The sequence below is a fragment of the Lepidochelys olivacea genome (assembly GCF_965140295.1).
Source record: "Lepidochelys olivacea isolate rLepOli2 genome assembly, chromosome: 11".
NCBI classification, from domain to species: domain Eukaryota; kingdom Metazoa; phylum Chordata; order Testudines; family Cheloniidae; genus Lepidochelys; species Lepidochelys olivacea.
In genome coordinates this window covers 37,742,514-38,319,229 of record NC_140421.1, presented here as the reverse complement: position 1 = coordinate 38,319,229, position 576,716 = coordinate 37,742,514, and the positions used below count along the sequence as shown (strand labels likewise).

The following is a 576,716-nucleotide window of genomic DNA, read 5'->3' as shown; positions in this document are numbered from 1 at the left end:
GGGTCCCCAAGGATACATATAGGCATTTCAACATCCCCAACAGTTATTTTCTGGTCTGGGAATAAAGTCCCTTCCTGCAGCTTTTGAAACAGACCAGAGTTCCTGAAGATGTGAGCGTCATGTACCTTTCCCGGCCATCCCACGTTGATGTTGGTGAAACGTCCCTTGTGATCCACCAGAGCTTGCAGCACTATTGAAAAGTACCCCTTTCGGTTTATGTACTCGGCGGCTTGGTGCTCCGGTGCCAAGATAGGGATATGGGTTCCGTCTATAGCCCCACCACAGTTAGGGAATCCCATTGCAGCAAAGCCATCCACTATGACCTGCACATTTCCCAGGGTCACTACCCTTGATATCAGCAGATCTTTGATTGCGTGGGCTACTTGCATCACAGCAGCCCCAACAGTAGATTTGCCCACTCTAAATTGATTCCCAACTGACCGGTAGCTGTCTGGCGTTGCAAGCTTCCACAGGGCTATCTCCACTCGCTTCTCAACTGTGAGGGCTGCTCTCATCTTGGTATTCATGCGCCTCAGGGCAGGGGAAAGCAAGTCACAAAGTTCCATGAAAGTGCCCTTACGCATGCGAAAGTTTCGCAGCCACTGGGAATCGTCCCAGACCTGCAACACTATGTGGTCCCACCAGTCTGTGCTTGTTTCCCGAGCTCAGAATCGGCGTTCCACAGCATGATCCTGCCCCATTAGCACCATGATGCATGCATTGGCAGGGCCCATGCTTTCAGAGAAAACTGTGTCCATGTCCTGATCACTCACGTGACCACGCTGAAGTCGCCTCCTCGCCCAGTATCGCTTTCCAGGTTCTGGTGCTGCATATACTGCTGGATAATGCGTGTGGTGTTTAATGTGCTCCTAATTGCCAAAGTGAGCCGAGCGGCCTCCATGCTTGCCTTGGTATGGCGTCCGCACAGAAAAAAGGCGCGGAACGATTGTCTGCCGTTGCTCTGACGGAGGGAGGGGCGACTGACGACACGGCTTACAGGGTTGGCTTCAGGGAGCTAAAATCAACAAAGGGGGTGGCTTTACATCAAGGAGTATTTCAGGCAGGACTTCACGGAGGGTTCCAATAAGAAATGGTGCACCTAAGTTATTGTTCTTATTGGAACAAGGAGGTTAGCCTGGCCTCTGATTGATTCATGGCTAGATTTACCTCGCTGCACCTTCTCTGTGAGTGACTGCAGTGTGACCTAGAGGAATGAGTCCCCTAGACAGGGGAGGAGGCAAATGAGTACAAAACAAATCTGGTCTATTTCTTGTTTTGATCCACTCCATCTATCTTTTACATCTTTGGCTGGCAGCAGACGGTGCAGAAGGACTGCATGCCATCCACATCTCATGGCTGCTCAGCAGAAGATGGTGCAGGACTGCTAGCCATCCTCATCTCTTGCCTGCCCGGCAGAAGATGATGCAATAGGACTGCTAGCAATCCGTATCGCCTGCCTGCTCACCATAAGACAGTTCAATAGGACTGACTGCAGGACTAAAGAGAATGACCTGGTCAAGTCACTCCAAATTTAGTCCCTGCGCCCATGTCTGCCCAGGCGCTCCCAGCCGACGTGGCCAGGAGCACCTCGGACATGACGAGGACGGCTACCAGTCGTACTGTACCGTCTGCTGCCACAAGGCAATGGGTTGCTGCTACTGTGTAGCAATGCCATACTGCGTCTGCCAGCACCCAGGAGACATACGGTGACGGTTACCTGAGCGGGCTCCATGCTTGCCGTGGTATGGCGTCTGCACAGGTAACTCAGGAAAAAAGGCGCGAAACGATTGTCTGCCCTTGCTTTCACGGAGGGAGGGAGGGAAGGGGGGCCTGACAATATGTACCCAGAACCACCCGCGACAATGTTTTAGCCCCATCAAGCATTGGGATTTCAACCCAGAATTCCAATGGGCAGCGGAGACTGCGGGAACTGTGGGATAGCTATCCACAGTGCAACGCTCCGGAAATCGACTCTAGCCTCGGTACTGTGGAAGCACTCTGCCGAGTTAATGCACTTAATGCACTTAGAGCATTTTCTGTGGGGACACACACACTCGAATATATAAAACCGATTTCTAAAGAATTGACTTCTATAAATTCGACCTTATTCCGTAGTGTAGACATACCCTGATACTTTAGATCCCCAAATCCTCCTGGTGAATCCCACTCAGAGACCAAAACCCAGATCTTTAGGTATTTAGCTGCCTCACTCCCACCTAAATCTTATGGCATCCTAACTCCCACAATTTACATTAAATGGCATTTCAAGTGGTTTTAGATACAAAAAGCCTCTCTCTCCTTTTGAGGGTGTGGGCCTAAGTGAGTTGGCCAAGGTCACACAGGAAGTCTGGGGCACAGCAGAGAATTGAACTCAGACTGCTTAAGTTTAAGCCCTACTCTAACCACTGGACCATCATTTCCCTATACCTGATTGCTACCTCAAGGCAAACATACTTTGTCTGTGTAAGCAATTGAGCAACATTTACAGCCTGCCATAGGTTACCTAGGTGGCCAGCTTCTGTTCCTAGGGGGATTATGTTAAATCCCTATTTTGCTCCAAATCCTACCTGAATCTTATGTGATCCTAAAAACAGAACCTTGTAAAGCAGTTGAGTGGGAGCTCTTCCCTTTCACATGTCAGGGCTTATCTTCAATGGATTCAGAATTGATTCTAGCTGGTATAAAGCTCCCTCAGTTCAACTACACACCTTCCTCAAAGGAAGGCCCTGGGAACTGGTAGTGCTCAGCACCTTGCAGCGACAGGTCCTCTACTAGTCAAGGCAGGCAGTTTCCTTAACCTTAAACCAGTCAGTTAACAACACTCTTCCCTCTGACAGGATGAGCTATGTGAAGAAGCTCTTACGGCCTAGAAGGCAGGGCAGCCTGCCCTGGGAGATGAGACTCTGAGTTGTTTATAATGTTGAATTTAGGCTGAGGATATTGTTAAACTACATCAGGAGAAATCTGGCCAGTGCCGCTGGACTGTAGTACCTTTTATTTGTAAATCACCACAGTCTGAAAGGGAAGTCAGAAATAAAGGAAATAAATTTTTATTTCCATATTTGGATTCCCAGAGAGCACACATGCCCAGCCCCTGGTCTTCCACTCAGTAGTTCAGCAATGCTAAACATCATCACAAAATAATCTTTAGATATATAATCTACATATATTCAGTTTTTATACCTGTATCTTTCCTTTGGGGTTTGTCTCTATAGACAAATTATCTAGGTGGCATATGCACATATAATTATAACAATTTAAATGACTTCAACTTATGTGTCTCAAACAATAAACAAATATTAATACTGTATTCCATGTTAATTTATTTTTAGTCCAGAGATCTCAACTCACTTTACAAATATTGATCCTTTCATTTCTCTGTGCATCAGTTTCCCATTTGTAAAATGGGAATAAAAACACCTTCCAACACTCACAAGAGTATGAAGAGGATAAATTAATTCAGCTACTACAGTTAAGGGGGGCTATCAGTAGTGTTCCTTCCCCAGGCCTTTCCCTACACTCAGAGCAAGGTGCCCCCCACTCATCCAGGTCATTGATCTGCAGCGTGCAGGTGGTTTTCCCAGTTCCCAGCTGAAGATGCTCAGACCTCCAGCTGGGTCCCACATAGCCCAGAAGGGGTGGACTGTCTGAGAAGGAAACAAAAGAGGAATTAACACAAAGGATGTCATGATGGCTGGAGTGGCTCACAGCTGTGAATGCCTACTTCAAGACACACTGTCAGTAAACAGGGCAGACACCCGAAATTGGTGGTGTATTCTATAATTAGATTTTACCAACCCAGTCACTAATGTTAACTCCTGGATCATCATACTAGTCTTACCATAGAGTCACAGACAGTATCTTCAGACTCTCTGGTCTATCTTTCCACGCAGACTAACTGCATTTCATGATAAACAGTCACTTACACCAAAGATTACATCACACCAGGTTGCTCCAAGAGACCAGTCACTTACCCCAGATCAACTGGTACTCTAGATCTTATACGAAACACAATGCTGTTAGCCAATTCTACAGTAAACTAACTAAAGGTTTATTAGCTAAGAAAAAAGAATGAGAGTTACTCAGAGGTTAAAAAAGGTTAAATATATGTACAGCTGAGTCACAGTCTATAATTCAAAATGGTAACAGAGATGTAGTAATTGGCCAGTTTTCCAAAAGTCTCTCAGGGCTACCTGGAATAATTCTGGGGATCTCAGTGTTCTAGTTCAGTTATTCCACTCTGTTAGAATCCAAACAGTCCAGAGATAGAGAATCTTTCCCTAAATCCATACTTATAGCTTCGTCTCACAGAAAACAAGCTGACAGGGTCACTACCCATGTGGGCTTTTCCTTTGATGACGGGCAGTATGTCTTTGACCTCAGATCATCACACACAATGACCACTTGCTTTGAAATTAGCGCTTTTCTATTACAGATCTTCATTCACATTCCACAAGCTTCTTCCTTGTCTGATGGGTTATTTAGTTACAGGGGTATTTACAAGGTAAATGTTTCCTATTGCATTATAACAGAATACCGATAAATAAAAACAATGCAAGTAACATCCCATTTGTTTTCATGAAGTTTAAACGCCACATACACTCACACGTTTAACAATTACTTTGATCTATATTAATACACAAGCGAATTGACCGGGGGCTTCAGCATGAGCTGGCACCTGGTCTGTCAGCATCACAAAGGAATCATCCCAAATCTGTTTTAAGGCTCTCATTGGGGTGAAGCCCTAAAGTGAGTTAACAAGTAAACAGAAAGGAAAAGTCAATTCCTAAAGTGAATCAGCATCAGACCTGCACACTCTCCCTTCAGGGAGGACCATCAGACAGCAGTCATCTAAGGAGCTCCTGCCTTCAACTAGCCTTCTCTCCAGGACTGAACTTGTGCTCTCCTCCCTGTTCTACCATCAGCTGAGCTGGATTTCTTCTTTTTAAGCACCTCCCTCCAATTCTGCCATCTCTCGCAGGAGACGGGGCAGGGCCACCTGAACCCAAATTCCATCATTAATCCCATGTTGCCCAGTTTGCACACCCCACCCCAGGACCATGTAATTTCCTGGATAGATTCTTACAGATGGAAATCCCGAGAGAGCCCAGATTCCTTGACACACAGCCACAAAATGTTCAGTCCTTCTAAAATGCTTGGTATTCAGACCAAATCACTTTAACAATAACTAAATCAGAATACACACAATAAAATAAATCTTCAGTCCATTGTTTTTTTCCCCATTGTGATTATGTCCCAAATTCATCCAAAATTATTCTGATAGAGCTCCTGATTCCTGCAAATTCCAATCCAAGGCATTAGACTGCGACCAATACATGATTTACCAATTGATTTACATATTCCAAAACCTATCTATGGAGCTCTATCTACTCAACTAAGAGTTCAGAACATTTGAAATATATGTAATTATTAGTTTTGCATTTATGAGCTATCCAAGAGATAAGTACTAGCTTGACTCTGTCACTTTTACATTGCTGGTATAAATCTAAACTGGTTTGGTAGTGACTGAAAGTTACCCACAGTTAGTATCCTTCGGGCAGTCTCAATGGAGAGACAAGACCTGAAAGGACATGGTGACACAAGCCTGGTCTATACTAAAAAGTTAGGTCAACCCAGATACGAAGCTCAGGGGTGTGAAAAATCCACACCTCTGAGCAATCTAGTTAAGCTGACCTAACCCCAGTGTAGATAGCGCTAAATCAATGGAAGAATATTCTTTCATCGACCAAGCTACCGCCTTTCTGGGAGGTTGATTACTAATGCCAGTGGGAGAACCCCTGTCCTCAGCAAGGATAGTGTCTACACTGAAATGCTACAGTGGCACCTCTGTAGCGTTTCAAGTGTAGACAAGCCCTCGGCTATCCTAGTGAGGCTTCCTTCTGAACAAGACTGGGAAATGCTACCACTGGTGTTTGCTCCATTGATTCCTGTCTTGTACCTGCTCTGTGGATAACTGGAGGGCTACAGGCCTAAAGTTGGTCAAAAGTTCTCTCTTATTCTGAGTGCCCAATTTGAGACACCAGGGCCCAGCTCCTCAAGCGTATTTAGTAACCTAACTACCTTTGAGGATCTGGGCCCTGATGCCTCACTTACAGAGCTATTGAACATGGGAGTTACTCAGCACCTCTGAAAATTAGACACTAGATAACTCAAGCTGGGTATTCAAAAAGTAAGTCACCCAAAATGAGACCTTATTTCTTTAAAATGTTGGCCTTGGTATCTAGGATTGTTAGACATCATTCACAAGAACTAAAGTCACTAGTTTTTTTTAAAAAAATCATGTACTAGTGGTTGTGATTGAACCCACTGGAAATAGCACAAAGAATAGTTTCTATCACAAAAGTCCATATGAGTATGGGGCATTGTGGAGAAGGGAAAGAATTAAAGACTAATTTGAATGTTTGTGTAGCAAACGACAGGATTGTACACACTGATTGTTGATGACTGTAGTGTGCACAGTGATTGAACCTGGAATCTCCTGTACCAAGAACACAAAAGCCTATGGTTTGAGCTAAAGAAATATATTCATTAAATGCCAAGGTAGAAAATTCCGATCCCACTTGGATATAGCAAACCACACACACTAAGGCCCTGGATCTGCAATGAGCTTTATCCTACAAGTAAGACCCCTGTGCCCAAGGAGTCTCCCACTGATTTCACTGAGGCTCTGCACAGGCACAGTGGACTGCTCACACAATATTCCTTGCAGAATCAATGGCTCTGTCAATGTACTATATCCTTTTGTAATGTAATTTTGGTGTCAAGAATATTCTATCTTCTAACTTGGTAAAGTGTAAACATATATAGACTAGTAAGTACTAGTAACTACACCTAAACTGCATGGCCCCAGTCCTGCAAGCTCTTATCTAAGTGAGAAGTCTCACTGAAGTCAGTAGGACAATTCCCACGTATGTCTTAGAGTCTGATTTACCATAACTTATTTAGGTTTTTATTTAGGCTTCCAATAATAAAGTTCAGTATTCAGATAATAATAGTTCTATACTTTCAATTATACAACTAATGGATCAGAAGTAACAGCCATATTCTATGAGTCCTTACAAAAATATAACTAAGTACTAGTATTTCTTCCCATCTATGAACTTTGTAACCTGTAAAATAGGTCTTAGAACAAAAATTCTTAGAACAAAGCTGATTAATCAACAGGCAACAATACCAAACATGTAGCGTGGGATTTTCAAAAGCGGTCAGTGTTGGCCTAACTCTTTTCCCCTTGTAGTCTAGAAGGGTTGTATCATTGCATGTCAAGTACTGACAAGGACTTATTCTCATCATTATCAAGAGGGAAGGCCAAAACAAGTTCAGAAAAAAACAAAACTAGCCTGAACCTTCACCTGTATCTCAAAATTAATCCTTTCTTCAGATCAGATAAATCTGTAGTTCCAAATGAGTTTCTTGGATCCTTTCCTGGCACCTCCCCACATTTGCAGATATGTTGGCGGGGCCTCTTCCTCTTTAAATGTCTGAAGGATCTTCTGGGAGAAGTGTCTCCTTTCACCCTTTAGCTAATTAGCAAAGTCTTCAATGCTGTGTGGCCCCTCGCCTATGCATCTTCAGGGGAAGACCTCTTTAACAAGGGCAGCTGATCAAGTGGCACAGCTCAACAGTTTGAAGGCCTCGTTGCTGCTCTCTTTCATATTTGGCCTGATTTTGGAGCTCCCCCTTGAGTTATACCCCAGTATGCACGGCACACCTTTGAGAAGTTCTATAGTGCGTAAGATCCCTGCTCTGAAAGGTTTTCCCCAGGAAGGCTGCTAATCTCATAAAATGGCAGGAACCTTATGAGCTCTAGGTTCCTAGAGATAGGTCATGCACCTTGGGAAGAAAGAGTCTTATAACATCATCAGATGTAAAACTGAGCATTGTTTCAACAGAAACAGTGATACTGTACCAGCAGCAGCCGCACAAGAATTCATAATTTTTTTCTTAAATCTGAATACAGATGGAGGAGATGGCTGTTCTCCACTGAGTGGCAAGTAACTAATTTTTTCTGTGCTGATCGATTGCTCTGTAACGTTGTGGTCTTATTTTTTCCCCCCCAGACTATTGCTGGCAGGAAGATCTTCTTTACTAACAACAAGTTGTGTTGTCTTGGTATTAACCTGATTACTGTGGTATTAGCATGACAATTTCATATTTCCTCTTCCACTTTTTGCTAACCTTTAATTTTGTTGGAGATAATTTCTAATGTGTATATATTAAAATATTTTAATTACATTTCTTTAAAAAGTCAATTAAGAGAGGACATTTGAGCATCAGTGCAATGCAAAAATATACAGTGCTTTCTTTCTGTACTGCAGAAACAGGTATCCATCTTGAGCCTAATTGGCAGGTAGAAGGATGAGAGAAAAGACCTTCAATGCACAAACATGATTCAGTATTTACCAAGTGTAGGTATAATTTGTGCTAGACGTCAGAATTAGGGGTTCCTCCTTTATTCAGCATTCAGATTTCCCAACAGAACTTTTGTGACAAAGAAATAACTTAATAATCAAGCAAATTGCTATGCTTTTCCAAGGTGATCTTCCTCTGCTAACTAAACAGCTTCCTTAAATAAGTTACACAGCAACGTTCACATTTATTACTTGGTCCAATTCTGTTTGTTCTTCCATTGTTGCTTCCATTATTGCTTTAACCTTTGCTACTCTATATTTCATAGTACTAGTAGGAACTATTAGTCTGTTATCTTTAGTTCTCATCAGCATAGACATATCGACCCTGAAACTCCCCCCACTCAGATAAAATTTTCCAAATTTAGTTTGAATAACCTTCAAAAATCTTTCAGTCATAGCTGCAATAACTGAAATTAAAAAAAACACTTTGAAAGTATATTTTGCTTTTTAATAACATTTGTTAATCTGAAACAATGTGATATGTACAAGTCATTTAGGGCCAAGAATGGGCATGAGGGCAGAACTGGATCTGTATTTTCTGGAATTATTTAATAGGTAAACATTTTTACTAGAGCTATGAAATGTACAACAAAGAGGAAATAAAAGAGTTAAAATCCATGTTGCTGACATCACAAGCAGCAGAGTTCCATAACTCACACAGTGACTTTGCTTTTCTGCAGTCATCTTCATTCTTGTATAATGAAAAACAAAGTGGAAAAGCCTTATACTACTAACTTTTATAGAGCAACAAAATAATTTAAAATCTCTTAGCACTAATCTAAATTCTGTTCAACCAAGGAATTATCTCTCTGCCCTGCACAGAAACCTGCTAGTTCATTGACAATATAGACTGAGTTCATACACTAGTGTAACATGGCACTGGTCCATTCACCTCAATGCAACTTATATCAGCAGTGAATTTGGCCCTTTGTTTGTTAAGGTACAAAGGCCCCAGCTCTGCAAAGATAAATGCATGTTCTTAAATTTAAGAACATGAATAATCCACCTGAAGTCAATGGGACTACTCACATACTTAATATGAAACATATGTGTATGTCTTCAGGGGTTAATAGATGCTTTCTATCTCCTTGCAACCCCTATGGAACTCACTGACTTCAATGGGATTCTCAACAAACAAGATTCCTCTATAACAGTGGTTTTCAACCTTTTTTCATTTGCAGACCACTACATATTTTCAAGTGGCGGAACAGACCCCTTTGGAAATCTTAGGCCCGCAGGGGTCCCCAGACTACAGGTTGAAAACCACTATTCTATAGTAATGACAACCTTTCATGGACCCCTTAGAGTCTGCAGATCCCTCAGGTGTCTGAAGACCACAGGCTGAAAACCACTGATCTATAATGGATCCACTTGCTGGACTGGGGCCTATACAGTGAAAATGAGCCATGACATCCTTGCCCTGGCCTCACATCACTTACAACATCACTGATTGAGACTACCCAGATGACCAACAGAACTAAACTAGAATTCAAAAGACTGAAAATGGCCACAGAGTGAGTGAAGGGCTATACAAAAAAAACTGTAATGCGCCGAGCAAGGAATGGAGAAAGCCGTGATGCCTCCTAAAACTTAGCACCACTTTTTAAAAAAATAAGCCTTAACTACAGATGTATTTCTATACCCCGGCTTCACCCATAGGTTTTCCTACAGGACAGGCTCGAGGAGTCTCTCTCACAGGGCAGGAGCCCCAAGTTCAAGCTGTGCCAAGTGATGCCAGACACCCCAGAGGGGCGGGGGGAGGGGAGGCTGTCGGTGGAGAGTTACCCACCCAAGGAGGCGGAGATCCACCTCCGCCCGACCCCCTCCCGGGCAGGTGCGTGCCCAGCTGGCTGCCAGCGGGCCCCCCGCCGCGCCAGCTCCCCCGTCTCCCCGCAGCTCGGCGGCGCTCAGGAATCGCCTCACACCCCGGCGCGAGGGACCATGCCCGGGGCTGGCCTCGTGCAGCCGCAGCTCCCCGCCCCGCCCCGCCCCGCCTCCTCCTCCTCCGCCTCCTCCTCCCCCCGCCGCCGTGCGGCTGGCGGCTCGCAGGGAGGGAGCGTGAGCAGCGAGCCAGCCAGCGAGCGGGCGGGGGTTAAAGGTGCCGCTGGAAGGGAAGTTTGGAGAAGGTCGTGCGGTGTCTGTGCGCTCCGGCAGCATCATGGCGGAGCCCAGCGACTCGCCTCTCCACCTCCAGCAGCCCGCGCCGGCGGCCGCTCCCGCCGCCTGGCCCATCTGCAGGGACGCCTACGAGCTGCAGGAGGTTATCGGTCAGTGGGGCGGGGGCCGCGCGGGCGGGCCGGGCTGCGCCGGGCAGGGGGAACGCGCCGGGAGCCGGCTGCGGGGCCTACCGGCGTTTGCTCTCCGCGGGTGTCTCTCCCTGCGGCGGGCGGGCGCGCCCGGCACTGCAGCGGCTGCAAACTTTATTTCCGAGGCGCCGGCTGGGGCTGGCTGCCCCGCTCTCCCCGCGGGCGGCGGCTCCTGGTGGGGGCGCAGTGGCAGCCGCCCCAGCCCTTCTGCGGGGCCGTGGGGATGAGCCCCAAAGCATCGTCCCCCCCCCTCCGCTATCAGCCAGTGGTGAGCAGCGAGCTGTAAGTAACCGCTGGCCTCGCCTCTCCTCTGCTCTCGCCGGCTGTAACGGTGCACCCTGTGTCTTGCTCTATCCGTTCAGAGTAGTCTGCATCTTTCCGGGGTGGGGGCGGTTAAACCTCCCCATCTGCGGCTCCTGCTGATTTCCTTTTTGAAAGCCTTCATTTCCTTTTGCTCCCTTTGCATAGCTTTAATTTTGTCCCCATCTCCTCTTTTCATCCTCCCCATCACTCTACTCTCCTATACACTATACTCTTACCGCTGTTGTGATTATGGCTTAATTTCATTGGTGCAAGCCTTCCCCTTCGGTTTAAGGTTTAACACCCCTCCCCCAAACATGCAGGCAGTGTGCGCTGGGATTGTGCATGTAACAATTAATTGCTATCAAAATGTGTCTGACTTAATTTTCCTCCCAACTGTGTGGATCGGATCATTATGAATCTTGCAAGGTGAAAAGATGACTGATGGTAACAATATGTCTAATGGAAGGCTGTATGCTTTTTTTGATCTGGATGCTATTTATTGCTAAAAGAAAAGGAGGACTTGTGGCACCTTAGAGACTAACCAATTTATTAGAGCATAAGCTTTCGTGAGCTACAGCTCACTTCCTCAGAAGTGAGCTGTAGCTCACGAAAGCTTATGCTCTAATAAATTGGTTAGTCTCTAAGGTGCCACAAGTCCTCCTTTTCTTTTTGCGAATACAGACTAACACGGCTGCTACTCTGAAACCTATTTATTGCTAGTTAATCAGTTCAAGAATACTCATTCTTGTATTTCTTATATTTTAAAACAAACAAACAACCCTGCAGAAACTAAAAGCCAGGTCCAAAATTGCAGTTGTCGTTCCTTGAGATTTGGGCTAGAATTCATTTACCTCAAAAATTCCTGTAGTTTTGCTTTGTGTTGCTCTTGTAAGTAGTAGTGCTTTTAATATTGCACACTATTTGCTGATAACTGTGACAGATGCCATTTTTAATCAGGGTTGTAAATCATGTACATTCAAAGTTGTTTCTTTGGCTATTTAGTTTCCACAATCAGAAACTAAGTGTTGCCAATGAGAAATAACTTACCCCTTCACTCTCAAGTTTTACCAGGCTCTAGTTTTACTCATGTTCTTTCCCTTTTTATTCCCCATTTCTCCACCTGAACTGCACTAAAATGAAGAAGGCTGAGGCCTGGTCTCCTGATATAGCTATGCCAGCAAAACTTTTAAATATGGAGTGGATTGGGGGGTGGGGGGGCGGAGGGAGGAAATCACACTTCTAACTTTGACATAGCTATGCCGCTGAAAGCCCTAGTATGGAAGCAGGCCTCTTGCCAGTATACCAAGAGAACTGAAAAAAGCTATACCAGAAAAATAGCTGTTTTGCTGGTATAAGCTACATCCCCAGTAGATCGGTTTGCTGGTAAACTATACTCACAAATTCTTTCTGCTGTAGAGAAGGCCTGAGAAGGTGTTAATCTAATCCTTATCTGCTGTTGCAATGGGAGTCTGTAGTATATTTCTTATTTAAGTACTGGTTGTCCTCCGTTGGTGCAGTTGTAGAATGGCTGAAGATTAGGGCCAGTCTACACGGGCAACGCTAAAGCGTGGCTTGTGTGGTCACGGCAGAGAGCTCTCCTTGTGCTCTTAAAAACCCCATGCCTACGAAGGGCATAGCTACCAGCGCTGAGGCACTGTCTATGCTGGCGCTTCACAGCGCTGAAACTTGTGCTCGGGGGACAGGGAGTGTTAGTGCGGTTGTCATAAATATAAAGGGCAGGGTAAACGCCTTTAAATCCCTCCTGGCCAGGGGAAAGCTCCTCTCACCTGTAAAGGGTTAAGAAGCTCAGATAACCTCACCGGCACCTGACCAAAATGACCAATGGGGAGATAAGATGCTTTCAAAGCTGGGTGGGGGAGGACAAAGGGTTCTCTCTGTCTGTGTGATGCTTTTGCTGGGACCAGAGCAGGAATGCAGGTCAGAACTCCTGTAAAGAGTTAATAAACAGTCTAGCTAGATATGCGTTAGATTCTGTTTTGTTTAAATGGCTGATAAAATAAATTGTGCTGAATGGAATGTATATTAAGGTTTTGCCTAGGGGGATTCTCTATGTTTTGAATCTGATTACCTTGTAAGGTATTTACCATCCAGATTTTACAGAGGTGATTCTTTTACTTAAATTAAAATTCTTCTTTTAAGAACCTGATTGCTTTTTTGTTGTTCTTAAGATCCAAGGGTTTGGGTCTGTGCTCACCTATGCAAATTGGTGAGGATTTTTATCAAGCCTTCCCCAGGAAAGGGGGTGTAGGGCTTCGGGGGGATTTTGGGGGGGGAGAAATGTTTCCAAGTGGGCTCTTTCCCTGTTGTTTTTGTTAGATGCTTTGTGGTGGCAGCAATAAGGTCCAGGGACAAAAGGTAAAATAGTTTGTACCTTGGGAAGTTTTAACCTAAGCTGGTAAAAATAAGCTTAGGGGGTTTTTCATGCAGGTCTCCACATCTGTACTCTAGAGTTCAGAATGGGGAAGGAACCTTGACAGCTGTAAATTGCCAGTGTAGACAAGCCCTAAGGGCTTGCAAGGGGCGGGGGAAGAGTGAGTGTTTACTTCTCAAAAAAGCAGTTTAAAAAGAGTTTATTGAGTGTTCAAAAATTTTAAATAGGTATATTTATCTATTTATTGACACAAATGTTTAAAGTGCCCATAATTGCAAAGTTGGGACACACTTTTTGGGGAAATACATTCCTTGTGTAGATAGGCCTCCATGCTAACTAACTGATAGTATTCGATTACCGTAGTAAAGTGACAGGTCAGTTTCTTGTAGCATAAGAATCAGGATTACTTAGTGAGGAAGGCAAGGAAGGGTTCTACTGGACCCTGATCCAGTAAAGTGCAGAATGCTTTCTTGGGTGTGCTGAGTATCCTCAACTTCTATTAAATTTAGTTTAGGAACAATGACTTTTTCTAAATGCCACAAGAAATATTTTCTATAAGCAAAATAGCCTTTTATTTACAGCCTCTCAAATACAGCAATATATTGTTTTCTTTGTCTTAAGTGGCAAAGGACTGCTATGACAGACATTTTTCCTAAATGACTAAATGAATATTTATATTGCATGTTTTGAAAATGTTTATTTTGTATGTAAATTCAGTGCAAATGAGTAAATACGGATATAATTTTAGAGTTGCGGGCTCAATGTAATACTACATAATATCTTCAAATGAACTTAGTGTACGTAGGGTTGCTTTTGTATACCTTATCTTAGTATCCAGGGGAAAATAATACAGTTCCAGAGTCTGACTGCCACTCCTATTCAGTAAGCAGCATTTAATCACTGAAGCTCTTAAAGTTTAATCACTTCATGAACATGAGTACTGCCACTTATTAAAATAAACTTTCCACAGGTGAATAGCTTTATGTACACACACAACTGTCTGTGGGATAGGAGCCTGAAGGGATATGTTTTGTTCTAATAGTCCTTTGCCAGTTAAACCAGGAAAAGTACAATATATTGAGGCATCTGAGTGGGATTTTTAAGAAGAAAGACATACCAGTCTTCTTTAGCACAGACTTCATAGGCTTACATAGTATGGAATATTTCTCGGTGTAACTAAAGTCCCCTTTTATCTGTAGACTATATCTAATGTCTTAAGAGATATTTCAGGGTTTATTAGTGGCAGCCATATTGCTAAAAAGTACAGTAACCTACTTTTTGGAACTGGTCATGTTTGATTTAATATCGTGAGAGGGTAATCAGTTTCCATCCTGCTCTTGTAGGGTAAGCAACTGGAAATGGTGCCACTGTTTTTAATAAAATGTTTGCTTACTGTTAAACCACTTCCTACCTTAATGGCAATTTAAAAACTGCCTTTGAGCTTCCATATAGCCTGTGTCATAAATAATGTTTTTTCCCCAGTGATATATCTGTGGCTAGCTGGAGGCCCAAATGCCCAGTCAGGGAAAAATTGGTAATTAAGATATGAGAAGCACTGTTTCCTCTAGGAATCTTAAAACAAACAAACCCTGCCCATTTTGCTAAACAAAATATCTTTTCTTTTAAGGTTGTGTCAGCACTTTCATTGCAAATTCCTACTATCATGAGTTAATTTCATTAAAAATAATTGTGGGTTGAAACCTGGTATGGAGATTCTTGGAACAGAAGGAAATAGCCTTTATCTGTACCATGAACTGATTCAATTAAACTGTGTGGTGGATTTGGCCATATTTGAATATTTTGTTGTTGGCTGTTCTTTAAAGTCTTGGTATAGTTTGAGATACAAAAAGCTACTGATTATAAGCAAATTATCTTTAATAGAAGTAAATAAGATTCAATATTCTTGTCAATTGAGCTCTTTTATTGTGGATTGGCTCTGAATAAGATGACTGAAATAAGACACATCTGATTTTCTGTCACTTCATAAAACTTCTACATATCTTCCTTTCTAGCATATAAGAGAATTTGCTCTTAAGGATTTGTGAACTGAATTTCCTTGCTTTTGTTTCTATGACATTTTAATATAATTCTGTATTTGTTTAGAGTCCTGTCAAATGGATGAGATGCTACCAAAGATAAAGCAATGTTATGATGAGTGTGAGAAGACTTTCTGAATGCTTTTGAGCAAATTGCTTAAGACTCTGTGCCTCAATTTCCCCATTTGTAAGTGAAGGGCTAGTTCTCTCCTCCTTACAGGCTATTTTGAGAGCCTTGGATGGAAGGTTCTGGCTAAACTAGAGTTACTTTGAAAGAAAAAGATTGTCTGCAGAGTTTGAAGAGAATTTAAGCATATTTTACGTTACAGATCACTTAAAAATTCTCATTTGAAAATTTGACTTTGGTCTAACGTTGCCTTGTCACCCTCCAGCTCAAAAAAACTTGTGACAGGTACCACCGAACTTTCAATGTAGCTAATTTCCTCTAATTCATGGAATCTAACTTCTGCATTAAACACATAATTTAGCAAAACCTGTCAATTTTTGTTGTGGATGATTTTGTGGACAACCCTGCTCCTACTGATGGTAGGGTTTTTGTTTGGTGCTTCTCACCCCCTCGCCCCCCCCCCCCTCACCCATTTGCACCAGTGACTTCACTGGAAGCAGAGCCATTTACTCAGTGTCTATCTAGTGTCTAGTTATAGCTGAGAAAGAATGAGCACTTCTGGAGGTTTGAGCTAATGGAGACCTTCATTTAGCTCAGTGTTAGAGGTATGTGGTTGTGGAGATGAAGGACTGAGGTTCCAGTCGCGAGTCTGCAAGTGTTTGCTGTCTTATAATGGAGAGAGGGAAATGTTTTGATAGTTGTGGATGTAATTGCAGTACCTCTTTTTTTTTTTTTTTTTTTTTTTTTTTTCATTGTCCTTCCTGTAATTAGGAGGGTATAGTATCACTGATTACCAGAATACCTTAAGACTTTGGTTAAACCTGACTGAGTACTCATTGAGATGAAAATATTCAAAGGGCTTCTTTTTGAAGTGGTAATGGGAACAAAGAACACTAGTCATTTCCAGTCTGCTCAACAAAATGTTATACCACAGTACTTGAAGCCTAGGTAGATCTTGACACTAGCTTTTGCAAGAGGCTGTTCAAATACATGAATTGTAAAATGCTTAAGAAATAGTATTATTTGAGAACCAGATGGTGGTGGTATTTAGAATTTTTCTGTCCCCAGAAATGTTAAGTATAAAGAAATGCATATCTAACTACAACCTTAACTCTGATCCTAATCAAGTAGTGTACTTTCACCATTAAATCTCAAACACTGCACCTTCACACATGAAAACATTATATAATATATATGCCACTGATCAGCCTAAATTGAAGTCCACATAACTTATTTATCCGTAATTTTCTTTCCTTTTAAGCTACATGTTTCTCAGGAAACAGTTACAAATACTTTCCCAAAAATTTCTGTCAATTGATAAACTGTTAAATGGAAAGTTCTAACTTCTAATTTCTTAAAACAGAAAATACATAATACAGAGGAGGGGAAAAGACTAAAATTAATGAGTGGCTGTTGCTTAAAGTATCTTTTTGGGGGGGGGGGTCATGTTTTAAATAAATTCTCAGTTCTTAGGCTTTTAGTGTGTTTAAGCCTCACCATTTTACAGTAGTTACCCTTGGTGATCACCAAAGCTTGCTGGAGACATTAGGAAACCTATGAGCAGTAGTAGAGGCATGGGTGCAATCTGCCTGCAGAGATAGGAGGATAACTATGGCATTGGTTTACCCTTCTGGTTTAACTTTTGGAAGTGAATCTTCTATATTAGAAGAGCTGGAAACTTGTTTACTTTAATTGAAAGCATACATTCTGTGGACGTTGACATTTACTTATAGCAAGCAGTAAATACTTTTTGTTTTTGTGGGTTTTTTGTTTAAGTCTGACTTATAGCACTGGCTAGCAAACTGAAGTATTGATAACGCCATTAGATTGTATTTGTTTTTGAGGTTTTGGAGTGCTGGTGTATGATTATCTTCTGGACAATATTATTGCTTAGTGTGTCAAGACTATTTTAATGCAAGATAAAACAAGCTGTCATGGTTTGTAAGAATGAATCTCCTATGGTTATTGGGGTGAGGTGGCAAAATAGTGTAGAGGTGATGTGAAATAGCCTTAAAGCAGCTTCTTTGCTCAGCACTTGTGGAGCTGTAGAGCAATGAAAACCTTATTGGGAGGATCTAGGCAAGTACACTACTGTAACTGAGTCTGTATTTCAGAATACTGTGGAGTTCTGTGTAACTGGTTGCTGACTTACAGGGTGTGTATTCTGTGTTGGTGCTGACAGTCCAAGGGTTGAAATGAGCAGACATCCCATTCTGTGTTCAGTCAACTAAAGCTTACTTGTATAGAAATTAAAAGGTAAAGTGACTAGAGTGAAATCCCTGCAAGCTGCATGGACACTTTTCAAAGACACTGTAATAGAGGCCCAACTTAAATGTATACCCCAAATTAAAAAACATAGTAAAAGAACTAAAAAAGATCCACCGTGGCTTAACAACCATGTAACCAGTGAGAGAGAAAAAGGCATCTTTTAAAAAGTAGAAGTCAGATCCTAGTGAGGTAAATAGAAAGGAGCATAAACACTACCAAATTAAATGTAAAAATGTAATAAGAAAAGCCAGAAAGGAGTTTGAAGAACAGCTAGCCAAAAACTCAAAAGGTAATAATAAAATGTTCTTTCTGCACATCAGAAGCAGGAAGCCTGCTATACAACCAGTGGGGCCCCGTGACAATTGAGATACAAAAGGAGCACTTAAAGGTGATAGTCGTCATGGAGAAACTAAATGAATTCTTTGATTCAGTCTTCACGGCTGAGGATGTTAGGGAGATTCCCAAACCCGAGCAGTCTTTTGTAGGTGACCAATCTGTGACAATTCCTCAGATTGAAGTGTCACTAGAGGAGGTTTTGGAATTAATTGATAAACTAAACAGTAACAAGTCACCAGGACCAGATGGCATTCACCCAAGAGTTCTGAAAGAACTCAAATGTGAAATTGCAGAACTATTAACTATGGCTTGTAGCCTGTCCTTTAAATCAGCTCCTGTACGCAATGACTGGAAGATAGCTAATGTAACGCCAATATCTAAGAACAGTTCTAGAGGTGATCCTGGCAATTACAGATCGGTAGGTCTAACGTCAGTACCGGGCAAATTAGTTGAAACAATAGTAAAGAATAAAATTGTCAGATATATAGAAGAACATAAATTGTTGCGCAGAAGTCAACATGGGAAACCATGTCTTATTAATCTATTAGAGTTCTTTGAGGGGGTCAACAAACATGTGGACATAGTATACTTCGATTTCCAGGAAGCCTTTGACAAGGTCCCTCACCAAAGGCTCTTACGTAAATTAAGTTGTCATGGGATAAGAGGGAAGATCCTTTCATGGAATGAGAACTGGTTAAAAGACAGGGAACAAAGGATAGGAATAAATGGTAAATTCTCAGAATGGAGAGAGGTAACTAGTGATGTTCCCCAAGGGTCAGGCCTAGGACCAATCCTATTCAACTTATTCATAACTGATCTGGAGAAAGGGGTAGACAGTGAGGTGGCAAAGTTTTTAGATGATACTAAACTGTTCAAGATAGTTAAGACCGAAGCAGACTGTGAAGAACTTCAAAAAGATATCACAAAACTAAGTGATTGGGCAACAAAATGGCAAATGAAATTTGATGTGGATAAATGTAAAGTAATGCACATTGGAAAAAATAACCCCAACTATACATACAATATGATGGGGACTAATTTAGCTGCAACTAATCAGGAGAAAGATCTTGGAATCATCGTGGATAGTTTTCTGAAGATGTACACGTAGTGTGCAGCGACAGTCAAAAAAGCAAACGAGATGTTAGGAATCAATAAAAAAGGGATAGAGAATAAGACGGAGAATATCTTATTGCCCTTATATCAATCCATGGTACGCCCACATCTTGAATATTGCATGCAGATGTGGCCCCCTCGTCTCAAAGATATACTTGCATTAGAAAAGGTTCAGAAAAGGGCAACTAAAATGATTAGGAGTTTGGAACGGGTCCCATCTGAGGAGAGATTAAAGAGGCTAGGGCTTTTCAGCTTGGAAAAGAGGAGACTAAGGGGGGATATGATACAGGTATGTAAAATCATGAGTGGCATGGAGAGAGTGAATAAGGAAAAGTTATTTACTTGTTCCCATACTATAAGAACTAGGGGCCACCAAATGAAATTAATGGGTAGCAGGTTTAAAACAAATAAAAGGAAGGTCGTCTTCACTCATCGCACAGTCAACCTGTGAAACTCCTTGCCTGATGAGGTTGTGAAGGCTAGGACTATAACAGGGTTTAAAAGAGAACTGGATAAATTCCTGGAGGTTAAGTCCATTAATGGCTGTTAGCTAGGATGGGTAAAGAATGGTGTCCCTAGTCTCGTTTGTCAGAGGGTGGAGATGGATGGCAGGAGAGAGATCACTAGATCATTACCTGTTAGGTTCACTCCCTCTGGGGCACCTGGCATTGGCCATTGTCAGTAGACAGGATACTGGGCTGGATGGACCTTTGGTCTGACCCAGTATGGCCATTCTTATGTTATGTTCTTATGTTATATCTTATAGTCTTATACTCTGAGCAGACAAAAATGTTTGTAAATCCTCTTCCCCCTGTTCCCCGAGCCTGCCCTGGGATTAATCCCTGCCAGCTGTCTGTCTCTGAAGCACTACAGGTAATTGCGGCGGGGGCGGGGAAACTGGGAGTTCTCTGCTGAGAGAGAAGCAGGTGTCAGGGAGTGAGATGTAGGGAGGGCCTGCTGAAAAGTCTGCACCTGAGGGAATTGTTAATGAAGGGGAGAAGCCAGTGGAGAGACAGATCAAACTCATGGGGACAGAGGGAGTAGAGTCACTGAGGAAAAAGATGGGGAAGATGCCTACTGGTAGAAAAGAGAAGCTTTTTCTTGGGTCTGATTTCAGATAAGCTAGAGAGCTGTGGTGACTGGTGCAGAGTTTGGTGAATTCTAGGTAGTTCTCTGCATGCATCCCTCCTCCTCCTCTTGAAGAAATTAGTCGGAAACCAACTTCCTCTGGGATCTTAGTAGCTCCATGACTTCCAGATTACATGGTGAACAGGGTTTCTGACAGAAGTTTTGGGATATTGACAAGTATAGTAAAGGCTGAAGGATTTTTAGGATCCCCTTTTTTGGTCTGTTTTCCTTCAGAGACATATTCAAGAGGTGCTGGCAGTGTCATACCTTTCAGGGATGTTCTCAAAGGTGCCTTGGTGAAAAGATTTAATCATCAGCATTACTCAGTAATGAATTATTAATTTTTTTTATGGAATCAGTAGAGTTAATATTTCCAACCTTAGGTCAAACATCTCAGGACCAAAGTTAACTCATCAATGGGCTTCTGAAAGCCTAGGATGATAAATCAGCATTGATTAATTCTTTTATGATTAACAAAATGAGTGAATCACTTTGTTAGACTAATTATTCTTCAAAACACTGTGGATCACTGATCCATGGGCTTTCTGGTCAGAAGTAAAATTCTGCTGGGAGTTGGGTGTCATGGAAAGCTGGCTTACTATGGACACAGGTGTGCCCCAAGTTAGGTGCGACCTAGTACATCTAAAAGGAGACAGGTAGTGTAGAAATAGAAAATTGAAAGGAAAGGAGGTAGTAGGCAGTCTTGTCTGATCATGGCTACTGTGGATGGTGTGGTGTATGTGTGGTTTTTTTTTTTTTTTATGGGTCTGGTCACATGCTCAGTTGTATGGTGAAACTTTATTCATTGATCTTAACTTTCGAGATCATACGCTTGGTACAAGGTTGGGGCTGATGCATTTTAGCTGGATCAATACAATTTTAGTATAGCTGCAAGCAGCATGTGTGTATGAGTGCATGTGCATTTTATGGTAGGGCATAAAAATATGGTTCTGTCATTTAATAGGCCAGAAAAGCATAGGGCTTTTATATTGGAAAAATGTGCTCTGATATTTTCATTTGTGGGTATTTGTTTCCTATCTTGTAAGGGGAAAAAGTAGGCAAAGCTCATGATCTCGCTGCCATAACTAGTTCTGAGCAAGGTCCTATTTACCTGCAATAACATAGCTTAATTGGGGCCTTGGTCTTGGCCTAGGGCCCCTGGCCCCATGGTAATAGTGCTACTAATAAAGATAAAAAGAAAAGGAGTACTTGTAGCACCTTAGAGACTAACCAATTTATTTGAGCATGAGCTTTCGTGAGCTACAGCTCACTTCAGGTGCCACAAGTACTCCGTTTCTTTTTGCAAATACAGACTAACACGGCTGTTACTCTGAAACTAATAAAGATGCTTTCTCCTAATGTATTTCCATCTGCACCCTAAAAAAAGCCTTAAATTACATTATGCTGAATTTATAATTAGATACCCACTCTTGCATATTGTTGTCTAACATGCCTGCTCTTTCTGGGGATAGACAGAAATGGCCTTGCTACTGTCTTAAGGCCACTTAAGGGCAATTTAGCAAAGAGTAAAGTGAGAGCTGCTTCTAACTTTTTTTACTGTAAGAACAAAGCCTACAAATTTTTGTTTCCTCCTTCGTTGTTAGTCTTCTGGGGATCATTGTAAGGGGTAATTTGTTGCTAATGTCCTGTCATGACAGTCTCTAACCTTTTTCTTTATAAAAGCTAACTGGAGTGGTGGGAGCTAGCTGAAGATGTTGTGTAGTTCAGCGTCCGAGCATTAGCTGGAGATATTGGGGTCAGGACAGCAGCAATGTCATATTCTTCAATTGAACGCCCACGGCTGACCTGTGTCGGCTGGCCTGTGTCAGCTGACTCAAGCTCACTGCATCTCACGGTGAGGGGCTATAAAATGGCAGTGTAGGAGTCTGGGCTCAGGCTGAAGCCCAGGTTCTGGGACCCTCCCCGACTCCGTTTGTGGCCTGAGCTCTGAGAGCCTGAGTCATTTAATTGTAGCGTAGACATAACCTTTGCGTTTTTTTTTTTTTTTTTTTTAATGAACTGCTGTTAGTTGGACGCACTCAGCAGTGACAGAAGACTCAGAAAATGCTACATTGGTGTTTCTGTGCAGCTATAATTGTTTTAAAATGTTTACTTCCAAACTGAAGGAAGAGCAAGGACAACATGCCTAGTAATTAAGTCAGCATCACAATTTTTCTCTATTTATGATGCTGCTTTAAAGGTAAGCTGTAATTCTTCTCAAAAGCTTGTTTCTAGGTAGTATCTTTCTGTACAGCTTTTTAAACAATCTGTAATGTAACAGCCTGAGATGTGGGGCTGGTAGAAGTAGAGCTGTGGTGGTTTCAGTAGAAACCCTTCTGTTATAATGCCAAGAAGGCATAAGCATTTGATATTGCAGACTTGTGCTCTGGTGCTGATCCTCTAGCTATGCAAGATAAGGGCTCTAGATATCAATCACTTGTATTGAATGATGGCTTCCTCATTCCGCATGCTAATGAAAGGTGAGGGGGGGAGGAGAGAATAAAGCATTTTTTAGTTCAACAGCTTTTTTTCTAAAGACACTCTTAAAATGTATATTTTTTTTTTTGAAGGAACACTCCTGAGACTAGTTACATTTTAAATAACTAATTGTTTAGCCGTGTAAGAAAATCATATAATTCCTCTTAAGCATCTCCTTCAATAAATGGGTCTGTGGTCTCTGAGGGTGGCATTTGAACGATACTGCCCAGCAGGGATTTGGGTCTGAAAATTGGCTTTCCTGTTGTAGAATACTGGAAAGCAGAAGGTTTCAAAGTTGCTGTAGGTTCTGGGACTTGTCCACAAAAATATATGCTGGTTTTCTTTACTTGTAGTAGCTGATTTAACCAGAATATTTTTGCTTCCTAATCTCCCCCTCCCTGAAGGATTTAGAAAAGCCAACTGTTGTATATCTTTAATCTCTGTTGCACTAACAATCCTTTCTCAAATCAGCAGTTAGCTGGTTTTCCCCCTTTTTTCCCCTTTGTGCCTTAGATCCTGATTCTGCAAAATGTAAGCAATTGCATATGCACTGATCATACTGTCACTTAAGTGGTTCAGAAAATTTTTTGCAGTTTCAATGAAGCTGTTAAATTCAAGGCCAGCTGTAACCCCAGTGCTGCAAAGATCTGATTGGAGCCTTGTCCTTTCAAAGGCCATGTGTCATATTAATTCTGCAACTTGGTCTTGTCTCCCTTGTCAGCCGTGGAAACTGACTTGGGAGCAATTCCTAGGGTGTGAACTATGGCAATATTTTCCTCTTTCCAGGGTTTTGGGAGTTTGTTTTTTTTTCTTTTTGGTTTGACAGCTTTGTCTTTTTAGTGCTTTCAGATTTGCTTGTCTATGGTTTTGTTTTCTCTTTAGCCTATTCTTTTTTAAACACATCTCTTGCCTATGAATAAGAATTTTCAGTCAAAATTATTTATTGCATTGTTGGCAGTTTTGTGTTTCAAAGATAACAGATAAAACTCTTGTGTGGGCTGTTTTATATGGAGTAACTCTTTAGACCTTGGAAACAATGAATTCTGCATCAGAACTTTTAAGGGAGGCTTGAACACAATTTACCATTTCTGTCTTGGATTGAGCCACTCTAAAACTAATCATAATGTACCGTCTGCCATTCTTTTGACTTGGAGCCGGGTACTTTTGTAGAAGTTTGATTTAGCTGAATTTGAATAAATGCTAAAACATCTAATTTCTATGATGTACTCCTCTCTGTGTGGAGCATTTATATTCTTCTATGTTCCAGGTCAGTGGTGAAAAGACAGAATGCTTCTACTGGCATGCTTCCTGGAAGTCTAATTAGACAGAGGAGGAATTTGTAGATTACCAGCAGAAAAGTATAGAAGGAGAAAATATTTCCCTTGAGGATGGCGTGGATGGAGAAAGAACTACACTGGAAGCAATTATCTTACTGTGGAATTAAATTTACCAAATAAGAGCTCAATCCCTTTTTGAGCCACCTTAGGTTTTTAAGTTTCCTAGTCTTTGAATGTAATGCATGAATGCCAAACTTGAGACTTCAGAAATTATTGGTCAGGCACCCAAAAATCATAAAATTGTCCTAAATTATGAGATTAACAAACAACTTTGGGGTTCTCTTCATTTGCCTGGTAGTGTCTTGAACCAATAGTGTTCATATTTTCTGTCTTGCCTCTGCAATTGGGGGGGATTAGGAACTTTAATTTAAAAAAAAAATGCTCACCTGATCTCTACTCCAGGTACTGGGGCTTTTAGAATCAGGCCTGGCTCTAGGATTTTTGCCTCCCCAAGCAAAAAAATAAATTTGGCTGCCCCCACTTTTCTTTCGTGCCTCCTCCCCAAATCCCCGGCCCTGCCTCCTCCCCTGGGCGTGCTGCATCCCCCCCCCCCCCCGTATTGCCTCCTGCAGCTTTCCCCCTGCCCTAGCTCACCTCTGCTCTGCCTGCTCCCCTGAACACACCGCTGCTCCGCTTCTCCCTCCTCCCTCTCAGGCGAGGGAGAGGCAGCGCATTCAGGGGAGCAGGCGGAGCAGAGGTGAGTGAGGGGGCAGGGGGTAGAGGAACCGCTTCCCACCCTAGCTTTCCTCCACTCCATCACCACCGCCTCCCCCAGGCACGCTGTCGCTCGGCTTCTCCCCCCTCCCTCCCAGGCTTGCCAGCTGATTTGTGCGCGGCAAGCCTGGGAGGGAGGGGGGAGAAGCGGAGTGGCCGCGGCGCGCTCAGGGGAGTAGGCGGAGGTGAGCTGGGGCAGCGGGGGCACGTTTCTAGGGGTGGCATGGTCAGCACTGGAATGCTGCCCCTAGAAATGTGCCACCCCAAGCACCTGCTTGTTTTGCTGGTGCCTAGAGCCGGCCCTGTTTAGAAGGACACAATATCTGGTATTTCAGTTCGCTGCTGTTCGTGGGTTTGGATAAAGGCTATTTTCCTGATTTGAACTACGGTAGGATCTTTGTTGGCTTTTTGCCCCTCTGCTACTATTCAATTGGTTCCTGTATATTACAAAAAATTGCTAATAAAAATGAATAGATTTTAGAACACTGGGCAATATTATGATTAAAAAGCATCTTAAATTTCCCTTGTCTTTGAATATTCTTATTTTAAATAGTTTCCCTGGGGCATCCTAATTATAGAGGATTGGCATGTAATTAACTGAGTACTTCAGAACATGTTACTGTGCTCCAACTTTAAAAAGAAAATGAAGATTGGAATCCTCATGGATTTTTGTAGGCAAAGTTGTTTTCTCTTGGAATACTAGATCAAAGTGGTGAAGCCAGTTTTAAGTGAGTGCATGTTAAGAGATGTATCTTCAAAGCAACAGATGAAAACAAATACACTGAATGAAATGAATTGAAATGAATACGTGTAAGAAACAAATTTCAAATGTACTAAGACGTGAGTGAATTCACTTAGATTTATAAAGGCCATTAATAAAAATACATGTTAAAGGAGTCTTCCAGTGAATTATAATGTAATCCTAGAAACATGGGGCTGCAAGGGACCCAGAGAGGTCATCTAGTCCAGCATCCTTCACTGAGGCAGAACCAAGGATAGCTAACCTGTTGTTAAAAACCTCCAATGATAGGGATTCTCACAAACCTGGGTGACTGGGCAATAAAATGGCAGATGAAATTCAGTGTTGATAAATGCAAAGCAATGTACATTGGAAAACATAATCCCAACTGTAAGTAAGAGATAGATAATAAGACAGAAAATATCATATTGCCTCTATATAAATCCATGGTATACCCACATCTCGAATACTGCATGCAGATGTGGTTGCCCATCTCAAAAAAGATATATGGGAAAAGGGGTTCAGAAAAGGGTGACAAAAATGATTAGGGGTATGGAATGGCTGTCATATGAGGAGAGATTAATAAAACTGGGACTTTTCAGCTTGGAAAAGAGACGACTAATGGGGGAGATGATAGAGGTCTATAAAATTATGACTGATGTGAAGAAAGTAAATAAGGAAGTGTTGGTTACTCCTTCTCATAACACAAGAACTAGGGGTCACAAAATGAAATTAATAGTCAGCAGGTTAAAACAAACAAAAGGAAGTCCCCTCCCCCCCACACACACACACAATGCGTAGTCAACCTGTGGAACTCCTTGCCAGAGGATGTTGTGAAGGCCAAGGCTATAAGAGGGTTCAAAAAAGAACTAGATAGGTTCATCGATGAACCTATCATCCATGAAATTAGCCAGGATGGGCAGGGATGGTGTCCCTAATTTCTGTTTGCCAAAAGCTGGGAATGGGAAACCGGATGGATCACTTGATCATTACCTGTTCTGTTCATTCCCTCTGGGGCACCTGGCATTGGCTGCTGTCGGAAGACAGGTTACTGGGCTAGATGGATCTTTGGTCCGACCCAGTCTGGCCGTTCTTATGTTCTTATTCCACTTGGTAATCTCTTTCTTATAATTAGGAAGTTCTTCCTAATCTGCAGTAAGGGAGATTTATGTTAGGTACTACACCAATTACTATGTGTCCGACCTTCCTTCAGTGGACAAGGAAACAACTGATCTGTATCCTCTTTATAACAATCCTTAACAGATTTGAAGACTGTTATCAGGCCCCCCCTGAGTCCTCTTTTTCTCAAGACAACATGCCTGTTGTGTTTCTTTTTCTTTTTTTTTTTTTTTTTAAACCTTTCCTTGTAGAGCAGGTTTGTAAGACTTCTTTACCGTTTTTTCTTGTTGTTCTCCTCTGGACTCTGTCCAGTTTCTTCACATCTTTCTTCAAGAGGGGCGTCCAACACTAAACACACATTCCAGCTGAAGCCTCGTCAGTGCTTAGTAAAGTAAGACAATTACCTCTGCTCTAACCCCAGAACCTTTTCAGCTGTGTTACCACCTAGCCGGTTATTCCCCCATTTTGTAGCTGTTTGATTCCCCCCCCCCAAGGTAGAACCTGTGTTCCCTTTGTTTGTGTCATTTTGGTGATTTCAGACAACTTTTCTAACTTGTCAAGGGTGTTGTGAATTCTAATACTGATCTCCAAAACACATGTAACCCCACCCCGCTTGGTGTCCTCCACCAGATTTATAAACATTCTCCACTCCATTATCCAAGTCATTAATGAAAATACTAAATAGTACCAGACCAGAACTAAGCCCTCCTCCCACCAGATACACTTTTCAGTTTGACAGCAAACCATTGATAATTACTCTTTGTGTACAGTTTTTCAACCAGTTGTTCACCCATTGTATAATTTCATTCAAGGCCATGTTTCCCTGTTTTGCTTATGAGTATGTCTGGTGGGACTGCAGCAAAAGCATTTATAAAATGAAGAAGTATGTTTCTGGTGCTTCCCACCATCTGCTAGGCCTTCAAAGGAAGAAATTAGGTTGTAATCACTTACATTGAATTACAAAAAATAAAACTGTAGAGAAATAAAGTGAGCCGTCATATTGGCTGTAATGCAATGGCTCTGACTTGCATTGCATATGTGAGCGTAGTGAGAAGTCTTCCATGAAGGCACCTAAAAATAGTAAGAACTTTTTGTGTAGGATTTCATTTTCCTGTGAAATCTGACTGCATATTATGGAGCAGAAGTAGACAAAAACATGAATTTTGAGGCTCCTATCTCCTGGAAAATGGATGTGCATTGTGAGGGGGAGAAAAATGGACTACGAGATGCAATTAGCAAATAGACAAAACACAGTGAGGAATTAAGACTGAAATCTTCAAGTAGGTCTACCCTCCATTGTGAATTTTTCACACCTCCCATTAGGACGCTGGAAATGCATATAACTTCTGGAATGAATGGAGCTTTAGATTCGTTCCAGAGAGAGTCTGTATATCTTACATCTATTTCTTACTTAAAAAAGGTCCAGTGTGATCAAGTAGCAGCAAAACATCAACTCCTACAAGAAACACCAGTTTACTGCACGCTGATTGGAGCTACTGAAGCAACTTCTAATCAACTCAGTTACGTCAGTAGAACTTAATTAACGAAGTACACAGTATTCTGGCCAGTGCAAATGGATTTCTGTACCTGTAAGGAGCCCCACTGACTTAACTGGGCTCCACTAGGGGTGCAAGGGTCCAACCGGGTGGGTCTGATTGCCAGGTCACATTACCTATCCTATCAGCGCCTCACTTGACCCTTCATTGTCAAAAGGCATAGACTTTTTAACCCTTCCATCCTTTTAAATGCCTTTCTAAAAAGCCCATCATTCTAGCCTCTGTTTCTTGTCTGACTGCCCCTAATGGAAGGAAAAAATGGAGAGCCATTCTTCCCATGTACATCTGACTCATCTAGTAAGATGAGAAGTCCATTAATGGAACCTTTGCCAGACGCTGAGGAAACACTTGCAGAAGAAACGTGCCCTGAAGGTTATCCACGTAATCTGTTTTTATGATGTATATAAGTCTGCAGTTGATGAATTTACAAAAATGCATCATATGTTTTATCCCCTTATGAGGATGATTGCAGTACATGTACACATCATATAGGGACAACTAAGCAGGTTTGCTTATTTACTGTCCTGATGTAGGCTGCTTGTCATTGCAGGCAGGGAAGTGCGAATTAAATTTAGATTAAAAAAAAAAATTAAAGTAAAACTATACTGTTAAAACTGAATGCAGATCTCTTGCTTTTTCATCTTGGTATTTGCCCACTTGTCTAATTTTTTTTTTTTCAAGTGAAAGAGAGACTAATTTTATTAAATATGGGGTGGGATGCAGATATGCAGCATGTGATCTGATTGAAAGAGACAAGTGGAAATTGTCCTAACTGGCAATATGCCTTCACTCAGGTTTTCTAAAGAACAACTAAATTTAAAGCCTGTAGTTTATCTGAACAATTAAACCACAATAAATTTGGTTGCTAGAATCTTGAGAAAAGAACTATATCTTTTTTTCCCCCTTTCTATGAGGAAAGCGTCATTTATTGTCTTCATAATCAACTTGATATTACTGGGATAGAAGGGTAATGTGGGGCTGAATGAAGTCTTTTCAGCGCTTAGTCTTGTACCAGATTCAGTTTCATTCTTCTTTACATCTTTTTGTTCTATGCCATTCTTCACCACGTCTATCCAATGAGTTCAATCTTCCTCCAAGGTTTTTGAGACACTAATGAGCAAAAGGAATTTTGTTAAACTCAGGAGGTATTTATACTAATAAGGGATTGTCTACATGAGGAAACTGACCAGCAGAATTATAGCAATAGCAATAGATAGTTCTGCTGGCCAGCTTCCCCATGTATACCAGTCCTTAAAAGTGTTGTAAAATTTCTGAAGATGGTCTGTTAACACTTCCTTACAGTCACTAATCTTGGCCCAGACTCTTAAGACTGCAGAACAGGCTAGCATTCCTTTCTCTCTCCAGGGCACTGCTATATCCTCAGTGTGAATTGTTTGGTGTACTTAGAGTATGCTCTTCCCAAACTTCATGCACTACTTGACTGCCTGGTTTCAGAGTAACAGCCATGTTAGTCTGTATTTGCAAAAAGAAAAGGAGTACTTGTGGCACCTTAGAGACTAACCAATTTATTTGAGCATAAGCTTTCATGACCTACAGCTCACTTCATCGGTTAGAGTAAACATCCTACCACTATGGCTAGTTATGAAGGCAGGGGATGCCCCTACTGAGGTTCAGGGGTAGTGGTCTGGTGATAAGCCTAATGTCATTGCCCTGATGCACAGCACCTGGGGAAGGGAGAGTGTTGGGATTTCTACATTTTTCTACATATTCAGATTCTTATACATTTTCATTATGTTAAATGGTTAAGTTAATGGTGTAAAAGTTTAGTTAAATTTTTGTGATTTTGAGGCAAGCTCTAATTGGATGCAAACAAATTAAAAATGCACAAAAACTGCATTTTAACTTTAGTGAAAATACCTTTAAATGTGGTAGAAGCATAATTTTTAAATACAAAACTTGTTTAGATAATAGACTTTTTTTCTTAAAGTATTAACTGATTTAATAATCTGTAACTAGGGTTTCCAGGTGTCTGGTTTTCAACTGGAATGCCCAGTCGAAAAGGGACCCTGGTGGCTCCGCTCACACAGCAGACCAGGCTGCTAAAAGTCCAGTTAACTGCAGTGGGGCAGGCAGGCTCTGTATGGCTCCCGGGAAGCGGCCGGCATGTCTCTCTGGCTCCTAGGCAGGGGCAGCGCATGGAGCCCCTCTGGCTGCCCCTCCACCTGTAGACATTGCCCTGAGCACCAGTTCCACAGCTCCCATTGACAGGGAATTGCAGCCAATAGAAGCTGCAGGGGCGGCGCCTGTGGGTAGGAGCAGCGTGTGGAGTCCCCTGGCTGCCCCTGTGTCTTGGAGCCAGAGGAACATGCTGGCTGCTTCCTGGGAGCTGCCCAGTCTTCCTCTGTCCCCAGGAAATGCCAGGACTGCCACCTGGAGCCCATACCCCAACCCCCTGCACCTTCCCTGAGCCCCCTTCTACACTCTGAACTCCTCAGCCTCAGCCTGGAGCCCCTCCTACACTTCAAACCCCTCACCCCCTCCTGCACCCAAACCCCCTGCCCCTGCCCTTTGAAAATGAGCGAATAAGTGAGGGTGTGGGAGAGCCAGCGGTGGAGGGAGGGGGATGGAGTGGGCAGGGGAAGAGCTTGGGAAGGGGTGGGGCAAGGGTGTTCAGTTTTCTGCAATTAGAAAATTGGCAATCCTTCCTGTAACAAATTAATTTAGCTGATAGTTTCTAAAATATTGAACGATGTTGTGACTAGAAACAGTTTTTTATTCAGAGATTATAGGAGGAAAACAAACTTCTTCCTTTCTTTTTCAACTGTTGGTTCAAAGTTAGGAAACAAACCTGTCACTGAACTTTGTGAAAAAAGTGAAATGAAGAAAATATTCTCTCTGCATGAGTGGAAGAGGCAACTGTTGTAAAAGCTAGTTTTAGCATTTGAACAAACACTGGTTCCAGGTTCCTAGTCAGTGATTTTTCACCAGTTCAGTAGCTTGACTTTCTTTAAAAGACTCTGGCAACAAACATCTACTTAATGTTTTTTAATTTAATTGAAATGGTTAATAGAGTACAGTAAATTTAGTCCTCAACATATTTTGTCAACATTTACTTTTAAATACATTTGTTTTAAAAATAACCTTTTAAAAAAATAAAAATCTGATTTCAAAAAATTGATTTTTATTTAAAAAATCAGTTTTTATCCACTCTGGGATTAACGTAGTGGAATGTGTTTATCACAATCACTATTTGCTATTAGCAGAATGAAAGTGCAAAGAAACAATCGGGTGTGAGGAAGAGGGGTGTTCACTCTCCTTTACTTTAGAGAGAACTGTATATGTATTGTCTTTAAAGTCAGCAATAATAAAACTCTCCTTTATAGTTATCTGGTGCTTAAATACTAATTGGTACAGGATGCTGGCTTTGTGCATGGGTTTTTGCTGGAGGGGATGACAGACTAGTTATTTCAAACCCGAAGTTTACGACTACTTGAAAAGACCACTTCAAACTTGGTATGGTTGTGTCAGCTCTTCATTCCAAGGCACACATTCCTAATGATCTTTGTAAGAACAGAGATTTTTCCAGGCTCCTTGTCCAAAAGTTTTTGTTCCCCATACTGTCGGTTGCTACTTTCTACCATAGAGGAGGCTGCATTTTAGAGATGGTGAAATATGTAATTTCTAAAGTACTCTGGGAACTCTTGGGGTGAAAAGCATCATGTAAACATAAAATACAACCAAATCAACAATACCACCGCTGTTTGAAGTTATATAATAGGGGAGATGGATGGTTTATCTAAACTTCATATGGATGGCTGAAAAACAACCTTGGACATTTGGCTGAAGAATGAATATGCCTTACTTCTACTTCTGCCCTCTCCCCCCTTTAAAATATTGACTTAATCTCCCAAACTAATGATGTATTAAAAGAGCTCTAACTCTCTATTTCTTCCTGTAACCCTTTAACAAGAATATAATTTTAAACTAAGCAGACTCCTGAATTTGTGTTCTATAAAACAAGATAAATATGAAATGTTTAAAAGACAAGCAAAATTTCCAACACAGTGAGGGATAGAAAATGACGGAATGTGTGCAACTTACTCTTAGTAAAACACTGCATACAGTAAGCCAGTGTTCTATTGTTTTTTAATGTGGCTGGTACTTTGTGATCCCTAAAATGTTTACTTGTGCCTTGGAGATATCTTTACTGATAGAACTGGATGTATGTCAAAAGAAGCATTGTATGATGATACGTCCCCAATGATATTTCTTCCCCCTTCTCTCTTCTGTGCCACACCCCACTTCCCCTCAGGTAACCTTACAGTTATGCCTTTGCTCAATCCTGCCTCTCTGAGTAGCCACCTACTCTCCTAGTTCATACTTTGCTGATCTTTGTCTCTTGTCTGTTTCTTCTCATATCTCTCTCCCCAGTAAGGGCTGACCTTTCACTCACAGTCACCTATATTTGGAATGCTTGTCTTTTTCTTCTCATCCTCCTTCAAAAATGATTGTCACTTCTTTGAATCTTACTATTTCTATATCTCCTTTACCTTTTATGAATAATTCCCTTCTTACTGTGTTCTGTAATAAAGTATTGGGTGGATGCGCTATAAAATCAAATTGTGTTCTGTAACTGATGGCAGCATGATGGCAGATTGACTCATGGCACTTCAGTAGATTCTTATCTGGGGCACAAATTTTGATGTGTTGCACGTGAGACCATGATGCGTTACTCATCCTGAAGGTACAGCCACTTCAAGCAAATGTACTGATGTTGGTGTCAACACAATGGCTGGTTACATCATTGTAGTACCACTGCCCTTGCAGTGTTATGGTAGGTATAGAATGAGGTTCACATACAGTACTCTTCAACTTAAAAAAAAAAAAAATCCTTTAATACCGATCAATAAAACTCATTTTACCTAGGATAGGATTTATTGCAGAGTGAATAAGGGCTGTTTTGGGCAAAATTTGATGGCCAACTGGGTCAAGCAGGAATTCCTTTGTACTTTTTACTGCTCTGGGCCCCTTGTGCAGGAGAAGTAAGCTATTGAGAAAGAAGGCAAGGAGAGAGAAGAGCAATGTGTAGGAAGGCAGCATAACTGGGGGTGTTGCTTGAGATACTTAACAGTGCAAGCACAAAAATGAGAATAGTGAGTGATGGGGAGAGAACACTAAGGCTGGAGGATTAGAGGGGTAGCCAACTCTGTGGGGGGGGGGTGAAGGAGGCAAGATCTAAAGGCAAGGATGCCGTTTTCAATAGGAAAGAGCCAAGGTGGGGAGGAAAGCAGAGTGCTATGTGAAAGGCTAAATGGGTAGATGATAAGCATTTATTAACTTGTGTTACAGTGAACACTGACCTGAAAGTCGCAATATTACAACAAAAGGACTTCAAAAACAGACTCCAACGAGAGACTGCTGAATTAGAATTAATTTGCAAACTGGATACAATTTAACTTAGGCTTGAATAGAGACTGGGAGTGGATGGGTCACTACACAAAGTAAAACTATTTTCCCCACGTTTATTTCCCCCCCCCCCCAAACTGTTCCTTAGATGTTCTTGTCAACTGCTGGTAATGGCCCACCTTGATTATCACTACAAAAGGTTTTCTCCCCCCCGCCCCCCCGCTCTCCTGCTGGTATTAGCTCATCTTAAGTGATCACTCTCCTTACAGTGTGTATGAGAACACCCATTGTTTCATGTTCTCTGTGTATATAAATCTCCCCATTGTATTTTCCACTGAATGCATCCGATGAAGTGAGCTGTATCTCACGAAAGCTTATGCTCAAATAAATTTGTTAGTCTCTAAGGTGCCACAAGTACTCCTTTTTCTTTTTGCGAATACAGATTAACACGGCTGCTACTTTGCAACCAGTGATCACTCAGAGGTCCCAGTCAGGATCACAGGCCCAATGTGCTAGGCACTGTACAAAGGCTTAGCCAGTACTTGCCCAAAGAGCATATTACCCCCTTATTGGGTTGCCCCACAAGGGCAACAGTGATGGGAGCATGTAATTACATAGACTAGCTCCCTGCATAGTCAGCTAGTTTAATCATTAAATCTCTTAATTTTGAAGGTATCTGTCTTAGTGAAGTGATGGGAGAGTAAGCAAGGCTAAAGGAGAGCAAATGGTCAGAGGCAAAACATAGCTGCGTAAATCAGAAACGGAGAAGTGTTGGTAAAGTCATGTCAAATGAGTAGCAATTCGGTAAGAGTTGGACCAAAACTGGGGCTTGAATGAGTCTGTTGGTGAGCAGGGAGACTTAAAGTTGTCATCAGTCTCCCCTTTCCCTTGTGAGAAAGGTGAGGGACTTTGGGGGTGAATTGGCAGGAGCAGCCCGAGAACATCTTGTTGGCCCAGTTTGAAAAGATTTTCAGCAGGGTGAATAAAAATCAATGATTTAAAAAATAAAAAAATCCAATTTTTTTTCTTTAAATGGGATTGTTTTTGATTTCAGTCTGATTTTTTTGATAAAATGCTTTTTGAGGAGAAAAATCTATCTAAAGATGGTTTTAATTAAGATGCATTATAGCTCAAAGATATCTCATCATGGAATAGGGATTATTAATTCTATAGTATGAGACAATATATTCATGTCATGTTTAAGAAACATTTTGTAAATGAGTTCCAATAGTTCATGGATTAGGGACCCAATCTTATGGGGTTCTACAGGTTTCTGTACAGATTATTTAGGTTAATCTTTCTATCTACCCAATGGGACTCAGGGCTCAGTCTAGAAGAGACCATCAGAGATGCTTAGTTTTGCAGTTCTCAAACTGTGGATTTGTGTCTGTCACGGTTCCTCCCCCACTCTGAACTCTAGGGTACAGATGTGGGGACCTGCATGAAAAACCTCCTAAGCTTATCTTTACCAGCTTAGGTCAAAACTTCCCCAAGGTACAAAATATTACTCCCGTTATCCTTGGACTGGCCGCTACCACCACCAAACTGGTTACTGGGGAAGAGCTGTTTGGACGCGTCCTTCCCCCCAAAATACCTCCCAAAACCTTGCACCCCACTTCCTGGACAAGGTTTGGTAAAAAGCCTCACCAATTTGCTTAGGTGACTACAGACCCAGACCCTTGGATCTTAAGAACAATGAACAATCCTCCCAACACTTGCACCCCCCCTTTCCTGGGAAATGTTGGATAAAAAGCCTCACCAATTTGCATAGGTGACCACAGACCCAAACCCTTGGATCTGAGAACAATGAAAAAGCATTCAGTGTTTTACAAGAAGACTTTTAATAAAAAATAGAAGTAAATAGAAATAAAGAAATCCCCCCTGTAAAATCAGGATGGTAGATATCTTACAGGGTAATTAGATTCAAAAACATAGAGAACCCCTCTAGGCAAAACCTTAAGTTACAAAAAAGATACACAGACAGAAATAGTTATTCTATTCAGCACAATTCTTTTCTCAGCCATTTAAAGAAATCATAATCTAACACATACCTAGCTAGATTACTTACTAAAAGTTCTAAGACTCCATTCCTGTTCTGTCCCTGGCCAAGACGACTACAGACAGACTCAGACCCTTTGTTTCTCTCCCTCCTCCCAGCTTTTGAAAGTATCTTGTCTCCTCATTGGTCATTTTGGTCAGGTGCCAGCGAGGTTACCTTTAGCTTCTTAACCCTTTACAGGTGAGAGGAGCTTTCCCCTGGCCAGGAGGGATTTCAAAGGGGTTTACCCTTCCCTTTATATTTATGACAGTGTCTCTTGTTAACAGCAAAAATGTTTTAAAATAAATATATAGAGAGGTGAGAAATAACAGACCTCAACTCTGTTGTCCCTCTGCAAATTTGTGTACACAGAGTGAATCCCGTACCTTTCTCTAAAAGTGCAAAGTTTCCAAAAGTTCAATGACTAGAAGATTGCTGCGGGAGGAATAGGTCTGGTCAAGGAGAAGAAGTCTGGAGATAAATGTGAGAAGCAAGGGACATATGCTTGTTTTGTTAAAATATTATATGTTTGATGTTGAAGAAAAATATCCAGAATACTTAACGTTGTTGTTGTTTGTTTTAGTTAACTAAAACAATTTTAAATGTCTGCCTGGTGATGTTCTCCTCCTAATACAACATGGCAAGAAAATCCTGCAAATATTAATGACAGTTCACCTCCCAGTGATTTCATAAATATCTGCTTCAATTACCTTTTGGTAAATGAAATAACCAAACAATCATTCATTTTTCTGATTATAGTTGTAAAACTAATCTGAAAAGTTTTTTTTCAAAATAAATCACTGTCTAAAAATATATAGAGTGTACCTTCCAAAAATGAAACCTACATCTATTTCTGAGTTGTGAAGAATATGTATTAATGTTATAACAGCCAACAAGAATGGACTTTTATGTAGAAAACCATGATTAAATGGAGTGTTCCTGACTAGTGATTTTTAAATCATGATTTAAATTAATTTGATTTAAATCAAATCCACCCGGACTTCCAGCCTCCTTTCCAAAAGGCTGAACCCCCACCCTGCCAAAAAAAAAAAAAAAAAAAAAAAGGCTGGCCAATCAGAGCTGAGAGGTTTTTTTGTTTGTTTAAAAAGTCAGGCGGGACAGTGGCTGGGCAGGCTGTAGAAGTTGGCATCCAGATCAACAGACCTGCTCACTCACCTGCCCCAGAAGTGGCGCTGAGATTAGGAAGAATGTGAGGGAGAAAAGAAGACTGCTAGAGCCTCAACATGGAGCGAGAACAGGAGCCTGGGCAAAAGTAAAAAGTCTGAAGTCTGACTCAGAAAATGTTTGCAGCAGCAAAATACTGAAAAGTTTTGGGAGTATTTACACTTTGTCAGTGCAAGGTGAAAATGATAGGTAAGATGAAGAGACCTGCATTACAACTGGAACTACTGAGTCAGGAATGAGAGGCCAAGGTGAGGCCCATGTCAAAGCTGAGACACTGGGAGAGACCTAGGTTCAGGTGTCTGCAGGAACGGAGGGAGATAGATGTCATGGAAATTGGCAACTTCAGAGGGAAAAAGACAAAGGAAGGCCAATATACTGGGTTGTCGGGATTAGTTGTCAGTTTGCAGAGGAGAAGGCAGGCATTTGGGTTAGGAGATGTCAGCAGAGATGACAGAGGCAATTAATGATGTGGAAAAAAGTGACCATTTCCATGCAACAATATCTTTCCATCATAGATGGGATGCAGCTGATACTTTGGAATGCAAATTTGAGGTTGCGTTACTAGAAGAGGTAATGCAAGGAATCAGTCTGAGGCATTTTTAACTTCTGTTATTAGAAGATGTCTGTCCACCAAGACCAATGAGCTCTGGGCTAAAGAGTATTTTAACTTTCCATGTATGTAGGGCTGATGCAGTTATTATAAAGTCTCTATCCATCCCTTCCTAAGAATATTGCTGTTCAGTACAGCACTTTGAGATCATTGGAAAGTGTTAGTGCAAAGAATTGTCGTAGTAACATGGTTGAAACACCAGCCTCCAGCAAAAATCTCCTGCAGAAAACTGGAGGTGTTATGCTAACCTTCCCACCCCCAAATCAGCCCTCTAGTCTAGTCAGGCTGAAAACTACACATGTACTTACTAGATGCTGTTCTTGCAAAGTGGGCTGATGTGCTGAAAGAAGAGGAATCTTTCCATTAGTGAAAATCTCAACTTTAATTAAAACACTTCTAAACTGGACCGATGTTTCTCATCTCTATTGTGTGTGCATTTGAGGCAAATTAAAGTGTGTCCTTTTTATCTAGTGATTGACTAAATCATATTCACCAGCACAGTATTAAAGGCCAATGTGCGGTCAAGTCTGGTTCCCCTTACCCTGAAATAACTAGTTGTTAATGTGGTGGGGGATTGTTTTGCCAAACAGATGACTCATGCTGCAGTTTCAGTGGTTGTGATGTAAAAGTGAAATTTGTTTCAGGTTCTGATTAGCTGAATTGTCTCATAAAATATATCACACCAAGATGTATGCAAGTACAAGTAGTTACTGTAACAGTCCACAACTTCAGAGGAGCATGGATAAAGGACTGCTGATTGGTGTCTCTGTGGCTGCAATCTAATTGTGCTGGTAGCTGTTTACAACATTGCCTTAAGTTTCCAATAACCTTTGGAAAAAAATTGTTGTTAAAGGGTAGAGCAGAATCTCAACTACATGTTTTTGGCACAAAACCTTCCTGTTTGTTCCAATATGCATTTGGAAGGTCATGAACCTCCTCAACAGAAAGAAGCCTATAAAAAGGTAAGGTGAAGGGTTGGAACAGTGCTCGGAGCAGCCCAAAAGGCTCTGCAAGGAGAAGAGACAAAAGGCTGTTTCTCCTATTCAGTACAGAGTGAAGGGTCTCTCTTCAGACTCTCAGCCTCTGGGTAATGGAGGTATGTTACGGAGGCTGATGCAGACCCAGCTAGCGCCTCCCTTGGTTTCAATGCACCTCAGTGGAAATCCCAGAATGTTCACCTTCCTCAGCAGCTAAAGCTGGATTCTGAATAGCAGCAATGATATTCATCAGAATCTTGTTAATTTTATGCTATTTGGCAAAACTCTGAGTAGAGTGGTCTGTCTCCAACCTTGGGCACAGCAGCACAGCATTAGCTTACCTGAGTGTTCACATTTGGAAGGCTGTCTCTGCAGCCAAAACTTTTTGATTTCTACTCCCTCAGCTTTGCAGATGATTTCCTGTTCCCTTCTGTCGAATTAAGATCGCTCTTTAGCGGTCCTCTCTCTTGCTCTTCCCCTCCCCATCCAACACACTGGGTGTGAATATCATCTTGCAGTAGTATCCCTGACCCCGCCTTGGATTTCGGGCCTTTTTTGAGACCTACACCTGTGTGACACAACTTACAGAGCCCTTCCCTAGTCGGTGAATGATCATGAATGATTTTTTTTTTTTTAAATAGCATTTTCACCTTCAGTACACACACCATTTTGACATGCATCTTGCATGCATTTCTGATGCCTATCATGCACGTCGCTGGGGTGGTTTTGCTTTAATTGACAAGTAGAAATAGCAAACTCCCAAATATTCTGCATATTTATTTTGCTGCTGCAGACTTTTTCTCTTCTTTCTTACACAGCACTGTCATACCTTTTGAGACCTGACATTTGAAACTATCTGATGCATGTGTAAATGTTGCTATAAGTACAGAATGTTGGTCTTGTGGTGGTTGATCACCACGATGTAGGATTACTTCCTCTTAAGTCATATTGTTGGGAATAAACATCCCATTTTCAGTGTGTGTTTGCTTTTTACTAGGTGCCAGCAAAAGTTGAGACACAGGCTTGCATTCTTTTCCTGTCGGGGGTGTGGGGGTGGAGAGAAGGAAATGTATTGAAGATTGGTGTTGGCTTGTCTGCACTTGTCAGCGCTTACTGAAGATGCTACCTATGCTAATGAGGAAAGCTTATGGCGTAGGTATTAGCTATGATGATGGGAGAAGCCCTCTCATCCGTATAGTGCTGTCTACACCAGGAGTTAAGTTGGTATAAATGCATTGCTCATGGGTGTAGATTTTCCACCCCTGAGCAACGTAGTTATACTGACATAAGTTTTTAGTGCAGACCAGGGCTGAGGGACAGGCTGTCTTTAAGGAAGCAGAGACTTATTACATAATTCACTGAAAACCTACTTTTAATCACAAATACTGTCCAAAACAGTATTATACTGCCTGTTGATGGCTCCTTGTTTGACAGGCGCACTCAGGTTTTCACATATCTGTGTTTCACTTAAGAAAAATTCCAAAGATGTAGAAGAATTAGATTCAGAGGTGTGTGTGTGTGGGGGGGGGCTTGTATGAGTTGTTTGTTTTGCTAAGTGTAGGATTTAGATCAATGTATATCTGTGAGTAATTGATACTACTTTTAGATTCATGGATTTCCCTTGATTATCTTGATAAGGTTAGATTTTAAGCTTAGTTTTTGTTGACTGTGGTAAAAGCTATAGGGAATTTTAAATTGCTGAGATTTGGAATTATATTTGCTATAGAGTGCATTAATATATTGGACTGCAAATGTTCTTAAAAATTATTGTAATTGACCTTGGCTGTACAAAGATACCAAGCATCGAAGGTGGAAAAGTTTCTATTTTGCACTCTAAGATCCATACTTTCCAATACATGTGTATCATCTTTGAAAGAATTTCAGACATGGGAGCAATTTTCCTGGTATTTAATGCAAAAAAACTAAGTTAAGAGAACTCTTAAGATTACCCATTTAATTGCTCATAACCCAGAAAACAGTACAGCTGCAGTTGTATGTGTAACTTTAACATGTTCTTCAAGTTGATCCCATCCCAATGTAAATTATAGGAAACTCTGTTGAACTCAGTGGATTTAAACCAATATTAAATTGGTATAAGCAAAGTCAGTCAGGCCCAGAATCTTAAATTAAAAGATTGCACTAATTCTGAAATAATAAAATATTTATATCCTAAATCCTGTCCTCACTTGCTTTTAGAGAGAGAGAGAGAGAGCAAATACTGGGCCCATAGCCTGATGTCCTCTACAACTTCCTTGCCTACCATATCCAGATCATGTCCAACTCTGCCATTTCATCCTCCCCCAACTGGTAGATGGAACCATTTTCTTCGCAAACAGCTAAAACTTCCCAGTGCTCTCATCACTATGTATTTTGACTTCTGTAAGTTCCTGGTGTGGCTTCCCAAATGTCTGTTACCCTCTTTAAGTACATTGAAAACACAGCCAGTGTGCTGGTGGTCTATGATAAGTGGGGGGCGGGTAGGGATGGAAGGTGATCAGAATGAGTCTGTCAATATAGTTCTTTGCATTACGTCCGTGTTGCCAGAGATTGCCTGCTCTCTAATAGCTTCCAGTGTAGCTCTTAGGCCTACTAGCTTAAGATTCCTAATACTTTTTTTTTATAGCCGTTTCCATATTTATTCACTCCTATTAAAAAAAAATCCCACAGTGTCATCTTGTTGATGTTTTATATTAAATAGTCCATCATGAAAACCATAGGGTTTAAGGCCAGAGGGGACCATTAGGTCATTTAGTCTGACCTACTGTATATTGCAGGCCGTTACATTTCACCCAGTTACCCTGTATTGAACCTAATAACTTCCTTTTGGATAAGGCATATTTTTCCAGGATGGCCAGTCTTGATTTGAAGACCTGGAGAATCCACCACTTCCACTTCCACTTCTTGATAACACTGTGGGAAAATTTGTGCCTAATTTCTAATTTGAATTTGTCTGGCTTCAGCTTCCTGACACTGGTTCTTGTTAAGCCTTTCTCCCCCAGGTGAAAGAGCTCTTTAGAAACATAGCGTCTCTGACTCTTGTGACAGCTGTGACTAACAAATGTCTAATCTCCTCAGAAGCAAGGCAAGTAGTTTTTATGGTAGAGTAGTTGCATAGTATTGCAACATTCAGCGATGGAAGGAAAGAAGACTACTTTACCAGCTAGAGAATGGTCTGAGCTTCTGCATTCTCCTTTTGATTGTTTTTTTTGGACTACCCGAATAATTAGTTTTGTGATTGGCAGTTGTTTCATGTTGGATTAGGTGACTTCCTAGTCCCATGTGCTTTTGGGGGAACAGAATGTGTGCAGTTCTCTATCCTATTCTGCAGATTTTTCTAGGGGCTGGCTGCAGAGGAGTTGTGATGCAGTTGCAATGTTCTTTAACGAAAATGGTTCCTTAATGAAAGAGGAAAATATCTTAGTTCTGTAATTTCTTATCACTTAATAAATATCAGACATGGCTAATCTTTATAGTATTTCTCAACGATGGTGCCTGGAAATGATGGCTTTCTTCTGCAGCTGAGGGATAGAATCTTCCTCTTTTCTAATTTTGGTAAATGCAGGGTTTTTTATTGCTGATCCTTTTTTCTTTTCCTCCCCTCTAAGAATGGTGAATTTTTGTTTAATACCCACACTTCTCATCAGATTTTTCTGCCACTCTTCTGTCTTCTAGCATATGCTTGTTTAAAACATTAGAAACTCCTCTTGAAAGTTTTTTTTAATAGTATTTTAGCAATGGAGAGAGGGATGCATGTTCCTTATCTAGGACTGTAGTGGGATTAAGAAAATTATTCTAAGATGCTTTTCAAATTTGAACTCTTTAGGGTTCTTCTGAATTACATATATTGCAGATGTTTGTATCTACCATGTTCTTCACTGAGCAATGTAAAAGCAAAAATTAATCACCCAGGGATGTCACTTTTTTTCATGGCAATTGACATTTGGAAGTATTGCAGGTAGAAATAAGCTCCTCATATTGCTTCCATAAGGCCATTCTGAAGCTACTCTAATGCACTTGAAATGTTTGTGTTTTGATCTATTGTATGAATCTAGAAAAAGAAATCCAGAGTTTTCTGTCAAGATGCTTAAACTTTAAATAGGATTTTTAGAGATGGGGTATCTTTTTGGTCTACATTTAAAGTCAAGTTCTGGACTTTAAATGTAAATTATATCTATTGTAGAAGGAAATGGGTAACTAAAATTGAAAGCACTCATATGTATAAGACTGAACAAAGATTCTTTTACTACATTCAGCCTCTTATTTCTCTAAGCTGGAGTTACATACCAAATGGGTTCTTTGTGATGCTCAAAACACAATCATTAGCTGGATGTGTGACACAATAAGCTACTGAATAACTTAAAGTACTTTAACATTTCCATAGTTATTCCACAATCAGTTGCAGGACTAGACCGTTTCTAACAGTGATATGACCTTAGAACTTTATAGAGCATATACATTTTATGAACCTGATTTGGACTTGAGCTACCCTACATTTGCACAGGCACAGTCTCTGACCACAATCACTTGGGTTTGCTAATGATTTGCAAACAATCCTTTGGACACAGTGTATTCATATTGCACTTGCAAGTGGGGATATGTGGGTGTGAGGGGGAGAGAAAGAATAGTGTGCATGAATCAGCATTTTGAAAACAGAATCTGTAAACCAACTGACCTAAATATTTTTAGGTACCCTGTCTCAAAGTTCATCTCTGCAGATTTTGCTCTGCCTGTGAAAAACAGTAGTTCATCTGACTGTAATATAATCTGATATTGAAGGAAATTTTTCTCTATTCAGAGATACAGAATGTCACTGGTACGATCTGTGGCTGTATGTGAATTTTTTCATGATAACTGTAACCAATTAAAATCCAATGAGCAGATCAGTTCTCTCGTGCAGTGCTTTTCAGCCTTGTTTCATTTGTGGTCCCCTAAAAAAATTCAACTGGAGGTGTGTTTACAATTTGCCAGTTTTGCCAAAAATTATAGTACCTTCCTAGTGGCTAATAGGCATACACATATTATGAATGCATAACACATCGTTCCTCAGCAGACTTGCATATGCACTCCTTCCCCCCGTGCAGTCACTTCTCAGTTCTCACACACTGACCCACCACCCTGCCATTCATTTACTCCTCAGGAGTCCGGAATACACACAATACATACGCCCTTCATTTATCACACTGTCACTTCCTGTGATAAATGAAGGGCGAGGGGGGCGTAGCTCCCTTTTTATGACAAGTTTCAGAGTAACAGCCATGTTAGTCTGTATTCGCAAAAAGAAAAGGAGTACTTGTGGCACCTTAGACTAACCAATTTATTTGAGCATAAGCTTTCGTGAGCTTCAGCTCACTTCATCGGATGCATACAGTGGAAAATGCAGTGGGGAGATTTTATATACACAGAGAACATGAAACAATGGATGTTACCATACAGACTGTAACAAGAGTGATCAGGAAAGGTGAACTATTACCAGCAGGAGGGAGGGGGGGACAGTTAGCTATAAAGTCCCTCTTGGTGGCTGCTCTCTGCTTGCTTTACCTATAAAGGGTTAACAGTCCCCCAGGTAAAAGAAAGGGAGTGGGCTCCTAACCAAAAGAGCCAGTGGGAAAGCTAGAACTTCTTAAAAATGGGGGGTGGGGAGGGGAAGCTTTCCCTTTGTCTCTGGGTTGTTCTCTCTTGGCTGAAGAGACGGGCAGCAGGAATCCTGTGTAAAGTTTGAACCAGGTATGAAAAACTATCTTGCATACCTAGAAGGATTCATTGGGACAGGGATAGATGTGATCAAGTTTATTTCTTTAGTTTGGCTTTTGGATTTCTTCTATGCTAAGCTCAGGTATTTTTGTTTTTTCTTTTGTAATGTTAAGCTGGACCCCAGGAAGCCATTCCTGGTGTCTAATTCCTTTTCAGTTGTGCTATAACATCTAGCAATAGCCTGATTTTTTTTTCAATAGGTTTCCTTTTTTAAAAAAACCTGATTGGTTTTGTGTCTTAAAAGGTCTGTGCATATGTTTTTCACTTAGCTGGTGGCAACAGCTGGGTTTCCCTTTTGTTTTGTTTTCTTGGCTTCCCCGAGTGGGGGGGTGGAAAAGCCAGAGGGCCTCAGGGAAAACTTCCCAAGTGAGTTTTTCCAGGGTTTGCAAGAGGCAGTTTTTCACTTAGGTGGTGGCAGCGTTTACCAAGCCAAGGTCCAAGAAAAGCTGTAACCTTGGGAGTTTAATACAAGCCTTGAGTGGCAAGTATAAATTTTTTAGAATCTTTGCAAGCCCCCACCTCCTGCGCTCAAAGTGCCAGAGTGGGGAATCAGCCTTGACGCTTCCTCATTCATTCACCTAGGGTTTAATAATTCTTCCTGCCCTGACGAAATCATCAATTCTTTTTCCTCCCCTCTTTCCGTCCCCTCAAACTTTAAAGTGAATCCATCTCAGTCCACGTTAATGTACCCTCCATTCCCATTTGATAAATAAAACAGACCTTTAGAAAGAATGTTAAGCAGTTAATCCTGTCTTGTGCTGCCATCCATTACTGGGGTGTGGTATCTGAGCTTGTTACACAACTCATAAAAAGTTGAATTGAAACAAAATGACAGCCTATTCATCCCTTTAGCCAGGTGGTTCCTTTAGGGCTCCATACTGTGCATTCCACACTCCTCCAGGTTTCAGCATTTTTAAATGTTCTGCCTAGTAACTTCAAAAAGAAAAGGAGTACTTGTGGCACCTTGGAGACTAACCAATTTATTTGAGCATAAGCTTTCGTGAGCTACAGCTCGCTTCATCGGATGCATACTGTGGAAAATACAGATGTTTTTATACACACAAAATCATGGAAAAAATGGGTGTTTATCACTGCAAAAGGTTTTCTCTCCCCCCACCCCACTCCACTTTACATAAGCTATTACCAGCAGGAGAGTGGGGTGAGGGGAGAGAGAACCTTTTGCAGTGATAAACACCTGTTTTTTCCATGATTTTGTGTGTATAAAAACATCTGTATTTTCCACAGTATGCATCCGATGAAGCGAGCTGTAGCTCACGAAAGCTTATGCTCAAATAAATTGGTTAGTCTCTAAGGTGCCACAAGTACTCCTTTTCTTTTTCCGAATACAGATTAACACAGCTGTTACTCTGAAACCTAGTACCTTTCAGTTATTTAGTTTTGTGCAGTATAGAAAACTGAGTGGAAAAGCTGATTGTTGGCCACCATGCCACGTTTTATCTACCACAAAGTAACAATAGTCACCACCTTCCTGAAGAAGAGTATGTGTTAAGCTGGAATATTTGCATGGAGTTAGAATTGAAGATTCAGTGATTTCTTTGTAAGTGTCTTTATATGAAAGCCAGCTCTTGTAAAAACACTAATGTTTGTCAAGGATTTATTAAGCCTAACTTGGTAACTTCATTAAAGCTATTCTAAATCTGATGCAAACAGATCTAGCTTTTAAAACTCCTATTTGGGTTCTGTGTAAAATCAGCCTTACAAAGTCCTAACTTGCTGTTTGCAGGGAGTAGGGCACTCGATCAGCAAAGCCATCAACTTCTCCTGAATGTATGTTTTCGTTTAATTTTAGTCTTTGTTAGCAAAGAAGTCCTTGAAATGTAAACTGAGTGCAATCGATGCCTGTGTCAGGTGGATGACAGCAGCTGTTGCCATAATAGGGTCAGGCCTTGCTAAGCAAGCAGAGGAGCAGCTGCCGTGGCCCACACTGAATCCTTTGGGCTCGGAGGAGAAGTGACAATTAGCAAATCCTCCAGGCTCTCCCTCCACAGAGCCAGACCTGTTTCTAATCCTCCCTCATGGCAAGCAGATGCCAGGCCCAGAGCTCTGCTTTACTGAAATTCCCACATCAGCAGGCCATAGCCTCTTTCTAAGGAAGGGGAAGAGAAGATACCTGGTTCCTTACTCTACTGCACCTCCAGGGAGGGGCTAAGGATCCCAGTATAGCCCTCTTGTGGTGCTGGCATGTGCAAAGTGCACAAAGGTCATGCAAGGTCCCGAAAGAGAAATAAGCGTTTCATTAAAGATAACTCTGGAGTGATCCAGTAGCTCTACCAGCAGGTGTGGCAAGACTTTCAACATTGATCCTCCAGAGTCCCAGCAAAACACTTGAACACACAGACATCTTTGAACACCCAACTAGTACTGAACTCATGTAAAAGTAGCATGAATGCTCAAGTACCTACAAGGACAAGCAGATCCCTAGGCCTCCAAAGGATTAAGGACATGATTATGGCAAGTGGAGAACAGGTGCTGATCTGACCTCTGGAACTTGCAAAAGATGCTGCTGAAAGGCAATGGTTTGGTGGGATAGGGCAGAGAATGGTCTTGTTTCACTGTAAATTATGCAAGCGACCTTTGGCAATTTGAAAACTCTCCATTCTACGCCTACTAAAGCAGTCATGAGGGAACTTTCCCAACCGTTTCCACCCCCCCACCCCAACAATGGAAGACAATCGCTCAGGGCTTGTCTACATGGGGACATTCAGGAAAGTAAATTTAACTAAAAGGTATAATTGGGATTTAAAGTAGTCTAGTTAAACTGCATTAAACCCCTTTGTGGACACTCTTTCAGAATTAGGGCAGGTTTAAGCTTAAACTGCTGCATTGGAACAGCTGCGATGTAGCACTTAAGTGAAGACACTCCTATGCTGATGGGAGAGCTTCTCCCATTGGTCTAGTTAATGCACCTTCGCAAGATGGGAAAAACCCTCCTGCTGACCTAGCGCTGTCTACAGAGAGGGCTAGGTCAGTATAACTATGTTGCTCAGGGGTGTGAATTTTTCACACCCCAGAGTGATGTAGTTATACAGATGTAAGTGTGTAGTATAGACCTGGCCTTTTAGTGTCCAGATGGGGTTTAATGCAGTTTAACTAAACCACTTCAAATTACCGTCTTTTGGGGCTTGTCCACACAGTGCAGTGCGCTCTACAGAGGTGTGAATTGTAGTGCACTGTAACATGTTGCAATCTAAGTGCCCTGTGTAGATCCTGCTGACGTGATCTAAAAGGTACCCAGTGTTCATTGTTGTAGTCCCATATGAAATGGGACAGTGTAAGTTGCTAGGTGCTGAACTGTCTTGATGAGCTGGCCATATAGCATCAAAATACCGTGGGGTGCTGTGCCTCTCCCTCTAAGCATGAAAATGGAAAGGAAACTAAAAATAGGTAGCAGATTTGGTGGTGGATTTGTTCTATTCTAAACACCGAAGGCCACCTGAGCAGTTGTCACTATATATCATGGATGGCTTTTGTCTCTGGCATGCTGCTGAAGGAGACCACAAGTGGTCAGTGGCTAATAATTTTGGTTCATGCTGGAAACAGTAATATAAGAAGTTCTTAAACTGGACTTCGAAGGAAGTTCCTTAAGGAACTTGCATCAAATACTAGTTCAGTAGACACAGGGCAAGAGAAGTCCTTTTAATCATGCATAATCCAGAGGATTGGATTGGAGTTGTGTGGTGGGGGTGCCTCTAAGCAATAACTGTATACTTTTGGGATCCAATCCTGCAAAGATTTAAACGAAGCACATGCTTTATTCTCATGACTAGTTCAGGTGAAATCAATGATATAATTCCTATAGCAAAGCACGTGACCTGCATAAATCTTTACAGGATTAAGACTTGGGTCTGTAATTGGGAACCACAAACGTGGATATCATGCTCCCTAACTTTTTCTCAGCAAGTTTAAAGAGAAACTACTAAATCAAATTCAAGTTTAAATTAGAGTAAATGGTGGAGTCTCTGTAACTTGAGGTCTTCAGTAATTCAGCCAGAAGTTATGGGTCTATTTCTGGAATATGTGGGTGAGGTTTTGTGGCATGTGATGTGCAGGAGATCAGACTAGATGATCACTGTGGTCCCTTCTGGCCTTGAAGTCTCTGAGAAAAGGGAGGGGAGAGTGAGTAGCAACTAAAGAAAAAGGTCTAGTAGTAGAGGTGGAATGGGTAGATGTGCACTCTTGAGTTGTCAGCATCCAATAGAACCGGTCATATCCTGGTATCCGGTCATATCCCAGTGTAGTCAGTGGGAGTTGTGCTGCTGACTTTAGCGGGGCCAGGATTTTACCCTTGGACTCTTCACCCAGCTGGAAAGTGCAGATTTGGTCGAGTTTCCCTTACTACAAATTAACTAAACTCCTGGCATAGGAAAAGATACATAAAGGGCAAGCTTTTTCTTTAGTTCCTCTATCCTGGTTTAATTCTGCAGCAACTCTTCCAGTACGTAGCTGAAATATAATGACACACATTGTGTACTGATGTTCATTGAAAAAAATTAACAAAAACATTTCAGAAACTTGGCTTTTGTGGGGTTGGCCTTTTGTTTCCTGGATGCCATTGCAGGAACAGCTTAAAGACGTGGTTTTTTCCAAGTTGACGGAGCAGATTGAAACAATATTTGTCAAAGGCCACATCCTGCAAAAGCACTTCTGGCTTGTCCTATTGCAGTTGGTTTTTTTTGAGATCCGCTTTATTTTGTAACCAAGTAGATGTACTGAGCTAAAACCTTTTGTTTTGAAGCACAATGTGAACAAAATGTGTACCAATAAACAGTACATTTAAATAACTAAACAAACATCATAACATACACAGTAACTTCTAGTCATGTGGTATTGTCAGTTCTGTTTTCAGATAGGAGGAGGAAGTTCCCTATTGTTCTTAAGCCAGCTGGTAACTGACACCACATTTGTAGAACATAGTAACAAAAGGCTTTTGTTCAGAATTTGTATTCCTCTAGAACAAACCAATTTCAAAGCCTAAGTAGAACATAATGTATGAGCAGGCCAATTTGAATAGAACAAGCTGATGAGTTCAATGAGTTGGTACAAATCCATAATTTTAAATTAAAATAAATAGGACTACAGATAGTAATTAAAAGGATTACAGTTTGCTGCGTGAATGGACAAAATGCTCCTATCACATCTCTTTGCTCCACCTGTATAAGGGCTCACTCTGATCACAGTAGGATGCTGAAAAATGTGTAAGCATTTCACTGTCCTTCTCTCTGAATGGGAGTTGAAAGGAATACGTTAATTTAGAAACAACAGTACTGAGGTGTCCACTCGAGGGCAAACAAGCCCAGAGAGTTCTTGGTAAAGGAAGCTGTCAATCCTTCTGACAAAACAAAACACTTACTAAAAACAAAATAGTGTTACTCCATGCAAAATACCATTGGACAGTTCTAATACAGCATTGCTACGTCTGAGAAGTAGACATGGTATAGCCATGCTCAACACAGTTGAGACTTAAGTTCAGTTTTTCTGCAGCCTACATATGCCTAATTAGGATCCTCACAGGGAAGCAGTATTTTGTCCTTATATGCTGCTCCCCAAGGTCAGACCTCGCTATTGGGTGCTCATCCACCTCACTGTCAACAAGCAAGAACACAAAAACTGCAGAATTCTTGGCGCACACATCTTTACTGGAGCTTCCCTTAGTTCATTACATTGCATGGACAAAATCCTAAGAAGTTTGGACAGTCCTGAAACAATTGAGCGAAGTAATATTTTGTGTGTGTGAAGAAAAAAAAAATGCTGGTGTTCTTTGTAGTAATATGCTAACTTTGTGTGTAACGGAAAGTTTAAATTCCCATTGATTTGAAACTGATGTGTTCTGGGATGAGGCCCCCACCTTCTTAAATTTTATGTTACTTAGGTAACTCCATAGTTAGGTTGCAGTCATCCCATTTTATAAATGTGGAAGATGAGAACTGTTTCTAGAAATTAGAAATATGGGACAAACACCAAAATGAAAAGATTAAAAATATTGAGTCTTAAAACTTTTTCTTTCGGCAAGAGTGTGTATGTGTGTGTGTGTTTTCAGCCCTTTCTCACTGAGAGCCTGTTCGTTTTTTGGAATGTCCAAGTAGACGCACAAGTAGATGCCTAACTTTTGTTTCAAAAGTTAGGTATTTTCTTCAAACTTCCTAGCTACTGACTAGCACTTGATCGTTATGCATGACACTTCTTTAAAATCTGACTGAACTTTTACGTAAGCATGTACTTTATACGTAAGCATGTATTCCAATTCTGTTCTTTTTCAGGTAGTGGTGCTACAGCAGTAGTCCAGGCAGCGCTATGCAACCCCAGGCAAGAACGTGTAGCAATAAAGCGAATCAACTTAGAAAAATGCCAGACCAGTATGGATGAATTGCTTGTAAGTAAATTCCAAGAGAAAAATGTTGGTGGACAGCTCTTCTTTTGGCTGACCTGAGATTTTTATGCAGAAAACAGGTTAAAGAGGACCTGGGAGACATGTGCCATTGCATTAATAAGTGAACTGTATCCAGATCGTCCAGTAACCATATTACCACATAACATCTCAAATGTGCAAAAACAAGACTGCAGACGTTGAATATGTCAGGACTGTATGTGTTGAGGTCTTTGGAAGAGCTACTTTAAGCCTTAGCCATTTCTTACAAGTGACCTGTCTTCAGGAGTTTGAAATTTGACCATAAAAATGTTTGAACTTCATATGTTAAGACTACTTACAAAAAGAAAGTCATGTCTAAATCAAAACTTAACATACATAAAGGGAAAACTTTACATTTGGGGGGGAGGGAGGGGTGGACGTGCTATTTGGGTTAAAAATGTCAATGAAGAATGGCAGCATTTGACATGGTTTTTAAACAAACAAACAACCCGTTAAAGTTGCAAGATTTGGAAAAATAATGTCTATATTTGGTCTTAAAATGGATTACAGCACACTTAAGAACGTATCTTTTCACAGATCAGGATTTTCATATCACAGACCTAATATGGGTTTGTGACATTAGCTTTAATCCAATAGACCATACCAACCGCTTCAGAAATTCTTGTTTGGATCACTGATCAAAGGGATACAGACTTTTTTTTTTTTTTTAAAGTGGGTTTTTATACAATAGCCACTTTAGAATAGTAAGAGTTTATAAGGTCAGTACACCAGTGATGGCAGTCTATCAGATTAGTGAGTCACTAAGAACTCTTTTTAGCAGACTTTTTTTTTTTTTTTCATAACTCTTCTATTCAGGTGCTTATAAGACCAATCACCATGCTATCTAGGCAGCATGACAAGAATCCAAGGATGCAAAATGATTCCAAAAGGGGGAATGCTACTTTCTGCTTCTCAAGTTGCTCTTACCGGGAGGGTATGGATTTTTTTCTAATGAAGAAACTTGTAATACTACTTCAAATGCTGTTCCCTATATGCATTCCACTGTGAGGTATGCAGGTGCTCGGAGCCAAAGAATTTTGAAAGCATGGTTCATTGGCCCACATGTGCACCCCTGCTCATCCCACATCCCTGACCGACAAAATAAAGGGTGGTGCAGATCTACTGCCCCTTTACATAGGTGTGCGCAACACATTTTATTAGGGTGTGCACCCAGGGGAATTTTTTTTAAAGGCAAACATTTATTGAATACTCAATCACAAAGGACATTTTTATTCATCAAACAAACTAAAGAAACTAAAACTTAACTAAACTTAATGTTTTTTTTAAAATTAACAACTAAACTTTACTTAAAAAATACAAACTTAAAAAATGAGACACAAAATACCAAATTTTTGCTATAGTGATAACCAGGCATATACAAAGATACAGTCAATTTTCATGATCTTTATCTTTAACCAGATAATGAGCTAATCCAAATTGACCAAAATAGATTAAGGTTTCTTCATCTTCCTCTCCTAGAGAATGAGACGTCGCTCACCAGGTGTTCTGGACTTAAATTCCTCAATCACATCATTGTAATTAACTGACTAAGTCCATTCTTGTTCAATGTACAAAATCATGAGTGAGTCGAGGTGCTGTTGGGACATTGTACTTCTTAGTTTGTTTTTTACATGTGCTAGTTTCAAAAAGTTTCTTTCATGTGAACAGCTTGTAACAGGTAAGACTGCAAAGCATTGAATAGATTTGTAAAAGGCCTGGAACATGGAAGACTGATCGAATTCCTTTAGCCAATCAAGCCACTCTCTGGTGGTGGTCGTAGTGCTACCTTTAGGAACAGATCCGTCATAACTCCTGAAGCAATCTGACTTCAGCTTCCAACTCATCCAAGGACACTTTAAAATTGTTGGCAATGATTCTCATATCGTCCCTGCCAATGTCTAAGCTCAGCAGTTTTCCCATTGCAGTCACAATTTTACAAGTCTCCTGTTCAAATCACTGGTCAATGCTGGTAATCGTTGCGTCTACGAGTGGGTAAAATGAGGTTATTCTCTCCTGCTCCTCTTTTGTATCAAAGTGATGCTGGGACTCAAATGCATCATCAATACGAGTGGACTTTCTTTCCTCTTAACTGGGGGAATTGATATATATCATTCTCTACACACCTTTTCACACAGACATTGAAAATAGATTGAAAATATTCTGGGCCACTTCTCATCGCAGCCAAAGAGTTACGCAAGCTTTTCACCCTGGTCATTGCAGTAAGTAAGATGAGATCTGGAGCTTGAAGAGCCTTACTCACTTTTACCGCCATCTGGAGAATAGGGTGTATCATGTCAAGGGCAAAGATGAACTTGAATGAATTTAGTTCATGGATAACGCCCCTGGCTTTTATTTTAGCGTCAGCAAGGCGAGTTGTTTCGATAATCTCTTGTAAAGCTTGTAAAATGATGGAGTAGTTTTTGTTTTACAGCAGCCACTGCTTTTGCTTTGCATGCCCATTTTGTGTTTGATAGTGACTTCAAAGTCTTCAACTGGGATTCTACTTCTTGTGAAGTGCATTACTGCATGTCGCACAGGACTCCCCTCCAAGAAGGCATAAAGAGTCTGAATAACACCAAAAAAAATCAGACAGGTCTGTTTTTTGTTCACTTGAAGTGCATGCATCTACTAGGACGAGGTTCAAACAATGCGCATAGCAGTGTACATAGAGTATTTCACTGTTTCTTTCTTTACATTTCATTTGAACTCCCGCAGTACATCCAGACATAGTAGATGCACCATCAAAACAGACAGACATCACTGATGACCAGTCAATTTTAAGAATGCCAAGGACGTCATTTAACTAATCAAAAATAGACTGAGCATCAACTGTTAATAGTCTCTGAACAGATACAATGTTCAACTGGACTATGTTTTTCATTGTCAAAATACTGCACCACAATGGACATCTGTTCATGGTGTTCACAGTCAGTAGTGTTGTCTGCAGTTATTGAGACTATTTTTCCATTTGGTGAAGACACAGTCTTTTGTTGCACAACGTTATGCAAGGCCACAATTAAATCATTTTGGATGCAATTACTCAGAGAGGTAGCATTTCGAGGAGATTGTTGCACATACTTTGCCATTACGGGATCATATTTTTGGAGCATATTGACAGGTTCATTTCTAAATCTTTTCTCAAAACTGTCAGCTTTTACATTGTGACCCCTGAATGGTCTCCCACCTTTTACCAAACACAGAACAATCGATCAGTCGCTCCGTTACGTTTCGGTTATGGCACTGTTGTTCTTGTTTAGACAGATAAGTCTGCTTGCCCTCATCCAACAATACATTAATAGGTTTCCCTTCATTAAAACTTGACCATGAGGAACAGCTCAACACATGAGATTTTGACAATTGGTGGTTTTTAAAACATTCGTTAGCCCTATGCCAGTTTCTTAATCCCTTATCAATAAATGCTGGATCAATGTGACCTTTGTTTGCTGCATCATTAGAGGAGAAGAAACGGCAGTAAAAGCAAAGTGCTGCGTCCTTTGATGGGCTATATTCTAAGCACCTATACATTTCATATCAATCGGACTGAAAACTTCTTTGTTCATTCCCTATTTTACTTATAGGAAACATGCTCAATGTAGGCTGATAAGGACCTCTAGATAATACAGACCGGCGTTCTTATCTATTTTTTGGAATATCACAGACCGGGTCATTAGATGGAATGTTTGATGGCTTTGAATAGGAACTACACTGACCTGAGCTAAGAGAGAGTCTGTTTCTCTTGGTCATTACTCAATTTATTGCACGCACTGGAACTTGTGGTGGCATTATCTTCACATAAGCTCTTAACCGAGGAGTCCGAGGTATTTGCACTACTATCGGCACATTCATTATAATTCAGTTTGTCTGCTCCTTTTCTTACCTTAACAATGAATCGATTCATATCTTAAAATTAAAAGGGGGTATCATATGATTAAATTAAAACGTAAAGCCACGGGCTTGTTATGCTATTTCAGTAGAGTACATGCAACAGAGATTACAAACACTGTAGACACTGCGCTAGGCACGCCTGACACGGCCGCTTATGTAGGTCCAAAGAATTTTCTAGAATAATAGTCGGAGGGGGAGGGGAGGACCAATGGTAATGCGGTGCCACAGTAGTGGGGACGCATGCTGCAAGTGAACGTGGGCTTTCTATACATTTCTACAACATCTATATTACTCAATTCGGCGCTTATTGCATAATACACTTTTAGTTTTAAAGTATTGATTGTTGTATCATGCGATTAAATTAAAACGCAAAGCCACTTTTTTTTTTTTAAAGACATTAGGGTGTGTCTGGGCAAACCGGGCATACCCCGTACACATGCCCGTGCCTCTCTAGTTCCTTCTCACTGCTTCATGGTCTGGGTCAGAACCTCCAGTATCTGAAGCTTCAGCTTTTTTCTTTGTCTGTGAAAATATATTTAGATATCTATAAATAGCATTTATATTCTAGAGTTTCTGGTTTTTTTTTGTTTAAAGTCTGTTTTATAGTTACCCTCCCCAACTTGAGGAGCACTCCTGCTCCCCCCCCCCCCCATACCGTGTTCGGGTACTGGACTATGCCCAGGACTCCGAGCTTCAGAATTTTTGCTGCTTGTCCACTCTCCTTCTCAGTTAATGTGCCAAGTCACACCAAGAGGCCCAGGCATCAACTCTGACTAATGCTACGACTCCTGTCCTTTCTGGGGGTCAGCTTAAATGCCAAAAATCCATGCTCACCCCACACAAGCAATATCTATGGTGCTACTCAAGAGGTACCTCTGATTAATATTTGTAAGGCAGCTATGTGGAGCTCAGTCCTTGTGTTTACTAGACACTGTGTCTTGGTACAGGACTCCTCTGCTGATACAACTTTGGAACAACACTTCTTTGTTTGGCTCTGCTATCTATGACCTCGCACCCTCCTTCTGTTTGAGTTCTACTTGTCAGTCACCCACAGTGCAGTACACATAGGTACTAACATTTGAAAATCACTTACCTTTTATAGTAACTGGCAGTTCTTCAAGATGTGTGGTCTACTACATGCCCTCCTTCCCCTCTGCTTCGGAATGGATTATTCTCAGATTCATGGTGAAGAAGGAACTGGAGAGACGGTTGGTCCGCCCTGCCTTTTATGCCTTGGTCAGAGGCATAAGGTGATCAAGAGACACTGCTTTCAAAGTTTTCTGGCTCCAGGCTCATGGAGTGCTTGCCTACCCACAGTGGAATACAGATAGAGACCACATATCTTGAAGAACCTCCAGTTACTATAAGCTAAATTAAATTTATCTTCCAAGAGAAATGGTCTCCTTGATGTGGAAATGCCAAGATAAAGGTGTCTTGAGTTTTGCCCTTGATACGTTGGGCTCTGCCATCTTCTTCTGATAGTATATCCTGTAGTCCTGGGCTCTCCACTGCAAATGTTCTTCATTTGGTTCTTGATGGCCTTCCCCTTGGGATTATATAGTGCAAACTACATCCTGGGGGCCACATCCGGCCCTTCAGATGTTTTAATCTGGCCTTTGAGCTCTTGCCAGGGAGCAGGGTCCAAGACTTGCCCTGCTCTGGCTCTCCAGCCGGGGAGCAGGGACGGAGGCTTGCCCTGCTCTGTGCGTGCTGTGGCTCTGCGCGGCTTCTAGAAGTAGCGGCATGTCTCCCCTCCGGCTCCTACACATAGGAACTGTGGCCAATGGGAGCTGCAGGGGTGGAGCCTGTGGGCAGGGCAGCGCCTTCAAGTAGGAGCCGAAGGTGAGACATGCTGCTGTTTCTGGGAGCTGCTTGAGGTAAACGCCCCCCCAGAGCCTGCACCCCTGACCCCCTCCTGTGCCCCAACCACCTACCCCAGCCCTGATCCTCCTCCTGCCCTCCAATCTCCTTGGTCCCAGCCTGGAGCACCCTTCTGCACCCCCAATCCCTCATCCCCAGCCCCACCCCAGAGCCCACGCCCCCAGTTGGAGCCGCACTCCCCTCCGCACCCGAGCCCCCTCCCTGAACTCCTCATTTCTGGCTCCACCCCAGAGCCCATGCCCCCTCCCAACACCCAATTTCATGAGCATTCATGGCCTGCAATATAATTTCCATATCCAGATGTGGCCCTTGGGCCAAAAACTTTGCCCACCCCGATATAGTGTGATGGCTTAACCAACTGTGGCTGTTTGTTTTCAAGAGGATTGTGGTAGAGGAGTTGTCTTCTGAGACAGCTTAGTTCCAATTTATTTGGGCTCCGTAGATAATCAGAGCTTTGAACTGGACCTGGGTGGGGAAAAGTCTCCACTGGAATGTGGTGTGATATGTTAGCACTTGTCTGCTACTTCCCCCCCCTACCCCCACTCCCAAAACTGCTATTTTAAAAAGTGCGAAGAGACTTTTGTTTCATATTACTTTAAAATATCTTACTTAAACTGGCTCTAGAGGCAGCTCACAGGGAAAGGGTTAATCCCAATCTTGTCAAAAGGGATTAGTGCCTTCTTTTAAGGGCTACCTTTTTGTAAAACATTTTCTGTCAGAGCTTGAGGAATCCACATGTCTGTCTGTCAGTGCTAAGATGTCTTGCCTGTCTGCCAAAACAGAGGCAGTTATCTTGACCTTTTGATGCCATATTGCCTTCTTCCTTCCCCACACTTATATTAAAATGATGGTAATTTTTTATGTGCAAACATCTTATTTCTTCTTCTGCTACTATTCTACTTGAGGCAGAAATTCCCTCCCACACACAGTTCCTTTGGCTACAAGTGACTGTTGTCCTCCCATGTTGACTCAAACAGATTATAAACATGCACTTGGAAGAGAGCCAAATACATTAAAAGGCAAAGGACCCTGATAATTGTTAGCTCTGTTCTAGCATTGTGATGTCACTGTTTCAAAACCAGAGGTGTGTTTTCTCCCCCCCCCCCATTGCATCTGTATAACACTTAGAGTATATTTTCCAAGCATTCTATGAGAGCTCTCCTTTTTGAGAATACTGATTGTGTTAAACACTGTACTCTCCTAACAATGCAATTCTTCATAATGTTATACAATAACTGTGATAAATACTTTCCATAGGATGGTAGTGGCTTTCATAATGGGTGAGCACAGAACTGCATTTAATAAGTAACTTATTAGGTAGCTCAGTAATTAAATACTTCTGTTTACAGTGTGTTCTTTCCTTTCTAATATTACATTGTACTTGAATTTCTTTTGTGCTAAATGTCCACTTCACTTTGCAAAGTGAGCTGAGTTTGCCATCTTAAACTGCTGCATTTTAGAAAAAGACAGCCCAACTTCAGTAACTTGATGTGCAAATAAAGATCTTATGTCACTGCTGGTGTCTGCAGAATTGTCTACTACCCTGTGAATCCAGCTGTTTGCTACCAAATGTCAGTGCAAGGGGGTCCTTGTCGTCTTCAACTTAGGCAATATTTACACTGTAAGGACTATAGAAGCACAGCTACGGCACCATAGCTGTGCTGCCATAATCCTGGAGCATAAACCCATTTTACAGGGATGAAGGGGTTTTTTCCATCACTGTAGGAACTCCAGCTCCCTTACAGCATGAAGTAGCAGTATACAACCGTGAACAAAAAATTATTGTTCAACTGAGAGTACAGGTTAAATTTGAGTCATAGTGTGACTTGCGCTATTACAACTGGATGTGGACAGCTTTAAGACCCTGACTTTACAAAGAAGTACAATGAGATTATTAATAAATCATGTATGTTTAGGACCTTGGCTTAACATCACAGCAGTCTTTTAGACGAGATTTAAATCACTTTTATTATTCTGACATATAATTCAATGTGGTGAGAATAAACTTGGCCATTTTTTTTCTTCTTTTTGGGTATGTGTACACTGCAATATAAGCCCAAGGCTAGTGGGACTTGAGTCAGCCTGTCCATGTTAGGGAACCCTGGACTTAACATAGGATTTAAATACAATGTTGACAGTCAAGACTTTTCTAACCCATGCTTGAATTTAGGGCTCTGGCATCCACACCAGGGTGCATAGACCCAAGTCAAAGTACCATTTCCTAGATATGATATCGCTAGTATGCACCCCCAGATGTGGCCACTCTAGCCCTAGGACCATGGTACAGTGTGGGGGGAAAAAAACTTTACTGCCTGCCCTTCATATTACAGAAAGTTTGAGCAGCCTACCAAACTCTTTGCAAACCGAGGAGGCTCTCTGATAGAGTGCTTGCAGATCTGTGATTAGAAGAGAAAAAGTTAATGCTGACCTAAGCTCCTGCCATTCACCGTGGGGTGGGTGAGTGGTGGCTTCCATCTTCAGTAGAGTGGATTGTAGATTTTTTTTTTGGGATAGAGGACTAAGGAAGTTGTCCCATGGAATTGTGGGATACATCTGGATGACTCATGGAACACAAGTTAAACGGGGCTGTGTCTACACTGCAAAGCAATAGGGCTCAGACTCTGGATCCCGGCTAGGCTTGAGCTCGGATGCTCTAGCCCTGCAGGGTCCAAGCCCTGAGTTAATGCAATAGAGGTGTGGACACAAGGGAGGGGTTAAGTTTGAGCCTGGGCTCAAATAGGAGCTTACTTTGCAGTGTAGACATACTATTAGAAGCTTTCAGGTTGACTAAAAAGAAGTGTGGAAGCCAGACATAAACTAGAAACTTACATTTTCTTGCTTTTTAAAGAACAGAAATAGCTCCAATGTGTAATTGTCTGGGAGGCCCTGTAAGAAATACTCTTAAAATGTTAAGTTTAAAAATAAGAAAATAACCTTGGAAAAGGAGGTCTTGGAGTTTAAGATTCTAGTTACCTTTGTGAATGTGTACAACAGTCTTCCTTGCAACCTATTTCAGTGTGTATTACTTGGGTAGTTCTGCTGTGCTGGCCACGTTACCTGGTCTTTGCTGATGGTGTACGTGTCTACTAAGTCATTTCCTTTTACTTTTTTTTCTTTAGCTGTGAGCCTGCTTCCTCCGCTCAGTTGGCTATGTGGTCTCTACCTTGAACCCCACACTTCACTCCCCTTTCACCACTCTTCCTCTCTGTCCAATGCATTTCCCAATCCTAGAGTTTCCTTACATCAGTTTTTTGAGAAAAGCCAGGGAGGGTGCAGACTCATTATTCTACAATGGATTTGTTCTCTCCTTTTAATTCCAACTTACATGCCAAACCTGCTCTTCTCTGTGATCTACTCCCATGCCTTCTACACTTGTAGATTGTCTGTCATCGCTCTCTGTGGGATCATGACTCTGACAATTCCCTCCCTCCGGAAGAAAAGAGTGGGATCATGGTATCAATCTCCTGGCCAGCTTCCCCTTAATATTCCCCATCTTCAAAACCGGTTCTGTTGCCCAAGGTTTATGTAAACCGTGAGAGAGAGAGAGAGTGTGTGTGTGTGTGTAAACTATTCTTGAAAACAACAAGGAGTCTGGTGGCACCTTAAAGGCTAACAGATTTATTTGAGCATAAGCTTTCATGGGTAAAACACCACTTCAGATGCACAGAGTGAAAATTACAGTTTTAGGCATTATATAATGGCACACAAAGGGAAGGGAGTTACCTCACAAGTGGAGAACCAGTGTTCACCGGGCCAATTCGATCACGGTGGATGTAGTATTCTATTCTCGTATTTCACTTGGGAAGTTATTAATAACATAAAATGATGGTTATAGCAAAATAGAACTGCTTTCTTTCCAGACTGTCCTGTTTTTGCTTTCCTTACAGAAAGAAATTCAAGCCATGAGTCAATGCAGTCATCCCAATATAGTGACCTATTACACATCCTTTGTGGTTAAGGATGAACTCTGGCTGGTTATGAAGTTACTAAGTGGAGGTAAGTAACTGATTTTTTGCTTGAGCTTCTTTAACTTCAGGATGATGTATGATGTCATTTTTATATACACATTCTTTGTATTAATTCATCCAGTCCAAATTCCTCCTTTTTTGGGGAAGAGGAAGTAGAGGAACACACTGGTTCAATGGCATAACAGGGATGCTGCTTTTTTATTCAGGCTGTGTGAGTAAACACTCACTTTTTCCATATCTAATCAGTTCTAAAATCATTTTTCTTCTTGAGCATTAAATTCATTTACTCATTTAAAATAAGAGTAAACAGACTAGTGCAGGTCCTATTTCCCTCATCCTGTCCCTCACCAAGAGAAGGACCAATTCCATTTCATGCATATTAGGCCTTTAGCAGAAGTTGCCTGTTTCCTCCGCTGTGTCACTTTTTTTTTTGACTGTACGTTTTTAAAAGATTCCCACGTCTTGCATGATTATTGTGGACACTATGAGATCTTAATCATAGTCCTCTCTGGGAGGGGAAAAGAGAGAAAACGCCAAGTATTTGCAGTTGGGAAACCAAATTTTTCCTTGCTGGCAAATAACTTACTCTATCATCTTGAGTTACTAAATGTTCTCTAAGATCTGTTCTGATGGCAGTAGATGACTAGTCTACGTCTATGATCAGAAAACAAATGTGGAAAATCTGCCTAAAATAACAGTTTGTTACTTGGGCTTCACTGAAATGGAGAAAATACTAAGCAGTAATACGAAATACCATCTTTGTTGGCCAACAGTTAATGACTAGCTAGAGCAGCTGAGGACACAAAATGAAGCCAAATGATCATTAATACCCTAGCTAGTTACTGTCAGGAAATGCCTAACTGAAAAGACAATGTTGCTATTGAAAACTGTGACACTAATTAAAAACAAAAGCTTTGTTCTGAAAAGTGATACGTCACAGTGCACATTGCCAAGGGCGCAGTGCTCTCCTTAGAATACTTCTCATTACTATGCACAATTTTCGTCTCCAGTCCTGCAACTGGATCTCTATAGGCCTGGGATTTGGCCTGCATGGATCTGAGTGAAGAATTGGGACCTTGGATTGTAAACTCCTGAGGGCAGGAAACATGTTCTAGTCTGTTTTGGGAAGTGGTTGTGTAAACTTGCAATGATATTGAAATGTATAACAGTAGGGTAATTAAACAAGTAAGCAGAAAGTTGAATGCCAGCTTTTTTTTTAATAGAATGATTTTTTGGAGCAATCTGTGCACTTTATTCACACAGCTGGTAGTTGAGGGTCTCTGTGCAAGCCTACAAAGATTTTTAAATTGAAGCAGAATAGCTTAATAGGAGTAAAGAAGTGTAAATATTCAAATGTAGGAACTAATAGAGACCAGATTTTCTGATATCTCAATAATCACTGTAGTAAGACTGCTCAAACAGGTTGTTTATGACTTGTTTTCCCTCCCCTTCACCCTGCCCCCATGGAAATCCGGCTTTTCAATTTAGGTTCAATGCTGGATATAATAAAGTATATCGTCAACAGAGGGGAACACAAGAATGGTGTCCTTGAAGAAGCTATAATAGCAACAATTCTTAAAGAAGTTTTGGAAGGCTTAGATTATCTACACAGGAATGGGCAAATTCACAGGTAGGAGCATGTATACAGTGAATCGTAGTCTTAATATGCATCAATAGTCTTCACTATGGCTGACACTGGTCAGTCCTGATAGGTTGGTTAGGTGAATTAATTGATGCTTTTCTCCAAGTATTAAAGGACTAGTACCGTTTAGGCAGCTGGTGTTTCTTGACTGGTTTATCATTGTTATCTTGTACTGTGTGTCTGTATCCAACTGTTCTGTCTCTTCTACATAAATTGCAAGCTCTTTGGGCCTTTGACCCTCTTTTTGTTATATTTGCATGGTGCATAGCGCAACAGAGGCCTGATTTGGGCCCCCTAGTGAATACTTGTCTTCATAGCTATGAATCAATGCTTAAGTTTTTTGGTATGTGTTTTCCTCTGACTTAGTATAAGCCTACTTTTTGAAGGACCCATGAACACCTTTAGATTTTTTTTTTAAATATTTTGTATCTTAGTAAATGTCCACTTTTCATCTACTTTCCCCACTGACTCCTAAGGTATAGATCACATGTAATTTTATATTTCTTCCATTCACTCAGGCTACTCTATATGACTGCTATAGTGATATACCAGTTACTTCCATGACTTGGAGTTTTGGTGTCAGAAGCACTATATGTTGACCTCATGAGTATTGTTAGTTAAGACAAGGTTGGCTTTAAGGATGAGACTTCCAACAGTTTCTTTGCTTCATCCAGTAGTGTCTTTATTTTTTTAATTGTTTTGATTTCAAAAGGTGATAGATAAATACTGTAAACAAATGTCCTAAAACAGTACAGCAGAGGCCCAATGCAATATTAGTTTGTTGCACTTACGTAGCATGTTTAATCTTCAAACTGCTTTTTACAAATAAGCCCCCTCTTGTCAAATTAAGACATATTTTCCTCACCTGGAACCTGTGTTTCTTGAATTCCAATCTAGACCTTCAAAGGATGTGCCACAAACCTTAATTTGTTGCCCACGTTAAATAGAGGAAGAGTCATTACAGTCTAATGGTCGCTCTGGATTACGGAGATATTTTTCTCAGCTCTTTTTTTGTAATGGGGCATAAGAAGCTTGAGAAGAGCAATAATTCTCTTAAATTATACAGCAGCAGCATGGAAGCATTGTTTACAGTAGAATCTTTTTCTTCTTGCCCAAATGGGTTGGGACACTAAATTAAACAACTGGAGTTGCTACTTCCAAAATGGCTCGTGTTTTTGTTTTTCCCTTCACCACCACTTGCTTCCCTATTAAAATATATCAATGAGTGAAGTTAGTCAATGACATCAAATGCTAATTCTTTTCAGTAGATCCTAGGAAGATGGACTACTCAAATTCTTATTTTTAACTCTATGCTTATTGAAAGGAGCAGTTTAAATGGGTATAAATCTGTAATTTTAAAAATGCCCAATCCTACGAAGACTTATGCTTAAAGGTAAAAACAAAGCATGTGCATATGAATAGTGCCACTAGATGTATGAATAAACTCACTGAATTCAACATTAAGCATGAGTAGATGTCTTTGAAGGATTGAGTTGTGGAGTTTGATCTCGTCTGACCTCCTGTATATCACAGGCCACCAACACCAGTAATACTAACCCCATAACCAAAATGAGACCAAAGTATTACAGCTCACCTAAGTACGTGTATAAACCACCTATGCATTACGTTAGTCAGGTGTAAATTTACAGTAAATTATTTAATCTCTTCCCATAAATTTGGTTAGAGCATTTTAAAGATGATTAAAGAGAGCCATTTTATTTCTTAAAATTATTGCTGCAGTTAGGGGCAATTATTCCTCACTGTAGAATTTTGAAAAGTTTCATTGGATTGTTAGGATGGAGATATCTCGGGTCAACCTCTGCACTGCTGTTAATGTGCAGTTCCTTTGAGGTCACTGGAGTTGTGTCCATTTACATCAAAGCTGAATTTGGGCCCTTAGTTTCCATTCAAAATGGATTTGGCTTTTGTTCCTACTGGTAAGACACAATTTCCTAGCTGCAAGGGAACAGCTTACCCAGGGGAGGTGGTGGATTTGCTGTCACTTGGAGTATTTAAGACCTAGATTTCTTTCTAAAAATATCATTTAATCCAGTTTCTGGGGGAAACTCTACGGACTGTGCAGGAGGGTTGGCCTGGATTGCCTCCTTAATCTCTTCTGGCTTTGGAATCTGTGAACCCCCCATCTCCTTCCTTCGTGGGCCCTGGGGAGAATAGGATTGCCTACCTTGCCTCAAGCTCGTAATTATTGCAGTTCTGCATTAGGATAATGACTCATGTTCCAGCCAGTTGCCTGCATGAGTCAGGAAGGAGTTTTTTTCCTGATGCACAACTAGCTAGATGTGTTCTGGGTTTTTTTTTTTTTCTGCCGTCCTCTGAAGCATCCAAGATTGGCTTCAGCTGGAGATGGGGTGGACTGGTGCTCTGAGGTGGTGCAGAGCAGTCTTCTCTTAGATGAATGGCTGGTGTCTTTCTCTCATGGTCAGGGTTAAACCAATCTCCAGAGTTGGGATTGGGAAGGAATTTTCCCTCAAGACAAATTGGCAGGAACTTTTGCGGTTTTTTGCCTTCTGCTGCAGCATGGGGCATGGACTTGCCTGCTAGCATCATCTGGGTCTCTCACCTAATCAGTTCTCTGCCGTTGCTCTCCTGTTCTCTGAGTGTGGCAGAGAGAAGACTGAAACGCTTTGGTCTAAAGTCATTGGGCTCAATATGGAGGTATTTGAGTGAAATTTGATATCTCATACACTGGGCATAGATCTAAATGGGTCCTTCTGGCGTTAGACTCTGAAAGAATGCAAGCTCAGTTTTGCACGTCTTATTTCCTTTTACGTAAGCTAACAAAATTTTGTTCCTTCCATTTCCTCCCCACCCCCTTTATTTTAAATGTCCATGGAGCGTCTTTGCTAGCTAATTTCAGATCAGATAATCAACATGTTTTGAGTGGTTGAACCTTTTTACTAATTTTTACATTTGTCTTATGAAGCTTTCTGTACAATAGCTATAATGACACATTATGAAACTTAATCAGAAAGTTAACTCTCTTCTGATTTGTGCATTATAGGGATTTGAAAGCTGGCAATATCCTTTTGGGTGAAGATGGCTCAGTACAAATAGCAGGTAATGATGATGATTGAGGCCTAAGAGTCAGTCAAGGACAAATGGAAATGAAGCTAATCTGGGTTAAGTGATACCTTTTGAGCCCCCCCTCCCCGCCCTCAGAAATGCTGTAGTATCTCTTGGGCTACCAACTTCATAATATGAGGATGTCAGCTGAAAAATGTGGTGCAATAGCCCAGTTTAGACTACGCGATCTCCAAAGCAACAATAAAGCATCTGAGCAGCATATATCCTGACTGCCTTACAATCCATACCAACAGGGTCAAAAAACTTATTTCCCAGCATCTTGTAACGATCCGCATCCGTGAGAGAACTTGTTACCCAGACTTACCAATTCACTTTGTCCTCTGCATTATGTCATGAACTGTATTTCTGTAACTTATTCCAATACATCATGGTGACTTTAAAATCTACACTAAAATATAATGGAGATGTCTTTACAGTGACCTGGGCCTCAAGACTCTTCTTGAAAATGTGTGGAGGGATGTTTAGGAGAAAATGCCTCCCTTTCCACTCTTAGCATTTCATTGTTTCATGATGGACACTCCAATAATTTCTAAGGCCTCTTAAAGATCATGTTATAAAACATGTACTTTCCTTCTTGTTGTTAGTCTGCCTATAATATCAACCAAATAAGTTGTTAATTCTCATGATTGCTAGCCACTAGGCTGCATAAGTTTAAAAGAAGCTAGGAACATGCCCTGGGTTGTCCACATGACTTTTTGCATGTTTTTTTTGTTTTTTGTTTTTAAATAACGTCTACAAGGGCATGGAAATAACGCTGAACAGAGCAGAAGCTATTAGTAGATTAGCTATCAAGAGCAAGTCACGAATTAGAAAAATGTTAGTTTTCAGCTTGTGAGCAGAAATCTCCTTTGAATTAAACAGGGATTTGGAGCAATCAAATTTTTGAATTGTTCTACTCCGGCACCAATAATAACTACTCCAGCTCCATTCTGCGCTCCAACTCTAATTTTTAACTAAATAAAAAAGTACATACTGTAATTTTGAAAAAACATTTTTATTCAGACTTAAAACAACTTAAATGTCATCAACAATGATACAAACTAGAATCATTCATAATACATTCTGTAAAAAATTATTGCAGATATCAAGTTGTCTTTCATAGCCTTTCATGCCACAAATCATTTAAAATTAACTTTAAAGCTGAAAACAGTAGCTCTACAGTAGCTTGAGTTGTTGGCATGCTCGAAGCAATTCTACAGGCAGCTTGAATGTGGTGTGGGTAGCTGTGAATGGCCTCAAAAACAGACTTAACTTTTAGCCTACCAATAGACTCCATCGCCTCACAATCTTCCCGAAAGTTTCTCTCAAATAATGCTTCATTACAATTATGTATCGCAGAAACTCGCTGCCGTCTTTGTTGTTTATCCAGTTCCTTTTCGAAGGCGTCATCTTCTGAAGAATTGGTGCTTAAATTGTCTCCATTTCCCTGTGATGGTTGAAGACGTCTCAGGGATGGACGCTCGAACAAGTTCAGAGTGGAGACGGAAGTTTTGAGAACAGCCTGCTATTTCTGAAGGATGTGAACTTTCCGAAACCACAGATTCGATTGTTGATGACTCCTTTTGTTGTTTTTCGTTTTCTTCAACCTCTTTCGCCGACTTCAAATGTATTAATAGATTTTGTTTTTCGAGTCGTCGAGCAATATCAAGGAGCCCTTCCTTTGCCTTTGGTATTTCCTTGAGGTAAGAAGAATCCGATACCGTGGGTCAACATAAACTCCAGCAAGGAAAGGAATATTGTCAAAAAGCTTCTGTTTGCGTTTCTGCGTGGAGGACAGAATTCCTTCTGCAATTTGTCCACCATTTTCTTGCAAGAATTTTGACAGTTTTCGCAGTTCCTTCATTAAAACTCCCAGGGTTACATTGACAGCTTGAAGATTCACAGTTTGATTCGGCTTTGCCAAGAGGTCTCGCATGTTCTTCACTTCGTCCCATTCAGCTTTTGTTCCAGCAGCAGCCACTTGGTCACAGTAAGACTGAAAAATGAGAAGCCGATCAATCATCACAAATGTTGAACCCCAGTGAGTGGCAGTATCCGATGATTAAGTTACCCCATGTAGATCAAGCAGAACACTTTGAATACTTGAGGTTCATAGTTTGACAACGACTTGTCGAATTTTTGCCAGAAATTTCTTCGCATGTTCTTTGTTCAATCCATCCCAGGTTGCCAACTGAAGAGTGTGAATACCACACCTCATTAGTTGGACTTTTGAGTCGTCCTCATGAAGCCATGTTGGAAGTATGAGGCTAGGGTTATTAACCCATTGCGCAGCAGCATCCATGTTGAGTTCGATTTCATCCATTCCTTTAGCTCCTTCATCAGGCAAAATAGCTTCAGTTCTGTTGACATCCCTGTTCTCAGAGGTAGAAATGGTTTCATTGTCCTCACTGAAATTTTTGACGGCACATGTCATGTTTGTTGCATTGTCAGCGCAGATGCTCAGCACTTGCATTTCACTGATCCCAAATTTTTCTAAAATAGCTTTTACTTGACTTTTCACGTACGAAAAATTGATGCCCTTCAGTGTCTATTTATGTCCAAGGTTTTTGCCACAGCTTTCTTTTCCTTCTTCATAGCACTGAGCATTGATTGCAAGGAAATTTCTGTTTCCATGGGTTGCAGCATCCATTTTCAGTAGCACAATTTTTGCTCCAAAGCTTTCTTGAGCTCTTTGCGACCAGACTCAGCTGTGTTGACAACTAAATGATGAACCGCATCGTGCCCCGTCGAAACACCAAGCTGCCAACGCATTTCACCTGCAATTTTTTGGAATCCTTTGTTCTTTAGCCTGAAGGTAGTGAGTGGTGTTGAACTCAAGCAAACCATTTCCATCAGCCCTTCACGGAAAGTATTGGCATCCATGGTGACTGTAACCTTTGAGGACTTCAAATATGAGTCAAGTTTTGTTTGCTCAATTTTGGGTTTCTTGTCAGATGAAGCTCTGGGGGAAAAAAAAACTCTTTGAAAACTCCTGGAGAAAAGAGTCAGGTGAACGTTGTTTAGCGACGTCAGCCTTTTGTTTTACCTCATCTTCCTGGTCCTTTTTTGTAACCAGAGCTGCATAGTTTTCAGGATGGTTACATTTTACATGCTGCCAAAGGTTGAAACTTTTCACAGCACTTTTCGCTTGTCTTGAAGCGACATGGTTTGAGCTCCCCATTCACTTCCTTTTCCTACCTTGCATGTTGCCAATTTCTTCTTTGCTTTTCCCAAAAGTCCAAATTTGGGTTTTTAAAATTCAAAAGTAAAGATGTCGTTGAGATCCTTTTCCGTAAAATCGGCTATCAATCATTTTGGGGGGGCAGATTTGATTTTTTGTTTTTGTTTTTTGTTGAAGCCATGGCCAAATCTTCTTGTGCTGCTACCACATCCAAATGTTTATGATCTTTGAAAAGCAATGAACAAAAGAATTAGATTTTTTTTTCTTAATGTACCTGCTTGTGATATCTTAACCACTTAAGGTACTTTGAATTTATTTTGGATTTTCTGGACAAAAATGATCTCATTCTCTTTTTATTGTTATTAAAATTGTTTAATTGCTTTTGTGAGCTTATGCTCAAATAAATTGGTTAGTCTCTAAGGTGCCACAAGTACTCCTTTTCTTTTTGCGAATACAGACTAACACGGCTGTTACTCTGCAACAACTTTTTCAGTAAATTTAAAATTACAAACAACGCTACCAAAAGACCGTTGAACAGATGACATATAAAATAAGTCCGCCAGAGTGATATGGGAGCATGTATAAATGAACAAATGTACCGGTAACGGGAACCCGTGTTAGAAATGAGCTTGTGGTTAATATCTCTTGCGATATCTTAATATATCAATAAACAAAAACATATATATATTTTTGCAATATACCTGTTTGTAATATCTTAAATGTTGTGTCTTCCGTCACACTTTTCCGTAATCGCAGCACTCAGCGCGTCTCGTTGATCAACCCTTACAAAAGAAGTATCAACACACACTTATCTAACTAATCTATGCAAGTACGTACTTGCCTAACCTTGGCACAAGGGTGGGAGCAGTCTGCAGTATTGCCGGATGTCTGATGATTATCTGATTCTTTAATAAAACATATCTCCAAAAAAAGCTATAACCAGCAGGAGAGTGGGGTGGGAGGAGGTATTGTTTCATGGTCTCTGTGTATATAATGTCTTTTGCAGTTTCCACAGTATGCATCCGATGAAGTGAGCTGTAGCTCACGAAAGCTTATGCTCAAATAAATTGGTTAGTCTCTAAGGTGCCACAAGTACTCCTTTTCTTTTTGCGAATACAGACTAACACGGCTGTTACTCTGAAACCTGTCATTATGCAAGGCACTGCATTTAGCCATATGGAGTGGAAATCTATCAACTGCATGAAAAAACTTGTATAGATACAGACAGACATCTTCCTTTCCAAATGCAAACAGATGGACATAGTACCAAAAGGACTGAAGGTAAAAAATCCATTACAATCTACATACCACACAGACTATGCTGACAGCTTGTGCCACACGCTCTCAAAGAAACTGCAGAATCACCTGATCAGCATCCTCTACAGCAAACAGGGAAAGATTAAGAATGAGCTCTCAAAAATGGATACTCTCATAAAAAAACCAACCTTCCACGCAAACTTCCTCGTGGCTGGAATTTACTAAAACTAGACAAGCCATTTACAATGCACACTTTGCTTCTCTACAAAAGAAAAAGGACATTAAACTTTCTAAACTACTACATGCTACAAGGGGCCACAGCAGTGGTTCCCTCAACCCACCCAGCAATATTGTTAACCTATTCAACTATACTCTCAGCCCAGCAGCTGTCCTATCTCGGGGCCTCTCCTTCTGCCCCTCTACCCCCACGAACATGATACAGTTCTGTGGTGACCTAGAATCCTATTTTCAACGTCTCCGACTCAAGGAATATTTCCAAAATACCTCTGAACAACATACTAATCCACAGAGGCCTCCCTACCAACATTACAAAAAGAAGGATTCTAGGTGGACTCCTCCTGAAGGTCAAGACAGCAGACTGGACTTCTACATAGAGTGCTTCTGCCGACATGCACGGGCTGAAATTGTGGAAAAGCAGCATCACTTGCCCCACAACCTCAGCTGTGCAGAACACAACACCATCCACAGCCTCAGAAACAACTCTGACATCATAATCAAAAAGGCTGACAAAGGAGGTGCTGTTGTCATCATGAATAGGTCGGAATATGAACAAGAGGCTGCTCGGCAGCTCTCCAACACCACTATCTACAAGCCATTACCCTCTGATCCCACGGAGAGTTACCAAAAGCAACTACAGCATTTGCTCAAGAAACTTCCTGAAAAAGCACAAGATCAAATCCGCACAGACACACCCCTGGAACCCCGACCTGGGATATTCTGTCTACTACCCAAGATCCATAAACTTGGAAATCCTGGGCGCCCCATCATCTCAGGCATTGGCACCCTGACAGCAGGATTGTCTGGCTATGTAGACTCCCTCCTCCGGCCCTACGCTACCAGCACTTCCAGCTACCTTCGAGACACCACTGACTTCCTGAGGAAACTTCAATCCATCGGTGATCTTCCTGATAACACCATCCTGGCCACTATGGATGTAGAAGCCCTCTACACGAACATTCCACACAAAGATGGACTACAAGCCGTCAAGAACACTATCCCCGATAATGTCACGGCTAACCTGGTGGCTGAACTCTTTGACTTTGTCCTCACCCATAACTATTTTACATTTGAGGACAATGTACACCTTCAGATCAGCGGCACTGCTATGGGTACCCGCATGGCCCCACAGTATGCCAACATTTTTATGGCTGATTTAGAACAACGCTTTCTCAGCTCTCGTCCCCTAAAGCCCCTACTCCACTTGCGCTATATTGATGACATCTTCATCATCTGGACCCATGGAAAAGAAGCCCTTGAGGAATTCCACCATGATTTCAACAATTTCCATCCCACCATCAACCTCAGCCTGGTCCAGTCCACACAAGAGATCCACTTCCTGGACACTACAGTGCTAATAAACTATGGTCACATAAACACCACCCTATACCGGAAACCTACTGACCGCTATTCCTACCTACATGCCTCCAGCTTTCACCCTGACTACACCACACGATCCATCGTCTACAGCCAAGCTCTGCGATACAACCGCATTTGCTCCAACCCCTCAGACAGAGACACACACCTACAAGATAAAAAAAAAAAAACAGATTGATAGAGCCAGAAGAGTTCCCAGAAGTCACCTACTACAGGACAGGCCTAACAAAGAAAATAACAGAACGCCACTAGCCATCACCTTCTGCCCCCAACTAAAACCCCTCCAACGCATTATTAAGGATCTACAACCTATCCTGAAGGATGACCCAACGCTCTCACAAATCTTGGGAGACAGGCCAGTCCTTGCCTACAGACAGCCCCTCAACCTGAAGCAAATACTCACCAGCAACCACACACCACACAACAAAACCACTAACCCAGGAACTTATCCTTGCAACAAAGCCCGTTGCCAACTGTGCCCACATATCTATTCAGGGGACACCATCACAGGGCCTAATAACATCAGCCACACTATCAGAGGCTCGTTCACCTGCACATCTACCAATGTGATATATGCCATCATGTGCCAGCAATGCCCCTCTGCCATGTACATTGGTCAAACTGGACAGTCTCTACGTAAAAGAATAAATGGACACAAATCAGATGTCAAGAATTATAACATTCAAAAACCAGTCGGAGAACACTTCAGTCTCTCTGGTCGCGCAATTACAGACACGAAGGTCGCTATCTTACAACAAAAAAAACTTCAAATCAGACTCCAGCGAGAAACTGCTGAATTGGAATTCATTTGCAAATTGGATACTATTAATTTAGGCTTAAATAGAGACTGGGAGTGGCTAAGTCATTATGCAAGGTAACCTATTTCACCTTGTTTTTTCCTACCCCCACCCCCTCAGACGTTCTGGTTAAACTTGGATTTACGCTGGAAATGGCTCACCTTGGTTATCATACACATTGTAAGGAGAGTGGTCAGTTTGGATAAGCTATTACCAGCAGGAGAGTGAGTTTGTGTGTGTGGTTTTTGGAGAAAAAAAAGTGGGGGGTGTGAGAACCTGGATTTGTGCTGGAAATGGCCCACCTTGATTTTCATACACATTGTAAGGAGAGTGGTCACTTTGGATGGGCTATTACCAGGAGAGTGGGGTGGGAGGAGGTATTGTTTCATGGTCTCTGTGTATATAATGTCTTTTGCAGTTTCCACGGTATGCATCTGATGAAGTGAGCTGTAGCTCACGAAAGCTTATGCTCAAATAAACTGGTTAGTCTCTAAGGTCCCACAAGTACTCCTTTTCTTTTTGCAAAGACAGACTAACACGGCTGTTACTCTGAAACCTGTCAAAAAAACTTTGATTTTGTATCTGTATGTTAAATCTTGATTTCGGCCGAAGAGAGAATAACTGTGACATATTACGTAAAGTGGTAAAGTAGATGATAATATCAATTGTTATACAATCTGAAACTTTTTTTTGGCACCTTTAGGACTTTCTTGCTAAATATCATTCATTTTGCATTGAAAATGGCAGAAGGGAAAAAAAAAATCCTGGATGGGGGAGCAGTCAAGTTTTTCTGTGCTCCGGCTCCGCTCCAGCTCCGGGCAAAAACCTGCAGCTCCACTGCTCCACACTCCAGCTCCGGGCTCCACTCCAAAGCCCTGGAATTAAACAGAAGTAACATGTGGAGGTTTGACCTTTTCCCCCCCAAAAATTAATATTAAAATTAATGGGATATTAAATCTTCAGTTGCTTTTTCTATTTAATGTTAAATTGAAATAAAAGGAAATAATTGGGCAGACTTCTAGCTGTACCTGAAATCACATGGCTTCAAGTGTAGGACATATTAGGCAATTGCTGAGACACTGACTTTTCTAAAACGTTAGTTCAAGTATTTGAGATCCACTCATTTTATAAGGGAATTACCCCAAATTCTATCCATGTGATTGCATTAGATTTTTGAAAAAGCGGTCTCAATTGATTTTGTTAACTTTGGATACTCTAACTATACTTTTGATCCTATGAAGATCATGCAGTCCTTCTCATGAGTAATACTGTGTTTCTTGCCAGGATTACCATATGTCTCTTTGGACAGTACATCACTGCGTCTTGCTGTAGTTAGAATCCCTGTGATTAGTTCTATGTCTTCTTTCCATTCCTGTCCTTGGCATTACTCTCGGTGAGTAAGCCCCTTCACTGTGCTGTGAAGTCATGCAGTGCATCTAGAATTAATGAAACTCCATGACTGTGTGGACATATGGCATGTATCCTGTGGCATGTGGTTTTTATGGCACACTTTCTAGCTAGAAGGCTATTCCACATCTTCACCTGGGGAGAATATTTGAATCTGAACTGTCTTTGCAAGTCCTGGCTGGTGTGCGCAGTTCCTGTAATGTGATTTGTTGTAAATCCAGCAATAAATGAAAGCAGAAATGCAAGATGAAAACATTTAAGGAGCTGAGAGTCATCAATTTTGATTTTTTACAATCTATTTTAAAAAAAATCTTCTATTTTTTCAGCTTTGTGGGTGCTCTGTATTTTCAGTTTGTATGTATTTTTTCTTTCAAAGTCATAAAAATAGTCGCAATCAAAAATCACTTTTCGTTGAACACTTTATATGCCTCCCTTTGTTAACAATTACACCTGATTTCTATAATTAAAGGATTCCTGGCCACAGTATTGGTGGCTTTGCATAATAAAGTTCAGTTCAAAATGAGAAATGTACAAAGACAAAATGGTTTATTGTTTAATATTAAATTTTGTAAACAATGATATTTGAAAGTGTAATTGCCCTTCAGTATTCTCGCTTTTTGCAAAGTGCTAAGGCTAACAAATACTGGTGCTCATTTGTGTATGACAAATGAGAAACAGAATCTATATGGACTTAGAAGCGTGTTAAATATTTAAGTAGGCTCTTCAATCTTCAAAGAAATTGAAGTGCAGGAAAGATGTCTAGTCGCAGACCCTGGGGTAGCGGAACAGAGTTGGCTAGGGGGAATGTAGCAAACCTTTTGTTGCATAGTTTGGAATTTTTAAAAATTCCAAACTTTTTTTCCTCTTTCTGTTCACTGTAAAGGAGAAGTGAAAGTTTTTCAGCCTACTCTTAACTAAATGGTTCTAAAATCATTACTGGCCCATAGTCCTATAGCCTATTAAATACCAATAAGATTGTAACATCTAGTGCCTTGTGCAAGAAATAATTAGTACTTCATCGATGTTTCGGCCTTCTAGGCAAGTCAAGCGTAGAGAATATAAAAAAGCCGTGGAATAAGTGAAGGAACAGAAACCCAAGTCGAGATAAGGAGCACACACTAATGAACAATCTTCCCTTGTTATCACAGTTGGAGACTGAGGGGGAACTGAAAGAAGGTATGGGCTGTTTGGTAAAGTTTTTACTTTAGTCAGTATAAGTGACAGTTCTGTGGTAATCTTAGAGTGTGCAGCTTTAGTAATCTAGGGAAAAGGTCTTTCATTTCCACTTCGTATGTAGCTGTGGGTGCAAAACCCTTAAATTTCAGTAGGCAGGTCTTCTACTGTTCATTGATGTGGCTACGAATGAGCACAGAACAGACTATGTTTAACCAGACTCTTTTTCAGATGCTTTTGAGGCTTCTCCTCAGTATTAATCTGAGTTTTAAGCCTGGGAAAGTAGCTGGGTCTTGCAGAGTGTTGTGAAGGTCTCCATATTTATTAGAAAGAAAAGGTTTAAAACTTGCCACCTAATTTTGATTTTGAGAGGAAACTTCAGCCAAAACAACATAGTTTTAGAGCTCTGGGTACAACGGGCACCATGACCTCTATATTCACCAGCATTTTATTACAGAGCAACCTCCTCTGAATCCAGGGAAAAATTAGGATCTCTTGGGTACCACAGTGTAGTAAAAGTTGGCAAGTACTGATTTAGTATTGGTGACTCTCTTCTGTCATCTGCTATATAATAAAATTGTCTAATGACTTTTTTTTTATTTGCAAGGAGGAGTATGAAGTAGGTTTGTCACCAAATTTGAAATAATTGTGCGTGAGGTTAAAGTCAGAGCTAAGCAACCAGTTGTGCTGTGGCATCATCAGGGATACTGTTCCTGACAGCTTGTATTCCATCTGTGTGTGGGATGTTTGTGTAGAGAGCCTCTACATCCAGAAAACACCATCCTAGCCACCATGGAAGATCACCAATGCACTGTAGTTTTCTCAGGAAATCAGTGGTGTCATGGAGATAGCTGGGAGTGCTGGTGGTACAAGCGTTGGGAGGCAGGCCAGTCCTTGCACACAGACAACCCGCCAACCTGAACCATATTCTTGCTAGCAACTACACGCCGCACAATAGTAACTCTAACTCAGGAACCAATCCATGCAACAGACCTCGATGCCAACTCTGTGCACATATCTACACCAGCAACACCATCACAGGACCTAACCAGATCAGCCACACCATCACCGCTTCATTCACCTGCACGTCCACCAATGTAATCTACGCCATCATGTGCCAGCAATGCCCCTCTGCTATGTACGTCGGCCAAACTGGACAGTCCCTACGTAAAAGAATAGATGGACACAAATCAGAATGGCAATATACAAAAACCTGTAGGAGAACACTTCAGCCTCCCTGGACACACAATAGTAATTTAAAGGTAGCCATCCTGCAGCAAAAAACTTCAGGACCAGACTTTAAAGAGAAACTGCTGAGCTTCAGTTCATTTGCAAATTTGACACCTTCAGCTCAGGATTAAACAAAGACTGAATGGCTAGCCAGCTACAAAAGCAGTTTCTCCTCCCTTGGTGTTCACACCTCAACTGCTAGAAGAGGGCCTCATCCTCCCTGATTGAACTAACCTTGTTATCCCTAGCCTGATTCTTGCTTGCATATTTGTACCTGCCTCTGGAAATTTCCACTACATGCATCCGATGAAGTGGGTATTCACCCACGAAAGCTTATGCTCCAGTACTTCTGTTAGTCTATAAGGTGCCACAGGACTCTTAGTCTGGATCTGTAAAAGTAGCAAACACAGCTACCCCTCTGATACTCTCTCTCCAAAGTGACTTGGGTACATGAGCTTAATGCCTGTTGACTTTCTCCCTGCACTGTACTCAGTGAGACTTGGGATCATCCATGCATATGCTGCTTTTGAAAATGGACTCATCCTAAGTCACTTAAATGCTTTGGAAAATCTTGCCACTCGTGTATTTAACTCACTGTGTGTGTGAGGCTGTCCCACTCCCACCATTCTTTCCACTTGCAAGACTCTTAAGAGGCTTCATAAACACACATAGTTAACTTCTCTTCCTTGGCAGCTGCCTGTACATTGCTACTGTCTCTTACCATGAATGTGTAACACTATTTGCTATCTAACTTCTTCAGTTTTGTCCACTTCCCTTTTCCCATTTGGTTAAGTGGCCTAACAATACAGGAAAATGTCAATGCTAAAGGCACAGTATTGGGTTAGGACAGGGGAAATCAAACCTCTCTGAACCTTTTGAGTAAACAACCGGTATGTTTTAAAGAATCTATATTTGAGATACAAAGCTACTCAGTGAAGGAACGCTTTTTGTTATGACTTTTGTTCTTGTTCCTCCTCTATATATGACTTGTCAAACACTGCGGTCTCCAGCTAGTTTAATATGCATTTGAAAGTTCTTCATATCTGTGAAGTCATAAAACAGAATATATACTTACCTATGGGGCAGTATTTGGGTGATTATTATGAAGCTTATGCACCAAATAGGTGCATATAAATAAAATTTTAAAAATGTGGTGCACAGGCTTAAAGATATAAACAAATGTGGCCTGAAAAACAAAGCTAAAACCAGCTCTCATCTGTATAACTCATTTCATGAAAAGTTAATGAATAAGCTAGAACTGAAATATAGACAACTAGTTAATAAAATAACATTTCTTCATACTTCAGTACTCAGTGCAGAATTGCGTGGTTAGATAGAAGGACTCTGTTCAGAAGACATTACCCATTACAGAATATTGACAAGTCCTAAAGCAGCAACTCTTAACCTATAATGTGTTATATAAAACAAAAGTGCTTCATGCAGCAGGCCCAGACTCTCAAGGATCTTGCTTTTAATCCTTACCAAACAAGTTGCAGGTCAGGTCCCTGAAAACCATATTTAGATGGCAAACTTAAATGCATTGTTTCTTCTGTGTTTATCAGTATAGGAGGGAACCAAAAAAGACAATCTACTTGTAATGCGCTTACTGGACGCACACTTGATAATGGTTTTGTGGAGAGTAATGACAAAGTATCAGTGACCAAACTCTAATCCCATTTTAAACCAAAGGCAAAATCGTAAATGCTGATCCCCATCAAAGTCAGTGGGGAAACGAATGTGAGTGGGTCCAGGTTTGGGTCTGTAATGTCTCAAAGCCCTACTTCAGTTATGCTGTTAAAGAACAAAAATGTATAATACACAGCCACATGTTGAGAAGACTGGGTTCAAGTGTGAGTAAACTCTTGAATTAAGGAGCGCATTCAAGTCCTTTGAATCAATTTTTAAAAAGTAATTGTTTAAAACAAGTTGAGAATTGCTTGCTTAAAAAGGAGAATGCATAAGAAGCTATGTTCGTAGCAACACCAAGCCCTTTAATGTTCTCTGTTCAAAAATGGTGTCTAATTGCAGGGTATATTAAGATACAGAACTCTGTAGTCCAGCATAAGAGCATCAAATGTTGCACCGATTTCACAAACTGTACGGATAATATAAAAATCCCAAATACTTCTAGAGGAAAAGACTGAAAATAATACAGCAGAAACAATGGTATCTATGTTCTGTAGCTGGTTCCTGACCAAGAATATAGCTTTTTTTAAATTGTCCCTGTTGCCTTACTTCATTCATGATTTTAATTCCTTTATTTGCTGTGGTCTCCAAAGATCTTTGCAGATGGGCACTTTTTTTTTTTTTTTTTACTTTTTATTAAAAATGATAAATTGACAAAACCCAGAAAAAGTAAGGTACCTTAGAAGTAGGGTACAATGATAGAAAATAATACAAATTTGAAAACTTGGGGGCTCAATTCCCTTGGAAGGCAAATGGAATGTAATTGAATACTCTTCGAATATGCCAAAATTACTGGTCTTTTAAGATCAGAACAACCATACTGGGTTAGACCAATGGTCCGTCTAGCCCGGTATCCTGTCTTCTGACAGTGGCTGGTGCCAGATGCTTCAGAGGGAATGAACAGTACAGGCAATTTTGAGTGATCTCAAAATGTTGTCCAGTCTCCTCTACTGGCAGTTTGGAGGCTTAGGGACACCCGGAGCATGTGTCCCTGGCCATCTTGGCTAAATTGCCATTGATGGACCTATCCTCCATGAACTTACCCAGTTCTTTTCTTGAACTCAGTTATATTTCTGGCCTTCACAACATCCCATGGCAATAAGTTCCCCATGTTGATGGTGTGTTGTGTGTTTGTTTTTTAACCTGATGTCTGTTAAGATGACCTTAACAGACGAATGTGAACAGAGGAAGATAAGGCTGTTATTCTGTGTCTCTAACATTTTTGTGTAGTTCTGCCAGCTGTAAAAGGATAACTCTTCAGCTGAATTTAATTATAAAAAAGATTTTATAATTGGACTCCTATTTTAAAATGTATATATATTTTTTTTCTGTTTAGTTTTGGTATGGGGAAGAGGGTGAACTTTTAACTTTTTTTTTTTTTTTTTTTTAAAAATGTGTGTTCCAGATTTTGGTGTTAGTGCATTTTTAGCAACAGGAGGCGATGTTACCCGTAACAAAGTAAGAAAAACCTTTGTTGGTACTCCATGTTGGATGGCACCTGAAGTCATGGAACAGGTATCTTTATGACTAATGAAATGCACTTGTATCTTATGATGACTTCACATTTAAAACACCACACTAAAACTTCTTTTTTGCCCTGCAATAGGTGAGAGGTTATGATTTCAAGGCCGATATGTGGAGTTTTGGAATAACTGCCATTGAATTAGCAACAGGAGCTGCACCGTACCACAAATATCCTCCTATGAAAGTAATTACCCTTCGAAATCATGTATAATTTAGTGTTACATAAGTAACATTCAGGTCTTTACACGGAGTAAATTTCTGGCATTTCTCTTTTAATGACTTGGGATTGCTCTACTTTTAGCTTATTAATTAAGTCTTGTGTAGATTAAATGGAGGAGGCAAGATTGCCCAGAGCATAGAACTGGAAGATGGGATCCCTGTATTGTTCCTTGCTCTGTTTCTTCATGAGCAAGTTGTCATGTGCAATTATCTGAAAAGTGGCTCTGTCATTGTAGAGCTCCACGTGGTAGCACCTCTCTGACTTTAGATCAGATTTTGTTCAGATCACAAGTAATATATTTTTCTCTATAACTTCCAGCCTTTCAGGCACACCTTGTATGTAAAGGTCAAACTCTGCATTTTTTGGCTTGCACGTTATCACTAGTAACGAAGATTTTTCTAACCAGAAGTTAGCTAACAGTTCTGTTGAGGTGCGACCAAAAGAGGATTCACATTGCTTTATCCTAGCTCTGTTGGGTCTTCAGTGCTAATAGCAGTAAAAAGTAGTTTAATCTTGGAAGGATGTTGATACTAGAGTAATTGGTGTGTTCAAAGTCACTTCCTCGAGTGTGCATCTGATAGAAGTAGAAGGATGTCATTTTTAGTCACTTTTCTGATCATACTTCGTCAATCTGTAATATTAGAAAGATGGGCATGTAAAACACTTTGACATCTTCAAATGAATGATGGTGTGAAATTGGAAATTTATTATTCTCAAAAATGGCAGAAAGGTGCAATAACTGATCTTACATTTGCCAAAAATAAGATTTTATGTGCTGACTTTAGAGTTCACTAAAAATAATCTTAAATTGAGCGATTGAGGACTGCTCTGACAAACATTCTCCACTACATTTCATTCATAGAATTGTAGGACTGGAAGGGACCTCGAGAGGTCATGTAGTCCAGTCCCCTTCACTCCCAGCAGGACTAAATATTATCTAGACCATCCCTGACAGATGTATGTTTAATCTTCTCTTAAAAATCTCCAATAATGGAGATTCCACAACCTCCCTGGGCAGTTTATTCCAGTGCTTAACCACCCTGACTATTAGGACATTTTCTTAATGTCCAAACTAAATCACCCTTGCTGCAATTTAAGCCCATTGCTTCTTGTCCTGCTCTTAGGTAGATAAAAAGGTTGTTATAAGGAGGAGGGAGAAAAATTCTTATGTACTTGAAAACTGTTATGTCCCCTCTGTCTTCTCTTCTGCAGTCTAAACAAACCCAATTTTTTAAATCTTGTCTCATAAGTCATGTTTTCTAGACCATTAATCATTTTTGTTGCTCTTCTCTGGACATTCTCCAATTTGTCCACATTTTTCCTGAAATGTGGTGCCCAGAACTGGACACAATAAGCCAGTTGAGTCCTAATCAGCGCAGAGTAGAATGGAGGAATTACTTCTTGTGTCCTGCTTACAACACTCCTGCTAATGCATCGCAGAATGATTGTTTTATTTTTTTGCAGCAGTGTTATACTGTTGACTCATATTTAGCTTGTGATCCACTATTGCTCTCCGATCCTTTCTGTAGTACTCCTTCCTGGGCAGTCATTTCCCATTTTGTTTCCCTTTTCCCATTTTATTAAACAGCATCGCCATCCCTGAGCTTTACTTCAAAAGATTAAGAAGTCTTGAAGTTAGCTTGATCTTTGCTTTTCTGGGAAACAGTCTTGAGTGAATTTTAGTAGGGAACATTTTAAAAAGGAACATTTCTCAGATGAAAACTGAGGTAGTTACTGCTGTTTCATATTCTCCTTTAAAATTACTAAATTAACATTTAAGAATGTAAAAAGTAATGTTCTGAATGTAGAGAAACTCCATAACTTCATTTCATTTGTTTTTAATATGCTTAATTTACAGCAACTACTGTACATAGCAGTATGCCTACACAACCCTCTCAGATTGATACATTTCTATCCAAAGTGTTACAAGAGTTAGCTGCCATGGCATTTCAAAAGAGGAATGTGATGGTTTTTTTCCCCCCCCAGAGTTTTTTTGCTTTAAACTCAGTATAACACTAGTTGATTGCTTGTAGCAACTTCACTATTATGACTCTTCTTTCATTTTACCAGAATTAAACTGACTAATCCTGATGTGAAGGCCTGGCAGAAACTTTTTTCAGTATTGTACAGTCCTGCTGTTTTGTTTTGTTTTTCCTTGTCTCCTTGGTGAATAGTAAATTGTCTTTTGTTCTCTTGTCAAGTGTACTCGTCATTGGTCTAAGAGGGTTGTGTGAGAATGCTTATATGTACAGTGGCTGCACACATGAGTGCAGATTTATGTATTTATGAGGCTCATATTAAGAGTTTGATTTTTAACTAAACAACTTTCATTTTAGTGAAACTATCTCATTGATGTATTGATACAACATAAAAGTCCATTACAGTACATGGAAAAACTCATTAGCTGAGCCTGACCTTTGTTACCTTTTTTATATTAAATTTCTGTTCAAGTAGGCCATGTTTTGATGTTTACAATGCTCTTCTCTCAACTTCTTTATTCATGTGTTTCTGCTAATTCCAGATTGCTTTCTTGGTTTAATGTTTCGTAAGCTCCCCTCTTACATTTTTTTTTCATTCATCTCCTCTGCCTGCTATTTGATCAAGGTCTTCATTATCCTTTTCTGGAGTTGAAACAAGCTGATCCAAGTTGCAGGGCCTCATCCTTCAAAGATAAATTGCTTCCTCTTTTCCCTCACCCCCTTTTCCATCCCATGCTTTTCCCGTGTGCATAGCTACCAACAACAAACTTTCTATGTAAATATTTTAGCACGGGTCACTTGCAGAATAATATAGAAACAATTCTCTCTGTCCTCCATAACTTTTACAAGGTGTCCAGATGCAACTTATCTGGGAGCAAGACCATCCTAGGGATATTTCCAGACCTTTATCTTCACAAATGGGTGGCTTTAGCTATATGCTATCTGTGTGTTCTCCAAGGTCAGACGTGTGGCATTGTGGGTGATGTGCCACAGGCTTGGTTACAGGTAGGGGGAGAACTGGTTTTGAGTATTGCCTGTCAGCCTTTATAAAACATGGTGCAAAAACCTATGCCATCCCTGACTTGCCACTCAACTTTTTTTCATTCTTTTTAGAATGGCTTTTCTGTTTCTTTTGGAATCTTTTATGATAGACTGAAGCATTTTGGTCTTCAGGACTTTTAAATTATTTCTGGAGACCACCAACTCAGAACTAACAAGTGGGTTTCATAGTATGTCTGAACATCACTTTGCTCCATCTATTTCTGATACTCAGTGAAGGTCTGATAAGTGAATGAACCCCATAAATGTCAGAGTAATGTGTACAAATTTACTACCCTGTTAAGCGTTGTGTGGTGCCTCAAGATGTTTTAAACAGGAACTTTCTATTTTTGGTGGAATATTTGTATCCTATTTCAGTTATTATTGTGTTGTAATTTCACAGAGACGCTTACCATGTCACCTTTTTGGTTTTACTATAGGTGTTAATGCTGACATTGCAAAATGACCCTCCCACTTTAGAAACAGGTGTAGAGGACAAAGAAATGATGAAAAAGTACGGGAAATCCTTTAGAAAACTAATTTCACTATGTCTTCAAAAAGACCCTTCCAAAAGGTATGGCTTTTTTGTTGTGTAAAATGGAATTAGTCCAAAATTCAGTGAGGACTATTTTACTTTAAAAATCCTTGTTATGAATTTTTTCTTAAATATTTATTTGGAAAATCCTTGAGTTTCCTAATATTAGGTCTTTGGTTTGGGGAGAAGGAGTTGGCTTTTAACAAACTTGTTGAAGCTTGATGATTAACTTGGTGTACTAGTATCCAAATATTCTACTTCTGTTATGCAAAGCACTTCTCAAACATTTTGAAAAACCCCAGTTCCTGCCCCGAAGAGCTTAGTCTCTCATTTGAAACAAACAAAACCCCTCACTACTACTTTCAAGCCCATGTTAAAGATTATGACCATGCTGATCAAGCTGAGCTTTTACTGTCTGAACATACTGACTGTTTGAGCCTAAACCAGAAAATGCTGTTGGCCTTCCTTGTTCTGAGATGAGCTTATTTCTAACTCTACATTGTCATTTGCGCTGTGTGACAAGATTATTTCAAGAGAGGGTTAAGGTGTTTTTTATGTTAGAAATAAATAATGTAAACAACTGAATGGCTCTGAGCTAACTTGAAAATTATATATTCCCTCTTTCTTTGTTTCTTTCTGAATCATACATTTCTGCTCCATTTTTGTGACTGAAATACTTCAGATAATTATACTCTTTGTTCCAAAACTGTTGGTAAAGTCCCACAATGATGTCTCCCATTATCCTTTTGATAGCGCTTTGGATGTAAATCCATTTTGTATGTTTCTCTTGCTTGGACACTGTGAGAGCCACATTCTGTAATTAACATGTTTTCTTAATATGTTTTAGAAGTTACAGTACTAGCTGTACAAAACAATTCTCCTTGTCTGAGTCACCTGACTCACTGCTCTCTTACCTTATTTTCATGGTGTAATTTGAGTTCAGTGGTATTACAATAGTGTAAAATTAGAGTTATATAGTTGTGAGTCAGACTTAGTGAGCCTGCTGTAAATCAGGGTAAATATGGTCAGAATAAGGCTTAAGAGCTGAGAGCAGAGATAATAGATAGATCAAGAATAGTTAAGAAATAATAAGTGCAAACAAGACCTTTTTTTTTTTAATTTCCCAGAACCCCTCAGAATTCATCCTCTTGGCTCAGGAGATCATTTGTGTAGTATCTTCAGATTCCCCAGACCTTTATAGTCTGTCTCATTAATTTTAAGCCCTCAGAGTCTGGTTATGCTTTAAGCATAGTCCTACAACTTGCAGACTGCTTAAATACATTTTAGTGTTTTCTTTAGATTGAAACATGTTCTGGAAAAACAACTTTTATTATGGTTATAAATTACTGTAGAAATGGCCAAATGTTTTCAGGGCATGATTAAACTGGTGATTGTCCCTAGGAAGTTAGCCGTTGCTGTAGTTTTCCCTGTCTCTCTGTATTTGGAGTATCTGCTGCAAACACTTGATTCCTCGCAGTTCAGTTCCCAGTGGTTAGCTGTTCTGCATTAAGCATACCAGCGTGTGACCATCAGGGTGTTAACGTTCCTGGTGACTTTCTGCTTTTTTAGTGTAAAATTAAACTACATTGCTAGTGTCTGTGCATGGCTCCTGCTGTTAGATCTGACTACAACGGATCTTTCAATTTTCTTTTACAGCTTCCATTAGTCTGCCCATTTTTAAAAGGAAACTTCTAGGTGACTCTCTGTACCACATGTGGAGGATGTGAACGGGGCTTATTTAAATAATAAAACCTTTCTTCCTGGTCTCTTCTTCCCTTTCTCTCCAAAACCTTATACCACATCATAGAATCATAGAATATCAGGGTTGGAAGGGACCCCAGAAGGTCATCTAGTCCAACCCCCTGCTCAAAGCAGGACCAATTCCCAGTTAAATAATCCCAGCCAGGGCTTTGTCAAGCCTGACCTTAAAAACCTCTAAGGAAGGAGATTCTACCACCTCCCTAGGTAACGCATTCCAGTGTTTCACCACCCTCTTAGTGAAAAAGTTTTTCCTAATATCCAATCTAAACCTCCCCCACTGCAACTTGAGACCATTACTCCTCGTTCTGTCATCTGCTACCATTGAGAACAGTCTAGAGCCATCCTCTTTGGAACCCCCTTTCAGGTAGTTGAAAGCAGCTATCAAATCCCCCCTCATTCTTCTCTTCTGCAGGCTAAACAATCCCAGCTCCCTCAGCCTCTCCTCATAACTCATGTGTTCCAGTCCCCTAATCATTTTTGTTGCCCTTCGCTGGACTCTCTCCAATTTATCCACATCCTTCTTGAAGTGTGGGGCCCAAAACTGGACACAGTACTCCAGATGAGGCCTCACCAATGTCGAATAGAGGGGAACGATCACGTCTCTCGATCTGCTCGCTATGCCCCTACTTATACATCCCAAAATGCCATTGGCCTTCTTGGCAACAAGGGCACACTGCTGACTCATATCCAGCTTCTCGTCCACTGTCACCCCTAGGTCCTTTTCCGCAGAACTGCTCAAATAAGCAGTGGCACATTAACCACATCAAATAAGCGTTGCACATTAACAAGCTAAGCAAGCTTTCAATCAACATAGAATTTGCAACTTTGTGTGGACACTCCATCTCAATTGGGTTATAATCGCATTTTATCTTAAACCCATGCAACTTTTGTGTGTAGACAAGCCCTTGTGACCTTCCTGAATTACTGTAGGTGGTTCTTACATTTTAACCACTCATAGACAAATGCAGTGAGGCATTAATTGGGCTTTGTTTGGGTTTCTGTTAAGTCTTCTTTATCCTCTGCAGTAGGGATGATATAACTTATTTTTTAGTTGAAAGTCCACTCTTCCATTGAAAATTAAACATTGATTTTGTGAAAAGGTGTCTGTGTTTTTTTGTGCAAAGTTAGAATTTTTCTTCCCTTCCCTCCATTGAAAAAACTGAATGCCCAAAGACCAAAATACTCTGATTCAGATATGCCACCATGGTGCTCATGGGATTTGTGGCTTGGTTCCCTCATGTCCCCAGTCCCTTCTATGGGCCATGCTTCCCAGCTAGAATACATCTCCTATAATGCACCTTGGCTTAGGGACTCCCATGATGTACCACCTCCCCTCACCATGAAGGAGGTGGTGGTGGTGTATCATGGGAGACCGAGCCCATAATGAAGAACAGGAACATCAGGTACCTGAGCTACAACTCCCCTGGGGCACCACAGCAGCATTTTCAAATCAAAGTGGGTTTTTTTTGTTTTTTGTTTTTTTTTAAATTTGTGCTGAAATATTTCGTATCTTTTGGTTGAAATTTTCTATGGCGGGTGGGGAACCCAATTTCTGGACAGCTCTGCTTGACAGTAGACAAATATATTGATAGGTCCTCTGCTGTACCTCTAGGCAAAAATGGGCAAATGTTGCTCCTCCTTATTCAGAACTATAGCATATCATTAGGGTAAACAATGAAGGTTGTGACTTCAACTGCTGCAAACTTCAAAAGTGTAAATTCAGGGGGCCCTGGGAGGAAGATCGCTGAACAGAGAACTCCAGGGACTAAAAATAGAACATAGAGCATTTGGCCTCTAGGACATTGCATCAGATTCTACGTGTTGCTCTAGGGACTGAAAGCTCTGACAGTGCTGTTTGGTTTATGAAACAAGTTAATAGGCTCAGTCCAGTTCCTTGTGAACAGGTGTTCAAATCACTGAAATAAATGGCAATTGGTGCTTACCTCACTATTGGGAAAATTTTAATGATCTTTTCATCTGTATAAGCTGATTGCTTTTGAGCAGGGGTAGTCAATAGGTGGACCACGGGCCAAATCTGGGCCACCAGATGCTTTTTTGAATGGACTCAATATTTTTTTTATTTATTGTTGTTTTTTATTATTTTCTCTGGAGTCTGGACCTTGATTATACCTTAACAAAAAATTTGGACCTTGACAAAAAATAATTGGCTACCCCTGCATCTGGAGCATGGTTTAGGCACATGGGCTAGGTCATCTAGGGAAGCATGCATGTCTTTTTAATGGTTTAAAAGGAGGTTGTAAGTCTTGGCTTTTTAATCCAGCACCCCTCACAAGCACTAAATTCATTTTAAAGAAAAAGATGGACAATGAAGGACAGGATATTGATTTATATCCAGTGCTTTCACCATCTCCCAACGTGTATAGTGAATTAATACATATACCATTATGGATTTTAAAATTAATTTTGCAGCTAGCATTGCTATTCATTCAGCACTAATTCAAAAGTACCATGTCATTTCATGAATGTCATGTACAGTATTCATTAGGAGGGATCTCTGTTTCTGCTCTAATTTATTATCGATCTTTCAGGCCCACAGCAGCGGAACTTTTAAAATGCAAATTCTTCCAGAAAGCCAAGGTAAAATGCTTAATCCGACATGTAAATCTGCTCTGTTTTACAATCTATGTGAATCTCCTGTTTTCCTTGAATTGGGTTTAACTGTCCAAATGTTGGTTTTTCAGAATAGAGAATACCTGATAGAAAAGCTTCTTACTAGAACACCTGATATAGCACAAAGAGCAAAAAAGGTAAGGTTCTTCACACTTTTTTTTCTCTAGACAGTGGAATAGGATATTGTCCAGAGACCAGCATGAGGGAAGACTCAGTATGTTGATTTTTAACTGTCTGAATGTAGCAATTCTCTCACTAACCCTTCACAGATGGTGACTATTGAAAATGAATAGCTTCTGAGGTTGAGCTTTCTTCAAAAAGTCTTAGGTCATTTTGACTTCCTTCCTTATTGTGCCTTGTCAAGGTGGTAAGATGGGGGAGAGTTTTTTTTTCTTTACATTTTTAGTTGGAAAGCTATAAAATCAGGAAAATCCTTAGTTATTAGGAGGTACAGAAAATGTTGAGCATATAGGTCCACAGACAGAGGAAATGAAGTCATGAATTCAGGACACAAAATACAGAGTTAAGAACACAACAAAAAATATTTACAAAGGATTACCTGGTTAGTGTGCATTTCCATGTAATTATTATAAGTCACAAAGACATCAGTAAAAGTTCTTCAGTTAGGAAGAAGCTGGCAACAAGGCACTTCCAGAGAGGAATGCTTGTTCTCTTCCCTGACCCAACAGACTTGTTGAGCCACATGCTGCAAGGCTTTGCTCTTCTCTTGGGCTTTCTGAGAGGTTGGCTTGAGTGGGAACTAAGGGCTAAGGTGGGAACTCTCTTCAGGAGTCTTGTGGCTATTGACCCAATATAACTTGCAAGAGCAAGGGGTTTTTCATCATAACTATTGTAGAAGCCTCTAGAGTTCAGAAAAGACCTTTTTCAGTGAACTCAAAAATATATAGTTTAAGTTACTCACTCTTAATTTTTTTTTTGTTCCCTAATAAACAAAGGGCAGGGCTGGGACATAGAGGTCTGATCAGGTCTAACTTTTAAAGCTGGACCCAAACGTGACTAGACTGACGTCATTCCTGAGCCTGAGAGTGTAGAATTGTTTCAGCTCTGACAATTGTAGGGTATTTGTGCTCAGGGAGCTATGGGCAAAGCACTGGAGTTACTGCCTGCAGGTGAAGGTGGGGTGTTCCATGACCAGAGGATCAGTGGGACTTTTGCCCTCATGGAAGTTCAGGACCTGCGGGAAGTGATGAGTTCAGCACCGCTCATTGGGAAAGCTGCCTTGTCTGCAGGGACCAGCAGGTCAGCAGTGGTTTGTTCAGACACCCCATCTCTGCGATAAGGCCAAGCAGCTGGAGCATCTGCTACCTAGCAGTGCAGGCCCAGGGGTTATTCCCCCTTCTGTTCATTCTTGTGAGGTGGGGAGAGGGGCACCCTCCCCTGAGCAGGCTCAACTTGCCAGCAGCACTAGGATGCTTCCACCCACCTGGGCAACAGCAGCACCATTACTGCCACAGCTCTCCTTAGAATTAATCCTTGTCCTGCTTCCGGGAGTTTGAATCCTGTTGCTCCACCAAAGTCATTCCTGCTTGGGGTACCGTACTTTCAGAGGGGGGGCAATGGAGTCCTGGTCAGACAGGCTGGGGAGCAAGGAGGACGTTGAGGTGAGGGGGAAGGGATGGAAAGCTGGGCAGCACCTGGGGAAAGGAGTGGGGGTCGGGAGGAGAAGGCAGGGTGAAGGGCTGAAAGGAGGAGCAGGAGAATAACTAACATAGGCTAAAAAGGAAATCTGATAGGGCTTTAGGAAGCTGGAAACACACAAGCGCACGCACCCCCCCCCCCCCCGAGAGTGTCCATTCCCATTGAGTTAACAAGACCCTACTAGAAATCATTGACAGGCAATAGGGATCTGAGGCAGGTTGGGTGGTGGTAATATTCTAGAGGAGGAGAAGCAGCTCTGGAAATAGAGTGATTGGGAAATAGTGGTTGGGAAGAAGTAGGCAGTGTTAGAGATGGAAAGAAGGAGCAGGAGGACCCAGAGGCAGATTGAGTAAATGGACTTCTTTATTGCGGTACTTGTTCGCCTCTTTTATCTCAGTTAATATGTAAATACCTAAATTTAATACAGCACCCCCAAAACCCTTGTTTGATCGTTTGAATGTCCACATACTGAATATTAATAGCTTTATACTAAATATAATTATACCTGCCCCTGTTTACTGTTTAGAGCATTAAGCATATTATACAGACCTTTTTATCTTGAAGATACATTTCTTTGCAGTTACTGTAGCCACAAGTTCCCTTAATCGGCAGTTCACAGGGGAGGGAGGAAGGGGCCATGGCCCCGAGGTCGTTTATGTATCTGGGGGGTGTAACACTTCTTCGCACAAGGGTATCCTTCAGACAACCATATTCCTCATGCAGCTGCAAAACTTATCGATCCTTAACCAGGGAAGGGAAAAGGATGGCAACTTTATCTATCAAGTGAAGAAATAGTGCTTGCCTATGCCGCACTCCCTATTACTGTGAAAGCGGTTACCCAGGTCTTTACATACCCCAACACGCAGGAGGAATGGAAGACTTGGAGGGAGCTCAGTGAGCACCACATCTCTTTGCCCATGTGGTGACTGCAACATGTGTTGGAAGGAGTTTTTGTAATTTAACTTTAAAAGGGGGGGAAAAACAGGATTTTTCACTTTATACCACAGTGGGAATCACTATAATCTTCTATCTCCGAAGACCCATTTCTAAACCTTTATAGCACGGGCCACATTTTATATAGTTTGTCTCCTGACCATGCAGACCAGCCTCCCCTCTCATTCACAGTCCAATAATATCTGAGTCAACTGCAGCAAATTCTCATTAGGAAAGCATTTAATGAAACTTTATCTCATAAAGTAACGTTTCATTTGGAGATGAGAAGCCAGCACAATGCTAGCTCTCCGTGGACGGCCATTAAGTACTCCCGAGACCATAGTTTGGGCACCTCTGCTCTTAGATTCAGGGTAAACCCCAACACTTCCCTTACCTCCTTAGAATTGCGAAGAAAACAGACAGTCCTGAGAGCTGTAAACGCCATCATGTACTAAAAATGCCAATAGAGTAAACATCTGCCAACTGCAACATAAACTGAAAAATGTTAAGTTTTCAGCTAGTGAAGACATTAAATTATTTAAGCTTTAATTCACTTACAGTTTTTAGTTGGCTGCTATTTTAAGATGCTATAAAATATAAATCTATTTCAATATTGAATTGATTGTTTAAAAATATTTTATAAATAGAACTTGAGCAACTAAACTTATGCAACATGTGAAATGTCAGTCAGAAATCACTTTTCGAAGAACCCATAGGCTAGAAAGGTGGGGAAGGCAAGTCGTGTCATCAGTACTTTAAAATATATTTTAATAGGGCATTTGGCATGAAATGCCTGTAATTGACATCCATGCCAATCCTGCTAGTACAGGTATAATAATGTAATTTCTGTTGCATCTAAGATATGTGTGATCAGTTTGCCTCGCTGCCCAGAACTCTGGCCTTATTCCACTTAGTTAACCTTTTTCTCTTACCTAATGTCCTCTTTTATTTTGCTGCTGCTGTGCTGCATCAGCACTGTTTGTGCCTATTCCTTTATTTTAAACCTGGTTCACATCAGCTTGGTATAATCCTAAAGACACCATCTTTAAACAGCAGCTTTAAATGAGTGGGGAAAATGTGCGAGGCTGTAAAAAGTGTAAACTTACAAAATTGGGATTTACAATAGATATCTACTCCCCAATCATATGCCCCCCCCTTTTTTTGTTTGTTTGTTAATTTACTAGTTCTAGGTTATAAGTTTTCTACAGAGTTAACTTTGCATTTTGAAATAATCTCCTCCCTCTTAGCATTTTCAGACAGAGTAATGGTAGCCGGACACTTTCTGAATTTGATCATGTGAGAGAAGTGTGACTTATCTTCCACCCTCCCATTCCCCCATAAAACCTAGTTTAATATACGTTAGTACTGATTTTCCTGGCAATAGCATAATACTAGGAAACTTCTTATTGGCACTCCAACTCAATATAAATACATTTATAACAATTCTGTGTATCTTGAAGTCGGGTTGCATTTTGTAATGTAGAATACGCATGCATCTTTAGAGGTCATAGTGGAAAATAAAGTGACATCATGCAGGTGTAATTGCACTAAGAGCCAGGGATTGGTGAAAACAGGAATCTTTAGGCATTGACCCTCTTCTTGAGGGTAGGAAACATTTTTCAAATAGTAACTGGAGGAAGGGTGAACATTAAGCTCAGAATTCGGATGGTCCTCTATTCCTCCCACCTCAGCCATCTCCCTTCCTCCGAAGGCCCCAGGAGTTTATCTTTTGAGATTTTTACAGTGGTTAAGAAGTTAGTAGAAAAGGGAGTTGGTCAGCCTTGTCCTGTTCAGAGCAGGCCTACCAAGTGCTCAGAGAAACCAGATGAAGAGTGGAACCATCCGTCCTGAGACATAAGAGCTGAGTAGGGAGTTGGATGAGGCTACAGTTATTAGGCAACTTTTCCAAAAGACTTCTTTATCTTTTTTGAAATCCTGGAGACTGCTGTGTCACGAGGCTTGAGGCTGGGGAAGACTGTTCAAGTGGAGAAATAGGCATAATAAGGAAATTCTTGTCTTAAGCAAGAATGTGGTTTCCATTATGACTTTAAAGTTTATTCTTTTTTTTTTTTGCCAGTCCTTTCCATGTGTTGTGTTTTTTTTTTTAAGATAAGTTCCACTGTATTTTTTCAGGCTTATTAGTATTGTACATTTTCCAAATATATAACTGTGCATCCAATTTATGAGCAGAAGTACACTTTAGAACTTGGGGCCTCATCCTGATCACACTGAAGTGAAGTCAATAGCAATACTTCAATGGGAGTAGGATTTTATCCTCAGTTTAAATAAAATACAACTCCAAGGAAAGTGTCTTGATTCCTTTGTGGCTAGACTGATTGTATTATGCTAAAAGGAAAAAAAATTACATTATAGGGTGCTATCAAATATAATACTGAAAGCAAACATTATTACTAACAAATTCTTCTAAAAGAGAAAAAAAACCAATCCAAACAACAAGAATATTAGCTTCTGATTGTGTCTGAATTAACAAGTGGATGGAAATTGAATGAGATCACCACAACACAAGCTTGAAGTTGATAAACTTTATCCTGACCCTGCAATTTCAGGAAGAGGATTGCTGTGAGCCATGCTGACCCTGGGACATGTATGAAATAAACTGCTGTCATAAGATATGTGGAAACCAAAACAGTGAGTTTCTGTTTTTTTCCCAATATGGCACTTACACTGTCAACGGAAGCCTTGGAACACTTGTGGGTGTTGAGCTTGAGTCCTCTCCAATCCTGAACTTGCAGAATCAAACCAATCTCATGAACAAATCCAAGAATTTTGAAACTACTCACCACCAGTGTTGGTGCCCGAAATGGTCCATATTCCACTGCAACTTAAAGTTTTTAAGTGACTTTATATCATACAGCAATTAAAATGGCAGCCATTGTATACTGTCCATCACGATTTAAAAGCACCTACATGTTTATCTTCATCATAAGAACCTACAGGTGATGGTTTTTCAAACTTCACTTCAGTGAAACAGTGATTGTCTCTTGCATGCCAGTGTTGACCTGATGGCTTGTTTAGATGTTTCTAGCAATAGCTCTGATGAGGGACTCCAGGGTTGTTTGAGTCTCTCTGTGATTGAAACAAAGTATTGATGGGCATGTAAACTGACACAAATGTACTCAAATCCTTAACTATTGTGGATTTTTTTTTTGTAACTTTATCATGAATCTCATGGTGGTTGGAGGCTGCTCTTTTAGAACCCCAGTTCCTGAAATTAAATAACTGCTTGAGAATAAAAACAAAACAAAAACCTTAAAGTTTCTAGCCCTTGTGGTTGCAGAGAAGCCCAGAATCATAAGCTGTGTGCACTCGAAAGTTTCAACGCTGAGAAGGCAAATAAGACCCCACTTATTTTTAAATCTTGCATTATTTTTAAACCAATCTCATGCTACCTTTGGGCCTGACTCATGACTTCAGAATGGTTAGCATTGGCTGTATCTTGGGTTAATCTGTTAAAGATCATGACAGTGAACACGTGTTCTAATATCAGAAATGTATTCTGATGGCACAAAGTGTTAAATGAATTTTGTGGTGGTGGAAAAGTTCTGGAATGAGAATTGTTGAAACAAGCCTTTTCTTCACAGAAGGGGTTGATTCTAAGCAGTGGTAGTGTAAGCTTCTTGTTACCTGTCTTAGCTCTGAGAGGGCTCCTAGCCTAAGGGGATAGCTAATTTTCCATGACTGTTCAGTCCCTGGCCTCTTGCCTGTGAAAGGTGCCAGTTGTGGTGGAGTTTCTAGGTGTGGGTACTTTCCTGCTAAAGAACTGGATTGAAACCACCAACTCCCCCTGTGTAGGCCACCAAGCACCAGTGTGAGGTGTTGACTGTCACTAACTGTGCTGGATTTGAGCCAGGGTGCTGGAGGGTGGACGGCTCTGTAGCCCCTTACTCCTCTCTGAAGGGACTGAGGGCTGTAGGACTCTAATCTAGAAGAGGCCAAACTGAACAGACGTTGCTCAGGATGCACGTACACAGTTGACATGGAGGATTATCTCAAATTTTGTAAGTTGTCTCCAACTACTGTTTTCCTAATATGCTGTAAAACATGGTGGAGGAGTAGGTCCTTGTGCTTGCTTAACTTGGTATGGGGACAGTCAAAGAACCCAAATTTATTCCAAAACGTAATCTGTAGGTGTGAACATTGGTCGGGAAACATGGGAAGTGGCCTGCGCGATGTTTCTTTGTTTTGTTTTTGTTAAACTGTCAAGAGGCGTGGGCAAAGTAGCTTAGCTCCAGAAGGGATTACAGTTGAATTTGAAGGATGAATCGGAAGCAGTGTTGCCCAGTGATGAGCTGCCAAAATCTTAACAACTGGTTCCCTCCTCACCCCACGAGGGGATCGTTGTCCCCCCCCGCCGTACCCCTCGGACTCCTGCCCCATCCACACCCCTCCCCTGTCCCCTGACTGCCCCCAGAACCGGGCAGGAAGGTCTCGTGGGCCACCGTAGTGGGTGCCCACCCCACTCCTAAGAGCCAGAGGGACCTGCCGGGGGGCAAGGTGGGGAGTCCCAGAGGTGCTTACCTGGGGCACCTCCCAGGAAGCATCCGGCAGGTCCCTCTGGCTCCTAGGGGCGGGGGAGAGTAGCTAATGGGGGAGCAGGGGGAGCGGCCACTCCCCCCACTGATCACATCAAAAGTGGTGCCTTAGGCGCCGACTCCATGGGTGCTCCAGTGCTGGAGCACCCAAGGGGAAAATTTGGTGTGTGCAGAGCACCCACCGGCAGCTCCCCGCGCTGTGCCCGGCCCCAGCTCACCTCTGCTCTGCCTCCTCCCCTGAATGCGCCGCTCCACTCTGCTTCTCCGCTCCCGCCCCCCAGGCTTCCCGCAAATCAGCTGTTCACGTGGGAAGCCGGGGCAGGCTGAGAAGCAGGCAGCAGTTTCGCACTCCGGCCCAGGGAGGCAGAGGTCAGCTGGGGCGGGGAGGCGCGGAGGGCCGTCTGCACCGCAGCAGGTAACCGGGGGGTGGGTGTTCGTGGGTGCTCCGGGGCTGGAACACCCACGGGGAAAATTTGGTGGGTGCCCACCGGCAGCTCTGCACCCGGCCCCAGCTCACCTCCGCTCTGCTTCTCCACCCCCCCCTCCCCGGCTTCCTGTGAATCAGCTGTTTGCACAGGAAGCCGGAGGGGGCTGAGAAGCAGGCGATGGCTTCACACTCAGGCTGAGGGCGGCGGAGGTGAGCTGAGGCGGACGCAGGGGAACCGCTCCTCGCCTCAGCTCACCTCCGCCGCCCTCAGCCTGAGTGTGAAGCCATCGCCTGCTTCTCAGCCCTCTCCGGCTTCCTGTGCAAACAGCTGATTCACGGGAAGCCGGGGGGGGTGGGGTGGAGAAGCAGAGCGGAGGTGAGCTGGGGCCGGGTGCAGAGCTGCCGGTGGGCACCCACCAAATTTTCCCCGTGGGTGTTCCAGCCCCGGAGCACCCACGAACACCCACCCCCCGGTTACCTGCTGCGGTGCAGACGGCCCTCCGCGCCTCCCCGCCCCAGCTGACCTCTGCCTCCCTGGGCCTGAGTGCGAAACTGCTGCCTGCTTCTCAGCCTGCCCCGGCTTCCCACGTGAACAGCTGATTTGCGGGAAGCCTGGGGGGCGGGGGCGGAGAAGCAGAGTGGAGCGGCGCATTCAGGGGAGGAGGCAGAGCAGAGGTGAGCTGGGGCCGGGGGTGGGTTGGGGCGGGGAGCTGCCGGTGGGTGCTCTGCACACACCAAATTTTCCCCTTGGGTGCTCCAGGGAGTCGGTGCCTAGGGTGCCACTTTTAGCCAGTTAAATTTAGAAACCCTTTTAGAACAGGTTGTCCCTCGCAGAACAACCGGTTCTAAAAGGGTTTCTAAATTTAACAACCGGTTCTAGCGAACCAGTGGGAACCGGCTCCAGCTCACCACTGGTGTTGCCTGCACTCACTATTTTATTGCAAGTCTCCGAGTGTATGTATATAATAATTGAAAGCTCCAGCTTCTGGAGTTAAGTAATAATGAGAGCAGAGATTTTTTTTTTTTTACATAAAAACAAGTGAAATAGGTTTCTAATGCTCATGGTTGTAGAGAAGCTTGGAAAGGTTCAGAAACCAAAAGCTCAGAAACCAAAAGAAGGCAAAAAATTTCATTATTTCTTTAAAAAAACAAACAAACAAAACTTGACTTCTTGAGACCTGACTCTTGCAGCTGGAGATGTGGTAGGAGCTACTGGGGGACTGCTAGAGAAGTGGAACTGGACAATATGGGAATAATCTAGCCAGAGGTAGAATTTATGGGAGAATGGATATAACTGAAAAATATTCCTTGCTCAATAATTGAAAAACCTAGTATGGGGCTGAACACTTGGGGGTTGATGGGAACAAGCCCTTAAAATAGGCATGGCTAGAAGAGCAGAAGATAAATTGGGACACGCTGGAATAGTGGGTATGTAAATATTGGGTGAGAGCTCTGTTCAAGGCTTGGGAAGAAAACAGCTGCTGGGCTGGGTGTATTCAAAATGTATATGCACAGATGCATATAGAATATGAAGTTCAATCAAAAAAGCAAATAAACAGCTCTGAGTTTTAAAAGGTTTGGATTTCTAACCATATAGTTTAATAGTCACATGTCCAGGAGAGGGCAGCAGTGCATTTGTATTACATTGATTTAAGTGCAAAATAAAAATGAAGTGTACTCTGCCTTCTACATTGACATGGTAATAATTATAGTTACAGAAAGCATTAAGTTAGAAAAGGCTTTGGTTCAGGGGTGTAAACACTATTGCACTCATTAGAATACAAGCTTCTTTTTGATAATTAATTCAGACACATTCAATATGGAAACGGTTTGGGTCTCCGTGTTTATTCTCAGGTACTGTGAAAATGTCTGATTTCAGCGTCCAAAATTGTACTAGAGCTTTCATTTGAATAAGCTTATAAAAATAAAAAAATATTGAAGAATGAACTTAGGCAAACCTTATCAAATCCGTGTAGAGATGCAGAACTCAAATTTGAGGACTCTTGTGATGTATGCAAGAGGGAGTAGAGACCTTTCATTTTGCTATTTTAGTTGCAAAGGGAGGAATTCGTGTGACACCTAACACAGCATTCTCAAACCTTTGAGCTTTAGTGTAACTTTTTATGTTAGTGGAAGTTATAGTTAAGGTTGCATTCAGCTATCATCCTAGCCCTTATTTTTTAGGGCATGATCCTAAATAACACATGATGGGGCATAGTGCTTGTGGTCAGTTGTAGTACTTACTGTAGTAAGCACTTTATCTTGTAGGGCCCTATTGAAGTCAGTGCAGGTTCTATCATTAACTTAATTGGTGCCCGGATTGTACTTGTATTGCTGCTAGGATCACGGCCTTAGAAAGCAATTGTGCAGTCGGGAAAACTATAAGTAAGGCAGCATTCAACTTCCATCATTATATATTTTCTAAGAAAGTGGTTGGTTGGTCACTTAGACATACTCTGAAGGGTAACACATGGCGAAGGGGATTTGAAAATTTTGAACATACATTTCCAATTACTTCTCAAACAAATAAAAATCTTTGCTAATGATTCACCATCACTCTGATTATCTATATGAGTAGCTAGGAAATGGATCTCTAGAGCTTCTAGGTCTAGGTCTGTACATCTTTGGCTGAACTACCTATTTCAGCAATTAGTTACCCCTTTAATCTGGTTTCTTTCCACTCCTGTCCTTAGCTGCTGGGCTGTAGTACAGTAACTTACTTTGAGATTCGGAAAAACAAGTGAATGGCTCTGTTCACATATATGAATTAGCCATTAGGGGGTGCCATGAGAATAGCTAATTTGAGATTCCTGTGTTCAGGCTGTCTCTTTTTTTTTTTTTTTTCTCTTCTCAGAGAAGCATTCAATCTTCACTACCCTAAGGACTTAAATTTCCAATTCCTCTTCCATACAGCTGCACATTTGTGCCTAAAAGATGAAATATTTCAATGAAACCATATGAATTGGAGAGATGTGGATGACTTACTGTTTTTAAAAATGACAATGGAATTTTATGTAGTGGAACTAACAATTGGAGAAATATTACTTGAAAAAATAAAATCAGCACACTTCAGGTAACGTGATAGTAACAGAAACCAAGATCAGATTTTTGATCTCTAAGCTTGTTTAGGTTGAGTATAAACACGTCTGGCTTAATTCTGCTTTCCAAAATGAAGCATGTGTTACAAATATTGTGGGAAACATTCCGTTCTTGTTACACACAAGCTATGCCAGGTGAAGCAACATGGAGCCTCTAGTCTTAACTTTGATTGCTCAAAGAAGCATTATTATTGAGAAGAGGAGTTGGGGACCAAGTAAGAGGGTGGATTGGGCAAAGACCTTAGAAAGGAAAAGGAGGGAAAGCTGGACAGCCATTTGAAGAGAAAACAAAGGGGACCAATGGCAATCTCTTGTTAGTACTATTACCTACAAAGGTTCCTTAGTCTTACCATTAATATCATGATTCAACATTTCCTTGTTTGCTAGGGGAAAACAAGAACCTCTTCTGCAGTACTTTAGTGTTTGTAAAGCTATTGGCTGTGAAGTGCTTTGTTGTGGTGCAGATGAGCAGAAAGGCGCATGGTTGCAAAACATAAATTCTTCATTAGTGGTAATCTGGTCATCACTACTTCTGCGAGTAGTGAAACCTGCGATCCTACCTTTTTTGCAGCACAGTAGAGGTGAGTGCTTTGTTAGGGTTAACCCCAAAGGGGGGGACACTGGGCTGTCTGTCTGTTGATAATAGGTGTCAGCAGAGAGTGCCACTGACTATGACTCAGTCTTTGTTTCTGCTTGCAGCTAACTATGCTCGGTGCCATTTCAGAATTCCCAGGCCTTCCCTGTTTAGTGAAGTTTACAGCACTGACTCTAAGTGCCCTGTAGCACATCACAGCAAGTAGTTACAATTTTAAAATTTGAAGGTAGGGCTTAGGACATTAAACGTTGGGTTGCTTCAGTTACTTGCGAAAGCTCCCTCATTTGGAAAGCCTCTTCTACTGTGAAAGGAGACGTAGGGTTGTGTGAATCTCTTGGAAGCTTGAAGTCTTGCAAATGATTTGTGGAGACTGATGAAAGAAGTTTGTTCATGAAGTTACAAACTAGTTAAACTGGGTTTTGGTTTTTTTATTTTTTTTTGTTTCCTAGGGCAAGGTGAACAGTGTTTTTTTTTTTTTTAAAGATCCCTCTTCCTCCTTATCAAAAAGATAGACTGGCATAGATGATATTGGGGGAGGAGGGCAGGATATCCTATGTCAGGTTTTCACTTTTCTGAAGACAAACTACCCCCACATGTCCTGTTCTTAGGGCAGGTCTACACTACAAAATGACTTTTTGGTACAACTGTGTCGCCCATGGATGTGAAAAATCCACACACTTGAGCAACACAGTGATACCCACCTAAGCACGTTTTAAGTGTAGACCTGTCCTTATTCTCTTTGACTTAGTTCTAGTTTTCCTGGGTATTTTTTCTCCCCTTACAGACCCTCTCTACTCTCTTGCTCCACTTTGTTTATTACAGTGTCCCCCGTGTGGAGTATGAAAATGTAATGTCCATGTTTGAGTGGCTGCTAAAGATCTTCCACCTTCAATCATTTTAATTAAATGTAAACACTGTGTTGCCTTGCTCCTGCTGCAAGAGTCATGATCCTTCTCATGTTCACGTTGCTGCCACCCTTCATTTATGGTGCTAGTGTTCCATCTTTCCTGGGGAACTCATGTGAAATGTTTTTGCTTAGCAGCATAGTATATTACCATGCTGACCTACTCCTGTGACTGCTGGAAACTGAACTGGGAGTAGGGTGAAAGAGCTGTTGAGGGTAAGATATGCTGTCAGTTAAGGAGTAAAGGAAGTAAGAAGATAGGAGACGTGAGCACGCTGGAGAGCTGGAAAGAGGAGCAAGTAGATGGTTGTAAAGGTGACTGAGTCAGTATGAAAAATTAAGAGTTCACCTCTTCTTTCTATTTTTTTGGGGGGGGGTCCCTTTCTCTCCTGGTTCCAGCCTGTCCATGTCTTCCTTTGTTCCTGCCAGTCCATTCACTCTCCATCTTACACTGCAAGAACTCAGAAATACAACTTGTTAAGCAAGTGTATACCCTCAATATCCCTTTAAATTCTAGTTTTTCTCCTAATTGCCTTAATTAAATCCAGAGTAATATAAATATTTTATAAACATCTTTGTGGCTATTAACATTTAAATTAAGATTTAACAATGAAAATTTGATTTGAGAGATTGTATAATCAGGAACATACATTTTAATCCCCAAGCAGGTGTTAGTAGCTTAAATTAATAATATTGTAGGTCCAGAAACAAAGGGTGGTGTTGGTTTTTTTTTAAAATTATTTTTAAGCACGTCTGAGTAAAAGAAAGATCTTCGACTATTCTTTTTAAAATTAAGTTCAAAATAAGAACGAAGGCCTCTCCTAACATTGTCGTGCGTTACAGTGCCATTGGTAGTTACCGTGATGTGATCTTTCAGTGTGGGTGTACAAATCTGACACTTAACTGTATTCTCAGACCTGACACTCAGACTTAGATAGAACAGGATAGGCATTGACTCAGTCCATGGGAGATACAGCTTTCTCAGCAGCTTGCCTGCTCATCTGGAACTCTCTCCTGGAAGAGATCATGATGATCATGCATCTCACTGCCTTCAGAGCAAACACAAAGACTAATTCTTTGATTTAGACTATCCAGAAAGGAAAATAACCCCACCACTAAACAAATTTAAGTCCCTGAATACTGGAGGAAGAAAGGGATGTAATTTTTGTGCATGCTCAATAATTTCCCTAGACACACAGATCTTCATGGAGCAGGATAGGCTCCCCCAGGCATGTGAGCCGCACCCTGAGAGAGGACCAAAAACTCTGAGGTCGCGCCTCTGGAACTTTCCTGTCTGTTCTTCCCTCAAGAAAGACCGGGTTTGACAAGCAGGATGTGGCCACCAATAAAAGAGGCACCAGCCATCTTTGCCCCTGGAGTCTGCTGTCAGACACTGGAGAGCCCCAGATAGGGTTCTGCAGCACTTAGGGAAAGATGAGTAAGTTGAATGCTGAGTGTGTGAGCATTAACTCATCAAATTCCTTAGGGTTGAGGATGTAGAGTGCTGCCTGTGTGGCCAGCCCTGCCCAGTGCAGGATTCAGGAAGTCTTCCATGAAGGTGAGGTAAGGAGAGAGTGATGCAGCAGAGGCAGCTCTCCACTGAATCACCGTACCCCCTGTGTGATATGGCCCTGTGTGATGCTGGTTTATGTCATAAACCTCCTACCTCAAAATGAAAATCCTATTTCGTGCTGGGTGGTGCTTGGTTCTAACACAGTATTTTTCATTTACGCCCAGAGGTAGTGCTTGCTTTCCATCTCAGTTCTGGTTTATTACTAATAAAGTGCATGGACCTCCGTGCTCCCTGCTTCTGCCTGCACAGAAATGTTGGCTGGATCTCTGCTTTAAAAAAGGGACGGGGGTGGAGAGCGGACAAGCTATGAGGCATTAAAAGGAAAAGAGAGAGGTGTTTTTCTATATGGCCATATTTGTGATTTGCAGCTAATTGTCCTGAGCTATGCCACAGTGAACCAGGGGACTAATTTAGTACTCCCGGGGGTGGGAAATACCAAGTAATTTAAATACCCTAGCATAATTCCTAGAAGATAGAAACTAAGATCTCCCTCCCTCCCTCCCTCCCTCTCTCCTTTCCTTTTCTTTTTTGTTATCCTAGCACTATACTTTAGTCAGAGATGTATATGTGTTACTCCTAAAGGGCAAATGTGTGCCCCTTACTGATGGGAGTCCATGTTTTCATGCCCTTATTTGTGTTGTAATATATCATTAGCAATGGACTAACTCAGAAGACAAAACTTTGCCCCCAGAGCATGTCTCCCATTAGTATTGGAGAGTGCTGTCTGAGGGCCTGGACATTGTTTTAAGCAGTGGTTGACTTGAAATGGAATTGTCCAACTATGGTGTTTGACTGATTCCAGTGAGAAGAACATAAACTTGTATTAGCAGGTATTAAATACTTGCATGTCTTCATTTTTCCTGAATATCTTACTGAAATGCTCATGTTTGTATATTAACCTTTTAAAACTAATGGCAAAGATCAAAAGTCATGGAACAAACTGGGATATGTGTATCTGAAGAAGTTGCTCTGCTTCTCAGAGATGGCATGTAGTATAGAAGCTATGTCCTGTGTAAATGGCCAGAGCCCAAGTTAGAAATGTTTTTATGATGTCCTAATTCTTGCATAAATATTTCTGTAAAATAGTTAACATAACAAATAATGGGTATATTATATCCGATTCCAAAGATGAGCTCTTTCGAGATTTTGGGTAAAGATAAATCTCTCAAATTGACCAAATTAGTCCAGAATTGATAATTTCTAAATGAATAAGACTCTGGAATTCTTGGCCAGATTATCACATATTCAAGCTGTCCTGAATATAAACAGCTATGTAAATTCCCACCTAAAATATGTAGAGAACAGCTAATCTCTAGGATTGTGTATTTTACATATGAATATCTTAATGAAGAGAGGCAGAATAAAGACCATTTTACAATTAAACAGACAAAGGAGGAAAGCCTTATTGCAGGAATGACCTTGACAGAGTAGTCTCCTGGTGGTCATTCTATAAATTTCAAACGTCATAAATATTGAAATATTCAAATTCCTTTTGTGTCCCATTGGTCACCAACTAATTTCAGAAAATCACCTCACACAGGGTTTGGCCTATTGGCGATCAATTACCATAGCATGCATTTTAAATCTTAATTAAATTTGCATAGTTGTATAATCTTTCTGAGAGCAGCTAGGATCTCTGCCACTTCATGAATAAATTAGTGCATCAAAGAGCTGGTGGTCCCTTTTTGTAATGCCAGGTTTTATGTACACACCTCTTCAAACCAAACTTACCTTTGAAATTTGGCATACACGCACAAACGTCACTCTGCCAAGACTCTTCATTGCTGTGCCAATTAGGTGATGCTGCATGATGGAATCTATTTGAACGTGCCAGCAATGAGACCATGAATGTGCCATTTACCTCAAGTTTCATTCACCCCTTTCTGAACTGCGAATTACCTTCAGTGAGCTACCAGGTCACAGGGATGCTACAGAAACCCTGCCTTATGTCAATGAACTGTACACCAAATTTTCTATTAGATGTAGGCTTCTATTCTCAGCTTTATGACGGCCTCTCATTACATTGCTGGGGCGTTACTGTAACTGAGATTGTGCCCACAATTGTGAAGATAGAACTACTTCCATACCAAGGTGAATACACTCCTCATGGAAAGAGGAAACGTTCATTGTAGTGATGATGCTCTGGCAAGACCCTGATACAAAAACCATGAATACAAAAATTGAGTAGGAGAGTCATGCAATGATCCTTGTGCAACAGGCTTTTCAGAGATTAACCCCCATGTGAGCACTTAAGTGGAGTGATTTTTTTTCCCTTTAATTTCTTGTCGGTCTTGCTGGGCAGCAGCACTTTCTTTTCAGTACTATTTATTGGTGTATAATATCTTTCTGACCGAGAATCCGAACGCACTTTCTATAGATACTAAATGAAGAAGTTAAAGACACACGTTCATAGAAAATCTCCTCTTTCTAAAATGAATTTAATAATGGTGAAAAATTCTTCACTGGAAAGTGAAATTCACCACCACTGAAGAAGCAGGAGAGGTGGTTTTCAGCATAAGCTTTCCTTTGTAGTAACCCATTCATGAGCCATGGTGTTCTGGAGAGATCGCTGTTGCGTCTGAGATGTAGGATAGACCAGATATAGTCCTGGACCAAGGGCATGTTTTGAATGGACTTTTGAACAATGAGGGATGAAACAGGAACATTTTATTACTTGTAAATTTACAACAAGATCTATACAAGCATGGAACAGTTTGTCAGAAAGGTGAAAATCTTGTTGCTAGAGACTCTTAAAACTGGATGGTGGAAAGCACTAGGAATTATACTGTGCGATAAGGAATAGTCCTGCAAACTGGCAGCAGCTCTGTTTGTCAGACACATAGATGAACATAATTTGTTGGGGAAGAGTCAACATGGTTTTTGTAAAGGGAAATCATGCCTCACCAATGTACTACAATTCTTTGAGGGGGTCAACAAGCATGTGGACAAGGGGGATCCAGTGGATATAGTGTGCTTAGATTTTCAGAAAGCCTTTGACAAGGTCCATCAGCAAAGGCTCTTAAGCAAAGTAAGCTGTCTTGGGATAAGAGGGAAGGTCCTTTCATGGATTGGTAACTGGTGAAAAGATAGGAAACAAAGGGTAGGAATAAATGGTTCATTTTCACAATGGAGAGAGGTAAATAGTGGTACCCCCCCAGGGGTCTGAACTGGGCCTAGTCCTATTCAATATATTCATAAATGATCTGGAAAAAGAGGTAAACAGTGAGGTGGTAAAATTCGCAGATGATACAAAACTATTCAAGATAATTAAGTCCCAGGCAGACTGCGAAGAACTACAAAAGGATCTCTCAAAACTGGGAGACTGGGTAACAAAATGGCAGATGAAATTCAATGTTGATAAATGCAAAGTAATGCACATTCGGAAAACATAATCCCAACTGTACGTATAAAATGATGGGGTCTAAATTAGCTGTTACCACTCAAGAAAGAGATCTTGAATCATTGTGGATAGTTCTCTGAAAACATCCACTCAATGTGCAGCGGCAGTCAAAAAACTAAACTACGTTGGGAATCATTAAGTAAGGGATAGATAATAAGACAGAAAATATCGTATTGCCTCCCTGTAAATCCATGGTTCGCCCACATCTTGAATATTGCATACAGATGTGGTCGTCCCATCTCAAAAAAGATGTGTTGAAATTGGAAAAGGGTTCAGAAAAGGGTAACAAAAATGATCAGGGGTATGGAACAGCTGCCATAGGAGGAGAGATAATAAGAGTGGGACTTTTCAGCTTGGAAAAGAGATGACTAAGGGGGGATATAATAGAGGTCTATACAATCATGACTGGTGTGGAGAAAGTAAATAAGTGTTATTTACTCCTTCTCATAACACAAGAACTAGGGGGTCACCAAATGAAACTAATAGGTAGGAGGTTTAAAACAGACAAAAGGAAGTATTTTTTCACACAACACACAATCAGTCTGTGGAACTCTTTGCCAGAGGATGTTGTGAAGGCCAAGACTAAAATAGGGTTCAAAAGAGAACTAGATAAATTCATGGAGGATAGGTCCATCAATGGCTATTAGCCAGGATGGGCCGGGATGGTGTCCCTAGCCTCTGTTTGCCAGAAGGTGGGAATGGGCAACAGGGGATGGAACACTTGATGATTACCTGTTCTGTTCATTCCCTCAGGGGCACCGGGCATTGGCCAGTCGCAAGACTGCATACTAGGCTAGATGGACCTGTGGTTTGACCCAATATGGCCGTTGTTATATTTATCTAAATAGATGTGATATAAGCATGGTATAAATGCAAATATCTCTGATCTCCTACTTCAACATGCCCAAAGAATTCTTGCTCTTTCTGTGGCAGTGGTTCTTCCGGTTGATCACATAGTATCATCGTCTTAAGAATCACTCCCACAATAATGACCTTCCGATGGTCTCTGCACTTGATTGTCAGAATTGCTTATGAAATGTAGGTGCAGAAGTGGCATCAGTGTAGAAAATTTGCACAAACAGCCTTATGTATAAAGCCTCATTGCTTTTCTGAGTTCATTTCTTACCTACACCCACCACTGTTGTAATATTACAGAGTTCTACTCTGTTTGTTTTCACTTCATAAGTGTGCTAGTCAGTTTGTAAGGGCAGGCCCTAAAGAACAGAGCACTCCATGCCTTTCCTGGAGGTTTGGGGTGAACTTATCTGAGGGTATGTTAACACTGCAAAAAACAAAAAAACCTGCAGCAGCAGGCTCTCAGAGCCGGTGTTAACTGACTTGGGCTTGTGCTTGGGGGATTAAAAATAGCCATGTGGATGTTTGGGCTTGGGCTCTGAAACCCAACAAAGATTGTGTGTTTCAGAGTCCGGGCTCCAGTCTGAGCCCAATATCTTCCTATTTTTAGGCCCATAGTGCAAGCCCTGTGAGCCTGGATCAGTTGGCCCAGGCTTTGAGACTCATTGCTGCAGGTCTTTTTTGCAGTGTAGACATACCCTAAGTGTCTCAAGGCAGAGAGGCCTTAAAGGTCATTCTCATCAGCCTCCAGGGCAGGTCTGGACTCTTTATAGAATGGGCTGCAGTGAGTGGCAAAGAGGAGCTATTAAATTATTAAGATGTCACTCCTGCTCTCTGGAATCTTGAATATTTTGAATAATATAGTGGTAGATGCAGTTGGGAAGAGCATCAATAGGAGTGTGTTTGTTTGTAAGGCATTTTATGTATCTTGTTAGGCTGTGCAGGAGCAACACAGCTGGTTGATTGATAGCATGCAGTGCTTCCATAATGATCTAAGAACAGATAGTCCTTCTGTAGATTGATGCCGGTCACAGAACAGTGTTGGCTGTCCTCCAGTTAAAAAGGAATAGGGAACAGTGCTGGGTGTTCCAGGCAGATCTGGCAGGAGTTATTAATTGGGTCTTCCTCTATACCTGCCCCTTCCCAAGAATACGGGGGCATTAACTGGAGCTGAGATATAAATTTCCTATATATCAAGAGCATACAAGATTACTTTAGGTCTCTGGGATGTTTAATTATCATCACCATCTGTTTCACTTGCGCAAAAATCTCACTGAAAAATACTTGGTGTCTCCTTTTTAATTCTGTCCCCATAATACGAGAACAAATGGTCACTTGAGGAAATTTACAACGAACAAAGGATAGGCATATATCTCAGAAGGCCTGATTCTGCAAAGTTACTCTTGTGAATAATCTTGACTCTCCCACGTCCATTGAAGTAAGTGAGATAACTTCAGAACCTAGGGACTGTGACAATAAGAGTTGTACAAATACCCGAGACACATGGGTGACCTAGGAGCATTGAGATTGGGCCCATAGTGCCTAGTTAGCCTGTAGAATTTGTGGTTGGAGATCAAGGTTAAGAACTCTATTTGCATCTTAACAAGGGCTGAATAATTTTGTGACCAATTATATTTATATCTGTTCACTTTACATCAAAGAATGTTTAGTGCTTTCGCACATAAGCGTACTGCTGCAGGGGCCAGGAAGGAGTCCCCTATGTCCTGTACAGAGTTACACAACTGTTTGGTGTACTTCAGGGAACTTCCACTGTCCCTGAAACTCTAGGTATGAATCACAGCTGCAGATGGGATACCAGACCTACTGAACCACTGATGCTTTGGGATTCCACCCAGACCAGTAAGGGGTTGTCACCACCTGCCCTGCCACTTTGTGTGCCTTAAATGCTGTGCTGCTGTGGCTCACAGCCTGCACACCAACAGCCGGCATACAAGCAGAAGGGTATCCGGAGTTGCCAGACAGGTGGTGACACAACCACTTACTGGTCTGGGTTGAACCCCAAGCATCACATTGGCTTAGTTAAACAGGATTTACAGGCAGCTTGCTCTTTTAACTAAGGCTTACACATTGAGCATTGGTAAAATAGCTTGTGATTCTCAAGTGAGACGTCTGGGAACAGTTAAAGGTTATACTTTTATTATTTTCCATTTATTTTGGGAAGGAAATAGAGCAAAGGGAAGTGTAAAGATGAGTAAGAAGCAGAAAAGGCAGGAGGAGCAAAGAAACATGCACTGAGCTCATCAAGAAGCAATTAGAAGAGCTGAGTGTATGGGGGTCTGTCAGCAGCCACTCAGAAGAAATCTGAGCATAGTGGTCATGCTGCACTTGTATGCCATGGGTCCCTTCCCCCTCTGAGCCCTATTTGGGGCGTCCCTTTTTCTCCAGCAGGGTATGCCGGAAACCAAGCAGATGGCTTCCCTAGATCCCTCAGCAATGGAGAAAGGTCCCGAGCTGTGGAGGCTGGAGTGGAAAAGGCTGCTAGGGAAGGCGAGATGGGAAGAGCTGCAGGCCAGGTGTCAGAGCATGGTGATAGTGCTGGAGCAACCTGATGCAGCCAGCTCGAACAGAAGAGGGTTAAGTCATACCCATGGGACCCAGGAGGAAGTACATAATGGTGCCACCTGATCAGAGGCTAGCAGACAAACAGATGTGGGTGTGATCGACCCCATTGTTCTGCCTGTAGCATGAGTCATTATGGACACTAAAGGTTATTCTGGTTTCTGAATGTGGAAATGTGGGAAATGTCTTTTCTTGGTGTGTTTTCTGTAATCATGTAACAAGGTTGAGCCCGAGGGCTCACGTACAAGATTGCAATAGCCAGACTCCGTGGTCGAGGAGGTAAACCCTCACTGGGGAAACTGAGTCAGTTGAGTGGGGCTGTGGCCAGGGTTTGCTAGGAGCAGTGAGACCCTAGCACAGCTAGCAAAGCAGAGGGGGAAATGTAGGGAAACTGAGCCACAGCTGGAAGGTACTGTGGTCCAAAAAATTGTGTATGGAGAGAGGCTGGCACAGCTATGGATAGCTATGGGCCAGAACTCCACTGGGAGCAGGGCAGACGCAGGGTGGTAAGAGATCTGGTTTCTCAGGTCTAGGGTTCTGGCACTTCGGTTATTGGCTTGGGTGACCCAGATGGGTACTGTGTCAATGTGGGGGGCGGGAAGTGTGACTGTTGCGGTTTAAATACAAGACAGAACAAGGCTTTAAGCAAGCAAGCAGGCTGGTCTGCCGACGGGCTCGTTTCCTGTCAGCTTTCCACCCTCTCTTTTATTCTTTCTCTCCCCCCACGCATTACATACTCCAACAGATAAAAGGAATACACTGGCTTTGTTTAATATTCTTATTTTAACAATATCTATCTACCGCATTCCTTGCTCTCGGGCCTTGAGCCCAGTCCTGGGAGGCTTGCCACGGTTCATGTCATCTGGGAGAGATTCCAAGGTTCGTGCCTTTGAGAGGAGCCGTGTGTGCACTGCTCCTACACAACACTCTGGGTGTGCCTTGAATGTTGCCAAGTGCATGAACCCTGCATGAATGCTACATCCCCTCCTTTTTTGTTTATTTGTGCTCGGCCATCTCATGGTAGCCATCAATTTGCTTTTGCAAGCCAATTAACTCCCGGACAGACAAGGTCATAACTCGTGGAGCCTGCCAGGGCGGGTCTCGACAAAGCCTTAACAAAAAGGAAATACATTGCACACAGCAACAGCAAAAAATAAGCCCAAGAAGGTAAAGTGTAATTGGCCGGGCCCCAATTAGCCATGCTAGAGTACTGGGAAGAGAGGTTCGCGTAAGCAGCGAGCATCGTCTCATTCCCTGTTTCCTCAGGGTGATGACATACTGGAATAAGGCACGTACCTAACAATTCTTCAGCTGCTACAAAATCAGATAAACAAAAGTGGGTAACATTTGCTATTGAAGCCAATTTTTCCCATAGGTTATATGTCATTCGGGCCCATAACGGAGGAGGCGCTCCCAAGTCAACCCCTACAGGAAATAGCAGGCACATAAGGCACACAATCAATACAGAATTAGCAGTGATTTGGGCGAGAATGGCCACAGACAGAGTCTCAGGAGTCTCTGGCTGTTGGTTTGCTTCCAGTCTTTGTTGAGCTGCGGTGACCAATGCTTTCACTGCTCCCCATGTCACGGGCTGGCTTGGGACGCTACGTCACCTCCGTCTCTGTCCCGCTATTGTCGACCCGGGAGGCACCGCGTTCTCCTCCAAGGTCAGCTGAAACTCCGGTATGGGGTTCAACAGCCCCTGGTGCCACGCCATGCTGTTTCAGTGCCGGTCGCACGCAACGGGCCGGAACCCACAATGGTCCTGCAGGGAGAGAGACAGCAGCATATCCCCGACACCAAGTAATTAAAGGTACTGGGCCCAACCATTGCGGATCGGGCAGCTGACGGTAATAGACACGCGGTCTTTCCAGTACCTCGGACTTATGAAAATGCCAATCCGCGGGGGTCTGCTGATCTGTATTCAGTGTTAAATTATTTAAAGTAAACAAAAGGATATGCAATTGTTGCTGAATGTCTCCTAAGGTTCAGAGACGCAGCTCCCCTTGTTTTAATTGTTTATCAAGCAAGGTTTTTAGCGTGCGATTTGCACGTTCAACAGTAGCTTGGCCTGTGGAATTATAAGGGATCCCGTGTTTGAGACGGACGTCCCATTGGGCACAAAAGGTGGAGAGGGCTGTGGAGCAATAGGCTGGGGCATTATCCGTTTTTATCTGGCTCGGGCGACCCATAACAGCAAAACAGTCTAGCAAGTGGTGAATAACTTTGGGAGTGGCTTCCCCATGCTGTGGGGTCGCCCAGAGGAATCCTGAATAGGTATCAATGGAAACATGTAAAAACGAATAGGGGCAGAATTGTGGCACGTGAGTGACATCCATTTGCCACAGTTGATTCGCTGTGGTACCTCTAGGGTTAACAGCATAAGAAAAGGTAGGGGCAGCAGTGGCACAGTGGAGGCAGAAACTAACAATAGAACGTGCATGATCAGCAGGAATGTGAAACTGTTGGGCCAAAACAGAGGCAGACTGATGAAAAAAGGAATGGCTTTCGATGGGGTCAGAAAAGAGAGAATTTACCTGACCACGTAACGCGCGATCAGTGCACGCATTGCCTTCAGTGAGTAGCCCAGGCAGAGGGGTATGACTGCAAATATGAGTAACAAAATAAGGAAAATTACGAGTGGTGATGAGATACTGTAAGGACAAAAACAGGTGAAGAAGGTCCGCATCGACCTGAGGGGTAATGAGGGCAAGGGGTAAATGATCAATTACCTGATAAACATAATGTGTGTCCACAATCAAATTAAAGGGACAATCAGCAAAAAGTTGAAAGGCCAAAATAACAGCAGCCAGTTCTGAGCGCTGCGCAGAATGCTGAGGCAGCATAAAACGAGAATGCCAACAAGGGGGGTCACCTAATTGATAGGTGACAACACCGCAATGTGGAGAGCCATCAGTAAAAAGAGTGATAGCTGAAACAATAGGTCAAGAGCGGCTAAGACGATGTACGATTAGTGGCACCTTTTGTGTGATCACCAACCGAGGATCTTTTGGGGGATTATAAGAAATCTCTCCCACATAATCACAAAGAGCAACCTGCCAGACCAAGGAGGTGTGGTGCAAGGAATCAAATTCACTACGTGATAAGGGGAAAACAATGACAATTAAATCAGTGCCCGTGAGTTGCACTGCACGGTGGCGGGCTTTACGAACAAGGTCGGACAGGGCGTCTAAATAAGGATAAATGTTCCGGGGAGGAGTGGAAGACAAATATATCCACTCTATAATAGAGACGGCTGTGTCTGTACGAGGTACAAACAGAGCCGCAGTAGGCATATGAGGGGTGGCAAGGAGAACTAACCGCAGGGGATGAACCTCAGTGAGTCTTTCCACAAACTGCTGACTCAACACTGCATTGATCTGTTGAATGCAGGCAATGTGCTCCTCAGTGATGGCAATAACTGCGCCCGGTGCCCAAGCTCCACGTAGGAGCTTGAACAACGGCTGCAGCATCGATGTGGGGAGACAGAAGTAGGGTCGAATCCAATTTAAATGACCCAAAATTTGTTGTAATTTAACGAGGGTTAGGGGTTGGGGTAGAACCACTTCCGGGCGAACAGGGGCAGCATAGGTTTGTAAAACCTTATGCCTGAGATATTGGTAGGGATAAGAGCGTTGGATTTTTTCTGGTGCCACTAACAGGCCATTTTGGCCGAGAATGTGGGACAAATATTCAAGCTGTTGTGCTGTAACCTGGGGACCACTAAGCAAAATATCATCCATATAACGGTAGACCTTTAGTGTGGGGTATCGGGCACGAAAAGGGGTGAGGGTCCGATCCACACAAAATTGACACAAGGTTGGACTATTTTGCATTCCCTGGGGCAAGACCTTCCACTGCTACCTTTGAGAGGGTTGCTGATTATTATATTCTGGCACCATAAACGCGAATTTTTCGCGATCTTGTGGGCAAAGGGGGATTGTGAAAAAACAATCTTTTAAATCTAACACACAAAGCTGATTGGTTTGAGGAATTAAATTCGGGTTTGGCAACCCAAACTGCAAGGGGCCCATGGGTTGGATGCGTTTATTTATTTCCCTTAAATCATGCACCAGATTTTTTCTTAATAACGGACACCGGGGTGTTCCAAGGACTAATGGAGCTCTCCAAGCGCTGTGCATGCAAATGTTGTTGTACAAGCGAATGAAGCGCTTTCAGCTTTTCTAGGGGGAGGGGCCACTGGTCAATCCATACGGGCTCTAAGAATTGCCATACCAGTGGTAATGCGGAGGGCAAGGTGGGTGAGGGAGGGTTTTGGGTCATTATATATTAATATCGAGGGTGGTGTCCAGCTTTACAAGTAAGTCACGGCCCCAAATATTGAGGTGGACAGGGAGCACAAAAGGGCGGATTGTAGCAAGGGCATGGCCTCCTGGTTTAGATACCGTGACCCAAGACAAACTTTGGCGCCCGGGTTTGCTACCCCCTGTCCCCTACAACTCTTTAGAAGGAACTGTTGGCCAACTGACTGGCCAGTCCTGATCACAAATCACCGTAACGTCAGCTCCAGTGTCCACCAGTCCTGTAAAAGGAAAATTATTTAAAAGAAGTGTTAACTGAGGTTTCGAGGGGGTGGAGCGACATTGTTAGAGCAACAAGTTGAGAGGACATGTCGTGAGGCGGCGACTGAGACAGCGTCGATCCAAAGCCGCCTCCACCCCGGGCTCGATCCTCTGCGGCTGGCACCTGATAGGGGACTAAAATCAATTGTGCAATTGACCGTCCACGCGGGAGCGACTGCGGAAGATGGGTCCACACCTGAACCTTAATAACACTGGTGTAATCGGCATCAGTGACCCCTGGGATGACAAAAAAACCCTGTTTCCCAGCGTGTGAGCGAGGAAGAACCAGACCCACAAATCTGGCAGGGAGAGGTCCCGTCACCTGTGTAGGTATGGCGCAAACCTCCCCCGAAAATCAACTGAAAATCAGCATCCTCCTGCATAATCAAATCAAGCCCTGCACTTCAGGCAGTCGCCGACCTCATGGAGTCTATGGATTGTAAGGCAGAGGAACAGTTGTCTGAGTGGGGAACACCCCTGTTTGGTCCTGGGTTCGGGGGGGACCCGTTGTGCGGTTTCCCGACCTGTTACGACACCGATTAGCCCAGCGATAGCCCTTCCGACACTTGGGGCACTTCTTTGAGGGGCGGGCGGGCGCCGTCGATGAGCGGCACTCCCGTTGAAAGTGACCCTCCTTACCACAGCGATAACAACGCTTCCCCTCCTTCCTGCTTTTCCGCAGGGCGGCGGCCAGAACCCCAGCTTTATGTGCTTGTGTGCCGATGTTTTGGCACGCCCGCAGCATGTCCGACAGCTCTAGAACGCCAGCGGCTTGTGCCGCCTGGAGAGCACGGCAGCAATCCTCGTTCGCATTTTCAACCGCCATTTTTAACAGAATCTCCTGAGCTGCCACAGGGTTATCCACCTGTCGGAGGATAGCCTCCTGCAATCTGTTGGTAAAATCCATAAAGGACTCTGATGCACCCTGACGGATACTGGCAAAGCTTTTGGTAGGCTTGCCTGAATCCGGGACCTTCCGGAAAGCATGCTGGGTGCAGGCAGAAATAATGGGGAAGACGGCCTGCTGGAGTTGAAACTGCATCTGAATGGTGGCAAACGGGCCTCCCCTGCTAATAAGTGACACCTTGCGCTATATATACCTGGGCTTGGCGTTCCGCCATCTGCCGATACTCACTAAGCCAAATAGCATACTGACTGGGTGTCAGCATCATGCGCAACAGCGCCTTCCAATCTTCAGGGACCAGGGTGTACCCAGTACCTAGCCCTTTAAGGAGACCACGTACATACGTGCTAGTGAGGCCGAACTCGCGAATCGCTTTCTTTACCTCTCTGATCACCGAGTAAGGCAAACTGACCCAGTTTGTAAGCTGGTTGCCCTGGCCATCATCCTGCCAGGTCACCAGGCAAACTGAGACTAGATCAGCTAATTCCTCTGCTGTAAGATCTGGGCGAGTCTTCGCTGCGTGAACCATTTGTTGCACCAGCGAGAGCCCCTGAGCAGATGCTGAGGACCCCCTAGGGGGGCCCCGGAGACCACTCACTGGCTCCAGAGGGGAAGACAAAGAAGGCGGCAGTAATTGAGGCGCTGTGGGCGAAGCAGGGGGAGGGATGGCTGCAGGAGCGGACGGGGGTGGTGAGATCGGCAGCCCCTCTATTGGCGCGGGAGAGGGTCTTTCCGAGGCGACACGCTGTGTCACATCGCCAGGAGGGGGGATGGCTGCAGGAGCGGATGGGAGTGGCGAGATCACCAGCCTCTCTATTGGCGCGAGGGAGGGCCTTTCCGAGGTGACACGCTGTATCGCGTTGCGGCAGAGGTGCCAGGCATGTAAAGCCTGCACGGGCGCCCAAGGCTCTTTGTGCAATGTCTGGCCCAACCGCTCCCAGTCCGCTAGCTTAAGGGTTCCGGCTTCAGGGTACCACGGGCATTGGGCACTCACCTCCTGTAGCAGGAGAGTGAGTTCTCGAGTGGGGCAATCATGCTGAGCCTTACGCAGCAAATACTGTAGCTCATTGCGGTGTTGCACTTGCAAAGCAGAGAGGGAGCTTCCCATGCTTACCACAACTAAAAATACTCACCGGGATCCGCGAAGCGGATGAGTGACACGTCTGAAACCCTTGCTGGGCGAGGTGAGTGCTGATGGCCCCATGTTTGGGCGCCAGTTGTTGCGGTTCAAATACAAGACAGAACAAGGCTTTAAGCAAGCAAGCAGGCTGGTCTGCCGACGGGCTCGTCTCCTGTCAGCTTTCCACCCTCTCTTTTATTCTTTCTCTCCCCCCGCGCATTACATACTCCAACAGATAAAAGGAATACACTGGTTTTGTTTAATATTGTTTTTTACCAATATCTATTTACCGCATTCCTTGCTCTTGGGTCTTGAGCCCAGTCCTGGGAGGCTTCCCACGGTTCATGTCATCTGGGCGAGATTCCAAAGTTCATGCCCTTGAGAGGAGCCGTGTGTGCACTGCTCCTACACAACACTCTGGGTGTGCCCTGAATGTTGCCAAGTACATGAACCCTGCATGAATGCTACAGTGTGACAGAGGCCCCTTGATGGTTCATTACTGTGTTAGTAACACTTGTCCTGACATACAGATTATATCAACAGTGTGTTAGGTGTAGTATCTAAAAGGTGTCATGTAAGATATCTTATACAAAGTTCTATCATGCTGGTCCTGAAAATTCTTGTGTGATGTATGTATGGGGTGTATACAAAGACTTACTAGACTAGAATTCCTCACCTAACATTAATACATACATTTCACAATGATAGTAATCTCCAGTGTGTCCCAGACTTTCATAAAGACCTTACTCAATGTACTTTTATAGTACAGTATTACTGTACACAATCAATTGGTTCAACTGCTTATCGTTTGATGTTCAGACCCACTGTCTATATAATCCACAGTCTGTCTCCCTCATTTGCTACTTGGATGGCTTTTTTACTTCATGTCCCCTCATTGTATCTGCCTGACAACCATGCTGGTCAGACAAGCAAATACACATTCCATTGTCTAAGGCAGACTGCTTATGTGTTCCTTGCCAAACACATTTTAAGAATATAATTCAAGCACGTATCCGTAACTCTGTGTACACACCCCGTGTATATATATCTCACAAGAATTTTTGGGTGTTAGCTGTTTGTATATTATACAGATGATGACCATAATGCATTAGGTGTAGTGAATGTGTCAGGCCGGACGAGTTACTGACACAGAGTAGTGAACCGCTAATGGACCTCTGTGTCACAACCGCAAACCAGCCTGTATGGCAAATCTTATGTTCCTATGTAGCGTATGTATCCTGAGGAAGCAGAAATAAGTGCCTGATGATGTAGTTTATGATGCACACAGTGAGTGCCAGCTCTCTTAATTTAATGATAGATCCTTTAACTTGCTTGCAGAGCACCTAAAACCCTCTTTAAAAGAAAACAAAAACAAAGATATGCTAAACCTACCCTTCTGTGATTGGCAGTACAAGATGCATGGTATTTTTTTCAGTACCAGAATGACTTCTGTTCATAATGTGACTTTGATCATGTCACATCACATTTAAATTATGCAAAAGTCAATGTATTTTTACTTACCTTACTGTATGTATACTCTAGTTTTCCATATTTCCAGATGTATCTTATAAACAGAAATCTAAATTAAAGACTATAAATGTGTTTAAAAGAGATTTATTTTTATGACCGGTTTGGATAGCTATTCGTAGTAAGTGTGCAAAGAACTTATTGAGGAAGTGCTCTCCTCCCCCTCCCCCCATTTTTTTTTAGAAAATCAAAAATCAGACCCCCTGTTAATAAAGATCTACATACTGCGGTTCTATCTAGCCTTAGAAGACTGCTTAGTGAAAATTAAATATTGTGACTATCTCTTGTGCTAATATTCTACCTATCACCAGGTCTCTGTAGTTTGTGTGCAGCTTTCATTTTATGACACTGGAATTCTTGCTGCATTATTTAGGTGGGTTTGGGTTACAGCCTCATTTGGTGGGGTTAGCTTCTGGCAAGTTCCAAAGATAGTAGTATTGCTCTTTGCATGCAGTCCTTGTTTATCTTTGTGTGCAATCTCATTTGCCTGAATGCTTTATGTGGATCTCTGCATATTGGGCATATTAATCCTTTGAGTTTATTAAATTGTTTTTATAAAAATTATTTGCTGTCACCTCTTTTTAATTTTTAAATCTTTGGATTTATAAACCTTGTGTATATTGTTAGGATAAGTACTTTACCTTTGGCTACCAAAAGCATGCACAGGAGGGCCAATCCCCGCAGAAACTTGTTGTAGTTGTTCCTTTGGATAATTTGACTTTTAATATTTTTTTGTCATAGTCATGATTTTTTTCATTCCCTAATTTGTCCAAGCATTCTCAGTTCCAGCTGACATTCATATTGTCTTCCTTCCTTCCGCAGCTGTGATGATGTTGGCAGCAGCTTGTTAATCTTTTTTCCTCTCCCACAGACTGCTTTCGGTTGCAGAGTACAATGTGCTGAGCTGCTTTTGTGCTGGGTACAGTTTAAATGCCAGCCATTCAAATTCATTTTTATTCCCTGCACGCTCTACTGATTCATGTGAAACATGTTTCCTAATACATGTTAATTTGTCTTTGTAAAACTGAAGGGTCTCATTGTTTTCTTTATTAGCTGAAGTTACAAATCAGTTTGCCTCCTGTACTGCAAAAGGCCTTTATTCTTTGAAGACAATAGAACCCAAATTGGAATCTCTTCTTCTTTTTGCTGTTCCTCTTTCCCTCAGTCTAAGTAATGTTACTCTGAGATATACCAACCTTTCATGAGGGCAAACTGTTAATACTGCATGTTATGACTAAACCCAATACAGACATATAAATTATTAGGTTTTTATACATATTTAAATAATTTTCCATGATCCTTTAGAGAGGACTTGAGAGATCTGAGTTCACTTCTCTGCTCCCCCATAGATCATATCTGACCATGGGAAAGTCACTTATTCTGTTAGTGCCTCCATTCCCCATCTGTAAAATGGAGAGAGTACTACTTTTTTTTATCGTACAGAGGTGTGATGAGGAGAAATACATTAGAGTATGAGCTGCTGAGTTGCTACATTAATGGGGGGCAAACAGGAGATTATAACATTCTCTCTCTGTATAGCACATTCTGACGGTAGACTTCTAAATTAACAGTTATATAGTGTGATCCCAAACCACACACTTCTCTGCCCATTTGGGATAGGTCTACACAGCATACTAAGCCCGGGTCTTTGAGTTTGCAGATGCAGGTCACAGAGTTTCCAAAGTCATGCATGAGCAGCCACGCTGAATAGGAAACTTGGGCCTCACAACTGTGCTGACGTGTCCAGGGTGCTCTATGCAGACCTGAATTACAACTTCAGCTTCTGTGGGCATATACTGTTGTATCCCAAGGTTCCTACCATCTTCATCAACTGTAGCCGCTTTAGGGTGTGTTTCATAGTGGGTGGTGGGAGAACTCATCTGTCCATCTGGTTGATGTTGACCAGAAGTGTTTGGGTGGTTTTAGCATGCCAACGCATCCAGCTGATCCGTTTTGTGTCCACATGTTCCTAGTAAGCAGAACCATCAAAACTTTCTTCAACCCAGTGGAAGAACCTCGTTCTTTCAGTCCTGTTTTGGGAAACGGGTGGCACATCTGAGAGACTCTGGTGGACGAGTCAGTGGCAGTTTTTGAATTGCCGAAGACGATTCTTGGAGGGGATGGCTGAGATGTGAGCTGTCCCCCAGCTGATGCTGCTCGTGCCTATTGTCTTAGCTGCATGTTCTCCCTGTGTAGACCAGTGCTTCTAGAGTGGGGCCATAAGCACAGACTGGTGGGCTTGCATCATTGTGCAGAGTTGGCATGACCAACTGTGGGTCCAGAATTTTTCCACGAAGAAGCAGATGTTTCTGCAGGCTGTATCGCTTGCCCCTAACCTCCAGCATCAAGGCACCCGCCTGAGGGTGTGTGCCAGTCCAGCAGCAGGTCAATATAGCCATCTGGAAGCTGGCTACCCCAGACTGCTACAGGTCCATGGCTAATCAATTTGGAGTTGCCAAATCAACTGTGGGATTGATTGTGGCCAAGGTTTGTGAGATGATCAGGACTGTGGTGCACCCAGAGATGGTGGTCATAGCAAAAGTTCCTGAAATTATTGCTGGATCTGAGAGACTGGGCTTTCCAAACTGCGCTGGGGCCAGTGATGGGACTCGTGCCTGTAGTTCGCCCTCCACAAGGAGCACGTGAATACATAAATCGTTAAGCTACCACAAGGGCAGATTCATAGCCACAAACATGGGATGCATTGGCAGGGTGCATGATGCCAGGGTATTCCAGAGATTGAGACTTTAGCTTCACGGAGAAGCTGGGACATTATTTCCACCCAATGACCCTTTTATAAAGGGAGTCACTGTCCCCACTGTTGTCCTAGAGGATGCCGCTTACCCCTCATTGCCATGGCTATGAAACCGTATCGTGATTTCAGAGAACCTGGCAGAAGAGGTTCAGCTACAGAGTAGCTGTAAGATGGTGGTGGAATGTGCATTTGGCAGATTGAAATCCTCTTGTCACAGCCTTCTAAATCATTTAGATGTCAGTGTCATCAATGCAGTCCACATTATTGTGGCTTCTTATATTCTGCACCACGTCTGCGAGAACATGGGGGAACATTTTTACCAGGAGTGGATTCAAGACACTGCTGGATTTCTAAACAGATACGCAATGTACAGCCAGACTGGGCACTTGTCATGACTAGGGCTGGATCCACATGTGCAACAGAAATCTGGGATGCTTTGTGCTCCTACATAATGAGTTTGCATGGTCCCATGCATGAAGAGCAATGAAATGGTATTTGAGGTTGTGTTATGTAGGGTATGGGGAAGCTGTGGGAAGATATTTGTCAATGTGTTGTATTAGATATTGTGAATTTTGTAAACATTTTCATAAAATGCATAACATCAACACTTTTCATTAATACTGGCCATGGACTGCAACTCAGTTTATGGATTATTGTGAAGACAGTTTGTAAATTTGTATTGTGAATGGTTACTGAGAATGGACGTGTAGTGACATTCATTAAAGTCTGTGCCACCTCTAATATGACAATAGCAAACTTTATTATATATAGCCTTGCACCCAGTTATTTACATACTAATGTACGAACCAGAAAGGTAGACCATCTGTCATTAAAACTTACAACCTAGTAAACTCAGTTCCAAAACAGTCAAAGGTTAGGGTTCCCAAACGAAATGGCCAGCTATTTCTGGGTGTCTGTTTTCTCTCTTTGTTCTCCTTGGGTTTTCTGATGCATTCTGTATGTGTGGGCTGCGATTGTATTAGTGTATGAATGCACAGGGTACATTTATCTGTTCAATTTGCTATTGTTCATTGCCTGTGACATGATCCAGCCACCCCCGAAGTTGTTGTCCAAATGATGCACAGCCTGCAGGGCATTATAGTGTGGAGGGGACTCGCTGTGGGGCAGGAGCTGAAGGTGACACTGGGGCCTGCAGCCTGGTAGTGATGAGTGCAAGTAACTGCTCAAGCAGCTCTTGTTGTGCTCTGTCTTCCTCCCTCAACCCGCAGTCATGGTCCAGGAATTTGTCCATCAAATTCTCCTCACACTTTGCAGCCTCTTTCTCTCCTCCCATCTTTCATCCGTATCATTTTGATATGCCATTTGGTCCTTCTGGAATTCTGCATACTGATTTGTTTTATGTAGCAGCTCTCCCATCAGCTCATCTGATTCCTTCCCCTTGCTTGCAGTAGGTTGGCCCACACTTCCAGGCTGCTGATGCCGTGTGTTTGCCCTGTGTGGAGGTGGAAGGCCTTGAAAAGAACGGGGGGGGGGGAGAAGGGGGGAAAAAAGGGAGCACATTGTCTGACCATATTATTTTTTTCAAAGTACATGTTCCACTGCATGAAAGGGGCAGCTTTAATTAAAGGTCAAAAATGATACTTTATCAATGGGCTGTATTTTATTCACACACCAGACTGGAGACTTCAGATGTCTTTTGGAATAGGTAGGAGGAAAAACAGCACAATAAAGATAATGGAGTTCAAGAAGGCAGACTTTAGCAAATTCGTGGAGTTTAGTAGGTAAGCTTACACGGGGAGCAAGTCTAAGGGGAAAAACAGTTCAAGAGAGTTGGTAGTTTTTCAGAGAGACCTTATTAAGGGCGTAAGAGGAAACTATCCCACTGCAGAGGAAAGATACGAAGTATGGTAAGAGACCACCCTGGTTTAACCAAGCAATCTTCAATTATCTGAAACTCAAAAAAGAGTCCTACAAAAGGTGGAAACTAGGTCAAAGTACAAACACACATATGTAGGGACAAAATTAGAATGGCCAAGGCACAAAACGAGATTAAACTTGCTAGAGACCTAATGGGTAACAAAAAACATTCTACAAATACATTGGAAGCAAGAGGAAGACCAAGGACAGGGTAGGCCCATTACGCAATGAGGGAGGAGAAACAATAATTGAAAATGTGGAAATGGCAGAAATGCTAAATGACGTTTTTGTTTCCGTTTGCACCAAAAAGTTGGTGGTGATTGGACATCTAACATAGTGAATGTCAGTGAAAATGAGGTAGGATCAGAGGCTAAAATAGAGAAAGAACAAGTTCAAAATTACTTAGACAAGTTAGATGTCTTCAAGTCACCAAAGCCTGATGAAATATATCCTAGACTATTCAAGGAGCTGACTGAGGAGATATGAGCCATTAGCAATTATCTTCAAGAAGTCATGGGAGAGATTCTAGAGGACTGGAAAAGGGGCAAATATAGTGCCTATCTATAAACAGGGAAATAAGGACAACTCAGGGAACTACAGATAAGTCAGTTTAACTACAGTACCTGGAAAGATAATAGAACAAATAATTAAGCAATCAGTTTGCAAATACCTAGAATATAAGGTGTAAACTAACAGCATGGATTTGTCAAGAACACATTGTGTCAAATCAACCTGCTAGCTTTCTTTGTCAGGGCAGCAAACCTTGTGGCTGGGGGAAAGCAATAGATGTGGTTTATCTTGATTTTTAGTAAGGCTTTTGATACTGTCTTATAGTAGCTCCATCTAGGATGTATGTGTATTACTGATTGGAAAACGGTTTCCTGAGAGTAGTTTATCAGTGGTTCACAGTCAAGCTGGAAGGGCATATTGAATGGGCACAGGGATCAGTTCTGGGTCTGGTTCTGTTCAATATCTTCATCAGTGATTTAGATAATGGCATATCTAAAGAGAGTACACTTATAAAGTTGGCAGATGATACCAAGCTGAGAGGGTTGCAAGTGCTTTGGAGGATAGCTTGTATTGATAACTCAATAGGCCCATAAGCAGGAAATCCTTCCATCGGTGCATTAATAAACATGGCACCAGAAACTTACCAGGCTCCATCTGTGGCTCTGGCACTTGCTCTGATGCTTGTTCTGCAGTGGACTGCTCCCCAGAGCACCCCCAAACAGTTCCTCTGAGCACGGACACAGGGCATGCTGTAGCTGCTCTGGCAGCATAGACTTTCTGGTTACCGGTTTCAGCCCCAGGCTCTGGCTCTCTGCCTGCGGGGGCCAAGAGGAGGTTATATGGGTGCCATCTCTGCTCAGCACGTTGGTGTGCACGACTATGGGCTCAGTGCTTGCTGCAGTCCCCGGCACCTAGTCAAATTCCTTGTAAAAGAGACAGGAAGATAGGGAGTTCACAGAAGCACCGTTGGCTTCCTTGGCTTTTCAGTACCATCTTTAGCCAATTGATTGCTCTCTACTTTGTTGGCTGTCCCATCGATCCACTGCACTGCTTGGATGTAGTTTTGGAGACCTGATTGTTGCTTGTGCTCTTGGTGAAGTTGAATGTCTTGCTCAACTCACATCAGAGGCTAACCGGATTCCAGATGTGTTCCTCTGACTATCCAGCAGCACACCTGATACAGGACTTCCTAGTGCTGGCCACGGTAATACATGTGAGCATTGACTGTTTCTATGGGAAATGAAGAGTTAACTGCTGAGTCGGCTGCTTTTGGTTCCTGGGAAACAAGTGGGAAGTTTTGGGATTGAAGTGGTAGCTAAGTATAGCCCCAGAGATTGTGGGATTGCATTGGCAGTTGTTCCAGGCCGGAGTTTGGAGGAAAGAGTTCTCCATTGCACATATTTGGTCCAGTAGATGGCACTTTCAAGAGCAGAAAGGTATGTTGGATTCATAGATTCCAAGGTCAGAAAGGACCATTGATCATCTAGTCTGACTCCTGTATAACCCAGACCATAAACTGACCCCCAATAATTCCTGGAGCAGATCTTTTAGAAAAATATCAAATGTCTTAAATGTATGATGACTAAATTGTTCTTTTGGCTGCCACAATTTCAGACAGGGTAAAGCTCTGTGGCTGATGTATAGTTTGAATTTTGTTCTGCTGTTCTGGCTTGTAAATGTTCATTTTCCATAATTTGCAAGTGGTTAAATGCTAGCCTGAATGTTCACATCAGCCTCAATATACTTATTTAAATGTATTTTGTGCATATTTGTACAATTGTATAACGTGAATGAGCCAATTCAGGAATACTAGAAAACTGAAGAAGGTGCGATGGCTGCACAATGTTAAGGATACATCTCAAGATAGATAATGTTCCTATTGCAACGATTTCCCGTTAGCGTAGTTCCGACCCATCTGTAATATTGCCAGTTGTAAGGCTGTGTGAAAGAGGGAAATAAGAGTGCGGCTCTTTTTTTTTTTTTTCTTCTCTCCCCACTGCTTTGCCATTAACCTCCTTCTCCCCACTCCAGCCTACTTAAACAAGTTCACTGGTACCTGTTGACAGTATGCAGATTAAGATGACTGTGGTTTAAACTAAAGCTGAGCTTGTATTGAGTCACTGAATCCACACTTGATCCTGGCAAACACAAGTTATTCAAAATCCAGTTGCGGAGAACATAAATGTCAAGCTCTCATGGCATATAAAAAATGTTTTGTGCAGAATTTCTGCACAGTTGCAGTCCTTGGAAGTGATTTACTGTTCAGTGGCTTGGAGTTTTTGGTGCAGCTGAGGTTCCTATTTCCCTTCACATAAACATGTGTTCTGTGGTCTTTCACATCCAGCTGATCCCTATTGGCCTAGATTTGCGCTTATTCTGCCTTCAGACAACTTTCAAAAAAAAATATTCAGTTGAACACCATATTTTGATTACCATATTTTTTCTTGAGGCATTTATTTATTGCTTCTTAAAAGGCAATCAGTTAAAAAACTTAGTGCAGTCATTCTTCATCAGTAAGGCTTTCTCTTTCAGCCCTTTTCCAGCACCATTAAACTCCATTGAAATAACTATATTAGAAGAGGTCTTCCGAACAACTGAAAATATTGGCGTAAGTGTCTGCGCTAAGCACAAAAGGTGTAGTGCATGAGTGTGTCAGACTCTAAAGGCTTATAGATGTTGAAAATAAAATAACATGTCTGAAAAGTAAATTTTTGGCTTGACTGGTGTAATTTCAGAGGTTTCAGTGCAGCTGTTAAAGAATAATAATTGCATTGTCTTGTTTGTCTAACTCTAAGCCTATATTTAAAATAGGTTGCAGAGCAGCTTTTTTGCATTGCATTAATAGTATTGCATAGTTCTTTGGAAGCTGGTGTTTAAAACCTCTTTTGGTTTGGTTTCTCATTGTCAAGCCAAATAGGTACTGCATGTGGTGTGACGTTAGAGTGCAATAGTCACACTCCAATATTTTTAAAATCCCCTGCAGTCTACCTTGTGCTGTGTAGCTCCCCAGCTAGCAGTAAGCAGCTACTGGAGAGTAACCACCATCACATGGATTCTGCAAGTTTAGCTTTCCATGTAGATTTTAATCTATTTAAAAAGCAAAACCAAAAATCCTCTATCCTGTCTGAGTGGGAATTTGCTTTTTCTCTATTACCTTCCCCCCCCCCCCCCCAGTTGCAGAATAGCACCTCTCATGATTGTGACTTCTTTGTCTTCCTGTCACAGCCTGTTGATTATCATGGTAGGATTAAATAAACAAATGCATACTGTATTTCAGAGCAGGGCACACCTAGCTTTGGACTTTGGTTTCTTCTGAGAAATGATACAAATAAAACCAAACCTGAATCAAACTGTCATCTTTTTGTAAGAGCCTAGAAAATGTTGTGTAGACCTCTGAGCTACTCTACCCTTTTAACCTTTGAGGCTAAATATCTACACCTGATTAAGGAAGTAATAACTACAAAGAATTATTACTATTTTTAAAGAAAACTTTAAAAGCTATCATATCTGGCATTTCTTATTGTACAGAAAACTGCTTTCTGTGCATCATTCTATCATGACTCCATGGGTCTCAAACCTGGGTCCACAGGGTTCCCAGCTGACTGTTCAGGACTGTTGTCCTGGCTCCACTGTTCCCATTGTTCTGCTCTTACTCAGCGGCTTGCTACCAACTGACCAAGTAGAGAGACCATGAAACCTGAAGCTACATCTAGAAGGCTTCCATTGGGCCCTGATTGGAGGAACACCAGGACCTATTTAAATAGGGCTTTCTATTTAAACCCAAAGAAAGAGCGAGACAGGAAGTTGTCCACATAACTGGCTGAATTCCTGTCTGGCAGCTACAGTGGACTCTGCCTTTTCACCTGGATCCTGCTTCCCTGCCTTGCTCCTGGTTCCTACTTTCCTGATCTGCTCCTGCCATGTTCCAGTTCCCTGTCCTTGGTCTCTGACTCTTGGCTCGACTCCAACTCTGGCTCTGACCACCAAAGCCCCAGTCATGACAAGTACTCCCCATTATGTATTAATGGCTAGTACCATACAACTCTTCATAGTCCCCTTTTTCCTGTTGCAATGTGTTGATTTTTTTTTAAATTAGAATTTTTCCATTTTATACTTTTATTACAATAGGCCATTTTTAAAAAAGGCATCCTCTTGAGTTTAACTGCAAAGGCTTTTAAAATTCTGCACTGTGGACAACTTCTTGTTTCTTGGTTTGATCATTTGAAATAATTAAGGAAACTGATTATAATCAAACACCAGTGTGGCTGCTGATTATCATGCTGTGCTTCTAGCAATCTCATGAGTCTCATAAATGCTTTCCAAGGTGTGTGAAGAGTAGTCTGATTCTGTTTTGTTTTGCTCAAGTAGGTTGAGCAGAATCCTGGGAAAACAGGCATGATGTCAGGTTCTGAGAAAGAGCAAGATGGCAACAGAAGGGTATTTGATTTTTTTGATTTAGGAGTTAGCTGCTGGATGCTCCTGGTGTGTGCTTCATTAGACTGCCTAATATACATACATTTGCCCAGTCTGCAACGTGCTACGTGCATGCCTCCTGTTTTCGTAGTCATGCCTGAATGCGTTTTATGGAGTTATTTATAAAGATGCAAACTTAGTTTAAAGGTCAGAAGTGTTTAATAGGTTTTCACTACATTTTTGTGCTTGTCAGGGATTTTTTGCTTTTAGAGCTTTTTCTCCATCCATCTTAAATCTGTTCCATGTCAACAGCAACACATTTTATTTTTTTTAGGGATAGTATTGCATGGGTTAGAAAGAGGTAGAACTTAATTTTAATCTAGAAGTTTAACATCAACTAACGTTTCTGCATAAACACTTCAAAAGTCCAAATGCTTAAGGCTCATATCCTATGAACAATAGTAGGTATAACTTTAACCTTGAATAGTACCATGAATGGTCTGTCCCATTTAAGAGAAAGGGGCTATTCACAGTAGTGAGCGCTATGTACAGTAATTGCTTGTAAGTTCTGGCCCCAAGTAGTTGTGGTTCTCAAAAGATGGTCTATAAATCACCATTAGTCCAAGGAACCTTTCCTGATGGCGCACACAATTACATGTTTTTTAAAAGCCCAAGTATTATCAGGAGAGGTGATCTGTGAAGAGACCTCTCTCCTGAATCAAACTACAGAATGAAAGCATTGAAAAACAGCTGGTATATACTGTAACTGTCTGCTTAGTTACCAGAATGCAAGTAAGGCTTTTGAAGTACAAGAACTAAACATCTATTGTTTCATTTTTCATAGGTTAGACGAGTACCTGGCTCCAGTGGCCATCTTCATAAGACAGAAGATGGGGACTGGGAGTGGAGTGATGATGAGATGGATGAAAAGAGTGAAGAAGGCAAAGCTGCATTTTCTCAAGAAAAGGTAAGTTGTTTTCTACTAACTGCTGATACGCTAACAAAGTAATGTAGTGTTTTCATTTTTTTCTTGAAAGTATTTTTACAGTATAAAATAAACTACAACAGCTAATATCTAACTACTTCTTCTACAGTCAAGAAGAGTAAAAGAAGTGGCGAATACAGAGGTAAATTGTCCTTTGTTACTTTACTGCTCCCAAATAGCTTGGATAGGAGGAAATATTGTGTTAGCCTCCAATTCTTATATTTATAAAAATTGGGGTAAAATTGTAGGGCCTGGTTCAGCAGCCTTTCTGCTGAGTAGTAAATAATTTTGAGTAGGGGTTGAGCATGAAGGTTATGTAGGTGGGCCTGGAATGATTACCCAGAGGGTAAAACGGCTAGGAAATTCAAGCAGATTCTGCTCATGCTTTCTAGCTTTGAAGTCTTAGTAAAAAGTATTGATTTAAAATAAGCAATTTGGCTATTTTTTAATGAATCTTCAAAACTGGATCACACTAATTACTACCATTTCCTTCACACGAATGATGGCTGTTTCTCTGTAGCTGAAATATCTCCAAAGAATTTTCAGCCTTTTAGAATCTGTATTGGTACTACGCATAACTGGTAATTAGAATGGTTCATACCATATGCAGTATAATGGTTCAGTACAGTGGTACAATAGAATAGATTGATTCAGTCACCCATAAACACAAAATAAATACCATTTTAAATGCCATCTTCTTATGCTGAGACTAAAAGGGATTCCTGCCATGTATAAATGGACTAATGGGATTTCTGGTTTACTGTCAAAGTTCTATGTAGATGCTTATTTATTGGATGTATGAAACGGATACATTCTTCACCTGTAGCTTTGGATCCTCCAATCCCGAGTGATGTGTTGCAGAGTCCTACATAGAGGCTGATAGTCTGCAAAAGTTTTGGTACAACAGGATTCTCTGAATTCTGTGCTTGTTCTTTCTCTGACCCCAGTGCTCTTCCTTGACATTCAAAGAAATCATTCAAATTCTTCCTGCCTGAAACTCTCAAACATGGAACCAGTTAACCTGTGGTGTGCTCATCTCTTTGGAAGTGGCTGTTAAGATCTGAGATGCTTTGTGGTGCTGTTCAGTGAACTCCTTGCTGCTTCTTTAGATCAGTGTTCAGAGCTAGAGGTGACATTCAGGATAAAAGTATATATTGTTTGAATAGATCAGAGATTTGACACATTCTTCCCCCTTCCTTAAACAGTTTGAAAGCTGTATCATCTGCCCAGTAAATCCCAGACTTCATAGATTTAACAAATTGGGTCTTTGCTAGTAGATTTAGGAACATCTGAAAACAGTCTACTTAGACATTTCTTTATCTGGGTGGTTAGTGAAGTAGTTGGCCCACCCTTCTGGACTAACGTGTGTTTATAATTTTAAAGCAGTAGGTCTGTAGCTAAGCTTCTGACTTCAAAGGGGCCAAATCAGATTCTGTCTAAATATTTTTATTCTGAAGGATTTGCCATATTTCTAAAGTAGTTGGCAAGGACACAGGTTCTTGTCCCATTCCTCAAAAAAATTCCAAGTTGTTCCATGGGAAATTACTGCCATTGAAAGAGGAAGTAAACCTGATAAGGTGGCAGTCTTTTGTGTGGTGGCTATGCCTTCATCAGCCATATGTGATGCAAAGAAAACTAGATTAATCTTCATGTAGTATAATTGCACTAGTTGTACAGCTTTCCTATGGAAAAGCCTAACCTGTGTCTGGGACAGCACATCTATGGCTGTAGTCAAAGGGGCACAGGAGGAAATTTCTCCCTTAAATTTCCGGGATGAAATAGTAAACCAGGCCCTGAAGTCCTTGGAGTTATCATCTGCCCTGTAAAGTCTGCATTTATGCATTCCATGTAGTAAGAGTTCTCCTGGAGTAGTTAAGGGACACCCACAGCTTCTCTATCCATAAAATCAAATGGTTTCACATCTGCTTCGTGATAAATTTTCTTTGTTTCCTCATTGACATCTCCACATCTTGCAGTAAGGTCACTCTCATCTTTGGCAGGAGAGCTTTGTCATTAAGGTTATGAGCTGCTGTCATGAAAATCTTAGCTAAAGTAGAGCTCTCTCCCATTCATTGAGGAATGGTGGTTGTGGAAATCCTCTTAATCAGGAACAGCCAGTGAGGGAGCCAGGCATTCTGTCTTTGCAAGATCTGTGCTTCAGAAAAGTTAAGGTTTAACAGAGCTAGAACCAAACCATCAGGTAACTCATCTGATTATACCAGGCCCACCTCAAATCCAGCAAAGATCTAGGAAGTCCGTGCTCTTATGGCTTATTCAGTTTGCTTTGTTGTTACAGAATGGATATTAAATGAAGTTGGATCTTAAGTGTTTGTAGAAAGGAAGAAATACAAAACTGTGTAGACAAAAGCAGCCTAGTTTTGATATCCAGTCATAAAATCATAGAATATCAGGGTTGGAAGGGACCTCAGGAGGTCATCTAGTCCAACCCCCTGCTGAAAGCAGGACCACTCCCCAACTAAATCATCCCAGCCAGGGCTTTGTCAAGTCTGGTCCAGGAGACCACCTGGCATTAATAGATGCACAGGCTTTGTATCTCCCAGAGACGGTTATGCGTCTCAGTATCTGAAACTCTCCCTGCTATTTTCCATTACTGTTCTCCCTTTCCAGAAACTAGGTTAATGTACAATGGTTATAAAAATAATAAATCTTATGGATGATTACATCTGGGGTGATGGGTGGAAGTGTAAAGGTTCACCATAAATAATGATGTGCTTTAACCAAGCACTCTCAGGAAGGGCCTATGATCTTTCAGACCATCCTGATCCTTTTAGGTAATACCTCTGTGAGCCCACACCCCTTTTTGCTATGTCTGATTTTTAATAGAGGAAAGCCGCACCTGACAATAAGGTCATGCCACTTAGAAGCGAAGCTGCTCAGGTTCAATAAGTAGACTCATCTGCTTGCTTGCCATTCCACCTTGGTTTAAACATTCCAAGCGTGGCTTGCTCAGTTCTGTTTATTCTCTGAGAACACTGGTGAGTTTAAAGAAAATGGTCTCACCCTGGGAACTGTTCACATTCAGCAGATGCTCTGGTTCTGTAGTGGATGCTGATCCTTCCCCAACCAATGGCCTATGTCCCGGAAATTGATATGTAGTTTCCTTTGGGTTCCACAAAGTCTAGCAGCAACCAGCCTTGTTCTGCTCTCTGACATGTGCTTTTCCAGCTTTACCCACTGTCGCCCCCTATTTCCTGCCTCCAGACTTAACCAAATCCCTCCTATCTCAGCCAGCCAAATTTCTTTGCCAGTTACTTAGCCCACTTCAGTAGGTCAGATGTGGAAGGCCACAGTGGACTTCGTTAGTAAGGGGGTAGTTTGTTCACAGATTTGATGGGTCTCCAAGTATAATTTGGGCATCAGTTCTCTAAGTAGTGGTCTCTATTTAAGTCTCCCTTTCGCTGTGTGAAGGTGGGATTGCCAGACAGTTCTTTTCATTCCAGATTCATCATTCTGAATGTACATGTAAAAGTCTGGTACATCAGACATGCAGAATCATCCACTCAGTTAAATCAGTAATTAGTTCCTAGGACAAGAGTTGTGGAGTTTTTATACGGTTTTCTTGCTGGTTAAGAATTGGTTACTGTTTAGGTTAGAAATGTGGAGGAAACGTTCTTATTCTTCCCTTAATCTCTGTACATCTCTAAATACTGTAGGATATTGCCTTGGATCAGAGGTGGTCAGAGTAAGACGAGCAAAATACTTGGAGCATGTCATTGGTGCTGTATGCCTGTCAGTCTTCATGGGGATGGGCAACCCTATCACTATGAAATGGTGTATCTATAGATGTAGAAATACATGTAAAAAGGTTGTAGTCTTAATATAGACAAATTAGTTAATCTAAAGCATTCTTTTTTAACTCTTGCTGACCAAGGATTCTTTAATGTCAGTAAATGCTAAATTTGTGCCCATACAGTATGTAAATTGATATGTTAAAATGACTCCTTTTATGAATCTCAAATGTGTGGTGTCTTTTTTTTTTTCCTTAATAAGTATGTCTTAACTGGCATCACTGTCCAAAAACAAGCATTCATAAAACTCTTTTGGTAGTGTGTGGATTTTTTTAAAAATCACTTTTCATAAAGATTTCATCATAATCTTTTAACAGATTTCCATGAATGCCACTAATATCCCAGAACAGATCCAGAATCTATCTATACAGGACCCTCAGGTACTGTCAATAATTACAGTTTATGGACTTTGAGATTTCAGGGAAGTACAAATTCTTATATGGTGGGGGTGGAGGGGAAAGGAGAACATTAAGATGGAGACAGAAATAATGAACATGGATTCCAATATAAAGATTTGGCAAAGCTGGTGAGGTCAATTGTGGTAGACTCTCTTAGTTCTCCACCTACAGCTAGAAACAAGATTTAACTAGAAATAAGACTAGAAACTTAGTGCTGTGTGAAAACAGCTGAAGAACAGCCCAGTATTCTAACTCCATATCTATTACTTAATAGAGTATCAGAATTTGATGCTGAGCGGAGAAAAAAAAAACTTTCATCCAGCACCCTAATTTAAGCTCCATGATTTGTGGTTCTGTAATCTATTTAAATACACAGACTGTTCTGCAGGTTTCATTTGCACTTTAGACCTAGCACTTTAATAAAGCCCTTAAAAGGTGCTTGAGAGTCAGAGTTATATATTAAATATTTTATGCTTGCATCAAACCTATAACAGGGAAACTACTTAACATTTCTGTCTGGCATCCATTGTAATTTACATGCTGCTTTTTTTACTTAATAGTCCCTGCCTACTGTTAGTGATGAATATACTGAAGTTCCACATGCAGTGAATCTTGTTCTAAGATTAAGGTAAAGGATTCATCTATTTATTTTAGCGTTCCTTTTTTGTTGACTGTGTTATTCCTGATCTCCCTCATTAAACTTCCATAATATTAGCATAAAATAAAAATGTTAACCTCTTTAATCTCCCAGTATGACCAGTATGAATTATGCTTCCATGACTAATTGGTGTCTTTTAATTGCTTACTAAAATAGAGGAAAATGAAAAGCAGAATATGAATGTGGCTTCAGGCTACATATATCCTTCATTAAGTATTTTCTTTTTTTCCTTGCAATGCAGGATCACAGTCAGTGATTTTTAATGAGTTTCTTTCACACTTCAGCAGTCGGCCTCTGACAGAAATAAACCATGGCTGTATTACAAGTTGCCTGCTCAAAACATTTTTCACTAGCAGCTTTGATCAGCCACTGTGGAGAAATGACAGATATCTTTTGAAAGAACATTTAGTCTTTTAGGAAATGGAGACAAATGTGATGTCTGACTTCATAGTTTTTATTCAGTAGAAGAAAATCAGTTTATATTTTAATAAAATCAGTTTACAGCTTATTATAAAATAATTGCTTATTAAGTATCAAGCTTTATTCTTGGGGAAAATTATTTTTTCACAAAAAGCTAGCTAGCTTTCTATGTAATTTTCATAGGGTTTTTCCTTAAATGTCTAATTTATTTGAAGTAATTTACAGGGGAACACAACTTCAGAACTTGTCATCCTTCTGCTCATGCAGATAACAAGGTGATAATCTCTTCCACAGGCATTTTGTGGGGAGAAAAAATAAGAGTATTATGACATTATACTTAATTAGCACAAATACACATGAAGGGAGTACAAATGGCCTTTCTATAGCCAAATGTTTTTTAATAGTTGACTCTAAGCCAGAAACAAAACAGCTATATATAAAGTGCAGCATGTGATTTTCCTGAAGGCAATAAAAAATTAAAACTCCTTTATTAGAAATCAGTAAAATATCTGCATGATTAATCCAGAAAGCTAAATATCCTATGTTAATCCAGAAAGCCATCCTCCTCCTCTTGTGACATCTACAGGAGATAGCCCAGTCAACAATGGCTGGGTTGTGTGGGAGTCAGGGATAAGTGACTTTGTTTAAAAAAGTCTTTTAAAGTGATTTGGAATCAAGTTGTGCAGCAGCCAAGCTATGTAACAGGGCAGTCACATTGTTACTCTTCTCCTTTCCATCTGCCCCTCAACTATTTCATACTAATTTTCATCTTATCTCCACTTAGACCATAAGTATCTTTCCATGTATTTGTACAGTGTGTAACACAGTGTGTTCATGATCCTTACTGGGGACTCTGGGTGTTATTCCCATAATGATTTATTGACCAATTGGGGTAATTACTTGAAAAACAAAGCTCGAATATTGCCCCTAGGGAAGATAGTGACTAATGTTCTAAGAATTAAAAAGAAAAAAATTTAAACCACTAGAACAGATGTAGTTCGAAATGCTAACTGGCGGTCATGTTTAGAAATGTGCAATGAAAATCCCTTTGATTTTACTTTCATATCAACAAAATAGAATGCAAGTGGATTCAAGAATTCCTTGTGTAGATTATATTTTAAAAGCAAAATAAGAAACTATTCACTGCTTTTTACTAGATTAACATGGGCCCTTAGTTTTTTTTCAGAATCACTCACACTGAATCAAGCTTTGAGAAGCAGTGAGGTAGAATGTGTGGGGAGGTTAATTTCTGAACAGGTAATTATATTGAGATTTAGTGGAAGAGAGGAATTCTGTTTGGTTGGGTTTTTGTTGAAGGGGGCGTGTGTGTGTGCTTAAAGTCTATAATAGAATGATGATTTATGTACTATATTTCTGTATCAGTAAGTTGTAATAAGTTTTGTGACAGTTGCTAATAAGGTTTATCTTGCTAAATATTCACAGTTGGGTATTGCCAAAAGAGTTACTTTGTGCTTGGGGTGGTATGGCTGACAACAGACACAACCTCTTCTGAAATGAGATGTAAGAGGTTACTGTTTTGCTTTCTTTATCTCTTGGGGTTGTGATGAAGGATGAGGCAGATTTACAAACTGGCATTTAAAAATGATCTAGGATCTGATCTTTCAAAACCTTATTTATGTGACTAGTTCTTGCTCATGCAAATATTGACTTATGAGTGAAGTTTGTTGAAAGCAGATCCATAATGGGTAACTGGACTCTTTGGCTACAAGTATGTGGTAGGTGCAAATAGTTCTTTGGTGGGGGAGGGGAATAAAGAATCTTGTTTTCTATAAAGCAGAAAGATCCATAAATGCAAACAGAATTCTTGGGTCTTGACAAAGAGCCTTTTTTCTGAGGCACTGACAGACAACTGGCTCTTAGCAGCTGGCTGAAATGAAGCTTCTAATATTTTTCATTTTGCTTAGTTAATTTTGTTAACTAAACTTAGGCTTATAATAGCTAGGAACTTCGTCTTTCTTTTCTGGCCTGTGCAAAATAAGCGTTGCCTCTATTAAGATACCTGCAGTGGGTTGTTGTAGACTCGGGACGACCTCTGTCTAATTCTCCATTGTGAAGGTTGACTTTTGACTGGAGGCAGGCAAAATAGGAATGAGAACTACTTGAGCTGTCAATCAAAGGAGCTGCATTTCCTCTTCATTAATGAAACTAAAAAGGAAAATGGGTATGGGCCTGTCTGGACATGGCAAGAGCTGTATTATCTATGGGGAACAAGGCTTTGTTACACTACCACTTAAAACTTGGTTTGTGTGTTTTTGGTTCTTTGATTCTTATTTACTAAATGAACTCAACTATAATTTAGCAATCTATTAGAGCTGGTTAAAAATTACTGATTTTTTTTTCTTTTAAATAACATTTTATTGGCCAGATTTTCAACCAACTCTAAAACCTGTGTAGTCTATCTTAGGTGTTTGTAGAACATCAGTGTCTAGGCTCATTGGTCCTGCAGTATACCTTGTTTTAAATTACATTGTGTGCTTTGCTTTTAATCTCATTATAGGTACGTTAATAGCAGCTGTTGTGATCTGGTGGCAAAGGGACTGGGAAACAGACTCCTGGGTTCTGTTCTCCATTCTGTTGTTGACTTGAAATGTGACTGTGGGCACGTTCAGTTGAGCAGAACTTGTGCTGGAGAAATTGCAAGTTCTTTACATTTAAAAGGAGGTTCAGGCTTCACTGGACATATGAGACATTTTAATCCATTTACAGTTTAATATTTTATCATAATAATTGCTTATTAAGTATCCAGTTTTATTCGGATAGCTGGACCTAGGTCTCTGCATATTTTGGGGGAGGAGCGGGTGGCAGATCATCCCAGATGAGTGCTAATAAAACCCTCAGACCATACTATGAAGTGTTCCTTTATCACACATGTTACAGAAAAACCATTTTTGAGAAGAGGTTTTAATCTTTAGATCTACTTGTTGTCAGTCTATCTGTGAAACCATGTGCCTCTTGTTACTTGGACCCCAACTGAAAGGAGCTCAAAGAAAGCATCAAAATGTTTTAAAATAATCTGACTTAGCTGGGGCCCTACATCACTACAAGCAAGTCCAGGGTCACACTGGAAGGGAACTTTCCCTCCGTCTTCAGTGGCATAAGACTCTCCTTTCTAGCAGCAGCTGAGATAATGGATCTTAAAGTTGTGACATTTCTATGTATAGGAAAAGCTGTTTCTGGCCCAGAACTGTGAGTGTCTGCTTATGTTATAATTAACATATATTATGTCAATTTTTTAATTCTATAATGGAAAAGCACACTAATTCTTCAGTCATGTAGTTGCAGCTAATAAAAACTCTGTTCAACATATAGTCAATATATCTCACTTTTGCTTCCATCCCATCTGTGTTCAAAGTGGAGGGAAAAAGCTCTTGTCTTCTACATATAAGGTGACTGTGGTCAGTAGTTTGCTTTGCAACATGCTACATTCAGCTGGGATTACAAAATGGTAAGCAGCGAGAATGCTCCTTAGGATTTCTGTCTTTCTGTCTCCGCTGCTGATTTTTAAACTCCATTTAACATTTCCTGCTGAGATGCTCATTAAGTCTTGTGGCCAATACAGATTTGAACACCTCAGAGAATTTTTATTGTAATTGTTAGAATGATCCGTCACAGTGAGAGTCAGCGTTAGCATGGAGTAGCTACCAACTACGGTATATTAAAAAGAAACATTCTCCTGATAGGTCACATGCTACTGTCCTACACCTTTAATAGAAAACATATATATTCAAATAAGCTTTGTGAGCTGAGCTCTGAATGGCAGAACTGAGAACTTTTTAAATCATGCTTCTTCATCCAAAATACTGAAAACTCTTCTTAAAATGAAAGTTCACTCTTCAAGCACTCATGCTATTAAGCCCATTAAAGGACATTCACAAGGTTCAAAACAAAATGACTCAGTGTGTTTCATTAGTAGTTTGCAGCAAGTACCTTTTGAAAAATTAAAAAATCCTTAGAACTTGCTGGAAAAAATGCAAATATTTACCAGCAGAATACACGCGGGAACTAATTAGCTGTAATCTTTGATAGCAAGACTGTCCAAAGTGTTCATGTAGACCAGTCACCACTTACTTCCTCTGCAACTCTGTTTGCTGGAGACTTTCTTAAAGACCTGTGCTGAAATAAGCAGTGGTGGGTCACACAAAAATAACTTTTTACTTGTCGTTAGTGACAGCAGCAGAATAAAAGTGCAGAGCTACATCCCAAATTGATTCTCTCAAAAGAAAATTCATGTAAGGGTGCATCTTGGTTCCTTTCTAGGCCAAATGTCTCAGTCATGCTGCTTTATGAGAGTCCTGTTAGATTTCACAAGCTAAAGAGGGTTTAGCTGGGTCAGTAGTTTATTGGACATATCCCACGCAAGACCTAGATTGGTGGTTTCAGCCCTAAAATAGCCATCATTTAAAAATTCCCTGGAACTCGTTATAAGAATGAGTATTTAGCTCTGCTGGTCCGGCCAGGTTCCAATTTGAGTAGCTGATTTTTTCCATCTTTAACTTGTATTTAGTGAGTAGTCTTGTCAGTGGGACTAATGTGGAGGAAAATATTTCTCAGTGTGAGCAAAGGTAGCATTATTGAGTCTTAAGTAATTACATTCTGTCTAGTTAGTTCTCTATTGCAGTTTTAGTTGTTCATTTCCTGCCCCTGGAAAGATTGTTCTAAGCTATTGCTATGCACTGTAAAATAGCGAGTGCATGTCACCCCAGAGGCACTGATTTAAAGTAATCCCTGTGTATAACTTATCGAATTTCTTTGAAATAATTTGGTATTAAATATTTACTTACACCAATGGTTTTTGTAAAGTCAAATTCCATTCAAAAGACTACACTGCTAGCATTATGCAATGGCCTGAAAAATATTTCTGCTCTCAGAAGATTGTCTGTACTTTGCGTGCAGTATAGCTACATCCATTTGAAGATCTAATGCTGTCAAAGTAGCTACATGTTAATATATTTCTCCCTTACCTACATCATCAGTGTTACTTTGGTATCCTCTTGTCATGAGAAAATAATTCCTAATTCAAGTGTGCTCAAAGCAATCACTACGAGTAACTACATAGAAACATACATTACTTCCTCTCCACAGAAAGCTAAAATATGGTGGTTTACCTCCAATTTTAAAGAGCAGAAAAAAAGGAAGGATGACCCTCCCAGGCTGCAGGAGATCCTTGATACATATACTGTGGGTGGATTTTGAAAGGATCTGTATGGTATTCTGGTCACACAGCAATGATCTTGGTAGGATATAAGTAATAAAGGAAGAGTTGACACTGCCCCAAGACTAATTCAGTATAGTTCTTGTGGACCAGATGAATTTTTCCTGTGGAAAGACAAGAAGGGTAAGTACTTTCCACTTGCACTTGCAAATGGGGTATTATGTTGTATAATTGCATATTTTATTTAGAAAGTTGAATATGGAGATAATAAGAAATAAGAACTGTTTGCACTTATTTATTCATAAATATTGTGAATTATCATTTTAACTAAAATAAGTCCATTTTCTAGAGTAAAATAAAATTTTATAATGGTTGTTATAGTATGTGATTAGTATCTGCTTTTTAGCTTCCTAAGAATCTTCCTCTTCTACACCTTGGAAAAAAGTCCAAGGAGTAGATAATACTAGGTATCCTACAAATAGCAGGATCATTCGGGCTAAGTGCCATAATGGCATAATGTAGTTGATCAGCTATACAGCTCAAAGGTGGTCCTTTAAGATGAAATCCTCCTACATTAATGTAAGGGTTGTCTGTAGAAAGTATTTTTCTGTGAAGGATTATATACAAAACTATGAAATTCTTTGTGTGAATTAACTGTCTTTTGTGCTAGCAAGACTTGTCACAGTGTGCATCTTGAATAAAAGTATCTGCAGTAGGTTAAAATGTAGATCGTACAACTTGTAGGTAGCCTCTTTTAAAAATGGTTCATAGCCAGCTAATTTATCCTCAACTAAAGGTAATGGACCTACCTGCAGGCTATTCCACCAGCTTCAATTCAGGTCCTGAGGCATTCAAAACACAGCAGGTTTCCTGAGTATAGGTGTCTCTAGATCAGTAGCTATTGAATCTTCAGTCAGAAAGCCATTCTCTTGAAAGTTCAGAGTGCTCAGCTACTGGTGACTCAGCAGATTTTGTGCTCAAGTTAAAAACAGGTCCTGCTTCTTAAACAGACGTATAATACCTTTGTGGTAACCTTTATTCATGGACTCAGACCACTTAAAATATTAAAGGAGTACTGGGTCTGATGATATCACTACTGGTAAAGTACACCCATTATGTAGCTTCAGTCATTAGAGGAAACTGAGTTAATGGTACCCAAGTAACTCTTCCCCCTACTTTTCCTGGCAATATAGTGTTTGATGATGTGGGGGCGGGGGAGGGGTAGAAGGGTCTACTTCTCTTAGGGTATGTCTACACTGACAAGTTTCTCCGCCACAAGTTATTACTCCTTTTATTAAAACACTGTTGCGTGTCCATACTGTGCTCCTTGTGATGCAGAAGTGCATCAACATTAGCAGCTCTTGCAACGGCAAAGACAGCAATGCACTGTGGTAGCTACCCCACTGTGCAACTGGCCGCAGGGGTGCTTTGGGAAGGGTTTGCAATGTCTCATGGGGCAGGCACATTGTTACATGATGCAGGTTTCCCAATCCCATTGTTCCCTGGGCATCCTACTACGTTGCCAGCTGCTTTTCAATTGAAGTGTGCGTGGGGGGAGTGTGTGGGGGGCACAGTGTGTTTCGGGGCGCAGAGCGGGTCAGCATGCTGTCTTGAAAGTTCAGACCATGGCAGGAAGCAACCAGTCTTGAGGCAGGGAGAGGGGGAAACCCCAACATCAGCCCCCGCTTCCCTCCCTTGGAGCAGATCAGCACAACACACAACGGCTGTCAGAAACGGTGCTTTGAAAGGGGAGGGGCACGTCTCCAGTTCAAAACAATTAGCAGAGCGGTCACTTGAGGCATTATGGGACAGCTCCGGAGGCCAATTACAGCGCAGAAAGCAATCAAGTGTTTACACTGGCAGTAGAGCCCTGGAGCCTCTGCGCAAATAGCCTGACGACGCTCGCTGAGGTGGTTTTTTTGCAGCGCTGCAACTGAGGAGTTTCACAAAGTGGCTTGGCAGTGTGCACATGTTTGCAGTTTGAGCACAAAAAGCTGCATTACTGCGCAGAAACTTGCCAGTGTAGACAAGCCCTTAGCATGTAAAACACTTTTCCATTCCAGGCCTTTTTTGTAAGGAGCGTCCAAGGATTTGTCCTCTTTATCCAATGCAGGCACACCTGGTTCCTGTGTTGAGAATGATTTCAGTTTTTGGTTTCCAGTGCCTTGGAGACATTGAATCGTAAAAGTCATGTATAAAATTCTCAGATGCTTGAAAGCTTTAAAACTGGACAGTGACATAGGCTTTCCTTATGTCAGTCTCCTTCTTACAGTGAAAGAGAAAGTATGTCCTCCACATTTTACGCAGTCTTGTCATATGGTCTAAAGCACTGGAATATTTCTTATCGGTTATGAAGATGAATACAATTGTGACTGCTGTACTGAGTACTGTCCTCCACTTAGAGATTCTGCATCTGCAGACTTTGAACCAAATTCTGTCCTTGTGGATATGTGTTACCTTTCACTGATTACTCAGGGTGCTCTGTCTATGGGAGACTGGAAAAGTTGATGCACCCTTCTGAGAGAGACCTCAAGCTGCTTTGGGTAGCAACATTCTTTTACCTTCGCTGCTAGAATACTTCACGCTCTCTCCTTGATCAGCTAGTCAAGTCATACCTGTCAACGTTAGACAGATGTGTATCAGACAGTATCATGTTTTTGACAAAGGGGTCAGCTGGGAAAGCTAGCAACTTATTCTATGTCTGTTTCCAGTTCAACTAGGTTCAACTCCGTTGAACTCTTTGGTTGTCATCTTAGCATGTTGATACAACATCAGAGGTGAAAAATTACTAGCGTCCCATTTAAAGGGGTGCACACATTCAGGAAAGCTTTGATAAAGCAACTTAAGTTGTTTGGAATTTTAACAAGCATGCTTTGCTCCTGCTTAAGCCTAAGGTATCTTTTAGGCCTCTTCAAAAAACCCTTTTGCACACTCAAGGAATTTTTCCTCAAGAAATGCATCTTCCTTTTAGAACTAGCCACAAAGCTTTTGTTTTGATTGAATAAATGAAATCACTGTCCAGAATCAACTCTTGTAGTGGACTAATCCCACTCTCCTTCTGAAGAATTGGAGTGTTGCTTTCGTTAGCTTGGTCACATGACAGTTCTGTACTTGGGGAATTTGTCAACATGCTGAGATATTGTTGTCTCTTTTGCTCTTTTGTGCAAGGTATACAGAAGCCCAGTTCAGCTTTAAAGGTTGAATCTGAACGTGGTGCTCTTGTTCCCTTTGTTAGTCAGGAAGATGCAGTGTCTTATCTCCTTTGTAAGGAGTGTCCAAGGAGTGTTAGAGACACATCCCTTTCAGACAGACACTTCACAGGGCGGTGGGGAGGTTAGTTAACTTGCTGACAGAATCAGGAAGTTCTCTACATCCACAGTATGTGCTCCAGTGTGCAATAAAAGTTTGATTGTGTGCAGAAACAATTATGCACTTCATTGTTATAAATTGCAATATTTCTGTACTTTCGTTATCAGACTCTATTTTCAGACACTTCCAGCTACTTCTAGAGGAGGGGAGAGCTTTCTTTTTGAACTGAAACCTCTCCTGCCTGTTTTTGGCCAATGATGAATATTGTTTTCAAAGATGGTACAATTTTATTGGCCATCTTTAGTTAATCAAGCATTTTTTTAAATAAAAAGATGTTTTTCACTAGTCAAGTTGTATTTTTCCATTGCTTTTCTTTGTTAGTACACTCCAAGAATAGTTTTTAAAAAAAACATGCCACAAACCTCATTTTCTGTCCTGTAGCAAAGAAAACGTTGTAGAGAAATGGATACAAACACTGAGAGAAATATAGAAGTCTGCAGATAGCATATAAGTGAAGCTTTAACTGAATATTGCCTTTCAACTAGGTAGGTAGCCTACGCTCCTCTCACTAGCCAAAGAACTGAATTCCCAGGGAGATCTATGCAGGCTGGGTCAGACTGATGGAGAAGTCCATTCCAGAAAGGAAATAACGAGTGAACAGACTGTCCATTTTGCAACCTGCCAGTCCATGACTTAATAGGACATAGTGACTGTTGTCAGACGCCACCGGTGTGGTGCTCTGCTCTGTTCAATGTTGATAACAGTCGGCTGCATCCGTGTTTTCCCTCTGTGTGCTGCCCCGGCTCTGCAGAGCGCTGGCACAGCAGACCTGAGAGAACCCCTGGTGACCACAGACTCCAATAAGGTACAAAGGCACCCGGCCAGGTTTATTGTCAAACAAAGCACAGTAATAGTTTCCAGCAGACTCTACAGGACATACTACGAATTTGTGCCTCCTGACAATGGACAAAGCTCAGTCAGTGGCGGGACACTCCACTGCCCCCTAGGCTGGACAAAGATACCACCCCAGGGATGTATTCTTATACACAGGTACAAACAAGTTACACATCACTCCTGGCATTTTGAGGTGCAACCCCTCTATGTAGCAATGTACAACCCCTCTACGTAGTAAGGTGTCGCGTCTCACCTTGTACATGTTGGTTCGAACAAAACAATTCTATCCATCATATTACCCTTCTGCCCATCTTTAGTATGGGTCAGCCTGTTCCTTGTTATCTGTGTGGAATGTGCAATATCAGAGTGTTCTGGTACCTTTTTTAGGTTTGTGTATTTTTGCAACATCAGCCCTTTCCTTGCCAGCGTCTGTGAGCAGGGCCTGCCTCTGGCTCGCAACTTAACTTAACTTTGCTTTATATTAACAAAGTCTTAACCATTACTTTAGTTCAGACCTTAAGCCTCATACCGGGCCTCTGATACAAGGGTTCATGTTTCAGGGCCTCATCTTACTACAGTGACCAGTAAGGAAAAAGACTTTTTCTCTCATTCTGCCTCCTTACTATCTTGCTACTCATATCCCCATCCTTGTGAAGCTCAGGTGGCCAACCTGAGTCTGAGAAGGAGCCAGAATTTACCAATGTACATTGCCAAAGAGCCACAGTAATACGTCAGCAGCCCCCCATTAGCTCTTCCCTCCCGCTCCGAGCACCTCCCACCCACCGGCAGCCCCGTCGATCTGCGCCTCCTGTCCCACACCTTCTGATCAGCTGTTTTGTAGCATGCAGGAGGCTCGGGGGGGGGGGCAGGAGGGGGTGGAGGGGGGGCAGGGCCTGTGGCAGACCCAGGGGTTGAGCAGTGAGCACCCCCTGGCACATTGGAAGTTGGTCCCTGTAGCTCCAGCCCCGGAGTGGGTGCCTATACTAGGAGCTGCATATTAACTTCTGAAGAGCTGCATGTGGCTCCGGAGCCACAGGTTGGCCACCACTTTTGTAAAGGCTCTTTGGTTTAAGAGCCATCACCTGCAGCACCTTAAGAACTAAAAGGGCATTTCTAGCATTTTTCATTGTCAGGATAGCCTTGATGTTAAACAAGCAGCTTGGCTCCATATGCGCAGTAGGAGCCTTTTGTTCACTCACTCACATGCACGCACGCTTTGGAATGAGCCAGCTAATTTTGGGGCTGTCTCTGTGCAAAGTGGTGGGATAAAGGACAGGATTTGGTTTGAGGTTGTTTAGGTGGCAGTAGGAATTGCAAACACTGTTTTGCAGGCCTGCTCTGGTTTTAGTGTATTACAGCTCATCATCGGCCTAAATCTGTGTATATTTATCACACACCGAATAAGTGTTTGTATTCACTAGTGAATACAATCTCAGCAATTTATGAGCTAAATCATAAATCTCATATCTCTGCCCCATCTATTGGAATGATTCTCATCTTGTACCTATGACTGATGTAATCTTTTTTTTTTTTTTAGTCTTACATACTGATGTTTCATTTTAGATTGGGATTGGTCAGCTGTGGAGGGGTTGTCTTAAATTTGCTCTTCACCTGGCAGGTTGTTTTCCAGTTGTCCGTTGGTGGCTACATAACATTTTGTACTGATTAATTAAATGATGGTGGTAGAAATCCAGTGAGCTGCAGTGGCTATAGCTTTTGCAGCAGGTGTGGAAGGGTAGGTTTGTATAGAGACTGGCAGCAGGAGCAATCCTTTCAGAAATTAAAAACTTCCAGCAATGTAGGAAGTGAATGAAAGTGCTACATTAAGTTATGAACTTATTGTACCTTTCTAAAGCACATTTGGTAGGTACAGACCATAAAATGTGTTTAATTACATTTCATATTGCCCCTTAAAACTTATCATTTTGCACCATGAAAAACAGCACATGCTTCACTGAGGAGGAAAAAATAAACTTCAGTTTTAGCTATGGAGCAGTGCTATAAAATGTACACCATGATTAATTAAAACACTTTCTCCAGCCTTCAAGCACTTCTAAGATATCTGTTCTTAAATGAAAAATGTTTTCTGCCCTTGTATTCCGGAACACTTCTAAAACACCACTCTCTCGTTCTGTGATTGCCTAGCTTGATTATACTTTCTCTTGGCATTATATGATCAGAAAACTTAGTAGAATATTTATATTGAAGAAAGGAAGGTCTGGCCCGGGACTAGTGCCAGAAACCAGTACTAAATATTCTACTTTCATTTAAAAAAAAACCCTTCAGACTCTGAGGATTCCTAAATCTGCAGGCTAAAAACAAATGTTCTCCTCCTAGAATAGCAGATAACTAGTATTTGTAGGGCAGGAGAACTTACAAGTATGCCTGTATGGCCTGATCCAAAGCCTATTGAAACTAGTGGAAAAACTCCCATTACTTTCAATGGGCTTTGGATCAGGCCCATATTTACTTACAAAGAACCAGCTCCTGGTCCCATTGGAGCTGATGGAAGTCTTGCCACTGACTTCAATGGAAGCAGGCTCAAGTCCTCAGCACCCAATTTGTTTGTACCAAAAAAAAGTATTGAGTTAAAGCAGGAGTGACTCTGCATTCGACAATGACCTGGAATTATAGGAAACATATTCAGAGGGACTGTCTCTCTGTTTTGTTTTGTTTTTTCTAAAAGTAACTGAAAAACAGAGGAAAACCATGCAGAATGGGAGGATGTCCCATTCACACAGAATGAATCCTCAGGAAGCTACTTTTCAGGAAACTTTTTTTTTTTCTCCAACCAGTTTGTATGCATGGAGAATCTCGTATTAAAAATACGAGAACATTAGGGCACTGATTCACAAAAGCATTGGAGCACATGTGTGAAGTTAAGCAAGGGCTTAAATGTGCTTCCTGAATAAGGATGTTTTCTTCTATTAGGTCCCAGGTTAGTGTTCTGTCAGCTGGGCTAGACAGACAGCCATGTAGGAGTCTGGAGTTCATATCTGATGATGGGAGGATGGAGCACCTCACATAACTTTTCAAGTCCTATTCTGTAGCAGGTGCATAGGGCACCATGTCTAACCCCACTACACCAGTTGGAGTGTAACATGGAGCCATAGAATGAGGACAAATTAAAGTAGAAACAGGGTACCTGAAAGGATTCCTCCCTTTGTTTTCCCTTTTAAAGTAATAATCATCATCATCATCCCAGTACTCTGAAGATGTGAAATTACAGCTATACACACGTTAAAATATTTCATTCCAGTTTATTTATATTGAGGGTATTTATCAATACCATCTGTATCTAAAGTTGTAGTTACTACAATAGGGTCCTCTAACAACTGGATAGAAACACAATAGACACAGTTAAATACTTTTCTATATTTTGCAGTCCATTTTCAGTTGATCTTTCTTTTTTTTTAAAGTACTATTTTTATTCAGGTCTATAAGCATTTTGGCAAGGCTTCCTTTAACACGAAAATTAAATCAAACCTTGATAACATATCTTAGTGTCATAAAGTCAATTTTACTGTATTAGTAAATCACCATCCACAGGGACAGTAAACTCATTATAGTAGCCTTGGAATGGAAGCAGTACATTGGAAGTACAGTGATAGATAGATGAAAGAATTCATTTTTCCCCTCTCCTTTCTTGGGGAAAACTTGCTGGAAATGCAAGGCTTACCTGAAGTACATACAGCTGACCCCACAAATGTTAGGTGACAAAGGGAACCATATTTAACTGGTTTACTGCTTAGTAAGTAATTGCAACTTTTAATATTAAATATACAAAAATGCTTCCAAGGATGCAGAAATGAGCCAAGGTTAACCAATTCTTTGAAGGGAAAAGCATTGAAAGGAACCATTATTTATGGTTCTAAATAATTCTTATTTTTGTCTTAATTCTATTTATCCAATTATTTTAAACACAAATGCATAAACAGGAAAGGAAAACTTATGAGATGCCAAATGAGATCTTGCCTGGTGAATAGAAAGAAAATCAGAAATGGGTAAAGATTAATACAGCTCTGTGATATACAGCATATAGCTATGGCTCTGATTACTGATTCAGCCAGTGTAGTTATTAATCTAAACTTCTGCCTTCTCAGAAATCTAAATGAGGGAGGTCCTTTGTGCTTCTTTATTTTTAATTGTGGCAGCAACTACAGTGAGGCTGAACAAATATTGTACAGTAATTTCTTGTTTTTTAAGCTGTTGGTGTTCCTTGGGTGGATTGTTTTGTTTTTTTAAAAAAATGAGTTGGCTGCATCAGTGATGGTATAAATGAATTTCAGCTTTTAGAGACAGGTTTCTGATGTTAATTCTAGATAAATATGTCTTAGACAAGGCCCTGGTTGTGGTGGAAAGTCCCTGCTTTGTAGGAATGGGATTGGTGTATGTGACATGCCCCAATTGTTTATAAGAACGGCCATGCTGGGTCAGACCAAAGGTCCATCCCGCCCAGTATCCTGTCTTTCGACAGCGGCCAATGCTCGGTGCCCCAGAGGGAATGAACGGAACAGGTCATCGTCCGGTGAGGAAGGCTATGGCTACACTGGCACTTTACAGCACTGCAGCTTTCTCACTCAGGGCGTGAAAAAACACCCCCCTGAGCGTAGCAAGTGTAAACAGCGCCAGTGTAAACAGTGTCCCAGTGTTGGGAGCCACGCTCCCAGCGCTCTAAGCTAATCCCCTTGTGGAGGCAGAGTACCAGGAGCGCTGGGAGAGCTGTCTCGCACTTCAAAGCGCTGCTGCAGGAGCGCTCCTGTGGCAGCGCTTTGATGTTTCGCGTGTAGGCGTGCCCCCATTCCCAGCTTGTGGCAAACAGAGGCCAGGGACACCATCCCTCTCCACCCTGGCTAAAGCCATTGATACAGTGACCAGGGAAGGTGAAAGGCTGATTCGGGTTGCCAAATGATGCCATCCAGGCTCGCTCTCTCTACCCCCAGATGCTGGGGATATATGGTTTAAGGGCTTGTCTGCACGAGGACATCCAGTAAAGTTAATATGAATTAACTAAAACTTTGGATTTGAAGGTTTCAGAGTAGGAGTCGTGTTAGTCTGTATCCACAAAAAGAAAAGGAGTACTTGTCGCACCTTAGAGACTAACAAATGTATTTGTGCATAAGCTTTCGTGAGCTACAGCTCACTTCATCGGCACTTAAACCATGTTAAATCCCTTTGTAAACATCCTCATTCAGAATTAAAATGTCTTAATTTGGTATAATTAATTCATTTTGAGAGTGAATTAAACTAAACTGAATTAAAGCTGCTATAATTCTGATTAAATCCCTGCATGGATGCTCTTAATGCAGTTTAACTAATCCATTTCAAATGCACACCTTTAATTTGTATTAATTTTTCAGGTTGTCCCTCTGTAGACAAACCCTTAGTTGTAAGCAATCTCACTAGTGGTCCCCAAAGAAGAAAGAGTAGTTCATAAAGAGGAGTTTATTTAATTGGTCGGTTTTTTTAAAAAATATCTTCAGTTATATTCGCCCAGACTCCTTTGGCTGGGCTATGTTTGTAGCTTAAATTTTAGAGAGTGGAGATTTAATAGTGCCTCCTAGAGCATGGGCCAACGTTCTATTTAGTGCCCAATAATGTTGGGTCTCAAAATTGGCTCTTTTGTCCTAGTGGAGCGTTCGAGAGAAAAGAGGGGCTTCTCTTATCTCCTGAGAGATGCCGTTCTGCTCTTCATTCATGATTCCGTTAATTGAATCTTGATCCTCCACGTGGCTGCTCAGTTGCTGAAGGTGCACAGAGGCTTTTATTATGCAAAATGACCCAAGAAAAGAAGATGTGTAGAGTTCTGACTCCCTAATGGCCTCTCCACTTGAGCAAGCTGCAGGCTCTTACCCGGGCCAACTCTGTGCTTATGACAATGCCACAGAGAATAGCTTCTGATTTTCATCTTTTAAAAACATTTTTCCCTTCCCCTTGACCTCTACTGTCCTCTGTATTAAACTGTAGGTCAAGAAAGAGGGGAAATAGAAGTATTTTTCTTTGCATCGTCAACACAGAAAAGAATTCAAAGGGTGGGTGTGGGGAATCCTTCCTCAGGTCAGCGCTGCTGCAGCTACCTGTGTACGTCTGGCTCAGTTAAGACAGAGTAAAACCAGGCTGCAGCTGGGTGAGAATGAGTATTCTGGCAGCAGCACAACTTAATTTCTTACTGTTGCTGTCTGTCTTGTCTATCTGAATATAGAATATCCTTCTGTGTGTTAAGGGGTGGGCTGAGATAGATGTACAGGTAATGAATACAGATGTCCCTGTTACATTGCTTTTATGTAGAAGTGTTCCTAGTCTAGTTCTTAGAAGCCCATTTTAGTGTTCCCTCCCCCTTCTCAGTTCACCTCCAAGTCTTGAGGTGAACATAAGTTCCACTTTTTTTTTTTTAATTTGTTTTTTATATGCATGTCTGCTAACCAACTTTTTCTGGAATGAAACTGGCAGTAGCCTTAGTATCATTTCGTATCATTTCGTGCTAGATCAAAATAGATCTACAAGCTAATTTTTTTTTCTTGTCAACCTGTCCTTTCTTGGGAAGGAAGCAGAAAAGGGAGGTCTTGAAGTCTCATGTTGGAAAATAGTGTTGCTTGTGTTCCTCTTGAAGAGTATTCAGTGAACAGTCATATGAAACTTCAGTATCTGTACAAAATGGCATTTTGTACAGATTCTGGTATTGCAGAACAATAAATATATGAAATCACAAACTTCTTTTTAAGTTGAAATTGATAAATAAGAATCACGGTGTCCATTTTCTCTGGAAAGTGGGCTAAAAGTAAAACAACTTATTTTCAATAGCTTTACTGCTTATTTAAAAAAAAGTTTTTGGTATAATATTAAAAAGAAATGCATGGAGACTTGTTACTTGTCATCTATCCCGGCTAGCTCAACTTGATTTGAACTATACTGTGTCTAGTTTTCAGATATCTATTTCATTCTGGTCTCATTCATATCAGCATTTAGATATCTAACTGATGACACTTTACAAATAAAAATATATATACTCCCATTTAATATCTGTTCAATTTACAATTGCAAAAACATAGTGTCCTATCTTAATCTCCAACCATAAATGGTAGTCAGTACTGGTAGATTCTTTGTAGTTAGCCTGTGGAACATGGTTACTTGACCATAGCAGGAGTATAGTTAGGTAATTATTTGTAAAAACTACTTAATGTGTTTTTTAAACGTGGGTGCATGAAATTATACTGTCTTGTCTCATGCTTCCCCTACAATCAAGTTCACTTTGCGGTTTCAGTGGTTGTACTTCCCACAGTCATTGCTTTTTAAGCAGAAGTTTTGTTTTGTAGATTCTCTCTCACTCACTTGCTCTCTCACACACACGCGCGCGCACACACTTATTCTATTTTGGCCTTTGGGTCATCTTCTAAAAGAGGAAAGGCCAGGCTGAGAAAGATCACGTGATAAAATGAGCGGCCACCTTGCTTTAGTTTCTGTATGAAAACATAGTACTTATCAAACCAGAAAGTGGGATACCTTAGCTTTTTAACATCTGCATCACATGATGACAGTGAAAGCAAAAAATCAATGAAGGATTTAAAAATGTCTGTCATAAAGTGTAGGGTTTAAATACCAAAATCACACTGCAATGGTGATGCCTGCCAAAATGTTGTGGTATGATTAAATAGTCATTCATTATGTTTTGGTGTAGGGGGGAGGGGTGATTGAAAGTGGCTCTGTAGAACTTTGGCACCTGAAAGTGACTAATGTGCCTATTAGCTATCAAGAAAGCAGTTTTGGAAAATTAACTTCAGTTAATGTGCTTTAGTGTATGCTGCTCTACTGCAGGAAAAAAGCTGGGAAATCTCCCCAAACTACCATAATTAAGGTGCCTCAGGCTGCAGTGCTTCTGAAGAAGCAAGAAACATAGCTGCCTGCCAAATAAGCATGACAAGGGACTGCAAAAAGGTGTGTGTGTTTCAAAGAGTAGAGTTTCACAGATATATTAGAGACAGAGAGTAGTACTAGAAGAAAGTAGTTAACAAATTATGAGGGAGATTAATTTAATGACTAAGATACTGAATTCCTTTCTTCTCACATTTCTGTCGAACAAAAATAAATGGAATCAGTTTGAACAACTAACTAATGAAAAGTAACTTATAACTTACAGAATAGGAACTGCTAAAATAAAAAAAAAAAAAGGAAAGGAATACCTGGGAAATCTACATACAAATGAGCTAGTCCACAGGACCTGCATCTAAGCATATCAAGGGAATTAGCAAGTTAATTTATTGTATCACTTCCGCTAATTAGCCCTTGAGAGATGGCTAAAGACCAGAAAAGCAAAGGCAGCTTACACCAAAAGAAAAGTGATGCTCTGAATTCCCGAAACCTAACTGTAGCTTTTATCTAGCCTTCTTAAAATGTAACAAATAATTTAAAGATATCATTAAATGTCCAGAGGATAATGTGACTGTAAGCAATAAGCATTGTGGATTTCTGTGGGTCTTGCCTAACAAAAGTCTTGCTTTGTTTGACTGTTGCACAATTAATGGATGAAGGGAATGCAGCAGGCAATTGTTCCGAGTTTAATAAAACATCTGATAGTCTCATGAAATCCTGCCTCTAAAATTAATTCAAATTAGCTCAAACACTAATACTGTCACCTGGATTGAAAACTGGCTGGAATTCCGTAAAAGATAATTTTCAGAGTAGCAGCTGTGTTAGTCTGTATCCGCAAAAAGAAAAGGAGTACTTGTGGCACCTTAGAGACTAACAAATTTGTTTGAGCATAAGCTTTTGTGAGCTACAGCTCACTTCATCGGGTGCATGCAGTGGAAAATTCAATGGGGAGATTTTATATACACAGAGAACATGAAACAATGGGTGTTATCATACACACTGTAAGGAGAGTGATCAGGTAAGGTGAGCTATTACCAGAAGAAGAGGAAAAACAAAAACCTTTTGTAGTGATACTCAAGGTGGGCCATTTCCAGCAGTTGACAAGAATGTGTGAGGAACAGTAGGGGAGGGAAATAAACATGGGGAAATAGTTTTACTCTGTGTAATGACACATCTGCTCCCAGTCTTTATTCAAGACTAAGTTAATGGTGCCCAGTTTGCAAATTAATTCCAATTCAGCAGTCTCTTCGTTGGAGTCTGTTTTTAAAGTTTTTTTGTTGAAGAATTGCCACTTTTAGGTCTGTAATCGAGTGACCAGAGAGATTGAAGTGTTCTCCGACTGGTTTTTGAATGTTATAATTCTTGACGTCTGATTTGTGTCCATTTATTCTTTTATGGAGAGACTGTCCGGTTTGGCCAATGTACATGGCAGAGGGGCATTGCTGGCACAATGCCTTCGGGGGAGGGATAGCTCAGTGGTTTGAGCATTGGCCTGCTAAACCCAGGGTTGTGAGTTCAATCCTTGAGGGGGCCATTTGGGATCTGGGGCAAAAATTGGGGATTGGTCCTGCTTTGAGCAGGGGGTTGGACTAGATGACGACCTGAGGTCCCTTCCAATCTTGATATTCTATGATGGCATATATCACATTGGTAGATGTGCAGGTGAACATGTGTGAAGATGTGAAGTTCTCTTATAGTGTGGCTGATATGATTAGGCCCTATGTAGATATGTGGACACAGTTGGCAACGGGCTTTGTTGCAAGGATAGATTCCAGGGTTAGTGGTTCTGTTGTGTGGTGTGTGGCTGCTGGTGAGTATTTGCTTCAGGTTGGGGGGCTGTCTGTAAGCAAGGACTGGCCTGTCTCCCAAGATTTGTGAGAGTGATGGGTCGTCCTTCAGGATAGGTTGTAGATCCTTAATGATGCTTTGGAGAGGTTTTAGTTGGGGGCTGAAGGTGATGGCTAGTGGTGTTCTGTTGTTTTCTTTGTTGGGCCTGTCCTGTAGTAGGTGACTTCTGGGTACTCTTCTGGCTCTGTCAATCTGTTTCTTCACTTCAGCAGGTGGGTATTGTAGTTGTAAGAACACTTGATAGAGATCTTGTAGGTGTCTCTGTCTGAGGGGTTGGAGCAAATGTGGTTGTATCGTAGAGCTTGGCTGTAGACAATAGATCATGTGGTGTGGTCTGGATGAAAGCTGGAGGCATGTAGGTAAGCATAGCGGTCAGTAGGTTTCCGGTATAGGGTGGTGTTTATGTGACCATCGCTTATTAGCACCGTAGTGTCCAGGAAGTGGATCTCTTGTGTGGACTAGTCCAGGCTGAGGTTGATGGTGGGATGTAAATTGTTGAAATCATGGTGGAATTCCTCAAGGGCTTCTTTTCCATGGGTCCATAGGATGAAGATGTTGTCAATGTAGAGTAGGGGCATTAGGGGATGAGAGCTGAGGAAGCGTTGTTCTAAATCAGCCATAAAAATGTTGCAGTCAGCAATACTGTTGGGTAAATGAATGCCACCAAACTTTCCTTGGCTATGTACTCAAATAATAATAATAATAATAAAAAAAAAAAGGCAATGGAATTGGCTATAGTTATGCCTTTGTGCTCACTTTCATTGAATATTTCAGCAAACAAATTCACAGAAACAGTGAATTTGAAGAGTGAGTGTGTGTGTGTGTGTGTGTGTGTGTGTGTGTGTGTGTGTGTGTATAAGAAAATGTTTGCAGCAAACAATCCTCAATTACCAGTATTTGTGCTGCTGATAATCTCATTCTAAGAATTTGGCATCTCCAGTCACAGGACAAATATTGCAGCCTGATCTGTATGTCCAACACCAGATAACACAATTCACATATCAAATGCTAGAAGTGGGCTTGCAAAAAATCTCTAGGTTAACAACTGTTAATAGAAGTTATTCTGAAAATAACTTTTAAATAGCAAATGGACTAGAGAAAATTATAAACTGCTTTCAGACAATTTGTGGTCCTGCATTTGGTAAGGAGAGAGACTGAAAGACATGCTAGATCTCTTTTCATCTCTAAATGTTTTAAGATGTATATCCTGGACTGTCTCCTCGAAGCGTATTCTGTGGTACACAAGTGTCTAGCTGTAGATAACTGATTTCTTGGTGAGTTTTGGGTGGTTACTAGATTTGGGAGGTAGGTGTGGTGATCTCTGGGTTTCTTGTATATAGTTGTTTGTAGGGTTTCATTGTTGAAGCTGATGCTAGTGTGAACATTTTTTAGCGAGAGTTTAATGGATGGGTATTGGTGGTTGCGAATGTGGTGAAAATCTGAGGGAGTTTAGGTTGTCTGTCCAGAGGATGAAAATATAATCAATGCATCTCAGATATCTCATTGGTTTCCTGGTGCATTTTGTCCAGAAATTCTTCTTCAAGGTGGCCCGTGAAGAGGCTGGCATACTGGAGAGCCATCTTAGTACCCATGGCTAGTAACCATGGTTGTTTTCATACTTTGAAACAGGCCATGCAAATACGCCTAGAGAATCTGCTTCAATACAGAAATAAAATCCTCTTCAACTGCATATGCTCTAGTTGTCACCTACCGCCCTACACTGTAACTCGTACAGGGTGTCATTAAACAACTACATCCCATACTCAATGGGAAAAACATCCTGAAAGAAATCTTTCCTGATCCTCCTCCTGGCCTTCAAACAACCTTCAAACTTCTCTAAGCTCATCAGAAGCAAGCTCCCCATAGACCAGGGCACACCTGACCCTTCCAGAACAACAGATGCAAGACCTACAGACATACCTTCACTGCTACAATCCTCAACACTCCCCAAAACACATCATTCAAGATCCACATGCCAATTACAGCAAGTGGTGTACCTCATCCAATGCACTGATTGTGTCACCCATATAGTTGTTATTTAGGCTGTCATAAATATAAAGGGAAGGGTAAACCCCTTTGAAATCCCTCCTGGCCAGGGGAAAGCTCCTCTCACCTGTAAAGGGTTAAGAAGCTAAAGGTAACCTCGCTGGCACCTGACCAAAATGACCAATGAGGAGACAAGATACTTTCAAAAGCTGGGAGGAGGGAGAGAAACAAAGGGTCTGTGTCTGTCTGTAGTCGTCTTGGCCGGGGATAGACCAGGAATGGAGTCTTAGAACTTTTAGTAAGTAATCTAGCTAGGTATGTGTTAGATTATGATTTCTTTAAATGGCTGAGAAAAGAATTGTGCTGAATAGAATAACTATTTCTGTCTGTATCTTTTTTGTAACTTAAGGTTTTGCCTAGAGGGGTTCTCTATGTTTTTGAATCTAATTACCCTGTAAGATATCTACCATCCTGATTTTACAGGGGGGATTTCTTTATTTCTATTTACTTCTATTTTTTATTAAAAGTCGTCTTGTAAAAAACTGAATGCTTTTTCATTGTTCTCAGATCCAAGGGTCTGGGTCTGTAGTCACCTAGGCAAATTGGTGAGGCTTTTTACCAAACCTTGTCCAGGAAGTGGGGTGCAAGGTTTTGGGAAGTATTTTGGGGGGAAGGACGCGTCCAAACAGCTCTTCCCCAGTAACCAGTATTAGTTTGGTGGTGGTAGCGGCCAGTCCAAGGACAACGGGGGGAATATTTTGTACCTTGGGGAAGTTTTGACTTAAGCTGGTAGAGATAAGCTTAGGAGGTTTTTCATGCAGGTCCCCACATCTGTACCCTAGAGTTCAGAGTGGGGGAGGAACCTTGACATAGGCAAAGCTGTCACTTTGCCGTTGAATGAACTCACGCCAGAAAAATGATAAAAGACAAAAATACCGTATCGCCTATATTGTGAACTCTTCACAAAGGGATCACTTTATATCTGACCTCTGTCCTCATCGTGCATAACACCTTCAAAAGACAAGCCTGGGAGCTTACATTCATAACTTTGCTAGATACTAAAAATCATGGTTTTAAGAAAGAGAGTGGATTTATGGCTAATTACAACAAATTATGACCCACTAATCTCCATCCCCTCCCCCACCCCTCAGACAGGAGAGGTGTTAACTGGCCACTTCACCTTAAATGATCCCTTGAAATGTGTTAACTACTTACGTTAAACTATCTGTTCCACCTTGTATTTATCTGTAACACTCTGAGTACACTTCCCAGAGCTGAAGGAGAGCACTGTGTAAACTCAAAAGTTTGTCTCCTTCCTAAACTGTGGCCAACGGAACAATTGCTGGTGGTCTTCAGAAACCGGCTGGCCACATGATACTGGCTCTTTTCCTCCTTTATTTCCAAATTGCACCTTGTTATTGCTAGAAAGCGTTCCCTGTAGAGGTATACTGGCAATTTCCCTGTTGGAGATGCATCTTATACTGGCAAAAGAACTCTATTGCCAGTATAATCTAAACCAGTTCCTTGAACTGAATGTGTATACTTCTTGGCTGGTATCACTCGATCTACGCTATGGCTTTTTCCAGACTAGCTATACTGGTTTGAGATATAATTTATTTCATTTCACATTCCTAACCTACATAGTATTCTGGTAAAACTTACTAGGCCTTAAAGAAACTGACTAGATGAGACAGAATGATGCTCCAGCACCATGGGGAGCTGAAATGAAAAAGACAGTAAAAATAACTTTCCTAAATGGAAAAAATAAATACTTAATGCACATGAATACTTCCCTTGCTGTTTTTCCATGTAAGCAATTGCTGAAATTGCCACGGAGACATTATGTGATTGCAACTGGGAGGGGAGGTGGTCCGTCGGAGAATCTATAAAGGGTAGTCCATATGATGGAACAGTTGTAGCCTATCTTTGAAAGTTGTGCTCTCAAACTACATGTAGCATGACCAATAAGCACTACAAAACTTTGTAGCTAATTTTGTGGTATTTTGGGGCCTGTAGCTTGTGTCTTGGTGCAGTGAAAGTTAGGTCATAATTTAGTCTTTTGGTTGTAAGATGCCACAGTCCAAAAAAGTCAACAACCCCAAACTCCAGACTATAGCAGGCCTTTCATTTCCCTGGGAGGCAAACTGCATACAGTGAAATGATGCAGTACCCTTTTGTAACTGTTAAACTGTGTTTTGCATACATGCTGCTCTGAAAGTCAGAGCATTTAAAAGGTGCTTATTAGTAACTTGCATCAAATAGTATATAATACTTTAATGTCTTATGTACTGTATGTTCCAGCTGGGAAAATTTAATCTGTGGTTGCTAGACACACAGCCCCCAGAATAGTACAAATTCATATAATGTTCCCAAGTGCTGTATTTTGGATTTCTCCGTTTCCCAGTGAAAACACACATAGCCTGGACAATTCAGTGTTGGTACAAATCTGATGGAGTATGAGTCTATTGTTCATCCCATAAAAAGCATGGAGTAAAGAGTTGGTGCTCCTGTTGCACTAGCTTCAAAAGGCAGTATGCAGATACCGAGTGCCAGGAGGTGATGCCTCCTGCATTTGGTAAAACAGTGCCCTGTATAAGGGGGATGTTAGACATTTGACTCACTTGCTTTTTCAATGGGTGTTTAATGTGAAGTACACTGTCAGTCCTCTGCTGAATAAATTATTCCACATATTTCTGGGAATCTGATATTGGAAGTGAGCCAAAAGAACGAGAGAGCTTTTTCTTTTCTTGGTAAGGCTACTTGAAAGCCAGAGCCTCCCTGGTTTTTCCAGAGAGAAACATCATTTTATACTAATTCTCTCCTGATTAATGGATGTTGATTTGAATGCGGAAGCAAATGAGCCTAATAAAAGGCGGTATGTTACTAATCAGATAACTGCATAGTTGCATTAGCTATATATTTCTATTAGATTATACCAAATTACCTGTTAGTATCTGTTTTGCTAGAATAAAGTGCCAGATACTTCAAAGTTGAAATAATTTTCAAGTGTCTGGTATATTCAGTAGGTGGATACTTTTCATTGTAAACATTGCCTGTAGCTTTGTAATTTTTCAATATCTTCTAGCTCATTTTGGTAAGGTGAAGTGTCTATTTTTGTTATGTTTTGCTGTTTCCTGACTATATCATGTATCTAGCAAGTGATGATAGATCTCAGTCATGGCTGAATGTGTCTGCTTGTTGGATTTAGTTTTCCTACAGTAAGACTTCATGGCCTGGTACACTGAAATTTGAACCTGCTTATAGTTTCCTTACTGAAGAGAAGAGTAATGGACTGCAAAACACATTCTACTGCTAATAGCTTTTCAAATAGATTGAGCTGTTCATTAGAAAAAAGAGTGTGCTACAGCAATTAAGTTAGTCTCTGGGCTTAGCCTGCTTGCTGTTTCCAAAAAATGAGAGAGATTGCTGTTTTGCAAATGAACTAATGTTTTATTGATGGTGAAAATTAACTAATTCCAAAATTGGAAATCTGAAAGGAAAGGAGATTTTTGCACCACAATCCCTGTAGAATCTTAAGGAAATTCTTTAGGATGTATAGGAAACATCCAGTGGCTTTCTTGCATGCTGAACTGGCCGAAACGCCTTTTTCCTGGTAAATATGAAGGCAGTGGTTTTAGGCTTGAATGCTGTACTGTCTATATAAGCAGTCTGATCTCATATACATGGGAAGAAACTGTGAGTGGAAAAAGTACTGGAAAAAAGGAACTGTGTATATTAAAGCAGTTTTTAATAAACATTGCTGCAGCTAGAATGGAAAAAAAAACCCTATGCTTTCCTCTGTTAAAGCAGTGCTGTAGTTATGGTTGATGAAGCACTTTAATTATAAGCCTGTTTCCACACATTCTTACATTTCTTGAATAGTTTGTTCTCAGATGAAAACTTCATTGAGCCCAAATGGAATTTTTTTTTTACTTTTTTCTAAAAAACTGTTAAAAATTGGATTGGCTCTTGCTAAGCTATTGCAGCAGGTGAATGATGTCTTACCCATTTCAGATATTATTCAGAAGTTTATTTTACACTTGGACCACTCAAGCATATTTTAAAGCTATAAACTAACCTCCAGTTTTAGTCCGCAATAAGTACAAGTAGCTTGGACATATTTAGAGAAAGTATATATTGAAATAAGTTATTTAATGTGTTTTTAAATCATATTGTGGGTGAAATTCACCTCACCCTGACAAAAACCAAGCTTTGCACAGAGACCAAAGTGGAGACAATGGGGCAACACTATGGGCAGGGTACAGAACTAACAGCCACAACCACACCACACCTCCTTTGTACTTGGGTCCATGTTGAGGGTTGTATTGGTGGCCCCTTTCACAGGGCTGGCCTTACCATGAGGTGAACTGAGGCAGCTGCTTCTGGTGCCAGACTGTGGACCCAGAGTGTAGAAAATTGTCTGCTGCTGGTGCATATTTTTTCTCTCTGCATATGCACAGAGATGGTGGAGTGCTGTGGTGGAGGAAGGAGGGCACAAGAGACATAACAGGCAGGCAGGAGAAAAGGGGAGAGGGAATAACGGAAAGCAGCAGAAGCTGCAGGGAGAGAAAGGAGGAGGGAGGAGCCTCTTATGTATCTCTCTAGCACCCCCAGGAGACTGGACTGATTAACTCCAGCTTCTCAGGGAGCTTCCTGTTTCCTGCTGCTTCCCTGAACCCACTTGCGGAGAACAGGCAGTCAACTGAAGTAGTAGGAGCCAGTTAGGCCCTTAAGACGCTGATATCTTCCCTCACTCAGGTCCTGCTACCAGCCTGCTTATTTGTCCCCTTCAATTGAGTGTTGAGAGCCACTATAGCTGGCACAGAACAGCAGTCATGAGTGAAAGAAGAAAATGCCCCTCTGGGGCAGCATTCAGAAAAAGAAAGAAAGCAAAGGGAGCTTTTCTATCTAAGCGGGAAGGAGCTCTCCTGAGATACATAGACACAGATGTTCACGGTGAGCCTCCCGGCCCCAGTGAGAACGTGAGTGGTGAGGAGATGCCTGATCTACCAGTTAGTCAGAGTACAGGTGACCTGGCAGCTACTGCAGCATCCATCTCTCCATCTCAAATGCCACAGCAAGTGAAAGACTTCATGTTCCCCAAAGACAATGAAAATAGAAGTTTCCATCCAACACATTACTGGCGTGAAATCCCCAATGGTGACAAAGTGGAGAGGCCTTGGCTTATGTACTCAAAAACCCAGAATGCTGCATACTGTTTTTGTTGCAGACTCTTCCAGTCTAATGTTCCAGCCACACTGGGTTCTACAGGAACAAAGGGCTGGAAAAATCTGTCTAGAAATCTGGCATGCCATGAGAAGGCAGCAAATCACCAGAGAGCATTCCATAGATGGAAAGAGCTTGAGATGAGACGAAGGTTAAAGGCCACCATAGAGGATCAGCATCAAGAGAAGATTGCATCAGAGTCTCTTTACTGGCAAAATGTTCTGAAAAGGCTCATTGCCATTGTAAGAATGCTTGCTACCCAAAACCTAGCACTGCATGCCATTTCAGATCAGCTGTATGTGCCAAACAATGGAAGCTTCCTTTTAATTGTGGAGCTGATGGCTGAGTTTGATGCATACTCCGGGAGCATCTAAGAAGAGTCACCACCCGAGAAATGTACACATACCATTACCTTGGGAAAAACAATTAAAAATGAGATCATACAGTTACTGGCAATAAAAGTCAAACAGAAGATTGTGGCAGATCTGAAGTCAGCAAGATATTACTCTGTTATTCTGGGTTGCACACCTGACATCAGCCATACGGAACAAATGACTTTAATGGTGCGTTTTGTAACAACAACAGAACCTAGTGAAAATGTCCCTGCAATGGTGACTGTCAGAGAGCATTTTCTAGAATTTATTGACATTGATGGTACTACAGGAGCTGGTATGACAAATGTGCTTCTTAAAAAGCTGGAAGATACAGGAATTGCAATAACTGACATGAGAGATCAGGGCTACGATAATGGTGCCAACATGAGAGGAAAGAACAGAGGAGTGCGGACACGGATCCGAGAGTTAAACCCTCTAGCTTTTTTTGTCCCATGCAGTTCTCATTCATTGAACTTGGTGGTCAGTGATGCAGTATAAGGATGTTCTGCAGTCGTGCTGCGGGAAATGGTGGCCAGCATGTCCCTGCGGCCCGCACCACTTCCTGAAGCACCCATTGGCTGGGAACAGCAAACCGCGGCCACTGGGAGTTGCAGGTGGCCATGTCTGCGGACGGTCAATGTAAACAAACTGTCTTGTGGCCCACCAGCAGATTACCCTGACAGGCCGCCCACCACTGTTGTAGAGTAACTCTGTTCATTCACACAGAGATTTTCTATGACATTCCTTTCTTATATAGAATTTTATTTGCCAAAGTATCTTGCAACAGAAAATGTATACAACAATACCTTTGTCTTTAAAGTAGACAGACAAATAAATGACGTAGGGGATTGTGGTGTGACTGGAACAGTTGGCACTGGGAAAACACAATTGTAGCTTCTTCTTTAGTTAATGGAAACAAAGACTTCTTTAACCTGTTGTAATGGCCTGTTGCATTAGCCAATATATTAGTAAAGGTAATTTTGCATTTCATAAGTAATACATAGGAAACAGTTTGTTTTAATATAATTTTTAAATGTTCATTGCTCTAGCCTTTTTATTAGAAAAGCTTATTGTTAACTGTTTCTGTACTGCTTTTTTAAAAACTAAGTATTGCTATATAAATTGTTAAACCAAAAATTAGCCTTCGTATTGGGTTGCTTATAGTTTTGAATTCCCAAGACTTGCGTGTTTTGTACTGTTTCTCATTAACTGTCAGGCAAGGAGAGAAAACAAACCATTTTTCTTGCTCTGTATTTCTGTCCTCGATGGTGGGTGGGTGGTAGAGAGATGATTTGCTTCTAATGTTATAGTACATGATGCTGGGAGAGTTCTGTCTTTCAAAACATTGCTTTATTATGTTTTTTATTTCACTTGAAAACTAACATTATTAGGGTTATATACAAAGTCTGATGTTTGTTTTGTATTAGTTTTCTAGGTTTATTCTAGCATGTGGGTCCCTGAAATTTTCTGGCTGTAAATGGTGTGGCCAAGATCGTTCGTTTGTTTTTTTTTAAAAAAAAAAAATCTAAATATAATCCACCATACTCTGCAAGATATTCTTGTTTCATTGTACAGAGTTTTATTAAGATTTTGTACATCAAGTACTGAAAATATGAAGTACCATACTGAAATACTGTAGCAATGATTATGCCAATAACTTTTTAAAGTATGGGTTGTTCCTGTACTAGAGGACTGGTGCTGGGTTCCTGCCCCTCCCCGTCCCTCCCCCCCAAATAATAAAAGTTTGTTTTACTGACTCGGATGCTACTATTTTTCTTTATACTTTAAAATACATAATTCTGTTGGTTGCTCTTATAAGACCAGTATTGTTGAGTTTCCCTGGGATTTTCACCTTATTTATGTCTGCTTGTATTTTATACTCCAGTTGGGTAACAGCAGACCATAAAACTGTAAAATGCTCGTTATATATAACAGCAACTTATTTATAAAGTTAAATGCACTTGTAGTGAAGCACAGCTTATTCAAACTTATTTTAATGTTTGCACTGAATGTTTTTTAGGAATTCTAGAAAGGAACTTAATGACATACGATTTGAGTTTACTCCAGGCAGAGGTAAGACCACTTTTAATTAAAATAATTATTTTAGTGCTCAAAAGGGTATTTCAAAATTGATTACTGATTATGGTTAATATAAATTACCACTCTGAAGTGTTTCCTACTATGCAAAGGTTTTATATTACACTATTTAAACCAAACAAAAATAGTGCAGAATATGTAAATTCTAGTGATAAGGTTATATCTCGTACAGAGGTTATATCTTGTACAGTATAATAGATACAGGATAGACTTTTTGTTTCACATTTTAATCTAGTGAAATATGTAGTATTTAGAAAGGACGCTTTGCAAGGTGACATAAGAGTTACACCATAAAAATGCACATGTTGTAACAATAAACTGATCATTGTATGCGTGATGGAAAATAGAGTAAGGTATCCTTGAAAGCACATGTGGTTATAGTCTGAAATACTACTCTGAAAATGGCATTGTGGGGGTCCACATATGAGCCTCTTTTTGCTTCCATATAAAACTTGCTCAGTCTTACAAGTGAGAAGTATTTGCCAATTCTGCAAACTCCATCTTTATCTGAAAGTTAGCTGTATTTATTTCTGGTTTGTGTATCATCACTAATAATTAAGTCATTGTAATTGGAACTTCAGAATCCAGCTCACTTTTCCAGCTGTATTTGCTTTCTATTGCTAATAGTTGTAAGAAGCCATAAAACTGTATTTTTGCAGATATTATTGGTTAAAACACACAGCTGATAGGTTGAGTAAGAAGATACTGTTCACTTAACCAGCATTTGGGCTATAACTGTGCTTCAAATTTCACTGCAACAGAGTGTTCTAAATTGAATAAATACTAAGAGTGCTGCTGCCTAGAAAGTAATCTAAATGGGAAGGGAAATTTGATTACTTAAAAAAGATGTATTTTTCTTGGACATAGGAAGGGGTGTGTGTTTTCTTTGGGGTAAAATATACCCATAGTAGTGGTGTTGGGGTATATAGAGCTATATGCTCTCCTCTCGTATTAATGTAATTTATTTATATAGTGGGATTTTTGCAATCACTTGTTTTTAATATAAGTACACAAATTGCCCCTATAACTGACAATCATTAAGGAGATCAGCCTTTAGATGATCCTCCAAACAGATCTTCATCTATCTGGATTTCTTACTGATTGTGGGGATAAAAAGAGAGAGAACAAGGGCTGACCAGGAGACAGTGCGCTGTTCTGACAGACAGGTAAACACCATGATACATGCTTTTGTGACCTCCAGGCTGTATTACTGCCACTCTCTCTAAGCCTGGGAATGAGTACACAAACCATGGAAAATGTCCAAATGATCACAAATATAGCAGCCTGCTTACTTAAAAACACCATTAGGCTGGATCCCATCACCCCAGGGTTCTGGTCAGTGACCTGACCTCCCATTTACGGACAACATTGAGAACAAGGTTGTGGGTCTAATCTTCAATGCTCTGCAGGATTGGGGATTGAGCTATTTTAGGCACGGTCTCTCTCCTTCCTTAGCCCTGGCTTTCTACAACAATTGCGTCCTTCAGGAATGAAGGAGCTGTACACAGAATAAGACATGAGAGTTGAAGACTGTGCTCTTAGTGTCTACTCCACAGCTATGGAACTCCCTGATCAGAATTACCTTGAAAATTGCAACCTTAAAATCCAAATGAAAGGGCCCATCTCTTCAATGTAGCTCTTCCTTCATAACAATAATAAAGCAAGCTAAACAAGAGAACTTAACACAATTACCTTTTCGGCCTTGGGAGAAAGAGAGTGAGAATCACAGAGCAACAAATCCCTATCTTATTTTCTTGTAAGGTGCTCTGATATTACAGTGAGTGCAGTATAAAATATCTAGTTAAGTAATTGCCAAAACCAGGCAATGATCTTTAAGGGCTTCATGAAGATTCAAAATGTTATCTTGTTTCTTGTTGTGCAGAATATGATGGGCTAATAATCAATGGGAAATTGTGGTACCTTTTTTTATCTTTTTCTAATAAAGACAGTTTTGAATTCAAGCACACTTAGCTGGGTGCTTGAAGCTGAAATATATTTTCTTAAATTGCATTGGATATTGATTTTTATTTTATGGCCACTAATACATATTCATGTCACCTTTTGGACAGACACGGCAGATGGCGTTTCTCAAGAGCTGTTCTCTGCAGGCCTGGTTGATGGTCACGATGTTGTTATAGGTAAATTACACTTAGTTTGCAATTATGCTCTTGCTACAACTTGTGCTAAATGGATGTGCTTCTGCATCTTTTTATATAAAATGCATTCTCTACTTTGCTTTCCTTTTTATATAGGCACAAGAGAGCCAGCAGTCCACTTTGATATAAATCCTTCCATTCTCTCTGGAAGTCAGAACTCCTACTAATTTTAACATAGGTTTTGATTTCACCAGGCTGTCTCTCCTGCTGTTTTCCAAGCAGTAAGGGGGCTAATTCCAATTTTTGTTCAACAGAAAATTGACTTTTGAATTAGCTAGTTAGGATTTATGGATGAGATTTTTCAAAAGGGCTCAGCATTGGCCTAATTCTGCTTCCATAGAAGTCCATAGTAAATCTCCCATTGAATTCATGGAGAGAGAGGGCAGGGGGTGGGAGGGGAATTAGAGCAGTCCTGAAAGCTTTTGAAAATCCCACCTGTTGTCTTCAAGCAATTTCTAGTGAACAGGGAGAATCTCAAAGTCGTTAATTGCCCTAAGGTCTTTAGTGATTGCTTCTAAAATACTTGGCAAAGAAAAACATGATTGGCTGGGAAAGTCTCTTTTTTTTTTTTTCTCTACAACTTGGCTCCTCAAAAATTTGGTGCAAGAGTCCAGTAGCTTCCTCTTTTTACCAGAATAAAGGAATTGTTGAAGAGCACAACAAAGGACACTTGTGACTGGAACATCATTAACAAATATTAGTGGCTTACCTCTCACGTGATCTATATTTGGTACTGGTAACACTAACACGATGTAGAATTGAATTACTGCACCAGTGTCAGAATCAAAGCAGTCAACGAACATCCACACCCATCACATATTGGTTCAGATGAGTAGCTTGTCCAGTTTACCTAGTGGGTTCAACTCCTGATCCTTGCATTGCTGTCCTTCCTCACCACTTTGGTCCGCTGGGTTGGATCCCTGTACCCTCAATGATCCAGTTTCCTACCTCTAAGTATGAAAAAGTTCTGCTTGAGGGCTTTTTGCCTCATCACATACCTAAAAGAGGTTACTTCAGATACTTTATCAAAATCTAACTCGCTGAAGTATTTTAGGAAGGAAACTGATATTCCAATGCTATTGTATAAACAGAGTCCATGTTTGTTTTGCCGGGACTGGGAAGCTAAAAAAAGCCATACCCGCTTTACATATAAACAGACAATTTCAGTCTCCACAGCTGTCAACCAGGAGTATGATTCCTGTCTGACTCAGTCCCCAAATGCAGCTGTCCCTCCCTGTTCCTTCTCCCACAGGTAGTCACCCAGCTCTTTTCCCAATTTTTCTCACAGCAGAAGTGGGAGGTTGCCAGAATTCCAGCCATTCCTCTCTGCATACAAAGTCTCAAGCTTAATATTTCAGCTTGCTCCCATGAAAAAGAATCCCTCACCTTGTAGCCCTCTCCTTTGCTTTAGAGATGGCATATGCATGGGATGGAGAAAACTGTATAGAACTTGGGGGGACAGGAAGGAGTATTTGAAATTCAGTCCTGAGATGGAATCCTCAAGTGAAAGAATCCATTGGGCGAGAGGGGCGGTAACCTTCAAAAAGCAGTGATAAGATGGAATACATGGAGGCAAAAAAGGAATCCAAAAGAAGTGTTTTGACCTCTAAAAGTATGGCCTGTGACAAGCTATATAACAGACTAGGAAGACATGAGGGAGAGAAGATCATCTATAAACTCCCCAAGGCAAGAGAGAATGATGAGGGATGTGAATGAATTTGCTTACATTAGACACGAGTATGGTATATTGCGCACCAAAAAAAAGTGAGTCAGTCAACCAAAGTTTAGAATGATTATTTTGAAAGAGTGATGAATGAGGAGAACCCAGTGAAGGAATTCAGAATATGTAAGCTGAACTGGGGCATGCTAGATTGTATACAGGAGGAAAAGGCTGCAGAGGCACTATGGAAAAAGGAGAAAGTACCTGGGACAGATGAAGTAACAGTGGATGCAGTGAAGTCATTGGGAAGGGAAGGCATCAAGTATCTTACAAGTTTGTTCAATTATACTCTTGAGAAAAAGAAAACATCAGATGAATGGTGTAAAAGGTTTGTGGGACTTGCTTTTAAACGTAGTGCACAGTGTAATATCTCTTCTGTCACCCAATTAATCTGACATCACAAGTCATGAAAGCATGGGAGAGCATGACAAGCATCTGCATGGAGTGGTTGGAATTTAGAAGGGTCAATATTGATTCATGGTGGGAAGGAGCACAATTGATAACATATTTGTGCTATGAATCCTGATGGAGGCATTTAGAGAAAAGAGTTGGCAACTGGGTATGATGTTTGTGGACCTGGAGAAGGTGTACTATCATATACCAAGAGAAGTAGTTTGGTGAAGTTAGCATTCTGACACCTCTCTTATTGGCCATGTATCTTATCCACAATATGCATAATGGAATGACTGTTGTAATCACAACTAAATGGGGGTACAGTAAAGAACTTCCTGTAAATGTTGGCCTGCATCGGGGCAGCATTTGAGCCCCTTTTTTCAGTTGTCATGGATGTGATAAGTGAGACTATATGAGGGGAACCTTCTTGTAACATGCTGTTCGCTGATGAGTTAGTGACATATGCAGAAGATTGTGAGACCCTGCAAGCCAACTTTGAACAATGGCAACATAGTTTTGAGCAGGCTGGTCTTAGATCGCCAAGCCTATGATCGCTGAGGGAGTAGGACTCGCCATGTCACAGGCAGAGAGCCGAGAAGAATGAAAGAATTTAAATACCTAGGCAACCAGTGGTTGCTGACTGTGTTTCCCCCCTGAGAAATACCTGGCATCATACTAAAGCTGCATGGTGCAAATGGCAGGAGCTGACCCCACTTCTCTGTGAAAAAAAGATACCAGTGAAGTTCAAAGATGGAGTCTATAAAACTGCAATTTGATCCATATAATATAAGGAACAAAGACTTGGCCAGCCACAAGAAAGGAGGTATATTCTCCACCACAGAAATGAAGATGTTGAGATAGTCAAATGGTTGTTCACCCTGTGATAGGAAACAAAATGAGGTGGTAAGGGGCCTAAAATGGGTTGCTCCAATTAAAGAAAAGTTGAGGGAGGCTAGGCTACATTGGTGTAAGCATATTCAGTGGAGACCAGAGAGCTGTATTAGTAGAATGACTTTTGCAATGATGGTGGACAGAAGACAATCAAAGGGGGAGACCAAAGACTTGGTATGTGGACTGAATAATTAGCAGATCTCAGAGATCAATCTGCATGACAGCCTGGCATCAGGACTGGTGCAACCATGCAACCACTAGGCCAACTAGGTGGTTGCCTAGGGCGCCAAGTGGTTGGGGGTGGCCAAAAGCGTGCTCTGGGGAGGCGGTGGAGCGAAGGTGAGCTGGGGCAGGGGGGCGCGGGGAGGGCCGCCTGCAGCAAGTAACGGGGGGGGGGGGGCAGCGCCGCGCAGGGGAACTGCTCCCTGCCCCAGCTCACCTCTGTTCCGCCTCCTCCCCTGAGCACGCTGCCCTGCTATGCTTCTCTCCCTCCCAGACTTGCGGCACCAAACATTTGATTGAACCACAAGCCTGGGAGGTGGGAGAAGTGGAGTAGTGGTGGCATGCTCGGGGAGGATGGGGAGCTGCTGCACGGCTCCCTGGGCCGAGGGGAGGGGGGGGCGGCGGCAGGGAGCTGCTGCACGGCTCCCCGGGCCGAGGGGAGGAAGGGAGGGAGCGAGCAGCAGCACGGCTCCCCGGGCTGAGGGGAGGGAGTGAAGGAGGGGTCGGCAGGGAGTTGCCGCACGGCTCCCCGGACCAAGAGGGAGAGGGCGGCGGCAGGGAGCTACTGTGGGGGGGGGGGGCCTGCCTCAGGGCGGAAAGGGGGGTGGGGAGCTGCTGCAGGGCTGGGGGGGGGGCGGGGGGCGCAAGGTGGAAGTTTCGCCAAGGGCGCGAAACATCCTTTCACCTGCCCTGCCTGGCATACAATCACGAGTTGTGGAAGAAGGCTATAATCCCAAACAGGGATGTGGCAATGAATAAGAGCCTTGAGGTGAATTGCACGGTGGATGGTGAGGAGAGTCAGGTTACTGAGAGAAGGGAAAGCATGGTGGGATATAGGGAGCAGGGGGTATTTCTAGGTTTGGAAGATCAGTTCTGCTGTGGCAAGAATTCCAGAAGGCGCAGGACTGGTAGATGTAGTGAGGGAATGGCGATATCGAGCAGCTGCAGGAAGCCATTCTTGCTCAATCTGCTTCTAAGGAGGGACCCTTGGAGGTCTGAATTATCAGTAAGATCATACTTGCACCTGAGTAAGCTGGAAGCTGGCTTCTCTTACCTGGTGTGCTGTCTGCACTCACTGGTGCTCCTTTTCTTGGATCTCAGCAACACAGACTAAATTTAGGCCTCCAAATCCCTGAAAACTGGAGCCTGAGGTACCTCAGGGGCTGCAGGGATGGGACTTGTGCCCCTGAACAAACACTAAATTAACATCTTTAAATATTCGATCAACTTTTTACATTTTGGATAAATAGAGATATTATCTAGCTAGTCAGTAATAGAAGTAGATTATCATGTTTTAATCCTTATTTTGGACTGCACCAAAGAGTTTGATATTTTTAATACATTGGGGATTTTGATGTTTATTGTTCTCCCTATCTATATGACTGTTTCTTGGTATACCATAGTCTGTCTCACATTGGAGGGGATAGCCATTTGTGTAGTTGATGGACATTTCATGACTGTACTAAAATCCTGTATGATTCCAATAATTCCAAGTAACAGTATGTCTGAATGGTAAAACTAAAGCAAGTCCTTACCTTGAATCCTGCAAATGTTGATCTTTGCACTACATTTTTTTTTTTATTTTGCATGTAGTATTTCATAATGTCTCCTCCTTTGTGCAGCATTTTAATGTTCCAAAAATTTGTAGACAGAACAATATTCTTCTGGAATGTGGCTTACTATTTTCATATCTCACTGATGCACACACATCCTGCAAACGTTCTGCACAAAAATATAAAAATTAAATTTGAGTTAGATTAAGGTCCATTTACCTCCTTCAAAAATAACCGAACACTTTTTCTTTAGACAACTTTAACACACTATTAGGTGCCAAGCAGACATTAGGTAATCCGATTTTCTAGAGCTTTGTGCGGATACAAAATTTGTATCGCATTCGATCTGCAAACATGGTCTGTGAATATCTGCATTCTCAGATGCGGATATCCACATATATAAAGCAGATATCTGCAGATTTGTAGGGCTCTAGATATAAAATTTTGAATCCACATCAATCTGCAAACATGGTCCACGGGTATCCTGATGTGGATATCCACAGATTTGCAGGGCTCTACAAATTTTCATCTCACTGAGATTTTATAACATGGGGGAAAAGTCCTATAAATAATGATGGTAGATGGAAAAGAACTGTGGCTGTTATGCCCATTACTAGAAGCAGTAGAGAACATAATACGGGATCCAGAGAAACTTGGACTTTGGGTTTCATGCCCAGATGTTATGTATATTTCAATCCATACTATAGTCATGCTTTAAAGGGATTGTCCAGTCTTGTCCAAAAAAATATAGACAGGAGCACAAACTGAGTGTTGTGCTTGTACACCTGAATAATAGATTTACCACGGATCTTTTAAATGTCATACCTTCTGCAAGAAAATAAGTGTTAAATCATTTGAACTGGGGATTGAAAAATTGATTTCCCACAGTAGGTTAAAAGAAATTAAGCAAAACTTGTTCCACTAACTTGAATACCGTTACTTGAGGAATTAATTTAACCAATTTGGGTTTTAAAAACAGAAGCTAAAATACTGAGGAGAAGATGGCCCTGAATGTGTAAATCTGCTTAGGAAGCTCATTTGTTGTGCATGTCTTGATATTGCCTTGATTACTTGAAAATAAAAAGCTTAAAATCTTCCTCGGGGGGTGTGTGTGTGTGGAGGGCTATGGCAGGGATATTAGTTCGGTTAACCTTGCTTCAGCAGAGGACCTGATTCCATTAGCTTCCAGATTGAATGCGGGTGATAAATTGCATTTCACTTTTTAGCTGAAGCATGCACAAATTCAAGTTCTGTGAAAGCCTTGTGAAACTTGATTTTTTCATAGCTCCTTTTTATAAATCTGAGGAGCTGTAGAGATGGAAAGTCAGGGACACCTGTGATTAGTGTGAGGATAGACAGTTTCTTGGCATAACCTGTTCCTGAAGGATTGTTGGAACTGTGCTCCTCAAAGACAGTTGCAGAAAGCGTGGCAACTGCACGTGAGTAAAAGCTGTTACTGGGGTTCATTTGGCATGTAACCTTTCACAACATTTGCTGTTAACTCTCAACATGTTTCACCTCCTGAATGCTACTGGATTTGCTTCAGTTAACATGGGCTTCAGAAGAAGATTTGAACTGAGATAAGGGTGTCAAGGATAAGAGATGCTGTACTGGCAATAGGAGAAGAGCAGACCCCAGTGGCTGAAAAAGAGGAGCCACCTGCCCCCAAGGCTTGGAGGCTCACAATACCACACCTAAGAGAAGGAGATGTAAGGTAGTGGAGACTAGCATGGAGGCACCCATCTGCTGACCCGACATCTTGGGAAGTGTGCTGCCTGCTCGGAGCCCTCATCCAAGACATCACAGAGTGTTTGCTGAGGCTCATTGGACCTCTGACCACTACCTCATGATGTTCAACCACGTGGGAACTAAGGATACTGCCTGGTATGACCCAAAGCAGAGGAGTAGGATGAGATTAAGGGCTCAGGCAAGAACATGCATCCTAGAGATGAATGCAGGGCTGTGCAGTGGATATTGACAGAAGGCTTTGGCTTCCTAGACTATGGAATGCTGTTCCAGAAAAGAAGATTACTGGGAAGAGATGAGGCCCACCTCAGCAGGAAGGGAAAGAGCACCGTCAGACACTGGCTCACCAACCTAATGAGGAGGGATTTAAATTAGTTCAAAGGGGGCAGCTGACAAAAGCCTATGGGTAAGTATGAAAAAGGTGACCTTAGAGGGCTAGATGTTGGGATGGGCGGGGGAGGAGAGGAATGGAAAATTACAGTAGGGTCATAGGAGCATCAAGAGAGAAGACAGTGGGGGAATGTGCACAACATATTAGATGTCTATACACAAAAGCAAGGAGTATGGGGGATAAACAGGAAGAACTAGAAGTAGTAGTACATAAGCTAAATTATGACTTTGCATCAGAGAGACTTAGTAAAATGACTGGAATATTGGCATAGTTTGAGGAAGGAAAAGTAGCAAAAAAAGGAGGTGTTGTATTATACATAAAGAATATATACACTTGTTCTTTGAGTGATGCTCCCATGTGTATTCCACAAATGGGCATGTATACGTGCCATGCACCTGAGTCCAGAGATTGTAGGCTAAGACCATCCACTTGAGAAACATTGAACCATCAGCCTCTGCTCAAGCAGCAGAGGGTTCACAGGTCTCAATTTTCAGCCCTAGCTACTACTAGCTTATGCTCAAATACATTTGTTAGTCTCTAAGGTGCCACAAGTACTCCTTCCCTTTTTGCAAATACAGACTAACATGGCTGCTACTCTGAAACCTGTCTTTTTGTGTAGACATTCATCTATCCCATTAAAAGTTCCTCCAGTTCCTGGAAGGTCAGGAACACTATCAGTTCAAAGCCCTTCCCTTTGGACTCGCCATAGCACGCAGGATATTCATAAGGATTTTCTCTGTGATGGCAAACACAAATGAGATGTCCTGACTGCAGAATTTTGCCATATTTGGACAATTGGTTCCTAATAGGTCTCCAACCACAAGGTTAGATCAGTGACTTTGTTCCTGCTCCATCTTCTAGCAGCACTGTGTGTCTGTGTTAATAAATAAAAGTCCATTTTGACCCGCCACACAGACAAACTTTACTGGAGCAATGCTGGACTTAGTTTCAGCAAGAACTTTTCTCCCCACAGAAAGATTTCAATGGGAAGCCTGATAACACAGGCTACTTGCAGACCAAAGACTATAGTCAAAATATGCCTTTCTCTACTAGGCCATATGTCTTCATGTACTTATGTGACACCATTCACCAGACTTCATCTGTGCTGCCTGCAGGCCTTTCTCTGGTCCAGGCAAAGACCATATGTCATTACTTATCTTACCTGGTGGTTGAACCCAAAACAAGTGCGAGTAGGAGTCACTTTCAGCACTCCCACCCCCAGTTCCACCACCACAAAAGATGCATCCCTTCTGGGTTGGGGCACTCACCTGAATGATCACACTGTACAGGGCACTTGGACCCCATGGGATGCCAAACTGCACGTGAACCTGCTAGAACTGAGTGTGGTCCACCTGGCCAGCAGGGTCTTTCTCCTCCTTATAGTCATTCTATATCCAAGTAATATTGGACAACATCACTGTATTCTTTATATAAACAAGCAGGGTGGAGCAAGATCCTTTGCCTGGAAGCAGTCAGGCTTCAGAATTAGTGCATCAGAAACCACATCACTGTCGTAGCCACATGCCTACCAAGTATTCAGTATTCTTTAGCAGGCAACCTAGTTAGGCACTTCTGTGCAGATCACAAGTGAGAAATACACAGTTCTGTCCTGAGCAAGATGTTCACTCTGTGCGGAACACCTCAATGGGATCTCTTTGCATACCAAACAAATAGGAAACTTTCCCTGTACTTCTCCAGAGCAGCTATGCGCCACGACTCCCAGGGCGACACTTTCCTGTTGACATGGACAGACCAACTGCAATATGTCTTTCCACCCATTCTCCTACTACCACAGGTCTTGAGAAAGATTTGTCGTGACTGGGCCAGAGTCATTCTCATAGCACCCAACGGGCCCAGACAATTTTGGTTCCCAAAACTTTTGAGAATGTCAGCCAATCCTTCTCTCCGGGTCCGTCCCTTCTTAGATCGCCTAACTCAGGAAGACTGCAAAATGAGACACTCCAGTTCAGATTCACTTCACCTGATGGCCTGGCATTTGGATGGGCATCAGATCTAGAATGCTCATGTTCAGAGGCTATTCAAGCCATTCTTACTCAACGTAAGAAAGATTCAATTAGGAACTGCTACCTAACTAAATGGAAACATTTTCTACCTGGGCCCAGGCAATCAGTCTTCTTCAGACTAAAGATATCCCAGTCAATTTAGATTATGTCCTGTCATTGAAGAACTCGTGTCTTTTCATTAGCTCATTGCTGGTCTATCTTGCAGTAATCAGTGCATTCTTCCCTCTAGTTGACCGGGTTCTGTGTTTACTCACCCAACTCAGAAATCAGAGTTAGGAGCAAGATGTAGGGCCAAGGTAGGGAATAGTGGTATGTTACCGATTCTGTACAATAGAGACTTTCAAAAAGGACTAGATCAAAGCTCACTAACAAACTGTTAATGCATACCAGCAGGGTTCACTCAGTCTGCAGCAGGTTAGTGTGGGGTAGATTCACACCCCAGCTTGCCGCAAACTAAATGGTTGTGTAGAAGAGCCTTAAGTGATTAAAGCTTGCCGTATGCAATTCAACTGATTTAGCTTGGACACCAGGCAAGCTTGCTACTTGGATCTATTTAGCCGAACTAAACTTTTAAGCTATTGGTTTGACAATGGTCAAGCAGGTCAAACAAGAGTAAGCTTTGTGGCAGTTTAGCTACAAAATAGCAACTCAGTTCAGAAATATGTTTGGCACAGTTTGTCAATCTATAGTCCCCTCCATCTATTATTGTGGTTAAAAAGATAGTAAATTCCAAGCTTTGCATATCCTACACATGCTTTTTTTTTTTTAAGGGAATGTTTTGTCTTCTATGAAGCCAATGGAAGTATATATTTCTGCAACAGCTCAAAAGATGTACTACTTTATGTGCTAAAGACTAGGTTCAATTAAATCCCACAAAGTCAAGATACTCTTACAGTTATTAACATGTCCCTTTCTGCCAAGGGCTTGGTGATGAGGTATACAATTGTGCATCCATGTGTAATTGACATGATTCTTTTGTGTTCAGAAACGATTGCCAAGAGACCTCCATATAGATTTTAAACCGCATAGAGGATAGGATAGAGTCTGATACATATCAGATATTTTGATGCACTTGTTCACTACCACTGCTTTGACTCCTATTTTCCAGATATTATAATCCGAACCAAGCAACATCACTTAGTCACCAGAGCAACAACTTTTTGTTCAATAGTATCAAAAATTTCTTGCTGAGAAGTCTACTATGTCGAAAAGAGCTAACTGAGTAATACGTAGATAATATTTGGAATGGGTAACACAAAACATTTCTTTATCTACATCTGTTGCATTTTCTTGTAAGACGTTTGAAGCCATTTGGAGAGTATTGTTTGAATCTCGTTTCTACACCTGCCCTTTCATTAATGCTAACTTAAAATATCACAGTTTGGCTTGATTTCTTTTTACTTGGGTGCTGATTCACATTCAGCAAAGATGGTAAGGACTACTGCAATAAGTAGGTGGGGCTGAAAGCCTCACATCTGTAGTAAAAGATTGGTGTGGCCAGCACACTTGTCTTTGAATTCAACAAAGAATGGGTGCTTGACCAACTTCACAGTGGCTTCACCATAAGGAATACCGAGCAATAAAGAATACTATTGATGGTTTTCTATTAACCATAGAATGCAGTGTCATATAAATTAGAAAATGAAAAGACTACTGGTCTCCCCCGCCTCCTACTGATAAATTATTCCCTACAATATTTTATTGTTTATTTATGTATTTAATTTTATTTACTTTTGTCCAATCTAGTTTCAAATGTCTCACATGCTAGAGCTTCTGCCTCTTCCCTTTTGAATAGTTTTTGCATTTTTAGCATCAGAATTTGCCCTCCCTCCTTTGCTTACCTCCTTTTCCACTCACTTACTTCTGGTTAATAGTCCCTTATGCTCAGGTTAATAATTCCTCTTTCCCCTTTGTGTTTATTGCATCATTCAAGTATCTGAAGTTAGTGTTAGATAACATAGGACCTGGGGATTCAGGTGAGGTTGGTGGCAGCCATGACTACCCTCTGTCTTGGTTTTTTGTTCTACTGTTATGCGTTAAGGTCTAAAATGGAGGATAGTGCATATGCCAGGCCAAGCGCTGAGGCTGCTAGGCGCACCAGCGAACACCAAAGTGAAGCAGTGGCCGTAGTACTACCAATGCTCCATATAAAAAGAGAAAAAACTATGCCCATCTTGGTTCCAACTATCTCCATCCAACAGTTCTCTTACTTCTTCTTCCAGGACTTAATGCTTCAGAGCTTGCAGCCTAAAATCTGATCAGCTTTATTTTTGTACCATATCATATTGCAAACTCTTAGCTAACTAGTTGAGTGATCACCACAAGTTTCACTCTTAGATTGGTTGCCCTGAGACTATTTCATTCATTCATTTTGTTTGCAAGTCAATCTTTTTGTGATACATCTGCCATACCACAAGAGCTATTTTTTGTCATGAATTTCTGTCCAGGGAATTGCTGTTAGTAAATGAATAGTGGTTTTGCTAGTTTGTCTGGAGAGGTAAAAGCAGAAGTGTCCATGTTAATCCACATGTGATTTCCCTTTTTTTGGAAGAAAGAAAGGTTGTTAGTTTTGAGACACATAGACCACATGATGCATAAAGACTTTTTGTATAGTACTTTAGGCAGCTTGATTGCTCACTAGAATGATACGGCTCTGAAGGATATAAAAAGGTAGAGTCTTCTCTTCATTCAAGAATCCTGTAGGGATTCACTTGTAACTTACCGTGTGATTATACTTGTCTGCTTCAACCAAAGGATCCAAAAGTGAAAGCTCAGTATGTTAACTTTTACTCTTCTTAACATCTTCCTATTACAGCATTTGAAGCTGTAGGCACAGGAAAATGTCATACAGTTCCTCATGGCTTGCCCTTTTTGCTTTCATAGGTCTTTTTTTTTCCCTTTGGCTTTGTTTATCCCCCATCTTCATCTTTTTAAAAAAAATCTACTTATCAGCTGAACTTAGGCTAGAATTATGTGAACAAAAAGCATCACTATCACTGTTCTTTCTCAAAAAGAAAAGGAGTACTTGTGGTACCTTAGAGACTAACCAATTTATTTGAGCATGAGCTTTCATGAGCTACAGCTCACTCATCCGATGAAGTGAGCTGTAGCTCACGAAAGCTCATGCTCAAATAAATTGGTTAGTCTCTAAGGTGCCACAAGTACTCCTTTTCTTTTTGCGAATACAGACTAACACAGCTGTTACTCTGAAAACTGTTCTTTCTGTAACCAGAAAAGTGATTGTGCTGAAAGTAAGTGTATAGGAGTTATTTATGAAAAGCTACAACATTTCTAGAAGTACATAATTTGGGTAACACTACTTTCTGAAAGCCTGAAGTTTTACAGGTTCTTCATTAATATCTTCAGTGCATCTCAAGTCCCTGCTAATTTTGGTAGTCTTGAGGACTTTGTAGAAGTTTTGTTTAAATTGTTTGTTTTTTTTTTTGTTCAAGCTTTATACTCGTATAGAGTAAAGCTGTAATATCAGTTCCATTCCTCAATTCTCCTGCCACTGTGTAGTACCTATCAAATATATAGACACGCCATAAGGATCCCAATGACAGACCAAAGAAACTCAATCGGTAGAAAATTGGTTTTAATCTCTGTTTCTGGTTGGAACAGACTATTCTGGAGAGCAGTCATATTTATTTCTCTCTCCTGACCCACAACTAATTTTACTTAAGCTATTTTATAGTAACTGTGGTTCTCTCAACACAGTCATGTAACTCCCATTAGCTTTAATAAGATTATTGATAGACTAGCCCCTAAGGATTTTATAGATAACTAGGAGCTTAAATATTTCAACACGTCCAGCTCATTTAGATCCTAACACACTGAAGGGTGACTCATAATGACTAGACTCTTGGGGATTCAGAGAGCATCAAATACACCCTTAGGTGGTCAAACCTTGCATCTGATTGCTCCTTCAAAGAAGAAAAATCTGTATATTACGCCTTTTTAATCACGTAAGCTGTGTATAAAATGTCTTTGATACTGAAGCATTTTATGTTCATTGAAATATGTTCTGCTGTATTAATTTCAAGGGTCAAAAGAGTTCAGGGTGTTAAACTCACTGTCCAACATAAAAACAGCAATATGGTGCATTCTGGAGGGGTTTCCTACGGAGACCCTAGCTTACTGAATTTCTTGGTAAACATGCAAAAGCATTTGTTCTAAAGTTGAAAGACAAGAAAGAACAAGAAATTAAAACAAGTGTTTATATTGAAACTGAAATTGAGTGATTAGGCAAAACAAAATTAAACCTTTAAAGCCAGTCTCCTATTTAGATATAAAATATTAGCCTCTTTTTAGAACAATCTTTCTGATGAAAAGGAAAGTGTTAATTTTACTGACAGTTCTGATGTGTAAAGGATATTCACTTTTCCTTTTTCTAACAGACTGACTGACCCAAGGTGAAGGAGAGAGGGGGATGGGAAAGCTGGGGGAGAATATGGCTTTTGGTGCTGTCTTTAGAACACTGGATGGCTGATGGATCACAAATGGATACTTTGCCTGACAGGTCAACCACAGCACCTGTTGGGTGGACCCTGGTTCACATTCTAGTCAGGGATGTCATGTGGTTGGACCTTTTCTCATTCGGTAAAGCAGGATTGTGGTCATCTCATCTCACTGCGCTGATGCAGTGCAGTTTATTTCAGGGTTTGATGAAAAGTCAAGAAAATAAGAGGAAGGAAGGGGAGAAAGGAACATAAAAGGAATGGAACAGAACAGGATCTAATGTGCCTTTACAGCACCGGCAATTAGGTATCCCCACTGATGGGCTGAGGACTGGATGTCGGGATGATAGGATTTTCAAGACTCACAAATGCAAAAGTAAGTTCTTTGAACAAGAGCAAGCTTAATAGTCTTCTCTCAGGAAGAAAATCTTTCAGGCTCATTTTCTGCTCCTTCTGTCCTTGGGGTGAAGGCAAACAGGATGAGACCAGATGAGCTGGGATGTCAAGTGGGACGGAAGAGAGGAGCATTTTTTTTTAAAGTCTCTTTTCAAGAAAGCCAGAAAGGGAAAAGTAGGCTGTTCATCCTCCTCATTTCGTCCACCCGTTATGCCCAATCGCCGACTTACCAGGTTTGGTTCACTAACTTCTGGCTACACGTTTCCTGCTTTTTAACCAGCATCGTTTTAACACGGTCACGACCAGGCTGTGGGCGACCAGACCAAGCAGTCAGAGCCAGGGACTGTGGTCGCAAATCAGGAGTCCGTTGGATCAGGATACCAGGGGGTCAGAAGTAGGAGACAAACAGGAGGATTGTACCATGAATCAAACACCAGGAGTTGTGCCAGGCCAGGATGTCAGAAAACCAATCCGGGGCACAGGAGCAGGAAGTACAAGGCGTGGAGCCCAGTAGTTCAGACAGCTTCTTGTTCCTGCTGCTGGCTTAAGTAGGGCCAGCATGCCAGTCAGCTGCTCTGGGACTCCACCAATGGGACTGCAGGGGCGGAGCCTCAAACTGGGGCTGGGCTTCATAGTCCCAGGTACGCAGGTGTCAGCAGGCTGGAGTGTGGCTGCTCCTATAAACTCTGCAAACCCAGGTCTCAGACCTGTGTTCACAACAGACACAGTTCTTGAATCGTATTACTAGGCCCTTTTTGTTTGGGCTTATTCCCTTATTTTGTTTTGGTGTTCTTGCACATGTAATTATTAAACAGTTTGACCTATTTTCCATGTTTAATTTCCAATCATGCAAGAAGTTGTAGGCTATTGTGACATTTTATGAATTCGCAAATACCTCTTACATTTGAGCTTACAATTGGGGTAAATTTTTAGGTCCAGTAATCACAATATATGGTGCATGAAACAGGCATGTTTTAATATATCTGAAAAATAATTTTTTTATAAGTGCCCACCTTACTGAATTCTGATTGGTAGAAGCTGGGATACAAGGTGAGAAAAATAGTGCATCTGGCAATAAGCACAGCTAGTATAATGGCTGTCATGGCAGAATTATAAGTATTAAATACATAAAACACAAGAAATTCTCAAAGTAAAAACATTAATCCATATACCATGTATAAACATATTGCTATAGTTGTCCATATTTTACAGCCATTATCAAACAAATCACATTTTTAAACTATTCTAAATATTAACAATGATGATAGCCTTAAAAATGCTCCTTATTTCAGAAGACAGTGGACCAGATTCTGATTTCAGTTCCTTCAGTGTAAATGAGGAGGAAGTCCACTGTCATCACTGGAGATCCTTTGGATTAAACTGGTGTAACTGAAATCAGAATGTGGCCATGTGTAAAAGAATATTAAGAATAAGGGAAGTGTTTATTTTATGCTAGGTCTGAGCTAAGGGCTCATTTTCCTCATAATAATGAAATAGCTCTCAGCTGTTGTATTAGTAGCAGGAATAGTTAGCAGCAAAGCAACTGGTGATTTTCACTACACTATCTTAATTTCTGGCATGCATTCCCTGGTATTCACTTATCTGCCAGTGACTAGAATGTCAAAATAAGGGTTTGAAGTACAGTGATTTAAACTAAATTAAGGTATACATTATTGCAAACTGGCCCAGCTTGACCTTTCGTTTTAGCAGTTTGGTCAGAACAAAATATGTAAGTCATAGCAAACTTTGGTAATTTCATGTCTTCATCAGATCTTTGCAGCTCTTCCAGTCCCAGTGCTGATGCGCATCCAAGAATCTGACCCTGCTTTATTATTACGAACCTACTGCATCAAACTCCTATAATCCAATTTTATGAAAGTATCTGTACAAGTGCTTACAGGATCTTGATGTTCCTCAAGCTGAAGGGCTTGGTGTAAAACTCTTGTCTGAAGGCTGTCACCCCCTTTCTCTGCGCTATCCCTCGCAAATGATATGTTCAACCTTGAGCCCTGTCTCAAGTTCTTTGGGTAATTCATATGCTGCTTTAATCACAGATTGATTACTTTACCTCAGCCTTGTCAAAATGCTACAGATATCAGTGTTTTACAATAGGTCTAAAATGTTGAGTGTGACCTACCTAGGAGCATAAGTCCTTAAGAGTCATTAAGGTGTCTCTTTCAAACTGAGGGGCAAATCCTGAGGTTCTTAATCAGTTTTTCACTCAGTCTTTCCTTGGATAAACTGTCATGGAAGGCAATGGAAGTTTAATGGAGGAAATGCAATGGAATCATTGTCGTAAGAAGCTGGGTGCTTGTTTGAGTATCTAGATGTGAGCTGTGAAAGGCTTGTTCACAGTACCATGCGTGAAAAATGGTTCTGTGCCTCTTGCTAACTTCCATGATCTTTCTTAGTTCAACCACATTTGCTTTCAGAAATTCAACCTGGATTACCTCTAATAGTCTTCTTCTCAACTACAGTGTGAGAATTCTTGGGTTTGAATATATAATCATGGACAACCAAAAACTTGTTGAGACATTTAATTTCTGAAGTGTCTATTGGCATTCTCCACACTAAACCACACGTGTGCTCTTGATTCTGTTACAGAAGAAAATTTCTCTAGAAACTGCTCTGGTTACTTAGTTCTGTGGTTAATTTATTAACATCAGGTTCTGTAACCCTTGCTTTTAAACTTGCTGTGACTGTCTGGCTTTTCTCCTGAGATCAGATTTTTGTGTTTCAAATTATCTTCCTAAATCTGATTTTCTATTTTTCTAAAGTTTTTGGAAAAATGGTAAATTGCTAGTTATGTGAATACCTTAATTTTAAATCAGTGAAAATAATTGTCACAATTTGAATCCATTTGTCTTGCTTATAGTATGAGGAATACATTGTTATAAGTCACTGGCATCAGATATTACTTACTTAATCTTTAGGACATTTTGTTTTTGACCCCCTAACCAATACCATGCTGCTGGAATTGCTTGAACACTAGGTATAGTTCAAGCACCAAAATTACTTCATGTCCACATTTGGTATAATGTTCCTCTTCAATGGAATATACTCTGTTCTCAGTAGATGGAAAACTTTCTGGCAGCTGTTGCTTGCATATTACTTTGGTTCAATCCTGAGTTCGCTTCTTTCTGCCTGCTACCTCTGGGTATTAAGGAATTTGAGGACTACCATCTTTACATAATCTCTAGATTTTATACAGCTCAAGTGGGGATGAATATTTCAGAGGTTCCTATCTGTCAGAACTGTCTTTAAGCAATGCAGACATGGATTTGCAACCTTCCTACTACATAATGCTGGCAAGAATTCTTCATTTTTATCCCACAATTTCCTGTTTATGAAGACTTACTGTCAATATCTCTTTCCAACAGAACCAGATTCAAACCTCCCCTTACAGTCTGCGACTAGGATGTGCATTTGGGTTATAGATTAAATGCTGAAACAATCTTTTGGAGACTTGGTATCTGTCCCCTCAACACCCCCCACCCCCAAATGCCAATGAAATTAATGCTCCCAAAAAAATGCCAGCATTTTAAGGATTAAACATCATGGGCAAACATTTTTCATCCATACAATATCTCCAAAAATGCGAATTTTAATGCGATGATAATTGGGTTGAACTTTATTCACTTGTAAAAAAAAAAAAAAAACTTGGAGTTGAGCATTTCAGTTGCTGGGACTGCTGCGGTCTTCCATGTATTGACTTCAGCTCATACAACATCTAGTTGCTCCTCTTAGGCTCCTTGGGGGGGGGGGGGGGGGGAAACTGTCACAAAGTCCACTGGCTCTTTGTCACACAACACTCTGATTTTAGGATATTTATTACTTTTTTTTCCCCCACTGTTTAGCTGGACCGCTCCTCTGTTTGTCTGAATTGATCTCAAAGCTTTCATGGGTCAGCTTCTCAAAACAAAATGTTGTAGCATCTAATGTGAAGCTGTCTACTTGTAGTGGCACAGTGTTCTAATCTCCTGCTAAATTTTCGAATAGGTACATTGAGATATGCTTTAAAAACAAACTGAAAGGCCAGAAATGTAACTTTAGGGAAGGGACAGGGACCGCTAACAGGGAGTTTCGAAAGGGAGTCCTCCAGGTATAGGAGCAGCAAATATGGGACCCTTGGGGTAAGTGGCTGTCTGTAGTGTGTGTTTGTGTTAGGGGGTTACTTGCTGTGTGCTGAGCTTTGTTTGTTTGTTTTGACCATGTGCTGTGGCTGGCAGTTGGAAGCTGTGCAAGGTTTGAAATCTAGAAGAGTCATTGGCTGAGCCTTAGTCAGGGGGCGGGGCTATCAAGAAGGCCAGGGCTTTATAAAGCAGTGAGCAAGCAACCAGGGAGCTTTGCGACCAGGGACCGCTAACAGGGAGTTTCGAGAAGGAGTTGGGAAGGGGGCAAGCAGGGGTCAAAGTAAGTCTTGGGACTTACCAGTACGGGGCTGGGGCCGGCTCTGGCCCCTGGAAGGGGCAGGGCCTCGGGCGGAAGGGGCGGGGCTGGGGGAGTTCAGAGCCAGCCCCGGCCCACCCTCCACCAGCAAGCGCCTCTTTCCCACTCCCCGGGGTAACAGCGGCAGCCAGGGCCTCTGGCAGCAGTTTAAAGGGCCCTGGGTGGTAGCGGTGGCTGGAGCCCTGGGCCCTTTAAATCATCCCCGGAGCCCCGCCACCGCTTCCCCAGGGCTCCGGCAGCAGGGCTCCGGGGACGGGGCTCCAGCTGCCACTACCGCCCCGAGCCCTTTAAATCGCCCCCGGAGCTTGCCAGAGCCCTGGGGAAGTGGCAGCGGGGCTCCGGGGACGATTTAAAGGGCCCAGGGCTTGGCTGCCGCTACCGCCCCGGGCCCTTTAAATCACTGCCCCAGCCCCGCTGCTACCCCATGGCTCCGGCAGCAGGGCTCTCGCAGCAATTTAAAGGGCCAGGGGCTCCAGCTGCTGCTGGGAGCCGCAAGCGCTTTAAATTGCGCCTCGGGAAGTTGACCCACCCCGGTACGGCGGACTGGCTCTTACTTTCGCCTCGGGGCGAGGTACACTTGCCATTCCTTAAAACCTTTAAACTAAACTATAACCAAAACTTCTTGATTTAAACAAAAACCCATCATTAACCTAGATAGCTGTAGGAGAAAATGCAGGCAGAAGCCCAGCAGCAGTGTGGGGGCTATCCTGTTTATTGCACTCGGTGTAGCATGTATGATTACCTGCCCTGTGGGCGGGTGGCGTATGTGTGCATTCGGTGCGAGGAGCTCCTGGCCCTCAGAGACCGTGTACGGGCTTCGGAGGCCAGTGTGGTGGAACTGGAGGAGCTAAGGGAGGCAGAGAGGTATGTTGATGAGGCTTTCTGGGACACTGTAGATTTGTCCCATTTCCAGTCAGACACCCCCTGCACTGTTAAGGAGGATGAAAGACCCAGAGAAGGAAAGCAGTCAACGGGAACAGAGGGATACCTTCAAATAGTTGGGACCCTCCTTCCAGATGAAGTTGGGATATCCTCTTACTGAGGTTACCTCTCCGGGGGAGGGAACTCCAGTCATTAGGAAAAGGCAGGTGTTAGTAATGGGAGATTCAATCATTAGAAACCTAGATAGCCGGGTTTGTGATGGCCAGGAGAAACATATGGTGACTTGCCTACCTGGTGCAAAGGTTGTGGATCTCTCGAGGCATCTAGATAGACTTGTGTAGTGCTGGGGAGGAGCTGGTGCTCGTGGTACATGTAGGTACCAATGACATAGGGGAAGAGTGGGAGAGATGTCCTGGAGGCCAAATTTAGGCTGCTAGGAAAGAGACTGAAATTCAGGACCTCTATGGTAGCATTTTCAGAAATGCTTCCAGTTCCACGCACAGGGCCAGGTAGGCAGGCAGAGCTTCAGAGTCTCAATGCGTGGATGAGACGATGGTGTAGAGAGAAGGGGTTTAGATTTATTAGGAACTGAGGAAACTTTGGGGATAGGGGGAGCCTATACAGGAAGGATGGGCTCCACCTAAACCAAAGTGGATCCAGACAGCTGGCACTTGATATTAAAAAGGTTGCAGAGCAGTTTTTAAACTAAGAGATGGGGGAAAGCCGGTTGATGCAGAGGCACATGTAGATCGGACCGAGACTTCTCTTAGAGGAGAGTATTGATAGAGATTCTTTAGGTTTTAGTCAGGAGGAGGGGATGGAAGAGGATAAAGTATGAGCCAGATCAGATGAGAAACATTCACATAAAGAATCTGACCCATCAGAAAAGGGCAGACAGATAAACAGTGACAGGTTTTTAAAGTGCTTGTACACAAATGCTAAAAGTCTAAATAATCAGATGGGTGAACTAGAGTGCCTTGTGTTAAAGGACAATATTGAAAGGCATCACAGAAACCTGGTGGAATGAGGACAATCAATGGGACACAATCATTCCGGGGTACAAAATATATCGGAAGGACAGAACAGGTCATGCTCGGGGGAGGGGGGGGGGCAGGGGAGTAGCACTAATGTGAAAGAAAATGTAGAATCAAATGAAATAAAAATCTTAAATGAATCCACATGTTCCATAGCATCTCTATGGATAGTAATTCCATGCTCTGAAAAGAATATAACAGTAGGGATCTATTATCGACCACCTGACCAGGACAGTGATAGTGATGATGAAATGCTATCAAAATAAAAAACTCAATAATAGTGGGGGATTTCAATTATCCCCATATTGACTGGGTACATGTCACCTCAGGATGAGATGCAGAGACAAAATTTCTTGATACTTTAAATGACTTCTTCTTGGAGCAGCTGGTACAGGAACCCACAAGGGGAGAGGCAACTCTCGATCTAGTCCTGAGTGGAGCGCAGGGTCTGATCCAAGAGGTAACTACAACAGGACCGCTTGGAAATAGTGACCATAATATAATAACATTTAACATTCATGTGGTGGGAAGGACACCTCAACAGCCCAACATTGTGGCATTTAATTTCAGAAAGGGAAACTATGCAAAAATGAGGAGGTTAGTTAAACAGAAATTAAAAGGTACAGTGACTAGAGTGAAATCCCTGCAAGCTGCATGGATGCTTTTCAAAGACACTGTAATAGAGGCCCAACTTAAATGTATACCCCAAATTAAAAAACACAGTAAAGAACTAAAAGAAATCCACTGTAGCTTAACCATGTAAAAGAAGCAGTGAGAGAGAAAAAGGCATCTTTTAAAAAGTGGAAGTCAGATCCTAGTGAGGTAAATAGAAAGGAGCATAAACACTACCAAATTAAATGTAAAAATGTAATAAGAAAAGCCAGAAAGGAGTTTGAAGAACAGCTAGCCAAAAACTCAAAAGGTAATAATAAAATGTTCTTTCTGCACATCAGAAGCAGGAAGCCTGCTATGCAACCAGTGGGCCCCGTGACGATTGAGATACAAAAGGAGCACTTAAAGGCGATAGTCATCACGGAGAAACTAAATGAATTCTTTGATTCAGTCTTCACGGCTGAAGATGTTAGGGAGATTCCCAAACCCAGGCCATCTTTTGTAGGTGACCAATATGTGACAATTCCTCAGATTGAAGTGTCACTAGAGGAATTAATTGAGAAACTAAACAGTAACAAGTCACTGGGACCAGATGGCATTCACCCAAGAGTTCTGAAAGAACTCAAATGTGAAATTGCGGAACTATTAACTATGGCTTGTAACCTGTCCTTTAAATCAGCTACTGTACCCAATGACTGGAAGATAGCTAATGTAACACCAATATTTAAGAACAGTTCTAGAGGTGATCCTGGCAATTACAGACCGGTAGGTCTAACATCAGTACCGGGCAAATTAGTTGAAACAATAGTAAAGAATAAAATTGTCAGACATATAGAAGAACATAAATTGTTGCACAGAAGTCAACATGGTTTCTGTAAAGGGAAACCTTGTCTTACTAATCTATTAGAGTTCTTTGAGGGGGGTCAACAAACATGTGGACAAGGGGGATCCAGTGGACATAGTGTACGTAGATTTCCAGAAAGCCTTTGACAAGGTCCCTCAGCAAAGGCTCTTACGTAAATTAAGCCGTCATAGGATAAGAGGGAAGATCCTTCTATAGATTGAGAACTGGTTAAAAGACAGGAAACAAAGGGTAGCAATAAATGGTAAATTTTCAGAATGGAGAGAGGTAACTAGTGATGTTCCCCAAGGGTCAGGCCTAGGACCAATCCTATTCAACTTATTCATAACTGATCTGGAGAAAGGGGTAAACAGTGAGGTGGCAAAGTTTTTAGATGATACTAAACTGTTCAAGATAGTAAAGACCAAAGTAGATTGTGAAGAACTTCAAAAAGATCTCTCAAAACTAAGTGATTGGGCAACAAAATGGCAAATGAAACTTGATGTGGATAAATGTAAAGTAATGCACATTGGAAAAAATAACCCCAACTATACATACAATATGATGGGGACTAATTTAGCTGCAACTAATCAGGAGAAAGATCTTGGAATCATCGTGGATAGTTTTCTGAAGATGTACACGTAGTGTGCAGCGACAGTCAAAAAAGCAAACGGGATGTTAGGAATCATTAAAAAAAGGGATAGAGAATAAGACTGAGAATATCTTATTGCCCTTATATCAATCCGTGGTACGCCCACATCTTGAATATTGCATGCAGATGTGGCCGCCTCATCTCAAAAAAGATATACTTGCATTAGAAAAGGTTCAGAAAAGGGCAACTAAAATGATTAGGAGTTTGGAACGGGTCCCATCTGAGGAGAGATTAAAGAGGCTAGGGCTTTTCAGCTTGGAAAAGAGGAGACTAAGGGGGGGATATGATAGAAGTATATAAAATCATGAGTGGCATGGAGAAAGTGAATAAGGAAAAGTTATTTACTTGTTCCCATACTATAAGAACTAGGGGCCACCAAATGAAATTAATGGGTAGCAGGTTTAAAACAAATAAAAGGAAGGTCTTCTTCACTCATCGCACAGTCAACCTGTGAAACTTCTTGCCTGATGAGGTTGTGAAGGCTAGGACTATACCAGGTTTTAAAAGAGAACTGGATAAATTCCTGGAGGTTAAGTCCATTAATGGCTATTAGCCAGGATGGGTAAGGAATGGTGTCCCTAGCCTCGTTTGTCAGAGGGTGGAGATGGATGGCAGGAGAGAGATCACTAGATCATTACCTGTTAGGTTCACTCCCTCTGGGGCACCCGGCATTGGCCACTGTCGGTAGACAGGACATTTGGCTGGATGGACCTTTGGTTTGCTCTAGTATGGCCATTCTTATGTTCTTAAGGGGGTGCGTATAGCAGTGTTTCCATTAATATTTTAAAATACCACTGAAAGCTATTTTAGCCAGTGAACATTTCTCTGCGGTGTTTGCAATGCAGTTGTTACAGTATTGTTCTAATGCATGAAAACCTTAAAGTGAAACTGATTGGAAATTTAATCAAACCTGTAAGTGAAACTCACTTGATAGTTCCTTTATTCACATAAAAATGCATAAAGGAAACAAATATAAAGTAAATTAGATTTTTATCTGTAACATAAGTAACTTATTAATGACTTTAAATGAAAGGATTCCATTTTCAATATATCTCTTTAGATTCCTATTATACAAAACAATCTTTCATTGCAATAAATAAAACAAAATTGAATTAATTTACCTCTGTATGCTTTCTGCAGAAAATGCTGTGGATCTGGCCTATAACGTGGCAAGCTGTCTAAGCTCCATAACAGTTTGAACTAGTAGCTCCTCATTTTAGGTGTAGCAGACTTCTGTATCTTTCAGTGCCTTACAGTTATTAGAATATTCACAACTTTGCTTCATGCCTGATTAATGTTTTATGATATTTCATCTAAGTATGTGTGTAATAAAATCGCACCTTCCTGCCTCATTGCTTTAACTTCCCCACCACTCTCCTCTTAGTGGCAGAAGGGCTCAGTTAGAATGGCTGTGGCCCAGCCTGTGCTGGTAAGGCTTGTGGGGTTGGAGTTGGTGCTGGTTAGGGACAAGGTTTTTTATTTTGCAAAAAAATGTGGGAGGTGGGAGGGGAGGAAATTTAGTGTGCAGCTTTGAGGCATAGAGGCTTTTTGATAGGTAATGGGAGCAAGCAGGAGTATGCGGGTTTGCTATTCTTGCTGAATGGCCTCTATAATTGGCCCTTGAAGTACCCAGTGGTGGCCTTTGCATTACTGTCTTAGGGTGGCTGAGAGAGATGACTGTTGTGGAGGCAGGAGGTCCAGGGAAGGGCTGGTGATTGGGTCTCTTGATCCCTTTCATAGTGGGTAGAGAAAGAGATGTAGATTGTCAGATCTGCTGTCACAGAACCACGGCAACTTGCTGCACCCGAACCTGGGGTCACTGCACTTCACGGCTTGGCTGCTGCGTGGCTGAGTGGGAACGAACGGGGGTCTTCCACTGGTGTCCATCAGGTCCTGCTGGGCAGCAGAAAACCGTCCACTAGGGCTACATATGTGGCAAAGTGGAAACTGTTCAGATGTTGGGCTGTGGACTGACATGTTAGTGCGGATGAGGCCCTGCTGCAGGACATACTGGACTATTTACTGCACCTTAAGCACCAGGGCCTATCACTATCTTTGATCAGTGTACAATTGGCAGCCATTTCGGCGTTCCACCCTCTCCTTCAAGGCCAGTTGGTCTTCGCCCATCCCATGACGGGGCGTTCCTCCTTCGAACTCTTGGCTTCCTGCTTCCTTCTGCTTCTCTTCTGGAAGGTCGCCTTCCGGGTCGCTATAACTTCAGCTTGTAGGGTGTCTGAGATCAGGGCTCTCACATTGGAGCCACCCTATATGGTCTTCTGTAGGGATAAGGTCCAGCTACATCCGCACCAAACCTTTCTGCCCAAGGTCATCTCCCAGTTCCACACTAGTCAAGATATTTACTTACCAGTCTTTTGCCCAAAGCCTCATGCAACGGATGAGGAGTGTGGGCTGCATACCCTGGACGTCAGATGGGCACTGGCCTTCTACATTGATAGAACAAAGCCATTCCATAAGTCAACACAGAGTTCATTGCTGTCGCTGACCGGATGAAAGGTTACCAGTGTCAGCCCAGAGAATCTCATCTTGGATCACAGCCTGCATCCTCTACTGCTACAAGCTGACAAAGGCGCCCCCATGGGCGATCATTCAGCTAGGATGCAAGTGTCATCAACAGCCTTCCTGGTGCAGGTGCCAATCCAAAAGATCTGTTGGGCCACGACCTAGTTGTCTGTCCACCTGCTCGCATTGCACTACGTGCTGACCCAGCAGGCTCGAGATGATGCTGGCTTTGGCAGAGGAGTGCTGCAAGACTGTGAACTCCAAGCCTTCCTCCGTTGATTCTGCTTGTGAGTCACTTAGAATGGAATTGACATGAGCAAGCACTCTAAAAAGAAAAAACGGTTACCTACCTTTCGTAACTGCTGTTCTTCAAGATGTGTTGCTCATGTCCATTACCCACCCTCCTGCCCCTCTGGCAAAGTTGTTGGCAAGAAGGAACAAAGAGGGCGTAGGGCTGGCAGCAATTAATATACCATGGTATGAGCGCAGCACTCCAAAGGGCACCACATCTGGCTAAGGCAAAAATCTCTAAGGCAAAAATTACTGCTAAGGCAAATTCCAGAGTAACAGCCGTGTTAGTCTGTATTCGCAAAAAGGAAAGGAGTACTTGTGGCACCTTAGAGACTAACCAATTTATTTTGAGCATCAGCTTTCGTGAGCTACAGCTCACTTCATTGGATGCATAAATAAATTGGTTAGTCTCTAAGGTGCCACAAGTACTCCTTTCCTTTTTGCTAAGGCAAAAATCTCCAAAGGCCGCACATGTGGGCGCGTACACCTAGAATGGAGTGGACATGAGCAACATATCTCAGAGAGCAACAGTTAGAAAGGTAAGTAACCATTTTTTCTTGTCCTTTTAGCTAGCTGAGAATATGATTCTCCTTAAACCATGTTTTCTGAAGTTCCAAATCAATTTGTTGCACAGGAGAGTATCACATGCTGAAATCCAGATAAACCACATCCACTGTTTTTATCTTTATCTACCAATTCAGCAATGTACCTTGAGAATTCAAACACATTTGTGAAGCTTAATCTTTCTTTGAATTCCTGAAGACAGCTCCTTTATAAATAATGCATTTCAAAATGTTTTTCCTTATCAATGTGTCCAATGTCTTCCTCACAATAGAAGTCAGACTTACAGCTTTGTTGATATCTGTCTCTTTTGTTCCTTTCTTATAAGAAATGTCAACTACCGTCCAGTCCTCTGAAAACCCATTCCTTAGTGAGCAATCGCAGATCATCTCCAAATGCTGTAATAGTTCTCTGGCTGCTTTTCTTAAACAGCTTCTGATAAAAGGGACTTTTGCCTGTTATCTTGAATGTCTGCACTAAGGGAATAACTCACAAAAGCTTATGCTCAAATAAATTTGTTAGTCTCTAAGGTGCCACAAGTACTCCTTTTCTCCATACATTTATAAATCTTTTCTTAACCCCTGTTGAAGAAAACTTGAACTTCATTTAATAGCACCTTAGTTTCTCGTACAAACAATTCTGGCTGTTCAGTATAATACTAGGAGCAAAGTTAGAAGCAGAGAAATATTTATGTAACCAGAGTTTACAAACTTTCATGTTCTGGGATTGGATAGGTGTATAGATTAAGACACTTGCCCAGGGAGAAGAATTAATTTATATAATGAATGAACCAGAAATAAAATGCTAAGCATGCTATAAAACTTAGAATTTGCATTTGTCACTGTCTTGCAAATGTGATACAGTACTGCCCAGTCTGAGACATCAATGGGTATATAGCCCAGCAAACACCTTCTGACAAACTACTACCACAAGAATGTATAGATTAAATTCAGTTCTTTGGGCAGCTGTTTTCAAGAGCTCATTATTCCATTGGAGAGTGTCCCATCAATGCAACAGTCCCATTTCTCTCTAATGCCAGTAAAAAGGGGAAGCAGAATGAATTCTGAAGCCAGCGATCCCCAAGGCAGTTGCCATTTCATGTAGTAATCTGCTTATCAAATGAAAATGCCAAAGTCACTGCCTACACATAGGGAAATGTGGTTCAAAATGAAAAGGCCAATTTGGTGAGACTGAGCGCACACAGTAAACTTGGCGGGATAGTGTCCCACCACGTACAGGCTGTGTTTTGCTGTCTCCAAACAGGATTACCCACAGAACAATCAGCTGGAAAATGAAGCTGTCATTACTACTTCTCCTTTGGACTCCATGTTAAAAATATATACATATTTGGGAGAATGTAACTAGCTCCCAGTTAGCTGCTGAAGGTCTCACTGACCAAACTATCTAGCCTAAAATGTAATGATACAGGATATGCATACCAGTATTTTCACCTTTTAAAACAAATGGCTTATTTCAGAATTTAGCCTAGCATTTCTCTTCTCAGTGCCAGCAGCTGTACCCTAGAGGGTACAGAGTGGGTGGGAGGGACAGGGTTACCAAATAGAGAATCACTTTCTAAACGTTAGGAAGCCAGGAAGATTGATTAAAGGCTCCCCATCCATCTGAAAATGGAGAGGTGCATGAAAATGTTACCTTCTGGAGTGGGCCATAAATAATGTCTCAAACCTTTGGATTCTGTCTTGTGCTTTGTGTTTATGCCAGACGGCTCTGCCTCCGTTGACTGACTTGGTATTATAGTTGACAAGCATTATTCATATTACTGGATTTACTATCTCATTAATTTTAATTTTTCCAGAGATTTTTCCCTATTCAGAAGTCATTGGGGTTAAAACTCCTGCTGTGTAGAGAATGTCAACTAACCAGCCACAACATTCTGTGACACTAGAAGAATAAAACTACAATTTGAGACTGATGAAAATGCAGTTAGCAAACTGTTTGTAACCCTGTAGATTGAAATGCCATTTACTTTTGTTGTGGTGGTGGTGTTGTCTCTAACTTGAATTAGATGTTTAGTCATTTTTAAAAAACTAAGATCTGATTTATCAGCTTGAAGCCTTGTTTGGAAAATGGTCATTTGTATTTGCAGGCTAAATAAATATAGGCAATTTCATAGAGGTGCAGTTTTTCTTTAGTTTTTCTTATTACATTTGTCATGAATTAGAGTAGTCCATGTGGTGTTTGCATAAATGTTGTTCTTGACCTTTTATTCTGCAGTGATTGTGAAGTTGCAGTAACATTATCAGGTTGACAGAGTAGCACAGCCATTTGTCGCTTAGCAAAGCCTTATGGTGGTATCTAGAATGAATTGTGGTCCATACACCAAATATATATCAAGTAGAAACCCAAAGGGACCTTAAAAAAAAACCTCATTCACTGCTGTAAACAACAAAAAGCCTATTGTACTAAAGTGCTGGTAACATTTGGAGAAAAAATTGATTCTGAGAAATACCATCAGGTACTCTTCTCTCTTTTTTTTTTCCCTCCAGGATATTGCTGCCACAGATTTTTCTCCTTAATTTTATTCATTTTCCCTCTACTTTTTACTCACATTTACTCTCTCTAACCTTATGGGAATGTTACCATAACATCTAAAGGATATCAGAAGCCAAAGTAAAGTTGAGACCCTCCAGCAACGTAGGGTGCTGGGAGAGCTAGGAATTCCCACCAGGAATTTCAGATTGGCAGTCACACTAATATAATCTGGATATGCAAGGTGGTGCTTATCCAAGAACTTTAAAGCACTTTACACAAACTTCATATCACCCAAGTGAGGTAAAATAGTCTTATAACCATCTTACAGACGAGGTCAACTGAAATACACACACATGTATGTTTTCCTTTGCTCCCACTTCTTCAAATATCTCATCTTAACAACTGGAGAAAGTTAACTCATAGCTGGGTCTCTCCACAACACCACTTATCTCTCTGGAAATTTTGAATATTGTAAGAAATAAATGAGATAAGTACTGCTTATCTCAGTATAGGATTCCTCAAAGCACTAGTCACACAAAATAGACTTTGCATCCATTGACTTGCAATAGAAATACTGTCGTTGCATGTCTTTTATTACTTCTCCTTCAATTTTGGATGAAGATGGTTTAATTTATTTTGTTTGTCTGCTCACTTCCCCAAAGCAAGTAAAGATAGAGCATAACATTTCTTAGATGGTCAGTGAAATCTTCACTCAACTTCATTCTTCTGATTTTTCCAACTAACAAAGGTGCTAAATAAGTAGATAGACTCATCTCTTCATTAATAAAGCCTAGGTAACAGTACCACTTACAAGACCTGCTCTTCTCCATTTCTTGCCTGATGCTATCAATAATTCTAGTAAGGGTGACCACTAGCAGCAACTGTAGTTAAGTTATCACACACTGCTATTATAAACTCGTTTTCACTGGCTTCGGGCTCTGTGATTGGTGTGGATTTCTGCCTCTTTCATTTTCCTTAATTACAACTAAAAGGAAAGTAAACATTTTTAACTTAAACCCACAAAGAAATTCCATGTTAAATTTTAAATGCAATATTTTATATCTGCTTTGCTGTGTCTAGGTATTGTGAGGAAGACATGGAATGATTTTATATTGGCTATGTCACACCTTAAATATAGAATTATATCTGTCACAGGTGAAGACTGCTTTAATTGCTCCTAAATCATCTCAGAGTCTGCATCTCTAGAGCATGTGCTTCTGCTTTCTCTTTTTGTCACTTAATTGAAACAATATTTCTGAAGGGATATCATTTGGACTAAATGCCTAAAACGGTCAGCGGCATATCATTGGCTGGTGCTATTAGTTAATGTGGTTGTTTACATGGTGCCCAAAGGATGCTAGGAACTTTCCCAAAACCCCTACCAGCAGATTAAGCCAGGATCTTCACATTTGGATGCTTAAAGTTAGGCGCATAGGTTTCATCTTAAAAATCCAAACAACCGGCCTCACTTTCAGAGGTACTGTGAGCACCTGCTGCTCCCAGTGAAGTAAATCGGACCATGGGTGCTCCTAAAAATCAAGCCACATTTATTTAGCTTTCTAAATATGGATTTAGGTGGCCAGCGTTCAGTACTGAACTCTGAGTTGGCCTTACAGTCTAGATACAAAGCTTAGCAAATGTGAATAAAAAGCAAGGGGTTGGGTGGGAGAAAGGAGGGCAAGGCTTCAGTAAGATTGTACAGTTACTCAAGTAGTTATGCATGCCTTTTTCACTTGAAATGATGCTCATCACTTCTTGTGGGCATCGCAGAAGAAGTGAGCCTCCAAGAGGAATTTGAATGGGTGGTGTCTTGGTGGACCTAAATTGATGACACCATGGGGGGATATTCAATTTTATTCTCTGTGGTGTATATCTAGCCAGAAATGCAAACCATGCAGATTACAAATGGTCATGGCTGAAGCACTAGTTTTACTTCTTAAAACAAACAAAACCCAGCCAAACATTTCAACAGTGCACAATACAGGTAATAGAAAAACACATCTGGAATGCAAAAGGAATACCTCTAGCAAAACTTAAATGCTGCCTTTCAGAGGTGAGCTAACCTTTGTGTAAACATCAGCTCTGTTATGGAATTCTAACACGTCTGCTGCTTTTATTCTTGAAGATAGTGCCTGGAAACATCTGTTGTGATTCCCTTAAATCCCCCTAATCTTCTTGTTGATAAAATGTTTCATGCTGTACTCGTAATATATCAGGGAAGTGCAGCAAAAAATAAAAGATAAATTTCTGTTCGTGAACCCATGGTCCAAATACTCTTAAATGTCTGCTTCCTGCGCTAAACTTCCAGGCAAAGTGAGCGTGTGATGTTAAAAATGTAGATGCACAAATAAAACTGTTTTTTATGGTCCTTAACCTCCACTTTTAATAAGTATTACCTTTGAAACATATCTAGAATAATAATAAAATTGGTTGAATACAGGCATTTTGACATTTTTTACAGAAAAGTAAAAGTGTTTTGAAAATATAAACATAGCATTAGGATAAGCAATCAGTTGAGTGGTCATCTTTGCTGTTTTTGCTTTAAGATGACTAAAAGAATTTGAATTTCTAAGGTCCCTGAGATTCAGGATCGACAACTGGAGACCATAGTTTTTAAGATGATCATTCAAATAGCTAAGAGTTCAGTGCTGCTTTCCACTACGTAACGTTGCATTATATTGACAAGGGCTGTTGTGCGTATCAGTGCAGCGCAGTAGCTATGTCTTAGAGGGAAGATTGAAGCCCTTCATTTGACTGGAATAGCAGCAGCAGCAGAATGGAAATAACCCACAGCAAGTCAGCAAATAGTCAGTGTTAACTAAAAGTCAACTCTTTTTGATGAAGAGATGTAAAATTGAAACTGAACGTTTAAATTAAAAGATCCATTTAAGTCAGTGATGCCAATTGACACCAGCTGAGAATCTACCCCTTACTTTTCAACAGAATACTTTATTGGATTTTAGATAAGTCACAAACACTGCCTGAAGTACATGGTATCATGATGAAATTCCAGTCATAATAGTTTTCAGAGTTTTCATAATAGTTTTCATAATAGTGTTACACAGATCTGTCCTGCTTTCAGCAGATGGGAGGCAATGTGCCTCATATTATATATTTACTTGGTCTAAGTATTATTCTAATTCACTTTTGTTTTAAATGTGCACTATATTTTGACTAGGTAGAATGTGGACTGTAGAGGCTAGAATAAGATTGATCTGTGGTTTAGAGAAGTGAGTTTTCTGATTAAAACAAAAGCTGTGGATGAGTAGAATAAAAAAATCAATGGAATTTTAAATAAGAAAAACACTTCAATTTGAAATGGATTAATCCAATTGTACAAGCAAACTTCTTGTCACTTTCACAGTTTACCTTACAGAATTCTTTAGTGTTTGGCCTTAAAGTTTCAAGCATCCTTTCTACTATTTCTAGATTCCTTTTCTAGCAAGAGGGGGTCAAGTTCTGCCCCAGGTTTTCTGCATACCACCCCTACCCAAAACCGTGGTAATGGTGAACACGTACCTTAAGGTAGAAATGAAACCCATTTCCCTCCCCCCGCCTCCCATGTTTGGCATGGTTGCATAGAAGCTAAACTATATTTTTTAAAATAAGTTACCAAATTAAATAACTCGAGTTCCTTATATGGGACAAAATTCCACTCTGGAATGTGTGGTAAATTCTATTGGGACAGTACACATTTACTCTGGAGTGGAGTTTGGACCATGGTGAGTACCAATAGTAATTAGATTTCTATTTCCTCAGTCAGTTCTGAGTGGTACTTTTTTAATGTATATCTAGTGGCAGGGAGACCAGGGATTTTAAGAAGCGTCAACATGCAAACCAATAAACCATGGTGTGCTTTCTGCATTTTTATACAATCAACAGAAAGGAAGCATGTAGAGGAAAACACTGGATTTCTCCATTTTGCTGCAGTAATCTGTCCTACGTATTCAGAAACCTCCACTACTTGAGTACCCTTCCTGTACTCTGTTGAAGAGTGCATATGGACTCTACAGCTCTACTGAGACCGGAGCCTCTCTTTCATGGTGATGTCCTGGCAATGGTACTGACGCTCAAAAGACGGCATTGAACAGAGGCTGACAGTGATTCAGTCTGAACTAGCTACTGCAGAATCCTGTAATGTGCAAGGTTGTGTAGAGCAGGTTTAACAAACCATTGAACTTGAAAACAGTCAAATGAATCTGCCAAGATTAACATCTAAATGGATTGACTAATAGACAAGTCAAGTACTTTCACTAAAAAAGGATTTACTGTTTTTCTTTGTCCTCTCTTATTTTTTTAAAAAGGCAGAAATAGTTCTAACATCACTCCCGTTGGTAGCATACCGACTCATTATTGCATTTCTAACTCTTGTCATGAGGCTGAAAATATTGGTGACAGTATTTGGTTTCTGTGTTGATTCATTTAAATTAGTTTTAGGTCACAAAAAGTCATTTAGCTTTCCTGGTGTGCTTTCTAAATATTTTTTTCCCTTCAGTTTCAAGAGCGAAACTTGTCAGACTATTTATTTGAATTGGCCATGTTGGCCAGACAGTTTCCTTATACCCTCTGAATGCCTATAATCTTCCAGGGTAGATACTCCATTGTACTCAATATGTACTCTAACACAGCAGAAACTGTTACCACAGAGAGAGAGATCTAGCCATGGGCTAGCAAAAGGCCAGAAGAATGGAAAAATGTATTATTACCCCCCACAAATATTCCCCTCTCCACTTTCCTGTAAATTAAAGATTGTACACTGTAATGTGCATAATAGATTCTAGACCTATGTGCTGCTCTGTTAGTAACTGTAGCATTCCTTGTAGCCCAGCAGTAATTTAGCCATTTAAGTGGTATATTACGTGTGTGTGTGTGCGTGCGCACTAGTGGAATTGCTCCCATCTGAATCAGTGTCTTGAAAGAGCACCCTATTTAATGCTATTTTCTATGTATGTCACTTTTCACAATTTATCTTACAGTTGCTGCTAATTTACAGAAGATAGTAGATGATCCTCAGGCCTTGAAAACATTGACTTTTAAATTGGTAAGTAAAAGATTCTTGGTGACAAAACAATACGCACAGAAAATAATTACTAATATTTCAAGCAAACTTTTTTTAGCTTCTGATCTGTTATTGGCTGTTCTTCTGTACAGAACATTTACATTTTTGAACAGTGTACAAACTAACAGGAAAATAGAAAGCTGAAAAAGCTTTGCCACAAACCACTGTTTAGAATGCTATGATCTAGTAATGCCTGGGCAATGCATTCCATTGGAACACACAACTGTCCTGGGTGTTCTGCAATTGCAGGTGGCAGTAGTGCAGGAGTGGGCAAACTACGGCCCACGGGCCACGTCTGGCCTGTCAGACCTTTAAATTCAGCCCTTCAGCTTCCGCCGGGGAACGGGGTCTGGGGTTGCCCTGCTCTGGCACTCCAGCCGGGGAGCGAGGTCGGGGGATTGTCCTGCTCTGCATATGCTATTGTTCCGTGCGGCTCCTGGAAGCAGCGGCATGTCCCCGCTCTGGCTCCTACATGTAGGAGCAGCCAGGGGGCTCCGCACGCTGCCCTCACCCCAAGCGCTGCTCTGCAGCTCCCGTTGGCCAGGAACGGTGGCCAGTGGGAGCTACTGGGGTGGCACCTGCAGACGGGGCAGCATATCGAGCCGTCTGGCTAGCGCTGCACCTCTGTGTAGGAGCCAAAAGGGGGACATGCCGCTGCTTCCGGGAGCTGCTTGAGGTAAACGCTGCCTGGAACCTGCACCCCGACCTCCTCCCTGCCCCAGCCCTGATCCCCCCTCCTGCACCCCAAACCCCTCGGTCCCAGCCCCACCGCAGAGCCTGCACCCCCAGCTAGAGCCCCAGCCCAAAGCCCCCACCCGCACCTTGAACCCATTTCTGGCCCCACCCCGGAGCCTACACCCCCTCCTGTATCCCAATTTTGCAAGCATTCATGGTCCACCATACAATTTCCATACCTGGATGTGCCCCTCAGGCCAAAAAGTTTGCCCAACCCTGCGCTAGCTCGTTGGAAAGAATTGGACAACATATTTACCTTCGTCCAGTTGAACCAGTACAATGCTTGCGGAATCTTCTCTAGACTGGGAGAAAGCCATTGAATTCAGTCCTCTAAATCCATTCCTCAGTGCAATAGTTTGTGGTTGGAAACTACCCAGAAGTCCATGTAGGAGGTCCCAGAATGCATTCATATAATCGTGGCCGTAAGGCAGGTTGTGTATGGATGTGTCAGTCTGTCGTTAGTTAAAAACCAAGTTGCTGTGTGGATAGGCCATGCTATTGGGAGGGAAAACAAGAGAAACAATTATACAATCTCTGTCCCTACAATGGTTTCCTCACTGAGTGTCAGAGAACTCAGTGAAGGGCCCCCAGCTACGGTATTACATTCTTGGTACTTTTTAAGTAAAACAAGTTGGGAATCTTGGTGCAAACAACCATTTTACTGATCTCTGCCAATGTATCTGAACCATGTACATGAATTAAAGTGAATTCAAAGCTACACTCTCCTAATAAAGCTTTCCTGTGGAGCCAAGTACTCTTAGCTGTAGGGGGGAGAGAGCACGTCGTACAAGGTGAATATATAAAGGTCTAATGTGACTGGGAGCTATTGTAGAGCCACTCAAGTGAAAGCCTAATGAACAAGAAGTAACACTAACTCCAACCATCAAATCACAATAATGGGCTCTAATGGACAGGCATATTTTTTTAATGGCATACTCACACCAGTAAATAATGACTGTAGTCTCTGGTCTGCCTGTGAAATAGCGTGATGGGAATGGCATTCAGGTCACTCAAAATAAATATGAAGTCAAGATGTAGCAAATAGTTGCCATAGCAATGGCACATAATCCAGCTTTTATCTCACTTACTGCTATTTTGCTACTTTTAATAAATGTTGATAAAAGTTGACCAAAATGATCATCTTCGATATACAAATCTATAGATGCCTGAAGTCCCTGTCAAAACAATACAAGATGTATTAATATAAATTTAACCTTACATTGCAAAGACTTACTTCAAAATTGCTTGCGTTGATGTGCTATATTTGCATTTTTCCAAAATTAAGTGGAAAATATGTATAGCCAAAGCTGTTGGCTGATTAGTTATGTAAATATTACTGCTACCAATTAACTTTCTAGCTTTTAACACTCTCAGCTGAGAGTGACTGCTGTATATGAAAGGATAGAATAAATGTTTCTTAGACAAGAGATCCTCCAGAGAGGTGCTTAATTTATAAAATAGGCTACTTCATGACAATTTTTATAGTCTAGATTGGATTTTTAGAGAGAAGACTTAATAGATCACCTCGTCCATCCACTTGTTGGTTTGGGATTTTTCCCCCTCTGTCATTTTAAAATGACATGATCAATGGGGCTTCCACCCCTTCCCTTGTGAGACTGTTCAGTAGAACCAACCATTCAGGAAAAAGCGTTAACGCAGGTTTAAAACTTCCCTTTGACTGATTTCATACTATTTATCCCATACCCTAAACTATTTCTCTATTTCTATGTCAATTACCCTCTAAATATAGGGGTTTTTTTTGTCTTTTCCCCTTTGTTGTTGTTTAGCCAGGCTAGCTACAGAGCATTCAGTTAATGTAATAGTTCATCAAAAACCAATCCACTTGACATGTTTTCTTGCATTTCTCTGACTGTTTGTCTACTATGTTTCTGGTACTGAGGCACACACAGTGGCATGCAATATTCCAAATGTCTGTAGGAAAGGAGGATCACTCTCCTGCTCTGTGAAGAGAGGACTTTTTATATATGGTCCAAAATGATGTTGATTCTCTTTGGGTAGGGGAGGTGCCAGATCATAATTCAATCCAATATTCTGTGCACAATCAACCTAACTTTTTTTCAGCATTACCCCTATCTAACTACAGTTCTATAGCCTGTTGACATCACTGGGCATTGATTGGACCCTGTGTGTCATCTTCTGAGGGAATATCTTCTATTTGGATAGTTTCCCACAGATGTTCTTTGTTAGGTAGCATTTTCCAAGAGTGAATCTAATTCCTATTGATATTTCTAACCTCTCTAGGTTTCTCTTGTATTTCCCTGTCCTCTGACTTTTTAATACCTCCCAGTTTAGTATTATCCTTCAGTGTATTTCATATGTGATCTTAATCCTTCTGCTCATAGGTCGTGGAATAGATGCCAAATAAAATAGTGTCTAACACTGAACTTTGTTATCTACCACACACTCTCCTCTGTTTTTCATTAATTTTTAGCCAAGATTTCACCCCATTTGACAGTGTTTCTATACAATTCAGTTCAAATTGATTTTGCTAGTAAATATTTCCTGGAAAGCTGAAGTCTAACACACATCCTCTGTCCACTGACTTTGTAAATGTGATTGAAAAGTGGGCCAGTTAATCTTGCCTTATTTATCATTACTCATTACCATGTGTCTGTTACTTCCTGGCTGTTTACAGATTGTTTCCATTCATGTTTGGACTTCTGCTTAAATAGCAACTATAGTCTCCCGTAGAAAACCTTAACTATGCAATATCTAAGAATTTAGATTCAGGCAACTTCCATGTCTTCAATAAATTTCGATGATCCATTTGATGATGCAATGTAGATATTGGCATTTATACTCTATTAAATTTCTATTTTCATGCCTCTTGTTGAAAATTGAGTAGATTTCAATGCTACATAAGAATGGCCTTACTGGGTCAGACCAAAGGTCCATTTAGCCCAGTATTCTGTCTTCCAACAGTGGCCAATGCCAGGTGCCCTAAAGGGAATGAACAGAACTGGTAATCATCAAGATCCATCCCCTGTTGTCCATTCCCAGCTTCTGGCAAACAGAGGCTAGGGACACCATCCTTGACAAGAGCCATTGAGGGACCTATCCTCCATGAGTTTATCTAGTTCTTTTTTGAACGCTGTTATAGTCTTGGCCTTCACAACAACCTCTGGCAAAGAGTTTCACAGGTTGACTGTGCGTCCTTGTGTTATGAGAAGGAGTAAATTATACTTTTCTCCACACCAGTCATGACCTCATTGTATAGACCTCATTCATAACTTCCCTTAGTCATCTCTTTTCCAAGCTGAAAAGTCCCAATCCTATTAATCTCTCCTCATACTGAAGCCATTCCTTACCCCTAATCGTTTTTGTTGCCCTTTTCTGAATCTTTTCCGATTCCACTATATCTTTTTTGAGATGAGGTGACCACACCTGCATGCAGTATTCAAGATGTGGGCGTACCATGGATTTATATAGAGGCAATATGATATTTTCTATCTTATCCCTAACGTAATGATTCCCAACATTCTGTTAGGGTTTTTTGACTGCTGCTGCACTTTGAGTGGATGTTTTCAGAGAACTAGCCACAGATGACTCCAAGATCTTTCTTGAGTGGTAACAGTTAATTTAGAACCCATCACTTTATATGTATGGTTGGGATTATGTTTTCCAAAGTGCATTACTTTGCATTTATCAACAATAGTAGCTAGAATTAATCTTATTTTAACCTATAACTGCCTAATCTTTAAAGTGACGCTATATGTATGTGTGTATATTATATATATATATATAATGTATAAAGTTGCCTGTCTTATTGATGATACCTTTAGATTGCTTTAAAAACAGACTACCTCTTCTCCTGGACAAGTCCTTTCAATTAAGAGTAATATAACTAGTGGATAAGGGTGAGAGTGAGAGTGGTAGACAGTACCGGATTTGCCATGGCGCTGGGCCCACGGTTCAAAGGGGCCCTGGCCCGGCCCACTATTCTCCATCCCTCCCCCCACCCCCTCCTGTGAGGGCAGCAGGCAGAAGCTGGGTCCTGCCGGCTCCTGCTGCAGGGCAGGCTCTGCCGGCAGCCAAGCTCCCCCCTCGTCCACCTCTTCCCCAGAGCATGCCTCGTTCCTCCCCCTCCCAGCGCTTCACCGGCCACTGAAACCGGCACGAGGGAAGGGGAGGAGCGGAGCCGCAGCACACTTGCTGCTGTGGGAGGAGGTGGAGAAGAGGCAGAGGTGGGGGCGGGGTCTGGGGGAAGGGGGTGGAATCAGGGCATGCCCCCTCCAGCCCCCTGCTGTGAGCTGCTCGGGGCAGGGGGCTGGGAGCACCCCCCTCGCACACACCCCTGCCCTGACACCTGCACCCCCCTCGCACACACCCCAGCCCTCTGCTCTGACTCCTACAACCCCCCACATCTCCAGTCCCCTCACACCCCATGCCCTGACTCTTGTACCCCCCCCCAACATCCTCATCCCCGTCCTGAGCACCAAACGGGAGCTCCTGTCCCCCCCCCCCCACACACACACACACACACTCCCACCTGCACCCCTCACACCAAATGGGAGCTGCTCCAGGTAAGCGCTCCACACCCCAACCTCCTGTCCCAACCCTGAGTCCCCTCCCTCACCCTAGCTCCTGGCCAGACCCTGCACCCCAACCCCTAGCCTGCTCTATAACCCTAACTCCCTCCCAGCCCTGTGCTCAGTGCTCTCCCACCCTCAGCTCAGTGCAGAGAGAGATGAAGAGAATGGGTTAGAATCAAAGAGAAGGTAGGTACCCGCTCTATGTGGGGAGGGGCGGGGGGATCCTGTTTAACCCCTCCCCAGCCCTGCTGCACTTGCAGTTTACCCCCTCCCTTGCTCCAGAGACTAACCCTAGCTCCTGTCCCGCTGTGCTTTTGCCCCCAGTCACTGCCTTGCTCCAGTCAGCAGGGACTAATCCTCCCCACATGCCCTACTGTGCTCATCTTGCCCCTGGCCCCTGCCTTGCTCCAGCTGGAGACCAATCCTCCCCTCTCCCCCCCACCCTGACCTGCTATCAGGGTGGATAAAAATCAATGACTTTTTTTAAAAATCAAAAAATCCAATTTTTTTAATTTAAATCGGATTTTTGAGGAACAAACCTATCTAAAGATAGTTTTAATTAAGATACATTATATCTCATCATGGAATAGGGATTATAAATTCTAATTCTATAGTATGAGACAATATATTTGTGTAACGTATAAGAAAAGTTTTGTAAATGAGTTCTAATAGTTCATGGATTAGGGACCCAATCTTATGGGGTTCCACAGGCTTCTGTATAGATTATTTAGGTTAATCTTTCTACCTACTCAATGGGACGCAGGGCTCAGTCTAGAAGATACCATCAGAGATGCTTAGTTTTGCAGTTCTCAAACTGTATTTGTGTCTCCAGAGGTAACATGCTTGTTAACAGCAAAAAAAAAAAAATGTTTTAAATAAATAAATATATAGCGGTGAGAAATAAGACCTCAACTCTATTGTCCCTCTGCAAATTTGTGTACACAGAGTCAATCCCTTACCTCTCTTTAAAAGTGAAAAGTTTCAAAAAGTTCAATGAATAGAAGATTGTTGGGGGAGGAATGGATCTGGACAAGGAGAAGAAGGATACCCTGGGAGAATAACATGAGGGGGAAAGGAGTCCAGGACAGCTGGCTGTATTTTAAAGAATCCTTACTGAGGTTGCAGGAACAAACCATCCTGATGTGTAGAAAGAATAGTAAATATGGCAAGTGACCAGCTTGGCTTAACAGTAAAATCCTTACTGATCTTAAACACAAAAAAGAAGCTTACAAGAAGTGGAACGTTGGACAAATGACCAGGGAAGAATATAAAAATATTGCTCAGGCATGCAGGAGTGCAATCAGGAAGGCCAAATCACACTTGGAGTTGCAGCTAGCAAGGGATGTTAAGAGTAACAAGAAGGGTTTCTACAAGTATGTTAGCAACAAGAAGGTCAAGGAAAGTGTGGACCCCATACTGAATGGGGGAGGAAACCTAGTAACCGAGGATGTGGAAAGTTAATGTACTCAATGCTTTTTTTTTCTCTGTCTTCACGAACAAGGTCAGCTCCCAGACTGCTGCAATGGGCAGAACAGTATGGGGAGGAGGTGACCAGCCCTCTGTGGAGATGGAAGTGGTTCAGGACTATTTAGAAAAGTTGGACAAGCACAAGTCCATGGGGCCGGATGTGCTGCATCCGAGGGTGCTAAAGGAGTTGATGGATGTGATTGCAGAGCCATTGGCCATTATCTTTGAAAACTCATGGCGATAGTGGGAGGTCCCAGATGACTGGAAAAAGGCTAATCTAGTGCCCATCTTGAAAAAAGGGAAGGAGGAGGATCCGGGGAACTACAGGCCAGTCAGCCTCACCTCAGTCCCTGGAAAAATCATGGAGCAGGTTCTTAAGGAATCAATTTTGAAGCACTGTGAGGAGAGGAAAGTGATCAGGAACAGTCAGCATGGATTCACCAAGGGCAAGTCATGCCTGACTAATCTAATTGCCTTCTATGACGAGATAACTGGCTCTGTGGATGAGGGGAAAGCAGTGGATGTGTTATTCCTTGACTTTAGCAAAGATTTTGACACGGTCTCCCGCAGTATTCTTGCAAGCAAGTTAAAGAGGTATGGGCTGAATGAATGGATTATAAGGTGGATAGAAAGCTGGCTAGATTGTCGGGCTGAACGGGTAGTGATCAATGGCTCCACGTCTAGTTGGCAGCCGGTATCAAGTGGAGTGTCCCAAGGGTCGGTCCTGGGGCCGGTTTTGTTCAATATGCCATGGACTGCACCATCAGCAAGTTTGCAGATGACACTAAACTGGGAGGAGCGGTAGATGTGCTAGAGGGTAGGGATAGGATACAGAGGGACCTAGACAAATTGGAGGATTGGGTCAAAAGAAATCTGATGAGGTTCAACAAGGACAAGTGTAGAGTCCTGACCTTAGGACGGAAGAATCCCATGCATGGCTACAGACTAGGGACCGAATGGCTAGGCAGCAGTTCTGCAGAAAAGGACCTAGGGATTACAGTGGACAAGAAGCTGGATATGAGTCAACAGTGTGCCCTTGTTGCCAAGAAGGCGAACGGCATTTTGGGCTGTATAAGTAGGCGCATTGTCAGCAGATCGAGGGACATGATCATTCCCCTCTATTCGGCATTGGTGAGGCTTCATCTGGAATACTGTGTCCAGTTTTGGGTCCCATACTACAAGAAGGATGTGGAAAAAATTGGAAAGAGTCCAGCAGAGGGCAACAAAAATTATTAGGGGGCTGGAGCACATGGTTTATGAAGAGAGGCTGAGGGAACTGAGATTATTTAGTCTGCAGAAGAGAAGAATGAGGGGGGATTTGATAGGTCCTTTCAACTACCTGAAAGGGGGTTCCAAAGAGGATGGCTCTAGACTATTCTCAGTGGTAGCTGATGACAGAACAAGGAGTAATGGTCTCAAGTTGCAGTGGGGGAGGTTTAGGTTGGATATTAGGAAAAACTTTTTCACTAGGAGGGTGGTGAAGCACTGGAATGGGTTACCTAGGGAGGTGGTGGAAACTCCTTCCTTAGAGGTTTTTAAGGTCAGACTTGACAAAGCCCTGGCTGGAATGATTTAATTGGGGATTGGTCCTGCTTTGAGGACTAGGGTTGGACTAGATGACCTCCTGAGGTCCCTTCCAACCCTGACATTTGTGATTCTAAGTCTGGAGATAAATGTGAGAAGCGAGGGACATATGCTTTTTTGTTAAAATATTATGTTTGCTGTTGAAGAAAAAAATCCAAAATATTTAACGTTTTAGTTAAATAAAACAATTTAAATGTCTTTCTGGTGATGTTCTCCTCCTAATACAGCCTGGCAAGAAAATCCTCCAAATATTAATGATTAACCTGGTGAATTGGAGATAGTACATCTCCCAATGACTTCATAAATATCTGCTTCAGTTATCTTTGGTAAATGAAATAACCAAACAATCATTCATTTTCTGATATAGCTGTAAACTCATCTGAAAAATTTTCAAAATAAATCACTGTTTAAAAATATATAGTGTGTACCTTCTAAAAATGAAACCTACATCTATCTCTGAGTTGTGAAGAATATGTATTAAGGTTATAACAACCAACAAGAATGCACTTTAGGTAGAAAACCATGATTAAATCAAGTCTTCCTGACTAGTGATTTAAATCATGATTTAAATCAAATCCACCCTGCCCACTGGGCTCTTGCCCCAGCCCCTTCATTCCTCAAGGGGGCCCACAGGTATGTTTGACGCCGGGCCCACAACAAGTTAATCTGGCCCTGTTGGTAGATGATATGAAAACTCCATTTAGTCACTAAAAGTCCAGTGCCCATTGTCAGTGGGAGTCTTTCCACTGAAATCAGTGGAGCTACATGAAGCTTTTAACATAGGGCATCAGTGATATCTAAGGCTATTCAATACCCTGCACTGAGAGAGAAGACAAGGCCTCATCTTGCATTTTTATAATAGAAATAAAATGATGCTTTCTTACTCCTAAACAAAAAATAGAAGAGGAGAAACTGATGGAATACTTTTACTGTATCTGGCCTTTAAGAGTGAGCAACTCAGCATGGCTCTTGTGAACACCCAATTAGTTTTCTTTGTCAGTGGTGAAAAACTATTGGTGAAAAATTTCAGTGATAAAGCATGCACTTTATGTACGTGTTCTGTGGCTCTTTTCTTACTGTTACAGTATACACACTAACTTGTAATAAACTTGTAATAAAAAGGATTAAGAGAATTTTTCATAGGGGGAGACTAAGGCCTGGTCTACACTGGGGGATCGATCTAAGTTACGCAACTTCAGCTATGTGAACAACGTAGCTGAAGTCAGTGTATTTAGATCTACTTACTGCGGTGTCTTCACTGCAGTAGGTTGACTGCTGACACTCCCCCATCAACTCCGCCTACGCTTTTTGCTCCGGTGGAGTACCGGAGTGGATGGGAGAGCACTCGGCGGTCGATTTATCATGTCTTCAGTAGACGCGATAAATCGACCCCTGCTGGATTGATCACTCCGGAGGTAAGTGTAGACATGCCCTAAGTGTTGTAACGGTTTAATGGGAGCTGTGCCAAGTAGAGTCAAAAGGTGTCTTTCGTGTGTAATTTACCACTAGCCACCATTCATCAAACTACTTTATTTCTTATAATCAGATGTATGCACCAAAGAGGTATCCAGTTTCTAGCAACTTAATGAGGACTTCTGTGAAAATGTAGTCACCACTCAGCTACAGATGGCCAATTTTATATTTAAAACGAATAATTAAAATATTTAGACTAAACAAATTGCACTTGTTAAAAGTAGTTTTGAAGCAGCAGTTCCTTCCTAGAAAATTTGACTTATACTTTCACTATTATTTGTGAAAATCATTTACCCTTTAAATGCATATATTACATTGTGCCAGTTGCATGCTGCAAAGCACATTACTAAAGAAGCACCTCTGATTGCTCGTACTAGATTGTAGCGTGTGTCAAAAGGAGAGATCCCTTAGTACTTTCCCAAACAATAGCACTGACTCCCCACAGATTTTCTTATTCTTATTTAAAAATTCATGGCCAAATATTCTAAAACAGATTTGAAATCAGTAATTGTAATCTCGTGGCATGTATTTTTTGTAAATATACAAAATATATTATACTGTGCATGTAGCTGTCCTGATTCTCTCACATTTAGAAGGCAGACTTTGGGCCCCTCTGGAAAAATAATTTGCTTTTGTGTTTTTTTTTAAAAGTGCCAGTTTTGGATGACTCCAAACTGTTTTCTGGAAGCATGGCCCCAAGTGTTTGTTTTTCATAACTTTTTTTAATTAGCCATATTGATTTAAACATTTTGTACCTTGATATAAGTGTGCAGTTTACGAACAGTGATAGAGGATAGTCCTAGCAGTCTAGACACTAAACTGAATAAAGCATTTTGTTACTAGTGTGGCCGTACAGGGAAATGTAGAATTATAGAATGGCTGTCAAATATTCCTTTTTAACCTATTCTAATAAATGTCTGTTTTCGTCTTGCAGGCTTCTGGTTGTGATGGCACGGAGATCCCTGATGAGGTGAAACTGATTGGGTTTGCTCAGTTAAGTGTCAGCTGATGTCTGTCCCTCGACCCCCAGCAGAATTGTGAGTTTGTGAGGAGGCCAGCTTAGATGCGAAGAAAATTAAAGCACCCACACTGAGTTCTGCTTCATTCTCTAGCAATTCACAAAGTCAGAAGAAGCAAAGCCCTCAGCTACACTGCTGCTGCTAACATTCAAAATGCTACTAAACGTCTCTTATCAATTTGGATTTCCCCTATGTGAAAAGCATATGGAAATGCTCTCAGGTGGCTGTATTTATTGGTTACAGAAGGAATTTTCTATTAAATTTATTTCAGTTTTCATAAAATTTCAGTGATACTATTTTAATTATGTACTTCTGATTGACAATACCACCTCTCTTTTGTTGTATTTAGAAATTAACATACTTATAAAAGTTAACATATATTAGCCAAACTTGAATTCTAGTTTTAAAACTGACTGTGAATTTTATTTTTCATATATTTATGCATTACACATCCTAGCTATAAGAAAATGATTGAGCTGATTATGTGCTACTTGCAGTTAGTCTCCTGTTGAAACAAAATTTCAGATATATCTTTGAAGTATTTGTAACTTCTAGTTTTTGAAATGATTGAATTATGAGTTTAGGAAGCTTGTATTGGTTTCTGTGTCTAAAAACCAATCCACAATCTGATTGTCAAGGGTGTGGGAGGTGCCTTGCGGACATTGATGTTTTGAGAATGTGCCTGAGGCTGCTTAAATCTAGAATAGTCTCAGTTCTAGAAGCACCATATATATTTGTCTGAGTTAGAAGGGGATATGCTGTAGCAAAGATGTTAGACAAGTTTGGCCTAAACTATGCTTTGTTGGGGAGTCTACAAGCAAGAATTATTATAAAATGTTGCCATTAAGCTAGACTGCTTACTGTGCCCATCTCTGATTTGGCTTATCCTTAAGCGACAGAAATTATTTTGTAAAGGTGATAAAACTTGAACAGAATCTGAGCTTTACTTGAAATTCTGCAAAATACCAAGGTGGAGTGAAAAATAATAGAAAGGGGTTTGTGCAATGACTAAAAGGTAAAATTTTGTTAAAAAACAAAACAAAAAAAACCCAATTCTGACCCAAGTAGTCTTATGCTTAACCTGTGACATAGCTATTATGGAGCTAGTAAACTTTAGAAAGATTCTGAAATTTGGAGCATATGTTCAAGGAGGTATATTTCTTGGATGTTACCATTTAAACTACTTCCTAGCTAAAACTAGATAAATGGCAGCTCTTTAATGTACTGAAAATGGCAAATATATATTATTAAGAAAAAGTTATTTATAACGCCTTGTCATAATTGTTGGGGTGTTCTAGAGCCAATTGCATAAAACTCAGTGTAATTTCATTCCATTTTATTGTTTACATGATTATTCAAAGATGACTGCAAAGGTAAAAGGAAAATAAAAGTGTTGCACAAATAGACTGTGTAATGAGTTTCCTTGATCTGTGTATTTTGTGCATTACTGTTGTAATGTGGCAGATAACATTCTCTTATAAGATCACCTGCAACTACTTGTGTTCTTTACTTGCCTTATTGAAAATGCCACCTGGAAAGGAAACCTGGTTCATAAAGCTCAGAAGAAGAAATGGAAACCCCTCCCCCCACCCCAATTATATGTTCCTGTACATCGGCCTGCAATGGAGGATTGTTCCCTAGTGCTCACTGTTCAGTGCTTTGCCTAATCTACTGTTAAAAGGCCCAAGTGTTGAGGCAATAGTTGTGAAGGAGGCAATAGTGAGAGCAGAACTGGAACTGTGAAACTACTTTCTCAGACTGGTTTGAATGAGAATAAGGAAACGGCTTGCCTGCCCAAATTAGGGGAGAAGGTGCTATTTGACAGGCGATGTAATTAAGAAGTATCAGTTAGGGAGAAAAAGGCTCTATTGAAATAAGAGTAAACGAAAAGGGGAAATTATAAACTCATCTGGCTCCTGATAAAGTGTTTCACATGTTTGTAATGCTGTGAACAGATCATTAGTCACTAAGCAAGAGTGAAAGTATTTAAGTGCATGAGCTGTGGTTGCATTTAATGATTCTTGGCACATACAGCATCTTGGATTTTTAAAGCACTGTACAATTATTAACTAATTCTCCTGTGAAAATAGGTGGGTAACTTTTACTTTACAGAAAAGTGATGTCCAGGGAGGCTTGCTGCTTGCCCAAGGCTACACGAAACATCAGGATTAGAATTTAGAAATTCCATGCTGCACTAAAGAAGCCAGGGAAAAGGCTGGGAATCACAATCTATTGATGAAGTAGTCGACAATATCCTCGAAGGGTGTGCCTATTATAGTGCTGCTCGTTAGTGATATTCTGTAGAAGCATGAAAACACTTCCTTTGTATTCAGGAAAACCTTTAAAGAGCTGGTCTTCACTTTAGGAAATAGTTTCTTTGCTTTTATTACAGTTGCATTAAAGTGATTTTGCAAGTACCAAAGCACTGTGTGTAAAATAGAACCCACAACAACAAAATGAATTTAGAAGGAAAGTAACTCGGGGGAAAAATAACTGCTCCAGCTTTAAATTTAGTAACTATTACTCTCATGAGGCGGATTATGCCACCAAACTATCAGTATAGACAAAGGTTTGATACTCAAAGTTGGCAAAAAACAGCAACATAGCTTAACATGCAGGCCAGTGTGCAGCTTCTGTGTAGGAATATAAACAGAAAGCACAATGGCATTCCAGAGTGAAGGACCTTTAAATGCTGCATTCAGATACTTCAGTTGAATATGGAGAGGAAAGAAAACCAGTGACTGTTACATGGGCAATTTTGCATCAGAAATGACCAAGACATGGATGCACTTCACACTGGGATCATGTATGGCCCCAGAGTAGTCGTGGGTGCTATTTATTTTGCCGGAGTTGATCAGACAATGGTCGGGTCTCTAGTAAGGGATGGAAAATACCTGGTTACATTCAAAAGGAGAAATGTCTAGTTAATTAGACTAACTTGGAACAGGTGAGGTACCGTATAGCCATCTGTGAGCCCAGGGAATGGGGCTTATTGGAGAAATCTCCAGTATTTTTACAGCAGTGATTATATGCCATTGCTTACAGTTTTGCACTTGTAAAAGTTATTTGTTAATTAATTTCAATATCTGTAGAACCAGCCTTTTCAGTTCACTTTTATTTCCAGTGTGTTGAAAGCAGCTCTTCCTTTTGGGCAGAGGTTGAAGCCAGTGGATGGAAAACAAATTGTGTGTCTGCCCAGTGCTGTAAAAGAATAAGCATAAAACCCAGGTCAGCACTAAACTGACCTGCTACAATGTCTGGTGAGCCGTTCTTAGCTGATGTTCAGCTAAGAAAATACAAGTGGGGTGTACGGGGCCAGGGTAGAATTTTCATCCTCTTAACTCTGGGGACATGAAATCTTCAATATATTTAATCTTAGGCCAAGTAAACTTGGCTTCCATCTCTCTCTTCTTTGTGCCCCTTTCCAGCAGCTCTTCCCCCATGTTCTTACTATTCCCTCTTCTTGATGTCGACCTACCTTCCCACTTCCCTGACCCTCAGCTTATAAGAGGTTCTGCCCAGCTTCCTGGCACATGACTCCAATATATACTACGGTTTTGGGTCCCAAGGCAACTGCTTTCTGCCCCACCCGTGCACGGTGTGGCTACTTCTACCAGAAGCCCCCTGCTGCGACATCCGGAAGTCTGGGTGGGTGGGGGTTAACAGTGGCAGTAAGAGGATAGGCTAAAAGAGAGGAAGGGAAGTCGTGACCAGTAGCTACAATCCCTTCCTCCTCCTGCCACCATATCCACTGGAACCATGACTGCCTTTGGGAAACGGGCTAGTCCTGTTGGGGTTTGACATCCTAGAGCAAGAGTCTCAAGGGTTATACCCTGAACAGATTCTGTTTTTTTTCCCCTAGGATTGGAGATGAAGGGGCTCCTCTGCAAAGTGCTTTTAAATAACATTATTTTCCTAAGAAATGGATCACTCTATAAAACTTGTAAATGGCCCTTTCTTCCCCTGCCCCCAGACCCACTCTTCTTGCCTAATCAGAGGCTTGTTTTTCCTTTCTACCAGCTAGACTTGCATACTGATGTTGGATGTGAGATTGGCCTGTGCCTGAAATCAGTCATAATGATGATGAGTCTGACACAGACCTAAAAAAAAAAAAAAAAAAAATCTGCTAATTAAGTGTGGTGAAAATACAGATTCTGTTTAGCAGGGAGGAGTTTTCTCTTTAGGGTTCTTCAAAGACCTTGTTAGTAATTAATTATATTCATTATAATGAGCAGTTCAGTTTTCCTTTTGTTCAGTTCCAGTGCCTGTTGGGTTGATTGTGGAGATTTTTCCCAGCACAGGTGACAAGCTCACCAAGCATCTTGCAGTGTTTCCATACCCAGGCGTGACCATACTGTGGTAGTAAGTTTAAATAGCGAAGTTGGCAGATGAGCAGGAGCCAACATCTCTGATCTCCCTCTGCTAATGAACTGACAGAGCAACTAGATTTGCTCACACCAGCAAAAATCCCCACCAGCAAAATCTCTCCCTCTTTTACTTGCATTTTATTACACGATGGTCCAATTGATTAAATATCCAGACTTAATAGCTGAGCATTATGACATGTTAGTAATTCATTTTGTCACTGTGAATAAACCCAACATTGCAGTGTACATAAAAATGTGGTTTTATGGCTGCTTTATGATTGATAGACGGCTGCTTGTCAAACTGTTTGCATACTGAAAGTAATCTGAGGTGCTGAATCAAACCCAGTAGTTAAGAAGCAAAGAACTTCATATTCTTCATAGGCAGTGCTGCATTGAGCAGACGGATATTAAAGGGAGTTATCCATAAATGGTTATGGTCATAAGCAAGAAGATTTAGTTTTTGCTGCATGGACCAAATGAGAGGCAATAATGTCCTTCTCAGGAAGCAAGTCCACGTAGTATCTTGCCGTCCAATCTACAAACATGAATGTGAAAGATTGTATTACTCTGCTGTCTCCATGGGGTAGAGAAAACCATTAGGGCAGATGGAGGTGTTTATGTGGGGAAACAGTTAAGGCATTTTTATTCAAAATCAATTCCCCATATTCATTTCTCTCCTCTATCCCTCTCCCTTTTTTAATGTGCAAATTTTATGAATAAAAGGTGTCTGCTTCCTTTCCACCTGCCAAAGACCTGTAACTGGAAAGCCCTTCAAGGACTGAGTTGTTTGGTTCTTTCCTGTTATAAGAGAGAAGTGTAATTCACTAGGCAGTGACTCTGCTAATATCTGGAAAGGTTTATTAAATAGAGAGTGCTTTTATTTTTAGTCTCAGATTACTGTGTTGGTGGCTAAATGGTTCCATTCTGCCTTCCCTGATGCACCTGTTCAAAACACTGTAGTTACTTAATAGGGCATATAGGTTTATCTCTACTTTCTAATTTTCTGGAGGATAAATGAGGTATAGCTTCTCCAGAGTTAAAGGGATTTAAGATAATCATGAGATAACATCTAGTCTTGGCTCTCAGAAAAACAGCTAACTTCATTGTCATCTGAAATGAAATGTTAATAAGAGCCAGAGGTACTGGTGTAGCCTAGTGGTTGTGGATGGGAAGGATCTGTATTTCTTACATAGCTTTCAGTGGATTAATAGGCATAACGATCTTGTATCCCAGTTGCAAAACATTTTGTGGGAGCTGAAAAAATTAGAGCTAAAATTGGAATATGGGTCTAAGCAAGATGTCTGCATCTTCAGAATTTAAAAAGCTTGAGAAAACTGAGTCCCTCTGTACAGGAATTTGGAAGAGTCCTACATGTACTTTCTACTGCCTTTAGATATTAAGGATGATGTGTTTTGATGTTAAATCCAATACCTGTTCTATTATATAACAGAAAGGAGAGGTTATACGGGTGGTAATTTTACAAGATTAGCACCTGAAAAGCCTCTCTGGATCCATAAATCACTATCATTCACAAGACCATGAAAACATTTGAGTGACCTGAAAATGTTAAATTCTTCTTTAATCTTTATCATGTTGGGAGTTATATGACATAAGCTGCTGAACAGTTTTGACAAAGAAACAGGCATATTCTGTAAATGTCCTGTATTGTCAATTGGCCGCATAGAACAAACTACACACTACAACAATAAATGAAATGTAAAACAAAGTGGTTATGAAATAGCACGTGATACAAAAGCAGAGATGAGTTAGCTCTGATGCCCTGACAAAATTCCGGTGTGGGCAATTATGTTTGGCTTCCTAAGTTTCCCTGCCATTGAGTTTGGATAGGGCATTCTTCACTTTCCATCCTAAATTGTTGCACAGTATCCTCTACCGTGTTACAAGGCCAATGTCTTCCCCCACCCAGAGATCACTTCATTTCAGCACTGGTGTAGTGATCTTTGCCATGACTGTGTATATCTCTGTATAAAAACCTTGCAAAATTCTATACTAATAGGGAAAGTAACTTTATAAGACTATTATATTAAGACAGAAGAACAGATTTTTATGCCTAGACTGGTAAATGGATATGACAACTTTTCAAGGATGTTGTGTTTGTAAAGTTCTTTGGGTGAGCTGAAAACTGTATTCTTGACAATGTAAGTCATTATAATGGTTGGCAATATATAGATATGTTTTATCTGTGAAACTAAAAACATTCACAACCACTTTTTTTTAACTTTAGTCATACGTGACTTTATGTATTTAGTTTATTTTAAGGCATAAATGTGGACACATGATTAGAGTTATTAGAGCTGGAACAATTATGGCATCTTAAACATTCCTCTTTAGCTTCAGCAACCAAACTCCACAGGAAGAGGAAATGTTTGGGGACAGATGTGTTGGACCTGACTACAACCCACTGACTTCAAAATGATTTTTGTGTTGTGTAAAGAGGCCCTATGTGATAGTGAAGTCATTGGATTCAAATAAAACATTTGTTGTGTATTACGTAGCTGTAGAAACAGAACAAAAAAAAAACCCATAAGAATAGTTGATGCAAAACTATTGATGAAATCCTGGCCCTCACAGAAGTCAATGAGAGTTTAGGCATTGACTTCAATGAGGTCAGGTTTTCACCCCGTGTTTCTCAATTAAGAATTCCCTAGCATGCTTTTGGGGGCTATAAAGTGAATAATAATGACCCACCACTGCTTGAATGTGTTTTTGATTTGAATGAAAGGTGGTTAATAAAATATCGCAAACATCTTCCGCTTCTCTCCGTTCAACAACTTTCCCTTTTTTTAATAGCGCATCATATTCAGTCAAGCAGAGAATGATCTCTGACAGACAGCTTTCCAGTTGTTTATGGTTGATTTCAGTGCTAACACGGTACGACTGTCCATCAGACATTGCACAGCTTCATCATCCATAAACATGAAGCCCCTCAAAAGAATTAAAGAAGCAAAATGACAAAAGTTTGTACCCACATGATGATGGATACATTTTTTTTTCTACCCACCACTTTAAAATATGAATTCAGATCCATGGATGGATGCAATTTAGCAATGTATAATCATTATGATTCTAAATGACTATTTCAGACATTCATATGGCATGTGTGACAATGTTCCTTTGTTGGATTTACAAGACCAACAAACATCTGAATCTCTCAAATCTACTATATTTGTTGTTACTGTCATCCAAAAGATTGCACTATAGAGTCTGAAATAGGCTTGTGTTCATGCAGATAAGCTAAAAGCCTTATTCATTTTTTCCCATTCCCCCCTCACACCCACACACTTAACAGCAAAATATTCAGTTTTCAACATAATCATGGTTTTGATCTTTTGAGGGAGTAATTGATTTTATAGCAATTACAATCGTTGCAGGATATTCAACCACAGGCATTTGTTAATACTAAACAATGCAAAATCTCACCATATCCAGGTGATTATTTATAATCAGTCTGACTATATTTGTTCTAGTCTTGCTGGAGTTGGTTGAGGAATTTACATCTCTGGCTATAATATGATTTAGGCAACATAAAAGCTGATGCTAACAGAAAATATATACTGGAGTTCAGCTGTGAGGAGTAAGATAAATTTAGCCCACGGTAACATTTTTGACTTTTATTAATTGCAATATGCATTTTGTTGCATTTATGTATTTGTACATGTCTTGGGGCTATTCCTTATGGCATAAAAATGACATCTCTTGAATGATATTAATGAGAACTTGAAACCAAGCTAGGAAGTTTTGGATTAAGTACCGCCAATGCGTTTACATATATCAAGTTATCATAAATCAATCGTTTGTTTTCCTTAACCCCATTCCCCCTACCATCCCCACTCCCAGAATGTTTATTCTGTCTACATTTATTTCCACACAGTAGTTGTAGTGAGAACACCCTTGATCTGATCTATGTTGCACTTGAAAGTAAACTGTTTTCCTAACCAATCAGTAATATTTAGTGCAGTTCTATTCAGAAAAAAATGATTGCAAAATCACATATAGGGTCAACATTTATTGTTTTGCAATAATTGTATGAAATTTACTTAATCTACAAGCAAGAAGACTTTTCTGCCTTCTAATGTACAGGCCTGCAAATTTAACCTGGGACTTGTGAATCAAGCTGTATTCATTCCTTTTTGTGCATCATCACCAGTGTCAGGGTTCCTTCCCCACTCTGGGGTACAGATGTGGGGACCTCCATGCAAGATCCCTTAAGCTTATTTTTACCAGCTTTGGTTAAAAACTTTCCCAAGGCACAAATTCCACCTTGTCCTTGAACAGGAACACCTCTCCTTCCATTTTGTAGACTGGAGGTGTCCATGAGATGGAACAATCTCACAGCATCCCTAGGGTGACTACAGCAATTGCCTATATAGAAAAGTGCTACTGTAGAGCAGTAGTATCTAGATCTGATTAGAAAATGCTAAGAACTTGCTGAGGGAAAAAAAACAAAAGCAATGCACAATTGTCAGCTTGCTAAAAGCAATATTAATGGAAATCTTCAATTTTCATTTTCACCAAAAAAAAGTTTGCATCTCATGGTTCCTTGCTCTTCAGGACATGTGACTCAGTCACGTGGTCCTATTCTTTCCCTGTTCCATTGGACAGACTCCCTTGCTGCCCAGTGTTTTGCAACCCTGGACATTCCTCTCCTGCTAGTAGCTGGAACTTGCAGTCCTGACTGGTCGCTCTAGTTCTTGAGTGCATCTCCTGTTTTCTCTCTTCCTCCTCCTGAGTAGCAACATCTCCTATTATAGGTAACTGTGCTGACTTTTTCCTCATTTCCCTCTGCCTCTGCAGGCCTCCAACAATGAACACTCTAGATATAGGGTAGAAATAGTTAGAAACCAGGGGAAAAGCCAGCACCCTATGACTACCTATGTCTCCATAGACTACTAGTGATCCAAGAAGCCCAATTTGGGAACAACTGTCTTTATATTTGGCCACTGTATGCTGCTTCACCCTTACCTTACCACACCATAGGTGCTGTCTGTATTTTATATATTGTAACCTATCTGGTCTATATGTGTAAGTGAAAATATTCACATGTGCTATTCTCCACAATTTGTTTGTTTGAAAGATATTCTACAACTTACTTTAAAGTTCACTTTTTGAAGCAGTATTCAGCCCAGTTGGCACCAGAGATGTTTAGTTAAAGTAAACAAATCTCCTGTTCTGTGATTTTTGGATTGGAGAGGATGGAACAGAGAAGAGCGATATAAGATTGATTGATTGTTCTATATCTGAGCTGGACAGGGAAAACATGACCAGATGGCAGTAGTTAACATTGAAAATCCATAAGGATTTTACTTTGCTTACTGATGTGGCAGGTTCAGCAGCTAAGTCACACTGTCGGTTGGTCGAAATAGTCTGGTGTACTTATATGAGCTGGTTGTGTTGTGGGATTTAACAGACAATAAAACTGTAAACTTGTTTCACGTGACACTTCCTACATCACAATGCTCTTATAGTAGAAAAGTAATGAAGTGTTTCTTCACCTGAAATGCCAAGAAAACAAGCCATCTCCATTTTGAATGAGGCAGTGGTGTTGTCTATCACATGGTTATTCTCATGACAAACCATAGATGCCTAAACCCTTTGAAGTTATTTTGAGCCTTTTGTGTATAATTTTCTTAGGTGACTTTTTTTTTTTTTTTTTTTTTTTTTGTCATGGCCCACCATGTTCCTACCCTCGCTCACCCAGCTGCTGCCTCTTTCCTGCTCTTGAGGACAGATTTTGATAGCTAGAACCTGAGGTGCACCAGGAGCATAATTAACAACAGTGCACAGGCTCTGAAGGCTTGGTGATGGAGGTTTGGGGACATATGGAGTGATTCATTGCCCTTAGATGATAAACTGTGTATCTGGCATCTTGCCAGGTTCCATATAACTAGACAGAATAGGTCATCTAGCCCTACATTCAGTAAATTTGCGTTTTTAGAAGCGTACTGGACTGGGCAGTTTATGGGCTGTCCCCCAAACCCACCTCAGACAGCGCTGGCTCTAGGCACCAGCAAAACAAGCAGGTGCTTGGGGCCGCACGTCTAGGGGCGGCATTCCGCCGCCGGCCATGCAGCCCCTAGAACTGTGCCCCCCGCCGCCCCAGCTCGCCTCCGCCTGCTCCCCTGAGCGCGCCCCCGCTGCACCCCCCTCCCAGGCTAGCCCCGTTCCTCTACCCGCCCCGCAGCTCCGCCTGCTCCCCTGAGCGCGCCGCCGCTCCCCCGCCTGAGCGGGGTGGGGGGGAGAAGCGGAGCGGCGGCCTGTTCAGGGGAGTAGGCGGAGCGGAGATGAACTGTGGCGGGCGGGAAGCCGCAGAAAGCAATGGCGGGAGGTGGGGGGAAGGCGGCACGCCCGGGGGAGGAGGCGGGGCCGGGAATTTGGGGACAGGGCGGAGTTGAGGCGGAGCCAGGGACGGGGGAGAGGGCACGAAAAAAAAAGCAGGGGTGGCCAAAAGATTTTCTCGCTTGGGGCGGCAAAAATCGTCGAGCCGGCCCTGACATTGTACTATTGCTTGTGACTATGTGGGGACTTACTTTCCAACCACTGCATCACCCTTTGTGGTGTTTTTTTGTCTCATGGGGAAACGGAACCTGACTTTGTGCTGCAGTTTCATAAAAGGGAACCTGGCTGTCGTGCCATTTTACCTCAGGAACACATTCCACTGTTTCTGTGCTTCTAAGGCTGCTTTTCCCACAGAGGTGGGCCCTCCCTTGCTAGCATCTGAGGGAGTCTCCGTCTCCGAGCATTGCACCCAAGTGAAGATCCTGCCCATCCCTTACACCCAGGCCACCCGTTGATGACCTCCCACATGATGTAGACTAGGCCATCGCCAAATGGTTTTTGGGGTGCTTCCAAGTGTATTTAGTCAAATGCCATCATCACACAGAGAAAGGGCAATAAGAAGTAGGTACTTGTCACCTCAATGTTCTAATTTTTTAAACATTTTAGGGGGAAGCATGTAATAATTCTTTTGCACTAAGTTGGCTGGATCATTCTTTATATAAATTATTCTGGAAATGCATCTGTGTCTGCTGCTTTGTATTTGTGCATTCCCAGTCCCCAGATACTGAGTACTTTTACCCTATTCCTATTTGATGGGCTAGGGGTATTTGTGTGAGGGGCGTGAATTGGTATGTTAAAATGAACAGCCAATAACTATTTTTGCCAAATACTGGCTTCTCTTCAGTTTGTTTTCCTTCAGATAAAAACAATATTTTTTGTGTAATGCTTAAAAAGTCTCACCAAAATCTGTGAATCATTATGTAATATACTGCACTTAATTAACACAAGCTAATACTTTTTATAAGTAATTAAATCAATTGAAAATGTTGCACATCTCTCCCATCTGTTTAAAGCAACTGCTAAATTGCAGTACTATACAAATTAAAATATATACTGCTTACATCCTGCTTTTGTAAATATGTGCCAAGACTTGCATTGTCTATATGGGTATGTGTATTTATATATAAAACAATGTAAAGTACACACTGTAGGTATTCCTTAGGCTGGTCCATTAGTTTTATTCTGAAGTGTGGAAATGCTGAATCCAAGGAACAAGAGAGTAAACAATACTGGCTTTCAATGGCCAATTTAAGCAGCCATAGCATCAGCTGAACTTGTAACTCTGAGATGTGCTGTAGTTTGTTAGAATAAAATAGTGCTCTAGAATTATGTTTACAAATGGATCCTGAGATAGAAAACATTGTGAGATTATCAAAAAGAAAAGGAGGACTTATGGCACCTTAGAGACTAACCAATTTATTTGAACATAAGCTTTCGTGAGCTACAGCTCACTTCATCGGATGCGTACTGTGGAAAGTGTAGAAGATCTTTTTATACACACAAAGCATGAAAAAATACCTCCCCCCACCCCACTCTCCTGCTGGTAATAGCTTATCTAAAGTGATCACTCTCCTTACAATGTGTATGATAATCAAGGTGGGCCATTTCCAGCACAAATCCAGGGTTTAACAAGAACGTCTGGGGGGGGAGGGTAGGAAAAAACAAGGGGAATTAGGTTACCTTGCATAATGACTTAGCCACTCCCCGTCTCTATTCAAGCCTAAGTTAATTGTATCCAATTTGCAAATGAATTCCAGTTCAACAGTCTCTCGCTGGAGTCTGGATTTCAAGTTTTTTTGTTGTAATATCGCAACTTTCATGTCTGTAGTCGCGTGACCAGAGAGATTGAAGTGTTCTACGACTGGTTTATGAATGTTATAATTCTTGACATCTGATTTGTGTCCATTTATTCTTTTATGTAGAGACTGTCCAGTTTGACCAATGTACATGGCAGAGGGGCATTGCTGGCACATGATGGCATATATCACATTGGTGGATGTGCAGGTGAATGAGCCTCTGATAGTGTGGTTGATGTTATTAGGCCCTGTGATGGTGTCCCCTGAATAGTTATGTGGGCACAGTAGGCAACGGGCTTTGTTGCAAGGATAGGTTTCTGGGTTAGTGGTTCTGTTGTGTGGTATGTGGTTGCTGGTGAGTATTTGCTTCAGGTTGGGGGGCTATCTGTAGGCAAGGACTGGCCTGTCTCCCAAGATTTGTGAGAGTGTTGGGTCATCCTTCAGGATAGGTTGTAGATCCTTAATAATGCGTTGGAGGGGTTTTAGTTGGGGGCGGAAGGTGACGACTAGTAGCGTTCTGTTATTTTCTTTGTTAGGCCTGTCCTGTAGTAGGTGACTTCTGGGAACTCTTCTGGCTCTATCAATCTGTTTCTTCACTTCTGCAGGTGGGTATTGTAGTTGTAAGAATGCTTGATAGAGATCTTGTAGGTGTTTGTCTCTGTCTGAGGGGTTGGAGCAAATGCGGTTGTATCGCAGAGCTTGGCTGTAGACGATGGATCGTGTGGTGTGGTCAGGGTGAAAGCTGGAGGCATGTAGGTAGGAATAGCGGTCAGTAGGTTTCTGGTATAGGGTGGTGTTTATGTGACCATAGTTTATTAGCACTGTAGTGTCCAGGAAGTGGATCTCTTGTGTGGACTGGACCAGGCTGAGGTTGATGGTGGGATGGAAATTGTTGAAATCATGGTGGAATTCCTCAAGGGCTTCTTTTCCATGGGTCCAGATGATGAAGATGTCATCAATATAGCACAAGTAGAGTAGGGGCATTAGGGAACGAGAGCTGAGGAAGCGTTGTTCTAAGTCAGCCATAAAAATGTTGGCATACTGTGGGGCCATGCAGGTACCCATAGCAGTGCCGCTGATTTGAAGGTATACATTGTCCCCAAATGTAAAATAGTTATGGGTAAGGACAAAGTCACAAAGTTCAGCCACAGCCACACTATCAGAGGCTCGTTCACCTGCACATCCATTTATAGGTTGTTCCTGCACCTATAAATATCAGAAATGCATTAAATATAGTCCACATAGAAAATACAGACCAGTAGTTATACAGAAACCCAAAGAAGAGCTTTGTGTAGATTGAAAGCTTGTCTCTTTCACCAACAGAAGTTGGTCCAATAAGACATCATCTCACCCACCTCGTTGCACTAATATCCTGGGACCAACATGGCTACAGCAATTCAAACAGTAGTTATACTGTGCAGATTTATCCTTCAACACTGTAGCCTTTTGCAGAGAGGCGTTTCTCTATAGTCTGTTTTAGAGTGACTTATATAATATGGAGCAGAAACACCGACTCCCTCCTCAACTTTGTACCTCTTCCTAGAGGAGATGGGCACAATGATATTGCGCAGGGCTGGTAATGCTTTGTGCTAGTCCCACTGCCAGACCTAGAAATTTGCAAGGGCTGGGAAGGGTTGGAGGGAGGCAGAGGTCTATTCTCCCTTCACCCTGACCAGCCCCTTTCCACAGTCTCCCACACTGCATCTTTGGTTCCTGAAGACAAAATCTAGTTCTTTGTATTAGTCAGGTTATTTAGTTCTTTGTACATTGTTTCCTTTTTCTTTTACAAGGACCGTGGAAGGCTCTTAGCTGTAAGTATATCCACCTGTTGCTAGGGATTGAATTTTTGCATACACGTTTGCCATCACTTTGATGTTGTTAACTTACTACCCACTTTTTCTCCACAGAGCTGGCTGCTGCCATTGATGTAGTTGATCATAAGGTGCTGCAGACTTGTCTGTGGCATTTTGCAGGAATAGAGGATGAGGTTGACTGAAGTAGCACCAGTCTTTCCTTTGAACATAAGAATGGCCATATAGGGTCAGACCAAAGGTCCATCTAGCCCAGTATCCTGTCTTCCAACAGTGGCCAATGCCAGATGCCTCAGAGGGAATGAACAGAACAGGTAATCATCAGCTGATCCATCCCCTATAGCCCATTCCCAGCTTCTGGCAAATAGAGGCTAGGGACACCATCCCTGCCCATCCTGGCTAAGTGCCATTGATGGACCTATTCTCCATGAACTTATCTAGTTCTTTTTTGAACCCTGTTATAGTCTTGGGCTTCACAACATCCTCTGGCAAGGAGTTCCACAGGTTGACCGTGTGTTGTGTGAAAAAAATACTTCCTTTTGTTCATTTTAAACATGCTGCCTATTAATTTCATTTGGTGACCCCCAGTTCTTCTGTTATAAGAAGGAGTAAATAACACTTCCTTATTGACTTTTTTCACACCAGTCATGATTTTATAGACCTCTATCATATCCCCACTTGTCATCTCTTTTCCAAGATGAAAAGTCCCATTCTTATTAATCACTTGTCATATTGAAGCCGTTCCATACCCCTAATAATTTTTGTTGCTCTTTTCCAAACCTTTTCCAATTCCAGTATCTTTTTTTGAGATGAGGCAACCACATCTGAATGCAGTATTCAAGATGTGGGCATACCATGGATTTATATAAAGGCAATATGATATCTTCTGTCTTATTATTCATCCCTTTCTTAATGATTCCCAACATTCTGCTAGTTTTTTTGACTGCCGCTGTACATTGAGTGGATGTTTTCAGAGAACTATCCACAATTATTCAAGATCTCTTTCTTGAGTGGTAACAGCTAATTTAGATCCCATCATTATACATGTATAGTTGGGATTATGTTTTCCAATGTGCATTACTTTATCAAAATTGAATTTCATCTGCCATTTTGTTGCCCAGTCACGCAGTTTTGTGATTTCTTTCTGTAGCTCTTCGCAGTCAGCTTTGAACTTAACTATCTTGAGTAGTTTTCTATCATCTGCAAATTTTGAAACCTCACCGTTTACCCCTTTTTCCAGATCATTTATGAATATGTTGACTAGGACTGGTCCCAGTACAGACCCTTGGGGGACACCTCTGTTTACCGCTCTCCATTCTGAAAACTGACCATTTATTCCTACCCTTTATTTCCTATCTTTTAACCGTTTACCAATCCACAAGAGGACCTTCTCTCTTATCCCATGACAGCTTACTTTGCTTAAGAGTAGGGCTGCCAAGCAATTAAAAAAATTAATCGCACAATTAATCGCATAATTAATCGCACTGTTAATAAATGGTATTCTATTATTGTTTTAAATATTTTTGGTTGTTTTCTACATTTTCAGATATATTGATTTCAATTACAACACAGAATACAAAGTGTACAGTGCTCACTTTATATTTATTTTTATTACAAATATTTGCCTTGTAAAAAACAAAATAAATAGTATTTTTCAATTCACCTAATACAAGTACTGTAGTGCAATCTCTTTATCATGAAAGTTGAACTTACAAACGTAGAATTAAGTACAAAAAACTGCATTCAAAAATAAAACAATCTAAAACTGTAGAGCCTACAAGTGCACTCAGTCCTACTTCTTGTTCAGCCAAGCACTCAGACAAACAAATTTGTTTACATTTGCAGGAGATAATACTGCCTGCTTTTTGTTTACAATATCACCTGAAAGTGAGAACAGGCGTTCACATGGCACTGTTGTAGCCAGCGTCTCAAGATATTTATGTACCAGATGCGCTATAGATTCATATGTCCCTTCTTGCTTCAAGCACCATTCCAGAGGACATGCGTCCATGCTGATTATGGGTTCTGCTCAGTAACAATCCAAAACAGTGTGGTCTGATGCATGTTCATTTTCACCATCTGAGTCAGATGCCACTAGCAGAAGGTTGATTTTCTTTTTTGATGGTTTCGGTTCTGTACTTTCTGAATCAGAGTGGTGCTCTTTTAAGACTTCTGAAAGCATGCTCCACATCTCACCCTCTTAGATTTTGGAAGGCACTTCAGATTCTTAAACCTTGGGTCGAATGCAGTAGCTATCTTTAAAAATCTCATATCGGTACCTGCTTTGAATTTTGTCAAATCTGCAGTGAAAGTGTTCTTAAAACGAATAATTTGCTGGGTCATCATACAAGACAGCTACGGCATAAAATATATGGCAGAATGCAAATAACACAGAACAGGAGACATACAATTCTCCCCTCTCCCCCGGGGCTGGGGGGGGGGGGACTCTTTGTAGTGATGATCAAGGTGGGCCATTTCCAACAGTTGACAAGAACGTCTGAGGAACAGTGAAGGGCGGGGGGAATAAACATGGGGAAATAGTTTTATTTTGTGTAATGACCCATCCACTCCCAGTCTCTATTCAAGCCTAAGTTAATTGTATCCAGTTTGCAAATTAATTCCAATTCAGCAGTCTCTCGTTGGAGTCTGTTTTTGAAGTCTTTCTGTTGTAATATTGCGACTTTTAGGTCTGTAATCGAGTGACCAGAGAGATTGAAGTGTTCTCCCACTGGTTTTTGAATGTTATAATTCTTGACATCTGATTTGTATCCATTTATTTTTTTTACGTAGAGACTGTCCAGTTTGACCAATGTACATGGCAGAGGGGCATTGCTGGCACATGATGGCATATATCGCATTGGTGGATGTGCAGGTGAACGAGCCTCTGATAGTGTGGCTGATGTGATTAGGCCCTATGATGGTGTACCCTGAATAGATATGTGGACACAGTTGGCAACGGGCTTTGTTGCAAGGATAGGTTCCTGAGTTAGTGGTTCTGTTGTGTGGTGTGTGGTTGCTGGTGAGACTGGGAGTGGATGGGTCATTACACAAACTAAAACTATTTCCCCATGCTTATTTCCCCCTCACCCCCTGCCACTGTTCCTCAGACGTTCTTGTCAACTGCTGGAAATGGCCCACCTTGATCATCACTACAAAGGGTTTTCTCTCCCTCTCCCCCGCTCTCCCGCTGGTATTAGCTCATCTTAAGTGATCGCTCTCCTTACAGTGTGTATGATAACATCCATTGTTTCATGTTCTCTGTGTATATAAATCTCCCCACTGTATTTTCCACTGAATGCATCCGATGAAGTGAGCTGTAGCTCATAAAAGCTTATGCTCAAATAAATTTGTTAGTCTGTAAGCTGCCACAAGTACTCCTTTTCTTCTTTCTCTTAGTACATTGACTGAACAAGAAATAGGACTGAGCTGATTTCTAGGCTCTAAACCGGTGGTGTGCAACCTGCAGCCCGTCAGGGTAATCCGCTGGCGGGCCATGAGATAGTTTGTTTACATTGACCATCCGCAGGCACAGCCGCCTGCAGCTCTCAGTGGCCATGGTTCACTGTTCCTGGCCAATGGGAGCTGCGGGAAGCACAGGGAAGTGCTGGCTGCCACTTCTCACATCTACCATTGGCTGGGAATGGCAAAACACAGCCACTGGAAGCTGCGGCTGGCCATGTCTGTGGACAATCAACGTACACAAACTGTCTCACAGCCCGCCAGTGGATTACCCTGACGGGCCACAGGTTGCCCACTGCTCTAAAGTTTTACATTGTTTTGTTTTTGAGTGCAATTATGTAACAAAAAAAATCTACATTTGTAAGTTTCACTTTCATGATAAAAAGATTGCACTACAGTACGTGTATGCAGTGAATTGAAAAATACTGTTTCTTTTGTTTATCATTTTTACATTGCAAATACTTGTAATACAAAATAATAATAAAGTGAGCACAGTACACTTTGTATTCTGTTGTAACTGAAATCAATATATTTGAAAATGTAGAAAAACATCCAAAATATTTAATAAATTTCAATTGGTATTTTATTGTTTAATAGTGCGATTAACATGGTGAATAATCACAATTAATTTTTTAATCATGATTAATTTTTTTGAGTTAGTCGCGTGAGTTAACTGCTATTAATCGGCAGCCCTACTTAAGAGCGTTTGGTGAGGTAACTTGTCAAAGGCTTTCTGAAAATCTAAGTACACTATATCCATAGGATCCCCCTTGTCCACATGCTTGTTGACCCTCCTAGAGAATTCTAGTAGATTGGTGAGGCATGATTTTCCTTTTTAAAAACCATGTTGACTCTTCCCCAACAAATTATGTTCATCTATGTTTCTGACAATTTTGTTCTTTATTATTGTTTCAACCAGTATGCCTGGTACTGACATCAAGTTTACCAGCCTGTAATTGCCGGATCACCTCTGGAGCCCTTTTTAAAAATTGGCATCACAGTAGCTATCCTCCAGTCATTTGGTACAGAAGCTGATTTCAATGATAGGTTACAAACTACAGTTAGTAGTTCTTCAATTTCACATTTGAGTTTGTTCAGAACTCTTGGGTGAATACCATCTCGTCCTGGTGACTTATTACTGTCTAGTTTATCAATTTGTTCCAAAACCTCCTCTAATTACACCTCAATCTGAGACAGTTCCTCAGATTTGTCACCTAAAAAGAATGGCTCAGGTTTGGGAATTTCCCTCACATCCTCAGCCATGAAGATCAATGCAAAGAATTAATTTAGTTTCTCCACAATGGCCTTATTGTCCTTTAATGCTCCACTGGTTGTTTAGCAGGCTTCCTGCTTCTGATGTACTTAAAAAAAATTGCTATTACTTTTTGAGTCTTTGGCTCACCATTCTTCAAATTCTTTTTTGGCCTTCCTAATTATATTTTTACACTTCATTTGCCAGAGTTTATGCTCCTTTCTATTTTCCTCACTAGGATTTAACTTCCACTTTTTAAAGGATGCCTTTTTGTCTTTCACTGCTTCTTTTACTTTGTTGTTTAGCCATGGTGGCACTTTTTTGGTTCTCTTACTTTATTTTTGAATTTTGGGTATATATTTAAGTTGAGCCTCTATTATGGTGTCTTTAAAACGTTTCCCTGCAGCTTTCAGGGATTTCACTTTTGGTGCTGTACCTTTAATTTCTGTTTAACTAGCTTCTTCATTTTTGTGTAGTCCCCCTTTCTGAAATTAAATGCTACAGTGTTGGGCCACTGTGGTGTTTTCCCCACCACAGAGATGTTAAATTTAATTATATTATGGTCACTATTACCAAGCGGTCTAGCTATATTCACCTCTTGGACCAGATCTTGTGTTCCACTTAATCAAGAATTGCCTTTCCTCTTGTGGGTTCCAGGACTAACTGCTCCAGGAAGCAGTCATTTAAGGTGTCAAGAAACTTTATTTCTGTATCCTATCCTGAGGTGACATGTACCCAGTCAATATGGGGATAGCTGAAATCCCCCATTATTATTGAGTTTTTTATTTTTATAGCCTCTGTAATCTCCCTGAGCATTTCACAGTCACTATCACCATCCTGGTCAGGTGGTCAGTAATGTATCCCTACTGATATATTATTATTAGAGCATGGAATTACAATCCATAGAGTTTCTATGGTACAGTTTGGTTCATTTAAGATTTTTGCTTAATTTGATTCTAGGTTTTCTTTCACATGTAGTGCCACTCCCCCACCAGCACAACCTGTTCTGTCCTTCTGATATATTTTGTACCCTGGCATTACTGTGTCCCATTGATTATCATCATTCCACCAAGTTTCTGTGATGCCTATTATTTCAATATCCTCATTTAATACAAGGCACTCTAGTTCACCCATCTTATTACAGTATTTAGACTTCTAGCCTTGGTATATAAGCATTTTAAAAACCTGTCACTTTTTAGCTGTCTGTCTGTACCTACATGATGTAATTGAATGGGACTCTTTCTTTTGACTGTTTCTCAACAGATCCTGCCCATATTTTATCATCTTCCATCCCCTCCTCTTTACTAGGACATAGAGAATCTCCATTAATAGATTCGGACAGAGGTATCCTTTAGGGGAGGATCATGTGCTCCTTTGCACCTGTTGGCTTTCCCCCAGCCCTTAGTTTAAAAACTGCTGTATGACCTTTTTAATGTTAAGCACCAGAAATCTGGTTCCATTTTGGTTTAGGTGGAGCCCATCCCTCCTTATAGGCTCCCCCTTTCCAAAAAGGTTCCCCAGTTCCTAATAAATCTAAATCCCTACACCATTGTCTCATCCATGCATGTTCTGCCTGTCTAACTGGCCCTGCATGTGGAACTGGAAGCATTGCAGATAATGCTACCCTATCCTTCCCTATGACATTGGAACCTACATGTACCACGAGAACCGGCTGCTCCCCAGCACTGCACATAAGTCTATCTAGATGTCTCAAGAGCTCCGCAACCTTCGCACCAGGCAGGCAAGTCACTATGCAGTTCTCCCAGTCATCGCAAACCCAGCTATCTCTGTTTCTAATGATCTAATCCTCCATAACTATTACATGTCTCTTCCTAATAACTGGAGTTCCCTTCCCTGGAGAGGTATCCTCAGTGCGAGAGGATACCATGACATCATCTGGACAGAGGGTCCCAACTATGGGATCATTTCCCTCTGTTCCAGTTGGATTTTCTCCTTCCCTGAGATTTTCATCATCCTCAACAACACAGAGGCTGTCAGATGAGGGGTGGGATCATTCTACTGTGTCCCAGAAAGTCTCATCTAGGTACCTCTCTGTCTCCCTTAGCTTCTCCAGTTAAGCCACTCTGGTCTCCAAAGCCTGTACATAGTCTCTGAGGGTCAGGAGCTTCTTGCACTGAATGCACACATACACCACCTGCCCATAGCGCAGGTAATCATACGTGCTGCATTGGGTGCAATAAACTGGTAGCCCCCACTCTGTTGCTGGACTTCTGCCTGCACTCCTTTTTACTCCTGCAGCTTGTTTCTTTGTTGATGTTTCATTTTTATCAGGGCGTGTTTTTGGCTTTAAGTTTAAAGAATGTTAAGTGTATCTAGACTCCCCTCACACTCCTGCTCTAAACTCCCTTGAAAAACTCCCCTGTTAGCCACTTCTGTTCACATCCTTTGAGGGGAAAACCCAAAGGGTTGTGATGAACAAATGCTCATCTCCTCGAGAGTTCTTGATGTAGTGTCCTACAAGATTCACCTCTGGTTCAACATGTATGAGAGTCTGCCAGGGGAGATTGAGAGATGTCATGCTTTGTTTCCTTCTACATGAAAGCAGATTCTGCAGCCTTTTTGCTTTTCAGCTGCCCAGGGGAGGGATGAAAGCTACCTGCCTGATGTTTAGTGAGGGTGAAGTGACTTTGATTTGTGTCAATTGTTGGCAGCCATTCATCTTAATTTTTTAATGTATCCAAATTATAACTATGGACGAAATGTAATTAATTAAAATAAATGCTATAGCTGTTGCAAACAATCCAAACACCAGATAATTAATAACCTGGAACGCAGTAATGCTGAGAGAGGAGTAGGGGTGATTCTAGACACAGGATTAGACATGAGTTTTTAATTTGATATGGCAGGAAAAAATGTCAATGGGATTTTGGATTGCATAAACAAAGGCACAACAGGGAGATAACAGTTACACTCTGCTCAGCCCTGGTGCAACTGTGCCTGTGATATTAGTTCAGTTCTGGGTACCTTGCTATTACCAGGCTATTGACAAACTGGAGACAATTCAGAGAACAGAAGCTAAAAAGATTAAAATGCTGAAATGATTTATGAAGAAAGATATTTCTAATCTGGCTAAAAGGATAACAGGCTGTGTGTTCTGAAGGGTCTGAAATGGTATTGAATGTAAGTAATTATTTAGAGTGATGCAAGGCAATTGAACAGAAATAATGAGAAGAAAACGAATAAATAGTCAATAGGAACTTTACATCAGTATAAACTTCCTGGCAGTGGAAGCTATCAGGCTGTGGAATAATCTCCCCAGGGAAGTGATGAAAGCCCATCATGTGATACTTTTAAAATTAGATTGGACAAAGCAAAAGAAAATGTATTGTATGGAACAGTCCTGGACCCTGATCTGTATTGGATGGAAACGAGTACTTGTGGCACCTTAGAGACTAACCAATTTATTTGAGCATAATAATGTATTTGAGCATAATAGCTGTAGCTCACGAAAGCTTATGCTCAAATAAATTGGTTAGTCTCTAAGGCGCCACAAGTGCTCCTTCTCTTTTTGCGAATACAGACTAACATGGCTGTTACTCTGAAACCTGTATTGGATGGGCAGCTGCAACCGTGCTAAGATTCCTTGAATTCACTCTGCTTGGGCACAATGCAGGATGAGGGCCCTAAGTTGTAAACTCTTCAGGAGCTGGACTGTGTCTCCATCTGCAAAATAGGGATAATAACACCTCTGCCTCCATGGGGACAGTGTGAGGATACATTAATTCATGTTTGTAAGGTGTTCAGGTTCCACTGTGAGGGGGACCTGTGGATTCACCTAGATAAAATAGAAAGGATGTTAGCCAGCTAGAAGAGACTGTATTGCGCAAGGGGGAAGATGGAAGGAAACCAAGGAAAGGAAAAAAGAGAGATGGAAGCAAATCAAGGCAAAGATTCAAAAGTTATGAGTCACAACCCCAAAAATCATGAGACTTCCGAAAAGTCATGGTGTGTTCTTTTTTTTTTTTTTTTTTTTTTGTTAAAGATGAGATAACTGGCTCTGTGGATGAAGGGCAAGCAGGGGACGTGTTGTTCCTTGACTTTAGCAAAGCTTTTGACACTGTCTCCCACAGTGTTCTTGCCAGCAAGTTAAAGAAGTATGGGCTGGATGAATGGACTATAAGGTGGATAGAAAGCTGGCTAGATTGTCGGGCTGAACGGGTAGTGATCAATGGCTCCACGTCTAGTTGGCAGCCGGTATCAAGTGGAGTGTCCCAAGGGTCGGTCCTGGGGCCGGTTTTGTTCAATATCTTCATAAATGATCTGGAGGATGGTATGTATTGCACCCTCAGCAAGTTTGCAGATGACGCTAAACTGGGAGAAGAGGTAGATACGCTGGAGGGTAGAGATAGGATACAGAGGGACCTAGACAAATTGGAGGATTGGGCCAAAAGAAATCTGATGAGGTTCAACAGAGTCCTGCACTTAGGACGGAAGAATCTAATGCACCGCTACAGACTAGGGACCGAATGGCTAGGCAGCAGTTCTGCAGAAAAGGACCTAGGGGTTACAGTGGACGAGAAGCTGGATACGAGTCAACAGTGTGCCCTTGTTGCCAAGAAGGCCAATGGCATTTTGGGATGTATAAGTAGGGGCACTGCCAGCAGATCGAGGGATGTGATCGTTCCCCTCTATTCACTGGTGAGGCCTCATCTGGAGTACTGTGTCCAGTTTTGGGCCCCACACTACAAGAAGGATGTGGAAAAATTGGAAAGAGTCCAGCAGAGGGCAACAAAAATGATTAGGGGACTGGAACACATGAGTTATGAGGAGAGGTTGAGGGAACTGGGGATGTTTAGTCTACGGAAGAGAAGAATGAGGGGGGATTTGATAGCTGCTTCCAACTACCTGAAAGGGGGTTCCAAAGAGGATGGCTCTAGATTGTTCTCAGTGGTAGCTGATGACAGAACAAGGAGTAATGGTCTCAAGTTGCAGTGGGGGAGGTTTAGGTTGGATATTAGGAAAAACTTTTTCACTTGGAGGGTGGTGAAACACTGGAATGCGTTACATAGGGAAGTGGTGGAATCTCCTTCCTTAGAAGTTTTTAAGGTCAGGCTTGACAAAGCCCTGGCTGGGATGATTTAATTGGGGATCGGTCCTGCTTTGAACGGGGGGTTGGACTAGATGACCTCCTGAGGTCCCTTCCAACTCTGATATTCTATGATTCTATGATTCTAAGATTATATTTGGTTTTGGGCTGTCTTTTGATTCTTGAATTTCCCCTGCTCTCCAACTCCCTGCCCCCCATCTATACTATTACTGTAAAGACCAGGGAGGTCCTTGGCCACTCTTACAATTTTCCCCCATCTTCTTCCGTCCACAAAGTGTATTTTTCTCATTCACATAGTAATTCACATTAAGAGCTTTTAGGTCTTGCTCAACATTATCCCTCCATCTTCTCCTTGATCAGCCATGAGGTTGGACACCACAAGGCTGACTTTGCAAGAGATGCTTAGCTGCAGTCTCTTCTCTGATCCTAACTGCACGCCTGACCCACTGGAGTCATGGAGATTTCACTACAATTCCTATACTTAGTTTACCATCGACCTCCCACAGTTCCCTATTAGATCTTCTCCACACGTTCTCCCTTACCTGTCCTATTACTCACAGGACAGGTGGAGGGAGTGGAGTTGACCCTTATGCTGATCTCTTTCTGCTCATGTGGGAGGAGGGAGGAGGGCACCTTGAGCAGCTGGGCTTTTTTTGCTCCCTGCAGGATCCTCCCATCATACAAGAATGGTGTCTGCTCAGGGAAAGAACCCAGTCTGATTCCTGCAGCAGCCATATTTGGCTGCTCTTCCCCAGGAGCTTGGGGAATCAGCTTGGGTTTTCCCTCAGGCAGGGTTGAATTTTGGGAGCAGGCTGGTGCTTCAGGGTTAATATATTGTGAGACTTCCTCTGGTCTCAGCCAAACTCGAATGACTTGTAAAGAAGTCACAGGAGCTGGAACACTGTAAAAGTGAAAATGAAACGATAGGACAGATATATGTTAAAAATGAGAGAGAATGAAAATAGGAAATGGAAGAAGAGAGATGGATACAGAAATGGAGAAAAAGAGAAGGCACACAACTCTAACCTGAGTAGCTCTGTGTTCATTCTTGTGTAACAGGGTGGTCCGTCCCTTTTAAGGGTGGTGGGGTCCCCAGATGAGCCAACACTGTTCCAAGGCATGGCCCTTTTAAGAACAGGTAGTTAAGGGAAAAATCAGGCCTGCTAGGAAGTGGGATGGTGGCAACACTCCACAGCTCCTAAGCCGAAGGCCTGGGAGAGAGAGAAAGACCTGCAAGTAGCTGGATCTGTTGAGGGATATAAGCCTCAGCTGCGAGACTTGCGGGGAACAGGAGTCTGTTGGGTGAGAAGCTCAGCTATGATGGCTGCAAAGGAATGTGAGCCTGGAGGGAGCTGGCATTGATACTGGAATTAACTGAGTCTGGAGAAGGGGGCTGGAAGGTTTTGAGTGTTATTTTATGGTAATAAATACACCCAGGAGGGAGCAGTATTGTGAAAACACTAGTTGTGTGGTGGGTTGTTTGATGCATGACAGAAGGTAAACTGAGGCAGTGGCATGGCCTGAAGCCAGACTGGGTAAGCCCTGTTACACTACGGTTAATTTGATACATTTCTCTGTATAGAAGGATCAGTAAGGAAGGGAAATTTACTTTACATTTTGATGATCATTGGGACAAAAAAATCTTCCAGATGATTGAAGTTTAGGAGAAGTGGAGAATTATCTTTGTGCCACCACTTTTATTTTTCATTGCAAGAACTGCATAAATAAAAGCAGAGTGAAAAATTAGAAAGAGGTTTGTACAACTAGAAAAGGTGAAATTTGGGACATCTGCTGCGATTAGACAGGCATGTGTTTGTTTTGCTGCCAGATAGCGTTTCAATGAACCGAAAGCAGCAAGTCCCTGAGTTCCCAGGGAGCCTGAAGGAGATGGATAGAATCTCTTTACAGAACCCCTCTTGTCAAGAGGAAATGTATTATACTATGCTTCTCACTACACAATACCCAGTACAGATTGTGAACTCATAGATATCTATATTCTACTTTACTCAATGACCCAGGTAATTATAGACCTGTCAGTCTGACATTGATCCTGGGCAAGATAATGGAACAGCTCATACAAGACTTGATTAATAAAGAATTATAGGAGGGTAATTTAATTAATGCAAATCAACATGGGTTTATGGAAAATAAATTATCTCAAACTCATTTGATATCTTTGTTCTATGAGATTACAAGTTTGTTAGATAAAGGTAATACTGTTGATGTAATATACTTAGATTTCTGTAAGGCATTTGACATGGTACCACATGACATTTTGATTAAAAACTAGAAAGATTGTAAAACTAACATAGCACACATTTCATGGATTAAAAACTGGCTAACTGATGGTCTCAAAATGTGATTGTAAATGGGGAATCATCATCAAGCATGTATGTTTCCAGTCTGGTCCAACAGGGATTGGTTCTTGGCCCTATGCTATTTTACGTTTTTATAAATGACCTGGAAGGAAACCTAAATTAATCACTGATAAAGTTTGCAGATGACACACAAATTGGGGAAGTCATAAATAATGAAGAGGACACCTCACTGATTTAGAGCAATCTGGATTACTTGATAAATTGAGCTCAAACACACACTATACATTTTAATACAGCTAAATGTAAATATATACACCTAGTATCAAAGGCAATACTTACAGAATGGGGGACTCTATCTTGGGAAGCAGTGACTCTGAAAAAGATTTGTGGGGGTCATGGTGGATAATCAGCTGAACATGAGCTCCCATTGTGATGCTGTGGCCAAAAGAGCCAATGCGTTACTGGGATGTATAAACAGGGGAATCTTGAGTAGGAGCAAAGAGGTTATTTTACCTCTGTATTTGGCACTGATGCATCCACTACTGGAATACTGTGTCCAGTTCTGGTGTCCACAATTCAAGAAGGATGTTGATAAATTGGAGAGGGTTCAGAGAAGAGCCATGAGAATGATTAAAAGATTAGAAAACATGCCTTATAATGACAGAGCGCACTCTATTTAGCTTAACAAAAAGAAGGCTCATGGTGACTTGATTACAGTCTACAAGTATCTGTATGGGGAACACACATTTAATAATGGACTTTTCAGTCTAGCAGAGAAACGTATAACAATCCAATAACTGGAAGTTGAAGATAGATAAATTCAGACTGGAAATAAGATGTACATTTTTAATGGTGAGAGAAAATAACCAGTGGAGACATTTACTTATATTTGTGGTGGGTTCTCCATCACTGACAATTTTTAAATCAGGTTGGCTGTTTTTCTGAAAGATCTAGGAATTATCTTGGGGAAGTTCTATGGCCTGTGTTATACAGAAGGCCAAACTAGATAATCACATTGGTCCCTTCTGGCCTTGGAATTATGTATCTATATAGTGAACAGGTTTAATTCAAACTGGAGTGTACAGATTTCTATTTACTTGACTTTCCACTCTGGTATTCTTAAAATCAAACAGTTATTTGTTACTTGTTAAGTGCTGTATCATATATAGAATAAGAGGTGGTCTCTGCCACAAGGGGCCTTGCAATCCAAGAACTTGACCAAGCTCACATTGACTTTATGGGGAGCAGGAGCAAGGCCAAAATTAGACACAGGGAATCAACAGATGTGAGTCCCACTGAAATTGATGGGAATTGCAGCTGCTTAACCCAGTTCTGAATTCAGCTCTTATTGTTCTGTCCAAACATTATGTCCAACATACCTGATAAAGTACAGTGGCTGCAGACCATAGTTTCGTTCAATAAGTTTTAATTAAATTGTCCTTAAGAATATATGAACAAAATCATGCAACCCCTGAAAAGCCTTGCAATGGAGAAGTGTTTTGAGGTGGGTTTTAGAGGTGGAGAGGGATTTTGTGGCTGAATAAATAATCAGATATTTTAAGATCTACCAGCTTTCTTGTGTGTTTCACTGTTCTTCCTCTTCTCATTTGCAGACTTAGTCAGCACCACACCCAGCTCTTTCCTCTAGATTTCTGAAGGTCACAATGTCCTGATAGGCTGCCACTTGGCTTTCTTTCTTGCTCTGAGTCTTCCATCAGTTCTTTGTCTGTCCCCTTCCCCTGCCCTCCTCCACATTAGCCTTTTCCACACCTACAGACACACACAAACCTGGTCAGAATAATACCCAGTGGAACCCTCCACCCACATGGTGTTAGTTTCTGGACAGACTCTATTCAGCTTTGTTTTAGGTGTGGCCCCTTAACTGTCTCTTCCATGTATCTTAAATAAAGGGCGTGCTCACACATCAGTTTCAGCGAGGAGGATTTAACTCACTCCATAACAAGGTTTAACGCAGCTCGTAACACTACCAGAGTTTCCAAGGGGTTAATGAAAGCAATACTTAGCTCAGATTAGATGACCTTAATAATCCCTTCTGGCTTTAACATCTATTAAAACAAAACTGTAATTTCTGGTAATCTGAGATACGTAACCCACAGAGGGCTTTGCTGTATGGGGTCTGTTCACCTCAAATTGGTGATTTTTAGCTCATTCCCTAGTAAAGTACAGTCTTCTTCACAAAACCACTACTCATAATTCTGTACAACAACACATGTAACACTGGCTCTGCTGAGAAAAGACTCGAGAATAAACCTCCCCTGGAGAATAAATGGTATCTCATTCTTGGGCCCCTCCAGGAGATGGCTGAGGTCATTGCAAGAAGCACAACATAGAGCCAACATAGTGCACAGAACTAAGAGATTTTATAAAGAAAACTAAATGGAAATTTTTTTTCTTGTGGGCTGGGCACATCCACCAGAGGAGACAGCTGAGCTGACTTGATTATAGATACAGTTGAATCAATAAGACTTATTTATTCTTCTCTAGATGCCTCTCTTCCCATTTCATAAATTCATATTTTTAACGAGAAAGGTAAGCAGGTATTACTCAGGACAATGTTTTATGCCATATGGATCTTCTCTGGTACATTACTCTCTTCAATAGGCCAGTTTCAGCACTTTTTTAATATATTGGTTTCTCTCACAGCAGTGTGAATTCATTTGAAAATATATGACAAGCAGTTACATAAATGAGAAAATAGAATGCTTGTAAGTTAGATAATCAAGCTATATGAAACCCACCCTTCTAGTACTAATATTCATACATTTTAAGATGTAAATTAATTAAATGAAGTGTAAGGGGTACAATTAGATTTAGGCTGCTGTTGTAAAAACAGGAGAAATCTGTGACAGTAAGATGAGATGTTTCTAAAACATGAAACTGTCAGTTGCTTTAAAACAGGTCATTATTCCTTTTAAGGTGCAGATGTTGCTGGGACCACTTAGAGATGCCTCCAGGGTGCCTGGCAATGCTTTGTCTGAATTTGAGTGTCTAAGGAGAGGTCTACAGTTGCTGAAACTGATGACACAAGTAGCAATACATTTTTGATTTGTGAAAGCCAGAGTTTCTCCTAGGAGGGGGTGAAAGAACCTATCCCTTCATTTCTGGGACTAGAAGGAACTTTGGGTTACTGAAGCCAAAGGTTACTGAAGGCCTGAAACCAAAGTTCAATAATCTGGGACTGTTCTTTGAAGCAAAGGATAATCCAGTTTATTGACTGTTGATTGGTTGGGTCTTGAGGAAGCCTACAGAGGTGTCTTGACATGCCTCTGTCATAGAGGGTCAAATAGTATTCAGATACACAGGAGACTCCATTTTCCCTCTTTTCCAACACATTCTTTTACAAATTCCTAGCTACTTCAGTATGAGTTAGTTTTCTCCAAGTTCATTGAGACTGTATTTGGTTCTGGAATAAATTGGATCAATTTGTGATTTCTTAGACTGCAACTGGTTCCTGTATTGGTGTAAAAGGGACAATGTCACAAGGAGACACTCTCCCCTCCATCCAGGGGCCAATGACATTTGTTGTCCTTCCTAGCATCTCTGTGGTTCAAGCCACCCAAATGATTGTGGGAAGCAGCGGGGCCATGGCCCCTCTCACACCCCTTGCTGGCTCGCACCAAAGAGAGAAGTGCTTTACCATAGAGCTCTTGGAGGAGCTGTGCCTTGCTGAGGCAGCATACCTGGGGCAGTTGGGCTGCACCCAATGGTGAGCTGGAGCTGGTTTGCACGGGTTCGCGTGAACCGGTTGTAAAATTTTGAAGCAATTTTAGAACCGGTTGTTAACCTGCTTCCCTGCAGGGGGCACTGAGGCTTTGATGGACTCCGGCCGGGAAGTGATGTAATTCCTCCTCTGGCCGCTGGGGGCGCTGCGCTGCGGGAGCCACGTGTGCTACCGCCTGGCCCTGGCACGAGCCCTGTTGTTGCTGCTGCTCCCCTGGCCCTGGGGCTCCCACTGCTGCCTAGTGGGTTCCCGGCTGCTCTGCTGGGCCTGGGCTGCGTCCTGCTGCTCTCCCTGTGAGTACCCACCACCCTGCCCACAGCCAGCCCGTCTCCAGCCACCCCCGCACCTCCTGCCTGCAGCCAGCCCCTGCCGGACCCCCTGCCCTGCCTGCACCAGCCCCTGCCGCACCCTCTGCCTGCAGCCACCTCCCATCCCCAACACCCCCTGCCTGTAGCCAGCCCCTACTGCACACACCCCCTGCCCTGCCTGCAACCAGCCCCTGTCTCCAGCCACCCCCGCATCCCCTGACTGCGGCCAGCTCCTGCTGCACCCCCTGCCCTGCCTCGCCTCAGCCACCCCCGCACCACCTGCCTGCAGCCAGCCCCCGTCTCCAGCCACCCCCTGCCCTGCCTCCAGCCAGCACCTGCCGCACCCCCGCCCTGCCCACACCAGCCCCTGTATCCAGCCACCCCCGCACCCCTGCTTGCAGCCAGCCCCTGCCGCACCCCCTGCCCTGCCCACAGCCAGCCCCTGTCTCCAGCCACCCCCTTCCCTGTCTGCAGCCAGCCCCTGCCACATCCTGGTACCCCCCGCCTGCACCAGCCCATCTCCAGCCACCCCTGCACCCCCTGCCCGCAACCAGCCCCTGCCGCACACACCCCCTGCCCTGCCCGCAGCCAGCCCCTGTCTCCAGCCACCCCCGCACACCCTGCCTGCAGCCAGCCCGTCTCCAGCCACCCCTGCACGCCCGCCTGCAACCAGCCCCTGCTGCACGCACCCCCTGCCCTACCCACAGCCAGCCCCTGTCTCCAGCCACCCCCTGCCGTGCCCGCACCAGCCCATCTCCAGCCACTCCCTGCCCTGCCTGCACCAGTCCCTGCCGCACCCCCTGCCCTGCCCGCAGCCAGCCCCTGTCTCCAGCCACCCCCTGCCCTGTCTGCAGCCAGCCCCTGCCACATCCTGGCACCCCCCGCCCGCACCAGCCCATCTCCAGCCACCCCTGCACCCCCTGCCCGCAACCAGCCCCTGCCGCACGCACCCCCTGCCCTGCCCGCAGCCAGCCCCTGTCTCCAGGCACCCCCACACACCCTGCCTGCAGCCAGCCCGTCTCCAGCCACCCCTGCACCCCCGCCTGCAACCAGCCCCTGCCGCATGCACCCCCTGCCCTACCCACAGCCAGCCCCTATCTCCAGCCCCCCCTGCCATGCCCGCACCAGCCCATCTCCAGCCACTCCCTGCCCTGCCCGCACCAGTCCCTGCCGCACCCCCTGCCCTGCCCGCAGCCAGCCCCTGTCTCCAGCAACCCCGCACCCCCAGCCCGCACCAGCCCCTGCCGCACCCCCCTGCCTGCAGCAGTCCCTGTCTCCAGCCACCCCCGCACCCTCTGCCTGCAGCCAGCCCATCTCCAGCCACCCCCGCACCCCCTGCCCTGCCCACAGCCAGCCCCTGCTGCACGCCCTGCCCTGCTCGCAGCCAGCCCGTCTCCAGCCACCCATGCACCCCCTGCCTGCAGCCAGCCCCTGCAGCACCCCCTGCCCTGTATCCAGCTAACCCCTACCGCACGCACCCCCTGCCCTGCCCGCAGCCAGCCCCTGCCGCACCCCCTGCCCTGTATCCAGCCAACCCCTGCTGCACGCACCCCCTGCCCTGCCCACAGCCAGCCCCTGTCTCCAGCCACCCCCGCACCCTCTGCCCTGCCCGCACCAGCCCCTGCCACACCCCCTGCCCTGCCCGCAGCCAGCCCCTGCCACATGCCTTACCTCCAGTCAGCCCCTGCCCTGTCTTCAGCCAGCCCCACATCCCCTGGCCTCTAGCCAACCCTGCACCCTCCTGTCTCCAGCCAGCTCCGCACCCCCTGCCCTGCCCGCAGCCAGCCCTGCACCCCCTGCCTCCAGCTAGCCGTGCCCCATGCCCCTGTCTGCAGGTGGCCCCACGTCCACTGATGCCCTGCAGTTCCCAGGACAGTAACCCTGCACATCTGCTTAAATGAGGGGGGCAGGGAGCAGCTGGGACCCACACATGTGCACACCTTAGGGTGACTAGACAGCAAGTGTGAAAAATCAGGACGGGGGTGGGGGGTAATAGGAGCCTATATAAGAAAAAGACCCCAAAACCGGGACTGTCCCTATAAAATCGGGACATCTGGTCACCCTAGCACACCCCCAGGGAGTGGCGGGGACCTACACATGTGAAACGGAGCTCATTTCTAGTTCAGGCCCATCTTTTTAAAAAAGAACTTTAGTCAGGGTTAACATACATCCGTATTTTCAGGTCAGGCTTTTTGGTTCTTAAATCGCCGTCCAGGAGGAATTTTTAAATTTTTAAATTTTAAAAATTCCTCCCGGGAAAATACGGACATATGATAACCATGTTGGTACAAAAAATACATACTGGGGACATCCCTTAAATCAGAACTTTTTATAGGGAACCGGTTGTTAAGATTTTGGCAGCTCATCACTGGCTGCACCCCATCTTCAACTCAGAACTGCATAGCCTGGCTCCTTAACATCATTAGCTGGGATTGTCAAAGGAGCTGAAATGAGCTAGGAACCCAATAGCCCCCTCTGAAAAAGCCCAGCCCTTATCAGGTTTTGTTTCAAGATTGACTCTTCAGGGTCGAAAACCACTGAACATTTGAACGATGTGTACAGTAGCTTGAGGAAATCTACAGAAATGATGAACAATACAGTAATTTCTCCTTTTGTTTATTTTTCCCAATGTTTAAAAAAAATCATCTTTTACAGAACAGTGCTCTTTCTCATGGCAGATGGGCCTATACATTAGCATCGTGCTTTCTGATAATAGTTTACATGTTGAGAAAGAGAGAGGTGAAGAAGCAAACTGTACATTGACACTGTCAGGTTTTCATTTGCCTTCATTTGTTCGTTGTTTTTTTTTAATTTGACATTTATACAAAAAATAGTATCTTGATTAGCAGCTTGACTGGCAATCCCACAAAACCCTAAATAATACTTTGAAAGAATTCACTTTTACAGACACTTACAGTAGGTAAAACAATACATACAATTTTGACAAATAAATACATAAATACAGCCATTCACATATAATGATACACCTAAAGTTCAGTTGCTATCAACACGCTTTTCTAATTAATTACTTCCTTCATTTATAAATTGCCCTTGCCATCTATGTTTTAAAAAAATCCCCATAAAGAATCAATATCTGCACTGAATCTAAATATTAGGAAAGATGGAAAATGAATCTTGAGTACTCACTGAAGTATTCCCAAGTCATCTGACAGGCAATGCTACAGTGAAAAATTCCTCCAAAAGAGACATTTTCCCTCCCGCCCACCCCAGCTTCTTGGTACATGTGCTTTCTTCAGCTACAATTCAATCAAAACCAACTATGACTGTATTCATATTTTGATTAAAGTGATTTAAAAATCCAGCACTCTTAAATTGTCATTTGCTCTGTTCTTAACAAAACAAAATGACCTTTAACACAAATATTTGTTTTGATTGAAGGACGCCCAATGCAAACATTGCTTGTTGCTATTTAACCTTATTCAGTCCAACACAAATACTTTTGGATTAGAGGGACAGTGTGTCCGTTTTAGGACCATACATATCCCTCCTTTCCAGATGTGGCTTGCATATTCTATTTTTTGAGCAATGAGAAAATACTAAATCCATATCATGGTAGTAAAGAGCTAGTGAAGTACATTATCAGAAAATTAATAAAAATAGAAAATTAGTTCATGTTTTATTTCACCTGACATAAAAAAGTCTCGTATATTCAAAAATTAGGGCACACATGCTTAAGGCTTTTGAAGCACTGACCAAACATAATGCCTAACCCAGCTGCATGCATAACAGAATGTTCCATTGCAAGCAGACTCTACACATATATACAGCTGAATACAGAAGAAAATGCCTTCAAAACATATGTACGAGTTCCAGGATGAATATTTACATTTCTGTCAAAAAACTATTTATTTATAAACACCAGGAAATAGTATTTTCAAGATGTACTTGCTAATTGTTAATACAATTTTTAGGCTGTCTGAGGCAGTTTGCTTATAAAGGAGGAGATTCAAGGCCCTCCAAGCTCAAGCCCTGCAATGATGGGAACAGGAGCTCTGTGACCCTCATGGGCTACAGAGGGATGGTCTCGCTGCTGAGTGTGAATGGCTGGAGGTAAGGTCTCAGGATTTATAAGTTTTTGGATCCAGGGCCCAATATCCCTGCACAATGTGCGGAGATACAGCAGAGGCTATTCCAGCTTATTGGTTGGAACAGTTACAGTAAGTGTCCATGGAGAGACTGCATTGCAGTCTGTGGTTTACCCATGAGCTGGGGTGAATTCCATCTTTCACCCTCCATTTAGTTACCTGCACATAGTTGGGCTTGTGTGTGAAAAGATGAAATTCACTCTGTGTGCGTGTATCAAATGCATATGTGCAAACAGCTGAACTTTGTTTTCTTAGAGTTCTGAGTTTAGCAGGAAGCAAGAACAGCTTTATCAAGGACTAGGTCAGCTGAGAAGGATATATCTTGATTTTTTTGTAGCAAATTCAATGTTCATAGCCGACATTTCTGGATTTTTTCTAAGGATACACATGCTACTGTAGTAAAAAATTAGCAGCAACTATTGGGCTAACTACTGTATAGCTTCACTTCTAACTCTGAAGTAAAGTTCCATACCTATTGTTTTCACTCACTGCACTATATAGTGTGGTTTAAAAGCCAAATCCTCCTCACCTGATTTATACAAGTAGTTCCATTGAAATCAGTAATACTGCTATGTGAATACGGTTAGCAGGATTTGTCACTAGAATGTAAGCTCCTTGGTGGAGGAGTGTTCGTATACTTGTTTATAAAGTGCTATGTACACCTATGGCATGATATTAACAACAGATAATATTAAAGGCAAAATTACTTCAGAGATTTCACTTAAACAATGAATCAGTTATTTTATACTGCTTCCCCATGGATATCCTGAATGATATATGGACTTACTATCCTTCTGTTTACACAACACTGGACACCAGTGTTGGCTGAATAATCTATAGCTATAACTTTTATGATGAATTTTGCCTCTTTCAGTTTGCAAACTGTGAACATGCAGCAATATTCTTGAATTCTTTTTGCTGAAATTATTTTCTGAATAATTAATTTCAGCAAATAATTCTTGGATTGGATTGTGAATATATTTGGCTGAAATTTTTCAGACAAAACTCTTCATGCAATGATGGCCTTTTTCAAAAATGATTTTCTTTCGTGAAAAAATGTCAGTTGTCAAATTTGTTTTTATGAAACATGCTGTGCCGCTTTAATTTTTTAAGAAAATATGTCAAATGTGTTGTCAAAATGGTTATAGAAATGTTCACTTTCTTAAAATAACTTTTCAGAACATGAAAATTTTAGATAACCATTTTGAAAAATGATAAATATTTTACAAAAAATGAGTAACAGTTTCATTCTGAGCACATCAAAACAAAAACAAGATCAACATTTTGAATTTTTTTACAAAATTATTTTTGGATTTTTTTGACCATCTCCAACTGTAAATATTTAATATTTGAAATTTTAGTTGTTTTGATTGGACATTTAGGTCACCTGGATGAATGAGGATATCTGTTAATATCAGATTTTGAGTGAGAATAGTCATGTTTACTAGGTGAAAATTCAATTTCCATGAATACTCTAGAATATTTGTTTAGATCTGTTTGTTCCAGTGAACATCCTGCAAGAATATTATCAGAAAGCACACTTGTGTGAAGGCAGTGAAAGCACATTTCTTTAATGATTCAAATAGAAAATATTTTTCAGTAATCTCCCTCCACTAGTATACATAAAGGTTGGAGAGATGTGCTTCTGACATCTATTGTCTTCTCATTATATGCACAGGCCTGAGACAGGAGTAGAGAAGAGCAAGCATGAGGAAGCAGGTTATACTGTAGAAAGAGGCCACGGAAGGAAAGGGAATCCTAAAGGGGAACGGCATTTGTACCTAGAGGGGAAAATTTAAATTAAGAAGACACATGTTATGTAGTCTGAAGACCAAATTCTGCCCTGGGATCTGTGTGTGCTCAGCTCCCAGGCCCTGATTCAGGAAAGCACTTAAGAATGTATTTAACATTTAAGAATGTTCTTGAGCCTCTCTGACTTCAATCCCATACTTAAAGTTAAGCGTGTGCTTAAGGGCTGTCCTGAGTTGAGATGCTTTCCTGAATTGGGCCTCAGTGACTTCTTGGATTAATAATGACTTCACTGGGAGCTCCACATGTGAAACAAAGACTAGAATTTGGCTTATGTACATGTTGGTTCTAAATATTCTTGATTTTGCTGTGAGGATCTATTCTCCCCTTGAGAGATCCACATAATTGCTATTATACTTTCCTTCTGTTGCCCAAAAGTATTTTTAGTGTGGTCCAAATTCTCCTCTGCTACACTGGTATAAATCTTGAGTAATTACATTTTCTGCAATGGGTGCACTGTGGTAAAAAGCAGAATTTAGCTCTAAGAAAGCAAAATGCTTTAAGTACAATATGATGTGTTTAATTTTAATGATATACTGAGTGATGTGGAGACGGTAAACGTGCTTCTAATCAGTAAGACAGTAGGAAAGGATTATTTTATTGATATTTTTCATTATTCAATAAAATTACATATTTGCTCTGGCAGACACTATAATTTATGAAAATTCTATTGGTGATAATACTGTCTATTCCAATAATACTGTACCACAATAGTATTGCTGTTAGTGCATATATATCTCTACACGTCCGAAGGAGATATGCTGCACTTGCTTTAAAAAGAAAATGTTGAAGTATATTAAGTACCTTTATCCCAAATACACATTTTATTTTATTTTTATTTTTTGTTGCAGACATTTTCTTTGTCTTGTATTTCACACACAAATTATATTTCATTGTAAGATTATATTAGATAGGCCTCTTTTAGTTAGGGGGAGTTATGTGGTTTTATTAAATAAATAACTTTCAGGCAGGTAGCGTTGTTTCTTAGACCTACACTATTTTCATTTTCAATGTTATATTCACACTTGTTTAAATTCTGCCTTTCTGCCAGCAATAAACTGCTTTTTAAACTGCACACACTGTATAGTAAAATGTACATGCCAATATAGGTGTATAAATCAGTGCAAAGATAGCACTCAAGCTGTAAATGCACACACTGAGTATATTTTTTTATATTTGTGTGTATATTTATGAATAGAACCCTAAAAAGAGACACTTATAGCTTGTGAGGATGAGATAAAGATGTTAACATGATTCTTCATTTTTTAGGGCCAGACTCTCACCTCAGATGCATGGGCATGAATTGTTATGCAGCTCTGGTTAACTACTACTGTTCTTATACATACAGGTGCAAGAGCTGATTTTTTTAAATGTTGTGATAGGGAGCAATGATTCTGAGATTTGACTCTGGCCCCTTTAAGTTTTGTAATGTCTTTATGAATAGAGTCTGAAGGGTGCAAACCAGGAGTCAAGAGAAGAATGCAAAAGCAGTTATTAAAACCCTCCTCAAAGTTAATTTGCCTATAAATTATCCGATTCCTTTCTGCCAAAATTAAAAAAAAAAGTATTTACATCTGTAAAAATCTTAACATCTGAGATGCTTCTTGCTTGACATGTCGTTCCAAATTCTGTGCATTTCTTCTGGAGTTATCTGATGCACTGTGATCACTCTGCGATATCTACACAAGCTATAGGCCATCTTCCAGTGATTGAAGCCACTGTTTTGGAAAGGGTGAATGCCAAGCTTCCGAAGACAGAGTCCCACATACACATCTTCAAGATGAAGAAGTCTGGTATGGAGGGAGGTTTTGTAAATCAGTTCTGCTACATCAGCTGAAAAAATGTAGCCAGTGCCTGAACAGAACGGTGGATAATTGCTATCAGGATACAAATCTCTGGGCATGTACCATTTACTGCGGACATCCCTTATTGGTCCTCCATTGATGACATAACCAGTAAAGTACCTTCTCCTTGGCTTGGTGTTGGGTTTGAGCAGTTTATAAATAAGGTTATCCATATTTACAAAAATATCACTGTCTGTCTTCATAACATACTTTGCTTTTGAACAAAATGTAGCCACCCACCTCATACCCATTAACGTTTTAAGAGTAAGGTTATGATAAGAGTCAATGAAGTCCTCCACAATAATGTCATGGAAAATTTGACTTTCTTGCTCTACCATCTGATTTAATACAGGATCTGCATTCTTCCCAAGAAGGAAGAGAGTGGCTATTTTAATGCCTTTAAAGTTGTTTTCATCTCCCCACGTCTCGCGAATCGCTTGTCTTGCATCAAATTCTTTGTGAGTCGTGCTGATCAAAATGACTAGGAAAGGGATGCTCTTCTCACACTTATTAGGCTCATTTATAAGGAAATCAAATGAATGTGGATTTATAGGTCGAGTTCTTATATTACCAAAGGAGACATTTTTCCTGGCTATTGATATGGTATTGAAGTGTCTGTGGCCAGTGTAGGAAGAAGTAGGACGAGTTATACTTAAATACCAAAGAGCACTTGCCCAACAAACTACTGTCAGAACATATAAACATGAGACCTTGGAAGCCATTGTTTCTGTAGCTCTTCTATTCAGTATAGTGAATAAATAGCCTTCTTACCATTAGCACCTCTGTGTCCCGCAAAGGCAGCATATTATTAACAAACCTTAAAGTTCGATATAGAAAAATAACTGTGTAATTGTTCATGGATCTCAGTTGGAGGATATTAACCCTGAAGATACTTTGTCTTTTCTTTCTTTGTATAGCAGCAGCTTCTATTTCTTGGAATTTTCATTTATTTCTGAAAAATATGAGAAAAAGATTTCCATTGCTGTGTCATATATTCTTGAGGACAATTATTATGATACAAGATTTATCATTCTCCTGAACTTTATTTCATGAAGTCCTTTGATACAACACACTATACTGGAATATATCCCTACTGGAAGAATGTGTTTATGATATATACAGGCTAATAATTCATCTTATATTACATCCAATTGAAAAAGCTGTTACTATATTTTAGGTCATCAGTAAAATTTAAAAGGGATGTAGCTGGGAATTCATTTCCTTCTTTTGGACTTCCACAATCTAGCATAATATTTTAAGATAAATTATAAAGCATTTTACGTTAAAATATAAGATAAAATGTAAATGAAATATTAAAATATAAATAATAAATTAATATTTGCTTAGTCTTCTTTAATAGGCACACAAATCTTGTAGAACAGAGTTAGTGGATATGAGTATGGATATGGATATCTACAAACCCAGTTTTAATACAAATTGTACTAATATGTGCCCTGGCAACCATTAAATTAAATTAAGCAGGTTTGGACTAGAATCCTGTTCCTAAGCACAATAACCATAATAGGGAAGAATATGCTGTCATAAAACAACCCATAATAAATTCACGTAAAGATCTGAATACAACTATAGTAGAGACAATGGTAGAAAGATGTGATTATAGCACTTTTCTAAACAAATAGTACAGTAGCTTTCTGCAGCATTGCTCTAGCTAACACTGTCTCATCTACAGTAAATATTGCCCCAGTGTGTGCTTATGGTGATTGTATTTTCAAAACAATAAACTAAGACACTATTGTGGTAAAATATTTTTGAAAGATTGCAAAATACTCATTCAAAAGTACACTTTTTTAAAAACACAAGTGCTGGTTTTGCTACTGTTTGTTACTGACTCAACAGACACGTGCATATTTATTGGAGGGGAGAACTTGTCCTGCAACATGGGCTATTCTACAATTGCAGGTGCATGTACACTACAGACACTACACACGTAGCTACATGCCACAGGGAGGCAGGCTGCGTCCATGCTTGACACTGCAATGTGTAGCTACATGCCACAGGGAAAGACTCCCGGCAGTGGAGATCTGCAGAAGCCTTTCCCTGCTGCTGCAGCCTTTCTTTGCCCTGTGTAGCTACACATAAGTGTAAACACAGCCTGCCTGCCTGTGGCGTGTAGCTACTTGTGAACTGTCTCCCCACTGCCGGAGCCTTTCACTGCAGTGGGAAAAAACTCAGGCAGTGAGGAGACAGTGGGACACTAAACTGAAGGAACAGCTTTTGCATGCAGAGAGCTGTGTTTGATATATACCTTAGGGCAGGGGTTCTCAACCTTTTTTTCTTTCTGAGGCCTCCTGCAACATGCTAGAACAACTCCAGGGCCCGGCAGGGGTCGGCAGTTGGGGTTGGGGAGCAAGGGCTGACAGGGCGCTGGCCAGCCCTGCATGGCAGGGTCCAGGGAGGGAGCACCACCTCCACCCCCTGACTCACCTCAGCAAGCCACCAAGGGCTCTGCTGGGCCAGAGCCATCCGGGCAGCTCTGACTGGCTGCATAAGCAGTCCAAGGGGGCTGGGAGCTGAGAAGCAGCCACAACCCCGGAGGGCACCAGCAGCAGACAGGGGAATTCCATGGCCACCCACTCCATGGCACCGCCAGCCAGAGGAGTAGCTGTCCCACACTGCCTGGCTCCGGCTCTCTGCCTAGGACCTGGCCAGAGGGCAGGGCCTGAGGGGGGCTGGGGAAGAGGAGGAGCGTGAGGGGTGGACCTGCCCCATTCTGGATAAGGCACTGCAGTTTGGGGGGCAACACCCTTGTGCTCCCTCAAATTTGCCCATGGGCTCAAGGTTTCTGCCCGCATCATGGTTTCAGCCCCACTCCGCTCCTGGCAGCAGTGTGGGGGAGCTCAGGGTTTCAGGCGTGCGCGTTCTCGGCTGCAGCTGGCAGAGGGAAGGGCAGAGCTAAGGGCTTCAGCCCTGTGCTGCTCCCGGCTTCAGACCCATGGGGTTGGGGGGCACGCCGGGGCTTGGGGCTGAAGCTCTGTACTGCTCCACGCTTCAGCCCCATGGGGGTGGGTGCCAGGGCTCAGGGCTTCAGCAGCAGGGCCCCACTGACCCCTTGAAAGGGCTCGCGGACCCCGGTTGAGAACCGCTGGCCTAGGGCTCAGGCTTGTAGGGCACACTATACTACTCTGCTCAGCTAAGCAGTGCTTCATCGTCTACACTGCTATTTAAGCTCTTCCTAACTGGATGTGCAGTGACTGTACTCTATACAACATCATAAATGTAGATGTAGCCTCAGTGTTCTGAATGAATGTATCACAGAACACTGAATATGTGCTGTTAACATTCATTTTGAGCAAAAGAACAGCTTTAATAGTCAGGACCGGCTCTCGGCACCAGCAAAGCAAGCACGCGTTTGGGGCGGCACAATTCCAGGGGTGGCAAATTCCAGGGGTGGCAAATTTTTTGCTTGGGCAGCAAAAAACCTAGAGCTCATAGTGTCTGTGCTCATTTTGGGTGCCCAGAAAGAAGGTTCCAGTAAAACTGGTCTCATGTACTACTGAATTCAAAATTTTGCCCTCTGATGCACAGGTGCAGTTGTGTTTTGAAGTAAACTGAGGCTGTGTGCATATTAGTTATGTGGCAAATCCCCCCCGCTGGACTTTCCTAAAGGAAGCCAATCGATACAGCAAAAATAAAGAGGAAAAATGTCACTCTAACCCTATCTCCAGATTACCAGGAAATTTCTTTTAACCAGGAAGTGGAAACAAAGGCTGTATTGCCATGCCCTACAGCATTATTACCACAGACTAAACATGGGTAAATGAAAGGTTAACAGAAGCCTGAGAGAACAATTAGCCCACCTGCTTACACCTGGAAGCTGTGTGAGACTCAATTTCTTATCAAACCCAGCTGGGGAGGAGGTAAAGGAAGGAGCTCAGAGCAGGAGGAGACACCTAGGAGAAGAGGGGCCCAGAAATAGGGACAAGGCCTCTGGGAGGTAGCCCTTTGGGTTGGTGGTCTGGAAGAGGAACAAGGAGCTGGGGAGAACTTGAGAGACTGAAAGCACAAGCCCGGGGGGGGCGGTGGCATGGAGGAGCAGTGGCCTACGTTGCTTGTTTTATTTGGAGGGTGGGGAGTTGAGTTCTGCTGAGAGATGCTGGGTAGAAGCCCAGAAATCCCTGACTCTGGGAAGAGTGGGATTGAAGAGGAGTCCAGGAGGGCTGGAAGATTTCAAATTGATGACTAGTACTGTGAAGGACACAGTTTATTTGGGACACTGATACACCAGAAGGGGTGAGGCTGTACATAACTTGGCTCTAGGGCTGAGTCACTAAAGAACCAGTCCACCAAGGACCCCAATCGTCACTGGAAGGAGGGGACTGAAGGGACGGTCCTGTAATGCTCCATCCAGTAGTGAACGGGTATGCTGATTGGTGAGTTCTCTCTTCTACACAGATGTTTTTTATAATCCAAGATCATTTATTTGCTCAAATTATGGAGTTAAGGAAGGAGTGGCAGGCTCAAATTGAATTTACTTTAAGCCCAACTTCTAGTATTTTAGTATTAGAATTTGCCTTTTCCATTACTGATATCTTGTTTTTCATACTAAAACTTTTGTACTGTGCAAGGGAAATAAAAATGGTAACATACTGAGAAAACATTAACAGTGTTATTGTACTGGCTAGAGTATAATGTATCACTGGAGATGCCATCCCTCTTCGCAAGTGGTCAGCCTGTATGTTCAAGCCTGTTCCAAAGCCCATTGATTTTAATGGGCTTTAGAGCACACGGGCGAACATTCTGAGTAGTCACATTGTGCAGCATAGCAGCAATCCTGACTCCATGAGGAGCTATGGATTTGTCACAGTATTCAGAGTCTTCCCTTTGTAATCAATAAGCTAAGTATACAGGAGCAATCCTTTTAAAATATGGCCTCTGTGCATATGAAGCTATGCACCACAGGCATTTGGGCATGCAATTTTTTTTGAGCACCACCACAGGTGAACGCAGTTAGAATTTACATGCATGAATCCCACAACGGCATTAGTGAGACTTAGCCCCTCCACTCTCATTAGTTTGTTAAATTCAATAGAATTGTGGGAGCCTGAACAAAACTGAAAAAATAAATCCCTAATCCAGCAAGATTTCTCAGAACTTTTAACCAGATCTGGCTGAATTGGGATCAATAGGCAACAACTATATTTTATTTATTTATTTATTTTTAAAAAGAAGCTTGTATTAACTGCCATTTTGAGACCAACATACAATTCAAATTAGGATACATGATACTGTGTTGTGATATGAAGATTTTATAAGTATGAGTATGGGATGCCATGAGTGAGCTATATAGTTCAGTGTAGCTCAGGTGTGCAATCATGATATATAAAATATTTATATTGCACCATACCAGCCGGTATTCTGCATATGTTACATAAAGTGGTTTAGGAAATTTTATAGTAGACTGGGTTATGACTTTCCTTACCCTTCTCTAATAAAGACAGGCACGTTAGTTACCACAAGTAGCTGTACAGATTTCTGAGGGAGAAGAAAATTAACTAATACATTTTAGAAACTGTAAAATTGCAAAAAAATCTATTTTTCAATCAATTATATTTTGATTTTAAGGTCTCGTGATCTAGCACGGCTAGAAACAAGAAATGTCTCATACCAGTAGGAAGAGAGGTCCCTAGCTTTCTAGTTGAGGTAAAATTTTCATTAGATATCAGATCTTAAAGCCATCGCTCATCCAAGAATGATTATTTCCCATCCTGGCCCTTCGGCTCATGTAACTCAAAATGAAATTCCACAGTTTTCTGGTACACAGTATTTTTAAATAAAAAATAGTTGTGACCCAAGGACCTCTGAGGCAAATGGGCAGAGGGCACAGGGAATGCATCGGCTTTCATAGGGATCCCTGGGGTCAGATAATTGCAAAATAGTTCACCAATGGGTGAGGTCTCCACCGAGAGCCAGAAACCCACTGGTCGTCATAATCATTGCCAAATGTATGTGCAGTAATATGTTAGGAGTTATGTATCTATACTGAAAATTACGTTCTTAAGATCTGGGAGTAAGGCAGGTCACCAGGAGGTGACACTGCTGGGAGACATTCCTTTCAGGCCGGAGGTAGCAGATGCCTCACACTGTATGCTGATTTGCATAATGAATAAGGGTGGAACAAAGGACTGTAAAATCTACAAGAGAGGAAATTTGCCAGAAGAAATAAACAGCATGGAGATGTGGTGTTTATGAATAAAGACCAAGTATTGTTCTGGTGTATCTTGGGGTGCAGGTGAATGCACACAGTCCTTCACCTAGGAGATAAGCTGACGGTGTGCTTATCTCATAAAAAGAGTCTGGCTGTAAAGCACTGCAAGGATTTTGGGTGAGCAATACTCTACAAGACAGGAGAGTATCTTGTTAATTAAATCTAGGCTTTAGAAAGCATGTTGTTGTTTTATATATAACCATTTGTTTCCAATACTTGCTACTATTTAAATCTCTGGGCTTTGTTAAATAAATTTAGATATGTTTATAGTGAAAACAAGTTTAAGTGCTGTGGGTTGAGCAGAGCAGTGATCTGAGGTGGAAGCAGTAGGCTGGGGTGTATTGGAAGTGGCAGATCTGTGAATACTGAAGTGTCCAGTGGAACAGGAGCTGGACACACCAATAGCAGAGTCCTCCGAGCATCCTCCTGGAGTGTGCCTATTGCTAATGTGTATAGTGACATCAGGGCCTGCAAGGCCTAGAGGGGACAACTTGTACTGCCCATGGCCAGTGGAGATGGAGAGCTGACCCTCAACAGGCACAGACAAAGCTTCTGATGCTAAGAGCAGGTGATAGTGAGGTGCCTTCCAACTCTGGGTACCCCAAAGGAGTGTCACAATGACTGTTTGAAAGCTGTTCCTAGGTTTGGAATATTAAACATAGCCCAGGTAGTGAGCTTTATGTGCAGAACTCAGGTGAGGTGTTAAATTGTATTTATCATGTACCTTTGGTCATATGGTTCTATGGGTTGACCTGATTTAGCAATAGCTCCCAGAGATGACCATCCCCATCGTGTATGTGTGTAGGTAGCATGTAGCATGTGCGTGTATGTACTTTAAAAGCTTTATTGGTTTCCTTTGCAAACATAGATTTTCTTAGTTTTATGATGACCATAGTAAAAACAAAACCCCAAAACATACAGCAATGACTTATTTAGTCACCCAGTAACTTCAGAAGCTCCCTGGGTGTTCCTAGTCTGTTAGAAAAGAAAATAGGACGATTGTTGAGAACTGAGAGAGTGAACGATTGAAATGACATCCCACAAATTGCAACAGGGTGTGGAAGAGTATTTAAGATTTAATATCTGATTACAAACAGGGATTTTAATTTTTTTAAAGGATGTGTGTTAATACAGCATTTTTATTAATAACAGGGTATCTAATATCTAAATGGGATGTAGAATATAGAATTGGAAGCAAGTAATGAATTGGCTATCAAAATCAAGAGTGTGGCAGGTCAAGTTTCATATCAAGAATATTAGCACTGCATGGACAACAAATATTAAAGCTTTGTTCAGAATACTAGATCTTGAATTTTTTTCTTACAGAAAGTTTTTAAAATGCCCACTTTATGTATTAGCTTTAAGTTACCAGAATCTCATTATTAAAGATCTCCATTATCCATTCAGGATCTGATGGCATTTTAAGCTAATAGGTTTTTTAGATAACCTTTCTGATTTGAGGGTAAACCCACAGAGTCCTGCATATAACAGATAATTGGTATAAGGTAGCTATATTCATAGTACAGTAGGCTTGGGCAAATATAGTTCTTTTATTGTAGCACCACAACCAAACACACAGTGTTCCAGGTTTTCTGTTTGTTACCTTTTTTTGTATTGAGCATTTGACAAGATATGTCAATATGCTCTACTTAGCACTTTCAGAGTGATTGCAATGATGGAGTCTTAAATGATGGTGCCTCAGTATACACAAATACTTACAGGCTCTTTGCAAGCTTTTAGAAGCAGGACACGTGCTTTCCCTTGACAAGACAGAACATAAGCATAGTGTCCCATGAAACAGTTAATCACATGTAGCATTGTCAGTTCAGATGCTTATAGTAGTATTTTATTAACTTTTTAGTTTTGTATCTTGAATATGTAGTCTTAAATACAATATGAAAACTTCTTAAAAATATATTTCTAAAATGGCTAATTGTACCAAGCTATTCATGTCGCGATCAGTCATGTGCTGTCAATATTTTCACAAGGGAGCTCACATACACAAACTGCTTCCTTTGTCCTGTCCTCACAGAGGGGAGGAATGAGGGACTAAGAAATCTATTCAACTGTGTTCCAATTTAAATGTCCCTCCTCCTCCAAGGAGGGAAGGCAACAGCACTAGGCAAACAAGTTTATATTGAGGGCATCTGCTGTAAAAGTTCATATTTTGTACTTAAAAAAAGTGTGGAGTATATACTTAGTACCAAAGTGCATTCAACCTTTTGTATTTTTAAATGGCAGGATGTGTATGAGTTGGGGGATGGGGAGACAGAGAAAAGGGATAGACCCCCATGTAGGGAGAGTCTTAATAAAACAAAACATGCTTTCCAAAGGTAAACAATTAAAGTATTTTTCTGTGCCCCAGGGATTATCAAATTTTCGCAGGATAATTTTAGCACTATTCAGAGCAGGGGAGAACATCCTGAGTGGTGGAATTCTAGGGCCCCCTTTAACACATCAATCGAAGGGTCACGTAAGGATGTCACTTTTTTTTTTTTTTGATGGCTAATGGACAAAAGATCATGTCACTTACTTCCAGTAATGCTCTCCTTGCACTGTAATTCCATTGCACGGTAGTATGAAGCTGGTGTCACAATAATATATGGATTTATTGGGCAGGGGAACATTGTTCCATCAGAGAAAATAAGCCAGTAATTGAGAATGTCAAAGGTTGCCAAGTATTTACATTAAATATGGCCCTGATTGAGCAAGGTACGTAGCTTTGGCATTAGTAGGTCTAATTGTGTGCTTAATATTAGGCATGTAATTAAGTTGCTTGCATGATCATTGATGGTAGCCAAAGTCCTTTGTAACGAGCTGCAGACTGGACCTAGATTCAGCAGCAGTGACAACCCCTCTGGAGCACCCTTGCATTCTTGAGGCATTTCAAGTACATTTAAAAAGGTTTTTATGACTCTGCCTCCAAAGATGAAAATGAGTAATCAATCATCACAGTATTCTTTGGTTATGATGTTGATATTCATCCAACTAAAGAGCGAGACAATGTTGTGTGACTTCTTTGACCGATTTAGGACAAACTGAGGTTCATTGAGAATATTTTCATGAGCTGTCTGCACAACATAATGTATTTGATAAATAATTAAAACATTTTGAGAATTTTGCCAACTGTTCCTAGACAATTCTCAAGCAGATAGAAAAAGTGAAATTCTGCAGATGTTGTTCATTTGTTGTAATATCTGTCAGTTTTTCAGAGTGCATCTCAATCTTCTCTGGATTAAGCCTAAATCCAATGTTTCCCTCGATTCTAGATGAATTCTTGCAATGGGATAACTGGAAACAGCAGTGTCTGCACCGGGTATGATAGGCACCCCCAACTCTGTAAGCCTGGCATAAGCCTGTAAACCTCTCATCTCACTCTTCTCCCTCCCCCCCCCCCAGGGCTTTACACGGAGGTTGAATAGGAGTGGTGACAGCACTGAGCCCTGTGAAACACCCCAGATCAGAGCCCTAGGGGAGGTGCAGCTGCTCATCATGATAACTCCATGCTCTGTTAGAGAGCAGCAAGCCCAGCTGAGTGAAGACAGCCCCATGCAAATCTACCAAGACTGTACACCTGAAGGAAAAGGGAATAATACTACTAATGATTATAATAGACCCTAATCAGCTTTCCCTAAAGAGAAGTTTTTGCAAGAGTCTTCTCTGATCATAACTTTCATTTCTATACAGACAAGACATGAAGTTTCTCAAGTAAAAGTTTCTCATCTTGTTGAGAAGATAATTATTCAGCACATTAAAAATTCAGCTACAAAGAATTCCAGGAAAACTATTATGTTTCTGGTACTATACTTGTATAGTAATTTCCAGAAGAAATTCTGGACAGATGGTATAGGTGATTTTACAGGAGATTGCAAGCTATTCTCCTACAGCTTTATTTGAAGGTTTATTGAACATTCCAAACATTTTTGTAGTCCAACATCTATTTCACTCAGGGAGTACAACTGAAACAGTCAGTTCTACATCAGGCTTTCTTTTTCTAGACCATATATGGAATAGAATTATTAAACTGTATAAAAGCCAAAGTCTGGGGTGGGGGAAGTACATGTCTGGTCAATTTAGGACCAGAGTTTCAAAACATTTAGTGATTATTTTTTTAGGTGCCTCAATTTTTGGTTGATTAATCTGAGACACCTTACTAGAGGACTTCCCCACCTGAAACTTTTTATAACTGCAACTGAACATAAAATATTTTTCTGCTGTCATTTTTTTAAGTGTAATATTTTTGGATAAAAAAATCTGCTTATGTATATTTTTCCTTTATTTTCTACTTTAGTATAAATTTGTGCAGCCTTCAGCTCTGCTTTGCATAGTCCGTCAATGGCCCCAAGCGGGTCTAGAGACGCTCTGGCCGAGCTTCCTTCCCCATGCCGTGCTCCTGGAGAAGAGAGGCATAGGAGCCGCTACGCTGAGGCTGGTCAAACTGTGGGTGCTTAACCAGAAAAATTTAGCGACCTAGTAATTTCAAAGGTCTAGCATTAACGAGGACTGGTTCCCATCCAGGTCCAGTTTTATCAAAATCCCATAAAATGTTGGCCTGGGGTGCGTACAGATAAGTAGTTCTGGTTTGGGCACATTTCTATTTGAAGGTGGTTTATTCTGGGCCTGGGTCTGGTCTCGCTGGAGTTAACTGGAGCTTTATCGTTGGCTTCAGTAGTGGCAAAATCAGATCTTTTATGCAAATATACTTAGCACTAACTAAAAGTAGAGGAATGAAGTGAAGAAAATAAACATTATATGAGTAGAATAATTTCTTAGCAAAATGCTTTTTCAAAGTTTCCCAGGAGATGTCAAGTGTCAAATCCATGCACTTTTTCCTCCTGAATGCTTTTTAGAAACAATTTAAAAAAATACTCTTGACTTCATGTTGTGATAGGTCATTTGTGCTTACATCAATCATGTCCTCTTACAGCAGTAATGTGTAAATTGCATCTTGGCTGGGTTATCAACTGATGCAAATAACACAGTTTGCCTTGGGTTACCATAGCCACAGCCATTATTTTTTATAGGTATGGTACTGTATTCTACTGTGAAATTTCACAGCAAGGTTCCTTGCCTCATGTCCCCGCCAAATTGGTTACAACACTGTGTGTCTAATGAAAAGTTTAGGACTAAAAAAGGACCCTTCATGATTTCTCAAATTGTTTTTCAGGAGGAAAATCTTTACTGGCTCTTTAAGTTATGTGGGTAATTAAAAATTTTTTTCTTAACCTATTGACTCCAGTAGTAAATAATCTTCAATTAATAGTATTTCAAAGCATTCACTAGTCCTATCTTAATCTTGCTAAGACCTCTCCACTCCCCGTTTCATTTTCTTAGGATTTATAGAGATGTCCATGATGTGGCAACATGGAGTGTGACTGTAAGAACAGATGACAGTCGCCCTCATTATATAGAGGCCTGTCCTGACAATACTGCCATTCTCAATTAATCTGTGTCAGGAAAAAGGGCTAACAATAATGTGCAGACCAGAACAACTGAAATCATATCCAGTTCAGCAAATGCAAGTAATGAATCTGCTTCCCATAACTCACAAGCTATCAGGAGGAGCACATTGAAGCAAAACTACAAACCACTAAAACTTGGGGATTTACTGGGTAAAGTTGAAAAAGAGTTTCAAACTTCACCCTTTATGGTATCCATCACAATACTTCAGGTATTTTTATTGCCTAACTTTATTAATTGGGGTCACTATTATGGGGAAAGATTTAATTCTTGGCGTGGCATATAACATGTTATACCCTGGCATCAGTCAGACCCATAAAAAACCAGTACGTCAGTAATTGCCTATCTTCTCTTATGTAAATAATAATTGCTCCTTTGTTATAAAAACAATTGCGTAATCACATACCTGTTTACTGTGTCTATTTATTTATTTATATATATACACACACTAAATCTACTTGTTTATCGATATTAAATGCAAAAAACCTGTTACGCAAGGTTAAGGACCACAATCTTCTAATTCTGAAATGTTGCAAATAATGCAGAGGTTGCATTTAACTTTATTGGCTTTTCTTTTTTTCTTAAGAGAAAAAAAAATCCACAGCTGGCAAACTGCTTACTCTGGATCTATTCAACTTGTGGAGCCTACAAGGGCCTTCCACGTAACTATTTGACTGGTAGACTTCAGAAATTCCACCAGCAGTCGTACATTCCACAGAAGTTGTGTGACAAACATCTGTATCTCTGAGGGAACATCTTGTCCCCTAGCTCAAAGCGTTTAGTAAGTAACCAAGTGGCACTGGGCCTATTCATGAGGGCTGGGGAAAGATTCCTCTCCCTTATGCTATGGAGTGGCAGCAGAACCTCCCCAGAGTTGCTGCTGCAACCTCAATGTTGTAACAGCCCCCAGGGTTGTGGCACTTTTCTTCCATGGAGTGGCTGCTGTACAGCAACTCCAAGCATCAAAAAAACCACGAGTGGTTTAAAATCATGAGACTTTTTAAAAATACATTGGATGTTTTTTTATTTGCCTTTGGGTTTTTGAGCCTTTAAGGTTCAATGATTGCAAGCTTTTTTCCATAACCATGAAAACTAGACACTTTTACGAATGAAAGCAGAGATTATGATTTAATCACTTGGCTCCAGCAGCTGGGGCTTTCAGAAAACTACTAAATTTCATGAGCCTTGGGGGCGGGGGGGGGGTTAGAGCTGGCAACACTGTGGCTAGCAGCAGATGAAACACTCCCTCTCTTCTTTCCACATTATTAGGGCTGCTCAGAGGTTTTTGTGGGCCTGGGGCAAAATCTGGAACTGAGGGTTCCCCATACTTCCAAAAAATTACCACGGAGGGGAGGCACTGGGTTGGAGGGAGCTTAGAGAGCGAGCCTGCATAGCATTCAGGCAGTGGCTCAGCTCCCCACTCTGGGGGTTGTGACCTGTTGCATGGAGTCGCAGCGTCACTCAGGTTTGGACTAGCTTCTCCTTCATCACTGGAACAAACATGAGAGGCACTACATGCTAGGTCAGAACACCACTTGGTTTGGGTGTCTTCTGAAATTTGGGGGCCTGAGTCAAACAGACCCTTTTGCTCCCCCATCTGGGTGGCCCTGCCCATTATTCCCCTCCAAACTCCCAGAAACACCCTGCCTAGTGGGAGACATAGCTGTGAAGTATAAAGGGGGGGGGCACCCAGAATCATGCAGTGTCTGTGCAGGAACTGGTTGTGTGAGGTTTGTCTCTGTTTGAAGTAGGGGCAGTTTTAAAAACAATTAAAGAAATGGTTTGCAAATAAATTATTCCTCACGGTGGACTGTTTGCGGTTTCTAAATCCCACCTATGACCTAGTGGTGGTATGTGAAAAGCAAGTTGTTGCTGTAAAAATTACATCTCTTTATTACAGAAGTCTAATCTTAAAAAAAAAAAAAAAAAAAAAAAAAAAAGAGAGTAAAGAGACAATTATTTTAATCAATTCCAACCTAGAAAATCTGGGGACTTCTTTCAATCAGATAATGTGCCCTCAAATAAGTGAGATTTTAGTCTCTCTCACACAGGCACCTCTCTTTGCAATTGACTGCACTACTGAGGCTCCCCAGTTTAAAGGAACTCTCCAGAAATGTGTTTCCTGATAGCTGGCCCTTTAAATATGGCTGAGAGAAATAGAGGCAGCTCTAAAATAGCCAGTTGGTGGCTGCCTACACAGCTGGCTGCATCTCCCTCCTTTCTAGCTTGCAAATATCCCAGTACGCTTTCCCTTGTTCTTCTCATAGTTGAGATAATTCAGTTTGCTGTGCTGTTATCCTGCCAAAAGAACAAGTGTCCAGAATTATTTTAGAGGGATGGGGGGTGCGATTCTCTTATTTGTGGAGTGGAGCTGGCCTCCCTGGTGACCTGAATCACTCCCCGGCTCCTCTTATATGTGAGGAGTCACATAACAATAACAAGGAGCAGATCTTCAGCTGGTATAAATTGTGATATCTTCACTGAAGTAAATGGAGCTCTACTGCCATTTGACTTAAATGGAGTTGGGGCAATTTACTCTGAGGATCTTCTCTACTGCCCCTATGGCTGAAAGTGCTTTATAATTACTCAAGTTAAAAAGACTGCAAATATGTTACCCTGCCATAACTCAAAAATGGCTGCTACTCTTTTGCTTGGACTTAAAAAAACAAAACATACTTTTGCTGGACATCAAACATGAAAAATTTCAACCCAAAAGATGAACATGTCAGAGAGCTGTGAGCATGTAAAACAGGGGTGGGCAAACTATGGCCTGTGGGCTGGATCTGGCCCCTCAGGGCTTTGGATCGGGCCCACGGGATTGCCACTGCCATGGCGCCCCAAGGCTAAGACAGGCTCCCTGCCTGCCCTGGCCCCGTGCTGCTCCCAGAAGTAGCCGGTACCATGTCCTGGGGGGAAGGGAGGGGAGGGTGGAGGGTTCTGTGCACTGCTCTTGCCTGCAAGCACTGCCCCCCACAACTCCCATTGGCTGGGAACAGGGAACTACGGCCAATGGGAGCTTTGGGGGAGGTACCCGCAGGTGAGGGCAACGTGCGGAGCCCTCTGCCCCCTGCAGGGTGTGGTGCCAGCCGCTTCCGGGAGTGGTGCGGGGCCAGGGCAGGCAGGGAGCCTGCCTTAGCCCCACTGCATGCCACTGCTACCTCGGAGCTGCTCCAGGTAAGTGGTGCTGGTCTGGAGCCCACACACTGAACCCGTCCTGCACCCCACGTCCCGACCCCCTGCCCTGAGCCCCCTTGTACTCCTCTCCTGTGCTTGAGCCCCAGCCCTACATTCATGGCCCTGAATGCAATTTCCCCACTCAGATGTGGCCTGCGGGTCAAAAAGTTTTCCCACCCCAATGTAAAAGAATGTTGTCACAATGGAAACTGTTCTGCAAGCTTAAAGATTAAACTTACTACCCGAGAAACAACAAACAGCAGGAGAGTGGGGTGGGAGGAGGTATTGTTTCATGGTCTCTGTGTACATAATGTCTTCTGCAGTTTCCACAGTATGCATCCGATGAAGTGAGCTGTAGCTCACGAAAGCTTATGCTCAGATAAATTGGTTAGTCTCTAAGGTGCCACAAGTACTCCTTTTCTTTTTGCGAATACAGACTAAGACGGCTGTTACTCTGAAACCAAACATGTATATGGGACTGTTTAAAACGGACTCTTATGTGAACTTAATTCTTAGAGAATCGGGATGTTTCGTGCCAGTCCCAGACTCTCTGAGCCAGTGAGTATAACAGAATCTCACAGAAAGGCCAGCTAGTCTGCTAGTATCAGTGGTGTATATAGACTTTGCAATTGAAGGCACGTATGTGATAAATTACATATGCATATTCACAATCCATGTAGTCACATCAGGGCCCAAAAAGTTTCAGCAGAGCTTCAAAAATACATGCACAGTAATGTAGGCACATCTACTTGCACATGCAACGCCACTTTTGCATATACAAACCAGATAATTGAATGCATATGTTGATTTGCATTTGTGTATTCGGATACTCAATAAATGGTCAAATACGTGCCTTGGTGCATCCAAATGAGTAATTTAGGCCTCCCAATGCCCATATATTAAATAAATTAAAAAATGCAGCAAACTGCGCCAGGATAAGCCACTGCTAGATTTCTTTTAAGGTGATTCTTGTAAGTCCAAAAGTGTGATATACTCATCAACTTACATTTGGTACCTCCATAGCTGCACAGCCTATAGACCAGTCTCCCTAAAATCACTGTTTGTAGTCTCAAATGAACAAAATAGACTCTTGTATCCTTAGCTGATTATGAAAATGTTAGAGAATCAGAATTGCAACATTGTCCATCCCCTTCCCCAAAATCTAGGATCTGTTAATTTCTCTGGCCAGTGTTTCTCACTCTTTGCTTTGCTGGGTACAAAGCTGTGAAGTTTTATTTTATTTAAGACAACTGAATATCTACTAATCAGTAGGAAGCTTATTCATTTCTTCCTCCCAAAGATTGATGTAGTTTCCTACTTTTTTCTTTTTCATTCTATGGTTAGTTCAGGGATTAACTGGGTCCCTCTGAAAGTTTTTGCAGACAAAAATAGTGTGAGCATTCTCAAACTATATACCCTCATAAAGCATAGCTGATAATCTCTTGAAGCTAATAAAGCTGCTGGCAAAAAGGTATTCTGGTAAACAGTGAGATCAGACGTCTTACTCCACCTCATTTTTATTCACTGTGTCATTAGAGACACTCCTCAATATAGACTTTGTTTTCACTGAGGAGCATCAGTTCAAAATCCTGAGGAACAGTACAAGTGGTCAGGAGTGCCAGTCCAGATGTCTTAATCTTTGTCTCTTAAGTCTGCCCAATTAGGAACACTGCTATAGCTGGCGCCTAGAAAAATAACCAATTGAACTCTTTTCTCTTTTTTTTTGGTCTCTCCCTATACCTAACATGGAGAGAATGGAACTTTGTCCTCATTAGGCTGCTAGCACATTTTACTTGCAGTCTTTTTTTTTTTTTTTTTTTTTCCAAATGTGGTGGCTATAGAAGCGTGACCAATGCAATTCTCCTTCTCAGTACAATTGTCGAATGTAGGGCTGCCCTACCTGTAATCTCATGGTCCCTCGTGAGCTGATATAGGTGTAAATGTAGACTCATTGTCTTTGCTTTGCACATGTTTGACAAATCCTGCAGTAACATTGTATAACTATGGACTAACATAGGTGCAGACAAGTACAGTATAAATGTGGATAGAATAAGACAACCTAATTTAACTTGCATCTTACTTCTACCCTATTTATGGGGCACATCTTTACATTGCTATGGCAGGGAGCGTTGTGCAGCATCTGCTCCCCTGCACTGTCCAGGGCGCTTTTTTTTTTGTCATTCCTGAAAGTACTGCTTCCATGAGCCACACTTAGCAATGATGAAATACAACATGGTTGCCTGCACTGTTTCAAAGGTAGGTCACGTATACAAAATCCTTCTCTTTCCACCCTCACCTTTTTCTGGAAGGGGTTGTTCAGGCTGAACCGTTGTTTAGCCCATGTGTGAGATAATGCCATGCCTGAGCTGACTTCAGAGTCAGGGTCAGCTCCGCACACCCAGCTATTTAGCACTTTATATAGTTCTTTTCTATTGTATTAAATGGCATATATGGTTTGGTTTGTCTCTGTGCCCAAGGGGAATTAATACCATGCCTTAGTTCACCCTTGGCTTATCCATATTCATGTGTTCAGAGTTAGTCCTTCAGAGAGAGGAGTGCTAACGTACACTGATGTAACAGATGAAAATTGAATTTTTACTAATTCTTCAGTAATGCTCTCCATCTGTGGATCTCCAAGAGCTTTACAAACATGAGTTCACTGAACGTCTGCATATCCCTATGAAGTAGGTAATGCAGTCATAACATCTGCCAAGCAACACTGGTGTATAAATAACATGAACCTAGACCTTCTCAGGAGGAAAGGGTTTGGCTCATGGAGTCCGTGGGAACAACAGGAGTTCCCTTGCACATGTTTAAACTCTGTAGAGTTCTCCCTCAATATCCTATAGCTTTCTCCCTCTTTGGGAGGTCTCCTTTCAGCATTATTGAAGTCTGAGAGATCTCTTGAACAAAAAAGCTTTTAAAACCCCCAACTCTCTGCTGTAATCTGACTCCATTCCTTTTCCAGCTACTCTGCTATCAAAAGCAGCATGAGGCAGAAGCAACACAAAATTCAGCAAAGCAGCTAGCAGACCAACTGGTGAGGTGGATCACAGAGGCCACAAGAAAAACACAGCTTTGCTGGGTGACTGTATTTACATGAGGAAATTCACAAGACTTGACCATCAGCATTCCACTCAGTGCTTTTCACACACTGGAGAGGAAAATGTGCTCCAAATTACTCCCCTCATGAAAAACCATCAGGAAACATGAGGATTGTTGCAAATATTGGTAGTGCTTTGCACTGCTATTCAGGAGAATGGAGTTAAATTCCTGCCCCTCTCATTCATGGCAGGGTTGAGTGCTACAGAGGCAGTGAATGCAGCTTCTGGGGGAGTGGTAGGGAGGGACTGCACCACTCTGGCTGAATAATGAATGGCAGCGAATCCTGTTCAGCGTGGAATTCCACTGAAGTCAATTGCAAAATCCCCACCGATTTAAGTGGAGCCAGATTTCACCCATAATATCTGATAGGCGCAGGGAATGGGAGAACAGCTCTGTGTGTGTGTGTGTGTGTGTGTGTGTGCACAATTTTATGTTGCTATCTAAAAGCCTTTCTCGCTATCCATGGAATAAAATGTAATACTTTTGAGAAGGAAAGCAGATGATGGTAGTGGACTCTCTCTTGACTGCATGGTAACAGCATCCTTAGGAGCTGCCCTAAGCATCCCACAGTTTAAAAGAGTTTTAATTTTTCCTTTAGTGCCTGTACTTCCTCTTTGTAAGAGAAGCCACCTGTCTCTATCTAAACAAATTAATTTCCCTGTCTATGAGCTCAGTGCACATGTACTTTATCAAGATGTTGATGTCTGCCAGTGGCTTTACTTCTAAATTGTGATCTTGGACAGACACATTGCAGGGGCAAAAGAAGCCAGGAAGAAAAGTGGTTGAGTTCATTTTCACTTTTCTTGAATAGAAGAGGGATCAGTTCCAGAGCCTGGCACTGAGTCTCACTTATGTGCCAATTGCAAGTCATCTTTCTATATAAGGTATTAATTCACTTCCTGCAAAGACATGCACATGTTGAAGGAAGGAATTCCATAACCCTTCCAACTCCCATCCCTTCCTATTTCCCCCTTCCCCACCCCCCATACATTTATCCACTCAGAAAGCAATCCCACTGGGGAGGACATCCATATAATTTCTTAGCCCTCATCCCCTTTCCCCCACAGAAAGCATCGCATCATCTTATATAAACTACCCTTCCAGAGAGTCGCATCTTTCTAGTGTGTGGAACATCCCACTTTCTGCTTATGGAAGTGAAGTCTGTGTAGCTGCTTTGATTCCCACCTCCCTCTATTTAAAGACCTTGCTATTTTACGTAATTTTATAAATTTTGTCTTTCAGCTGTGGCAGATAAATTTGTTTGTAAAGCGTTATGTTAATATGATGATAGAGTAAGATCATGATTCTTAACTAAAAATAGTATTTCACTTTGAGTACTCCCATTGATTTCAAGTAAGGCACTACTCAGTGTGGTGGAAGATAGCAAAACCGTGTTTTGTTTTCAAAGAGATGTTCTCTGAAGGTGGTGTATTTGTATAACATGCATGCCACTATTACTAATCTAATTTAGTGGCAACTTTTTCAGAAGTATGTGACCATGAAAAAGCACAACTTCAGTTTCATGTGCATTGAATTTCCTGAGGACTGTAGAATTGTAGCCATGTTAGCTTTTCCAGATTCCATGGTCATAGACTCATACTTTGAATATCCAGTATTTGAACACAGAACAAAATCATGCCATGTGGTGCTCGGATGCACTGGGTAGAACACTGGAGGGGAAGAGTGTGGTGGTTTCACCCCTAGATCACCTAGCAAAGTGGGTTTCCTGCCATTCAAGGAAAAGGGACCTAAGAGAGTGGGAGTGGAGTAGGGTGATCAGATGTCCTGATATTTGGGGCTTTTTCTTATATAAGCTCCTATTACTCCCTCACTCCCATCCTGATTTTTCACACTTGCTGTCTGATCACCCTAGAGTGGAGTAAGTCACTAGCCCTGTGACTGTTGCCATTCATATGCTGGTTAGAAGAAACATAGGGAATTTCGGTAGGTGACAGCTAACAGATCTGCCATTAGATCAAGATGAAGAGTTCTATGTTTTGCAGCCTCTGGAACAAATTCTTAGCTCCGTAGATGTGTGAGGTTGCAACCTCAGTCCCATTAAAGGTGATTTGATTCCCCCATGTATCCCTTAACAAAATCCTCATACTTTTTAATATGTAGGGATAAGTTCAAGTGTCTACTGGAATATTTTGGAAATTAAGTCTCTTTGAGATTCAAAAAAACTTTTAAATGATTCTCTGTTCTCCATATTTCACTGTGTCTAATGCATCTTTGTATCCTTCCATCTGCTGAAATCACTTTGGAACTTAAAATCTGACCCCTTGGTAGGTTTTAATATTAACTTGGTTCTTGTAAGAGGCAGTTTTCAAGGGCATGAATAGTAAAATGTTTGAGGAACTGCTACTATTTGAAAACTAGGAATGATTTTCTGTTAAAGCAGCTGATTGAGGAATAAAAAGCAATAGTGTCATGGACTGGTATATTTATCGTAAACTTTTGAACCTATGAAGGCTACTTTTCAAAAGTGAAAGGCAACTTCAGGCTCTGGAAGACTGGCCGAAGAAGGATGTGCACGTGTATATTTTCCAGATGGGGTAACTTGGGAATTGTGTGTTTGTAGCTTACCAGAGGTTACATAATATTGTGGTGAAGCTGAGAACAGAACCCTGGGCTCTCACAGTATGTCTACACTGTGTCTTGGAGTGTGCTTCCCAGTGCAGATAGCCAGACATGCACTAGCTCTGCTCCAGCTAGTGTGTTTAAAAATGGCTGTGTAGCCTGGACTAGCTCAGGCAGCAGTTTGAACTAGCTGCCCAAGTTGCCACCCATGCTACCCCCGCAGCTGCACTGCTATTTTAGCACGCTGACATGAGCAGAGCTAGTGCATGTCTGTCCATCAACACTGGGAAGCCCACTCCGAGCTGCAGTGTAGACATACTGTTAGGTAGCAGACCAATAGCCTTCAGATTACATTTCTTCCAGTTATTTTGCTTGTAGAAAGCCAGCATCTCTATTACAGAGACGGTGTTCATTAACTCACGGTGAAACAGACAAAATGTTAACTTACTATCTTCAGTTCATTACCACTGGTGATACTAAAAGCCATTTTATTGTGGCCTGTTTATAATAGACTAGATAGGCATAACTAAGGATAAGATTTCTGTCATGGATTCCATGACTTTCAGAGACCACCGTGACGCTTTCTGCTTCAGCTCTGTGCCACAGGGCAGCAGGGCCGGAGGTGTCCGCTGGTGGGGGCCCCCAGAGTGTTGAACTGCTGCGTCTTCCATGAACTTATTTGTTTGCCCATGACCTGTCTGTGACTTTTTTTTTATTAAAAATAACCATGAGAAAATCTTAACCTTAGGTATAACCATGGAGCGGGACAGAACAGGGTATTCAATATCACACAGAAATTTCTATATATTTCCAACTGCCAACTTTTATGAAAAGTACATGTGCCAAGATTGTTAATGACACTACCTGCGTTTACTGTATTCAGCAAGACCTGGCTTACGTGTTCTCTCCAATGGCTCAGTAAAATTTGCTGAGCTTCTACTTCTGAAAAACCAAGAGGAGAGTGAGATCTTATTAACATTCACCCAAACAGCTTCCCAATCTTCAAATTACTTTCTAATTATTTTTCCCATTTAGACTTAATACTGATGGTGACAGGAAATAATGAGGAACTGAGTCATGTTACCTAGAAACGAGCTGTCTAAATCAAACTTCCTAAAAACTTCTTCCAGAAGGGAGGGACTTGAAACTTGCTGTGTAGAGCTGAGATGTACAATACTGATTGCAACTGCAAACAAAAGTGTAAGTTTGCAGGAGAATATTTATTACATAAAAGAAACATGCAATCTCATTATTAACCACCAGGGACCAAATTCTGCTTTGTTACAGTAGTGTAAATTCAGGACATACCATTGGTTTTAATGGAGTTATTCTTAAATTTATACCTGATTAACTGAAAGCAGAATTTGGCCTTAGGTTAGCTCTGATAGTTCATACAGGAAAAATTAAGACCACTATCACATTCTATTGATCAGTTTAAAATCTAAATGGTTTTTTCCTAAGCAAGTAACTGAAGATTGGGACATCTGGATGTTGTAATCATTCGGAGTCAACGTGCCCCAGGAGACTGCAAAGACTGGATTTTTTTCCAATCCCCATAAAGCAAAATCTGAAAGTGGAAGCAGCTTAATCTTCTTTTATCATGAACCATGAAGGCATGTAATCATTCTCCAAAAATAAGAATTGATTTAAAGACAGTTGAAAAGTCAACCAAGAGTAGTTTTATTAGTTCAGCATGGCTGTAAAAAGTATGGATGAGCTTTTCAGCACCTAGGTACCAGAAGAGGAGCAGTGGTTCCTCAACATTTCAGTGACCTGGATGCTATATTATGACAACCAAAAGATTTCTCTACCCCCAAACAACCCCAGATTATTATCCCAGCTGGCAGGAACCAACCCCTAAGTTATAGCCCTGTCTGGCTGGTACAAAAGAAAATCCATCAGAAGGAATTGTATATGAAGAATTAATTCTATAGTTGTCTTGATCCAGTAAATGAAAATATAGACATATCGTCATTTTTAAATTGGGGTGAGAGGGAACCAACAACAAAACTGCAGGCATCTAAAAGTAGACAAATTGAATTGAGGGCTGGAAAAATTATCAACCACCCCAGTAGACAACACAAGAAACAAAAATACACACCTTTCAACACACAATTTAAGACTATGGACCGAATTTCCTTCAGTTACACCAGTGAAAATCGGGAATAATTCCATTACCTTCAGTGAGTTGAAGTGTGAGGGAACAAATATGATAATACCTTAGCAAAGAAATACAAAACAACAAAATAGATCTCTTCCCAGGCCCATACTGAAGAAGAATAAGAGCTGAAGACCAGTTCCCCTTTTTAAGACCGGACAGGTTAGCAAAGTAAAATTAATCTGTGACAATGGGCTTGAGTCTGCTATTTTTCACAAATGTTTGACACCCACGTGACTCCACTAGCTTCAGTGGTGTTTATTCCTGTTTTACAAGAATATAAGTGAGATCAGGAACAGAATGTCTGATGCTAAATTCTTCAAGAAAAGATTATCTGAAGCATCAAAAGATTAAAAACAACTCCAGAGGAAATAAAAGATCCGTTCCAGATGATATGCAGTGTCCACCCTAACCAATGAGGGTAATTATCACCAATGAGAGATACCAGGTTCGAGGTTGAAAATGGTCTGTGTGTAAAACCCTACCTGGACCATTGGATCAGTTTGAACCTGGGTTTTTCAGCTCTAAAACCGGAGTTTAAAGGATTAAATCCATTACACGGTAGATTATTGTCTTTTGTGGACCAGCCACTAGAGAGGAACAAAGCTCCGTACTGTGGTGTTGTAGATTACATATACAATAAACATACATTTTTATTTTAATAGACATTTTGTTTCTATTTTCAGTCTACGTTGGAGCATGTATTGTATTAAAGGGTCAAAGTATTAAGGATTGTTTGGCCTCTGTAATGATTAAGTAGCAAAATTGGATTCCAATTATCAGTGGTTGAGCACAGCTTTATCGTCTGAATTCTCGCCATGCAGGCCTGATTTGAAATAGTGTAACAAAGGGACCTTGCATTCCTCGTAGGGAGTATGCTGCACCAATACCGTATGATTGCTCTTGGGTCCAAGGCGAAATTTAAGGTAATGAAAGCACAATTGAACCTAGTCTAAAAGCAGGAACGGCACATTCATGACACTGACAAGTATGGTCTCTGATCCGAAGGAAGGTTAAATCCAGAATGGAATCTTTTTAGGATGGCATTAGTGTCTGATGCTCTTGGAACTTTCTTGATCAGCTTTTCCCAAAAGGTAGCTTGTGAGTGGCAAATAGCAAGAACTCCACTGTTAGAAAGAAGATCCAATATAGGAGCACACACAACTTCAATGAAAATTTCTACTTTCAACACAGCACAAGATGCAGGACTAGGTTGAAGAAAGACAGATACACTTTTAAAAGTTATTTTACTTTTGTTATTGTACACTTAACTTCAGGGGAGACTATTTAGAACACTTATTGTACATCACATCAAATGATTGACATTGCTAAATATGCTTTAAAATAGTTATTTGTTAGTAATAGCTAATTAGTAACCATTATGGTCAATCCAGTCACTAATCCAGAAGAATGCAAATGTTCAGTACATCTCCTCTGAGACTATCATGCTTCCAAGGGAAGAACCTTTCCAGTTTCATTAAATATGTGTTATAACTGAATATCCATAACAAGTCTCATGCACTCCCTTTAAGCCTTGTAATAGTTTCAAAGGAGCTCTGCTCCACTTAAAATACCAATGCGAGTGATTCTGTCAGGTCTAACGCAGCTTCACTCTTCATATGATATCCATAGAGTTTTGATCTTAACTTTTAAACCATACCACTCTGCTTAAGACTTAATGCACTTTGATATGTCCTTATATGGTCTGACACGAAGGTGTGTCAAAGCAAAATGGAAGATAGTTAATGGCTCAAGGTATTAATAACCAGTTTTCTGAGATCCGTTACATACTGCTTTTCCTTAAAATAAATAGAATGTATAGGTCTTGTTCAAGCCAACATAACTGAGAAAATTTAGAGGCAATAGTCATGGTTTTTCAAAAAGGATTAGTGGGGGGGGGGTTTGGTGGGGGTCCTCAATTTTTATATGCCCTACATGAGACAACTTAAGCTCATTATTCAAAGGGTGGACACATGCTCAATTTTCTGAAAATCAGGATCCTTTAAACATCTGATGTAGTGTGCCTGAAAAGTGAAGCACACAAAATCATCGGTCACTTTAGAAAATCTGGACCATGACAAGCAGTTTAGCCTTAACTCAAAGTGTTGCATGTACAGCAGGCATGTGGTAGGCATTATTAAACTCAGCACTTGCCACTCCACAGTCAGTCTGCGTATATCCCATTATACTCAGTTAGCAATAGCCTTTACTATTACTACTTGAGATAAAATGCTAGGAAACCAAACAAAAACCTTTCAAGTAATATGACTTTCTATTTAAATGCAACTTTGTAAGGACCACATTGACTTGATTCTTGAAAAACAATGTTGCTTGAATAACTTTGTCCAGAATATTGTTTCTTTCATTTCTTCTCTATGTGGGAACAATATTCTGTTAACTTACACAAAATACATTTGTATAAGTCACATTAAGGGGTGTGTAACCTTCCTAGGTGGGTGTACAGAGGGGCAGAATGGCTCTGGGGGACATTCCCCAGTCAAAGAAGGCATCTGTGCACCTCTGTCTCTTTATCCTCCTTTCATGAGAGAGAGTCTTTTGACCCCCACTTCTAATATCAAGATGTCATAGGGGGATGGTGACTCCTATATGCTGGCTAGCCTATTACATATTATCTTCCGTGTGTGTAATATTTGTGCTTAATGCACGCGTGCACACATACAGCAGTTATATGGCCTAAATTGGCCTATGGTTTTTACATAAATCTACTCACTAATGCTAAGTATCCTGTAACTCCTTGCATTCACTGAAATAAGTTTGTGGGGTTTTTTTGTTTGTGGTTTTTTTGGCTTGAGCAAATAGGGAAGCTGTCAAGGCCAGGACAGACTAGCATTTTACCATAGCGACAGAAAGGCAGTTACTCTTACAGGCCTGTCCTGGAATGTCCCAACAGAAGAGGACAAGACATATGATTGTTCTACCCTAATACAACCCTAGAGGTGCTCTTGGTACCTGAAATGCATGTGTTCAAAACAAACATAAAGGGTATGCCATGAAAACAAAGTAGAAAAGCTGATTTGGTTAAATATAGTTTCAGATGGCATACCTGGTACCTTTTTACTTGTAAAAATGTAGGGTATTATGAAATGGCTTTAGGGCTGTAACTTTGGGAGCCGCCTTCTGCATAAGTTGAATGTGACATTGCTGCATAAGACAGCTTCCTGGAGACTGGCATCATATAGAATCTTTTTACTGTACAATATCATTACTGAGTTATAGCAATAAATCTGAGACATTAGTTATTTAGTCCCTTGAACAGATTTCATAATGCACCAAAGTGTGATCAAGCAATTGACTACGCAAGTATCAACCACCCCTCAATTAGCTGCTTCCTCTCTGCCTTTATTTTCCTTACCCCTTTGAGTACAAACCTTAAAGCGGCCACAGCAGGGAGAATTCCAGAGGAGTTCAGTGAGGTCATCTCAGCCATGACATTGAATTTACTAGAGACAAGGTGGATGAGATAGTGTTTTATTGGACCAGCTTCTGTCAGTGAGAGAAAAGAGGTCTGAAGAAGAACTTGTTTTTTTCACTAACAGAAGTTATTACCTCACCCACCTTGTGTCTCTAATATCCTGGGACCAATATGGCTCCAATGACACTGAATACACTGAAGTTACTGTCAATTTTTCTTGTTTGGCTTGGGAAGGACTCATATCCAGTTGTTTTTAAGCTCCAGTCAGGTTTGGAATCTTTAAGAGCTCTGCCTACAGTAAGTATGGCCACAGGCTGGATCTGATCTCATTGGGAATAGTACTCAAATGAGAAAGGAAGCTGGATTTAGGATAACTTTTATGCTAAATTTTCAAAATGATTTTTGGGTGTCCAAGTCAAGACACCTTGAAAAAAATCAGACCTTTTAAAAGGCTACTCAGCACTTTTTGAAAATTAGGAGGAACCTTTTAAGGTGTCTAAAGTTGGACACCCCAAAAATGGAAGCATGCCAAATCACTAGTAATTCTCAAAACCCCCGGCCTTAATTAACAACAAGAAATATTGTATCTTGAGAACACTGACTAATGTGGCTATAATCTAGCCATGCTGCATTCTTTGATTCACTCTCTGCAATCAGTTTCTGTATCTGCACTTTAGAAGAAACTTCCTGAGTCAGAAAGAAGAGTGACAGCAGGATATGGGGAAACTCAAAACTTCCTGGCCAACTCTCTGTAGTACAGTTGTCCTCACTGTACTTATCATACACAACTTACTTGTTAACTTGGAAATGAGCTTCTTATGTTTCAAGGTCAGGCTTGACAAAGCCCTGGCTGGGATGATTTAGTTGGGGATTGGCCCTGCTTTGAGCAAGGGGTTGGACTATATGACCTCCTGAAGTCCCTGCCAACCCTGATATTCTGTGATTCTAAGTACATTTTCACCACTTGTTGATAAATTTGGTTACGCATTCTTATGAAAAACATCCATAGAGTCATAGATTCCAAGGCCGGAAGGGACCGTTGTGATCACCTAGTCAATCCCCTGTATAACACAGGCCATAGAACTTCCCCAAAATAATTCCTAGTGCTTATATTTTAGAAGAACATCAATCTTGATTTAAAAATTGCTAGTGACAGAAAATCTATCATGACCCTTGATAAATTGCTCCAATGGTTAATTACCCTCACTGTTAAAAAATTTACACCCTATTTTCCAATCAGAATTTGTCTAGCTTCATCTTCCAGCTATTGGATCATGCTATACCTTTCTCTGCTAGACTGAAGGTCCCCTTATCAAATATTTGTTCCCCTTGCAGGTATGTACAGACTGCAATCAAGTCACCGCTTAAACATCTCTGTGTTAAACTAAATAGGTTGAGCTCCTTCAGTCTACCTTTATTAGGCATGCTTTCTAATCCTTCAGTCATTCTTATGGCCCTTCTCTGACCCCTCTCCAATTTGTCAACATCCTTCTTGAACTGTGGGCCGCAGAACTGGACACTGTTCCAGTAGTAGCTGTAACAGTGCCAAACACAGAGGGGAAAATAACCTTTCTGCTAGTATTGGCGATTCCCAGTTGTGCCCCCCAAGTATTGCATTTGCCCTTTTGGCCACAGCCTCGCACTAGGAGCTCATGTACAGCTAATTATACACCAAGAGCCCCCAGTCTTTTTCGGGGTCAATAGAAGTCTATGAAACACCTGCTGAAGCCCATGAAATGTGCTGAGATATTTGTGCATCTAGCATACAATGATTGCATCTTTCAGCAGCAGTCACTGGGTGCACAAGGGGAGTATGTGGAGGAAGGTCATGTCTGCCACTGTAGCCTCTCAGTGGTGTCAGCAGGATCGTTTCTAGTAGAAGGCAAAAGAGCACACTACCTCCCTGCTCCTCACAGCCTCCCTAGAGGGTGGGCCAGACATCCATCACTGGGAGGAAGGAAAGTCCTGTCTTCTCTATCCCCAGCACTAAGTAACACGTGTAGTACAGCAGGAACTCCCTATAGCATGCTGCTCCTAGCTCCTCTCCATCTGTCTCACTGCTGCCTGGTGATGATTGGTGGCACAGGCATATGATGTAGTCCTTCAGTGATTGGGGTGGGCTAGAAGTTAAGACAGTGAAAAGATTTTCAAAGGATGATTGGGGCAGAAGGAAGCGGGGGCAAGACCCCATGGGAGGAGATGTTGGATATATGAAACACACAGTTTTCTCTCCTCCTCAGGAATTTGTGTGGATGCACAGAGTCAGATGCCCTGTCTTCACTGCCTCTTAACTACAGATGAAGCAATTGTAGGTTAGTCAGCCACTAATGCGCTACAGTGTAACAACACTGATGTAAGCACACTGTTGTCATGCCCCGTGTCAGCACTGGTGCTGTACCTGGGTGTGATCCTAAGAGTCAATCGCAACACAACCCACTCTGTCCTGGCATTGTGTTGTGGGGGCAATTCATCTGTCTGCTCTAGGGATTATGGGAGGAAACCAACAAGAGACAGTTCAACTTCATGCTGAGGAAATGTGGGATGCTGTCAGAATATGCCTCCGGCAAACTAAATGCAAGATGGAACTGCTTATGGACTCATTTGGGCTGTTGTGTGTTAACGCCATACGTGTTGCGAGCTTCTCAATATGGGTGAAGATAGGGACGGAATGTGTTGACACCAATTATGATTTGGGGTCTGTTTACAGACAACCACCAAATGCACTTATTGATGGCACAGGGTCTATTATGTCAAGGCCATGAGGAATGTCTTGCATGCTCACATTCCCAAGCTGCGCGGGGAGTATACTGCAGCCACTGCTTTATGGCACATGGGGTTACTGCCTAGAAATCAAATGTAATGTGTGTGTGTTTATGCACGCATTAAAGAAAGACACCTGTAAATACAGGTAAAGAAGAAACTATTTATGCTAAATATGTGGGCTTACCAGCTTGTCCACATGTGGTTCAAATGTATGCACACAGAACAAATCAGTGTTAAGTCATATCACTAAAAAAATGTATTTGTTCTTCCCCCCCCCACATCAGAGCTGGTGTAGAATACAGCTCATACTACTGATGGAATGAGCTCTCCCAGGCATTGTTGGTCATAAGTTGGCAATGTTGAGACGAATCCCTGGTTCTTATGGGCACTGTGTATTCATCCCTTGAGTCATGAGCCTGAATGATTTCTCAAATATGTCCCTATGAAAGTCACGGCTGGAGCTCCCTCCTTTTCACAATTGTGGCATAGATAGTTTAGATCAGCGATTCTCAAACTGTGGATTAGGACCCCAAAGTGGATTGTGACCCCTTTTTAATGGGGTCACCAGGTTTGGCTTAGACTTGCTGGGTCCCAGGGCCGAAGCCTGAGCTTCACCACCCAAGGCCGAAGCCTGAGGGTGTCAGCCCTGTGTGTTGGGACTCAGATTATAGGCCCCTGTCTGGGGCTGAAGTCCTTAGACTTCAGCTTTTCTGCTTCCCCTTTGTCCAGGACAGTGGGGCTCGGGTGGACTCAAGCTGGAGATGAAGAAAGCTAGAAAAACTGCAAGCAGGGTAGAACCGAGGTTGCTGAGCAGAGACATGTGAAAGACTATTTTCAGTCATAGGTCAGAGGACAAGTAGATGGGAAGCTAGTACACAGGAATGGGTGCAGAAGAGGCTTGTGGGGCCATCATGTCTCTATTCAGGTGGATGACCATACCTGCAAGGAAAATGTGCAGCTATCAGCAAGGTGCAGGATAAGCTAATTTGGGGTCTGTGCTATACCATAGGGCGTGGTGGCTGCTTCGCCATGTGGCATGAATGTATGAACACGGAGTGTGTTAAGGGGAAAATTTGGTTGAACCAGAGTTAAATGTGCAGTGAAGACAAAGCCTGAATGGGGTAGAGACAGGCACCAAGGAGAGAACGCAGGAGAATCTGCATGTGAAAGGGAATGGCAATGGGGTGGGGCAGAATCTGCTGTGAGAGTTAGAGATAACAGGATACTGCAAGTACGGGGAGGGGCTAGCAACACTATGGGGAATCAGTGATTGGGGGGTGGGGAACAGAGATGAAGTCTCTAGGGGGAATCTGTGGAGGGAAGAGGTGCTGGGGTGAGAGCAGGAGCGAGGGTGAAGAGTGGGTGATTAAGGGGAGTGACGACACAAATCCAAGAAGACACTATCTGAGATGGAGAAAACAAAGCAGAGAGATGGGGGGTGGGGAGGGGGAAGAGGATGGAAAGATTTAGAGATGGAACAGCGGAAAGAAATCTGAAGTGGGGTAGAACTGACAATTGAAGTGAGGGAAGAAAGCCAGAGGGAAAGAAAATGTTGAGCAAAGACTATGATTAAAAAAAAAAGTACATTATTTTATATTTTACAGAACAAAATGTTACAGATAATATATGCTACATTTGAGTTGTACATATATTGGGGATGTGATTCCATGCAAAGGGAGGTGTGGTTAAGAGGGGCCCCATATTCCAGTGGATGGGGGGGAAGCATAATATTTAGTGCTATGAGGTTAGGTATCCTTTTCCTTGACCTGAAATTGCTTCAGAGATGCACTTTGGGTGTGGGCCTGAATCAGTGGCTAATGAGAATCTTCTATCAGCCAAGGTCAAGGCTACCTTTCCTAGCTGAAAAAATTGCCAGACTAACCCTTCCTCATGTTCTGATAACAATGGCTTGTGCCTCTGTTACAGAGCAGCATTGGATTATTGCAATGGCTTCCAAATGGGCTACCTAAAGGCTGATCCACTGCTAGTGCAGATGGCAACAGCAAAATCAACTGTTGCCAGATGAGTCGTCTTACCCACTGCTTCTCTCCCTCTCTAAAAGAAAAGGAGTACTTGTGGCACCTTAGAGACTAACCAATTTATTTGAGCATAAGCTTTCGTGAGCTACACTGTAGCTACACTGTAGCTCACGAAAGCTCATGCTCAAATAAATTGGTTAGTCTCTAAGGTGCCACAAGTACTCCTGTTCTTTTTGCGAATACAGACTAACACGGCTGCTACTCTGAAATCTCCCCTCTCTGAGGGCCTGTACAGAAGTGGATACAGTTTCAGGTCACAGCTTTGACATTTAAATCTATAAATGGGCTGAGTCCCAAGTACCTCGCTGTGTTTCTGGCATCTTCTAGCCCAGTGCAGACTCTCCTGTCAGAGAGGATAAGGTTTTTGATCTCAAGGGCTCATGTGATTCATATCTTTGCATCTGGAATGCTCTGTGAGGTTTTTGACCTCTTTCTAAAGGGCCTTCCAATTGTGTTTGAATTGGCTCTGTAAGCTGTTTCTGAAATGTGTTTATTTAACTATTGTTTAAAGTATATATTTTGGACAGAGTCTGGAACAGCTCGGCAGATCAAGTCCTAAGAACTAAATTTTTTATTATGACCATTATGTTACCTCATAGAAGGCTGACTAACTGATGAACATCTGTGAACTAGTTTCAAGGACAGAGAAACCTCCTGATTATCAGCAACTACAAAAGCTGTAGAATTCAAATGTGAGAAATCTTGTGTGTCTTCTGTATGAATGTTAATTTACTGAAGGCATTTGAAAACCCTCCTGATACGTGATGCTCCAGCTTGCAGGTCTATAACTGGCTGAAGCAGTGCATCCCTTTTTGTTTCTCACAATGTACAATGCTGTACTCTTCTGCTAAAGGTTACATTGCTTGATAGATTAATTGTTCACTGCTGAGTGACTAGATTCAGCAGTAGCAGCTCTTGGGTTTTAAGCAGGTGGGGTATGTTGACCTTGTAAATGTAACATCTGGGTTTTCCTATTTAAACATATCCCTTTATAGACTGTCAAGCTTCTGGGATTTTTAAGTACCAATTGGGAATTGTATGCCCCCTAGATACTGTGCAATATGTCTAATAAATATTGCAAGAAGCAGTGATCAAGCCAGAGTAGCTCTGCACTCCAATTTATAACTGATTTTGCATTCTCTCCCACTGCTGCTTTTACGCTTTTTTTTTTTTTTTTTTTTTTTTTAAAATCACCCCTGTCCTCTCCACCACTCTGAGCCGAGACATGTCACCAACAGGTCTGGTTATCACCTCCATTGCACTTCCTGAAGTGATGAGATGTATCTTCTTTGTTTAACAAGGTACATTGCAAATGTTGGGGCTGAATCCTACAACAAGTGATAGTGATGGGCTGGGCTGAATCCACTCCAAGATTATTGTATATGAATGATAGTGTTCCCATGAAAATTCCTTTTTCTTTGGACAGTCTTTACTTCATTAAACAAAACAAAGCACATAATCATGGACCTCTGCCACCACGTGCAGATACACCCTGCTCTGGATTTTGGAGAATGTCATGCTTTACTTTTAGAATCTCTATTTGCTAAGAGACGGCATCATTTTCAATGTCTTCTGACCTGCCTTATAGCTAAAAAGCTAGCCCATCAGTGATGACTGTGGTAACTCAATGCAAATGTTAAATATCCTGAGAGAGCACTCTAGAGGAGAAGTAAATCCCTCTGAGATGAAATGACTCCTAACAGAATGGAAAATCTGACACATTGCCTCAGGAATAAACATAATGGATACATTGTAGCCTGGTCAAAGATATGTATGATAGCTACTGAAAAAATGTAGCCTTGATGTTCACATCCTTTAGCCACAGATCAGAATGTCCGATGATGATGATGATGATCCTTAATGGGGTGGAGAAATTAATGGTTGGGATTTAGAATCAAATGGGATCCCGGGGGCCATATAACTTGATATAGCAATTGTGTAAATGATGAGTGACTATGGCCAATGTCATTTTATTACTATCTGTGAGTTTAAGTTAATGTCTGTAACTCCTATAAATGTACTTGTTGAGTAATACTATTGCTTTCTTAAGATGTATAATAAAAGAAGGTCCACATTGGAGAAAGCTTTGATTTATTTAAGAGTTTTACTGCATAAAACTCATTATTTAAAAACCAGAGCTGTAACAACCCCTCCTTCTAATATTCAGTCACACTCTTTTAAAAGCATGAGAAAAATAGCAAAGCTGAAAAATATGTACTTGAAAATCAGAGAGAGTCTAATAATCCCCAGTGAAAGAAAGCTAATAAAGAAATACCATATTGTAGAAATGCAAGATACTGGTAAACAACCAGCAGGGGCTTAAAAGGTTCTGGAAAAGTACAACAAAGTCCCCTTTTTATGGTGATTTCATGTACATTTCTTTTTCATTCTCATGAAGTCTTGGAAACAGCTCTTTCTAGATGAAGACAGTTTGTACAGTTTTTCTTTATGCTCAACACTGTGCCTGTGTATTTGGTTTAATCCAAATTTGTGACCTCTCCCCTTTTTCTAGGGAAGAATAAAGCAATTCAAATGAAACAAGTTGTCCCACTGGCCTTTAAGAATTGATCTCCCTTTTAAAATAAGTCTATTTAATGCTTTCAAATGTTCCCATAAATATGTTGTTTTTAGTTCTGATTTCCAGTCAATCAGAAAGGTAGGCGCTGGAAATAGAGAGCCTATTCACCTGAGATGTCCAACCCAGTATTGCAGATCTAAGAGATTAAGATGCTAAGCTCCAGTCCTTTACTTTTGTACCTTATATATTAGGAGGCAAGTTTTTTAAAATGCCAATTCCCATAAACTGCATTGTTACATTACTGTTCATTACATAGGGAATTTAAGAGAATTGTTTGACACTAATCCCTGTCCCTTGATAAACCTTTTGCATAGCCATTATGTTTTTATATTTGAGTTAAGATATTAAAGAAATCAAACTGTTCCCTGTCATTTAAATTGATATTTTAGATGAACAATGCAAAACCAGGAATAATGACCAGGGTATTTTAATTCTCATCCCATTTTACTGTCTTTTATCTTCATTTCTCAGCCATTCTGCCCAAATATCTTAATGAAATAAAGGAAAACAAGAATTCCAATTGATAAAAGTGTGTATTAAGTCTGGCTGAACAAAACATTCCACTACAATAGAAATGCCTCAAATTTCATTTTAGGAGAAAAAATGCAAGGGACCTAAGGAAAATATAAATACACTGCAAACAGCAGACTGCTCCACTCTTTAAAAGTAGGATAGAGATTAAATAGTCACAGCTATTGGAGAATATTTGTATAATATTTGCTCAGAACCCATATTCAGACCAATGCTGCATCAGCTCACAAATTTTATAAGCCCAATTACATCTTGTACTTCATATAAAATAAGAAAACTTAACTGTAGCTTGTGGGGTCGACAACCTGATGTCTGTTCCACTTTACATAAACAAGTCCCATTTTCTCCTAAACCTCTAGCTTTAGCAGGGAGACTAGCTAGAGATACAGGTAGTTTCTGCTCATTTCATGCATGCCCCCTGCTTTCTCCCCCACTACCACCACGCAAGTTTAAATAGCCAGTAGAGGCTATTTATTTTCAGTGTTTTCTTTCTTTTCAGTAAGTATGTAAGTGGCTGCTAAATTTCAGTACAAGGCTAGTATTGGGTCTGGCCAGAAACCAAGAATTCTGTTTTTTGAAAAACAGAGGTTTCAACACTTGGGTTCATTCGAACAGGAAAAGAACACTAGACCTTTCAAAAACAAAAAAATGCAGAAAAATAAGATTTCCCCAACCCAGAATAATGAATGCCTAAGTCAAACAAAGGACTTAAAATTGCGTCTCCCACATCCCGACTGAGGTCCCTAACCACTGGGCTATTAGCTATTTTGGGGTGTGGGTTGCTCTCTTTGGTTTAGACCAGAAATTCAATTTCATTTTAAACTGATAATGTTTCAGTTCCAATGATAAAGAATTTTCCATTGAACGAGCATTTTGCTGAAAAATTTCTGACCAGCTCTAGTGATAATGCAAATCCAAAATGCCATTGTGCATTGCTTAGCTACTTGTTCCCCTTTGGCTCATACCAAAGGCACTATGCTACTTTGCTTCCATTTTTGTTGTTATAAAATGACAACATACAGACAATCCAGCCATCATTTATTACACAGTATTCAACTCTATGTAGAGAAGAATGACACCATATGCCCCCAAAACAGTTGTTTAATCCAGTGTTTTCTTTTACATTGTGTTTGTTTTAACTTGGTGTATACTGTTTTAGGGATAGACATGCAGGACTAGATTCTCAAAACTGGCATGTGCAGCTGCACACACTTCTGCCTAACTTAGGAGCAAGCGCACATACCAGATAGGTATTTGCACACATACTCTATGGACAGGTTTCTTCACATAAGGCTTGTAGGACTGTGGACCCCGTAGTCACACTACTGCTCCTGCCTCTGTTGGGAGCCAGTATATAGTCTGCTTTGTGCCTGTGATGTAAAGTCCCCCTGTACACTTGTTCTGCAGTTTCTTTTCCCTTCCACCAACTGAAGTGGGACCTTCTTCACTCCTTCCACTCCTGGGAGTATTACACCCACAGGGTAACATCACCTTCTTAAACAATAACTTCTGAATTTAAAGCTTTAGTGAGGTGTTAATGGGTGACTTTTAAAATACAGAGTTGTATATTTGCTAATTATAGCCTGTGTGTCTAGGTTACTTTACTCCACTGTAATTCATCTTCTAAAATGAAGCCAGGAAAACACAAATTTCTGTGACTGGCTCTACTCAGCCATAATTAATATGCAGTGATGTTAAGTGCAGGGCTTCTTGCCATTCTTCTTTGCTTGAGAGTTCCTTTGATATTCCAGAGGCATTTTCAAGCAATGAAGATCAAGGTCAGTGGGATGAAAATTAAAATACCCACATAACTCTCTTAAAAAAGACAACAGGCATAGTAAAGTGACAAACCCTTTGTCCCTTTTTTTTCAAAAGGTGACAGCAATTAAACTTGGAAATGTAAATGTAGCTTTCTGGAACTATTTTAAAATATTGGGCCAAATTCATCCTTGGCCTAACACTGACTTAAAGGAAAAATTAATAGGTTTATTACTTTGGAAGGGTCAGATTCTATACAACATAAAATATGCAGAATATTAGCACATTGTATAATTTAGCTAATACACATTCAGGTTTAGTGTTTTAATATAGAATGAAATAAATAGTCCATTTTGCTCTTAAAAGGACTACTGACAAAATAATCTAGAAGCTGGGCTGCTTCTTATTCAAAGAAATATCAGCTTTCATGCTCTTTGTGTAGGCAAAATTCCCTTTGGCATCAATAGGAATTTTGCACAGGCAAGTAATATGAGATTGAATTAGACACCAAGATGTCCAGTAGACAGAATTTTGTCATAAAAATGCAGTAGGCATCCGATGAAGTGAGCTGTAGCTCACAAAAACTCATGCTCAAATAAATCTGTTAGTCTCGAAGGTGCCACAAATACTCCTTTTTCTTTTTACTTCTCTTGAGTGTCTTTTAGTCAACACTTTCCTTCTCACAGCAGAAGGACTGCCTAGTTTGCCTTGTGTTCTAAAAATATATTCATCCCTACTGAGAGAATAAAAATAGAAGAGAGAAGCTACAACACAAACATACATACTTTTTTTTTTTTTTTTTTAAATCTCAGGAGACATTTTTTCCCTGAAAAACTGCAATAAAACAAAAGTAACCTGAAATACGTTGCTAGTGATCATGGTATCTGAGCTGTGCATATCTTTAATCTGACTAAATCTATTATCTATAACTCTACCCATAAGAATGTAATGAATTTAAATTGGTGTAAAGCACCAAGTGTGTGTGTTAGATGCTATGCATATAAAATGAATAAATTCACTTTTACTGGATTATAAGCTTTTTCAGCACAATTGGGCACAAGTATGATGGCGGCTGCAGCTGCTGATGCTGCTACTACTACTACAAAGTATGTAAATACCCAATGAAGAAGACTGTGAATAGCTCACCAAAACTTTTTTCAGAGAGGATTTCTTCCACAAGTGAGAATTCTAGGTAAACTGATTTAAAGTTTTCTCCTTAATGTTAGGCTCTTGCTCATTAATTCAATGAAGTTAGTTGAGCAACTAACATTACAATGCTGCCAAAGGATCAAGAAGAGCTAGGTTACCAACTAAAGGTCAAACAGATCATTTTTAGTTGTTACAGGCTAATAGTTTGAGCCTGAATATAAGAGAGAAGTAATAGAACATTTGGTCTCGTTCTCTAACTTCCTAGTTTCAGATGCCCTTACTATGTCTGAACAGAATACTAGCATTTCATTGTAAATGTTAGTTTACATCCCAAACTCAAGATAGTTTGAAACAAACTACATTAAGAACCCTATGCAGATCATTTAAAATGTTACCATGCTTGAACAGAACAGTAATAAGAGACCGTATCTTCCGTAGCAGAGAAAAACTTGAAATTCAAGCACCTTGAAAACTAGAATGTTGTAATAAAAGTGAAATTGTGCTTCTCAAAGTAGAATATCTCCACCCTACACAGCATGCAAATCATTCTTTTATAATACTCTACATTTATGGAGTGCTATTGTAAACTTTACACCATCTTGAAGTAGAAGCTACACTACACTTGTTACAGAAATGACCCTATTAAGGACAGCTGTGTAAATGAGAAATCTGTGTATAGATTGTCAAATAAGTTTGTAGAAATATAGTACAGTATCTTAGTGCTTTTTAAATTGTGATTTTATGAAAAAGGCATCTCTAAATAATTACACTTTAATTGTTCCTTCAACAACTAATTATGTCCTATCACTCGGGTTTTAAAACTTGTCTGGAAAACACTAGAAAGTGTAACGAAATGAACACACATTTGCATGCAGTTGGACTGGATGATCAATGTCTTTTCCACCCCTAAATTCTTTTGACAAGACTGTGGCATATAAGCACTGAACTTTGTAACATTATCTAATTAAAATATGACCATGAAAATCATGTTGCTACCACTGTTATATAATTGTAATGAATCTTATACAAAGTATGTCACATGGCCAGAAAGGGGTAAGCATCCTGCAGGCTAACTGACCCAGAATCAACCTGTAGAGACATGTTAGAAGAGTATATAAATGGTAATTAGGATCATTCCATGATAGGCTAGAACTTTGAAATGCAAACCTATATTGATAGAAATTAAAGGTGATGCTAATTGTATGTGTTTACTTATATCTTGTTTAATGATTAGCCATGTAAACAGACAGTTCCTGTCTGTCACTATAGCTATTAATTCAGAGATCAAAAGGGAATATTAACATTTAGATGAAGTTTGGGTGAAATAATGTCATTGTCTATATGTCACTTTAAAGTCTGAGATAGACTGCCTAATGGATAAATTGCCTTATGTAAATCCAGGTAGCTAATTACCGGTGACGCTTAGGAAATAGGTCCACTTCAAAGTATCCGTAATTGTCTATTGTTCGCATGAGGACTCCAAACTGTACAAAGACGCCTTGGATCCCAATCCTTTTTATCTCAGATCTTCTTGATGCTTCATGCAGGGGAAGCTTAAACCACAAGGCTGAGATCCCAGTCCTGACTGGACCACCCTGAATATAAACATTTGGACTATAACCTGTGAACTAATTTTGAAAACTCTTTGCAACTACAAAACTCACCATCTCTGCTATGAATCTGAATCTCAAGAAATGTATTCATATCTGTATGTATACTGATCTTTTAACCAATACTGCTTTCTTTAAAAAAATTTTTTTTTAGTTTAGTTAATAAGAATTGGCTGTAAGCGTATATTTGGGTAAGATCTGGAATATTCATTAGCCAGGGAGGTAAAGTGTCCGATCCTTTGGGATTGGTAGAACTTTTTTTATATGATTTTCAGTAATCATCATATTTGACTTGGGTATCTGGGTGGAGGCCTGAGGTTGGGTTGCTTTAAGGAAACTGTTGTTGGCTTCTGGGTAACCAGTGAGGTATTATAGAAGCTGTTTTGAGCTGGCTTGGTAAATCTAAGTATTGGAAATCCACCAGTTTGGGGGATTGTCGGCCCCATTTTTTGCAGTTCACCCTAATTCAGTAACCTCAGTTGGCTCCCCTGGGACTCTGGTCACAGGGTGATACTATGGTATTCTGCTCTGGGTGGGATTATGCGCAAGAAAGCATGCCTCACAGAGCAATCCTATGTGCAGAAGGAGCTCACCGAGTCAGTCATTCTTTTTCATAGTATAGTCTGCTCATCTCTTGATGGCCAAGCAGGCTGGGGAGAAAACGCAGTAGTGCCATGTTGCAATTTGTTGTATACCCCTTTGGAGTCGCTAGGAAGAAGCGGTCTCTACATTACAGAGAGCAAAGAGGCTGCTATTATGCCTATCCCTTGGATGTGCATCCAAGCAGGGAAGACTTACTGTGCTCCCTCTACCCCTGTGATTGTAACTGGACGTTAAGGGGAAAAAGGTGCTGAATGATGTATACGTGCATTGCAGACAGTTAGTCAAACTTCATTAGATCTCTATTTGCTTCAGTAAGATACAATATTATTGTCAGAGCCTTATTTACGAAGGGATTATGATTCCCTAGACCATGGGTTTAAAATCATGTGTAGGGAGGAAAACAGTGATCCAAACCCTCATATAATTTGTTGTGCAGCACGTACACCACATTCACTCTCAATAATGTAGTGCAGGCAAGATATAGGACAGATCCCCAGTGAGATCTCTTATGGGACTAAGCATATTAAACCCTCTTAGAAGAGGGTGCAGAATAGATTGAAAGACTATACTCAGACTAGTTATCAAATTTTACGCTATCAAAGTGGGGTGGGGGAATGTATCTAGAAGGGTTTCACAGGGGTCTCTCCTGGGTCCAGCACTAGTCAATATTTTCACTAATGATTTGGATAATGGATTGGAGAATAAGCTGGGAGGGGTTGCAAGCACCTGGAGGACAGGATTAGAATTAAAAATGACCTTGATAAATTGGTCTGAAATCAACCAGATGAAATTCAATAGACACAAATGTGAAGTACTTCACTTCGGAAGAAGAAAAATCAAATACACAACTACAAAATGGGGATAGTGGGCTAGGTGTTAGTACTGTTGAAAATGATCAACTCTAACCACCAGATCACAAATTGAATGCATGAACAATGTGATACAGTAGTGAAAAAGGCTAATATCACTGCCCTCTTGGAGAGTACACGTATACTAAGTCTGTTATTCCTTTAATGAAACAATATGCCCGCTTATTACCTTAAATAGGTGCCCAGACATAAAACAGTGTAAAAAAAAAAAAACCTACAAAGAGAGAGAGAAAGTGAGTATAAGTAATGAGGCATAAAAGTTAGAAATGGTTACAAGAAAAACAAAGATAAAATGCTTAATAGTATTTACTTAAACTATCTTAGTTGCAAAGCAAACTTTCTCACCACATACTCCAACAGATTATTAACCAAACTCTGAGGTCAGGACCCCTCCCTCAGAGCCCAATGGTTTGTTTCCTTTTGTCCGCTTAGGTGCAGAGAATGTAATGGATAGGGAGAGAAAGAGGACCTTGAGGTGTTTTGTCCCTCTTTTTTTACAGTTTCAGTCCCCCTCTTGAAAAAAATTTCCAGCTGAGAACCAGGAGACAGAGTCTATGTGGAAGGATATTCCCTGCTGTTTTCTTTTCTCACTTGTTTGAACTTTCCTTTGTTTTTCCTTCCTGTTTGATGACTCCATTGACTGCTTAAATGCAAATTAAGGCAAGCACACATTCCTTCCTTTGTTTAGGCAAGATCTGACTTCTGCCTGGGCAGAGCTCTGGGGCTTGGCACAAGTGTTAATAATATCACACAGGGGAATTTTATAACTTCACATACAACCTTGCCACACACATTTTATCAGCACAATACTGACCAGCAAACTGAGTTTTCAAATGATACCTTACAAGGCATACCTTTACAAAGATTATTACAATAGTGTGTAGAGTGTGACTACAGGGGTGTAGTCAATCACAGGTGTTTTAAAAGGAGTGCCTATGCAAGACATGAGAGGTTATTGTCCCACTCTATTCTGCTCTGGTGAGATTTCAGTGTCTAGTTCTGGGCACCATACTTAAAGAAAGATAGAATCATAGAAATATAGGGCTGGAAGGGACCTTGAGAAGTTATCAAGTCCAGCCCTTTACGCTCTGGCAGGACCAAGTAAATCTGTGATGAGATGTACTTCCAACACTGGCCCTGAGATGGTTGAATTAGGTCAGGCAGGCCCAATCAACCAATTAAGCAGCAAATAGGGATGGTCTGGTTATACATGGTCCTGCCTCAGGACATGAGGCTGAACTAGAGGCTCTCTCAAGCTAATTTCCAGCCTTACATTTCTATTATTCGGATTCTATGCCTATAGTCCCATTGACATCAGTAAGACAAGATCTTGCTGTCTTGGTGATCGACAGGGCTATTCACGTGCATAAAGTTACTAGAGAGCATAAAAGTTTGCAAGGTTAGAGTCCTAGAAAGTGAATTAGAGAGGCAATTGCTTAGATGTCATCATCTTCAGTGCAGTTCCCTACCACATGTAGGAATATGTACGATACTGCCTGTTGCCCTTTATAAACTAGGACTTTGAATTTAATATTCATGAACAAGATTCATTTAATATTTAGTTAAGGTTGCTCTCATCAATAAACTAAATGATAAAAAACTAGAAAATACAATGTTAAGGATTGAAATGTCTAGCACTCTGAAATTAGGATATACCAGAGTGGGCGTTGCCCATGAAACCTTAATTCATCCCTGTTTTGGGTATGCATTAGAATACACTCTTTAATTACATACAGAACTGACTATCTGTGAAAACTTTGGAATATGCATCTTGCTCAGCATCACACAGGAACTCTGTGGCAGAGACAGGGATAGAATCCAGGTCTCTAGAGTGACCTTCAACTGCCCTAACCACAATACCATCCTTTCTTGTCCTGCTGCCCATGGCCTCACTTCTTACAAACCTTCCACCTTCTGCAAAAAATAACGAAGGGGCCCTATAGCTAGACCATTCACTATACACTCCCAATTCAGTCCCAGAACAGGTCCCTTTGGGGCACTGAATGAGGCAGGGTTCCTCTGTAAATGCAAATAATATGGGATCATGTAACTAAAGACTGGATCATAATGCTTACACATAATGGGGCTGAACTAAGATTGCATGAGCAGTGTTCATTCTGGCATTTTATAACTTGATAATATTTGACTTTGCAACATTTCAATCATTCTTAACCCTTAATTTTGTATTTCCTAACTTTTTATAGTTTATTGAGGGGAGCAACTTTAACATTAAACAAAGTTTTTTGATCATGAATTTCCTTATGTTAATAGAAAATTTTATGTGCATGATATTTAAATATCAACCTAGCCCCTGGGGCCTATACTTAACCCCGTTCTGGGATTCCACTGCTTTTCTCCAGCTCTAGTATCAAGCACTGTCCTGCTTGACCTAACTCCTCCTGTCTCCAACATTCTCTCTGATGCTTTTGCCCTTCACAGAAGCCTGCCTATAGCTTCCCTCTTCTGACTATTTATAAAGGCCCTGATGTCTGTGTTATCACCTGATCCTTTTTAGTCCCACCCTCTCTGGCTGACAACTAACTACCCAATTACCGCCCAGATGAAGTAAATGTGATTAGCTGGGGCTTTAACTCTCTCCCGCAAGATGTGGGTTTTACTCCCTCATACAGCTGTAATAACTTATTTTCTTTTAGCAAGTTGTAGAGCAAATAAATACCAGTAGCCACCTCTCAGCTCTTCACCTCATATAGAACAATAACAGCTTGAAGGAAAGACACTTTTACCAAGAAAAGCAAGTGTGTAATTGAGGGGTCAAGAGGCACTTAGGGACATGTGCTTGGATTATGAGACATAAGGTTTTATAGTAAATAAACAAAAAATCTGAACTTCCACTACTGGAAACCCATACATAATTTTTTTTTTTTAAAATTAAGGTTGCAGGCACATATAAATGTGGATATTAAATTTCAAGAATGCTGTCATGAAACTGTAACAATAAAACCAGCCATCTCTGTGTAAGCATTAAAATCAGAGTTAATGTTGCAGTTCTCACACCTAGCAACATACCATCTCAACTCTGCCCCATAGAGACAACCACTTACAATAGTCCCTTCTTTGTGCACTCAGTAGCAAAACATGTACCACAGCTCCTTGGTTTTGTAATTTATTTCATTTTACCATGTCTGCAGTACTAACTAGACTTTTCACCATACAAACCTTAGTTAAATCTGAGCACCTGTGTGAAAGGATTTCAGAGTAGCAGCTGTGTTAGTCTGTATTCGCAAAAAGAAAAGGAGTACTTGTGGCACCTTAGAGACTAACCAATTTATTTGAGCATAAGCTTTTGTGAGCTACAGCTCACTTCATCAGATGCATTCACTAACAAATTTATTTGACCATAAGCCACTGAATGCATCCGATGAAGTGAGCTGTAGCTCATGAAAGCTTATGCTCAAATAAATTTGTTAGTCTGTAAGGTCCCACAAGTACTCCTTTTTCTTTTTGTATGAAAAGAAATAATCTGGACATATAAAGGCATTCTCTGCCTTCTTCCCCCTCTCTCTGGGCTTCTCGACTGCCACAGGAGGAATGGAAACCACACACAAGTCCTCTGCTGGGGGCCTGGCAGGGCAGTTGCCCAGCAAGCACAACTGCCTATGCTCCTTGCAGCCCCAACCAGAGGGTTATCTTGTTTTGCAGCTGTTTACCTCACTAAGACAGTCAGGGAACTTAAAAATATAGACAGTCAAGAGCCATTGTTTTGGGATCTATCAGATGTGACAAGAGGGCCTGCCTGGGGAATGGAAACTGAATGGTCAGGGAAAGACTATTGACTTTAAAATTGACTCAGGAGCAGATGTGACAGTCAGATCAAAAGGGACTTATAGTTATCTTCAACCCCTCCCAGAGCTGAAATCACCTGACACAGCCTGACTACCTCTGGAGGTATTCTGAACCTCCTGGGCCAGTTCACCACAGAAACCACTTTCGAAGACAAAAGCTTTGCGTTCACAGCGCATGTGACCAAAGACCAACAACCTTCTCATCTGCAGTGTGGCAGCCATGATGGACCTAGCAAGGAAGGTGGAAGAACTCAAAATATTTGATGTGGGACTTGTGAAAGGAGATCCAGTACAAATAACCTTAAAAGACAATGCTGAACCATATAAAATAACTCTACCATTGTTGTATGCACAGTTTCAGCTGTGTCGCTCCCAGGATATTAGAGAGATAAAGTGGGTGAAGGAATATCTTAGACTGGCTTCTGCTGGGGAGAGAGACAAGCTTTCAAGCCACAAAGAGCTGCTCTTCACGTCTGGGAAAGGTAGGCTGAGCATCACAGCAAAATGCAAGGTGGAACAGACTGTTTAGCATAAGTAGTTAACACACTGTAAGGGACCATTCAAGTTACTTATTACTCTGCTAGACACTAAAAGTCATGGACTGAACAGAGACTGGATTTATGGTATATTATAACAATCTGTAACACCCTCCTGTCCTATGACTGCAGAGGTGTTAATGGGCCACACTACCTTGAATGGTCCCTTACAATATGTGCTAACTACGTATGCTAAACAATTGGTTCCACCATGCATTTTGCTGTGATGGTTGGAGTACTTTCCCCGACCTGAAGAAGAGCGCTGTGTGGCTTGAAAGCTTGCCTCTCTCTCCAACAGAAGTTGATCCAATGAAAGATATTATTACCTCACCCACTTATCTCTTACAACTCTACCAGCCAGACCTTAATAAGACGGTGGTATGCTGGGTCTTGAACCCAGGCCAGGCAGAAGCCATCACATCTTAGCTGCCACCTGGTGTCGTCTGAACCTTGGTGGGCCAAGGAGCTAGCAGGACTACAGCCTGAGCCGAGCCAAGCCACCACCCCCGGGTGCCCTGATTGAAGTATTGCCTAGTTCCACTGGTTGGTCGAACAACCATTCTATTTATACCAGCTGGAGGTACAGGATGTTTGAATAACTAGGTGATTTGCAGGGGGAGGGTGGCGGCGGCAGCAGCAGCATTGGACCCTGCTTGTACCTGCATTCTGCACCCCGTCCTGTTCCTGATTCCTGCTTCGTTCCTGCCTTATCCCTGCCTTTGATCCTAGTTTCCACTCTGCTCCTGCTCTGTGCCTGATCCTTGCCTGTCCTCTGGTTCCAGTCCTTATGGCTCACTTCTGACCATCTGTTAGCAGTCCTGGCTCTGACTTCTGACTCCAATTCTGGCTTGACTCTGGCATTTGTTAACTAACCCTACCTCTGACCCTCAGCTTCAATTCTTGGCTCTGATTCTGGCTTGGCCCCCAGCTCTGATAACCGCAGTTGACTCTGGTCCTGATTCTCAACTCTGTTCCTGGACCAGGAAGCCTGCTTTACTGCCTAGACATGACTCTGCTCTGACTACTGGGCCAGGCTGCCTCCAGCCTGGTCCCTAACAGAGACTAGCTGGAGACTTATGTAAATTCAGAGGACATCATCACCTCATAGTGGACTATTTTTCCAGGTACACATAAATGTACTCGAAGGGAGGTAACATCCATATAAATGTCAATGTTAACTTACCAGTACTCTAGCATTTAACAGCAACAATAAAACCAGCCACCTCTCAGTAAGAATTAGCATCAATGTATCAGTTCTTACACCCAGCACCCACACTATCTCAACTGGGCCCCATAGAGTGAATCACCTACCTTGTTCCCTTCTTTGTACATAAAGTATCAAAACATGCACCAAAGTGTGGCCCACTTTTCACCACACAAACCTTTGTTTCTATTCACACAGGTGCTCATATTAATGATCTGGGCATATAGGGTTATTCCCTGGCCTCTTCCCCTTCTCACTGTGCTGCTCAGGTACCACACAAGTCCTCTAGTCAGGGCCTGGCAGGGGCAATTGCTCAGCAGGCACAGAACTAGCCTCCCTCTTTGCAGCCCCTTCTGGAGGGTTGTACTGGGTGTTCCCTGTTGGCCAGGGAAGAAGGAGCGTGGCTGAAGTGCATTGTGCTGCAGCTATCCCCACCTGCTATATGAACCCTTGAGTGTCAAAGCCACATGGTCTAATCTGGGTCAGGGCCAGAGTAGAGGATCCAGGAGCTATACTTTCAGCTCCCTGAAAGCTCCAAGGCTGCTCTAACTTCCACAGTGAACTAGCTCCAGGATGAGAGAGCCTCAAAAATGGCTTCCTTTCCAACACCAGAGCTTCAATGAGCCCAGCTCAATCAAAGCCCTTTCACATATAAATGAATATGCAAGACCCAAAGCAATGGAGAGTCAGTTCTGCTGACTTCAGTGCAATTGATCCTAACTGCACAGTGTAAATGAGATAAGTGTCAGGCCATATGGGCCCCAAGCACACAGCTCAGGCCGATATATGGTAATCTGGGAACCGAACTGAATCTGAAAACCCAATGAATGTGTTGCTTATTGAATGCAGTATTTCATGTACTGGTGATGAAAATGTTCACTGTCAAGCAAGTCTTTGTGATCATTCATTTATCCCAAGGCTAACCTGCAGAAACTGATCTTGGCTCCGTGTTCCAGGCCTTGGATACAATGAAACTTAAGCTGTTGACAGCTGAATATCGGCATATTAAATGGCAAGTTTGCACAATTACTTACAGCTAAGTAGGCAAAAATAATCAGTATCCTTGTACCCTAAGGTTCTTTGTTTTTCTGTTAGTTATTTTTCTGTTCATAATAATGCACTCCCCTTAATTGTTATAAACATGCAGATAGTATTTTCAACTGACATTGCTTTATTTGTATGAAGTGTTAGACTTTATTTTGCATTTATGATACTGTTCTTCTTTATTATAAAGTCTTTAATGGGTCTGCAGGAAAATATGGTTCTGTCTTTGTCTTATTTTGAAATGACTTTTTAGGGCTGGATTCAGTAATACAATCCATTTGTCTTAAGCATTGCAAAAGCCCATGCCAAGTCCCCAAAAGCAATATTTTTGAGAGAGAGAAAGAAAGAGGTTATGTAGCTGCGTGCATCTTTTAGAAACTCAGAAGTATTTTTTTAAATTTAAACCAGTTCCTAAACAATTACGGATTTCTTATTTTAAAAGAACACTGTCAAGTAGTTAAGGCTCTAATTTAGACTTTGTAGGGAGAAAGGTGGGGGAGATGTTTACAAAACATTGCATGACTAGGTTCATGACTTTTTTTTTCTTTACAAATCCAGTAAAAAGCAAGGGGTCTTCATTTTAATACCCCCTTGTAGAATTAGAAGCTCAAACACAAAATCATTGGGCTAATACATTGAAACTAGAATGGGAAAGCTGTGAAAGTGGCCAGATTAATGTCACACTTCTTAGTAAGCGAATTCAAAACATAACTATTAGAACCAGAGAAAAGTAAATTCTAAAAATAACTTAAGGGGCTGGTGACGCAGTAACCCCCCCCCCCTTTTTTTTTTGGTCTCAACAGAATTTTCACAAGAAAGCAAGCAGCTTTCTAAAAAGCAGTTTGGGAAACATCCTGAACTACCTGGAAGTAATAGGAAGCAGTATGCATTCCTACTAGAGTGCTTGACACACAACCTCCAAACAGCCTGTCTACTCCATAATGCTCACCATCAAAGTGCCTTGAGTGGGATATACACTGTTTGGATATAGTCACAAAGGAAAAACTCTAGGCCTGATCGTGCTCTCATTAAAGTAGATAGAATTTCATCATTGATTTCAAAGGGAGCACTATCAAGCCCTAGTTTGTAAGTAACCGGGATGCTCTAGATGAGAATGACAGGCTTCAGTCTTCAAGCTTACACAGTTAGGGCTGGAATGTGCAGTTGGAACAGGGAGATGCTTTGGGGGCAGTGCTGAGACTCAACACTCCAGAGGGAGCTCTATTACGGATTGTGTCTCAGGATGCATGACCCTTTACCAGCTCCTTGATGTTCAGGGGAGTGTTAATGCAGCATAGTGCAACTTGCTACCTCTAGGGTGAGCTGATGGAGGGGGCCTGGAAGGCCCTGCCCCCCTTTGAGGTGACTTGTGTCCCCCAAAGCCCTAGGAAGTAACAGTCCCCGCACATTCTCAAGCACAGGATCTGCTGTTATGCCTGGTGCTTGCAAAGGGCTCCTTGCACACTGTCCCTGTGCACGCAGGCGATGCAGCCTGATCAGATTTCTGGTGGCAATTTTTTGTGGGGGAGGTGGATAAAGGGAAAATTATAATCTAACCTGGTTGTTTATTTTTAATGGAGGGAAGTAGGGTTTTAAGGAGAGCTCTTAGCCACTTGAACCATCTAAACTCACAATTCTTTCTGTCTGGTTTGAATTTAGCTTCTGTCTGGAACCTGATGTGAACAGGAAAGAAGGATGAGGGAGAATTAAGCACTTATAGATGTGTATCAATAGGCCATTATTGCTACTCTTACAAAGAAGGTTAATGTCATTTGTGCCCTGATTCTGCAACACACATAAGCATGGGCTTGTGTGTGTTTGTGGAATAGGGACCTTGTGCCTATATTTGGTTTCAGTGGCTTGTCTGTGCACATTTATCTACTGGTGACAGGAGTCTTCATGCAGAAGGGAAGAGTGATTACTGTGTTTGCAAATTTTAATTAATTTTTTATATGGAGCTAGAGGTTGGCTGTAATTTGGAATTGTCTTTTCATCAGGAATTGTACTGGATTATATCTAGTAGCTGTTATTGACATTGGTCTGTAGTTCACAAGAGCAAGGAATGAATCTTTCATACTGTAGGATTTTCTTGGCTATCTGTACAGCTCTCAGCCTCTACATTTGCTTGTGGGTAATATAGGCTGCTAGTAATAAAATAAAAATCATATTTCATTTTTAATCACAAATTCTGCTGTGGTGAATTGTGATCTATTGTCCGTCCTTGCTGTTCAGGAATACCAAAATGACCAAAAGTGTACTTCAGCTTCAATATAACAGTGCAACCTTAACGTCAACTTAAATTTTGTGTGTGGGTTTCTAGTGTTTGATCAAATTTCTTGTTTATTTTCTATAAACTCCTGTCTCTCAACACAAGCAGGTGTCCCTAAACTCCTCTAAACCCTCAGTTACAGGACTTGACTTTTCCTTGGTAAAGCTATTTTCCCTTTGATCTGTTTAACCTACTTCTGCTCTGTATGAAGTGAAGAGCTGAGTGCTGGCTGGTGGCATTTATTTGCTCTACAACTCTGCAAATGAAAATAACTTCTCTGTATGAAAACCTATTACACCTGTGCGATGGGATGAAACCCCCATCATGGGTGAGGAAAAGTTCAAGCCCCAGTTAATTATATTTATTTCACCAGGTTGGTATCTGGGTGGTTACTTGTCAGCCAGAGAGGGTGGGACTAAAATGATCAGCTGGTAACACAACAAACACCTGGATCTCTATAAATAGTTCAGTCACAGGAGAGAAGCCACAGCCACACAGGTTCCTGTGAAGAGCTGAAGCACCAGAGACTGTTGGAGGCTTCAGGAAGAATTAGGTTGGGCAGGACAGTGCTTGATACCAGAGTTGGGGGAAAGCAGTGGAACCCCTGAACAGGTGTGAGCACAGGCCCCAGAAGATAGGTTGATATTTAAATAGCACAATATATGATTTTCTTTCTATTAAAAAATAAGGAAATTCACGAACAAAATGTTTATAGTTAGTTACTTCCATCAATAAACTAAACTATAAAAAATACAAAATTAAGGATTAAAAAATTGCAAAGTCAAGCACTCTCAAGTTAGGAAATGCTAGAGTGAACACTGCTCATGCAACCTTAATTTGGCCCCATTGTACTGTGACAAAGTCAGGCCAGACAGCTGTAAGAGAGAGGTGGAAGATGGGTATATCAGCCCTAGAAGGGTAAAGACCCATTTCTCTATGAGCTGAAAAGAGGTTATCTTGGGTTAACTAGACAGACCGGACTCCAATTAAGGGCTGCCTGTGACCTTTAACCCTTAACCTCTCTCTTCTGGTGAGAAACAGGTAGGAGAGACAAGCTGCAGCAGGGAGCAAAGGCTTCTCCTGGGTGGAAGTCTGCTCTCCACTCTATAGGGGAAAAAACCATGCTAACTGCTGTTTAACGTGGATTAGTTCTCCTGTATAACATCTCAGGAGAGAGGTACCAAAAATAATAATAAAAAAACATACACAAATAGGCAGAACAGGGAAGGAGACTTCAGGGAGGGAAGGGGAAGATGGGAAGAGGGAGGGGGGAAAAGCAGAGAGGTCTCAGGTGCTTTTTTGTTTTATCTCTTTAAAGTAGAACTGGTCAGAAATTTCAATGTATCCATGAAAAATCAAGTGTCAAATTTTGCAAAAATCTTCCTTCCCTCGTTATCTGAGCTCTAGTTTAAAGGTAGTAAGTTATGTATGTAGGCCAAGAATAAGTATTTCTGATCATTGTACTGTTAAAGTAAGTGTGACAGCATAACAGTTATGGCTAAGATGGATTTCAACGGGACTACTCACACGATTAAAAAAAATGTGTGCCTTTTTTGCAGGATTATGGCCTAAGTTATTGTCAAAGAAATGGCTGTTGGCTTAAGGGGCAGGAGAAGAACATCCTAAATCATATGCAGATTGAGGCATTATTGGCCTGTAATCTCATTCCTTCTGGCTGGGGGAGAGTGGTCGTCAGCTGTGCTGAATCCTGTGTTCAGGAAAGCGTGGGTTAAATAAAAATAGCATTAAATTTTCTTGTGGTTGTCTGGTTTACAGCCAGCAAACTGCACGTTGGAACCACTGGATACTTTAAAGTCCTACCCCGTTTCCCCTCAACCATTGTTGAAAAGTTAATATAGTTGTGGCCTGATTCTTTAAATCCATTTCTGTGGCTGTGTCTTCATGCTACTGGGTTTCCTGATCAATATATATGAGGCAGTTTAAATGAACATTCAAAATCCAAAAGTGAACCAGCTTCATGTGCATTCCCACAGCTGTGTTTATCCAGCTCAGGAATTTCATAGCTAAGATAGTTCACTGTTAGAGACTCTCTAACTTCAGGGGTTCAGTATCAAACACCCATATAAATATAATGGTTATAAATGAAAAAGTCAACATTTAGCAAGAGAATCCACACAATTACTACAGGTTTTTTGTTTCCTGTTCTTTTAGAAACTCTATGGCAACTGTTGGCTGGTTTCTTTAATGGTGACAACTGTACCTGTAATATTTCAGGAGGCGTGAAGAGTAGCACAGAGAAATTAGCATATAAATAATGAAAATTGACATTATTATAATTTGCCTAAAAAGCAAGTAAATGAGTTCATCAGTATATATGATACTAATCATGCCAGGAGCTTGGGAAATAATTCATAATGAATTTGATAAATGTTGTGTCTCTCTGCTTGTGTAATATCAGTAATTAAATCATAATGTCACAACAGTGTTTACATATGACAATGTTTTTTGAAGTTTTTAACTGTGAATATTCAAAAATTGATCTCTCTTGCTTAGCTGCAACTGGTCAGAGAAGCAATATGGTATTTCGGTTTAGTAAAATGCCACTGCTTGAATGTTCAAAGAGGGAAGTACAAACAAGCTGTGCACATGGTCAAACAAAATTGATTTATAAATTCAAACAAGAATACGATATTTCTTGAGAAATTAATAAAAAAAGTCAGTAAATACACAACTGAAAGTACAGCACCTATGCCTTTATTTTTAAAATAATTATTCCAAAAAACTGAAAACCAAAATGTTGGGGGAGAAACAAACATTGGAGATGTAATAGAGAAAATGCTGATTTAATACACATGGAAATATAAAACTACAGAAAGTTTGGGAAAATAGTGAAAGCACTGTTGGAACAGAATGAAAATTCTCCACGGGATGGATAATTCTCTTCAGTATTTTTCTTTCCTACTGGAACAATTCTGTTTCAACTCATAAGGAGCAATTTCTGTATATTCTCTTTTTCTTGTGTAATTTTATGTCACCCAGCAATTGAAATCAGAAAAGGTTCTGGCAGTACCCTAATGTTAACTTGATCAGTTTCACAGTATGGTGCCAATGAAAATCTGGTTTACAGACTGAGAAATCAGAGTAAGACTAAAAACAAACAAACAAAAACTATTGGAAATCCTGGGCTAGGTGAAATGGTACAAAATAGACTGGTTCATTGTGCTCCTTATGATGCGAATACTCCAGTGGATCCACCAGTGCAGACCGCTGTGAAGTCCTGTTAAAACAATGGTACTTGACTTCTCCGCAAGATTTCTGCATTAGTGGCTCCTGAAGCAGGATTGGGGCCTTAAGGTTAAATCCTGTAAATGGTTCTCTGAGGATTAAGGAATGGATTGTCTGTGCCAGTGTGGAGCCCTGTTGAAGTCAATAGGTGCTGTGCAGATTTGACAGTGTGCTCAGTCAAATCTATCTGCAGCGTCTGACCATATATTTGTAAAACTGAAGCCCTGCTATATGTTTCATCAATCTGATGCTTCTTGTGGCTTCACTTCAATAAAGTGGGTGGGGTTTTTTTCCAAAAAAAAAATAAAATAAAATTCAAACTATATAATAAAAATTCAACCTTTGCAGATTTTTTTATTGTGCACCCAGCTCTGATAGGGCCAAACGGTAAAAGCAACTCCAGAAAAAACTGAATGAGGCACAAGGGTGAGCAATGTTTCACATTTCTATTGAACATCATAAAGAGTAATTAGCTAAGACATACTGGGGAGGATAGATCACAGTGTGAATGCCAGTATGTTCACCTGCTTTATCTCTGGGACAGTGCTAACCCTGTCTCACTGTCTCAGGTGAGTTTGCATTCATACAGTAGCCAATCAAAGACTTGACACAATTAAGAAACTCGGAAACAAAGGCAGCTGTTTCTTGCTCAATGAAACATGACATTAAAGGCTGTTGTCCACATGTGAGAATCCAATTAGCAATTTGATTTATGCCTATGGTATTAAAATAAAATACTGCTATTTATATGATATAGACTAGCACAGCATGGTCTTCATTTTTGTAAATTAAAGGATCATTTATCACAGATCATTAAAATGCAGATCTGGACTAACGCACATGGTTTTCAAATTCTATTCTAAACATTGGAGAAAACGGATGGGCAGCTAGAACACATGGGCAAAGCAGTACTTATTCTACCAGTTCATATTTTCCTTCTGCTCTGAATAATACACATTGAAGTCTGACACGGCATGAGATAGAATGAAGGATTCTATGGCTTTGGTCTTTCTGACTTTCCTAATGTCCAACCTAAACCATCCTTGCTGCTATTTAAGCCCATTGCTTCTTGTCCTTTCCTCAGAGGTTAAGAAGAACAATTTTTCTCGCTCATCCTTGTAACAACATTTTATGTACTAGAAAACTGTTATCACGTCCCCCTCAGTCTTCTCTTGTCCAGACTAAACAAACCCAATTTTTTCAATCTTCCCTCATAGGTCATGTTTTCTAGACCTTTAATAATTTTCTCTAGACTTTATCCAATTTATACACATCTTTCCTGAAATATGGTGCCCAGAACTAGATACAATACTCCAGTTGAGGCCTAATCAGCACAGAGTAGAGTGGAAGAATTACTTCTCGTATCTTGCTTACAACACTCCCACTAATATATCCCAGAATGATGTGTTTTGGTTTTTTTTGCAACATCGTTACACTGTTGATTCGTATTTACCTTGTGATTCACTATGACCCCTAGATCCCTTTCTGCAATACTGCCTCCTAGGCAATCATTTCCCATTTTGCATGTGTGCAGCTGATTGTTCCTCCTAAGTGGAGTACTTTGCATTTGTCCTTTTTTGGTCCCCTCCCTACAATCCTGAGGTCAGCCAGGAGCTGTTTTATCTGTAGTACATCCCAGAGCAGCCTCAGGGGTATTCTGTCTTCAATTTGGCTGCAACAGTGCACATGGAACTGCTCTTGCAGAAATTAGGCACAGCATAGCAGTGCTCTGGCTATTCCCCTGACAAATCTCCTCCTGTGTCTGGACCAGGGTTCAGGGGAGATAAAGGGCAAGGTATGCTGGTTCTACCACACTGGGGAAACCACCACATAGTTGGTTTAGTAAATTTTATGGTTGTTTTGCAAAGCAGCCTGGATTGGGGACCAGGGTCTGACTCCAAAACTGCAAAGACTGAGGAGATTTTTTTGGCAGGGGAGACTTTGTGACTGTGTAATGGTTTAGGCAGAACCTTATTTCGCACCTCATTTACTTGGATGATTGGAACTTGAAAAAAAAGGAGTGGGAGGAGATGTGAGACTCTTTTTAAAGGATGTCATGAATGTGGTTTTATTATTGTCCTCACTTCTTGGGATAGTGCACATTCCTGGTACTCTCTTCAAGACTTTCCACAGTGCTCATAACTCATTCTGGCCAAGCCTAGGCTTTGTGGGTCTGTGTCAAGTTGTGTGTCCAAGGTCAGCATTCAGTAAACCATATTGTTTGGTGGAGAGCGACAGGGAAGTGGAGGCTTGAACAATCACTTATGAGAGATAGGCACTTCTCATTGAGGATATGTCTACACTGCAACTAGACATCTGTGCTGGCTGACTTGGGCTCGCAGGGCTCAGGCTAAAGGGCTGTTTAATTGTGGGGTAGATGTTCAGGCTGTGGCTGGAACCTGGGCAGGGGCACTGGAACACGGGGCCAAGAGGCTGTGGCCCTCCCACTTTTTAAAATGGACTGGCCAGGCCCGTTTACTTTCCGCGTTGGGCCCAGCCTCTCCCCTTCTCTTCCCCCTGAGGCCCCGCCCCCGGCCAGGTGAGAAGCTGGAATTGGATCTGGGGAGCTCAGGCAGCTATGGGGAGCCATGGACCGTCTAGCTGCCCAGGGTGGGAAGTTGAGAGCAGCCCCTGGGCTGTGTCCTCACCTCCTGGGGTCCCCACCCAGAGCAGATGGAGGGTCTGTGGCTCTCTGCCTGCATGGCTCTTACCATGACCCAGCTGCAGCTCTTCTGTCAGCCCTGCCCCCAGGTCAGGGTAAGAGCTGTGCAGGCAGCTGAAGGAGGTGAAGGAGCCTGGGCTTCCTGGCCTGGCTCCGGATTCCTTCTTGGCTGGGGGACAGGGCCTCACGGAAGAGGCAGGGCAGGGGTGGGGCTCTGGAGAGGGAGGGCATTGTGGTCCCCCCATTTTTACAAAGAATCTTTTGCTCCTGAGCCTGGGCTCTAGGATCCTGTGAGGTAAGAAGGTCCCAGAACTTTGGGGGCAGCCCACACCCAAATAGTTACACCGTGATTAAGCAGTCCCTTTAGCCTGAGCCCAAACCAGCTCTACATAACATTACAGCAGTTCTCACTCTAGTATCTGGGCACTGAATGATGATTCCATCTGTCACAGATGGCCTTATCTCACAGCCACATAATGACTCTGTCAGCATTTGAAAAAGGGGATTAAAATGAAGCTGTTGGGGAATTTGGGTGAGGAAACAGCACAATTTTATGGCTGCATCACTCTGTGCTCTCAGCAAGGTTGCCTGCCTCAACCAATCAGAGCATTGTTGTGTGTACTGTCATTTTTCTTCATCACAAGATCTCCTCATCTTACCCTTGCAGTGGCTCATACTCTGTTCTGTATTCCACTGTAATGTCCTCTCCCAGCTTGCTGCAAAAGGCTACTGAGGAAAAGCTCTTCCATCTAATGAATTAGGTATAACCATGAAAGGCAGTCAGTGATCACAGTCTCTTCTATCACTTCCACTTTGTTAGACAGCTGGTTTTGAAACAAAGGTTAGTTAAAAGAGCATGTGGTTTCTGTGACCTCTACTGCCACTGTTGCTTGATGCTTCCAGCATTACTGGAAAACTCTACAGTAAAACACCTCCCAAAGGACTGCATGGCATCTCTACTGGTCTCTATTATATCATTCATTTTCTCAGCAAAGACCTTGCTTCCCTTTTATCTTCTCTCCCTGCTCCTCCTCCACGTAAAATACCAAACTCTGTAGTGATGGAACAAGAATTAAAAATCTTAGACCTAGAAGCACTGAAAACTGGTTTAACTCTTCCTGTCATTTCAGCAAAATAAACTCCCACTCTGGGGAGAGATTGAGAGTGACTCAGAATGAGTTAGGGTGGGAAGTCAGTATAATAACTTGAGCAATGAACCCACAGAGTGTTTTCTCTCTGCATAATTATAGCGAATCCCTCATCTGCTGCTGGTTTTATTTGAACCACTATCTACATGGCAAATGGCTATGCTGATCTATCCACAGCACATACTATTAGTATTGGTTGAGAGTGGGTTGTGAGCAAGAACTAAACTTTTTTGAGAGAGTCCACCAGATGATAAAGAAAATGGTCTGGCTCTTTGCCTTTGATCTCATCTTTGTTTTTCCTTCTTTATCTCTGGCACTGGCTCTAAATGCTTAGAAGACCATACTTGGTTTAACTGTGTCAGTCATTGCCAAGGCATTTATTCAGCTTTAAACCTGTGATAGTTACTTGTGGGTAATTAGGTCAGATATTTAACCCAGCAGTAGTAGTAGGTTGGTTCTGGTTTATTTGTTTTAAATATACAAGTCCCTGGCAGGTATTTTGACTATGAAAAAATGTTTCCAGAGCTTGTATAAACTGTTTTGGAACAGGAAGAAGAAGGTAAAAATAAAATTAAAAAAAATCCAAAGTGGAGAGGAATCATAAAGCATAAGAAAAGCATCAGATTTTCTTCCTGGGTTTAACCACCAAGAGCATAAGTCTTTGCAATATATTATTTTCTATAGATTCAATTTGGCATTCTGAAATACCTGTTACTGTGATATGTATGTCAGATGTAACTTTATTAATTTTGTAACATCTTTACTACTTTTTGAAACACCGAGAAAATTGTTGCATTTATAAATCTGTATTCTGAGTTTTTATTTAATAAGTCACCATGACAGACAAAGAAATAGGAATCGTCCTTCTAGGAACTCAAGAGGTTCACCAGTCTTATATCAAACGTCTAGATTTCAGGCACACTGTCTTAATAGCCTCTAGTTATAACCACAACATGAAAAAGCATCTAAGGACTTTTGAAACTTGAGATACGCATGGAGTGTTAAAGTAAAATCTTTGTATTGTATTAGGAATATGAATAAAAAATGAAATAATGAAGCATTTAATTAGGCTTCAGTATTCAGTGTTCCTGGTAAACGACAGTGGGGGCTATGCTGTCTCTAAGAAATCTGGGCATGCCCCTTGCCATGGGACTTGCAAGCTGTCCTCTGGGAAGCTTTAAAGCTGCTTTGTGGTGCCAGAGTGGTACAAAGCAGCCTTATCAGAGGTCAATATTTAGCTCTGAAACTACACTGGACCTTGCACAGAATGGAACATATCCTTGTGTTTTATAGCTTAAGGACCAATGCTAATGTCGAATGTCAAAAATTTTCAACCTATGAGTCAACATCAATAGTAAAAAGTTGAAGGTTTAAAATCACCCCTTACTCTGTTTTATGACACAATAATCAGAGATCCCACTGACATAATGTTTATATTGAATATTCCATTTCCATCAATTCCTATAAAAGCTAAGTTTCAGAGTAGCAGCTTGTTGGTCTGTATTCGCAAAAAGAAAAGGAGTACTTGTGGCACCTTAGAGACTAACAAATTTATTTGAACATAAGCTTTCATGAGCTACAGCTCACTTCATTGGATGCATAAAAGTGGAAAATACAGTGGGGAGATTTATATACACAGAGAACATGAAACAATGAGTGTTACCATACACACTGTAACAAGAGTGATCAGGTAAGGTGAGCTATTACCAGCAGGAGAGCGGGCGGGGTGGGAACCTTTTTGTAGTGATAATCAAGGTGGGCCATTTCCAGCAGTTGACAAGAACATGTGAGGAACAGTGGGGGAGGGGGGGAATAAACATGGGGAAATAGTTTTACTTTGTGTAATGACACATCCACTCCCAGTCTCTATTCAAGCCTAAGTTAATTGTATCCAGTTTGCAAATTAATTCCAATTCAGCAGTCTCTCGTTGGAGTCTATTTTTGAACTTTTTTTGTTGAAGAATTGCCACTTTTAGGTCTGTAATCGAGTGACCAGAGAGATTGAAGTGTTCTCCCACTGGTTTTTGAATGTTATTCTTGATGTCTGATTTGTGTCCATTTATTCTTTTACGTAGAGACTGTCCAGTTTGACCAATGTACACGGCAGAGGGGCATTGCTGGCACATGATGGCATATATCACATTGGTAGATGTACAGGTGAACGAGCCTCTGATAGTGTGGCTGATGTGATTAGGCCCTATGATGGTGTCCCCTGAATAGATACGTGGACACAGTTGGCAACGGGCTTTGTTGCAAGGATAGGTTCCTGGGTTAGTGGCTCTGTTGTGTGACAGAGACAAACACCTACAAGATCTCTATCAAGTGTTCTTACAACTACAATACCCACCTCCTGAAGTGAAGAAACAGATTGACAGAGCCAGAAGAGTACCCAGAAGTCACCTACTACAGGACAGGCCAACAAAGAAAATAACAGAACACCACTAGCCATCACCTTCAGCCCCCCAAAAAAACCTCTCCAACGCATCATCAAGGATCTACAACCTATCCTGAAGGATGACCCATCACTCTCACAGATCTTGGGAGACAGGCCAGTCCTTGCTTACATACAGCCCCCCAACCTGAAGCAAATACTCACAAGCAACCACATACCACACAACAGAACCACTAACCCAGGAACCTATCCTTGCAACAAAGCCCGTTGCCAACTGGGTCCACGTATCTATTCAGGGGACACCATCATAGGGCCTAATTCATTCCAACTTAGAGTTTAATATAACTGAAAAACTTAACTCCAACCTAGAAGTTTTGCTTAGATACGGAGTTTGTTTTAGTTTTAAGAGCTTACTCCAGTCCTAAGAGTCCATTTGTTTGGGCTAGGAGTGCAACCCAGACAGAGACAGAACTGAAAGATTTAAGTTAGAAGCCTTTTTTGTCTTAAAAGGAGGACTTAATAAAAGATGTTTGTTTATTATGAAGCTGCTACTGGAACTTTGAAAATTAAATTAACATACTTTAAGATCCCCTAGGAAGCTATACAGTTCCTTATTTTCTATACTTTTACTGGGCCCCTAACTTTTTCTGCTTTTTAAAGAATATTTCTTTGTGGACCTATGTGAAAGAGGCTATTTTCAAATTAATCCATAGAAGTCTGCATATAATCTCACGATAGTCAAATATATAAAACACAGAATTATTGAAAAGTAGGGCTGGAGAGGACTGCAAGACGTCACCTAGTCAATCACTCCATGCTGAAGCAGGACCAAGTATACCTAGACCATCCCCGACAGATGTTTGTCTAACCTGTTCTTAAAAAATTCCAGTGACAGGGTGGGATGAAGTGGGAACTTTTGTAACATTTTTAATGAATACTAGATGTGCCTCAGTTTCCCTTACACGCTGCAGTGTTACCTAGGGAGTAGAAAGTGTTGCTTGTTCTCTGCAGAGGCCCAGAAGTTCAGGTGTGAATGGAGCCTAGCTGTGTGGAGCTTGGGCCCCATATCAATGGAACTTTTGAGAAGACAATGGCAAATACAATCACTGGGACTTTGGTGCCTACCCACCAGTGACCATGGATAGCCCACTTCTGTGCAGGAAGCCAAGCAGTGTTTGCCCAGCTGGAGAACAGGTTAAGTGTTGGCTGCAGGAAGTAGTTGAGATAGGCACACACCTGAACCAGGGCAGAGGTCAAGAGTGACAGAGCTTTGGGCTCTGTGCTGACAGGATGGACTATGCTGTAAACTTTCTTTTCTCTATGGTAACCAAGGACTTCCTATGATGATTTCCAGCTGGCTATTAATGTCTTCTGTTTTATAGCCATGGGCTGATCATCATTGCAGATGCTGATGGAGGAGGCACATTGCTCCCTAGGATTGTACAAGTCTCCCTCAGGAGTCTGCCTCAGTGGGACTCACTGAATGGAGCTCATAACGTAAAGCAGGGTTGCTGAAAGACCAGAGGTCCAGCCTAAGGAGGTGGTGAACCCATGTGGCTTGCCCTGGAGGAAGATTGAGAGCCCTAGGGGGTCTGCCTCACTGAAGGGGGTCCTCCCAGAGACTGTTCCAAAGCTGAGGCCAGAGCAGGGGTCCTGTAGATTAGTGACACAGGGATTCCAAAGCCTCCCCAGATAATATATGCATTGGTCTAGCTCTGTTCCCATTGAAGTCAATGGTAAAACTCCCATTGACTTTAATGGGGACTGAGTCAGGCCAATGCTGAATACTGGTGAAAATTCCATCCTTTATTCCCTGCCCAGTGCAGTACAGTATCCTAAATTACTTCTATATTTAGATTTGAAAAAGGCCTTAAAATAAAATGAAACTTTTTTTTACTCTTTTTTCCCAACTAATGTTTGGAGCTCTGCTACTGAACTGTCCATTAATTCACCACAGTTATTGTGCAGCAAATGGTACTGACCTTCTCGATCTGCCTAATGTCTCCCCTTAAACCAATGCTCAATTCAGAATGTTCTCCTCCCCTTCCCTACATCTCACCCTTAGCTGTCAAACAGAACAGAGCAAGCTTTTATATTAGCAGTCACTGAAGGACAGAGGATAGGTGAGACATCACTGTATAGGAAAATAAATTACTGTGAACTTACAGGGGATAATAGACATTTTCCATTGACTCCAGCTATCTGTACCACTAATTATAAAAGTAAGAGGCTATTTTGACTTTAAGAACCTTAGCTTTTATAAAAAGAAGAGGAGTCCTTGTGGCACCTTAGAGACGAACAAATTTATTTGAGCATAAGCTTTCATGAGCTACAGCTCACTTCATCGGATGCATTCAGTGGAAAATACAGTGGTGAGACTTATATACACAGAGAACATGAAACAATGGGTATTACCATACACACTGCAATGAGAGTGATCAGGTAAGGTGAGCTATTAGCAGCAGGAGAGCGGGGGAGAGGGGGGATGACCCATCCACTCCCAGTCTCTATTCAAGCCTAAGTTAATTGTATCCAGTTCCTAAATTGGAATGAAATATTCTTTGATGCTAAGGGCAATTAAAAGGAGGGGAGGAGAAACCAATCCCGCAGCTTGGATCTACTTCTCTATCTAGCTTTGTACTCAAAGATTTTTAATATGAGTAGCAAACATGGCCCATTTAACCCTTTCACAAGCTTATTGATTGGCGTCAACTAAACTACTTTCACCACAGAAGATATTAGCACAGTTAAGTTTTATTTTGTGATAAGATTTTTTTTTTTTAAGGATTCAGCCAGGAACTCTCTTATTAATACAAATACAGAAAGCTTTTTAAGAGTGCACAAGCATACATAGATATGTTGATGAATATTCTGTAAGTCCATTACAATGCAGTTCTTTAATCATGGTAAAGCGAACCACTGTCACTTTAGCTCACCAATTCTATCAGCAGCAAGGTTAACGTAAATTTTTTGGAATAGTAGAAAGTCAGTGCACTAATAAACTGTCTTCTATGAAGTATTGGCTAGTGGTTAAAACACAATAGTAGGTGTTAGGAATGGACCTGACTTCTCCTGGATCTCAGTAAATTGCTCTGTGGCTGAAGACAAATCACTTAACCTCTTCCTGTCTGTTTGCCATCTGCAAAATGTGGATACTCCAACCTTTCCCAAGAGGAGTTGCAAGGCTTAATTCATTGATACTTAGAAAGCACTCTGAGATGTTGAGATGGAAGGTTGCATAGAAAAATAAAATGTTACATTAGAAGTTGAAAACAAACACCTCAGCCCTGTCTCAGTGTTTGCTCCCATCAATTCCTGGGCTTTGCCTTGGCATTTAGATGACAGTGGGAGGTTATCCTCTGACAGCATTGTAATCTAGGGATAGTACCTTTTCAATCAGTTAGGAATCAAATTTCACCCTAAAAACAAACCAACCCCAGTTCATAAACAAATATCTCTGCCCTCACTAAATCAAGTGCTCTGATACCCTGGTGATGAGCCTGGCTTCAGAGGTGTGTGTGTGAACAGAGATGTAAATAATACATAATCATGTGCTTTACAGGATTAAATCACCATTTTTGTCAGTGGATGTTTGTCACGATGTGCATGTTTTCTGTGTTACTGGTTTCTTATACCATTAGATCAGTTACCTGGCAACTTCCCAGAACAGCAATTGTTCATGCTAGGCTGCTGGATACGTACAGCTGAAACTGATTGTCCATGGCTGTGTTCACACAATTTTCGTTCCTTTAAACTTATTTTAAAAGGTCTCTTTTCCCTTTTTATATACTATAAACCATATTCACAACAAGCATAACTGTGAACTCTTGATTTTACTGTTCTGAGAGATGGTATAAAATGTGCTGGAGGACGTATGGGAAGGTGAAAAATGTACGCCCATGTTATGTTTTCTCAACGTTTTCAGCCTTGCCTGAGATTTTAGGTACATGAGATAGGATTGTGCTTTTATTGTTCAAGGGCTTCATCTCTGACATTCACAATGACATTTAGACATGGATTAAATATTTTGTTGATTATTTTTAGGATAAGTGTTATTAAATGGTGGGACTACGTATATGGTAAATCTTTTAATAGGAAAGCATAATTCTCTCAACAGATGGGCAGAGAGATCTATCTTACAGTGATTTGATTGTACTCAGATAAATAATACAGTTATGTTTGAGTGACAGGACAGTGGGGTGGGAATAGGTATTGTTTCATATTCTCTGTGTATATATAAAGCCTGCTGCAGTCTCCACGATATGCATCTGAGGAAGTGAGCTGTAGCTCACGAAAGCTTATGCTCTAATAAATTGGTTAGTCTCTAAGGTGCCACAAGTCCTCCTTTTCTTTTTTAGTATAAATGCAGAGGTGTATGTGTATGAATGGCTGTTTTGTAAATACTAAGAGTTATGAGTTTTTAATATTTTTATTATGATAACAATGATAACTTGTCCAAAAGATAAATGCACTATGGACAATGAAACTGAATTTTGGGAAGTATCAGTTTAGTTAATTTTTTTTAATACATATACGTTAATTAACCGCTCACAGGGTCAAATCCTGAAATCCTCACTCTGGCAACCCCCCCAGTCCAAATTTACAAATACTTTGATTACATAAAGGGTGAATAGTTATGATATATATATCAGGGCTGGAGCCACACAACAGTATGCTGTGATCCTGCCATATCTCAGGAGGTAAGCAGTGTCAGCTGTTGTTTAAGAAAGAACATTATATTTGTCTATCACAAACTTAAAAACAGCTGGGTTCCTGGCTCACTGAAAAAGAGAGCAAAGCTGCATCAGATTTACTGGCTGACTTTACTGGCCATGACTTGTCACAGTTACAAAAAGTAAAAGCACCTGCATATGAAAGTGTGGTCATAGTTGAAAATGTTGTGGCTAACTCTGTGTCTGGCTCATTTACTTATCTGAGCCAGAACTATGAACACCAGGGTTTGGGAAGCTGCAGTATATTTCCCCATCACATATACATGCTGCCATAAATATAAAGGGAAGGGTAAACCTCTTTAAAATCCCTCCTGGCCAGAGGAAAAATCCTCTCACCTGTAAAGGGTTAAGAAGCTAAAGGTAACCTCGCTGGCACCTGACCAAAATGATCAATGAGGAGACAAGATACTTTAAAAAGCTGGGAGAAGGGAGAGAAACAAAGGGTCTGTGTCTGTTGGTATGCTGCTTTTGCCAGGGATAGACCAGGAATGGAGTCTTAGAACTTTAGTAAGTGATCTAGCTAGGTATGTGTTAGATTATGATTTCTTTAAATGGCTGAGAAAAGAATTGTGCTGAATAGAATGACTATTTCTGTCTGTGTGTCTTTTTGTAACTTAAGGTTTTGCCTAGAGGGATTCTCTGTGTTTTGAATCTAATTACCCTGTAAGGTATCTACCATCCTGATTTTACAGAGGTGATTTCTTTACTCCTATTTCTATTAAAAGTCTTCTTGTAAGAAAACTGAATGCTTTTTCATTGTTCTCAGATCCAAGGGTTTGGGTCTGTGGTCACCTATGCAAATTGGTGAGGATTTTTACCAAACCTTTCCCAGGAAGTGGGGTGCAAGGGTTGGGAGGATTTTGGGGGGGAAAGACGTGTCCAAACTACGTTTCCCAGTAAACCCAGTTAGAGTTTGGTGGTGGCAGTGGTTATTCCAAGGACAAAAGATAAAATTAATTTGTACCTTGGGGAAGTTTTAACCTAAGCTGGTAAAAGTAAGCTTAGGAGGTTTTCATGCAGGTCCCCACATCTGTACCCTAGAGTTCAGAGTGGGGGAGGAACCTTGACACATGCTATTTCAAATGTCTGCTGAGTACCTGTTGAATCTGTGGGTCTCCATTTTATGTCACGCTATGCTCAACTATTCACTACAGTTAGTAGGCCTCTCAATGTGGGCTTTACAAGGACCTGATTTTTCAGAGGTGCTAAGCACCTGTAACTCCTGCTGATTTCACTTAGAATTGTGGGTACTTGCGACCTCTAAAAATTAGGTCTTGTTTGTTACATTTGGTGGGGTTTAATCATACAAATAGTGTATTACCACTTGCATTAAGGCCAGATCTCTGTTCTGGTTCCCTGATGGAACTAGAGACACTTGTTCCAGGACAATCATCACCCCAGCTTTTTACTGTTTAGATGCATCTGACTATGCATACACTCAGTGACACAGGTGCATACCTGGCTTTGAAGTGCAACCAGGCTTATCCCTCAACCAATAATCGAGGTGGTCATGATTGCACATTACCCTTACTAACTCCTTCAGCTTCTTGCTTCTACTGCTCTTTTCAAAAAATAATTTTAAAAAACTGTTGTGCTCTTTTTTAAAAGGAAAAACCTCCTTCCTTCCAGTTCCGGCTCAGAAAGATCTCTCAGAATGGCCATTGGAACGCTTCCCGGGGCCAATGATGTCAAACATTTATTCAGACTACTTTTCATGCTGCTCTTGTGCTTTACAAACTTTCTTGCAAATAACACCATGATTACCTGCATGTTTATGAATAAAAGGGTTGTGAATACTGGCAAAGTGGATTAACATTCTTTATTCGGATTATTATTTGTGAATGCTGTTTTCACCCATCTCTGCTTATAATTTCCCCCGCAGTTTCCACTGGATTCAGCATTCTTTACTTACTTTACCCAACAATTCAGGACATTCACTTGCAGCTAAACAGCTGTCAAGTTTCTTCTCAAAGGTGAATGCATTACAGTGGTTATCGCTATCTAGCTATATACACAGAAGTCTGTAAAACAGTTGGGGAACTTTTGGTATGAAAGGAGACATACTATTGGAGGGTAAAACTAAGAATTGTTCAGAGGTAAATCAAGAATAATGGCTGATTGCTCAAGTTATTGTATTTTAACAAATATATATCCAGTTGTTCAAAAGATCTTGTCTGTCAGGTGGTCCTTCATTAAGTGATTTTGATAAGTGGCATTAATTTAACAGATTCCCACTGACAGAGGCTGTTTAGTAAGGAGAATAAATTTCCAAGGATGATTTGTCTGTGTTTGAATATTACTTGATTGAGGGCCTGATCCAAAGCCCACTGAAGTGAATGGAAGACACATTGACTGCAGTGAGCTTTGGATCAGGCCCTGATATCACACTTGTTTAAACATGTGATCCATGACTGACATTTCCAATCAGGTTTAGGCTAAATAAACACTGTCTTCAAAATTTGCATTATAAATGGTTCATGTAATTCAGAGATAGAAAAGACTTATTGTGTCAATCAATCTGTCCTGCTGCCAGGATGTGGTTGTTTCCTATGGTATATTTTTGAGTGTTTTTTAAATACTTGGGGTTTATTTCTCGTTGCTAGGATAGGGGTATGTCACAGAGTGTGGGGGAGTAAGGGTCCTGCACCCCCCACTTCCTGCGATACACCGTGACTCTCAGCCAGCCAGTAAAACAGAAGGTTTATTAGATGACAGGAACATAGTCTAAAACAGAGCTTGTAGGTACAGAGAACAGGACCCCCCAGTCAGGTCCATCTTTGGGGGTGGGGAGACCAGACCCAGGTTCTGGGCCTCCCCCCGTCTCCCCAGCCAGCTCCAAACTGAAACCCCCTCCAGCCCCTTCTCTGGCCTTTGTCTCTTTCCCAGTCAAGGAGGCCACCTGATTTCTTTGTTCTCCCACACCTTCAGTTGGCACCTTGCAGGGGAGGGGCCCAGGCCATCAGTTGCCAGGAGACACGGTGTCAGCCATTCTTTCTGCAGACAGCATCACACCTGCTCTCTAGGGTTCTGCAACAATCACACACCCTTATCCCACCACCTAGATATTTAAGCAGGGCTGTCCTTAGGCATATGCAGCTGCGTAGGGCAGCATGAAATTTGGGGCACCAAATTGCCCAAATTTCATGGTGCTCTAGGCAGCTGCGTGCTGCATACGCAGCAGCACCAGCCCCGATGACCAACCCTATCCCTTGGCTGATCCCCCTACAGGCTGCGCCCACTGCAAGGGTCAGGGCCGCCCCTAGGGGTGTGTGGGGCCCTGGACAACTCCCTCCGCCCCTCCTCTTACCCTGCCCCCAGCCCGCCCCTATTCCACCTCTTCCCCAGAGACCCCGCACCCACCGGCAGTGGCGGGAAGCGGAGCAACTCGGGCCCCAGCCCACTCCACTCCACCAGCGCCCAGCCACTTTGTTTCGCTTCCCACCGCCGGTGAGTGCGGGGAAGTTGGTGAAAGGATGCCCCCTGCACTCGCCAGCAGCAGGAAGCAGAGTGACGTGGCCCCAGCCAGCTCTGCTTCCCTTGCCCCGGCCCCAGCTGTGTCGCTCGGGGTGGGGGGGGTTGGGGAATGTTCCCCCCCCCCACCCCAACTCGCTGGCAGCAGGAAGTGGAGCGCCGCGGCTGGGAGCTGGTGGAGTAGAGCATGCTGGGGCTAGGCTGCTCCGCTTCCTGCCGCTGCCGATAGTGCAGGGGGGAACCCCTTCCTCCAAACCCCCTTCCCTGAGTGACACGGCTGGGGCTGGGGCAAGGGCTGCGTAGGGCACCCAAATGGCTAGGGACAGCCCTGTATTTAAGAAATGAATAGGGGAAACTTAGGCACTCACACAGTATTCAGAGAAAACATTAAGAACAGTCCCACTTGGTCACAGGGTGCTAGAGGGTTTGCAGTGTTCTGGAATGTATTTGGTACCAGAGAGGTGAGATTTATTTGTGCACCTTCCCCTTGGTGTTCTTGCCGATCTTTAACAAGGCCAGAAGATTATTAGCCTAGGAGTACTATTGTCACCGACCAAAAGCTAGATGTTTACTTGAACCATTAGGCAACTGTTAAACTGGAACTAATCCAGCCTCTGATAGAGCTTCCTACTTATCTGAAGAATGCTGAGTCCCTTTAAACTATAACAAAATTGGATGGTTCTATTAAACAAGTGATGTTCAAAAAACTTAGTATTTATCAGTGTCAGAATACACATCTTAAACATAAAAAAATCCCTTGACTTACATTATTTTTCCTGATATAAGGTATCTGAGAGAGTCAGTTGGCAACGGTTGTTGCAAGGACAGGTTCCTGGGTTAGTGATTTTTGTGTGTGGTGTATGGTTGCTGGTGAGTATTTGCTTCAGGTTGGGGGGCTGTATGTAAGCAAGGACTGGCCTGTCTCCCAAGATCTGTGAGAGTGATGGGTCATCTTTCAGGATAGGTTGTAGATCCTTGATGATGCATTGGAGAGGTTTTAGTTGGGGGCTGAAGGTGATGGCTAGTGGTGTTCTGTTATTTTCTTTGTTGGGCCTGTCCTGTAGTAGGTGACTTCTGGGTACTCTTCTGGCTCTGTCAATCTGTTTCTTCACTTCAGCAGGTGGGTATTGTAATTGTAAGAACGCTTGATAGAGATCTTGTAGGTGTTTGTCTCTGTCTGAGGGGTTGGAGAGAATGCAGTTGTATCATAGAGCTTGGCTGTAGAAAATGGATCATGTGGTGTGGATGAAAGCTGGAGGCATGTAGGTAGGAATAGCGGTCAATAGGTTTCCGGTATAGGGTGGTGTTCGTGATCATCGCTTATTAGCACTGTAGTGTCATCAAGGATCTACAACCTATCCTGAAGGATGACCCATAACTCTCACAGATCTTGGGAGACAGGCCAGTCCTTGCTTACAGACAGCCCCCCAACCTGAAGTAAATACTCACCAGCAGCCACACACCACACAACAAAAACACTGACCCAGGAACCTATCCTTGCAACAAAGCCCATTGCCAACTGTGTCCACATATCTGTTCAGAGGACACCATCATAGGGCCTAATCACATCAGCCACACTATCAGAGGCTCATTCACTTGCACATCTACCAATGTGATATATGCCATCATGTGCCAGCAATGCCCCTCGGCCGTGTACATTGGCCAAACTGGACAGTCTCAATGTAAAAGAATAAATGGACACAAATCAGACGTCAAGAATTGTAACATTCAAAAACCAGTCGGAGAACACTTCAATCTCTCTGGTCACTCGATTACAGACCTAAAAGTGGCAATTCTTCAACAAAAAAAGTTCAAAAACAGACTCCAACGAGAGACTGCTGAATTGGAATTAATTTGCAAACTGGATACAATTAACTTAGGCTTGAATAGAGACTGGGAGTGGATGTGTCATTACACAAAGTAAAACTATTTTCCCATGTTTATTCCCCCTCCCTTACTGTTCCTCACATGTTCTTGTCAACTGCTGGAAATGGCCCACCTTGATTATCACTACAAAAGGTTTCCCCCCCTCCCCAGGCTCTCCTGCTGGTAATAAGAAAAGGAGTTCTTGTGGCACCTTAGAGACTAACCAATTTATTTGAGCATGAGCTTTCGTGAGCTACAGCTCACTTCATCGGCTGCATACTGTGGAAACGGCAGAAGACGTTATATACACAGAGACCATGAAACAATACCTCCTCCCACCCCACTCTCCTGCTGGTAATAGCTTATCTAAAGTGATCATCAAGTTGGGCCATTTCCAGCACAAATCCAGGTTTTCTCACCCTCTGCCCCCCCCTCCCCCCCAAACTCACTCTCCTGCTGGTAATAGCCCATCCAAAGTGACCACTCTCTTTAAAATTACCTGCTGGTAATAGTTCATCTTACCTGATCACTCTTGTTATAGTGTATATGGTAACACTCATTAATTCATGTTCTCTGTGTATATAAAATCTCCTCACTGTACTTTTCACTGCATGCATCCAATGAAGTGGGCTGTAGCTCATGAAAGCTTATGCTCAAATAAATTTGTTAGTCTCCAAGGTGCCACAAGTCCTCCTTTTCTTTTTGGGGATACAGACTAACATGGCTGCTACTCTGAAAACAAATAAATGAGAAAACATAGTGTTTAAAGAAGATGTTTTGTGCTCCAAAGGTCATTTAAGACATCCCAAACACTTATTTCATGGTTATGGAGAATGAAGTAAAAGATACCCATATGTTAGGGTCTGAGAACTTTCTGACTATATGTAGAACTATGTATTTGCTCCCACTACATTATGCTCCACATAATAAAGGGTTGTGGTTCTAATGATGGCAATTATAGCACTAGAGAGCTTGGCTGTTGAAGATGGTGTCATAAAGAGAGTATTGCCTGTATTACCCATTCTGATTGTCTTTAATTAAACAGGAGAAACAAAAATAGGAACAACAAGGAAAACAAGCACTTTACTTTACAGACTCCCTTAGGATTATGGTCCTGATCCAAACCCCATCAAGTCAATGGGAGTGTTGACCTCAGTGTAAAGTGCCATCCAGGAGAATTTGAGAGTGGTGAGGAGCAGGGATGGGGCCAGTGGACCCACAGTTAGTTGGAAGTACTGTCCATTCCTCCCCAGAAGGTGACTGCAGCACTGAAGGCCTATGCGTGGCTCTGCTGCTGTATAAGAGACTAGGGAGGAGCTCATAACCACCAGCACCCATGCTGGCTAGTCAAGCTGTGCTCTGGGTGTAGGACCTCTCCTCCCAATAAAACAAAGCACAGGGACATGGCAAAGAACCCCAAAATTCCTTTGTGCTTGTTACAAAGTCCAAAAAGGCCTAATGCTATGTCCCTTAATGATGTCTATATGGGGTGTGTAATTTAATATCGCATGATTTAAAAATACTTGCCCAGTCTTAATCTCTTTCTTTCTTAGATGTCTTTCTCCTCTTCCCTTGCTCCTTCATATACCTAGCACATTTCAAATTCTCTTCTCATTTCTACTCAGCTTGACCGTTTCATTTCAAAAACAATTTTTGGTTCCCAAAAGTGCAGGCTAAGACTTTTATGATTAAACTTTTCTGACATTTCTTATGGATTTTTTTCTGATGCTACTTTCACATTTCATACTAGAGTAATGATACCCCTGGCTGGTTTGTCAGTGGGGACTGAACCATGGGAATTCTGAATCTAAAAACATGAACCTCTGCTGCTTGAGCTAAAGGACTAGGTCCATTAGGAGACTTGTGAAACTCTTAATATGGTCCAGGCATTAGTGGGGGATAAAGCCATATACTGGGTTACTGTGGATTAAACAAAGTTCAGACACTGGAGGGGAACACAGATGCACCTCACTAGTGTGTTACATACTCCCCTGGCCAGGGAAGATTGTCCTGAACATCAGAGATTCACACCAATGCATATCCGTGTAAAGGCCACCAATTGCAATGCTACCCTTGGTTGAATCATCTGCTAGAGTTGCACCTGGGATTTCTTGAACTAAAAGCATGAGCCTCTAGTGTTTGAAAAAAATGACCAAGTTCATTAAAGTGGCAGAAGAAGCAGACATATAAAGCTACTCTCACGGGTCAAGTGTACATTTGTCCTTCTCTAATGGCTGGATTACACAGGCTTGAGTACACTATTGTGACTAAGCTAATGGACCTGCTCCTTTAGGTCATGCATGCTCACATTTTTACATCCAGAAGTCCTGTGTTTGGTCCTTGGAGATGACCCACTCAGGGTAATCTTTACATCAGTACTGAACAGTTATAAGCAAAGTTTTAAGCTTATTGTTTTAAGCTTATTTCAGCTTTTTAGCACTCTATACCTCCCAGTAAATGTTATCCACCTGTACACGGATGAAGTTTAACTGCAAGCAGTTTTTTTCCCCAGTGTAATGGTTAATTTTTATATTGTGTAAATGGACAATATATGGCATGGTTTCTTTGTTAGTTCTGAGCTACTGACATCAGTACTAAGTAATGACTTGAAACTACAGCACGAAAACTGCATGACAATGCAGCCACACACTATACTAAGAAATGCTTCTTAGAACGAATTAGAACTGAAAATGCCAGAAAAGAGGCTATATGTGCCGGGGGTTCCTGTAAGGAAAGCCGGACCAAGGCAGGGTAGATAAAGGGAAACAGGAGAAAGAGGAAAAGAACCCCAGACAAAATTGTGTATGAACGCAAGATTGATGGATGCTGGTAAGTGTTGGGCCTTTGTGAGTGCTGGTGAGTGTTGGATTGTTGTTGGGAGAGGGAAAAGAACTAATTCAGAAGTGACAATGAAGATAAGAGGATAAAACTCAAATCATCCACAATGTTGTTCAAATACATTTTTGAGCCCATCTGGAGCCCTGTGCTATAAATGGTCCTTTGTTTTTTGTTTTATTTTTTTCCCCCTAGAAAGAATATGGTAAAATGCACATTTTCTCATATTTAAAAAAACAAAGGTCTACTGGTTCGCAGTGGTTGCTCCCCAATTTAGATGTATTTTACACTTTAACAATATGTACCCAGTAACATTCCTGTCTCTGAGAATTCATATAAGTTCTCTGAGCATTTGTGTTACTCATAAAGTGTAAACACAATATTGATATTCTGTCTGTGCACTATGAATCTGAACTTAGAAGAGCTAGTTGGAAGTTTTTCATCAATTTTTTTTTACAGAAAATATCATTTTTGTCAAAATTGAAACATTCCCATGGGAAACATTTTCATTTTGGAAAACTTGCGTTCTGGAAAAATTGCATTTCAGGAAATTCTGAAATGAAATTTCAGATTTTTAAAAATATTTTTACATTGTTTCAAAACATCAGTTTGTAGTAGTGCATATTATGCGCTAATACTAACATGTCATATAATAGTTGAAATATTCTATTTTTATTTTATTTTTAAAACCACTATGGACAGCTGCTACTTAGTACTGACAAACATTTTATCATGTTTTCTAGATCAAAGTGTTTCCTGTTTGTGTTGCAATGAAACAATGTGATGAAAGTGTGCTACTATTACTGGCATGTTATGAAATAATATAAAAATGAGAACCCATAAAATACAATGTCAAAACAAAATTTCTAAATGTCAAAATGAAATTGAGTTTCATCCAGCACTAGTACATATATCGGCTGGTTATTCTCCGCAGATTGGCTAAAAGTCCACTTAGACTCTAAATGGTGAAGGCCTGATTTTTAAAACTGCATACCTGACTTGCCCATGCACTCACATTTGCATGTATTAATGTGCAGTTAGATGTATATCTGATTAGCACGTGTAGTTAAGATAATTACCTTTGCAAGTCAGATTCACAACTGCATGTACACAATTTTAAAAATCAGGACCCATACTGTTGACAGAATTTAAAAAAGGAGAATGGATCATTCTATAATACTGTGTAAAATTTAAAAGGCTTTATGACCCTTGGATTCATATTTGTTGACTCCATTTCTATGGACTTCATTCATTCCTGAACTGTATTTAATATTCAGTGTAATTCTAATTTGTATGTAGATAGACATAGCTATGAACAAAATGAAAACAAAATTGTCACTGGGGATGCTGGCTAATTCATGTTTAAGTAATTTGTGATCCACATTGCTTGGATTTTAATTCCAGTTGACATACATTATTTTAGAACATGGGCAATAGGTTTATTAAGGCTCCCCCTCCCACCAATGTTTTTCCTGGAGTGGGACCCATGTGTCAGAATGTAAAAATGTCACTTGCTCCAACCCGCCCTGACAGAATATATACCAGAGACACTTACCTCTCTGAAGCAAGGCTAATAAATTTGGGTTAACTCTAATGGGAGCATGCAGTTTTTAATCAATACTTTTATTATGAATTCTCCCTCCCCACCAGATATAACCCTTCCCAAACCCTCATCAGTCCACAGGGTTAGAAACTGCTTATGCTTTGCTAGAACATTAAAACCGCCCTGTGCCTAGATGGACAAGTGAGTTCTTTAAGGCTCAGATACTTTCCCATAAGTACTAGCTATGTGTTAGAGCAATACCCAGGCAGGTAGTCGCATCATTTCAATGGCACTTCTTCTTTTAAGTGACCAGAAAAAAATCTAAGAATGCATAATATTTCCAGCCTGACAATTAAGCCAGCCTTAGCCAATATTTTATTCATGTAATTTTTTAAAATGTCTTTATCCTAGCATTTCCATTTCCTCTCATCTGCTGAAGCAAAGCTAGGGTACACTTGGCCTTAGTGCTCAGTGGGCCAGACTATAATGCACAGGCCTACACTGGAGAGATGCAGAGCCATATTGCCAAAAGGGAAGCACTGACCGGCATTGTGCCACAGCAGCTCAGAGATTTCCTGTGCACAAGAGGACAGCAGCATCTCTTACAACTGTCTGTGGGGTACAGTACATGTGGGTCCTTTTGCTGCTTCCCAGTTCCACAGGCTGGTGCAGAGAGAGAAAGGTAGGGGCATTTTATGGGGCCCTAGCGGGGAGCACTCACTGCATGGTCAGCCACAGGATGGGTGAGGTGAGGCATATATATACTGCCTTCTCTTTCCTCCCCCACTTCCCCATTCTGGTTGCCAAAATTTGGGATTGTTCCTATTAAAAAACTTGTTTGGCCTGTTTTAAAAGATGCTAAGTTCATATCCAAGCTTCTCCAGAGTTCAGGGGTACTCAGGTCTGGGGTCTTGGTTCAAGTCCATCTCTATTTTATTGCAGCCGCTTACAGCCCTATGTGCTGCTTGCCAAGGGAGCATCATGTATGACTGCCGTGTTCACACCTCCCTAGATCTGGCTGTTTATATACACTGGGTAACTGGTAAAGTGTCACAATAGCTTGAATAGCACCAGAAGACAGCGGTAGGCAGAGAACAAATTTTCAGTGTTAAAGTTAAATTGTACTTCAGCATAGGCTAGATATGTCCTGGCATTAGTGCTAAGATAAGAGCATGAGACTTGCCAGAACTGATCAAGCCTTTTGTTCGTCATATCCTGAATCCTGCTTCTGGCAGTGGCCAATACCTGGGTGCTACTCTGCAATTAAGAGACTGTTGGCGCGGGATATAAAAGTTGCTCCCACGATTAATAGGAGGCTGCTGGACTTGGAAGTGTTGGGGAATGCCACTCGTTTCTTATACATTCAGCCCTCAACTTGAGAAGCTGAATTACCTAGCCACTATGATAATAGAACTTGTCTTATGTTTCTGTTCAATCATAATAGCTTCATTAAATAAAACATTCTTTCTCTGACATTCCTTTTCATGGTACTCTAATTCAATTAATGACCCCCCTTACAGCTAGTCATAATATTTACAATGAACAAAAAAAAGAGCCCTTTTTCTCTGTAAAAATTGAGAGAAAATGGACTATGATTTTGACATCTTTATTTGCTGCTGACAATTATTTGTACACTTCATCCAGACAATTATCAGCCTCTAGATAGCTAATTTAGTGTTTGTTGGGGTCTCTGTTATATACCGTTTGCTATTTGAGTTGGGTAATGGGGGACCAAAGCCACACAGTGTGATTATTTTTTTAATAGGTGTGAAGAAGTATCTTGCATGAACGTGCGTATTCATGTGAGAACAAAAGCATTTACATGTGAACTAGCATATATGCACAAATACAAGCTTCCTTCTAACGTCTGTGTGTGGACAAAGCTCGATCCACTTGGTCAAGAACAGCGAATAAAAGGAGGTTGTTCTGTTGAATTATATTTTCAGAAGTACTGTCCCTAGACTTCTCCCAGATGTATTCCTGTTCCTTATGTACAGCAGCAATGTGAGTGTCTGGTCTCATCTGCTGTTGTAAATCGAAAGTACACTATAGCAACTATTTTAATTGCGTTTCTAGTGGTAGAAGGTTGCCTGTGAAGAACAGTTAGAGTATTGTATAGGAAAAAGGACAACGTCCTTATTATAATGAATAACTGAAACTTTCATTTCTTAAAGCAATATTTTTTCTTCTGCTTACTACTGAGCAAAATAAAATGATGTAAAAAAAGCAGATGATACTTTACACGATGAAAGAACAATGCTACATCATATGTTAATTTTTATTTTATTGGGATATTAAATATTGGCATCCTACTTTTAAGTAACTCTGAGCTCTCAAGAATCTTGGATGTGGACTAATTTATTACACTATGTGAATGGGTGACAGGTGTACATCAGGTCCTGATTCTGACTGAAACCTCTCAATTACTTTGTCATCTTCCTGTCCCTTAGTCATCTCATCTGACAAAATTAGGTAAAAAGTTACTTATATCCTGCAAATGAGGTGAGCAGAGCAGAATAAGTAAGTTACTAAAACTTAAACCTTTTTTCAGGAAGTTTGACAGTTTTTAATAATGTGTAAACCACAAAAGGGTTGATATTAGAAAACATGTCGGCAGTTAGATGTTAAAGTATATTACATCTTGTGTTCAAAGAACAACACTGTTTCTGAATTGGTTAAAATATTTAGACTTGAAACTTAAGCTTTGAATATGTATAATAGGTACTGTCCATAACTTTTTTTCTATGTAATGACTAGGATATCTATTCCATTGATTTCAATAGAATTGATCAAGCAATGATGTTACCCAGTTATAAGGCACAGAAAACTGTCTAACAACGTTGTTTATAGTGCATTTTAGTAGTAGTAGTTTAGACCACTGATGCACTCGTCTCACAAAAATACAAAGGTAATTAAATTCATAATGTTAAAAATAATGTTTAGCATCTGACACAAAGTGCTAAAGGCTTCAGAGTTAATATTTATTGTTGTGTCTACAGCTTGGCAAATGTGTGGAAATTATTTGCTAGCATGTTTGCTGCCTTTGAATAGTTATTGATTCAGCATACCCCTTGGTGTTTCGCTTTTTCTTGAACTTTTATGGGAAGAGGTATCTGTTTGCACAAATGTTGGGATATAGCTTTTTTTCATGCAAAGTACCTGTATTCACAAGCAAACAAGAATATTTGCTACTTGTGATGGAAGTACTCATGCCCTGTTAAATAGTTTGTCATCTGGTTAGCAGAAATAATACCATATGATTTGGGTGATCAATAGCAAACCATAAGTAATAAATTGTCAAAGGCCTAGCTGAAGCACATAATTAGCAACACTTTAAAACTTGGGTGGCTGCTTTCAGTTTGACTTCCCTTGCTTTTGGTCTTACTTTTCAGCTGTTTCTGCTGTACTTTCACAGTCTCTGGCTGACAAAAATCAATAATTTTGAAAGATCTTATTTTAAAAATGTTATGGGGCCCCATGTGGGGAGTTGTGTATGTGCAAGCCTGGTGGATCAAAGTATCAGCTGGTATAAGTCTGCAGAGCTTTGCTGATTTACACCAGTTGAAGCTCTGGCCCAGCATGTTCATGGACCCATTCATTGGCACAATTACCATTGTGTTCTTGTAGGAACAATGTCGTAATTTTCACGGTGCTACAGTGCATTGTTCTGAGGCATGGGCAGGCAAACTTTTTGGCCTGAGGGCCCCATCAGGTTTCCAAAATTGTATGGAGGGCCGGTTAGGGGAGGCTGTCTCCCTGAAAACAGCCAGGTGTGGCCTGGCCCCCGCCTCCTATCTGACCCCGCCCCTGCTTCTTGCCACCTGACAGCTTCCCCCAGGACTCCTGCCCCATCCACCCCCCCTCCCTCTCCCCTGACCACCCCCGGAACCCCTGCCCCTGACTGCCCCCTGCCGCCCCATCCAACTCCCCTGTTCCCCACCCTCTGACCGCCCTGACCCCTATCCACACTCCCGCCCCCTGACCACCACCCCCAACTCCCCTGCCGTCTGTCCAACCCTCCCTGCCCCCTACCCCCTTACCGCGCTGTCTGGAGCACTGGTGGCTGGCGGCGCTACAGCTGTGCCGGCCAGAACACCGGGTCAGGCCGCGGCTCTGCAACTGCGCTGCCCGGCCGCCCAGAGCATTGCGCCAGCAGCACACTGAGGCTGTGGGGGAGCGGGGACAGCGGGGGGAGCAGCCGGGAGTGAGCCTCTTGGGCCAGGAGCTCAGGGGCTGGGCAGGAGGGTCCCACAGGGTGGATGTGACCTGCAGGCTGTAGTTTGCCCACCTCTGTTCTGAGGCATACCTGGTTTTATTCCTTGACTAGTACGAAAGTCTTTCACCTCTATTATTTCAATCTACCCCAGTTTCATAGTGACCAAAAGTCTTTTTCATGTAATGGCTGTTCTGTAGGCCTGTGTGAAACAAGCTGGCTCTCTCTGTTCAGCTCCTCCTGGAAGCCTACATGACAGAAGCTGTAAAAACTGACCTAGCTTAGCACATTTTTGGGCTCCTTTTCAGAGAAACTAAAGATTAAAAGGATATTAAAACTGAAACCTCAGAGAACTAACCATGGTCCCTTCAGAGCAGTGAAGAGGCATAGCAGGAAGGTGTAGTGGAGAAACTTACTCCCTGTGCCATTTAGTATCTGTTCTGCAGAATAGAGTTCTCCCTTTATCCACAGATGTGTTCTCTCTGGCATTGTTCACAATCAGACTCATATATATAATCCTGAATGCATATTGCCATGGGTGGTGCGTAACGGAGGCTCGGGGAGGAGGCTAAGCCTCTCCAAACCCCACACCGCAAGGGACGGGGGAGTGGCAGATTACCGCATGGGCACATGCCCAGAGGCCCCAGCCAATTTGGGGCCCCCAGAAAAATCTGCCCCTGCCATGACCCTGGGGCTGAAGGAGTGCTTGCTCCCTGCCAGGGAGCTTTTCTGGTCTCGGGGCAGCAGCAGAGGGGGAGGAGGGAAAAGAGGAGTGTGGGATGGGGCCTCAGGGGAAGAGGCGGAATGGGGGCAGGGCTGCAGGAAGGGGGCAGAACAGGGGTCGGGTTGTGGATTGAACAGGGGCAGGGCTGTGGAGAAGGGGCAGAAGGAGGGAGGGCTTTTGGCTTTCAGCCTCCCCTGGCCGGGGCCACGGGGGTCTGGGAACAGCAAGTGGGAGCATGGCCTTGGCCAGAAGAGGAGTGGGGCAGAGGGCTAGCCTCCCCAAGGGGAAGCTTCCCGTGTATATTGCTGCTTGGAAATCAGCAAGTAAACCACTACAAGATGCTTAGGCACTACTGGAGAAGTGCTGATCATACATCTTTCTCATGCATCTCTTTAATATGCAGAGTACACAATTGTACTGTATGACATCTTTTCTAGATATATAAAGGTGCCTATTTTAACAATATAAGGGGGGGAAATACCAGACTTGACAGGACATGAACAACTGTGTGTTCCTAACCAAAATGATAAAATCAGCCCCAGAATTACTGCTTTCTGGATGCTGTAATTCCAAGAAAGACAGAACAGTACCGTTGATTAGTTTATACATGAGCAGGAAGGGGTAATAACTAAGGCTATGTCTACACTACACACCTTTTAGCGACACAGCTGTGCTGCTACAGCCATGTCACTAAAAGGCACTTTTTGTTGGCAAAACTTTTGTCTTTCGAAGGGGCGAGGGCAGGTGTGTGCTTTTGTCCTTCAGGTTCCAGTGTAGATAAAGCGTAACTGACATGCTAGTAGGATTTTTTTTAAACTGCTTGCTCAAGTGTAATCTAAATGTAGAACTTTTTCAAAATCATGTATAAGAAGTGTATACACTAACCCCATTATTTCTTAATAGGATTTACATGTATGCCTGCTACTCTCCACTTTGAAAATGTACCCTATAGGTCTAAAACCCATCTGCTTTTTTTGCAAATTGATTTCCAGAATAATCCATAGTATGTACAACTATGTTCTTGCATATAAATTAGCTTTCAATATATGTCATGCGCTATGTGAATCTGAGTCTTGCTCCTTGTTAGTTTTCAGTAAACAATGTCCCTGTGCCTAGGGAAGCTATAGCAAAGTAGTGAAAATGGCTGGTATTCTAACTATGTTACAGTCCCTCTCTAAGTGGTTCCGCATTTTTATTTTGGTAAACTGTCTAGGATAAAAACTTACATATATTTAAAAAAAATCTCAAAAATTTACCCATATATAATCTCAAAAGTGTGTGAACAGATGAATTCTAGTACAAAATCATAGAATCCTAGAACTGGAAGGGACCTCGAGAGGTCATCTAGTCCAGCCCCCTGCACTTGTGGCAGGACTAAGCATTATCTAGACATTCCTGACAGATGTTTGTCTAACCTGCTGTCAGGGTTCCCTCCCGACTCTGAACTCTGAGGTACAGATGTGGGGAACCGCATGAAAGACCCCCTAAGCTTATTTCTACCAGCTTAGGTTAAAAACTTCCCCAAGCCACAAATCCTTTCCTTGTCCTTGGATGGTACTGCTGCCACTACGAAGTAAGTTAGACAAAGATTCAGGAAAAGGACCACTTGGAGTTCCTATTTCCCCAAAATATCCCCCCAAATCTCTTCACCCCCTTTCCTGGGGAGGCTTGAGAATAATATACCAACCAATAGGTTAACCAAGTGAGCACAGACCAGACCCTTAGTTCTCAAAAGAAGAACTTTATTATAAAGAAAAAAGTTAAAAGAAGCACCTCTGTAAAATCAGGATGGAAGGTAATTTTACAGGGTAATAAAAAGATTTAAAACACAGAGAATTCCCCTCTAGGCTCAACTTTAAAGTTACAAAAAACAGGAATAAACCTCCCTCTTAGCACAGGGAAAATTCATAAATTAAAACAAAATATAATCTAATGCATTTCCTTGCTATTACTTAAAATTTCTGTAATTTTAGATGTATCGTTTCAGTAGGAGCTGGATTACCTGCTTGGTCTCTCTCTTTGTCTCAAGAGAGAGCACAAACAAAACATTTCCTCACACCCGAGATTTGAAAGTATCTTCTTTCTCCATTTGTCCTTCTAGTCAGGTGCCAACCAGGTTATTTGAGCTTCTTAACCATTTACAGGTAAAGGAGGGATTTTATGCTACCCTTATCTGTATGTTTATGACACCTGCTCTTAAAAATCTTCAATGATGGAGACTCCACAACCTCACTAGGCAATTTATTCCAGTGCTTAACCACTCTGACAGTGAGGAAGTTTTTCCTAATGTCCAACCTAAACCTCCTTTGCTGCAATCTAAGCCCATTGCTTCTTGTCTTATCCTAAGAGGTTAAGAAAAAAGAATTTTCTTCCTCCTCCTTCTAACAACATTTTACATACTTGAAAACTGTTATCATATCCCCTCCCAGTCTTCTCTTTCAGACTAAACAAACCCAATTTTTTCAATCTTCCCTCGTAGGTCAGGTTTTCTAGACCTTTGATCATTTTGTCACGCTTCTCTGGACTCTCTCCAATTTCTCTACATCCTTCCTGAAATGTGGCACTCAGCACTGGACACAATACTCCAGTTGAGGCCTAATCAGTGTGGAGTAGAGTGGAAGAATTAGTGCTTGTGTCTTGCTTACAACACTCCTGCTAATAAATCCCAGAATGATGTTCGCTTTTTTTGCAACAGCGTTACTGTTGACTCGTATTTAGCTTGTGGTCCACTATGACCCCCAGATCCCTTTACGCAATACTCCTTCCAACGCAGTCATTTCCCATTTTCTGTGTGTGCCACTGGTTGTTCCTTCCTAAATGGAGTATTTTCTATTTTTCCTTATTGAATTTCATCCTATTTACTTCAGACCATTTCTCCAGTTTGTCCAGACCATTTTGAATTTTAATCCTATCCTCCAAGTACTTGCAACCCCTCCTGGCTTGGTATCATCCGCAAACTTTAAGTGTACTGTCTATGCCATTATCTAAACATTGATGAAGATACTGAACAGAACCAGACCCAGAACTGATCCCTGATCCCTGTGGGACCCTGCTCATTATGCCCTTCCAGGATGACTGTGAAACCACTCTGGGAATGGTCTTCCAACCAGTTCTGCACCCCCCTTATAGTAGCTCCATCTAGGTTGCATTTCCCTAGTTTGTTTATGAGAAGGTCATGCGAGACAGTATCGAAAGCTTTACTAAAATCAAGATATACCACATCTACCACTCCCCCCCCCCACCCCCAAGGCTTGTTACCCAGTCAAAGAAAGCTATCAGGTTGGTTTGACACGATTTTTTTTTTTTTGACAAATCAATGCTGACTGTTACTTATCAACTTATTATCTTCTAGATGTTTGCAAATTGATTGTTTAATTATTTGCTCCATTATTTTTCCAGGTACAGATGTTAAGATGACTGGTTTGTAATTCCCCAAGTAGTCCTTATTTCCCTTTTTATAGATTAGCAAAATATTTGCCCTTTTCCAGTCTTCTGGAATCTCTCCCGTCTTCCATGACTTTTCAAAGATAATCACTAATGGCTCAGATATCTCCTCAGTTAGCTCCTTGAGTATTCTAGGATGCATTTCATCAGGTCCTGGTGACTTGTAGACATTTAATTTGTCCAAGTAATTTTTAACTTGTTCTTCCCCTATTTTAACCTATTCTGATCCTACCTCATTTTCACTGCCATTCACTCTGTTAGATGTCCAATCACCACCAACTTTCTTGGTGAAAACTGAAACAGAGAAATGATTAAGCACCTCTGCCATTTCCACATTTTCTGTTGTTATTTTTCTCCCTCTTGTTGAGTAACAGGCCTACCCTGTCCTTTGTCTTCCTCTTGCTTCTAATGTATTTGTAGAATGTTTTCTTGTTACCCTTTATGTCTCTAGCTAGTTTGAGCTCGTTTTGTACCTTGGCCCTACATACTTGTATTATTTGTTTATATTCATCCTTTGTAATTTGACCTAGTTTCCACTTTTTGTAGGACTCTTTTTTTAATTTTAGATCATTGAAGATCTCCTGGTTAGGCCAGGGTGGTCTCTTGCCATATTTCCTATCTTTCCTACTCAGTGGGATAGTTTGCTCTTGTGCCCTTAATAATGTCTCTTTGAAAAACTGCCAACTGTCTTCTATTGTTTTTCCCCTTAGCTTGCTTCCTGTGGGATCTAACCTACCGACTAAAGTCTGCCTTCTTGAAATCCATTGTCTTTATTTTGCTGTTCTCCCTTCTACCATTCCTTATCATGAACTCTGTCATTTCATGAACATTTTTACCCAAGCTGCCTTCTACTTTCAAATTCTTAAGCAGGTCCTCCTTATTTATCAAAATCAAGTCTAGAACAGCCTCTCCACTAGTAGCTGTCTCCACCTTCTGAAATAAAACATTGTCTCCAATATATTCCAAGAACTTGTTGGATAATCTGTGCCCTGCTGTGTTATTTTCCCAACAGATGTCTGGGTAGTTGAAGTCCCCCATCACCACCAAGTCCTGTGCTTTGGATGATTTTGTTAGCTCTTTAAAAAAAGCCTCGTCCACCTCTTCTTCCTGGCTAGGGTGTCTGTAGCAGACCCCTACCATGACATCACCCTTGTTTTTACCCCTTTTATCCTTACCCAGAGACTTTCAACAAGTCTGTTTCCTATTGCCATCTCCACCTCAGTCCAAGTGTACACATTTTTAATACATAAGGCAACACCTCCTCCATTTCCCCTGCCTGTCCTTCCTGAGCAAGCTGTACCCTTCTATACCAATATTCCAGTCATGCGTATTATACCACCAGGTCTCTGTGATGCCAACTGTGTCACAGTTGTGTTTATTTACTAACATTTCGAGTTCTTCTTGCTTATTCCCATTACTTCTCACATTAGTGTACAGACATCTACGATACTGATTTGATTTCTCCCCGCTCCCCAGTTCTGTCTTGTCCCTCCTTTATACCTACTATAACAGCCCATGCTCCCCCTAAATTCCTTCTCCCAGGCCTCCATGTTTTTGGCTTACCTGTGGGCTTTGGTCATCTTTCCCCTTCGAACTTAATTTAAAGCGCTCCTCATTAGGTTAGCTAGTCTGTATCGAAATATGCTCTTCCCCTTCCTCTGCTCAGCTGTCCTTCTTCTTGGAACAGCATCCCATGGTCAAGGAAGCTGAAGCCCTCCTGGCCACACCATCCTTGCAACCAGGCATTCATCTCCAGGATGCATCTGTCTCTGCCCAGGCCCCTACCCTTGACTGGAAGGATGGAAGAGAGCACCTCCTGCGCTCCCAACTCCTTCACCCTTACTCCCAAATCCCTGTAGTCACTTCTGATCTGCAGAGGGTCATACCTGCCAGTATCATGAGTGCCCACATGGATGACTAGCATGGGGTAGTAGTCACAGGGCCGGAGGATCCTCGACAATCCCTCCATAACGTCTCGGATACGGGCCTCTGGCAGACAACATACCTCTCAGGATGCCATGTCAGGGCTACAGATGGGTGCCTCTGTCCCCCTCAGAAGAGAGTCACCAACCACCATTACCCTACGTTTCCTCCTGAGAGTGGTGGCTGTGATCCTCCCAGCCCTGTGGGGGTGAATGGCGTCTCCTCCTCCTCCTTTTGGGGGTGATTCCTCATCGCTTATTGCCAGGGCAGCATATCAGTTTTCCTTCACCATGGTGGGTGGATTGGGAGTAGGGGTGGAGCCAGGGGAGAAAGTAAGTTGAGTGACTTACCGGTACTCTGGGGCCAGCTCTGGCTCCCGGACGGGGCGGGGCCTAGGGCCGAAGGAGTGGGGTTGAGGGGGTCAGAGCCAGCCCCAGTCCACCCTGTAAGGTAAGTACCCCCCCACCCTGGTAGCAGCAGCCCGAGGCTCCGGGGGCTATTTAAAGGGCCCGGGGCTCCCCTCTTCTACCACCCCAGCCCTTTAAATAACCGCCGGAGCCCTGGGGAAGTGGTGGGGCTCCATCGCCTATTTAAAGGACCAGGGTGGCAGAGGCAGCTGGAGCCCCAGACCTTTAAATAACCCCCGGAGCCCTGGAGTAGCAGCGGCGGGGCTCCAGCGGCTATTTAAAGGGCCGGGGCGGTAGAAGCAGGGGAGCCCCAGGCCCTTTAAATAGCCGCCGGAGCCCTGCAGCCGCTACCCCAGGACTCCAGCAGCGGGGCTCTGGAGGCAATTTAAAGGGCCTGGGGCTCCCAGCAGTGGCTGGAGCCCCAGGCCCTTTAAATTGCCCCCTGGGGAAGCTGGGTTGCCCCAGTACAGTGTACCGGCTCTCGCCGGTACGCCGTACCAGGGCATACCAGCTTACTTTCACCTCTGGATGGAGCACTGTCTGCTGCCAGAAGTAACCAGCTGCCAGTGTCCTCCCTGTGACAGAGCCATATCCTCCTCCCCCGTTGATGTCTCTGTAGCTGGATAGATTCCTCAGCCTTGGATGTCTCCATGTGAATACTCTCGAAGAATTCCTCATGGGAACGGATGCTCCTCAGCCTAGCCACCTCCTCCTGTAGCTCTCCCACCTGCTTCCTGAGAGATTCCACAAGAAGGCACCTTTCACACTGGATGGTCGTCCCCACAGCCTGGCTTTCTGGGAGTGGGAAATGCAGGCCACAGTCTCTGCAAATCCACACCAGGATCTGGGTAGAGGCATCCATGGTTAGGCTGTCTGTCTGGATACAGGCGCAGGTGGAAGAGACAGGAGCAGAGCTGGCACTGGCGATGCAGCCCTTCCTAACCATAGCAATTATATTACAGCTCCCTCCTACAAACTCCCTCTCAAACTCCCCTGTTTGTGGTCCCCTGTTTGCTAGCCTAGCAGGCGAAGCGTTTTTAGCCAAAACAGAAGAGGTTAACCAGAACATCAAAGCATACTGTTGAAGCCATAAACAGGTTTCTTAGTTCAGATGCCATGGCAGCTTCTCTTTCCTAGGTTCCTCAGACATTGTTGACCTTATAAGAAAGTATGTCAGTCTTCACAATTTAAGGACAAAATTTTGTGCTGGTGTAAGCAGGTACATTGTCAGTAAAGTCAATTGAGTTATGCCAGGCTGAATTTGGCCCCAAACAGCTTAGTTTTCTTTCTACTTGAAAATGTTAGTTCAGACATAAGTCATTTGACACCTTGCCTTCTTATGAAGAAAAGCTTAAAGAGCTAAAAGTAGGTGGGGCAGGAGGGAAGTCACACTTGCTGTTATTTGTTTAAGGAGTACTTGTGGCACCTTAGAGACTAACCAATTTATTAGAGCATAAGCTTTCGTGCATCTGATGAAGTGAGCTGTAGCTCACGAAAGCTTATGCTCTAATAAATTGGTTAGTCTCTAAGGTGCCACAAGTCCTCCTTTTCTTTTTGCGAATACAGACTAACACGGCTGTTACTCTGAAACCTGTTATTTGTTTGTGGGCTGTTTCTGGTAAATATTTAGAGACCTCTTTCCTTTCAGCCAAAGAATGACAAACATAAGCTCCCTCACATCCTGAAGGTAATTTAAAATCTGGGATGTAGTTTAATTGATGTTTAAACCTGACTTCTCTGGAATGAATATTGGGTCTCATCCACATAGGCGCTATATCATGACCAACAGTCAGAGAAGAATGGAATATACACTACATAAGTTTCCTATCTTATACACCATATTGGAAGAAATTACAGCAACTATTTTAAAATAACAAGACTACAGAGTACTCTGTTTTGTACTCAAAAGTAAGCTTTTTTTAAACAAGATTAGTTTCCATAGAAGAAAATAATTTTGCCTCAGGATCCTATCAGTTCAGCCACTATTTCATTCTTAATGTAGCAAAATTGAGCCTATTGCTAAATCCCTCATACAAAAAGTCCAAAATGGAGACCATAAACATGGCTCAAGTCTCATGCTCTCTTTAGTTTATTCTGTTTACAAGTAAATAACTGTCCTAAATCCTGTTCTTCAGATGTGAAAAGCTGTCAGCTGAATCAAGACTCTGTTAATCTATAGCTCTAGAGAATTTGAATCCTGAAATTCAATCGTTGCAATTTTATTACTTTGGGTGAAAGTGTTTTGTAATTTTGCTTCAAATATTTGGCTGCTTTCCTTGGAGGGGAAGGGGGAAAGTTGTAGGACGTAATTTTTACAGCAGAGGTAGCAAATTTACTGAATTCGCCTGTATGAAAACCTTATAGTTTAGTTCAAGTTGGAATAATATCTTCTTTCCTTAGGTAAATCCTATGTTGACTGACAGCAATGATTACATTTCACTTACCCCCATTTCCCTCTAGCTTTGAAAATCTGACATAAACATCTAGCCTCTTTTATGATGAGATAGCTGGAGTTGCTCCAAATATATTGATTTGTGATAGTCCTTTAAGCTGGTCTGTGTAGGCCTGTGTGGAGCCCCAACTGACTTTAGTGGTGCTCTGTGCAAACAAAAGGGTCTGAGCTTTGTAGCATTATTCTGGCCCTAAGTTGGAACTAATATTAGGATTAGTAGGTTTATTTGAACAGCTATCTAAGAAAAGTCTGCTTTCTTCTTCAGGTGTGACAAATATGTCTGCAATCTCTGCTCTCCTTTTCCCAGATCTGACTGACTGCCCTTAATAATCACTGGTTTTCAGCAGACTTGTCCTGACAGAGAAGGTAGGAAATCAGTAATTCTTGAAGATATGTGATTGGATTCGATGGGATACATTCTAGTCATTGTCATTTGGATATAATATTTGAATGTGATTAAGAGCTAGTCTTCTGTCTTCTAGATTACGTAGGACAATCTCATAGCCAAATCCTACTGCAGCTTGTGTATTTTACCTGGATTAAAGTGAAAAACAGTTGAAGTTTTCTTATTATCTGAAGTCTGCTGAAGCAATTGGAATGCTCTAACACAGACTGGCCATTTAACAGGCTCTTTCTTCAGGCTTTCTAAACAAGAATACATTTATTAGTTAAGTGACTCTATCCTAGTCCCATTAAAGTCAGTGAAAAAAAGTCCCCATTCTATTCAGAGCAGTAGTTGGCCTAACATGTGAAAGAAATGTGACCTTTCAAGCTCTTGGTTGCAAATTGCTTCTCAATGAAATATTTGACTTAGTAGTAAAAACTGAGAAGTGAATTATGTTGTGTGTAAATTTAGCTAGTTCTAAAAATGTCCAGCCATAGGAGTGGCCACTCACTTCTTAGCAAGAGTTAACAAGTCAAATGATGAAATGTGGACTAAAGATATATTGATCAGATTTTGAAGGATTTGGAGACATATGAACAAGGTGGAATTTGGAACCCCATGGTAAAATAAATTCTCAGACTTCAACCACATCCCATGGCAACATATCATAGTGCTGTGCCTTAACAGTTCTGTGGGGGGAGTGTTTAAAGGGTGGTCACTTGATGCATGATTACATGGATTCACTGGCTATACAGGGTGTGCAGGTCTTGGGGCTTCTAACACCAGTCAAGGCACTCTAGACAAATGGCTACCAAGGGGTTGTGGATATGCTCTCTATGTATGCTGTCCATAGACTGCGGCTGGATTACACACTTCAGTCATGGCTGAGGTGAGGAACAAATCTCACTTTTAATGAATAACTGTGAATATCCCCTTAATTCAATGATACCAGGTAAAAATCAACATTGATTTTTTTGTTTGTTTTTTGTTTTGTTTTGGCTGGGTGCTCAAAATGCTGTTTGCTCTTTTTCTTAAGATACAAGTCTCCGTGATCCAATAAAGTTCAGAGTTGTATTATCTGTCATCAATCAGTTTGGCTGCAATATGTCTGAGGTTGTTTTGAGGGGTTTTTGCAGTCACTTTTGTAAAGCAATTTCTCATTCCTAGCTCCTTTTTTCCTAGTATATTTTCACTTAGTAGTTGAATTCCTTTTTGTGAATCACTTTTTCTCCTGAAGGAACAATAAATTGATGGCAGCAGAAGACCGCTGCCATCTCTCTCTCTCTCTCTCTCTCTGACACATAGTCTCACTTCAGTCTAGCTTTTCTATTAATCAAACAATTCTCTGTAAAAAAAAAAAAAAAGGCCCTAATCTTTGCATATGACCCAAGTTACTTTGATATGTTATATATTTCTTATTCATACTGGTTTAAGAAAAATTCTGTCATAAAAATAATTGTTTTCCACTTTACTAATCACACATAAAAATACATTATTGATTATTTCTGTACTTCATTCTTAATGTAAAACAATGCATCCTTTAATGAACCTTAGCTTATGTCCCTAATGTTCTTATGAACCAGTCTTTCAAGCTACCCAGGTTGAATTTCATTTAGGACATTTGTTCTAAACTAGTACAACAATCACACTAGCTGAATATATTCAAAGGCCTGAATATATTTTTATAGTGCACTTTTACTCAAACAGTTCTGATTAGGTACTCTTGATTTTGTGAAGAAGTTTGAACAGCAGACTAATAGGTTCATATGAAGACTATTGATTTTCATGGATTTTGACACCACGTAAGCTTTTTTATTACACATTGTCATAAATATAAAGGGAAGGGTAAACATCTTTAAAAATCCCTCCTGGCCAGAGGAAAAACCCTTTCACCTGTAAAGGATTAAGAAGCTAGGATAACCTGACCAAAATGACCAATGAGGAGACAAGATACTTTCAAAAGCTGGAGGGGGGGGGAGAAACAAAGGCTGTCTGTCTGTGTGATGCTTTTGCCGGGGACAGAACAGCAATGGAGTCTTAGAACTTAGTAAGTAATCTAGCTAGATATGCGTTAGATTCTGTTTTCTTTAAATGGTTGAGAAAATAAGCTGTGCTGAATGGAATGGATATTCCTGTTTTTGTGTATTTTTGTAACTTAAGGTTTTGCCTAGAGGGATTCTCTATGTTTTGAATCTAATTACCCTATAAGGTATTTACCATCCTGATTTTACAGAGGTGATTCTTTTATTTTTTCTTCTATTAAAATTCTTCTTTTAAGAATCTGATTTTTTTCATTGTTCTTAAGATCCAAGGGTTTGGGTATGTGTTCACCTATGCAAATTGGTGAGGATTTTTATCGAACCTTCTCCAGGAAAGGGGGTGTAAGGTTTGGGAGGATTTTTGGGAGAAAGACGTTTCCAAACGGGCTCTTTCCCAGTTATATACCTGTTAGATGTTTGGTGGTGGCAGCGATAAAGTACAAGGGCAAAAGGTAAAATAGTTTGTACCTTGGGGAAGTTTTAACCTAGGCTGGTAAAAGTAAGCTTAGGAGGTTTTCATGCAGGTCCCTCCATCTGTATCCTAGAGTTCAGAGTGGGGAAGGAACCTTGACACACATGGATGTATTTTTTTTTTAAAGATAAAGTAGAATCTTTGTATGTATCAGGTCTCATCTTGAAATCAATGGGAATTTTGCCTGAGTAGGGACTATAGGACTGGGCCTATCATTTGCAGTATTGAAATATATAGAATAATAGGTTTTTATGATCTTGTGTACATGGAAAAAAAATTGGGTACAACCTCCGGTATGAATTAAAACCTTGTTTATCTTGTTGTGAGACAACTGGCTATGTCATTCTGGTATAAGAGTGAATTTGTGTGTGTTTGTTTGACTTGTGTCTCTTTGGAAGGAGTTCAAACTAAAGCAAAATAAGAGAGAGCTGCTCCTGCCTCAGTCATCTTGTTGGCAATCAGAATACAAAAAATTAGCAAGAATAGTTATACAGGTTACAGAACTATTTAAATAATCTCTTAAAAGAGAGGCTAATTAAAAAGGTATTACTTTGGGTGAAATGGGGACAGAACTGGAAGATTAATAGATTTTGTGGCCAGAAGGGACCATTATGATCATCTAATATAAAACCTTGTCTGGTCACAGTGCTTTCTTTATTTTTAAACCCTCTCTCCTATTACACTGTATTAAAGTTACATGGTTGTGAAATCCTTGACTGCTATTTAAAACATGGATACTCATCTGGTTTTCCTTCTTCAATGCAAAGTGCATTTGATTTTTTGTAAATAACAGAAGAAAAAACAAACGGCCGCACAGAAGCAACAGAGAGAGACACTGCTATTTTAGTTCTGATTAAAATAAATATGTTTGAGTGATCCAAAGGAAGGATAAAGCGGGCAGGCAAAGAATAAAGAGAGAGAAATAGAAAATGGGTATCTGTTTTAGTGCAACATCCTGAGAGAAAAAGTCAGCAGTTAGCTGTTTATGGCTGCTGAAGAGTTCACAGCCACTGCGCTTGGTGTCTGAGCATTTGTTGTAAACCTGCTGAGAGTTTACTTTTGCTTATGACTCTTATTTGGCTGACTTACATCTTTTTGTTTCTAGTATCACCACCCTCCACACATTTTCTATAATTACTTTTGTTCTTGAACTGTGGTTGTACTCTGAAAAGTGACTGAATAGGGGCATCTTTTACTCCAACAAATCTGCTCCCTGTGTCCATTCAGAGTCATGTCTGCTGAACGACCAATATTTTGTACTATTTTTCCCTCTATGTAGTTCTGCAGAGCCAATGCAGCTATAAGAGAGTGAGATGGATTCTAATCTGGCTGGTGCATCATCAATCAATGATTGGTCTCTGGTCCTGAAAGCAGCTCAGAGAGCCAAAGCACTAGTGTCAGCACACAGTGTTTACTGAATATCTCTGCAGAGAGACAAGTAGAGGGGAAAGTGAGTGTGATGTAGCAGAGGGGGTGTGACCTGCATGTAGATGCTTCAGTACAATCCAGTGAGTTCAAATAATGGGCCAGATCCTAGGGAAGTGTAAAGAAGGGTAGCTTCACTGAAGTTTAGGGCACTACACTAATTTACACCAACTGAGGATTAGGCCCAGGTGTGATGTCTCCCCGTGCCCCTTACTTGTATTGTTATCCTAGAGTAGTAACTTTATTTCCTACCATCCTTCAGGGCTCTCTTCTCCTCCACTTAGGTTACTCTGCAGCAAACTGAACCTAAATTCTGAGGCAAATTCCAGTCGACTGTGTGGCAGACTGGAAATTTACAGCAACCTGCATTTAAACTAAGAAGTGCGGGGTTTGGCTGAATTCAATATGAAATACAAAACACTCATTGCAATAGGCCATGCTGTTTTGATATTAAATTCCATTTATTTTTCAGTGTCTGCATTTTCAGTTATCAATATGGTGCAGATTTTTTGCATTAACAATGTGTAGCTGCACCATAGAAGGCGTAGAGGGGGAGGGAAGGGAATTCTGACCAATTGTCCCTGGGAAGCTAATTTTTCCAGTTTGGTTGTTCATGAAGATGTCATTGTCCTAATTTTCATCATTCTTTCAACTAGATGAAAATGAAATAGTTGCTGTTGTAACTGTTTAAAGGCATTTCTTTGTTTTCTGTGTGTGTTTGCTTACAACTATTGTGCCAGGGTTCTTTTTTATAAGGTCTGACTCTCCCACTTAATCACATAAGACTAGTTTTATTCTCACCTTATGGTAAATTAAAATACCACTGCCCCCATCAGTCTGAGACTGAGTCAAAACTAGAAGTCTGTCGTTTATTTATTTTTAATTCAAGAAAACATTTGAATCCCCTAAATAATATTCTGAGTAATATCTGTCTGGTTTGAAATAGGAATCTGAACAGCACAAGTCTAGTCTCCACTAGTGCTGCCGGCTGCTGCTATTGACTGGTCACTATAACTATGTTCACAAATGTTCTGTCCTTTCGAGGCAATAGGGAATAGCCTACCAGGGTGAAGGCATGTTCATTTGGGCTGTGTATCAAATCCTGGATTGTGCTTTACTGTATATGAGTATGTGTCAACTTGTTTTGGTTATTTTCACAATGGAAAACCCTCATTCTACCCTGCAGTGCTACAGAACAAAAACAAAAACCTGAAAGGCAGGAGGCTGGGGGATTAAGAGCACTTTGATTGCTTTTTGCTGTTTTCTGGTATTTAGAGGCAACTACTGATTTAGGGAAAGGAGAGAGCCCTCCTGATACAGTACCTGTGCAAAGTGCCCTAACGGATTGTCAATTTGTTCACTGACATAATAAGCCATTTCTCTTCATCACTAGGCTACTGTGTGGAGTTGCAGCATTAAAACCATGTGAATGGTGGGTAGGTGCTGTAGCCTAATGTATCTGACATCAGTATGCTCAAAGGCAGTTGCAATTATACAGATTGGATTCTTGGGCACGCTTGCCTCTGATGTTTAACCCTTCCTATCTACCATCTCAAGAGATAAGTGTTCAGAAATAAGGGCCAGGATTGTCTTTAGCTGCTGAGAGTTCCAGCATGGCACTTTCTGGCTCAGTTCTGTTGCTCCATCCAGATCCTCCTCCTTCCCCTATTCCTGAGTCAGTTCAGTTCTCTTTGCTTTACTCCAGGGATCCACAACCTTTGGCACGCGGCCCGCCAGAGTAAGTCCCCTGGCGGGCCGGGATGGTTTGTTTACCTGCCGTGTCCGCCGGTTCAGCCAATTGCAGCTCCCAGTGGCTGCTGTTTGCCACTTCAGGCCAATAGGGGCTGTGGGAAGTGGCGTGGGCCAAGGGATGTGCTGGCCGCCACCCCCATTGGCCTGGAACGGTGAACCACAGCCAGTGGAAGCTGCGATCGGCAGAACCTGAGGATGCATCAGGTAAACAACTGGCCTGGCCTGCCAGGGGGCTTACCCTATCCCTCCTTTACTCCATCTCAGCCCCTCTGACCACCCTCCCTTGTGACTGGCAGCTCACAGTTGCTGTCCCAGATATCAGTCAAACCATCCCTAGCCTATCTATTGTCCTTATGTGGAGGATCTGAAAGCTGAACATCTTACTTGCCCAGAGAGCACTTCTACTTGTCCTTCTGGACAACAGGATTTTCCCCAGTCTGACCTCTGAAGTGATCAGCTGGTAGTGGACAGTTGAGCAGGGTTGGGACCTGGGGTGTATGGGAGCCACTTTGTGATTGTGGGGTACACATATTGGGTTGAAGTTTTCAGCTGTACTGTTGGCATCTAAACACTCCCATTTACCTTGGGCTACATTTATTTCTGTGGTTTTTGCAACCATTAGGGCTAGAAGAAAATTAAATGAGCTTTTAGATTGGAGCTCTAATTCCAGGGAAGGGGTGGACTATGCGGCCATGGGATCACAAATATTCATGGTCCTGATCATGAGTAAATAAAGGATTGAGTTCAGGGGCTGTAGCTGTGGGTCACTGTTGCTCTCACCTGTATAAATGAGCTCTGACTTTCCATTGGAAGACTGTATTCTTTACTCAGTTACCCTGTGTAACCCCACTGAATATGGCTATGAATATTGATACCATGCAAATGTGGGGAAAAACACTGGAGGCACGGGTCCATCAAAGGCCCAGTCCTGCTCTCAGTTAAGTTAATTGGTGGCTAAACTTTCATTACAAAGGAAGCAGAACCCAAGTGAGCTGGTTTGAATACCAAATGGTTCATACTGAGTCACTCTTATTATATATACATTATCTAGATTTTTGCTTAATGAATCCATCTAGCAAAGTTAGCTTACTAATACAGAACCCCCCTCTTTAAAACTTTTCCCTCTCAAAGATATCCTTTTTGTTGGTTTTGAACTCTTTTTACAGTGGAAATTAATTGTGAACAGGGAAAAAGAGCTCACAAATTGCAAAAACATGTTCTTTTACTCAAACAATTGCTTTCCTGTCTAAATGCTATTTGAAATGCTATATGGAAAACTTACGCAAATGGTGTTTAAAGCTTTTATGAACTGGTCTCTTAATGGCTGTAAAAGCGATATGCTTTAAATTTCTTTTGTATGATTAATATCAGCTATTTTCCATTTACTTTCATTTTTAAGTACTCTAAACTCTTGTCATAAAATGGGGAAATGGCTTGTGTATTTAAGTGTAGTAATTCTTCTAACCTTTATGCATTTACTCATTTTTTCAAGTAGTCTACATCACAATTATAGATTTTTTTTTTAACATGAAACTTCTACAATATGTACTATTACTGGGCTTTGTTTCCATTTTTCATCTTGGAAAGTGTTTTACTTTCCCCGTTAAATACTCAGTGCATATTTTTAACTCTTTACAACATAAAAGCTTCTTTTATTTGTTGAAGGGGTAGACAATGTATAACTTTCAATTGCCAAGAATCACACAGGAGAATGCATTACTGAATTATTTGATTTTTGTATTAAATTATCTTGTACTGGAAGAAATAGGATTTCCTAACGTGACTTCTCACTTCTGTCTGAATATCACCCTAGCAGCAAAGTTAAATAACTTAATGATATACTCTTTCAAATTGATACTTTGTTTGTAATTTCAATTATGATTCTATGTTCCTTATCAGCTGAGAGTTCTACTACAGACATAAACCAAAGATGTTCCTCTGATATTATTAGTGAAGGATTAACATATACAATGAAGCATTATCAGGGTGAATGAATTTAAAATGCCATATTCATCGAAAAGAGACTGACACAGAGATTATGGGAAATGTGGTACTATTTTTTCCCCCTTTTGGAAAGAATTAATATACACTTTAAAGCATTTTAAAATAATAAAACTAGTTGATTTTTTTTTTACATTCCTATGAATTTTTTCACCACATTGCATAAAACTATGAGCTATTACTTAAAAATCTGTTACTGGTAGCTGTCAAATATCCTGTAATTCTTTTATAAAAGTGTCAGTCCTTGTTGGGGAAAATATAACACCATTCAAACTGCCCCAAATAACTATTTTTACGCTTCACTATGTTGACCTCCAGGATCACAAATCATCTGTCATGCAGAGAAGCTATTAAACCAAACCAAGGAATGAAACCAGTTTCCCTTCTTGGTGGTTTAAAGGAACATTTGGTATCGAATAAGCACAGTGTTGCAACTCTGACATGCTGTTGTACAAACTTTAAAGACTTGAAAACAGTTTAAGGCATTATATAGTACTTACCATATAAAAAGCAGCAACGCGTGGAATCTATGTAAGGTCCCCAAACTGTAGTCAATAGCTGATTAAAATGATGATCCTTTATGGTATTATTCTGAAGTGCATAATCTGAAATTAGAGTGCATTTATTGACAGTTACAATATTTGTTCTGTTGAAAGAAAGATTTCTCATACACATTAACCACAAAATCAATGTTTGTTGCTTCCTACAGAATACAAGGACAATGATTTATTCTCAGAAAGCATTTTCAGTTGGGTAACATATACTGTGCTACATTAAGAGCTTAGACTCCATGTCATGAAACAAGATTCCAGCACACTGAGTGAAAGAAACAGATGGGAGTAAAAGAAGGACAGATGGGTAACAACAACAACAACAAAAGAAAAGGAAAGAAAAGTAGACTACAATAACCATGTTCAATACCTGTGTGTTAACTTGCATGAACCAATTTTCTTTCAGTTTATTGAAAATGTTAGCAAGGTTGGCAAATATCTGAAACCGCAGTAAGTTAGTGCACGTTAGGGAACTTTTAGTAGTCAGCTGAAGGTCCCCAAGGACACTTAGTGCTGCAGCACACTGTGCACTGCAGATTTACACCCCAGCTTGCTGCTCAATAAGTGTTTGTGCAGACATGTTCTTAGACGGGTTCCCAGGACTGTCTAAATAACAGTGGAAGCCTCTCTAGCTCCTGAAGCAGCTCAAGATCAGGAGTGTGTAAATATGGCTTAAAAGCACATTGCAGAATCTCACCATACATGTCTACAGATCATTTACACTGCATGGCACAAGCAGGTATAGTTTGTTGCTCCACCAACATGCTTAACCCTGAGTTGTTTGAAGAAGACCAAACCCTATAGTTCAAAGGTCAGTTTCAGACTCCAATCCTACTCAGTCTTTGGCCCCTCTGGTAAGTGCTAGTCTGTTGTTTTTTATGAACTCCAGTCCCTTAGAAATTGGAACTGGGATCATCAACTCAATTTCACTGCTAGACTGTTTTAGTACATCTAGAAATTACTTGGACTGACACTGATTACAGTTTGTAAAGAGCAAAAAATTATTTAAATGTCGTAATGTTAAAAACATTTGTGCAATGAGGCAAAAACATAGCTCTGCATACAATATTTTACACGTAACCAAATTGCTTACGTGATGTCTCATATTTTTGGCCAATGAGAAGTATCATAAGTTGAACACTCATCATAGGAGAAAAACTGTCTGAAAAAGGTTTGGTATATAACTTTTAGAATGAATTCTGTGATCTTTCTATGTCATACAGGGTTTATCCTTGATTTCCCTTTTAAAGTTTTTCTATAAGCATTTTGAAACAAAAATTGACTTCTTTTTCTTAATCCTTCAAAATAATAATGAATAATTGTTAACAAAACCTTCCACTAATTTAAATAGCAAGGTTTTTGCTAAACTCACAAAAACATGGAACCCAGGTAGAAGCTACCAAAGGACCCTTTATATCAACCCTATCTATATCCAGAGTAGCCACTTCAGTGCAAACAATGTGTAACCCCGATACACTGTTTTGAGAGCATCTGTCTTAAAGGATCTTATGTGGTGCACTAAGCAGGCACAATAGGAGCTAATATAAAGTGGCATGTCATGTGCAGAAAAACTACCTTGAAGAAAATATTTTTAATTAGTACCTTATCCAGTAACCTAGGATCAACAGTGAGGGCATTCAGTGAGGAAAGGGCAGGATTACCTGATTTAAATGAAAAACCTTTATTCTGTGTGCCAGGTTTGCCACTGGCATAATCACCACAACAACTGTACTCAAAGTTGGCCCTATGATGCATCTTGCTTTCATTTGAAGAAGTCAGTTCTGGCTTGTGTTTGCCCAGAAATTATACTGTATTAGAACACAACCCTGAGAAGTCATAGTAACTTTCATGATGTTAAACACTCAGTCCCTGTCTACTCTGAGTATTGTGTTTAACATCATGTCAGCTGGTTGTGGTTTACCATCACTGGAGGGCATGATGCTAACTTTGTGTACACCAGGGATCAGCAACCTTTGGCATATGACATGTCAGGGTAAGCCCCCTAGAGGGCCGGGCCGGTTTGTTTACCTGCCACATCCACAGGTTCAGCCAATTGCAGCTCCCACTGGCCATGGTTCACCGCTCAAGGTCAATGGGGGCTGCAGGAAGTGGTGCGGGCCGAGAGATGTGCTGGCTGCTGTTTCCCGCAGCCCCCATTGGCCTGGAGCAGCAAACCACGGCCAGTAGGAGCTGCGATCAGCCGAACCTGCGGATCCAGCAGGTAAACAATCATCCTGGCCTGCCGGGGAACTTGCCCTATCCCTGGTGTACCCTGCGCATTTAACATTGTATTAGTTACCAGGATTCCTCATGATTGCGATAGAACACAATGTAATTTATCACTGTAGACAAGCCCTTTAAGAACGTCCCCTTCCTTTCAAGTAACTTTTTGTTGGTTTGGTGGTGTTCTTAGTGCTCCATCGTGCTCTCAAGTAGAATCATAGAATCTCAAGGTTGGAAGGGGCCTCAGAAGGTCATCTAGTCCAACCCCCTGCTCAAAGCACCCAATTTTTGCCCCAGATCCCTAAATGGCCCCCTCAAGGATTGAACTCACAACCCTGGGTTTAGCAGGCCAATGCTCAAACCACTGAGCTATCCCTCCCCCCAAGTATCTTCAAAAGGAGCTGTTTTGAGAGGAGGAAAATACTAAAGGGATATTCTTCTATAAGAGTAGGATGAACCCAGCAGTATGGAGGTAGGGCAAAGCGAGAGGGGAAAATTACTTGTTTTAGTTTTATGATTGAACTAGAGCATAGATCATTGTCCCATGTTGTCTTCAAGAAGAAAACTTTTGTAAGCTAAGACTTGCTTTCTATATTGCATTGCTGAATCATGCTCAGAAACAGCTTTGAGTTTATAGAGTTAGGTAATGTGAACTGTTTTTATGAATTTTTACCATATTAATCCACATTTTTGGCTAAAGGGGCTGCCATACCTCAGGCACAATGACTACTAAGCTCTTCTGCTTCAGCTTTTCTTAGCACCTTTTGTCTCCATACTATATTTAGCCCACCTAAACCTTAGCCATTCCCCTTTCTGTATCTGGAATAAAAAGATATGAAATACCATATATCTCATAAGATGGGGAAACACACTATCCAGCTTTCTTAAAACCATCTGCCCAATGCAGACAGTTAATAATCTAACCGGTGTCCAAACAGTAATGAAGTCTTTCCAATTTTTGTAGTTTAAAGATAAAGGAAAGGAATTATAACCTAATCCTTTTGAAACCACAGAATTGCTTTGAGAATGAAATCGGGACAAGAATTTACTACTGCACTTCTGGAAGCAAAAAAAAAAAAAAAAAAAAAATCCCCAACCCTGGCACTGGCAGACAGTCTTAAATTTCTATCAGAAGTAATGGCCACTAATCAGATTTGCCTTAATAGATAAACCCCTCAACCCAGGAGTTCTACAGGGAAACCTGGCAGAATATAAAGTCAGGAACATCTCCAAGCAGAAGTACCTTTTCTAACTATAAGAGTGAATCTAATAGCAGTGCAAAATCCAATTGTTTCAGTCTCTAAAGGATAGACTGATACACTTAAGTGTGCTGGAGGAAGTTCCTGAAAGGGCCATGAAGCAATGGGAGCCGTGGGAGGAATTTGGGTTGATCTTGCCAAAATTCCTCCGAGGGGCTGCCAAGTATTACATCCTACTATGATAGCTACTCCATCCTTGGAGCGATGCAATATGCTTCTCTCTATGTGCCCAGCCAGTACTGCCAGGGCCCAGCACTCACCCTACCCACTTTCAGGTAGATAGTACTTATTGTGGCACTGTAAAAGAGATGGGTCTGTACTCCCCAGCCACATTATGACTGGCTCCAAAGCAGGGATGAGGCAATGCAAAGTTACATTGTGGCAGTAAATCTAACTTCACATGTAGTCATGAAGAAGGTACTGTCTGTCTCTGCCTAGGCCTGTGTCTAATCTTAGGCACATATACTGTTCTTTAAGAATAGTCTTGGCTTCTCTCTGTCTTTCATCGGACATTTTTTTTACTATGAATTCTGTAACTAGAGAAGTTCTAAACTATTTTGAGCTCTTCAAACTGTAGAGGAGGTGTTTTATGTCAAAAGGAAAAAGATTCAGATAGACTTCTTTGATCTGTTCTAATAATGGCTCTAAAGTAACTGACAAACATCACTGCTTTTCTTGTACAATTCCACATGAGGCTCTGCTATTAAACAGAGCCTTCATATTTAAAGATGCCTCTTTATGAAACTTTGGTTTTTACACTGGCATTATCATGCCAAAAATACTATGAAATAATCTTCTCTTTTTCAGAATTGTCTACCAAAACACGTGTGTGTGTGTACGCGCATCTGTGTCGTGATTGATGTATTTTACATACAGTTATCTATAATAACTCTAGGTGATACACAACTTTGTTTAGATATTTTATCTATATCCATAATTAAGTCCTCCAGCCCCAATTAAGACTCACAAATCAATCCACTTAATCCCTCTTCTCCCATGAGAGTGTTTAACAAATGGATTATTTTTTTAAAAACTGACTTGATGGTCATAAAACTTGGGCTTTGATGGACAGAGAGAGAGAAAACATTGTAGAAATGAGAACTCTTCAGTGAAATGCCCTATTGCCAACCCTCTCCTATTATAAACTGAAAGTTGTTAGCTGAAGTGCCATGGCTACTCTTGACTGCAGCATCTTAACACAGAAAAAAGGGAAATCTCTAAGGTAGTCAAAATTCAGCCACGTGAAACTTACTGCATTTTTTAAGACGCTGGAAACCAGTGCAGTTTAGAGAATGTAGGAGTTACTTGCTTCCTTCAGGAACATCACTAAGAATGTGGCCCCTACATTCCTCACTCGATGAAGTTCTCAAGTTGACTTCAGATCTGCCGTCACAGGGAGTACAGTGCTGTAATCGAAGAGAAGCTGACAAGAGCAAGGATACAGGCTAAACCCGCAACTAAGGGGAAAAAAATCACAATCTCCTGGCCAATGAGTATACCTGACCTCTGCTGTTCTTTGAGTATCCACGAGCAGCTGTGGAACCAATAAGGCTCCCTTGCTGCAAATTTGACTAGCAAAGAATGGACAAACTACTTTAGTCAAGGAAGTTGACATTGCCTCTGCTATTTCTGCCCCTTGTTTTCCTCAGTCTCCCAATGTGTTTCACATGGTCTAAGCCTCACCAGCTAGTCCTTCTGAGCTCCAATTTCAACTTAATTTTGCCAGCTTGTTACTTTATAGGGGGCAGATTGAAGCAAGTGCATTTTATTCTCCGTACATTATATATTCTAGAGGAATAATTCATGTGTGAAGAACAAGCAAGGAAACAAAAAATACAGATGTCATTTGCATGTTTTATGTCCTTGTGTATTAAAAACTGCCTCCCGCCTTAACAACCCTCTTCATCGTTTGTGCCTTGCAAGACAGCTTCATGGATGGGCCCTGGGGATCCTCCATATTACACACGTGCTAAAAGTGGGGTCTCTGTGTTGGCCTAGTACCAACCAGTACTAAGAATATGTGGGGTCTCTGTGTTGGCCTAGTACCAACCAGTACCAAGAATGTGGAGTTCTGACTTCAGGGGCTCAGTCTATACATTCAGTAGTGGTGCTTAGTCTCCATGCTATAGGAGGCAGATGTTTTGATTGGCTGGGCTGACTGTCCAGATAACTCCTCCCACTGAACGGCCTCTCCAGAGAGTCTCTTCCAAAGCTGATAACTTGTATCTGACTAAACACTCTTTTTCATGCAATAACAATAGCAGCAAATCTGCCCAACAAGAAGAATTGTCCAACCTGACAAAAACATGTAAACTGGGTTAAACCTAAGGGTCATTGATTAAATGTAAGAACACAGTTGTCCATCAGCTCTCCCTAAAAAGGGAAAAGCCAATGATACACTAAAGAGCCATCACCTTCTGGAAGAAAGAGGTAAAAGTTCAGGGTGAGACAAATTTATGGACCCATCCCCCTACCCAGAATGAAAATTTCTGGATAAGTGAGATAAATGTTCTCATTCTGACTGTGGGGGATGCATCCATAAATTCAGTAGCAATGGGATTTTTGTAGCAGTGCATGCCCCCCCCCCCATTATCAATTGTTGGGTGGGCTAAAGATGAGCTATGGTTTGAAAAACCTCCTGAGGAAGTCTGTCTGATAGAATGTAGTGAACATATGCAGAGATGCCCCACAAAACCATGTATATGGTACACTGGACCTATCGGCCCATGAAGCTGCCATCGCCTTCATGGAACGGGCTTTAATCTTGAATGGGGGAGATAACCGCCTGCAAGCTTTCTGTCCTGTTGTGTATTAGAATGAACAAGGCAGACATTTTACTAAAGGCCTTTGTCCTTTTAACTATACATCTTAATTGCTTTCTGGACATCTAAGATGTGCCAAATCTTTTCTTTCAGACAGGCTGGTTTTGGCAAAAGAGAGGAGAAATATTTCCTGGGATTGGTGGAAGAAGGAAATGATCTTAAGAGATGAATGAAAGATCTGTCCATAGTAGCACCCTTTATGGAAGAAACACAATTTTGAGGGAGGACAGAGAAGGCTCCCAATTCTGACACCCTTCATGCACGTGGTGTTATGGCCGCTTGAAAGATGACCTTAATTGTTAGGAAATATAGTGACACTTCTGAAAGGGGTCTGAAAAATGGATTCAAGAGTGCACTGAATATTAGGAAAGATTTCACGAGCTACCCTGTGAATAGGAGGAGGTCTGTTTAGAGTGGAAGGTAGCTTTCAGGATTATTATTATTATTATTTTGCTTTGCATGTGTGCGTGATGGGATCAGATAAGTTGACCCTCAGCTACCAGAACTGTGCATGTAACCAATGCTTAAGATCTGAGTGAGTTGTACTGTAGCCTCAGAGACAGGCTTGCTTGTAAGAATTTTAGAAGCAATTTAACAGTGTTTAATCCTGTTGTACCCTCTTGATGTGTACCATAAATCAAATCTTCTGCATATTATATACTGAAAATTGGTGAGAAGCTTTCTGGACTTCAGTGGGATTCAGAATGAGTGACTGGAGTATCCTCATGTTTTTATTATAATTTTTATTATTATTATTAAATGTGACACCTCAATAACCAGGCAGTTAGGTTCAGAGATGCTGGGTTGTGATAGAACAGATGGCCCTGTGATAGAAGATCTGGAGTAGATCATAATGTTCATGGAGCAGTCACAGACATCTTGGTTTTCAGACCTCATGGAGGACATCTGGGCCAATGTGGTGTGATCAGAATCACTATAGCCTGTTGTCCGTCTCTTAGATGGCACAGGTTACCATGGCAAAATAGGGAATGCATATATCAGAGTATTTGGCCATACCTGGGAGAAGGCACTGATTCTTTTGGCTCAAGGCACAGAAGTTGTTCTTCTTGGCACTGGAACAGGATGCATAAAGATCCCAAATTGATTTCCCAAAGGTCTGGGCTACGGGCCATTATTTTCAGCAAAGTTGATTATAGAGTTTATTTTTGTCATTTGTTTTCCTAAATGTTCTCTGAGTAATAAAATATTTTTCTTTTTTCCTTTTTTTATTTTAAAGTAAAAGCAACCCCTTCCATTCCTTACGTGAAATGAGAAACACTAGGCTCATGCTGATAGAGGTCTCTGTTTCTTTGGGATTATGACAACCCTTTTCAAGGGGTTAATTCTGTACCAATTTCCACCTTACGGATATACAATATTATAAAAAACCAGCAAATTTTGACAGAGTAATTGGATATACTCCGGGGAAAACCCAACCCAGTTTTCACATCTGTATTTATGGTACTACTAGCCAAGAGAGACTCGTCACAGGTGCATTGTGGATGTGCTGAATTCTTACCACCACCTTGTTAGTGGGCAGGCAGAGAGGCAACAAACTAAAAGACTGTCACATTAAGGTAACATTGGAATATGAGATACTGTACTTGGGTAAGGGTGTATGTTCCCTCTTCTGTACTCCTTTCTATCACAATGCCACTGCATGCTCCTTAAATAACATGTTTACTTTTCCTTTCATTAACATCTTTGTGTGTGAAAATGTTTCCAACTAGATAGTTCTGAATTTGTTTCTCCTTAACTTCACTGTTGGGATTAGTGGTTACACTGGGATTCTGCCTTGAAAATTCATGGGCAAACTCTAGATAACGAGACACAAAACACTGTTTAACTGGGGCTCTTGATGCCATCATTCTTGGTCTCTTGAAAGATGTCCCCCTACTGCTCTAAGTTATTTTTAAATGCTATTTAAAAATCTTAAATAAATTGAAATAAAAAAGGCCCTGGATAGCTGCTTCTCCTGCTAGCACTGATTCTTCTTATTGAAATTATATCCTTTTCCCTAGGAAGAAAGGAAGTGTATAGGCCTGAGGCAGGATTTAACATTTTAAAGCCATGTCTAAAAGCAGTTTAGATCAGTTGGCAAAGGCTGAGGGAAAGCTGGAACAAAAAGCGGTGGGAGGATGGGATGAAGAGAAGAGCAAACAAACCAGAGCATGAAAAATAATAGCAAGGGAGTAGTTGAAAGGAGAGAACGCTGGGGCCAGGGGGAGAGAGCTGAGAGGGAATCAATGGCCAACATCAGTTAGAAAGAAGCACAAGTGGGAGTGGGGAGGGGGAAGGGAATGAATAAGAGGTAGAGAAGGGGAAGAGCAGGAAAGAGTAGTAAGGAAAGCAAGAGAGAGATAAATTGTGAGGATAATTAGAAGACAAAAGGTGCCAGATCAAGGAGGTGGAAGGGAAAATAAGATCTGGTTTTCAGAGTCTCATTTTTCTTCTAAGAATAAACCTTCCTCAGCAGCATTTGTGGTAAGGCAGTAGATAATTCACTGGGAAGTATGGCAGGCTTTTACAGATAAGCTTGGATCTCATCTCCTATAGGGAGCGTAGAATGGCTGTAGGCAAAAAAAAAAAAATCATGAGAGACTTCTTTACTGTCAATATTTTAAAAAGTCATTATTTGCCCAGATTAATTTTACTTTTCTTTCTCAACCACCAAGTAAGCCATTTTCTGATGAGGCACTTAGTTTTGCATTCCCCTCTTTTGCTATACTGCTGTTATTAGGCAGGAGTAACTTGGCAGCCATTCTGCAGAACACTCAGTAATGCAAGATGGGGTCTCCTTACAGAACCTGTGTTCAGGATGTCACTGGGATAGAAGAAACTAATGTAGAATGGCTGTTCTACATTCAGAATTGGATATTTTGTACCTGCCTATATTTTTTAGCAGAAAGTGCATTTACTAGACACAGGCCAAAGTCTGTCTCATATACTCCTCATGCTACCTGATCATCATTAGGGAAGTCAGTCGTCATTAATGCTCAAACCTGCTAAAAAAATGAACTGAAGTATTCAAAATCATTTCCCCAAACTTCACCGCTTTCTCCTTCTGCAGTGTTCTGAAGGTCTTATTACATACTGCAGTCTTTTCGAAGGAGAGAAATTCAGTGGCAGGAGTTCAAAATTCTAGGTGCTAAAAGACACCTGTAAAAATACCTTGTGTAGTAAACATTAGTAAACATTGCCTGATCCAGAGTAGGACCCCATTTTCATGCAATTCCTGTCAGGAAAAAAACCTGAAGAAAATGGCTTACTTGGTGGTCAAGAAAGAAAAGTAAAATTAATCTGGGCAAATAATGACTTTTTAAGATATTAACAGTAAAGAAGTCTCTCATGCTTTTTTTTTTTTTTTTTGCCTACAGCCATCCTACGCTCCCTAAAGGAGATGATTTTACCTGTAAAAGCCTGCCATACTTCCCAGTGAATTATATACTGCTTTACCACAAATGCTGCTGAGGCAGGTTTATTCTTAGAAGAAAAATGAGACTCTAAAAACCAGATCTTACTTTCCCTTCCACCTCCTTGATCTGGCACCTTTTGTCTTCTAATTATCCTCACAATTTATCTCCCTCTTGCTTTCCTTACTACTCTTTCCTGCTCTTCCCCTTCTCTACCTCTTATTCATTCCCTTCCCCCTCCCCACTCCCACTTGTGCTTCTTTCTAACTGATGTTGGCCATCGATTCCCTCTCAGCTCTCTCCCCCTGGCCCCAACGTTCTCTCTTTTCAGCTACAAGAGTGATGTAGTGGTGGGAGTCTGCTATAGACCACCGGACCAGGGGGATGAGGTGGATGAGGCTTTCTTCCGGCAGCTCACGGAAGCTACTAGATCGCATGCCCTGATTCTCATGGGTGACTTTAATTTTCCTGATATCTGCTGGGAGAGCAATACAGCGGTGCATAGACAATCCAGGAAGTTTTTGGAAAGCGTAGGGGACAATTTCCTGGCGCAAGTGCTAGAGGAGCCAACTAGGGGGGGTGCTTTTCTTGACCTGCTGCTCACAAACCGGGTAGAATTAGTGGGGGAAGCAAAAGTGGATGGGAATCTGGGAGGCAGTGACCATGAGTTGGTTGAGTTCAGGATCCTGACGCAGGGAAGAAAGGTAAGCAGCAGGATACGGACCCTGGACTTCAGGAAAGCAGACTTCGACTCCTTCAGGGAACGGATGGCCAGGATCCCCTGGGGGACTAACTTGAAGGGGAAAGGAGTCCAGGAGAGCTGGCTGTATTTCAAGGAATCCCTGTTGAGGTTACAGGGACAAACCATCCCGATGAGTCGAAAGAATAGTAAATATGGCAGGCGACCAGCTTGGCTTAATGGTGAAATCCTAGCGGATCTTAAACATAAAAAAGAAGCTTACAAGAAGTGGAAGGTTGGACATATGACCAGGGAAGAGTATAAAAATATTGCTCGGGCATGTAGGAATGTTATCAGGAGGGCCAAATCGCACCTGGAGCTGCAGCTAGCCAGAGATGTCAAGAGTAACAAGAAGGGTTTCTTCAGGTATGTTGGCAACAAGAAGAAAGCCAAGGAATGTGTGGGCCCCTTACTGAATGAGGGAGGCAACCTAGTGACAGAGGATGTGGAAAAAGCTAATGTACTCAATGCTTTTTTTGCCTCTGTTTTCACTAACAAGGTCAGCTCCCAGACTGCTGCGCTGGGCATCACAAAATGCGGAAGAGATGGCCAGCCCTCTGTGGAGATAGAGGCGGTTAGGGACTATTTAGAAAAGCTGGACGTGCACAAGTCCATGGGGCCGGACGAGTTGCATCCGAGAGTGCTGAAGGAATTGGCGGCTGTGATTGCAGAGCCACTGGCCATTATCTTTGAAAACTCGTGGCGAACCGGGGAAGTCCCGGATGACTGGAAAAAGGCTAATGTAGTGCCAATCTTTAAAAAAGGGAAGAAGGAAGATCCTGGGAACTACAGGCCAGTCAGCCTCACCTCAGTCCCTGGAAAAATCATGGAGCAGGTCCTCAAAGAATCAATCCTGAAGCACTTGCATGAGAGGAAAGTGATCAGGAACAGCCAGCATGGATTCACCAAGGGAAGGTCATGCCTGACTAATCTAATCGCCTTTTATGATGAGATTACTGGTTCTGTGGATGAAGGGAAAGCAGTGGATGTATTGTTTCTTGACTTTAGCAAAGCTTTTGACACGGTCTCCCATAGTATTCTTGTCAGCAAGTTAAGGAAGTATGGGCTGGATGAATGCACTATAAGGTGGGTAGAAAGCTGGCTAAATTGTCGGGCTCAACGGGTAGTGATCAATGGCTCCATGTCTAGTTGGCAGCCGGTATCAAGTGGAGTGCCCCAAGGGTCGGTCCTGGGGCCGGTTTTATTCAATATCTTCATAAATGATCTGGAGGATGGTGTGGATTGCACTCTCAGCAAATTTGCGGATGATACTAAACTGGGAGGAGTGGTAGATACGCTGGAGGGGAGGGATAGGATACAGAAGGACCTAGACCAATTGGAAGATTGGGCCAAAAGGAATCTGATGAGGTTCAATAAGGATAAGTGCAGGGTCCTGCACTTAGGACGGAAGAACCCAATGCACAGCTACAGACTAGGGACTGAATGGCTAGGCAGCAGTTCTGCAGAAAAGGACCTAGGGGTGACAGTGGACGAGAAGCTGGATATGAGTCAGCAGTGTGCCCTTGTTGCCAAGAAGGCCAATGGCATTTTGGGATGTATAAGTAGGGGTATAGCGAGCAGATCGAGGGACGTGATCGTTCCCCTCTATTCGACATTGGTGAGGCCTCATCTGGAGTACTGTGTCCAGTTTTGGGCCCCACACTTCAAGAAGGATGTGGATAAATTGGAGAGAGTCCAGCGAAGGGCAACAAAAATGATTAGGGGACTGGAACACATGAGTTATGAGGAGAGGCTGAGGGAGCTGGGATTGTTTAGCCTGCAGAAGAGAAGAATGAGGGGGGATTTGATAGCTGCTTTCAACTACCTGAAAGGGGGTTCCAAAGAGGATGGCTCTAGACTGTTCTCAATGGTAGCAGATGACAGAACGAGGAGTAATGGTCTCAAGTTGCAGTGGGGGAGGTTTAGATTGGATATTAGGAAAAACTTTTTCACTAAGAGGGTGGTGAAACACTGGAATGCGTTACCTAGGGAGGTGGTAGAATCTCCTTCCTTAGAGGTTTTTAAGGTCAGGCTTGACAAAGCCCTGGCTGGGATGATTTAACTGGGAATTGGTCCTGCTTTGAGCAGGGGGTTGGACTAGATGACCTTCTGGGGTCCCTTCCAACCCTGATATTCTATGATTCTATGATTCCCTTGCTATTATTTTTCATGCTCTGGTTTGTTTGCTCTTCTCTTCATCCCATCCTCCCACCGCTTTTTGCTCCTGCTCTCCCTCAGCCTTTGCCATTTTTTTTTAATTCCCACATGCTTGTATATAAGAGTCCAAGTATTCAGAAAGCTCAAGACTTACCATTACAGAGAGCTATGCCTAACATGTAACTTTTTTTTTGTGCTCATGGCATTTGTTCTAGGAGCCTTATGCACTGGCTCTACAAAGAGCTACGATCAGTTGTGCCATATACTGCAACAAACCAGGACACTTCAATAGAATTTGTAAAAAATATTTCCAGGCAAACTGAAGGAGTCGGAAAGAACTATCATATCTATGCTATTTAAAGTTAGGGACTGGCAAGCCAAGTGAGTAAGAACCAAAAGCCACCCCACTTTGTCTGAAACTTACATTCATTTTTAGAACCAAACCTGCTTTGCAGTTCTGAAATATTCACAGGAGTGCTTTCTGCATGAAAATTTGTTCTCAGGGTGTTTCTGCTGGGACTGGAAGTGAAATTTGTGTCACTCAGGAGAAATATTATTCCTAGAGGATTTCAAATTGCAGCCCCATTCTGTAAGTGCAAGCTGTTTGTGTAGCTCAGATGAGCTTTGTGTGCACCTGAACTTATAAATTCTTATCAAATTCCACACCCTGAATCTTTTGAGGAATGACTCTCACTATTACAAACCACTTCAAACCAGAGAGAACCACCAAACACATTTTTCTTTTAAAATATTGTCAGAGAGAGGGTAGTAGACTTGAGAGTGGACTCACCTTCCAGTCCAGCAGTCCTCATGAAGATCCCTACCGTGTTGTCAGTAGGGCTCCTGACTACCAAAACAGTGCTGCCACTTGAGCTAAAAAGGTAGCCCCTTTAACTGGCAGCAGCGGTAGGCTGTTGTGCTCCTCCTTATAAACTAGCTACTATTAGTGGGGGACTTGACATGAGTTTGGCAAGAATGTTACATTTACTCAGATAAAATTCCCACTGATTTTAGTGGAAGTTTACCCCCAATAAGGAGAGGCAGCCTGATCTTGCAGGCCATACTCACATGAATAGACTTACTGAAGTCAAAGGGACTAGGTTTATGACTAAGAGTTATTCACATGGGGTTTGTAAGATTGGGCCCAGACTAAGGGTTTCAGGACTGGGCCTACTGTGGTGACATTTTCAGTGGGCTCTACACATTGTTTTAGCTTTATCACTGTTTGAATTCCAATTATGCTGTTCCACGTCTCAGTAACTTTTTAATCTTTTTTTTTATACTGCAGTGACCAAGGCTGAGTATATTTTAAAGAAAGGCTTATCATAATATTTTACTGTCTCATTAAAAACTTTTTTGCATGTCTAGTCTACAATTTCTTCTTTTTTCATGTATTCCCATTTTCTTTCTATTGCCTGTACATACTGAATTTAGAGACAAGTTCACCTCATAAAGTGTCTGCTTCAGTTAGTCATTTTGCACTTGTGTTGTTATTATTTCATGAGTTTTGTATTATGTATGTAATTTTGTTCACTGCTTGCTCTATGTTCAACCAAAACAAGAATCCATTGCTGTAGCTTATTGTTTTTAATGAAAAGACAGGTAGAGCACTACTAATTCTTTAAGTTACTACTTTCAGTTCATCTCCATCACATAAAATAGCCCTTATTTGAAGTGCTCTTGACATGCTGTTTTAAAACTAGTTCTTACTTCACTCATGTCCAGTCCAAGAGCTATTTTGCTGCCATATGACATTGTACCAAAGACTTTTTGAAAGTCCAAACTAATTAAAAGATACAAACAACAATATTCGCCCTGCTACTGAATTTTAATTCATAAATCATTACAATTCTGTTGAGAACAAGAACAAGCCACACTGTTATGATTAAAAAGAGAGTACTTAAATCTTCATTAAAGGAAATCTAGAGAGCTAATTAAAATGAGTGGGGAGTTTTTGAAGACTCAAAGTTCATTGTTTATCTCAATGTGACAGATAAGGCAAGTTCCTGCAATATCTTTGGGAGCAGAGGTGCTGGAACAGGGAGGGCCAGGGAGCCATGGTCCCATCACACAGCTGTGAGGGTGAGCTATGGCAGGGAGAGGAACGAGTGGGGGGAAGGGGTTGGAGGGCGGGGGAGGGGGGGATGGGCCACAGTTCAGGGACAGGCGAGTCTCCCCCCCCAACACACACACTTTGAGGCAGCTTCTGCTGCTCCTGTTTGGGAGACTATATTGTATTAAGTGTATGAATGGTTTATGTATCGTGGGCCAGAGATCGTATGACTTTCACAGAGGGAGGGTTACCACAGCTCTTCCAGGAAGTGAAAAGAGTAGGGGACTGTGACATTACCCAAGGTACAATCTGGACTGATGAACAGCTGTATCCCATCAATTCTCCACCCTTGGATGTCTTTTACATTGCTTTGCAATGAGAGCTACCACTCCTGGTCTACTCATACACAGCCTCCAGCATGTAAATTACTCCCAGTTATACAGTATCAGTGCATAGCCAGCCACTCTTGAATTACACTGTAGAGTAATACCAGCATATTCCCAGTCCCAGACTTTCCCCCAGAAATGTGTGTCTTGTACTGTCCAGCACCCTCCTGGACAATATGAGCTCATAGAAAGTCTGTCATTTAATTAACAGAAAATGATACACACCGATCTTGTTATCCGAAATGGATTTTCCCAAACACTTCAGCCAAAGCACACTGGTTTAGATAAAACAATAAAACAAATTTATTAATTACAGAAAGATTTTAAGTGATTACAGGTAATGAGGCATAAAAGTCAAACACAACTAATGCCTATCTTAACATGCTAAGTGAATTCAAAGCAATGGGGTCTCTCACGGCATATTATAGCTGAATTCCTCTCAGTCAGGATCCCTCCCCACCCCCATAATATTTCCTTTTTTCTTCAGATGTTGTTGATGTCATGAGTAGAGATGAAGGGAGAGATGATTTGGGGTGTTCGCTCTTTCTTTATATGTGTTTTTTCTCCTCTTTGGGAACCATCTCCAGCTGAGGTTCAGGGGACAGAACATCTGTGTGGATGGGAACCCACAGCTGTTCCTTTGTCAAGATGTAGATTTTCACCCACATTCTTCTTCCTGCCAAAGAATGGCCACTTAACCAGGTGATGGTCCATTTGATCGTGTTGCCACCTGGCTGGGACACCGGCTAGCCTTTTGTCTTTGAAGAACCAGTTTGTGACTGCTCTCCAGATTTGGAATATATTTTAGTAACATACAGTAAAATCTTATTATTTTACATACAATGTTACCAAATGTATTTTATCAGGACAATAATGATCAGTAAATTGAGTTTTCAATGATACCTCACAAGGCATACTTTGTACAAGATATGTAATAGTCCTATAAAAGGGGTGAACGTAGGGGTAGACTGTCACAGGGATGGGTAAGGCAAATCACTTAGGTTAGAACACATCCAGAGAGGTACTACCTGCTAGGGAAAATCACAAATTCTGATTCAATCTGTGTTCTTCAGAGACGAACAGCCAGAGAAAGGACTTTTAGTTAATGGCCCAAGCTTAAACTGACTCGGGCCCTTTGCTCTGCTTCTGGGTCTGAAATGGATGAACTTGTAATGATGGGGGAAATCCAGCTGTGGGTTTTCAAGGACTAAAATGTACCAGAGCCTTAGCTTGAAGTTGTGGGTGACTTCCCATGAGCTTTATAGCATGAATTGTTTTAATATGTTTTCTCCATAATGCTTTTACCTTAAGAATGAATGTGCTTGCTTAGACAGAATTGAGTGGTATATTATACCTTCAGGCAATACTGGTCATTGCTTTGCTTTCTCTCCAAAGGCTCAGGTGCTTCCCTTTAGGCAGATTGGCTTGCTAAAAATATCACAGTGTAATGGAGGGAGCTGTACAGACTTAAAAATCCCTGGTCAGGAGGGAGTGCGGTACAGGTCTCCTTCCATCAGAAGTGATGGCTCAGGAACCGGAAGCCCAAAGTGGGTGTCGTTGATGGACCATAGAAGGGGAATATAGCTGCAGTTGTCCTGAAACTATGACATTCAATACACCTCATTTTAAAAAGAAAAAAATCAGCTGCAAACCAAAGAAAAGTATCACTGATGCTTTTCCCGCCTGACAGTGTATTAGACATGGAATTTGGTAGTTGTTTACATAGTACATAGTCCATTCATACCATATTAAGAGGAGGGAACACAGCATTTTTATCTGTAATGAACCTTCTCAGTTCATTAGCTTTTTAGTATCACTACAATGAGTTATACATTATACATGGAATTTATACTTACAATACAATACATTTATCCTTTGCCCTATTTCAAACCACATGCTCATTGTCCAGAAAACCAAAGTAAACAAGTAATGGTGCTACAATTAACTTTACAGAAGACTAATTAGGTCAATTCCATTACCCTATCTCCACTGAACATATTTCCTTTTCATAAAGAAGTTTATACATCATGGCAGAGCAAATGACATTTTCTGGTAGAAGGTAATCATAGTTAATGTAAAATATTGTGCCCGGGCGGGCGGGCAGACTTTCGGAAACACAATTGTCAGCTGAGCAGCATTGGTCCAGATGTAACTTCTGAACCCTGTCATCCACCACTAACTCCAACTGTAGAGAACCTCAAAATTATACCTCCCAAAAATGCAAAATCGAATTAAATAAACAAAACATGATGTGATAACATGCCAAACTCAACCGATCATTCTGCAAGTCTTCTAGAGCAGGGGTTCTCAACCTTTTTGGGCTCAGGACTCATTTGTAAATATTTATAGCCTGTTGTGACCCAGTAAATAGTCTGGGGTGGGGAGGTGTGGAGGCCTTGGGGTGGTTTTGGTTGGATCCAGCCCCCTGGAGGGGGTTGGATTCTGCCCAGCACTCACTCCACAGTGGCAGCTCCTGCAGCTCCTGTGCAATGGGACTGGCTAGGCTTGACTTTCTGCTCTGTCATTGCAACCTCCGGGGTTGCAGAGCCACTCAGGTTTGGTCCTGCCCTCTGACTGAACCAAATTTGCGTGAGTTCAGTTGTGACCTGGTTCTTGGGGTTTCTGTGCCACTCACTCAAATTTGGCTTACCCAGACTCCCATCATGATGGCTGTGCTAGACCTGAGTGGGGGTGGGACCCCAGAGGTTGCAGTACCTGGAGCAGGGAGGTGAGGCCAGCCAGCCCCATGGGACAGGAGACACAGGCATTGCCATGCAACTCTTTGAAACATTTTGGTGACCCAATTTTGGGTCCCAACCCGCAGGTTGAAAAACCTTGTTCTAAAGCACGTTTCCCCCATCTAAGGGCTCAACTGCCCATACAACATATTTAAAAAACAAAAATTAACCAGTCCCTGCTTCCAAGCTTCTAAAACCTCTCATTTTTCGCCACTGCCCATCAGGGGCAGCCCTAGACTAGCTACCAGCAACTAGTGCGAGCCATGCAATTGGCGCCCCCCACCCCAAACCCCAAGGGCAGATCTAGGCTGAGGTTTTTAGTAAACTGGGAAACATTTTGCCCCTTTTTTCCTTCTAATGTTTTTTAAGCTTTTTTTTTTTTTTTAACAGAGGCTTAATTATTTGGTTTGCCCGTCTGTCCAACCAATGTTTCTGAGATCAGATAAAACAGAGACATAAAATTTTCAGAATAGATTTGTACATGACAGCTAGATGATATTTCAGTCCGATTTCAAATAAAAATGCATTAAAAATGTTAATTATAATTATTATTACAAATCCAAAATCATCCATTACAGTATCCTGCTTTAACTGCCATTACCACCACATACAATATAGAAAGAAACAAGAAAACTCTTCAATGAACTTTAACCTGTATTTACAAAACACTCTGAATAAAAAACACTCTGTGCTCTTAAAACATTACTTTTCTCTCTTTTAAGTTTTGAAAATTCAGTCACTAGTTCTTTTAGATCCAGTTTTCCAGCTATTTCTTGCTCTATTGATATTGTGGCAAGTCCAACAAGTCTCTCTTGCACCATTATTGAACGCAGATATGTTTTTATCAATTTTAACTTTGAGAAGCTATGTTCCCCACTAGCTACGGAAACTGGCAAAGTTAAAAGAATGAGTAGAGCTATAAGAATGTTTGGAAAACTGTCTGAGAATTTATTTTCACAAACAAACTTCAGTACTTCTTCAGGAGTGGAATGTTTCTTAAGACATCTTGAAAAAGCCTAAAGCTCACTTCACAAATCTGTAGCATCAATGTCTTCTGAATTTTCATGAGTCAATGCTGACTCTCCGCTCTACACGAATTTCTGGCTATGCGACCTTGATGTATATTCGAGTTAGGTGTCACTAGCATTGCAGCTCTTACCACTGGCGGATGTGTTTCATTGTGGCTGAGTTATTGCTTATCAAAATTGCGGACTGGGTCATCATGTCGCAAATTGAAAATTTTTTTTGCTAAAATCTTATTTATTTTGCAGTAAATAAAAGATTTGACATATTAATAAATTATCAGAAATGTAGAGAAATTAATTATAATTCTCAATCCCTCCGTACATGCACAGGAATTGAAATGATATCTTCGTTATTTTATTTGTATTTTTTAATTTTTCATTTTTTTAATTGATTTTTTTCCCCCTTGAATTTGGCACCCCATTTAACTTGGCACCCTAGTTCGCCTATATGGATGGACCACCCCTGCTGCCCATGCTGTGGCTGGACTGCAGAGAATGTTAGTAAATCTGGATGACTTTCCCTCTGGAAATAACTTCTTATGATGCCCCTGTTTTTGGCTCAACTTCTCTTCCCCTGTTTACCTAGTGATTTCTTGCTCCAAATTCAAGTCTTTCCTGAAATCCATCACTAATCACAGATCAAGTGTTCCCCATTTCCACTGACCAAGGGAGGCTACTTAAACAAAATATACAATATTTTAAAAAAAGTGAACTTCTTGGATTTTTTAAAATCAACTAAAAGGTGTACAAAATAATGCTGTCCTAAGAATTCTTATTTTTTCGTCTGTTTGTTTTTGTCATCTAATAATACTCCCCCTCCCCTTTCGAATTTCATATCATTACTTATTGTGTTAGCTGCATAAATTTAATTGTTTTTTATTGGTAAAACACCATACACATCTGTGCCACTTTATAAATAAAAGTTAATCATCTGGCACCTTTCATCAGTGTTAAATCCATTTCAAAATGTTGGTGGAAGGGACCATTTCACTTTAAAATATATTTACCATAAACCCCCACCTCCTTGCTTTCATCATCTGATTGTACTCACCCCTCCACCTCCCCAGACTTCCCTCACTCCTCTTTCCCTACTCTAGCAATTGGTTGTGCTTTGCAGTTGCTTGATGTAGCATAATATGCTGCCACTCTTTGAAGTCTCTCTGCCTCTCTGCTGTTGGGAAGACTCAGACGCTATGGGCAGATACTCAAGCTGCTCTGGTACATAAAATAAATTGTCCACAGCCATGTATATTTGCTCTGGCACATAAAATAAATTGTCTGCAGCACAACATATTTCAAGTAGCACATCTACCTGTATATGGTGCTGTGGAGCTGAGATTAGAATCTGTCTCTAAAATGAAAAGTGATGTGCAAAATGGACGGAAACAGTGAGCTGCCTCTTATGAGACCATTGATAACTCTTAGATGGCACTGTTCTAGCTAGTCAGCTCACTGAATATCTCCTGCATCAGTGTATGAAATTACTATACATAAGTGCTGTAACTGGAGGTGTGTATATATACATTTAGGCCTCAATTAGCAAAGCATATAAGAATGTCCATTCCTATTTAGAAAAGCATTTAAGTATGTGATTCATTGACAATATATGCTTAAAGCTCTTTGACGTTAAGCATGGCTTAAGTGTCTTCCTGAATTTGTGTGCGTGTGTTTATATAACAGGCATATACAATGGACACAGAGGTATGTGTGTTTATGCGTAGGTGGATAGATAGAACAATAGCAGTTGCCAGCTATCTAGTACTATGTAATAAATTGAAGTTGGCATCCCAAAACAAAGATCAGATGGCTTGCCAAGCAAAGAAAATGTGTCATATGGAAAGACATCTCTTGGTAAGGATTTTAAATAATGGAGCTATACTTCTGAGTCACACTAGTAACATTATTGGGAAACAATGTAAGAACCACACTCCATCTTTGTATTTGCACAGTAACATTTTAGCAGCTCCGTTTGCTGTTGTGTGTGCACACATTTGAGTCTTCCATCATACTGGGAATGGGTTACATTTTAAAAGCACTTTCTGCTTTCAGATCCATACATTTAAAATAAAGAGGGGGGATTAAATTGACCATCTGTCGAACAGGGAGGGAGGTTGTACAGGGCCTTTGTCAGTTCCTGCCTCAATTTAGGCTTATGAGAGTGACAAGGTGCATGAGATATCTTATTGGACCAACTTCTGTTGGTGAGAGAGACAAGCTTTCGAGTTTACACAGAGCTCTTCTTCAGGTCTGGGAAATGTTCTTCATGTCACTGCTCTATACAAAGTGGAAGAGATTGTTTAGCATAAATAGATTACACATACTTCAAGGGATCATTCAAGGTGAAGTGGCGCCTTCACATCTCTCAAGTCATACAGGTGGGGGTGGGAATGCAGCTGGTAGAGTAATTAGTGGCTTATAGATTGATATAATAAGTCATAAATCCAATGTCTCTATTCAGTCCTATGATTTTTAGTGTTTTACAAAGTTAAGCTTCCAGGCTTGTCTTTTGAAAGTGTTGTGCAGGTTTCCTTTGAGAATGAGGACTGATATGTCAGAAATAGAGTCATCGCTTTGTGGAAAATGTTCACCCACAGGTGATAAGGTGTTTTTGTCTTTTATCATTTTTCCATGTGAGTTCATTCAAGTATATAGTGATTGTCTGGTTTCACCCACATACAGAAGTGAAAGTAAGCCGATATGGTCCGGTACTACATAGCTGAGTGTACCGGCAGGGCCACTGGTGTGTGGGTGTGTGTGGGGGGGGAGGCAAAAGGGGCAGCTGCCCTGGGGCCTGGAGATTTAAAAGGGCCTGGGGCTCCCGGCAGTGTCCGGAGGCCCTGGCCCTTTAAATCGCTGCTGAAGTCCCAGGGCTCCCGGCTGCTGCTGCTACCCTGGGGCTATGGTGGCAATTTAAAGGGCCCAGGGCTCCCGGCCACCACTGCCGCATCAGCAGCTGGAGCCCTGGGCTCTTTAAATTTCCCCTTTAAAGCCCCCGGGCTCCCGGCCACTGTTGCTACCAGCCCTGCCCCTTCCTGGGGCTCAGAACCGCCCCCCCTCCCACCTTGCCCAGGACCCTGGCCGCCTTTACTGGTAAGTCCATTAAGTTACTTTCACCCCTGCCCACATAGTTGTTACTGGGGCATTTAGTGCACTGGATAAGGTGCACCAAATGTTGTGATAGGCATGTTTAGGACCCATAGATATTGAAAGGTGTGTCGTGGGGAGTGTTGATCATTGTAGCAGAGAGATGCCTGCAGAGGTTTTGCATGTGTTGTTCTGTGGTGCCACTTTGAATTGGTGTGTCCTGGTCTGTGGGAAGCTTACTTCTGATGAGGAGCTTGGAGAGGTTGGGAGGTTGTTTGAAGGCCAAAAGAGAGGGTTCAGTATGCATGCATCTTTCAAGATGGATGCATGCTCACTTTCGGCTTGTCATCTTACTTTGAATAGTCCTCAGCCTCCAATGTTAAGTGACCAGTTTGGCTGTTGGGTGCCATCTATCACAAACACAATTATTGTCTTTAGCTTTTCTTGCTCCCTGTTGAAATTAATATAATGTGAAAATATCTGATTCCTCCTGCACAATAGCAGTGACAAACCAGCAACCACGAGTCCATTCTCCCACTGCCAGCAGGTCTTTGGGCCCCATGTGCCACTCCCTATCAGTCCTGCCAACTCTCATGATTTCATTGTGTCTTGCAATATTTGGTGTGTTTGTTAAAGCCCCACATATGAAAATTCTGTGACTAGATGATAGTCTCCGCTTCCCATTAAAAAAAGAAGTATGTTTCAACCCTAATCGCTGTGGAGTGAAGCTTGAAATTGTGACCAGAGTGACCTAAAGGTGGAAAAACCCAAAGGCAAATAGAAAGAACCAAGTCTCATGACTTCTAAGCAAGGCCCAAGGCAAGTTTCCAGTTCAGTTTTTGCATGCTTGAGGGTTTCCTGATTGGAGATGTTACTGAGAACTTTGTGTCACTCTTATAATAGAGCCCAGTTTAAAGAAGAAATAGCCCTACCCCAGCAGGAGATCACTTGGGCCTCATCTAAGCATGTGGCTAGCTGCATGCTTACCTCCAGAGCACCTGGAGATCATGAGGGAATTTCTCCATTAAAACAATGTTTTCAGGCAGCCCTGTCACTCCCCAGTGGAACTGCAGGTTCGTGGGAATGCCACTAGTGGCAATTCTGACTACATCAGCTACAGAAAACCCATTGCCTCACAGGAGCTGTAGGAAATCTGTAGGAAGATTTGGGAGGCCTCATGTAGCCTACTGCATCCAACAGAAATACAGGGTCCAATAGGAATAATGCCCATAAAGCAACAGTATCTTCAGAGCTTAAGGAAATGCTTGGCAGTCTCAGTCTTAGCCATGTCAAGCATTCAAAAATCATTAGTTTCAGCGGCCCTGAAACCATGAAACTGGCTTAAAAATCCGGAGGGTTTTTTGTTGTTTTGTTTTAAGCGGGTTCTTTTTCATTTGTCTTCTGGCTTCTGAAGTTGTAAAGTGCACTTGAGTCACATGACAGCTGAGATTCTCGTGCTTCAAGCACCTGGAGCTTTAAGAAAACTCCAAATATGAGACTCATAGGCGCCAACTGCGTGGGTGCTCTGGGGCTGGAGCACCCACCAAAAAAAAAATAACGGGTGCTCGGCACACACCTGCCACCAGCTGATCAGCGTCTCCCCTTCTCCCCCCCACAGTGCCTCCCACCCACCACCAATCAGCTGTTTGGCAGGGGCAGGAGGTGCTGGGGGGGAGGGGAGGAGCGTGGGGGGGGGGAAGGAGGTGCAGCAGGGTATGCTTGGGGGAGGGGGCGGGGCAGGGGCGGAAAGAAGTGGAGTGAGGGTGGGGCATTGGAGCACCCCCAGGGAAAGCTGAAAGTCATCGCCTGTGATGACACACATGATAAAATCACAAGAATTCACAACACTTCTCCCCCCTTCCCCAAGGAGCTAGAGGAGTCATCCATCAAGTTAAGGGATCACAGAGGGGAAGGAGCAATGAAGCAACCTTTTGAGTAGCAGAAATAAGAGCGACACTGATTCTGAATTGATCCAAACTTTATCAACGTGCAGGCATGCAGCTGAGCTTCTGGACTGGTTTTATTTCATTTTTTAGTACAAATTTGGCCATTCCTAGAAATATCAAGAAAAAAATAAACATTTTGTAAAGAAAGTGTGTGCGTGGGGGACAGGAAAAAAAATGGCAAGGGGGGAAATCAATGTCTTCTTAGGTAATAACGTACAGAGAGCCTTAGGGGAACGGATAACTGTTTGTTTATATTTCATCTGAAAATAGTCCTTGAGGGTCTAGCTATTAACTGCACTACAAACATTTTAGCTGAAATGCTTCTAAGAAATTTTGTCTTAAAGCTTTATTACTGTTGATGTATCCTATAACTGTGATCACTTCAAACTGGTGATTCAATGAAGGTTTGCAAGATTTGTAATTGAACTATTGTGTTCACTGGCTTTTGGGTTGTAAAGGAACAAAACAGTCAGTCAAGGGCTAAATTAAAACAAAAATGGCTGGATCAGCAGCCCTGAATAGGGAAATACTGTAGGTAAAAGGGCAGCACAGGCTCATCTTCTATTCACTCCCTATGTATGTGAATGTAATTCCATTTGCTAGGGGATTAATTTAAATATGAAATGCGTTTGCAGTGAAAAATAAAATATACGTCTGCACATAAGTGAAGTCAAGGTTGTCACATTATTCAGCAATGCTGTGATTCCTTGCTAAGATCGTGTCACTAATGTTGCATATGTAGAAGCTAGCTTTTGGTTGCAATCACACTCATGATGAACTTTTTGATTTACCCCTCCATCTTATCTTCTCACCTGACACTAATAAAAATATGTTTTGAACACTGTCTGATAGCACAGTGGTAATCTTGGTCTAATTAAAATTTTGCAGTCTGATCAGAAAGTAGATTTCCTATAAGGGTATATTTTATATTTTTTAGTATATTGCATAATACACTTTTTAGTAGATTTACCTTCTTATATTTGTTTTTGAAATCACCCTGGATTTAGCAGCTTGTATTCTGAAACTGACAAGTGTATTAAAAGGACACTGTCAATTATTTTATTACTTTGCATTATGATTGTTTGGAATATAGTCTTAGAAGTTTGAAAATATAATATCCTTCCGTACCAGCTGTGTTCCTTTCTGTTTGGCAAACTGCAATTTTCACTCCCTCTCCTGTCATTATAATGACTCTTTATAGGCCCGGTCCAGCAGTTTATACTCAGATTCTTCCACTGATGATAAAGGACTGCAGGATTGGGCCTTTGGTTTGTTTTTACTTGGCCTTGATTTTGTAGTGAGGTCCATGGAGCTCTGTACTGGGGCAAGGGTCCACCCATGTGGAAATTACTGCAGAACTGTCCATCCAGTTCACTGAGCATCACTGGTTACCACAGTACATCTTTGGGAATGTTGCTTAGTTAACTATTACTACGAAGGAAAACTCGTATGCTATTTATGTGGGTCTTATCAAAATGATTTTAATTTCTTAGCAACAATTTTTCTTTCTCGTATGGATTTTTAGGAATTTTGCACCAGAATTGTTTGGATGCCACTTCCAAGTAATCACCTGTCAGGATAATAGATAAGGATCTGGGATTGTAATAAATGTAGTTTCAGTACATGTATTTAAATACTAGTTAAATGGCACTGATTCGGGGATCACAAACCAAGTGATTCTAAAGAGGCTGGAGTTCCATGTGCGTAGCCTATCTAGATCAGATTTTTGTCACATCTCTAATTCTTATCTGGCATAGGAATTTCACATAAATGCTTTGAGCAATTCGTTCCTTTCAAAGGGATTTTTCATTTTGAACTGTATTGAGCATAAAACAAGTGTATATTTTATTCTTACAAAGGATCTTACCTTCCAGTATTAAATAATCTAAGAGAGCATTTCTATATTGTTGTTGTCATTGGACCAGACATCTAATCAATTTAAAATGTTGTTATAAGGCCTCATGCCATAGGTAGGCACTTATATTTAAGGTTGCCTGACACTTTCTATGATAAGACCCTATTTTAATTGCTATAACTTTACCAAACGTTAACCATTGAGAATGAAATTTTCCATGCTCAGTATCTGCCTCAGAATGCCCTTTTTTTAAATAGTTCAGCCACTTCTGAAAATGTGGTTAGAAGACAATGTTATTTTGCCAATTTTTTTAAAATCTTACAACAGACCCAGATTCAGGACCCTATTGTGTATGATTCAGACTTCAGCCTGGATCTCCTGTTTCCCAAGGGTGTATCTGGAGGGGAGGGGAAGAGAATTGTCACTTTCAAATAATATTAGTTGAAAAGCTCCCAAACAGTTTTCATATTATTCCCATTTTACAGAGGGGGTACTGAGCCACAGAGAGTTTAAGGTATTGCCTAATCTGAGATTACTATGGCCTGATTTTTTTTTCAGAGAATTTAACATTTTATTTGTTCAGAGCACAGTTCCCATTGACATTCACCTACACCTAGAGCTGAGAGTGTTCAGGACTTCCACAAGTCAGACCCCAGAAAATGAGGGAAACAAAGTTAATAGTCAAAAGTCTGGTTTAAGTGACTTCCCCAATATGACACAGTGGCAGAAATAGAATCCAGGTTTTAAGAGTGGCATTAATTTTCTTTAACCATAAGGCTATCCTTTCTCTTCCTGCCTCATTCACTAATACAGTTGGGTGACTTTTTTGGTTGAATAGCAAATTTGCCCAAAAATGCGATTTCAGGGAGACCAAAAAACTACTTATGTATTCAGGTCAAATTTGGCAAATAGTTTTGGTCAAATACAAAATGAGGGAATTTTTGAAATAAATTGAAATGGTTCATTTTTCACATTTTCTAAATGAGCTGGTTTGACTTTTTGTTTTGCAATGTTTCATTTATAAATCTGACTGTATTTTATCCAAAAGGATCTAAAGCTTATCAAAACAAAATGAAAAACTGAAATTTTTGTTTTGAATCAAAGAAAATGTTTCATTTGACCAAAACTGAATTTTATTTTATTTCATTTTAGTGAGAAAAACTAAAATTAGTTTTGGTTAGAAACTAAGCAATTTCTTTTTGGTTTGGCCACCAAACCAAAAAATCATTCATTCGTTCAGCTCTTTTCTCTAACACCTTTCAAATTCTAAAACAAATGAAACAAGTGTCCTACAGACGACAGTCTCCCTTAGTGTACAACCCTGATTCATTCCCAGAATATCATCCATCCTATGCATGGCAGTGTAGTGCTAAGTTTTTTATATGTAATCTAATGATAATGCTTTATATCTCAAAGAGAAGTAGAAATTAATGATAGTTATATGTTCAGTTATGCTAGTTCAATTCCGTCGTCCCTTTTGATGGAAGACCATATTTAATTCATATTTAGAGCTCTCTCACAAGTTTTGGTCTGGAGCTCAGCACGAAGCATTGTAAACATTGGTAAAATGATTATTTTTACCATTCATCAGTAAATTCATCACTTTTGTTGCTTTCAAATCACATAGTTTCCAGCCAGATCCCAAACATACCAGGTCTAGTTGTAGCTGATACAATTTTAAAATGAACAAGGAAATAGCATTGATACTGCGAGTCCACAGTGAGGCATGCTGACTGATGTAAGGAGACACTTGCTGATTGCCTCTTCAACAGTATCTCTAACTCTACCCAGTGGTCTTTTAGTTTCATGAACACTCCTCTAGAGAGAATGGTGTTTAATGGCTTAATGTTTGGGAGGTAAACTCCTGAGTTTTAATCTTGCCTTGAGATTGATGTATTAGTCACTTAGGGGCAAATTTTAAAAACAGTACTTTTCTTTGCCAACTTTATCTTTTTTATATAATATATAAAACCTAGGGAAATTCACAAGAGAAAAATCTTTGTGAATATGCATGTTATTTAAAGGAAATATTAAAAACATCTTCATAAAAAATAAAAAGCAAAATTTGAAGAACTTGGAAATGCAGAGTGAAGAGATCCTTTACTTTGTCCCTCACTCTCCAGTGTGTGTGTTACCTAAGTACAATAGATTTATCTGTGGTAAGTATCACAGTATGAAAACTAGTTGATAACCTAAATTGTTTCTAAACTGGTTATTGGTTAGAAACACTGTCATTTCAGAAGTGCAGTAAAAAGTTATCATCTGAGCTGTCCCAGCATACAAGGTTTATGTCTAAAGCTATACAACTGAGCAGTCTAGGTATATATAGAACATACACATAGGTGAGAGAGACAGCAGGCATTTTTTGTAAGAGTTTGGCAACCAAGATACTGTTTTCCAGCCCAAGATGATATTCTATTGGTTTTTAGCAGTTTGCCAAAGCAAAAGTATATGAAAAGTAATGCAATTAGTCGGACACTTAATTTGGAAAATCAGTCCAAAACAAGGGCTTGATTTTAAAAAGCTGTAGGCGTGCATTGTTTGCCTGCCTTAGGCATACTTTTGCCATGACTGTGCATATAAATGGATATTTAAATGTGAAAGTGGTCAGTTTAGCATCTAGCTGGTCATTGTCTGGTCAAATATCTGATTTGCATATTCAACCACAGAAATTTTGTATACAAAGGAAGTGGAAAATTCCAATGCTTTTGCATACTTAAAACTATTGAAGGTAAATTGGAAAAAAGTTGATGGTAGATAGGGACAGAATTAAAGTTTAGGTGTAATCTGCTTGTAAATTGAGAAAATCTGATCTGGGAATGCTTAATATAATAAATGTGGACCATTTTTTGAAAGTAATATTATTTATTTGTTTTATTTTTTTAATTGACAAAATATTGTTAACAATGAAAGAAGGCATATGTATAGCGGAAATGACTCTTATACCTGAGCCATATCAAAATAATTGACAGAATTTTATCAAAGCTATGGAACAAATTTACAGCACAAGTTAATCTTGGATAAAATATATCTGCTTTATAGTGAACTCAGAAACATTAAGAAATAAAAGCTGGTTTTGAGCAATCTTTTAAAAAGGCATGTGCAGTTCAGGACAAAAATAAGATGTGTTCATGGCTGACTTTAATCTTTGCTGCAGCTCACATTAGTTACTCAAATTATTTTCCAGCCAGGTCTCTAGCCCTCAGCTGAGAGCTTTCTAGTAAACTGATAACTCTCTGAACATTATTGATATCAGCTGCCATAACCAAAGACATCATTATTTCGGTTCTGCCTTTCAATTCTGCAACAAGCAATTTCTGTGACCACCCCCAACTTTTTGAAGCTCATTTTTAAAGATAAAAGCTGGCTGCTGGAGCTGTGGGGATTTCAATTTTTGTTTCACATATTTATTCTGTTTCATTTAATGTAAGTTTGCAATTCCTAATTTTTTCTACAATTTTAATGAAATAGGTATTTTTGCATCAATGATTCAGGGGTGCTCAAACTATTTTTATTGTGGGGGTGCTGATGATGGAAACCATAGAAACCATGTATTTGGTGTTTGTTATTACTACTTCAAGACAGCACCCCCAGCACCCCTAGTTCCAACACCACTGAATGATGCACACTTTGGTATGTTTTGAAAATGTAAAAATGTTTCTCCCTCAAGTAAAGAAGTAAGAGGCAATTTTTAACTGTAATGGGTCTATTTTCACTGCAAAAAAAACCACTTTAATTTTCAAAAGGCTCGCATTCTGTTACAGATATTTTACACAGATCACAGAGCATACTGTACAACATTTTACATGGGATGTATACCTGTGTGTATCATAACCTGGCCTAGTCCCCCTCTCAGATGGATGCCAGCCTATTGTGAGTGAACCCAACCACTGGATTCCACATCCTTCTAAGCCACCTGTCTCTTCACAGAGCCTGATCACTGTTCCTAGCTCCAGGGATTGCAAGGCTCACTCTCAAGCTCAGACTCCTTGTCTAAGTAATTCCTTGGGATGCGGGACTATACAGTCCTGCCATCCCAAGACCTCCCAAACCTCTTTAGTTGCTTACATACTCTTCCTCAGATGTCTACCCAGACTTTGGTCATTCTGTGGTCAGTTTAACCCCTGTATGAACAGCAAGATAGAAAGTTAAGGAGCCACAGTCTCAATAAATAAATTTGTTAACCATAGATGCTTTATTATAATAAGCACTAGAGAGTTACAGAACTTAGCAAAACAACAAAAAGTCCTGAGACACTGTCTCTCCTACTTAAATGATTAGACAATGTGCCATACATACAATCTATTTAGCTTAACAAAAGTGAAGGTTAAGGGGTGACTTGATTATATGGCAATAAGTACCTACACGAACAAATATTTAGTAATGGGCTCTTCAATCTAGCAGAGGAAGGTATAACATGATCCAGTGGCTGAACCTGAAGCTAGAATCCAAGTCTCTCCAAAGTTAGGGGCATCTGGAATCTGGTGTTCTGGTAAGGCCTAGCTCTAATATTTATTAAAAACTGAAATTGAATGGCTAATAATTGAAAGTGTTCTTAGTGTCTACAGCTCTGATTTTTGGGTCCCCATAAAAACTGTTCAGCACAGGATCAAAATGAGGGGAAAGGAGGATTTCTACCACTTTTGCATTCCCATGTTCCAGGGGATACCCAGGAGCAAGTTCAGTTCCAGACGCAACTAAGAGCAGCTTATATGCTGCTCTAAATATTGGCTAGCTACCCATGGCCATAATTGGCCATTCTGGCAACGGGAGTCACCACACTACTGCTCACATCATATACATGTTCCACTGCATGGGGTGTGGGAGTCTTAAAGGGGTTGTGTTGAACTATTTTGAGTCTTCACCACCTGGACTCTTCTGCTTTCCTTGGGAATAATCAGTTGGATTTAAGACAGCTTAAGCTTTAAGGCCCCTTTGAGGTGCTGGAATGGCTCAAAAAGGTCTTGCAGGAGAGCCAGTAATCTGCTCCATAGCCTTTCTAGAACTTTAGATCTACTTGAGGACTGAAAATCCAAACATGATGCCCCATTTTTAAAAAAGGAAAACAGTGAATCCTGGAAATGTAATAACCGATAACTGTAGCTTCAATCCCTAATAATAATAATATAATGATATATTACTAAGAAAAATCTATCATTAGATTATCATGGAGCAGTGAACAACAGTGATTTGTAGAAAAGTCATGCAAGAAATTTAGAATCCCTTTTTTGATGCTAAATTACAAAATTAGCGGAGAAAGGCAATGCAGTAAATGTAATATCTGAACTTTAGCAAAGCATGATCTTATGGAAAAAAAATCAAGTTGGCTTGGATATGAGCATTGTCACTTGGATTGAAAACTGACTAGAAAACCTTAAACAAAGCCCAATGATACACATCTAAGTAATGACAAGGGAGTGATGCTGTATAACTTGCACATGCATACCCCAAACTCGAAGTGAGTAGGAGTTGTGCTAGGAAGACAAGATGGGCCTCAAAAGTATCAGTAGAAACCTGCAGTGAGGTGTCCCAGGGAATAGTGCTAAGCTCTGTTTCTTAATGGGTTAAGTTTTCTTCTGGCACAGCTCCACTGAATTCTGTGGGCTAATCCCACCAAAGAATTTAGCCCAGTATCTTTAATAATGATCTCGAAGGGGGATTGTCAGAGGTGGCCCTGCCTGGAGCACTCCTCTGTATGACAGGTACAGCTTCCTCACTTTCCCAGAAATAGTCAGTCTTTCAGAGGGCAAATAGCCCTTGTGGAGGTAATTTGTTAGAGTCCCATATGCACAAATCATAACTAAACAAGTCCCAGCACCATCATCCAGAATTCCCCCAGCACAGTCCAAACGGTGTACAAATTACAGCTTTGGATTCCCTCACCATGTCCCAGCTCTCCAGTGCAGTCCCGTCCTGTCCTTGTATCAGGACAGCCACCCCATTCCTTCCAACTGGAGTACAACCTTGCTTTTCCCAGCAGGAACTCCCATAGCCCCTGTGCTGGAAGCATCCTTGCCAGCGGTGCATCCCTCACTCTCCGAGGCCCTCCGACACTTCCTCTGGGTCCAGCTGTCCAACCTGGAGATGTCAGTGGGTAAGCCCTCCACTACATCCCAACCTCTAAGCCCCTGGCTTTAGCTGTCCGGCTTAGATCCAGCAGGCAACTCTGCTGCTGCTCTTCCTGCCTTCAACCCTCTCCACCTGTGGCTCTCTGACTTGGAGATGCCAGTCAGCCATCCTGCTTACTGCTCTCCTGCCTTCAGCTTTCTCCTAGATACCGAATATACCATCTCCTAGCCAATTCCCTCCTTTTCCTAGGGAGGGCCTCTGGAGCTTTCTGCTCTCTGGAGCTTTCCCCAGAGACCTTCTCCGGTCTGACTTTGACTCTTACCGGGGACTCTGCCTCATTACGTCTTCCCCTGAGCTTCCAGATGCTACCCCACCCTCTAAACCAGCCAAATGAGAGCACCTGCTTTGGCACAGAGGAGGTAGATCTTCTTCGTTTGCTGGGCTACCCACCTTGATGAGGTAAAGAGTGTATTAATACCAACCAAAAAGTCAATTGAATTCTGGGCTGGACACACATTCTGTTCAGGTTCTTACAGTGCACTGGCAACTGGTATCTGAGTGTTTTCTTTTAGAGGCATCATTTGACAGGGAAGGAATGAGATATTCCATTTCTAGATGGCTTTATTGATATCACAACCACAATTCTGCATTCAGTTCTGGGAATAATTTCTCCAAGAGTTACCTTGCACCACTCCCAATATGACCCTGTGCCTTAAGTGTGAGATTTTCAAAAGTTCACCAGTGGCCTAACTTTGCTCCCATTGAATTTACTGGGAGTGGTGGGGTTTTGAAAATCTCACCCTGAAGAGACAGTCTGGCCCATAGTGTAGGAAAAAGACCGAATTAGGAGAAAGATGGACAAATGACCAAATCTCTAATTTCTGTCATTTTAATGAAGATACGGGAGTATTGCAGTCAGTGCAGCTAAGATTCAGGTTATGGAATTGATACTCTGTAAAGAAATCTGATAACTAAATTAGCATACAATAGTTCAGTTTTTCACAGTTAGTTTCTCACATGTAATTAGTTACCCATTTCAAACCTAAAAGGAAACTAACTAATGGCTAAGTCTAAATACATCATTTACTTCAAAATCATTTAGAAACTTTAATAAATTCAGTTTCAGTTCTAAATATAACAAAGTAGTTACAGATAAAGTGAGTGAAGTAATATCTTTTATTGGACTAATTTGGAGAGAGATAAGCTTCCGAGCTAAACTATCTGTTCGATCTTGTATTTAGCTGTGACACTAAGTACCTTTCCCAGACCCGAGGAAGAGCTCTGTGTAGCTTGACAAGCTTCTCTCTCTCACCAACAGAAGTTGGTCCAATAAAAGATATTATCTCACCCACCTTGTCTCTCTAATATCCTAGGACCGACAACAATGGCCACAGCAACGATGCATAGTTACAGTTAATGCAAGTTTATCCATCAGAAATGTGTCAAAACACATAATACTATTACTATTCCATATCAAAGTGATAATGCAAGATGCCTGAAATTAAACAAATATTTCAATCTACTGCATTAATTTTTCGACAACCATTTCATATTTACAATCTTAATATTGTACTTTACCACTCTTTACCAATGTCATTCCACTTGCAATTTTCAGCTGAATCCACATTGCCACTGTTTTTCTTCATAATACTTTGCAATCTCAGCATCACAAGCTTGCTGCATGTTCTCAGTTAATTTTTTTCATTACTCATTAAAGGGTCTCCCTTAAGCAAATCTTGATAATATATAACAAAGATGGTCTTATGATGGGGGTACTGTTTGCTAGCAGGCTATGAGACTAGTTATGAATGCTTTCCTCTTTCAGGGCTCAAGGTCATGTCATAGGTAAACTTACCACACCCAATTCTAAATTAGTTAGTAAGCTTATAGTTTTAGATTGTAAACTTTTGGGGGTTGGGATCATGCTTCCTCCTGATTTGTAGAGCCTCTAACACATTTTGAGTAATAGGTAGTCAATTTATATTAACTAATAGAATTAAAGGGATAAATTAAGGTGGAGCACTAGTACAAATCTGATTAATTACTGGCCAGGAGTCGTGTTGTGGTGTTTACAAACAGAATTGTCAACTACTGAAACATAAAGGAACCCCCCCCGCATACAGATTAGGTATTATGCCCCCCGCCCCATTTTTGAAGATGGAAGATTTATTACCACATAGTGCATTGCACTATGGGCCATCCTAGCTGCAGGGGAGTTCAAGTGTTAAAGGGACAGAAGTAGAGCTATGAGTTCCTGCAGCCCACAGCTGTAGGTGATCAGCATGGTCTTCATGACCCCAGAAGACACCAGCAATAGGGATTTGGGGAGGACTCACTTACTTGCTGGTATCTAAAGAAATAGAAGTAGACAGTGGGGCTTTCAGCCACTTCCTAAATATGAAGGAGAGAGGAAAAAGAACAGCCAGAGCCTCTTAACAGGCAACTGGACCAGCCAGAGTTATTGTGGGAAGTGAATCTTCTAGCCAGCTGGTTCAACACACAACAAAAGGTGAAGGTATGTCAGTTGCTTCGTGAAGATGGAACCTACTACCTGTATGGGGAAAGGGAGAGCAGGATGCTGGACAGCCTTATGAAATCACCTGCAATCAGGTTGGGGCTATATGATAGGTCCTGCTGAAGGCATGGGATTTTTTTTTTTAAGGGCCTGGAATGGGAGGGTCATATAGCTTGTGTCATGGAGGTCAAAAAGGTCAGGCAAGTATCCAAACCTTTGGATTTTTTTTATTCTGCAGATAGAACCACCATTAATGTAACATTATATTGTGATTTGGATTTGGCATTTACACTGTAGGTAAAAAAAAAACCTGGATATTTGGATGTTTTTGTTTTATCCTAATATATTTTATCTCCCTACTTCCTGATACACTGGGAATGGAACATGGGGAAATAATTAAAGATCTGAAAGGTAGAGAGAGGAAAACCCTGATAATCAACTATCTTTACTTCCAAGATCACAGACTCCCAATCATTTTATTTGTTGTTTTTCTTACAAAATAGTGTGTGACTCATGTTCTAGTTTTTATTTTTAGGAAAGCAAAACACTAATAAAATACATTAAAAATAGCCTTTTCATTAATGTGAAGCAGGTAGATTAAGAGATTTGCCAAGATTAGAGGAAAAAAAACAAAGTGGATTGTGCTCAAAAACAAAACATAAAGGAACTGAAGGACCATATTAAAATTATTCCCCTTCTTCATTGGCAGACTATGCCTCTAAAGGCCTAATCCTGTAATTCTTGCTGAGACTATACACCCATTACAGGACTGGGCCATCTGGAGATAAACAACCAGTACTGCAGTTTTAAGTAAAATTATTATGATGTAATTTCAAAGTAAAGAGACTAACAAAACACTCATCCTTAGGGCACTACTGTGATGTAAAAGATTGGCAATATAAATTTATTCTTACTATAAATATTTAAGAGATTGGGGAATTTATGTTTGTGCCAATTATCATCTGAAGAGACATCTAGACTGCAAGATAAGTGAGTGAACTGTTTTTCTAAAAAAATCTGCATACTGTACATATAATTCATCTTCGCAACAATCACACGAGTCATGAATCAGGATTTATAACATAGTTCGTTTATTATAAACAACAATACTATAGGGAGGCATAAACCTTACCCATGATTAGATGCATAGTACCTTGCAGATAAATCTCCTGTTCACAGCAAGGTCTACTTAAGACACAATATTTCATTAGTGATAGGTGGATGGAGGGTGGGGAGAGAGTTTCAGAAGTTACTGATTATTACACCTTCCTTTTTATGTGTCAAAAATCATTGCATTATTCCAATTTGTCTGTTAAAGTGGCCTATTTGCCCCTTGCCATCTTATTGCCCTGATCCAACTCCAGTCCACCCAGCAAAGGGAGTACTTTTGTGGTATAAAGTGTTCCTTAACATTTTTAAAATATAGATTGAGGACAAGGAGTGGAGGGATTTAGGATTTATTAGAGTGAATTTCTGCCCCTTGTTCTGTTCATGGTATATTGTGACAGAAATGATAAATTAGCACTCACACACCAAACTGCATCCTCAAAGCAGCTATTGAAGTTACAGAGGTCGCTAGTTCATCACACAAGACCCAATTCCTGAATTTCATGCAGTTCTTTGGTTTCAAGAAAAGCTTCCATTCCGCATTATATTACTCTTGTATGGAGATTTGATGTATATGTGAAAGCAAATATTAATTTACCTAATATTAAATTCTATGAATAGCTATTTTTTAAAAACCTTACACACGTTTGGATCTATTCATGTCTAGACCTGAATATGAAAGACAGCCCTAATTTATCTCCCTCAACAACTTCTTCCATATAACTGCATTGAGATTCTAGTCAAATTAAGAGTTTATGTCCTGCTGAGCAGCTGTTAATAAGGAGGTTCTAAATTAATGAGAGAGATTTGTCAGAAAGGTTTTCTACATCCAAATAGGATATTTTATTTTTTTGTGATTTTATTCAGAAAATATTTATGTAGAAATAATCTTTCATCAGAAGTGTTTGTTTGGAATTATTTACTAGACTGAAAAGAAAGAAAGAAAAAGAAAGAAAGGAGCATTTAGAGAACATTGTGCTCATAGACTTTAAGGCCAGAAGGGACCATTATCATCATCTAGTCAGACCGCCTGCACATCACAGGCCACAAAACTACAATAACTTCTGGCTGAGTTACTGAAGTCCTCAAATCATTATTTAGTCTTCAAGTTACAGAGAATCCACTTGTACTCTAGTTTAAACCAGCAAGTGACCCGTGCCCCATGCTGCAGAGGAAGGCAAAAAACTGCAGGTCTCTGGCACCTGACTTGGGGGAAAATTCCTTCCTGACCCCAAATATGGCACACTCCTACTTTTTGTGCCAAAATCATGAATGAAAATGTTAAATAAGATTTATCCCAAGACTGATCCCTGAGGAACTCCACTATTAACCCTCCCTCCAGCCTGACAATTCACTTTCAATATGATCTACTATATTCTCCCCTTTAACCAGTTCCTTATTCACCTTTCAATTCTCATATTAATCCCCATCTTCTCCAATTTAACTAATAATTTCCCATGAGGAACTATATCAAATGCCTCACTGAAATCTAGGTAGATTAGATCTACTGCATTTATTTGGCTAAAAAATCAGCTATCTTCTCAAAGATATCAGGTTGGTCTGGCATGAGCTACCTTTTCAAAACCATGTTGTGTTTTATCCCAGTTACTGTTTACCTCTATGTCCTTAACTACTCTCTCTTTCAAAATTTGTTCCAAGACCTTGCATACAATTGAGGTCAAACTAATGGGTCTATAGTTTCCCAGATCCCCCTTTCCTAAAAATAGGCACTATATTAGCAATTCTCCAGTAATAGGTGGATGACCAGCAGTGGATCCAGAACTTTCACATGAAGAATGCTACATTTCTGGAGCTTTATGAGCAGCTTGCCCCAACTCTCCAGCATAAAGACACATGCATGAGGGCAGTCATGCTAGTTCAGAAGCAGGTTACTACAACTGTCTGGAAACTGGGTGACCCCAGATTGTTACAGGTCCGGTGCCAAACAGTTTGGTGTTGGAAAGTCAATTGTGGGTAATGTGTCAGTGAAGGTTTCTGAAGCAATCACGGTGTGGTGTACTCCAAGGTTTGCATGACAATATGACCCCGCCCCCTCAATCTGTGCTTGTGGCCCTGCTCCAGAAGCGCTAGTCTAGGTAGGTGGCATCAGCAGCTATAGCGAGTGTCATGAATAGCATTAGCTAGTTCAAGTCTGCCTGTCTGTGTCGTCCTCTTGCTCTATCATTAGCTCTTTCAGGTGCCTTTAGTGGGTCAGAAAATGCTGCCAAACTGCCTATCAGCCCATGGATGCTCTACCCATGTCCTAAACAAGAGTGAAAGCCCAAGCAAGAGAGTCCTCGAAATGGTGACTCCCACATATTGCTGGCTCCAATTGCTGGGAGTATACAGACCAAAATGGCATTTTGGCAGGATATGTTGATGGGCTATTCAGATGTCCTGTAACATGGAACATAGTCAAGTTTTCCCACACTGCACCATGAAGAAAGCTCTAGAGTGGCCATATTTCGAGAAGGTGCTGTGGGATATGGGTGGTTGGAGTCAGGTCTACATACTGCAATGTGGACGTTGGAGCCTGGGATTTAGGTGTGAGTTAAAAATTGTTAACCCAAGCTTGGTAATCAGTGTAGATGCTCAATCCCTTGGTACTCAAACTGAGGATCTGCTGACTTGAGTCCCACTAACCCTGGTCTTACATTGTAGTGTAGACATACCCTCTGAAAGACATTTTTTTTCAACTCTAGTGCAGAGTTACCAGAGTTTACAAAAGGTTCTGAAGGGCCCTTTATAGGGTCATATCAAACTGAGAAGCATATTACTAGCATCAGTGAAAGATTCACACATGGATCTGAGAGAAGAGTTTCCCTTATATCCTGTGCTTACCTATTTGAGTCAATGGGACAAATTCATCCCTGGATGAACTCCCTTGGTTTAATGGAGTTTGTCCAGGGTTAAACTTCACCTAGTAGACTGGGTATGAATGGGTGTAAAATCTTCACAAAACCTTAATAGTATTTTCAAAATTATAAAACTCTATATTTCTGAAACATTCAGCATTTAGTAGGGGATCTACATTGTAAATCAGTTCCAGCCTGTAGTAATGCTGATGTAGTCTCTGGCTTCCTTACTGGTGGTATCTTGAAGTATTTAACGTTTTCAGCAAGATAGCCACCACTGTCGAGGGATTCTGAAACAGTGTTAGTAATTAAAATGTCATTTTGAAATTTATTTCACAGTTAATTTGGGGGTATTATTGACCTATAAACTTTACAATTTTGGGGCTGAGCAAAACATTTGGGAACGTTCCTCTCACTTTTTAAAATTATTTGGATTTTGATTATAGGTATTTTGCTGTTTTTGAGGCCTCACTTTATTGGTTGTTTAAAAGCACTAGTAACCTGATAATACACACAGGATATAATAGGCTTTTAAGAGGCATTGCTTGATAAGGCATAATCAGGGCCTCCATATACTAGTCTAGGTAAATCTGTGGATGGTAAAACATTTTATTAGCTCAGGTGAGCTTCAAGGTTCCAGGACATTCTGGATCTTACTTGAAACATAATAAAGCAATCTAAGAAAGATTCTATTCACCAGACATCTCTGGTCTTTTCACAGATATTAAGGTCAGTTTTCATAGGCAACTTCGATTACCATCAACAAGAACTGCAGATGTACATTGAAGAGAGAACAGAACCCGAGTGTATATTTATTTGAAATATTTCTACCACTCACTCATTAATCTGAAGTGGACAAGGTCCCGAGTGGTACATTGAACAAGTCTGAGCCAGCAGGCCAGCATCAGTATGCAAGTAGAGTGTGACTGGTTTGAAAAAAGATATGGAAACGTTGGCAGGTCCTAATTGAAAAACTGCCTTTGTCTTAGCTGTCTGATCTTCACAGTAGTTTTCCCTACGGTCTGGATGGGAACAAGTTTGACCACTTCAGCAGAATTTTGCTTGACCTTATCCAGGAACTTACCAAAGTTCTTTCCTGCTCGAACAGTAAAGTAATGATATGCCTCTTAAAATACAGATCAGGTTCTTGCTACAATAGTCACATGGTCATAAAGAGTACCGTGACAAAGAGAGTGATGCAGAGCAAGGTAGCATTTAGAGACAGTTTCTTCTTTATAAATTCCAGTTTTTGTATCTTTGTCATAACCCTGAAGCTACCACAACAGGAGCACTAGATGTCTAAGGGGGAGAAACAAGTTTCCTTGAATGTGGCTGTGCAAGTTTGGAAATTTCAGAGCACAGAAGAGTTAATGTTTTGACAACTTGGCTCAAGTAGCAGCTCACAATTTCTTCATCTTAGCACACAGCTGGTCCTATGGCACAGAATACATTAGACTCCTATGTGGCAATTCTGTATTTGGAAGTGTCCTTGGGATTTGTGCACCCCAAGTTTTACCAAAGTGAAGAACTCAGTCTCCAAGCTGGAAACAGAAACAACCTTTCTAACCACGCTACCCTATTGTACACCCTAAACAAGTAGATTCCTAATGACATGACATTAGGGGCAATTTGAGAGTGGATTCCCAGTGAAGAAAAAGCATCAACCATAATGGTAACTAAACACCAGGAGAACTGTGTGAAGAGTTATGATCCCAGAATAAATGTTAAATGCCTGGGGGCAAGATGTGGGGGAAAGGAAATAGCCAAGAACACTTCCAAAGCTGGGTGTGTTTGTAAATGGCTTGTAAGGTTTATTTTGGAATAATTCTATGAATGAAATTACTTCCTGCAAATGCTCATCTGGCAAAAATCTAAAGTCTAATTTTGCTATTGAGAAGCGCTTCAATATTTGCAGTAAAACCTGGAAGTATTAATGGGCAATCGAACAAACCTTTGACAGAGATTTAACTGGGAATTGGTCCTGCTTCGAGCAGACTAGATGACCTTCTGGGGTCCCTTCCAACCCTGATATTCTATGATTCTATGAGACAGTGAAATAAAGAACAGCTCCCTTGGCATGACCCTCCACAGTTCTTTTCAGATCAGAAGATGTTCTAGCAGTTGTACCTCTCTACTATTCTGAATTACCTTTCTGCTTCAACGCCAATTTCCTTCTAAAGCATCCTGACCCATTTCCAAATTATACCTGGAAGGAAATAAAAGCAGCACAGGAGCAAGGCTAAAAAAATCCTGAAAAATAGAATGTTGACGTAATTCTTTCACTGAGACTTGAGACCTTCCGAAAAGAAGAAACTGCTCAGGAGTTTTAAAGTGGTGATTTAAGGGTATGTCTACAGCAGAATTCAACATCCACAGCTGGCCCATGCCAGCTGACTCAGGCTCATGGGACTTGGGCTAAAAGGAAGTTCAACTGCAGTGTAGATGTTTCGGCTTGGAATGGAGCCCAGGCTCTGGGAGCCCGGGTCTCTCAGCCCATGTCCTGTGAGCCCACGCCAGTTGGTATGGGCCAGCCATGGATTTTTAATTGCAGTGTAGACATACCCTCAGGGCTTTTCTAGATGGTGGGGTAATGAGCACTATGGGGGTGTGATTTCTAAGGCGCACTAGTGTGTTGTGCATTAATTGGTCCTGCTAGACCCTGTTGGCGCGCACTACAAGTTCCCTAGTACACTTTAATGTCGTACTGTTTCAAACAGCACGGCATTAAAGCGCACTAGGGAACTCTTACGGCACGCCAGCAGAGTCCCTATGGACCAATTAATGCACAACACACTAGTGTGCCTTAGAAATCACACCCCCACAGTGCGTATTACTGCTCCGAGGAGACATGCCCTTAGGCTGAAGTGTAAATCAGTTTGATGGTCACTGGTGGACAGGTTGCTTTTATGAAATCAAGTTTGGGTTTGTTTTGTTGTTCTTTGGTAGGGCCCAATCCTGCAATTCTTTTTCCCTTACTTTGACTTCAGTAGAACTACTGACATCAGTAATCATTTTAGGGTTGGTTGGGTGGTCAGTCAGGGTAAAACTCATCTCGGACCAGGTGTCTCTCTTAAGTTCTATTTCTCATTGCTATATATGTGCTGTGTGGCCTTGGGCAAACTTGTTACTTCTCTGGGACCTCTGGCAGAGTCCTCAGCACCGGGGTAAATTTCAGTGGTGCCAGCTCTCACAATTTTATTGCAAGTTTTGCAATATTTGATGTATTTCTTAAAGTCCAGCTCCTGGAGTTTAGTGATTATGTGAGAATCTCAGCTTAGCAAGTTTCAGACCCTAATGGCTCTGGAGCAAAGCCTGAAAACATGCCAAATATACCTTTAAGGCTCAAAACCCAGAAGGCAAAAAAAAAAAAAAAATCTATTTCTCGAGGGCTTGACTTGCGATTTTTTTGAACATTTGTGGTTGGTAATGTTGGAATGTCTCCCTAAAATAGCTACAGTTCTGCAGAGCAGAGTCTGCGCGCACAGGTGGGGGTGTAGTGCTGTGGATTCTTTGATTTATTTTGTTGGAATTTTTGACTACTTCTTCAGGTTTGGAGTCTCCCTGCAAAGTTGTAACACTTTTAGGTGACCTTAACTGTGTCATATCTGTTTTAGACGTAGGATAATAGTGTTTGCAATGAGTTTGACTATGAGAAATATACATATGGAATCTATAATTTTGGTGCTGCCATGACATTAGGCTTCATTATTAGGAGAAGCATGGTAACGTCATGTTAGCTCGACCAGAAGGGTAGAATTATGAGGTATTCTTGTGGAGCTGTGTTTTATGGGTAAAGCTATTGCTTTCCTGATATTTGCTTTTTGTGAATATTCTAGCAAACAAGTTTACTGGGTGGAATGTTAATGGGAACAGTAAATTTTAAATTCATACTGGAGAATATTTGCAGAACAAGACTCACTCGAAGAATTCTGTTCAGACAAACAGTGAATAGAAACCTAATACATGACTTAGGTAACTAGTTGTGCAGATTGAATTTTGAATATTAAACACTCACATATCCATAGTGAGCTATGGATCAAGAATTGTTTGCTGAAATTATTCAATAAATTATTTTCAATAAATAATAAATATGAGAAAATATCTGCTCATAGACAACTCACTAGTAGCAAAAAAAGGCAAAACTTGTCAAATCAATTATTCATGATGAGTAAATTATTCATCACTCAGAAGTCTGCTGTTGAGTGATTGTGGGCTAATTTTGAAATGACTCCAAGCAAGTGTATGGTTTCTTACATATATGCTCTTTTATGCAGGGATTGCACATAATTTTTAACACACAACTAGGCAAAACTGATAATGGACTGAAGTTCCACTCTGTGTTTTGAGGTCGAAACTCAAAGTGCTTCTCAGCAGCTGTGAACTAGAATTGCTAAGTTGCATACAACTGGAAATAAAAGGCCTTATATAAATTATTTGAGCCTGCAAACAGAGATGCACATACTTAACTTTAAGCATGTGTGATGAGGCGTATGAAACTCTCACCAGCTGAAAAGGGGTTAGATAGAGCTTGAGAAGTCTTTTTTGCCCCATCTCATTATACTTAGAGGGCATATCAGGCTCAACCAGCAGTTAAAAGGAAGGAGTTTAGTGCAGTTATGGGGAGAGACCCAGGAGAGAGGTGGTCTTTGAGGCCCCTCTGTGGGAAGGGCCTGATAGGACTCAGGTGGAAGGAGAACCATTGAAAAAGCTACAGCAGCATTTGTTAGCTCCCGTGGTGGGCATCTAGGTGGCAGACCCTGTGGGTCAGCATTCTGTAGAAGAGCAGAGAACTAGGAAGAACCGAACCCAAGACAGATGAGCAGGATGGGTGGAAGTTGCTCAGTTTGTATTTTAATCTTGTTTGAGTCTTGTTGAGGGACTCCAAAGGGAAACAACATGAGCCACTTTCCTGGGAGAAGACTGAGACTAAAGAGGAGCTCCGGAGGGGTGTAAGATATTGTTGATTACCATTATTTTGCTGGACATTATTTGTTTGGGACATTCATTGCCCAGAAGGGCCAAGTCACCACCATACAGACCACTGAAGTCCTAAGGTGGAGAGCGAGGCAGTCGCTGAAACACCGTGTCATACCACAAGGGGGCTCTCCGGGCGATGCATTGACAACAGCATGTGAATAATTTCAATTCATTTCAGTGGGACTATTTGTGTGCTTGAAATTAAGCACATGCATAAGCATTTCAAGGATCACAGGTTTAGACTTTAAATACTTACTCAGAGACAGAGTCTGAGGGTGCAAAGAGCAAAGAGCTTCCTATTCCCCTTCAGCCCTGGTGGCCAGAATTTCCACTAGGGCTGCACCATGATCCCTCTGTATGCTGCAACCCTAGGGTCATCTTGCCCTTAAACTCTGAGTTTTTCAGGGGTAAGTTCCATAGTTTTCTTCACAAGCATCATGCATATCAATGATATGATATGATTAATTTCCAATAATAACAATAAATGTGTGTGTCTCAGTGTGACTATCAGTGATACTGTCAACTTATATACCACTGCATTTGAAATGCACTTGGATTTTTACATCATTGGAGTAAATGCTTGAACTGAACATCTCTTTGGTAACAGCATGCACGAGATGACAAAATCACTCTGTCTAAAACGTGTCATGTAAAGGGTGGAATGAGTGTTGTGTAATGGTTAGAGCACAGAACTGGGAAGTGAGACTTGCTGTGTGGCCTGCGGCTAATCATTTAATCCTTCTGGGCATCACTTGTCTTCAGATATCTGTACGAGTAACAAATACCTTTTGATACTTTGCATAAGTGATGTGAGGGTTTCAGATTAATATTTATAAAATGCATTGAATTAAGATGCTGCATAAGCACAAACTATTCTTCTTCTTCTTCTTCTTCTTTCTTATAACTTCTATATTTAGGGTCGGCAACTTTTATAGACTTTTTCCAGAATCCATGAACGAACACCAGGCTGTTGTGCAGACTGATCTCTCTGATATCAAGTCCATGTGCTGATTCTTTGTTTTTCCCAAAGAAAGGGGTTTTCTTCTAAACACAGTCACTGCAAGAGCCATCTTAGTAATATAATTCCCATACCAACATAGCTTAGCCTCCCTCAACTTTTTGGAGTACTCTCGTTAGGCCCTTTACAACCTAGTTTTGTTTGCTATCATGGAGTATCCAATCATTTGATCATCTCAACATCTTCCTTTCCATGGTGGAGAGCATACAGATTTCCTTGCTTGTGGCTGGCCAAGTCTCTGTTCTTTGCATAAGGATGGGTTGAATTACAGCTTTATATACTCTTATCTTTTAACTTTATTGGCTTCTCTTTGTCACAAAGAACTGGGGTCAGCTCGTGCCATTTTTTTAATACGGTGCTGAGCAGCACTCAAGAAGGCACCATTGTCAGCAACCATTGATTCTAGATATTTAAATTATTTCACTCTTCTAAGTTTTCTGCCCGTGATATCCTTTATGATGAGTCATCCTCCTTCAATTATCATAGCCTTGGTCTTACCAATGTTCCCTCTAAGTCCAGTCTGCTCAAATTACTATGTTGCAACTAAGTCATCAGCAAACAGCATGCTCCAAGGCAGCTTCCTTCATATATTTTCACTTATAACATCCATGACAACCTCAATCAAAAAGAGATTCAGCACTGATCCTGATGCAGGCCAACACGTAATGGAAATTCTCTACTGTTGTCCCATTTAGTTTTGACAATGGTAGTCACTCCATCATACATATCCTGGGTAAGACCGATATCTTTCTGGCACACCTCTCTGTCTCAAACTCCACCAAACTAGTTCTCTTGGTGCTTGATTGTATGTCTTATCCAGATCCACAAATAACATGCTGATTTGTTGTCTCTTTTCTCTGAATTTCTTCATGTGGATTTGTAGCACAAATATGGCATCCTATGTGCTCCTTTCCAGCATGAATCCATATGACCTTTTCAAATTTCAAGCATTCTGTGCAGACACATTTCAATAATCTTCCATAGCATGTGATGTCAGCTTAATTGGGCGATACTTAGCACACAGTATAGTGTCTCCTTTATGTTTAAAAACAGGCACCACAAAACTTTTATGCCATTCACCCAGCATTTTCTTTTTCTCAAGAATATCATTGAATAAGATCCTTGATGCCTTCCCTTCCTAATTATTTCATTGCATCTGGCCCAGATGCATTCTCATTTTCATTTTCCTGAGTGCCTATATACTCCTTCCTCCTGTATACAATCCATCATGACCAGTTTGGCTTACATTTTCTTAAACCATGGGGTCTCTTCATTCATCACTTTTTCAAAATAATCATTCCAAACTTTTCATGACTGATTCACCATTAGTTTTCAATATGCCATATTCATTTCTAATGTAAGTAAACTCATTCACATCCCTTGGCATGTTCTTTCTTACCTTAGCAAGTTTCCCTCGTGTCCTCCTAGTCTATATAGCTTGTCACATACTCTTATTAATTATTATTATTACTTATTATATTTATTATTAATGATAAAGGAAAATCATATATTTTTCAGTGTGAGTGAATAAAGCTCTCAATTTTTGGCCTACACGCTGCATACTTCTAAGCTCTGTGAGGAAAGGGCCATAGCCACCTGTGTGTAGTGCTAGACAAACAGCACTACGTAAGTGTGTTTTATAAAGCATCTATAATAATGGGGCCTCTGAATGTTGTTGTTACACAAATAATAAAAATCATAATATTTCCAAGATACACTTTTTACCACCTGAAATTATTTTCAAATTGTCTTATTGGAAATAAAATAACCAGGCTCTTACAGCCTTGCAAAAAACCTCAACCCTCCCCTTTGTAACTCACAGAATATCTAGTTTCTGTGCAGCAGTACATCAATTTATCATCATCTCCTATTACTTTTACAGATTTTAGGGGTTTTATTGCACTTTTTAATGTAATAGAGTATTATGGTTTTGAGATTAGATATTCCTTCATACACTTCACAAGAATATAGACAGCTGTTTCAAATGAATATATCATTTCAGAGGCCAGTTTGTACATTTATGGAGAACTGAAAGTGAGAATTATTAGCCATTCAGCTGTACCACCTATTTAGAGAGCAATGACTGATGACTTGCCAACTGTCCATGAAATATTTTATTCTCAATTTCCAAAACTGTCTCTTCCATTCCAATCCCCAAAATGCCTTTGAAGCATTTCTGTGCTTAGGGCTGTATTCTCATTTTGTTTGTCTCCACTTAAATGCATAGATATCTTCAGTTTTCAGATGGATTTTCTTTGTACCATGCTCTGGTTGGTCGGCCTGTATTCATGTGTTTACTCTGAAAATGCTCATGAAAGTGAGGAACTAACAGCAAGAGTTTGAAGTCAGTATAGTGAAGACATGGACTGCACAAATTATTTTATACATCCTTCCAAATGTACTTTCAGTTCTGTTTTAGGCCAGGATCTCTTTTCTCTTCAGTATTAGACACTGCCGGTTGTGCGGTGTTATTGTCTGTGGCACGCTATATGATACTACTGAACTATTTTTCACTTGTGACAAAAATCAGGATTGAAATCCAGCTGATCAAAGGGGAAAAGCTAGTACCTAATGTTGCCAGGTAGCCTTTGATTATCATTTTTTTTTAATTACAGGACTTCAAACAGTACCTATAGTTCATGGAATTTATGTACTATACATGTTACTGAGCATTGCATTTTTTTAAATTAGTGATCAGGAAGAAAATACCTTTGTTCTATTTTACTGTGGGCTAAATCCTGGAGCCCACTTGCAAAGTAAATGGTCAGAAGAAGGCATCCTCTCCTTAGGCCACACCTCCTCATCAGGAGAGAATGAGCCAGTAGGTTCACATGACAGCATACAGGGATCCCACATGGTTGGCAATGCACAGGTTCTTACTTCTGTGTCATCATGATCTTTCCAGAGCAGAATCACACCAATTCTGCTGAATGAAGTCTCTCTGTGGTTGTTAAGGGTGGGACAGATTTGGTCCTATTTAATCTGTGAATCGATATTTGTCTGACCTTTACTGATCCTAAAGCTCCAGCTCAGAAAGATGGAAAAGCTAGTGAATACTTGCTGGGCGAATTATCAGAAAAACATGACATGCATCTAAAATTTCTGCCTCTGCTCTTGCCAATTTGGCTGCTCTTGGTGTTGCTACTGTCCAGAGAGGTACCAATGAGTTGACATCCTCTGTTGTTACTATGAGGAAGCACAATTTTGGATCTGGAGTAATGGAACCTCCAGTTTAGAAGGTCATCAAGAACTGCAACCGATTTGTATGCAAGAGATAATTAAACAGGACTATCAATGTTGCCAATTCTTGCAGTTTTATCACAGGTCTTGCAATATTTGGTGATTTTCATGAAGACCCAATTCCTAGATTACATGAAAATCTCCACTTGCATTTACAAAAAAAAGTTCATTTCTAGCCACCATGATTACAAAGAAAAGCTTGTAAATAGGTATCCCAAGTGCACCCTAAAGGCTCAGAAACCTGAGGACAAATAAAAAGAACCCAAAATGTATTATTATTTTTTGAAATCTCATAAGTTTTAGCCAAGATTTTTGGGGGCTTGACTCATGATTTATAAATATTTGTTATAAGCAATTCAGTGCTGACCTTGGGGGGGGGGGGGAAGTCTGTCACTCTGGCTCCTTGTGACAGCAAATGGTCACTTATGTGCCAACATAGCTATGCTGCTGGGTGTGTTGTGGGTGCAGAGTACAGTTGGCCATGAAACCAAATTTCATTTCTGCAAAAATTTTAGATTTTTGAAAATTATTTTGTCCTCAATCATGATGAAAATTTAAAACCTTGAAAATGTTCATGGTACCGATATCCTGCAATATTCAGAAACGCTGAAATGTGGTATTTCCAAAATGTAATATCCCCTCCAGAATTCCTGGCTGCCTGCCTGGTGGGCTGTAGTGGACCCTGGAAGCTGCTGACTAAAACTGACATTCTTATCAGTTTCTCTGATGCCCATCACTGAAAAGCAGCAGTGAAGCTGACTTGACGCTTGCTGTCAAGTTTGAAAGCACTAGCTCCCAAGCTTCGAGGCTCCCTGCTTGCTTGGGGATACCAGTCTGCTGGCTCCCCTTGAGCCTGCCTGGTGGGGTGTGAAGTGGAGTCAGGAACCTCAGAGTGCTGGCTCCCAGCTGCATAGGCTGCTGAGAGCAGTAAGCTAGTGGGAAACCAGGCAGGTTTCCAACAGGGTAAAAACTGGGATGGAGTCTCTGGGAATCATACTACTTTTCTGAAGGAAACCCTGTCTGGGTTCCATTGTGAATTCGCTGAAATCAAACAGTTTCCGTGAAACATTATGATTTTGATGAACTGGAAAATTTCAGCAAAAAAATATTTTGTTGGAGTTTTTCCATCCAGTTGTAGTGCAAAGCCAAGGCTCTATCCACTGCTTGCCCTTTCCTACCCAATTGTGGGGGCTATGTAGTGGTTCCATGTGCACTGGAAGCCCTGGTATGGTGCACATGTGTTCCCTTGCTTCCTTGCACACTTGGGATGGGTCATCGTTTGGCCCATAACTTTTATCAGCAGATACTAGAAATAAGCCTAAGTATTTTCAGGGTATAACTTTTACCTGACAGCCATCAAATCTTATGACTATGTGCATGAGATATAAAGCAATTCAAATCCAGTTGGAGAGATTTTTTGAAAGTCTCATCAAAAAGCCAATATCATTACACGACTGGATTGTATAGTCCATGTAAAGATGCAACTACAGCAGTTTTAAAAGGTCTTTTAATAAGAAATCTCTGAGTTCTTGCTTTTGATGTAATCTATTTTAAAGGATGCATGCAGTCTATACTGTCTGGGTAATATCTATCCATACTCAGTCCACAACTTTAGGAATAATCAAAGAGTCTGTCCCAAAGAATCCGTCTGTTTTTACTCTGAATTCAATGCAATCTGACAGGAGTTTGGGAGTCTTGCGCACTCTCTCTCTTTCTCTGTGAATATATACATGTATGCGCAGTGCGGATGTGATCTTAAAAAGGTTATAGTGGTGAACTCACTACGGTGCCTTTAATTTAAGGTATTTCCACTGGTAATAAAACAATCTACTTTCTTCTCCTTCTTCTTCTTGATATTTACTTTATTTCCTTTGTGACTTAGATTTGTTAGCATGTAGCTTTCTCCTCATCTTTAGAAACTTCCAGTGAAGATTCCTCTTCTAACTTTTGCTTTTTCTTTGTCTTATGTGCCTGTATTTTTCTTGTGGAACTTCTGGAATTTTCTGAACTTTTGGTTAATATAGCAGATTTCTTATAGCTATTTAAAAACTCCTAGAAGTTTACTACAAGATTCACCTGAAACTGCTTCTGTGTGGTGTTAAAACAACAATCAATGCTATGATATTAATCACTCTTGGTACCTAAACATCATGCCGATAGGAATACCAGATGAATGTGAAAAGCATTGCCTCTGGTTGAAGATTTGACCAAGAAGTTTATCTTGGTAGTTGAGTTCTGTTTGTATATTTAGGAGGTTCGTTGCACTATTGTTCCAACTTTACTTCTAGGCATGTTCACTGTAAATGCTAGGACTAAGCCAGTATGTGGTTGATACCATGTATGACCCCTTTCTTGCCTAGAATGGCCCTAAAGTGCAGAGTGCTTCCAGAGAGGTTGTTTTCAGAGTGTTTAGATTTCACCATCTCTTTGAATGTCTCCTAAAGTAGTTGCATCCGATGAAGTGAGCTGTAGCTCACAAAAGCTTATGCTCAAATAAATTCGTTCGTCTCTAAGGTGCCACAAATACTCCTTTTCTTTTTTCTAAAGTAGTAAAAATCTTAAGTTATCTGATTTTGCATCTTAAAGGATCTGGTATTTTATGGTTAAGATTTACTGTTTTTAAGTTTTCATTCTCTTTAAATACTTAGGATTAAAGGATTATTTTAGAAGAAAAGTTTCAGAGTGGTAGCCATGTTAGTCTGTATCAGCAAAAGGAACATGTTCTAGTTAAACTATCATCTCTTGTAGAGGGAAAAGGACTCAAAAAATCACCTCAGAAAATTAGAAGACTTATAGTTGACTGTACAGTTTATCTTTCTACTTGCAGTACTACAGTCAGTAATGGAGATGTCCACAACATCCGTAAGTGCTTGAGGGAGAAAGCAGAAAAACATTTTATCATACCAATAGCTAAGTTCTTATCCTCAGACAGAACTGCAGACACAAATCTAAGTGCAGAATTTGGCCTGAAGAGATTCTTTTTAATGAGTATTTGAGTTTACTTTTTGTTTTCTTTACCCTGGTAACTGAGGAAAAATAGTAATACAATAGGATAGGTTAATTCTAGTTTGGTTACAGATATTCCTAAGTGAATGATCACCAAACTAGCTAATGGGCGTTTATACAGTGATGACTGTATGTTCACTTACAGGCACATGGCACTTCAAAATAACTATACAATAACTATACTGGAAAAAAGTAACACTGCTATTCATGATGAAATGGTAAATAATTCATACTGAGGTGCTACAGCTGTGGATAACCATATTTTTTCTCTATATTAATAAACATGCATGTAATATTATTTATAGGGGAGCTGGTTGGGACCCTACAATTGGCAAAGAGAAAGCCCATGAGCTAGAAAAGAGCCACTTCTTTGTTCCATGAAATTGTGACTAAGTATTAAACTGTTAAAAATTGCATTTCCCTTTTCTTGCTTGTGTTCCAAAGGAAATATTTGGCAACCTGCCAAAATAATAAATGGTAAATGGACACAAACACTGACAAGCCATACACAAACGGCTACTGCAGCAACACACATTGTAATGGGAACATCTGGGAGATGCCAGAGCAGCTGTAGGAGCAGGGTTGGTGAAGAGCTGAGCTGGGCAAAGGGCTCTCTCCTTTTATCTCCTTCCCTGCCTCCTTTCCCTCAGACTTAGCACAAGGCCCTAGCTGAGTGGGAGAGATTCTTCCTTGAGTGTGGCTACTTTACATTGAAACACCAATAGATATTGGATCTAAAGCCAATATAGTCAGCAATGCCAGCATAGGGAAGTCTTTTAGTGACACAGGTCTAGGTAGTAATTTTTACTGGTGCCAGGAGTATAGCCAAGGAAAAAAGGTGGTTGCCAGAACTTACGTGTACTTGGAAATGCCCAGATGCCACAACTGTCCCCTTTGAGGCTTTTGGAAGTCTATAAAAGTTAGAGCATTTTTAACTTCTGCCAAGGGATTGAGCTGATGCACCCCACAAGGAATGGAAGAGCACAAAAGAGACTAAAAGCAACTTTTATATCTACAATCCCCAAGATTCACTGTGTGCTTCTTGGCCATAGTTGAGGATTGGGACTGAGTGACTTTAAAGTGTGACTGCATGTGTAAAGGAGAGAAAGGGAGGAGAATATTCACACACTAGTTAATAATTATAAAATTGGTAGGACTGAGGGATTGGCTGACAAAGTTTCAGCCCCTGCAATTATGAAATAATAATCACACAACATAGAATTTATTAGCCCCATTACATCCTCTGATCCGCACGCTCAGGAAAGAAGGAGAAAAGCATCAGGGAAATATCTTTTAAGATTTTAACCCCCTGCTATTTTTAATCTATAATCAAAACAGAGAACCCTTCCCAGGACCCTTAAAATCCTGAAAACTATTATTTCTGCTTAAATCACTTCTTTGGGATGCAGATTCTGCCTGAACCATGGTGTCTACTGAGTGGGGCTTTTGATGTAACTGTGCCTTGGACTGCAGCTGCTCTCAATTCAACGGAGGAACTAGCAGTTTTAAAAAAAATCTTTTCTACTCACAGCCAGGTTTAAACTAAAAATAATCTGAAAGTAAAATAGCAGTAATTTTAAAGAAAGTCATAAGTGTGTGGTTTATCCATTGAATAGTGTGACCTCAGTGGACTTTGAATCAACCCCTTGGAGGGCAAGCAGCCTAGTTATGCCTACCCGCTGTGTGGATGCATTGGGGACAGCGAGAGTCTCCTCATGCTCTTGCACCAGAGTATCTGTAATTTGGCCTCTTATATGTTATTTCACAATGATGATAATCTCTAATAGATAATGGAAGTGCATGATTCCAGGTGTGTAGTTATAGTGAGGTAACTGCTCTTCTCAGGTGCTGGAAGTGCTTGAGTTTGTATTTTGCTCTGCACCTGAGGTTTGTGATTATTGGCAAAGAACTGCACTGGATCCATACTCAAAATACCAACAGGAGCTGTGGTGATTACAAACTGGTCTGGGTTGGGGAAGTGGATAGGTTTAGTAGCATAGTCCGTTTTTTCCATAGGGGTCTTTGAATTTATATTTTCCATGACTTCCCTTTTGTGCCAGAGTCAATGAAGTGTCACCATTGATACCCACCCTCTCCCCAATCCCTCAAAGGAAGGAAAGAGGAAGGGTGTGTTTAAAATATTGGTGTTGGCCACATCTCTTCCTGCAAAATGGATATGCAGATAAACTAGTGTCTATCCCCTATCTTCAGAGCAGTGAATTTGCTGCCATAGGTCACTGTCTTCTGTTGTGTGTAGCCATATCTAGGCATTTCAGATCCAATTCCACTTCTATTAAAGTCAGTTGTCTTCAGTGGGAATTGGATTTGGCTTTGTAGTAAGTTTGTCACTGTGGTATCCCTGTATGGATGGAGGGGAAAATATTGCCATTTGTCCACTTTTTTACTGCAGAATAAAGGGGGTGTGGGTGTTGGTCAGGTCCCTTTGCAGAAAGGATGAGGAGGGAAGAGATACTCTGGCAGGTGCGAATTCTCTTAGAAGAGGAGGGAAGGAGATGCTGCTCCTCTTATTTTGGATCCTTTGCTGAGAGCTAATAAAGATTGGGCATTCTTCTTTGGGGAAGTAAATAGGATATACCATTACTGTGAGTGTGTGGTTTGATACACACTCACATACATTAAAATAAAGATAGTTTTCTATGTATTTATGCTGCTGGCAAAGAGTTGTTCTTTCTTTCGTTCTTCTTTCTTCTGTAGATAACAAAATGCCTGTCAAGGCAAACTGTTACTTGTCATATTGATGGATTGGCAGACAAATGTTTTGATCATGTTATAATTAAAAAAATACACAAACAGGCATTAAATAAATAGATGACAAAGTTAAAGTATCATACAGAAGAAGGTCAGAATAATTGTGGCGCAGTTAGTCCTGCTCGAAAGGTTAACTCATCCATTTTTACTTCAGTGGCATTTTGTGGCCTTTTGGAAAAGCGAGCAGGTCTATACTGTTGCAATAAAAAATACACTTGACTTGGATTTTAAATGGTTTTGAAGAAAAAGATGAAGTAGTTTATATATTCCTATTTTCACTTAAATTAAAGGCTATGCCTTTGTAATTTTTAAGTGAACTTCCCTTTCAAGTTATTTGTAGAAAATGGGGGGAGGGATCTATACTTTCCATGGTTCACACTTAAGATTTATTCTCCAATTAGGCTCACACCTCTGTTCTTTATGAAACATGATTTGACCCAGGGGACACTAAATCCTTTAAAGTGATGGGAAATCATTAATCAGTAGCTCAGATGGGACTGACCAATCCTTAAGACTACTATTGAGACAGATTTAATTTTAAAAATAAAGCTAAATGGGTCACTTTCAGCAGAATCATTATAAGCAATCATAGATGCTTATCAGTTATGCTTTGACTGTGGAAAAACATCAGTGAAGTTGTAAGCAAATAATATGATTTAAACAGTGGTCCAAAGCTGTGCATTTATAACTGTAGACAGAAAACAAAGGGCAAAAACCAACATACACACAAAAAACAGAGAGATCTTAGGTATTGTTTTTAGGCTTTTGTGAGCTTTTTAAGCACATGAGCTCCTGTTAAATAAGATAATTCAGTTACGCTTTTTATACTCTTAGAAATCCTGGGTTAGACTGTAGCCAAGAATAATTCTTCAAATCACAACAGTAAAGATTCATTATTGCAGTTATGCTGGCAGATATTTCCCCAATGGGAGATACTGCTTCTTTTGTGAAAGGGAGCGGGTATTGTACACAGCTGTAGAAAGGCCAATTAGGCGGCTTGAAGGAGGCTAAGATAAGGAGAGATTGACGGCTATCTGAGGTCAACAAATTTCTGCAATTTCACTGTTAACTTAAATGATATGTGAGGACATTCCTAACTGTCTCTTCTGAGTCTTCCTCATTATTTGTGCTATTCAAAATATGATATGGCTTATGTTCTGCTGATATTTCAAAGCTTTGAAATAGATTAACACTGATTGCACATTAAATCCAGTATACATGGATACTGTATAATATCAATAGCAAATACATTCCATTGACTGGTCAAGTCCTTTTTAATTAACGTTTGGTATAGCATTTGGAGCAAAAACTTCAAACATTTGAAATGAGGTGCCTGTGTTGTATCCTAGGCATGCCAAGTCTAGGTGGACTGAGAAATAATGACATCCAGAGAAAAGTGAAGGTGCAGTGTGTGACTACAACTATCAAAAGGCACAGACTACAATGGTTTGGCCATGTTGCTGGAATGACCCCATATCAACTGCCTAAAATTGTTCTCTGTGGAAGATTGCATGGTGAGAAAGGTTGCAGACGTCGAAGAAACAATATTATAACATGGTACATAAAAAGAAAAGGAGTACTTGTGGCACCTTAGAGACTAACCAATTTGAGCATAAGCTTTCATGGGCTACAGCTCAATGAAGTGAGCTGTAGCTCACGAAAGCTTATGCTCAAATAAATTGGTTAGTCTCCAAGGTGCCACAAGTACTCCTTTTCTTTTTGCGAATACAGACTAACACGGCTGCTACTCTGAAACATGGTACATAAAATCACCCAGGCAACCCTGAACAGGCCGAAATGGCAGCTGGAAACAGGCATGGGTGAAATCTGCTTATAACCTCAACCTTACCTAACCTTGCCATTGCAAAGATGAGGAGATGATGATGATATCATTAAGAATATACATTCTCTCTTTTTCTCACATTATATATTATCCTACATTATTCCAGCATGCCTTGGTTGTCACCAGAACACCAAGACTGACTCACCTCCTTTGATGTTATTGTATGTTTATTTTTGAAGGCTTCAGTGGCTCTCTTTGAAACATTATTTATTTTCATGCTGTGGGTCAAATCCTCAGGCTGGATTATAAGGCAATAAAGGGCTAGAAGTCTGTGTAAACCTGCTGTGCACAGGGCTGTGTCTGATCCTGAGTTGGTCAGCGCCGGGTAGAGGGTTTGGGGGGTGGTGTCATATACCAGCTGTGTGACTGGGAGTTCTGGAGAGTAGGGGGTGTGGTGGGACACTCAGTCAAATGAGCCCCAATCTCACCATGGACCCCTGATCTCTTATTGCCATCTAGGGTTGAAGAGGGTTAATTTAGCCCCACAGCTACAGCAACTCCATGCAGCCTCAGCAAGGGCGGAGGGGGGGAGGGAAAGAGGAACTAGAACCAAGTCTCTTAATATATTTTTTTAAAGAAAAAAAGAGCACATCTGTGTTTCAGGAAATCAGAGTAGGGGGGAGAGATCTTCAGCCCACTGGGCTTGCCGAGTCCCTGGCTGACTGTGAGGTTCTAAGCTACCAGCTGTGGTGGTATCCCTTCCATTTCGTCTATTCCTAGGTAGTCTCTCTAAATCATCTAAGGAGGGGCAAGTCTGTTTAAATTAGCCAGGAACCAATCCAATCTCAGTACATCCCTGACATCATTCCCCTGGGCCAAATGGTTATATAAGCAACTGGCCTTGGCAAAGTGACAGACCCCACCTTTGGTTGGAGGTGTTGGGTGGTCACAGGAAATATAAAATACTCGAATAGTCACTGACCCAGAGAGAGAGTAAGGAACACAATTGCCAGCTTTCACACGATAAATTAGCACCCCGACTTTCACAATAAGCCAAAAATCAAGCTAATCCCATTTCAAAACAGGCCAAAACAAGCCAATTCCTAAGAACCCCAACACTGTATGTGACTAGATCCCCTCAGCGTGCAGTCTGGGATTGTGGTGGGCCCACTGTGTACCCCAGACTCTCCCCCCCCTTGCCGCTGCTTACCTCTTGCCCCTGCTTGCCCCCCTACTCCCCCCCGCCTCTACTTGCCGGGAGCCAATGAAAGAAAAAGCAACAAAAAAAGCTAAAAGCCAACAAGGAACTCACAAGCCAATTAAGCCAAAAACAAGTCCAATTTCTGCGTTTTTTTCCATGGGTGGGGCATATCTGCTAAGGATATGTCTGCACTTTGAGCATGGAGGTGTGCGTCCCGGCTTGAGGAGATTTTTCCATTGAGCTAGCATGCTAAAAACTGAGTATAGCCCCCTCCTTTATTTCAGGAGAATCCTATGCCAGTATTAAATCAGCTTTGAGCTGTTGAAGCAGCATGAAGGAGGTCAGAATCACATTTCTATTAAATGGTATAGGTCTTCAGAGCAGCATCCTTAGAATCGCTGTTACATTTCTGTAGAATTCTACTGGTTTTGTCCCAATTAAATTCATTAGGATTCTTCCATCAGAGTGAGTAGCTGGGCTGTATGTTGGGGATCTTCCTGGGAACAAGGGATAAGAAACCCTCTTGCAGACTGTGGAACTGTGAACAGTTACTGTGTAGCTTCTCTGCAGCCACTATTTCAGATTCAGGGCTGCAGCTCTTGTATTTCCCCCTTCTCCTCATTAAGGTTCAATGGCCAATGGACTCATACAGCAATGGATTCATCAGCCCTTCCTTCCTTTGCCAACATCTAAGAGCCACTGTCCATAGGAAATCCTTGCAGAGATGGGCCTATATTCAGCAATGCACTGAAACCCCTTTTTAACTCTGAAGCAAACAGGATTAGAATTGGTCAAAATTTTTCAAGTGATACTATTTTCAGTGAAAAATGCAATTAGGTGACACTATCATATTTTGTAAATATACGTGTATTTTGCTGAATTGTTCATTTAAAAAATCTTTTAAAAGATTTAAAACACTATTTCAACATTTCAAAACCAAAATCTTGACTTTCTGTTCAAATGACCAAATGACTTTGACTCAAAATTTTTGTACTTTTTTAAAAATGTAAAAATATATAAAAATGCTTGAAATTGAAACAAAACCTTTCATTTTGGGTAAACAATATTTTTTATTCTACCCAAAACAATTTTTCTTGACTTTGCAAAATTGCTGGTGATTGAGAAATCCATTATTCATTCAGCTCTCAAGAGGATTTCTTACATTGCTGCGAACTTTGTGGACTCAGTCTCTTTGTTGGAAAGGAGGTACATCCCAACTGAAATACCCTCTGCACAGGAGAAGAACCACACAGATTCTGCTGCCCATGGGATTCTTTGTGCCAGCAGAAAAGGGGAAGGATTTGGGGTTAATTGCATTTAATTGAATCTGAGTTTGCATTTTTCAATAAACCCCCCAAAATGTTTGAATTTGCTAACAACAAGTTTCTTTAAACAATCAAAAGCCAAAGACGTTAAATGAGGGGAAAGCCCTACATTAATACACCTTTGAAATAAAACCTGAGATTTTAATACAGGAAAGGTAAGAAAATTCAGTTCTGTCTCAAGTATATTGGGTCACCTCTCTGAAGGTTTTCTGTTTTGAAAGAATAACTCAGCCATATAATATATGTATATTTAGGCATAAACACTAATGCACAGTTGTAACAGAAGAGCTAAAATATTAGTGCTGTGTTTTTAGTTATAAAATAAACATTGTGGGAAACACTGTTGTGCTGCAAACAGAATAAATGACACCAAAATATATAACTAAACTCAAAGTTTTAAAAATTATTATGAGATGCAGAAGAGTTCTTTTTAAAAATGTTCCTTAATTTGGTGGGAAAGTATGGAGCTTAGGGTGCCCAGGAAAGTCCGGTTGAAATGGGGACCTGTTGGTGTTCAGTCAGATCTACTGACCTGACACCCAAAGTCCAGTTACTACGGGCAGGGAAGGCGTCGAGTCATCACCCACGCCAGCCCCAAATCAGGCAGGGCTGCCTCCTACCTGCATCAGGTGCCTTTAGCTCCCAGCCCCAGGTCTGCAGGAGAGTCCCTTCTGACCCACGGAGGGAGGGGGGCAGAGGGGAAAAGCAGTGAGTGATGGGGGGGGGAAGAGCAGTGAATGGGGAGTGAGGCCTCAAGGGGAAGAGGCAGGGCAGGGAAGGTTCCAGCACTCCTGCTGGAATGTCCAGTTTTTAAATATTACAAAGTTGGCAACCCTAATGGAGCTATAACATTTGTTCACACATATCAAGTTATGATTTAGTTTACATTGTTTCTGCCAGTGAATAGCAAATATATGATTTATATTATAATGAACTGTTCTTACTGAGGTTGGTGACAAAATTCCCATTGACTTCAATGGGAATGGGATCAGGTCCTACATGTACTTCCATCATAAATATTTACTATTTAGTGTCTTAGAACACAGAGCATATGTCTCTTAAATCATTGCTGCACTCTCGTGGCCTCAGCTCTCTGTTTCTCAGTATTCTGAAGCATTCTGTTTGCCATTAGTAGTGTTGCTTCATGCTAGGTTCTAAGGACCAAATTTTCAAAGGACAATAAGAGTGTGACTCCAAAATTTGCAGGAGCGCACCTGTTCCACATATGTAACCCCACCTACATATGTGAAAATGGCTATCAGCGTGCACAAGTGTGGGTTTTCTCAGGTGCATCAGTTGCACCTTTGAAGACACAATTGTCATAAAATATTGCAATGTTGGTAGAAATGATAAACCTACACATTATGGATGGTTCCACTGCAATATATACTGTAGGGGAGTATTCTTTTTTTCTTTTAACAGTAGAACTTCTTAAAGGGACACCATCAATTTAAAAATCTCACTTTATGTTAGCTTAGAGACTAACAAATTTATTTGAGCATAAGCTTTTGTGAGCTACAGTCCGCTTCATCGGATGCATAGAATGGAACATATAGTAAGAAGATATATATGTGTGTGTGTGTATGTGTGTGTGTATATATATATATATATACATACAGAGAACATGAAAAGGTAGAAGTAGCCATATCAACTATAAGAGGCTAATTAATTAAGATGAGCTATTATTAGCAAGAGAAAAAAAACTTTTGTAGTGATATTCAAGATGGCCCATTTAGACAGTTGACAAGAAGGTGTGAGGATACTTAACAGGGGGAAATAGATTCAATACATGTAATGACGCAGCCACTCCCAGTCTCTATTCAAACCCAAGTTAATGGTATCTAGTTTGCATGTTAATTCAAGCGCCGATGAAGTGGGCTGTAGCCCATGAAAGCTTATGCTCAAATAAATTTGTTAGTTTCTAAGGTGCCACAAGTACTCCTTTTCTTTTTACGGATACAGACTAACAGGGCTGCTACTCTGAAACCTATCACTTTATGTTGTTACAAGTGACACCTGCCTGTCTGACCATTTAGCTATCTTTTTACACTCCACACATCACCATGGTATCTGAGTGCCCCATTGTATTGCCCTTGTTCAGTTAATTATCTGAGGTAATAAAGATACAATAGACAGCTTAACAATAATTTGTTTTTGTTTTTGTTTTCTGTGCATTTGACAGCACTTTGTGTACCGTCACTTTCACTTTGTGTACTGTCAGTCAGTTTCTCTTCTTTCTTCATGTGGGTCTTGCACACCAATGTAAAGGAGGTTGTTTTTTTAATAAATAGGAAGCTGTCATTATAAAATTGTAGTAATAAGTGCTACTTTTAACTCCTTTTAAAATGCACTAGATTTCAGATGATATTCTCCCTTCAGCAAAAAAATTGTGTTAACTCAATACATGGAAAGAGAGCAATTTTTAAATAAATACATATTTATACATAACTGCTATGGTATATTACCAGTTGAAAGTGTCTATAACAATGTCACTCCTTTTTCAACACTACTTCTTGATAAGAGGTAATTCCAACTGCATACATTAATTTATAATAAAAGGCACTGGTATAACTCTCTGAATATGCGTTGTATGTCATCCTATTAAAAAGATAATGGGTCTTGCTGAAAGGTGTTGCATTAGATATTGGGAAGAAGTTATTCCAGGGTTAGGGATTGAGTCTAAACTCTCATTGACTTCATACAGAGCAGAATCAGATCTGGAATTCTGCTACTGTAAATGTATTTTCATAAGGAGGAAATTGAGTTATTTTAAATTCTTTATTGGTGAATTAATATCTGAGGGCTAAGAGTAATGGCAGTTTATTGAAAGGGGTAAGCTATTTTCCTGTAAAGACTTGCAATTAAATTAATCTTTAAGTTCTCCAGGGCAGGGACTGTCTTTCTGTATGTTTGTATGGCACCTACCACGAAGACATCCCTCCCTGATTGGGATCATTAGCCAGTATTGTATTATAAAGTACAATCAATGGTACATCAGCATGTTGATTTATGATGAAGAAAATTGAATTCTTTTGTGTTCTCCACAGGCTATCACCACCCCTTAAAAAGTTACACTGTTAATGATAATGTATAAAAACATTTTTATCAGCTGTCTCCCAGTAGTGTTGTGAGCTAAGGCAATTCATCAGTATTACGGTTATGCTCTTATTCAAATTAAACAATCTGTTAGACATTCAGTTCCATGCATAGCACGAAAAATGATTGAAATTATTTCCAAAACTGGGAAATAAAATCAGAGTCCTAGTATTTAAAGCATTCATGATCACATTTGGAGCACTAATTTGTAAAAAGCAAAGCAAAAATGTAAAAATGTTCAATCGCAATATTGAATTTACGAGTTGGTTTATCAATATAAGGCATCTAGAAGCCAAAATAGAAATTAGGGGCTTGATCCTACACCATTAAAGTCAATGGGAGCTTTCCCAGTTATTTCAATTAGGGGCAGGATCAAACCCTAAATGCCCATTTTAGAGATGGTAGATTCGAAAAATAAAGTGTTTTCCTCCCATTGTTCAATGTCCATAGCAACAGCATTGACAGCTGCAAGCCTCTGACACTACTATTAACATATTTTCACAAAGAAATATTTCTGCTAGCTTGCAAGGGCCCAAATATATTACTTCAAGGCCCCAATCCACCTCATTTTGTTTTGTGCATTAAAACTTTACAAGCATCTTTTTTGCATGTGGGGATTCACTGCAGAGAATCAAACCTCTTAAATAAAATGCACCAGCAATATTTGATCATAATGTTTAAAAAAAAAAAAGACAAAGATAATCCAGATGTCCTATTTTTCTACCTAGTAGCAGAGAGGCTTCAGTAGTATTCACATGGTTTATTCACTATCTCTCTCACTTCTAGACCTCATATTCTATTTTTAGAGTGTTCCAGTATAGAATCGGAGGAAAATAAAACCTTCTCTTCGTTTGTAGTTACATTTCTGAGAATAGTTTTTCTAAAGCTATACAGTTATACAGGGCCACATCCTGTGTACAGAACAACCTGTTTTACCTTGTCTGCACTTGAATGGAGTTGCTGGCATAGCTATACTGGCAGACTCTTCTTGTGGAGAAGCAGTTCATATCAGCAAAAGAGTTCTTTAGCCAGTATAGCTTATACCAGTTCCTCAAATGAGATAGCCAGTACCACCAAAATGATTTTTTGATAGTATAACTGCTTCTTGCCAATATGTGTCAGTTAGAAATGTGTTTCTCCCATACACCCCACTCCACACACTCTTCTTATCAACCTAATTGTGCTGACAAAACTTTTTAATGTAGATCAGGCCTATGTGAACTAGTCAGTAACTTGAGAGACAGAATTCTCAGATCCAACAGATCTAGATGTCTCCGAAGCTTGTACAAAACTGCTATTCTGTGCTATGCCAGGAGACTTGGCCTAATACACTGGTACTGTTTGCGCACCTATTGGGCATGCTCCTGCATAACCTTAACATACTACTTCTATAGAGGGCACATGGAACAATTCCACTTTGACAGTCATAGACTGCTCCTAATCCCTAGCAGTCATCTTGGAGCATAGGCAAATGGGTGAGAGAGTCTGGATGGTGCAGTGCAAGCCATCACCACTGAAAACAATTCATATACGTGTTCTGATGACAGAGGCAAGTTTTACAGTGATGGACAAGTAGTGAAGTGACAGGTGGGGTGACACTGGTGTTTCTAGTCACAGATCTGCATGTAGGCAGCTCGCGACAGCAATTATAATAGTTTTGTGGAATGTTAGGACTTTATACGACAACCCTACCACCAGCTGACCTGAGAGAGGCACGGCATTTGTTGCAAGAGAACTGGCCAGGTATAGTAATTCAAATACCTTCCATTATAAAAACACATACATACCATTAGCTTCACTTTCTCTACAGTAAATTTACAAAAGCTTTTAAAAGAGCAATCTAGTTTATCTGCTACAAAACTCAGAAGTGACATCTCAGGTTAAATGCAAAGCTATAAATGTAGTTCCTTCAAAAAATGCAAACACATTTCTTTACATACAGACAAATGTTATGTGATTGGCTGCTATAACGTGTATATTCTGTTATGTACAAAAAAAGTACAGAATTAGCAGACTTTGAGCACAAGCAGAAATCCCTCAAGGGATTGCTGCACGCAGTGAAACCGGACTCACTGATGAAGGGCAACTCACAGAGATAGGTGTAGGGTACACGTTCTTCTGACAAAGTTGCCCATCCTCAGAGCCATGACAATTGGGTGTTGGCTTTGCTATTAGCAATTCCATTGCTTCCAGGCTCAAAAGTCTACCTAAAAGCATAAGTGATTCTTATAGTTGTACAGTTGCCATTCAAAAATAAGTGGTCTGTTACCTCATCAGTGGTTACACTCCTACCAAGACAAATGCCAATGATGAGAAAGAAAAGTTCTATCGTGACTTAGTCAAACTCATCATGTCTATATCCGTATCAGATAAACCCCTTATGATAGGGGACTTTAATGCAAGGGTTGGAAGTAATGTGGTAATCGGCTGGCCTGCCATCTGACAACAGGACTGTGAAAGAGAATAGCAATGGAACTCTGCTAATCGTTACTTGACACACTATGTGTCAAACAGAAATACCTTTTTCTGCCTATCAGACAAAAAAAACCATTACAGATGCACCCAAGATCCATACAATGGCATCTTATCAACTACATCATTATCTGGCAGTGAGATCTATAGGATGTAGAAATCACCACAGCCATGGATGGGACAGACTGCTGGACAGACCATCACATGATCTGCTCCAAATGTTGTTAGTAATTTGACCAGTGCATTGCAAGTCGTCATCTAATCAGCTGACTTAATGTAAAGTAATTAAAAGATGAAGCTACATGAGTACAGCTCTGTGATAACATTACAGCACCTTCGTCCGATCCTGCTGGCTTGACTACTAGAGCTAATGTAAACAGTTGGTGGGCAACTTTTCATGAAATGGCATATCAAGTTGCTCATGCCACCTTGGGTACAGCAAAATAACATAACTAAGATTGGTTTGATGAGATGATCTTAAAATTCAAAAGCTACTCACTACAAAACATGAGGTGCATCGCAAAATCCTTATATCCCATGTCTCTGTTGGCAGGGTTATTAAATACAGGAAGCTGTGTCATGACATCTAGTCTCAGAGGCATGCAGGATCAATGGCGAAATGCCTAGGCAGATGAAATCCAGGGCTATGCCATCATGAGACCAAAGACTTCTATGCTGCTTTGAAAGATGTATATGGTCTGACACATACCACTACAGTGCCTTTAAAGTGTGAAAATGCCTAATACTGATCATTCACAAAGGAGCAATCCTTTAGAGCTGGCAACAGCATTTCAGTGATCTTTTAAATACAATGTCCAACATCACAGATGAGGCAGTAATAAAAGTAAGGATCAGCCAATGTGTAATGACAACATAGTCACAGTCCCATTCCTTGACCAAGTCACCTCTGCACTCAGTGCCTTGAAGAATTGATGGACTCCCAGAACTCATGGCATTCCTGAAGAAATATTCAAGTGTGGAGGTGAGATTCTGCTGATGTGACTACATGAACTATTTCTCAATATATGGAGTACTGTAAACTTCAAAGACAATCACCATTGTCACCAAATACAAGAGGAAAAGTGAAAAGTCTGTGGTAACTATCACAGAATCTCATTACTCTCCATCGCCAAAAAGATTCTGATTAGAGTACTTTTTGATCGACTGCTACGGAACATCATTAATCGGGTGCTATCACAGTTGCAATGTGGTTTTAGGCCAATGTGAGGAACGGCAGATGTGATATTTATGGCTGAGAAATGCTGAGAACAGAAACAGGACCTTTACACTATCTTTACTGCCATGGCTAAAGAATGTGACACTATCAGTAGACCTGGACATTGGCAGTTATTATGTAAGTTTGATTGTCCAGAAAAATTCACCAACATTCTGAGGCTATTTCATGATGAAATGCTTGGACAAGTCTGGGTAGATGGTGCTCTGTCTGACTCATTTCCTATTACTAATCATAGAATCCTAGAATATCAGGGTTGGAAGGGACCTCAGGAGGTCATCTAGTCCAACCCCCTGCTCAAAGCAGGACCGATCCCCGACTAAATCATCCCAGCCAGGGCTTTGTCAAGCCTGACCTTAAAAACTTCTAGGGAAGGAGATTCCACCACCTCCCTAGGTAACGCATTCTAGTGTTTCACCACCCTCATAGTGAAAAAGTTTTTCCTAGTATCCAACCTAAATCTCCCCCACTGCAACTTGAGACCATTACTCCTTGTTCTGTCATCTGCTACCACTGAGAACAGTCTAGATCCATCCTCTTTGGAATCCCCTTTCAGGTAGTTGAAAGCAGCTATTAAATCCCCCCTCATTCTTCTCTTCTGAAGACAAAAGTTCCCTCAGCCTCTCCTCATAAAGTCATGTGTTCCAGTCCCCTAATCATTTTTGTTGCCCTCCGCTGGACTCTTTCCAATTTTTCCACATCCTTCTTGTAGCGTGGGGCCCAAAACTGGACACAGTACTCCAGATGAGGCCTCACAAATGTCGAATAGAGGGGAACGATCACGTCCCTCCATCTGCTGGCAATGCCCCTACTTATACATCCCAAAATGCCATTGGCCTTCTTGGCAACAAGGGCACACTCTTGACTCATATCCAACTTGTCATCCACTGTAACCCCTAGGACCTTTTTTCAGAACTGTTGCCTAGCCATTCGGTCCCTAGTCTGTAGCGGTGCATTGGATTCTTCCGTCCTAAGTGCAGGACTCTGCACTTGTCCTTGTTGAACCTCATCAGATTTCTTTTGGCCCAATCCTCCAATTTGTCTAGGTCCCTCTGTATCCTATCCCTACCCTCCAGCGTATCTACCACTCCTCCCAGTTTAGTGTCATCTGCAAACTTGCTGAGGGTGCAATCCACACCATCCTCCAGATCATTTATGAAGATATTGAACAAAACCAGCCCGAGCACTGACCCTTGGGGCACTCCACTTGATACCAGCTGCCAACTAGACATGGAGCCATTGATCACTACCCGTTGAGCCTGACAATCTAGCCAGCTTTCTATCCACCTTATAGTCCATTCATCCAGCCCATACTTCCTTAACTTGCTGGCAAGAATACTGTGGGAGACTGTGTCAAAAGCTTTGCTAAAGTCCAGGAACAACACATCCACTGCTTTCCCTTCATCCACAGAGCCAGTTATCTCGTCACAGAAGGCGATTAGATTAGTCAGGCATGACTTGCCCTTGGTGAATCCATGCTGACAGTTCCTGATCACTTTCCTCTCCTCTAAGTGCTTCAGAATTGATTCCTTGAGGACCTGCTCCATGATTTTTCCAGGGACTGAGGTGAGGCTGACTGGCCTGTAGTTCCCAGGATCCTCCTTCTTCCCTTTTTAAAAGATGGGCACTACATGAGCCTTTTTCCAGTCATCCGGGACCTCCCCCGATCGCCATGAGTTTTCACAGATAATGGCCAATGGCTCTGCAATTAATGGTATTAAGCAGTGCAGCTTAATTGGTCCACTCTTGTTTAATCTCTTCCACACAGCAATACTCGATGATGCTACAAGAGACCTGAATGCTGGTATTAGGATACGTTTCTGATCCTCTGGAAAATTATTTAATCTGAACAGGCTGCAATCTTCCATGAAGGTCTTTGAGGCAATTGTTCATGAGCTGCTGTACACTGATGACTATGCTCCAGAGGCTGTACTCTAAAAGAGATACAATTGATTACAGATAGATTTGCCAAGTCTGCAGAAAGGTATGGGCTGACTATCAATCTGAAAAAGACAGAGGTCATGTATCAGCCTGTGCCAGGGGAAAACCCTACACAAATCCAAAAGTCACCATCAGGAACACACAGCTAAATGTTGTTACAGACTTCTGCTATCTTGGTAGTATGTTGTCAAATGATATTATTATAGACAAGGAGCTGACAAGTCATATCAACAAAGCTAGTTCATCACTGGGCAGACTGTCAAGCATAGTCTGGCAGCAACATGGTATTAAGCTTAAAACCAAATTAAAAGTCTCTATAGCAGTTGTGCTGTTCCAACTTGTTGTCTGAGTGTGAGACCTGGACCTGCTACAGGCAGCACATTAAGCTTCTAGATAATTTCCATTTATGACATCTGCGTGCCATACTCTGCATCAGATGGCATGATAAAGTTACCAATAATGAGATTCTGGAACCATAGTCACTCCACCGAGATTGAAGCAATGTTTATTGTTTCACAATTATGCTGGGCTGGTCACATGTTGAGGATGGAGGAAGTCAGAATGCCAAAGCAGTTGCTGAATGGCAAACTGAAGGTGGACAATTACATATGAGGCAGCCAGAAGAAACGATTCAAGAACACATTGAAGCATAACTAGAAACAGTGCAACATTGACAGTTGGGAGTTGTCAGCAATAGATCACGCTGGCAAGCAGAAGTCAATGATGGTGTTACCCAGTTTGAGATTAACCACTATACAGATCTTGAGGCACAGAACCTGAGTTTACTCAGCAGCACAGATCGTAATCCTTTCCTTGGCATCGACCTACCTATTCACTTCATGTAGAAAGGACTGCCACTCACGCATCAGTCTTTTTAGCCACATCCCTACTCCCAAGTCCTAAAATGGTTGTCAGTGTCATCTTCGGTCATGATGGACCACAACAACAACGTACCCCAGTTGTCTTTCTGCATTCTGCCACAGAAGTTCTGTTCGCTGGCATGCAAGCGGAGTATAGTTACTCTACATGGGTTGTCTGCTGCTTGGCGCCCTTGCATTATGGAAAAATCTGGGGTGTTCTGCATCCATGTAGAAGGCAACAGGATATGGGTATTGATTTAGAAACAAGCAAGGGGTGAAATACTTCATCACTCAGATAAACATGGAGTAGTATCTTAACCTGATACTATACTATATACTAGAATGGGTATTTGACCCCTAAAGAAATTACTTAACATTTAGTCCCTGGAGTTGGACCATATATATCTCAATGGCATTTTGCCCCACTGCAGTCTGAGGAAGGGGAATCTGACCCTCCCCACGAGCGCACACAGAAACAGAAAAACTAGTTACTGAGTTGAGTATGACAATGAGGTAGCTTGCAGATCTTACTTTTGAAGAAAATCTTCCCAAGGCAGAGTCATTGCACTTCCACTGGATACAGACATAAATCCTTGATAGATCTATGTCTGCAACCATCAGAAGTGCAACCACTCTATCTAGTTGTAATATTGTCATTGTGCATGATATCTCTACTAAGCTTTAAGTTGAAGCTATTGTGAAGTGTGATAGGTGGGGTGTGATTGCCAAAGCCTCCCTTTATTCTAGATGCCATGTCTTATTTAACTAATTTATTCATAGGCACATATAAGGTGCTCAATATCATCATTTTTATGAGAAAATGTTTCATAACTTGGCTACATACAATGGTTGTGATTTTTCCAAAGCGACTAAAGGAAGTTAGTTAAGAACCAAACTCCACAGAGATTTAGGCTTCCTTGAAAATCCCAACCCAATGAATCACTCATCTAGCCCACCAAAAGGAAATGAGAGTGTGGGATGCTCTGCAGTTGGTGCAAACGGATGATCTTTTGTCATCATACATACAGAAGCAAATAGTCCCCTGTGCCCCAACCTTTTCTTCTCCCTACATATATATTCATGCCCTATAAGAAGAAAAAGTCCTTTAATAATATTTTGGAATAGAAATACTTGAACTTCTTTTAGCTTTGGGAAGGATTTACAAGTTTCTGAGCTTTTCAGTTTTGCTTTGTTTTTATCTGAACCACATACATAATGCTGTGTCTCAAAGTCAGGGAAAAACTGGGAAATAGTTGTTCTTGGTGCTTAGAAATCACAGAGATCAACAAAATATATTAAAAGTATGTATTTCTAGGGCAATTGTGTGAGCCCAAACAGTATGATGGACTAGTTCATCCAGTCTTCTTCAGCTGGAGCCCAATTCTACAGTTCACAGGACTGTGGTGATGTCCGCAGGACTTGTAGCAGAGGTAAGACTTGGATGTCTAGGCTCTAAGATAGAAATATTTGGCCTACAGCTGGAACCTAAATAACTGAACTAAATAAGGCTCAGTGTCTTTTTGAAAACCAGGCCACGTACTCAGGTGCTGGATTTTAGGCATCTGCATTTGAAAGGTTTGATCTTAAACTGAGAGTTGGTTGGTGTACTGCTACAGACCTTTAGAAGGCATCTACCAGCCCACTCTCATTTTTAACTTGTGACTTTCAGAGGTTGAAGGGAAATCCCAATGAACTCACTTGCAGTTAGAATGCAGAATTTTGAAGTGAACTTTAGCCCTGCCTCTCATTTTACAAATCTTGGGCTAGATCCAGAGTTTACTGAGAAACAGTAGATGAAACGCCCACTGACTTACTCCAATGACTTAGTTCAGAGATGCCAGCAAAAGTTTTGCTGAATGTAGAGGTTCAGTTAACAGACAGTTGTTTATTTTATTATTTCTTTTGCAGTATCACTTATGGGCTGCAACAAGGATCAGGTCCCCATTGTGCTAGGTACTGTATAAACCCATAACAAAAAGATGGTCTCCACCCCATAAAGCTTGCAATCTAACAGCTTCATTATTTGGCCCTCTATCTGCGTTACTGGCTCTTACTTATTTTTTAATTTGCATACAGTACAATTTAGACATTAATCCATATCGACATAGTTAATTCATTTTTCTTTTGTCTAAGGTTACAGGTAATCATAATTTAACAATTTATATATTTCACTACACCTTATTTAATTTAAATTGGACGTAGCATGTTATAAGGTCTTCTTTTTAAAAATAATCTCTTCTAAGGGAACACTGTTGCATAAATTGTCAGCAGTAGAGGTAGCCATGGGTGAAATGACCTTTCTTATTAAATGTCACAAGATTTAATGTCACAGTATAATTGGGATGGAAGTATAATTGAGCTAAGCTCAACATGTCTTTTTCTGTTAACACATTATTAATCTGCAGGAGTGTTAAAATATGTTTTATAAAGGCCCTATTCACATGGAAATTGTTGGCTCCTACTAAAAATTACACTTTCACTGCAGAGCACAGACATGAAAAATGTTAGCTTTGATTCACAGAGAATATGATTTGCAAGTAGAATGTGAAACAGAAAGGGGACACACTAAGGAATTAGCCATGTATTCATAAAGCATATGACTTTGAGGATATAAAATACCCGATGTATAATATTATAGCATCACTCCAGCACCACTAAAGAGTAGTTTAGTTTGAGAAAGAGTTTCAGCACAAAATTTCTATTTTTCAACCTTCCATTCTGAATCTTCCCTCATTTGTAAAAATGAGAGAACAAAATGTTAAGTTTACAACACCAAATGGCACACTGTGCGATTTCCTCTCTCAATAATGGAGTATTGTATGCAAATAAATTTAGTTATCTTTGTAGGGTTTTATAGAGTCACCCAATTTTAAATAGTTGGGAAATAATAAGTGTAAGATACAGTTAAACACTGATGGTTTTACTTTTAATGGTGAAAATGTTTTTCTTTCTGTAAGTGCTTGTCTACACTGTTGTGTAACATGCTTTACAGTGGTGTGACTTCTAATGTGCACTAACTTGTACATTAATTAGTCCATGTAGATCCTGCTGGCGTGCTTTAACATAGTGCTGTTTGACACAGTACTACGTTAGAGCATGAGGGAACCTTTAGTGCATACCAGCGAGGTCTACACAGACCAATTAATGCACAACATGTTATTTCCCTCTACAGGGATGTGAGTTCTAAAGGGCATCAGCCCACCATGTAGACAAGCCCTAACATTTTCAACACATTGATTGTTTTCCAACTGGCCAAATTTGGAAGAAAGTCCGAAAGTGAGGAAATTTAGGGTGGGGAAAACACTTTTCACACTTTATTATTTCCTATTTGGAAAATGTTGGGAAACAGTAATACAGTGTAAGGGAGTGGGATTTTTTTGAATCACTTTTTCATGCTTTCTGACTGTCTTCCAACTTTTGACAGTTGGAAAAGAATGTTTAAATGTTTTTAAAGTTGAGATCTTCCTTTCAGAAATTGTGAACATCAGAGAGAAGGTAAAGTTTTCAACACAAATTCCCCATTTTCTGAAATGAAAAATTCTGGCTTTTATCCAAAAGTTATGATGATGAAAAATTTCAGAAAATTTAAAAATGTCATCAAAATCAAAATTTTCTCATGAAAAATTCAATTTTCAATTGAACTCTATTTTCTGAAAAAACAAAACAAACAAAAAATCTTCTAATCAGCTCTATTAGTTTGGGGGTCTTTGTTTTGAAATTTGTTTTGCTTTGGGAGGGCACAGGAAGGTGGATAAAAAGGAGTGATTTGCTGTGAATGGCATCATTGCTATGAATGTTGTTCTTGTAACATCTGAATCCATGAAGCTTTGTTGAGGTATAACTTACAATATTTGGAAAGCTGAACCATTTGAAAAATTCTAGGAAGCTGGTGTCTCTACACTTTAATAGTGCTGACACTTTATTAATAATGCTGTACCACTAAAAGTCAACAGAGCAGCATGGGGCCTCTTCTGTCAGGAAAATAGGATAAACAAAGGACATTGGTACAGAAAAGAATAGACATTAAGTATAGTAATAGTATTAAGAGGAAGTGTAGGTGACTCTTTTATAATCAGTTCTAAATCTATCCCTTTCAAGATGATTTGCACTTTGGTGTAATTGCTTTAATTATTTCTTCAGTAATTTCCCTCTCAGAAATGTCTCTTGTGTTTCTTTAATTGACGCAACTCTGCTAAATCAGAGATCTGAAATTCTTCCAAATGGGAGTGAATACATGTAGGTTTATAAAACCTATTTTAAAAAATAATGTGTTGCTTGTGTTTAAAACAAACAAAAACATGTTTAGAAACTATTAATTCTGCAGGCACTATCCCGACCTTTCACCCAACTGCCAATGTGCTTGTCAGATTAATGTGTCTTCCGTTCTTTTATTTCTTTCATATCTTGTTTCTGTGTTAGATTTTGTAATCATGCAAGTCTTTCAGAATTAGTAGAAAGACACAATTCAAAGAACCTCTCATTCTTACAGCATTACGCAGTAGTCCTTGAAAAAGAGTAAACATTAGACCCTTGTGAAAAAATGAGTGTATCATATAATCATTTAGTATTTGTTTTTTAGATTTGTAGACATTCTACTCCTCAGTAGACTCACAAGTCAAGAGTTTATAAAAAGTTGAATGACATCTTATTTTTGGGTTCCAGAAGAAATAGTCTCTGACAGTGGGCCACATTTTGTCAGTTCAGAATTCCAAGCTTTTCTGATATGTATTATTTCAAACATATTCCAGCCCTTCCAACCACAAGGAAATGGGATAGTAGGGGAATCAGTACAGATTGCTAAGTGAATTCTACAAGAAAAAAGTCCCCTCTTGGTTTTGTTGTGTTATAGGACAGCCTCCCCATCCGTCACTGTAGTAAGCTCAACTCAGCTGTTCGTGGGTAGACAGATCTGAACACTGCCAATCTTTATCCTAAATTTAAATCCTGATTTAAAAGGTGTGAGGTTCAGACATTCTGCATCTAAGAGAGACTCAGGGTTTGTTTAACTGTAGGAATGCAGCGCAGGGTTTACCCAAACTTTATCCAGGACACCTAGCCTGGTAACACTGGATGAGGGAAAATATTGAACAGTGTCAGCTATTATAATTGGAAGTAAATGCACCTGTAGTTTTACATGGTTGTGACTGATAAAGCTACTTGATACAGAAGAAACAGGTGGCATTCTTCGAAATCTACTTGTATTGCTGCATGGTCTAGTAGCGATGGTAGCCTTAAGGGAGAGAGCCCTGTTGAGAAGAAACCTAAACCTACTGAAAATGAGTTATCTATTAGAGCTGGTCAAAAATTTCCCATCTAAACTTTATTTCATTAGAAAATTAGGTTTTCAACAAATGAAAATGTTAGCAGAAAGTATCTACTTTCCTCAAAACATAACTTTTTGCTTTTCAGGAGTTTGGGTTCTTTTATGAAAAGTCAAAATTTTCTAGGAAAAAAAATCTGACTGGCTCAATTTTCTACATGAGGAGGTTTTTCCAGTATACCAGTTCCTAATGAAATAAGCTATATAGGCAAAAGCACTTTTTTCTGATATAACTGCATGTAAATTATAACTTTTGCTGGTACAAAAATGTGTGTATGTGGGGCTGGAGAGGGGGTGGGAATCACACCACTAACTGATTGATTAATGTTTTAAGTGTAGAACTGGCTTGACTTTCTGTGCTAAATCAAGTCACCTCTCTTCCTTATTCATCCAAACTCTAAAATGGGACTTCTAATACATACCCTCCTTGGTAAGATGCTTTGAGGTCAATATATGAAAATCGTGAATACAGCACCCACTACCATACTATCTGTGCACATTTCACATAGCTTAACATGGGTCATTAGCATTTCCTGTTCAGAGGAGCAAAATATCCTATAGCCTGCAGTTTTAGAGATGAGTAACAAGAAGAAGAACTAACCAGACAGCTAACTGCCTGATATTTCATGATATATTAATTCAGAGGTCTGGGGGAAAAGATATATTTTGCAACTGTTCTTAAATATGGCCAAGTTTGCCCTGAAGTATATTTCCAGAGGGTGTGAGTTTCAGAGTTATGTTCCTGCCACTGAGAATACTCTGTCTCCAGGTCCAGCAAGCTTTGCCTCTGGAACCATTAGTTCCAGATGAGCATAAGTCACATGGAGGGAAGGATGTGGCGAGTCAGTCCTTGAGTTTGTGTTGCATCTAGTTCCAGTAGTTTCCTGAGTCATCCATTCCTTTACTCCTGCAAGAGGCTCTAAAAAGGTCTGCCATTGAGAGGAAAGGATGTAATCACCTTGTCAGTCTGCATGAATAATTAAAAATACTTCTTCTGACTGAAATCAGTGAGTATCAAATCCTGTGCAGATTGGAATAGAACCCAGGTCCAATACTCCCTGTCTCATATTCTAAGAAGCTGCTGCTATCAATGCACAAAATAAGCTTATAATGTTCAAAAATTTGCCTATGTTCTCCCAGGCTAAGAAGTGAAAATGTAATTTCACTCCTCAGGAGACTGACCTGCAAGAGCACAAAGTAATTAACAATTACCAACTGAAGTATGTTATACTGCTGAAGAAGATACGGCAGAGAGTATCGAACAATTATCTCCCGAGCTTTCCCCTGCTTTTTAATCATAAGTTATGGAAGGTGAGAAGGAAGAGTTGGAAGAACGGGAATTCTCAAAATCAATGGATTGGATAAGCATTATAGTGACATTTATATACAGACCCCGACATAGACAGTATTACACAATAAATTGCTCTTTTCATGGCACTTACAAAAAACATCTATATGTAACTACACAGTCCCTATAAATATTACGTCATAGCACACATTTGCTGTCCTCCGCTTTCCCAGCCCCTCACAATGAGAATGGCAGCCAAGCGATTCTTTCCAAGTAATTTTTGCACATAATTAGAATTAATACTCTAGTCTCAAATTTCAAACACTGGCACCATAATAAGACATCCAAAGCCTATATTTGGATGCACAAATTGGTATTTGAAATAAACATACTTAACATTGGTGCCAGTTCTAGAATTCAGATGTGGGATATGGTCATCTGGTTAAGGCATTCATGTTTGACCCCCTAGACTCCTCAGCTGTACAAAAGCTAATCAATATGTACTTAAAGTTACACACATATTTCACGTGAATGAAGTCCATGTGACAGGTCAAAACAATCACAATCACAAAAGAAAGTAAAATAAACTTAGAGGCCTTCTGCTTAATATGGATCACTGTCGTAGGGCAGCTGCCTCCCATGTTCCCCTGTATGGCCTCAGGGTGGCGCTGCAAACAGCCTACTGCATTGATTTCACTATTCTGGGCACTTGCAGCCCCCTTCTTCCCAGGAGCCAACTGCCTGCCTATGTTCTCCACCATTATGTTAGAGGGCAGCCCTGCTGGGGCAGCCTCCTTTGTCAGGCCATGGCACAACCTCTCTAATTTTCTCCTTTCTTTCAGAATCCTCAGTAGCTCCACACAAGCTCTCAGAGTATAAATAGCTCTTCGCAGGGTTTATTTATTACAAAAGTCCCACAGCTATAATCCACAGTTCCCCAGCACTGTCCAAACAATATTGGACTTCAATATTTCAAGTCCTCGCAGTCCATCCACACACCAAGTACAGCTCCATTGTCTCACACCATGCTCTGGCTCTCTGGTATAGTTCCAGTGTCTCTCACCCCATTTAGATGCTCAGGTATGGCTCCAACATCTCTCCCCATGGCACCTCCGTGCCCCACCTGCTGGGGTAATTTTCCATCTTAGTTCTTTCTTTCCCAGGTGCGGTCCCAGCTCTTGGCCAGAGACATCACACCTCCATCATTCCCCAGCTTTCAGCCCTTTCTGGCCCTCAAAGAGCCAGCAGACATCCCCTGCTGCTATTCTCAGCCTTCAGCTCTCTCCAGCCATGGGGAAGTTTGTAGGTGTCCCCTTGACTTCCTCTCTGCCTTCTGCTTTCATCTGATCTGACTCCGCTGCTCAGTGGGGATATCTCTGCTCCTCCAAGGGCATCCCCTCCCTGAAGGTCTCTGCCCAGAACTCCTCCTGGAAAGGACAAGCTTCAGCAGTCATGCTATCAGCCTACAGCCTGCACTTTTCTCCATGTCTGGCAAGCGCTGCTGGATAATAGTGAGGTGGGAGCAAGGACTCTCCCCGCCCCCTCCCATCACACCCCTTCACAAATCCCCTCCATTCCATCTTCCCCACTTTGGAGTCTCTAATGAAGGCATTAGTCATGTACAGAAGTTGTGTTTTTCAGCCAAATTATGGTGGACCCCTGTGCAAGGGCACATAGAGGGAATGGGGATGTTTCTTGCATTCTCTCCCCCACTTTATGAACCACCTTTTCCAGGGCCAGCCATTGTAAGTCAGCAAAAATACTGATAAGAAAATTCTTCTTTTGTACCAAAAACTTTCTAGACTAAAGGGATCCTGCCCTGGGTGCAGGATTGGATTCACTAGATCCAAGTGTCTTATTGGGAACTGGTTAGCAGCATCAGTAATAATAGAAGCTCTGTTTTCCATTTCCCATACTGAATATGCTGAAATCTCCAGCAGCAGGGCTGGGACTTTTGCCTACCATTAGTAAGTAGCAGGAAATCTGCAGAAATGACAAGAGCCAGTTCGCTGCAGAAAGGTATCCCCAAGCCCAGAGGCTGTCCAGAATCCTGAAGGGGGGTATAGCCCCCATGGATGCTATGTGCCACATGAGATGGTATTTGCTTCATCCACCTTTCACACTAGCATAGCAAGTGCAGCTGGCTGGGCACAAGAGGGGTGTATACCTCATGCCTTAGAAGCATGGGAGCCTAAGAGCCCTGGAGGAATTCTGGCTGAGGTTATGAAAGATATTATAACTACCTCACTTTTATTTTAACTAAGAGGAATCTATCAATAATTCATGTGTTAGATTTTTTTTCTCCTCAATTTTTTACCTCCAGCAGATGTTGCTGATCAGTTTTCCTATCCTATAGTTACAGTTGCTAACAATGGGAAACAAAATACAGGAGCAGCTCTCCAAAGAAACTAGAGGTCTGGCATTCAGCTGCTGGAGGGCTGTGTGATCATAACGGGGAGTCTTAAGGTATTACAAATATTAATATCTTGATTATCTCAGGGCTAGAGGCACAGAAGAGCTTGCAAAGGTTTGTGAGAAGGAACAGAATCCAGAGGTTAGGATCTGTACCCGTGCAGGCTGCCTGTGAGACGCTGAGATCCACTGTTCCCCCACCCGCTGATGCTCCTCCCTCACATTCTCCCCTTCATTTGCAGTTTTCTTGGAAGATAAACCCATTTCCCCCGGTGCTTAACAAAACTTTTGTAAATAAAAATAGCTGCCATTAATGTTTTGCGTCTTACTATTAGTAACACAAAACCTCTAAAGTAATACAGAAAAAATTATGTTGCTGTGAAGCCTTTGGAGTGTTTTTTGCATTCAGTCCATTAGAAGAAAAAGTAGCAAAGACTCTGAGCCTTTATTAGCCTTTTTCATAGATACCAGAAGGGACCATCGTGATAATCTTGCCTGACCTCCTGCATAACACAGGCCATAGAACTTTCCCAAAATAATTCCTCGAGGATATCTTTTAGGAAAACATCCAATTTTGCTTTTAAAATTGTCCATAATGGAAAATCCACCAGGACCCTTGGTAAATTTTTCAGATGGTTAATTACCCTCACTGTCAAAAATGTATGTCTTGTTTCAAAGCTGTTTATACAAAATGAGACAAAGAATAATGAGGGAAAAGTAACTTTTGCACATTAGAATTTGTAGGTGGGTGATGACAAGAATATCTCTCAACAATGAATCATACACCTGAAAAAAGATTCCTGTCTAGCACTGGGGAAATTTTATAGCAGTTAATAGCTTTAAGAGCTCCCTAACAGACATAGTGTCTAATTAAAAAAAAAACAACAAAAAACCTAAACCCCCTTTTAGATGATATAATTGCAACCCACAGAAAAACACCAACAAACTAAATACACAGAACCAAATTCTGTGTCAGTTACACATATCAACCCAGTTGAAATCAATAATCATACATGATACCGAGAGTGAAATTTGGCCCATAAATACCAATTCTAAATGAGCACAAAAAGCTGTGGACTCTCAAAATGAAATTTTAATTTGTAATAGCCAGTGTTCTCCCCCTTTATGTACCAAGCTGTAAGAATAATTCCTCTTTTAAAGAGACTTTTTTTGAGTCACATCATTGTGAAATTCTTCCACAACTTTTAACACTTTTTCGCTTACGGTCTCATGCATTGTGAGAATAAAACCTAGGCTTTCATTTGAGAATCCAGACTAGTTCAACTGGAGACCACAACTGAAAGAATCTCAGAGAAACATATCTGCAGTTATATGATGTGTGAAGTATTCCTGGACAAATATCTTCGCCAGATCAAACATGCTGCAGTGAGTCCAACCAGAACGAAATTGCACAAAATTCTGAAACTTCAGCTCTATTAATTACTGTATGTTTAGTATCCAAGAGGCACAATTTCCTCTTTAATTTCCTTTTTGTCTTACCCCTTTGAAAAATGCCCATTTCCAAGTAGAGACTGGCTCTTTTTAAGATTTAAAAAGAAGACTGGTTGCATTCATGACTCTTAAATAGTGGGAGTACTGATCTACCTTCCCCACCACCAGAAATCCTTACCGCTCCTCAAGCATGTGCTCTTCAGGTGGCCGCCTCCTTGCTTGCGGTTCTTGACTTGACCATCAAGTTGAGAACTAGTAGTAGAAGGAAGCAGATCGATTGGGAGCACATTTCTGCAGGACCAGTAAGTAGAGAGTGGGAGCAGGGAAGGGGTGTTGATTGTTGGGAAAGGAGCTGGGATGGGATCAGCATTGAGAGGAGTGTCAGATTAGTGTACTTGGGGAAGGGGGATATGGAAGTATCAGAAGGCTGAAAAGGTAGGTAGTCTCTTGTGAGGAGGGGACAAAAAGGAATCTGCAGTTGGAAGGCTGGGTTGGGTTCTTGGTGGAAAGAGGAGCTGAAGACCAGGGGAGAAATCCTGGCCCCATTTAAGTTAATGACAAAACTCCAATTGACTTTTGTGGAACGAGGATTTCACCCAATATACATAGCTGACATTTTTCTGTGCTCTAAGGGTGCATTCTTTGAACATTGGTTGAGAAGTAAAGTCAAATGAAGCATCATTTTAATACAGTGTCTGGATTTGATATTATGGTTCAGACTGTGGCCTGGTTTGTGCAGTCATGCAAAGGTCTAAGGAGACATAAGGTGCCCTCTTACAAACTTTCCCCGGATAACTATACCACCACCCACAGCACGAGTGGGAAAGGAGACTCCACAGAGGCACTGCATTCCTCTCTATGTGCAGGTGGCCAGGAGGTGCCAGTAAGAGGTGAGGAAGAAGTTCTATCTCACTGCACAAGAGCCATGCACTGCACCTGGTTCAACGTAACTAAAGACTCATTCTACAAGCGTAAAGTCTGATTCTGCCTTTTGCAAGGGGGAGACTGAATACGGTTGTGGATCTAAGAGGATCCAGTATGACTTTTTTTTTTTTTAAACACGGGGGGGACCTGTAATGCCCCAATGGATTTTTTTAGGTAGATGGTTTGGGAGAAATGAGCCAAGAGAGCCTGATTTTAAGGCATCCAGAGAATCCAAAATAAAACTGTATTTTACTCTTGCAAAATTTCTGTGCAATGTTCTTTTGTTATAGTAAAATGATAGCTCCTTAACCCTGATACATTTCTGGAGATGGAAAACCTGTCTTGGTATTCTTTCTTTGTTGGTGTTATAAGAGACCTGAGAGTTACTGGGCAGAATGTCTGATTTGTATGAATAAGGGATTAAGATTGGCGGTACAGTAGCTGTGATGCCTGAATTTGTGTCCTAGGATATAAAGATTAAAGGTTTAGTAGATTTAGATCTGAATATAAGAGAACTGGATTGGATTTTTGAACTCTTTATTTCCCTTTTGTATGAAATTATTAGCATGCACGCAGTATACTTTGTTCTCTTTAATCATTAGTGGTATTTTGTATCTTATATTGATGGATTTATTAGACCACATCTTTTGATGATATTTCTTATGGGATGTTTTATTTCCCAATAAAAATTCTTCATGAAAAAAGAAGTGATAGGAAAATCAGTTTAAATAAAATAAATGCTTTTTGAAACTTGAGAATCTTTGGTTAACGTTCTCTCTTGTTTATATGCCACACTGCTATTGGTTTCAGCTAGAACCGAAACTGTTTGTACAGCTCCTGTCACAATGAGGACCCAATCCTAACTTGGGGCCTCTGTACAACAAAGAAATAATAATACCAAAATACAGTGAGAGAAAATATTTCTAACCAGATTAGTGTGAAAATCTGACTGGAAGTCTTTCAAAGAGGCATAGATAACACTTGGTAATCCACACTTCTGGATAATGAATTAAATGAGCATGATTGGTTAAAAAAGTACTTTAAACAGGATATACTATGAAGTTTTGATCTAAAATTTCCTTAGAATCTTCCCTAATTGCTTACATTGTTAAATTTTTATTTAGCCTGATATGCCACAATAATTTACTACATCATGGGATGATTCTGTTCTTAGGCTGGTTCTACACTGGTGTAACTTCAGCCAGTGGAAGAAAATAAGTGAGATCAGCATCAGATCACATTTCTGTAATTTTCTTGACTTTGGGTCTAATAGAAGAATTTTCATGAATGAGCTCAAAGTAAAGAAAACAAAGTAAACTTAGAAAACAAAGTAAAGAAATATCAACAAATTATTATAGCATATTTGAATAAACACAGTTGCATCAGCCAGTTATTAATCTTCTAATCAAAATTTCTGCTCCTCTCAGTACATCATATGTCACTGAGGTCAATGGGAGCCATGTGCAAGGAGCTCTTCCATGAATAAACCCCATATGTGTATTAGTTAAAATATTAATTTTCAAAGGCTATTTCTCAAAGTTGTTTTTGGTTTTTTACCAATAATTGTTGAATTGTGTCAGATGATCCATGGGCCAAATCCTGGCCCTATTGAAGTCAATAGCAAAATTCCCATTGACTTCTAAAGGGCCAGAATTTCAGCCCCCACACCCCGCATGTTTATATTTAGCAGGGCTACCTAAAAGCATGCAATTTTGTAGGAATAAGCTTAGAACTTCACATTACTGTAGTGCAAGAAGCCTACTCAAACTTGATAATTATAAGTAATTAAAACTAGAGGGTCACAAACTTTGTTGCTTCTGTAGGCTGAGTTCATTGCACACACCAGGGGCTCCTTGTATCCTTCCATTGTCTCCCTGTTGTGCACCTTCCCACCCCCCTTCTCCTTCAGAAGGTTGGTGCAACTCCCCACACTTTCCCTCGTGCCATGGGCTCTATATGCACCCTTCCCCACCATTATTATTTCTCTTCTTTCTCTCTAGGAGATAAGTCATTCATCAACAAGTTAAATGCTATTGGGAGGATGTATGCAGTGGTGTTGTAGCCATGTTGGTCCCAGGATATTAGAGGGAGAAGGTGGGTGAGGTAATGTCTTTTATTGGGAGGACTAAAATGCAACGATGGACGGAGATATTGTTATGAAGGTATCAGAAGGTGTCATCAACCAATTGTTTGATATATAGACAGTTGCAGAAGTGCTTGCAGCTGTGGCTTTGCTAAACAAATTCCAGAGGTTCCCCCACTTCTTCCCTTCTAGTTTTCCAATTCCCCATTCATACACAAACCCATAGGGTTCTGCCCATTAATGCCAGGAACATTCTCTGACATTTTGAAAACGATCAGAAGTGGTGTTCCAAAGTTGTTAAGTTACATTCAAACACAGAAAAGCTATCAAGTTGAGTTTTGGCTTCACAAGCTCAGCCAATAATTGTGTGTTTGTGCACTGTTGCTCAGGAACACTGCCCACTAAATAATGTTGCTTTCTAAATATTGTTATGTAAGCAGCAATATGGCATACTGAAAGATATTGTCCAACAGTCTATATTGGTTACCAACATATAAGGCATAGTTTAAACAATAAAGAATAAAAAATGGATTCCAGGCCAAAATTTTCAGAACTGGGTACCTAAAAATAGGAACATTATTTTTAAAGTTTTAGTCCTTAAAGTCTTTAGTCTTTCAAACACAATATGGACAAACTTCATTCTACTCATGCTACCCTTAACATTATATTAGCATATGAAAGACTCTAGATTTTAATTTTTAAAGGAGAGTGCTGACTAGCATTACTTGTCCACTAACTATTGAGACAAAAGCTATGTAATTGTGACAGTCAAAATCTTTTCTAATGCTACAGGTCAAAAAAGCTATAGTTTTAAAGGAATAATTATATACAATTGTCTATTTTTAAATATGACGACTACTATAATGATAATCCTCCAGATAAACATATAAATATATGTAATTAGAGTGATTACAATACAGCAATAACCCATCACCACTTATTATAAAACCATAAACTATTATTCAGTACACTATAAAGTTCAAAATCTAATTGAAAGTGCTAGTTTAGCATAATTCCCACAAGCCATCATTCTTTAATATTGTGAAATGAATGAGGTTTTTGTGGAGCTATTAATTGATACTGACAAGCAATAACCACTGGAATGAAACTCCAATTATGAGAGGCAATTAATCACATTTACTGTCATCTGTGGTGTCAACAAAATTCAATAAAATTCTAAACAGTTAAAAAAAAAGGGGTGGGTGGGAGGGATTTAGACCTCTTATGTTTTAATTCATTTCATGGAAATCAGATTGTCCTTTGGTGGCGTAATCAAGCAATTACAAAAGTACTATTTTCACTATTAATGCAGTGTTTATTTTGTTGTATTCTCTGATTTAAAAAAAACTGACTGTTTTTCCTTCTTGATGTAGACTTATACCATATTGCATATTTATTTCTAAAGCAGTCTGTATAGTTAGTAGCATAATTGGTGTTATGGTAGACAAATATCTTTAAAAATAAAAAGGTCCAGGTCCTATCTGTACATTTGAGCCACAATCCACGACAACACTTAAACATATACTTAACTTTTAGCATGTAGGGCATAACCATGTGCTTATGTGCTCTCCTGAATAGAGATGCTTTCCTGAATTGTGTCCTTATAGCACATTCACCACTGTGGTATCTGAATACTAGCAAAATTATTTTAAGCAAAATTCAGTCAGAAAGAATTCATTCCCCATCAATTTGTATAATTATGTTTTAGTTTGCATGAACTTGTAAATGGTTTTTAAATTCTGTTCCTTTTTCCAAGAACAGTTGCCAGTCAATGAATTTAAACAGGCCTTTCAAACACCACATTTTGGCATTCAAATGGGTACAAAAGAATGGAGAATAGTTTAGTACCTTAGTAACTGATTTGACTGGCCCAATGTAAAATTCAGACATCACATTTAGATGCCATGTTTGCAAAGTGGGCTCACTGTGTCATTTGACATGACTTTTTTTTAATGGTGTTCTCTAGAAGTCCTTTATTTATACTTCTCCAAAAAAGTGACATGTCATAGCCACTTTGCTTGTGTCAAGAGAGCTGAATAGACTTCTTTCAGACCCCATCAAAGTGCCAGCCAGAAAAGGTCATTTGAGAGCAGTGTAAGGCAGCCCCTCGCTCCCAGGTGATGTAACTGGGGAAGTCAGCGCCTCTGCTGGTGAGCATGTCGTGTGTTTCACTCTGTTCTGACCTGTAGCAATCTCAGTCCCTGTTGGGTGGGCAGCTCCGAGCACAAACTTAGCCAACCATTTGCCATGAGAGTGTGAACAATTGTTGATGGTATAAATAGGTGGCACCGTCTAAAATTTAACAGTGTAAAAACAACAGCTGGATCAACTTCTGCTGAGAATAGTCTCAGTTCAGAAAGTCAGAGAAATCCTAGATATTTTCTTTAATATTCTTTGCTGGTCATTGGTAGCTTTAGTTGCCTTTTATATTCCATCAAAGCTAGGAGGCCTTAAAATGAACCAGGAGACCAGTAATAACATCCGCTCACCCTACACTGCAATATCCAACAGAAGCATCTACGTGTAAGAAGCACATGAGAACTTACAGTTGAAGGAGTAATGCATGTCTGAGGAAACCCTAAAATAGACACAACTGTATTTAGTTAGGTCTTGGGCACTTCCAAAACACATTCTTTCCATTCAGTGAAGCTATATTAAACAAATATTGCAGCCTCTTGTACTAAAAGTTTAAACTAAAGAGGCAAATGCGCTAAAAAAAAAATCCTATTCTGATTTATATAGTAAGTATAATAACTTGCTTGGTTTTTAAATATTGTATCTTCGTCCAACCCCAGCAGACATGAGGATGTATCGTTATGGTTTTATAAGAGCTAACATAATATGTAATTAGGTCAAGACTTTGGATCCCTCGCTGTTTAAAATTCTATTATGAGGGCACCATCATCCTTAGCCCTCTAGGTTATTTAGTGCCACTACTAATAGATAACAAGTGTACTTTTTAAAAATAAATATATTTGAATTTTTTACTCTGAAATGTTTGACTTCTTTTAGTTATTATTTTATTAGTAAATAGAACTCTAAAAAAACTGCACATAACTAATATAATCAATAAAGGCAATGGCTTTGTCCAAAATCAAATCAATCAGACCATCAAGGTAACCTCAACTGTGTTGAGAAAAATTCTTTGGAGATGGTCCTTTTCCACTGCTGAAGTTCAAAGACTCTCGCATTTATTTTTCTTTGATGTGGTTCTGGATTGTTAACCTTAATTTGAGTTTAACTCCATTTCATACCAGTAAAGGGTTTTTGGTAGTGGGTTTTTGGTTTTTTAAAAATTATTCATTTCTCCTTCTAAAAAGTTCTTGTTTTAGTACCAACTTTGAACACCCACACTGAAAATTCCTGACAGCACCTTCACCCTATGTTTTAGCACAGAAAATTTTGTTGCCAAGGTAACTGACTTTATTGGAATAAAAGGAAATTTAAAATATTCAAAACTACAAGGATGTAAGTTCTAAACTTACCAGGGTAAAACAAATACTTATTCTGCTAAACACTAGTTATAATGATGTGGAGTCAAACTTAACTATTCTACAGGGGAAAAAATCTAGACTCTTTAAAATAAACATTTTCTGTTTTAATATCGCATATTTTTTTAAAAGATATATTTTGGACTGTTTCACAGATGGTTTATAAAGCAGATGATGTGTCACAAAAATGTACTATTTAACCCGGATCCATCAAATAACCCATATTCAAAACTCCCACTGGCTTTAATGGGACTACCACACTTGGAATAATTTCATGATCCAGCCCTAATTATAGAGTATTTTTCCTTTGTCATATCTCTGGAGTTTTTTGCTCTTACTGAAGAAATTTGCAAGAAAACAGAATCACTCATGCTGTGGATTCCCCATTGAATAATAACCCTCTGCTGGTGACATCACAGTCATTCTACAGCAACCACTTCTAATGTCCAAAAACAGAGGATTATGACTCTAAGTGGGGAATAAGTATGATTGACTCTACTGAGAAGTTGTGGGAAATTATTAGTTGTTGATACAATATAGACAATGTTATGGCTGTGCATTTATTTTAGATAAACCATGAAAATATACATGCTAATTTTAGGTGGATCCTCTGTATTTTAAGCTTCTGGAGCAATGGTGGGCAACCTGCGGCCCATCAGGGTAAGCTGATTGTGGGCCATGAGACATTTTGCGGACACTGATCGTCTGCAGGCACGGCCTCCCGCAGCTCCCAGTGGCTGCGGTTCAAGCGGCGGTCAGCACGTCCCTACATACTGGACTAAATATGTAATATTTTCTAGTGAATTAATCTGATTTTTGTAAAAGGAGGGTGGTTTTTGTGCCCTGAAAACTGTTCATTTGCCCTGATTTCAAAATGCCATGATTAATTTAGGATCCTTTTCTTTGACTGTTCAGTGAAATATTTTTTCATGATTAGTTCTACCCGTTCTTTAGATGATTTTGTTGCAGCTGCACATCTGGAGTCTCGTCTTCAGAGATCATTGGATTAACGTTTTCTGTAGATTGCCACAGATGGACAACAGTGTTATGACAGACAGCTGCAGCGGCACAGGAGCCAGCAAACAGAACTGTAAACGGGAGTTTGAGTGGGAGTTTGTAAGGGGAGTTTGTGTTGTGGTGCTTGTTTGGGGTTTGCTTTTGCTGTGGGCTCTGGTGTTTTGGTGTGGCTTGTGTTTCCCAGATTTACAGGATTTAGGTGGGAAGGCTATGACAGATACAGAGGCAGCAGTGGGAGTGACCCATGTAGTGGAAGACACAATGAAGATGACTGGATGTGGAAGCTGCAGTATGTACATGATCCTGGAGGGGGTACCTGGAAAGAGTTTTGTCTGCATGAAGTGCCGTCTGATAGAGCTGATGGAACAAAAGATCTGAGGATTGGAGATGCAGGTGGAAAGTCTGGTTGAGTTTAGAAGGGGGTTCGAGTGGATTATGGAGCAAAGACATGAGGGAGCTGAAGGGAAAAGCTCAGACTTGCAAGTGGAATCAGGGCTGGGGAATTCTGAGGGGAGACTGGGTAAGGAAAGTGGTCAGTGGAAGCATGTGACTAAAAGAATCAGGCAGAGGAAAAGACGGGCTAGTGAAGGAGAAATAGAGCTCAAGAACAGGTTTGAAGAGTTGGAAAATGAAGAAGGAGCTTCGCAAGGAAGAAGAGAAGAGAGGCTAGTCATATAGGAAAAGGGGAAGAGTCAATGGAGACTACACCAAATATGAGCCCCAGGAGGATACAGGATGGGTTGAAGAGGATTACAAGGGAGAATAGGAATGGAAAGAACTTGCAGCCAGAGGGAATAGCGGATAGACTGGAGAATTGCACCGTCACCAGGAAAGGGCAGGTCTACATGATCAGGGACTCCTTACTGAGAAGAATGGACAGGCCTGTAACCAGAGCTGATCCAGAGAACAGAAGGGTGTGCTGTCTTCCAGATGCTAAGATACGGAATGTGGACCTGAGGTTGAAAAGGATCCTAAAGGGAGCGGGAAAGAATCCACTGATCGTCCTTCATGTGGGAACAAATGATACCGGTAGATTCTCGCTGGAATGTATCAAGGGAGAGTATGCCAGGCTGGGGAAGATGCTTAAGAAAATCGAGGCTCAGGTGACCTTCAGTGGGATTCTGCCTGTTCCTAGAGAAAGGCAACAAAGGTGTGACAAAATTATGACTATCAACAGATGGCTCAGGCAGTGGTGCTTAAAGGAGGGCTTTGGGATGTATGGCCACTGGGAGGCATTCATGGACAGAGGACAGTTCTCTCTGGATGGACTTCTAGGATGGAGGCTGGCACAACTGATTAAGAGAGCTTTAAACCAGGAATTTGGGGGAGATGGTTGAGAGATGTCCAGGTAATGTCCACACCGGATTTTAGCATTGAGAGGGAAGAAGACAAAGTAAGAAAGGATACAGCCATGGGTAGGAGAATGGACATAAGGAGGAAGGGCAGTGTGGATACCAACCTAATAGGTCATGCTGGCTGTAGAATGTCCGTGCCTAATCCGGTAAAGAATGTGAGCGAGGCCAAACAGCAAAAATTAAGATGTTTGTACAGCAATGCGAGAAGCCTAGGTAACAAAATGGAGGAACTAGAGCTACTGGTGCAGGAAGTGAAACCAGATATTATAGGGACAACAGAAACATGGTGGAATAGTAGTCATGACTGGAGAACAGGTATTGAAGGGTATGTGCTGTTTAGGAAAGACAGAAATAAAAGCAAAGGTGGTGGAGTAACATTGTATATCAATGATGAGGTAGAATGTAAAGAAATAAGAAGCAATGGAATGGATAAGACAGAGTCCGTCTGGGCAAAGATCACACTGGGGAAGAAAACTACTAGAGCCTCCTCTGTGATAGTGCTTGGGGTGTGCTAGAGACTGCCGGGGTCTAATTTGGATATGGATAGAGCCCTCTTTAATGTTTTTAATGAAGTAAATACGAATGGAAACTGTGTGATCACGGGAGACTTTAATGTCCCAGATATAGACTGGAGGACAAGTGCTAGTAATAATAACAGGGCTCAGATTTTCCTGGATGCGATAGCTAATGGATTCCTTCATCAAGTAGTTGCTGAACCGACAAGAGGGGATGCCATTTTAGATTTGGTTTTGGTGAGTAGTGGGGACCTCATAGAAGAAGTGGTTGTAGGGGACAACCTTGGTTCAAGTGATCATGAGCTAATTCAGTTCAAACTGAATGGAAGGATAAACAAAAATAAATCTGCGACTAGGGTTTTTGATTTAAAAAGGGCTGACTTTCAAAAATTAAGGAAATTAGTTAGGGAAGTGGATTGGACTGAAGAACATATGGATCTAAAGGTAGAGGAGGCCTGGGATTACTTTAACTCAAAGCTGCAGAAGCTATCGGAAGCCTGCATCTCAAGAAAAGGGGAAAAATTCATAGGCAGGAGATGTAGATCAAGCTGGATGAGCAAGCATTTCAGAGAGGTGATTATGAAAAAGCAGAAAGCATACAGGGAGTGGAAGATGGGAGAGATCAGCAAGGAAAGCTACCTTATTGAGGTCAGAACATGTCGGGATAAAGTCAGAAAGGCCTAAAGTCAAGTAGAGTTGGACCTTGCAAAGGGAATTAAAACCAATAGTAAAAGGTTCTATAGCCATATAAATAAGAAGAAAGCAAAGAAAGAAGAAGTGGGACTGCTAAACACTGAGGATGGAGCGGAGGTTAAGGATAATCTAGGCATGGCCCAATATCTAAACTCAGTCTTTAATAAGGCTAATGAGGATCTTAGGGATAATGGTAGCATGACAAATGGGAATGAGGATATGGAGGTAGATATTACCATATCTGAGGTAGAAGTGAAACTCAAACAGCTTAATGGGACTAAATCCAGGGGGGGCCCAGATAATCTTCATCCAATAATATTAAAGGAATTGGCACATGAAACTGCAAGCCCATTTGCAAGAATTTTTAATGAATCTGTAAACTCAGGGGTTGTACCGTATGACTGGAGAATTGCTAACATAGTTCCTATTTTTAAGAAAGGAAAAAATGTGATCCGGGTAACTACAGGCCTGTTAGTTTGACATCTGTAGTATGCAAGGTCTTGGAAAAAAATTTGAAGGAGAAAGTAGTTAAGGACATTGAGGTCCATGGTAAATGGGACAAAATACAACATGGTTTTACAAAAGGTAGATCGTGCCAAACCAACCTGATCTCCTTCTTTGAGAAAGTAACAGATTTTTTAGACAAAGGAAACGCAGTGGATCTAATTTACCTAGATTTCAGTAAGGCATTTGGGGAATTTTTAGTTAAATTGGAAAAGGTGGGGATCAATATGAAAATTAAAAGGTGGATAAGGAATTGGTTAAAGGGGAGACTACAGCGGGTCATACCGAAAGGTGAATTGTCAGGCTGGAGGGAGGTTACCAGTGGAGTTCCTCAGGGATCGGTTTTGGGACCAATCTTATTTAATCTTTTTATTACTGACCTCGGCACCAAAAGTGGGAGTGTGCTAATAAAGTTTGCGGATGATACAAAGCTGGGAGGTATTGCCAATACAGAGAAGGACCGGGATATCATACAGGAGGATCTGGATGACCTTGTAAACTGGAGTAATAGTATAGGATGAAATTTAATAGTGAGAAGTGTAAGGGATTAATAAAAAGAATTTTAGTTATAAACTGCGGACACATCAATTAGAAGTAATGGAGGAGGAGAAGGACCTTGGATTATTGGTTGACCACAGGATGACTATGAGCTGCCAATGTGATATGGCCGTGAAAAAAGCTAATGTGGTCTTGGGATGCATCAGGCGAGGTATTTCCAGTAGAGATAAGGAGGTGTTAGTACCGTTATACAAGGCACTGGTGAGACCTCATCCGGAATACTGTGTGCAGTTCTGGTCTCCCATGTCTGATGGATGAATTCAAACTGGAACAGGTACAGGGAAGGGCTACTAGGGATGATCTGAGGAATGGAAAACCTGTCTTATGAACGGAGACTCAAGGAGCTTGGCTTGTTTAGCCTAACCAAAAGAAGGTTGAGGGGAGATATGATTGCTCTCTATAAATATATCAGAGGGTTAAATGCCGGAGAGGGAGAGGAATTATTTAAGCTTAGTACCAATGTGGACACAAGAACAAATGGATATAAACTGGCCATTGGGAAGTTTAGACTTGAAATTAGATGAAGATTTCTAACCATCAGAGGAGTGAAGTTCTGGAATAGCCTTCCAAGGGGAGCAGTGGGGGCAAAAGACCTATCTGGCTTCAAGATTAAACTCAATAAGTTTATGGAGGAGATGGTATGATGGGATAACATGATTTTGGCAATTAATTTATCTTTAACTATTCATGTAAATAGGCCCAATGGCCTGTGATGGGATGTTAGATGGGTTGGGATCTGAGTTACTACAGAGAATTCTTTCCTGGGTATCTGACTGGTGAATCTTGCCCACATACATGCTCAGGGTTCAGCTGATCGCCATATTTGGGGTCGGGAAGGAATTTTCCTCCAGGGCAGATTGGAAGAGGCCCTGGGGGGTTTTCGCTTTCCTCTGTAGCCTGGGGCACGGGTCACTTGCTGGGCGATTCTCTGCACCTTGAAGTCTTTAAACCATGATTTGAGGACTTCAATAGCTCAGACGTAGGTGAGAGGTTTATTGCAGGAGTGGGTGGGTGAGATTCTGTGGCCTGCATTGTGCTGGAGGTCAGAATAGATGATCATAATGGTCCCTTCTGACCTTAATATCTATGAGTCTATGAGATATTGCATATAGAATTATTCATGGCATTTCCTGGCTTTGATTTCTTTTGGATTGTCCATGGGACATTTATATAAGATAGTTGCCAATTTCTTCCTTTTTAAATGTTCCTGATAGAACTGAACTATATTTAGAGATAGGCAGATAATTGATTTTTCAGTTCAGTGGATGGACCAAAAGATCTCCCCCCAAAATTCATGTTGGGTTGATCCAAAATGATAAATTTTCAGTTCCTCACTTAAACAAATGGTTTTTGTTTGTTTTAGGTCTAACAAAACAAAACATTTTGTGTCATGTTGAGGTGTTCTTATGTCTCCCCCATTTTTAGTTAAATGTAGTTAAATTTCTAAATAAAATACTGCTTTGAATCAAAATGTTGAAAGATTCATTTAAAAAATACCAAAAATTGCTCAACTCTAATTATATTATCTGTTCACTACCTAGAGAGTGCTACAGCATGCATCCAGTCTCCAAAATTCAGTTTCCCCTGCCAGTCTGCCCCAGTTACAGATTTTATTGCTATAATCAAGAACTATGCACCTTCTGATTATTATTCTATATACCTTGAAAGTGTTCAGTTCTCCTTTAGCCTTTCGTGCACTCCCCACAGAAATACAAAATAATAATGTGCCATATGGCAAATGGAATCAGCTGCAACTCCATGCAGCATCTTCTATCATGTGGTATTTTACAAGTTTGTAACTGATGAACATTGCATCTCCTCCCATCACTCTGACTCTAGACAGTATGCTGCTTTTCCGACTAGAGGCATCCTTGTCAATACTGTTAATCTTTTCTTCTATCTAGCTAAAGGATAGGTATTTGGCTGAAATTCACAGTGCACAAAGTAAATAAGATGCAGAAATAGCTCAGTGTGTGGTAATTTTAATAAATAGCACAAAGTGCCGTATGTTTGCATGAATACAATAGTTGCATAACCATATGAGTTCTGCTTTCTCAGTATTAATGTGTATTTTTATTATGTAACATTAATAATAATCATATATGTAACTTGGGAATGTTGGCTGAATGGTCACTTTAAAGTGTTATTTATGCTTCTAAGCACCACTTATATGCACCTAGGTGCTGGAGTTGTGGTTATTCGTGCTTCAAAGCAAATCAAATGCATGTTTAATATCAGAAGAAATTATGGTTGTACTTAATGCGAGAAAATATTGCTCAAGAAGGAGATCCAGCATGTGTGTGTGTGTACGCGCATGGACCTGTAATCCTTGTAATCCTTCCATAATCAGAATAAGCTTCAGTCACCTTACATATTGTTAGGTAATGGCCTAAATCGCTTACCCAACTTAGAAAATGTTCCATTTTTCTCTCTTCATTAATTGCTCTTCTTTGCTTAGCTGTGCCATGCCCATAATTTCATAATTCTTCATTCTGTGCCATTTTTCATCTCGCCTTCTCCACCTCGTATTGAACAAGTGCTGGTTGCATATTGATAAACCTGTGTTGGAAATAGCCACAAGTTATATAGGGATAAGCCAGAGTTTTTATTTTTTATTAGTCATGTATTTTGCATGAAAACAGATTTACAGCAGGATGTTAGCTATTTGTAAAGAGAGCTCCAAGGGCTATGTTCTAATGTCAAATAAGAAGTTGGTACAAGTGAACACTGTTGTAATTTATATGGCTAAGCAGCTTAAATCCACTCACTTGAGTAACACAATGCACACAATTTCCTTTGGTGGGATAATGCAGCAAATGAGATGTGCAGGAACAATAATAGACGTGTTTTCATAAAATAAATTGTGGGGATTTATAGAAAATGGGAGCAACTTGCCTACTGGCAAGTTACTGTTAAACTGCTGTCTAGAAGCACAAGTAATACCTTCAAAATGACCAGTCAGATTTAATAGAGTCACAGGCTGATTCAGTTAATGCCTTATCCATGTAAGTTTAGGCCAAATCCTACAATTTACAGCATATGTGGACCCGTATGCAGTACTTCATTGACTTTAATGGAGCTCCATTCAGGCACAGTGGACCACGCATTGCATTGTAAATTGCAGGATTGGGGCTTTGATCTCTTTCCTCCTCTGTTCATGCTTTTTGTTTTTCTCTCAGCCCCCATCTGCTGCCTCTATCCCTGTTTCTGCCCATCTCTCTATCCTCGATTCCTCCTGTTTTCACCTCTCTCTTCATACAACCAGCTAGGCATTAAAGGCAGGAGCTATCAAATTAAAATTTTATTGTTTTACTTTATTAATTTGCCCCTTTAACTATTTCCATCAACTCATTTCTAATCTTCAGACTTCCTTATTTAAATCTTAGATACTGGGGGTTTAATCATGATTTTTTGATATAACATATTTTGTCATATAAACAGGAATAAAAAATAATTAACTCCCATAAGGTCTTTAATAAAATTTAAAAACTGGGTTTTTTGTAAAGGTGCTAAAAATTTTGTATAAGATTTACAAGGTCAAATTTGAAGGCACCTTTCCTAAAATAAATAGCATCCACCTTTAAAAAGAATGTCTTCATTAATGGCCAAATCCTATTCTCATGAAAGACAATGACAAAGATTATTGACTCCTTGGGGCCAGGATACAGGCCGCAATGCTTAGTAATTCCAGCAATACCAGCACTTAGAAATACCCATGATAGATTTCTTTTTCCCACTAATAAAAATTATTAAGACTATTAATTAGTCAGAGTCCCACTGCAGGGGAAGAATATGCTCCTGGATAGATCAGCATGCCACAGAGCCTGCATTGGTGGCTTTCTGTGGTCAGTGTGGCTCAGAGGTACACAGATATATTCTGTTTAATCATATCTTCAATCTGTAATGAACTCAGGTCAAAAACGGCAAAATTTGGCCCAAGGATTGATTTTTTTTTTAATTTGATTTTTTTATCTTTCTCTGTCAAACTATTGAAAGATTTTCATGAAATAAATTCAGACATCAAAAATCTCTACCAACAACTGTTATCTTATTTATTGCATAGTACTATGATTAATCACATTTTAATATAATTTAGGATGTAATGTGCATTTCCTTAGAGCGTCCCACATTCCATTAAGGTGCCCAGCTTTTCACAGGGAGGGATATTAAATGAAACTAGTTCATTATTTGCCTGAAAATGCATGTACTACACCAAAATATCATGTTATCTGTGATTAGTTTGCGGAAGCCATCTGTCATCTTCCCCACCCCCACAGTACCTCAGAAAGCAGAGAGGCTAGAGAAGAGAAGTATATATACTTATGACAACACAACCACCTGTTACCATTAATTTTAGTTAGCTGTGAGAGACATGGACTAAAAAAGAAGGAGGCTATCAAGGCTATTTCCTAGTGTACTGGGGGACAAGTATCACTACTATTGACTAAAGGGCTTTTAAAATCTTGAAGAAGATTATGTATGATTCATGTCAGAGAGATGTGTACACGAGCAATTTACAGTTGAGAACTGGAACCAAAGAGCAGAAATTTCAGGCAGATAGAGTATTGGGGCATGTTCCACTAGAGGGGAAAAAATGTCCTCCCACTTTTCCTGGGAAATTGGGATTCCATGTTGAAAGAGCAAACCATTTAACTCTAATGATTGCACGGATTTTGAAATTAAGCACAGCAAGTAGAAAGATCCTGCACAGATTTTAAAGTCTATTATGTATTCATGCACTGAAATGTGCTTTGATTTTTTAGCACTGTATGAGAGAATCATAGAATATTAGAGTTGGAAGAGACCTCAGGAGGTCATCTAGTCCAACCCCCTGCTCAAAGCAGGACCAACCCCAACTAAATTATCCCAGCCAGGGCTTTGTCAAGCTGGGTCTCAGAAGTTTTTAAGGATGGAGATTCCACCACCTCCCTAGGTAATCCATTCCAGTGCTTCACCACCCTTCTAGTGAAATAGTTTTTCCTAATTTCCAACCTAGACCTCCCCCACTGCAACGTGAGACCATTGCTCCTTGTTCTGTCATCTGCCACCACTGAGAACAGCCTAGCTCTATCCTCTTTGGAACCCCCCTTCAGGTAGTTGAAGGCTTCTATCAAATCCACCCTCACTCTTCTCTTCCGCAGACTAAATAAGCCCATTTCCATCAGTCTCTCCTCGTAAGTCATGTGCTACAGTCCCCTAATCATTTTTGTTTCCCTCTGCTGGACTCTCTCCAATTTGTCCACATCCCTTCTGTAGTGGAGGGGCCCAAAACTGGACTCAGTACTCCAGATGTGGCCTCACCAGTGCCGAATAGAGGGGAATAATCACTTTCCTCTATCTACTGGCAATGCTCCTACTAATGCAGCCCAATATGCCATTAGCCTTCTTGGCAACAAGGGCACGCTATTGACTCATATCCAGCTTCTCATCCACTGTAATCCCCAGGTCCTTTTCTGTAGAACTGCCGCTTAGCCAGTCGGGCCCTAGCCTGTAGCTAACTATTCAGAGTTGGAAATGGGTATGAGCTTTGCTGCTGATCAGTTCCCTGTGAAAATGCCGCCACCAAATTATTGGGGCAATTTCCCAGTCATTCATGGAGTCCTCTCATCTCTCTAATCTTTATCAGAGAGGATTCGTCCTTAAGGCTAACAAAGCTACTCCTGGAGAAAAATGTTTTGCTTTTGGAATGGATTAGATGATCAGATGGAATGATGGGTTAACAAATAGCAGGTATTTTAAAAAAATTATTAGAGAGGGAGAAGGAAACACCTAAAATGCCTTTGCCCCCACCCTGCCCCATTCAGACTACACAAGGAGAACACTGTGCTTGTTTCATCAACACCCCAGATATATATTACCAAAGCAAAACATAAACATTCCCAGCAAAGATCATTTCTTGTAAATTTGTTTGCTGAGTGGTGATTCCTCCTCCCTTATGGTTATGGAAAGGCGTTATTGTTTGGGAACATAAGTGAATAAATGTCCTCGACCCTCGCTTTTCTCTCTAGAGTGCACAAAACCCTAGTACACAGGCATCATGGTGGAATAAAAAGGGGAGGGCAATTTTTGTAATTGCCATTTTGTTAAAATGTGACCAATGCATCACTGTCTGAAGTGGCAGAGATAAAAGTAGAGCTATAAAGGACATAAAACAGTTCTAGGAAGAGGAAGAAAACAAGCTTTCCAGACCATTGTGCCTAACTCTCTTTGGACTAATCTGATTCTCACTTTCCTATTTTTCAGCCCACTCCTAAATCCTATCCTTGTCCAGAAACAAATTCACAGTAGCTGTCCCTGGTTCAAGCAATCTCCATGGTAACTTATGCTCTGTTTGTAACATTTTGTGTTCAGTTGGTTTGGTTAAAATAAGAATAAATTGGAACACCTGCCCACCCCATGAACCAAATCTTTTCTAATATTCAGAAAAAAAATCAGTTAAGGGTCTTCCTCCATTTGCTACAGCACCCTCATCCCTCCCTGTCACTGCTCTCTGTTAATTGGGTTACCCCAGCTGCTGCTTCTTCCAGAAATCTATTTTTTCTGTCAGAGCTGTTGTGGGATCCAGGGTACTGACTAATGCTAATTATTTTGTGTTCTGGAGGACACAGTAAAGCATGTTAGAATTGAATAAAGTGTCAGAGGTGTGCAGCAGAGAGCCTGTCATTTGTCTGAATCCCACTGGGGAAGGACTTTAGGCCCCTGCTTGTAGGGAAACTTCCCTCCATACAACACCCAGAATGAGGGTAAGATGCCCCATCGAGATGGGCAGCCATCAGTGGGAGCAGACCACTAGGAATCTCCATTTCAGAAGGTAGCACTAGCATACAGAGAGGGCTACTAAGGTGGGGGAGGGAGGGCGGGAATTTTTAGGCGTGGGGAACAATCCAGGCCTGTTGGGGAAGGGAGATAAAAGTTCAAATACGCATATGAACTTTTAAATAATCCTGTGACTCTTCAGAAGTTCTCCTATTATTACTCTGTGTGGTATTTCTACCTGCCATTCCTAGATACTCCTCGCTAGTTTCTAATTTTTGTCTTTATGCCCTACTTTTATTTTTGCACCGGAGCATCCAATTTGGCTTTATCAACTTTGTCAGGCTCTTTCATAATTCTGGTAATTCCTTTTTCTATTCTTTTCTATTGAGAATAAGCTCAATATTCTTTATACCATAATTTCGATTCTGAAGATATGGTACTATAATTATGGGAAATTCCTAAAGAATGAAACCAATAGAGTTCTATGGAAATTACTCTAAAAACCTATTAAATTTCATACGGAACAACAACTTTTCTATACTATTTTAAATTATCCTATAAAATCTTATAGCAGGGATATTTAATTCTCTATTAAATTATATAGGATTGTCTAAAAATTCTATAGGAAGATTGTTGCTTTATATGAAATACTATAGGACTTTCCCATAAGGGACTCAGATACTACAGTGATGCCCGCACTATAAAAACACATATGGAATAGAATAGACTGTATCTTTGTTACACTGTATTATACTTCTATAAGTGCCAGATCCCAGTGGACTTGGGTGTATACTCATTGGTTTCAATGGGGGGTTGACTGAATAAGGATTTCGTTCAGACCTCAGTCCCAGAGGAACAAAGTAATATTATCCTTCCCATGACAAACATTATAGCAACACCTTTTTGCCCCTTTTCACTGTAGTGATGCACAATAAGGCAATGATTTCAATGATTTTTCCAAATCAACATGCAGTTCCTTTTCCTGATCAGCGTGCTGGATGACAGTCCCATTTAATGTATATCTGTACTACATTATCTAGCTTGGTGCATTGCATCACACTAACTTTCCATTTGTATAGAATCTCTGCTTGTCATTTACTGACTCAACTCACCTTAGCTATGCAAATTCCTTGAAATCTGGTTGTAATAAAAAAAAATTCTTCCATATTCCTCTCCAAATTGTTCCTCTGATTTTAGCTTCATTTGCAAATTAGAAATTTTGCTTTCAATATCTTCAGCCCAACTGTTCGCATCCAGAATGGTATGACTACCTCAGAAGTCAGATCTATGACCGTAATCATTCCCGGGGAAACTTCCTTCCAACTTGAAAAATTGAACCTATGACTAACTTTGTCTCTCGCTGTGCAGGCAGTATTCTCACTAACACTCTGATTTACCCCTTCTGCCACAGAATTTCTGAAGGTGCAGCCTTGTCAAATCAAGGTATACTAAATCCACTGAATCCCTCTAATCTATCATGGTAGTAATATCTTTAAAGGACTCCAACAGTTTAATAAAGCATGACCTCCTCTGCCAGAAACCATGCTGGCTATCTTTTATCAGACAGTGCTTTCCCAGGTGTTCACCCATCACATTCCTTAAGATAGCTATCTTCTCCATAAGTGATGCTCCACTCCCTGGGCTCTAGTTTCCTGATTTAATAATAAATAATATTTTTGTTTTTCTCTTGCATGTGGGTTATGTTTGCCATGTTTAATTTCTCTTGACTCTAGTGAATACTAAATATGTTTTAAGATTTGTCAGTTTCTTTGCTCATTTCTTTTAAAACTTGTGAATAAATTGGGCCTGATTCTCTAATGATTTACACCAGTGTAACACCACTGACTTTAAATTCCAGGGTCTTTTAGACACTTCCAGTGGAGGCCAGCTGTGATCACTCAGTTAGGAGGAACTGTAAAGAATGGGGCAGACAATCCCCAAAAAGTTGGTGGATATTCCAATACTTAGATTTACCAAGCCCACATAAAACAGCTTCTTCATTACCTTACTGGTTACTTAGAAGTCCAAACAACACAGTTCCCTTAAAGTGATCCAGCCTCAGTCCTCCAGCCGGGTACCTAAGTCAAATATGATGATTTCTGAAAATCTTATTTCATCGTATAAAAGAAAAGGTTCTAACAATCCCAAAGGATCAGACACATTCCCTCCCAGGTTATTGGATATTCCAGATCTTACCCAAATACACGCTACAGCCAATTCTTATTAACTAAGCTAAAATTAATTAAAAGACAAAAGAGAGAGAGTATGGTTAAAAGATCAATATACATACAGACATGAATTCAATTCTTAAGATTCAGATTCATAGCAGAGATGGTGAGCTTTGTAGCTGCAAAGAGTTCTTTCAGAAATAGTTCATAGGTTATAGTCCAATGTCCAAATATCATATTCAGGGCGTACCAGCATAACTGGGACCTCAGTCTTGCGACTCAAACTTCCCCTGATGAAGCTTAAGCAGATCTGAGATGACAGAATCAGGACCCAAGGCTCTTTTATACAATTTCATGTCCACTTTGACAAGTTGGGAGGTCCTCAGGGAACAAAAGGTAATTAGGATGACTTTGAAGGAGGCCTATCACCTGTACTTAGCTATAGAATTAATATAAGGCAATTTGCTCATTCTTCCACCTTTCACAGATTATATGCTATACATTTCAAAGAGAGATGAATACAGAGCTATTCCATGTTTACGATCCATTTAAATGCTAGGATGTTCTTTTGATCTCTGAACTATCAGAATACAGCATAGACAGGGACTGTTGATTACATCGTTGACCCTACTCACATATATGTAAAAACACAAACATTATCTCCCCATATATCTTTTGAGGGTTATTTATTTTGCAGGATGTTCAACCCTTTCTGGCCATGCATCACAACAGGTCAAAGAAAATTGTACTGGAAATCTCTACAATCCTCTGAAATGTTAGTTTACGATAGGAAGTTATCTATTCAAAATGATGGTTTGTGCCATTTTCACTGTATTTAATAACTGTTAGTTCTGTATCCCTTAGCCGTTGCTCTAAGAACATAAGAATGGCCATACTGGGTCAGACCAATGCTCCATCTAGCCCAATATCCTGTCTTTCAACAGAGGCCAATATCAGGTGCTTCAGAGGAAATGAACAGAACAGGCAATCACAGAGTGATCCATCCCCTGTTGTCCACTCCTAGCTTTGGGCAAACAGAGGCTAGGGACACTTAGAGGATGGGGTTACATCCCTGGCTAATAGCCATTGATGGACCTATCCTCCATGAACTTATTTAGTTCTTTTCTGAACCCTGTTATAGTTTTGGCCTTCACAATATCCTGGCATCAACATCCACAGGTAGACTGTGCATTATGTGAAGTAGTACTTCCTTTTGTTTGTTTTTAAACCTGCTGCTTATTAATTTCATTGGGTGACCCTTAGTTATTGTGTTATGTGAAGGAGTAAATAACACTTCCTTATTCACTTTCTCCACACCAGTAAAGATTTTATAGACTTCTATTATATCCCCCCTTAGTCATCTCTTTTCCAAGCTGAAAAGTCCCAGTCTTTTCTAGGATATGTAATATATAGAATGTATATTTTAGGTGTTGGGACATGTGAAAAGATGCCTGCTTGTTTGTCAGTGAGGGAGAACAGCTTTGTGAAAAGCTGAGCCAGCACCTGATCAGGTGAACAACTGGGTCAGCAGTTCAATCAGATGAACATCTTGGTCAGAAACTTGATCACGTCAACAACTTAGTCAGCAGTCCAATCAGGTAAACAGTAGGTTAGCAAAATAATCTTAGTGTTAAACAGAAAAATATTTATATAACTGTGATGGGGGTCCCAGTGGGTGCCAGCTGAGGTCACTCTAATTGAGTGAACTGCAAAGAATGGGGCAGATAATCCCCCAACCTAGTGGATATTTTCAATACTTAGATTTACCAAAACAGCATAAAACAGCTTCTTTATTACCTCACTGGTTGCCCAGAAGCCAACAACACAGTTCCCTTGAAGTAACACAGCCTCAGGCCTCCATCCAGGTACCCAAGTCAAATATGATGAAGATTTCTGAAAATCTTATTTCATCGTATAAAAGAAAAAATTCCAACAATCCCAAAGGATCAGACACATTACCTCCCAGGTTAATGAATATTCCAGATCTTACCCAAATCACACTACAGCCAATTCTTATTAACTTATTTAAAATTTATTAAAAAAGAAGAGAGAGGAGTATGGATAAAAGATCACTATACGTACAGACGTGAGTTCAGTTCTTGAGGTTCAGATTCATAGCAGAGATGACAGGTTTCAGAGTAACATCCGTGTTAGTCTGTATTCGCAAAAAGAAAAGGAGTACTTGTGGCACCTTAGAGACTAACCAATTTATCTGAACATAAGCTTTCATGAGCTACAGCTTACTTCATCGGATGCATACTGTGGAAAGTGTAGAAGATCTTTTTATATACACACAAAGCATGAAAAACTACCTCCTCCCACCCCACTCTCCTGCTGGTAATAGGTTATCTAAAGTGATCACTCTCCTTACAATGTGTATGATAATCCAGTTGGGCCGTTTCCAGCACAAATCCAGGTTTTCTCACCCCCCCCGCCCCCACAAAACCCACTCTCCTGCTGGTAATAGCTTATCTAAAGTGACCACTCTCCTTACAATGTGTATGATAATCAAGGTGGGCCATTTCCAGCACAAATCCAGGGTTTAACAAGAACGTCTGGGGGGGAGGAGGGTAGGAAAAAACAAGGGGAAATAGGTTACCTTGCATAATGACTTAGCCACTCCCAGTCTCTATTCAAGCCTAAGTTAATTGTATCCAATTTGCAAATGAATTCCAATTCAACAGTCTCTTGCTGGAGTCTGGATTTGAAGTTTTTTTGTTGTAATATTGCAACTTTCATGTCTGTAATCGCGTGACCAGAGAGATTGAAGTGTTCTCCGACTGGTTTATGAAAGTTATAATGCTTGACATCTGATTTGTGTCCATTTATTCTTTTACGTAGAGACTGTCCAGTTTGACCAATGTACATGGCAGAGGGGCATTGCTGGCACATGGTGGCATATATCACATTGGTGGATGTGCAGGTGAACAAGCCTCTGATAGTGTGGCTGATGTTATTAGACCCTGTGATGGTGTCCCCTGAATAGATATGTGGGCACAGTTGGCAACGGGCTTTGTTGCAAGGATAGATTCCTGGGTTAGTGGTTCTGTTGTGTGGTATGTGGTTGCTGGTGAGTATTTGCTTCAGGTTGGGGGGCTGTCTGTAGGCAAGGACTGGCCTGTCTCCCAAGATTTGTGAGAGTGTTGGGTCATCCTTCAGGATAGGTTGTAGATCCTTAATAATGTGTTGGAGGGGTTTTAGTTGGGGGCTGAAGGTGACGGCTAGTGGCGTTCTGTTATTTTCTTTGTTAGGCCTGTCCTGTAGTAGGTGACTTCTGAGAACTCTTCTGGCTCTATCAATCTGTTTCTTCACTTCTGCAGGTGGGTATTGTAGTTGTAAGAATGCTTGACAGAGATCTTGTAGGTGTTTGTCTCTGTCTGAGGGGTTGGAGCAAATGCGGTTGTATCGCAGAGCTTGGCTGTAGACGATGGATCGTGTGGTGTGGTCAGGGTGAAAGCTGGAGGTATGTAGGTAGGAATAGCGGTCAATAGGTTTCCGGTATAGGGTGGTGTTTATGTGACAATCGTTTATTAGCACTGTAGTGTCCAGGAAGTGGATCTCTTGAGTGGACTTAATTAACTTAGGACTTAATTAACTTAGGCTTGAATAGAGACTGGGAGTGGCTAAGTCATTATGCAAAGTAACCTATTTCCCCTTGTTTTTTCCTACCCCCCCCCCAAACGTTCTTGTTAAACCCTGGATTTGTGCTGGAAATGGCCCACCTTGATTATCATACACATTGTAAGGAGAGTGGTCACTTTAGATAAGCTATTACCAGCAGGAGAGTGGGTTTTGTGGGGGCCGGGGGGGGGGCGTGAGAAAACCTGGATTTGTGCTGGAAATGGCCCAACTGGATTATCATACACATTGTAAGGAGAGTGATCACTTTAGATAAGCTATTACCAGCAGGAGAGTGGGGAGGGAGGAGGTATTTTTTCATGCTTTGTGTGTATATAAAAAGATCTTCTACACTTTCCATAGTATGCATCCGATGAAGTGAGCTGTAGCTCACGAAAGCTTATGCTCATAAATTGGTTAGTCTCTAAGGTGCCACAAGTACTCCTTTTCTTATAGCAGAGATGGTGAGTTTTGTAGTTGCAAAGACTTCTTTCTGAAATAGTCCATTGGTTATAGTCGAATGTTTATATTTCAGGGCGGTCCAGACAGACCTGGCATCTCAGTCCTTATGGCTTGGGCTTCCGCTGCATGAAACCTCAAGCAGATCGGAAATAAACAGGATTGGGACCCAAGGATCTTTTATATAATTTCAGGCCTTCTTTGACATGTTGGAATCCCTTGGGGAACAATAGGTAATCAGGGTGTCTTTGAAGTGGGTCCATCACCGGTACTTAGCTATACGAATTAACATAAGACAATTGCCTGTACCTCCACCATTCACCGATGATTTGCTATACATTTCAAAGAGAGATGAATACAAAGATGTCCCATGTTTACAATTCATTTAAATGCTAGGATGTTCTTTTGATCTCTAATGATCAGAATACAGTATAGATAGGGACGGCTGATTACACTGTTGACCACTACCCATATATATGTAAAAACACAAACATCATCTCCCCATGTGTCTTTAAGGGTTGAATTTGAGTCCTTCATCCTGCAGGATGTTTAACCATGTTTAACACTGGCCATGAGTCACAACAATATATAATGAATAACTTTGTAACAACATATTTAAGGCCAGCACCTGAATGCTGATGTGCACTTGCATTGAACCCTGTTTTGGTGGACTGATCACTCACTGAAGCAACAAATAAATGACATACTTCTTCAGCTCAAGAGTCTGTCTGTGAACCTGTGCATTCTGGGTAGTGGGGAAAAGAACTGGCCCATACTTTTTAATCTCTCCTCATATGGAAGTTGTTCCATATCCCTAATCTTTTTTGTTGCCCTTCTTTGTACCTTTTCCATTTCTAATATATCTTCTTTGAGATGGAACAACCAGATCTGCATGCAGTATTCGAGATGTGGGCATACCATGGATTTATATAGAGGCATTATGATATTTTCTGTCTTCTTATCTATTCCTTTCAAATGGTTCCTAACATTCTGGTAGTGTTTCTGACTGCCAGATGTTTTCAGAGAACTATCCACAATGACTCCAAAATCTCTTTCTTGAGTGGTAACTGCTAATTTAGACTACATCATTTTCTATGTATAGTTGGGATTATGGTTTCCAAAGTGCATTACTTTGCATTTGTCAACATTGTATTTCATCTGCCATTTTGTTCCCCTGTTTTGTGAGATCCCTTTGTAACTCTTCGCAGTCACTCTAGAATAATCGCCCAAAATTCTTTTGATCTGAATGTTGTTGATACATTTGAAAATTCATTTGGTAATTGTGATGTTCTCTGCATGGTGTGCTTGATATTTCTTCTTGGCTCTGGCTCGATCCTGTGATAATTGAAGTCAATAGTGAATTTCTTGTTGACTTTAATGGGACAGGATCAGGGACTTAATTCTCTAATTTTTTTTTTCCTTCGTTCTATTGGCTTTTGAGATTTTTCACAATTTTTCCCTTTTCCTGATTCCTTTGGATTTCACAATAAATTGTGGGAAGCAGTAAATATGGAGTGCTCCATATCTGTCCTGCAGTCTGGATGAGGAAGTATAAATTAAGTGGTGGGATATAGTCTGAGGAGGAGCCATGAAAAAAACAGTGGAGTCTTTTGGAGTTCCAGAAAAGTTACCAAATCCAAGTTCTGGCACACCATGGGGGGAGGGGGAAGTGAACTGCCAAGATTTAGGGCTCCTTCCTGGAAATATCTGATGCCAGGTTCCTCCCATTCATATGACAGGGCTATTAGCTCTAATACTTCAGAAGCTCATAACTCCCACATTATCACATAGGAGGGGGGAAATCTCTCAGGTAACCAGGATAATTTTGAGCTTTGTAGGTTTAATAGAATATCTTAAACTCAATCTGGAAATTAATCACTAGCCAGTGGGTGTAATGGAACACAGATGTGATGTTTTCTGGCACGAAATACCACGTAATGAACAGCTGCATTTTCCAAATGAGTTGTAGCCACACATGTAGCATGTATATTGTAATCCAGCCTCAAGGTGACAAAAAGCATGGGCAATCATTATGATTAGAAGATAGAGAGGAAGGATGGTCCAGTGGTTAGGGTGCTAGCCTGGAACTCAGAAGACTAGGTTCCCTGCTTTGCTATGCACTTTGTGTGTGAACTTGGGCAAGTCTCTTTGTGCTATTGTAAAATGAATATAATGGTAGTTCCCTACTTGCAATGTAAGCTTTACAAAGTTTCTCTGGTAAACTAAAAAAGAAAACCTAATTAAAGTATTATTCCTGTTAGGTTTTCATCAACCCCACAAATCACTCTGTTCCCCGAATGAAACTTAAGTTCCCTGCATTTCTTGTAGAAATGTTATGTAAATCGTTAACTGCCATATGTGGCGTATGTGCTAAGAATCCTGGGTCTTGGGGTTTTTTTCAAAATCTCTAAACCCACCTTGTCCTCCATCGAAGAAACTCTTTCGAAAAGCACACATTGAAAAAAGGACAGAATCAGCCAAAGAGAAGTCAGTTTTGGCTCTAGAGAATATTTGACATTCACATCTTTCTTTTCACAAAGGAGAAAGTATTAACATTTTCCAAATTACAGGTGTGAAAATTAAGGCTGCTGGAAGCATGTGTTTAAAGTATGCATTATATGTCTGAAATCCTTTTCTAAGAGACAACCTGGAGACCAGACAACCAAAAGCATAAAATATACATTGGAAAAAAGTTTGACATCATATCCCCAAAATAAACTTGTGTACTTTGAAAGTAAAACTTTAAAGTTCAATAGATGGGATTAAAATGCTCATTAAAAAGTAAAAATAAGGTAAACTTTTATAAAAGTTTGGGTTTGAAATTTATGTTTTGATGAAAGCTATTTTCAGAAATCTTTTAAGGAAAAACATTTTCCATTATGCAGCCAGTTACAGTTTTAGCAGATACAAAAGTCTTACAAATTTAACAAAATGTAACTTAAAAGCAATTTGGTTGTTAAGAATGGAAAGGAATAAATTATGCATGCATGAGCAAGCTACCTAAGGCTCCCCAGAAAAGTAATGTCCAAAATGGACAGTTACCTTGCCTTGTCGAACCTGGCTAACCTAAAGCAAGTATCCTGTGGCCTGTATCCACCGGGTCTTAAAGAATTCTGTGCTATACAATTCTGTGGTTCCTGTCAGGAGCTTTGAAAATTTCCAAATTTTAGTGGTTTTAGTTCAAGCAAACTCATTTTACATCCGTCCTTGGACTTTGTTCTGTATATTCTTTCATAAGTAAGTTAAAATTAACTTCCTGGGATCCAGTTTGGACTGCTTAAGATTTTAACCACTCTCCCGTTCCTATATACTTCTTTAATGGCTAATTAACAGATATTCTACCTTTCATAAATCATTATTATTTAATTTTTGATTAGGCTGATTCTCTACCCCAACTTTAAAATACCAACTATATCCTGAGGCAATGTTCAAATGCACCCATTTCTGGGTCTATATGTATTAGTAACTCAAAAATAAAAATAGAGCATAAACATCAGTCTGAAAGCTTCTTCCCTCATTTTATAGTCTCCACCTTGGATTTCCTCTATCTTAGATCCCCCTGCCTAGAGAGCCACTCCTATCTCCCTTGTAATCCTGGGAGGAATTAACAAATAGTTCCTTCCACAATGAGTAAGCAGAACTTCAGCAAGGTTATAACACCTATTAACAGGGTGTGTCAAGAGAAGAGCCCTTCTACCCAAAGCACTGATGAAAGGTAACAGGACAAAGTGATAAAACAAAACATGAAAAGACTCAACAATAAAAAACAACTTGTGATTCTGAATTAGATCAAAATATGGGTTTACAAGAAAAGAAAAAGGAGAGACTTCAGTTTATTAGAAATACCAAGAAGTGAAAAGAGAACTTCTGAAATGGAATTTTAAAATGTGAAGTCAGAAAAACAGAGTTGAAGACATTTTCAAAAAGTGTTTTAAACTCAGTGGAGAAGGATTTACTAGACCATTGGTTCTCAAGCTTCTCCACAGGACTCCTGACTAGCTAGCTAAGCAGGACCACTCTCTCATATGGCAATGTAGGAAGGGCAGGGTGGTTGCAACTTCTGACGCCTGGTCACAACCTCCAAGCTGAGAACCATGAAAGAGAGAACCTAATATTCAGATGACTCACTTGCATGCTGAGCAATAAGCAGCTAGAGAGATTTAAGCTTCTTGGGCCCTGCCTACCCTGTAGGAACCCTAGCTGCTTCTACCATAATTCTGTCATGGTTCCTCCAACCAGTGTGGTCAGACTCCCTTCCCTCCTCCCTCCCTCCCCCCCTAGCACTTTGCTTGGGCCTGGCATTACTTCAGTTGTGGCCAGAGTTCTACAATACATATTTGTTGAGTCATTTTTAATGTTTGTGGGGGAAAACTTATGGAACAATTCTTTTTTGGACAGAGGATTTCAGTCTTCAGGGATGTGAATCCTGTACCTTTCATTAGCACTAAATTCACAAAAGTGGGGAAAATAAATTAAGTCCTGGAAATTAAGCAAAACCAGTCATTTCTGCCTTAGGAGCAGCTAAGATTATCTATTTTCTCTGGATAAATAAGTTATTTTTATTTCCAAATGAAGAATACTATCTTCTGCCTTAGCAATGCAGGAAAATAATTAGGTTTTTTTAAATGGAATCGTTTGGGAGTGGGGAAAAAAGAGGAACATAAAACCCTTATGCATCCTATGTGTATGGTGCTAAAACCTAGCATTCTGAGGGTCACTTAAAAATAGCCATTCTTTTCAGAGGTATCAGTTTCCAAGATAATTGAGTGAGCTGTAGCTCACGAAAGCTCATGCTCAAATAAATTGGTTAGTCTCTAAGGTGCCACAAGTACTCCTTTTCTTTTTGCGAATACAGACTAATACGGCTGTTACTCTGAAACCTGTCAATGCTTCAGGTAAGTTAGATTTAAGGTAGTCTATTATTCCCAACAAAACGTCAGCTCTTTCCTCCCACATGAAGTCCCTTTTACAAACAGGCAGGAGAAAAATAAGTTTTTTACATTCAACAAATCAGTTCAGCAGATAAGCAGAAACTAAACACAAAACAAAAATTGCTGGTATAAACATGTGCGTCCTCTCTCTCATCCTCTCCCCTCCCCCATTTTACTTTCCCTTTTATAAATACTATTTTAAGGTTCTGTCTTGAAGCCGCTTTGTGGGCTAGATCCTTTGCTGGTGTAAATCAGCATAGCTTCATTGACTTCATTAATGCTACATTGATTTATTCCATATGGGGATCTTGCCGTGTGTGTAATTTACACACTTATGAACACATACTTATGTGCAAATCAATGGGTTTTATTGGGGGAACTAATCAAAGGTTGAGAAGAAGGAATATTATTCATCAATCCCTCTAAGTATTCACATAGTGATTATATTATGGGGTGAAATCCTGGCCCCATTGAAATCAATGGGTGTCTTGCTATTGTCACTGGCGGCAGGATTTCATTGTAATGTCTGAATGTCTCACAAGAAAACAGAGACTGGTCCGCTGTTGCAGGGGCTATCTCTCCCCTCCTGACTCAGGTAGGAAGGATGGTTTTAACTGGTGAGGGAAAACTAGATTTCAGAGAGAGGTTGTGCATTTGGACCAGGATTTAATCATCACTAACTGAAAGAATGCTAAACACAATTTGCTCTAATCTATGCGGACTGGTCGTTCTTGGTCAGAATCACGTTCCTGGTCAGAATCACGTCTGCTAACTCAGCTCTTCACAACTACATTTGAACCTAGTAGAATTCATGGCAAGGCAGGCAAGGAACTGAATTCAAGTTATCACTTTTGGCCAGGGCACTTACTATTCAAAAGCAGCTCATTAAGCTGGAACAAATAGCAGGCAAGCCCTTGTACAGGAGGATGGGAGGATGCTTATTTGGAGATGCAAGGGTTGGGATGAGAGATAAGTACTGTGTGTATATATACCTTCCAAATAACAAAGAAGTTTGCGAAAAACAGGAACCAAAACTGTTTGTCCAGAACAGGAATTATAATCCTGGAATGTATCTGGGAAACATTCAATGGGCATTTCATGAGAGATGGTCCTATCCTCCTTGGAGGGGACATCTCTGGAAATACCTTTGTGATGGGAGGTTATGGGAAGGCAGATCAAAGTAACCAGAAGACCCCATGGAGACAAAAAGTTGAAAGAGAGACAAGATCCACCCATGCCAGTGGCTGGGTATCACTGCCCTGCAAAAAGATGCTGCAGAAAGAAATAGGTTGGAACAGAGATGAGGACTTATTAACTAATGTAAGATGTTGCTTTCTGTCCTGTAACTGACCTAAAGGATATCTGTCTAAATAGGTTTTTGTAAAGTGTCAGTAGCTTCTTTGTTTAGTTTTCTCTCTACTCATATGATATCTTATTTTCATTTAACTCATGTCTTTAAAGCTATTTGTGAATTTCAGACATATCATCCCCACTAAATTAATCTTGAAGGAAAAGTAGTGAATTAGGGGTAAAACATATCCCAATCACAATTCTTAGTTAAAAGGTCACAGACTAAGTATTTGTCTTCTATAAAGTGTGCTGCTTTCAGGATGGCTTCAGAAACTCCTAATGACCATAGACAAGAAATGAGTTTTTAAAGGGTCAAGGTGACATAGATCACAAAGCTGCAAGGAAGCCCTATGGAGTATTCAAAATTGGGGCCTTTAGTTCATTCAGACATGAGACATTCTCTCTCCCTGCCCTGGCATTATTTCTTTGATATCTTTCTCTAATTGATCTCTAAAGTATGCTCTCCTGACTGATGAAATAATCTATTTATATATATTTTATGAACAACATAACTGATACAATTGTCTCACTAATTTAACTATAATTATAGCCTTGTTTGTTTGCCTGACCTAGAGCCAGCCTAGGATGATCATAATCTGTCTGACTGAATAATCAATTCTACCCATGCCTCACCATCATAAATCAGCATACTCTTTCCCTGGACTGAAATTAAAAACAAAACCAAAAAACTGCACATGCAGGGCATCGTCCCCTGCAGAGTAATGTGGTGGTTTGGATTCCGCCGAAGGATGTGAGGCAGATGATTCATTATTTATATAACCTTTGCCTGCATTGCATACCTGAGTTACTTGAGCAAATCACAAATGTTTGTGCTAGTAGATTTGTCTGCAGACAATTGGTCTGATTCACTTACTTTTTTAATGGATCTAAAAGAAATTTAGAAAAATTATAAAGTTTACTTCTTTGTAGTCCAAATCCTTATTAAAGTCCAAATCCTTATTAAACAGGCAGGGAAGAACTATGGTTTAAGTTCTTTTTTGAAATCCAAATCATGTTTGTACCTTAGGGAAAAAAGCAGGGGCTAACATAGTTTGCATGAGCTTAAGATGATTAACCTACTTTATATCATTGTCCCTACACTGCATGCAGTTAATCATTAATTTTTACCACAGTGACTCTCACAATTAGGCAAAACAGTATTTATCTTTTTTTCTATATTTAGAATAATTAACATAAGCTATGTTTAATCTTTTTTCATGCTTAACTACACTCAGATAGATGAATTACATCTTTCACACCTTAGTCTTCCATTAGATCTGATGTCCATTAATGCTGAGGAAACAGGTATGGATTTTTCATCAGCCATGAATAGCCAGTTTTAAGTTTCACTGTTAGATGTTTTCCCACTCAAAATCTGTTCTCTCAGTTGGTATTTTCCTAAAGCTTTTTGATTTACTGCTAAATAAGACCAGTAAAATAGAAGACTACTACACGATACTTTTCTTATCTTGAGTGTAACCTACATACACAGTAAAATTCTATATGGCAGCCTTGGTTCTACAAAACACCCAAGAGTGTGTTTGGGATTTAGACTGTGTTTTTAGAGATACAGTTGAGTAAGTTCATAAAAAATTGTACTATAGGCTATATAACTGTCATGCTATATTCCATCCCATATTACTTTCTAATAGAGTAGAGTATTGGGAAAAGCAGCTGTGTTTCCAAGTTCATAAGCATGGGCCATCTATAGAGATGAGACCCTCCAGTTACAGCAAAATTAGATATATAACTATCAGTTATGCCTTTCATGCATTTAAGGCAAGTGAACTTTGGTTTTTAGCTATTCCAGGTAATATGTTAGGCATGTATTTAATAATTGGATTTAGAGAGAATACTTTCTCAATGGATATGGGAGTCTGCAATCCCAGCTCTGTTACGTACCTAAAGGTTTGCAATTCAGAAAGGAAGCTGACAAAAGGAGAATGCTTTATATTCTAAGACACCATACATTTTTTTTCTACCTACTCACATTTTCTTATGAAAAGTTGAAGTTTTGGGGAGCCATGTAAAAGTATAGCAGACCTTATAGGTCTTTGTGTGATTCTGGGCTCCTGTGAAACCTTATAAGCCATTAATCCTATTTTATTTTTCAATTTTAAAAAGTGGTAAAATAATTATTTAATGTTGTTGTTTATAGAAAATTAACACACTCTTGTGTTTGTGAAAGCTGGCACATACAATTGTGGGCACCTGAATGTATAAATATCCCATATGGGGTTTTTTCAGGACCTTAAAGTAGCTCATCAGACCCACCGGTCATAATTCTCGGCTAGGCAGAAATACATTGTGTCCATCAGAAAATATCATGTAGACAATAGCAACATTCCAGATTTATGAAGTGTTAATTTTCTGTAAATCTGGAAATAACTTTTTCCCAGGAAGTGCTTAGTACTTTAAGGAATGACATCACAATGGCAGCCTCTCTGAAAGGGTACTGCATCTCTATACAACACAGGAATACCGTCAGTTAAGGGTCCTGTGATGCGTTTGGTAATGGTTCTTTCTCCTCATTTGAAGGAACTAACAAGGAAAATCCATTTTAATTTTTCTTTAAAAAGTAAATTCCTACTTGTTTGGAATGTAGATTCCAAAGAATCCTCTTCCTGACCTTTCCTCAAATCCTCAGTTCAGCAAAGAATGTAAGCACATGCTTAAGTCAATGAGACTTAACTATAAATGCATGCTTAAGTGTTTTGCTGAATACAGATCTGCTTGAAGTTAAGCACTTAAGTATTTTACTGAATTGGAGTTTGGATGTATAGCATTGTCCCTTTTACTGGTTCAGATTAAAAAAAAAATCCATCCCAGCCTCTGGACTTTTTCAGTTCAGAGATGATACTTGGCACCTCTCTTGTGGAAAACTCATTGGAAATGAGTCTGGTATTTTAGTTCTATTGAGTACTATATTATCTTCCCATTGTGGGAATGTAAGGTGACAACTGATGCTTTGTGTATCCACAATTATATAAATACCAATTATAAGTGTATACCTGTATAGATAAATCAAACTGCCCTGACTCTTTAATTTCTTTATACAACCTCTTATTAGAGTTTGGCAGGAAATGGTTTCTCTATCCTGTGATAATGTGAGATTTCAATAATTTTTTCCTGTTATGCTTCAGGATGGAAGAGGGACCTTTTGCCTGATTCAGGGCAGGCATTTGAACTTGGGTCTCCCATCTGCCAAGTGAGGGCCCTGACCACTGGACTATAGAGTCAATCTCTCCTTTTTTTTTTTCTCTAGCCCAAAGAATACATAATAATTTATACAAAGTGAAACAGCACCAACAGGAGAGATTCCAAAAGAGAGACTGAATCTAAAGCCTAGTGGTTAGGCTACTCAGATGAGATAGGGGAGACTGGGGTTCAAATTCCTGTATGTACCCAGGTAAGTGCCTTGGGCTATTGGCAATTCTGGGCTTGTTTCATTTTGGCCAGAATTCCATCCTGGACCTGAGAAACCTTCCCAACTAAAGTTTTATTGCAGCTAAGGCTTTCCTGTGAAAAAAGTTTCAGTTCAGAACAAATCAACATTTTCCGACAAAAAACATGTTTGACAAAAAATTTGCAACCAGCTCTACCTCTTACTCACTTCAACCACATACGCATGTGTTCGCAATATCATACTTATAACTATATACATTTTATTTCTTAAAAACGACACAATTATACTCTTACTGCACAACTGAATTTGAAACACAAACCACAGCATACACTATCTGAGCCCTTACATACTATTCCTTGCTTATAAAATAAAGGAGTATCTTCAGTGAATCATTCCTTATGGTCAATAGACTTTGAGATTCCTCTTAGGCTAATGCAAATTTTGGCTCCTGATGTTTTAGAATATAATGTTCTGAACAGTACACTCAAGCTACTCTTAAATGTACTTCATTATTGTGTTTCGTTTACCTTTATTATCATTAAACATTTTCACATACACAGTGAGCATTAGGAGCAAACACAGACACCATCTTGAGATTGGCTGAAAAGATGGCTCCTAAAGCTCTGAGAGTCTAATGACAACTAACAGAAGAGGTAAAATATGTTACCTCTGAAGGGTTTGATGTGTCTTTGGTATGTGGGAATCTGGTCATAAATCATGTGTGCCTGATGTACACATGAATTATGAACTCCTCACACCTGAAAAGGAAAGGTGATCATAAACCTAAGTATTTGAGAGAACATACAGGCTTATAATTTTGATCTTTTAGAGTAAAGAGGTGATGTAATTCATGTTACCTGGCTCCAGATGAACTTTTGGAAATGTCTTTTGGAGACGACAAGCCTGAGCTCACTCATTAAAACCAGTGATTTCAGGGTGATTTCAGTTCAGGAGGAGTGTGATAAGGCTCTAGTTTTGTACTAGATATGTATAAAAAATGAAGCTTACTTAGATGAAGGAAAGGAAAGGAAAGAATCAACTGGGTGGGTAGATGTACTGCACACCCACATGTATAGATTTTACATTTAATATTTAACATAAAATATGGCACATTAAATGAGGAGTGTATCTTTGAATATTGTAGAGTCCATTTACCATTGTAAATAGTGTACTAAATTCCAGACAGAAGAAGGAAAGACAGTAAACTCATGGTCTGCTGTTAACTCTGTGATAGTCTATAAATGGGTCACAGTCTACCATTTGGGCAGCCATGCTTTAAATGAATACTTGAGAAAAGAATAGAGCTGTTAGACGAATGAGGCCTATAAACTACGTATTGGAGAATACAGATTGCTAGGTCTGGCACATGTTTTATGTATAAGTCTGCTCCATTTACATAACCCCTAGACACCAGGATGTAAACCGTTGTGATTAACCTTGATAGTAGAAGAATGTGGAAATGTAAACTGTATGCCAAAGATTAGGATATACCTGTGCTACCTTAGAGTGGCATGTATTCATATATTTACAACCAACAGCATAAAGTAATACCAATGTATGGTTTTGGAGTGGCTGTTTTCTTATGAGTAAGGCTGCGAGTCTGTCATGGAAGTCATGATTTCCGTAACTTTCTGGGACCTCCATGACTTCTGCAGCAGCTGGGTGCAACTGACCCCAGGGCTTCCCTAGCAGCTGCTGCGGAAGTCTTGGACCACTGCATTCCACCACCTCCACCAGCAGCCGTGGACTCGGGCTGTGCGCTGTCAACACCACACCCCGCCCCCCCATCCTCCCCAAGCACCAGTAGCGGTCCCAGGCCACACCACCCGCAGCTTTTCCAGGCCACCCCCTGCCCTGGAGCACTCATGGCAATCCCAGAGCCCCCTCTCCAGAGCACCCAAGGGTATGTCAGGGGTATATAGTAAAAGTAATGGACATTCACAGGCCGTGAATTTTTGTTTACTGCCTGTGATTTGTCCATGAGTTTTAGTAAAAATACCCCTGACTAAAATGTAGTCTTACTTGTGACGGCCTGTGATGGAGTGTACCTTTGAAGCTCCTTACAGGGGGCCACGCTGTTCTACTACACCTTATTACAGGAAGCAGCAAAGTGACAGAAAAGGAGCAGTGAAGATGAGTCCTCCAGGCCTGCTTATAGAGGCTTTACAGAAGCAGCCAATCAGAGCCCACCAGGCTCAGATAAAAAGAGGTTCAGGACCTTTACGGGTCAGTTTTGGGCTGGGACCAGAGGGACAAGAAAGACTTTGCCTCTCTGGCCAAAACAGCTTGAAGAATAACCCTGTTTGTTTCTGGCTGCATATATTTAAGCTGGTTTTGCAGGGAGACAGAAGACGTAAGATTCAGGCTTGTTGTCTCCAAAACACATTTCCTTAAGTCTGAGGGTGAAAGGGGCCAGGTAGGAAGAGACCCAGGGAAAAAGCAGCAACTAACTGAAATCGAGCAATACGTCGCTGGTGTTTATAGGGTCCCTGGGCTGGAACCCAGAGTAGCTGGCAGGCCTGGATTCCCCTAACAGCCACAGTGGTAATAACCCCAAGAAGGGGGCAGAGCTTATTTGAGAGCCCAAACAAAGGGCTGAATTTAAAAGCCCCAGACCTGGGGCTGAAAACCCTAGTAAGGGCAACAGGACCGTTCATTTACTGGACTCTTTACTACCCTGGAAGGGGTTCATTTGGACTTTTTGACTTGGCCAAAGGGCCAAGCTACAGAAAACCCACCAAGGTTGGCCATCAACCTGCAGGGGATACCAGAGATGAGAAATAGATGGTAGTACCAGACTCAGCTGCTGGGAGTCACTCAAGAGGTGAGTTCCCCCCTTAGAGGGCCCCACCACCCTATCTGAATAAGTTAGATTTCTAGGGAGAGGTGAGCTAAAAATAGCCTCACAAGTGGAGTGCATGAGTCAGGTTCCTTTTAAAGACGGTGCCTCCCTTCTCAAATAATCTAATGCTAAAGAATACATGCTTCCATTCAGGCACTATGTTTCAGAAACCTCTACCCTGTGTTACTCTATTCAAATATCCCTTTTCTGGAGCTATAATAATGGAGAATTTTCAGTGGCAGCCTTTGAGGGTTTAACATAATCACTGCAGAAACAGGTATTTTACAGTGCATAAAGGAACTTACAGAATGGTTCCTCCCCCATCCCCCCCCAGCACACTCTGTTTTATATGATTCATAGGAAAAACAAGCACATAAATCAACTGTGTATTGTAGTTTGAGAAGATTTAAAGCTACCATGCATTTCCAAATAGAAAACAGTCCCAAAGTACAATACCCTTTGTTTCTCACCAGCAAAGAACTACATGAATAAAGATCACATACTATATATAATACATGGAAGCAACACTATGTGAAAAGGTACTAAAAAGGATTCTGTTACTGATGAATTGTGAGGTGTTCCTGTGGATTGCCAGAATAGACCAAAATGAGCTAGCTATATGATATAATAAATATTCTATCACACCACCCACATTTGTATTCTGAAATATTTTTATGTTGTAACAGGTTAAATATGATCTAGAAAAGTCATTCTCTCTTCTTACTGAGCTCTTTTTAATTCCATCAGCTATAATTTGCTATTTTACCTAGATAATGACCGTATTGCAAAAACCATGAAACTCCTTTTAAGTAAAAAGAAAAGGAGTACTTGTGGCACCTTAGAGACTAACCAATTTATTTGAGCATAAGCTGTATGCATCCGATGAAGTGAGCTGTAGCTCACAAAAGCTTATGCTCAGATAAATTGGTTAGTCTCTAAGGTGCCACAAGTACTCCTTTTCTTTTTGCGAATACAGACTAACACGGCTGTTACTCTGAAACCTATCCTTTTAAGTAAGATACTTTATTTCAGAATAAATATAACAGAAATCAAAGGATCTATGTTAGTATTTTAAAAAGGGAGGTTCCCACTACGTTTTTAAAGAAAGAGGTTCTGCACAGATATTTGAAACAGTATTTTTCACCATTTTTACAAGATTGTCTGAAAGTGTAAAAGACACCAGGTAAGCAATGGAAGCAGGGCGAGGGTGGGGAGCCATAATGCTAAGCTTTTTATCCTGTCATTGTTGTTAGTATGATGTGCTGTAGTAGCCAGAGAAGCCAATCAGGATTCAGACACTTATTGTGCTAAGTGATGTACAAACACACATTCAGATACTGTCCCTGGCCCAAAGATCTTGCAGATTAATTAGGTTTGGAAGGATTAGATTTTTATCAGTAAATATCAATTTCACCATATACACACAAACCAACAACAAAAAATTTCCATCATTACATAGTCAGTAATGATTTAAATGTACAGAAAGGCAATGTAAGAAAAATGCTGCTTGTTAGGTGGAGGGAGAGCGCGCGCAGCGACGCTGCTGCAGCCTCCCCAGCTCCGGGAAGGCGGGTAGTGTGGCCTCAGCCCTCTGGAGCCCAGCGGCACCACCAAAGCGGGGCCCTGGGGGGCTGGAGTGTGGGCGGGGCCACACCTGGCTGTTTGGGGAGGCACTGCCTCCCCTGCCCGACGCAGTCGGAACCGGAAGTGACGGGTCGGTCCTGGAAGTGACAGATTCGTCACTCCTGCCCTGGGCCTCGCAACCCCCCAGGGATGGCTCTGCTATTATGTAATCATCCACCTTTTCCCGTTTCCAGTTTTCCTTTTAAAACTGCTGTCCTTGCAAGTTTCCAGTGGCTCAGTCCTCCGATGGGCCCATACCCTGCCTCCCAGGGACTGCTGGAGTGCGGTGTGCTCTAGCTACACCCACACTAGCCCTGTCCTGTCCTGATATGCCCCTCCACCAGAACCTGGGTATTGGGGGCGGTTATATGCCACCCAGGGATTTTTTCCTATATCAGGGGAATTCCCATCTGACTATGCAGGCCCTAGGAGCCCCTAAAATGGTCAGCGTGGGTTAGGCCTTTACATTGCGGTTGAGTCCAGGGATTTTAATCTCTGCCTATTTCCAGTATTTTAAAATATATTTTTAAATATCTATTTTGTAATGAATCAATTCACTGGTTATCCCATTTTTCTTCTGTCATACCCTTCCCAAAGTCCTGTTGCTTCCTCTCCCTCACAGACAGTCAAGCCTCCTTTAACAAAGCACAAAATAAAACCTCCACAGATAACAGGAGGTAATGTCACTGGATTTGAGGCACTGAATTTTGTGTCCCCTTCTGCGGCTATTTCGTAGGGAGAGCTGGGGCAAAACACCTTTTGCAATAGTAAAGTACAATCCCTGCTGTAAAACACTTGTACTTTTATATGTTAAAAGTACAGAGCTATTATACAAACTATATTTCAAGTCAGCACTATTCAACAGAGTATCGCTGTAGCTCACGAAAGCTTATGCTCAAATAAATTGGTTAGTCTCTAAGGTGCCACAAGTACTCCTTTTCTTTTTGCGAATACAGACTAACACGGCTGTTACTCTGAAATCTGCTAGAACTGTCGTGTATTAAAAATATTATTTAATTCCAATGTCTGTCTCTCTCTCAACACTTCTAATGTGCTTATCAGCATAAAGAACAGGAGTACTCGTGGCACCTTAGAGACTAACAAATTTATGTGAGCATAAGCTTTTGTGGGATACAGCCCACTTCATCGGATGCATAGAATGGAACATATAGTAAAAAGATATATATATATATACACACATGCATACATACAGAGAACATGAAAAGGTGGAGTAAGAGACTAATTAATTAAGATGAGCTGTTATCAGCAGGAGGGAAAAAAACACTTTTGTAGTGATAATCAAGATGGCCCATTTAGACAGTTGACAAGAAGGTGTGAGGATGCTTAACATGGGGTTCCAACAGGAAACCATATGACAGTTTAGTTATCAGCATAGCAAAACAGAGCTCTGCCACATCCCTGGTATGCCCTGTTCCTGGCACACTCCTCCTTCCCTCAGCATGCCCCTATACTAGTGCTAGGCAAAAATTTTCAACTAAAACTTATTTCAGTGAAAAATGCAGATTCAAGTTGACCAAAGCATTTTGTGAATTTGTGTTGGTTTTGGAAAATTGTTTCAGTATAAAAAAAATTGTAAGAGTTTAAATATTTTGTTTTGACATTTTCAATTTACACCATTTTGACTTTTCATATTGAAATTACTTTTCATTTAATTGTAACGAATTAAGAAGGGGAAAATCTCAAAATTGAAATAGAACGTTTTGTTTTGGATGAAATGAAATGTTTCGTTTGACCTGAAACTAATTTTTTTTTATTTGCCAAAAATTTCAAAAAAATGTTTCAGTCAACCCAAAACATTGTTTTAAAATTTTTCTGTAACAATCCATTACTGGTGCTGCACTACCCTACATCTAGCATGAGACATGGCTGGTACAAGAGTTGGCACAACTGTTTCGAGCCATAATTTGAAAATGCCACTTTTTGCAACGCTTCCTGTGCCAGTGTTGGTGCACAGGGCAGAAACTATTCTCTTCCCATTTCTCTGTCATTTGCTGCTGCTTCCATCTGCTCCATAGTGTTAAGATCAATTATTCTGCCCTCCCTCCTAAAGGTTCTTCTTAAAGTTTCTCTTGTGTGATAAACAAGGGCACCCTACTTGGTTTCCACTTGACAGCTTCATATGGGAATCTGTGTGTTGGCATCAAGAGTACATGGCCCAGATAGGTCCAGCTCTTCCTGCTAATCCTTGTAGAAACAAGCTGCTTGTTGGTAATTTCTCAGCTCTCTTTGTGGGTGAAGAAGTCTGTCCAACTAATGCCCAGAACCTTTTGTAGGCACTTATTTTTGAAAGTGTCTAATTTTCTGTCTAACATTTTAGTAGATTTCCAGCTCTTGCAACTATGTTAGCACTAAGAATATGTCTGAACTGAAAAATCTCAGTTCAGTTCTGGTGCTGTACATCTTTAATTTCAATTTACTGCTGAGTTTAGTAAATGTTGTGGATGCCTTTCAGATTCCTGAGGCCACTTCCTTCTTGAGGTTTCTATTGGCCAATAAGGTGCTTCCCAAGTGGGTGAACTGTTCTACTTCCTTGATATTTTTGCCTCCTAATGTGGATGTTCCTACTGGGTTTCAAGGTTGCTTGTTTTAGCATAATTAACTTTGGGCCCTGCTTGGCCTGCTATTTTTGGTAGGCTGTCCGTCTGTATGTAAACTTTCAGGTGTGTCACTCAGCAGTGCAATATCATCAGCAAAGTTTAGATCTTCTAGGCATTTGCCACCTACCCACGCTATACAACCGTTTGTGTTGCTAATACACTTCTTCGTTATCCAGTCTACAGCAATGCCAAACAGCAGCAGAGATAAAATTCAGCCTTATTTCACACTACTGTCCATGTTGAATCACTGTGTTGTCTGGTTTTTCACCCTTAAAAAGCACTTTGCATCTCTGTACTTGGCCCTGGTGATGCTGACAACTTTAACTGGGATGCCGTAGGACTGAAGAGTAGTCCACAATGTATGTCTGTGGTGGCTGTCAAATGCCTTTTGAAAATTAATGAAATTGATGATGAGCGGAGCTTTCCATTCTATCCATTCTCCTATGAGAGTCCATAATGTAAAAATATGATCTACACCGACTCATTTTGGCCTGAATCCAGTCTGTTCTTCCTTAAGCTTTCCATCCAGCATCACACTGCACAAGAGTTTCCCTACAACAGAGAGTAATGTAATCCCTGTCCCAGTGTTACAAAAAGGGTGATCTTACTGACTGTATATTCTGACAATGATTCCATGTTTCCACTGGTCAGGAGGGGTCTCTTTTTCTCAAACTTGGTTTAACAACTCTACCAGTTTTGTTAGTGTGATGATATCAAGTACTTTTAGCATTTCTGCTGTGATTTGACCATCTGCCTCCCCTGTTATTTTTCAGTTTCTCGACTACAGCCTGTACATCCCTGTTGAGCCTTTGTTAATGTCAAGTTGATCAGGTTCATGTTTTATCAACATCTGGTACTTAAGTGGGTCTGGGTCTGTTGAGGACTTCTTTAAAACACTCTGCCCATCTTTTTTTCTGTTCTACCTCAGTTGTAAGTATTTTTCAATACTTTGCTTTCTATTGGACCACTTCTTATTTTGAAATATCCACGCAGGGTTTTATTCACTTGGGAAACCTCTGATTTCCTATCCTAGCAACAAATTCAGTGGCTAGGTCTTCAGCGTATCCCCATACCTTTTCTTGTGTTGCTTTTTGCCCTTGGGTCTGTACCCACGTGGCTAGCCAGTGCTGCTGCTCATGCCATACTGCTATTTTTAGTGTACTAACTCGAGCAGAGCTAGTACGTCTGTCTACCCTGGCTGAGAGGCACCCTCCTAGTGGCAAGATAGACATATATTTGGAGAGAAGTAATCTAAAATATCTTAAATCAAAATACAATATTTAAAACACAGATTTGGCCTGATTCTCTGCTGCATTGTACCATGTAGCACAGAGCTGGAAAGTAAGCACTGAGTGTGTGTAAAACACTTATTTTGTTCAGGTGTAAATGACTACCCAACGTGCAAGCAGGTAGAGAATCAGGCTCTATGCTTTGCCAAATCTTATCTTTCCTATATAGGCAGCTTTTTCACTAGAAAAGGCTGTAACTGCACATAGTACTAGCTCAGAATATCTGAAAATCCTACATTTACACATCACAGGAACAGTTTTGATGTCTCTCACTTCCTGCTCAGGGGGAAAAGAATTCACAAAATTGAATACCACAGAACTCAGCCTAGACTTGAGGCATAAGATTTATGGTATATTCAGTGAAACTATAATACAAAGAAATTCCAGGATAAAAAATATGGTCTTCCATTTATATTTGCATAGATATGAAAGACTATAATACAACAACTAGATCTGAGTAGAATATTATTGCGCAGTTATGTTCACTCAGCCACTCACATTTCCCAGACAGGCATTTTAGCATCAAATTATATGACAAACTAACATTCAACATAGATTGTTCTGTTTTGAAATTTTGAACCAACAACTTAGCAACAAGTAATAGAAGTAAAAGAAAAACAAAAATGGACAAGAAAGGACACGTCTACTTTCTACCTCTGATAAATGTGCAATATATTGTAAAACGATGGGAATTCACTGTACCGCCATTCTTAAAGCACCACATAGTGAGTGGAGGAAACAGTCTACAGCAGTGGTTCCCAAACTTGTTCCGCTGCTTGTGCAGGGAAAGCCCCTGGCGGGCTGCGCCGGTTTGTTTACCTGCTGTGTCCGCAGGTTCGGCCAATCGCGGCTCCCAGTGGCTGCAATTTGCTGCTCCAGGCCAATGGGAGCTGCTGGAAGCGGCACGGGCCAAACCTGCGGACGTGGCAGGTAAACAAACTGGCCCGGCCCGCCTGGGGCTTTTCCTACACAAGCGGCGGAACAAGTTTGGGAACCACTGGTCTAAGGAGAGCTGAGAACTATAATAATTGGCACTGGCAGTAACTTAAGTCCATTGCCAGCCCAGTATAAAGTTACATTTTAGTCTGAATGCTGACTGATATATCTGTGGAGAAACTTTCTGTTCACCCTAATTAAACTGGATAGTGCAATTCACAAGTTGTTTCTAGATCACTGCTCTTCTTACTTTAATGGAAAGCAATGAAAAATAAGTACGGTTCTAAAGCAGGAAGTAAAAGTACATACTCAATCTCAGAAAAACAGTGCACGGATATTTTGACGAGAGCAGAAAACACTGGTGACCCACATCATTTACTGAGTTAATACAAAATACTGCTGAATATATTACAGTATTTGTTTGGTAACTCCATTGGAAATAAGTCTCTCAATAGTAAGTACTGAATGCTATTGTTACTGAGTTATTATTTGATAATACAGGGTAGAAGCCTGTCTCCAGTACACAGCCTAAACAACTGGGCTTGAATGGTGGAAAACTGTGGAATGGGAGAAAAAAAGTCCCCTTAGATCAGCAAGTGAAAACAGAACTGCACGGTGGCTGCTGTTACAGCATAAAGCCTGCAACCTGCCCATTGCTGCCATGTGATCCTCTCCACAGAAGGGAAGAAAGCCCGGTTCCTTTCTCCACTCTGTTCTGCCCCAAAGATCTCCCTTGCAAACTGGGATGCAAGTAGGCCCTATAGAGCTATAACTTTCGAACAAACAAGATGCAGCACCACCTTACAGGTTCCATGCACAGAAGAAACCCCCTTGTTCTGCTGAATCATAGAGATTTCCATATGTATTGTAAATGCCTGGTATCTCTTATTCTTTAAAAGCATTCTTTCCTTAACACTATGAACCCAGTTATCTCCTCAATGAACCCAGTTATCTCCTCAATTCTCCTTCTGGTGGAGGCACAGCTGTGTGGATACGTATACTATCTACTCACTCCACAGAAGGAAACAAGCAGCAGAGGTCTGTGGAAGGTGCAGCAGAAAGAGAGCGAGTGTAACTCTATGGATAACATTGTTTTCCTTATTTTAACACAGCTCCTTGGTCAGGTGTTACAAGAAACTGATTCTGTTAGTGATACTTTACCATTGTCATGTGACATCGCCTCCTCCCTCCTAATAGCTTTTGCAGAGTCCCTGGAGCCCCTCCATCTCATTGTTTCTTTGCCCCTTCCAGGGTCCTCCTTGCTGCTGCATCCCTCCATTCCCCCACATTTCTCAGCACTCCTCCATTTCCCTTCCCCCTCACTCTCTACTGCCTCTCTTCCTCCTCCTCTCCCTATTCATTGCGTTCCCTCTTGCCCATTTCACACCCATTGCTGTCTCCCTCTCTTCCTTGTTTCAGGGCTATCTCCATCTTTTCTTCCCTCCCACTATTGCTTCCATCCTCTCCCTAGTCAGTGATCTCCCCAGTCCTGCTTCAGCTTCACTCCCTTTCAACACGTGCCATTCAGTGCTTCGCATTCCACTCTTCTGACTCTCAGAACCCCACAATGCCAACTGTCAAAGCGTTCACTGTTACTTAAAAGCAGCTCCTAACAGGCCTGATAATCTCCCCATACGCAGCACACTGTTTTCATGGTACTCATCTATAAATGATGGCATGTGAGGTTTCTAGTAAAAGCTTATGTCATCCTGATCCTCATTATTATTGCAAGATGCATAGATGGATGATATTTAAGAAGTTGTGTATATGCACTGAAAATATGTTTTAAAGTCTGTCACCAACCAAACAGAAAAACAAGTTTCTTCCAGAGAGGAGATGAGGTGTGTTTCTCTGTAGAAATGTAAATTAAACATTGTAAGCCAGCACAATAGAAGCCCCATTACATACTGAGTCAACAGGAAAGGAGCACATCAGAGTATAAACCACAGAGGGTTGTCCTCTCTCTGGGGGCAGACAATGACTTTGGAGACTATAAGGGAAAGGCAAAATGACACCCTTTTATCCTGCATCTAGGAAAAAATTGGGCTTGATTGAAAATGTTATAAAGGACATTTGGAGTAAGCTTTTTTGGCCAGATGGTTAGCATATTAAAGTTAAGTTTAGTCTCTACGAATCATGTTATGATTTTGTTTTATATGCAACCTTTTTGTTTCCATTATCCTTACTTATGATCTCTTAAATCTTAACCTTTGATAATAGACTTTTGATTGATTTCACTATAAATCTCTCTCTCTGCTGCAATGTTTTATAGGAGTTGATCCTAAGTTGAATCTTATGAACTAGCGTGTACACTGTTCCCCTGGGGACAGCAGACCTGGTACTACTCTGAGTGTTCCGTTGATAAGGGGCTGAACACTATAGGGGAATGCTTCAAAGGGATTCAAGGACTCCGTCACCATTTGTTAACCTGTAAGGCAAAGTAAGGGCTGGCATAGCCCAGAGGAGATTGTCTGGGTGGTGTTAGGGACCTGACACCCAGTTAAGCACAAGAAATTCTCCCTCTCACTGGAGGCAGGAATGGTGACTCGCAGTTCAGGTCATTCTGAGAACCATTACACTTCCCCTGACAACTTCTGCGCTGTTGTTCTCCCTCTCTACTACAGCTTGTCAAACTCTGTTGTGTGGAAAGTTTCCCCACTGAAAATACAGTTTCATACAAAATACAGTAAATTATTTTTTTTCTTTTGTTGGGAAAATGTCAATCCTGGTGAAAAATTTCAGTTTTCCCCTAGGATATTTCAAAAAAATGTTTCAAATCACCTAAAAGGTCACTTTGTGGTTTTTTGATTACAAATTTAGGTTTGCCAACAAACTCTTTTCTCTCTAGTGGGTGATACAACCCCTCTCCCATTTCTCCCCCTGTCCCTCCCCCTCCCCCCAGTGCCTTTTCCCTAAAGTGAGAAGTAGATAAGAGAAAGGGGAGTGAGTTAGAATAAGTGTATGGCTAAAAGCTACCTTTGCATCCCTCCTGCCTCTTGAGCCTTCAATGCAGCTCAGGCGTAGTCTTCAAGGCATTAATTGCAAAGGTATAACTGACTACCAATACCTGGGAACAAAGGATAGGAATAAATGGTAAATTTTCAGAATGGAGAGGTCAAGTTTTTTTTAACAGATTTTCTATGGACTTCAATTGGAGCTGTGGGTACTCAGCACTTCTGAAAATCAGGACGAAGCTGTCTCAAGTTGGCCTTCCAAAAAGTGAAGCATCCAAAATCAGTAGTAGCCTCTTCTAAAACATTTGGCCTTATTCACAACTTTGTTGTACTGAGCTTACAGCCAGTCATCCATTTACCAGCAACAAGCAAGACATTTTCAGCTTATGGGCCTGATCCTGCAGTTTTCACTCAATGAATTAAATGGTAATTTTGCCTGAGCAAAGCTTTCTAACTGTCCATACTCTTCCAGACTTTTTCAGCATTTCTTCTTCAAGTATGAAATGCAATTGTGGCCCTATTACTCCTCAAGAATATGTTGTAAGTAGAAATATAACATTAAAACAGGAATCAGTAACTTGGGGGTGATCCTTGTTAGTTCAGAATCCTAGGCTAAAAAACAAACTAACCTTGGAGTTAATGTAGCCAAAGATCTGAAGCCAGTCCCTTTCCCCCCCTACTAGTAAAAGTCCTTGCAAAGGACAGAAAACTACAATGTTTCTTTTGTGTGGTTTCAACTGGGCAGACTGGACAAAGCTTGCCTGCCCACAGAGCCTGTGGATTTGGGGGAATTGGGTGGAAGCCAAGGCTGTCCTTGCAGAGACTCTGTGCTGCTTCCTGCATTTCCTCCCCTTTCCTTCACCACTGCCCCGGATACGTCTAAGGGAAGTTTACACACAGGAGCCAACTTTTCTTGGCACCGGTGAGTGCTCGCGACCCCAGCCCCAACTCCGGCCCGACTCCGCCCTCTCTCTGTCCCTATTGGACTGCTCCCCAAATCCCTGCCCCGGCCCCGCCTCTTTCCTGAGCACACCGCGTTCCTCCTCCTTCCCCTCCCTCCCAGCGCTTGCCACGCGCAACAGCTGGGAGGGAGGAGAAGCAGGATATGGCAGCCAGCTCAGGGGAGGAGGCGGAAGTGAGCTGGGGCAGGGCGGGGAGCTGCCGGTGGGTGCAGAGCACCTGCCAATTTTTCCCTGTGGGTGCTCCAGCCCCGGAGCACCCACAGAGTCGGCACCTATGGTTTACAGGGAAACCTGATTGAAAAAGTAACACAGCCTTAGTTTGTGCCACATTTAAGGCACAACCACTGATTTCAGTGGAAGGATGGCGTATGTAGTTCAGTTGCCCCCTCTGACCCAGTCCTGCTCCTATGGATCCCTGGATCCCCAAGCCCATGTAGTATCCTCTGCATGGTCCAGCAACAAGGTAGAGTGGTACTGTGAAATGGCTGCTTTGTCCCCACATTTCCATAAGGCAGAAGTAGTGCTACTACACTCCGCTCACTGGGGAGTAATTTGGCCTTGGTATATAATGATGTGAACAGGAAACGGCTTCGAGTTTCCATCTAAATATTCATATTTTACATGACTTGCTCTTGTGAAACAAAACAAAGTAGTTCAGCATTAGTCCTCTGTACCCAGAGGCAAAGTAAGATTGGAATATAAAATGCGTTTGTGATCTATAGTCAGTGTGTTAAGGAAAATGTTTATTTAAATATTAAATATTGACCTCTTATGCTAAGATAACCTTTATCTACATTCTGTAAATCAGACAAGTCCCTACAAAAGCCTGATTATTCATGGTGAATAATACCTACACATATGTTAATCCTATATCTCCAGTTCCCAAAGTCCAATTTTATTTTCAAATATGAGAATATCCTGAGTTGGCTACTCTTTCTATGATAGCTATGTTAATAACTGAATCTCTGCATACAGAACTTCTGCTTGTAAATGTAGTCTTGTACTATAAAGATTGAATGCTTTTTAGTGTATTTTGATATATTTTTATTTGTATTTTTCCCTTTTTAAACATTCAACTAAAAATTGTTAAACAATGTAGAGAATAAGACCATGGAATATGTACCTTACAGAAATGCCTTTGGAGCTTCCTAAGGTATCGTTGTGTCCATTGCATCAATAATCCCTACTCTATCCTCCAAAAGAAAGCAACACCTGATCATCACAGAAGAATTGGGGACCTAAAACTTGAATTGAATTCCTTTGGTTATGTCTTTGTCTTCTCCAGCTGAATTTTACTTGGATGTACATTTGGGCAATAAAAAGGATCCAATGAGCAGGCACCACACCTCCCTTGGTCTATGGGTCACTCTATAAAAGTTGTCTTTGCTCTTGGGAAGGTCTCTAATTGATGCCTGTGGCATTTCCCATGACTAAAAAAATGACACTTGTTGAGGTTTTTTTTCAAACCTGGTACCTACAGCTATTCATTTAATTATTTTGATGTACACAAATACTAAAACACCCTCTCCCCACTCCTGCAAATAATCTAACTATGTTTCCTCTTCTGTGCTTCTTGTTTATTTCCCAGGGAGGGATTCCCAATCTCCAGCTTTCTAGGGTCTGCTGGTCAATACTTGCCTTCTCACATACAAACCTAGTATGGAATCCCAGGACTTTCTGTTATGGCTATCCTTCTTTCACTGCTGCAACACACTTGCGTCCTATACTCCATTACATATCAATATTGGTGAAATCACTGGGAACCAAAAGTTCTCAGCATCTTTGAAAGTCAGATTACTTATATTTCAACACCTAAATAGGATTTATTATCTTAAATTTGTGCACCTAGCTTTGAATTTTTTTTTTTTGGTCCCAACCACTTGTTCTATTTCTGTTCCAAAACCAAAACCAAAACCCTTTCTTTTAAACTCATTTTTAATTAGCAGTTACGTTTCATGTGAATAAAAAGCAAATTTTTCAATATTACAACAATTTTCGCAAAATGAAAGATGTTCCAACATGCTTTGAGATTATTCAGTCTTCAAACTGCATCATTTGCTTTCCTGCAAAGGTCTACAAGGAAGGCATAAGTCTCTTTATGAACCTTTCAATACATCGAATAAAATGTCAAGGGTATTATAATATGTAACTCTTCTGCCAGGTGGAGCCAGCAGCAACCAGGGCCAAGTTCAATATCTAGGGTTCCTTTCCATTGATAAAACACAGAACCAGCTCGAGCCCCTACCCAGTAACCTGGAAAAATTACACACCACCCCTGGGCACTTCTGAGAGGCAATACTTCCACACTTGCAAGCACAGAGTCCGAGTGTAGAAAAGAAACTTTTAATAAAAGGAGGGCAGTAACTTGGAGTTAATTTGAAAAAAAAACAACACAAACAGGGTTCATAAACATAAACCACGAGTAAAAGACCCACCCCCCATGTAGGTTGGGCAGTGCCCTTTTCCCCTCAGGTTCTTAAGTCCAGCAACCCAAAAGCCCTTTCACGTGCCCACCACTTCTCTGCACCCCACTCACAGTTGCTGTCCTTGGTCAGTGTAGACCCAGAGTTCAGAGGTGCACCTGCAGAATTCACCTCCCACCCTGGGTGGGGGGTAAAGAGGCATCTTACTCGCTCAGCTGGCCGCTCTCCGGCCACCTGGTCTCCGCTCTCACCATGCCCTTCCACCAGCCACCCTGCTGGTTGTTCCTTGCGCCTCTCCACTGCCGCCCTGCTGGCCCCTCATCATGCCTCTTTGCCACCGCCCTCTTGCCCGCTTATCACATCTCTTTGCTGCCACCCTGCTGGCTGGCAGTCACCTTCTGCCTCTCTGCTGTGACCTCTGCACATCAGTCTCTCAGTGATTTTCAGCTCTTTTGCAGGCTTGGCAAAAACACTGCCCCATCTCAAGTGATTTCAGCTTTCAGTGATTTTAGCTCTTAGCAGGCAGGGCAAAAACACAGTCCTACCACAACTAGTTTCAGCTCTGGTTGAGCAATTAAAATAACAAAAGAGGCACCTAATGAAGCCTATTTAGCTCTGTTCTTTGAACAGTGGGGAAGAGCAGGTTAAGCCAGTTTAGAGGGCACCAAGACGCCTGTTCCCACCCTTCATACTTTCACAGGGCTCTGACATTCAAGCCCCTGCTTAACACACTCTTTCACTGGGGGTGCCCCCCTCATTTGGGACAGATTAAGCACAGTCCTGCTTTCCTGTATTGCTACAATAATTACAACATTGGTAACCATGTTTCATTACCCCTGCATTCAGTTCTAAGGTCATTTGTACCCAACAGCAGCCAAAGTTGATCCTTTGACACAGCTATAAATGAATGATGAATATGTAAACAGGGCAGGAGCAAACTGTATTTACATAAACACACCCATAGTCTCTTTCCCTCCCAGCTAGCTGTCAGGGAAGCATTCATTCAGACCCTGCTTACAAATACATGAGGATTTTGTAAAGTCTAATTTAGCAGGATGCAGATTTTAACTAGGAATATGTGAAATTCTGTTTTACTTTCCTGTCTGGTGTTCTGGATAAAGAATAACCCTTCAGAACACAAGTTTTCAGTCTCTTAAGCCCACGAATTGAAAGGTATGGTTTCTGGCTTCTGACAGCACTATGTACACTTATGGCAGTATTGTACATAAATAATAACCACAAGGATTCACATGGAGTCTTTGTATGATTTCAAAAAATGTTCATTATAAGTGATATGTACCTTCAGGTGAATAGAGAAAGGGTGGGGTGTTTCATTTCTATTTTATATAATTTAAGGGAATGAATCCTTCTAGTAGTTTTTTTCCACATCATCAAGCAGCGTGTTTGTACACACTTTTTAAGATAAAGAATTCTGTTGCTGATATCTGTTCCTATTACTTTAATAAGCGTCAAAAGCATCCATTTGTAAGCAATACTCCTAAACATATCAATTTAAACTCTCTCCTGCTTTGTCAAATGTGCTAATTGTACCAGTGTAGAGATGCTACAGCACTACCCTTTCTTTCAAGCCTATTACCAAGTACCTTTCAGCACACTAGGATGGTTATCTAACACTTTTCTCCTTACAGTAAATTAAAACCAACAGGGTTTCTTTTGTCACCAGCAAGCCTCCACCTTTTCCCCAGGAAGGGAATTGCTTTGTCTCAGACAATTTATAATAGACCCACATATCCTGATTTAAGAATCTGGTACTTTGCAGCACATAATACCAGTTCCATCCATTATTTTGGATTTGTGCTGGAAATGGCCCAACTTGATTATCATACACATTGTAAGGAGAGTGATCACTTTAGATAAGCCATTACCAGCAGAAGAGTGGGGTGGGGGGAGAGAAAACCTTTTGTAGTGGTAAAAACCCATTTTTTCATGCTTTGGGTGTATAAAAAGATCTTTTATGCTTTCCACAGTATGCATCCGATGAAGTGAGCTGTAGCTCACGAAAGCTTATGCTCAAATAAATTGGTTAGTCTCTAAGGTGCCACAAGTACTCCTTTTCTTTTTGCGAATACAGACTAACACGGCTGTTACTCTGAAACCTATCAATTATTTTGTAGAAGGAGAAATATGATGTTGGAATTAAGATTTTACATTTGCTAACAAACTCAAGAAAATTATATTTAAAAGTAAAGGAGGAAGAAAGATTTATTAGAAGTAGCAAGGATCCCTTTATGGTTCAATTATGGGAATAAGAGATTTCCTTTAATGTAAAATAAGAGATGAAAATCAAATGTGAAAATGCAGGTTCAGCACAAACACTGAAAAGAAATATTTCCAGCTGACCCCAGCCATTTGTTTGATCTCTTTTCTTCCTCCATAATGTTCTTTGTTAGCCATTCTCTTTTCTTTATTTGCCCTTTGTCAATCCCCTCAAATCTATCTTCTGTCTCTTTCTTTGTACAATACATAAAAGTAGATTTAAAATGCCTGATATTAAGCCACAGAACAGACAGCTGAGAACCAAAGCTAGCTTTATAAATATTATAAATCCCTAATTTGTGAACTCTTTCAGTTTTATCAAGTTACTGGTGAATTCTACCACCAGAAAAATCTGCACAGCAGAATAAGATGTATTAAGGGCAGAAGGGTGAGAGTATGAAATGTTGATACTCCCATAAATGTGGGGAAATTGGCTCAAAAGAATCATCTAGCTGTGGCCAAAGGAGCTCACTGAGCATGCTAGGTGGTGTAGGGGAAAAGTATGGTTTTGGCAGAAGGGTTCAATAAAATGCTCAAACTATTACAAAGAGTTTCAATTCTAATTTAGGCTGGAATGCCCTGGTGCTCAGTTAGCCAACATAGGGCAGGGTTTTAGCTCTGCCAGGCATGCTCAGTAACTCATTCAGAGGAAACTCATTTTAGGAGATTTTTAATATTTTTTCATAAAACTATTTTCATCACATGTAATATATGTTTAAGGTAATACATTTGTTACCTTTAAAAATACTGAAATAATTACGTGGGATATGTTATAATGCAGGAATCCTATTTACAGTCTTGCGTTCTGTTAAATGTATTATGTAATATACAGATATGAACATATTATTTTTACATATTTATCTTTTATTTTATTTGAATAACTAGCTATCCTAATATACTAAACATTTGGTCCAATGTAAGCAGAGGTGCGTGCCTAACTTTGCTTGCATATTTGCTTGTTCCTGACTGAGGTAAACAAAACCTGCAATGTGCAAGTCAGGGTTGTACACACACACACACACACTACAGTTCCGCAATTTAAGTCAGGTGTGCACCCTTTGAAAATTTGGGTCTCCTAATGCCAAATGGCAGAGGGCTTAAGGTATGCAAAGGGTTACAGGCATCCCCTGGCTTTAGTATTTACATTCTAGTTCACCAGTGTCTCATGTGAGGTCTCTAATAAAAACCTGTGTCACTCTGGTCATTAATAACATTGTGAAATGTATATATGGATACTACAAAAGGAATTATGCATGTTGTCATAAATATAAAGGGAAGGGTAACAACCTTCCTGTATACAGTACTATAAAATCTCTCCTGGCCAGAGGCACAAAATCCTTTTACCTGTAAAGAGTTAAGAAGCTCAGGTAACCTGGCTGGCACCTGAACAAAAGGACCAATAAGGGGACAAGATACCTCTAAATCTGGGGGGGGGGGGAAGGGGAAGGTTTTGGTCTGTCTGTTCTGTGTGCTTGCCAGACACAGATCAAAGAAGCAAGCAATCCAACTCCATTAGAATTAGTAAGTACTAGCAAAGGAATGTGTTAGCTTATTTTTGTTTTGGCTTGTGATTGTCTCTGTGCTGAGATGAAGGTGTATTCCTGGTTTTCTTTTTGTAACTTTAAAATTTGGCCCAGAGGGAAATCCTCTGTGTTTTTGAATCTGATTGCCCTGTAAGATTATCTTCCATTCTAATTTTACAGAGGTGCTTCTTTTACCTTTTTTCTTTTTAATAAAGTTCTATTTCTTTTAGAATCTGATTGGGTTTTTTTTTAGTGTCCTAAAAAAACCCAAGGTTGGTCTGTGCTCATCTTGTTTATTCTCAAGCCGCCCCAGGAAAGGGGGTGTGGAGGCTTGGGGGGATATTAGGGAAGAGTAGGAACTCCAAGTGGTCCTTTCCCTGAGTTTGTCTAAAACACTTGGTGGTGGCAGCATTACCTAATCCAAGGTACAAGGGAGAATTTGTGCCTTGGGGAGTTTTTAACCTAAGCTGATAGAAATAAGCTTAGAGGGTCTCTCATGAAGGTCCCCACGTCTGTACCCTGAGTTCAGAGTGGAGAGGGAACCCTGACACATATATACTGAAAGTTATATTCCTAAGGAATGCAACTGGGATGCTGGTCACGAGAAAAGGTGAAAAGCATGTTTTTCTCCAGGCAAGAGATGTTTTTATCCATCTATCTACCATTTACATGTAAATTGAGTATTGTCTGGTTCATAATGGGCAACCATTAGCATTCTAAGTCAAATGCTACAGACCAACCGATAGGAATTTCAGAAGGAAACTAACAGGAAGAAGTAAAGAGCATGGGGGGGAGGGGTAAGGCAGGGAGGGCAATCTTTCTTGAGGTGCACATCAAAGGTTTGTTCTGATATATTTAGGGAGCAAAAAGGACACCCTGGCTTCACCTAGGAAGTAAACAGACAGTGAGCTTGCTTCATAAAAAGGGAGGGGTGGGGCGGGGCTCTCAGCCAGGCTTGGCTGAAAATGCTGGAGAGAACTTTGGATGAGATAAGCTTCTTTTGACAGGAGAATCACGTTGTAGTTAAGTTTAGGCTCTAGAAAGAGTATTATGATTTTGTTTTTTCACAATATTCTTACTCACTATCACTTGAATCTCTGTTCTTTTATTCTTATTTTCACTATAAATATATCTAAGTGTTCTGTGTTTAGCAGAGCTGTGTTCCAAGGTATAATTAATAAACTGCAGTGTAATGTTCCTTTGGGAATGACAGGCCTGGTAATTCTGAGTGTGTTCAGTAGATAAAGGACTGGACAATGCAGGGAATGCTCTGAAGACTAAGAGGATGGTGTTTGTCTAGCACTAACCTGTATAGAGAGAGCAAGATCTGCAGAGGCCTCAAAGGTACTGCTTATGTTTTAGGCAGCTGACCCACAGCAGGCACAGATAAGACTTCCTCTCACTAAGAGCAGGTGGTGGTGAGGTGCCTTACAACTCTGAGAACCCCTGGGAATGTCCCCTTTCAGACTTTGCTATTCCTGCTTAAAGGACATGGAACTCTGAGAGCCAGCATCTTCCAAGATGGTTTGCCCTCTCCACGGATCTGGTGGTCAGGATGATGCAGTAGCAATTGTCCATACCCTAGGCACAGTCCCTCCCACAGCATGCATCCTGAATTCCATGGAGCCTCCACAAAGAGATTTCTGTAGATTATGGGGAATGGGTGCAGCCCCCCATAACCCATGGTGAAGAGTGTGGTATAAAAATGTACAGCCTGATCCAAAGCCCTCTGAAATGAGTGGGAGTCTTTGATCCTTTTCCTTTTTATTTTGGATTCCTGGATAAACAAACTGGTTTTAACAACTCAAGAAATTGGAAGAAACTATGCAAATGATGTAGATAATGAATCACATTATCTGTACAACTCAATGGAGTAGAGTCTTACCTTTTACTATCTATGAACCTCATTTACATATTTTTCAGTATTCCCTGGCTGGCTGATCCAGATTGTCTTGTATTCTGTTTCAAGGTGTTTTTCCACAGTATCTTTTCAATCTTAACCTGCGGTACTAAGACTAACTAGTGTCCTTTGTTCAGTACTTATTTTTGACGAAGGAATTCTCCTCAATCTACCAAGATATTATCCTCTTCCTTGACACTCTGGAGAGGCTAATACTTTTCCCATTTGATATTCATATTAATTCAACTCTTCTCAAGGGGTTATTGCATCTATCAACAATTACTTTTCTTGGACCACAGTTTACACTTCAATCTCATTAGTAACAGTATCTGCTGAGTAAAAAAAAAAAAAAAAATCTATTCTGATACATTGTGAGTTACCAGTCATATCATGTAGTGACACAGTAAAACAGAAGATATTGTGGAACACATTTTGGTCCTTATTTGCCTGTACCTAATTTTTTTTCTGATTTGAAAATGCTCGCTACTGTTTAATGTGCCTGGAGTCTGTACCAGTACTATCTTGAGCCAAGACAAAATTGAACCCTGCCAAGAACTTCTCTAAAATGTCTTTGAATCAGTGCAAGTTACAGGCATTCTCTTTTAGACCTGGCAAAGAAAGTTAGCAGTTTTGGCAGCAGGTCCTGGATTGCGGGAATGCAATGAATCCATTTGTCACAGGTCTTGGCAAAGCACTTTCTTTTCTAAGACCTCTCACATCTCAACAAGTTTCTCTGTTTAAACAAAAAATACTATAGTAACTGAATTCTAAAAGCTAACATTTCAACTAACTGCTTTTTTCATTCTTTTGAATTCCAACTGTGTTGCTTCTAATTTTAAAGAAGCAGAGGGGGGAACAGCTAGGTGTTAATTGTATCCCTTTCCTCTGGCTTCTTATCCTCATTTTTCCATGGGTTGGGTGACTGTCCAGTAGTAGGGAGATGGACAAATTCTCTGGCACACTCTAGTGCAGTGGTTCCCAAACCTGTTCCGCCGCTTGTGCAGGGAAAGCCCCTGCTGTGTCCGCAGGTTCAGCCGATAGTGGCTCCCAGTGGCTGTGGTTCGCTGCTCCAGGCCAATGGGAGCTGTACATCCCTCAGCCCGCGCTGCTTCCAGCAGCTCCCATTGGCCTGGAGCAGTGAACCGCAGCCACTGGGAGTCGCGATCGGCCGAACCTGTGGACGCGGCAGGTAAACAAACCAGCCCGGCCCAGCAGGGGCTTTCCCTGCACAAGCGGCAGAACAAGTTTGGGAACCACTGCTCTAGTGCAAATAGAAAGGGTGTAAAAAAAAAAAAGAAAGAGAAGAAAAATCAAGGGAAACTAAGAAACTGAGATAAAGAGAAAATCAAGAAATTAACTCCTTGTAGAGAAATAGCCACTCTGAACTATTTCTACTAGGAAGGTGTTCTAACATAGATTATATAAGGCTGCATGTTATGTTTGAGATGGGATTTTCAAAAACACTTGGACTGGCTTAACTCTGCTTCCAGTAAAGTCAATGGTGAAATTCTGATAGGTTTTAGTGGGAGCAGAGCTAGGCCAATATTGAGGACTTTTAATCTCAACTTTAGGTAATTTCCTCTTGTTCCTTCTGATTTGTGACATGAAATACAGTCATTGTAGCATGCTCTTATAAATGTATTAATATTGGCCAAGATATGGAGCATTCCCCTCTAGGTCACTTTTCTACTCTAAGCGTATTTCAGTAGTGACTAATAGTTAACAACTAATGGCTTTTTGTTGGCCTGTGTTGCTCATCTTAACTAAGTCCCTATCCCCCTCAAACAAGCACAGGTGGTGACCTTACTGTCAGTCTCAGTGGAGTCAACAAGGACTGAGTGCGTAGGGATACTGAACTACCCTATCACCATTAGATTGGGTTTCTCCAGCTCAAGACCGAGGCATATTAGTTGGGTAGAATGAGAACTTATTCATTTTTACTGTCTTTCCTGTGTATATTCAGTTGGTGGATAAACAGTAGAATTCTCTCAACCCACCACCTTTTAAGGAACATTAGTTTCACTTAAAAACAAGAAAACATTGACACTGAAGTTGAACTAGTTGTGGAATATTCACAGACATTTGACATCTAATAACTTCCTAAAAATTGAGATTTTTTTTAATGATTTCTGTATTCTGCAAGTGATTATGGAAACTATTCGTTTTATGGAGTTTGTAATTCCTTCTTATAAAGTACATTCAAATCCTGAGGTTTTGCTTTTATACTGAAGATGTCAAAGGTATTGGTATGCGGTACTGTTTAGGCAGTTGGATCTTTTCATACCTTGTCTGCATAATTGTTTTTGTTTTCCCATTATGGGGCTCTGATGCTTTGTTCTCTGTTCCCTTTTCTGTTTCTTCATGTTGTCTGTGTATCTCTGTGTGCTGCCTCTCTCTTGTGTGGTCTTTGATTTTTATTCTCTGACTGTTGTGTGGCATTATGGCAAATATATCAGTTTCCATTTGTTTTGTCATGTGGCGACTGACTGTGCTATCTTTCTTTGCTTCAGTCTTCCCACTGGTCCCAAAAAAACATTAGAAACAGCAAGTATTATACATTTTCAGATATTTTTGTGCATACACTAGCAATACACTTTTTATATTTAGTTCATAAATCAGTAATTTAATCTGGAAGCAGGAAGATGCTGACTAGAAGACTGGTTAACCATGATTAGCTCATACTAAGGAACCAAAATCAGAACTGAGCAAGTCACTTGGCTGACTAACAGTCAAAGTCAAATTCTATCTCCAAAGAGCATAGCAAACCTCCTTGATCTTAGCAATATAAATTCATTTGTTTACTTTCCTGACTAGCATTTGAGACATACAGTTGACTGCACCAAAAGGAAACTTCAAAAAGAATGTTGGTATCACCAGGGGGCAGAGATGGCAGATAAAAACAAGCAGTTTATAAAAATCAGCAGTTAGAAGTCAAATTGTTTATCTCCAGCTGTGTATGAGGAAATGAAGGGAGCAGAAACACTAGACAGAAAGCCTACATGGTGAAAACCTTTTTAATGCACCATGTTTCTTTTAACAATGATCTCTAGAAAGCAGCATTAGGCTTAGGAAAGGAAGTGTCTAAAATAAAATGCAGATATTTATTACAGTAACATTTTTTATTTTGTTGTTTTCCTGTTATGTTTTTCTCCTTATAGCTGGTGAATCCTCGATCATGACAAAATAAAGATCCAATAACTTGGATTATTTGGCAATTTGTTTATAATCTGCCGAAGAGCCAGGTTTATTTTAATGTATATCTGAAGAGCTAGGCAAGCAGTAGGAGTATATTTCACCAACTCTCCTGAAATCTCAGGTAGACTCTACTGTAGCAGGAGAGCTGGTGAAAACAAATGAGAATATGCTGAGAGGGTAGAATTTATAAAAACATTTGAATCATGTGCCCAACTGCCATTAATTTCCAATGGAAGTTGGACACCTATGTCCCCTAGACACTTTTGAAAAATCTTACCCTCTCAGTGCTTAGTAAACTCCAGCTGAGCTAAGATGAGGACAGCACACATTTGATGGGAGGAAGGTTGTGACTAGGATTCATTGTTGCTTGACCAAAGAAGCACAGTTAATATCTTGCTGAGTGGGATAATACATCTTACCTCCCTAACTGATTTAAAAATGAGTAAATGCCTCCTGTATGAGGGACTGTGGTCTAGTGGATGGAACACTGGCCTGGGAATCAGGAGACTTGGTTTCCATTCCTGGTTCTGCCACTGACTTTCTGTGTGAGCCCTTGTGCAAGCCAGCTAATAACTCTCAATGCCTCAGATAGTCCATCTGTGAAATGTGAATAATAATACTTACCTTTGTGAAGTCTTTGGCTGAAAAGTGCCACGTGAGTGTTTCATACTATTATTTGTTTGTTTAATTATATTGTAAGGTATGTAAAGGAATAGAATATTAGCCTGTTGGTTGTATTGTTAGGTCACAGTTTCACCAATAGGGGGCAGTATTGACATGTACACCTCAACTTCTTTTGTATGTTTTGCTCTTTTTTCCCTCACAAGGATTTACCCTGGGTAGCGGGGAGAGTACATCATACTGCCTATCAGAGAACCCACACACAATTAGAAACTAAACTCTTATCTTCAGCTCCAAATCAGTGGAGCTACGCCTATTTATAGCAGCTGCGGATCTTTCCATATATTGTTTTCCAGTTACGCAGTGGTACTGCTTGAACCAGAATGCTACAGACACAAAGACAGAATGATCCATGCATCAGACCCACTAACCTCCTACAGTTACTCCTTGAGGAAGGATAAAGTCCTTTTAGCTGGCACCCATTGCCTGGATTAATTGGCGCCTGCTTCATTGATAGGCTGAGCCTGACTTCAGTCTCCCTTTGTAAAAACAGACTAGAAAAAATAACAATTGTGGTCCAAGGATGAATGTGTGGCAGCTTTAAACTCTGCACCATATATCTTCATGTTTTCTCTTTCATCCCAATCTGCAGGTTCTCATATTTTATTTATTGTGAAAATTCAGAGCTGAGTAATGCTGGAATCTGGAGCGTGGTTCTTCCCTTCCTCTTCATTGCACTGGCACAAGACCACAATGTAAGATAGATTGCTGAACTCAAGTTTTTAAGGAAGGTGAAATGCTTCTGTTAAATTATAAAGTTTATGGGCACAAACCGCACCCAGGAAGTGCCTGAGGTCCTACAAGTCCACAGAAATGTACAGGACCTGCTGCTGCCTTAAGTGCTAGCCCTTATCACTGATTGGTTAGCCTGTGCGACAAGGAAGCAGGAGGTTTAGGTGGCAGAGCCAAGAACTGAACCTAGATCTCCTGATTCCTACTCCAGTGGCCTAACCTTAAGATCTTCCTTCCTCTCCTAGCCTTTTTCATTGTCATTCAGTAAAGCTGAGTAAATAATTTATATTTTTCAGTTCAGTAGCCAAACCAAAAATCTGAAACAAATTTTATTTTGTTTTTTTTTTTTCATTTCACTTCAGATTTGGGGGGTTTATCTCTTTTAAAAAAAAAATCTAGTTAAGCTCAAACTGAAAAGTCAAAACATTTTGTTCCGAAAATTTTGAACAAACATTTTGACTTTAAAAAAAATCCTTTTTTTTTTTTGGCCAAAATTGTTCACCAAATCTGACCCAATCTACTAATCCACTAATAGTTTACATCAACATGAAACTGCATTTTTAAGAAATAAACTATTTGTCCAACAATTTTTGCCCAATTTTGTTATTCAGTCAGGGGCCAGCCCTGCTAGTGTGGTTCTGCTGCATATGTGGGGGGAAGAATTGCAGATGTTAGATACAGTCAAGCACCAAAGGTTCTTCCTGTGCTGGAGGGAAGGGCTGGAAGCAGGGTCGTTCCACAGGGACTGATTGTGTAGTCATGGAGGCAAAATTTCAAGATTTGGTGGTGGAACAAGAGTGGGCTAGAAAGGAGGCACGGCCATAAGATTTGCTGTTACGTGGATCCTTTGGTCCCTCTCTCACCCCTTCCCACATATTGTGGAAAGTGCCAGCATCAAGTTATACAGGCAGTATTTGCTCCTCACTCGTTCATTCACAAAGGATCTGAATACTGATTATCTCTATGTTGCTTAGACTCTGGGGGGCAAGGTGTTTCTAAACAAGAGATCCCCAGCTGGTTAGCCCTAAAGGACATATAGAGCTTGCTGATTACAGAAGCATCTATTCCATTTTGAAACTTGAGATGGTAACTTATTTGTGTCTGTCTATGTTCACCAACATTAACATTATAAACAACTCTCTTGTTTCTTTTTCTTATTTAATAAATCTTTAGATAGTTTATTATAGGATTGGCTACAAGCATTGTCTTAGGTGTAATATCTAAGGTGCAGTTGACCTGGGGTAAGTGACTGGTCTTTTGGAACTGTGAGTAGCCTGAATATTGCTGTGATCCTTGGTATAAGGGACCATCTATCACAAAGATAGGCTTACCTGTGTGGCGAGACTGATAGAAGTACCCCAGGGGACTGTCCGTGACTCCATGTTTAGGCTGTTCTACTGCCTGAGGAGTTTATACTTGATAATTGGCTGATGAAATCTAAGTACAGGACTCTCAACCAATTTGGAATTTGTGCCCTGGTTTCTAACTGTCTGTCCTGAGGTTGGTACTTGTAGTCTTGAGTCACTGCTGGCACCATTACACCCTCTCTGCAGTGGCCATCACAGTAGAATCTGTTGAGTGCTCTATTATTTGTTTTGTTATATGGGCTCTAGTAAGGTATTATTTTCCATAACATGGTCTAACAATTTACAATAGAGATTAACCCATAGTAATGTAGTATGGATTTACTCTGATACTTTTCCTTGGGACGCTACTTTTATGTTGTTATGCCAAGCCTGATTTGTATTAATCATCTTCTCTTATATGTGTTACCATCCAGTTCTTTGTTGTCTTCTTCCAAACTTTTCATCCCACTTTTTTCTGATTCATTCCTTTTAATTATCCCTTTGTTGTAATGTTTTCTTTCTTCCTCTGTACACTTAGACACCATGAATGTAGCCAGGTTCTGTGAGGGAGCATGTTGCAACATAGAATTGAGCCTTCTGATCTCTCTGACTTGTTATTATATAATAGGGCCATATCCTGCAGTCTACTGAAGGCCTGATCTTGGAGGTTGCTGAGCACTTGCAACTCCCATTTACTGCAAGGGGAATGCTGTTTGAGTAGGGACTGCAGAATTTGACGCTTATATTGCAGGATTATGTGAAAGTTATTTGTATCATTACAGTAAATGCTTTTCTGTACCTTCTTAATGTTTATTATGGTGCTATCTCTGTACTGCAGCCATCATATAATCTTATATTTTTCACTATTACCACCACTAACTGTCTCTACATATTACCATCTGAATGTTTTTACCCATCTGTATCCCATTATCCTGATATTGCACTGTTCTAGCACCTGTCTTTGATACTTATTTTTAGTGTAACATAGTTTTGGCAAAAGTGGAAAAGATATGAAACCCATGGATTCATTATTCAGTCATAACTGAAATGGACAGATACCATCTATTAGAAAGAGACTGCAGATCTATCCACCTCAGTGTGAAGCTGAATTGAGTACTGTACATGTATTTAAGTGAAAATAATGCGGATGCCTTCAAGCACGATGGCCAGTTTGCAGCAGATACAGTACTTGAGCTTAAAAAAAAAAAGGAGGGAAGAAGATATGTTTGCATTAATACTACCCATACACAAGAAGCTCATTTAGGCAGGGCCGGCCCACAACATTTTGGCACCTAAGGCTGGGAGCTCAAATTGACGCCCCCATGCCCCCTTGCTTGGCCCAAAACTTTGAAAGGTCTCAATTCTGCTTTCTTCCTGTTCTACTCCTCTCATGGTACTGCTCTGCTACCTACCCCAATAAAGGAGAACAAACAACTTAAAATGCCTTGTTCAAAATGTTAAGTAAAACTTAACTTTCAAACGCCTGAACAGCAAATGTAACTTTTCTTGTCTGCATAGTAAACACGGGCATTTTTATCTGTTTGAATAATCAAAGTGGTGCTTTCCGTGCCTTCTTGGTTGCAAAGATTTGAACTGCTTCCTGCTGAAGGTCCACAGTCTGGGCCAGCTCATGCTCTATTGAGATGGTTGCAAGGCCGACCAGCCTCTCCTATGTCATTGTGGAGCATAGATGTGTTTTTATTAACTTCATCTTGGAGAAGCTGCGTTCTCCACTGGCAACTGTTACAGGAAGTGTTAGAAGTATGCGCAGAGCAACAAAAGCATTTGGAAAGAGGGTACTCATCTTATTGCTGCACATATATTGCAGAACAGCCTTTGGAGTTGATCCTGCTGAACTGTATCTTGAAAGGACTTTCAGTTTATCACCTAAATCACTCGCATCAATATCACGCCTGTCATCATGTGTCAACACTGTCTCTAGTGCCCTGCATTGCTGGTGTAGGTCTTCTTCAGCTATATTGAGGAGTTCTGGAATATCATACAACATCCCAAATATACTGCTGTGTTCCTTGAGCTGCATGAAATGTTCTTCAACTGACTGTATTGCACAATCTAGCACCTGGTTAAAGAATTCAACTCTGAATTGTTGTTTGGGGTCTCTTGTGGGATTATCCTGTGCCTCGTAATCAAAATGTCTTCTTTGGTGACTCTTGTATTCTTGAATGGGTGAGAAAATAGCTTCAGTGTGAAGTTCCTCTGCCAACTTCTGTGCAATCTTCAGAATGTTTTGAAATCCCACATCTGACCGGTAAGACTGTAGGTATGACTTTCCTGTGTCCAGTTGTTCCATTGCTTCAGATATATCAAGGTCAACACCTTGGAGTCGCTTGCTTACACCATTTATTTCAAACAGTATGTCAAGCCAAAACAGAAGCCACACAGAAATTTTAAGTTATGTACGTTTCTGGTGATTCCGTTTCCCTCTGCCACTGTTCTCCCACGAACAGTTCCTGTCATAGCATTATCCTCCATAATGGCAAATATAGCATCATCTATCTTCCCAATTTGGTGTTTGAGAGGTTTTATCGCCTCCACTCGACTTTCCCATTGTGTGGCACTCAATGGTTTCAGTGTCAGAGAGGATGTTCCCAGATGTTGCTTCAAAGTTTGCCATCGATGAGTTGATGCAGAGAATAATACATAGATGCCTTGAATTACATTAAAAAATTCAGCAGTCTCACTAGAAGCTGATGCTGCATCACTGACCACCAAGTTCAATGAATGAGAACTGCATGGGACAAAAAAAGCTAGAGGGTTTAACTCTCAGATCCGTGTCTGCACTCCTCTGTTCTTTCCTCTCATGTTGGCACCATTATCATAGCCCTGACCTCTCATGTCAGTTATTGCAATTCCTGTATCTTCCAGCTTTTTAAGAAGCACATTTGTCATACCAGCTCCAGTAGTATCATCAATGTCAATAAATTCTAGAAAATGCTCTCTGACAGTCACCATTGCAGGGACATTTTCACTAGGTTCTGTTGTTGTTACAAAACGCACCATTAAAGTCATTTGTTCCGTATGGCTGATGTCAGGTGTGCAACCCAGAATAACAGAGTAATATCTTGCTGACTTCAGATCTGCCACAATCTTCTGTTTGACTTTTGTTGCCAGTAACTGTATGATCTCATTTTGAATTGTTTTTCCAAGGTAGTGGTGTGTGTACATTTCTTGGGTGGTGACTCTTCTTAGATGCTCCTGGAGTACGCATCAAACTCAGCCATCAGCTCCACAATTTTAAGGAAGCTTCCATTGTTTGGCACATACAGCTGATCTGAAATGCCACGCAATGCTAGGTTTTGGGTAGCAAGTATTCTCACCATGGCAATGAACCTTTTTAGAACATTTTGCCAGTAAAGAGACTCTGATGCAATCTTCTCTTGATGCTGATCCTCTATGGTGGCCTTTAACCTTAGTCTCATCTCAAGCTCTTTCCACCTATGGAATGCTCTCTGGTGATCTGCTGCCTTCTCATGGCATGCCAGATTTCCAGCCAGATTTTTCCTGCCCTTTGTTCCTGTAGAACCCAGTGTGGCTGGAACATTAGACTGGAAAAGTCTGCAACAAAAACAGTATGCAGCATTCTGGGTTTTTGAGTACATAAGCCAAGGCCTCTCCACTTTGTCACCATTGGGGATTTCACGCCAGTAATGTGTTGGATGGAAACTTCTATTTTCATTGTCTTTGGGGAACATGAAGTTTTTCACTTGCTGTGGCCCATGAGGTACAAGGAAGTCCCTCAGGCTACTGCTCAAGTGGGTCCACAGTCCTGGATCATCTAGACTTAAGGAACTAAACTCAGCAGCAGCTGTTTCTTGTGCCTCCACCACACTCTTCTCTGATCTACACTTTTCTTCAGAAATGTGCATGGTTACATCCATTTGAGATGGAGATATGGATGCTGCAGTAGCTGCCAGGTCACCTGCACTCTGACTAACTGGAAGATCAGGCATCTCCTCACCACTCACATCCTCACCTGGGCTGGAAGGCTCACTGTGAACATTTGTGTCTACGAATCTCAGGAGAGCTCCTTCCCGCTTAGATAGAAAAGCTTCCTTTGCTTTCTTTCTTTTTCTGAATGCTGCCCCAGAGGGGCGTTTTCTTCTTTCACTCATGACTGCTGTTCTGTGCCAGCTATAGTGGCTCTCAACACTCAATTGAAGGGGACAAATAAGCAGGCTGGTAGCAGGGCCTGAGTGAGGGAAGATATCAGCGTCTTAAGGGCCTAACTGGCTCCTACTACTTCAGTTGACTGCCTGTTCTCCGCAAGTGGGTTCAGGGAAGCAACAGGAAACAGGAAGCTCCCTGAGAAGCTGGTGTTAATCAGTCCAGGCTCCTGGGGGTGCTAGAGAGATACATAAGAGGCTCCTCCCTCCTCCTCTCTCTCCCTGCAGCTCCTGCTGCTTTCCGTTATTCCCCCTCCCCTTTTCTCCTGCCTGCCTGTTATGTCTCTTGTGCCCTCCTTCCTCCATCACAGCACTCCACCATCTCTGTGCATCTAGAGCATATGCACCAACAGCAGACACAATTTTCTACACTCTGGGTCCTAGTGGCACCCCGCCCCCACAGTCTGGCACCTGAGGCGGCCGCTTCAGTTCGCCTTATGGTAAGGCCAGCCCTGCATTCAGGGCTTGATCCTGCTCCCCTTGAAGTCAATGGAAATACTTCTATTAGCTTGAATGCTGCCGGATCCACACCTTGCTCAACCATGACCAAGGCCAAATGTTTTGGTGTTAGTTCAGGTTTTGGTGTGGCTTTGATGGACAGCTGAACTGCACAACAGAGGGATAGTGAGCTTGATTAACAACCATAAAATGGCAATAACACAAAACTCCTGATTCTCCTTTTATTTGTAGCAGAGAAATTGGAATTAACTCTATTGCAGTCAATACAGATCCACCAATGTGAAAGAGGGGAGAATCAGGCCCCAAAAGGTTTAATATGTTGGGAAGGGGGAAAATGCATAGTGTCATATGCATCCCAGTGTACAGTAGCTCGACTGGCTTCAGCAAAGTTACAAAGGGAATGAATACAAACCAGAGTTCCTGAAACATTAGGAGAGAAATGAGCTGTTAGAGGTTGAACTGAGTTGATTTCTGGAGCTCGTGAGGTTGCATGGTAGCCCTATGAGTTGTAAGCTGTGCTCTGTTTTTGATATCCTATTTCTGAAAAGTACATATTTCTTTAAATATGGATGATGACAGAACACATGGTGTCTGCATCCATTCATTTCCCTTCCAACAAGGAAATAATCCCCTGCTAGAGTCCAAATCTTCAAGATCGCTTTGAAGTGGTGACAACATCCAGTGCATTCGTTTAATCATCTAATCCTAAATAAAACATTTTATGATTTGTAGATATGTATTTTCAAAAAAGCTGAATACAACTTTTCAAACTTCATGTTTTCAGAAGTAATAGGAAGCACATTTGAATTTCTCTGGTTTGAAATTTACTCATGGAAGTGAACATTTTGAAAGATGTAGTATGTATGGCACCTTCAGTATCTGATGACTTATAAAAGATCTATTTATTTAAAATATGTGCACTTTTGAACACCGGATATTAGATTTTTCCAGGTCTTCTGAAATGTTGATGTTATTGCACCTGTGCCACTAGAAATTATCAAAGTATTGGGCATATTCGGATACACCTTTCGTTTCAGAAGAACAAAAGTAATGCTGAATCTGTTATAGCAAAATGTCTCCGGAGTAGTAGTAACAGTCTGAAGATCTATTCTCTGAAGTCAAAGGGGATACAGTAGTGACATTAAAAAAAAAGGGACTGTTTTGTGGGTGAGTGACAGGAGCAGAGGATGAGACAGTTTCCTTTGGAATATAGAATTGGATTAAGGGTAAATCTAGTTCCCTTTGAGTAAGGATTGCACAGTGGGGTCCTAAAAGGTATCCCTGGAGCAATGAACCTTCAGACATTCATCTAGTTAGAGAATATGAGACTGAGAATTTTAACTTTCTGAAAAGTTTCTGGAGTATCTAATTCCTTACTTTTTTTTCTCTAGTTACAAGAGAAAGTCGGCCCTGCTGTATAAATGTTAATGAGCCTGGTTAAACACAAAAAAGCAAGTGTTCATTAAAATGCTTCATTACAGTAACAAAAGTATTAGAACCAGATTCTGCTATCTGTCACACCAGAATGACTCCATTGACTTAATGGAGTTACTCCAGAATTGTGTTGGGTAACAGAGCAGGATCTATAGCTAGCTCATCAACCAGGTTCAGAGAAAAACTAATCCAGATAAATGTATGTTCTTTTTCACTAGTACAAAGATTAATATTCCAAACAACAAATACTAAGGTTCTGGTTCACAGAAAAACCAATAATCACATACATTTTTCATTAAGGGAAAAACTAAATAAACATTCCTTAACAAAGATATCTTTTTCCAAATTATTGTTACATTATTCATCAAAAACTCTCAAGTTCTAGAACTTTTATAATTAAAGAAAATTCTGGACTTGCTCAAACATGTTTTGAAATTCGTTAGCAAATCCACTCCTTTTATCACCTTCTGTCAGAATAATTTACAGAAATAAAGTAATAACGAATTATCTTTTTATGAAAACTCAGTAGTGACATAAGAATTTCTCCAAGTCTAATTAATGTCTAAAAGACATTTGTACGTGATTTATGAACAAAATCTAAACTCTTTCCATTTTAAAATTGGCACATATACTATTTCTACTAATTAGAGGGTTGAATTTAGCAAATTACCTGAAAATTTTCAAGGTGAGGAAACTCAGTGAGCAGGTCTTTTCATGTTGGTGAGGCATTCTTCCAGCATACAATGACTATGGGTCTGATTCACAGCACACTGAAGCCAATGGGATTCTTTCCATTGACTTCACTGGGCTGTGGATCAGACCTTGTAGGTGAAATCCTGACCCCACTGAAGTCAACAGGAGCTTACCCGATTTCAATGGGGCCACAATTTCATCCCATAATTTTTGTTGTGTGTCACCTCTCTTTTTACTTCAGAAAGAATTGGGTGGGCGGGGGGAACTGCAAAGTAAGAAGTTTCTAAGAGCTAGCCATTCTTCTAGACTGATGATAAGATGACCAAAAAAGGCAATCAGAAGTATATTAAGAATTCGTAAGAATAATAAATTATTAGAAAGCCAGATTGATCTCTGCACAAAATTGATAGCCTGCTGTCTGCGTCCAGTTAGTGGTTCTACTTATGTAAACAGCAGTATCATCCAGCCCTCCCAGTGTCTCCCAATGGCTAGCTGAGTTCTTTATCTGGATGAAGAATAGCTAGCTAAAGTTGAACCTGAAGAAGCTGGAGATGATGTTGATAGAAAGATGGAAGTATTTTAAAAGAACTCACCTCATTCAGAACATCGTAATCGGCTACAAGTATTGATTGAGTTTTCAGTCTTAAGGTCTTCTTGGACTCCTCACCCCAAAAAAGCTAAAAAAGGCTGTGAAATGTGCCCACTTCCATCTGCAGCTGGCCAGAAGACTGCACCCCATTATATCAGACTTGGACCTGGCCAGGAACATCCACACACTTATGACTTCCATTCATGTCTGGAATTAAGTCTAATATTATCAAAAAGCTCCAGGAATGTAGCAGCCTGTCTGCAAAACAACATAGACTGCTGTAAAGCCCATCACCCCAGTGGTTCTCTATCTGACCCCACCACAAATGAAGATGGCAATGGTTTCGGTGAACATACTCCATGCAGTCTAATAGGTGACCCAATAATGATTTAATTATATGGGCATGGAGGAAGAAACATCATTTCAGATTATGGAAGTAGAGGCAAGGAGCCAGGAATGTTGCTGAACTCTATGCCCAAAGAGCCAGATTCTGATCTCAGTTCCATTGTTGTAAATCCAAAATAACTCAGCTGAAGACACTGGAGTTACAATAGTGTAAATACAGTTACCGAGTGCAATCTATGGTTCTAGATTCCATTGTGCCATGACTGCTGAACTTCTTAGGCTATATTCCAGATTGAAATCCATCAGTGGAATTTTCAAAGGCACCTATGAGATATGGACATCTCTGAATTCCAATGGGAACTGGATGTCCAAATCCCTTTGGTGCCTTTGACAGTCATATCCTAAATATCTTATTTTCTTTAGCTGAATGTTTGAATACTACTTTGAGTGATTTTATCAAATTCTAATTTAGTGGGGTAAAAATATTTATACATATTATAAAAAAGAAAGTCAGTATAGTGTTTTATGGAGATGAAGACATGTAGGTCTGCTTAATATATGTAGCCTGTGAATGCAGCAACCTAACTAATTTTTAAGGCAAACTGGGAGAAAAATCATCTGAAGATACTACTTTTACAGCACTGTTTTAAAATTTGTACTTTGAATACATATGCGTAGGTTTTCATAGCCAGAAATGCAAATTTTTATTCTATGTTGAAGCATCTTTAATGACAGTGCTTTTGAATTTGATACCACATCCATTATTAGAACAACTTTATACACTTTAGTTTTGAAATTACAAAGTTGTAGTATGGTATATTTCTTGACAGCCTGAATGAAAGATTACAGAAACACAGAAAGTTGCTTATAACTTTACAACAAGAGCAGTGTGTGTGCTTCTTCTGTGAATTTTTCAAAGGCCCCTTTGTTTGCTAATCTATTTACATACATGTTCATAAAAATAACAATAGTTTCTCTCAACTATCTTTATTTTGACATAACAAGTAATTATTTATTTAGCAATGTGTTGCAAATGATAAAACAAAGTATTCAAAATATTTTCATTTTTTTCTTTCTTTTGTAACACATCTGGGTTGTTCTTACCGTTTTCCTAAGAGATATGTTTGAGTTCATTTCATTATCATGACCTTCATAGAAGGAATTTTCGGTCTAAGACACAAAGAGTAAGAGTTCAAAAAAGTTAAAAGCATATTCTGATGATAAATAATGTTATCTGTTCTGATGTGAGGCATTCTGAGGTTTCACGCCTTGCCATTTATATTCCCATTCCAAAATATTATTTTATTTTCAGTGGCTGATTTTACTCTTGCTGCTGCTTCAATTTTTGTCAGTAGTATTCATGGATAGTATTTAGTCTCCAAGGGCTTGTCTACACACTGGGGTGATGTGCACTACAGGGGTGTGATTTCTAAAGTTCACTAATGTGTTGAGCAGTAATTGGCCTGTGTAGACCTGCACTAAAAGTTTCCTATGCTAAAGCATACTAGGGAATTTTTAATATGCTTCAGCAGGGTCTATACAGACCAGTTATGCGCTTTGGAAATCATACCCCCTGCCATAGTGCGCATTACTACACCACGTAGAAATGCCACAAATTTTGCTTTCTGATCACCAAGGGATCAAGCAATCCCTGCCTGTAGATAATGGAAAAACACTAAAAGCATTCCCAAATAGGGTGACCAGACAGCAAGTGTGAAAAATCAGGACAGTGGGTGGGGGGTAATAGGCGCTGTGACAGATTCAGACCAGAAGAATATAACAGAGTGCTGGAAAGCAGGTATATCAGCCTTTAGAATGAGAGCCCCTTGTTCCCTAGATAGCCAACCAAAGGCTACTCCAGGCCAATTAAGACACCTGATGCCAATTAACCAGTTAAGGCCTTTAGGCTAATGGAGACAGCTGGAACCAATCAAGGTCCCACTTATACTGTTTAAAAGCTCTCCTTCCAGTGCCCTCCAAGAGGCTGAGGGGAAAGGAGCTAGAGGAGAGGAAGCATTGCTGAATCCTGAGGTAAGGGTGAAGCTAGGAAAAGGGGACCATGGGGGAAGTGGCCCAGGGGATCAAAGTGGTGTCACAACTGCTACCATTAGGGTCCCTGGGCTGGAACCTGGAGTAGAGGGCGGGCCCGGGTTCCGCCCCCTCCCCCAATACTCTACCGCAGCGGTTCCCAAACTTGTTCTGCTGCTTGTGCAGGGAAAGCCCCTGGTGGGCCAGGCCGGTTTGTTTACCTGCCGTGTCTGCAGATTCGGCCGATCGCAGCTCCCAGTGGCTGCGGTTTGCTGTACCAGGCCAATGGGAGCTGCTGGAAGTGGCATGGGCTGTGGGATGTACTGGCTGCCTCAGTGGCACTGTTTAGTATGGTTCTGCTGCTAAGGGAGCCAGTGCTGGCAATGGTCTCAATACAGAGGATGTTCCAGGTGGAGATCTGGATTCCTCTGCCAGAATGTATTTCAGGACCAGAATGGTCTGGCCCTCAGTACTGACAATACTGCCAGCAGTGAGGTTGATACCAGCCTGATCCTTCCCCACATTATGTTTGAACTCACATCTCAAGCAGTGAAGTACTTGGAGGATTTCTCTGAAAGTCTGGTATGTAGGTCCTTCCTTTCAAGATAACCTGGAACGGTGCCAGGAGGGATGATGCTTCTCTCTCTGTTGCCCTGACTTTCAGTGACTATCTTAGGTATCGGGTCTGTCAGTGTTGGGGTTGACGCTGGGGCTGCCAATGCCATGACTGCTAGTGCTGGCATCTTTAGCACCTTTTTTGCCTTCTTTTTGATGCCAGAGTCCAGAATAGCATGCCTGCTGGAGGGGGCACTAGCCCATGGCCTCTCTTTCAGTTCTTCTTGCTTCCCTAGGACAGAAGTGACCCTTGTAGAATTCTCTAATAGGTGCAGTTTAAGATGAGCATCCCTGGACTTGTGAGTCCTGCAGAAAATGAGCATCTGCCTGGAGAGAACCTTTTGCACAGGCAGAAGAGGGCAGTGGTTGTGGCTTTCAGTGAGGGGAATTAATCTGTCCTGAACTGAGCAGGGTTTGAATCTGGATGATTTGGAGTCCCCTGTTAGGCATGACATGCCAGACCCCACTCAACAGGGGGCTGGTACTGGAGGGTTGTCATCCTCTATCTTTTTTTCTTTTCTCTCTCTTGTTAATTTAGTCTAATTAGGTTGTGATTTCATCGGAAGAATTCTTTGACAAAATTCATTTGTAAGGTTTAAAAAGTGCTGAAAGGGTGTAGCAGGTCAGACACAGTCAAGGTTCCATCTTGCTGCCACAGGCAGTAAGCGAGAACTGACAGAAGGACACAGCTGCCCAGCCCTTTATGCCTATGTCTGGGAGCATGAGAAAGGCAGCACATGGCATATGCCTGGCCCTAATGGATACCACTGTTCAAAAGATTCTAATTGTGCATGCATAAGATGCATGTGCATCTACAGTAGGATCCAGACTGACACTTAATGGTTCTCTTTTGCTTTGTGTGCTCTGGACATGATTGCACATTTGCATTTTTTACGTCAGCTTCCATCTTGCTGACATGTTCTTCAAATATTTCCAAAGCCCTTGCCAATTTCAGCCAGTCAGCCATAATAATCTCTGATTTTAAAGCTCATCATCGCAACTGAGTAGACATATAAGAAAAAAAAAGTTTTAATATTGTCTGGAAATTGTACATCTATGATATGGTATGTCATGTGATCTGTTCGCATACTATTCATTGATCCTTTCACCGGCCCCTTTTTTGGTCATCCTAAAAGTAAATCTGTCACATTAAGTTCTTCAGCTTTGAACTAAATTGCTCTGGTAATGCAGCTTTGCACATTTCATGTTTTTATATTTGGGCGGTCGATTAATCGCAGTTAACTCACGCAATTAACTCAAAAAAATTAACTGTGATTAATTGCAGTTTTAATCTCACAGCTAATAGAATACAAATTGAAAATTATTACATATTTTAGACGTTTTTCTACATTTCAATATATATTGTATTCTGTGTTATAACTGATGTCAAAGTGTATACTATTTTTATTACAAATATTCGTACTGTAAAAATGATAAGCAAAATAGTATTTTTCAATTTGCCTCATACAAGTACTGTAGTGCAATCTCTTTGTCGTGAAAGTGCAACTTACAAATGTAGATTTTCTTTTGTTACTCCACTCGAAAAACAAAACCATGTAAAACTTTAGAGCCTACAAGTCCACTCAGTCCTACTTCTTGTTCAGCCATTTGCTAAGACAAACAAGTTTGTTTACATTTACAGGAGAAAATGCTGCCCGCTTCTTATTTACAATGTTACCAGAAAGTGAGAACAGGCATTTGCATGGCACTTTGTAGCCGGCATTGCAAGGTATTTACATGCCAGATGTGCTTAACATTTGTATGCCCCTTCATGCTTAGGCCACCATTCCAGAGGACATGCTTCCATGCTCCTGACGCTTGATAAAAAAATAATGTGTTAATTAAATTTCTGACTGAACTCCCTGGGGGAGAATAGTATGCCTCCTGCTCTGTTTTACCCGCATTCTGCCAAATATTTCATGTTATAGCAGTCTCGGATGATGGCCCAGCACATGTTCATTTTCAGGACACTTTCACTGCAGATTTGACAAAATGCAAAGAAGGTACCAATGTGAGATTTCTAAAGATAGCTACAGCACTCGACCCAAGGTTTAAGAATCTGAAGTGCCTTCCAAAAATCTGAGGGCTGAGATGTGGAGCATTCTTTCAGAAGTCTTAAAAGAGAAACACTCCGATGCGGAAACTACAGAACCTGAACCACCAAAAAAGAAAATCAACCTTCTGCTGGTATCATCTGACTCAGATAATGAAAATCAACACAGAATCATAGAATTGGAAGGGACCTCAAGAGGTCATCTAGTTCAGTCCCCTGCACTGAAGGCAGGACTAAGTATTATCTATTCTAGACCATCCCTGACAGGTGTTTGTCCAACCTGCTCTTAAAAATCCCCAATGATGGTGTCAGGGTTCCCTCCCCACTCTGAACTCTATGGTACAGATGTGGGGACCCGCATGAAAGACCCCCTAAGCTTATCTCTACCAGCTTAAGTTAAAAACTTCCCCAAGGCACAAATTCTTCCTTGTCCTTGGGACGGTATCGCTGCCACCACCAAGTGAGTTAGACAAAGATTTCTGAAAAGGACCATTTGGAGCTCCTGTTTCCCCAAAATATCCCCCGCAAGCCCCTTCACCCCCTTTCCTGGGGAGGCTTGAGAGTAAACAAGGTGATCACAGACCAACCCTTTGGGTTTTTAGGACACTAAAAACCCATCAGATTCTTAAAAGCAGAACTTTATTATAAAGAAAAAGTAAAAGAAGCACCTCTGTAAAATCAGGATGGAAGGTAATTTTACAGGGTAATCAGATTCAAAACACAGAGGATTCCCCTCTAAGCAAAACTTTAAAGTTACAAAAAACAAACCAGGAATAAACCTCCCTCTTAGCCTAGGGAAAATTCACAAGCTAAAACAAAAGATAATCTAATGCATTTCCTTCCTACTACTTACCATTTGTAATCTTAGATGCTTAGTTCAGGTATGGCTTTAGATGTATTTTCCCTGCCCTGGTTCCTTGCTGTCCCGGAGAGAAAACAAAGAAACACACACAAAAAACTTCCCCCCCCACAGATTTGAAAGTATCTTCTCCCCTTATTGGTCCTTTTGGTCAGGTGTCAACCAGGTTATCTGAGCTTCTTAACCCTTTACAAGCAAAGGAGGGATTTTATGCTACCCTTAGCTGTATGTTTGACAGATGGAGATTCCACAACCTCCCTAGGCAATTTATTTCCAGTGCTTAACCACTCTGACAGTTAGGAAGTTTTTCCTAATGTCCTATCTAAACCGCCCTTGCTGCAATTTAAGCCCATTGCTTCTTGTCCTATCCTCAGAGGTTAAGAACAATTTTTCTCCTTCCTCCTTGTAACAATCTCTTATGTACTTGAAAACTCTTATCATGTCTTCTCTTCTCCAGACTAAACAAACCCAATTTTTTCAACCTTCCCTCATAGGTCATGTTTTCTAGACCTTTAATCATTTTTGTTGCTCTTCTCTGCACTTTCTCAAATTTGTCAACATGCATTGGCCCACACTGCTTTGGATGGTTGTTGAGCACAACCCATCATCAGCATGGACGCATGTCCCCTGGAATTGTGGTTGAAGCTTGAAGGGACATAAGAATCTTATGACACCTGAGACTCTCACAAATCTTTGCACAAATGACTATTCATCCAAAAATTTGAACCAGACTGTGTTAACCATGTTCTAGGAAAGAGTGGGGAGCAACCAAAACCCTAGGAGCAGTAGCCTGGCAACATCAAGCAAACATGAGCCACACAACACCCACTCAATGTGACCATAAATAGTGGTGAATGATGCAGTATAGTTATCTAATGCCCTCCTATTACTGTAGAATCTGAGCACTTCTCAGTCTTTAAATGCATTTCTCCTCATAACAGCTCTCTGAGGTAAGGATGTGCGGATGGGGAACTGAGGCAAAGAGACTAATGACTTGCCCAAGATCACACAGGAAGTCTCTGGTAGGGCAGAGACTTGAACTTAGATCTCCTGGTTTCCAGGGTAATGCCCACAGCTGGTCAGAAAAATTTGATGGAACAATTTTCCACTGAAAAATGCAATTTCATGGAAATCTATACAGTTTGTGGAAGTTTGTCAATTTTGCTGGAATTTTGTTATGTAGGAAAACTAAAAAAGGAGAAGTTATGTCAATGTAAGAATGTCTTACTTCAATGTTTTCAGATGGAAATATTTCCGTTTTTCAATTTGAAACTAATTTTTGTTTCAAATGTTTTAATTTTGGCTTCTATTATATATAATAAACAAAAGTAAATAAAATGAAACATTTCAATTTTGTCAAAATGAAATATCTCAGTTAATTTGAAACAAAAGTGTTTTCAGAATTTTCCTTTGCAGAGAACGTTAAAAATTTTGTTTCATTCCAATTTGAAACAAAGCCAAATTTTGAAATCCTGCATGAAACAGAATTTCCATCCTCTGCACAGCTCTATGAGCGCTTTAATAAGCACTGCACCATCAGGTGATCCCATAATGGGGAGGAGAGGCAAGTGGAGGAAAGAATCTCAAAATGGCATGAAGATGCAGACAAAAGGAGGTATCCTAGAATCCTTTCTCCTTGACCATAGACAGGACTTTTCCTTTATTGTGTTTATTTACTAATGTTTATCTAGAGTTTAGTGGTCTGTGCAAAGGGACTTCCCTCAGGAGATTATTCCACAGCATAAAAGCAAGCATATATTTTTACCCTGTTTTCTTAAGTTTGTTCCATTGTCTCATCACACAACTTTGTACTAAACCAAATAATTCCTGTTTACGTCCTTTTGATTATTTGTACTTTGTTACATATATAACCTCCTGGGTCACCACTTAACTAAACTCTCTTTCTCTCTCTCCACAAACCAGTCCTGCTAGGCTCCTAATCATTTTTATTCTCTTGGTCTTCATATCTGTTTGAAGTGGTGTAGTCCCGGATGAGAGAGACAAAGAAGAATAGCTCTGCGGAGCTCGAAAGCTTGTCTCTTTCACCAACAGAAGTGGGTCCAATAAAAGATATTACCTCACCCACCCTGCCTATATATCTGGCTATCATGGTCATCACTATGCTGTCTTATTGTTTTTCTGGTATTGAACTGCCCAGAGCTGAAAGCAATCTTGCTGGTATGATTACCCTTGAATCATAGAGAAAGGGAATACTATAGTGGTTGCCATTTAAAAGTCAGTGTTTGCCAACAGTGGCAAACTTTATTTGAGTGAACAATTTTTTTCCTATATCTAGCATAGGGAATAATTGTGATGTCTCAGATACAGTGGTAACTGTGTGGTAGGTGTGGGTAACATTGACCTGGAACAGCATACATCGAACAGTGTGAAATTTGAGCCTATGTCATTGCTGGCTCTCAGTCTTAAGACTGTAAGAATGGCTATTCCTGGACCAGGACCCCATTGTGCTAGGTGCTGTACAAAACTAAAAGATAGTCCCCTCGCTTTGAGCTTACAATCTAAGTATAAGACAACTAACAGATGGATACAGACAGACTGGGGAGTTCAAGTCATTCTCTCTCACTTTCACACACACGCACTTGTTTTTAAGGTAGTAATAGTTCTTATACTAGGCACTTCGTCCAACAGTAATGGGCACATAGTATAAAAACCTAAATTGAAAATAAGAAGAGTCTTTTTAGGGTCATTGTCCACCTCTGTCAGGCTTGTTTCCCCTACCGCACCTTCCTTTGTATGGTAAATTCCTTACCCAGAATCACATTCTACTTGTTGCTTCCTCCCCACCCCCTACACTGTGATTTTGAAAGCAATTATACTGTATTGTATCCACACCACAGTGTCCATCCAGCTTTTCTTTTCAAAAGACCAAATAAAGACTGACCCTGGTCACCCTGTCATGAAGGCTACATACTACTGGGGACTGTGGTGGGGGAGCAAGTTTGCCAGGTTTGATTCCTAGGTCTCAAGTCTTTGGACCAGCAGAGGCAGCATGCTGAGGCCCTGGAGGCCAAGACAGTCTTGTGTTGTGCAACATATCACGAGGCCAAGCCAGGAGCCATATAAAGAGATCCAGGCCAAGTGAAAACACAGTGATGTGAGTCCTGGACAGGATGGGAAAGATTTCTGTTGAGGATAAAGTATAGCTGTCTGTTAACTTATACTAATGCTTTCCGGAGCCATGGGGCTATTTTAGAATATATTTTGGTCTATTGTATTTTGCTTCATCTTAGAATTCCATTAAATGGATGATGAAGAGAGAATCTAGCTTTGAAATACTCTTATGTGTGGAGCTGGAATTGTAATTTAGTTGCTAGGTGGAATTCTTGAGAATCTCTGTTCACAAAACAAAACACACAAGGGAACTGCAATTTTAGCTTCCTGTGCATGTTTAAAAAAATGCAGTGGTAAAGCAATTCTGATACAGATTCTTCCACTCCCTGTCTTTAGAGAAATACTATATTGAACTTTTACTTCTGTTGTCTGAGTCTGTCTTCAGGAAACTATTCAGTTGGTGCCTTAAGAACATTAACAATCACTTGTTTCTTTTGTATTCTTTAATCATTATGTTTGATAAAAGATTCCTTACCTTTTTTCCCCCTCCTCTGAATAGGACCTTTAGTTTCCTGTAACAGATCCTTCATATAAATCATTTAAATTAACCATTCTTCAGAAAGTCGTATTCAGTGTGACTCTTCCAAGAAAATGGATTAAAGATTGAAGACTAGATGATTCAGTCCATTCAGGACTGTGCAAAGCATAACATTTAAAAGTACAGCCATGCCAAAGGGTTGTCTTGCCTTATTTTACAATAAAGAGTTGCTCTTTTAAGGCATGGGCAGTCACCTGCATTAACATCCACATGAGGATGAGACTATATCTGTAAAATGTTCCCAAGGAAATTTACTCTAGTATAAAGCTATTCCAGGTTGAGCTGTTTTGTAACCCTGATACATTTATAGTATACTAAAATCTCCACCCCAGCTCCCTAGCAAATAGTGGACTCACTTCTAACAAGGATACTCCAATTTCTGATCAGTAGTCCTGACTAGAGTGACTAGACAGCAAGTGTGAAAAATCAGGACGGGGGTTGGGGGTAATAAGAGCCTATATAAGAAAAAAGACCCCAAAATCGGGACTGTCCCTATAAAATCAGGACATCTGATCACTCTAGTCCTGACTGAATTCTCCTAGTCAATGACTAAGCACATTTGACTGGCTCATACCTTTCTATTCATTCAACAAGTTTTTTTTTCTCTCAGGATTTATATCCTGAGAATTTTTAGTACCTTTATTTCATTCAAGGCCGGGCTACACTTCTTTGGTTGATATGAAGATGTTCCTTTTAGCTGGGAGAAATTGCTCTTTTTTAGGGGGAGGAGGGGAAATAATAAATTACAATCCCATATATCTTTCACAGCATCATTCACATGCAAGTATCAAAGTACCACAGAGCCAATTAGTCTACCAAGCAAGTACAATATAAGCAAACTACATAGGTTATATAATATAGATCAGTGGTAACATCTGTGATAGGGAAAGCATGAAGAAAAGTAGAATGCCAAGACTGAGAAAGGTGGATTCAGTGTGGCGAAACTGGGAGGATCAGGCAACTGGATTTTCTGGTTTAATTATTATTCCAAAACAAATTTTTTATTCAGTTACAGTTGCTGTTAAGGGAAATTCAAAAGAAGTTGTAGCATTAAAAAAAACCCAACAACCCACAAACATAAAAATACCCTAGAAAAATAAGCTACGGTTACATAAACAATTCTCACATCAAATTTAATACCCTATTCTCACACGCTGACTGTTTAACAAACATTTTCAGTGACCAAATGCTATATAAATGTATTCACTTTATATGGTGGATGTTGATGCAGCAGAATGACAGATTCTCTTTGAACCATTATTAGAATTTTATCATTTTAACTGGCTTATAAACTGACCAGTTCTGTCCTTCAGCCAGTGATAATTCATAAAAGTAGTGGGGCAGCTGCTCAGCTGGCATAAATTGCCATAGTTTCATTAAGTTAATGGAGCTATGGCAATTTATGCCATCAGAGAATCTGCCCTACAATTTTATCTAGAAATCTGGTTGGCTGATAGAGGATCCAAGAGGTGTAGAATAAACAAAGTGATAATCTTACAGAATTGGTAATGTCTACCTCAATTGTTCTAAACACATAAATGAGCCCTAAATGTCTAAATATTGCACTGAAACACACTTTGTTTAAATGATTTTTTATTTCAAAATCTCCTTCATGTAGTAAAAGCCATGTCACCTCAAAATTAATTTTTATTACATTTTGAAATATTAAAAATTATGGAGTCCTATGGAAAGGAATATAACATACAGAAAATTGGTATTTTAGCATTTTAACAACATCCTGGTAGAACTGCAAGAAGGGCTATTGCATTTCTTCTTTGTAAAAAGTCACTCTCAGGACTTGCTTTTGTAAACGTATTATCCTGTCAGGTTTTCAATATCATTCTTAAAAGCAGTTAGTAAAGGTAATAACACAAAGAAGCTCTAGGTATCTGTATTGTTAGCCATATACATTATTCAAGTTCAGTTATATTGGTGATTATGTCCAAGAGATGTGAACATCAAATCCTCTGAGATTTACAACAGAATATCAGGATAGGAATGGTCTAGTTCTTCATTAAACCAAAAATTTTAAGAGCATGTAAAACTAGACATGAGAACCTCATTAGGTTTCTTCCCAGTGGAGGTTTGTTCATTTTGTAGATTTAAGCCTAGTACTCATAAAATAACTTAGCATAACACGTTATTTTATCTTTTAATTTTACAGTGACTAGTACCAGAACGAAATTCTCAATTCACAAAACGGGTGCAGTAGAGGCAGTGGTACTGCAGGCTTTGTTCGCCTGCTTGAGCAATTTGCCTACCCTCTAGGGTCGTGTCCATTCAAACTGTCCTATCTATGCTGAGACTCTCAGAAAGGGTTCCAGTCAATGCAAATTGTGTGTGTGATGATTGCTGTGTGTAATGTGGATATGTGATGTGGTCAACTAGGAAGTGAATTTAGATCTCCAACTCATTTAACTGAACAGCCAGATGGTTATACTGCCTATCTGTTCTAGTATATAACCAACAACCTGGTAGTTAAGCCTATAGGTATTCTATCCCATTATCAGCTACTGGATAGTAAGGAATATTTTGAATGTTGTATACACGTTGTATTTCAGAATATGATCCTTCAGTCATCTGTGTGTCTAGTGCAGTACATCTTTTGCTGTAAAGACTGGAGAACACATTCCACACACATGGAATAGGACAACTTATTAAATCTTTGTTTGCCCTCCCTGAGTCTCCTGGGACCTCACCCATCTTCAATGAGTTCTCAGATATAATTAACGATTCTGGGGTTGCTGCAGCTACTTCCTTAACTACCCTGGGATGAATTTAATCAGGTCCTACCAAATTGAATATATTTAACTTATCTAAATATTTTCAGGTCATTAAAAGAATTCCTGATGTAGCCCATTGGCCATTCTTCCAAACTTTCCTTCGCATCGGGATAGTTTGCAGTTGTTTTTTTAATACTGTCTCCATAAGAAACTGACAGCTATCTTGAATTCTTTTTTCCCTTAGATTTTCTTCCCATGGGACTTTCCCCCTACCAATTCTTCATTAGTCAGCTTTTTTGAAGTCCATTGTCCTTGGCTAGTCTCACTCTTTCCTTTCCTTAGAAGCATGAAATCTATCGTTTAATAATCACTTTCAACCAAATTGTCTTCCACCTTCAGATATGCTGCTAGACCTCCCTGGTCAGAATCAAGTATAAAATGGCTGTCTTCCTGGTTACTTCCTCCACTTTCTGAAACAAAAAGTTGTCCCCAATACATTCCAAGAATGGACTGGCAATTTTGTGTTTTGCTATATTACTTTTCCAGCAAATGTCTGGGTAGTTAAAACCCTCCCATTACTACCGGATCTTGTGTTTTGGGTATTTCCGTTATTTGTTCTAGAAATTCCTCACCCCCCTCTTCTTTCTAATTTGATAGTTTATAGTAGACCCCAACCATGACATCACCCTTATTTTTTTAACCTCTTTTATCTTTACTGAGAGACTTTCAACTGGTCTTCTTCTCACCTTCTTCTGGAGCTCAGAACAAGTGCATATATTCTTAATATACAATGCAACACCTCCTCCCCTTTATCCTGCCTGTCATTTTTGAACAAGCTATATCTCTCTATACCAATATTCTAGTCTTGAGATTTATCCCACCAAGTCTCTGTGATGTCAATTAAGTAATAGCTTACCTTATATACTAATACTTCCAGTTCTTCCTGTTTATTCCCCATACTCTTTGCATTTGTGCATAGACATCAAAGATATCAATTGGTATAGATGGAGTTTTATCTCAAGCAACAGACTTTGAAAGTATTAATGTTTTAGAAAGCACCCCAACTTTAAAAGAATGTAAGGATGCAACCACATTTATTTGTGGTTCTAAATTAATTTGTCACAGCTCAGTTAAACCTTCAGCCTTTCCATGGGCACTCCTTCCAACGGTCAGGCCTCTACCTGCAGTTCTCCCAGACTGGAACTCTGCAATTCATCCCGTGTTATGCTGGATCACTAGGCTAGAATACCTCTTATTCCCACCAGCCAGCCAGGGAAGCAGTGCTTAGTTCCCTTTGCAGTCCCTCATGAGTGCACCCTTCAGTTGATAGGCTTCACTTCCTTCACCTCTCTTGGTGGAACCCTATAGTTCTACCACTCTTACATGCAATCCTGGGGTGGCAGACTCCCTGCTTCCAGCCATGTTAATGTGTTAGGCCCAACGGTATTTGGCACCTGCCGAAAACTTCCCTTCAGGAGCCTATGCCCAGCTATTGATTAACATAACTCAGAACAGCTCCTTCCAAACAAACATTTTTACTCTTCACCCAAAGGTACATAGGGAGCAGAGACAAGGATTAAAGCCACAAAAGGGGTGCACACCGTGGGTTTTGCTTAAAGCTTATCACTTCTCTGTTAGGCTCAGGCAAGCCTAGCTGCCTCTGTTTCAGTCCCAGTCTCAGGATGCATTTTCTGCCTTTCTGACAGTGTTTCACCTGAAGCAACTCCTGGCAACTCCTCCCCTTTCATTCTGAGGGGGTGCTTTTAAGTGGTTATGGTCCTTTTGATCTCTAGGCTCTGGCCTTGGCAAAACAGGGTGTAACTTTTAGTTGGCATCTTCAAAGAGCCTCTTCTCAATTAATGGCCCAGCCATTGCTCGCTTTGAAGTTGTTTAGCAAGAGATGTCTTATCTCTGACCATTGTTTTGTTTCCTGCTTACTCTTCCAAACAGATCTTTTAATTCAACTCCATAGTCAGACAGAACAACAACAAGCAGGTAGACTGAGGTACATATCATAGCCAAAAAGTTCCAACAGAACTATGATATGTTCCAACAGAACTTCTCACGAACACAAGTTGGTCCAATAAAACATATTACCTCACCCATTTTGTCTCTCTGATACCCTGGGACAGACACAGCTACAACAACACTGCATAAAGTTCCAAATAATTTCTGTAAATAATAAATTTGAGAAAATTGTAAGATGCTCACAGGCAGTTTGTGAGCAAAGAAGTGAAAATTGTTGAATAAATGATTCACCAAATTATTTGTCCCTCTTTATTAATTGTTTACAAGAAATCCTTGCAGTCTCGTACAATGGATATTAGAAGGTTGCAAGCAGGCAAGAGGAAAATTACATAGGTAGATTTCTTTCCCCCCCTAATACAACCATGCAGTATTACTTAATCTTGTTCTCTTTGGCTAACTATGTTAAAAAGTATCATAGAATACCAGGGTTGGAAGGGACCTCAGGAGGTCATCCAGTCCAACTCCCTGCTCAAAGCAGGACCAAAAAGTAGACCTTTTTTGTCTGTAAATGCTATTTCTGCATCTTAGATGCACCATGAGACTGCAGCTTTGCTGAAACAATCACCTTGACTGTTCCATTCCACTAAGAAAGTTTCCATATTGCTCAGAAACATAAGGAATAATTAGACAGGAGAAAAATTAAATTAAATACTTTTTAATTAGGTATAGGTATTATAAAAGTATTAAAGTATTAGGTATTAAAGTATTTTAATAAAAAAAATAGTATAAAAATACTTTTGTTAAATACTTTAACAGAGTACTGTGACAACTTCCACCCCTTAAAATTTGTGGCTGCATTTTCCATATTTCAGAAGAAAATCTGAAACCTGAATCAGTAAGTGTTACATGGGTCACCTGCTCTCCAGAATTTCTGTCACTTCATGCAAGATTCAGAAGGAACTTGAAAAACTAAATCTTGTTTTAATGATCTGATATTTGATGCTAAATGCTTTCAAATTGTTGCAGTATCAGTCATAGTAATATATTAATATTTGATTAACTAAATTAAGAATGCAATTAAAATGCTATTCTCAGCCTCAGAAATTACTGAAAATTAGAAGAGCAATGTATCAGTTCATAGATATTACAAGAAGCATTGCAAAAACAACATTGCCATCAACCCCTGAAATAATAACTCAGACGATTTCAACAGGCTCTAACCTTTGGTAACTAGAGACTGTGTGTTGTGCGTGTGAATAGGAATCTGATCTCTTAATAGTGTTCTTACCTTGGAAATGTACAGGTGAATGTTGAGTCTGTTTAACCCATAATTCCAAAGCTAAAATAAGAATGCTGTTAAATGAGCTCAAAAAGTGTACAGCATTTGTTCTCAACTTTTACTATGCTGTGACCCCCTTTTCCATATAGGACCCCCTGCCCCTCCAATCTAGCCAAGAACCCCTCTAGCAGTATGGAAAGTGCAATCCCTTGACATGTCTCTGTGGCTCCATGGTGGGTCACGACCCCCATGTAATCCTTGACATACAATATATCATTTCTAGTTCCCAGTTATGCAATTACTGTCTAGTCTAGTTTAAAATTCATACTCAGTTGATTGTACAGCCAACTACTGGCGTATGCTGCACTAATTGAAAGACCTCTTCTTTCAGTTTGACTTTCAAGTCCATTCAATTTTGCTGGTTATTAGGTGGAGTTATAAAATTTATGACAAATAAAATTCTAACATTTAGAGCCAGTCACAAGACATCTAAGTACAAGTAATTCTTTTGCTCCCCTGCTAATTGGCCTGAAGAAGTTATTTAGAAAACCAAGAATTGGCAGTGTTCCACTCGGCATGCACTTATAAAATTGCACATTGTCTGGAAATACATGTGAAAAAGTTATTTTCCCGAGAATAGGAGTGCACTGTTTGTAATGCCTTTAAATGATATAATGGAGACCAAATGTTGTTTTTGGGGGGGTTTGCAGAACACCAGGTTATCTTTTCAAGCCTGTATAATATATTGCCTCTGTACAATGTGATGTATCATTGCTATACGAATACATGAATCACAAGGAAAATAATCCACATAATGTTCACTCTGTAAGAGTTATTGTAATAGGACAAGAACAGCAATATGAAATTAGCATGTGAGCGCCAGCCATTTGATCTGGACTCACATTTACATCACACAGTCCACAACAATATTAAAAAAAGTAAACTCTTCTCTACCTACACTACTACACTAAAACTACCAAAATACTTAATAATTGTATATTTTTTAAAGTTATTGAGGCATTGACTTAAATGAAGCTCGGTCAAGCCTTTCATTAGGTAAGTGGTGATAAGCCCAGGCAAGTTTCAGCATGCTAAAAGTACACAAATTAACAGGAAGAAAGAAAAGTACACAAATGAGAGTACATTTTTTCCAGGGCAGAGGCAAAGGTGTTTCTCTGCACCTATTGCCTCCTTACAAAGACAGTCAGTAAAAACAGTCTTACAAGAGTCTGTCTATTGCAAACAAACAGAATATTTAGCATTTATGTAGTGCTTTGCATGTTCATCGTAACTAATAAATCTGTATAATATACCTGTGAGGAATGTAGATAGAATTATCCCCATTTTACAAATAAAGCAAATTTTGACATTACAAATGACTTGTCCAAGGCCCCACAGCAATTCAGTAACAGAGCGGGACTAAGTCTCAGGGACTGTGGATTCCCTGTTCCAAGCTCATGGAAAAAAGACTTGAAGGTGGGTCTGGAAGAAGATAGTAAAGGGGGTTGTGATGCTGGCAGACCAGGTGTCAGCTCAGCCAAGACCCCTGGGCCTCACTGAACACTGACAAATACATAGCTGGAAAACCATCTGGCTCATCTCTGTGTTAGTTCTGTTAAAATAGATATTAGTTGTAAGAACATGTTTAGTGTTTAGACTTTATGAAATGCTTGTAGGATGCTGTATGTATATATATATGAATCTTAAGTATAATAGCTGTATCCTATGTTATAAGATAATATTTAAGTATTTGTTCTGTAACTATAAAAGTGTTTGAACATAAAGGCCATACTGGGTCAGACCAAAGGTCCATCTAGCACAGTATCCTGTCTTCTGAAAGTAGCCAATTTCAGGTGCCCCAGAGGGAATGAACGGAACAAATAATCAGGTGATCCATCTGCTGTCACCATTCCCAGCTTCTGGCAAACAGGGACACCATCCCTGTCCATACTGGCTAATAGCCATTGATGGACATATCCTCCATGAACTTATCTATCTCTTTTTTTTTTAACCCTGTTATAGTCTTGGCCTTTACAACATACTCTGGCAAGGAGTTCCACAGGTTGACTGTGCATTGTGTGAAAAAATACTTCCTTTTGTTTGTTTTAAACTTGATGCCTATTAATTTCATTTGGTGACCCCCAGTTCTTGTGTTATGAGAAGGAGTAAATAACACTTTCTTATTTACTTTCTCCACACCAGTTACAATGTTATAGACCTCTATCATATCCCCCGCTTAGTCATCTCTTTTCCAAAAGTCCCAGTCTCATTAATTTATCCTCATATGGCAGCCGTTCCATACCCCGAATCATTTTTGTTGCCCTTTTCTGAACCTTTCCCAATTCCAATATATGTTTTTTGAGATGGGGCGACCACATCTGCACACAGTATTCAAGATGTGGGCATACCATGGATTTATGCAGAGGCAATATGATATTTTCTATCTTATTATCTATCCCTTTCTCAATGATCCCCAACGTTCTGTTCACTTTTTTGACTGCCGTTGCACATTGAGTGGATATTTTCAGAGACCTATCCACAATGACTCCAAGATCTCTTTCTTGAGTGGTAAGAGCTAAAGTTTGGTACAACTGTAAAACCCCACAGTCAGGAGAGATGCATTACTAAGTGTGAAATGCTAGTTTACCACAAGAGGTGTCAACTTCTCCCCAACAAAAGAAGGCCTATAGGCACCAGACAAGCCATTCTGGAACATCAGTGGACAAGAAACTGTTGATTGCTTCCCCCACACCCATGAAGAGGGGGCATGCACAGCGCTTGTCCCATCACAGCTTGAATGCTGGGGGAAGGGCATAAAAATCCATGTCAAGGAGAAATTATCAATATGCTGTTTGAAATTTGGAAAGGGAAATATTTCTAAACATAAGCAAGGGATACCCAAGCTGCTTGTCTTGGTCCTAAAGAACATAGAGTTTACATATTACAGCAGATACTATTACCTTTTTGAACCTAAGATTGTGTCTCCTTTATGTGTGTGTATGTTTACCTGCTTTAACCTTGTAAATAACTCTTCTTTCTTTTTCTTAGTTAATAAATCTTTAGCTAGTATTATAGGACTAGCTATAAGTGTTTTCTTTGGTTTGAGATCTGAGGTACAATTGGCCTGGGGTAAGTGTCTGGTACTTTGGGACTGGAAGTAACCTGAATATTGTTGTGATTTTTTGGTATGAGGGACCATCTATCACAAAGGCAGGCTTGTCTGGGTCGTAAGATAGACCAGAGTGCCCAAGGGGACAGTCTGTGACTCCTGTTATAGTGCTTTAGGAGTTCACACTTGTTACTTGGTTGGTGAAATCTAATGAGAGCATACACCCAGTTTGGGGTTTGTGCCCTGTTCTTTGACAATCTGTCCTGAGGTTGGCATTAACACTCACGAGTTACTCTAAACAGCTTGACAGGGACAGTCAGGTTAGTTTCCTGGATTCAGTCATGTAGACATGGGGAATGGGGGAGGAGGGGAAGTAGAGATATAAGAGAACTAGATTGTAAACACTCTCGGTGAACCCTTTTCTCTAGAGATTTCAAGCCATATTCCCCCTGCACAAGCCCTATAAGGGCAAATCAATTTTTTAAAATGTCTAGATAATACAAGAACCTCTCTTTTCCCCCAAGCCTAGCTGGCAAAGTAGGTGATCTATCTGGTACCGTAGCTGTTTTTACATTATAATTTCTTTCTTCCTGATGCGTGCTGCTTTTTTCACAGTCCCTCTCTGACTTCCACTCTTCCTAGTCTCTGCTCCCTTTGTCCCCTCCCTGCATCAGACTCACTTTTGGGGTGGTGTGTTTTTGTTTTGTTTGGACTTTCTCTGTTCCTTTTCTTGGTTTCTCCTTAGAGGAACTGGAACACTAGAGTTGAACTTTTAACCACTGACGTTCAAATGAGTTCAAAATGAGGCCATTCCTTATATATACACATTTAGAAATAACTTTTCTTCTGGTTTCTCAAAAAATGTAAATGTTTCAGTAGTCCTATTTAGAACATTGCATCACAAATGTGACCTACAAAGGAAAAACCTTGGGCTTTGCCTCTTATTCTTTCTGAAGTATACAAAAGGCATGACACATTTTGGTTTGCTTTAAATTCTGCTTGTTGTTTTACTTTAGAGATACCAGGAATACGATTTCTGGTCTTGTTTTTCTGGAGATCTCCTTGGAGAATCCAGAGGAGTGGTTTGTGATCTTTCACGGCTGCTTATTGATGAATCAAACGCTGAAGCTTTAATATTTTTTGCAGGACTCTGTAGTTAAATTGGTGTTAACTTAAATAACAACAAAAACAGTTTTAAACAGTCTAAATTAATACCATTTCCACTTTCAATTAGTTTGGTTTCACTTTCTTGGTACTCTACCTGCGATATTCTAATGCTCTTAGTTCTCAAGTTGCACATCGAGCCTTCCAGAAAAAAGACAGACGTACCTGAATTTCCAATGTAAAAACCAAGCAGAAACATACAAACACCTCATTTATGCATGAATATACCATTAGGAAGCAAAACAGGGCACACACCCTTTTCTCCCTGTTGCCCCTCTCTCCTGTCAGCGTGCAGACTGTCTTTAAAGTATCGAGTAAGCAGAAAGCTCTTTTCTCCAATTACATAATTTTAATTGTGGCTTCCCTCTGGCATTCTAACAAGTGGTGTTTCAGTGATCAATCAACTCCCAAGCATCTACATCCTCATAGAGTGCACTAGACTGTCAGTGTACTGATCTAGGATTGCTGATCTACTGTCACCGTGATTTTAGGTGCTAAAAACAACCAAGTCTCTAGGCAAATGAATTTTTAAAAAAGAAATCTTTTCCTCTTTGGAAGCATCAGAGAATGGTCAAATCCCACTTTCCTTTCTTGTGGGAGATTTTGAGAGTCTTTCCTATGATTTTCCCTCATCTTGCTCTCCCCCCGCCCCCATAGCTGTTTTTATTGAAATCTGCTCGAGAAGGTAACATTATAATGCAGGCATATTGGAAATGATACCCTGAGGATTAGCTCAGATTTACCTTGCATATAACAAAACACACAAGCTGAATATTGCAGTTGCTATTCATTCAAAGAGCTGTTGCTATCTGTACAGTAAAACTGAATAGTTGTTTTAGTGTACAAGGAATTTTTTTTCTTTAGGTGGTTTATCATTGAAAGATACAGAACTTAGCTGGTTTTCAGTAATTATGTGTTAGTACATGGACCACAAAATAGCTTTTCTTATGATGTCATTACTAGAGCTGGACAAACTTTTTCAAACAAAGCATTTTTTCAATGAGAAATGCAAATTCAGGTTGACCAAATTGTTTTGTGAATTTGTGTCAAATTCCCCACATTGTTTTGGCTGGAAAAAAATTCTGAAAAATTCTAAATCTTTTGAGCTGCTATTTTTGAAACTAAGCACTTGGATTTTTCAGTTCAAAATTACTTAGTTTTGAATTTTACTTCTATTTTACTTTTAAAAATTCAAAGGTAAAAAAAGCTCAGTGTTTCATTTTGGGTCAGAAAATTTTTTTTGTGGGATCCAAAACAAATGACATTTTTGGTTTGCTGAGAAATCTGAAAAATTTTAATTTCAGCGCAAAATATTTCCCCCTGTTTTTGGGCCACTAATCCGAAAAGTGGGTTATTCAGCATTCTAATCATTACACTGTAATTTCAGGCAAAACTACATATCTTTCCCTATTCATTTTCCTATATGATCATGCAGTGAAACATCATTTAACTTTTGATTTTTGTGTGTGTGTCATCCTACACCAGTGCAGGCCAATCATTATAATCAGACAAGGGTGACAACAACTAGAAGTCACTTATTTTTGTGCCCACCAGACACATAGCTTTCTCTCTCCTAAGTTTGTGAATTTCGAGGACTGTAAATTAACATGGATTAGAACAACATATAGCAACTTTAAATTTTGTCTCATTGAAGGAAAGGTGTATGCATGTGTATAGCAGAGTCACTTGGTAAGAAATTATTTTTTTCGTGGCTCTCGGTTATTGCCAGTACACACTGCTGAGAATTGACTGGCAATTACCTAACAGGCTGAACACAGGAAGGGAAAATCAAGGCTACATTTAGAAAGAATCATTTCAATTAAGAGCCTCCCCAATCTGCTGTCCTAGAGCCTAGGATCCAGATCATCCCTAGATGACAGCTGCTCAACAAAATACAGAGGGATGAGATGAATATTGCACAAAGGAGGATTAGGGTACCCTGGCTTGAAAGACTCACCAACCAAATACCATACTCCTCAAAGCCCACCTGAATATTGCATTTGAAGGCAGTGAAAGATGGTACCTATTTTTATGGAACCTCAGTGAGTTTGGCAAGAGACCTTTGTTAAAAACCCACTGTAGAAATTCAATGTAGAAGAGATCAACTTGTTTAGCTGATACCCCTGGTATGGCACAGACCTAACTAAAGACAGATCTATGATACTGCATGTCAATGAATTACATTTTTTTCTAAAAGTTTATTGGGTAAGTAGCACTCTGACATGCACAACTTCTTAGTGTGCCTCACTCATGACTAAGGCTCCATGTTTGTCACGGAGGTCATGGAAATCACGGATTCCGTGACTTTCCATGACTTCTGCAGTGGCTGGTGTGCTTTCCTGTGCGAGGGAACTCCCCAGAAGGGCGACAGGAACTCCCCTCCCTCAGCTCCTAGTGCTGCCTCTGACTGCTGGCACCGCCCCGCAGCTCCCATTGGCCGCGGTTCCCAGACAATGGGAGCTGCAGAACCAGGGCTTGGGGTGGAGGCAACATGTGGAGCTAGTAGCTGGGGTCGCTGCTTCCCAGGAGATGGGTAGAGAGCCTGTCCCCCCAACTCCCTCCCAGCACCTGCGTTGCCTCCCCCAAGCCACATCCCCCTCCAGCACCCACGGCAGCATCCCTCAGGCCATCCCCCCAGCACCCATGGTGCCCCCAGGGCCACCCTCCCAAGCCACCTCCACCCCCAAGTTTTAGTCAGGGGTATATAGTAAAAGTCATGCACACATCTTGGGCCATGAATTTTTGTTTACTGCCCAAGACCTGTCCATGACTTTTACTAAAAATACCTGTGACTAAAACGTAGCCTTATTCATGACCCAGACTGAAAGTCTGAGGAGTTGCACTTGCTGGTTGAAGCAAGGACCCTGGGGTTGTAAGTCATAACACAGAGGGTGCTAAGCTCATCCCAGAATCGCTCTTCTTCCATTGTTTTCCATTCCACTGAGAGTTTTGGTGTTCTCTTGACTCCACAAAAATAATTCAGTGATTCAGGAAGTTGATTACCAAATTCTCTTATCACTTTATTTATTATGTACCTTGAACTGACCATTGGATTTGTATGCAAGGTGTTCAAATTTTCTAAGTATTTTCTAACCTGCTTTTTTCAATAACTATTTTTATAAGGTCTTCATTACATTCTAATCTTCAGTTCTCTTGTTAAAGGCAGATTTTAAAAAATGAGTGTACTCAATGTGGCAGCCTCCTCATTAACCAGTGGGACTCTTCTCCCCCCACCCCTTTTTGTCTGATACATTTGTAAAAGCCTTTTTCCACACACAGTATCAGACACTTCTGTAATATGTGAGCTCTCTACAACTCCTCTATTTGTTCATTACTCTTTCATCTTTGAGACTCCTCTGTGCAGTGCCCAGTCCAAATGATAAGTTCTTGAACTAAAAACTGAAGAGAGACTGTGGGAATCTGGATAATATGTAATGACTTGAAGGCATTAGTTAGAGAGGGATTTGCATGCTGTGCATCTGTGTCTACTTGTCAGTCTCCTTGACTCATGGCAACAAGGATGGATAGGAAAAACTGCAACCTGAATCTTTCACAGCAAACATACTGATTTTAACAATTTTAAATCCAGTACCAGACACTGGGCTTGGATAGACTGGAATTGCTAGAGATGGGTTTTTTAAACTGAGAACTGTGTAGATGATTTGTGTGGGACTTTAGACAATAAAGATAGTAACAGCAATACTGTCACCTCCCAAAAATCCATAACTGACTTACTGATGCTCAAGTACCTTGGAGAGTTAGGACTGGAAACCTCTGATTCCACTGGTCTCCATGTGACAAGCTGGAGACAGCTTTGTGACAGTACATGTGGCTCTGGGAACACTGCAAGCATGAAATTCAAGGACTGCAGTTGAAAGGAACCATTGCAACAGAGTTGTAAAATACTAAAAAATTAAACAGACCTAAATTTGAGAGCACTGTTTTAATCTATAGTTTAAAGACATATATGAAAAAGAAGAAAAATCTTCTCACCAAATTCTCTAGGGATAGTTTCTCTTTGCTTCTCCCCCCTCCCCCCCCTTATTTTGCTACAGTTTTCAACCAGCAAACAATTGCTTAATGTTCCTAGTGTTCTCTGTTTCTCTGTGGAGGACTTTGCTAGTTCGGGCAATCTAGTAGGCTAGCTTGTTGAGATATCTCTACAGTATGAGTTTTACATCTGGGTGCTCATCAATCATCCTAAGAACCATTCTGCACTAGCTATGTCATAGAAATGTGAATTAAAATTGCTTCTGCAGTGCTAGAACACAGAGAAAAATCCCCATGGGCTTCAAGGAAAATGCCAGCCACTAAAAGGCCTGTAGGCCAGATTTTAAGTATTTTCCCACTAGGGGAAAGTCAATCTGGGGCTGAATTCTTAATTTAAAAAAAAAATCAGTTCATAAAATTAACAGCAAGCAGCTCTCATAAATTATAAGATACTCTACATAATTTATTTATAATTGTACTAAATGTTGAAGTTTAAGCTTTCCCTTTTTTAATTTTCCATTATTAACTATTTTGAGTCTGTGCTTATGTACCTGATATGTGCATCCCATAAGGACTGAAAATTTTCCAATATTGTGGATAGTTTAAAAACAATAAAATAAACTATCAAGAAATTTTAATCTGTCCTGAAAAAAAGACAATTATAATTATGTTAATTTGGCAAGCTATGTGATATAGCAGCCACTGTAATAATTTCTAGAAGTCCCACCACATCAAAACTACAAGTAAATGTTCTGATTGCGAATTAGAACTTCATCAGGAAAGACTCATTTATTCAATAACTTTTTTATAAAATGTATTAGATCTGGTTAAGTCACAAGGGTCAACTTAAACTGCTTCATTTATAATATAGTAGGCTTTAAATAGAGGCAAACAGAGGGTACCAAAGAGATTTAAGTTGAATGTTATTAAAATATATTATTAAATCAGAACAATTACCTTCTTTCACTGAGATCTGAGTTAAAACTTCCAGTTCTGACCTAATTAAGTGGTATTTCATGGCATGAATCCTGAAAAAGAAACTATATTGGTAAATTCACTGCTCGTATTAGAAATCTCGGGAGTTCTCATTAACTGAAAATTACAGTAGTGCAGTCATGAACACTTTTGTAGTCTACAGATGAAATAAGGTCCGTGTGAAGTTGTCAACTACCATTTCTGCAATGCTGCCTAAAACAAAAAGGGCCCAATTTGAAGCCCTTACTCACGCTGGTGAGTAGTTATTAACACAAGCCCTACCACTGAAGAAACTGGGACTACTCATGTGAGTAGTTGGCCACCAGTGTGAGAGAATTGCACCACTGGGCTCCATAGGCACTGACTCTGTGGGTGCCTCGGGGCTGGAGCACCCAAGGGGAAAAATTAGTGGGTGCTATGCACCCACCAGCAACCAAGCTCCCTGCTCTGCTCCCCCCCACCCTACCTCCCCTCCACCTCCGCCTCCTCCCCTGAGTGCGCTATGTCCCCACTCCTCCACCTACCTCCCAGCACTTGCGGGGCTGGGGCAGGGATTTGGGGAAGGAGTTGAATAGGGGCAGGGAGGGGGTGGAGTTGGGGCACGGACTTTGGGGAAGGAGTTGGAATGGGGGCGGGGCTGAGGGTAGAGCAGAGTCGAGCACCGACCGGCACCAGAAGAAGTTGGTGCCTCGCTCCAAATAACGTACTGATAAAAGCTGCGCACAGGTATCATAAGACAGAATTTGTTCCATTGACATGATATTTCTCACATAGTGTTGTATCTAAAGCTGACAACAGAAGTTGTGTGTACATAGAGTATGCAGTAGAATCCTAATTGGCACACCCAACTGGTAACAGAGACACACCAATTAGCAATTTCCTCAATTATCAAAAGCTTATAGGAACATACTGAGCTGCTGTAGAGTTGGGCTTGTTTCCTGAAATGCAGACCTCCCTGCCTCCACTCCACCTTCTATATCAAATGAACCCCACATTAGCAGGCCCACACGGACCTAAATACAGCAGACATGGATTCTGCTGCACTGGGGGTGGGGCTTGATTCTGGTCCCCAGAAAGGGAAAAAGGCAAATTGGTCCATGACTAAATTCATTCACTGGGCATGACCCCTGAGAGGAGTGTTACTGGGCTGCATACTTACTGCTGAGGCTCATGCTCTGTGGTCTGATACTACATTGTAATACACCTCAGTTAGTTCAAGTTAAAATAAACAGAGTTCTCTTTACAGACTGTTTTCATTGAGCAACATTCCCTTTACTTCACAGAACTATTACTTGTCGGCAAAAACTGACTTCCAAAGATGTCAAACCCACACGTGATATTTTCTCAAATTCCTCTTTATTTTATAAAATGAAGAAATAGGAATCAATGTATAACCTATCACCTTATTCCTAAATATCTGGTTAGTTGTTCCCCAGTCTACCACCCATTGCAAAGGAATGTCCAGCTCCATCCTGAATTGATTGTGCATTATTTCTATTGCTGAGTTTGGCTGCTTGTTTCATCTTCCCAGTAGTTTTTGCATAAATGGTATTCCACCAGGATGTATCAAATGCTAGTCTCTACCTCAGCATCTGTACATTACTGATACTGTTCGTCACGCTGTCTGGAGTGGCTCACAACCGTGGACACCCCAAATTGGTGGTATGTTTTATCATTAGATTTCACCAATCCAGTAACAAATGTGAACTCCTGGATCACCGTAACAGTCTTACTATGGAGTCACAGCCAGTCCCCTTGGGCACTCCAATCTATCTTGCCACCTGCAAGCTGGACTTGGGGATAAATGGTCCTTACACCAAAAATCACAAAATATACCACATGAAAATATTTAGGTTGCTCCAGTCCCAAGATCAGTCAATTACCCCAGACCAATTTGTACTTTAGATCTCACACCAAAGACCATGCTAGTAGCCAATCCTATATTAACATGAACTTATTAACAGGGACAAAGAAATGAGAGAGTTATTTATAGGTTACAGCATGCGCCATATATACACAAATGAGTTCAGTCTACAGTTCCAAGGGTGATGGAGGTGCAGTAATCTGTCAGCACTGACTGCCTTTTTAAGGGCTAACCCAGGTGACCCTGGGGATCTCTATTCTTTTGTTTCTTGACTCCAGCCCTTGTAAAAGTCCAAACAACAAAGGGAAGAAAAAATCTTCATCAGATATCTTTATGTTCCTCTTACAGAATTCAAGCTGATGGGAAATGCTTTCTCACACAAAGCACTTTCACGGGTATAAGAGGGCCATTAAACCAAGCTTTGTGTGTTGATGTTCCACAATGGCCCATTTAGTCTTGATAGTTCTTGATGAGTGGGGAATCACTTTTCCTGCCTAAGTTCACAAGAGCAGGCATTTTTACAATTATAAAGCAAAACTTACATATTAACTTATAGCATGGGATACAGACATTACAACGTAGAAGCATTTTATAGAGTTTAAACACTGAACACTTTCTTAAAAGTTCAACACCTGCCTTGAACAATATTAACATAGGGGTGAGCTGGTCTGGTTTCCAGCTATGAATTTGTGGTGCTCAGCAGCTGATGCCTAGAGCCCAGCCCTAGGGTCCTGACATGGAAAAAATTCCTGTTAACTTCAGGGAGTCCTTTCATAGAAGTAAGGACTACATAATAAAGTCTGAAGTCTGGCTAATCATTAGTACCTCTAAACACTAGAGGCATTTTGACTTGATCTTCACTGCACTCTTCCAGTCTCACCAATCCTCCTATATACACATTCAAAGCTTTATTCTCTGCCTCTTCCTCTCAAATTACTCCCTGGTCCTTATTCAGTGTTACTTTTCTCCATCTTGTAGCATTTAATTCTATTATCACCCTTTGTTTTTTGTTCCGAAGTCTAGCATATGTTCATTGTCCAAAAGCAAAGTTTATCTATTTTGTGGGATTTATTGCTCTCCTGAAACTCTGACACATTATGTCTACCATTTCACCCAATTTGCCGATGCAATCAAATAATTTAAGCAAATCTGTCATGCATGATGTACTTTTTATGAATCCGAGTTGAGCATTCCTACCTAAATTATTCATTTACAGATGTTTCTAATTTCTTCCCACTGACTGAAAGTCAGAACTTGAAGGGGAAGCACTATAAAGAAAGCCCAGGATGTTGCAGGAAATAGTATTGGTAACACCCTTCTCTCTGGCTCAGTTGTTAACTAATGTCTCAGTATTGTGAAAAAGGGGCAGTGGGTGGTCACAGGTATATTCTCTGATGTAAAACTGAGGTCCTGACTACTTCTCATAATTATAAAACTGCTATAATCTTACAGTGACCAGATAATAAAAACAATTTGTAATGCAAATTCTATAGTCCTTCAGTAACTGTTGAAAATAAAATATAACACAAACTCTAGGCCAGTGACTGTTTTTATGTAAAGCAAGATTAAAATTTATAAATTTAGCAAGTTTGTTTAGTGCAAATCAGTGCTTTATCCAGCTTGTACTGCAGCCAGTTCACATCCATCTAATATGGATGTCATTAAGAAATTTTTTTTTCCTTGCCTGTCAGTTGCTTTTCTCTGAGATACAGTGTCTGCTGATCCTTCACAGGTAGATTAGGTCCCCATCACAGAAGTGATTGGAAGCAGCAGATCTGTCAGTCAGACAGGCATAAACTATGGCAGTATTTCTCAATGACTGGTCTGTGGACCAGCACCAGTCTGAGATTTTCCTGATACAGTTTACAAAGGCAACAAGTCAGTCCCTGTTGTAAAAAGATTGAGAAACACTGAACTAAAGGACCCTGTCCATCAACATCCTGCTTTATCCACAAAAAGAAAAGGAGTACTTGTGGCACCTTAGAGACTAACAAATGTATTTGAGCATAAGCTTTCGTGAGCTACAGCTCACTTCATCGGATGCATGCGGTGGAAAATACAGTGGGGAGATTTATATACACAGAGAACATGAAACAATGGATGTTACGGTACACACTGTAAGGAGAGTGATCAGGTAAGGTGAGCTATTACCAGCAGGAGAAAAAAAAAAACAAACAAAAAAACTCTTTTGTAGTGATAATCAAGGTGGGCCATTTCCAGCAGTTGACAAGAACCTCTGAGGAACAGTAGCGGGGGGGGGAATAAACATGGGGAAATAGTTTTACTTTGTGTATGACACACTGACTCTCAGTCTTTATTCAAGCCTTAGTTAATGGTGTCCAGTTTGCAAATTAATTCCAATTCAGCAGTCTCTCGTTGGAGTCTGTTTTTGAAGTTTTTTTGTTGAAGAATTGTGACTTTTAGGTCTGTAATCAAGTGACCAGAGAGACTGAAGTGTTCTCTGACTGGTTTTCAAATGTTATAAATTCTTGACGAGGAGTCTTTGTGGCACCTTAGAGACTAAAATTTATTTGGGCATAAGCTTTCGTGGGCTAGAACCCACTTCATCAGATGCATGGAGTGGAAAATACAGTAGCAGGTATAAATACACAGCACATGAAAGGATGGGAGTTGCCTTACCAAGTGGGAGGTCAGTCTAACAAGACAATTCAATTAACAGTAGGATACCAAGGGAGGAAAAATCACTTCTGTAATGGTAATGAGAGCAGCTTAATAGTTTAGTGGTGATGCTCTATATTTATATATTTATATTTTTTCAAGACAAACAAAAATTCTCTATCACTCTCTCTTAGGAGATTTGAAAGTGAATTTAATATTCATGAAGGTGAAGGACTAGCAGTACTGGCTTGAGATATCTGGCAGTCTGTCCTAGCAATGTCAAATCCTGACTTGCAACATCATTCCTTTAGATTTTTTTAAGCCCTTTTACATTGGTAGCATCACATAACGCTGAGGAGGAAAATAAAACAGACAAGATCATCATTACTAGTAGTAATTAGCGTAAGGACTTTACAAATACAGTGTACTGCAATCCACCTGACAATCTAGCAAAGCATCTTTGTTCACAAATGCACTGGCCTCTTCCTGAGTCCAACCATGAGCAAACATTCAATTCAGGACTTCACCAGACCATGATACTTAATGTTAATGTCATTATGAATCCATCAAAGGAATAACATAGCTTGAGAACTCTGAAAGGAATGGGAAATAATTTGAGATAACCCTAAGGAAAAGGAATTCCAGTTACAGTTGGCTTTTAAAAAAATCTGATTGCTTTTTTTAATTTTCCCGAGGCACTTCAGCTACAGTGGTGGATGTGGTATAAATGGACTAGGATTATTAATGATTTATGATTAACCCAATTAGCCTCAAAGTTCAACAATACCTACAGCATTCACAGAATTTATCAATACATACTAGCATTCTAAGAATATATAATTTAATGAGGCCCAAATAGTGGAGTTCAGTTATCTAAAGTAACCATGTTTCATCAGTAGACATTTTTCTATTTGGCTATATATACTTGAGCACAATTACTAGCTTTTTAGTATTTTATGTTAAAACAGCTAATTTGCACACTTTTAATCTACCCCTCATTCCACCTCCACCTGTATAAAACAAAATAATGCTGTATGGCACTTGAGAGACTGGCATCTTTGCAACTTACCTTCAACAATCTTGAATCTACACATCCCCCCCATCTCTCTTTATTGCTATTAATTTTGCTCACCTATTCAAAACATTCTTTATTGAGTACTGTCCTTTTTTGATGCAAAACAATCCAAATTTTCCTTTTTGAAGAATCTGATCATTCAAATGGCTACTTTGAACTGACAAAGCTCAGCTTCTTCTTAATTTAAACCTCTCAAGAATCCTTCTCTAGGATCATATCAAATACGTGTCTCTGAAATTTAATGTGTTTATTTTTTTCCCTGTTAACTTTTATTTTCACCTAAACCAGGCTGTAGTCATGACTTCCTAGATCATCACCTAATTTGGTATTTATTTAAGCATAACCTACCTCATATATAATAAAAGCATGTATTTCTTTTTTGTAATTTGTTGCACTTGCTGTATTGCTCCAAAAGGCAATTCTGTACCATATCCACAAAATAATGTTAGTCTCATTTCCTCTATTTAACGTATTTCAGCCTATGCTTGGGTAGTAAAAATCTTATATTACTTGCCTTTTAACATGCATAATTTTATTCAGTAATTTCACACTTCAATAGTTTTTTGGAGGGGGTTACATTACTATTGGTAGTTTACTCACTGAAACATGTCCAACTTCAATCTTGGCTCCAAGATCTCAAAATAGAGCAATATAATATGTATTTTGTTAAGCTGCATAAATTAAAAGGTATATCCTTCTTAATATAACCTAACCTTCCTCTCACAAAGCCCAAGGTTACGCAAAGAATATTCATATTCTTCCCTGCGTAATAATCAGAAGGATATTCTGCTCTACAGAGAGCTTTTTATCGCCCAAACAGTTTATTGTGAAAGGTTTGGGTTTCTTAAATATATCTGAGATCCTGCTTTTATAGCACTATAATTGTCCCAATTAAACTTATAAATAACTCTTTAAGAGGTGAGAGAACATGAAATGAATCAAAAATACCAAATGTGCTTTAAAAAATCCATTAAATTGTTTTCAGAAGGAAAAGGTCTACCTGGTGTGACAGGGTCTACCAGGCATTTGCCGTCCCCTGCTGGAGGCCCCATCACCTTGGCACACCCTGTCCTAAGGGGTCCTGTTGGAAGGGAAAAGCAGTGAATTCAGACCCAGAGGGTTGCCTAGAGAGGTCTCCCAGGAACAGCTCCAGGCAGAACCAGTGAGAGTTAGCTCTTCTAGGCTCTGGTGGAGCAGCAATCTGAGCCAGATTTAACCAGATAAAAAGAGCTGTCTGCTTCTATGAGAGGCTAGTTGTGACTGAAGGCTCTGCTTCCTGCCCTAACCCAAGTATCCTGGCCTGGTCACAGGTCTTACCTTGACATTATTTGTGATTGAATCTCTATGAAGAACTAGTGTTTTATATTATGCATTTTAACACCCAGGTGACTATTTTGAGTCCAGATTTAATTTGCTTTCTGACAAGTTTCAGAGTAACAGCCGTGTTAGTCTGTATTTGCAAAAAAGAAAAGGAGTACTTGTGGCACCTTAGAGACTAACCAATTTATTTGAGCATGAGCTTTCGTGAGCTACAGCTCACTTCATCGGATGCATACCGTGGAAACTGCAGCAGACATTATATACACACAGAAAATATGAAACAATACCTCCTCCCACCCCACTGTCCTGCTGGTAATAGCTTATCTAAAGTGATCATCAAGTTGGGCCATTTCCAGCACAAATCCAGGTTTTCTCACCCTCCACCCCCCCACGCACAAACTCACTCTCCTGCTAGTAATAGCCCATCCAAAGTGACAACTCTCTTCACAATGTGCATGATAATCAAGGTGGGCCATTTCCTGTACAAATCCAGGTTCTCTCACCCCCCCTCCAGAAACCACACTCACAAACTCACTCTCCTGCTGGCAATAGCTCATCCAAACTGACCACTCTCCAAGTTTAAATCCAAGTTTAACCAGAATGTCTGGGGGGAGAGGGGGGGTAGGAAAAAACAAGGGGAAATAGGCTACCTTGCATAATGACTTAGCCACTCCCAGTCTCTATTTAAGCCTAAATTAATAGTATCCAATTTGCAAATGAATTCCAATTCAGCAGTTTCTCGCTGGAGTCTGGATTTGAAGTTTTTTTGTTTTAAGATAGCGACCTTCATGTCTGTGATTGCATGACCAGAGAGACTGAAGTGTTCTCCGACTGGTTTATGAATGTTATAATTCTTGACATCTGATTTGTGTCCATTTATTCTTTTACGTAGAGACTGTCCAGTTTGACCAATGTAAATGGCAGAGGGGCATTGCTGGCACATGATGGCATATATCACATTGGTGGATGTGCAGGTGAACGAGCCTCTGATAGTGTGGCTGATGTTATTAGGCCCTGTGATGGTGTCCCCTGAATAGATATGTGGGCACAGTTGGCAACGGGCTTTGTTGCAAGGATAGGTTCCTGGGTTAGTGGTTCTGTTGTGTGGTATGTGGTTGTTGGTGAGTATTTGCTTCAGGTTGCGGGGCTGTCTGTAGGCAAGGACTGGCCTGTCTCCCAAGATTTGTGAGAGTGTTGGGTCATCCTTTAGGATAGGTTGTAGATCCTTAATAATGCGTTGGAGGGGTTTTAGTTGGGGGCTGAAGGTGACGGCTAGTGGCGTTCTGTTATTTTCTTTGTTAGGCCTGTCCTGTAGTAGGTGACTTCTGGGAACTCTTCTGGCTCTATCAATCTGTTTCTTCACTTCTGCAGGTGGGTATTGTAGTTGTAAGAAAGCTTGACAGAGATCTTGTAGGTGTTTGTCTCTGTCTGTGTGTGTCCCTGGGAAAAGGGGGGGGGGGTGAGAGAGCCTGGATTTGTGCTGGACATGGCCCACCTTGATTACCATACACATTGTAGGGAGAGTGGTCACTTTGGATGAGCTATTACCAGCAGGAGAGTGAGTTTGTGTGTGTGTATGGGGGTGGGGGAGTGAGAAAACCTGGATTTGTGCTGGAAATGGCCCAACTTGATGATCACTTTAGATAAGCTATTACCAGCAGGACAGTGGGGTGGGAGGAGGTATTGATTCATGATCTCTGTGTGTATATAATGTCTGCTGCAGTTTCCACGGTATGCATCCGATGAAGTGAGCTGTAACTCACAAAAGCTCATGCTCAAATAAATTGGTTAGTCTCTAAGGTGCCACAAGTACTCCTTTTCAATTTGCTTTCTGTTAACCTCAGAAGACTGAGAACTGACCTGGCTGGAGGGCTAGGCCATTGAAGTGGCAAACCATTGCAGAACTAGGATACAAGGAGGTTGTTAGAGAGGAAGAAACTCTGCACTGCTGCTCCCTGACATGAGGAGGCGCTCTGGTAGAGAGTGCACACCATAACATCTGGAAATGAGAAACTCTCAAGCTAGCCACAGCCCTAAAAGGGAGAAGATTCCTGTCATAAATATAAAGGGAAGGGTAAACCCCTTTGAAATCCCTCCTGGCCAGGGGAAAGCTCCTCTCACCTGTAAAGGGTTAAGAAGCTAAAGGTAACCTCGCTGGCACCTGACCAAAATGACCAATGAGGAGACAAGATACTTTCAAAAGCTGGGAGGAGGGAGAGGAACAAAGGGTCTGTCTGTAGTCGTCTTGGCCGGGGACAGAACAGGAATGGAGTCTTAGAACTTTTAGTAAGTAATCTAGCTAGGTATGTGTTAGATTATGATTTCTTTAAATGGCTGAGAAAAGAATTGTGCTGAATAGAATAACTATTTCTGTCTGTGTATCTTTTTTGTAACTTAAGGTTTTGCCTAAAGGGGTTCTCTGTTTTTGAACCTAATTACCCTGTAAGATATATACCATCCTGATTTTACAGGGGGAATTTCTTTATTTCTATTTACTTCTATTTTTTATTAAAAGTCTTCTTGTAAAACACTGAATGCTTTTTCATTGTTCTCAGATCCAAGGGTTTGGGTCTGTGGTCACCTATGCAAATTGGTGAGGCTTTTTATCCAACATTTCCCAGGAAAGGGGGAGTGCAAGTGTTGGGAGGATTGTTCATTGTTCTTAAGATCCAAGGGTCTGGGTCTGTAGTCACCTAGGCAAATTGGTGAGGCTTTTTACCAAACCTTGTCCAGGAAGTGGGGTGCAAGGTTTTGGGAAGTATTTTGGGGGGAAGGACGCGTCCAAACAGCTCTTCCCCAGTAACCAGTATTAGTTTGGTGGTGGTAGCGGCCATTCCAAGGATAACGGGGGTAATATTTTGTACCTTGGGGAAGTTTTGACCTAAGCTGGTAAAGATAAGCTTAGGAGGTTTTTCATGCAGGTCCCCACATCTGTACCCTAGAGTTCAGAGTGGGGGAGGAACCTTGACAATTCCATAAAGTGGCAAACACCCACTGAGATTCAGCCAGGGCTCTCCTTCCTCTACTTTTAGCATCTTTTCCCTTTTACTTCTCCGTGTGAGCAGTATAAGCCAAAGAGCCTGAACTATGCTCTTTTGGGAGGAAGACATTGTCTGTCCTTTTGGTACCTTATGTCAGTACACCAAAACATATCCCCCATTCCACATAACTGAGTATCACAACCCGCAAAATTAAGATAAAATTGTAATATTAAGTGTATGCAGTAAGGACAAGTTATTTGTGCACACAAATTTATAGAAACCTGATCAAAATTAATTAAATTTACTGATCAGATGCTCCAGGTTAATATTGGCTTTACCCTTGTCAACTGCTGAAGCTGGAAACAAAAAAATTCCCTTAGGCCCCTTTGAAAATCTCAGCCACTGATCAAAATAATTAAAGTCAATGGGATTTGTGCTCCTAAACCACGTAAGTGCTTTTTGAAAATCCCACCCTATGTGCCTAAAAGTTAGGTACCTAATTTCATTGTTAAGCATTTAAATAGCCTGGTTTTCAGAGTGCAAAGCATCGTCCAAAACCATGGAGGACATTTGGAGGTGCAAGTGCTCAGCACCTCTGAATATTGGTCCATTTTATTAAGGTAATTTCCTAATTTCAGGTAAATAAGTTTGAAAATGTGGTCTAATATTACTGGATCTGCAAAAGTGAAAAAAAAATGTTTTTACAAGGTGAAAACTCTCTAGTCTTGTGTTTTTTTTTTTGGCGGCTGCAATTAAAATAACCCTACGCTAGATTCAGATCTAAAGAAAATGTGAATAAACAACTAAATCCCTTTCTGGGACTCTGTATGTGTGATGTACTGAAGAGGTTTCCCACACAGGCAAGGTGATAGATGTGGGACTGGTTTCAGAGTAACAGCCGTGTTAGTCTGTATTCGCAAAAAGAAAAGGAGTACTTGTGGGACTATGGAAGGAGACAGCAAGTTTCACTTTCAAAGAGGGTCATTTTGAAGGCCTTTGTCATTATGTTGGCACACAGGAAAGAGGAAGAATGTATTTGCCAGTGGGAGATATGCTATTTCCATGGTCACAAAACTTTGTGACAAGTCTGCCTTTGCTACAAACAAATTGGAAGCAAAACAGTGAATTTTGCACTACTTTAGAGCGTGTGGGGGAGCTGAAAACCAGCCATCTATGGAGAAGAACACTTTGTTTAGAAAAAGAGAGCCAGCCTGGGTTCAGCTAGCCTTTCTGCCTTGGCATTTTCTAAGAGGCAAAAAGAGATCCAGGCAATCCATACCAGCCATTTGAATTGTAGATAAGTCTTAATGAATTAAATACAGAATGAAATAAAAACACATGCCACTAGTCACATAAAAGATGCAAAATGCTTCTAGCCAGACCTTGTACTTCATTCATACGTGCATTCAAAATGAACGATATTGGCTCCATATAAACTTTTGGTATTACCAATGATTTATAATACATATTCTGAAACAATATTTTAAGAAACAATACTTTATTAAAAAAACAATTAAAATTTTGTCCAAGTCAGCTATAAAGAAATGCTGAAGGCAAAGACTCCATGTATAAGAATATATTGCTTTTATTTTCAGGCTACCACAGTCAATAAATTTTACTGCTCAATATTGTACCACTCAGGTGTCAAAAATGAATCGTGATCCTGCCAGCAGAAAAGATCGCCACTTCTTAACCAACACTGACTTTTTGACATAACTCCACTGGCAGAGACAAAAGATAGTTATATGGAGGGGGACCATCTTTAAACCAAATTTGTTCACTTCAAATGAGCCCAATATCATAAATATTTTATTTTTTTTAAAAAAATTAATTAATCCAAATCCCCAATGTTGTGAAGTTACTTTATCTTTGGACAACACTGAACATAACAGACAAAAAGAGCTATCTTTTCTAAATAATGCAAGCACAGTTTCCTCTATCATAGTGGCAGTACCCAATCTTATTTGATAAGTGCACCAGTTACCAGATTAAGACCTCTACTCTGTTAGCAAATGCCCACTATTTTCCATTAAACTAGGTTCACTAATCCAAAGTGGAATATGAATTCTCAGTCTGACAAGTGCATGGTAGGGCTGTGCTGAGGTTTGTATTAAAGTGGTGGGGGAGCCTACAACACAGCACTAGTTCAAAACTTTGATGTAACAGAACTCAGGCCAATAATTAAAGTTTTCTATTTAGTGACATGCTGCAAAGTACAGTATCTCCAAAAGAACAATAAAATTGTGAGACACTCCTATCAAAACAGCAATGTAGAGTTGCATTAACATGATACGTCATTGTATAAAGAGGTATTGTAAGACATATGATATGTGATAAACACCAGATAAAGTACTTTGCTATTGCTGAGTAGAAATAGTCTGAGCTTCCGTTGTGGAACCTCCTGGCCACACACAGCCATCTTTTGGTTCTTGCCTGCTCTCTAGGCCAGGTTGACATGCAGATCCAGAGCCTAAACAATGTGGCCAACATTTGCAAATTTGGGTGCCTGCCATCAGGCACTTAGGATTTGATCCAAAGCCTACTAAAGTCAATGGGAGTCTTTTTATTGGGTTCAATGGACTTTAGATCAGACCACTAATCATTACTGAATCGTCTCAAGAATCAGCCTGTTTTCAGAGGTGATCTTACTGAAGTAATTGGGAACTGCTAAGTACCTCTGCAAATCTTCTTTTGGTGCCTAATTATGGATCTGCATAACTAACTGTAAGCACCCACATTTGTAATGATTGGCCTGTGAGTGTAATTCCTGACACTTGTTGGCATTGACAGGTTGTAAAATCCCTCCTCCCTTGTTCTATCACCATCCACCCCCAAAACAAAATTATTTTGGACAGCAAGAAATAACACTGAATTCAAGTACAGTGACATTAGTTTCTACCTCCGGTGGCCCTGCAATATTGTGACATATTCATTTTAAGAGAGCCAGTCCCCATTTGACCAGCAAGGCTTACAAAATGTTTCCAAACTCTAAAATTCTCTCATCTTCTGCAAGTAGGCTGTATTTAGAACTAAAACACAAATCGGGGCATGGTAGGGGAAAACTTCATCACGGGGGTGGCCCAATTTGTTTTGCATGTGCTAGTTTTTGTCACACTCTTAATGTTCTTTTCAATTAGCTTTTTAGTGTTAATATTAATATCCAGAAAGTGTTACCCTGCATGTAATGAAATTATAATGAAAAATTACAGGAATATTTTCCTAAGTGTCTTGACACATACATTTTTAAACAATAACAGGGGACTTACAATTTTTTTGAACATTAAATTTGGGTCAAGTAAAGAAAAATTCCTCTGTGTTCGAAAAATCTGCTTTATAACTCATTTTCTCATCCACCATTATGACCTTCTCTGGGGTGTAGCAGCAAAAATGTAGATATAATTATGCAAACATGAGCAAATCCATAGTTCACTTTTCAGAAGTACTTTGTCTTCTTCATAACAAAAGAGATTCAAAATCTGGTTCTGTAAGCATTTTACTCCTGGGGAAAATAGTATTTCCAAAATTACTCTCAGCAGTTTCATCTCACAGCTATTCAACACATTACAATGTTCATATTTGGAGAATACCTAGGAAAAGCCATCTGGAACTTTGCAAATGTTGCAGATACTCCAATTATAAACTTAACCCTATTAATGCTTAAGTCTCAAACACAGTGTGTAAAGTTCTATAAGTCCTTAAAATCACAAATGAGCAATGTTTCTATGCTTGAAACAACAGTACTAGTGAATATTATTATTTTCATGTGCCACTGTGAGATTCCATATTTAATATGTCTCTATTCTATATAAGTTGTGCTCAGTGTACAACTGAAAATGCATTTTTGGAGAGGTCACATGACCAGAGATGGCAGAAGGATATTTAATGCCAGAAATTTACCACCAGGATTCATTTAATCCCTACCATCTCCTGCAAAATAATAAAGGTGGAACATCTAATAAACCAGGGAAACAGTCCTAAAGGAAAAACAAAGGTGAAATTATTGAGCTAGCTCCTCAGCTGGTGTGAATTGTCATTGGAGCAACACCCATTCACTAGTTGAAAATCTGATGTGAGATTGCCTCCTCAAGTTCTGTCTAGGCCCCAAGAAAAGAGCAGAGAAGCCTGCAAGGGAAGTATTGAAGTTTTAACATAAAAATTCTTAAAGAATATAGAAAGATTTGAGTTTCCTTACTGAGACTGTGGTATGGAAGACTTCTGAGAGAGAACTGTAGAGATGGAGCACCAACTAAGGGCATTGAAAAGAGAGAGACACATCTTCCAGTATGGTGTGGCCAGTTTGTGCCACACTTTGGCGGATTGTGACTGAAGAATGCAAGGGATATTCTCCAGTGGCACAGAGAATATGGCCAGAGGTAAGATGACATGGTTGGGATACATATACTCCACACTGTTTGGCCCTTTTGCACCATTAGCATCCAGTCAGACAGGTTAGCAAATATTGCTATAACTTACCCCAAGGGACCAGTGCTTCATAGTTATCTCTGATTGGGAGGATACAAAGTAAGAGACGGGTATTCCCTGATGTCCTTCTAATGATTGAGTTTGTCTACAAAATATACATTCTTCTCCGCTTTTATGTCTCCTCCACTGACCTTTGTTCCTTGTCAACCTTTGTTTTCTTCTTTCTTTCACTCTCCACTGACTAACAGCTGATTTTAATAATGGTTCTCTTTCTCTCCAGCATGGGAGATCATATCAGAGAATTAAAGGAAATAATGTGACCGACTTTTTGGTTTTAACAGCTCTCTTCCTAATTCTATCACATAATGGAAACTATTAGTACTTAAAAAATAAAACAGATAACCTGGCTAAATAAAACTGAATGATAGGGTGTGTATAATTGATGCTACCTTATGAGAAGCTGCCAAAGCAGTATTTCAAGGGAGATGGCATGGCATGACTGGTAACTTTTAAAAGAAAAAGCAGATGAAAAGAATTACTTTCTTTTTAAAAGTGTAAAGATTGGAAACTCATCATAAACATACAGGAAATCAAAAGCAATACAAAGCATTTATAAATGTAAGGGAGAACAACATTTTTTATTGAATGAAAAGACTGAGTGGCAAATAAAATTGGGGGTAAAAATGCAAAACCCCAACCCTTTTATGTAAAGGGACACAAAATTGATAAAGTATTGGCTTATGTCTTTGGGAGAAGAGTTAAGAAAAAAAGCATTTTGTCAAATAAAACTGAAACGAGCATGATAAGATATACTAGAGCTATTGAATCTGTCTTTCAGAGTTTCTATAAATCTCAATATGCAAACTCTACAGACCAGATATAACAGTATTTTAAAACTGTAAAACAGCAGATATATATCAAAAGATGATGCTATTAGATTAGAGGATCCAATATCTTGATCAGAGATTGAAAGGGCAGTAAACAGTTTAATGCTGGAGAAAACCCAGGATCAGGTGGCCCTACAGCAAAATTCTTTACAACTTTTAGGCAAGAATGCATTCCCATATTAAGTCAAAAATAAATTAAAAAGATAATCTCCTGAAAATTATGCAGCAAAATACCATCACACTGATTCACAAGGAGAGCAAACACAGATGATTGTGGATCCTACTGACTGATTTTTCTTTTAAATATAGATATTAACATTTATACTAAAATATCAACAATAAGAATGGATCAAACAATGATGCATAAATATCAAACACGCTGTGTTCCCAGGAGGAAATTTTTGGACAATACACATTGAATTGTATCCACTAAGTCTAGTCAAAGAAACAGGGGCTTGCCTTGTAATCTCTTAAGGAAAAGGAGGTCTTTGACAGGGTGCATCTAGTGGTGTCTTGAGCAACTTAGATTTTGTTTCAGACACAGAAAACAAGTAAATTCTTAACCCCCTAAGAGCTAGTATTCTGGTATATGGCCCCCTCACTAAAAAAAAAAAAAACCCTTAAAAAAGGAATAACACGAGGATGTCTGTTGTCACCACTGATAGCTCTAACATTACAGTCACTATTCAGAAAAAAAAATTGTGCTAATATGAAGATCCTGCAGATTGAAGACTGAAAGCTTAGAGCCAAAAACAGCCATTTTAAAATGACATATTATTGAATTTTATGCAAACTTTATCTGCGTACCTACATTTCTCCTCTAGCTAGCTTTTAGCAGAATTTTATAAAGTATTATAAAGTTTATAAAGTAAATATCTGAAAATTAGTTATTGCCTATAGTGATAGAGCAAGAAACTATAGGAAATTTAAAACTTTGTGCTGATTTTCCTGGGCCTTTAAAATACCAGTGTACTTAGTGTATATATATAAATTATACAGTTGACTCATTTTATAAGGATAGATTTCTTCTTTTTCTGCAAAAATTCCAAGAAGAAGCCATAGCCTAAACTCTGCAATTTGATTAGGTAAATGACATGATATATATATTACACACCCAGATAAAATAAGTTACACAAACATTAATAAGACTGCAAAGTCAAGAACTCAGCATTAGGATATGCCACAATTAAGTTTGCTTGTGAAAGATCTTTGCCAGTGACTTTCACAGATATTTGCTAACAGTAGCGAAACGGTGTGACTCAGGAATCTCAGGTTACACTTCAGGCTGTGGCAGATAGTAGGCACAAGCTCCCTACATCTTGTCTGTGCTGTAGTCTTTTCTCTTCCCTAGCCCTGGCTCATTATCCCCAGAGGTGAAAGTAAGCCGGTACGGCGTACCGGTAAGAAAGTGGCCACCGGTACACAGCTGACGTTAAAGCACTGCCATGGCAGCGTTTTAAGCACCGTACCGGGAGGGCCGCTGACGGGGATGCGGGCAAGGGCAAAAGGGGCAGCTGCCCTGGGGCCCAGCGATTTAAAAGGGCCCAAGGTTCCCAGCAGCGGCTGGAGTCCTGGGCCCTTTAAATCACTGCTGGAGCCCCAGGGCTCCCAGTCATAGCTTCCCCGGGACTCTGACAGCGATTTAAAGGGCCTGGAGCTCCGGCGGTGATTTAAAGGGCTTTAAAGGGCAGCTGGGAGTCCTGGGGTTCCGGTGGCGATTTAAAGGGCCCAGGGCTCCTGGCCACTGCCACCACAACCGCAGTAGTGGCCAGAACCCCGGGCCCTGGGCAGTGTGGGCCAGGCCGCGTTGAAGGGCTGGCTGGGGGAGTCTGGCCCCAACCAGACTCCCTCATCCATGCTGCCAGAGACCCCACCCCTTCTGGGGGCTCACAGCCACCACCCCCCACCTTGCCCAGGACCCTGGCTGCCCTTTGTACCGGAAGTCCTTTAAGTTACTTTCACCCCTGATTATCCCAGTGCCATTTTTCCTCAACCACTCAATCTTCGCTTTTTAGACTTCTCATCTCAGTCACAGTCTTGTTGCCAAGAAAGTCCTAGTCTCACCATTCTGGATTCCCTGTTTGTTCTCATCTCAGTGTCCTTGCCCAGCTAGTCCCAGTTCCTATCCTGGCTCCTTGTCCCTAGTCTTCTTGCCCAGTCAGTCGCAGTTCCCCACTCCCAACTCCTCATCTGATCTGTATCTCATCCCACCCACTGTCCTCCAGTCACTCCCCGTCCCCCGCACATGTTACCAGTCCTCACTGGTTCCCAGTTCTACCAGCCCTGTCTGTAATGAACGAACTGGCTGCCTCTTGTCTTTCACCCTTTTTATCTGCTCCCAATAAAAATTCTCAGATTTTTCTTTGTTAGAGAAGACTGGTACTACCAATTATTTTTTATTACTTTAACTTTATAATGACAAAAATAGTAGGATATTATAGTTACGTCTTTGAGAATGGAGAATTTACTACAATGAATAATGTTACAAAGGGATGCTAAGGCCTTTTTTTTTATTTCTATTTCCACTTTTGTTGTCTTTCCACAGAAATATATAGTAAAATAAATCACTCATGGAATAAATTTAGGAGATTCAACCAACTGAGGATCTGGCCCTTTATTTCTAGCACACTGCTCCCTATTGTGATAGGCTAAAAGTCTGAGTTTCCCTCTCTCAATTCAGCAAGGTATTTAAGCATGTTAATAGTCTCATTTAAGTTACTAGGACTCCTCACATACTTAACGTTAAGCGAGCGAAGTTGAAAAAGAGAGACGGGGACAGACAGACAATTTAAACAGAAATTAGACTAATTTTAATTCAGTATTTTTGGAAGAGCAAAAAATTTGTGAGTGGGTATCAGTGGAGTACAGTGGGGAATTATTCAACTATGTCTCTTTCATAGTGTAGAGTACTAAATTAGGGTATTATGGGATATGATTTTTTATTTAATTTCTTAGTATCTAATTTTATTTTGATTCAGATTTATTTAATCTCTGTTTGAGAAGTACAGAATGGGTGTTGTGAGAAAAGGAAAAATTTGAAGTCCAAGGCTAATGTACAAAATGAATATATACTGAAAGTATTTGGTTTGATTTCCATAAGATGAATGGATATGAGGTAAATAAAAGATTTATTTTATTTATTTAGACATCTATCTTTTATTCATCTATTGTCATCCCTGAAAACTCTGCCTCCAATATACGAATCGGGTTCTTTCTTTCACACTCATTATTACGAATAACAAAAAAGGTTCTTAGGCAAGATTAAGCGCTCAGTGACAATCCGTGGAAATCCCATTGTTTTCAATGCATTGAACAGGTATGGCTGGTTAATATTTATTAAATCAGTTGGTGCATGAAAATGAATTGATTCCAGTTCCTTCTCTGTTGGTTGATTGGGCTTTGCAGGGCTAACAGGAGTAAAAAGCTTTAAAAATGTATCTTTGTCACTAAAATCAGCAGATAGGGCTGATAACATACAGAGACCTCATTGTGAGTAAGAAAATGCCATTTTTGCATAATCCCTTTACAGAGCAGAATCACACTTAAATGCCATACTTTGCCCTTCTGAGTTTAAACTACTGGACTATACTGGGGAAGGGAGGGAGGGTGTGGAGCAGCTCTGACCTGTTGGCCTTTGGGAAAGGAGCTCAAGCAACAGTATTCCTCCTTAGCTACTCAGTACAGGGTTGAAGGTGGGAGAGGGAAAGGGAGTGTGCAGGCTGCAAATCCCACCTGTCATAAATATGGAGTAGGTAGTCCATGGGCCTGCCTCCTGCAAACCCCTCTTGATGTCTGTGCCCCCTTTGAGGTGAGCTGTTCCTGTGGGAGCATACTGAAGAAGCAGTCCCTGCACTTCTCGAAGCATAGAGACTGCAACAGTGACCCCTGCATTTGCTTGAGGAACATGGGGGGGGCCCCCATGCACTCTACCCTACTGCACACCCATACCAAAGCCAGAGACAATGTAGTCCAGAAAATGCAAAAAGGCAATATCAAAACTAAATATCTGGGGGAAATATTTTCAAATATTCTATCTCTTTCCCAGGAGAAATGGCTATTGGCACTATTACTACACTTTCAATCAAAAATGATACAATAAATATACTGGTTTCAAAACAATTAACTACATTTTTAATTTAATTTCTTTCCCCAAAATGACATGTGCTGCCAAACTGAGGCTCTGGAGATTAAAGTACTGCAGAAGGTTGTCTTGTTCAGCTATAATGAATGTTCACCCTTCCTGCCTTTACTTTCACTGTCCTCAGACACACACGAGTTTTGTTCAATTTATAAACTTCAAGATTGAAAAGGTCAGTCTCATATGAGCGTGGCATAATGTGAACTGGTGTGACTAACAAGGCCCATTGCCTAGAGGGGAGCAAGCAACACTGTTTACAGCTGATGATGATCTGGATGAGAATCCTCCTCTGTCTGATCCTATCTGCTGACTGCCAGTCATTCTCACTGCAAAGAATGCTTTGCAATGTCAGACTGTCAGTACCATCAGTGTCATCATTACTACAAATTTCCACTTTTTACTGCAGGTGTTCACTTTGGCTAAGACTCTCAAAACTCACTGTCGCAGTATAATTGAACACCTGCTTCCCCAATTCCATTCTTAGCCTAAAGATGATGGGCAAAGCAACTTAATGGGTGTCGACGGCTACAGGTCCTCCTGTATTTTCACTTAACTATGAAGGCTGCTGTTTTATTGTTTCCCCTCAACTGTGGTTTTAGGCTCACAAAGTGCAGCCTTCTAGCCATATGCTACTTTTTTGCAAAAAAACTTTCAACACAGATCATGTTCCTCTATATTAAAAAAAAATCTTGTTATTTTAATGTTTCATTGGGCCTGATTCTCTGCTTACCAACACTGGTGTAAACCAGAATCCATCAAAGATGGGAGTTTCATTGGTTTCTTATATTGGCCAGAGGAGAATCAGGTGCAATATTTCATGGCATTGTAGTAATATGCAAAACAAAGGAAGGGGAATTCAGGATGAAATACTTGTTCATTTTTTTTTAATTTTACTACAATATTTCATTTGGCAGACCAGATGCCAACATGTAACAAAATGCAATGTAACCATTTTTTCTGTATTCTTGCAAAATCTGGCTTTCTGGATAAGTGATGCATATTTCCCCCAATAATAAGTTTGTAAACAGTTTATTAAGATTCTAATTGAATGCAGAGTGTTCCTCTCTTGAACATCCACTCTTTGTTACAGGAAGAAGAGGCCAAATTTTTCAAACTTGGGTTCCGTAAGTTAGGCATCTGAATCCATATTCTGGTACCTCTCTGTTTGGCAATTCATTGCCAGAGTTGCTAGCGCCCCTACTACTCCCATTGGCCACTATTCTTGCACCATAACTAACAGCAATTAGCTACCAGGGAAAACTCTCAATGCCAAAAATGAGTTAGAAATAATAATACACAGAAAAATTCACATGTATAATACGTTATATAAAATTATATATATTATGAAAACACTGGCTCTGGTAATTGTTAGATAACCAATATTCAGTTGTGTTGTGGATGCAGCAGGAGTAACTCTTGTCCTGCTGCAAATTAACAGCAGTCAGCCGGTCACAGGCCCCTGAGGAACTTGCTTGTAACTAGCTTCCTGACTGAGTGGCCTGTAAGTAAGCCAACCCCTTTATAAGGCCCATTGTAGTGAAACAGCTCCAGTCAATAAGTCTTTCAGATTTATGACCCTATTTTCCAGTATACTAAGGATCTAGTTTTCTGAATGGACCCCCCTAAAATTTTGTCCTTAATATTGTGTTCTGAGATTTTACTCCCAACACCCACAGAGCCTCATTCTGTATGCAAGTGGAAACACTGCCAATAACAGGCAAAATGCAGCATGAAAATAGAAATTATCCCTTGACCTGCAGCTCCTGCCTCTCCTTATGCATAAAGCTTTGTGTTCAGAGACGAGTTCTCATTTGTGAAAACCATTTTTCATTCAGAGCATAAACAAGGGACCCTGCACAAGCAATGCCAAAAAAGGGAAGGCATTCATTTTCTAGGTTTCAGAGTAGCAGCCGCGTTAGTCTGTATCCGCAAAAAGAACGAGGAGTACTTGTGGCACCTTGGAGACTAACAAATTTATTTGAGCTTTTATTTAAGTTTTATTTAAATTTATTTAGATGAGCTTTTGTGAGCTACAGCTCACTTCATCCAAGTTCTACTGCATGCATCCGATGAAGTGAGCTGCAGCTCACGAAAGCTTATGCTCAAATAAATTTGTTAGTCTCTAAGGTGCCACAAGGACTCCTATTCATTTTCTATTCACTTAGCAGATATTTGAGAGATTGTCTCATCTTAAGTGCTGTTTCAAATACACCAAGCAGAATATTTCACATACTAAATAAAACACATGTACGTGTTTAGTAAATAAAATGTACCAGATATATCAGAAGCCCTTTTTTCCTTCTTCCAATTTAACATCAGTTGCAAACCAAGCAAATGTAGGTGTCCGGATGCACAGGTATTTCAGATGTTTGGATTCATTAGCAAGTGAATTAGCCCATTTAATTAGCAAGCAGTTTTGTATTGAATTCTATGACTCATCAGAGGATGGCCTATTTGAACTTCATTTCACTCCAGGAAACATTTTTATGTTTCATTTTATATTGAGTTATTTTACGCATCTGACTAGGGCTCAGAATAGGGGCACCAAGTCTTTCCTGAATAAGAACCACTGTACCCAATGGTTTTATAGACTTTAGATATTCTATAGATGTATACAAGAGAACCTTTGAGCAGCACAGTACAAATCCCACTCTCCAGCATGGTGTTTTTCTTTGTATAATCAGGAACAAAACACACTGCTTCTTTGCTACATTGCCATAAATGATTTAGGAGTAAAAATATTTGTTTGTGAACACAGTGTCTGTAATCTATCCATTTGTTAGAATTCCCTGTGCATATTAGTCTATTTCTGTAATACTTTGATTACATTAGCACTGAGAGGAGGGCTAAAGTAGTAGATTTTTAATAGGGCTTTCCTTAGAGATGTGAACAGACTTCCCTGGAGAGGAAGATGGGATTAAAAATTAATATCACTCTCTCTTCCTAGAATGCTGAGTAAATGGACAATTAATCAGACAGACTGTCAATCACTAATGTACGTCTACAAAAAAGTAAAAAAAAGAAGGATGTTTATGGGATAAAATTTATCAGACTCTGTTGACTCAGTGAGGAACTGAATGATTCAGTTTGCACCAATGCTAAACTGTAAGAGCGTTTTTTAGGTTGAATGCTTTAGAGTCCATTGGAAAACATATGAAGCAAGAGGAATGCAACGAGTAATGAATGCCTTAAAATCCATAGAAAGCAGTTTTACGGCTTCAGAAATGGAGATCTAAACTCTGTAAAGTACAGATGGAACTACCCAGAAGCTACAGACAGGACCATAACCAGGGCAGGGCAAGTGGTGATGCTGCCCAGGACGCAAAGCCATGGGGTAGGGCGGACCAGTGACACCAGGCGGGTTGGGCTAGTCCTGCCTATGTGGGGCTGGCAGGGCCTGTGGAGCAAGCGCCATCTCTATACCCTGACTCATTTCAGCAGGCCACCCAGCCTCTCTGGGTTGGAGGCTAGGGCACAACCAAAAAATCTGGGCAACCACGTGACCCCGCATGCCCCCCCACCCATCACCTCTGATAGGGGGCGCAAATATGCTTTCCCGGATGCTAAAATGCCTCGTTATGGCTCTGGCTGCAAATCAGGGAGACAGGCCATACCTGGACATTGAGCTACAAAAACCTGAAACACCTGTTAAATGCATGTCTTTTAATTTGAATTAAATATTTTCAATTTTTGGTATAGTAATTCTGGATAGATTTCTCAACTGAGAATAAATATATGTTCCCTAGTGGCCTTAACTTGACTTTAAATGCTTAAAAAAGAAGCTGCAAGGGGCTCTGAAAGGTCTTTCATAGTTTTAGGTTGTCTAAAGACCAATTAAACTTCTTCCATGTTATGAAATAATGAATCAGTTAGCTTCTGACAAATATCTAAGCTAGTAAACAGAGTCTACGAAGATAATCTTTAAAATTAACGTATCCCACAAAGGCAGACTGTAATGGCAACATCCCAAAAATCTTTTATTTAAAAAAAATCCCTTTCTACCTAAATTAATATATTGTTGGTAAAGACATTTATTTTTCATGTTGTGATCCAGGTACAACTACTGTGTGTCCAGCATACAACAATGTAGTACCACAGATGCAGCCTCTGAATTCAGTTGGTACACTATACTAAACACTAGTGTAATTTGCGGCATGAAACAAAACACAAAATCAGAATGTTTATTATTTAGTCCAAGAAATCTTATTATTGTTATGATACTCTACTGCTATTAAGAACAAAATTAGGATACCTAATAATGCACTAAATGTTCTGTATTCGTGGCTTTTTTTCCCAGACATTATTTTCTGTCATTTTAACAGTCTATTGGAACGTTAGTCGTCATGGGTACATAGAGCGAGCTCATCCATCAATCTGTTCAAATCTATTATGTAAGATAGACCCAGCCCTACTGCATTCATAGCCAAGTGGTTCAACCTTTCCTGTGGCATTGCTGAGTGGAGATAGGTCTTGATTCTGTTCACTGTGTAGAACGATCTCTCAGTGTTAGCGGAGTTCACTGGGAAGGTCGTGGCCATCTTAAGTGAGCCTCACACTTCTGGGACTCCTCTATCACTCAGTTCTTTGATCACTCGTGACAGTATCAAAGATGATCTTGTAAGTAAGCATGTAGCGTGTGCAAGTTGGTGTTGCAGAAATCAGCATCAGCAGAAACCAGTAGCATCATCTCACTACAAGGATCCAGTGCAGATATAGCCAAGATGATGTCACGGTGGTTTGTAAATTTCTTGTTGAGTTCACTGATTGCTTTATCAGTCACCTCAAACATGATTCCACAACAGTATAACAGCACATCATCATTATGCACATCTTCTCATCTTCCTAGCGATTCAGATATTACATAGCTAGAATTTAGTTGATTTCATACCGTGGATACACATCCTCTGTTGTCCTGGTACTTCTACCCATACATTAGCCTTACCTGCCAAATCAGTAAAACCAATCCTTACTAAACCCCTTCAGGTGATCACAGTTCCACCAGGACACCCTCCACACTCCACAGTGCTCTATCAAGAGGAGTATCTTCCTTCTGCAGGCTCTCAGACTGGTTGTGTTTCTTGCAGAATGATTAACATGATCATCAGCAGTGCAACTGTATTAAAGGATGCTTCCTTCCTGTGGTTCTTCGCATTCTCTTACATTTCTCAGGCTTTGTGGTAGTTCTTGAGGATGATCTCCCACCTTTTTGCTTCCCAAAGAAATCCGGTATCATCTTGGATGTGATTTTGCGTTGTAGTGTAGTACTGATGTGTTGTGTTATTAAAGCTCACATGTTACTGTGTTGAGGCTTGTCTAAACCATGCTGCTGTAATGTAATATTGTAGTGTAGATGCCGAGTACAACGATGACAGGGGCTTTCCCCCTGCCAGCCTATTGAAATAATGTATCAAAACAATGTATAGTTACTCATGTAACTTACACAAGGATCTTATGATGAGAACAAAGATTTCAAAACTTTTCCATTACATAGCACAAGGCTAAACCTTAGCTACTCTCAGTAAAGAGGCTCACAATGTTTTCTGAACCTACCTATAATATCTAAAAAAAATCTATAAATTATGTCAAGCACAGGGCCCAGCCCTGCATTCCTTTCTCATAAGTTCCACTGGAGTCAATGGGAGCTCTGTGTCTAGAAGGTCTGCAGGATCCTGCCATTCATTTGTTACATATTTCCAGTTACTGTATGCAATTTTTTAAACTGATGATCCCTATCCTCCATTCCATAGTGCAGCAAAGTAGGGAGGAGAACTAGGGAGAAAGCCATGGTATGGAACCCTAGGAAGGAGGAAAGTGGCTATGAAGGATTCATTCTCCTTTCCCCGCCTCCCAAAATATCAGCACTGCCAATGAGCCAGGCAGAAAAAATGCATGAGACGAAGGGCAGGCAGAGGGGCCAGGAAAAACCAGACCCAGCTAATAGTCCTGTCATAGTTGGGCAGGAATGGGAGCTGAAAGGATGTGAGAAAGAGAGTGCCTCTACTTGCCTGGCAAGGATACATGCATTTGGGGATCAAAATATACATGAATTCCTGACCTCTGTTTCATTCTCACCCCCATCTCCAGACCAATCCATGCCGCCGTGAGTTTTTACTTAATTTGTTCCCTGAGATCTGCTTTCTTGAAGAGTTGGCTTCAAAATATGAAAGGGAACTTGAGGGCTGCTTTTAAATGAATAATGCAGATAATGTCCTTGACTTGGATTCAAAGGTCTTTTGGGGGCTGACCAGCAAAAATCAAATGCAGCCATGTACCAGCTGCATAAGAGGAAAGCACAATGCACATCAGTGTGGTGGAGAAACACCCTCCATTCGCCATACATATATGCAGGGCATCTGAGCTACAGAAACAGATTAATAAGTTTTCTAAGTAACAGTCCAGACATTGTTCCAATGGAATCAGTGCATCCCAAACAAGGGGTTTACTTCCAAATCCTCCTTTATACATGCATCTGTTCAGCCCATCTGATTTTAGAGTTATACATATTAATGATATACAGGGTGATCAGCTTTGCAGATGTTTTTACTTGTTAGTTCCAGGTCAGATGGTCCTGAAATGGCTGAGAAAATTGAAAATAGATTTTGATGCTGGTTTTTTGTTGCACATTTTTAAAGAAATGAGAGGAAAAATACTACAATTAAAAATTAAACAAGTGAAGTTTGCTAACCTGTACAACTCAAAGTACACAGCCATTTTTTCCAGTTAAAGTATTTCTTATGGATTTGTAGGGTTAGGTTTTTGGCATACAGAAAACTTTTTGGTGCATGATATTTTATCTGCAGACAGGTTATCCACTGAGCTATGCACTAACAGCTGACCATAATTATAACTGATTCAGAGGATTTGGAAATACTCAAGGTAGGGGTGGGGGTGAAAACCGTAGGTAGTTATTGCTTCTAAAGTGAGTCAGGCTGGGCAGTCACTGTTTTAGGACAGAAAAGATCACTATTAATCCTTATCTGCATTATGCTGACACCTAGAGGTCCCAATCATGACCAGGGTCACAGTGTGCTAGGCACTATGTAAACATGGAGTAAGAGATGGTTCAGAAATATTCTCTCCTAATCTTTTTTTATATTAGAAAAATTAACTTCATCCATTGTAAAATACTGTGAAGATATGTTTTCAGATTTTATGGATATAATGTAGCCCTTTCTATTCACAGATGGGACCCCACCCCAACCCTTCTCTCTCTCTCACACACACACCCTTCCATTCTCCAGCAATAAATAATGTATTGTTTTGTTTTTAAATACTGCAGGGATCAAAACCTAAATCTCCCCCATATTTTGCCACAACTACCTAATGTGTAACTTATAACCAGCCTTTTTAACTGCCTCCAGCTTCCCTTCCTAAACTATAAGTTCAAGGTGAGGTTACTAACTAGTATAGCTAACAAGTATTTTCCGGTAAGATCCCTTGCTCTCTCCCATCCTTTCTGTTTTAATGCCCTTATTCTTGAGGCCCCATCTTTCTGATCCTCATCTGTACCAGGGACCTCTTGACCACTATTAACTTGACTGCTTAACTCATCCAGTGAAGTTGCTTTGGAGTGACACTGAGCACTTCTCTGTCAAAGGGATGGGTGCAACTGCCTCTGCAATGTTCCCCACTGAGGAGTCGGCAAACAGAAGTAGGAATTGAACCTAAGTCTCTGATTTAGCACCAGCATCTTTATGCTTGTCTTCTGTCATTGAATCTACAATAAAACAGTGGTGGTGGTGGTGGCAGTTATCTGAAATTGAAATAGCTTTGGCTAAGATGGAAAATTCGGAGTGAAAAATAATAGAACTGGAAGACCACTGACTTTGGAGAGAAATGATGTGAAAATATATCCCAGGAGAGGGATTTTTGTTAGATATATACATTTCTTTAATGCAAGTGGGCTCAGAACTAAAATCAATTGCTGAAAACGATGAATGTGTATTCAGTACAGGCAGTTCCTCTCTCTGTATCAAGAAAGTACTTCTGTTAAGTTAAGAATGTCTAGAGCATAACATAATAGGTCACAGTACAGTGACCTTGTACAGTCTGAGAAAAATCAGTTCCCTAGAAAGCCCTTGATGAGGGTAGATGAATATCTATAAAAGATTATGCTGCATATTAATATTTAATGCCCCGATTTTCAACAATTGCCTCCATTTTGGCACATTTTTGTATTTGCAAAAAACAGCAATTCCAACTTTGGTGCCTATTGCAATAACCAGGAGTGCTGGTAAGAAGTTGGACTTTATTTCTTGGCCCCCTACAGATGATATAGGCCAGAGTGGTCACATAACAAGGGTCAGTTGCTGACTTCAGTGGCATCTGTTACACCTGTAATGAATTGTTGACACCGATAGTAGCTAAGCTTCTGAGTATCTGATATACAGGCAGGAGCAGTAAGCCAATGGCAGAACAGGTGCTGTAGGAGACATGCTGCCAAGTAGGAGGGGCAGAAGAAGGCTCCTGCCTCTGAAGGATTGAGGGGCCTCACCCACTATGATCACCAGGGTTCCCCAAACCTTGTTAAACGGGAATCAAGAACCATGTGCGGTTTCCTGCTCCTTCGGCCCTTTCACATGGGTCTCTGCAAGAGTGGGGACCATCCAGGTCACATCACTCAGGTTATCCTTGCCAGCATGGTCTAATGAGGATTTGAGCTAACTCAGGGCTAGCCACACTGGCAACGTTAAAGCTCTGCCACGGCAGGGCTTTAACCCGCCTTGTGTGGTGGCGGCACAGCGCTGGGAGAGAGCTCTCCTAGAGCTCTAAAAAACCCTCCCGCCACGAGGGGTGTAGCTACGAGCACAGGCGCCAACTTTTCCCGGCAACGGCGGGTGCTTGCCCCCGGCCCCGCCCCGACTCCACCCCTGCCCCGCCCCCATTGCAACCCCTTCCCCAAAGTCCCCACCCCAACTCCGCCCCCTCCCCGCCCCTATTGGACTCCTTCCCAAATCCCAGCCCCGCCTCTTCCTGGTGTGCGCCGCGTTCCCCCTTCTCCCCCCTCCCTCCCAGCAACAGCTTTTTCATGGCAGCAAGTGCTGGGAGCTAGAGGGAGAAGCGGGGACGGGGCATGCTCAGGGGAGGAGGCGGAAGCGGAGCGCAGGTGAGCTGGGGCAGGGCAGGGAGCTGCCACTGGATGCAGAGCACCCACCAATTTTTCCCCATGGGTGCTCCAGCCCTGGAGCACCCACGGAGCTGGCACCTCTGGCTACTAGCGCTGGGAGCGTGGCTCCCAACACTGGTGCACTGTTTACACTGGCACTTCACAGCGCTGAAACTTGCTGGGTGAGAAAGTTGCAGTGCTGTAAATTGCCAGTGTAGACAAGCCCTCAGTGTTCTGTCCTGGCCATTGTATTTTCAAACCACCATCATAATAGCAGGAGGATGAGGAGCTGCACATGGCTGTGTGGTTCAGTGGAAGCTGTCAGACTTGTACCATGCATTAGAAGATGGTGACACGAAAGCTTATGCTCAAACAAACTGGTTAGTCTCTAAGGTGCCACAAATACTCCTGTTCTTTTTGCATAATCCTGCTTGTTTACTGTATCCTTTACCATTAAGGAAAAACTGCTTGCAAATTTCCTGAAAATTAGCTTGTTACCTTATTGATTTCACTGAGCAGCTCCTCTCATGGAGCAGGAAGAGTAGGTGGGGCTGAGCTCATTGTAGATCAGCCTGACACTGAAAGGGTAACTAGCAATGTTACTGCTGAGCAGGCCATCTTGCTTCCATTTTTAAGAACTACTCCTTAATAGATAAGATATGAATTGTTGCAGCGCTATGTAACTTGTTTCAGATCTAAAGTCAGGAACTCTGTCTATAATTCTAGAGGTGTCCCAGATTCAGCAAATTGACCATCAAGTTGCTGGCATCTGAAGGCAAGAATATTACAGCAGTGGATGTAACATCACATTTTACACCTGCTATGATAGAAGCCTTTCTTGGTTTTATGTCTAACTGCTTCGATAATTTCATTTGAGAAAATACTCTAGGTTGCATTATTTTTTCCTATTCTGGCTGTGCTAAATACTAAAATTATCAGAGGTCTGAGACTGCCTCCCCCAGAAAGAACATATCAGATGGTTTTTGTTTCAGGTTAATTGCACTGGTATTCCCTCTGATGTCCCTTGAGGGCACCAACTTAAGGTTTCTGGCTCCCGCTGTCACCTCTCTTGGGCAGAGACCTGTGTTTGTCTCTCTCCTGACTTGTGTTTTAAGGCTGCCTTATACTATGATACCCCCAGCAAGCCAGGCGGCCTAAATGCCAGCGCCTGGGCTTTTCTTTTTCCCCTCCTAGGGCTATGCACAGTGTATTGCCAGCAGTTACAAGTTACCACACAGCTCCTTCTAAGCAAGCACCTTTATTCTTAAGGTAAAAGCATTGCAGAGAGAACATATACAAACTATAAAAGTTCCTAGATACATCCTAAAAGCTTACCAGAGGCCACCCACTCACCTCGTGGGGCCCTGGTAGAGCAAAGTCTTTCCAGCCCTTCCACAAGGGTTGGGGCTCCCTTTGGGGAGATAGCCCTGTCTGTTTGCTGGATCAGTAAGAAGACCCAGAGTCAGTTTAAGCCCAGCCTTTTTATATGCAAAGCACTTTCTTTGTCTGTTGGTTTTTGAATAAACAGTTTGAACCGGTGTATGAAAGTCTCCCGGGGGGCAGTTAGGCTTCGGAGGTGTTTACAGTGTGAGTGCTTCCCCTTAATCATGACCTCTATTGTTTAGTTCCTGAGAGAGCTGTGGTAACCCTCTTCCTTAGAGTAAAACAGTCATACATACAATCCTTGGCTCACAGTGATAAACAAACTTACTACAATATGTTCTCCCAAAGATACTGTGTCTAGCTATTTATCTTTTGAAATGGACTGGAGAGAACAGTCCAATCTGGCTACAAATAAACTTCTTCAGGGACTTCAGTCATGGTGTAGATTTCCCCCTTTATACAGTTTTTCTCCTGTTTTTTGCCTTATGGCACGTGCATATTTGTGCCCTACTCACCCCTGAATTGGGACTACGATTTGGGGAACTCTTAGAATTTGCATAACTTTCGGCGACTTAAAACTTTAAAAATAAAAGGCCTAGTTTTCTTACGCAATGGACATAAAATTCCTATAATGCCCTGGCCATGTTTCAGTAAAAGAGTCAAGTAAGCTGAATTTTTATGAGACTGGGGGTAAATCTTTTATTGTTAGTCATTGGGTTTGAGCCTTCTGTTTCTATTTCCTAAAATTCCAAAGATACGTTTCTTGGCCTTTCACTTTCCTGACCTGTGATTCTGGAAATGATTGATTTTTCTCGGGAGATGTGTTCTGTTGTTGTTGGTTTTTTTAGCAGAATATTGTGGTTCTTCCCCTCCTGTCTGTTTTGATATTTCAAATGTATGTTGTACACTGTACAAAAACCAATGAGGCCCATATTTATAATGGTAAGGATTTTCTCTCTCATAAGACAGTAACACAGAAGCATCCTGAATAGATACAGGTGAGAGAGACACCCTTAGGAGAGCACTAACAAAGTAGATGGGTTCTGTATGTGAAAAAGTGTAAGAAGTATGAGAAAAAGGATTATGATTTGATTATGAGCACAGTCCCAAAATAAAATAGGAGCACTTTTTTTAAAGATTTATTTTGTTTTAATCAACTCTATGCCTGTCATGAATGATTGTCAGCCTAAATGCCAGTGCTTCTGAAGAGTCACATAACCTTATCTCACCAATACACTCCTATGAACACAAATATAGTTACATGATTTTGTTTGTTGCCTGAGATGCTGCCTGAGCCTTTGTAGGCTAATCAGGTATGTGTATCCAAATTCCTTGGAGCAGGGACTGGAACCTGACACTCCCAGGGGTGTGTCCCACCCACCAGGTTATAGAGTCTTTCTCACACACTCTCTGGCCCAATGAATACGTAATTATTTCATACAAAGTGGAACAGTTTCAACAAGAGAAACTGAAAGCAATCCACCCCAGAGTACCCCCAGCATCCCACCTGGGAGTGGAAGACCAGGGTTCAAGTCACTGTGCCACATCAGGCAGAGGAAGGATTTGAACCGGAGTCGCAAGTATTTCACAGGTGGCTCCTATATTTCTAATGGGGAAAATCAAACCCCTTGATCTGAACCCTTCTGCAATCTGGGATATTTGAAATCCAGATCCAATTTTTTTTTTTTTTTTTCTGCTCAGGCCCACCTCTAATATGCAATTTGTCAGTAGAGAATGGAACATCACCTGGCAATTCTTGCACAAAAATAATGAATGTTTTCACATTAATGAATATTGGAGAAGTTGTCAAATGTTCCCAGAGATCAAAACCTCAATTTTGTAGCATGATATATGAGTTCTCACACCTGTGACGCAAAATATGATTCTTTGGTAAATAGCTTTTAATGAGGAATTGTAACAGCAGATCAACGGGTAGTCAGGGGAAGGTAATACTAACTTTCTACCAATCTTCATGCTTTTATTCAGATCAGTCCATTAGAGCAAATCCAGGATAGAATACATCACAACAGTTTATTACTATGATTAACATCTGATACTGTGGGGATCGGTGCTGTAGAAAAGCTATGGGAGACAGATATTTTTACATTTAATTGATTTTTTGAACTTCATATTTCTGTTAAGATTTGTACTTAATAGTGGACTGTTTGCAAAATGCAGCATCTATCAGAGTCATACTTCATTTCAGTGCCATTCCAATGTTATTTATTTGTATTACAGTAGCACCTAGCAGCCCTGGCCTCATTCTGCGAGGCACTGTACAAACATACCAAGGACAGTTCCTGCCCCAAAGCACTTCCAATCTAAATTATTGTTTATGATTTGTATTGCCATAGCACCTAGGAGCCCCATTCATGAATCAAGACCCCATTGTACTAGGCTCTGTACAAACACAGAATAAAAAGATGGTCCCTGCCCCAACTTAATGAGTTATTTCTAGCCATCTTTTAGATATAGGTTAAATCAGCATGTGTAGTTTGTATTGCCAAGTAAAACCATGGTATTGTTTGCTTAGGGCAAGCAAATATTTCCTAGCATATCATCGTTCTTCACAGATCTTAGTTTCACAGTAGATGAGTCTGTTCACAAACCAAAGCTTTCTCTCCCACTTGAAACATCTCTAATGTCAATTGGGAATTTGATATATCATTACAAGTGCAAAATTTATAGATTCTGTCCTGTTAGTGGTATCCTGAGATTGTGGTTAAATCACTGGGTGTCTTTGCATTTCCAGATTTGTTTTATTTTCAAGCCCTAGTTCAAGTGGTTGATTGAAATAAAAGTATGATGAGAAATTACCAATAAAGGAAGGCATGGCAAATTGGTATGTTACCCTGGATGTACTGTGTGTCTTACAGGATAAACACTTATCAGGTTGCTCATGTGCATGCTTTAGTAAAATGTGTGTGTTTATATTGTATAAAGCTGAGACAGCTTTAGCAAAACTCACTTGGTGAATGAGCTTGTTTTCGAGTGTCTATGTATGGTGTTGGTGTCTGTGTTTAAATACCATCCATAGTGAATTTACAGAATTGGCAGTTTTTGTAGAGGAAGAACCCATAAAGGTAGATGAGAGTTCTAACTTTCACTTGTAACATTTTTTTTTACTTATACTTGAGATTACAACTAAGTTTCCCTCCAGCTAATAGCCTTTGGCAATGGACTGCTAAAAATGAGAAATCTTCAAGAAGATAAAGTGAATGTCTATGAAAATTGTACTTTCATATACATGACAGTAGCCTTTGACAGAATGCAACAAAAGAGTCACTCAGAGCTGCGTCCTCAAAGGGATTTAGGCACCCAACTTCCACTTTTGGCACCAAAGTCCAACATTTAGATCCTCAAAACCCCCACCTAATCCTGCAGTTGCCTACATTGCCTACACACTGAAGTGTCTGCCAGTAAAGTCCCCATGGTGCCTAAATTTCTACTGGTGGGCATGCACCCAGCTATCTAAGTCCTGACACCCGGTGCTTAGCTCATGCCTAAGTCCCAGCAAGATTCACAAACTAGGTGTTCCCCCGCTTACCTCGCCTGTGGGGTAAAAGCTGGTAGATGTACTCAGAGGTCACCTTAGAGCATCTCTGCCAAATCAGGCCCTGCACAAAGTGGTGGGGTTGGTGCTGCTGCTCTCGTCCTTAGACCTGTAGCCCTGTAGTTAGAACACTCACGCAGAACGTAGGAGATAGATGCTGCATTTTGCAAACAGTCCACTACTAAGTACAAATCTTAACAGAGATATGAAGTTCAAAAAATCAATTAAATGTAAAAATATCTGTCTCCCATAGCTTTCCTGCAGCACTGATCCCCACAGTATCAGATGTTAATCATAGTAATAAAATGTTGTGATGTGTTCTATCCTGGATTTGCTCTAATGGACTGATCTGAATAAAAGTATGAAGATTGGTAGAAAGTTAGTATTACCTTCCCCTGACTACCCGTTGATTGCAGTGCACTCTGCTGTTACAATTCCTTATTAAAAGCTATTTACCAAAGAATCATATTTTGCATCACAGGTGTGAGAACTCATATATCATGCTACAAAGCTGAGGTTTTGATCTCTGGGAACATTTGACAACTTCTCCAATATTCATTAATGTGACAAAAATTCATTATTTTTGTGGCAACAATTGTCAGCTGATGTTCCATTCCCTACTGACAAATTGCATAATAGAGGTGGGCCTGAGCAGGGGAAAAAAAAAATGGATCTGGATTTCAAATATCCCAGATTGCAGAAGGGTTCAGGTCAATGGGCTTGATTTTCCCCATTAGAAATATAGGAGCCATCTGTGAAATTCAGCTCCAGTTCTGTGTTTGTTTTTCCAAATCTTCGCTAGCTGTCACCCTGGCAAAGTTCAGAGGTGTTTAAATCCAGACTTCTGCTTCAGGCCTATCTTTAATATAGAGGGATAAGTTCTACTCTTAGAGCAGAACTAAGGAGGTAAGAGAGCACACTAGGGATCTAATAAAGGGACAGAAAGAGAGTATCACGATAGTTAAAACCTATTCTTCCTTATCTGCCATCCACCATATTCACATAAAAGGCAATTGCCCTAGGCAGCAAAATGTTCATTATAGTGCCCACCAGGATTCAGTATAATTAAAAGGTTTTCCTACTGCTCCTGACTCTACATTTCCCTCTCACACTGAGTTGCCTTACCACTTCAGATAGAATACACAACAAGAAGCTCTGTCAGTCCTAGCTAGATCTCATCCAAACCTTTCAAGGATTTTTAAAAATAATTGGTATTGCTGGTAGGGCCACCACTGTGGGAAGCATCCCTTCCTGTAAAAAATCGGTTTCACTGGACTTTTTCACTACATGTCCCACCCCACGATTGGCAGCAAACAGGCCAGGCTATATGCAAAGTGGGTGGTGATAAGAAGTTTCTCTAATGAAACAAAAACGGAGGAACTGACTGTGCCCAAGAGCAGGGCCGGCTCTACCGTTTTTGCTGCCCCAAGCAGCGCACCAAATTGCCACCGTCGCGAGCGGCTGAACATAGAAGCTGCTGCTGATTTACCGCTGCGGGCGGCTGAAGAGAGAGGCTGCTGCAGAATTGCCGCTGCCGTGGAAATGCCTTAACAGCACACGGACTACTGCCCCTTGCAGATTGCTGCCCCAAGCACGTGCTTGGAACGCTGGTGCCTGGAGCTGGCCCTGCCCAAGAGGCAAGCATGAGATTAAGAGAAAGAAAGAGCCATCTCCAAATAACGCACACTCAGAAAGGACCAGGGGGGCGGGACAAACAACATGTGAGAAAAAAGGAATTAATAGGAATAAAACAAACAGTGATGAAAAAAACAGGAAAAAGCAAACACAAGCTAGAAAAAACATCAATGTCAACAGTGGCCAGCTCAGAAAGCACCTTGGAAAAATCCTACAGTGATGTACATTTTGAGTGTAATTTTGGGCTGTGATGAGTGTATATTTTCCAGTGTGCCAAGGGAAGCAAAAACCCTTGTTAGCCTTGATACTTTCCATGCTCCTTATTCAGGCTGAAAAGTTAAATTCGGGGGAGGTGGGAAATCCACACAGCTCATATTTAAGTTATAAAGGAATATCCAGATATTCTATTGTTTCCTTTACAAAAATAATGCCCTTTATCATAATCTTGAAGGCTTTGTGAAGTTATTTCAGCAGTAGACTGGAAAAAAAGAAGGTGGAACAGTACATAATGAAAACAACAGCTACAGTAGCTAGTCTTTTTGTAATGGTGGTCTTTTTCCAGGCACAAAACCCAACATAACCAGCCAAAGTAAAACCATGTAAATGTAAGTAGCTATATAGGAATAGCTAAAAACCACACAAATATGAATGAGATGCATATAGGTTATCAAATAAAGGAGAACAACAGAAAAACTATCATAAAGAGGGCTTCTGGTTTTCAGTTAAAATGAAAAAGGCCGCAGACTCGGCAGCTGTTTCAAGATGTAATGTATTGAAGAGCCAGCACTTCTGACCCAAAGAGGTCATGAAGCATACCAGGTTTGAACAGTGCAGACAGAGAGAGCTCAGCGGAGTGGCTTCCAGACCAGATATCTCCAAAAGTAGAGGGCCTCTTTGGGAAAAAGGAAGTTAGAGAGGTTGTTCCCAGTGTCAGGGAAATACGTCTATGAAATCTAACGAACTGAAAATGAAAATATTTAAGAGTACCTGACTATTATATGTCAATGGAAATGTTGAAATGCATGCAGGTGTGAAATCAGAGCTGAGGTTTTGCTCACAACTTTATTCGAAGAATACAAAATTGTCAGTCTTGTGTTTTCAAGGATGTAGGATTCTAGTGAAGGTACAATTATCCTCTGAATTGTACCATATGAGAAGCTGAATATCTTCCAGACTCGAAGAGAAATAATGAAAACTTTAGAGCTGAGGATTTATAGGGACGTATTTTTTTAAATGTTGAAATTTCATAGCTGAGCAGCTTTTTTCCAGATACAGACCCACTCAGTCCTGGAGTAAAATGAATCAGATGCCACCAGTGACTCATTCTCTTAAACAGCCATGCTGAGGGGAACCCAAATACTGGGTAACAAATCCGAGTTTAAAAAAATCAGCTACCTGGGATTTTCAGAACTGGGAGCAAGTGAAAACATTCAAGATATGTCTAATATATCTACATATAGGGTTTCTCTCCTATCCTCTTATCTGTTCACTTTCCCCCACAACCAGTGTATTCATTTTCTCCTCATCTAACCACACCCCTTACCTTTGAATCTTTTATGAATGACATGATTTTGTCAGTTCACTGACACATATCTACTCTACCTTGTATACCATTGTGGTTCTATTGCTGACATTACCACCATCATCCATCTTATCTTCTTATTTTGCACAGTGAGATGTGCCCTTTGAATACAATATGCAGCTCTATCCAGTTTGAGATAGATTATCAGTGTGGTACATTTCAAACAACTCCCATTGTTAACAGATATTGTGCATGTGGCTCCATAGCAACTGTAGTAAAAAATTATCCCTTCGTAATTTTTTTTTCCCTTCTCAGGCCAATACTTACTTCTTTTTGGACTAGATATCTATGTTGTCTTGGCTATTGACAAGCTCATATTATTCCGATTGATGGCCCTGTTGTACATTACTTAAGAGACATTTTTAGATCCTTAAGTTCTGATTCTGCAGTCCTTTCCCATGCAAAACTCCCACTTTAATAATTTTAGTTCTGGGTTATAAATATAATTCTCCAAACTGAGAAAAATCTTCCCAAGAAAAGCTAGCCATTTATATAGGTATTTTAATCAAGCCAGGAGCTATGAAATCAGTTTCATATGGAAACGGAGATTGCCTAACATGCTGAAAAGAGTGGTGATGCTGGACTTAATTAGCAGAGAATCAGAAAAGGATGTTTTCTAGTCCCCATTCTCAAGGTGCATATGGTGGTACAATCACTGACCTACTGTAAGCAATTTCAAAGGAATTTCAAGCTGGCTACTGCTTTTATGTTATAGACCCAAACCTATTACGATGGATATAGGTGATGTCAAGGGAAAGCCTTGAATTAGTGCTCCTTGTTCAAAATGCTAGGCTCTAATGAACCACTCATATGAACAATTACTTCAGAACCAGTGAACAGGGAAATCTGATTTGTGAGAGTGCTGTTAGGATTCATTTTACATCAGGAAATATTTTAATTAAAATAGGAAAATAATTAATAATTAACACTTCACACTTCAGTAACATTCTCTATCAGAAGATCTCCCTGTCCGGGAAATACTGGGCCTACTTCTGCCCAGGGAGAAGGATATGGTGGCAGACAGCAGGCAACTTCCCCTCAACCCAGTGTAAGGTGGGGGAGCTGTACAGGGCCAGTACAGGTGTGGAAGGGGATAAGGCCAGGACAGTCCCAGGCAAAGGCTGATTCATTGTATCATTTCTGCAGTGTCTGGTGTCAGAGCTTCCACAGCTGTAACCTAAAACTGCTTCCACTCCGTGGGAACCCTAAGTGAGGGTGGCAGTGAAAACAACAAGGGTGAGTGGCTGGTGCAGAGAAAGTGTATTTTACACCTCATGGCGCCAACTCAATTGAATCTGGCCCATTCATTTATTAAGTCTCTCAGTACAAAATTGTATGCAATTTTCCAAACCTCTTCATAACTCTGTGCCCAGTTCCTGTCATAAAATTAGATAAGGCTATGTGACCATGCACTCTTCAGTGTCCAAGAAAAACTACAGGACAGGTTCAAGTAGGGTGCAAAAAGCCCACAGAGTTTATTGAAGCAGTTTCCCTGTACTCCTCATGAGCAGGGTTTTCCTGCTACAGTCTTGGTAAGGCCCCTCTGGCTTCTCCCAGGCATCCCAGCCTGAGCCAACAGTCCTTTTATAAACAAGGAAAGAAAAGCAGTCCCAAAACAAACTTAATATCCCTGGGCCTGCCCGCCTTCCTCTAGTGGGACTCTGGAAGTCTGCAGTCTCTGCAGAGGTCCTGGGCTAGTCCTTTCCCTGTGCACCTTCCTGGTCAGCCAGCAACTAAGCTGCCTTTTTTTCCTTTTAACTGCCCTTCCTTACATGAATGAGAGTGTAAGTGTAGCAGGGCAAGGCTGAGTGGGTCCACAGTAGGTCATTAACCCTTGCTGGCTCCGTGTCGGGTTAGAACACCTCATGACAGGGTACACGATTAGATCATTATAATTTACATTCAGCTGCCTCTAGCCCTGAAGATTGTTGCCACGTCCAAGGATACCCAGATCGTAGCTTTGACTAGACCTTCTCTTTCCCCAGCCATCCCCCAAGCACAACCCCTATGCTGGGAGAAGCAGGGCCAGAAAGTAGTAACCCACAGAAAACCCTATGCAATGTGTATTCCCTGTGGCTGGATCCACCACAGTGGCTCCTGTGGCCCCTTTACACCATTACCCAAAAAGTAATGGTTTGCGATGATGAAATGGGCTCTCTCTATTTTGAGTTTCTTTCTATAAAATAATTGTTATAATATGCTATGGTAATGTCCTAATGAATGCATAAAAAAGTATAACCTTTCTGTAAGCTTTGGGGACTGCACTACATAATTTCATAAAGATGTGACACTGGAGACCAAATGCACATAAACTCAGAGAGAAGTCAATGGGGGCTTTGTGTATAAAATGAGTGCTATCTAAAATGCTGTAGGATGGTTCAACAAAACCTATAGAAAGGAATGCATAGTCTACTAAATATGATGCATTTTAGAATAATTTCTACAGAACTATATTAAATGTATTTGTTTCATCCTTATTCTGTAGGATTTTTATGTAAGAGTACCTGTCTCTCAGGAGTGTTTTGAGACAGTGTTTGTCTATTACGAGGAAATCCTTGTATAAGTGCAAAGCACTATTCTACAATCAATTGTTAAGCTCTGTGTTTATTTATAAAGCACAATGATCACAAAATTAAAGATACAAATAAATATAAGAGTGATTGTTTTGAGGCTTGAAGTACATTACTGAAGACTAGAACAAAATGACTTTAAAAATGAGACTCACTTACATTTAATTAAATATAATGGCAAATTTCTTAGCATTGTCCAGAGTATAAAGAAAATGTTCCAGGAACTAACTGGGATTAGTATTGGCAGGGATATTCTATAGGGAGGTTGCATCTGATCTGGTCTCTTCTTCATCAGTAAATTACAATCCAGTCTTCTAAACTTCTCTCTACTGAACAATACACATTTTAAGGGACACTGGAGAAACTACTCTACCCCAAAATGACATCAATGATGATGTTTTTAAAAAAGCAATGGACGCTAACTGAAGCAATATTAATTCTTCATATAAATGTTACTATTTTAGAGCCCTGTCGTATTACCAGGAATGTTACTATTGACTTCAACAAGAGGGAGAGAGAGCTGTTGACTATGGGTGTTGATACACACAGAGAGAATCTTGCTGCTGTAAGTCAGAAGTTTCAGTGTAGCTCTGGTCAGTATGACCACAAGTCATTATATTTTGAGTGGTTTTATTTCTCTATCACAAAACAAAGAGCCATAACTGACATACTTTTGGGCAGTTTTAGTCCCGAGCCTGCAAATACTTAGGTCCATGCTTTTATGTGACTAGTTCCATTGAAGGCAATAGGATAAATCATGCACAAACTTAAGCGTATGCCTAAATGTTTCCAGATCAGGGACTTAGTTAGTAAATAGATCAAAAGCTGAATGGGCATAGATAATAAATTAACAAAAAGGGATAAGCACATCGGCATCACAGTATAGCTGGAGCTTGAACTGCTGCTGCTCATGCTGTTTCTGTTCCAGGGATAAAAAGGAGGGTTTTTTCTGAATATATAAAGTCAATATATATTTCACCGTCACCCAATTCAGGTGAAATAAAACTCTTCAAATCTTTAAAAGCATAATTTATTTCTAAAACATTAAAACTAAAGCAAAGTTATTTTTAAAAGGTATGTAATGTGTCAAATTCCTATGTACAAAATTGATAATTCTTTACCAGTTCTCTTACTCCCCTTGTACCATACCTGTGGATGATATATACTTCAGTTGCAAAAGATCTACAAGTAAGCAAGGTGCACACAGTCCCAGAACTGAGAAAAATGTCTTGCTCATATTTAGGGCTAGATTCACCACAGAATCTATATCAGCTTCCACCAGCACGCAGCCTGACAGCAGGTCCAAGCAGTGGGAACAGCTCCCCTCAGCAGCTTCTGTCTGTGGAGCAACTAAAGAGCTCCAGGAGGAGTTCAATCTGCCCTCCTGATGGGAAAGGCAATGGCAGTAACACTGCCCTCTCCCTTTGGTTTGACTCCTCCCTGGGGTGCAAGATCTTTGCTGAAAAGGGAAGCACCTTTAACACCTTTCTTGAAGCAGCTTTACTGAAGCCAGCTCCCTAGGTAATTTACACACCTAATTAAGTTAATTTTTAGATGACACTTGGAGATATTCATGGAGACCACCTAATTTTATAAAGTAGACATGCACTTTCTCCAGGGATTTCCCTACACCCCTCCATGAGGGTGTTTACCCCCTCTGAATTTCCCCAACACCGCCCCCCCCTGCAGTTTTGTGAACTAGTTACATGCAGTGTTGCCAATTTAGTGATTGTTTGGAAATTTGAACTGAAATTGAAACATTAATACACACTTTAAAAGCATATAAGTGTATGATAAAATATGTGTATCTGGAAAAGTATAATAGATTTGAAAAGTATGAACATAGACTAGCTTCCTTATACAGCTGTTGTTTTTATGACCATGTCAGTGCATTCATTTCAGTGATGTGGGCCAGCCTAATAATTTCAAATTCTGATTTGTAAGCAAAGTCTAAATGAGCTCTCCCTGACAGCTAGTGATGACCTGGGGGCTGGGAGAAAGGCTTCAGGACCAGACCCGGGGGAGGGGGTGTGTGTGTGTAAAGAAATGTTGTTGTTCTTATTGTATGAGTAAAGGGCAGTACAACTGTACTTAGCCTCTGCTGATTGAGGGCATTAAGAGAGAGGGTGGGGACAGGTGTTTTGCTCAATGGTCTGCCTGAGTCACAAGTACTTTTGTTCTGTTAAGTGCTCACAAAGCTGAAATCACTGATAATCAGATCTAAGTGCTTAGACCTGCTGTGGGACAGTGTTTCTGTGGAAGAGACGGCCCAGTCTGCTCTAGCACTGAGGTTCTTCCACTGAGAGCTCAGCTGAAATCACTGAGAGCTGGGTGGAACCTCAAGAGACCAACTCGCAGAGGTCACAGTGGCAGCAGAAGGTGATGGCGCAGGGCCATTGACAACAGAGCGATGGAGTGAGCAATGGCACAACGAACAATAGTGGACAGAGCGAACAGTGAGCAGCTGGAGGAATGAGCAAGGTACCTTCTTGCCCCCCATCCGGGAGGTGAACTCATGTGAAAGCACCTCTGAACTCTGAGTCTCCACTGACCAAGGACAACACCGGTGAGTGTTAATGAGGCTATTAAGAATGCTGGAGATACAACACAGTTCATGCGAACAAACATGGCTGTGGCATCATACTTTCTATTTAGGCAAGAGATACCACACACTACAAACTGGAGGCCAATGTTAAGTGCACTGTCACTTGTTCATCCTGAAGTTGAACACTGGTTCCGAACAAGACCAGCAAATGCTCACTATCTTTCTGCAAGAAACTCAGCTAACTGGCTAGACACATGTGGTGCAACAGTGAAAGACTCAACTGTCTCACCACATTCAAAAAATCTGCATACATGGCTGATGAATGTACCAATGCAAATGGTCATCAAGTATTAAGTAATTGTGTACGTTATCTTGATGTCAGTGGTAGGCCAGTAGATGCACTTCTAAATGTTCAAGTTACAGAAGACAGATTGACTGCATCTGTGACAACCCACATCTTAGAAGAGTTAAATGCTTGTCAATTGGACCCCAAACAGATGGCTGCTTGTGCATTTGATGGAGCTGCAAACTTCTCTGGAAGACATGGTGGAGCACAAGCTTTGCTCAGAGAAAAGTGTAACCCTAGTCTCTCCTATACACACTGCAGAGGTCATCTACTTCAACTAGCACTAGTATGAGCTGCAGACTCTTCAAAAGACATTAAAAAAGCTATAAATTTAATGTCTTCATGATATTCTTTTTTCAGCAAGAGTCCAAAACGACTGAACATCTTGGAAAATATAGAAGATACACTGGGACTGAAGTTCAAATTAGTCCAACCTGGGAAAACTCTCTGGCTTTCTCATGAGCGATCCTTGGCTGTTTTCTTAAAATTACTCCAGCCATTATTACTGGCTTTGGAAAGTATCTACCAAGATGGGATGGATCTTAATAGTGAGGCTGGTGGATTACTTTTGCTACTATGTTCAGAGAAGACTATTGCCATTCTCTCTCTTGTAAGTCTACTGTTGAAACCACTTGGGTCATTAAACAGTGCCATCCAGGCATCTGCTACAACACTTGTAGATCTTTGTCCAGCAAAGCTTGTCCAGAAGCTACATTTGGATCAATCAGAGAGCTATCCATTGAAAAAGTACCGGAAGAAGGAAAGACTTCAGTCCAGAAGTTGACTAATGAAGGCATTTATATTGAATCCTTAAGTGAAGAGGACAAGAAGTGTTTGTTAAGACAACTGAAAAAGTACAGGGACTTGAGTCTTAAAAATCTACAACAGTGACTTCTAGGTTCTACTCAACCTCTACATAGCTTTTACAGATCCCTGTCTTATAAAACACCGACAGTTGAGTGGAGTGAGGCACTACCAGCAATGGGGCTGCCATGTGCTCAGGACAGAATAGAGAATTTGAACACAGAGTGGAATATGATACAACGAATGAATGAAGATTTGATTTCAATTTCTTTTTTATCATCACTAGTGGTTCAACCCGATTTTTATGCTATGTTTCCTGGGATGAAAGAAGTAGGAATTCATCTCTTGCTACTCCCAGTCACAACAGCTACAGCTGAGCGTTCTTTCTCATCATTGAATAGAATTTTGTGTTTTGAAAGAAGTCGCCTTCTGCCTGATCATGTGAATGACCTAATGAGCATATCAATTGAAGGAATGGAAGTACCGGACACACGAGAAGCCACCAAAGATAAATGTAGGTTTTATTAATACCAAAACCAAAGTATATAAAAATGCTGTGAAATTGTAAAGAATTAAATCTGAAGACAATGAGTTAAATGTTACTATGTTTACCCTATAACCATAAAAACAGAGCTGGTCTTAGGGCTTGTCTACACTACCGCTTAAGTCAATGTAACTTACATCGCTCAGAAGTATGAAAAAAAACTCCCCTGAGTGACATAAGTTATATCAACTTAAAGCAGTGTCTACACTGCACTATGTCGGCGGGAGATGCTCTCCCGTTGACATAGCTTCCACATCTCTTTGAGGTGGAATAATTACGTTGACAGGAGAGCGTTCTCGTGTCAACACAGCACATCTTCACCAGACGCGCAACATCAGCGCAGATGCATTGATGCAAATGTGCCAATGTAGCATGGTTGTGAAGGCAACCCTTACTAAACACAGGTTAACACAAATATTTTTCATTTGATCTTTGCCATCATCTCTCTATGCCTTTTCTTGTTACACTCCAAAGTTCAACTTTTCCCTTGATATGTGTGCAAAACTCCCATTAACACTAATCAGCATTACGTACGCTGAATGGAGAAAAGACTCTCCCTCCCCCCATGATTATGTAAAAAAGATTAGTCAACGGTTTAATCATATGAAGTTTCTCTCCTTTTTCTGAAGCCATCATTTACTGAAAAGAAGTGCCTGAGTGAGAGAGCTCAATAATGAGTAAGGAATGCCCTTTCATCAGAGAATTTAAAATCCTCTTTGAAAATAAAAATGCAAAATAAAAATGTTAATATTCACTAGGTCAACAATTTACATTTCTAACCTAAACGCATACAAAGTTTTTTCTGACATTGATCTCTCTCAATAGTTTCAGAACTATAGTACCAAGATTTAGTAGTGTAATTCTGGCATAAAAAGAATAAATACTACATATGCAGAGCAATATTGGCTGAAATATTACAAAATGGCACAGATTGTTTTATGATGCACCTATAACCTGTGAGAAATTTAGGGGAAAGGGAAAACTACAAAATTTTTGTGAGGCTATGAAAGAAACAAAACTGGTGAATATACACCTCTACTCCGATATAACGCTGTCCTCGGGAGCCAAAAAATCTTGCCACGTTATAGGTGAAACCACTTTATATTGAACTTCAAAGGAAGCAGGATTAAGATTTTAGGTCCTGATCCAGACCCAGTTGAAGTCCCAGGGAGTATTTCCATCGAGTTCAATAGACTTTGGACCAGGCCCTTAAGAGGTAACCTTTTAGGAAATCAGGACCCTGTAATTATATTCTCCTCACTATTGAACAGTTAGTCACTTTTGCAGATTTTTACCTTAGTTTACTTTTTATATATTTGTAAGGCCCTTTGTTTTTGGTATTTTCCAACTTAACCCAAAATATTCCTGAATTTTAAAAAAAACTCTGTATTGGTTTTACCCACTTTCACCTGAATTTTGGCTTTTTTGGGCCCCACAGATTTTTCACAGGGGAAGCAGATGGGGGCCACGCTGTACAGCGAGAGTCAGGAGGGGAGCAGAAAGCTACAGCCCATGAGTACTGGCCCCTATGCCAGACAGAGCCCCCCCTTGACCCTGGACCTTCATTGTGGCCCTGTCTACTTCCACGTAGGCTGTGTCCAACAGGGGAATTGGATGGGGCTCTGTGCCCTGGACCCACACCAAAGAGATGGGGTCAGCATGGGAATGTAAAGCCATTCCCTCTGGGTACTGGCCCCTTGACAGAGCCCGCACCTGATACCACCCCTTTAGTGCTGAATAGCCTGATCAGGAGAGGACTTTGTCTGGGAGAGAAGTGGCTAGGGCTCTGTGCTCTGGGAAGCGAGACAGGCAGGGAGCCGGGTTCTGGCAGCTGAGACCACCTTCTGCCAGACAGAGACCCTCCTGACCCTGGCTCTTCAGCCCAGCCCCGTCCACTTCCTTTGTGCAGTAAAGGAGCGAGACCATCAGGGAGCTGGATCCTGGCAGCCAAAACCATCCAGCCACTATACTGTGAGTACCTCCCACCCTGGCCACCAACCACTGTGAGTACTGAGGACCCCTTCCAGCCTACCACTCTTCATTTCCAGTTTCTAACTGATTTTCACCCATAGTTTACATTTTCAAATAAATACTGATAAATGGCAAAGAAATTTTAAAAAAATAAAAACTGAAAATGAAATATATCTGTTAGTTTTGAATATGGTCACAATATCTATGGTTCTATTTATTCCAAATGTTCATTGTGTAAAACTTATTTATGTATCATAATAACTAGTGATACACTGAAGAGTAACTCCAGGGAGTGATAGTTGACATTCTTCTCTGGAGGCAGCTGAGGTTATTACAATATTTCATTATCACAAAACAATATGTCTTCAAACACAGACAACAGTGGCTTTTAATATTCTCTAGCACAATTATACCAGATTTTCTTTGCACTATCAATACTGGAAATAATTAAATTGCTTTTTCCATTACATCAGTATAACTTTTAATATAGTACATCTCATGAGTTTATTTAGCAAATGATTTTGTTACAATATATTTTATATTACTTAGTTATGCAGTTGGAAAATCTATTTGTTTACAAATATATCACTGCGTCTCATTGGAAAGTATCTTGGCTAAGAATGTTTTTCTAGTAAAAAAATATATTTTCTAGTTGGAAGTCCTCAATCAGACACTCAGGAGTTCACCACCAAGTTTCTGAATCCCACAAATATCATCTTTCATTCGTTTTGTGATTTTTCATAATTTCCTACAAAAGAACAGATCAGACACTATAAATCTTCATCTTTCTAGATAGCGAAGAGTGATCACATACCATAAATTCATAACAAGGTATTCTTAACTGCACTATATTACTATCTATCCACCATCTTGGAAAGGAAAGTAGACTAAATGCCCAATATAGTTAAGAATTATTGCTTCATATATATAATATACGTAATATGCAGGGCATTAATGGTAATGCTGTCAAAAAAGTTTGATGTGCTTTCTGTTTATTTGTTGGCAAACATTAGAAATGTCAAAGCCAAACATTATTATTCTAAATCTGAAATTTTTTTCCACCAGAATTTGTTGCACTACATAAGGTTAAGAAAAGCAAATGTTATTGAAATGATATCTTCCTCAATGAACCACACATCGCACCACACATTTCACCATCATGAAACACAGGCACTTAAAAATAACATCTACTCAGGGGCGTGCACAGGGGTGGCAAGCAAGGGCACCCCAAATCAGTGGGGACACAGAACTCCTCCGGGGCTGGATGGGGAGAGTGAAATCTTCTGACCCAGGCTGGGGTGGGAGATAACAGCGCCTCTGGCCCTGGGGCTACAGGGAGGAGATCCAGCTCCTCTGGCTACTGTGGGGAGAGCCAACTGCAACGGCCCTTGGGCCATGGCAGGGAGAATCAGGTCCTCTGGCACCAGGTAGAGCCACTCCTCCGGCCGTGGGCAGGGCGGGGGAGAGGGAGAGCCAGCTCCTCCAGCTGCAGCGGGTGGGGAGGGAAAGCCAGCTCCTCCAGCTGCGGGGTGGGAGAGTTGAGGGGGCACAGAAAGTGCCCCTATAAAAGCGGCCAAATTTTTATTCCTGGGCATGCCCCTACATCTACCAGAACAAAATAAGTACATATATAATGCATATTTAGAAGGCTTTTGAATCCAGAAAGAGATGGGTCTAAAGTTATGATCAGCATTTCCATCACCATTACGAAGATACTGGCCAAGATTCTCTGGTGCATGGAGTTTCCACTCAGTGCAGCAGAGGCAGGCTGTTGGAAAGCCAGTTACAGCTCTCTGATGCTGTACTGCCATGAGCACCAACATAGATGTGACTCAGGCCAGCTGGCAACAGTCTCTAAGAGGCCATGAACCAGGTGAGGGCTCTACATGCTTCAGCCATGCCCATCCTCTGCCCCACCCACCTCCATGTTGAGGCTAGGGTTGCCAGGTGTCCAGTTTTTGGCTGGAACGCCCGATCAAAAAGGGACCTTGCCAGCTCCGGTCGGTACTGCCGACCGGGACATTAAAAGTCCGGTCAGTGGCGCAGCAGAGGCCTGGGGCTAAGGCAGGCTCACTGCCTGCCCTAACTCCGTGCAGCTCCCAGAAGCAGCCACTGGGTGCCCAAAGGTGTGCGGGCAGTCAGGGAGGCTCCACACACTGCCCGCGCCCCGAGTGCCAGCTAAACAGCTCCCATTGGCCGGGAACCACAACCAATGGGAGCTTTGGGGGCAGTGCCTGCAGACGCGAGGGCAGCGTGCAGAGCCTCACTGGCCGTCCATGCACCTAGGGGCTGCAGGTACCTTGCGGCTGCTTCCTGGGAGCTACGGTAGGCACCGCTGGGACCCCGCACCCACTCCCATGCCCTAACCTCCTGTTCCAGACCAGAATCCCCTCCCACACCCCAACCCCCTGCTGGAGCCCACAGCCCCTAACCCTTTGCCCCAGCCCTGAGCCCCCTCCTGCAGCCTCAGCCCAGAGCCCTCTCTCGCACCCTGAACCCCTCATTTCTGGCCCCACCTGGAGCCCTGTTCACATTGAGCAGACAAGAAATATAAAACTTGCTTCAGCCTGAAATGTGTAGAACTTATATTTTTAAATGCTTTGGATAGCACAACTAAAATACAAATATATACTGAATCTAAAATACAACCCACAACATTGTTTGCAATGCAGTTGGAGCTGGTGGCTTGGGAAACTATGTAGATGTTATATTGGCATCTGAGTGGAAAAGACTTTTTATCAAAACATTAAACATGTCTTACCACAAAAGCCTTCAAACAGAACTGAAAATAATTTTGAGTCTTCAATTCATTGGCACGCAGAACAAAATGCACAAGACTCTTTCAGATATGGCTTGACCTATTTGCTGATGTCAGAACTCTAGCTACAAGACATTCTAATAGTCAAATTATCTATGGTCAAACAAAAGTCTGAAGTAACTTGGTTGAGTAATCAAGCAGAAAATACAGACAAACTTTAGAAAAGATAGTAAAGCTTCCTGATCATAACAGGCTCTAGGCATTCAAGTGACCATGTGTAATAAGACAGCACATATTATATACACAATCTGATTTACCCAAAACCATCACACCAAAAAGAAAGACACTTATGAAATGGCAAAATTCCTAAACCACTAGCGTCCAATGCTATAACATTTCCATAGGCTTCCTTGAATTAAGGTAAAAAGAGGGGAATTTTATTTATTTCAGAGAAATAAGAAAGAATTGTTCTCTACTCTTGTGTATAAAACATACTTCTGAATAGGACTGCTTTGTTTTAAAAGTCTGGCAATTTAAATTAAGACTACCAAAAGCCACATAGCATAGGTTCAGCATTTTGAGAATTACATAAACACTGTAATTTAGTGGTTTTCAACCTTTTTTCATTTGTGGACCCCTAAAAAATTTCAAATGGAGGTGCAGACCCCTTTGGAAATCTTAAACATAGTCTGAGGACCCCCAGGGGTCCACAGACTACAGGTTGAAAATTGCCACTGTAATATATATATAAACCTATATTAATTGGCTAGTGTGAATATACATCACTGCCTTCTACTGGATAGACTCAAAAGTGCTCAACTATGTTTCATAGGCCTTCTACTGCTAACAGCTAAGAATAATTTCCTTTTAGCTCAAGTGACAAGGGCCTGAGCTTTTGGAGTACGAAAATCTGAGTTCTAAGTTCCAAATGGTAATAGCGAAGACACAGTACCAACCATAGAGTCTTGGGACACCATGAATTTATTACTACAGTATAGTATATTTCTTATAAAATTATGTACAGCCCAAATAGTATGGTGGCTCCTTGGCAGCAGCAGCTAGCCAATATTCATGGCATAACCAGTTTGTTTCCATTAGGGAGAGAAATTGATGATCGAGTCAGGCATTTCTTTGCTGCAATCCTGTTTATTTATAAAGAATGTTTCCCTGAACACAGTAGGAACGAACAACAGGAAGCAGTTTCCTTGCTCCCAGTTTCCAAGCCTGATGTGCTCAAAAGAAGCTCTAGCTCTCTCAGCTTCCTCCTAGGACCATGCTTACCAGTTCATCTCTGGCTTTCTTCACACACACTTCCACCAGCCTACCTTGTTTCAAGACTGAGCTTGATATGTTAATGGAGGGGATCATATGATGAGACTACCTACAATGGCATGTAGCAAATCTGCGACTGCTAGCAGCAAATATTTCCAATGGCTGGACCCTAGATGGGGAGGGCTCTCAATTACTACAGCAAATTCTTTCCCAGGTGTCTAGCTGGTGGGTCTTGCCCACATGCTCAGGGTCTATCTGATTGCCATATTTGGGGTCGGGAAGGAATTTTCCCCTGGGTCAGATTGGCAGGGACTCTGGGGGGTTTCGCTTTTCTCTGAAGCAAGGAGCATGGGTCACTTGCAGGTTTAAACTAGGTAAATGGTGGATTCTCTGTAACTTGAAGTCTTCAACGGGTCCATCAACTCTTCTAGCTACTTGCCTAGTTTTACAACAGGCTATATAAAAAGCACTAGTGAAGTACGTACAAACTAAAATTTCATACAGACAATGACTTGTTTATACTGTTCTATATACTACACACTGAAATGTCAGTACAAAACTTATATTCCAATTGATTATATGGTAAAAACGAGAAAGTAATTTTTTCAATAATAGTGTGCTGTGACACTTTGTATTTTTATGTCTGATTTTGTAAACAAGTGGTTTTTAAGTGAGGTGAAAGTTGGGGATACGCAAGACAAATCAGACTTCTGAGAAGGGTACAGTTGTCTGGAAAGATTGAGAGCCACTGGACTTAAATGATCATGATGGTCCCTTCTGGCCTTAAAATCCATGAGTCAATCAGTATCCCAGTCCCTGTGTTTCTAATCTGTCCTAGGGAAACTCCCCCTATTCTCCCTGAATCAGTTTTTGCTCAGGCCTTCCCATGCAGTCCTGGGCCTTGGGTAGTGACTTGTAATGTTTCAGTTACCTCTAAATAAAGGGGCATATAACTGAACCCTCATTTATCCTGAATGAAAAATAGTTAGCATGTACATCAGCTTCAACTGACATGCTTATGGTCAGCCACCAACACTCTTAAGCATAACAGTATATTATATAGAATTCACGTACAACATTTTGAGGGGAAACCAGGGGATGATAGAGGATTTTTTTGCTTTTTTTTCTGACTAGTTTTGTGAGATGGGTCATTTTATCAAGTTTTGCTTTCTGAAAGTTATAAATAAACATTGTATAAGAAAAATAAAGTTATAAAATGCATGAGGGGGCCAGTTAGTGCAATGGCAGAATGTATCTCTCAAATACACTGCATAAGTGCTTTTTTTGCTTTGCTAGCAAATTCTCCAGACATCTACTTTTGGTATGAACAATTTTGAGAATATAGTGCTGGCTAATTGTGCCAGATGATAAGCAGAGATTTTATGATGTGGAGAACAGTCCATTAGGGAGCTAAATTCACCAAACTCATTTAACAGAAGATTTCAGGTCATACTGACACCAAACTCTCAAAGAGGAAAAATGAATACTGGCTCCATAATGAACACCCTTATTTTTTACAATCTTCTTGTATAATACATAAGGAGAAAAATCACGCTCATGTCTCAGTTTGGAAGTTGTCTTCAAAAGTGTCTTTTTAAACTAAATAATAAGTTACTAGTCTTGCCTTTAGTATCAGGAAAAATATTAATGAACGCAACAGTGAAGAAGTTGTAAAAGTTGGGTCATTTATTTAATTTCTTTGTTGTCTGACGCTTTCATGCATTACATTCTTTTCTCACTAACCCAAATATATCATGATTTTGTATTTTATCTGGAAGAGAAGTATTCTGAATAGGCTAGCTACATAAACTGGTTCTTTAACGTATCTTCTGTGTTATGATAAGAACATAAGGTGCTGCTCTCATTTACACCAGGATTCATCAGAATTATTACAGATTTACACCAGTGTAATGGGACACAGTTGAGCCCCAAACATTTTTAACTAGTTGTAAATCAGTGTGTAATGTTACTTAATGTTAAATATGATAGTAGTGGAATATAGCTATTGAAATTCTATTACAGATTTTTAGAGTTTATGTAATATTCACTGGTTCCTATATGTGAATGTCTGACTTCAAATAAAGATCTGAAATCTTCAAATAAAAAACAACTTCCAATAAGTGTGCCAAGAAAAAAAAGTTCTAATTATAGGTGTGAAAGAACACAACATATCTTGTATACTTTAGCCCTGATTCAGCAAAGCACTTAACTTTAAGCACGTGAGTAATCCCATGTACTTCAAGGGGACTAACTGCATTGTTGAAGTTAAACCCCTGCATGAATGTTTGCAGGATTGGAGCCTTGGACCCAGTTCGTCAAGCACTCTGCATGTAGTACAATCCCCACTGACTTCAATGACTGACACTGCTTTGGACCTTAGCTACTCTATTTAAGTCAACATCTCCTTAGTAGGATCATTTGTCATGTACTTAATTTTGAATCTTGCAGCCAATCTTCCACCCTGTGTCACTCTGCTTCCTGGCTTGTCACTGAGTCAGTTCAGTAGCCAATTCCAGGCAGCACATAACTGGCACTTTAGAACCATTTTAAGCATACATTCTAGATGAAAAGCACTATCTGGGGGTTAATAACAAACACCAAAAGTACTCAAAGTCTGCTGTCAAACATTTTCAGGTAGAACTGATGTGTTGTGTTACCTTCATAAATTCTCTGAGATTTGAACAGTTTTCTTTCATTAGCTTTTTTTCTAGATGGATCTGATCTTTCCAAGCTTGATAAAATAAAACTGAACAGTTTGTACAGTACAAGAACATAAATATACTAATTATTAGGGCTGCAGGTTTGTCACAGTGGTAAAAGTGTCATAGGTATGGTGATTTTTCTGTTTGTCTATGACTTTTCTTTGGTTCCATAGTCCCGCTCTCAGCATTGCGAACTGACATAACGGGGGTTGCAATGCCACTCAGGTTTGGCCCAGCTGCTCATTGTCTTGACGGGGGGGAGGCCCTGCCCACTTTAAATGGCACTCTGATGACCTTACACACCATTTCCCCCTAAGCCTGTGACTTTTACATTTACCATGACTGCTCTATGATTTATTATTTTTAAAAAATATGCAAATCTGAAGCCTTGTTAATTATACTTGTATTAGGTGCTTAAAAGACCAAAAATCTGACTTACTTAATTGAGAAGAAAATTATTTTTTTTGTAAAAATGCTTCATACTCTTTCTACATGGATTTGGACTATTTCTAGGTGATTGCATCAATGTGGCACACTGCTTGTATATCACCCACAGGAAAATACTCTCCTTCATTATAAGTATGTATAGCTCTCCTTGAGGAGAAACTACTAAAATTGTGCTGATGTCTCAGAAACATAGACTACAAAAAGTGGGCTAATGATTATGTACATCTCAACAAAAAGAATATTATTGTTATAATTAGACATTAGGAGCCAAGTGCAGCCCTAGAATGGTAGTCTGTATAAGTCAGATAAGCAGCACAAGTGATGTTCAGTGTGTGTGCCTTTAGAACAGAGGTGGGCAAACTATGGCCTGCAGGCCACATCCGGCCCGGCCCCTGAGCTCCTGCCCCAGGAGGCTCGCCCGCAGCCCCTCCCCTGCTGTCCCCCGTCCCCCGCAGCCTCAGCTTGCTTCGCTGCCGGCGCAACGCTCTGGGCGGCGGGGCTGTGAGCTCCTGGGGCAGTGCAGCTGCAGAGCCCGGCCTGACCTGGTGCTCTGTGCTGCATGGTGGCGGCGGCGGCGTGGCCCGGTTCCAGCCGGGTGGCGCAGCTGTAGTGCTGCCAGCCACCGGTGTTCCAGGCAGCACAGTAAGGGGGCAGGAAGCGGTGTGTGTGTGTGTGTGTGGGTGGAGTGTTGGATAGAGGGCAGGAGAGTTCAGGGTGGTGGTCAGAGGGTGGGGATGTGGATAGGGGTCGGGGCGGGAACAGGGGGTTGAATGGGGGCAAGGGTCCCGGGGGGGGGGGGGCAGTCAGGAAGGAGGGGGTTTGGATGGGGCGGCAGGGGGCAGAGGTTCCAGGGGCAGTCAGGGGACAGGGAGAACGGGTGGTTGGATGGGGCAGCTGTCCCGGGGGGGCAGTCAGGAATGAGAGGAGGGGTTGGATGGGGCAGGAGTCCTGGGGGGTGGGGGAGCGGATAGGAGGTAGGGGCCAGGCCACGACCCCCTCCCCTAACCGTCCCTCCATACAATTTCCAAAACACAATGAGGCCCTCAGGCCAAAAAGTTTGCCCACCCCTGCTTTAGAATGTATTCTGCATGGATTCTGCTACTGTCCACTCATTCCCCTCACGAGACTTACCTTTCATCTATTACTCATGTGGCATAGTCTTAAAGAGGACAATGCTCAAATGCTACAGAGGAGTATTTATGCCCATGCATGACATCTGCACATGCTACCATGCAGCAGTCCACAGTCTTGTATTCACTATCCCACATCTGAATGCAACCTTGAGTAGTTGGGCTAACTAACACAAGACCATGATTTTGTATTAATTGCTGATAGGGACAAGTCAAGTTTAACATCATGTCAGCTCATTGCGGGTAGACCCTGTTCCCTAATTTTCTTGCAAAGACAAACTCCATGTTAACTTCAAGTATATCGAGAATAAAATACGAATCAAACCAAGTAGGGTACAATTACTGCTTATTCTTTGTGTAAAGAGATTCTGGCAATCTGTGTTATCAAATGGATGGAAAGATCAGCAAAGCTGACTTTAGGCCACAAGTCTCTAAAAGCAAATCTCAGACTACAGACGTGCACGCTCTAAGGAAACATATATATGTTAATTCCAAAACAAAATCATCCCGTTAAATTGAGTTACAGTTGAAAATACATCAAAGTCTGGAGCCTATGGCTGCAATTATCTAAAGCTGGATGCACAATAGTTTAAATACTGCATCATAGTGAGGTGTACGTAGCAGATCCTGAAGATGACCTAATCTACAAGAATGAGGTCTCTAAAGGGTTGAAAAGGTAAATTCTCTATTTATTTATTCTTTAGATTAACAAAATAACAAGAGGCACCCATCTGAACACTTTAGGTGTGTCTGACAAATACTCAAAATGATAAATCAAGGAAAGAAATAATAACTAACTTTTTAATGCCATAAGTGGGTGCAAAACTGGTTGGAAAACCATTCCCAGAGAGTAGTTATCAGTGGTTCACAGTCATGCTGGAAGGACATAACGACTGGGGTCCAACAGGGATCAGTTCTGGGTCCGGTTCTGTTCAATATCTTCATCAATGATTTAGATAATGGCATACAAAGTACACTTATGAAGTGTGCGGACGATACCAAGCTGGGAGGGGTTGCAAGTGCTTTGGAGGATAGGATTAAAATTCAAAATGATCTGGACAAACTGGAGAAATGATCTGAAGTAAATAGGATGAAATTCAATGAGGACAAATTCAAAGTACTCCACTTAGGAAGGAACAATCAGTTGCACACATACAAAATGGGAAATGACTGCTTAGGAAGGAGTACTGTGGAAAGGGATCTGAGGGCCACAGTGGACCACAAACTAAATATGAGTCAACAGTAATGCTGTTGTAAAAAAAACAAACATCATTCTGGGATGTATTAGCAGGAGTGTTGTAAGTAAGACACAAGAAGTAATTCTTCCATTCTACTCCGCGCTGATTAGGCCTCAACTGGAGTATTGTGTCCAGTTCTGGGCGCCACATTTCAGGAAGGATGTGGACAAATTGGAGAGAGTCCAGAGAAGAGTGACAAAAATGATTAAAGGTCTAGAAAACATGACCTATGAGGGAAGATTGAAAAAATTGGGTTTGTTTAGTCTGGAAAAGACAAGACTGAGAGGGGACATAACAGTTTTCAAGTACATAAAAGGTTGTTACAAGGAGGAGGGAGAAAAATTGTTTTTCTTAACCTCTGAGGATAGGACAAGAAGCAATGGGCTTAAATTGCAGCAAGAGAGGTTTAGGTTGGACTTTAGGAAAAACTTCCTAACTGTCAGGGTGGTTAAGCACTGGAAGAAATTGCCTAGGGAGGCTGTGGAATCTCCAACATTGGAGATTTTTAGGAACAGGTTAGACAAACCCCTCTCAGGAATGGTCTAGATAGTACTTAGTCCTGCCATGAGTGCAGCAGACTGGACTAGATGACCTCTCAAGGTCCCTTCCAGTCCTATGATTATATAATAATAATGTTACAAAGTAGTACAAGAATAAAACATATTCCCCATTTTTCCCTAATCATCGTCCTCAACAATATCTGCTTCTTCAGCAACCCTCCTAAGAAGGATGCCCTGAAGAGCAACAGATTTGGGCTATTTTTGACCAGGGTATTTCACAGGAATGGAGAACACCCTGCCAGTGATTCCTTCTCTTTTATATTGGGGCGGGGGGGGGGTCCAATTTGAGCATCTCTGCTGATCTCTCCTATGGTGGTATGTCATGGGGAGACTAGCAGCCTCTCTGGTAGGAAGGTCCTAAACCATATAGGGCTTTGTAGGTCAATACCAATATCTAAACTCCATCCAAAAACGCATGGGAAGCCAGTGCAGATCGTGGCGCACTCACTCTATGAACACGTTTGCAGTGGACACTCCAGTGGGTATTTATGGCACACAGACCTCTACTGAAAATGTTGGAAGGACTTTGTCCATTTCTTTGGTGTAGGTATGCAATGTAATATGTGAATGGAGGATGATTAATTAGGAGATGTTTGGGCCCGAGACTGTTTATTAAGTAGTGTGAGGGCAGAGTTAAGGTTATTTATGTGATCATAATTATGCATTTCCATACTTACAAATGTTTGATTTGATTAAGTGTAACTTTAACTGCAGTCACTAAGAGGGCAAACTCTGTACCCCACTGCACCCATTCCCCCAATGCTATGGTTTGGGAGAAACACTAGGAGGGGCATCTTGTAGAGTTTTCCTTCCCCTCCACCACTAAACACAGACTTCATCATGGGGGGGGGGGGTCAAGATTGCTCTAAATTATTAATCCATACACTTTTCTGAACTAGTCATAATCACCAGTGGTCTGGATTGTACCCGGGAATGTGACACATTCCATAATACTTTCTTTTTAAGATCTGACTAACTACAGAGAATATTAAAAATTTGCTCCCCTACTTAAATCTCCTGCTATATAAAGTAAATATCAAATCTGAACATAAGAGAAGAGTTATTTATTCTACTTTTCTTCTAATATACAAGATCCAACTCTAAGTAATAAATTAGTAATGACAGGTTTCAGAGTAGCAAGTAGTAATGGTATCCTTTAACAAATTCAGGGCCTGATCCAGCAGGAAATATCTGCAGCCTTCTGGCTGGCACAACCCCCACAAAGCCACAGATGATGCTCCTCAGCAGAGCTACCTATTCACTTGAAAATGTGGCCACCTGCTGAAGGACTAAAGAAACAAAACAACAGCCCTTCACGTGGAGGAGCTACAGAACAGCTCAGAGGGAGGCAAGCTCCTGCATGTTATCTGCATCAGAACACCACCGGCTTTGATTGTGTCAGATCTCACAAGCTAAGCATTGTTAAATCTGATACTTGTATAGGAGACCACAAGAGAAAAACCTGTGTGTGGAAGAGATGCTGGTGATTTGATAGACAGTATTCTTCCCTCTTCTTTTCTGATTAAGCCAGTACCCAAACATGGTATAAGAGGCACTAAGAAAGGTTTGTGGCTATTTCCTGATGGCCCGGCATTTTCTGCAAAGGCAGAAGTGATGACCTAGATGTCCTGGCTAAACTCCATAGGAATAATTACATTCTGACTACCTGAATATATCATATTATTTAAATTGTATATGGCACTTTTCAAAAGGGCTGTGTGTATAAATGAATATTTGGTTTGGTCAGATCCAAAATTGGAAAAGTTCTAAGTTGTTGTGTAGTGTTGCTGTGCACTATAAAACCCTAGATGTGGCTGTATTTCAGTGTTGTGTGAAATTATGCCTGAATACAGTGTAAAATAGTGCTTTTGAATGAAAACTGAAATGTAAGTGTTGAGTATAATAATAATTGTTATTAGCAGTGACCAATGGAGGGAGAGCTCGAGGACTGAAAATGAGATTCATAACGCATCATCACAGCTGGGCCCATTCAGTCTATCACAACTCCTAAAGCCCTAAGACTGGACTAACATGCCTCATACGGAGATCCAATTCTCAGAGAGGCCAGTCATTTTTGTCCCTATCTGTCCTTCACTTCCACCTGACTGAGCTGCAGAATATTGCTGTCAAAGACACATCTTTAGGCTGCACTGCCCTTTGGAAATTTTTTCCTGGCTGACAGAGCATTAGTTAGAGAGACAAGATGGGTGAGGTAATATCTTTTATTGGACCAACTTCGGTTGGTGAAAGAGACAAGCTCTCAAACTTACGCAGAGCTTTTTCAGATCTGGGAAATATATTCAGTGTGTCACAGCTAAATACAATATGGAACAGAATGTTTAAAATAAATAGTTCACACATTTTAAGGGGCCATTCATGGTGAAGTAGCCTATTAAGACCCCTTTAGTCATAGTGGGGAAAGGAATGTGGGGAGGTTGTTAATGTTGTGGAGGAAGTCCATTGTGTCCTGGAGGAAGCTGGCCCTTTGTGTGGTGAGTGGTTTGAGGATGGTTTCTGAGAGTCCCGATATTCCTTCACTAAGAATGCCATGGCCAGTTATGAAGGGTCTGCCTGGGTTCCCTTGATCATGCATCTTGGGAAGCATATAGAGTTTCTCTTGGGTTTGTCTGGGGAAGGATTTGATGATGTCCTTAAGTTCCTGGGTAAATTGTGGTGTTGGGTCCTCTTTGAGTTTTTTATAGTAGGTGGTGTCAGAGAGCTTCTGTTGCCTTGTTAACATTGTCATCATGGCTGAAGACTGCAATGGTACCCCCTTCGTCTACTGGTTTGATCACTAGCTAGTGGGACTTCAAACCACTCACCACACAAGGGCCAGCTTTCTCCAAGACACAACAGACTTCCTCCACAAACTCCACATTAACAACCTTCCTCAGAACACCATCCTTGCCAACATGGATGTCACTTCCATATACACCAACATCACCCACAATGATGGCATAGCTGCCTGCCTCAAATATTTACAAGACAATGGACAACCATCAGATATCCACCCCAAACACATTGCCAAACTTATCCATTTCATCCTCACCCATAACAAATTTTCAGTCAACAACAAACACTTTGAGAAAGGCCATGGGTACTAGGATGGCTCCCCAATATGCCAACATTTTCATGGGCCACTTTGAAGAAGAATTTCTGGACAAATGTACCACAAAACTAATGATATATCTGAAATACATTGATAATATTTTCATCCTCTGGACAGATGACTTGAACTCCCTCATAGATTTCCACCACAACTTCAACAACCACCACCCATCTATTAAATTCTCTCTGGAACACTCCCACACTAGCCTCAACTTCCTGGACACAACAATCAGCTTCAATAATGGAACCCAACAGACAGCTATTTACAAGAAACCCCCGGATCACCACATTTACCTTCATAGATCCAGTAACCACCCCAAACATATCAAGAAATCTGTTATCTAAAGCCCAGGCACTCAAATACCAATGAATATGCTCTTAGGAGAAAGGCCACAATGTATACCTTCACACACTCAGAACTGTCTTCCCCAAACAAGGACATTCCACCAGAGAAGTAGATCACACCATGAAATGAGCCACCCAAATACCTCTTAAGAACCTTCTACAATACAGAAATAATACCCCCTCTGATCCCACACCCCTTCTTGTCATCTCTGACCCTACACTGGAACCGGTATGAGGTATCATTAAACAACTACAACCAATAGTCAATAGGGACTCCATCCTGAAAGTAATCTTCCCTGTACCCCCTCTTCTAGCCTTCAGACAACTTCCCCACCTCTCCAAGCTCATCATCAGAAGCAAGGTCCCCACAGACCAGGGCACACCAATTCAAAGTGGCACCAGACCTGCTAGAACAACAGATGCAAAACCTGCAGACATATCTCCACTGCTACAATGATCAACACACCTTTCAACATCCATGGGTCCTACACATGCCTATCACAATACATGGTGCACCTTATCCAGTGCACTAAATGCCCAGTAACAACTATGTGGATGAAACCAGACAATCACTACATACTTGAATGAACTCACACAGGAAAAAGATAAAAGACAAAAACACCTTATCACCAGTGATCACTCTATTTCTGACCTATCAGTCCTCATTCTCAAAGGAAAACACATAACACTTTCAAAAGACAAGCATGGCAACTTAAATTCATAACTTCGCTAGACACTAAAAATCACGGACTGAATAGAGACACTGGATTTATGGTTTATTACAATACGCTATAACCCACTAATAACTCCCCCCCTCCCCCAAGATGCATTCTCCCCCCACTTCCTGCATTCCTTTCCCTCCCTCCATGACTGGAGAGGTGTTAATGGGCCGCTTCACCTTCACATATGTGTTAAATATTTATGCTAAACAATCCTGTTCCATCTTGTATTTAGCTGTGACGCTGAGTACATTTCCCAGATCTGAAGAAGAGCTCTGTGCAAGCTCAAAAGCTTGTTACTCTCACCAACTGAAGTACGTCCAGTAAAAGATATTACCTCACCCACCTTGTCTGTCTAATCTCCTGCAACCCACACTGCATATGAGTATGTCAGTCAGTGAGAGAAGAACCTGCCTGCCTCTGCCCCTCTTCATCTGTTGGAAAATGAGTTTATCCTCAGCCTGTGGACCTGAATCTGCAGTCTCTGCTTAAGAGCAATCCTCATGGATGTCAATGGGAAATGCTTTATGAGGCCTGATCCAACTTCCATTGAAGTCAATGGGAGGTGGATCAGCCTCCATGCAGCATTTGCTCCTCAGACAGAAGCCATCTTAGGCATCCATACATACAGCCTAAAGCAGTGTTATGCACCTATCAGTATCTTATGACACTTTGGAAACGTTTGGAACAAGCTGACATATGAGTAAATGGGGAAGATAAAAAGTCATCTTAGGGTATATTTTACACTTCTCCATATCCAGGACGGTCTGCAGAGCTTCCATGGACCAGAAGTTACTGACGCTGCATTTTCTGGAGAGGATACAAGTCAGTGTTTTTACTGAAGTTCAAAAATGGAATTAGCTTTTCAAAAGATCAATGTACAGTTTGCATGATTTAATACAACTGAAGGAAGGAGCTACATAAAGTATTTAAAATTCATTAGTTCTTTCTATAATTTTCTTACAAAGCTTTTTTTTTTAACTAAATGTATATACAAATTTCTCATTTCTAAACAGAATGGAAGTTGGTTTTCCTAGCTGCATCAAAATAAATAATTTTACTACTACACGTGGCAAATTACATCACCAATATTTTAATACATTGCTTTACATCTTTATTTTGGCAATTAAATGGGGAGCAGGTTGCAACATGCTAGAATGATTAATTTTCCTTTCTATATTTTCTTTATATTATTTATTTATTAAGAGTTCCCTGCAAAAATCACTGATGTATATACAGGCAAGGAAAATCCAGGATTTTGTGTTATTTTGATAGTCTCCAATTGGTAAGACTTACAAATGTATTGGGAAAGGAGGGACTTGTTTTGCTTATTTTATAAACAGGAAATCTAAATAAAGCAAATCTAGTGTGGTTTAAGAAACTGCACTTTCATTTTGATACAGCTCTAGAAAGATCTGAGTCATAAATCCATAATAAAGGAAAAAAGCATTGTTGAAAAATCATATAATCGATCAAATCATGATAATTTCTAGTGATTGATTAGGCCTTTTGTTATACCAAAATCCACTTCCTAGTTCCTCTTGCTTATATATATTACTGTGACATTAGATTTGGCACATTTCCACAGAAATATAAATGAGTTAAAATGTTTCAATTTTTGTAAAATGCTTCATAGTACCTATAATGAAAATGATTCAGTTAAATAAATTTAGGTGATGCAGTAAATTAGGACCTGATCCTGTAAATATTTACTCGTGAATAATTCCACTAAAGTAAATGAGACTCCTCACATGATTAAGGGTGCGTAGAAGAGGATTCAGTCCATTAATAGACTATTCTTTTACAATCTGGATATCTAGATTAAAATCTAGTTTAGGTCACAAGAAAAATTAGTTTGGTTGTTTCCACTTAATCCCTTGTCAAAAATAACATTTGTCCGTATCTCAAAACTACTAGAACTTTTGGCACCATCCATCCGTAGGGGGCATGTACAGGTACTTTGGGTTGGTATGAGGCAGACTGGAATAACTGAATGGGACTAGGAGATCACGCATCATGACTATCTGCACTGTACCTGATTCTAGCTGCAGTGCTGCTACTACTATTTTCTCTTTACAGGACACCCAAATTAGCTTAAAATATTTTAAATAAATTAACTGTGTCAAGTTAACTGATATTTTTATAGTCATCTCTTCATACCAGTTTTTGATTTCGCTAGATCCACTGAAAATCTATATGCTAGACAGGCACCTGAATTTAAATTGCATTTTATGTTCTGTAAATAAAGATATTTATCTACTAAATACAAAGTGGGAAGAATAATGTTGTATTAGTCATAAAAGATCTGAGGTGTAGAACTTACACTTAGTATTTACTGTCCAGCCACAACACTGGACTTCATCTCTCCAGAGTGTGCAGAAATATAAACACTTTGTGATAATATGGTTTACGCTCGTTGTCCATTCTGCCATCTATCATATGATTTTGTAATTTTTAAAAATGTTTGTCATGCATGGTGTCAAATTTCAGTAATTTAGTTAATTTATCAGATTACTTTGCAAGTGTTAGAGCACCAAATCCACACAGTATTGTTGTGGTTTTTTGACAGCTAGAAAAGAATCATAAACTTGGAATTAAGTATTCTTGATACGTTATACACATTTTAATACATAAAACAACTTCTTAACATGTTGAGCAGCATTTTAAACACTCAGGATTATGGCTGAGGGATCTGCAGATAAAATAATAAATAAAAATAATTCAAATTACATTTCTGCTTGATAAGACTCTCAGTGACATGAATGGGTGCAGGATCAAGCCCATCATAAGAAAATATAGAAGTATACCAACAATTATTTAAAATATTGTGCAATCAAGATTTAATTAAGAAAAGAATAAAATTAATCAAAGAACTTTTAAAGGTAAGTTAAAGAATATTTTAACAAATTAAGAATATTCAACACTGGTTTAAAACACTGCTGTTTTAAAGAGATGAAATGTTTGGTCTTATATCACAGAGTAATTCATGCTAAAGAGTAATGAAAAAATAGAAAATTATGTGTGGGAAAAGAACCAGGATTTAGTCTTTGAAATTCTTTAGAAGTCTTAACAGCCACTGACTTTATTTCCCTCCTTCCCTCCCCCACCCCCATTTGCTATATTAGAAGTTTTCTTTGAACTTACCATTTTTAGCCTTTTACAAAAGCATAAATCAGCCATAACAAATTTGTTTTCTATTAATTTTTCTGTGCATATGAATTTTCCATTCAAATGGTCTGAGTTAATGTTTACATAATCTCTAATTTAAAAAGTGTTTTAATGACTGTCATCAGGTCAAGGTCAGGCTACTTGTAATAAGGATTTCCACTACCAAGGTCTCTAGTAATTTGCTGTTCTCTAAAGAGGTCCTTGGTGCATGCTTGCTTAAACACACCTTTCTCAAGCACTACCTATTTTTCCATCCCTAGTATGACAACATGGAGCAGCTTTTATATTTTCCATTTTTATTACTTACGTTTTAATTACCCTTAAAAGAATGAGTCAATGCTAACTGGATTAGTAAAACCATTTTTTAAAAGTTAAAAATACTATTCAGTGTCTTCTCTGGTCAATTTTACCGAGGGAAACTGATTCAAACTCAGCCAACCAGCAATACCCATCTGCAGTGTGTAATAAAAAGCAAGCTCATTTCAGCTCTTTCTACAGAAAATAAAATCCAGTACCCTGTTGGGATGGTTACAGAAACAGAAGGTTAAAACTATTCCGTTAATTGGCAATCTGGCTTTTTTAGCGGTTACCCTGCATCAGTCTTTGAAAGCGATGATAGTTCCCCTCATAGAAAACATTTGGGAAGTCAACAGTGGCGGCTGGCAAATAGCTACACATCCTGTTGAAGGAGCTGACAGTTCACACAGCCGTTGGATTTCTAAATTCCCTCCGCTTCGCGCACAGAAGAAGAGCCCTTTGTTTCCCCGTTGCAACACAGTTTATAGTAGTTACCGAAAACTGGGAAACGTGTCCCCTAAACCAAACCCTGAGATTCACGCTGTCTGGAGCTGCTTCAGGAGGAGCACTGAATGAGTTTGGATGTTGGCACTTCATCGTCTCCAAAGCCATGTGAAGCTCAACAGCAGCAAGGAAAGTACAGAGGGGAACAGCTGAGCTTGTAGGGCTTTAGGTCTACACTATAAAAGAGAATACCCCCCCTCCCCGGCCATTTTTTCACTAACAGCCCTCTGTTTCCTCACTTTACTGGCCTCTTCTCCAGCAATACTGGTGACATGACTGTGCCTCGCTGGAGTCTGCCTTCCCTTGGAAGGAGCGTGCTAATACTTCCCCTTGTAATTATGGCAATAAAGTTCACTTTGCTCGGCGTTGCTTTTACCTTTCTAGAGAGACACGGCGGACTTTTGCACTCGTCCGAGCCTCCCAGCAAGACACGCTCGTTTCCAGCCATCCTTACGGCTCCTGAAGGGCATCCGGGCAAGGATCGCTAGAGAGGTAGGTACCACGCTTGCGAAGTGTGGCTCCTAACGCGCACACATGCAATCTCCTGCCTGTCAAAGTCGATTGCAGCCGGCAGCGGCAGCAGCCGCCAGCCGATTCCCTGTGTCCCAGACATCTGGCCCACACACAGCGCTTCCCCGTGCGCTGCTACGCTATCCTGCATTGCATTGCCTCCAGCCCCTCCAACAAAAGGCGCTGTGGATTCACAGCCATGCATGGACGCACAGAGCCAGGCAGAGGCATCGACCTCCCCCGTGGCTAGACCTTACCAGCTGGCTTTGCTGTTCTTCGCCCGGCTGGCAGCACGGAGGGGTCAGCTGGGCTCCCACGGCTGGTCCTGGTCCTGCCGCTGCTGCCGCCCGGTTCCCGGTAGCCAGCATCACTTCTCCATCAGCCCCAGCAGCAGCCGGCCAGCTCCCCCGCAGCCGCCGCGGCAGCAGCAGCCAAGCCCGGCTCGCGGAGCGAGGCGATCCCGCAATGGAACTTGGCCTTTCCGACTGACAGGCCGGGGCGGCCAATCGCCGCCTCCTCCAGCTCGGAGCTGGGGGGGGGGGGGGAGAGCGAGCGGCGGAGACCAATCAGCGAGGAAGGTCCCGACGTTCGCCGCCTCCCTTCCTCGCAGGCTCGTTTCCGCGAGAGCGGCGAGCTCCTGGGAGCGGGAAGCGCTGCGCCCCGGCCGCGCCGCGGGGGGACGGGGCGGGCGAAGGGCGCAGGGTCCGGGACTGGAAAGCGCGGGCACCGCATGGCTGGGCCTGTCCCTCGCTATCAGCGCCTCGCGGTGCAGCCAAGTGCCTTGGCCCCGGGGCCAACCCCTGCTCTCTCTTGCTGCCCTCGCTCCCCTGGAGTCAGTGGATTAGCCTTACGCCTTACTTGCGGTCTGGTCCCACCCGGGCCCTCGCTAGGATGGGCCCGATTGCGCCCGGTGCTGTACAGGCTCCATGTGAGAGAAAGCCCCTGTCCAGAGGACCGGGGTGCTGAGAGCCACTGACCCCTGTCCATCATGGAAACCACTTCAAACCAGGGGGTGTGGCAACAGCCCCACCCCCCCAGTCCAGCACCTAGGCAGAGGAGTTTACAAACTAGTCTCATCAACAGACGACATATACCCATAATGGTAAAGCTCCAAATTCCCTTGCGCATGACTCACTGGCTGGGGAAAGGGGAGAAATGCTCAGTTCTTCATAGGCCAGTAGGGCGGAAACATCTATATCTCAGGCCTTGCTCTTGATCCCTCCACTTACTTCTACTGATTAATCCTCTCCATTTAGTGGGGGAGGAGGATTGGTGAAAATATAATTGGTGTAAATCCAGAATAAATGAGGATAGAATTTGGCTCATTGTGACAAAGGGTTTAAATAATCAAAAGCCATCTAATAATCATCAGGGACTGTTTAATATAAACACTACCTGGTTATAAGGGATGATATTGTCCTCTGTGTGCAAGTGTCTCTTAGCACCTTCTTTGGTTAATACCTTTGACACTGGCTGCCCATCACTGACTGGCAGTCTTTCCCCTTTCTCAGTCTTGTGCTGCACTGATTCTGGAGCATGATGTTTTGAAAGCACCTGATTTGGACACCTTACTGCTGGATTATTTTAATTATCCACAGGTATTTCCCCTGTCATTTTATTATTTGGCTTACAGGAATGTTGGCCCTAGTGCTAAAGTCTCTTTCTTTAGTCAACCCACAAACAGAAATCTGGGCTGTGTTGAAACTATGGAAACTGCCATGAGAACACCTGGAAGTCATGGGAAGGATCCTGTTTATATATCTTTCCAGATTGTCTCACTCTTACAATAGAATACGTATTTTATTCGATGGCATCATAGGAGCCGACTTCCTGAGTTCCTGGGGGGCCACCGACTTTCTGAGTTCCTCGACACCTGCTCTGCCCCAAGCCCTACCCCCACCCCACCCCTTGCCCCAAGCCCCTGCCCCACCTCTTATCACTTCCGCTCCGTCCACCCCACCCCTTCCCACCCCACTCCACCCCCTCTCCTCACCTATTCCTGCCCCTGCTCTTCCCTTCCCCCCCCCTCCAGAGCCTCCTGTATGCTACTGAACAGCCGATCGTGGTGGGTGGGAGGTGCTGGGAGGGAAGGGGGAAAGCTGATCCGTGGTGCTTCTGGTGGGTTCTGAGCACCTACTGTTTTTTTCTGTGGGTGCTCCAGCCCTTGAGTCAGCGCCC

General features: G+C 41.0%; 2 protein-coding genes across 4 annotated transcripts; one reads left to right on the top strand and one right to left on the bottom strand.

Annotated features, from left to right (window-relative positions):
* Positions 1–10,460: 10,460 nt before the first annotated feature.
* STK39 (serine/threonine kinase 39) lies at positions 10,461–208,120 on the top strand. Of its 2 annotated transcripts, XM_084642576.1 has the most exons (18): positions 10,461–10,699; positions 50,591–50,703; positions 60,393–60,501; positions 61,962–62,103; positions 65,138–65,193; positions 78,950–79,059; positions 79,151–79,252; positions 82,746–82,879; positions 87,151–87,199; positions 87,304–87,369; positions 126,344–126,466; positions 126,594–126,626; positions 130,611–130,673; positions 131,252–131,319; positions 160,466–160,518; positions 162,612–162,680; positions 195,803–195,867; positions 206,632–208,120. In XM_084642576.1, exons 1-18 carry the CDS (start codon positions 10,591–10,593, stop codon positions 206,704–206,706), a joined length of 1,539 nt encoding a protein of 512 aa, XP_084498702.1. In that variant the 5' UTR covers positions 10,461–10,590; the 3' UTR covers positions 206,707–208,120. The 2 variants fall into 2 exon arrangements, with proteins under 2 accessions (XP_084498702.1, XP_084498703.1); XM_084642577.1 differs by lacking the exons at positions 61,962–62,103; positions 65,138–65,193.
* Positions 208,121–242,638: 34,518 nt separating this feature from the next.
* Positions 242,639–575,010, bottom strand: B3GALT1 (beta-1,3-galactosyltransferase 1). 2 transcript variants are annotated; one of them, XM_084644139.1, is made up of 5 exons: positions 574,796–575,010; positions 463,282–463,372; positions 430,712–430,868; positions 339,479–339,583; positions 242,639–245,905 (listed from the first exon to the last, which is right to left on the bottom strand). In XM_084644139.1, the coding sequence occupies exon 5, from the start codon at positions 245,673–245,675 to the stop codon at positions 244,695–244,697; it is 981 nt and encodes a 326-aa protein (XP_084500265.1). In that variant the 5' UTR covers positions 245,676–245,905; positions 339,479–339,583; positions 430,712–430,868; positions 463,282–463,372; positions 574,796–575,010; the 3' UTR covers positions 242,639–244,694. The 2 variants fall into 2 exon arrangements, with proteins under 2 accessions (XP_084500265.1, XP_084500264.1); XM_084644138.1 differs by lacking the exon at positions 463,282–463,372.
* Positions 575,011–576,716: the final 1,706 nt, after the last annotated feature.

What these genes read in the sequence shown, in the direction of transcription:
- STK39 (XM_084642576.1), top strand. Translation starts at nt 10,591, where the DNA reads ATGGCGGAGCCCAGCGACTCGCCTCTCCACCTCCAGCAGCCCGCGCCG. An exon ending in ACAAATATCCTCCTATGAAA is followed by an intron (nt 79,253 to 82,745) that starts GTAATTACCCTT and finishes GTTTTACTATAG; the next exon opens with GTGTTAATGCTGACATTGCA. An exon ending in AATCTTGTTCTAAGATTAAG is followed by an intron (nt 131,320 to 160,465) that starts GTAAAGGATTCA and finishes AATGTTTTTTAG; the next exon opens with GAATTCTAGAAAGGAACTTA.
- B3GALT1 (XM_084644139.1), bottom strand. Translation starts at nt 245,675, where the DNA reads ATGGCTTCCAAGGTCTCATGTTTATATGTTCTGACAGTAGTTTGTTGG.